We start from the raw sequence: 473,837 nt of genomic DNA, 5'->3' as shown, positions 1-473,837 counted from the left end.
AGCTGCACCAAGCGATGCGGTAAGGGTGCAGACTGCAGTGCCCACGTAGTGCTTGACATGCGCTTGAGTAGTTCGAAGTGTGCAGTGTTAAAATGATATAAACGCAACCGAATTCTAAAATACTGAATTTGCAAAATAGAAAGTGACGAACCAAATGGTTCGAGCGTCAATTTTCACAAGTAAGTAATATTAAAAATTGTATGGGTTACCTTATTGTTTATATTCTCTTTGGAATCAGGTTCTTACATACCACTTGTTAGTTTCGAGATAAGTAAAGGTACTAAGTTGATAATACAGTTTAGTAAACTATGCATGGTCAAAGTGCCATTGCATGAATAAAACTATCATTTTTTTTGTTTCTTCGAACCCAAAATCCCAAAAATTCGATGCTATCAAGAAATTCATAAAGCAAGTTTTTTTCGAACAAAAATCATCCTTTTTTGTTACAATTGTCATGAATTTTTTAGTGTAAATATAATACAATATGTTATTATATATTATATATTATATATTATATTGAAATATACATAACATATTGTATATGATACACAATAATAATTATATACGTAATTATCGTACATAATATAATATACTTTAATGAAGGCAACATACGCTCTTCAAAATGTCATAGAAAATTATAATTAGTTGCGTATCATTGACGCGGGCACTAAATTTACCATGCTACGCTCCTGGTTTAGAAGGAGAAGAAAACGGATGAGTTCGCTCGGTCGGTAAAGGTAAGACTGCTACATCGCGTTAAATTATTCTCTTATCAATTCAATTTAAACAATTGAAAATATTCGCCGGTTTTTGATTGTTTGAATAAGTTCATATTTTGAATGAAAATGAAAATTATAGCTAATATGGACTTCAAAAATGAAATACTTATAATATTCATTAATAAATAAAATGTAAAAGGTATGCAATCGGTATAATCTAGCTAAAAGAGAACTTTCCTTGATAATGAAATATTTTCAAACCCAATAAATATTGTAAAATTGATAAATAGTCTTTTTTGAGTATTTGGTACGTAGATATCGTAAGTTAAAAAACTTAGAATGTATATATTACCACCACCATTTTACAGAAGTACAAGAACAACAGAATTGAGTTGAACAAATAACAATTTGACATGATAATTGCTACACAAAAATAAATGAAATCATAACATGCTTCAACAAAATTTATAAATAACAATTAAATTTGGTCATTCAAATTAAACGACGATACAATACATATTTTCAATTTTGAGGAATGAATTGCTTCATATTTCAAGTCTCATTTGGGACATTTCAGAGGCCACGTCAAGCCTCTCTGCCGATTTGTTTACTTTCTTAATCTGAACTTGATAATACAGATATTTTTGGATACCTGACTCGCAAGTCTTTTTTTGCCTATTGGGTAACAGAGACTGCTCGGTACCCGCTGACGAACTGCAAAATATACTGTCCTTCTAATCTTTGTTAACATTAAACTGATCTATCCACTCTTTTCCTTTGGCTAACACTTTACTGGCTGCCGTCAAAAGCTTACTTCTATTCCTACTCGCTGTTTGCCAAATATTCTCTCTTTCCGCTGATAAAGGTCCGTATTTTTCTGACCGTTGACGCAATGAATTACCAAAGTTCTCTGTCGTCCTCAATCCCTTGTTATACGTTAGTTTTGGATGAAAAGAAAATTTCCCTCTCTGCTTAGTAATGGAAGAAGTGTCGAGACCCGATGTTGACGGCGTTTTAACATAATCCTGCGGACATTGGAGGCTGCGATGTTTTTTGGGCACCCTGACTGGCGGACCCTACCAAACGATCATGAACCTGTGCCGATGTGCAAGACGACGTATTGGCTCGAAGCAGATCATCACGCGGAGTCCAAGCTGTGGATCGAATGATTATCATTGAACCATGAAAGATTAAGTCTCTGAAAATTCACATTTCATAATATATTGCGATTATGGCACCTTTTGGTGTTGCAGCTGCGGTTCGACCACTAAGAACATCTTCCAGCATCTTAGCAACCTGCCTCACCTGTCCCATGAGCTGCAAGGTTGCAACGCTTCGGTGATGTGCTGCTCAATTTTCTCGCAGTCGTGCACCTGTGGGTTCTTTTTGTTTGACGATGATGCATTTCTCGAAAACCTATTTGCAGGGTGTATCGGCAATACGTAGCATGTCTTAGGGCTTCGATGGATATTCTGGTATCGGAATCTCATCATCTGCAGCCTGACTGTACGGTGAATGGAAGGAAAACTAACAAACTTTGCCTACAGAAATCAGGATATGTAGAGATATGAGAGATGTGTACATTACTGTACATACAGGTACTCGGTAAGCAAAAACTTGAGATCTTTCAAGCGTGCCTGTAAATAATAGCCGTTTGGTTTCGAACTGTGATTTTACGTTTGAATCATGGCTAATTATAGACATTATGTAACTTGCACATAGAATCTCTCTGACACAGATTTGAATAATATATTTAACAATAACTTACTTCAATTACAAGTGAAGGGGACCAGCGCAACTTGGAATTTCAAAAAAATCGCCTTTTTGCATTAAACGCCACGTGAGGGTCATATTTATCTCTAAAAACATCATCTTCGCCGAATTCAATGAAATGGCAGAGTCATCATCGAAAATCATTTTTTCAAAATCAATTATTTTTTTGCGGTAGATGCTACATCAGGGTCATATTCACCTCTAGAAAAACACCTGTTCCCACCATTCGAATACCGCGCCCATGTGAACCCAGCCTCAGCAGTCTGTCGCAAGTAGCGCGATTGTTTTGTTTTCATATACACGCACTTTCATCACTATACTCAGGGGGTTGTAACATCCGACCGGAATGTAACAATGGTAACATCCGACCGGAACGTCCGTATGTTTTATTGCTTATTATGTTTTATTGCTTATGACTATTCCCTAACATTAGTATCAACTAACCAAAACTCTAAATGTGAGAACTCTGTAAGTAAGTCATACAAGGAAACTGCCTAACCATCCGAATGCCCCTAGATGAGGTATAACAACAATTATCATTAATCAAGAGTCCAGAAACCGTATTACAGGATCCTCACATTACAGGTGACTGTGATATTATTATTTTATTATTACAATTTACTAATACTATTATATCCAAATACTATACAATACCTAGTCGCAAACACGGAGTTTAGAGCCACATTATAGGCAACCTACGCTACACTCTACAGCTCGGGAGATAGATAAGACTATAATGCAAAAGACATACAAGCATGAAAATCAATAGCATTCCTGTAATAAACTATAAAGGCTAAGGACTGTGATACCTCCAAAAACGTAAATACAACTTATTCAACATGAATTATAGAATCCCTTCCGAAACGCCGTATTGTAGGCAACGCGCCTAAACTTTGGAGGTAACGTATACCAAAGAGGATTAGGACGTATACCTCTATTGCAGAACCGTACAGAAGCCACCTGAAGATGGTATCAGTAACATAATAACAAAACCACCGAAGGTAAACTAACTCACGGGATGATTCTGTAGGGCGAAGCAATCAAAAGGCAACCTAGGAAAATAATGATGAATAGACTATTATTAAAACATCAAAATCAAAACATCTACATTATTTTTGGAGACGAAATATAACAGTGTATCAGAATTAATTATCTTTTAGAACAAGGGGAAGAAATGCATTGTGTGGGGCAATGCTTGAGGAGAGGATTTCACACCCCTACCGCTACCGATCTGAATAAATACGAACACCGAGCGTTCATTTGCTCTCTTGGTTTTTATCTCCAGTAACTACTAGTACTCAGTAAATCCTCGCGGTAAAATCCTCTAGCACTTGCATTCCAACGACGAATCTCTGCCCGATTCATTATCCAATTTTCTATTATTAAAATTGTTCATTCTTATTCTGTGTGTTTAATCGAAATATATTCCATTTTAAACCAATTCCAAATCTAAATTCAGTGTTCATTTAAAACAAGTTCCCTCAGCACACCTATGCAACGATTCCAGGAGAAGCCATCTTATAAAAGGTGAAGTAAACTTCATTCCAATAATTTATAACAACTTCCAACTCCCCGTTAATACCCAATTACGCGAATTCGACCAAGTTGCCCATTTCACTTCAGTGATTATAGTCTAGTCAACAAGTGCTTTTTAGGTCAAAACTTTTTCTCTCTCTCCTAAAAATATGGTTGAGGTGTCATTGGATTCGGAATCGCATGTAGAAAGTTTTTGAAAAAATTCAAGGGCCGCTCGCAAAAATTGCAAAAGTTATAAACAATTAACTAAAAAAAAGGGGGTTTGGTTTTTTGATTATTTCTCAAAAACTATTCGAGATACTTTAAATCTGAAAAAAGATTCAAAAAGAGGATAAAATTTCCTAAAAAAAAATCCGGACTCTCGGAACTGTAGGACCAATATTTATAATTTTCCCAGAGCGAGGAAAATAGGGCCGAAAATGGGTGCTCTGGCCTGCGTAAGTCGCGCCTACTTCGGACACTTTATTAATAAAAATTATTTTAACATATTAAATATAAAATTTAAGAAATGAAAAAATTCAGGGGCTTACTGGATAGATAAATGAACAATAATCCGCCTAAAAAAATTTTTATCTCAATTTTTCAATTAGTTATGCATTAGTTAATGAACAATTTTATGTAGCTTGAATGTTAACATTGCAAATGCGATAATTGTTAAACTACAAACCTCAAATTTTTTTCCTTTCTTGGAGCTATTCTTCAAAGGCTTCAGAATAGATCTCCGTTGGAAAAATTAAAAAATTTTGATTTTTCAGTTTTTTATTACTAATTTTCATTGTTGCAAAATTAAAAACTTCAATTAATCATCGAAATTTTTTTTTTCTCAATATTATCGATGATCCGTTTCTTTGTTATCAGAAGCTGCATAGAAATAATTTTTTCAAATTTTTATCTCCTATTGTTTAAGAAATTGTTATAAACAAATGAGTTGTTTATAAGATAATTGAAATTTTTTTATGGAATTTCAATCTTTGATACAAATAATGATTTTTAGAAAAAAAATCGTTTCTTAAAAAAAAATTTTTGTAGCTTAAAAATAGTTTTGTTAAATAACAATTTTTTTCTACCACTTGTATTCAATATTAAGGAATCATTTTTTGTTGAAAATCATGATTTATCTTGTTCTTTAATAACTGAAAAAAAAATTCTGTTTTTATTCAAATTTTCATTGTTTATTCAATAAACAATTCGTGATAAACAATTAAATTGTTTTATTATATTTTTTTTCTTTTTCTACACAATGAAACAAAAACAAGCAAGTATTGCTTCCTTATGAAAAAAATTTATTTATATTTTTTATCGCATTTTAAAAATTCTTTTGTCCTTTACTTCATCAGTCTCACTTGGTTTTCAATGTTTAAACTTATTATATCTTATAGACTAATGGAGATGGGATGAAAAAAGCTCAGATTTAATTGTTCTTTATCAAGTAAAGAATAAATTGAGCCCAAAATTAAAGATCTGACCTAATTATTTATTTAATTTATACCATTTTTTTATAAAAACAAGCGTTGGAAATTTTTTTTTTTCAAGCTTTATGAATAATTATGTTATAAACTATGATAAATATGACTATATGACCTTAATTGCTTCTCACGCTGCATGTGGTAGCGACGCTGCAATTAGAGATTCTTCTTTTTGCCTTCCTAAAAATTATCAGAAGTATCCCCCCAACATTGTACCTACCGACGTATTGCTTCTGACGCTGTAGTCAGGGATTCCTCTTGTTCCTACCCCCCCCCCCCCCCCCCCCCGCCCCTTCCCCACCAGATAACACTTCCGCCCCAGACTAAATGCCTAGACGAAACAACGATAAAACAGGAGGAAAACGCAAAACAGAAAAGGCACTCATTAAGGCGCCGCTGACCTGACTTGAAAATATCAAATCGTGACGTCATAAATACGTGCAGCGCCTCTGAACGTTGAACGGTGAACTAAAGCCGCTGATTTCATTGGCTTGTTCTGTTAGATCCAACCAATGATGTCAGTTACAGACATAGAACTTATACTGTTACAGATCGAGACATGCTTCTTGTGGACCATGAACGGGCTGCTGTCACATGAAAAACGCACGAATCGTGCCATATTTACAAAAAAATAACTGATAGTATAAGTTTTCCCGAATAAAGCGAGTGCTTTTGTACGTGGCTAACTGTCTGGCGAGAGTGAAAGAAATTGTGAAACAGTGCAATCAGTGAATATTCAACATGCGGTAGCTCCGATCGGCCATGTTTGTTTTGGCGTGATTTTATTCACTTCATTATTCTTTATTATAAACATTATCAGCGATTTGCATGACCAGTGACTGAGTTAGCCACGTACACTTTTATTCAAGCTTCAATTTAAAAATTTCCCGAGTAAGATTCGTGCTTCCGTTCTCGCAGGATTCGTAATTGCGTTTTCCCCGCTTCTGACGTCACGAAATATATATATGACATGCCAGCTCAGCGGGGCCTTAAAAACGCACGGACTGTTAGCTCAACCGACCCAAATAACCCAATACCAGGTTACGTGGAAATATTATATTTAAATTCTAATAAACCAAAAAATTCAAACCACGCAATTAGAAACGAAGAAGAAGTTAAACGATATAAAGAGAGCATCAAATTCGTACACTTCGCTGAGCCCACTCGTCCATCGGCTTTATGGTTTTCGGCGTCTAGGTCCTGTGCATCGCGGTCTGACGCACCCGGGTCGTCCGCTCCATGGTTTTCGGTGCACAGGACCTAGACACCGAAAACCATGGTTTTCTCTAATTAAAATAAAGTTATGCTAAATTGTGTTACTTCAATATTTAATTCTCACCACACGAATAAGCCCTGAAAAATTGATTTAAGGTGTTCGCGTGAACAGTCATTATAATACAGAAAACATTGTATTATTACTATGAACATAACGCTGATCGTTATTACAATTATTCGATTCAGAGTTTATAGTATTATCATCGCTTGTACAATTTCAATTAAGTCACAAGGGCGTAAGAAAAGAGTACCGGTAGGACAGAAAAAATGTGCCCGCCAAGTACGTAGCTCTTGGAATGATGTTTCGATATCACTACACGAAAAGCGAGGTCCGACTTCACGACGTGTACGTGTGGGGAGGTCGTGCTTGGCATTTTTCCTGATTTCACGGCAAAGATTGACGATAAGTTTTTCATTATAATGTAACCATGGTACTTGGCGGCTATTTTTGCATTTCAGATGTTTTTGATTCAGATAAACAATACCGTAGCTAAAGCAAGCACTATTAATAAGGAGGTAAAACCGAAATCCGAATTTGCACCGGGAGACACCACAGAAATCGAGAAAATAAGGGAAATCCTACGAGAGGTCGCGATTCCCGACCCCGTGACTCCTCTTCCCGAAGAGACACCGCTGTGGGAATTAATACCCATTTCGATTTCTCCCCCATCTCAACCTCCGGCTCCCTCCTCGCGTTTTTAAATTCCTGAGATATCGAGCTTGACCACGTAAAAGAGAGCGGGAGGAAAATATAAGCAAATGAGGAAACTTTGGCACGAGTATACCGTGCAAACATATACTCCGGAATTCTTGAGGAAACTTTATATCGACGCACCGGTACATACCGTAACTACCGCGGACTTGTTAAAAATCCCATAACCTCCGAATCCGACATTCCTATCTCGTAGAAAGAAAAAAATGACGAACTCGCAGAAACTGTAACGATCCTACGGTGACCCCTCACTAAAATTGTCTATTATATTTTTATTATCGGTATACAACACCCGAACGATCGGTTTCCGTGCTAGCCGAGATATAATCAGGTAAAAACCGACAACGCGAGCTCATAAATAAATGGGAAAGGAAGACCCACCCGTCACGAAAAAACATCAAACTGTAGTGCATTCTCCGCCTTCGGACCGACGACTCAGATCACACGTCAGTACGCAGGGTACTCAATTATTTGAGGGTCAACTAGAGAATTTAGAAAAAAGAATCGCACTGGGAGAACCACATCTTATTTCCGATCAGTCGCGGGACTCCGCAGGGAAAATTCTAACCCAAAGAATAAAACTTCTCCGGAAAACTCGGGAGAAACAGAAAAACCGATTCAGATACTTGTTCATTCGCCTGATTCAGAAAACCAATCCCAAACACATACTAAAACTGCTCAAGAATCGAAAATGGCGAAGGAAACCACGGCCACGCGTGCAGAGGGAACCACCTCACCCGCACCACCTTACCATTACATTTCAATCAAAGATGCCCTTGAGGCAGTTCCTGTGCTCGACGGTAACCCGTCGCAGGCTAGAAGTTTTGTACAGGGGTGCAAGGATGCACGCGAAATGGTCCCGGCTCAAGTCGAATCGAGTCTTGCGCGAATTATTCGCAATAAAATTAAGGGAGTAGCCAGGCGCGTAATCGGGAACGAGCGATTTGATACCATAGACGAACTAAACGCGCGGATAAATGAACTCTACGGACCCACAAAATCGGTAAATCTGTGTCAGGGTGAATTAGGGAAAATTTTCCAAAAACAAAATGAGGACGTCATAACCTATGCTTTGCGGGTACGCGAAGCTGTAGAAAGTATAGGGCCGGCGTTCTTGCAGGAACAACGTAAAGATGATTTCGAAGTTTCCATGCGAAATACCAAAGCGCACGGTAAAGCCGCTTTCCTGCGCGGGTTAAGACCCGAAATCGATGGAAAAATCCCCACCATACCGGGTACTCTAAAAGAACTAGTCGACGCGGCAATGAAGGCCGAAAAACAGGAGAAAATCAAAATTCAGTTAAGACGAGGTGACCAATCAAACGTAATTCGAGAAGCCACGATCGGTTACACCCAGTTCCGACCTCAAACTTGCGTTATCTGCGGAGCCAAAGACCACGATAAATATGATTATCAATGTTATTCTAACAAAAGTTACTACGATCACCGTAAACCCCGAAACCAAGTTTACGTCGTTCAGGGCAACCAGACGGATTACCGAAATAATTACAACCCGAGAAGTATTTACCCCAATCCTCAACGCGACACGAACAATTACCAATCAAGAAATAATTCACGGGGCCAGTTTCAAAATCAGCCAAATTATCGAGTAAACTTTCAACCTAATTACGAGCCACGGAAAGGCTATTTGAATCGTCAACAATCACCTCCGGATTTCGCTAACAGAGGTAACTACGGCAACCCGAATCCGAATTTTTCTAATCGACCAGGTTATCCCAAAAACAACCAAAACCGCGGAAAATTTTATCCATACCGCGAAAATTCTTATCCAAGGGACCCAAATCCCCAGAGAACGCAAACCAAATTTAGATCAGGGAATCAGAATCCGGATCCGCATAACGATAACCCTCCGCGAGAACACACATGTTATATGCCGCAAGGGAATTATCAACCCTACGATACGAAATGAACCAACGATTACCAGAGGGAACAGGCGCGTGAATATTGTCGCTATTGTAAGAATTATTGGCATGTAAACAGCGAGTGCGTGACTAAACGACGGAATGTAATGAAAAACGAGGGGAAGTGCCAATAGAAAACGAGTAACTCTATCTACGAGCGATATAGAAAAAATCAACATAGATCCGGTCCAAACTGCCATCAATAAGTCAATTAACACAATTATAAACCCAGATAATACAATTCCAATAATCAAATTGGAATCGAGCGAATTACAAAATCCAACTACTTTTATGCTAGACAGAAGCTCCGACCTAAATATATTATAAAAAACAATTGTATCAAGCCAGATATCGAGGTAAATGAGGAAAGGAAATTTAATCTCAGCGGAATCGTCCCCGTGTGTGTAGAAACTATGGGAGAAGTACCCATAAATATAATAGGAACAGAAACAGAATTTCATATAGTCCCAGAAATTTAAATTTGCCTATTCCACAAGATGAAATAATAGGATCTCAGTTCTTCAGCGAGAATCGGACTCAAATGAATTTTGATAAGGGCATGCTAGAATTCGGTAACGTGCAGGTTCCATTTCTAGATCATCAGGAAAAAATGACTTTGTCTAGAGCGCAGACTGGCAACTGCAACGAGCTCGCGGAACCGAACTAAACGTCAAGGTTTTACCGCTCCCAGATGTAGAATCTAACGGGCGTCTTGGTTATACAATATCCGATTTGAGGACAGAAAATTCCGAATCTCCTAAAAGAAGGAAAATGTCGAAAATCTGGAAAATGTTATCGTAATTCCATCGAGGACACGGCTTGGCATCCGCGTCGACCTCGAGAAAACTGATTTAGCAGAAGGATACCTACCATTGTTAGACGCAGGTGACAACCGCGTCTACATAGGAAACGCGTTAGTGGCAAACCGAGATAGTAAAGCGTACCTTTATGCAATTAATACGTTAGACTCGGAAGTAAAGTTGAGAATTCCGCCGCAAATCCTAGAAGAAATGAGCGAATCTAAAGAATCTTTAGAATCGGGCAACAAGATATTACAAATCGAGAATAGGAATGCAAGAAAACCCATAAGATATAAAAATAAATCTATGAAACATTATCTCGATGAATCCAGGGAAATTGATGAAGAATCTATGATGAATCTAAATGAATCGAATGAATCCATGAAAAATCCAAATGAATCCGCGAAATATCAGGATAAATCTAAGAGGAATGAATATAAGTTCGATGAAACTGTGGTAAACAAAACAGAACCTGTAGTGAACGAATTAAATGAATCTAAATTAATGGATGATTATACATCGATGATAACACAAGTAAAGCTACAGTAAGGAAAGGACATCCGGCACTTGAAAAGAAAGGAATGAACCAGTACGATAAAAATCAGGAAATGAACAAATATAAAAGGAAGCAAGAGAGCATTTAACGACGGTAACAAACTAAGGAAAATTCTACGCGAAACATAAACCAAATTCCGGTAACAAAACGAATATTCATGATTCAAAATTACGAGGAGCATTTGATTAAAACTATACATATATGTATCCAAGGTATTTCGTAAATTCCTTCTATCTGGTTTCTGATATGAATATTGGTGTAATTTCGAATTGCGCGATTAGGGTTTTAAGTTCAGGAATAGCTGTTTTTAATTGTTCACCTACATTTCCCTCTTTTGACAAAATTATTATGAATTGTTTCCTTGATTTCCGTTTCCTAAACCATGTTTCTCCTTTCCGTGCATTAATATTTCCTAATTTTATGGCTTTGCCACAGGCTACAAGTGACCTTCCTCCGGAATCTATGGGTTCTCCGTGTTCGTTTGTAAACCAAATTATTATTCCCTTTTTCGTTACTATATTATCTCGAATCGTGATTACGTTAGAGCGGGTCAAAACGTCTTCGATTATATGACAGGATTAGATTTCTTGACCGGTTCCTTTTCTGTCAGGTCGGTTAAATATTCGGCGAGTGCCGGCGTTTCAATTTTATCTATATCGTTTTCGGATTTCGGATATCTCGAGTTCGTGGAAGTCGTCTTCGCTGTCCTCCTCGTCTTCGCTTGATTGTTCCGAATTTCTGTCGTAAGGTTCAATAATTTCTGGTTCATCGTGTGGTTTATGTGGAGATTTTTGGTTCGTCAATTTGTTGCCGGTGTATATTCGTTCGGGAACGTTCGTTCTTTCCTCTGTCTTTTTGTCGACAATGCTTTACGCTTCTAACTTCTTGGGATCCGGTCGTACACCATCTTCTCCTATAAAATGTCCAAGGTAGCCTACTTCCTTCTTTAGGAATTCACATTTACCCGGTTGGAGTTTTCAATTGGCGCGTCTTAATCTAGTCGCTAAATTCTTGAACTTTCCATCATGTTCTTCTAGTGATTCTGCATATAACACAATATCGTTGAGATATACGAACATCTCTATGTATTCATCAAGGCGCCGCTGACCTGGCATGTCATATATATATTTCTAGCCGTCAGAAGCGAGGTAATTGGGTGAAACGCCATTACGAATCCTGCGAGAACGGAAGCACGAATCTTACTCGGGAAATTTTTAAATTGAAGCTTGAATAAAAGTGTACGTGGCTAACTGAGTCACTGGTCATGCAAATCGCTGATAATGTTTATAATAAAAAATAATGAAGTGAATAAAATAACGCCACAACAAACATGGCCGATCGGAGCTACCGCATGTTGAATATTAACTGATTGCACTGTTTCACAATTTCTTTCACTCTCGCTAGGCAGTTAGCCACGTACAAAAGCACTCACTTTATTCGGGAAAACTTATACTATCAGTTTTTTTTTTTTTTTTGTAAATATGGCACGATTCGTAACGGCGATTTTCATGTGACAGCAGCCCATTCATGGCCCACAAGAAGTATGTCTCGATCTGTAACTGATATCATTGGTTGGATCTAATAGAACAAGCCAATGAAATCAGCGGTGTTATTTCACCGTTCGATATTCAGACGCGCTGCACGTACTTATGACGTCACGATTTGATATTTTCAAGTCAGTTCAGCGGTGCCTTAAACGCTGGAAGGTTGCAGCTATGTAGACATTTTCCTTTTCTTCAGCATTTAAATGGTTCAATCTCAACAATGATTCTAAAAGCTTAGCTATATTATTAATCTATTCAGAATCACATTCGCCACCAACTCTGTAAAAATCCTAGTCTGTACGAACAAAATTATCTTACCACCTTAATCAGAACGATCGGCTATCATTGAAGAAGGCCACGCGTCAGCAATAGGAGGACACAAGAGTGTCACGAAAACCTACAACCGAATAAAACAAAAGTATCATTGGGAAAATTTAAAGGAAGAAATTCAAAGATTTATCACGCAGTGTATAAGCTGTCAGGAGAAAAAGCTACTTCGGGTAAAAACAAAACAACCAATGGTAATAACCGATACTTCCTCCACCGCGTTTGATAAAATATCCCTGGATATAGTAGGGCCACTTCCGACATCCACCAATCACCAAACCATTCGCTGACCTTCGGCAAAGGGAACAGAGACGACAGAATGAAGATACAAGAGATGACGGGCGACTTGTTTAGCGCTCCACTCGACATCGGACACACCCCGCTGGCACACTGCGTAGCCAAGGACCTCCACATGAGTGCAGGGATCGCTCTGCAGTTTAGACATCTGTGCGGCTCCATCGATGAGTTGAAGGCATAGAATCCAGAAGTAGGCGACGTACTTACCCTACAGCGAGGTCAACGGCTGATATTTTACTTAATAACCAAAAGAAAAAGCAGCGACAAACCAACGTACGAAACATTAAAATATGCGCTTAAAAACCTCTACCATAAACGAACGATTTTAATATTAAAATTTATAACCTCAAGAAAATAAGACATGCAGCCACGCAATTGCCAGAACTATCAGATTTTGCGAATCCATTGCATAAAGGGCCAATTCCTGTTGAAAACGCAATATCTCCGTAACTATCAGCTCAAACCACCATAACCTCCCTATAGAATATGTACCACCATTTTGGACGTAGACTCAAGGCCAGGAACTCCATCAACGGGGCGACGCTGCGGTCATCAACCTTCTCTCTCAAGCCTGGATATCGTGATCAACGAATAGCAACTCCAACCATTTGGCTCCACCTTCTTAGCTCCGCCCGCCTTAGCCTGAACCCATTGCGCGATAACACCCTCGACGAACGCGTGAGTAGCAAGCACTAAAAACAAGAAGTTATTTGCGCAAGAGGTAGAGAGATCATGAAGTGACGTCCCAAGGGCCTGAAGGGACCCTCGAGATGCTGCATGCAATCTCCGCAAAAACACCCCTGTTTCGAGGACGCCATGCATTATATCGTTGGTATAACACCATCCGGCAGAACCACTGCCACAGCATGGCCTCCCTTGTCACCCAGTTGGTGTAAAAAGGCACATCCTAATTAGCCCTCCATCAATGGCGTCAAATAGAGACGAGAAACAACTAAGGAAAACGAAAATATGCCATTAATACGAACACCGATTTCCATAAATCACGAAAAAGAGAACCATGATAAAACACTTGCCAGTTTCCATTTTCAGGATCAATATTTTCAACTCTTTGACGCTGACAACTTTTCGCGCTTCAAGATCGAATTGCGACTGATTGCTGCAGCAACCATACCGACGTTCATATAGACTCGTGACCATGCCCCAATTCAAGTGTGGGGGTCGCAAAGTAGGGACCAAAGCTTACAATAAGACGCACGGTCGGGCTCACGTACGTCACATAGACTCGAAGTAACGAGGATCCCAACAGAAACTAACTCGACAGGGGAGTAGGTATGGTCCGCGCAAGTGTGCCCATGCACAACCCCACGCCTCCACTCACACATCACCCAAAACTCATCAATCCTTAAGAACCATTCATTTATCCCAACAAAGAATAACACCAATTACGGAGCCCCGCCTGACCAAGATCCAACCTAACCGACAAAGACCGCCAGATAATGTATTCAAATCTCAATTTTACATGATGAATCTCGTACAACAGGAAGAAAACCCAATGATAATATTCGACGATCAGTTCTATCCGACCCCACGGGTCCTAGAAATAATACACGTTAACAGCATTGTCGCAGTAAGGTGCAATAGAATCATGCCAGATTGGGTAAAGAAAGTAATCCACCGAATGATATTGAATAAAAATTTGCCCCCAGGAAAGTATAATTACAACGTGCGCGAAAATTATAACACCGCGGCAACGCATATAGGATTATTAATGATCTCAATACTGAGACCCTCGCGAACACCCTTGTATTGATCAAAGGCGCGGAGGACGAAACATTCTCAATAATAATTGACGACAAAAACCAAAGTAAGGTAAAACAATACCTCGAGATTGCAGAATTAGTAATCGAGATCCCTAAAGATGATAATGACGAACTGATAAATTAAAAATACAGGTTGGGCATGCTTCTACAACGCAACATAAGCATGAATTCCGCGATACCACCTATTAAATTGTACATAAGACTCAGTTAGAAATATCGGACATAACTAACAGATAGAATAGGTAGGGAAAAAAACTACCCCTTGTGCGAGGAAGACCCAAACAACCATCTTCGTAAAAGGATTGGATAAAGCTGTAATGCTGAAGAAACGCTTTAATCATGTGATAAATTTATTAAATATATTACCCGTTGTTCACAATTAAGGAACACGGAACACCTTGCACCCAACATTCAACTATGGATGCCCAATTCAACTGCGTGCTTCGTAACGCCACGGGTCTTCTGCACTGGATGAAAAACTCATACCAGCAACCAATCGACTGCGATAAATGGATCACAAAAACCAACTCAAGACACCAAGAGACTATCGTAGACCGGCAACAACAGGACGCGGGACGTACAGAACTAAGAAGCAGACGGATCAAGGAGAGAAATAGCCTTGAACCTACTAGGACATATCGTAGATGTGATAGAAAGAATCTGCAAAAGGAACCCGGAATGGATAACAAACCCTGATAAAATCCCGAATAATGTAACCATGCCCCTATCAACCACTGTCCCCATGCGATCCAACCCACAAGTGATAAATCTTATACATATACCTTTGAACCCCTGCAACTCCCGCGCAGAACGAACTACAACACTCAACGAAGACCAGAACTAATAACCATCACGATGGAATTTGGACAAGAATCTTGTAGAAATGCCGATGCTAAAAACAATTATAACGTTACAGTGAAAAGAATCATCAGGGGTTTTTATTTTGACCTTATAAGCTTTGCAATCACGCATTGCCTTATTAGTTAAAATGGATTTTTTTTTAATCAGAATTACTATCATTCTAGAGAAATTTATGAATTTGTTTGGTTTGACGTGTTTCGATGCTCGTTTCGATCTTTGCTGCGACGTTGACTGAAGTATATTCTTCAGTCAACGGCTGCGACAATGAGTGCGGCAATAAAAACATGTGTAATATATTCATAATGCCATCCGTAACCGTGATTTTAATAGGAAAAAGATCTAGGGGGAAATCTAGGGGAATTTTATTTCCAATCTAGGGAGATTTAGTGGCAAATATTGGCAGACTTGGGGGGTAGCTGGTTGAGCCATCTGGCAACACTGGCTGGAATTTCATGACAAGCAAAAGTAGCGACAGCAGCATTTCTATCACCAAGTATTCTGATTTGTTGACTAAGGTTAAGTTAGGTTAGTCATCCAATTAGAGTGCTTGGATGGTGGGCAATGCTGCTGCTAAGTTTTGCTGCTCATGAAATTCCAGCCAAAAGAGGTCTTTGCTCTGAACCATTCTACAGGCAAAAAAAAGCAATAAACCTATAGATAGACATCCTTGACTGTACATTGTAGGTGCGTTCCGAAATTAGCTCCCGGTGCTGGTAACGATCTTTTATCTCTCTTGCGCTGCCGAGTTTGTAACTAGCTCTGTCTCTGTCCTAGGGATTTTTTTGCACTGCTAGCTAGTTTCGGAACGCACCCTGTATATGATACATTGCGTGATGAGTTATTGGTTTGGCTTATAAAAAGGCAACTTTTGTCTACGAACGCCATCTAACAGACAACCACCAGACGACATAGCGTTCACTGGGGAAGCATACTTGTGTGAGTCTTATGTGTTTCCCCCTTTCTCCCAAGCCATCGACTCAGGTGAGGTAGATTGACGGGAGTAAGGGGAGTAAGTAAGGTCCGCTGAAAAGTTTCTGTTTCGAATTATCTTCGTGTTGGAAATCGAACGAGTAACGATTTTCCAACTCCAATAAGCCGACAGTTCAAATTAGTAATGCTATTACAATGTTAATTATACTGTATATTTTTAAACAATACATAAAAATGTACAACATCAGGAAAAATGTACGCCTATTATTATTACTCGGCTTGAACGTTTATACAGGTTCAACGTGATAAAGATGTATTTCATGAGGCCCGTAAATGATTACCTCAAGCGCGTTCAGTGTGATAAATTAAATTCAGCACAAGACTTATGCGTGTGGCGTAACTCTTAATTGTATAAAAAAATATCAATATTTATTTCATCTATTTAGAGATGTCCTCATTTTTTTTTTTTACTAGTTTTGAAGGGTACATTCTGTGATTCTGAAGCCAACCTTTTCTTAGGTGAAACTCTTTTCCCAGATTGTAATTCTGCACTATTTTGCAACGTTTTTTTCGTAAATACTTCGCCGTTTCGTGACGATTCACCATCCGCGGTAATTTCCATGTCTACATCATTGATATAATTTATAGGTACTGTACTAAAATCAATTGAATCCAATCCGTCCGACATAGCTTTCAGTCGCAGTTCACGCGTAACTTTTTTTAACTGCTGCTTATCTTTCTGTTTACTTTTATTCTTCTGTTTCTTCTTCTTCTGCTTCTTTGTCTGTTTATTTCTCTCCTTAGAATCTTCACTAGACTCGTCATTATCTGTTGATCCAGTTTCAATACTGTGCCCATTACTTTCCACGTGTTCACAATTGTCTATTTTTTCCCGTTTCTTTTGGTTTTGCACGCTGAAAATTGAAAATATATGTAATAATAGCTAGTAGTGATGATCTGAATCAATAAAATGAGAACCATGTGCCTAATTTATTAGATAACAGAGAAGCTTTTAATATTTCTGTTGAAAAGAATTAACTGGTGAATTGTAACACAGAACATTATCAAACTTACGTATTGATTTCAACACCTAGTTGATTGGCAAGCCGATTGTACGCTCTTTTAGCGTCCTTAGCTAATGAGGATTTGGACCTGTAGATAGCCATCCTAGTTCCGATAGCTTCCCAATCGCAAAAGCTAGATTGATGTTGGTGTTTTATGGTATGCAATAAGGTGAAAAGTAGGCAGACGAACTTCTGTTTTACACCATGTGTGGCTTCAGTATTTTTGTTCTGTCCAAGTTCTTCCAGCAATTCAACACTTTTGTGGCTGATATTTGTTTCCATCGCCTTGCGTATTTTCGCATGACTTGTGTCGGTCTGAATAAGCCTATTATTATGATAAAATATGTCTAACAATTCCAAAGCCTGGTTGCGTCTGAACGGCCTGATTTCGTTGTCGAATGCAAACTCAATGAGCAAAGGAGCCAGCTGCCAATTCCCAATCCAATGTAGATTTAACACAGATTTAAACAGCATAAGGGGAAGAACACAGTCCCGTTTTTTGAAGAAAGTTCTTAAAATTTCTGTGTAAATATCCTGTATTTGATTGTCTTTATCGTCGATTTGCTGAGAACATCTAACTAAAAATGTACAGCATTCTGTTAACTTGTCGCCCATCTCGTGATACACGGGAGCTGATCTTGAACCCTTGTCAATCAGGGCTCTCAGAATGTCTGCCAACAAATCACTTGTTACGTCATTTATACTGGAAAATTTCTTTACATTGGATAGCCGTTTAAGACAAGATCTGACTCTGTGTTGCAGCGGCTTCTGATGTTGGTCCTTGATTGAAAATTCTAGAAGAGCTACCAGTGGAAGAAGAATGTTGAGAGCGAGAGCCATCGACGGATTGGAGTCCAAATAGATTTCCAATAGATCGACAACTCTGACTCTGAAGTGAGTCAAGGCTTGGGCATTTTTCCCTTGTTTCTTTTTCTTGTTTTGACGACTTTCTCGCAAAAGTTTGAACGCATTTGCCAACGCGCTGTCAAGCTGTTGGCCTTCCTCTTCGTTTATTTGATCAACATCAATATCATCGTCGTCGGTTTCTGCCATCGCATTACCCAATGCCTGTTGCACAGCCATTCGTAGTTTATCATTCACTGTATCATCTTCGTCTTCTTCTTCTTCAGAATAGTTTTCTGAGTCTGAATCGCTGTTCTCCTCTTCACCTGTTTCAATGCTGTCTTTGTCTTGATCCTCTTCTTCCTCCACATCTCCATTCTCCACAGTGTCCTCATCTTCGCTAGATTCATCACTTGACGAATCATCATCTTTTTTCGAAGACAGTGGGTTTGTGTTATTTTTCGGATCAAGTATCTGTTGTAAAGATATTATTTATGGTGAATAAGTCCAGGTTTACGGGGTGTGTTTACAAAAATAGGCAGTTGAAAAAGTGGGTGAATTTTGAGCATCTATATCTTGGCAACCAATTATTCGATTCAAATGGGGCTTATTTTATTCAAAGGTATTGAGCTTCAACTACATTTGTTTTGATTAAAATTAATTAATACCAAGCAATGTATCAACCAAAGATATTGAATGCAGTTTCGTTCGAGACGCGTATACCGATCCTTCAATCATGGGGAAACACATATAAGGGAATTATAGACAAAACACTACAAGAACTAGGTCCGGAAGGGTCAGCAAGACTACTAATATCGATTTTGGATTAGTGACTAGATTATGTCGCAAGTTTCGTGAAACAGCTTTGGAAACCCACGTGCAGACACTTAACTGTCTTTGTGTTCAAACTGTGATTGGACGAGACCACCAAGGCTGACTGGATCATTTCGGGGTGGCATATATTTATAAGATTTATTGTTTATTATAGCTTCAAATGTTGTAGTAGAGTTCACGGCAGTACTCATTTTATTAATAATGACAACATGATAAATAAATTTCTTATGTATTATTTGTATAAACGATAAATAAATCGAACAATCAATGTTATTGAAAATGTCAACCATTTCTCTCCGTGACATATTTTGCAGTGCCTACAACATCTTGAGAACAACTTGACCGATTTACTTCAAATTTAGAGTATTCGTGCATAGTTCATCCTCTTTTTCATGACGCCATTTTTCTTCTCAGCATTATATTTTTTTGTCGATTAAATCAAACAGTAAATTTTAGGAGAAAAATTAAATCTGAACTTTAAACGGTGGCGACTTTGTGATACAAAAGCTAAAAAAATTTTGGTCTGCGGCAAAGCAGATAAACTATCCAAGAATAATATTTCCAAATTTGTATTAAATCACCTGATTAGTTTTTGAGGCATTATGGGCACCGCAAAACATCTCACCGAGCAAAATAGTTGATGTTACAGTCAATAAAAATGCTTCCAATTGATTGATTTTAATAATAGAAAACATGCAAAAGATGCTTGATACTTTAGAATATAGTAAATCCTGATTGAATTGTTTGCCATAATATAAATTTTCCAGTCACCCACTTTTCAGTCATCCTATCGTATATACTGTTTTAAAATAGATTTATCAGTAAAAAAAAAGAAAAAAAAAAAAACGGGAGGAAGAAACAAATGAGAAAGCCAACTCACATCTAATATTTGATGAATCGAGGACGCCGTAAGCATTGGACATATATGTGGGAAAACACATCCAACTAATGAACGCAGCAGATGACTGCTTCTAGAAAGCAGAGATAGCATAAGATCGATGACAACTTCGACCCATTCTGGTTCTTCTTCTGGTTTATTTTTCTTTTTGGGTTCTATCCTTTCAAAGCAGCTGTGTAACTCTTGTATGGAGTCAATTGCCATTTCTGGTTCAGAAAATAATTGCAAGCCCATGTGCAGTTCCATGGTGTGAAAAATAGGCACAGCTTGTTTAATTTTGCGATTGTTTTCCAATTTTTTTATCATAGCTATCATTTCTGTCCAAACATTTGTCGCAGCTTCTGTGAGCGGCATTCGTAGCTCCAATTTCTTCTTTGAAAACAGTTTAGAATCGATATAATGAACCAACGAGCTCAATATACTTCTCAAATCGTTCAGCTTTGCCAATTTCAGATCTAAAGCTCTGTAGAAACTTTCTTTCAATGATGCTGAAAGGTAAAAATGAAAAGTTAAAAGACATTATTTCGTGGTCTAGACACAATTACAAAACTACAGATTTCGATGCGCACCTGCAAGCTCCATGCCGACTGTCGGTGTTTGGCAGAGTCCCAATTGGAATAGCAACTTCAACTGTTCCAATTTCCATTCATGTTCTGCGTTCATCGCGGAATGATCCATCAACCTGCAATTAAATCAGTGTCATTCACCTAAGTATTGCATTTTATCACTTTAGTCAAGAAATTTACCTCGTCATCATTTGAGCGGCGTATATTCTTTCCTTGTTAATCCAGCACACAGGAAAATCCGCCTTTTCCTTAGGTTTGCAAGCTACAGTGATATCTTTGTATATTTCGGATAATTTTTTTACACCTTCGGAATTCAAGTTCATTGTCAACATTTGTATTACTTTGGTGCTGGTTTTCTTTTCAATTAATAGATCGCCAGGATACAACAGCAGCTTTTCGAGTAATGCAATTCGAGTTTCGGACTGAATATCGTTGCGTTTCATCACGAGGACCAAAAGTTCGAGTAACTTTCTGAATTTTACGACCACCTCGTCCTTCGGTTTTTTTCTATTAATTTCGACTGTTTTCAGCACGTTTTGTAGGAAATTCGGGGTAATTAATGAGGGTATCTGAAACAAGTTAGGAAAAACAATTTTAATTAAAGTTTCAATTCTTGATTCATTGCAGTTATAAAGACTTTTGATAAAAATCAATCTCACCACTGTGGCATCTTTTATGTTCGAGATTATAAATGTAGCTATTTCAATAGCAATGAGCATCTTATTTCTTGTGGGTTTGGCTAAATACTCATCAATATTATCCCAAAAATTTGAAACATGTTCAGTTGAAGTCAATCTCTCGCAGAATAATTTGTATACAGGATTTTGCAAACAAACAAGCATCTGTATATCCTAGAAAGCAGAAAAAACCTGATTACTCATTTCGTTTTAATTCTGGCTGAGCAAGTGATTGTAGACTTCATTTAATTGCGTTTTCAATTAATTAATCAATACATCGATAGAAAAAAGAATTAATGGAAAGAACGATAAGTCGATTAATCAAAAATGAAAAAAATGAATCAAAAAGACCGATTGACTGATTAATTGAAAAAATAATTGACTGGAAAGGTCGATTAACAAATTAATCGATGAAACCATTACTTGAAAGGAATGATAAACTGATCAATTTGCACAGTCCTAGTTTCAATTAAAAGTCAATTTTGCATACTTCAAGAACAGAAAATTACCAATATACGAGACTTTTCTTTTGCATCAACTTACCATCAACAATGCTGCTATCGGAGTTACTGAATTATTGTCAATAATTTCTTTGCTGTTGAGATATTGTTTTAATGACGTCTGACGGATAATACTTGGATACCTTTTGCTAATTACCAATAGCACGTGAAAGGTGTCGAGTGTTTGTTTATCCCAAGGTTTCGATAATTCCTTCTCAAGTATGGGCCAGACTATAGTTTTGAAATCTTTTTCGTCCAACTGCTCGATTAAATCGATAATAAAAGAGTAGGCAGCGAATGGTAAATAGCTTCGCTTTTGACCAGCAGACAAAAGCAGCTCTATTACTTGCTGCTGTTCCTCCAATGAGGCGGTCAGCAAAATTTTAGAGTGAATAAGTGCTCCGCATACGAGAATCTGTCCTGTCCAAATATCAGTTTGTTCCTGAAAAAAAAAAAACCCGCAATTTGTCACTAAATTTGCAAGACATGATTACGGTTTGTTAACTATTTAAGATCTACATACGCTCTTTTCTACAGTGTGCAGATTAGAGTTGATAAGCTCAAGAATTCTGCCAACTTCGATCTCAGAGTTCATGGAGAGAAAAGTAGTCAAAGCGGTGAAAAAACCGCTCCTGGCATCTGCCCTCGAAGTTCCCATTCCTCGCACTAATCTGGTCAGTGCATACTGCAATTCTTTGTCATCCGTTTCATCCTGCCGAGTAATAATCACATCAATGATCAATCGCTTGTAACGTCAAATAATTTTTTACAATTGCAATTTACATGAAAAGGAGGAATGCAGCTATCCTCGAATTATTTCCGGCAATCAAAAATTGAATAGATAATTATTCCAGTCAGTGACAATTGCGAGGAACTTGTAGTTTTAAAAATAGAGTTTTAGAATAGTATAGTTCTGTTAGATTTCTTCAGCTTTTACTGAGAATTAAAATTATTTACAACAATTTGTGAGTAAGCTTTCTTAGTTAATATAAACATCATTTATTCAGTATAATATTGTATTGTAAAAAGGCCTTTGCATACAATAAACCTTGAGTTCTGACGAGATTGAAGTTTCTATTGCAAATCAAAGTTTTGCAAGTTTAGAATTATTTTTTATGGTATGCTATTATAAAATGAGTTTCACCATATGCATACTGTGGCTATCCGCAGACGAGGCATGTCTAAATTTAATATAGCTATAGATAATTTAAGCTCTGTTGCGTGATTTTAGAGTGCCTGGAATAAGCGGTTGAACTCTTCGTTTTTTTTTTAGAAAAATTGCAAACAAGTGAATACTTGACGTGTCCGAAGAGTCAGATGTCCACTTATTCTTTAGTGTGTATAGCCACATCAATATTTGAGCCATCATTTATTGCATGCTGTGTTTTAGAAAATTCTAAAGTTGAAATGAAGTCATCGAGTGGCGAGAGCTCTGACAATCTGATAAATCTACAACATCGACTCGATCAAAACTGATGTTTTTACCAATTGAAGCGAATACACGATTTTTAAATAGTTTTAATATTCCCTAAACCATCGCAAAGTGAAACTCAAATACACAATGTGTTAACAAATCATGAAATAACACTAAAAATCAGATGCAAGCTGAAATATTTTGTTATTAAGGGACATATTAAGAATGGGAGAACCGAATCGACGAGCGAAAGCAAACATTTAATTGTGCATTATTTACATCTCATGAATAGAGCGTAGCAGCAGATGAGACAAAATTGTGAAAAAAGATTGAGGTTATGTTGTTAATAAATCGGCTCACCGAATCTCGTTGAAGTAAATGTCTAAGCAATACGATGGCGCCTTCGATCCTTTGATTTTCCTTGGGTCCAGCGAGCTTATCAAAAGAGTCAAGAATCGTGGGTCCAGCCTTTTGTTTAACCGTTGGTGAATTATCCTCGGCCATGTGGTTGTCCGCCATTTTTATTTTTGTTCTATCATGTGTTTTTTGTTCCGTTTGTCTTTTGATTCAGGGAGGACAGTTTTTTTTTTTACTAGAGAGTAGCGCCGTATGTGGCTGCTGGTGTTTTGTTTAATTTTACGCGTCGTGGTTAAGCGAACGAACGGATCAATCGTCAGACCGAGCGTGTCTAGATAAAATGTAAATTTGAACACGCTCGTCTTTCAAAGGTTAATTATAGCGGAAGAAGCGCGCCGCTTTCAATCGCGATACCGAAACCGTTTTCAACCGGATTTGACTCGCGTATTTCTCGACTGTTTCGTCGCATCCAACATGGCTGGACGAGGTGGTTATGAAGATTCGAGGCGAGTATACAAAAATATCATTAAACCATGCAGAGTAGTTATTTTTCCCGGCATTTCTTCGAATTTATTTTACAAAACGAAAGCGAACTTGTAGAGTCTCGCAGGCGCTTCGTGTCACAGTTGATTAATTTAAGGTTAATCAAACCCCTTCCCTCCCCGTGGAAAAACTTTCGGCGAGTCTCATCGTCCTCACTGTATTATCGCCGGGAGTCCAGAAATCTTATGCTTGACTCAAGGACGACGAATGGATCCTACCGCCTGAATGGAAGTTGAGAAAAGAGGAAAAACCGTTTACAATATCTCCAGCAATGTTACTTGTGCGAATCATAGTGAACATGAATGAAACAACATCCTTACCATATAATAGAAATGATTGTTAACAAGTTTGAATGACACAAGCTAAGCTCTCAACAATTTTAGAAAAGGTTTTATGATTAGAGCGACGAGTGTTTAAACTCGGTTGTTTTTTTATTTTCATTATATTCTAATACCATCGAAATATTCAAAGATCTCCTCAAAAAAATCGTGCAAATAGTTACCTCTAGAGTGGTTAGGTATAGGCTTGTATAAATACGGTGCACGGCGTTTGTTACAAATCACATGTGCACGATATACGTACTATAATCTTGGAGTTTTGGAATGTTCTACAAACATTTTGCACGGTTCTGCCGAACGAATGTTAAAAACGTTTAAATCGGATAAAGTTAGTCATTTCAAATTATCTAATTATGAAATCTTTTCGCAATTTGTTGATATGCGTTGGATTGCGTTGTTCGAATTTACTCAGATTCAGTTTTAATACATATTTGCAATGTCGTTTCATTTATGTTCAATATCGTCAATGTGAATAATCAAACTAGAGATCTTTTGAACTGTTTTTTCCTTTTCTCAACTACCTTTTCAAACAGATTATTCCTTAAAAGCTCGGACTGAATGCCGGGCACATTTTATCCCGCTTGTTTAACGCTACTTCTTTTCTAAAACAGGGATTACATGGGAGGAGGTGGACACCATGGCAGTAGAAAGCCGTTGCCCACAGAGCCTCCATACACAGCTTATGTCGGCAATTTGCCAGACCGCGTCGTTCAAGGAGACGTGGACAAAATCTTTGAGAAACAAAACGTGAAGAGTGTGCGCCTGGTCAAGGACCGTGAGACAGACAGGTTTAAAGGATTCTGCTATGTCGAGTTTGAGGATCTCAGCGACCTCGAAATGGCGCTCGAAATGAACGGCATCGTTATCGTCGAGGGTAACACCATCAAAATTGACGTTGCTGATGGGAAACGGAATGACAGAGGAGGCGGATTCGACCGGAGGGGACGTGGAGGAGGTGGCGGAGGCGGATTCAGGGGTCGAGACGGAGGCAGAGGCGGCGGTTATGGAGGCGATGATTTTGGTGGGCAAAATACGGAAATGCGTAAATTGGGTGATGAAGTTCTCAACGTTACTGTAACAATGCATTTTCAGCAAAACTATTTATCTCGTAACTTGCTTTGGTCTGTATTATACTTTGGACATCAAACTCCAAAGTTATTCTAAAGTTGGCAAAGTAATGATTTTCCTTTCAACGTTGCGTTACTAAATTGAAGTTAGTAACGTTAATATATCGAAGTGTTAAAAACAATCGCTAGTTTGTAACTTTTGAACAACTTGGAAGATGTCCACGGTTTTGAATATGAGATATGTTTCTATAATATATGATTCAGTGATTTGCAGACGATCATAAAGTTGCGAGATAACAATTTTTGGTAGAAATGTCATTACATTAACGTTACTAACTTCAATCTCATTAAGTTCTACTTGTTTGGCATTACAGAACTATAATATTGAGGTTGACGTCCGTAGCAGCGCATTTTCAGTAAAATTTGTTATTTCACAACTTTGGAATTGTCTGAAATCTGCTAAACTTTCAAACATAGTATTACTTATGATAGATTGCAACTTCAACTCTTCATCAACATCAAGATATTTTGAAGTTACAAAATAGTGATTTTTCTTCCAACATTTTGTCACGCCAACGCTACCAACTTCAGGTTCATTCACAAGAGAGCAAGAATAAGCATTAATAAAGATAAATTCTGGCTTTGCTAGAACCTCGGTGATTAATACACTTATGTTCAATTTCTTCAATTTTTTGTATATTTCGACCGAAGTTTGTGACACTAATGTAACAATAAGTTTGTAAGGTAAATCACTAGTTCGCAACTCTAAAATTGTCGCGGAATTTTGCAAATTGTAGTAATTAGAGTAAAACTCATTGATATTCTACAATCTTAACTCCTTCAATATCATTCCAAAGTCATAAAATGGGGAACTTCCTTCGATGCTTTATTTATTAATCATTTGACAGGCATATTTTTACAATATGAGGAAACAAATTTCTGATGTAACAGAACCTCTATACAAATCATGATTAGCTATTTTTGAGAATGAACATCTGAAATATGTAGTGTGAAACATTTTAATTTAAGAAGTCCATACAACTTTTTTCATGACACAAATGAATACAAGAAATTGACTGAGGAATTTTAATTATACAGATACACACTTGATATGTTTGGATCAATCAAGCATGATCAAAAACTAATAATAACATTGAAAAAAGCAAACGAAACTTGATAAGTTATCCGTAAGCATAAAATGGTTGAAATACAATCATGGAACAAGGTTGAAGTTGGTAACGATAACGTAATGAAATATTCAAAGAATAATCACTGTTTTTCAGTTTTAAAGTTACAGAAATGAGTTTTGCACAATAAGAACGTGTTTCACTTTGTCACAGTTCACTGAATTTCACACAATCTGTATGTTGTGAAATACGATGATTTTTTTTTCACTAAAAATGCATAGTTACATTAAGGAATAAGGACGTTGACACTGAAAAAACTGTTCGAAAAATCTGCAGCAGTGTAATGTTTGCCAACAATGGTCAACATGAATATAACTACATCCGTACTATGTAGCAAACATAACTCTGAGCAAATTAGGATAATACAAGCTAAAATATTGACAATTTGAGAATAGTATACGGTAGACCCTTCGTAATCCAGCCTTTCTTTCTAATTTGGCGTTCTCTGTAATCCGACATGCAAATTACATATGTGTAGTATCGATTTTATCTTACCATTTTCATAATTTGTCGGATTACAAGATATTCGTTTAAAAAAATTCCGGACTACAAGGGAATCCGACACTGCCTTACAAAACATTTGTCGGATTACGGTGGGTCGATTGTATTGTATTACTATTATCCAAGCAGGTACAGTAAAAAACAATTTGTAATCTGAATTTTCAAAATGTTCAAACTGCTGTTTTCAATCCAAATAGAATGTTTTTCAGCTTACTCCACTTGCTGACCAGATTCTTACAAATTGTCTGGAAAATATACAATGAATTTCATATTATAGCACAGTTACAACGCACAAATGTAATTCTGGCTAAAGATTTGTACTATCATACCAATACGAATCTATTTTTATCCATTTTTGACATAACTATTTGCGAAGTTATTTTTTCAGTCAATTTCTGGATATTGTTATCGTGAATAAAATGAGCTTACAAACATTAAAATCGAATAAAGAACACCAGAATTTAATCATTTTGACCGTTCTAAATATGAAATTTTTCAACCTGTTGATTTCTAAACTTGTGCTGCTAAAATTTTCTCCCATTCGTCTCTGTTACATAGTAAGAATGTTAGTTTATTAGTGTTAATCATCATTACCACAAATAACACGGCTGAAGACATTCAAACTTTTTTTCCTTTTCTAATTTTTATTTAGATATTGCGGCCCGTTCAATCTTTCTGCCAGGAACTTCAACTTGATTTAATTTTCTAGGGGGCTATAACGACAGAGGACCACGTGGTAGCGGAGGGCGACAAGGCGGTGCATTTGAACCACGAGGAAACAGGGGCAACTACGGAAGCTTTAATGAGGACTCTGGCACCGGTGGTCGAGAATGGTCACGTGGCGGAAATGGAGGAAGTCGGCCGAGCTCGTATGGCAGTCGGGACGCACCTCGTGGTGCAGGACCTCGTCCCGGTTCAGATCGCAAGCCCTTCAATGAGGACATCAAAGAGCCACCACCAGGTAAAATCTTCAATCATAAAAAAACGGAGAGCTCAATAATTTTCTTGGGTAAAATGGTCGGATTATTTTCCTATATGACTGCCAAAATAATTATATTATCCTGTTTCATTACACAAATTGTCTGTCGCGTGCTTAACTGAGAATTCTTAAGATTAATCTCAAAGATTGTACATTGTGGTTACGCAGGCATGAGCGGCAGTACGGATGGCAGTCATGAACCGACGCCTAGCTGTTACCTTGTATTTGTATTTTGGTTTCGGATAGCGACAGAATACGATAATTTAACAAATCTGCACCAAGGACGAACTTGTTCTGAGAAATAAAAACAGTAAAAGTTTGAATTGCCTGGGTCTCTAACCCAAGCTTGCCAATTCACTGCGTCAGAGCCTTAGCAACTGCATCAACCTCCTCGTTTTGGAATGGTATATACCACAAAGAACTTGTATCAAAAGACGTGAAATTTCTTGGCTGCTATCCACGTTGCCGTTGGAGGCCGTCGGCTGCCGTTGCCGGCTGCCTAGACAATGCGAAAATCGTATGAAAATCGTTTCTATGAAGTATTCCTTCAAGAATCGTTTCCGTGTGCTACTACAGTTGTGAGTTTTTCACTTCATATCGATTGAATGCCTGAGTCATTCTGCAAATTGTGAAAGGGTATATTTTTATGTATTCTCCAGAATAATATATTGTGTAACAATATGCGCATGCTTGTGCGTACGCGTTTGTTAACGAAGCACGAAATTGAGGTTAGGATCGCGTAATTCTAGAATTGCTCGCGACAGCGCATGCGCACAGTACAGGAAAGTGGTCTTTTCTGTATTCCGCGCATGGACATTTGCAAACTCACTCTGCTGTAATAGACTTTGGTACTTTGTGTACGGAAAACACGCGCCAATCCGCAAGTGTGAAACGCGCTATTTTATCCAACAGCTGTGAAGCAAACTTCAGTTGTATGTATGTACCAACGTCGTTATATCGCGCTGTTTGGAAATGGGGCACTTTACGCACGACCCGCAGGCTTCGAAAATCGAACTTTCCAAACAGCTGTTGAAAAAAGTCATTCCAAGTCCAAAGAGTGCGGTAAATATCATTGGCATATGCGTTCAATTGAAATACTGTATTTTACGTACTCGGATTTTCTTTGGCGCATACACACTTCCGAATAACTAATTAATAACTTGCTGGTGCACAATGCAAAATTTACACTTCGTTGGAAATCGCCGACTCTTCTTACTTATTACACAATAAACTGTTTCGAGAAATGATTAGGAGCTTAGGTTGAGTATAGTGAACGTAATTGTGAATATGTATTTAACAGATACCTCCGGACGAAAACGATTGATGTTGAAACCCAGGTCAGTTCCAGACCCAGTGAACGCAATTGCAGAATCTAGCAAGTCTAGTTCGATCTACGGAGGTGCGAAGCCTCGTGAAGAAAAGTTGGAGAACGAAGAAGAGAAATAAACTGCAACGTATGCGATAAATAAATAAATAAATAATAATGATAATAATAATAATGATAATAATAATGATGATTCCTCCTTTTTAACTTACGGGCTACCGGGAAGAAGTGATCTAGCAACTTGCTTCTACCCAAATTCACATCCTCCTGTTGTAACCAATGACTTGTTTTGGTTTTTATACATAAAGAAAAATTAATTACCTGGTCATTGATAATTTGTTGTTGGTATACATTATCATTTTACACAATTCTCCTAACAAAATTATGTGAAATATCTATTAGTATATTAATATTATATACAATTGCAGATGACGTTTATATATCAATATTTATGTGATGTGTATGTTTTGATATCAGGTTGGAGGGTATGTACAAATTAATAAAAACCAGTAACTATCAATTCGTGAGATAAAAGCAGCAGAACCTGTAAAATAAAGGTCCCTCTTTTGTCCCACTGCACTGGGCTGTCTTTACTAAATAAAATGACAACAAAAAAAGTAGTAGCTGATGCAAAATAACGAGTTGCATTTAACTAAACTATCTTTGGTTGTTCTCTGTTTAAAAATTCTTTATAGAATGCAACAACAATAAAGTAAAAGAAAAAATGTAGATCCCTTTGTTAACGAATTTCATTTTTAAGTTAGTTTCGTAATAAAAAGCTAATAAATGAAAAAAAAAAGAAAGTAAATTAAACATATTGCATGCAAGATTCTCCCAAGGCTCTCTTTTTTACAAGAGGATAGTTTGAAGAATTTTTACATCTAAAATAAAGAAGAAGAAACACTAATTGTGCGAAAATTGATAATTAACTATGCTAATAATACCAACTAATAATAGTATATCAACATAAATAATACTATGTAAAACTATGCTTGTATATGATACTATTTCACGAATAAAGTAGTTGTTTGTCTCGTAGTGACGTAGCACTAGGCAATTATTCGGAACTCGAGAAATAATTCTTGATCATCCAAGTTGTACAGAAAAAGTTGCTCTTCGTAGATGAGGACTAGAATTCTTGGACTTAAGTTCTGAGAGGAACAAGTAGATCCTGGCTGAGACAGGTAAGTAATTTTACGTATGTATTAAGTTCTTACGTTACGAAGAAATGTTTTTCGCACCTATTTGAAAAACTTATACGTAGCAAAAATAAAAAAAATGTTTTTCAAGAATAGTTCTTCAATACAATTTTAAAAAGTCACCCTCGGAATTGGAAGTTTTTATATTTAAATAACATGGGAAAGATGTCACTTTTTATAAATTGTTACCACTTAGCGGCATGTCATGATATGTATTTGATCCCTTTTACCAGCAAAGACGTTTAAACGTACATTTTTACGTAAATTCTATTTTGAAGACACATAACTTAGGAATCGTCGAAGCTACAGATTTTTCTTCATAGACGTCTTGAGAGAGATTGAATTGCGTTTGAGCGTTTTGCTACGGATTTTCTCCAACAGATACTTTCGTAGAAAATTCAATTCTTTGTAAAATGGAGATTTTTTTTGCGGAATTTCGGGATTGAGTTCGTATCATTGGTTTCGACTGATGTGAGTAGTAATGATTAAGAAAAAAATCATATCTTTCCTAAATTATTTAAGTTAGAAAACTTTCATTTCCGATCGACCCAACTGTTCAAAATTTTAACAGATACACTTTTACGAGAATTTTATGTTTGTTTTTGTTAAAACTATTATTGCCTCCAATCGAAGACTGAATACAATATGAATACATAAGTTTTGCAATACCTGCTTGTAAAGTTTGATTTTTGAAGTCTGTAGAGAGTGCGTAAAGTGCCCCATTTCTGAAGAGTGCGGAAAAATAACGTTAGCGCACGCGCATGACTGAAATACTACATTTATCACACAATGGTAAGTTTTCCGTGCAAGGACTTTTTTGGCGCAAGTGCGCTATCCAATAATTTAATTTTACACACTGTATGATTCAGGGTAGCGATGGCATTAAGGTAAAAATAGTCGGTGCATCAATTAGTCAAGTCCAAAAAAATAATCAAACGTGATTCGATTAAATCGGTAAAAATCAATCGATTATTTTGAATTTTCTGAATCGGTGCATTTGTAACCAAAATTTCGTAGATTGCAGTACGTAGTTTTAATGGCGGATAAGTTTATTGATAGCTTATAGTTTCATTCGAAATATTTTTCAATCTCAGGTAAAAATATCCATTCATCTTTCACTAATTATATCAAATAAGTACTTAGTAAGTAAAACAATGATGATAATTGATACTCTAATCACGTAAATTGATATTGTATTGCGTCGTCCATGGGAGTGAAAAAAAACCGATAGTGAGGACATAATCGAATCGGTCGATTAATCAAGTTTGAAAAATAGTCAATTATTCTCGATTAATCGGGAAAATAAGCCATTTGATTGAAAAGTATCGATTATTATCGATTATTTTTGGTCAGTCTTAATTCAGGGGATTCAGGCTAAGTTATCTGCGGTTAATTTACGCTCTGTCAGTGGCACTTTCGATGTTTCTTGAACCGGAATTTCTCCGCAGCCGTTGCCAATCGTAACTCGTGTGATTACAGAACGTACCTTTGCTTCGTGGCGTAAGCCACACTCGTTCAGATATCGCTAATTTTTATCACTTGTCACAGAACATACCTGCGATAGATGACAAAAAATTGAATTTCAGTATTTAATTTGATGCTCCATTTATTAAAAATATTCACTAATTCACATTGTGTATATTATAGGTTTGTGTCATCATTTACACTTTCAGAGTAATAAGTAGAGTCTGACACAATCTTTACATTTCTGCTATCTACATATATATTTTAAAACGTGTCTACGACACAACTTCCAAAATATATGATTTTATGTTTATCACCTATTACTTACAAAAGACTAGGGTTTTTTCTTTTTCTTCTAAACATTTAAGAAAATTTTTTACTTAATATAAGCATATTCTTTTTTCTATTATTTTCGCTTTGTTCGTTTTTTGGGAGTAATTTTGCCCTCTCGAGATTGCAGCTGGCCATGTTTGGGGATTCTCATCTCTAATAACTCGCACGAAACGCTGATAATCGTCAATTTTAAACGTTATATTGTAAATTAGTGCAATATTCAATTATATTTATACCAATATTATAAATAATCATGATTAACTTATGAACAATCCGTGATTCAAATACTACACCTCTAGTGTTTTTGAACACGTAATTTGTGTCTAGAAAATTCAAATTATTGCTAGTATTTTATTATGTGCATCAAGAGAATGTAAGGAAAAATACGAATGAAATGTCAATTATTTTTCGATTCGAATATTACTCAGCACATATAAATTATTTTTGTTATAAACTTAGGCCTAAAAAAAAAACAATTGATAGTATATTGAGTAACTGTCCCTTGTGAAATTTTCTGCGCTGCCAATTATCTCTCAATATTTATCCTGAGTAAAATAATTTGTATAAATAAATAATATGAATAAATGAATAATTGTTTTAAAAAATCTGCAATAATTTTCCATAAAAAATATTTCACCAGGGTTGTGTGTGTTTGTGTGTTTGCGGAATAAGATAAAGACGTATAGTGTAATTTTCGTGTGCAGTAAAAAGCTTGTCTGTATTGTGAAAGAAATATACATTTGTTTTCGTTTAAAGTTATTACATAAAACTATTGTAAGAATTAAATACAGTACAGATTTCCATTTAAATAATTTTCAATTTTCCCAACTACGTTCAGTGTAAATTATATAATTATTATAATTATTGTTGTTATAAAATTTGTAGCCTGAAGAATTCCACAGAAACTGCTTGTGAATCAGAATCATCGTATTCAGAATATTATAAACAAGAATATAATCAGATCTAGAAAATGGATAGAAATACTTCCTGAACACTTTAATATACATTCAGTGTTTCATTAGGATCTTATTCTTTTAATCCAGATTAATTAAACATTAATGCAATAATAAAGGGACGTTACATCCTTGGCTATGCACGTAGAGTTAACGATTTCGGTTTTGGATGTATACAAATAGTATATTTTAAAACCCCATTTACCGAATTGGCAGATACTATTATTATTATTTTATTACCCGATACACCTAAAATCGATTAATTATAGAATAATTGCAACAAAATTATAATTTCAAGTACCTAGTAGTAGATGAATTGGTTTAATAAAGTGTAACGAATACAAATAGTTCATTGTAAAATGTGAAGTAGGACATCTGAACAATATCTAAAAATAGCGTGAAATGTGATATTTTTCAGTTTCAGTAAAGCAGAATTGAGTACAATTTACGGATTCAGCTTGAAGACCTTTAGCTTTTAATGAACCGATATTAGCAATAATTACGTTGGATTTAGGCATGTGGATTGAAGATCCTAAAATTTCCATCAACTGGTAATGAACAAGCAGCGTGCAGAAGTACAAAGTAATGGAGCAAAGCTAAATTTGGATCATAAGTCTGTAATATCAGATATAGATATAGAGGGCTACTTTCGTATAAAACTGAAGTTTGCTTGTTTTTTTTTGTTTTTGTCTCTTTTGGCCTAAATATCTCTAGTCCAACGATAAGTTATCGTTTATACATATGTATATATATAATTAATTCGATTGTATAATTATTTGTATACTAGAAAAGTTGTTACGTACTTGAATTGTTTTATTCATAAGGTATGTAAGCATTTATTTTAGTTATTAGGGTTTACATAATTAAAAATATATAATTTTTTTAATAATAAATGCTGAGATAAATTTAAATAATAAAAAGTTCTGTTTTTTTCATTATATGTTTAAATTTGCCGGTGTTAATATGAGATGCAACATTATGAAATATATTCAGAACTAAATTTTTCTCAGCAAGATAAGGTATTGTATAAATTGTTAACATGGTTCGCATTATTTTTTACCTATACAGAAATATTACGTGACGTAGAATATCAAGATTTGATCAATAAATAATATTTCATTAATTCTGCACACACCATAATTTATTATACATTATTAAAAAAATGTATTTTCTCTACGAATTTCGCTATTGATTCTGAGCTCTGAACAGTTAGAAAAAAGGAAGAAAAAAAATGGTAAAAAGTATATCCTTCGAAATGAAGGAAAATTGTATTTGTGATTTCAATATCAGTTGTACGAATTATCTATGCCACTGTTGAAGTTGTTAAAAAATATGATGAAATATCCAGTAATACAGTAAACAATAAAATAACAAGAAATGGATCAATTGAATTCTATACATGTATACAATATTATAATGTACAACACGGCGTTGATTTTCAAAACTTTGTTCATTTATCGAAATATTTGTAGACTTGAAAATCAACTTGATAATTAGAAAGGTGCAAAAGACAAAAAAAGAATGATAATAATAACTGCTTGTACACGTATCTATGATATATGTAGTTAATGATGTAGTATGGGTGTGGAAAATAATAATAAACTATGAACATATGTATACGCTATTTGGTAGCGCAGCGCAGATCCTGAGAAAAACTGATTGGACTTAGTTTATTTGGTTTGTTTAGATTTCTGTTGTCATATCGAATCAACTTTATAGTTTAACAGAAGATTCAATATTTAAACATTTTATGTTTAAACCTCTACTTATATTTACACATAGAATTAAGGAGGGGAGCTTTTTCACCTCCATTCTGCATGAACTATTATGGTATAGTTACAAGTTATCTATACGATGAACACACTGATTCGAAAGTTCCAATCACAATAGGGTTTGTTAATTTATTATTATTCTTATTATTACTATTATTATTATTATTATTATTATTATTACTATTATTATTTTCTGTGCAGGTATTATATTATATATTATGTCATGTATATTATAGTAGGTAATTAATATTGTGTGTAAATGGGATACCACAATTAATATTATTATATCTGGACATGCCAATCATAAACTTGCTCACCGATCTCATAATTTGCACGCACATCAGTATAGTGTAACACTACATTTCTAGGCTCTTTTACCTTGTTTACATTATGTTATTGATTGTTGACTGCGATAAACGTGGTTGGTAAGGTCTACTTGTCCTGTGGATGTCTGTTATATCTATATTTTTATACCTCAGATAATTTTCATTTGCCACTTCGGCGTACTGACAATGAGATAATGTCACTGGAATAATTTGAGTTTCTCTACGTACTGGCGAACTGTTTTTCTGCATCAACAATAATCCCAAGGTAGCATGTACACGTTAAAAAATTTTTTTTTAAGAGCTCAGTGTGTTGTAATGAAATATTCAATTGACTCAACTTTCTCCTAACAGATATTACTGGTATTCCTAAGTGAAGCTGAATAAAATTCTAGAATTTAAGGGTGGCATTCACTGCAGAGGCTTCGAAAACTGCATTTTTTTCATTGCCTACATTTGTAGTTCGAAATCTGTAATGACTTCCCAAGAGCCTTTGAACTCAGATCGGCAACGAATGGAGCGGTAAGAGAAGCGCAGCTCCTTGGTGTCAAAAGAGCCCCCAGTAAATCACGCAGAGAGGAGACGAATAGGAACAAAATGAACTTTTTTGTTCTAAGGCCTCCGTTTTAGCCAATTATCATTATTTTTCCAGTGTTATTGGTTCATCGAGTAACCACATGTATACACTAATCAATTTATTTGCGCAGACCGTTTGAGATAATCTTACAAGGTGCTGGAATGTACACTGCATTCGGCCTCCCTTTCGGAGAGATTGACTTTTTTTAAGCAAGGAAAAAAAAACAGTTTTGAGCATAAAAAGATAATCATTCCTTACGTTCCAAAAAAAAATCAATTATGAAAATCAACTAAGATTTGGTGTTCTATAAGAAATGCCTCCCTTAATGAATCTTCTCAAAATTTAGTGCTGGTATTCTGAAATTATGTAATTTTGAAGCAACTATTGATGTTTGAATCATTTGAGTTTTAAGTGGCATTTTTTTTAACAGAATACGCAAGATTGTTACTGAAAAAAAATTGGCATTACGCATTGAAAAACGTATATAAAATGTAGCAAAATATTGTTGGCTTATAAATTTTCTTCAATTTCACTTTTAAGTAGGAATAACTTGCTGTAAAAGTATGTAGTTGACGAAATATTCGATTCTATACATCAGTGCTTATATAAAATCGAGTTTCAAGTTGTATACACTACCTCTAATGAAAGTAATAGTTATCTTACTATTGTGTTTATAGTATGGCGTGAACTTAGGTCTTACAGATAATAGTATTAATTATGGGAATCCGACGTTTGACAAATTTATAATGTACAATTCTTATGACAATGGTGGTTTCATTTTACAATTGTGTATTTTTGAATGTCGGATAATCAGTAATATGTATAATTTGGATGCCGTCGTGCGATGCTTTAATATCAGTTTTTTCCAAGATATATAGTTATTTTTTTACGCTCAATTAATAGTGTTAAGCTGTATAATTTGTATCAATATTATTGCCTGAATTTAATGTATATTCTGATAACCAGTTGTGCAGTAATGGTTACCCATTTTAAGACATTCATTGAAAAGTATTACAACTGTCACGATTTTTCTGTATCGTATAATATGTATAACATAGGCTGACCAAAGGTAAAAACTGACCATGCGAAGATACTTAATAATTGATATAAATGTACGTAATAGTATAGGTAATAGGAGAGTAACGTGAGATTATGAAATACAAATATTTGGCAATGTATAATGAATACATTGGTATAAGGATAAAATAAAATAACAAAGTAAACATCGTTAATATCATAAGATTTTAAGTGAAAACAACAGGGAGTTGTTTTGTACACTTACAAGTTAACATTCTGTGAATTATTGTTTTTTTTCCTCTTTTTTTTTTTTTAATTTCATTTACCAAATATCCCTTGTTTTTTTTCAGTAATTCTATTCATGTGGAAAAAATTTAATATTTCTACAATTTTGCGATGAAATGAAGAATAATTTATCTCTTATTCTTTCAAGACTTTGCACGATGATCGAATAACGCACTGTGAATTTCTATTATACGCGCATTTTAATTTGACGTATGAACTGACAGTTTTCTGAATCCATCAAATTCTTATTCATTCGATTGAAAGAAAGAATTATACGAACTGCGAAAAAACGTAATAGTCAATCTAATTATAAAATAGTATATCTGCATGTTGATGACGAATTAATAGATCAATTACATTTACTACATCGAAATATGAAACAGCTAAGGCAAGTCACGTGAATCGTAATCTAGACGTATTAACAGTTGAATTTTTCATCTATACGTAATATAATGTAAGAAGGTTCCGTTTGGAAAAATTTTAACTTCCATTGAAATCAACGTGTATGATTTTTTTGGGTTTTTCAATAATTCTTTAATTTTTATTTAATTTTAACTGTGTATTCAAGATTTATCGTTTTCAATGAGGTTTGTGTGATACTAGCTACTTTCGCTAGAATTAATTATCATTTTCCAAACCTTGAACTCATATATCCAGTTATTTTGTACAAATATCACATGAGCAACTGGATATAGGATAAATCCACCTACATTCATCCAATTCAGGGTACATGTTTGCGGAGTGACGTTACACTCGTACTTCAGGATTGACCGATTTCTCTCTCTTCAACTAATCATAGACCATGAGACAAACGTCGATCTGTAAAACGTGTCCTGAATTGAGTGAATACAGGCAGATTTACTTAATGTTAAATTACCCAGGTGACATTGCTAAAAACTAACCTGATATATCAATTGGTGAATGGAAATTTGGAAATATATGTATATCGTAACTTCAAAAATGCATATGAGGTATTCCATCCCAAGTGTGTAAACCCGTGACCCTCACCCTCTCGGATTTTTTTTATATGATCGCATTGAGTCTAAAAGACACCCTCATATTTTTTTTTAGATTTTTTCAAACACCCTTTATGTAAAAAAAATTTAAAAAAAACCCCATTTTTTTAAAACCTGAAAAAATTCTCAAAAAAACCGTGATAACATATAAAAATTTTGAAGCTATCACCCGTAGTGGGCAAATTTTTTTAAATGTGTTTTACAAGCTATTAACGTTCACAAAATTCCAAAAAATTCTCGAATAGCTCACCTTGAGCAGATATTGAATTATTTCGGTACTCAAAATGAATTTTATATCATCAATTATGAATTTTATTTTCATTTTAAGTACCGAAATAATTCAATATCTGCTCAAGGTGAGCTATTCGAGAATTTTTTGGAATTTTGTGAAGGTTAATAGCTCGTAAAACACATTAAAAAAAAATATGCCCACTACGGGTGATAGCTTGAAAATTTTTATATGTTATCACGGTATTTTGAGAATTTTTTCAGATTTAAAAAAAATGGTGTTTTTTAAAAAAAAATTTTTTTTTTTGAAATAAGGGATGTTTGGAAAAATCTAAAATAAATATGAGGGTGTCTTTTAGACTCAATGCAATCATATGAAAAAAAAATCGGAGAGGGTGAGGGTCACAGGTTTACACACTTGGGATGGAATACCTCATATGTATGCAATTACATATGTATAATATCTATAAGTAAGAAGAAGATGGCACGAACGGAAAGAAAGGTATTACGATGAGAACACAACACTGAATTAGCCAGTATTCATGAAGCATGCGAAGTGCGTTTCAATTAATCATTGCCTTTTGGTAGATACGATAATTCGCTTTTGGTTTTTTAATCAAGGCCAAAGATCTAATAATCTAGTAATCCAGATTCAGTAAGCAAAGGTTTGTTCCCTCGAGGAGAAAATGGGAGTGGGCAGTAAGGTAGAGAATTGATTGGTAATATGCATAATGTGTTGTTTGAATTTGCCTTTTCTTTAACCGTTTGATCTGCTATATAAGAGTAAAATTTCATTTTCAGATCCTATTACTGGTTGTTCGTGTTTACTTGGCCCCTGGTATTTTTCCAAGTACCTGAAATGGTAAGGGTTTAGCATTTATTATTTTGCAATTGTAATGTGATTATTGAATAAAATGTTGAATAAAATTGATTCCTTACTTTGGAAAGATCAACACCTGTTAATGCTTGAACTGCTGGCGGGACTTGACCTACAAGACGTGTAATTTCTGAACTCGTTCCGTCGCCACCTCCCAAAAGCACAATCTCTTCCGTTTTGGCCAATGGCGCAGCTACTTCGGCTGCAATCTAGACGTAAACATAAATTTTGCAATTTAAAAGAGTTTCATAATCTTTTCCAAATCAATATAAAGATTCTTTTTTGTCATTATTGCATAGTTAATTGGTCTTGATTACAGAGGGTAGAGGTAAGGAGAAGTATCTCATATGGATTTTCAACTGAAAAAGTTTCCACCAAATAGCGACACCTAGTGGTCAAACAAGTCACCAGAATAGCGCTAATAAGTTTGATTGGGGCTGAATGTGATTGGCGCGTTTTTTTAAATGAGGTACTGTTGCTACAGCAACGCCATCTTAATTGTACTCTATTTTGTGAACACTTTCTATGCATAGAGACAGTCTTTACTCTACTTTCCATACTCCTGATGTAACTCTAAGAAAGGTGCCATCTGGCGAAAAAAATGTTTAAGCGCTAGCTAAATACAGCGAGGAGTCTGTGTGGGAGAGCATTGATTTACAAAGATAGACTGCATCCTCCTTGAGTAGAGAGAAGGAGGCTCAATCGGCGCTACGCGTGATGCCAAAATTCAAGAAAATAGTAAGTCTTCTTTTCGCCGCTACATGGCGCCCAGAACGCTCTTATTCGATAAATACATGTTCTATACTCTGCAGTATTTAGGATCACCAAAGCAGTGGACGTTTCTAATTTCTTCGATTTCGACTACTGATCTACATAAATGTATATCATACAACACGACCATGTTTTCGGCGTTTTTCCATGTGTGTTTTTTGTACACAAAGTACTTGTTTCTGTGACGTTCGAGGGAGTCTGCAAATGCGCATGCGTGGAGTACTGAAAAGACCACTTTTAAACCCTAGGACTTAGAAGTGGTCTTTTCTGTACTGCGCGCATGCGCAATCACGAACAAATCTGACATTACGCAACCCTAACCTAAATCTCGTGCTCCACTACTTTCATGATACTAAATACGGCAGAGAATTGGTCGGTTACCCTCACGCGTTTACGAACCAAGCACCTCGAAAATTAGTTCCAAAAACCTATTTTATCAGGAAGCGCTATTAATTGTAAATCAGGAACACAAACGTGAGCGTGGGCTCTCTCAGGCTTCTTTCTGCCAAATAGTCGTAGTTAATTGTAAAACTTGTTTTTTGAGGTATATTTTACTTTTTCTGTGAAAATATTGAGAAAATATGTATCAAGGTACAGAAAACATCCCGTAAACCGTTGGACTTTCATTTTATGATATTGAATCGATGTACGGTAAAATGAGTGGTACAAAAACCGAATTGAAAAATGAAATACGATTAGGTTGGAGCAATATATTCACTCCCACAAAATGGAAACTTATTAAATAAAATGAGGTATTATACCTTTGGCATAGCAGTTAGAATGATGTTGAGAATCGCAGCATCGCCATATTTCTTGTAGATCTGTGCTTTCATTCGCATTCTTTCAGCATCGGATTTCCCGACGGCTTCCAATGATTCCGCTTCAGCTTGACCAATTAATCGGATCCTTTCGGCGTCGGCTGTTGCAGCGCCGACCGTTTGCGTCCTGGAAAATGATTTTAATTAATACCCTTAATGATGAAATTCATGTTTACACCGTCTGACGAAGTATATTAAAAAAAAAACCTTTTTCCTTCGGCTACTCTGCCCATTTTGTAGTGTTCCGCTTCAGCTGGAAGTCGCACGGTACTTCGAAGCTCGTGTTCCTTACGACGAACCTCTTGTTCCTCGACTTCGATTTGCTTGCGCCTCTCGACGACTTCGATTTGGATTTCCTCGTTTCGTATTCGTTGTTTGATTTTCGCAGCCTGGAGCTCGTAGGCTAGCTGAGCTTCGGCTTTCTGAATTTTACAAATCAGGTGAACTGTTTATACATCCACGTTTTATGATTCATGAATAAGTTTATAATATATGTATAACCAAATTATTATAATTGTTAATATTGAAGATATTAATCTTTATCCTGACTCACCGCTGTGTTTATTTCTTGATCGAAAAGCGCCTTCTGCAGTTGGTAAAGTCGCGCATTGTCTTCGATTTTAGTGTCGGTATTGTACTTTATGTCCATCGCTGATTTCTCGCATTCCGCTTCCTAAATTATACAATATTATTTTGTTACATATAATAGGAGATCGACTTCTCGAAGATTCTTAAGACAAAGAAGACAAGCCCTGAATATTTCATTCCGTTTAAGAGTTGTATTCATTTTTGAAGAGTGATTCATAGTTCATAAGCTTCAAGAGAATTCAAACTTGAGATCGAATTGAGGTAAAAAATTGAGCAAACAAAATACGTGAACTTCAAAAGAATTGAAAAGACTTCAATTGGAACGAAACATTCAAATTCGAGAGCAAATTTTTGCCATTTAAATAATGACGATGGGTGAAGTCTCACTCGAATTCCAGCATCTCGATTCGCCTCAGCGACGCCGACGTCAGCGTCTCGTTTCACAGCGGCTGTTTGGGCTTTCCCGAGGGAAGCCAGGTACTGAACGTCATCGTAGACATCTTTGATGGTGAAAGACAGGATCTCAATGCCCATGCGGCCCACGTCAGGCGCTGCCACTTCGCGTACTAGTGCTGCGAACTGGTCGCGGTCTTTGTACACCTCTTCTACAGAAAGAGTTCCTGCGAAAATTTCGTAAACGAGGCGTTAATTACAGTTAATCATTTTCTAATTTCAAAATTACTGTAGTTTCTGTAATTGTAAAAATGAACTTCAGCTGGCAAAAAATTATTTTTGAGTGATGTTACACGACTTTTAGACGGCTTTAAACCCTTAGCAGAGTGGTGAAATGATATGTTACGTAACAAGAAGGCAAACTCGGTCTTTTTGGGCCGAGTGTAAGTTTGTAATGTGCGTCGTAATTGAGCACGCATTCGAGCATGCTTGTGCGAGCCGAAGACGAATATTGCAAATACGCGAGGCGAAAAGAACGTTGCCTCTTTTTTTGCACTTGATTCTTTACATAACAAGAGTATGTTACGCATTTTTCCCGAGGCATGAAATTGAGGTTAGGGTCGCGTAATGTCAGGTTTGTTCTTGACAGTATGTGCGCACAGTACAGAAAAAAAGCACTTTTGAGTCTCCGGACTTAAAAATGGTCTTTTTAGTATTGCGCGCATGCGCATGCGCATTCGCAAACTCAGTCGACCATCATAGAAACAGGTACTTTGAGTACGGCAAACACGTATGGAAAATCGCGTAAAATATGCTCACGTTATATAAATGACATTTTCGTGCCACTTTTGTGTCCGAAAAAAAATTTCACAGATTTATTCGATAATTTCAGTACCAATGTGTACGAGGTCGCTGAATTTGAATCTGAAAGCAGATTTTTCAAATTTAAAATGGTCTATCCGATATGGCGGATGCAAATTTGAAAAATATTTGATACCAACTGAAGTAAGTATCTCAAAGTTTCTGTGACCGCTGAATTTTTATTTGAAATGATGATTCCAATATTCAGAATGGCGGAACCATTATGGTGCTTGCCAATTTGAATTTTGAGTTGATCGAGTTGATTTTAATTTGGGCGCCTAAATGTGAGAAAACATCTAACATAATATAAGAAATTATATCAACACTAAAAATACAAATTTTGGTCAAAATCTAACTGCTTTTCGAATTCTCTCCCGCCATGTTGGATCTGTCATTTGGAATTTTGGAAATCTGATTCCAGATTCGGATGCAGCGACCTTAAAATTTATAACTCACCAAACAATAGTCAAATTAATATAGTAAAAACATGTTTTTTTCAATTGTTCGCATATATGTCATGACACAAAAGTGGCACAACTCTTTACCGCTCATATGTGTGTCACCAATTCAAGGGGTTAAGTTTCGTTAGTGTCTAATATCAATCAAAGCTGATTTTACGCGCTAACACATATCTCTGATGAAAAAAATGCACAATTTTCTACACAAATTTACAATTCACTCATATTTCGAACTTGTCGAATTTCAGTTACGAAGCGTTCCGAAAGAGTTACAATAAAAATCTCACGAAGGTTTCCTAGATTTAACATAAAAAATGGTTAAATAATTGAGTATACTTGTGCATACATAATAAGAGATCTGAACGCTGTATTTCATCGCGATTGCATAAAGAATAATATCTAATTTGAGAATTATTATATACCTTTGAACAATCGCTACAGTGGCCAAAATTGTCATGGCAATATTAAAACACCCCATCCAAACAATCGTCATCACGTATCGAACTTCCGGAATGACCACGTCTTTGAACAGCACTGAACAATAATTTCCACAACTGTTTGACGCAGACAGAAATTATATCAAGTTATCATATGGCTGTCAGTTATTCATCACTTTATCTTGATCGCCGTTAGCTGTGTATATAATCGGAGAAATCCTCCTAGCGTTAACAATCAATGCAATTCGCAATTTTATATTATAAATTCAATTACTGTGATAACAGAAGCCGGATTTTGACCAATGTGAAGAACTAAGTTAATACCTAATGAAAATTATCAGAGTAAAGTAGCAACGATAAATATTTATCTAGAGTATGACTCAGATAATACTTTGTCACGATAATATTTTTACTGTAATTTCAGAAGCTCAAAATCAATCGAATTGTTATAATGAAATTTAAATTTATAGACAGAAAACATTTCATTATTCCGATTTTTAATATCAAGGGTATTTTGCAGGCGAAGAAAAAACAATTACACATATGGTATATGACATACTGATCGTGAATTGAAATATGGAAATTACTTTAGACCTCAAGGAAAATACCAGTGCACAACTATCAAGCAGTAGAGAATTTAATAACTTGCAGCTCGTTACGATAGATTTAGCAATAACTGAGTCGAGGTCAAGGTAATTAACAAATATAGTCTATAACTATCGCATGATACACTGGAATACCACGTAACATGCAGTTCAGAGTTTTCCCCCGATTGCAAAAAGTGTCGATTTTTTTATTTCACTGAGTCCAAAAGATTATCTAATGAAATTGAAAAACGAAAATCAAGTATTAAAATTTGAAATTTTCAGTTGGTAGTCGACTTATTTCAGCAAATGTAAATAATTACATGCATTATTGAATTTACACTCGAAATCAATTTGGTATTTCGCTGTTTTCAGTAACACCTGCAAACTTTTCACGAAGAAAAAAATTCGTTTAGAGAGGTTATTCTAGGTACGTTGATTTGTCATTCGTTTGAATGAACGAATATTTAGCAGTTTGAAAAAACTGGTAATTTATTCTACTTTTTTTAATAAACAACGTGAACAAAAATTAGTCCAATTAAAAGGAGCGTTTTTTTAAAGATGTGATTGAATTTTTTCCGATTTGAACAACGGGTCGAATATCTCACAGTGGCGTGAAAAGAGAAAAATTGATGTTTTTTGTCATTTACGCGAAAGGCAACTGACGATGAGCACAGAATTTTACACCTTATATCGCACCATGCACAATATGCTGGTGAATTAGTACTGAAGAACGAACGAACTTGTGAAGCAAGTAGGAAGTTCTTAGTGTGTACAACAATTGAAATGACCTTTCGTATTAGCAGCTGTATTATATGTATAGTGAAACAGTTGTAGACCTAACTTATTATACTGCTGAAGAAATAAGAAACGTGTATAGGAAATTAGATACAAATTGCATTTGATCTAATTTGTTCGGATCGAGGACACGTCAACAACTTATTGAACCCCTAATGCACCTAATTCAAGGCAAATTCAATTATATAACGTATGGCTTATACATTGAGAGAAAAATCTGATCAGGTTCAAAAGAAAAATCAAGAAATTTTTTTTTTTTACAATGAATATTTTGTGCGATCGACCAAAAAGATTGATTTATCAACATCGCAGCTTGATTTATATAAACACACGATATCGAAGATATGTTCATTTTTTCACACGTTTTGAGGAAATGTTGCTAGAAGGGAAATAAATTTTCACGCGAACTCAGTGAATTTACATACTTAATTTTCGGAAATTGACATAATTTTTAAGTCAGAATTTGAAAAAATAATAATTTCTCTCATTTAATTACCAAAGATATTTTATCGATAGATGGGTTGAAATTATGAAGCAGAGGTTTGACGTAGATTTATCATTTCAAACAGCTTGAAGACTGTTACAAACTTAATATGTCGATTTAATTGATTCGATTTTATTCTATCTTGGCTTATTTTGTTGAGAATCTTTTTTTTTACGAATTCATTGGGATAGGCAGTTTTTTTAAGAGTGTATTCAACATTTTTTATCTATTAATCAAAATCAATACCGTTAGACTCTTGACAAATTCAATAGTCAACGATTCCAACATAATAAAAACGTGTCACGGAGAGATGTAGAAAATTGTCTTTTGACTTGAATCAATCATCGCAGAATAAAATCGAACGAATCAATTGGATTTTTTCAATTTTAAAACGATTTGAAATAAAATTTCGATGCATAATTTTTTACTATAATATTCGTTTGACCGTAGATTAGAAATATACCGGGTCATTTCACGAGGTTATAACATAGAAAAAAAAAACTTACTACTTTCGTAATTTTACAACGATTTTGAAGGAACTAAGATTTCGAAATGTGAGTGTGTTTTGTTTCATTACGGTTTACTGTAATCAGTAAAATTTCAAACAGTCCAAAATCGGGAAATAGCGGTTTTTTCTCAGCATGAATCATAACGATAACGTTACTAACTTCAATACGATATCATTCTCTGGAAATGTTTATTTACAGGCAATTTAACACCCATACAGAAATTTGTCGAGTTTTATCAAATGTCCATCAGGGCCCTAACCATAGACTTATAGAGATAGACTGCGCGGTCCGTGCATCGAGCTGAATCCCGAATTGGAAAAAGAAAGCAACAACGGGAGTCAGACTTCTCACTCTAATCGTTGGCATCACTATGGCATTCGAGTGTTACGCCACTGGTTATACCTAACCACCGTACCGGTGCAGCAATGGCTTGTTAGTGCCTTTGCGAGTAAGAAATCCCGTGATTTCCCAATTAGAGGGAAAAATCACAATAAGCAGCAACCATTGTGGTATTGGACTTGTCACTTTGCAATATATGAGTCATCTGGTCGAAAAAAATCAAACTAATCCAACCAGGCTGACTGCTGACCGTTGGCCGTATTTTTTTGCGTGTGGATAGTAGAACAGGTGTATTATTGATTACTTTTAATTAATTTATGTGATAAGAGTAATGTGAATCCCCAAGAATCACGATTTGTCTCCATTAAAGTTAAAAACTTAGGTTATGTGGTGATAAAATGGCGCCCACAACCAGGCTCTGATGTCATGAGGACATTTTCCAATAACCCCGACAGCGCTTCATTCGATTTCTAATACCGATACTAGTAAAAATTGAAATTAATGCTTGACATAATTCTCAATTTATAAGTACTGTTATTTTGCACGTTACGTGGTGTTTAGTACGATTGCATTTTTTAGCCGGATTAAAAACTGAGCTATGTTGATTAATGTTCAAAATTCTTAGCGTAGTCATCTATGAATATTACGCATAGATATTACGGATAAGTTATATATTTGATAGGTGAAACACATATTCAAGTTTAAAAAATCGACATTTCAGAGAAGCCACTGTTTCTTGTTAGCTATAGATCAATACCATGACTGCAACTTGATTTTGATGAAAATTTCAGATTCTTGGAAAGAATATTCGTCTCAATTACGTCGATGTATATTAATCCTGAAAATGATTAACATTTTTACTGATATAATAATAAATTTGTTACAATCCTCACTTAACTCTACTTCCGATTGTCTATCGGGATGGAGATTCTACGCTGTGACCACTGTCAGTTATAACCTCAATCTTTCCAGTCAGTTATCAAGTGTTTCGTAGCCAAGTGGTTAAGGTGGTGGATTTACCACTCGATAGACCTAATATTCAAGGTTTGAGTCTCATCACCGAACAAATTGATTCCGTTTTTCAATGATTAAAAAGTTTGAGTATGTTATCGGAAATAGTGATAGGATAAAAATGTCAAAACCGGAATTTCCATATCGAATAATAAAATAAATAACAGTAATAGCACCGGTTCAAACATAGAGAAAACTGATCAAGATCCTGGCACGACCCGGCAGCTTTATACAGCTGTGCAGGGTAATAATTCTCGAAAGTTTTTTTAATATAAGGTAGAAATTGTCGAAGAATGATGTACAGTTGTACAGTTGTGGCTACGGTTTTCCGCATTTGAATTTTAGCCGGGTAAATCCGGGTGCATTTATGCAACTCAGAGTAGATTTGAACGAAATCCGCCTGTATTCGTCGGTAAGTAAGAGTAGATTTTACCAATCGACATTTGTCTCATTGTACACGATTGGGCGACTCGTCACTTTTCGACCAATCACAGAATATGAAATAAATATTGATCGGTAAAATGTACCCTGAATTGTATAAACGTAAGCAGATCCACTTTTATTTCCGCGAAATAATCGGTTAAAAATTTGATAAATACTTAATCTGCGACTATCCCAGAAGAAATTGAACGAACGTGTTGGTTTACTACATATATCTAATGTCATTACCAAGAATGGCGCGCAAGTGACCCTCCAGAGTTGACAGAATGGTCGATTTGATCTCGTTGACAGTCTTTCCGAGGAACTGCTCGCTGGCCGTGTGCAGAAGTTCGTCAGCCTTCATGATCTTACATTGGGCGACCCCGGTCACGGTCAATGGTACGCCTTGAGCGGTCTCCACGTACTCGCAGCGGGGGTTCAAGGTCATCACTTCGAGAGACAGCCGCTGAACATCCGTAACGAACCACCAGGTGAACGCGTAGCCACCCACGATGGTCCGTTTTCTCATGGAGCCACAGCATCCCCCTGTAGAGAGAATGGGCATATTAGACGAGTTATTCATTTCGAATATGCGAATCGACTTACAACTTTCGATTTTTATCGTAATGAAATATTATGTGATTTTAGAGCACGAGTGAATTTCAGGTAGAACCATAAACACACTATTAATATCAAGGTGTTTGGTAGTGTGATTTCGTATTGGATGATACTTTGACCGTCATTTTGGGTAAATTTAACGAGTATCAAGGCACAGAGAACGTCCAGCATGGTGTAAATCTTTCACTTTTTGTGGAGTGCCACGAGAATTTAAGAATTTAAATATTATCAGGTATAGTATATTTAGGATTGGCATTGGAATTGATGATCAACTGATCGATTTATGTAAATTTAGCAGACATTTGTATATATTATTTATAATTCAGCCAGACAGAGAAAATATCTGCGTTATTAGATTCTTCTTTCGTGATATTTAGTCAATGTATAGAGTGAAATTTATGATGACAAACTGTTTTCATGGTTGGAAATGACTCGGTTAGTGGTGTAGTAATTTTACCATCATCAGATGCGCTCCTTGAGTGTTTAAGGATTTTAATTTTAGCAATTGTTTTTTCTAACCCTTCATGAAAAGTACATTGAATAAAAAATATCGGAGCTAACAAAGGAGAATAATTGTTACAGTTCTTATCACAGTGCAGTGTATAGTTAATATACCTTTTGAAGATAAAAAATCAAAAGGAATTTAAAAAGTCTTTCCAAATGGATCTTCATACTGCTTATTTCTCTTATAACTGCAATTTTTGGCTTCATTGAATTCGTTTGGTTTATACTGTAATTCTTAATAACACCAATTTAAAAATGGTTTGTAAGAGAAAATGACTATGGGAAACGGAAGAATAAAATGGCGGAGAAGGTGTCTGAAAAAATGATCGTCAAACCGTTCCTAACAATATAATGCTATCAGATTTAAGATAACGTGCCGGAAATGATTGAAGGAGATTTTCAAATGAAACTTCGAACACCATAACGACTTTAACATGTAACTATTTTTATAGAAGTGATATAAGGATTTTTTCATACACAGTTCAGCAAAATAAGCGATAAGATGCAAATAACGGGAACAAAGTGAGAATATTTTTTAATTAAATTTTACTGAAGGGGTAATTTTTCATCTTAAACCTATTTTCTAAAATGGCCGCCATTTCTGACCTTCCGTTCAGGAAGAAATTCCAGAGTCCTATGTGAAAGAAAATGTATTCAAAATTGCCCTCGACTTGAATGTAATTTTAAGTCAAGATAATAAAAACTGTTATTGTGATCATAAAAGTGGTCAGAATTACTATATTTTGGGTAGCCTCGACCATAAATCAAGTTGGGGACCCGTACACCATGTTTTTCTGTCAGGTGCGTATTGTTTTTCACGTTCAAAATACGCAGGATTTTTTTTATATGAAAAATTGTTATTTTATTAAAAGGAAAAACGAGGATGGTATAAGAGAAAAAAAGTGATTTTTCAGTAAAATCACTGCTATTTTGGTGAAAATCGGAAATTCGAAAAATCCTTCGTTCAATCAGCAGATGTCGATGTCTTCTGGCAGAATAATTTTTTTCGTATGTTTCAGATATGGCGTTGTCAAATTATCGTGGTGACGGCATGATAAAAGTTTTCGGGGAATTGCTGTACCGTGTCATTTTTCAAATATATCTTGACAAAAAACTATATTTATGTATTTTGAGTTCGATAATTGTGCTATGAAATCACGCTCTGTTTTCGATTAAAAAATGCACGGTAATTGTGAAAACAATTCGTAAATTTTGCCTTTCACAACTGCATATAAATAACCCTTCAACCTAATAGGTGACACCTCAGTATAATTACATAACGGTCACACGGGGGTCACGTGATATTTTGTTTCCAAAATGAGTTCTAAGAATATCTAAAAAATCTAGGTATTGTTTAAAGATCGCAGAAAAAACTCTCTCAGTTTCCTAACGTTTTTAATTAATTCATATTCCATTAATTTTTTTGGAGTGAAATTCACCCCGAGTGACGTATTCGGCTTAAACAAATTCCAGTTATGTCTGAGAATTCGTGTTTTCTTTTCCTTCGCGCTAATTTGACTCAATAAAGAACCCCTGATCCTACGTGAGCTTCGTCACGTGCGCTTATTCGATTTGTTGCCTACCTCCTTTGTGAATCCTTAAAAGAGAAGCGGAAACTCATAGTGGGTCAAATACACTCGCTCGGTCTACATCACAGAGAATCTCTTACAAGTTTTCACTTGTGCTTTCATTCGGCGTATTGCCAGTAGCGTTTTCTAGCAGAGCAAGAAAATTGACTTGCCCAAGTGTCTGGTCACTAGTTATCGTCATTTTATATATCGATCGCAGCTTGCTCTTTAATATTTCAAAGCATGCGCTTAGGACTTGTTTTATATTGTAGAAACATTAATTACAACAAATCGTCAGTATAATATTGATTCACGAAATACAAAATTTTTTGAGGAGAAAAGAAGACAAAAAAAGAAAAATCAGTTGACAAAACTTACTAATTAGATGATAAATTCTATGAAGAATTGAGTGGAAGTTTCGAAGTCCCCAGATCAGTTATTATAGCTTCACCTTTTTTGTTAACATTAACGGTACTGGCTATAACAAGAAACCGGTGAATGCCGCAATAAAAAAAAGTATGTCGACGCTATAATTCATGTAGCAACAAAACTGAATATACCGCAAAGAAAAAGTTTGCGTTACGAAGATGATTGCTTAAAAATGCTGATATGGCAAAAGAATTTTATACAAGTTCTGACGTGTTCAGTATAGGGATTATCTGTTAGTTTTATGTAAGCTACCAGAATTTTTAGAAAACAGTCGTCAAGGTAGCAAGAAAAGCATTTACAAAATGGGACACAGATGGCGTACAATGTCCTTTGACCATTAATTTGTTTACTAAAAGTAGGATAAAAGTGAACCAATTATCACTCCACAGTAAAATTCTTGAGTACTAACGGAATTGAGCAAAATGGATGCCTGATAGAGTTAATTTGACATTGCGAAAAATGTCGGTTCGAAAAGCATTGTTGGTTCTGAATCGGTAAAATGATGTAATGATTTTATTGATTGTGTGAAGTAATAATTCTTCAGAAGGTTCGTGAAGGTTACGCAGGACGCGTCTTACGATCATTAGTTTGGACAGCGCTTCGTTTTCGTCAGCTGAATACCTTATAGCGCTTGCGTTTACTGTTAGTCAGTCTCGATTACAGAGTCGATGGTAGTTTGAGTTTGTGACACACAGCCATGTTGTTACAAATGACGCAATATTGGTGACTTCAGGATGAAATCCATGAGAACCAGTCTGCAGTTTAAGCTTATTGTTATATGTAGCTAAACAGGATTGGATCATTACGGACACTTAATATCACTCGGGGAGAATTAGCACAGTTTTTAAACCGTAAAAAATTGAAAGTTTCTGACTAAAATTTTATCCTCTTTTCAGTGAGAAGTACGAAAATTGAGCATTATGCTTGCGAAACTGATACTGTTCAATATTTTCTGTCTTCTAATTTTTCTTGGAAACAAAAACTACTGCAACTAGTAATAAAAAAAAAAAACATCCTGCTAACGAGCCATTTGTTCTTCATCTGTGCATGAAGATGAACATCAACATTCTAGAACTATTTGTATCTTGAAAGCACATGGGTGTTGTTCTACTTCGGTCAATTGAGCGATGGTAAAGAAATGGCGGGTAAATGGTAGAACGCGTGAAAACAGGGGAAAAATTGAATGGTAAAAATCTCTCGCAAGAATATGGAAGAAAAGAAGTGAACGTGCGCCGATACACGCTTATACCTTGTATAGGACACCAGGGAGAGGACTGGAGGTGCTCGGTCTACCGGAAGACGAGAGGAGGGAGCTGTTGACCGTTATGAGGCGTAAACCGGGTCTGTGCAGGTACAGCGGGGTTCTGAATGAATAGACTCAGCATCATGATCATCACCCGGGCAAGGCCACGGTCAGTGTGTTGTCGGGTCTCTGGAATGTCGGACGCGACATTGAGTGTCGATGGTTGAGTGTCAGAGTGGTTGTCGAGGGAATAAACTTCTTGCTGAGCTTGTGACGATGCTGAAAGGGCAGTGAAATCGGCCATCATGCCATGAATCAGGGAATCCTCGAAGCCGATGTGCAAGGTTGTTCGCAAGGCTTGATTTTCACGCTGATGGAAGGAAACTTGGAGTTCCGGAATTTCGGATTTGGATTGACTGGTTGGGTAAATACTTGGAGTGCTCCGATTTGAAACTCTAAATTTATTCTGTACTTCGAGCTGGAACTTGAAGAATCACCGCTGCGTAAACGGAGTATCAATTTCGCTTCTGTTAGCACGATGGATAGCGCTGTAATTACTGGGTAAATTGTTGTGGTAACAGGAAAGGGGATAGTATTCTGAGTTGATGTATTACAGACGCAGCAAGTATACAAGTTTGATTGAAAATCCAAATAGAAATTATCGTGACACTTGGTCGTCGCTCTTAACGGTGACCCGAAAACCTATATTTCAATGTTCTTTAGTCTCAAAGTATCGAACAATCGAAGCGTTTTTCAGGTGTCGAAAGATGCATTTGAATTTGTCGGTAATGCTAGGGCGCCGATGAAACAGCATATTCTAATCAACCGGAAGTGATCAATTGGGCTAAATTTATTACACAACTCGGTAATAGTTACGTAACTTATTTGACCACTCCAGAAAGTACAGCAAAGATTGGCATTCAAATCGGTGGCAGGTATTCAAATCACGTGCGACTTACGGTACACACCACGCCACTGTTACTTTGAACCGTAATCTTTTTTCCTACGTGCGATTCGTCACACATTGATTAACACAATGTCAAAAATCGGTCTGTTAATTTGATGTGATTTTCACGCATTTGAGACTATTTGCGATTCAACAAATAGTATGCAACCCGATTTTGAAATTTAAAAATACAGGCATACTACTTGTGGTGAAATTAGATCAGGTGGAGAAAATTATACTCGATGGAGATTTTATGTGTGAGGTCAAAAGACTTTAATTCAATTCAAGTTACTTGTAGTAACTTAATGTGAATTATTAATGTGATGTTTATTGAAGCTACTTCATCAAGTTGAAAGACTTTAATTGAATTGGAATGACTTTAAATAACTTTCAATGACTTCGAGTGATTTTAGAAGGTTAAGAGATTTCAACAGAATTTAAATAGCTTCAAATTTTTTTCAGTACTTCAACTGACTTCACGTGAATTCGTATAAGTTCACATAATTTCAAGTTGCTTCATAAAGTCAAACAAATTTAATTCGAAAGATCTAACGCGACGTCAAATGACTCAAAGTGATTTTCTCAAATCAAAGGGCCTTAAATTACTTCTAATCACTCGATATGACTTAGAATTACTTCAACTGATTTTATCTGAATTCACGTAATTCCAATCGAATTGAACTAACTTATCCTCACTTATAGTGGTTAATTTAACATTTTCTTTACATGTAACGTGATTTGAAACACATAAACCACTCGATTCGGCATGTTATTATCTTCCCCAGGACAAGTGAAAGAATGTTACGCATTGAAGAATCTAGATATACTTGGCGATCACGTCCCACGGATCTATTAGTAGTCATCAGCCGGCTGACAAATTGCAGTAGGTGACAGCTGCGGTAGGGGCTTGGATTTTGAGGTGGTAGAAAGTTTCCCCTCCTGAGGATGGATATCATCCTCGTTCGCCTGTTGTGAAAATGGAGCCAGTCACACCACGTCTGTCTTTCAGGGATTACCGAATTGAATTAAATTTTTCAAGCGCGTTGTCAAATGTGTCGGTCACAACACGAGCTCAATATACGTTCAATGATTTATCGAAAATTTCATCAATGATAATGACAACTATTGTGATGGTCAGAAATGATTAGATTTTATGACAACGTGAGTGACGCTTTTATTACGATTGAGACAAATTCGGTCGATTCCAGTTTGCGGTGTTTTTTTTTTAAATCATCAAGTTTCATTTGTACGTCGACTGATGGTAATTAACAGTAATTTCATGGAATTCAGTGTTTTAGTAGCGAGATAAATTCGAAGATATAATAATTAATGTAAGTAAAAGACAGAAGCGAAAGGTCTTTTTTTATTCTGTGATTACTGGAATAATTGTGTTTTACATAAAATTTATGTTTTGATTGTTTTCTTGATAATCGCTCTCATTCAAACAATTTTCACCCAAAACTGTCCAGATTAACGATGTAAATGAATGTCAGAATCAAAAAATTATTAGAACAGTTAACTGATCATTTCGATGTATTAAAGTAGTAGAATGCAATTATCAATTATATGGACTAGTATAATTTTTTTGGAATAACTTTTATCAAATCTTTAATGAGTAAGAAAAATTTGGATATCCCGCAGATTACGGTCAAATTTTTTTCATCAAGTTCACAATCAGTTAAAAACACATCTTCGTAATCATTTTTCACCCAGTTATTTGCAAGTTGAATCGCAGTTCAACATATTACAGCAGATTGTTATTAACAAAAAAAGTTTTATTAATTATATTCGCTTACAACAGTGATTTTTAAAATTATTCTCATAAAATACTTGGTACAAAAAATCTATATTGATCCAACACTTGGATTTCCCTTGAATATTTATCACTGATATAATTATTATTATAATAACGATTTTATGTGGTTTCGCAGAGAAAAGCTTGAAGCGAACCAGCAAAAATGAGTGGCGTAGCCGGTCTCCCGGTACTTCTAGGTGGTGCATTGAGTTCTGCAGCCGGAAATCTTGCCTGGTTCTTTCCAGTATTAGCTGCAGCGATAGCTTACTTTCAGTTCGAAGTAATGGACCCGGAATCGAGGCCGATCGACGTACCGACAGAACTTCTCTTGCCAGCGTACGATTTCATAGTAATTGGAGCAGGATCAGCAGGTACGTTATGAGTAGTATTGGGCACCGCCTGGTTACCATTGAGAATTAATTAGATTTTAATTACAAATTACATTTGTATTTTGTAATTAAGATTAGATAAAATGTAAATGTACCTTATGATTGGTAATTGACGCGTTACAATTTTACATCACAAAAAAACGTAGCAAACCAAATCCAGCCCCCCCCCCCCAAATCCTCCACCACTCAAATCAACTTCAAATATTTCGAAAACATTTACCTAATTTTTTCAGATTTCTACCTCAACTCTGGGATAATCCACTTTGTGGATAATATTCAAAAAAATCTGTAACTGCGAGGTTTTAGTGAGGTTTAGTGAGCGAGGTTTTTTTTTAATTGATAAATATCAAAAAATTTATACCTTCCCCTTTCGAAGCTTGTATTTCGGAAACTACTGATTTTTGGGACTTGTGTCCAGAAGAACTTTTGATCGGGAGGATATGTACTATAACATACTGAAAATCCAGCCAATTTCCCGCGTCACCACCATATTGGTTGGGTTAAGTCGGACGAAGTGTAGCGTTTCATTTGTCATAATCTGATTGATGAGAATCGAAATGTGAATTACCAAGAGTATGACCGAAAATTTTTCGCAGGTATTAATATTATTCCGGAAGACTTTCTCCGGTCACATTACAATTTACCAATATTCTATTGCAGCCGTGTTGATTGTTTCGGGTTTTGAATAACGCATTACACTGTGCATAATCAGATTGCCTTGATATAGTTGCGCTAATTTGGTTTACAGTGAACGTGTTTTAAATATATTGCGAAATAATTTTAGAACACAGGAAAGAAAACCGCCGCTATATTACCATATTGTCGATATTCTACTAGAATTTGAATCACTGCCAGAGAAAGTTGATGACGCACATACATGTGTTTCATCCACACTCGGTTTACTCTTCGTTCGTCACTTTACATCTATTGCGAACACGTAATCAACGCCGACATTATTTATCAGCAAAAAGTCGGAAATTAGTTTTACCCTGAATTCCGCAACATGTCCGTATTCTTTGATGAAATATTTATGTGCACGTGCAGTTTGCCTCACAACAGTGTCAATGTCATCGTACAGTATACAACACGTGCAAAGATCTTTCTTGCTCAATGCTGTAGTCGTATATTTTATATACATCCGTGACAAAAATTTCATGCATCAAAAGTGATAAGAATAAATAATTATACTGTTCAAAATTAATTACTATAATTTCACTGTTAAACTTCTATATGCGAACGCAATCTGTATATTTATTACATATGTTGTTAAACTGATACTGGAATAATATGAGCTTTTAATAACGATTTTTCCAAGCTTCCTGATAATCTGCACTCTGATCTTTTATCTAATTTTTGCTAGGATTACTTAATGTTTTTTTTTTTATGACGGTTTATTTTTTTTATATATCTTCAATGATGCAAACATATCGGAATAGCTTGATGGTATGGGAAAATCATTTTATAGGAGCGGTTGTGGCAAGTCGCCTTTCGGAAGTAGAAGATTGGAATGTTTTAGTACTGGAAGCTGGGGGAGATGAAACAGAGATTTCAGACGTCCCTTTACTCGCTGGTTATTTACAACTCAGTCAGCTCGACTGGAAGTATAAAACGGAACCGCAAGGAGATTCATGTTTGGGTATGTTGAAAAAATAAGGTGGGCAAAATAATTCAATTCGCAAATTTTGATGACATGATATTTTTGAAGTGAATTTCTGCTGCCAATATTTGCTCTTTCGTTCAAGTCCTTTATCTACGTAATACTTAGAAAGAAACCATTATAGGTCAAAATGTGTCTTTTCAAATTTAGAAGAACTTTTCTGGATTTGATTCAGCAAAACTTTTCTACGAAAATGGAAATTGTCGAAGCAAAGATACTTCCATTATGTTATCAGTATCAAAATAATCAAAAAAATAGTACATTATGTAACAAGGGAATAAAGATGAAGATTATTCCAGGGGGTGAGTTTACTACCTGAGCGAAGTGAGGACAGTAATCACGAGAGGGATTAATCGACTTTATTTCCGTATTGCTTATAGTATTTCATTTCTGAACTCGACTGTGGCAACTTTTTTTTCTTGAAAAGTGGTCAATCCATTAGCGGGAGAAAAGTTTTTCTATTTTTCTCTCGCAAATGCGGGAACAAAGTATAAGAAGAAATCATATGTTACTTTTATCCCGCTTCTCAAGCCAATAAAGTCGTCATTGCAGTTGACTCAGGAATAAAGTACAAAATTAAAAGAAAAGAAATATTCAAGAGACTTTTTCATTCCAGCAATGCAAAACGGTCGGTGCAACTGGCCACGTGGCAAAGTGATAGGAGGCAGCAGTGTGCTGAACTACATGCTGTACCTGCGAGGAAACAGGAAAGACTACGACACGTGGGAGGCGCAAGGTAATCCCGGTTGGGGTTCGGACCAGGCGCTGTACTACTTCAAGAAGTCAGAAGACAACCTGAATCCCTACCTGGCGAAGACGTCGTATCATTCGACGGGGGGATATCTGACTGTCCAGGAGGCACCGTGGCACACGCCACTGGCAGCGGCGTTTGTGCAGGGGGGTCAGGAAATGGGATACGCCAACCGTGACATAAACGGAGCGTACCAAACGGGCTTCATGATAGCCCAGGGGACGATAAGGCGCGGTAGTCGTTGCTCGACGGGAAAGGCTTTCCTGCGACCGGCCAGACTGCGGAAGAACCTGAACGTTGCCATGCACTCTCATGTCACTCGAGTTCTCGTTGACCCCACCTCGAAGAGGACCTATGGTGTAGAGTTTCTTAGGGACGGTAAGCTGCACCGAATCAGAGCGAAAAAGGAAGTCATTGTCTCCGGGGGCTCAGTCAACTCCCCACAGATTCTAATGCTGTCCGGCATCGGGCCACGTGAGGACTTGATTCAGCATAACATCCCTGTGATACAGGTAAAGGTTTTTATGATAAGCACAGGCTAGTCACTCAATTGAAATTTCAAAAATTCGTGACTGTTCTCTGGTTCCCTGACTACTTGCTTGGACACTCTCAATACTTTTACTATATTTTCAAAAAAGTTGGAATTTCATAATTCGTTCGTGAAAACAGACGGATTTAAGTGTTAGTAGGTACGAAATTCTGGTTTTTGATAGACGTATTTATATTGTTACTGATGTTATCATCATCATCGTTCAATTAGGTGAATACTTATACTTAAGGGAAAACAGTTTATAGTGACAATAATTTCTTTGAACACTTTTGAGCGAATGTAATACCGTTCTTCTGTTTTATTACCATTCCTACCATATACCGTCATTCCCCATCTGTACCATCGTTTCTAATGTTTTACGTAAAATTCAATGACAAAACAGGATCTTAGGGTGGGGTACAACCTTCAAGACCACGTGGGGCTTGGCGGACTGACATTCATGGTCAACCAGGAAGTCTCCATGGTCGAGAATAGACTTCATAGTGTCCCTGCGGTGATGCAGTACGCCGTTCTCGGTGACGGGCCACTGACGGTTCTCGGTGGTGTCGAGGGCCTGGCCTTCGTTAATACAAAGTACGCTAACGCTTCGGACGACTTCCCCGACATCGAGTTGCACTTTATTTCTGGCTCGACGAACTCCGATGGCGGTCGGCAAATTCGCAAGGCTCACGGACTGACGGAGCGGTTTTACAACGCCGTGTTCGGGCCCATCAGCAACAAGGATACCTGGAGCGTCATTCCAATGCTGCTGCGTCCCAGAAGCAAAGGGGTTATTAAATTACGAAGTAAAAACCCCTTCGATTACCCGCTCATCTATCCGAATTACTTTAAGGACCCGTTTGACATGGCGACGCTTGTTGAGGGCGTCAAAATAGGCGTAGCTCTCAGCCGGACAAAGTCCTTTCAGCGATTTGGCAGCGAGCTCAACCCGATTCAGTTCCCTGGGTGCCAACAGGTGCCCCTTTACACCGATGCGTATTGGGAGTGTATGATTAGGTACTATTCCGTGACCATTTACCACCCTGTTGGCACCTGTAAAATGGGGCCTTATTGGGACCCAGAGGCAGTTGTCGACCCCCAATTGAAGGTCTATGGCGTTTCCGGGCTCAGGGTCATCGACGCTTCAATCATGCCCAATCTCGTCAGTGGCAACACCAATGCTCCAACCATCATGGTAGGCGAAAAGGGATCCGACATGATCAAGGAACAGTGGCTGAGGCGAAAGACTTAAATACGTTTGGACTTGAAGGACTGACTGCATTTTTTCAGTACTGGTTTTCGAAGTGTGATCGAAAATTTTACACGTTCTTGTAATATTTACACGATTGTTCGGTGGATTACGAAAAACCTCATTCCGAGTAGCAGAAAGCAATTTAAAAGGTTATTTGTGTCATTTTTTTAATCTTGGTTAGATAGTGAAAGATAATAAATTTTGACATCGAATCAAAAAAAATTAACTTTTACACTTGAATTGAATACCAATTTACTTAAAGATGTGAGATGTAATGTTAACACGTATGACAGCAATATAGTGTCGCGCCACCGCCTTTCATCAGCTCATCGTTTAGCTCAATGCTACGAATGCAGAGATATAGAAAATTCAGTGCAAGCTATTAAACTTTTGTGAGTTAACAAAGAGTGAAACATGCCCTTAAAATCATTCTTGCAATCAAACACGAGGACTCGATTAGCATAGTACATTTGCTGCCTTCAGATGGCAGCTTTAGATATTTTGGATCCCAATAGTATTTGGTTACTATAGATACGTTTAGTTTGTAAGTTATGCTGTACAATAGAAATAATTTTGACGGGAAATCCAGTGCATCGTGAAAGTTACAGCGACAATTTGTAATTTGACAATAAGATAACGGAACTTGTGTTGCACAACTGTACTGTAAATGCTCGGTCACTGTACTGTCATTGTAAATAATTATTGTATTTTTATTCCGAGAAAAGCTATGTCTATAATGCATGTTATATACACCATTAGCTTGTAAATAAACGAATTTGTATGAGTGAGTAATGATGTCCTTGGATTAATAATAAACGTAAAACGTAGGTGATACCTTGAAACTCCGCTTCCTGTATATTATTTACTCTTGCTTATAAAATCATTACAGTTTTAGGGGTGAAATTATAAGTAGCACGGAAGAAAAACGGTTCTTTTCTATACTGATGAAAAGAGAAATATATAACGAAAAAACTAGTGTTGTATAAACTAACATTATGGAAGTAAATTAAATGTAATGTCACTGTTTGCGCAATTTGAGTAATTGCCAGTAGAAAATTGCATCTTTTGCTTGGAGTTACTCCAGTTGAATAACGAGGTGCCTTCGCTGCATTTTTATGCATAACAGTTCACTCCAATTCAAGATGGCTGAGAAAAAGTTGCATTGCTATCCAGTCTTGTCTATTTTTCTCAGTTATGGTTATTCGAAGAAAAATTGTCCATAGTGTCACATTTTTCGTAAGCCTGGGGTTATAAAGTATTAAAGAGCCGGGACTATGAACAGAATATTCGAAGCCTCACACATTTTTGTTTCTAATCATGTTTCATTAAATACCTGAAAATTTTCCCGATACAGATTCTGTTTACAAAATATAAAGAAATTTGTTGTATCGCTTCGTGTATGAAAATCAGTAAAATAAAGGTCAAGGAAAAGACGTCTTGAAATTTTCTCAGATTTTTAAAAACAATCGGTAACAAATAACTTGCGCAACATGATGTATTGCGGTTTTTCATTGATACACGTCCTTTACGTAAAAAAAAACTTTAAAAAGAATTTATACTTACTCTTGACGTAATCAAACGGTCGTAAAAATGATTAAACGTACGGTTTCAAGAGAATACGTCATTTTAAGCATTTTACCCATTTGAATTTGCAATTTAATTTTTTTTCTGTGTTTAGCAAGCTATTTTACCAGGAATTCGAAATTTTCGGATTAGAATCTCAATGGGGTTATTTATTTCAATAATATGCAATAATAGACAGCCAAGACAGCTAGAGTTTATACAAACCTAGGCATTAAGAATTTAGGCATGTTATTACACAACATTTCAGAACTCTTGAGTAGTGCGAGTCTTCTGAATAAACATATTAACGTAGCATGTACACTAAGGTGTTTCAAATTTTTTTTTTTTTTTTCAACTCTTACCCTCTCAAATGTTTCTATTTGATGTAAAAAAAATCCTCACCAAATGTGAGCCCTATAGCTCAACTCTAAGGGGTCGCTATTTTTATTTTAGTTTCCCATTTAGGTATAACATGGAAAAAATTTTGTTTTCATTAAAATTGAATTTACACATAATTAACGCAATTTTTTACAAAAAACCAATTTATATTCTTAAAGTTGAGTCTTTGAGCTTTACAGAACTCTAAGACAAAGTATGATTATCTGTACAAGAAGACTAGTTACAGCAATTTAAAAATGACTAAATTTTGAAATTTGAAATTTCATATGATTATCTTTACAAGAAGACTAGTTACAGCAATTTAAAAATTGCTAAATTTTGAAATTATGAAATTTCGAAATTTAGTAATTTTTAAATTGCTGTAACTAGTCTTCTTGTAAAGATAATCATACTTTGTCTTAGAGTTTTGTAAAGCTCAAAGACTCAACTTTAAGAATATAAATTGGTTTTTTGTAAAAAATTGCATTAATTATGTGTAAATTCAATTTTAATGAAAAAAGAATTTTTTCCATGTTATTTAAATGGGAAACTAAAATAAAAATAGCCACCCCTTAGAGTTGAGCTATAGGGCTCACATTTGGTGAGGATTTTTTTTTACATCAAATAGAAACATTTGAGAGGGTAAGAGTTGAAAAAAATTTTTTTTTTTTGAACACCCTAATGTACACTATTTTTGTGTCTTAAAAATATTATCAAAAATACCAACGTTGTCCGTTTCTGGTTGTGTTATAGTATTGGAGAAAAATTTTTACCCAATAAAACATATTCCCGAAGGTAAAAAAAAATAAAAAACCACTGCTTTGGGACGGAAAAACCCGGAATTGAAAAGTGGCCTATGCAGAGAAATATACGTTTAGAGGAAATTTTATAATTTAATTATATGACGATCCGATCAGTGTAGTATGTACTCTAGCACCCAATGGCTTCTTTCAATGAATTTTGGACGTTATTATCTGAAATTCAAAAATGTTTTATACATGGCATATAGACATTGTTTGTGTGTATTCTCGTTCATGATGAGCGTGTCAAAATTTATTTAAAAACTTCGCGAATACAAATATAAAGTTTTCGTTACAAGTATGAAAAAAAGCATTGCGGTATTCGTATCTTCGCTTCAAATTCGTATCTGCAATAAAGTCCAGAACCCACTTGCCTCTTGAAAACAAACACTGCATGTCCCTGGCCACGAAAGGTAAACTTTGAATCTGCTGACACAGCAAAACTCGGCGGTAGTGCATACGGCGTTGTTTATGAAGTGTCAGTCGACCACGCGGTTTCCCGGGTGATTGAGTGGAATTGCACCATTGCGGTTGCATATTAATTGATTAAGTCGGCTGAACAATTATTTCTTCGAGAATAATGATTCTATGTCACTTAGGCGTGCTAGAAGCAGCGGATTTAAAACGGTGAAATTGTCATATCCATTGTGTGAATTGTCACATCCAAAAAGTGAAGTGAAAACAAGAGACATTCAAGATGACAATCATGGGCGCGTATTCGGCGGCGCGAATAGCTCTGTCGTACGGTCCGGAGCTGAGTTTCCTGGTGTTCCTCAGGTTCATGATAGTGCTGATGCGACAGGATATAATTGACAGAAATAACCGCGTGCAGATCGTATCGACGAGGAAGATGTATGCCAGCTATGATTTCATCGTGATTGGCGGAGGTTCGGCGGGCTGCGTGGTGGCCAACAGACTGTCGGAGAACCTGAATTGGACGGTTTTGCTGCTTGAGGCAGGAGGTGATGAGACTGTTTTGTCCGATGTGCCAGTGGTCTTCCCAACCCTTCAGTTGACCGCGATGGACTGGCAGTTCAAGACGGAGTCCTCGACGAATTACTGCCAGGGGATGATCAACAACCAGTGTAACTGGCCCAGAGGCAAGGTGCTGGGTGGTAGTAGCGTCCTCAATGCTATGTTGTACGTCCGCGGAAATCGACGAGACTACGACCAGTGGAGGGACATGGGGAACCCGGGGTGGAGTTATGACGAGGTTCTGCCCTACTTCAAGAAATCTGAGAACGTGATGATCCCTGGCCTCGCCGAGTCGCCCTTCCACGGTACTGGCGGGTATCTAAACATCGAACGTTTTCGGTACAACACACCGATCGCCAAGCATTTCCTCAACGCTGGTCGTGACATGGGTTACGAGGAAACCGACGTCAATGGCGCAACTCAGACCGGTTTCACTTACTCCCAGGGAACCCTGCGAGAAGGGTTGCGATGCAGCACGGCGAAAGCCTTTCTACGTTCGGCATCTCGCCGGAAAAATCTCCACGTCAGTGCCCATTCAACGGTAGAGAAAATCCTTATTCACGAGACCACGAAGACCGCTTATGGCGTCAGGTTTCGAAGAGGCACTCGAAACTACGTCGTTTACGCCAGGAACGAGGTTATACTCTCTGCCGGAACCGTGCAGTCGCCGCAGGTGCTCATGCTCTCGGGAATCGGACCCAAGGAGCACCTCGAGGAGGTCGGGGTTCGGGTCATTCATGACAGCCCTGGCGTTGGGAAGAATCTTCAGGATCACGTAGCCATCGGTGGACTTACTTACCTAATCGATTCACCTTCAGACTACCCAGAGGGAACGGGTTTCTGCTTTGTTGTGCCCAGATTTATGACCCTCAAGACCATCAAGCAATTCTTGGCCGAAAAGAAAGGACCTCTTTACAATGTTCCGGAATGCGAGGCCATGGGTTTTATAAACACGATGTAAATATCTTCAAGACAAATATTCAAGACGGTTCGAAGTCATTAATTCTATTCTCTTTCAGCTACGCCAATGAGACGATGGATTATCCCGATGTTCAGCTATTCCTCGCTTCAGTTGCAGACAATTCGGATGGCGGGCTGTTCGGGAAACGGGTATGTGGACTCAAGGACGATTTTTTTGCCAATATGTTCGAGGGAATCCTTTATGAAGATACCTACACCATCGTGCCGTTGTTAATGCGCCCGAAGAGCAGAGGTTACATCAAGTTGAGAGACGCAAATCCAAGGCAACATCCAATCATAGTTCCGAACTATTTCAGCGATCCGCATGATTTGGATATTCTGGTCAGTAAAGCTTCTCTTCGCAAACGTATTGTCCGAATTAATTAGTAGATCCAATTTCGACAACGTTTTTGCTGTGCAGGTCGAAGGGGCAAAAATTATCTATAACCTTAGTCAGACTCTGACTATGAAGAGACTTGGCGCTCGTCCAAATTCGAATAAAATACCGGAGTGTGCACACTTTGCTTTTCTTTCCGACGACTACTGGCGCTGCCATGCAAGGCATTACACGATGACGATTTATCATCCCACCAGCACTTGTAAAATGGGCCCATCCGATGACCCCATGGCTGTAGTGGATTCGCGGCTAAAGGTTTATGGTGTGCATGCACTGAGGGTAGTAGATGCTTCTGTGATGCCGAATATTGTGACGGGCAACACCAACGCGCCGACGATCATGATAGCTGAAAAAGCTGCTGACCTCATAAAGGAGGACTGGAAAGACATCTGCAATGAACCATTGACGAATGATTCAGTGGGCGATAAGAAGCAACTGAGGATTCTGGGCGTGCAAGCGTTGAGAAATAGACAATTCAAGCAGGATCAGCAGAAGGAGCAGATAATGATGGCATTTAGGGATAATCAAATTGACAGGTTTAGCAACAATGTTGGCAGTGGGAATTTGCGCATTGACCTTGAAGGCGATTCCGACTTTCCAGACGACGATTGCGAAAAGGAGGAATGGGAGAAGGAGGTGGATATGGTACACAATCAGTTGGAAGCTGTTAAGCTGAAACGCCATATTATCGACGACCAGTCTGGGGAGCAAAGTGGTTTTGAGATCGAAATTATACCGGATAAAGATGAAGGCGATTTCAATATTTATAAAATTTGGCAAAATTTCACAAAAACTTGTCTCACGACAAAATACGTGACTGACAATGATGCAAATGACTGTGCCGAAATACGAATTGACAAAACATAAATAAAGTTTAATATTCAAACAAAGTACATGTAACGAAATCTCCACGTAACTCGATGAATCATTTATTCAGTTTCGGTAAACGCAACGTGACTTCGTTATTGTGTAAGACGCAACAAATTCCGACATATTTAAGTTCTGTAAATATTTACTATATATAAACGTATTATGTAAATTTATTTATAATATGAAATTACATTCTATACCTGTCTGCCTCTGCCCGTATGATGTGGCAGTATTCAACTAATTTGATGAGTTTTATTATAACATCCCCAACTATCCAAACTGGCAAATTATCTACGTATGGTGGTCGTGAGAAACGTACCAATTGATAAAGACTGGAAGTATGTTTTCAGATAAGGTATTTAAAAATTATTAACTTAGCAAAGAGTAATGGTGCTATAAGACGTCTAGTTTATGTAAGGAATAATGCATACTTCAATCAATGAGGTTATCGCTCCGTTTCAAGTCCTGAAAATGATTAGCTATCGACACAATATTGCTGATTATCCAATAGTAATCTGTAATTTATGGAGTTAACGAGCGAAAGCTCGGATAGTAGAAGCAAGTACTTGGTGTTATATATTTAGATATTCTATTACACTGTGAGGTGCATTAGCTCGAGATAGCTTGTAGGAAAACGAACATGGAAGCGTTAAGCGCCTTGGCAGCACTTCTGGAGTCGGGATTTAACCTGGCATTCATAGGAATACTGGAAGTACTAATAATTCTCCTGCGGTCCGATATAGTAGACCAGGGAAATCGAGTGACACCGGTTGCCCCCAAGGACATGAGCCCCAGCTACGACTACATCGTGATCGGCTGCGGTTCCGCGGGATCCGTCTTGGCAAACAGATTGTCAGAAGATGGAAGTTCGACAGTATTAGCGCTGGAAGCGGGAGAAGACGAACCGCCGATTTCGGATGTTCCAGTTTTGACGCAGACGCTCCAGCTAACGGACTTGGATTGGTCCTTCAAAACCGAGCAATCGACGCGCTACTGCCAAGGCATGAAGGGCCATCGCTGCAACTGGCCAAGGGGCAAAGTGCTTGGCGGAAGTAGCGTGATCAACGCCATGGTCTACGTCCGGGGACATGCACGAGACTACGATGAGTGGAGGGATGCGGGAAATCCGGGATGGGGATATGACGACGTCCTGCCATACTTTAAGATGTCAGAGAACATCTCGATCCCCGAACTCGAAAACTCGTCGTACCACGAAAGGGGCGGCTACTTAACTGTAGAGGATTTTAGATACCACAAACCCCTGACTAAATTCTTTCTGCAGGCTGGGAGGGAGCTGGGATTCAACGTGGTAGACGTCAATGGCGCCGATCAGACAGGCTTCACCTTGGCTCCTGGCACTTTAAGGGACGGGCTGAGGTGTAGCACTGCCAAGGCCTACCTTCGCTCGGCCAGCCGACGGCAGAATCTCCACGTTGGAACGGAATGCACCGTCGAAAAGATCCTAATCAACACTACGACGAAGGTCGCCTATGCTGTCCAGTTCCGAAGAGGCGGAGAGGTGTACACTGTCCACGCTAGAAAGGAGATCATTCTTTCGGCCGGCGCGATTCAGTCCCCGCAGATTTTGATACTCTCCGGTATCGGGCCGAGGGAACACCTTGACGAGCTTGGAATTGAGCTTGTTCATCACAGTCCTGGAGTTGGCAGAAACCTTCAGGACCATGTCGCGCTCGGTGGACTCACATACTTGATAGATCCGCCTAATGGAACTTCGAGTAATGATTTTGGTGGCAGTAATACTCTGACGCTGTCCGCGTTGATGGATTTCTTAAAGAATGCAACTGGCCCGATGTACGACCTTCCTACCAATGAAGTGCTCGGGTTTGTCAATACCAAGTAAGTGTTGCTCCTCTGGTATGAAAATCCAAACTTTTGGAGTTGACTTTCTAGAGGTTCCTGATACAATTACGACATTTTCTGGTTTACCTTCAACTTTACAGGTAATCCTTGAATTTGATAGTTACATCTGACCGTTCTTGATGGTAGACTCTCATATTTCATATAAGTGAAGGTTGCGACGTGAATACATAAATATGCAATTTTTGTAAAAATTGTTATTTTCGTAACTTTATGATTGTGTGAAATTCGGTAAAACGTGATGAAGCAGAACACGTGTACATTCTAGGATCGAGTCATTCGAAGTAACTATGAATTTGCAAAATGATCATTTTCTGTTGAATCTTTGAGTAAGAGTAACCCGCAAATTCAATGATTGCACTCAACTCTTTTTAAGTATGCAAAATCCTTAATTTTAAAAATAAGCACTGAACATATTGGGGTTGAGGACGGATCGATCGCATTGCCTGAGTCAAAAGTTGGGGAAAGAAGGAAAAACATTTTAAAAATATTCAGTAGTGTTCTTTATGCCAATGATTGTGAACACTAATGTAAAAACATTACATCTATGGAATACGGGTAAATTCTAATATTGCAGTTTAAGATATCGACAATCTGAGAAGAGCTTTGATGATTATGATATTATATTGATATTATAGATGTATAATTCGGGCGTTCCAAATGATTAAACTTTATTGTTTTTTGTCCAACTCTAATATTTTTGGGCTTATTTTCTTCACCTTAGAGATCTCCGGAGATCACTTGAAAACATTTTTTTTCGTAATATTTATCTCGGCAGTGGGTGAAAATGGATTTTCGTGAGTATGCGCTACAAGAATTGGTCGTCGCCAATTACATTTGCGCATTATAACTATACTATGATAATATAAGATGTCTTGAATGGTTTTCAGATAATTAGTTGTGATTCACTCAACGAGGAAAGTGAGCCAACATATTAGAACCTGATCAAAAACATCAGCGTACAATTATCTCAAACGTTATAATTATAAAGCCTTTTTTCCGATTTTCAAAATTTTAGCTTGTGTTCTTTGAATTTGTTCGGTTTCATTTCTACTACATACGAGGCTCGTTGTTTCATCCGTGTTCATTATTATTAACGCAAGTAATACTGCTGAAGATTTTTGGAACGGTTGAGTTCTTCTTTCTAAACTTATGATTCAGATGGTCGGGCCATTTGTCTTTGTTAACTTTGGAGGTAAATTTCCATTTCAAGTTTAAGTTAGGATTTACACTCGAGTTGGGCTACCCCTAAAGCTGGATGTTCGAATTTGACGATAAATTAGAGTTTTTCATGGAAAGACAACTATATTACATGCCTTTAAATTACGTTGCACAGGTTTACCGATGGTGATTTGAACTGGCCGGACATACAGTACCACTTCGCGACGTTGAGCCACAACGGACGAGCATCGAGCATTATTGCTAAACGAAATAACAATCTCAGAGATGAGTTCTTCGACAGTCTATGGGGCAATATTATCGATCACCCTGCTTTTGAAATGCCCCCGACGCTGTTGCGCCCTAGGAGCAGAGGATACATTACGCTGAGGGATGCCGATCCCTACAGTCCACCGATCATAGTGCCGAACTATTACGACGACCCGCACGATTTGGACGTTTTGGTGAGCCAGTCATTTGTTTCTCACTCCGCTAGTCGCCAGGGTTAAAGGCGTTTTGGTCAAGATTTAACTTTTTCAGGTACAAGGGGCACTAATTGCATACAACTTGAGCCAGACTCCGACGATGAGATTGTTAAACACGCGGCTCAACCCAAACCGGATACCCGAGTGTAGTCATTTCAGTTTGCCTTCGGAGGAGTATTTCCGGTGCCACGCCAGGTTCTACTCGTTGACGATTTTCCACCCATGTTGTACCTGCAAAATGGGACCCCCCCGCGATGCTATGGCCGTGGTGAACAGTAGGCTCAGAGTTCACGGGGTCAAGCGACTCCGTGTTGTCGATGCTTCGATTATGCCAAATCTCCCATCGGGCAATATTAATTCACCTGTCATTATGATCGCTGAAAAAGCTGCACACATGATCAAGGAAGACTGGAGCTCCTCATAATGTCGAATCCGCAGTCTAATTATCGTGTGGTAAATATATGTTTAACGAGATTAGTGGGTTGAACATCAATAGTTTTTGATATTTGTTTACGAGAATAGTCGTATATTCAGTATTTAGTAGATCTTTCATTTTTATGTTTAAAATATGAATTTAAAGATTGTTCCGGCATACAGAAGTAAGTAGAGGGGAATGTTTGAAGTTGCACTTCTGGGAGAAATGTTTTTTGTCAATCTTAATCGGTGTCAAGGTTAAACAATGTTAATCCAATCACTGTCTAATTCATTATTACCTGAATCTCAGATCTTTTACTTGAATAATGGATAGTTTGATAAGTGTCATTTTTCAATTCTCAATTCCATTGCCTCATTCTTAGAATTCTAAGTCTTGGAATAAAGTAACTCTAACGCGTAACCCTTAGAGGACCGACATACGCCATTCGGAGTAAGGTCATTGACCTGCCAAAATTTGACTTTAATTTGGTCCAATGTTCTGGACTTTACGTCACTTTTCTATAGAAAAAGATTTTTCCAAATTCCTCAGACCCTGGTCCTCTAAGGGTTAAATTCTGGAACGTAATAGAAAAGAATGATAATCAGAACACTGAAAACGGACAACTTAATCTTGTACTCATACATTCTGATGCGTATTTGTAATAATTAAACGTGATTTACGATGCAGATTGTAATGTATCAGAAATCCTCACACATTGCGTAAGTAAGTGATTGAGTATATTGTGCGTATCACGTCGTAGCAGCATGGTAAAAGGTTCGTTAATGTGAAACTGAGTGGGGAGAAACGCGGAACGAGATGTTCGGCAGTATTCTGAGTCAAGGCGAATAGCGCAAAGCGCAATGCTGCGCTAGCGGTTATGAAAGTGCTGTAAAAAAATGGATCTCATCAGTGAGTGAAAATATTTTCTTTCTCGGCTGGAAGCCCGTCATCAATTTATATGAAAGTATGCGAACCGCTGTCAAAGAGGACAGTAGAGCTAATAATAGCACTCAGGGTAATATTCAGATGTGAATCAATATTAATCGCTCAAGCTTTTACGTTATATCTTCAGCGATGAGTGGCGGATGAATTTTTCACCGAAATTTGACGGCTGTTCAAATTACTCATTAGTGCAATTTAGCTGATTGTGAGTGCTGGGGTCTGTTGAGAAACGATGAGGTGATGTAACGTTATTTAGAGCTGTGTTTCAAGATTATGTTACACTATTCTTGACCGACCGGAATTACCGACAATTTTGCTCAAATGATTAACGCCAAATTATCGCCGTGGTTGAGGATAATAATAAAAAAAAAATCCAAACATTGTTACATGATTGGTTTACAGTATCACATATGCACGTTATAAATGGTCGAACACAAAAATGAGAATCAATTTCTGTCCGAATTAACACCCCTCTTATCGAAGACACTAAACTTGTTTACTTATTACTGATTACACTTCATCGGCAGAATAACAGACAGTCTGATATACCGTCTTAAGGTAATGCTGCACACCTTCTTAATCGATCAAAGGCATCTAATTTTTATATATACCGCTTACAGATAAAACTTTTTTCCACTTGATTTTGGTAGAAAATTACGACCTACACAATGAAGTGAAGAGTTTTCGGTATTTTCACTACTGTAGAGTAGTAAAAATATGAGAACTTTATAAATAAACTTCAAAGGTCTGAAGATAGATCAGTTGGGATATACATACATTGGAAATTGCATTAATTCCGAACAATAATTATCGTTCACGACCCCTCCAAGGGGAGGGGGGGGTCATTGGTAGTTTGAATCCAGATTTTCGGGAATCCACCCTTCGTTCCTTACTCGCCAGATTGAATTCAATAGTGAATTCTTTATTGATTAAATAACTCACTTATCTTCAACTTAACACTGAAATTGGTAAAAATCAAAGTTAAAGCAAATTTTATTTTGTACAACTTTGGTCCTTATAGTACGGGAGCCCACCGTCGGAAAGTCTACATCATCAAATATCTGGTTAATTTATACTTTATTTGAAAGGAAATACACTAAAAAATATTGAACCATCAATTTGTCTAAGCATATCTTGGCGTGGCATCCTCAATGAAGGTAATTTACCTGGCTTAAACAGGTACGTCACCTACGTTATGAAACATCTTGCTAAAATTTATACAGAATATACGGAAATATTAGTTATTTGAAGGTATCTTGGTCTGCCTTACTTCATCCTAGCGGAAGTGCTCGGCTGACCACTCTAAACGGGTGCATTTTCAATACGTCAGCTACGTCATCGAACATCCGGTTTTTTATTTTTTTTATTTTGAAGTTCTAACCGTATACTACCCAAATGCTTTGGTCTGTCTAAGTAATAACTGGTGCACGTGCGTGGCAGACCAGATTTATGGGACGATTTGCTTGATCAATGATTTCAATTGAAATACTGTTCATTATGCAATATCAATATGTAATATAAGTGCAATATTTATCATGCAATTCAAGTAACGAAAGAACATTATGTTTCGTGTAAAATTTATTGTTTAAAATAATAATAGATAGTCTATTTACACGAAATATAATGTTCTTTCGTTACTTCAATTGGATGATAAATATTGCACTTATATTAAACACTAAATTTTACACGAAACATAATGTTCTTTCGTTACTTGAATTGCATGATAAATATTGCACTTTATTGCATAATGAACAGTATTTCAATTGAAATTGTTGATCAAGCTAATCGCCCTATAAATCTGGTCTGCCACGCACATGCACGAGTTATTACTTAGGCAGACCAAAGCATTTGGGTAGTATACGGTTAGAACTTTAAAATAAAAAAAATAAAAAACCGGATGTTCGATGACGTAGCTGACGTATTGAAAATACACCCGTTTAGAGTGGTCAGCCGAGCACTTCCGCCAGGATGAAGCAAGGCAGACCAAGATAGCTTCAAATAACTGATATTTCTGTATATTCTGTATAAATTTTAGCAAGATGTTTCATAATGTAGGTGATGTACCTGTTTATGCCAGGTAAATTACCTTCATTAAGGATGTCCCGCCAGGATATGCTTAGGCAGACCGATGGTTCAATATTCTTCAGTATATACCCTTTCAAATAAAATATAAATTAACCGGATGTTTGATGACGTGGACGTTTCGACGATGGGCTTTCGTACTATTACAATTTTTTCTATGAGATCGGTTTTTTTTTATTTAGACCCGAGAAGAGGGGTTGAATTTAATTATGGCGCTATCTCGTTTCTTGTTGACTTTTATGTATACACGAAAAGGCACAAGCTTGTAGGGAATTTAATTTTCCACAATTTTGCTTCAAGTATGGTATTCACCATTTTCAGTGATATCGTGGAAAATAAGCGAGTTATTTAATAAATAAAGAATTCACTCTCAAATTCAATATGACGAATGGTGGACTCCTAAAAATCTGGATTCAGACTGCCAATGACGTCCCCCCCCGCCACCTCCACCAACGATTCTTGAAGGAAAATTACTTTTCAGAATTAACGCAATTTCAACAATTTCTTCGGTAGACCCCGACTGAGCTAAGAAATAAGATTCTGATAATTGAGTCCTGACGATAGCATAAATTATCTTTACTCGTTGATAAAACGGGATTGACAAGTTAATAGATAAATAGATTGACGTCGCTAGAATGTTCCTGATAACTTTTCTCTATATTGATAAACGCGTCTTTCTACATGATAGCAGAAACGCTAATTAGCCAAACACTATGGTGATAAATAGTACGATTTATTCAACGATATTGCGGTCACTACTTTATAATTAGAGTGACAGAAATGTCGGAGGCATGCGTACAAGGCCATATTTGATAAATTTGATAAAAATGTCAGTTCCTAATACCGTTGCTCAGAGTGCGAAGTATAGTAAACGCTAGCAAGACAGAAAGAGTTGGCATGCTTTGTATTCTGTAAGTTACCGTTGACTACGTTTTTACAGATCTGGAAAAACTGAAAGCGTATGCGTCCTTATAATGTACCGTTGTAATTACGTTTAAATTAATTAGCAGTGCAAGAATATAAAGTCCTGGTATGATATAATGGAATTACATCATCATAGCGATGATTATATGATTGTAATGACGTGGCATGATTAATTTTTTGTAAGCTGGTAGTTAAATATATCTTTCGATCAAACAAAGTTGAAACTTTACATTATCAGCCACAAATGTTTCCGATTGTGACCAGTAGGTTAGATAATGAATTGAAGATTCGATTGCTTGAACTTGAATATAAGTAGCTGGAATTAAAAATTATTTGTTATGAAAACTTGACTTGAAACAGTTGAGCGTAAAATATTCAAGTACAGATAGAATATTATAATATCAGAATATTGGGATACTGATCAGAGATATCAGAAAAATTCCAAAAGTTGTTCAAGCACTTCAGTGATGGACTGAATTGTTGTTGTTGTTGTTATTATTGTTCTCATACTACTATGACGGCAGACTACGTTTAGCGACCAGGTTGAATTTTTTATGGTTAAATTATGTCTGCAGAGATACGCAATAAGCGATTGGAGGTAGAAAAGGTTTAACTTCATTGACGGTAAAAAATGTCTCGAGTCAACCATGTTTATCTGGTGGTACAAAAATGGAATGTTTATATGGTTCAATAAGACTTGAAGAGTAGATTTTAGCGTTTAATGTTGCAGAGTGTTGACAGCGTGTTGAGGACCGAAAACAGCGATGTGGATAAGAATCGGAAGTGATTTTTGCATGCTTTTACTGCTAAGCAACTTGTTTGCACCGAGCGCAGGACAGTCCAAAAATGCAAACGTTTCTCTTCCAATATTGACAATACCGCAGGGGGAAATTCAAGGCGTGAACTTGGTTACTTATCGTAACAGGACAATTCATGGATTCTTGGGCATTCCCTACGCACAACCACCGATTGGAAATCTCAGGTTTGGATATGAAAAATTAATCATTGACATGATAATCATTCAAACTTATCAGAGAATGATCGTTTCGCAGGTTCAGATAAAACCAAGTTGTTTGGAATTGTTATGAGCAAGTGTTTACAATCTAATCGCGCGATCTTTTCATTCAGAAATTCACGTGATCACCGTTTTGGTCAAGTCGTCAGTGACTTTGAAAGCCACTGCTAGATGAACAATGAACATGACATTATTTTACAGATTTCGCAGTCCCGTGGCAGCAAACGCTTGGAATGGAACTCTAAATGCAAGTATCGATGGAAATGTGTGTCCCCAGCTATCAGGAGATAATTTTATAGGAGATGAGGACTGCCTTTACCTTAATGTTTACACGCCACAGGTGATATTCAATCCCCGTACGTCAAATGTGAATCACTTCTCTGCAATTTGATAGAGCATAAACAAAGTACGGAGCAGAAGAATTGAATAACTACTTGTAAGGAATAAACCGATCATTTGTTCTGTTATATAGATTTCGGACGAAATTTCTTCTGTCCCGTTACCAGTGATGGTCTTCATTCACGGCGGAGGATTTGAACGGGGTAACGGTGGATCTTCTTCATTTAGCCCTAAATATATCCTCGATAAAGACGTGGTTCTTATAGTCTTTAATTACCGACTTGGAGTCTTGGGATTCTTGAGTACCGGGGACGGAGTTGCCCCTGGAAATTATGGATTGAAAGACATGGTCTTGGCCTTAAAATGGGTTCAGAATAGTATCGGACATTTCGGTGGGAATGCTGATCAAGTTACTATTTTTGGCGAAAGTACTGGTGGTGGTTCGGTGGAACTTTTGGCCCTTTCGAGTTTGACGGAAGGTGTGATTTTTGCACAACTTTTTAATACCACGATCAAGTGTTATAACTTTGATTGTGAAAAGAGAACTACCAGTGATTCATTGGAAGAGTGTAAAGATTGCTGTGTTTCTCTAGAACACGAAGTAACGCTAGAAATGATACGATATTATAATTTTATCTGTGAGCAGGACTTTTTCATAGATACATAACTGAAAGCGGGTCGGCATTGTCAATTAGATGTTTTCGACCGAAAACAACGTATGTTCGGCGTGCCACTGAGCTGGCCGAGCTGCTCGATTGTCCAACCGACTCTACAAATGGTCTTGTCGACTGTCTGAGAAACCGTGACACGAAAGAAATTATAGGCACCAAGTCTTCTTTCTACGTTTGGGAAAACTTTCCGGACATTATATGGGGACCAACGGAGGAACCAGATGTGGACGGAGCTTTTTTAACCGAAAATCCCGTGAACCTGTACGCTGTTGGGAAAATTCGTTATCTACCTTGGATGACTGGTGTTGTTCGTGACGAAGGATTGATTTTGAGCTCGAGTGAGTAAGCATTCGCTGATTAGGGAGAATGACATCGACAAGTTATTCTTGTTCAATATGATCTGAAGGCAAATCAATCGGATAAATTGTTGATTGGTGGTGTGTTTTTTATTTTTGTCCAGAGTTTTACGTGAATCCGGATAAGTTTGAAGATTTATTGAACCGATTTGACGATGTCTTACCTCATGTGTTACAATATCATAATATAGTCGAGGACGAAAAGGCATTCACAACAGCATTAAAAGAGTATTATTTTAATAATATGACTGCTGTGAGAAGTAAAGTAAGTAGCAAATAACTTACTAAAGTATTCTGTGTCAAATCGATAATAACTCTTTTTTCAGCTTCTCTCTAATCTCACAGATCTCATCGGTGACTCTTTCTTCATATTTCCAATTTACAATGCGCTTCAAAAACGCATGGTTTCTGCGGAGAGTTCCGCATATTTTTACAGTTTTGGGTACCAGGGCACTTATAGTTATACTTACAAATACAGTGGCGGATCAACGATTAAATATGGCGTAGCTCACGCCGACGAACTTCTTTATCTCTTTCCGTACCCCATTTCTACTTTCGGAAACCTTGGTGAGGAAATGAGCGAAGCTGATTATGAAATGGTTGAAAACATGGTGCAACTTTGGACGTCGTTTGCTGTCAATGGGTGAGTTATAATTCTGAATAGTATGAGTACATCTTTACTGGTAAGGATTAAAAAAAACTTTATTATTGCAGAATACCTACTGAGGTGAATCGGAGTGATATAAAAATTTGGAAGCCATACTCAGTTGAAGATAACTACCTCATGATAGGGGATCATTCAGAAGTAGCGAACAAAGTTCTTTACTCTTTCTTGTCAGACAGAATGGGCTTCTGGAAAGATTTGACTGGTACAATTTGAAATAAGTTAAGAAAGACTGCTTTTTCGAAATGATCATGCTCAATTTAAAATCTATTGTGTTGTTCTTCTTTCATAAAATGTATTTAATATATTATAAATCTGAATAATATGAAATCGGTAAAATGGGGACACAATTATTTGCATCATAAACAAATTTCTGTGAGAACTTTCAGTTAGCAGCTACCTATTTCCAGCGTTGTACCCGTACATAAATTATCCGAGAGTAATCGGAGGTATTCGAAACAATAAATAGCAATCACGAAAATTGAGAGTGTTAATATAAATCGTATAGATTTGTTTGAGAAATATAGAAAGTACCTGGTTCATCTTGCCTTGGCTCGATTCACCCAATGATTGTTGCAGTTATTTCGCACAGAAACCACCAGGTTTTATTACCATTTACATGGAGTTGGATTTCTGTCTTACCTGAAACAGAAACATCGAGACTATATGATTAATTTGTGTATCATGGTTTGCAGGCTTACTTGCACACCAATCACTAGTCACATATTTATACAAGTTAAGACGAGGTTTTATTCGAAAAGAAATTCACAATTTGATGTATTTTTAGAATGACTACATGAACATGAAAACAATAAACATCAGGTAAAATGTAGAAAACATCAATATTAGTATTAAACCAGTTTGCCTGTGTCGTAGCAAAGCTCTACAGTAATTCCCCAGAATTTAAATAGTATGGTGTGACAGATAGAAACCCCGTACGTGTGTCAAAAGATATACAATCTAGATGTGACTGCATGTTCATGAATTGAAGATTGCAGTCTTTCAGACCACCAAATCTGGTGTTCAAAGTTCAAGCTTCAGAAGACGCGATGAAAGGTACCTTCTAAATATTTTCTGTTTCACTTATTGGATAGCATCGAATGGACTTCGTACTGTTTTATGGGTAACATTTCTGTCGGTTGAAATGCTTAAGGCGAACAAAGTGTACACACATCTCAAACATGAGGAAACGATTCTTTGTAGCGATGTTTTAATTCTGTAACTCGCATTTTCCCCGTTTTGTGGCGAAGTTGTCTCAGCAAAGTTGCTCAAGGCCCAAGAGAAAAACATGAACAGAAAGTACTATTACGTAACGTATGCATGAGAAGTGCTACTTCTTGTACCTGCAGAGAATGGCTCAAGTGGCACTTTACAGGCAGGGTACAATAAAAATACTACGCATGCGCAAATCAGCCCAATTTCACTTCTCACACTAGTGCTTTCTTCTCGTTCACTTCTCGCACTAGTGGTTTCCACTTGTCAATTGTCACGAACGGATTGCCTATCCTCGGTCTCCTCTCTATGAACATCTTCGTGTCCTCACTCTGTTATACTTGAATACAGAGAGTCAAATTTTAATAGTACTTTTTGTCCTTTTTGTCTTTGTCCCCCGGACTCCATCAAGATACTCGTTCTTGGACCGCGTCGGTGTGATAATCGCAAAAATCTACCACTTATCTTACTCGCCGCATTTGACCATGAACACAAGTGTATAAGATCATTGGAATAACGATGTTTGCGATAACACTGTATGCTCTCCCGTTATTGACGAAATTGCGTCACTTGTCTAATCGGTTTGATAATATTGCACAATTTCTGTGCCATGAATAAAGCTCACGGCAGTCAATCAATTGAAGTGATTGTGCTTGGGCATAACGAAAATACGCTGCGATGGGTCCGCCAAGGGTTTTCTATTTCTGTTTGGTTACTTTGTTCCTCAACCTTCTCATTCACTTCCGAACAGGATGTAACGCTGCCACCGCTTCGGAAGTGACCATACCTCAGGGCAGTCTGCAGGGCGCCATTCTGTTCAGTCGCCAGAACAGAAGCATCTTTGCATTCTATGGAATTCCATATGGTCAACCACCTGTCGGAGATTTAAGGTTCGATGATATTATGAGGGAAATTGAGTAGAAAGTCGAATCTGGCATTCTAACATACATCGATGCCGGGACGAATGCTTTGGTGAACGACGATATTCACATTCAATAAAATATTTAGACATTTGAATGTAGAACCTTTTCTCGTTATTATCAAGTTAAAAGGAGAAAAGGAACTACTGTGTATAAACGTTTCAGCCCTAATGAGGGGGCGGAGGGGGGGGGGGGGGGCAGAACTATAATCCATTTATTGAAAAATTTATTTTACATTTCACAACAGATTGTTATATAAACATAGTATTAAAAAAATTCATAAAGGTATTTACATTTACATTAAAAAAAACATTTCATCATTCAAGTGGCTTCTGAGAAAGATGTCATTTAGCCTGATTAATTAGATGCAACAAAATCATGAGATATAAATGAGCGAAAAGCCAGCTGTCAGAATAGCCTCGGAAGTATGAGTAATTAGGGGTGAAAATGAAAAATTCAATTTAACGTTCCCTAAGAAAGATATAGCAGTTTGAAATTAACGCGTGATGTCACAATGTGCCTGGATAATATAATACAACGTGAAAAATGTGTAACATTATGACGTCACGCCAATTCGACTTGCTATATCTTTGTTAATAAACATCCAAAATACGTGTCAATTATTTTTAGACATTCTGCCTAACGATACTGATGGAATTTTTCATTTGCACATCTAATTGAGCTTCAATAACAAAGATCAGAGAACGGGAAAGTTTGCAAACCTGCGGACTTTCGGACCGTCTGAAGTATATAATTTGATACTGTGTTTTTAGATTCAGCAGCCCTGTTGCGGCAAACGCTTGGAATGGAACTCTGAATGCCACTGTGGAAGGGAACGTGTGCATTCAGTATTTGAACGGAGCAGTTATTGGGGACGAAGACTGTTTATACCTGAACGTTTACACACCTCAGGTGACAATTCATGATTCCTGATTCTCGCCGATAACCCATCCCGATGTCGACTAAACTTTGCAGGATTTTAGAATAAGTGGAAACATTCGACGCATGTTTTTGATATTTGCGGTATTACATTCTGAAAGAGTGAAATCTAGTCTTCATAATATCTCATTTTCATCCGCCCAGAGACAATAATCATTCGAAAATAATATTGTACAGTGATAAAGTGATCCTGGAGGTTTTACGGTGGCTTATTGCGAGTCTCGGCGTTTTTGGATTCACTAATTTTTAATCTGAGATCGAAATGTTTAAACTTTATATATTGGGTTGACTTTATCAAAATTGCTTTAAATACCATAACTTCCACCCGAAAAAATTCTTAAAATCCGTTTAGCCATTTAGTATTCTGCAATTTTCATTACAGGTCCAAAATTAGCGATCTTAAACTTGTCAGAACGTCGAATTTTATGAAGTTTAAACAGTCTTTCACAGTTAATAAGGTAATTAGCCAGTTACAGACTGCCATTTTTAATTTTAATGTTTTGGTTTCATACTTGAAATCAACTACTTCGAAAATGTTATGATATCAATTTCAATTGTATTGGAACCAGCTTGATGAAGTCAATCCGATATTTTGGATCTATTATTTTAAAATTTTCATTTTGAACAACGGTTAACTTTATCAAAGTCAGTTCAGATCTGATGACAATTAATATATCGCCGTTTTTATGGTATATATATTGATTTCAAACCTGAAATCAAGAACGAAAAATTCGAAATGACGGACTGACTTTAGAATAGGGTTCAAACGTCACGAAAAAAGACGAAGTACACAAAAATTTAATATTTATGGCGTTCGTTTTACAATCTCCAGTCGGCATTCCGCGGATGCAAAAAACATGTGTTGAGTTTTTTCAGACACTCTATAATTCTGAAATGTTTCATTGACATCGGAGAGTAACACCTCGCGAAGTTTCTTAGTAAGTCTAACTCATCATGTTTTCCGACAGCTTCCGAACAACACAAGCTCATCACTGCTTCCGGTCATGGTTTGGATACCTGGTGGCGGATTCGAGCAGGGCAGTGGAAATTCGGATCTCTACAGCTCAGAGTTTCTTCTTGACTCAGACGTGCTCCTCGTTTCGGTCAGCTATCGCCTCGGCGCGCTGGGTTTTCTGAGCACCGGAGATGATGTTGCCCCCGGAAATTGGGGGCTGAAGGACCAAGTTCTGGCTCTGAAATGGGTTCAGAATAATATTGCATACTTCGGTGGTGATCCTGACCAAATTACACTTTTTGGCCAAAGCGCTGGCGGTGCATCGGTTCAGCTTCATGCATTATCGGATTTGACCACCGGTGAGAAGATATCCTGTAATAATTGCGATGTCTAGCCCTAGTGGCACAAACCATAGATATAATTTATATCACAAGCGACAACAACGTCAGCTTCTTTGATCTTCCGGCTGCCCGTTTGATGGAGTACGGCACCATGCTTGGAAACAGTGTTCTTAGCTTCAGGGTCCGCAATTTAAAAAATAAATCTCAGTATCAAAGAAGAGTCTAAAGTAATCTCATCATGCCAATAATCATATTTTGGATAGGTATAAAAATGAGTAATTATATAGAACGCCCGAAAAAAACGTTTTCAGATCCGACTCAAATTTAGTCAGTCTATAGCTTACTTGGATCGGAGTCTGAGGTAAATTTTTTTTCTGACCGAGTACAAATGGCCAGCATATTCAAAGGGGTTAAATTATCGACTTTTGCCGGAGCATTGTAGTCTTTGGATGTCTTTTGTCTCCTAGTCTACTAAATCTAATCAATTTTATCAAAAGTGTTTTGGACTTGTTTTTCATGCGCTTTATATTATATCACATGATATTATAAATAAAGAAATAAAAATGTGTACGAAACCCCAGCGCTGTAGTCCAATGAGAAGATGTACCTGTAAGCTCGTTTTGTTTCCCAATTGAGTAAAATGGGATTTTCAGACTAACTCAGTCATTATTTTTTGAAAGTGCTGCTAAGCATTGAAAAAAAATACTATTCATATAAATCTATTCTTAATTGGTATATCTACGTTTAAAATTTTTTACAAAGCGTTATCACAACCGTTATATCACACAACGGTAAATTGATCAACTTGACTACCTGTTTTTAGCCGCTTGACGCTTTACAGTATTTCACTCAATAAAGGCAGTTTTATTAGCGTCATAAGTTTGTAAAAATAATAATTGTAAATTGTCCAAGACTGGCTCTTAACGGGTGAAATACTGTAAAGCACCAAGTGGCTAAAAACAGGTAGTCAAGTTGATCAATTTGCGGTCGTGAATAATATAAGGGGAGTCGGGAGGCGGAAGGGTTGTGATAACGCCTTGTAAAAAAATTTACACGTAGATATATCAATTAAGAACAGATTTATATGAATAATATTTTTTTTTCAATGCTTAGGAGCATTTCCAAAAAATAATTACTGAATTAGTCTGAAAATCCCGTGTTATTCAATTGGGAAACAAAACGAGCTTCAGGCTCATCTTCTCATTGGACTACAGCACTGGGGTTTGCACACATTTTTATTTATTTATTTCGAACGTATCTGGGACGCGCACTTGTCGAAATTCCTCAACACCCCCATTAAGGACCACCTTAATAACTATGTGTAATAAGGAAGAAAAAGAAAATTAGTACAATAATTTTTTTCCACAGGGATAACTAATTAATAAAGGGATCGGATTGTTGGTATTTTATTGAGCGTATATTGAGCTAGTTTCATGCCAATTTTTATTACAAAACGTTTAAAATTAACAAGGATATAGACCTTGCTTGACGACTAATAAAAAAATTTCCCCTCCACCGTGGCATTTATATCTCAGTGAAAGGTTATCTGAAAATAAAAAACAAAATTCTAAGAATATCTATACAAATGTAGTTATCGTTGCACGTGGTCGTTTTTTTTATGAATAATTAGAAAATGGTAAGGGTTTGAATAAAAAAGGGCTTTGAAAATAATAAAATTTTAATCCATCACCATTTTGTAAATAATGAAGAAAAACAGCCACGTACAACGACGATATTCATGAAATTTTGTTTTTTATTTTCAAATACCCCTTCACCGAAATATCAATGCCACGATAAAGGGTAAATTTTTTTGTTAGCCGTTAAGTCAAGGCTTTGTTAATTTTTAATATTTTTAAATAAAAATTTAAATGAAGTTTACACCAAAATCTCATTTTGGCGACATTTGTTACCGACCTTTCACGCATGCCGGTAATTTTTTACCGACATTGCATGCATGCATTACCGGCATACGCGAAATGTCGGTAACAAATGTCGCCAAAAATTAGATTTTGGTGTTGTTCGTAATCGAAAACCAGATCGGTTACCATTTCGTCATTTCACCATCAAATCTCATGGGACTGGGCTCAAAATATGTGTTTCATCACCGCCGAGTGGCGTCATACAGGAGATTTCGATCCATCCAGTGCAACAGTGAAAATTTGGCCAATTTCTGTGTGTGGTAACCAATCTGTAAAAATTTTTTCCAAATTTTCGAAGATTAAAAAGACGCTCCACTTTTTGCCAAAATAAGGCATTTACTGCCCAAGTTTCACTCTGATCGCTTGAGCAGTATAGGAGTTTTGCATCCCCGCGTTTTCGAGGTGTACCACGCGTCTTTATAAGCAGCTTAAATAAAATTAAGTCTGATCTGAAAATACTTATTTCGGGTGGGGGCAGTTGAGAAATAATGCCCCATACCATATATTTTCTGAAAATATATAGAAATCTTGTTAACATCTACACTAATGGATTCGTGAATGGAAATCTGCCCATTTTCTAGGCCTTTTCCATAAGTACATTTCGCAAAGTGGGTCTGCACTCGGTTTCTGGCCCTGGAGGCCCAGTTCAACCTACGCCAATCGTGCTTCGCTGCTCGGCGAATACGTGGGCTGCCCGACGAATGGCTCTACTTATCTTGTAGCCTGCCTTAGGCAAATCAATGCATCAGTTATTACACAGACCATAACCCAGTTGTACGTCTGGGGATCCAATCCGTTTCCATTTTGGGGTCCGACCGATGAGCCGGATGTGGATGGTGCCTTCCTTATTGATAATCCTGAAACTCTCATCAAGGCTGGCAAAATGCGTGACCTCCCAGCCATCACTGGCAGCGTCAGAAATGAAGGCGTCGGTTTTTTAGTTTGTGAGGAATCAAATCAATGCAGAATTACAGGTAATATCATCAAGTCGAATTATTTTATTTAAGGTTCTCCTTTGTTTCTCAGCCAGCCTTCCAGGGTCTGACTTGCTGGAAACTCTGTTAGATGATTTTGACAACCTTGCGCCGATTATCTACCAGTATTCTGGACGAGTAGACGACGAGTCCACCATTACGGCCGCGTTAAAGTCGTACTATTTCAACAACGACATGACGACTAACAGAACTCTGGTTGGTTTTCACTTCGTTCCATCCATTGATACAATAGACTAAATGGTCTGATTCGCAAATTTCATTTCCAGCTGTGGTATAACCTCACTCTACTAGTGACTGACATATTCTTTATGTACCCAATCTACACCGCGGTTCAGGAACAGTATGCAATTGCCGAAAATTCGCCGTACTTCTATTCGTTCGAGTACCGTGGTACCTACAGCTATGGAAGTCAATACATTTATAGTTCCCTGCTGGACGAAAGTATCAGTCACTGCGATGAGCTACTTTACTTGTTCCCGGAGACTGACACGCTCTTCGGTGTGGGAACTGAGAGCATGACCGAAACCGACCTTCTCATGGTCGAGACGATGGTCCAGCTTTGGACCTCTTTCGCCATCAATGGGTAAGGCAGTTAATGAGAACTCTTTATTTACCCTTGCGTTTACGATGGTCGTGATTTCAGGACACCAACTACTTCAGCGGCTATTAGCAACACGACTTGGTTGCCGTATTCCGCGAGTGGCAACTACCTCCGCATAGGAAACGACGGTGATCCGACACTCGAAATCCAGTACGATTTTCTTCCGGAGAGAATGCTTTTTTGGAAGGAACTGATGACCTCCACAACTTCAGGGAATACCTCCCACGGTCCATTCTCTCTGGGATCGATTGCTATTCTTTTGATCGTTTATTCGAAAGTATTCTTATAGGCAAATGGATCCCATTTTTTTCTATCAGTATTGGTTAACGAAACGATCAAACCAATTATATTTCCAAAACAATATATGCAAATTTGAGGACATCAAATGTGAACGTTTTTTGTAAAGAATTTTAATAAATAAAGAAATTACGTAATTGTAATATAGGAGAGGGTGGGACAGGACAGCCCCTCTAAGCCGGTTATTACTTTTTGTCGTTTTTTACTATCAAATTAATTTATTTTTCTTCTACTTAGAACAAATTCACCGATATTTTTCGAAAACTCTAAGGAAATTTTTTTTTCTGGGGCACGATGGCGCTCCTCAGAAAATAAAAAATATAATTTACATAACAATTTTTTTTTAAAGGTCCATTTTCCCCAGAATATGGTAAATTAGCCTGTAATAGCTTAAGTGGATGAATATACTCTAAATTTCCAACAAGGAGAAAAAAATAAAAAATTTATTTTTACCCAAATTTTTGGGTAGTCTATTATATCCCAGATATCTCACATTGGCCTAAAAATAAGTAAATACATGAAATTTACGATAATTTGACAGAAATTTTTTGGTCCAAATTTTGAGATGGCCGTTGTGCCCCACCCTTCCCTACACTATTTTATTGACGCTGCGCGTATCTGAAACACTGATTTTTTAAATTTGATAAAAGTACTCAGTCATGTAAAAGTGACAGATGAAATGCAATTTATCAGGCCTTGCGAAGATAGATACAGTGAATTCTGTGCTTCAATCGGTCTTACGAAGCGGACTACTAATTAGAATCTGAATGGGGCATAATTCATAATTCGCAGAGGTGAATTATTGATTATCGGAATAATTTGATTTATCTAATCGTTCGGTCACACGACCTACATAAGAGAAAGACGAAAACGCGGCAGCGATCAATTGTGCGGGACAGCAAATCACGATGGGTTTCCACGGTGTGAAAAGTTTTTGTGGGCTAATATTACTGCTCAACGCATTAGCCAATATTAGCGATGCCAACGCGAGAAACATTCTAACGACAAGTGCAAGGGACACTGCTCCTCAAGTTACAATACTTCAGGGTCCTCTTGAAGGTACAACTGTGTTGAGTTTGAATAACAGAACGATCTACTCTTTCCTCGGAATTCCTTACGCTCAACCGCCGATCGGAAACCTAAGGTTTGTCTTGAATTGTAGATTTTTTATTCGTCAATTTTTATAATATTTTTAATATTTCAATCAGAAGAGTACAAGTGTGATTAAGAATGACCTGCCTGAAATTGTTGAACCGAATTTGAACCAATGGATTGCATCATAGCATAATCTATTATGCGTCTTGTAATCAGTGACACAATGAAAGCGAAGTTAAGTCGATGATTGACGCGGTCATCGATTACAATTGCAAAACAAGTTCGAAGAACACTGCTAAAATATTTATAACGAAATTATGAACTCATTAGGTGTCTTATATCATGATGGACTTATCGAAAGACTTTCATAATGAACAGTATTGAACACTGGTTTGCACTCTGCGATACAAAAATACTTCCATTTTTTCTAAACCATAATAGCATTGTAATTGCTGGTGTAAATAACCCTGAATATTGGAGTTGAAGATTAACTTTAAGGATAACTCCCAGGTGATTTTTGGGGTTTTAGATCGAACCATTTCAAGACTAAATCCTCAACTTTGAGGATAAACCTCAACATTTTGAAATTCGACTCCTTTGTTCAAGTTGGCGTTAACCATCACTTTGGGTTAGGCTTAAATTAGCGTATTGACCTTTAATTTAGGGAGTTGAGTCTCGATTTTGGATTTGTTTTCCATAAGAGTTACATCATGATGATTTTATTAGATTTCACAGTTGATTTGAAAGTAGGTATTCATAATAAACCAAACTTGAAGACTAGTTAACAATTCACAATGGAACAATCCTTAGATTTTGTTGTGCTTTTTCAAGCTTGATACTATACTGATCTGAATCTTATAACGCGTTCGTAGATTCAGCAACCCTGTTGCAGCGGGCAATTGGACCGGAACATTCAATGCGACTGTGGACGGTGAAAAGTGCCTACAGTATGTGGTTACAGGAAGCGAGGACTGTTTATACTTGAATGTTTACACCCCGCAGGTGAATGATAAAAAACATGTTGATTTCGAACATTAATTGGGAATCAAAGGAGAAATATTTGAAATACGTTGCCCGTAGCTTCCGGGAAATGGTTCATCTTCCCTGCTTCCGGTGATGGTTTCGATTCACGGTGGAGGATTCGCCTACGGAAGTGGAGACTTTGACGGCAATGGTCCAGCCTATCTTCTCGACGTAGACGTGGTGCTTGTCACCATGAACTACCGCCTGGGAGTGCTGGGCTTCTTGAGCACTGGAGACGAGGTCGCGCCGGGAAACTGGGGCCTCAAGGATCAGGTGTTGTCTTTGGAGTGGGTCCGTGACAACATTGCGTTCTTCGGTGGTGATCCGAACCAAGTAACAATAATGGGGAATAGCGCCGGTGCTGTTTCAGTGCATATGTTGGCACTTTCGGACTTGGCAAGGGGTGAGATTTAATCGCACTTCGACGCTTCAGAGCATTTAACACGTTATGCCCAAATGCGTTTGGAAAAAATGCTATCTCAAAAAATAGTTATTTTAGCCAAAATGGGACTGGCAACGCTACGGCATGCTCAATATAAAATCGTTAAAACTTCGATGTTTCGTACCTACGATAATTTAGATGATTCGTGGTTTAGAGAGTCTTTTCGTTTATAATGAAAATGCATTTACGTACTTCAAATGTTGTTCCCTATCCCTGATCCAAGGCACGATCTAATTGAGCATTTTTTATGGACTTTGTATCATAAAATTTAAGATTCGTGGATTAAGTGTTATCTTATACCGATCGTAGTAGCATCGTTCTAGTACGTGAGATCGCGAAATGGGAGGACTTGGGTTCAAATCCCTAGCGAGCCAAAGGACAAACTAAGCGAAAGCTCGCAAAATATGTAAGACCACGACCATGCCGTTGAGGCGCTGAATGGGCCAGCTGAGGTTTGAACTCAGTCTGGCTACTCCTGGATAATGTCTTCTGCAATTTTCATTTTCTCATATGCGAACGTAAATGTTCTTATTGGAGATCTTAATAATGGTTATCAGCCTATCACTCCCTTGCCTCTTACAAGCTTATCGCTTATGAAACAAATCATTTCGGGTGCAGTGGGACTGGTAGTGATTAACACTATTATTGTTATTATAAAAGTAATGTATACGGCCTACGCATTCAAGATGAAACACTCTAGATTCGTATGCCTATACGTATTATAGAAAAGAAAAGAACGTTAATGTCTTGGAATACCTATCAAGAATAATGGATACTAATTCAAATAACTGATAATCAATTCTTTATTAAGAACATCAAAAGTGAAACATTCTCATTTTTTGTTTTTAAATGACACGATTTTTGTAATGATTCGATGAACGCACAAGAAAATGTTGTAATACTATCGTGAAAATACCATAACTCGAAGTTCAGGACGAGAAAAAATGAGTTTTCGATCACCGCGACTTAAAAAGTGTCCGAAATTTTCAACATTAAAAGTACGTAAATCTATTTCACGATCAGTTTAGACCGAAAAAACCCGTGACGTGATTAAGAATTCGAATTATCCTAGGTTCGAATCATCGAAATTTCAAGTCAGATGTAGGAGTTTGAATTACGTTACATTGAATGTATACTTGAGATGACATCTTCCCCAATTATACTTGAAGTAGCATAATATACTTTTGGCACCTCGACTGGTGAAATTCCAGGCGAATAGTGATGACAATTTTTCTTTTAGGCCTGTTTCACAAGTACATCGCGCAGAGTGGATCAGCTTCCGGTTTCTGGGCTTACCAACCCAGTGAATTGTCCGCACAACATTCCCACGTCTTTGGTGGATACCTCAACTGCGATAACAGTACTTCGACCCTTCTTATCCAGTGTCTTAGAGGACTAAACGTTTCGACCATAATGCTAGGGGATATGATGTCCGGTTTGTGGAACACGGTTGGTGGTTCTTGGTCCCCGACCATTGAACCAGACATCGAGGGTGCCCTTCTCACCGACAGTCCTCTCAATCTCGTCAATGCTGGAAAAATGCATGACTTGCCATCGATATCCGGAAGCACGCGTGACGAAGCTGCTACCTTCGTTGCAGGTAGGAAGTAAACTCTGAATCAGACGCAACACTCTATGTAGGAGAAAAGGAAAAACAAATTTTCTCCCTAATTTACTCAAAATTTTGGGTAAATGTCCACTTTCAATTTGAGGGTTGTCTCAACTTGAGAATTACCTTGAAGTAACGGGTCAAACCCACAAATTGAGGGTCAAATCCGCAACTTGAGGATTCTTCAACTTGAATGAAATTGGAGGGATTAACTTTCATTTTAACGGGTTATTATGGGGAATATTGAGGGTTTATTTCTAAAATTAAGGGTTGGTCCTGAACAGTTGGTCGCAACCCCCATGAACTTGGGGGATACTCTTTCAAGGGTTCATCCTCGAAAACAGTCGAGTGTGACCATCGAATTCAGGGGACATTCTCGAAATTGAAATGGAATTCCGAAATTTTGAGGTCGTAGCCCAAAGATGAGGATTTCCACGCCAAAATCTCGACAAACGATTTAACTAGTAATACTTCTTACTAATCAAGGTTACGTACTGGTGCCGGGCATGTTTGACCAGTTTCTAGCTGACATCGACAACGCCTTGCCCAACGTGCTTGGATACTCAAGATGGGTTGACGATGTTCCTGCGGCTACTGCTGCATTGAAGGACTTTTACTTCCCCGATTTGACGGCTGATAGATCAGAGGTTTAATGAATGCTTTCAGTCAGGGTATAAATACTATGATTCGAATTGTAAGAACATTAGCAAATGGCATCAACTTCGTTTTTCAGCTGCTGCAAAATCTCACTCTCGCCATAAGCGACACTATGTTCATATACCCAGGCTTCAGAATGGTCCAAATGCAGAATAGCATCTTTGAGAGTGATCAGTTCTTCTACTCCTTCGATTACCGAGGGATTTACAGTCAAACCGACATGATAAGCAGCGCAATGCCAAACAACAGCGCTGCTCATGCCGATGAGATGTTCTACCTGTTTCCACAGACTGAGGCGATCTTCGGGGCGGCTCGAGAGAATATGACTGTCAATGATCGTCAAATGGTGGACACCATGATGGAGTTGTGGACTTCGTTCGCAATAACTGGGTTAGACTTTGGTGCTTTATTCGTCGTTCTCGAAAAATCGAGCTTGCCCCTGACCGTTGATTTTGGTTCCAGAATTCCAACCACAACGACTGGTGGCGTAACTTGGCAACCGTTTGCGACGGGCAACAATAATTATCTTAGAATAGGAAGTGACTCTGACCCAACGGTTGAGAATCTGAACGATTTTCAACCGGAAAGAATGCAGCTGTGGAGCGATTTGCTGGTAGCATCATCGGCGGCAAATTCAGCTATTGTTTCTTCGCCTTTGAGATGGATTCTTATTTGTCTGGTTACTTACTTCAAGATGCTCTAGTCAACAACGGCGAGACCTATGTATTTTTGCAAAATTAACGTATACATTTTATTCGATTTTACCATTAGCGTGTAGTGAATAGTATGAATCAAAAGTTAATCACAGTTGTTACGACATTATGATTGCTGAGTTAAAAAAATTAATTACACAGCTATATAAGTCGTAATACAATAATGTGATTTCCGATTATTTGGGATTCATTGTAGACATTTTCTTATGCTTTTTCTACATAATATATTCTTTAATTATCATTAGCCTTATGGCAACTGTGAATAAATTTTTACCAATCTGTACGTCACCGTTTCTATTTATCTTGATTCTAATATTTAGAATTCTCAGAAAACAACAAGTTGAGGGTTACCTGGTGGCTACAGAAGCTTGCCACCTATTCTTATATTGTGATTAGTGATCTAAAAACTTTTGTAAAGGGTGAGAACAAGATTCGGAATAGCGTTGAAGAAGACTACTCGAATCGACATATTTTCAGATGCGAAGATAGACGAGATTGAGAGCTGTCGGGTCGCCGGTCGTGTAGGTCAGTATTGATGGTGTTTCTGGATCTGAGCCTCACCTCTAGGTCGATGTCGAATAGATGGATACGATTCGTTGATGTTGTTTCGCAGCCACTTGGTCTTGTTGAATTTAGAATTTGAATAGTTGTTACCAAAAAGTTATTCTTCGAAATTTTCAATTATCTCACTCACATTTGATTACAATACGTTAATTAAGGTTATTAATTAGAATTGATAATGAAGTTGTATTCAAGTATCTTTTTGACACGGAGGAGTCTGGTAGGTGGTGCATGCTTTTGCGCTCGCTCTTTTTCTCTTCGTTTTCCGTTTCTTTTTTGCTCTTATACAAGGTGTTTCCGAGTAAATGCCGTGGTATGTTGAGTTGCCTGCCACTGAGAAGAACAAATATCGGTAATACAGACCTACCGAGTCCTAATATCTTTAGTCAAGTTGTTACACCCCCAATTCAACCTTTATTTCCAACGCGACAATATATTTTCATGATGAAGTAACGTAGAAGCCGATAGCAGTTCCTTATATTAGTTCCCTGCTAGTTCCAAGAACTGAGCTAAGAAACGCTGAGGTTGAGCTACCTGTAGCTCAACCAAGAATTCTATCTTTCTGTAAAGACGTATTTTTCATCAATAATTAGGACAAAATCCTTACGCCAAAAGCTCCAATTAAAATAGAGTACTTTCTAGACAGTATGAATGCATGTCTGTAAGTTATAATACAATATATTTTGTTAACTTTTTAATTATGGAATAGGCGAGATTGAGAACCTTCAGATACACAAGCCGCGTTCGGCGGTAAGAGTCGACTTGTGGATTACCACCAGGGTAATACAACAAAATTGTAACCGCGGGCCTTTGGACCCTCCAGCCCAAGAAGCTGTACCTTTCGTCTGTCAAGTGGCAAGGTACACTGACGTTCACCCGGGTTGGCCCTTCCGCGTAAGAGTTTGTCTCGTTATGAGAGCTATTACTCAAATTTTGCCCTGATTCGAAAGAACTGGGTAGTATTGAGTATTGCCAATCATTGTATTACCATTAAAAATTAATCATTGTGAATATTGAACAATTACCGTCGGGTGAACTTGAATTAACTTTCGTGCAATAACTTTCGCCGTTCAACATAAAGCCAAAATTAACCAAGACTAAGTGAGTGGTATCATCTTCTGCATCTCAACAACCCTTTCGATCCAAGGTGAGGCTTTCAAATCGACCTGCGACCGATGAACAACATTATGATAAGTCAGCCCGACCTATTTACCTTACAAAATGTAAACCAGAAATTATTATTGATTTTACTGATTTACATTTGTTAAATTGCGAATTGATAAGGCTCACGTGTCATCATTCCACAGATGATTGCATATTACTTTCCAAGTTTGACGAAAGAATTGATCCACATGTGGAAATAGAATTGGTGCAGTCAAGCTGGGAGGTGTATTTTTCGGGATAGATGAAATTATTTTGCTCTCAGCTCAGCCGTATTAAAAATTTAAATCACTTCATGCGTATTAAAGATTTCATTCATGTAAATACATGTATGGGACTTCTATTGACGAATTGAAGCGAATACCACAGGTATTTCGAGGGATACCTTTCAACCTCAATGAGTGAACTATTATAAAATTTAATAGAATAATACAGTGAATGCGTGTGCTTCCTTGGGTGAACTTCGTAGCATTTTAACTATTGTATATGTTGTAACGTGGTATTTTGGAATGGCCCGTTACAAGGCCAAAAAGCTGAAGGAAACTCTCGCAAAACGCGTCCCTGGCAGGGTACTTCAAGAAAACTCGATACGAAATAGGCAACAAATACTGGTTCCTAATATTTTCTTTATAAATTCTGTAATTCCGCGCCTCGGCGCAAGCTAATTAGGTACCAAGACGACCACAATCTCGATCATCGAGGGATTAACACTCTTCTTTGATTTACCGAAGGATCAACAGCTACCGAAAACTATCGTTTCCAGCTACCGACGAACTCAACTACCGTTTCGTAATGATGAACCTCCCGCACTACTTCGTTTGCCAGTCTTCTAGGATGCCGGAAGGACGACGTACAGGGCAGACCACAGCTTGTCGTCCCCCAACTTACCGGCCAGGTGCCGGACCGACGCCAAAACACTACGTCCAGGATTGATAAAGCCCTCGTTCTGAGGATCGACACAGCCTTTCTATCAGTAACGACTACAATCAGTGTGAGTCATGGTTCATGAACATTGAGTTGCTGTAAGCCGCCGTGTGACTGCATGGTCTTCGTGATATATCGTGGGCAGAAGGCCACTGCCTAGACGACGAAACCGGTGGAGGCAAACAATGAGGAGTTGCACTCCATCCGGTAACCTAGCAGAGGTAGCCTACGTACCTGACTCCGTCAAGGGAACCCCCAATGATAGGCAATCTGGACAGTAACACGAAGCAGCCGGAGAAGAGTACGTGTTGGTGTCAACTACGCATCATCTATCGGTTATCGTCGACAATGCCTAACCGATATTCGCCACAGAGGGATGACCCAATTATGGTGGGGAACAAACGACCAATCAAGGGAAAGAGAAATCACCTGACGACAACGGCGAGATCGCTGATCCGGACTCCGAACTCTGCTTATTCTACGCTCAACGCTAGGAGACATCATTGCTAAATACCTCGCTCTCGTTGATTTAGACTTTCTCCAGTTTTCTTTCTTCTTTACCTGTATCGTTTCTCTACCGTTCCTGTTCCTTATCACTCTCGTTCCTCTATCGCTATCGCTACCGTTTCTACCGTTTTTGCACCTACTATCGTTTGATCTACCGTTTAGCTTCTTTCCTTCCGTAAATTACCTCCCTATTACCTTTTCTTTCGTTACCATTGAGTTTACTTTAAACTAAATTCTGTGTCCTCTTATTACCATCGCCGACTAAAGTAAGGCTTTTGCCTTTGTATCTTATCGTTATGAAGTTGCTCTAGTTTCCATGTTCTCTCTCGTATCCTAATTATTGATTTTGGTTGCATCAAAGGATGCCAGTATCTTTGTGAATCATGGTCCACGAATATTGAGATGCTGTAAGCCGTCGTGTGACTGCATGATTTCGTTAAATAATTAATTTCCGAAAACTTATCGTTGAGCGACCTCGTAACTACCGAATAAATATCGTTTGCATTTCTGATTTTCTTTGATATCTGTAATTTTGTGCTAGAATTGCTTTTGTAATTTCTACCGTCTTTTAATATCGCTATATTTATTTTCTGTACTAGTATTGCCTATCGCTTTTGTATCGGACCGCTTATTTTATTTATTTGCTTTGTGCATGATTTTGTATCGTAATCGAGTTACTTGGAGTACAGCCGAGCGTAAATTAAGGTGCTAAATACTACCGTACCTTTTCTATCGCTTATTATCGATTTTGTATTGCTTATTACCTGTTAATATTTTCTTGCTTTTCGAATGTCGCATTTCTTTGTTAACTTAAGTTGCTTATTGTAACCCAGGTGTATTTAGTGTATTCCTTTTATCTTGCGAACCTTTTTTAACCTCTCACCCTCGCATAATTTTTGTATTCTCTCTCGTTATTATAATTTCGAATTTTCTTGTTAATTTAATCTCGTAATTTTGACCGCTGTAAATTATCGGTTCACTTGCTGTGAATAATTCTCTCATATAAGCTATTGATATTTGTAAATTGTCGATCATTGTTAATCTCGCTTGCTAATTACAGTTTATCGTAATTTCTATTTAATTTTTAGTCACTACCGTTTCGAGCTATCGCCAATTCCGGCAACTACCGATTTTCGCTAAAGTTCCACTCTTGTTGTAACTTAACAAATTAACAGTTTTCGTAGTGTCGTTTTTCGAAAATTTGTGTAAAATCACGTCGCCCAGTGACGTATAGTTTTAAATAATCTTTTTGTCTTATATCGGTTCGCCCGACCTACGACTAATTCCTGTTGTTAACTATCATCTTTGTTCAAGTTATCGTTAACTTCTTCTATCGAAAATCTTTTAAACTGCTCTTGTGCACTAATTACCTTTTGCTACGTTTCTGTAACAAGTTTGACTGATCTAACACTTGTGACTTAATTCACAATACATGACTGATTGACTCGTTAATTTCCTTGACTCGAGCTTGCTTCTTCATTTCTTTACTTCCCTTATTCCGTAATTGTTGTAACTGCTTTGGATACCGCCACTCTACCAGTTCGTGTGAGTACCTGAGCCTAGCCAGCCATACAACGGGTTCTCTAATTATTACTACCGTATCGTATCTTTTCCCTTTTTGTTTAAAAATTGACGCTGAAAGCGTCTGGCGCCCAACGAGTACTTTTCCTTGTCGTTTAATATCGTACCGAATAGTTAGAGAATCGCGCCAAAGTGCGATTTCGGTGTTCTTCGTAATCGAAAACCATATCAGCTGCCATTTCGTCATTTCACCATCAAATCTTATGGGACTGGCCTCGAAATGTGTGTTTTATCGCCGTCGAGTGGCATCATACCGGATAGTTCGATCCATTCAGTGCAACTGTGAAAATTTGGCCAATTTCTGTGGGTGGTAACCAATCTGTAAAATTTCTTTCCAAATTTTAAAAAAGTAAAAAGTCGGACCACTTTTTGCCAAAATAAGGCATTGATTGCCCAAGTTCTACTCTGATCGCTTGAGCGGTATAGGACTTTTGCAACCCCGCGTTTTCGAGGTGTACAACGGGTCTTTATAAACACCTTAAAGTGCGGAGGCCGCAGAAACTTGAATAAAAGAAAATAGACCACTTGATATCAGGTTTAGGAAATGGAGGAAGGATAGTATGATACCTGTATGCTGAAATATGTGAATGAATTGTAATTTTAACATTTAGTACTTTAATGCTAATACATGTTGTCTGAAATAATTGTTCATTAAACCTAATTATAATCGATCTTATGGTGATCTCAATATGAAAACTTGGTGTGCTCTATGAATAACATCGTCAGACCCAATATATATACTATTGACCTTAAAGTTGAAGTATTATACTTTCTGAGATGAAACACATGACTATTGTTTTCTCGTAGTGCTGTAAGCTCTCTTGAATCATTAGCGATTCTGATAGATTGTAAAAAGACATTTACGAACTATAAAAGTCAACCTCTTTACTCCCTACAGCTCAAAATAAAAAAAAATAAAAAAAAATGAGTTGAGATATGGTTCGACATATACTGACCTATTTCGAAGTTACAACGAGTATAAATTAGTACCTATGAAGCACAAAAGTGTGTTACGGTTCAAAAGACCAGCCGTGTACTTCTGTCACATATTTTCCGATGCAATTGTCGATAATACTGGTTATTAAGTCGCTGAACAGTATAGTTATAATTCTAACTGACAGTGGTACTAATTACGACTTCAACACAACTACGAACTTTATATTCAGCCCTTGAAGTAGGTCATGTTGAGCGTTTTGAGTTGATAGTAAGAACCGTTAGCAGGACGTAAAGAAGAATGTCAAGAGGAGGAAATGGCATCGGATAGTTTGAGTTTGTACACTTGTGTTTGATGACTTGATCTAAGTGGGTCGTATTCATTTAACATCTCACACCAGCTGACCAGACAGTTGGATTTATAAATACAAATCGACATCAGTGACCAACCAAAAGAGCATGCGTCTGTGCGTTTAAATCTTAACTTCACTCACCCTAGAAATTCGTTTTTCATCTTAAACGGCCTAGTCGAATTTGAAGTATAAGCTTTCGTTGCGTGTGAAAAGCTGATTGTGACTACCATTTTCCATGAATTGGAGCATTTCGAATTTTAATGAGATATTTTAGAAACCAGTTTTTGGTTACACGTCTAGTAAGACAAATCAGGACACTTTAATACTATCGTTGAGCTTCTCGCGAGCTGTTTCAAATTATATATGAAGCGAATCGATTTTAGTAGAGACTAGCGAATTGGGCAGAGCTGAAATTGTATGTCACAAGGTGTAAGCAAGCTCATTGGTTTGTGTTGAATTGCTGGATTCGAGTGCGGTGGTAGTGTCATCCCGATTCTCCATGGAGACTCTTCTTACCTGGTTATTATTGTTGAACATTGTGCTTGTTTTAAGTTGCACAGAGTCAAAAAATACCAAGCGCCCGGAAATTACTTATCCTCGGGAAACCTTGATCGGAAAAACACTGTCGACACGCCATGGTCGAAATGTATTTGCTTTCCTTGGCATTCCTTATGGCCAACCACCGATAGGAAATCTCAGGTTTGAAGATGATGTTAATTCAAATCCATAACAAAACAGTGGAAATGATGAGTGTGATGCTTTGATGTCTTGGACACTGAGAAAAGAGTTTATTTACTGTTAAGAAACGTATATTTGAATATAGCGTAATAAATGTTTTGTCAGTATTATTAAATTATAGTTGAGCCAAATAATGGTTACGAGAAATTTTTGAATAGTTAACAGATCATGTTAGCTCAACTTAAATTTAATAATAATAACGAAATATTTATTTCACTATATACAAACTATATACTTTTTTCTCAGTGGATTAGAATACGCTCAATTGGTTGAAAAAAATTACAACTTAAAATTATGTCACAACTGTACTAGTTGAATATTCGATGTTCAAATCTTATTATTGTAATTATAGAGAATTACCGAATTCAATAGAATTTTGTGTTCTATAACGCAAGGGATTGAACAAACGTGATAGAGCAAAGGTTTCAAACCGGTCCCTCAAATTAAACCATTCACACTTAATTAAAAAAGTCCTCGTGACACTGAAATTTTTTGTAAAACACCGAATTTTAATTGTAGTCGCATAACTATATTGTTTAACTCCCAAACAGAGAAATCACAATATTCTATGATCATTTTCCTAAACTCCATATTTCTTGTTCAATTCTGACGAAGAATAGTAAATTTTATTCTCAAAATAATAATCTCCAAACCGTATGGGTTTGTGGATAAGAATGGTAGCATTCTTTGAATGCTAAGTTTATAATCTACAAATTATAACATTATACACACTAAATTTTTTATGCGACTCAGGATAAAAATCTATAGCAGGCGATTTATAGGAACTTCATTCATCAATAAAACGAGCTATTTGCACTTCAATTTGATAAATTGCAGATTTGCAAATCCAGTGGCAGCCGACAGAGGGAAAGGAATTCACAATGCAAGTGAAGAAGCAAGTAGTTGCCTTCAGGTATCAGGTGATCTAATCGTAGGGGATGAGAACTGCCTGTATTTGAATGTGTACACGCCGCAGGTGATTGATGAATTGAGATAAATAATGTCACCTTTGTTTTTTTTAAAACGAGAGTTTCACATCCAAACCTCTGCAGGAAATCTGCGAGGGAAAATTTTTGCATGACGTCTTATTATTACTGACAAAATGTTGGACTGGCGGTAAAAATTGTGGTACTTAACTTCAACAGCCAAAATTTACGAATCCTAAAAGTAGTAAATTGTAGGGAGCAGGAATTTATACAATTGACACAGCGTCCATGAAATTTTTTTTGACAACGTGCTTCAGCTTCCAAACGGAAAAAGATCACCACTATTTCCAGTTATGATGTTCGTTCACGGCGGAGGATTCATTGAAGGAAGTGCTTCTCCAATGCGATACGGCCCGGAATATATACTTGACGAAGACGTGCTCCTTGTTACTTTTAACTATCGTCTGGGTCCATTCGGGTTTTTGAGCACTGGTGACGAAGCGGCGTCCGGAAATTGGGCCCTCAAAGATCAGATCCTGGCTCTTACATGGGTTCATGATTACATCGAATATTTTGGTGGTGATCCTGATCAGGTGACGCTTTTCGGACACAGCTCAGGCAGCGTTTGCGTTCACTTGCTGACGCTCCTCAATGCCACAGTCGGTAAGAATTAACGACTCCTTTTTAATCAATCCTAAAAGGCAATCAATTTTCAGCCATATTATTGAATTCCTTAAAGGTTCTTGCTGTCACCAAATGTAATTTTGTCAATTTATCCAGTGAGCTCTGCAAGGCCAGCCATGTTTTATCGTTTCAATGAAATTTTTTCCAATACTTTTTCAGCTTGTAGCTTATACGACAGGTTGTGAAATATAATTTTGTTTTTAGGTTATAAATGGTGTTCAAATAAGTCTGATTACAAGAGGCACACTTTTTTTTGTTATTTTACCGTCATATTCTGAATGTCGATATTACAACAATGCCAAATTCCTATCCTAAGACCGACAGCTCCAGACAATGCTGTCACCACGCTACAGAAAGTTTTTTTTCAGTCAAAAAACTGTTCAAAAAATGACGTGATAATTATGTAAACAGTAATGTTTATTTTTTCTTGCTACTTAAACATATCTTAAAAAATTTTGGTTTGAGGGGGGAAAATATAACAAATACCGGAAAAACTTCTACTTTTTTGTCGAGATTTTCTTATTTTCGTGACTTCGGAAATTGTCTAGATACGTGTCTGGATTTCAAAAAGAAAATTATTCAGTAAAAAAAAGTAGTCAGAATGCCACCTAAAATGTAAATAAGAAAATCGTACAATGGGGTATGAATTGATGATTCGTTTTTTGTTGAAACCATTCTCACGTCACTCGACAGTAAATCTGTAAATTTCGTAACAAACTGCAGTAAAGAGTGATCGGTCTTAGAGGAAAAGAGATTTAAAAAAAAACACATTTTTGCTGTAGAAAAATAAACTACATAATGTCTGTAAAAACGTGAAAAGAAAATTTGTCGAAAACTTTATAAAAGTTTGAAATTTTTTGTCCTGATACTATTTTCAATCTCGAAAACTACGACACAGCGTTGGATTTAGAAATCCTCAATAATTGATACAAACTATTTTGAACTACCATTACGATCCCGCAAAGTTACAAAATATATCCATAACTTTACAGAGAACTACAAATATTTTCCCATATGGGTTTTACGGTATTATTTCTTTGGAGTGAAACTTCATGGAGTGCAAAACATTGCGACCGACAACCTGTTGACCGTTTTTGTGCTTCTACAGGGCTCTTTCACAGAAGTATTTCACAAAGTGGATCCGCTTTCGCTCCATGGTCTTACAGACCTCGAACTGCCTACGCGAAGCGTGCATTTGACCTTGGCGAATACGTCGGCTGTTTCAATATCAATATGACTGATTCCTTGATCAATTGCCTGCGAGCGGTCAATGCCACGGACATTGTATCTTCGTATTCGAAGTTCCGAATTTGGGAATCGTATACATCCATAATATGGGGTCCAACTGATGAGCCGGACATCGAAGGCGCTGTTCTCACGAGCAGCCCGATGAATCTGATCGGCAGTGGTCAGTTCCACGATATTCCTCGAGTTTCCGGTGTCACCGAAAATGAAGGATTACTTTTGACCGCGAGTAAGTACCTGTCGACATTATCCGATTCACAATCAGAAGTGTACCACACTTTTCGACAAAAATTTTCATGGAAGTGACGTGTTGGTAGAACTCGACAGAATTTTTTTTATTCCAACGATGAAACAAGGTCGCTGTGTAAGCATTGGTTTTAAAAAAGGTACACAAAACGTATGATGATGAAATGCTTCCAACGGGATGTAGAACTTGCTTGCATTTCATATTTTATTCTGCAGTAACAACCCAAGCACAATTGGAGTTTCAAACGATTTTATCCCTTACAAGGGTAAAAATGCGAAAAAAATTTATTAATGGAATGTCGGGAGTACCAATTGAGTAAGCAAATTGTATTTTACACTTTTGTCTCTCCTGAATTTATTGCTCTAAACTTTTGGGATCGACAGGATATTTTTGTGTGATTATGTGAGCAAGAAAAGTCTGGGAAACTAATAAATTATACAAACAATATGGGGTTTACCTGTAGCAGTAACGTGACAGAACCTCAAAGTTTGTAGGGATTAGCAGCAAGTATGTTCGTAGCGATTCCATCAATTGTCCACGTTTTATTTCAATACGAGAATAGCTGTAAGATCTATCCTGTCCTGAAGTTTGAAAAGGTTATGTCACATGGCAGAAAAAATGTGTAAAATGAGGTTAGCTTGCTCGGTCTGTACTCCGAGATCCTTACTTTTTCAGACAGCAAGCTTTTTCTTTCATATTTCCTGAATTAGCGTTTTATGAGAATGCCACAAAGTTCGAGAACTTTCTGGAAAACTTCGATGTTGCGCTTCCGGTTGTGTTGAGTTTGATTTACCAACCGGATTCGGGGGCTACTTGGGTTAAAGCGATGAAGTCGTACTACTTCAACGACGATTTGACGGGGAACAGGAGTCAGGTGAGTAGCAAAAACTCGTAATGAGATGAATCTAATGCTCTACGTCCCTGCAGCTCCTCACAAACCTGACGCTCCTCATTGGTGACACTTACTTTGTAAATCCGGCCTTCAACGAAATTCGAAAGCAGCTCGCTCTGGCAGAGAACCGGCAGTATTTATACTCCTTCAACTACCGGGGAATATTCAGTGAAAGCTACGTTTACGGTGGTTCAACAGCCAACTACGGTGTGGCGCATGGTGACGATCTGATTTACCTCTTCCCGAGATATCAGTTCTTCAAAAATCTGCAGAACGAAACCATGAGTGATACCGATTTCCAAATGGTTGACATCATGGTGCAGCTTTGGACCTCGTTTGCGATCAATGGGTGAGCTGCTAACAATAAAATATAACCACTTTTAATCCCGATTTTTGAATACACGGTGATACCTTGCTAGGCCTTGTGACGATTGTATATGTATATGTACTGTAACGCTAAATTCTGTTACCCTCTGACGAGGACTTACCGTTAGCACTTTGGCGCGATTCTTCAATTATTCGATACGAATTTTAAAGATACGAAAAGATACTCGTTGAGCGCCAGACGCTTCAGCGTCAATTTTTAGAGAAAAGGAACGATACGATACGATAATAATAATTAGAGAACCCGTTGTTCGGCTGGCTAGGCTCAGGTACTCACACGAACTGGTAGAGTGGCGGTATCCAATGGCATTTACAACAGTTACGGAAATAAGGGAATAAAGAAATCAAGAAACTAAGCTCGAATCAAGTAAATTAACAAGTCAATCAGTCGTGTATTATTAATCAGTTCATAAGCGGTAGATTAGTCAATTTTGTTACAGAGAGGTAGCAAAAGGTAATTAGTCAACGAGAGTGAATTACAAGATCTTCGATAAAAGAAGCTAAGCGATAATTCGCACAAAATAATAGTTAACAAAATAAATTAATCGTAGGTCGGGAGAAGCGATATAATGCAAAAAGTCTACTTATTGTTAAACTAGACGTCACTGGGCGACGCGATTTTACCCAAATTTCAAAAGCGGCACTACGAGAATTGTTAATTCGTTAAATTAAAGCAAGAGTGAAACTTTAGCGAAAATCGGTAGTTGACAGAATTGACGATAGCTTAGAACGATAGTGACAAGAAAATAATATTGAAATTACGACAAACAGTAATTAGTGAGAGAGATTGACAGTGATATATAATTCACAAATATCGATATCTTATACGGAAGAATTATTCACGGTGAGGGAATCGATAATTTACAACAGTCAAAATTACGATATTAATTTAACAAGGAAATTCGGAATTATAGTAACGAGAGAAAATACAAAAATTATACGAGATTGAGAGATTTAGAGACGGGATCGCAAGATAAAAATAATACACTAAATACACCTGTTTACAATAGCAACTTAAGATAACACAAAAATACGATATTCGGGAAACAAGAAAATATTACAAGGCAATAAGAAATATAAATCAATTAATAAGCGATAGAAAACAAAAGGTGCGGTAATATTTAGCGGCTTAATCTACGCTCAGCTGTACTCCAAGTAGCTCGATATACGATACGAAATTTCATGCACAAAGCAAATAATATAAAACAAGCGATACGATACAAAGCGATAGGCAATACTAGTAAAGAAAAGTAGAGATAGCGATAGCAATAGACAGTGGAAATTACACAAGCAATTCTAGCATAAAATTACGAGAAGCAAAGAAATTCAGAGATACAAAAGATAAGCAAAGAAATTCAGAAATACAAAAGATAGTTATTCGGTAGTTACGAGGTCGCTCACGATAAGTTTTCGGAAATTAATTACGAAATGAAATCATGCAGTCGCACGGCGGCTTACAGCACCTCAATGTCCGTGAACCATGATTCACAAAGAAACTCGCATCATTCGATGCAACCAAAACGATAATTAAGATACGATAAGAGAAACAGAAATTAGAGCAACTTCGTAACGGTACGATAGAAAGGCGAAAGCCTTACGTTAGTCGGCGACGGTATTCAAAGACACTGAGTTTAACTTAAAATAAACTTAAAGAAAGCTAAAGCGAGAGAAGGAAGGGATTGACTCTACAGGAAGGAGTGAAGCTAAAATTCAAACGGTAGTGGGTGCGAAAAAGGTAAACGATAGCAATAGCGATAAGAAGGAATAGGAGATAGAGGAAGAATAAGGAAAGTTGAAGGAGTTCTAACTGAACGAGAGCGAGGTGGTAGCGAAGCTGTCTCCTGGCGGGTTGAGCGTAGAATAGGCAGAGTTCGGAGTCCGGATCAGCGATCTCGCCGGTGTCGTCAGGTGATTCTTCTTCCCCTTCGGTGGTCATTCAATCCCCACCATAATTGGGTCATCCCTCTGGCGAATATCGGCTACGCGTTGCCTACGATTACCGCTAGATGAGCGTAGTTGACATCACACGTACTTTCCTTCGTCTGCTGCGTTGTACTGTCCAGGTTGCCTGTCATTGGGGGTTCCCTCCACGAAGGCAGGTACGTAGACTACCTCCGGAAGGTTACCGGATGGAGTGCAACTCCTCATTGTTTGCCTCCACCGGCTTCGTCGTATAGGCAGTGGCCAACTGCCCACGATATATCACGAAGACCATGCAGTCACACGGCGGCTTACAGCACCTCATCGTCCGTGGACCATGACTCACAATGATTGTAGCCTTTACTTACAGGAAGGCTGCGTCGATCCTCAGAACGAGGGCTTTATCAACTTTGGACGTAGTGTTTTGGGTTCGGTCCGGCTCCTGGCCGGTAAGTCGGTGGACGACAGGCTGCGGTCTGCCCTTAATGTCGAACTTACGGCATCCGAAAAAGTAGGCATTCGAAGTTGTGCGGGAGATTCATGATTACGGAACGGTAGTTGAATTCGGCGGTAGCTGGAACTGTAGTTTTCGATAGTTGTCGATCCCTCGGTGAATCAAAGAAACGTGTTGATCCCTCGATGATCGTGATTGCGGTACCTGTTTAGCTTGCGCCGAAACGCGGGATTACAAAATTTATACAGAAAATATTAGTATCTAGTATTTTTCGCCTATATCGTATCGAGCTTGCTTGGAGTACCCCGCCAGGGACGCGTTTTCGGTAGTTTCCTTTAGATTTTTAGCCTTGTAATGAGCCATTCTGAAATGCCACGTTACAGTACACATATTGTGTATGAGGATTAGCTGAGCGGAGAACACGTTCAGCTAGTCAGTCGGTCATCAAACGTTCCAATATCAGGATCTCAGTCATCCGCTTGGCCAAGCACTTCGTTTATTATTTAATTGTATTCTGACTGATCATTTATTGATTAACTAATAGATTGACGAACCCCGTTGGGAATTATAAAACAACAGAAAAAGCAAATGTGAACGTGACCGACTTAACACAACGAAAAGATACGTAATCGACAATTTTATTTTATAAAAATTTTTGTCATTCTATTTATTTCTTTTTATTATTTATTATGATCAAACTTTTGTTGTTATTTTAATGTGTATGTGTGAGTGCTTTTATTTTTACAATCTATTCCTTTAATTTTACTATTTACACAAACTTAATTTTGTTTTATCTCTACATACAACTATCTGCGTATTTTCATTCATTTATTGTTTTATTTATTCATTTATTGTTTTATTTATTCATTTTTTGTTTTGTCCTTAGTTGTGATTTGATATTTTATTATGTAAATTTTGTACAACAAATCCATTACAGCCTGTACAAATAATCGATAAATCGTAGACTTTAAATAACTGTTCTTGCCATCGATCGTTTAATCGCAGAATAGAAATTTCAATCAATCGTTTTTTGCAATTATTCGGTTTTCAATTCTTCACTTAATCGTTTTTTGTTTTATTCGACTTTTTCATTTGGCTTTTTTTTCTAACAATTATCAAGTGATAATGGGGTCTTCTAATTTATCATTTTTTCGATGAATCGGTGAATTGTTCATTCCAATTGACCGTTTTTTCTAGTTATCGATTAATAGATTAAATAAGGAAAAAATGAATCTAAAGTATCAGAAATTGGCTATCGACATTTTTTTCAGAACTCCTATAACTTCCGCTTTCAACGGCGTCACAACGTGGGAGTCGTACTCAACTGAAGGCGATTACTTACAGATAGGAAACCAATTCAACCTTACACTAAAGCAGCGATATTACTTCAAAGAGCGAATGCAATTTTGGGATGGTTTGGTTGGTTAACATATCAAAACCCAAGAGTAGCAATAAAGAAGAGTTCTGGACCAATCAAAGTTAGCGCGTGTCGTGTGACTTATCTTAGATCAGTGTATATATATGTGTCAACCCCTACTGTGCCGACCGAAGGCCATATCGCATTGCCTCACCAACAATTTTATCGATCGAGGGTCATAACTGCGCTGTGTTACCAACAATGTCATCAGCCGAAGGTCAAAACCGCGCTGTCTTAGTTCACTACAGGGGGGTGACACCGGCACCTTTTCCTATACGATAAATGCAAACGCGTTTTGTCTCGGAATCTGAAGTTCTTGAAAGCGCCACCAGCAGCGCTGGCTGTTATGTGCGCGTCTTCGATATAAATAAGCATGTAAAGCGAGGCCGTCAGATCCGTCAGGTCAACACAACCTCGGGCGTACATAACAGCTAGCGCCACAGTGCGGCAAGCACATTTCGCGTGCCACTTTTATCTACCAGTGTCACCCCCCTGGTTCACTAGCAACATCTACGTAAATTCACCGTAGAATCACGGTACCGATCTTTCACCAAATAATGTATGTACAATTAGTTAATAGATGATAGAACCATAATTAGAATCAAATATGTTCCGTTAAATTTTCCATACCGTTCCGTTATACGTATACAATGTATACATACTTCTCATATATATCATATATATACACATATCTCAATACTCCAATTTCACAGGCTAGGAGTTTACGTAGATTTCACAGGCTACTAGCTTACGGAAAATGACATATGACACGTGACTTAATTTTCAAAAAACATGTACTATGCCTAAAGGCACTACTGTTTTTTTTTTAAACTGATATTTCTTTTAATGAATTTTTAAATCTCCGAACAAAAAGGCATTTTTGATTTTATAGAAAAAATTCACAAAAGTTCCTTCATGTAGTGGAGATTATATTAGGCATCTTATCATATTATCTATGGCATTTAAACATCTGTGAAAAAATGTTAAAAAACTATAAAAATATAGAAAATTTGAGTGACAACCATTACATATCACTTATAATCCTTTGCAGCTACTCCGATTCACTTTCGCGTGCCTATAATGAAAAATATAAAGAAAATCGACTCACAGAAAATAAGTTTTGATAAAATTGACTCACAGAAAGCACGTAGTAAAAAGAAAAGCGTAAAAAGAGGTCTAAAAAAAGGAAAACTAAATGTCCAGTATAATTAGATTCTATTTCTTACAGTAAAATTTGCTTACAAATCATTTTACTTGTAATGAAAATTATTTTTGAATCACAGTTTACAAAAGTAATGTGTAATTCAACTTGTTTCAATTACACATTACATTTAAATTTGTAATTAAACTTTTTACAAATACACAATATATTTGTAATTAACCCTAGTTCTATAAGTAGATAAACTAATTTAAATTCAACCACAAATTACAGATGTAATGTGTAATTGGAAAAAGTTTAGTTACAAATTCAAAATGAAATGTAATATAGTTGTTACGTCAGACGTTCCGCCACCCATCTTACTCATCTTCCTCAACAACCTCTCGCCTCTACTTGCCATCTCTTCGATATTCCTTACGGTAACAGTATACTCTAAATCCTGTCCTCCTATTTCTATCCAGCCTCACACCACTCGTTGGCGCCCTTACTTACCTGCTGATTCTATTCCCAACTATCCTGGATTTTCGCACCTCAACTTCCAACCTCAGTTCCAGCCTAAAAAATCACCTCACCTATTCCTAACGCATTCTGTCTAGTTACCCAATCAAAGTCCTGAATTCTAATAAAGTTTCTATATAACCAAAAGGTAATCCTTCTCTGCTTCATTATCCTTCAGTCCATCATTCTAGGATTCAGGACAGCGATAAGACCGGACCCCAAAGTATCCGAAGCAACATCTCGGGTGGGTATAGAGACGTATTGACAACCTGTTGTCAATACCGTCCTTCTATCCCAGAACATAGTAATTGAAAAAAGTTTAAAAATTTAATTAAAATTTTGGGTAGAACAAAAGTCACTCACTAAATGAAAATTGAAAAAGGTATTTGAAATTGAAAGATGTTGAAACTCACACCAGGTGCTATTGCGAGGGATTTAGTTGGAATTATTAGTCATTTTCACTACATCAATCTCCAGACCAATCGCCGAATTTGAATGTAAATATTATATACAGCTCAATTTCTTAGCAATCTCGAGGAAGTTATCAATTTTTCGGTTTTGGTAGTTCCACCAAAATGTCAAGAGAATTTAGATACTACAGAACGAATCGAGCAATCGATTTCATTAGAGAAGCTGAACCGTTCTCCTGAGTTCGGGATTCTCAATAGTGAGGTTTCTCCTACTAAGGGGTTTTTAGGTAAATTATTATGGGTATGACCCATTCCGTTTGTCATTATAGTCAAAGAACTTTAGGAAAAAAATGGGCTCATCTTCGAAAAAGGCCAACCAAGCTAAAACTTGGTATACCTTACCTTTCAGATTTCCAAATAAGGTGTGAAAAATCCCCTGAATTCGATTGTGCGCATAACATGTAACAGACACACAAAAACGGTGAAAAAATTACCTTTTTCCGACTTTTCACGAATATCTTCGTTTCTGTCGGTCTTATGGATATAAGGTATACGTATGAAGAAAAGAGTAGGAAACTTTCTACAAAAAAGTTAGAATAGAGTTTATTGATAGAACTAGTCATTTCCACCGAAAAATGGTGTGAAACATCACATTGAGTTTGCTAGTTTTCTGCCTTGACTACAAAATTAGCAAGCTTGCAAAATGAGAACATAGCTTTGGATAGTGAAATGCTGTATTTTAATCAATTTTCATAAGAAAATCACTAAAGCTCCTTACAGGAAATCGTAAAGGAAACTTCCTTTGCGTGCACGTCCTCAAGTACATCTTGTGTGATAGTGATTAGGTTTGCTGAATGGTTTGTTACATTGTTCGTTCAAGTTCGACTTCATTTTTCGTCGTTAAGGAGTTCAACTCGAGCATCGCGTCGCTCCAAGGAGTTCTCGTAGACTGTGTTGTTGCTTCAAACAATTTTGTCCACGTTCGTTGCATGCGGGTGGAGAGTTTGCCTAAATGACGGATTCTTGTTAGTTAAGCTTAAAACTAAAAACTCCTCCTGGCAATGGAAAGGTAATTCTGACCGATCGGTGGGGACATGCGTAAAAACCTGACCGAAGTTGACCGTTCGATCCATGGTTGATTACAAGCTAAGATTTACAAATGAGTAATTTTCCAAGTAAGATTCAAATTTCTGAATATTAAATCGTATTTATAGAACGGTACGCAAGGCTCGACAATTTTTATATCTGTGTATGATAACTCTGTCTGAATTTGGGTACATCATTCATTCTCAATTCGAACTGTTGCCGGCCGAAAGTAGATTGTTTATTTGATTGCAGCGAGTTACGCCATGTTTTTTTTTTTTTTTTTTTTGATAACTTCTATGAATTCAACAGTGCATATTATGAGGATGAAGTTAGTAACGTTACTGTACCGATGCATGTTCAGGAAAAATGGCTACTTCGCACCTTCGGGAATGTCTCAAATTTAGTAAAGCACGATATACAAAACATACTATCATTTTGGAAGGACGAGACCTCGTTACGTTAACGTTGCCAACTTCAGCCTCATTGCATATTTTGAGACGAAGAAATAATCAATTTCCTCATCCATAGGGCTGTTTCAAAAATGCATAATGGAACCCGAATCCGTTCTTCCAGCAAGGGCCTATCTGCCCAGTGCTGCTTATGCCAGCCAAGCATTTGAACTTAGCAAGTATTTCGGCTGTTCAAACGAACTTTCAACGGATTCTCTGATCGAATGCTTGCAGGTAGTCGACATTTCGGAAATCATTAATGCAAACTCGAACTTTTTGGGTTGGGATTCGTTTTCGTCGGTCGTCTGGGGTCCAACTGATGAGCCAGGTATCAATGGTGCCATTCTTACAGACTGTCCTCAAACTTGATTTGTAACTGTCAAGACCACGATATCCCACGGATTACTGGTGTTTGCCAGGGTGACGGATTATCGCAGACTGCGGGCAATTCGAATCGTTCTCAGCTGGTTAGTTAGTGATGATTTTTTGGATTTCTAAATTGTTCTTGTAAATTATCAGCATTTTTTTAGCAAATTTTTTACTTTTGTTTTAAACAATTCACATCGTTCATAGTAAATACTTTTCTCCGTTTCTGAAACTATTTCGAAAGTGTTTTCGACATCTTTATAAGCTTTTTACCAAAACGAGACACGGTTCGATGAGTTTCTGGGAAGCATGAACCACTCTTGCCTTTTCTATTCAATTGATTGTACTTAACTGACTTGGGAGCGGTTTGGGTTGAAACCATAAAATCGCACTACTGCAGCGATTTTAAAGTGAACAGGAACTTGGTAGGTAGCAGAAAAATTGCACCTGTAAAGTGTTTCGCATTGACAACAATTGACGATTCCATTGTTCGGTAGCTACTGTCAAACTTCATGATGCTAGTGAGTGGCGTCAACTATCGATTCGTAGTCTACTATGTACTCAACAACAATTCACAATGGCTGTGAATCGACAATATCTTTACATCTATGGTTACCGGGGCATGTTCGGAAAATCGTTCCAGTACAGTGGCACCACAATAAATTATAGCGTGGAACACGGTGACGTACCTGTTTCCATATACAGCAATATTCTCGAGTCTAAACGAAACTCGAAGTGAGAAGGATTACGAAATGATTGATGACGAAATGGCATTGGGGTGAAGTTTGTGGAAATCTTTTGCGATAGGGGGGTAAGGTAATTTGGCAATTCAACATGAGCGTGAATTTGTTAGTAGCAACCATTCCAAACCTCAAACCAAAAAACTATTCAGCCAACCTGCGCTCTTGGTAATAACAAAAACTGGGAACCATTTTCAATTACGGAGGACAACAACATTGACATAGGAAATAAATCTTATGTCACACTGTCCTTTCAATATTCTGTAACGATTCGTATTGACCGCCAAAGAATCAAAACAAGGACTAAAGTGAATTTCACTCAAAGAATGAGTCACGTGGTGCACGGTTACGCCAATTACATTGCCTATTTTGGCGAAAGTGAATCTTGTGGTAGCTCTCTTTTGCGGGCAACAGCTTTCTCTGATATAGTCTTGCGGCGGAGCACAACGTATAAAATTTTTGTCTCTACAAGTACCTTCCATAGTGCCAAATAACCAGACTTCGATAATAATTATCGTTCGTTTCTTAAATAGTCATTACGTTAGTGTGAAGTCAAATATATATATCTTGTGAGACATCGAAGAGAATGAAATCGCCATTGCTAATATCGGCAGATCATCAATCCTGGTAACCAAAAGTAGAGTGAAAAAAATTTAAGAGAAACTGCATAAAATAAACAAATAAATAAGAGAGGCATAATTTAGCGTCAGTAGGGCCATCTACATTTGCAATCGTTAATATTTCATATTATTTTGACAAGCATTTTAGCTCAACATGACCACATTTTTGAATTACATTTTAATCATGAAGGAATCAGGATTACTGCGGTGCAAGTAATGTTTAGGGCGGATGTTATCATCCTATGTAAAAAAAAGGCGAGGAATAAATTAATAAATTGTGAAAAACTTATGGCATAACATTGTTTGGTTCAGTTTTGGTTGGGATATTTTTGGTTTTGGCTGCAGACTTCACGTAATTAAGTGGTCGACCCTATTCCAATTAACCTGGAATGCCCCATAGGTATGCAGAAACATGTCCTAAGTGACTCATCAACAGCTAGCCCAAACCTCTGAATCTTGGAAAGTGTTTTCGCGGATTTCTCGACATATCTCTTGGGTTCGATGAGATGCCGACTTGGTTCTTGCTCCCAAAGTTTTTAATATGGTGAACAATAATATGTGTTTCTCACTAACAATTCATGAGATGCAAAACGCTTAGAGCAAAGCCCTGGTGTTCCATATCAATTAGTCATGCCCAAAACTAATGCTAAGATTTTATCATATCACAAGTGAAAGACATAAGTCTCACTAGTCAATATGTGAAAAGAAGAAATGTGATACAATGTCATTTAGTCATCAAGAGGATCGCAAAAATTGTTCACACTAAGTGATGCCGAAAACTGGCTTATTCACATTTTTCACACCGAGGTAGCTTAACAGTAAGCCAGTCTTTTTTGAAAAGTAATCCTAAGAGGATTTTGAGTATCTGTAAAGTTAAATAACATAATTATAAATGTGTTCTTGGAAATCAGCGATAATGCAATCTCAAAAGAATAAAATTTGGTCGAGTCGATGGGAAGCTTCGAGCCTTGAGCTGACTGCTGTGGAGTGGATTCTACTATACTCTGATGATTTCGCTTCACCTCATAATGTCACAATATTTGTACATCCATTTCCAACAACAATTGCAATGTGGAGAATTCAAGACAGTTGAATACATATGGCGATAAGAAAACATATTTCCGTACCAATTCGTCGACTGTGCAGAACTGTAATGAGTTGACATGTTGGTAGTAAATGAACTCAACCATAAGCCATACTGGGAATATAATATTATGAACTAAACTTGCATTTTGAGACTGCACGCGATGGTGCGTGCTATGAACTTCAATATTTTTTTCTAGCATTGGTGCTGAAAATGTATCTTCCTCTATGCGACGCTAAACAAGTAGGTGTTGATCAACCCAGGGTTGGCATTCTCTGAGGAATCCCGAAAAAGTAGGTACGACACGCACAGGAATCGAACTTTATCAGCTTTTCTTGGAATTTCTTGTGTACAACCGCCGAATGGAAATTTCAGGTTTGTTTAAAGTATAAAAATTCAATTGAATACATTTTAGCTGCAGCCAGAAGAATATGATATGTAGTTACGGGAATCAAAATTCATTTATACTTGTTGTCCTCTGTTATTTATTTGAATTTCGATTTGTTATAGATTTCTTCTTTACAAAGTTCATTTCTCGTCACGTGAGAAATTACGAAAATCATATATACTGCATAGCATTACACGAATGTAAGCTCGCTTGCGAAATAACAGATGGTATGTTGTATGCAGATTGGTCGGTGCAAAACCATTGCACACAAGATGGTAACTATATCTAGATCGATGTGGATCTTAAAGCTATGGTATGAGCATGTGAATCTCTCATATGGTAATTACACGTCGGTAAGTTACGGTACGGGGAGGGTAACGTCATAGTTATAGGCTGGGACGTAATATCACGTTGGCTGATTTTACTCCTAATACTTTTCGGAATTGCGCAAAGTCTCTCAACTATGCACTTTTTGGCTCCTGAAATGCGGGAAATGTGGGAATAGTAACACGAATCATTAAACCACACATTTATTTGATGACTTTTGGAATATGACTAACCTCCCGAATTCCGTGGCGGAAGGGCGATGCACCGTTGAAATTAGAACCCCTTCCGTTTATTTCTTCATTTAATGAAGGAAAAAAATAATGCGAGCTTTCTCGATCGATAAAGGTTGGAATACTACGTACTTAATGATATACTTGAATCGCGTGTATCAACCACCTCCGGAGCCACTATAACTTTAGCAAATCTTTGGAAAAAACTTAACCTTTAATAGCTTGTATACAATGCGATTGTCTATCGAACAATGGGCTTATCGCATTGATTGGGAATAATTGGTCTGATTCAGCAGTTTTATAGTTCAGGGATTTACATAATTTTTATGCATGTTCCGTTTCGCAACGCACAGTAAGTACTTCTGTTTCACGTTAGAATAAATGCATTCTTCACCTACCGCCATGAAATTTAGGTATAACAATTATACCATGGCTGAAGTAGAATAATACAGATCGACGAAGACAGATGCACTGTTCTCTACACTGTTCTAACTCTGCCGCGTTATAACTCATAATTCGTGCTCGGAATCCCTGACCAAGTCGGTCGATGCCGAATATCAATCGATTTGAATATTATGACAGGTGGTCACAATATTGAGAGCCCACATGAAGGTGTACCGTGGTTTTTTGCGAGTGTGCATATTTATCGAGGAATGCCGAGACACACCGAAATTAGCTGTCCAAACACCTGAGCAATTTAGGTAGAAAAGACTGTGAAACTGGAAATGTCTCCTAACTGGGACAATTATAACAGCCAATCGTCAAAGAAATTTAGTAAGGTCCCTGATTTGTCGGTTTTTGAGGGAGTTTAATCAACCATACGGAGAGAAATATCTGATTGTGATTACTGTACACTCCTCAAACATTTTCATTGTTAACCGTGATTGAAAAATAGAGTTCTGAATACAAAATGGGAACAAGTTTTGTAGCGATGAACAGGAAATCTAGTAAGTCTAATGATGACACCTCCCAATAGTGGACACCTTCGAGGATAGAAATATTGTTCGCTATTGAGAAGTGGCCGGTATTCCAGTAAATACTAGTTTTTGTTACCCAAATGTAGCGTGTTTTAAGTATCATCAAACAAGTAATAATTCCGGTAGGTTACGTAAACATTGGAAGAAATTTGGAAGAATAGATAAACGTAGGTTAACGAAGAAATCCAACATAACCAACTAAAATAGAACATTCTTTTAAGCAGGAGGATAGGTTTTTTCCTTATCGATTTTTTCAAAATTTGTCAGATAAATGTACAGCATTACAAGACTATTGTGCTAAAATTTTAAATCAATCAGATAAAAACTAATGGAAATAGAGCGTTTCAGTCTCCGTCCCTCTCATACAATCTATAGCGCATGCGCAGCAGGAATGTGAATGTGAAAATGTGCATGAATAGACATCCAAGGTGAAAGCTCTGTATTGTATGGATCTGGTATTAATGATTCTGTGTAAGTAAAAAAAAAAAAAAAACACTTATTTATTGATGTTTAATTTTTCAATTTTTTGTGAAAATCTTGAATTCGATTTTCCCACAACTTGCGTTTTCAAAGTCGGTGCACATTGCCACTCAAAATCTACTGCACCAATCTTTCTCAAACTTTGCACACTTTTTCTACACATTACCAGCGAGCTAACACTGTCGAGTATTTTCTTATTTTTTTTTAATTTCAAGTAATTTTTATAATAGCTGAATTGTTGACTTTTTAGTCAAAAATCGGTGTTTTGACTTCTAAGCGCTAGTAAAAATCCAAAAATGAAAAAAAAATAAATAAAAAAACTCGACAACGTTACCTTGAAAAACTTATCAACTGATAAAATTTTTTTGATTTTTACCTAAAAACTATTGAGTTAATTTAGTATCGGTGCAATATTTGTAATCTTTCCAAGTATGGAGTTCATTCATTAATACAGGGTGGTCCATCTAGCTCTGTTACCCCGAATAATTTGGTTACTATTGATGATACAGAGAAATGTGACTTGGAAAAGTTCTTGCATCCGTAGGGGGGAAATAAGTTTTTCAAGTAAATCTCATCCAAAGGTCATGTCTTTTGATTTTTCGACGGTTGTAATGTTTTTTTTAATCAGGTTAGGTAAATTACGTTCAATGAAACAGTGCGTAAAATTGAGTTATTCGAAATTGTGCGTAAAATCAGGGATTTCAGTTGTACGCATGCGCCAACGTTGTTGAACTACACTATTCGGAAATAGGGCACTTTACGCACGCTCCACAGGCTCCGAAAATCGAACTTTCAGAGCATGTGTTGGATAAAATATGCATATCAGATACAGTGAAAGATATGTGTGAAAATATGTGCGGCATAGGTAAAATATAAGTAAAATATAGAATATAAGTAAAATCGTGTCAAGTAGAGAGCGATATTCTTAATCTGAACTTGCCTATCTTCGTGGGAAACCTAACATTTCGGGTGTAGCTGCGGTAGAAGTTGTTTAGTGATGAACTACCGTTACTGTATGCATACCTGAAACAGACAAAAAAATACGTCTCCGTTAGTGCTTGAAGTATCTTGAATACTGTTGATACAAGCCACGAGCGTTAATTAAGAAAACTGAATTGCCAATAGGTGAAAGTTCACTGGGAATTTGAGAGAACGAAAACTATTTTATATTTTACACGTATATCTATACACTTATATATTTTTGGATATTACCATTTTCTACCGTTTCAACTGGAGAAAATTCAGGTTAAACAATATCCTTTTAACTTGAATTATGCAATTCCAATTAGCAATTTATATTAGTTATAAATTAACAAATATGACTAGAGGTATGGACTTTTTTTACTGGAATAATAAATCGCAATTGCAATCAGCAATTCACTTAGTTACAAATGACAGTTGCAATTAGTGATTTTCAATTATAGGAATAAATTTCATTAATAATCAGAATTGTAATAAGTATGATTTTTTTTTATATCACTAAGGGAAGATGAATGTGTGAAGTTAAGTAATTTTGTGATTTCCGCCTCCGGCAATTCAATTGTCGTACCACTTATTAATAATCTGAACAGCTTGTGTGCCTCAAGCCAATTATAACGCGATTATTATTGTATAAAATAATAACCTCATTTTGGCTACGATCTTATACAACCTCCATCGTACTCTATGACATAGGTACCTTCTACCGGTTAGGCAATAGAGTAAAGTCTCGACAAATTATATTAACGTGCTAGAGGAGTTACGGCTCTGTACATCTTTACTGTGTAGGTATAGCGTATACATATTCAGTAGGTTTTGTTTATTCTCCAGCAGCGAGGCTGGAGTAAGGCAATCCAAGATGTATGCCATATCGATGGGTTCGAAAAAGGTTTTTTCCGCCTGGCTTATCCAGTTATACTGTTCACACTTGGGATTCACAGATGGCGAAGACGCCAGTCTCTGAAGACAAGTAAATGGATATCTGGTATTATTTGTATGAAGGGTTTTTATTCACCCAGTAGTCACCTACTCAAATATCAACACACTCAGAACTATCCAGCAGAAGCGGTAAATTGTGGTAGACTCAAGAGCCGTTTGAAATGTAAGGTTTAGATTCTTTCGAAATCGTTCAACAACAAGTATTGAATAGTGAATACTAGGGCAGCGTCAGAGATTGCGGAAATCACGAGGACTTGAAAAAGATCATCGAGAATTTTCTCCCATTTGCCTTCATCCGGGTTACAGGCAACAGGTTATGCAACTGCTACTTTCCCGTTTTTAACAAATTCTTTCGTGGCCTCTTCAAAAGTGCGGTCTGCAGCATTGGAACCCCTAAATTAATCTACTATTTTTCATACTCGATGATGTCAGGTCCATAGCGAAATGGAGCGTGCTTTTTTTGTGCCCGTGACTGCTCTTCTGGTAAAGACTCACTTTCGTTTTGGCAGTGTTCAAAATTATCTCATGACGACTATTATAGTGATACGGAAACTTGAGTATTTTCTTCATCGCCACGTAGGAGACAGCCGAAATAACTTTATCATCTGCGTAAGCCAGCATCAGGACCTCGGCGAGATGCGAATTGGATACCCCCTTAATCTTTGTTCTTTAAAAAAGAAACATTTCTAAATCAGCGAGGAATAAAGCAAACAACAGGGTTTATTTTTAAAGTGAAACTTTCATCACATCGCCACACATTTTTTCGTCCGACTATCGCGTCACGTAACGCGTCACGGCATCACATCACGCATGACGGGCGGCCGCAGAGTGGGGGTAAAGTGGTCGGAGCGCGGAGTGGTAAAACTTGACGAAAATTTTCAGTTGCATGCGTACGATCCGAAGAAAAGTTTCACTTTCATCGTGGTTTCATACAACCACACAACCCTTTTTTTGCACCTGAGCTTACAGGGCAGAGTCAAGTTTTTATCCGAGTCCTCTATTTTTTTACGCTTGATTGATTTCGAATGAATTGCTTCAATTCTCTCATTTTCAACTTAGAAGCACTTCGTAAACTCGGTTGCTGCTCTTTGTTTGGTGATGCTTTTCTTGCTTTATGGATCTATTGACATTGCACCATGTTAAGGACGGTTCATAATTTCCGTGACCGTAATCGTAACCGGTTCAGTAAACATTAGTTAGCCTAAAAATTTGAGGCTCGTCTAAAATCTTCGTACGGTAGAACCTTGCTATTGGTTGCATCTACAACGAATACCCAGACATGCAGTAAATATCTACAATCTGATTAGCTATCTGTAGAAACGCGTCAATGCGAGGTTAGAATTTGGCTAGACTCTACTGAAACGGATTCTAGGAAAGCGTCACCAGTTAGCGTTGTAAACCATAGCGCAGATTCCCTTTTTTCCAACTTTATACTGAAGCAGTGACGGTTACGGTTACGGACATCGTAAACAGTCCTTCATTTGTCACTTTGTGAGTATTCTCGATATTTTTCCGTTTACTTACGTTATGGATTTAGGTGTCTCGACGTATCCTCAGCCACGTCTTTTAGTGATGTTATTGCAATCTTTCTTTGCCGACGTTTTGGTCGATGTTATTACGAAGTTTTTTTACAAATGTTTTGACCGAAGTTATTATGAGGTTTCTTCCTTTTTTCTGGCTAAGTATGCATATACAATGATGCTATTCATTTTTTTGGGCATTAGTCGAGGCAGCGCTTTAGAATTCGGTATTTCAGTTAAATTGAGGGTTGCATCTGCACTCAATAAAAATTTCTCACTTATAACAATGATAATCGTGATCGAACTTGTGTGATACGTTTGGACCCCAAGTGTATAGTTAGGTGGTAAAAAAAATAAGTGTACCATTCTAGGGCTAAGTGATTAGAGACTGTACAAAACATGGGCAGTATCGCACTAGAAATTAAAATTATTTGATCATTGGTGGTAACGTTGAACCGGTTGAACACTGTTACAAGAGCAACGCACAAGATTTTGTAATTTCAAAAACGTGTTTTATCGATTGAAACTACGTACATGTAAACGGGCTGACAGTGAACTTTATTTACTTCAGTTGAGATCAAATAAGCCTCCGTGGAACCACGCTGGATTTAAACTCGTTTTTTTACCAAATAAAGACGTGAAATGGCTTTGGAACGTTCATTTTTGCCATTATTGCTTACTGTCAGTTTCATTTTTTCCTTCTGGAGTTGTGTCGAATCGAGGAATATCCTCGATCATCCGATACTGACCATTCCTCAAGGCACCCTGATCGGCAGAACACTGACCACCCGTCATAATAGAAAAGTGTCCGCTTTCCTTGGAATTCCATATGCTCAACCGCCGACGGGGAATCTCAGGTGTGTAAAATTGTATTCATTCATTTGTTCATTGGATGCATGGACTGAGTGTCAATCACTCAGTAATTATATTAGGTCAATAAATTAGGTTATACTCATAATCAGCGTTGGGCATCACTAATGACACGTAAAGGTTGATGCATTTTAATCACTGATTACAAAGAATTTTGATATTGGTTACAATTGTATTCGTTACTTCGGAAAGAATAAGTACTCATTACAATTGTGTTTTGTTTAATTAACTCCGCTACTCCATTTGTATTTTGTGATAGGGGATTTGAACTTATTTGCTCCGTTGTCGGATGGATAGGCGGGTCAGAATGAAATCTGAATTATAATTAGAAAAAATAGAATACAAATTGTATTTGTCATTATCGGCTGCCAGTTGATATCAAAATTAATTGTACGTGGGTATCTGCAGAAATATACGGACGTGTAGGAAAGTATCTGATTGTGAGTATCAGGATTTACAAAAAGTATGTACACGTACGTGTGGAAACATACTACTAACTGTGTAGTACATACTTATATGACAATGTATTTTGTATTTTATTTTGTCCTAATTACAAACTAAAAGCTACTTTTGTATTTTATGCATGTACCTCGAATTATAAATGTTATTTGTACTTTGGTGATACCTGAATTACAAATCACATGTTTAGTTTGTAATTCAAAATTGATTAATTACAATTTTGCTAGTCGCTGATGCTTGGTAATTGGTTACTATTTTTGTGTTTTCGGCTGGACATGTGTAAGTAGTAAGTATCCCCCCAAAAAGCACCTCCGAAGCAAAAACCTTTCATCAAGCACATTAAGAACGTGATAAAAACCCAATTACCGCTTCCAAATTTTGGCAAAAACTCATAAAATAGGTTCAGCCTCCGAAATATCTTCAACGTGCTTCTGGCAAGGAGACGAATTTTTTTGAATTTTTGGGACGTTTTGAAAACTTGAGACATTGAATTTTTTCAATTCATAATTTTAAAAGTGCTCGACAAACAAAAAAAAAAAAAAATTCTTCATAGCAACATTCTTGAAACGATTGTAACTAAAAATGTAGTAGTACGAAATTTTTCAAAAATATTTGTATCTTAAAGTTGACTTCGTAAAAAAAAAAAAATGATGAAAAGGTAAATTGAAGGTCATAGAGGTGCTTAAGGTGCTTATCAAGACGCGTTGTACACCTCAAAAACGCGGGGATGCAAAACTACTATACCGCTCAAGCGATCAGAGTGAAACTTGCGCAGTTAATGCCTTATTTTGGCAAAAAGTGGAGCGTCATTTTATTTTTTCAAAATTTGGAAAGAAATTTACAGATGGGTTACCACCCACAGAAATTGGCCAAATTTTCATAGTTGCATTGAATGGATCGAACTATCCGGTATGATGCCACTCGACGGTGTTGAAACACACATTTTAAGCTGAGTCCCATGCGATTTGATGGTGAAATTCGAAAACCAGATCAGCTGCCATTTCGTTATTCCACCATCAAATCTCATGGAACTGGGCTCAAGATGTGTGTTTAATCACCGCCGAGTGGCATCATACCGAATAGTTCGATCCAGTGCGTGCAACTGTGAAAATTTGGCCAATTTCTGTGGGTGGTAACCAATCAATAAAATTTTTTTCCAAATTTTGTAAAAGTAAAAAGACGCTTCACTTTTTGCCAAAATAAGGCATTAATTGCCCAAGTTTCATTCTGATCGCTTGAGCGGTGTAGATGTTTTGCACCCCCGCGTTTTTTCGAGGTGTACAACGCGTCTTTATAAGCACTCTATTTGATTGACGTACATACATATAGTTCTTGTACGTGATTTTCTCAACTTTTCAATTTGGCGACGACGACGGTATGTTACCAACGTTTTGCACTTGACAGTTGTTGGTAATGAAGAATTTCTTTTACCGGCGTGGTCAGTTGCTTGGTTGATAATACGTGAAACTGCTAATACCCCCAAACTGTTATGAAATATAAGCCAGAACTGTAGGTCTATACATCTTCAGGCATCGTTGATGGGCTTGGGTCTCTTTTGGCAACTAACACAAAACAAACAAAAATAACACTTCGATCCCATATTTTCGCAGATTCGCTAATCCTGTGCCGGCTGAAGGTTGGATCGGCGTTCGAAATGCTACGATTGATGCAAGCGTTTGCCCTCAGATATTGTCAGGCACAAAATTGGGACGAGAGGATTGCCTGTATCTGAACGTTTACACGCCAAAGGTGATTTTGTGGCCTCTGCCGCTTTTCATGAAATTTCAACCCTCTTTGATAAATTGAGGGTGATATTTTGGGCCAGTCATTGTGAATTTTGAAGTTATGATTTTGGCTCCGAAATCAGACAGCCAGAAAATGATAAAAAATTCAGCGAGGTTTCGTAATAACTATCTAACGTAATTAGATTTTGTATTGATTATGATTATGTAGATTATGTAGAATTGTCAACTATTTTGTATGCTCATCGTGAAAATTAGTATCTCGCCGTTATTAGTATTACTGATTTCGAAACAGAGAACGAAATTAGAAAATTTAATGTGGCGGATCTTGGTCGAAGTTCGTTCGAAATCGGGGACCGACAAAGTCGATCCATGCTCAATTTGGGATCCGCAATTTTATATTTTGAAAATTTGATTTCAAATTCAAAGTCACAAACCCCAAAGACACCGCGATACCAATTTTGATCAAATTGCGATCAAATTTCTTGAACTCAATCTAAGATTTTAAATTTCGGCACTTGCTAAGAATTGGTAGTTTTTCGTTTTTGGAACCGAATCCGAAAAAAACATTTCAAATATCGTAAGAAGAGGTAAAGTGTGATGAAGCCTGATATTCCCAGGGGTTGATCTCAATCTCACCCCCACTTCTCAGGATAGTATTCTATGCAAATGAAGTTCTTTACCCCATTCTACAACCTTACAAATACGTTAACATCGGAGCGTGACACCTCCAGAAGTTTCCATATGAGATCGATCAGATCAACTTATTGCTTGTTCAGCTCACCGAAAACGGAAACTCCACGCCACTTCCTGTCATGCTGCTCATTTACGGTAGGTCATTCACCAATGGAGCTGCGAACCCTCTAAGACGTGGTTCTGGTCGTGCTAAACTATCGTATGGGTCCACTTGGATTCTTGAGTACTGGTGACGCAGTGGCTTCCAGAAATTGGGGTCCGAAAGACCAGGTACCCGCTTTGAAGTGGGTCCAGAATAACATTAAACACTTTGGCGGTGACATGGATCAGGTTACACTGTTTGGAGAAAGTGCAGGAAGCATGTCAGTTCAAAAGCAGACAAACCGAAAATCCAGTTTCGGATAGCTGGGTGAAGAACGGTGGATTGAGCGATGTATTGTTTATTTTTCAATGTGGTAGCTTGGTTCCGTTTTACAGTATGGGTTAAATTGTTAATTTGAGTTTTTGAAGTTTACTTATTAAAATGAATATATCTTGAAGATAATGATAGGTTACCGTAAATTATCGTTTAGGAATTCCAAGTATTTTGTGAACAAAAATAACTACTTCCCTTTTTTCACAATCATTCGAAATAAACGTCCTCGTACGTCCAAACTCAAAAATTCCATTCTCCCGAAGATGATTTTGCAGTAATTTTCATTTATGCTGTAAAAAATCACAGCAGTTTCGAGACACTGCAGAACATGGTGCATTTTTGTAGTCAAGTTGCAGGTTTTCAAACTCTTCGAAGTAACTGACAAGAATTTGGAGCGCAAAATTTTGAAAGGGATATTTTGAAACTTAAAAAATAGCTGTCTAACCCATAGAAAATGGTCCGCTGGCTGAAAACTGTGATCCACCAGGTGGGTCTGGCTGGCAAAAGCATTTTTCCGAAAAAAAACAAAAAACGATTTTTCGACTGGTTTTTGTCAAAATTTCGGAAAGGTCCTCCCGAGGGTCCTCCCTTAAGGATGTTGGAAAAAATTTACTTTCTTGCTGAAAATTTGTCCTGATAGCCACAGTGTAGTTAAAATTCTTTTTTGAACGAACTTTTGGTTCATCATGATGAGTAGACTATTAAATATTGATTGAACCAATACGGTAATTTGTTCAATTTAACAAGGATATAGTTTCATATCGTTCATTTTTGTTTATGTCTTATCCATGTCCTGTAAAACCTACCTAACAACGATAATATCTATGAGATCTATCCTTATGAGGAGGTTGCGATATGTCGTGCCTAACTTACGAGGAGAACTCCCAAAGTATGCCCCTTAGATCGGGACCGGCTTTTGCATAGTGGAAGGGGGTTGACAGGTCATTCAGCCCTTCGAAGTTGGGTGGTTGAGCAGCCGTTACGGAAAAGTCGTCGAACGAAATTATTTTTTCTTTTTTTCTGTTTCTTTCTTCTTTTAATTCTGACAATGAGAGTTTGTTCTCAAAAAAATGTTATTAGAATATTAATTTTCTTTACCGATACCTCTACACATTCTATAATCTATCTACTTATAAGTATATTGTAACGTTCAGCTGGACGGTCTACTCATAGTTACCGACTGAGCCGTACATACACGAGGAGGCACGAGGTTCGGCACGAGGGACACCGAGGACAACCGAGGTTAGCCGACATCACTCATACGGAGCGTTGACTGAGGATAAGTAATTTTCAGTCAACGCTATCAGTCTTTATAGATCCTCAGTCAACGATCTGGATGAGTTCTTTTTTATAAATTAACGTCTTTTCAATTTCAACAATTTCATCAACGACAATCTAATGTTTCGACAGGTGTTTTTTCCCATTTTCTTATTTATTATGTGAATTCTTATAAACTGTATTCAAGCCCTGGCGTATTTTAATGTGTATGATGTGTGAAGAATGAATGTTTCATTGTAGAATTTCAACTGTACCTAACTTCAATGATTGAAGTGACGAAATAGTCGCTTGCGAAATGATATGATTTGTTGCCGAATATTCTTAGTATATCGTGTTGATTAACAAATAGAGAGAAGTGTCCTGATAAGATATGACTAACCAATGTTAAAGGGATATGCAAGCGTATGAATGATTGAAGATTCCTCTTTTCCCCCGAAATTCATCCATTAAATTAATTTCTGAATGTAACATACAGATTCATACTGTTGGCTTACAAGGAATTGACTCGATCGCAATGTCTAATACGTAGCAAAAAACATCAAGTCAGTACTATCGTACAGAAAAAATTGGCTCTGAGTTGGCAAGGTGACAAGCGACAATTGATACCTGGGCAGACCGACACCTTACCTTGAGGGTTTGCTGCTGCCCCATAAAAAGTAATTATAGGATTAGCTGTATGTATAAAACTGCGGCGAATACTTACGTTCGACACCTCGGACGATCCTTTGTCAAATCATTTATGCAAAAATGAAAAAAAAATTCCAGAAATGAAGAAAAGTTTTCAGAAAATGGAAAAAAGCGTCACCCATTGCTAATACCGTGTTTTATCTTCACGTTCATTTCATTCTTATATCTCTGACTAAAAATTCTTAAAACGTTCCCAAGATTTGTATGTCTAATTTTAGATATTTACATCACACAAAGGGCTGGACGAAACCAAACTCTTGAAAATATTGTTGGCTCTATCAGACTGGAGTACGTGCACTTATTGTCACTGTTAAATCTGAAACGTGAAGTAATGAGTAGATACCAAGAAATAAGTTGGTGCAACGCATTGCATCTCCGGGTGATACCTGCCCAAGTGATCGACACAACGATATTGATAATACTCTTGACTATTACGGTGGAATGTTATTTTGTTTGCGAGACGGGCGTTGGACAACTTGAAGATCTTGTTTGACGATTGGCTCGTCGAACACGTTCGCGACAGACAAACAGTTCGAAGCCGTGTAAGAATACCACCTGCTAGATTCACCAGAGTAGAGTTTGTTCTCATAGGACAACATCGCGTGACGACGATGGCTTCAAGTTCAGGGGCGGTGTGTCTATTTTTCTCACTATTCCTAGGCATTTTTTTCTCGACAAGTTACGGTTACTTCGATGGAACTACTGAACCGGAAGTGACCACTGCCCAAGGGACTCTGCGGGGAAAAATAGTGACCACCACTCACGGCCGAAACGTGGCGGCCTTTCTGGGAATTCCTTATGGACAACCACCGATAGGAAATAAGAGGTTAGTGATGTACATAAATTTAGTGCTTGTTGATTCCATGATTTTTTTTATCCGTACATGCCACTGAAGTGACTCACTTCCAACTAGTTATGAACTTATGAAACTGGGTTGCATAGAAACTTCCATAAACTAATTGACTGCGTTCAGTGAAATAATAACGAATTGTGTTCGTTTTATAGCGTCAAATAAAAAATACTATCCAAGAAATGAAAACAAAATGAAAACTTCTGATGATAACAGCGATAAACCGAGGATCGACGAGATCATGCAGACTGAAGGATTCATAGAGAATTAGTTCACGAACATAACGATCCACAATTCATTAAAATTGCCCGAATTTATCTAAGAATAAAACATGTTTGAAAATGTGAAAAAATCTAAGGGCTACATGTATTTTAGAGTGAAAAAATTTAAAAGAAATTTTGGCAATTTTTCTTTTTTTTTTTAGGATAAGAATTTTTCATATTGTAATATGTTGATTTAAAATCTTTACTTATCAAACAAGTGGCTGTAGACTGGCCATGAGCTAGCCTCCGAACTTCCCGTTCTTACACCGCAGATTGCAAGTTTATGAAGGAAAAAAGAATAGTATTGAATTCGAATTTCGTGTTACGAATTCAAATTCGTGATTAACTCTCTTAAAGCCTTCGGATACCATTTTATATGAAAATATGACAATTTTGTTGTATTCTTAACCACTACAATGGATCTACTATTACGAGTTTTGGAAGTTTGGTAGTTTTTTTCCGCTTCATTGAGTAACCAAATTTAAATTTTGCAAATCTAACCTTTTAAGTTCGATTTTTGTCCATTAGATTCGATCCATTCGATGTTCTTCATTGGAATATCAATAATTTGAAACGTTTGATTCAATAAACCATCATGTTCATTGGTTATATTATGTTAAAACGTTTGACTCAATGAACCATAAAAATTTTATACGACAAGTAAGTTAGAGTTCGATATCTCAAGAAATGTCAGTCTGATTATTTAGGTCTAGCTCTATAATAAGAATGGTTTTGGAATATCGTTTAGACTAACCCCCCGAGGTGTGCATACATCTCTTAATATATAGACTACGAATTAGACAGAAGAATGCATCAGTAAGAGAGTGCTGAAAACAGTTGATTGCGTATTTTTTTACTGTTAGCAAAATCATCAATTGAAGAATGATTTTTCAGCTGTTTCGTTCGAAAGAATGATGTTGAATACTCGTGTACACTCGGAAACACAGTGTTTGTGTAAAGAGAAAAAGCTATCAAAAGAAGTAGATATACATAGATAAACATATTTTGCAGTTCCTTACATTTTTTTGAGTCCATGTCATGACGCTTATACTGTCTATACAATACTGACAAACCGAACTCTGTTTTTGTGTAATCTTATCTGCCGTTCGTCAGTCGAACTACGTGAAACTAAATATCCATTCATTTGCAGCAAGGAACGCGTTTGTTTCTTAAAACGGATGAGCTGGTTATAAACAGAAACTGATTCAAAGAACTAGCGTTGCACGATTTTATTAAGTTCACATAAGTACTGCTACAAGTCTTAGAATAAAGGTACGCAACGTGCCGCTTGGGGTAACCAATCGTTAGACTGAATGTCAAAGCTGAATGTAAATGAATGCCAATGATGAATATACATCAATGCTTACAATAGCAAAGTCTTGTGATAAACAATCATGCTTTCCATCAAAATGTTTGATAGTAAAGTAGTTGCAGCCTTCGTCAACTATCGTCATGATTCCGATTGCACAAATTCTTTTTGCGTCATAGATTCGCCAACCCCCAGCCAGCGGGTGGTTGGGAAGGAATTCGAAACGCTACTGCCGATGGAAGCAGGTGTCCCCAAATGAATATCGAAGATTATATCACTGTCGTTGGGGATGAAGACTGTCTGAACCTGAACGTGTTCACACCGCAGGTAAATCTTTTTATATAGTAAGGCTCGCTTATTTGCATGCAAGTCGCTGGTTAGGCGAGAATATATCCACGAGCTCAAAATCTGAAGTCTTGTGAAATAAACGTTACTGGATTTGATCCTGAATCCTACACATCTAGATAAGCGACGGTAAGAACTCCCCGCTACTTCCGGTAATGGCATACGTTTTTGGTGGGAGGTTCATGTTGGGGTCCATCGACTCATCGGTGTACAACCCGATTTACTTTTTGAACCACGATGTAGTTCTCGTCACCTTCAACTATCGATTGGGTGCTCTGGGGTTCTTGAGCACTGGCGACGAAGTGGCTTCCGGAAACTGGGGCCTAAAGGATCAGGTCCTTGCTCTTAAGTGGATACAGCGTAATATCAGATACTTTCAGGGTGACCCTGATCGAGTGACACTATTCGGCCACAGTTCAGGGAGCGCCTGCGTTCATCTCCTGACGCTTTCGAAATTGACCTTCGGTAAGATTGAATTCAGATCCAACCCGACCGATGCATGGCGGAAGGTAATATTTAATAGATTTCATCGATGAAAAAGGAAATCTTCTACCGGAATGACTGATCTCACTTTTACAATAATTGAGAATCAAGTTCAACCTACTCAAAGATTGTTTTTACGCCGATGAATTGATGAACATAGATTGACTGGAACGCTGAAACATGACGTAATCAATTTACGACATTACAGGGCTCTTCCATAAGTTCATCATGCAAAGCGGATCTGGCCTTTCGCCTTGGGCCTACAAACCCAGGCCTGCCTACGCGAAGCGCGCATTCGAACTTGGCGATTATGTTGGCTGTTATAATGACACTTCGGATTCCCTCATCAGCTGTTTGCGCAAAAAAAAATTCTCGGATATTGTAAGCGTGTTTAAACGGTTTTTCAAATGGCGTAATGAACCATACACCACATGGGCTTGTACTGATGAGCCAAACATCGAGGGAGCATTTTTAACAACCAATCCTGCAAATATACTGAGAGCTGGTCAGATTCGTGATTTACCTTGTATCATGGGTGTTGTCGACAATGAAGGTATATCGAACACGATAGGTAAGTAAATGCAAATTCTTTGGGTCGATCATTCGCCAGCGCATTATGAATAAAGCAGATTGATCAAATAATTGAGTTCTTTGAAGTCAAGCAAATGGCAGTAAAGAACCCGTAAAAACAGTACAGTAATTCCCCGCGCAGTAGTCAATTCATCGGGATCGTCAAGCCCCTCAATAGTGCGCATCTCTACGCGAATAGACGGAACTTAACATACACAATTGATAGTTCCACAATTGAATTTCGAAACTTTACTGAAGTTTTTGTTTTTTCGGTAAAACAAATATTAAAACAGAGAAAAAAACGAATCAAAACACTTTCATATAAAAAATTATTGTGACTTTTAAATGTGATGGTTTCGTTGGTTTGAAAACTAGAATATTATTAAAAGTCCGTGATAATACAGAAAGAAATAATTCAAATCTGGAAAAAGAAGAGAATACTCGAAAAACTAAAATACTTATTACCGGGAGAAAAGAGCTACTTTTCTTCCGCTTATCAGGCCAAAAAAGTGAACATTTCATCGAATTGGGCATAAACATATTTACATACTCACTGCAGCCAGTGGTTAAATGAAAATAAAAAAGAGGACGATCGTCGAATACAAATAAGTGAAGGTAAGTTGATAAATTTGTATTTTTTGCTATCGTACTAAACTACGACTCCGTCGGAGGTCTTACAGAAATATTAGAAGTATGTTGCAATCTGCAGAAGACTGAATCCAAACTAGCTTCACCTTAGCTTGCCACTTGTTCTTGAACTACGGGTCTTTGGAAAAGAAAGAAATTTTCATGAATATCAATTATTCAAAAAATTCTTGTTCACATACGCGGTTTCCAAAGTGCAAAGATCAAGACACATTCTGCACATCCGTTTGAACATTCGCCTCTTGTTCTTTCCCACGCTCATTCATCGACTGTTTCTTTTTCGCTCAACCCAGATAAACGGTTTCAATAAGCGGAATATTGTTCCCTTTTAACTTTTTCGGGTCTACTTATTTCGCGCTAATACGATAGAATATGTTACAAATCGGTGTGTAGTAATTTGGCTATCAGTATGTGGCATTTGGTGGGAGTAATTTTTAGAGTTGAATCGAAAATAAAGTACTGTACGCAACACAGAAATAGAAGTCGACTTTGTTATCTTGTGAAATGATGTATTATTTTTCACGTTCGGTTTAAAATTACAGTTCCAGTTCATTGAATACCTCATATGGTCGTTTAATGATTTTTCCAACGAATGTTTCTTGTTACTTGCAGAGTGAGCGAGGAAAATAAAAGAAAAGGAAAAGGCTGACCATCGATTAGAAAGTAACAATTTTCAATCGGTTGGATATTGCTGACTCGGGCCATAGGCTTACGCATGATTACGGTATCGACAGATCCGACTCTGAAAAAAATGAAGAAAACATAATTCAGTATTTTCCAAGACCAAGAAGCATGGAAGTAGGTACGAAGAAAAAGAGAATCACAAACGACGAAGATGGTGAATTTGGATATGAAATTTACAAGTGATTCGTACAACAGAGAACCTTAGGCGAACTTATCGCACAAGCGATTTGAGCTGAAAGAAGTCTTACTATACTATCAACACATTTTTGGTGCAAAATTCAAGTTTAAGGCGAATAATCGTCGGATTGAGCGCTTCAAGAAACTTCATGGCATTCGTAGTCTTACGAAGCACAGTGAGACGAAATCCCGTGAAAGAGGAGTAAACGTCACATGAACTTCGATTTAAACAAAGTCTTGTTTGCACAGGTTTTCGAGGTCGCAGATCACAAACTTGAAATCAAAAATACCATTACAGTTTCCACAGATAGACTGCGCATTTTATCCGGGGTAATTAAGGGACACTTTAAAGGCACGGATTTGATGTTACCACGAGCCGATTAAAAACATGTTCCATTGTTTTGAATTTCGAACACTTTCGTGATAAATTTTTTCCAATACTTTCGACGTCTTTGTTTCTGGCTTTTTGAGAATCTTCGGATGGTTGGCCGAGGGTGATAGTGTCATTCCACGTCAAGCGGGACGGACTTGGCCAAAAATGTACCAAATATATTCAAAAGTAACAAGGGGTTGAATTCTTAAAAAAACCGCTAAAAATCCAAATCATGCTTTTCTTTAAACCTGCTGTTGAGCAATAAATGCATGTGTCACCGGCGATTCCAGTTGTACTCGGAAATTTTTCAAAAAATTTTATAGTTTCGAGATTTGTTCTATCCACTGAAAGTACTGAAACCCACTGTCTGTATGTCAGGGTATCAATCGATTCCTCCTCAAATGATTTTTTCAACTGCTTCACTGCATTTTCGCTGCCTGGACAACTTATACACTGCTTCAGATGACATTTTGGTGCTGGTGGGTGCAGATCATTCATTTCAAACAATCTTTGTAATTATTTAATGTCTGCGGCGTATTTGCTGTCAATCGTGCTATTCTTGCGCCATCTAACAATAGTTTCACATTTTCATGGATCACGCATACACAAACCGAATGAGTCTCACTATCTCCAGAGAGTACGAAGTGTTCTGGCCTTAGCTCACAAAACTTTGAAAAGCCGTTCTTCAAATCTTCTTCAAAAAAAAATAAAAGTTTTACAGATTCCGTTTTAATTTCATCTTCAATACGAAATACCTTTGAAGCTAGTGTCTCGTGCAATTTTTTCAATTTGTCTTAGGGATATTACTTGTGCAAGAATTATCCTTTACTGATGGGTGATGTTCCCGGTTGAACTAATTGTAAGGATGTGTCAGCTATAAATTCTCAACCAAAAGCGAGTCTCGTCGACAATATTAAATACTTCATAATGAGTTAAAAATCTGAAGAACATTTATCATAATAAAAGCCATAAGAATATTGAGTTTGAATAACAGTAATGTTCAAAAGATATAATTGTTTACAATGAATGGAAAATCATTAAATTCATGAATTTAAAATAAATAAAATGAAAGTACGATTTAAGTGCTTTGAAATGAGTTGTTGCTACAATTTGTACGACGAAGAAAAACGGAGATGTCAAAATTAATGCATGATTTTGATTTTTTGCCGATTTTTCGAAAATTTAACCTCATGTAACTTTTGGACCTTTCGAGTTGAACAAAAAATGAATGAATGTTTGATGCACTCATTTTTCTCAGAGGATTTCCAGAAAGAATTACAACAATTTCCAATATTAGCAAATGCATATGTGAATGAGAATATCCATTTTTAAATCTCGAGCCATTTCTCTACGGTTAAGAGTTGACAGCTGACTGAGGGACAGGTAAACCATGCAAATTGCACGCACACATGAGAATCATTTGCATCTTATTCCGGAGATTGCTGGGCTGATCAGAACCAAGCCGATTATTTGTTTGATTAATTAACGACAAATAGATAACAGAAAAAAATTAATTTTGAGGTTAGATGGTGATTCAAACGTGAAGAAAAACTTTTTTATTAAAATTTCATTATTAAACTGATATTTTCTGTCTTATTTTACAGTGTTTCAACAATTTTGATAAGAAAAATATTAAGTATTTGTGACAATCACATTCGCACGGTATTTGTGGATGCGAATATTCGTTACATCACTAATTGTCGATGCTTGCCAAATTACGTATTTGTCACACCTAACGTAACGGCACTTATGTAGCTGATGAACCAGACAGTAATCATTGAAATGAAAAAAATCTATAGAAACGAAGTGCTCCATGCAATTTTCATAGAAAAGAAATAGGTTAATTTAGTTTCGTTACTGAAGATAAATTTCACTGACTGTCGCATATGCATTGAGAATACTTGGAGTTCAAAGAGCCACGAATCTGCACACGGATTGGAATAAAGTCTTTGCTGATAGAAGAGACACTTTATAGATGGTTCTACCTTATTCGACGATGAGGAACCCATAAATATGCTATGCAAGGTCGAGATTACGGAGGTTGTTCCGTCGAAGAGACACAGGCACAGCTAGATGAATATGCAGCAGACCCAGGATGGGTGTGTGTTTAATCGATGCCGAAACTATAAACTGTTAATAGCTGATGACATGGACGCCAAAGGGCAAGACGTGGAAGAATGTAGGGAGAACGAAATCGATGAAGACGAAGATGTGTAACCCAACTAGTCTTAGCTGCAGTCAAGAAGTTATCTAGATACGTGGAAAGCAATTAAGTCTGCACGTATAATCACATTTGTAATCAGTGCAGTATTCGCGCAGTTATCGGAAACGGTATTCATTCGTGTGAACATAATTTATCAAATTTAAAAGCTGCTAATGGGACAAAAGAGACCCAATAGATATAACTGCATGTTGGTTTTGAGATGACAAATCCGGAGTTTTGAACTCCGGGTCGTGAGATGGCAAATTCGTTGACTAGTGAGGGGTTTGGGCTATTGAGGGGTCGACTAGAGTGGAATATTATTGTATTTTTGACGTTACCATGCATCACCTGAAAAACCTAATTCAATCACTAGACGGATTATCGAGTATGATCAACATTTTTGTCGTTGGATATTAGTTTGCTGGGTGAAATGTTTTATTCGTTTCTCATGAAACTGTGTTCTATTAAAGCATTTCATTCTTTTTATGGTAATTCTATGTAAACGTTCTCTGAAATTTGTGCAAACCAATTCGGATTGATAGTGTGGATCGAAAGTCCGTATACGAGTTGCGCAGTAAAATGTTTATACTTTTTCGAAATGCTGCAAAGGCAACAAGGTATTGAATTTCGAAATGAGACTCATGACAGCATAGCCAACTATGCGTTGACGATTCACTTGTTTGTCATATAGTGCTGCGACGTGAGAAGGCCTGTAAATTTCAGATTTTCTTGTGAAACCATTTTTGAGATGGACTGACAGATAGATCGGCAACTTTCGAAGAACCTATTTTTTCGACATTCCGACTTTCGACACAGAAATGTAAAAATACCTTCAAATTGAAGAAAGTTATTTCGAGCTGAAACAAATATTTCTCCGACGTTAACTTAGCTGATGAAAATTGAAAAGTGGTGTAACATGATGGATTCCATACGGCTGACGATTTACGTTATTTAAACATCAGATGAATAAAAACTTCTGCGTATAATTTGGAAGCTTCAAAAAATTTTTAAGGTTCTCACTCTGTGATAATTATCTTTGACTCTCACGTCTATTTTAATATAGAATCATTTTACCCATTTCACCAGAGTTGTATGAAAATGAGGAATTATTTGAGCAATTTTTGGGAAACTTTGATTACTTGCTGTCGACTATACTGTACTGGTCATATAAACCGGACTCCGGAGCCGCTTGGGTCAAGGCCGCCAAGTCGTACTATTTCAATAAAATTGGAAAAATGAATAGAAATGAGGTAGGTGATAAGATATTCAAGTCGTTAGGTAAATGTGCTCTCATTATTCATATCGTACCGAATAGATAATTGAAAGTGCAGGTGATACACCATTCACGATTCCCTTCTCTTGCAGTTCCTGAGTAACTTGACGTCACTCGTCGGCGATGCTTTGTTCACCTATCCGATGTACTCCTCCCTCTTACACCAGTTTGTATTGGCAGCGAATCCCCAATATTTCTACACCTTCAATTATCGGGGCACCTGGAGTAACACTTATCTTTACGGCAAAACTTTGGTGGACTACGGCGTAGCACACGCTGATGATCTTGGTTACATTTTTCCATACGTAGACTTTAATGTCCTTTTAGCACTCAACAAAACCTGGAATACAAAAGATCTACAAATGATGGAAACTCTTGTGCAATTGTGGACATCTTTTGCGACTCACGGGTAGGTTTTTGTCAAGTATCAGAATACCTGATGATGCAGATGATTTACAACTAATGTACTTATTTTCAGTAAACCTTCAACCCAGTTTTTTTCTGAAAACACAATATGGACGCCGTACTCGGTAAAGGACAATTACCTTCAGATAGGAAACAAATACGAAATCACGCTAGAGATGAAATATGTCTTTTTAAGAGAGCGAATGCAATTTTGGGCTAACTTGGAAAGAAGAACGACAGAGGCAGAAGCCATTGTGACGGTCAACTAACGTGCCATCGCTTTAAGAAGATTCCACAGTCAGTCTTCATCGACCGATTAAACGCAGCATTCCTGTAAAAATGCCGCGATCATCGCAATTCTCCATGCAATGTGGAACAAAAATATCCAGATACCTTTTTGTATGATACGAAAGCGCGATTGAAAAATGTATTTCGATAATAGTATTTCAATTACAAGAACACATTACTTGGCGTTATTGTTGCTTGAAACAAAATTTATTTTTGGATTTTTGTCATAATATCAAACTGTATATGTAAAACCTACCATTTGCAAACTTTTCATTCATTACGATGACACTTGAAAATATTGATGAAATCGATAATACGGTCATTTAATCAATTTGCCAAGGCTATTTTCTCATGTGGTTTATTTCAAGTTATTTGTTTTTCATGTCCTTCAAAAAACTTTCCAACAATGAACATTGCGATAGCCAGAATATGACCGACTTGCGTGTACGGTGGCGTTAACTGGTAAATGTGAGTCTACTTCAGGCCTGTACATACCGTACGCTTTGTGCCAATATTAGTAGCAATGTCAACGATACTTACACCACTTTGATCTCATCCAGGTCCTATCCGCCGGATGACGTCATTGTCACCCTCGCTTGCAGATAGGAGCATATCCTCTAACAATTGTTGAAATGAATTTTCGGAACATTGGATCTTCGAAAATCGGTTGGATAGCTCAGCAACATCTTGATGAAGATGTTACCCGCAACCCCCTGGCCCGATGCTCACATGCTAAAGGCCGCCGGCCGGGATCGACACATTCATCCAGACATTCATTCAGACATTGCGAACGCAGCCTACCAGTCGAAACAACAACGCTCCTGCACCAATAAGAGGCGTATTCACGCACAATCCGTCCTTCTCAGGATTTGTTCTTTCTTCTCCACCTATCTTCCTACTTCCTTTTTCAATTCTCCTTTATGACTATTCTTTTTTTTTCTTTTCTTCTACTTTTTCTTTTCTTCTATTCTTTCACCCCTTCCCCTCAATCTACCGATACACAGCCAGCGCGTCACGTGTCAAAGAGTAGCTTTGCGTCGATAGCCATTCAACATGTTCCAAGATTTCGCTTCTTGTGAGGGAACCAGAATGCCGCAGATGTTCGTCAGTTAAAATTATGTGGTAGAGGGCAGCTATAATATCTGTTTCAATTGTTTTCAAAGAATCACTGTTCCGCCTGATCGTGAGACTACGATAAATGGTGATCTCCTGAATTAAATCGTTCATCAACTATTTCTTGCATTCAAGTCCTTTCGTATTGTTCTTGTTGTTATAGATAAATGGAGTCTAATTAATCGATCTATCAAGCGAATCGATTCTACTCACAACCTATTGAGGTGACGGCAATGTATCGCCGATCGTATTTCGCTCATTCTGCCTGTCAAAAGCGTTTGAATTCGATTCAATGTTTCAAACTAAAGCGCAAAACGTTTTTTACTGGAAAAGCATTGCGGATCGTATTTCAGTGCTTCTACCTGTCGGACCCTTGGATGTCACGAAATGCATTAACAGTCACGCGCCCAGATTGCCTTAGTCTTTCTGCCACTGAACTGTTGATTTTTGTAAGTAGCGGGTCCTAGTATTCAAATTCATGCTTTACCTTCATGTTATACCCTCGGTAGACTGAACACATAATTTCGAGTAATAGCCCGATAAACGTCATGTCACGTCTTATCTAAATCGAGAGTCGATATAAACGTCAACTCAACTCCGGATTTTCAATGTAACGGTTACTGTTCGTTGGGAGATCTTTGTTAAAAATGATAGGAACTGCTCGCGTCCAATGCGCTCCTATGATTCGGAGTGTAACGCAAGGGGATCTCGGACCTCCTAATAAGTTCAATCGCATGAATTCATTTCCTTTCACTCTCTAAGCTTATTTTTGCGTCTTATAAATGCCTCTTTACGAGCTTGGGATGGTAGCGTAGGAGTCTACACGGCTCGAACGGGTGGTCCCAGCATCACTTTGCACACCGTGTATTGCGGTAATATAGCTGAGGTTGTACCTTCCAATATGTAAGAGAGCTCTTTTAGTTGGTATAGTCAAGCTAATGATCATTCTATCGGCGACAGATTAAGATGGAGATTAAGTCACTGACTCGTGGTGGTGTATTCACCCTTCCATTTACCTAGAACTTGATTTTTTTCGGTGAATTCACCATCGTTCATTGGGTTTCGAGTTGTTGAGTTCACTACATTAAACTCGGTAGCGACTTTCTACTGTACCGAATAATGTGACAGATAGTTCGAATACTTTTGCGACGAAGTCGGATTCTGGTGACAATTAGTAAACAGGTAACCTGATTAAAAATCGACGAATAAAAAATGTGAATTGCGTTTATTACATACCCTTATATGTTATATTATATTATGATATGTATAATACATGTTACAAAGGCAGATTACCTAGGTGTGAGAGTTGTATTTGGCATGCGACATAAAATCACCGATAAGTATTTAACCTTGGTTATTCAGGAATCTCAGGACGTGAGTGAAGGATAAATTGTTTTGGGTGAGTTATCGGAACTGCACAATGAATTTATTCATCGTGGATTTGATAAATGGGTCAACAAACAATAGGTGAGAATCCTAGTTGTTACGTAATCCCCCGCTACCCGATATATCGAACTCAAGATATTTTTATAACCGTTGAAACCTATAACTGCTGAAGAATGCTGTATCGTTAAATAAGCAAACAAAGTCTCGCAAACGAGTAAGATTGAAATGTGTAACCTGTTGCATCGTTAAACGAAACGTGTATAACACCTGGCGACGTGGTTGATCAGATCTGGAACCCTGGATAAAGACATCCATATCCATTGGCCTCATCATGAAGCCATCTACATCCGGCGAATAAAGTTATGGAGCTGTTCTACAATTTGATCATCTGCATGAGTTCTTTTTTATTTACTCACATCTTTTCAATTTCTACAATTTCATCAACGACAATTTGATACATACGAATACGTATGATCCGACGCTAGATGTAAGTGAGTTGTTTGCCAGCGTTCGTGAAGAACGCATGTTGGCAGCCAAAATAAATATACATTGGTAGAACCTTTTGTACGTAGTCATTTACAGATCCTACAAAAAGATTTCTCTTTTCCCTCAGAATTTGTCCATTAAATTAATTTCTCAATCTAACATACATACTCATTTCTATTACATACCGAGTTTTATCTGACCGTTTATTTTCTTTTTATATCTATGACTCAAAATTCTCAGATCATCCCCTAGATTAATGAGTCTAATTTTAGATGTTTGCATTGCAAAAGGCTGAACGAAACCAATCCTTGAAAATATTGTTTGCTTTATCAGACTCTAGTAAATCCACTCATTTTCAGTGTTTAGTCTAAAACGTGAGATGAGGAGTAGATGCCAATAACTAAGTTGGTTTAACGCATTGCATCGTTGTGTGGTACTGGGATAAATGATGGACACAACGATATTGATAATTCTCTTGATCATTACTGTGGGATGTTATTTTGTTTGCGAGGCGGTCGTTGGGCAACTTGAATATCTTGTTTCACGATTGGTACGTCAAACACGTTTACGATAGACGAACGGTTCGAAGCCGTACAGAAATCCCACCTGCGAGATTCGCCAGAGTCGAATTTGTTTTCACCGGGAAACATCGCGTGACGACGATGGCTTCAAGTTCAGCGGCGGTGTGTCTTTTTTTCTCACTATTGCTAAGCATTTTTTTCTCGATAAGTTACGGTTACTTCGATGGAACTACTGAACCGGAAGTGACCACTGCCCAAGGGACTCTGCGGGGAAAAATAGTGACGACCATCCACGGCCGAAAGGTGGCGGCTTTTCTGGGAATTCCTTATGGACAACCACCGATAGGAAATAAGAGGTTAGTGACGTACATAAATTTAGTGTGTATTGATTCCATGATTTATGTCATCCATACGTGCCACTGAGGTGGCACACTTTCAACCAGCTTTGAACTGATGACATTGGTGACAATAGAAAGTACCACAAACAATTTGACTGCGTTCAGCAGAATAATAACGAATTTATTCGTTTTATAGCTTCAAAAAAAAATATTATATGAGAAATGAAAACGAAATGAAAACTTCTGATGAAAACAGCAATAAACCAAGGACCGAAGAGAACATCCATGCCGGATGATTTGTGAGGAATTACATTACGAACAACACGATCCACAATTTATTAAAATTGGTTGGATTTGTCTAACAATAATACCAAAATCGGAATAGTTTTCAATTCTTTCCATCTTAGTGGATCGCCATTCACGATTATGCAATCTGACTTCAGATTCGAAATCAGCCCAACAAACCGACAAGTACCAATTTTCATCAAATTTCAAATGTTTTTAGTTTTTTTTCCAGCTTATTGGATACACCAAAGTCAAGTTTTACAAATCTGAGCTTGAATTCGTGATGAGCGACCCAAACGCCCCACGGTATTGAATTTCATTCAAATCCATTTACCCATTCTCAGGATATCCGTCATTTGTATTTGATTTTTGGGAATTATGTAATTTAAATAACTCAAACGTAATGAACGGATCAAAGCCACAATGTTATCAATTCCAAGTTTCGAATAGCCGCCCGATATTTAGAGCAGAATCATTGAAATCCGGACACTTGTTTTCGAAGTATTTTCGGACAAAAAAATTGCTCACACACATACGAGGGTGTTCAAGATATAACAGGAGTTTTGTGATTTCGCGTGTTGTATTATTCTGATTCGCACGATTCTTTTGTTGTAGTGTTGATGAACTCGTCTAAAAAGTTATTGCACTGTGTCAGCCGTATTGGATATTTAGTCTATCACCAGCTGTCCAAAAGGAGATTTCGGAAATGGATTAGAGAATTTGTATTAAATGTTGTTATAAGAATGGAAGAAAGTGCCGCAAAATTTGAGAAATATTAAACATTGCTTTTGGTTAGTTTGCTTGGACTAAAACAGGGGTTTACGAGTGTTATAAGTGTTTGCATGATGCCCGAGAAAATGTTGAAGGTGAAGAGCACCTTGAAAGCCTCAGCCCATCACGAACCGATCTAATCATGGAAAAAGTGAAAAAAATGATCATGGATGATCGCCGAATCACCATCATCAAAAGAAATGTACGACATTTGTAAAACTTTGCTGCACTTTATCGCATTCTTAAAAAGAGATTTTATAAAAATTCTCCGATACATTTTAAAAATTGCTGATTTCACCAGAACACACGTAATCTTTTTGACAGCTGACATTACACTAAATATCCAATATGGCTAACACAGTGCAGCATCAGTATAGTATACATATGTATATACTTATAAGGGTGTGCCAAAAAATATCGATATGTCTTTTTATCACTTTCCGAAAATGGTCGGGAGGGATGCTCAGACGTTGAAACGCTAAGATCTAGTGAAAACTCAACTCTTCGTTTTCGAGGTGATTACCATAACTTTTTTATTCTGAAAGCAGAGAAACGGGAAGTGACAAAATCTATAGGTTGTACCATGATCGTACAATCTGATAAAAACGTACCTCGGAAATCGTTCTATTTAATCCCCCGAGGTGTACGTACAACCCTCAATATTTGGACCATGAATTAGTTAGGAAAAGACATCATTAACAAAGTACTGAAAACAGTTGATTAGGCACATTTTTTCTTAATATCAAGTTCATCATTGGAAGAATAATTTTTAAGCTGTTTCATATCGTTTCTTACTTTTGTATTTTTAGCTTTCAACTATTCAATTGAGTTTCGATACTTTGGAAAACATTGCAATAATTATAATTAGAAAAATGATATTCAACACTCGCGTACACTTGAAAACACAGTGTTTGTATGAACAAAAAAGCTATGAAAAGAAGAAGACAGACCCAAATAAACATATTTTGCTGCTCCTTACATTCTTGTGAGCTGCGAGATTACGCTCACACTGTTTATTCAATACTGACAGGCATAACTCTCTTTTCATATAATCTTATGTAACATTCGTCAGTCGAACTACATGAAACTCAATATTCATTCATTTCCAACAAGTAGACGAGTTTGTTCGTTGTAACAGACGACACTTATAGGAACAGAAACTGATTCTAAGAACCAGAGTTGCATGATTTTATCAAGTCCACTTCAATACAGCTACGAGTATGGAAATAAGGCTACGCAAGATGCTGCTTGGGGAACTAATCATTAGACTATTTGTCAAACCCGTTTGTTACGCAATAGGAAATCTATGGGTGGATGAATGCCTATGATAAACATATGTCAACGGTCACAATAGCGATAAATAACCTGTCTTTCATCGAAATGTTTCATACTAAAGAAGTTGCAGCCTTCGTCAACTCTCGTTATGATTCCGATTGTACAAATTTTCTTTGCGTCACAGATTCGCCAACCCCGTGCCGGCAGGTGGTTGGGAGGGAATCCGAAACGCTACTACCGATGGGAACATGTGTCCCCAACCAAATATCATAGACTATGTCACTCTCCTTGGAGACGAAGACTGTCTAAATTTGAACGTGTTCACACCACAGGTAATTCTTTTTATCTAGTATGGCTTACTTATTTGCATGCAAGTCGCTCGCTGGGCAAGAATAGAACCACGAGATCAAAATCTGAAGTCTTGTAAAGCAAACGCTACTGGATTTGACTCTGGATCGTACACATCTAGATACGCAACGGTGGGAACTCGTCGTTGCTTCCGGTAATGGCATACGTTTTCGGTGGGAAGTTCATGTTCGGGTCTAACAACTCATCGGTGTACGGTCCGTTGTACCTTTTGAACCAAGATGTAGTTCTTGTTACATTCAACTATCGTCTGGGTGTTCTGGGATTCTTGAGCACTGGCGACAAAGTGGCTTCCGGAAACTGGGGCCTGAAGGACCAGGTTCTTGCCCTGAAATGGGTGCAGCGTAACATCAGACATTTTTACGGTGACCCTGATCGAGTGACACTCTTCGGCCACAGCTCAGGGAGCGCATGCGTTCATCTCCTAACACTTTCGAAATTAACGATTGGTAAGAATAAATTCAGATCCAACCCGACCAATGCATGACGGGAGGTGAGGTTCCACAGATCTGATCGACGAATAATAAAATCGTTCACGGGGATTGCTGACCTCAGTTTTACGATAATCGGGAGGACGTATTCCATGTCAATATTAAGTCCGACGTACTCAGGGATTGTTTTCCTGTCGTTGAGTTAATAAATAGAAACTGACTGAAGTGCGGAATGACATAATCAATTCACGACATTACAGGGCTCTTCCAGAAGTTCATCATGCAAAGCGGATCTGGCATTGGGCTATGGTCCTACAGGCCCAGGGCTGCCTACGCAAAGCGCGCATTCGAACTCGGCGATTACGTTGGCTGTTATAACGACACTTCAGATGCCCTCGTCAGGTGTTTACGGAAAAAAGACTTCATGGATATTATAGGCGTGTTCAAACGGTTTCACGTATGGAATTATGAACCATTTACCACGTGGGCTTGTACTGATGAGCTAGACATCGAGGAAGCATTTTTAACAGACAGCCCTGCAAATATACTGAGAGCTGGTCAAATTCGTGATTTACCTTGTATCATGGGTGTGGTTGACAATGAAGGTATAGGGATCACTGTAGGCAAGTGAATGCAAATTCTTTTGGATTGATCATTTAACAGCACATCATGAGTACAGCGGGTTGATCAAATGGTTCATTTCGATAGTACACTCGGAAAGTTAACAAAATGTAATGACGTATCCACGTCCGAATAGACAGAACTTGCACATCAACACAGTCTAGTAGGCCAGATGAACTAAACTCACTCTCGATGACTAATCGCCTAGGAGTGTAGTTTCGTAAGAGATAAGAGAGACAGGGATTCGCTATTCCTAGAACTCTGACGTCACAGAGTGACTCCAGAACGGTCGATGATACGCCTAACCGCTTCTTATAAAAGCGCTACCAGCGAGCGGCACTTGTCATCCGACCAGCGCCGAATTTGCGCGAGCTAAGCTAACTAAGAGATGTTAATAAGACCCTTATTGGTTTAATAACTGGTTAAAGTTGAGTCCACTCCCTGTTTTTGACAGCACGTAGTCTATCCACGATTCTCAAGGCATCTGGTATTGTGCACCTTTTCCTTGAATGAACTCAGTTCGTGCACTTTCATATTGACTGCACCAAGTTCGTGCAATTTTTCAAAAACTACTCACCCGTTTACCGTAGTTGAACGCACTCTGTGCCTTCCTTGAATTATTGATGCATGGTCTACTTACCTTTGAGAATACCGAACTCGCGCCTACATTTGTCGACACACTTCCGTAAGACAACGAGTATTATTACTGTGCCTTCACCTGGCAGCTATTTCGAACCGACATGCGACAGGGCAAATCAAGTTAGAAAATCTTAATCATTATTTCTGTTGAAATCAAACTTTTCGAATCATACTTAATTTATTGTCATCATTCTTCAAATTGCCTTTCTTTCCCTACCAACCAGGTTTCATTTAACAAGTGGTCTACCCGAGTCAAGCCTCAAATAAAAACTCGTGTGATTGCGGGTAAAAAAATTATATTTCGGTTGAAGAAAATGATCAGAAAATACGCGAACAGAAACGACTGATACTTTCCAATTTAAAAGGGACATACCGCACTTTCAAGGAAGAGTATCCTGATTTGAAGATCGGCTTTTCAAAGTTTTGTGAGCTAAGGTCCAAGCACTGCGTACTCTCTGGAGATAGTGAGACTCATTCAGGTTGTGTATGTGCGATCCATGAATATGTGACACTATTGTTAGATGGTTCAAGAATAGCACAATTGACAGCAAATACGCTGCAGACATTAAATAATTACAAAGATTGTTTGAAACCAATGATCTGCAACCCACCAGTATGAACATTGAAAAAAAAATTTCAACGTATGTCTTCACGAAGAAGACTGGAGTTAGCGCAAAATGAAACTTCTTTGCTACTTCATATGGAAAGGGGCCTTGCGATGGCATTCGGGGTGTCTTCAAAAGATTAGCCGTGAAAAGTAGTTCAAAACCACTACAATAACCGATAAACAGCCCCGTCAAATTTTTTTCTTGGGCTAAAAATGAGAACAATATTAAAAATAACTACATGGATTTTTCTATCGGAGGATTATGAGGAAGAAACGGTTGCATAACAAGCTTGATTCGAGAAAGCGAAGTTAGTATGTGGTACATTGACATTTCATTGCATAAAGCCTATTTCAAAGAAAAAAGTCAGAAGTTAGAAGAAGCATTGGTTTTCAAGTAAATCGAATATCAATAGAAATGTCAATTTGCGGTGTACTTCAAGATTTCATTCAAATGTACTTATAGTTCTGATGTTTACGTTGAGGAGTTTTGAGTTTGTTATAATTTAGTATGTTATTAAGTAAATAAATCTGCGACCTATTTCAATTTATATAATCAATAAGGACATTGCATTCACTACTTATTCTTGACATACGGTAGCTCTCGCACAGCCAAGAGCTTTAGTTTCAAATTTGTAATAATATGTTCCAAGATTTTAGTTAAGAACGTATTTCTATTGGAAATTTTTCTTGTTTTGAGTCGTGTATTCAGTACGCACGAATCAATCGCTTCTTGAATATAGTTTCCGTCGGAGCTCCACTTCCAAACTTGCAGGTTTCTCGTAGAATGAATCAAGGGACACGCTTCTATTTTTTCAGAATTTTCAAAAGGGATTCTCATCTTGGAAATCACGTTGAAATAATATCATTGTTTATGATAAAGGCTAAATCATTAACACCATCAATTTGAAATAAATAAATTGAAAGTGCGATTTAAGAGCATTGAAATGAGTTTTTTCTGCGATCTGTACGATAACTGGACCGAAGAGATCAACGTTGAGACGAGAGGATGATTTCGATTTTTTGCCGTTTTTTTTTTCAAAAATACAACCCATTGTAACTTTTGAACCATTCCAGTTGAAAAAAAAAATTGTTTTGATGCACTCATTTTGCTCAGAGAATCTATAGAAAGAATCACGACAATTTCCAAGTATCATACGGTCAAAAGGGTGTCCCGTTTGACGTGGAATGACTTGGTCATAAATGAGCTATTATTTGTGGACCATGGATCAGAAGTTTTTGCATTGCAATAGATGTATAATACCACGAGTGTAGTATTACAAATATTCGCGCAGTCTTCTTATATTGGATATAAATATTCCTGAAATTTGTCAGTAATAATCTTCCGGCCATTGAAATAGCCTTCAGACATACGTAGCATCGTTTGATTAAATTCTCGTTGACCTCCGTTATCATAGAAGACACATAAGAGTTTTCGAAAATTCTTTGATTTTCAGTTAGTACTACAGATGCAAACAGCATTCGAGAAACCGTATGCACCCATGCCATGTGGATAGTCCGAACCCTGAAATCGTCCTCGTTGACTTTTCTCCGTAGAACAGTTTCAATGTTACCTGAGTCGTTGGATGTAGCTCCACATAATAAAAACGTAGAGAGGAACTCGTAGATGTCAATGCATTACAAACTTTCTTATCGAAGATCGTTAAAATTATATTAAATTTGACTGAGATTTCGTTCTGATTTAGTATCGTTTTCTAAGATACAAGTGTCTTTAACAGATCTCCGATGCAGCGTTCTTCGTTTACAGTCGATTCCGTGTTTTCGTTCGAAACCTGTGTGGGGACTGCGTTTCCCACTCTCCTTTGTTTTAGTTCATTTTCGCGATAGTATTAATTAATCATAATGTTACATTTATATTAAAATAAGTAAAGTAATAACTTTCGAAGTACGGACACGCCGAGCTAGTTTATGACTCTAGCCAGGTCAGTCCGTACCGCGCTGTCCGGCAGCTGAAGCCGGCACACATCTGGCAAGACAATACCTTCACTCGGGACCTTCTAATCAACCAATAAATGCCTTTTTACAATAGCAAATTCAGACACGAGGATTTCCCCAACGCGGGTTTTTCCTATTTTTTATGATATTCAGTTAGTCAACAGATGTGGATAGTAACCAGCCTGGACAGCACGGCCGCGATTGGTTCGCCTATAGTTAACGTTTACCTGATCCTTTCCGACTCTCGTTACTTTACCGTTTCATTTGTCCTCCAATCCCAAAATTCGTTACATTTCCCACCAATCAGAAAAGCGCAAACCATGCATTTTTACTCACTTCCGTCTCCTACCCTCGAACCCAAAAATTCCCACTCCTACTATGATATACAGCCGGAATATTTCGGAAACCAAAAACAGTCAGTCAGATCTCCCCGTACCGAGCCGATTGTCTCCGGTTGAACTTAGATCTCAATAAAGTTAAGTTTAGAAGTTCGTACTATCACTTTCTTCTCCCGTACAGCGCTCGATCCCCCATCGCCAAAGACGCCAAACCTGTTATGTTAGCGGCCTACCAGTCACAATTTTTGCATTCGATTCATTATCGACAAACACGAGTTGTAATGGCACGACCAAAGTGAAAAACACATATGAGTTCGATGTGTTGTCTTGAGACTTTTGTTTATGTACAATTCATTCAGAGCTTCGATCATAGCCCCAGTTACAAATAAGCGACATCTTCTCAACATTATAGCCGTACGGGGTGGATAACACAGTCGTTTAGCTTCTGCCACTTCGACATAGAGAGGAATACGACATTGCAGTCCAATGTTCAGAGATATCAGTTTTTGGTAATTAGTCTTCGATATTTTACAGACCATCAAACAGGAAAGTGCAGCGTCTGCAGATAATGCAACTTTGGGTCATTTAGACTCGTCAGTGTTGTATCCTTCACAACCTGACTTAGTGACTAAAACTCCTTGGAGGGGCGACCACCCTTATTGGGTGGTGTCTGAGAAGTAGTAGGTACAGGAAAAGGCACGTGCACATTAATGCATAATTCATATTTCTTGTAAAACTTATTCTCTTTTATACATACCGATTGCCACATTGTTCTCATTTTTTTTAAAATACACTAAAAAGAAGTGTCTGGAATGAAGTCTCTGGAATTATACCGTTTTCAGGAAGGTACCGAATAGGCCATATTTGAAGCGGTAAACCACTACTTCTTCATTGAAGTAAAACAGATATATTCTCTACATACCTTCAGGTGTCGAATCCGTCTTGAAAAATTGAAATCGCGCTATTCGCTCTTGAAGTATGGAATTTTGATGCAGTTCACTGCTTTTCTTTTGTGCTCTTTGGCGACGCGTGCAATTCTCAAAACCGGTCAACTCTGAACTGAAGTAGCGCACCAGGTACAGAAGATACGCCTTCCGCTTGGGGATTCGAATGCACTCATCATTTCTATACCTGACCCACTAGTCAAAAGTGGCGAATTGAATTTTCATTTTTCGAGGTTTACTTCACTTTTCCAGGGTGTAAGACGATACAGGATCGTGTTACAATAATAGTGTATGCCTATGCAAATGCTCACTTGCACGCCAAGCTATACCTCTTTACAATAATTCTCAATTCCAATTTAACAATGTGAGAGTTCTTATACGATCCCATTTCACATTGAAGCCAATTTTCTTTTCTGGAAAGTAGAATACTCCTTTCGATGATGTTTCACTACTTGCAACAAGGCATTGTCTCTGATCTTCGGCTTTTGTGAGTGAGGGAAGTAGTTCCTCAATCAACGCTACTCCTCTTTCAACTGTGTCGTTGACAACTTTGAAATCTTTGAATATTTCCAATATTCCAATTTCCATTGGAGAGAATTCCAAAAGTAGGTGCCCGAGCCTGCAAATGAGCGCCTGTAGCTCTCCGTGTGTCAACCCTTTCTACAGATGAGCAGCTTGCACTGATAAGGCGGCCGGTTAGTACGAAGCACCAAATAAATAGGTGTGCCTAGGAAATAGCGTCGCCGACAGAAGGAGAAAGAGAGAAAATATACGCTATCCAGTAGTGTGTAGTTGCCTCGATGCGCTGCCGATGGCTACAAGAGGGATGAATTTGCTATGTAATGAAATTTTGAGTAACGATACTTACTGCCATTAGTTTTGAATAAATTACATATGGGTAATGAAACAAAAATGTGAATCGGCACGTAACACCTGCTTCCTCGATCGATCGATGACTTGAATAGCATTGACGATAGTGACGTAACGAATGTCAATTTTGAATAATTCAAAAGCAATTCAGACTGCACCTATAATCACATTTTTAATCGAGGCAGTATTTGTGCAGTTATCTGAAACGTTATTCATTCGCGTGAAATTTATTGATAAAATTTGAAAGCTGCTAATGAAACAAAAAAGACTCAACAGATATAACTGCATGTTGATTTTCAATTACTATGTCTGTACATTTATGATTATGATTTTACGTTAAAGAACAATTTATTCCGATGGAATTTTTTTTAGTATACTCTAAGAATAAATAATGGTTGAATCAGACCTTGAAAAATTGCCCCACAAATTTAGTTCGTTGAAAAGTATGACTGTTACGAAATTCAGCAGTGCGCATGTTCCTAGAGGCATGACTAATCAGGGTACCCGAGAAATCTGTGGTATCGAAGGAGAATGTCGACGGCCTATTTCCGAGACTTGGGAGGGCAAATTCGTTGACTAATGAAGGGTATGGGCTATTAAGGGGTCGACTAGTGCGGGGCATTACTATATTTTGGCGGTACCATTTATCACCTAGATAAACCTAGTTTAATCATTAGACGTACTATCAAATATGACAGAATCAAAATTTTTCTCGTTGGACATTCCATTGCTGAGTGAAATGTTTTCTTCGTTTCTTATAAAATTGTGTTCGATTAGAGCATTTCATTTCTTTTCTAGTAATTCCATTTAAACTTTTTGTAAACTTGGTATAAACCAAAGCAGACTAATAGTGTAGATCGATAGTCTGTACACGAGTTGCGCAATAAAGTGTTTATAATTTTTAGAAATGTTGCAATTGGAACAAGTTATTGAATTCCGAAACGAGAATCATTACAGCATAGTCGTCTACGCGTTGACGATTCACTTGTTTGTCACGTGGTACTGCGACGTGACAAGGCCTGTAAATTTCAGATTTTCTCATTAAAACAGAAATTTCTGCGTATAATTTTGAGGCTTCGGAAATTTGTAAGGTTCTCACTCTGTGATAGTTATCTTTGACTCTCACGTCAGTTTTAATATATAATCATTTTACTCGTTTCACCAGCGTTGTATGAAAACGAGGAATTGCTTAAGGAATTTGTGGAAAACTTTGATTACTTGCTGCCGACTCTACTGTACTGGTCGTATCAACCGGACTCCGGAGCCGCTTGGGTCAAGGCCGCCAAGTCGTACTATTTCAAGGACATGAAAAAAATGAACAAAAATGAGGTGGGTGATAAAAGATTCAAATATTCAGATTCCGAATCAGCTTTTATCGCAGTATGCATGCACACTTCACAGCTGCATAGGAGGGCTGAAAACCATATATTTTTTCAAACTGAAGAGTTTCAGTGTTTCGGTTTCACATATCCGACGTTGTTGATTCAACTTCTATTTTAAATTCGAACCATGCGACATCGCGAGAAGAGCTGAATAGCTGGAAATTAACCGCGTAGTTCGCCGCCATATTTGACAGAGATTTACAAAGAGTTGGCCCAATTATCGAGATCAGTCACTGCCGTCATCATTTGACCTGATCAAATCATTTCTATCAGCATGTGAAATTGATTCTCTACGTGCAGATAACTTATCTTCGTGAGTCTTTCAATTAAAAAGTGCGTTCCAGTAGCATCTTTCAGCAGAAATTCATCGAAATCAGTCGTTATTACAAAAAACTACAGGCAGTATGTAATACTTGAGGGTAAAACAAAAGTTCCTATTGTATCGGTTTTGCTGATTGTGGAACCAAAATGTACTCTCATTATTCGTATCGTATCGACTAAATAATTGAAAGTGTAGGTGATGCACCATTTACGAATCTCTTCTCTTGCAGTTCCTGAATAACTTGACGTTACTCCTCGGCGATGCTACGTTCACCTATCCGATGTACTCCTCCCTCTTACACCAGTTTGCAGTGGCAGCAAATCCCCAATATTTCTACGCCTTCAATTATCGGGGCACCTGGAGTAACACTTACGTTTACGGCAAAACTTTGGTGGACTACGGCGTAGCACACGCAGATGAAGTTAATTACATTTTTCCACGTATAGACTACAATATCGTGTTAGCTCTCAACAAAACCATAAATGAAAAAGATCGGCAAATGATGGATATCATGGTACAATTGTGGACATCTTTTGCGATTCACGGGTAAGTCTTTTTCAAGTAATAGAATACCTGATGATGCATATGATTCACAACTACTGTATGCATTTTCAGTAAACCGTTAACCCCGTTTCTTTTCGGAAACATAACATGGACGCCGTACTCGGAAAAGGACAATTACCTTCAGATAGGAAGCAAATCCGAAATCACGCTAGAGATGAAACATGTCTTCTTAAGAGAGCGAATGCAATTCTGGGCTAACTTGGAAAGAAGTACGACAGAGGCAGAAGCCATTGTGACGATCAACTAACGTGCCATCGCTTCAAGAAGATTCCACAGTCAATCTTCATCGACCGATTAAACGCAGCATTCCTGTAAAAAATCCGCGATCATTGCAATTCCCCATGCAATGTGGAACAAAAATATCTAGATACCTTTTTGTATAATACGAAAGCGCGATTGAAAAATGTATTTCGATAACGCGTTGTATTTCAATTACAAGAATACATTACTTGGCATTATTGTTGCTTAAAACAAAACTCATTTTTGGATTTTTGTCATACTATCGAACTGTAAATGTGAAACCTACTATTTGCAAGCTTTTCATTCATTACGATGACACTTTAAAATATTGATGAAATCGATAATACGGTTATTTAATCAATTTGCCAAGGCTATTGTCTCATGTTGTTTATTTCAAGTTACTTGTTTTTCATGTCCTTCAAAAAACTATCCAACAATGAACATTTCAATTGTCAGAATATGACCGACTTGTGTGTACGGTGGCGTTAACTGGTAAATGTGAGTCTACTTCAGGCCTGTACATACCGTACGCTTTGTGCCGATATGAGCAGCAGTGTTAACGATACTTACACCACTGTGATCTCATTCAGGTCCCATCCGCCGGATGACTTCATTGTCTCCCTCGGTTGCAGATAGGAGCATATCCTTTAACACAGCGTTGAAATTAATTTTCGGAACATTGGATCTTCGAAAATCGGTTGGATAGCTCAGCAGCATCTTGATAAAGAGTAGCTTTGCGGAGATGGCTATTCAACATGTTCCAAGATTTCGCTTCTTGCCACGTAGATCACGAATCACTTCTTGTGAGGGAACCAGAATGCCGCGGATGTTCGTCAGTTAAAGTTATGTGGTAGAGGGCAGCTATAATACCTGTTTCAATTTTGTTCACAGAATCACTGTTCCGCCTGATCGCGAGACTACGATAAATGGTGATGTCCTGAATTGAATCGTCTATCAACTATTCCTTGCATTCAAGTCCTTTCGTATTGTTCTTGTTGTTATAGATAAATGGAGTCTAATTAATCGATCCATCAAGCGAATCAATTCTACTCACAACCTATTGAGGTGGCGGCAGTGTATCGCGGATCGTATTTCGCTCATTCTGCCTGTCAAAAGCGTTTGAATTTGATTCAACGTTTTAAACTGAAGCGCAATTTTTGGGGCAGGATCGTTTCTACAGAAACCGTTTCTACAGATATCATCTCTACAGAAATCATTTCTGCAGAGTTCGTTTCTACAGAGTTCGTTTCTACAGGAGATATTTTCTACAAAGTTCGTTTCTGCAGAGTTCGTTTGTACAGAATTGCGGGGGCAGGATCCTTTCTACAGAATTCAGGTCTGCAAGTCCGTTTCGATTCTACAGAATTTGGTCGTAGATGTTCATTTCTCATACATTTAATTGTAAATTTCGTACATTTCGATTTAATTTAGTTTAATCTAATTTAATTTAATTTAAATTATTTGACCGCCACTTGTAGAAATGAAACGGACTTGCAGACCTGAATTCTGTAGAAACGAATTCTGTAGAAACGATCCTGCCCCCGCAATTCTGTACAAACGAACTCTGTAGAAACGAACTTTGTAGAAAATATCTTCTGTAGAAAAGAACTCTGTAGAAACGAACTCTGCAAAAATGATATCTGTAGAAACGGTTTCTGTAGAAACGATCCTGCCCCGGAAAAGCATCGGGGATCGTATTTCAGTCCTTTTACTTGTCGGACCCATGGATGTCACGAAATGCATTAACAGTCGCGCGCCCTGATTGCCTTGATCTTTCTACCCACCGAACTGTGGATTTTTGTAAGTAGCAGGTCTCAGTATTTGAATTCATGCTTTAGCTTCATGTTATACCCTCAGTTGACTGAACACATAATTTCGAGTAATAGCCCAATAAATGTCATGTCACGTCTTATCTAATCGAGAGTCGATATAAACGTCAACTTATCTCCGGATTTCCAATTTAACATCTACTGTTCGTTGGGAGGTCCTTGTTAAAAATGATAGGAATTGCTCGTGGCAAGTGTGGTCCTATGATTCAAAGTCTAACGCAAAGGGATCTCGGACTTCCTAATAAGTTCAATCGCATGAATTCATTTTTTTTCACTCTCTAAGCTTAGTTTTGCGTCTTATAAATGCCTCTTTATGAGCTCGGGATGCACAGTGGGACAGAATCCAAAATCTCTGGCCAAAAGTCCAAAACAGATGTAATTGGGGTGAAAGTCTGAACTCGGGGGTTTTCGGGGTCGCTGATAATGAATCTGAAGTCAAAATTTGAAAAAACAAAATGGCGGAGCCATACGACCGAAAATTTACTCTAAAACAGATGTAATTCGGGTGAAAGTCTGCACTCGGGGGTTTACGGGGTCGCTAATTACGAATCTGAAGTCAAAATTTGAAAAAACAAAATGGTGAACTCAATATGAAAGACTTGTACAGAAAAATATTTTATTTAGACCAAAATGACAATGATTCACTTGAAAGTAGGTTGCTATAGAAATCTTAAAATTATGATAATACATAGTGATTACGAGAATATTTAAATTATATTGATTTTTATACACTAAATAGAATGCTATTACATTTTCAACTAAATATAGGGCAATATCAGAAAATTATAATATTTATTCGTTAGTTAATCTACTTAGCAATCCGGAACTTCAGTAGTCTTCGTCAGACGAATCGCTGGAGTCGCAGTCAGTAAACTCCACTGGAAAAGAGCTTGAGCTACCCTTACTTGTTACTTCCAATTCTCATTGAATCTTGACAACAATCTGCGTATGGTAAGTTTTAGATCATCCGATAGCGTAAAAGGACGTTGTAATTTTTAGGACATGGCCTTCTCAATTTCCTCATACGCTGCATCCTTCCTGGTCGAACCAGGTACCGCAGGTGCAAGGACCATCTGCATCGGCAGAAGATTCTGAAAAATCGAAGTGTACATATAAATAGGCCATTACATATTCAACCTCACTTGCTATTATTTGATTCGCAATATTGTTCATCAATTGTCATTAATCATTCAGAACAGAGAAACAAGCTAATGTTTTGGTGGGAGGGAGCGAGGGAGGGGTACCCGGGGCACCGGACCCATAATGTGAGTACACCCCTGGGTAGATATTTCGAAACTACACAATTTTTGTCGAAGCCATTTCTCTATACTTCAGATTTCCTTGTTCGAAATTGAGAAAAATGCACTTTTCAATACACAAAAATTGCACCAACAGCGGTGGTGCTAAAAATTGCAAATTTTTATTTTTGTTTTCACTTAACAATACATCAATCTACAAGCTAAAACAAGAAAAACCGCTGCACAATGCCGGACAGTTCAACTTTTCTCTACGTGTTTACAATTTTTCGTTGCAATTTTACGGTAATTTTAGCAAGTATCATTCTTTTTTTGATATCACATGCATCAATATTATAAAATGAGAATTTCATGGTGATATTGTACTCACCTTCCCTTTTCGAATCCATTTTTTTGATATTTTTTTCCGTTGATAATTGTGGCCTTCAGCACGTTCTAAATATAACACTGAGAATTGCACTCGGAGCGCGGTGCGTCTAGCTCGAGCGAGGGTCACTTTAGAACTGGAATACAACAGCAGGTATAAAGGATCAACCCCTCCCAAGACTGGAATCTGACGCTCGGACTATTACTCTACCTGATCCTCCACTTCAAAACCCCGAAAATAAAACTTCATTTTTGACCTTTTGGCCAGAGATTTTGGATGCTGTCCCACTGTGGGATGGTAGCGTAGGAGTCTAAACGGCTCGAACGGGTGGTCCCGGCATCACTTCGCACACCGTTTATTGCGGTAATATTGCTGAGGTTGTACCTTCCAATATGTAAGAGAGCTGTTTTAGTTGGTATAGTCAAGCGAATGATAATTCTATCGGCGACAGATTAAGATGAAGATTAAGTCACTGACTCGTGGTGGTTTATTCACTCTTCCATTTACTTACATTTTACTTGACTTTTTCGGTAAATTCACGATCGTTCATTGGCTTTCGAGTTGTCGAGTTCACTACATTAAACTCCGTAGTGACTTTCTACTGTACCGAATATTGTGACAGATAGTTCAAATAGTTTTGCGACGAAGTCGGATTCTGGTGACAATTAGAAAATAGGTAACCTGATTAACAATCGATAAAAAAATTACGTGTTTTGCGTTTATTACATACCCGTATCTGTTATATTATATTATAATATGTATAATACAATAATACATGTTACGAATGCAGATTACCTAGTTGTGAGAGTTGTATTTGGCATGCGAGATAAAATCACCGATGAGTATTTAACCTTGGTCATTCAGGAATCTCAGGAGGTGAGCGGAGGATAAATTGATTTGGGTGAGTTATTGGAACTGCAAAATGAATTTATTCACTGTGGATTTGATTAATGGGTCAACAAACAGTAGGTGAGAATCCTAGTTGTCACGTAATCCCCCGTTATCCGATATATCCAACTCAAGATATTTTCATAACCGTTGAAACCTATAACTGCTGAAGAATACTGTATCGTTAAATAAGCAAACGAAGTCACGCAAACTAGTAAGATTGAAATGCGTAACCTGTTGCATCGTTGAACAAAACGTGCACAACAGCTGACGACGTGGTCGACCAGATCTGGAACCCTCGATGAAGACATCCACATGCATTGGACTCGTTGTGAAGCCATCTACATTAAGTAAATAAAGTTATGGAGCTGTTCTACAATTTGATCATCTGGATGAGTTCTTTTTTTTTATTCACGTCTTTTCAATTTCTACAACTGCATCAACGACAATCTAATATTATGACATGCAGTTTTCCGTATCGTCCGAATTCTATTACTTATTATGTGACTTGTGATAAACAGTATTAAAGCCCTGGCGTATTTTTATGTGTGTGATTGTTTGAGGGATGAATGTTTCGTTGCAGAATTTCAATTTCACCGAACTTCAATGATCAAGTTGACGAGAAAGTCGCTTGTAAAATTACATAATTTGTCACCAAATATTCCGAATATATCGAGTTGATTAACAAATAATAACAGAAGTATCCTGATAAGATATGCTAATGAACGTCGAATAGATATGCAATCGAATAAAGGATGAAAAGTGTGGATCCTCAGCTGAATGATACATTGTATGTATGTATGTATGTATGTATACGTATGATCCGGCGATAGATTTAAGTGAGTTGTATGCCGGCGTTCGTGATGAACGCATGTGGCAGCCAAAATAAATATACATTAGTAGAATCTTCCGTACGTGGTCATTTACAGACCCTACAAAAAATATACCCTCTTTACCCTCAGAATTTGTCCATTAAATTAATTTCTAAATCTAACATACAAATCATTGCTATAACCGTATTTTATCTTACCGATTACTTTCTCTTCATATCTGTGACTTAAAATTCTCAGATCGTCACCTAGATTAATACGTCTAATTTTAGGTGTTCACATCGCAAAGGGCTCAACGAAACCAAACCCTTGAAAATATCGTCGGCTCTATCAGACTCGAGTAAACGCACTTATTTTCAGTTTGATTCTAAAACGTTAAATGAGGAGTAGATATCAATAACTAAGTTGGTTTGATGCATTGCATCGCCGGGTAATACCAGCACAAATGATGGACACAGCGATATTGATAATACTCTTGAGCGTTACGGTGGTATGTTATTTTGTTTGCGAGACGGTCGCTGGACAACTTGAATATCTTGTTTGACGATTGGCATGTCAAACTCGTTCGTGATAGCCGAACGGTTCGAAGCCGTAAAAATATCGCACTTGTGAGATTCGCTAGAGTCGAGTTTGTTCTCATCGGACATCATCGCGTGACGACGATGACTTCAAGTTCAGGGGCGGTGTGTCTTTGTTTCTCACTATTGCTCAGCATTTTTTTCTCGATAAGTTACGGTTACTTCGATGGAACTACTGAACCAGAAGTGACCATTTCTGAAGGGACTCTGAGAGGAAAAATAGCGACCACCAGTCACGGCCGAAAGGTGGCGGCGTTTCTGGGAATTCCTTATGCACAACCACCGATAGGAAATAAGAGGTTAGTGATGTAAATAAATTTAGTGTTTATTGATTCCATGATTTATTTTATCCATACGTGCCACTGAAGTGGCACACTTTCAACCAGCTTTGAACTGATGAAATTGGCGAGGATAGAAAGTACCACAAACAATTTGACTACGTTCAGTAGAATAATAACGAATTCATTCGTTTTGTAGCTTTAAATAAAAAATAATATCCGAGAAATGAAAACGAAATGAAAACTTCTGATGAAAACAGCAATAAACCAAGGACCGAAAAGAACATCCATACCGGATGATTTGTGAGGAATTACATTACGAACAACACGATCCACAATTTATGGAAATTGGCCGGATGTGTCTAACAATAATACAAAATCGGAATAGTTTGAAATATTTTCCACCGTAGTGGATCGCCATTCACGATTACGCGATCTGACTTCAGATTCGAAATCAGCCTAACAAACCGACGTGTATCAATTTTTATGAAATTTAAAATGCTTTTAGTTTCTTTTTCCAGCTTATTGGATACATCAAAGTTAAATTTTACAAATCTGAGCTTGAATTCGTGATGAGCGACCCAAACACCCCAGGGTAGTGAATTTCATTCAAATCCATTTACCCATTCTCAGGATATCCATAATTTGTATTCGATTTTTCGAAATCATATAATTTAAATAACTCAAAAAGTAATGAACGGATCGAAGCCACAATGTTATCAATTCCAAGTTTCGAGAAGCCGCCCAAATTGAAAGCAGAATCATTGAAATCGGGACACTTGTTTTCGAAGTATTTTCGGACAAAATAATTGCTCACACACATACGAGGGGTGTTCAAGAAATAACGGGAGTTTTGTGATTTTGCATGTTGTATTATTCCGATTCGTGCGATTTTTTTTTGCAGTGTTGATGAACTCGTCTAAAAAGTTATTGTACTGTGTTAGCCGTATTGGATATTTAGTCCATCACCAGCCGTCAAAAAGGTTACATGTGTTTTGATAGGATCGGTGATTTCGGAAATGGATTAGAGAATTTGTATTAAATGTTGTTATAAGAATGGAAGAAAGTGTCGCAAAGTTTGAAAAATGTTAAATATTGCTTTTGGCGAGTTTGTATTAAGTAAAACAAGGGTTGGTATGAGTGTTTGCAAGATGCCCGTGAAAACGTTGACGGTGAAGGGAACCTTGAAAGCCCCAGCACATCACAAAGCGATGTAATTGTGAAAAAAGTGGAAGAAATGTGGAGGATCGTTGAATCACAACCATCAATAGCAATGTTTGACATTTCTAAAACTTTGCTGCACTTTATTGCATTCTTAAAGCGAAATTTTACAAAAATTCTCTGATACATTTTCAAAATTGCCGGTCCTACCAGAACACACGTCATCTTCGTCTACACTAAACATCCAATACGGCTACACGGTACAACATCAGTACAGTATACATATGTATATGCATATTAAGGTGTGCCAAAAAATATCAATATGTTTTTTCATCACTCTCCGAAAATGGTCGGGGGGGATGCTCTAGATCTTGAAACGCCAAGATTTAGTGACAACTCAACTCTTTGTTTTCGAGGTGATTACCATAACTTTCTTTTATTCTGAAAGCAGAGAATCGAGAAGTGACAAAATCTATAGGTTGTACCATGGTCGTACTATCTGATAAAAATGTACCTCGGAAATCGTTTTTTTTAATCCCCCGAGGTGCACGTACAACCCTTAATATTTAGACCATGAATTAGTTAGGAAAAGACATCATTAACAATGTGCTGAAAACAGTTGATTAGGCACATTTTTTCTTTACATCAAGTTCATCATTGGAAGAACAACTTTTAAGCTGTTTCATATCGTTTCTTAGTTCTGTATTTTTAGCTTTCGACTATTCAATTGAGTTTCGATACTTTGGAAAACATTGCAATAATTATAATTAAAAAAATGATATTCAACACTCGCGTACACTTGAAAACACAGTGTTTGTGTAAACAAAAAAGCTATAAAAAGAAGAAGACATACTCGAATAAACATATTTTGCTGTTCCTTACACTCTTGCGAGTATGTGACATGACGCTCACATTGTTTATCCAATACTGACATATATAACTCTGTTTTTATGTAATATTATGTAACATTCGTCAGTCAAACTACATGAAACTCAATGTTCATTCATTTCCAACAAGTGGACGAGTTTGTTCGTTGAAACGGATGACATGTTTATGAACAGAAACAGATTCTAAGAACCAGAGTTGCATGATTTTATTAAGTTCACCTCAGTTCTGCTACGAGTTTGGAAATAAAGGTACACAAGATGCTGCTTGGGGGAACCAATCATTATACTGAATGTCAATCCCGCTAATTACAAATAGGAAATCTATGGGTAAATAAATGCCTATGATGAACATATATCAATGTTTACAATAGCAATGAACAAACATGCCTTTCATCGAAATGTTTCATACTAAAGAAGTTGCAGCCTTCATGAAATTTCGTATGATTTCGATTGTACAAATTCTCTTTGCGTCACAGATTCGCCGACCCCGTGCCGGCGGGTGGTTGGGAAGGAATTCGAAACGCTACTGCCGATGGCAACAGGTGTCCCCAACCAAATATGGCAGACCTTATTACTGTCATCGGGGACGAAGACTGTCTGCACCTGAACGTGTTTACACCGCAGGTAATTTTGTTCATCTAGTAATGCTTGCTTACTTGCATGCAAGTCGCTCGCTGAACAAGAATAGAACCACGAGATCAAAATCTGAAGTCTTGTAAAGCAAACGCTACTGTATTTGACTTTGGATCGTGCACATCTAGATACGCGACGGTAGGAACTCGTCGTTACTCCCAGTAATGGTATACGTTTTCGGTGGGAGGTTTACGTTTGGGTCTGCCAACTCAACGGCATATAGCCCGATATACCTTTTGAACCAGGATGTAGTTCTCGTCACCTTCAGCTATCGATTGGGTGCTCTGGGGTTCTTGAGCACTGGCGACAAAGTGGCTTCCGGAAACTGGGGCCTGAAGGACCAGGTTCTTGCGCTCAAGTGGGTGCAGCGTAACATCAGACACTTTTACGGTGACCCTGATCGAGTCACCATATTCGGCCACAGCTCAGGGAGCGCATGCGTTCATCTCCTGACGCTTTCGAAATTGACAATCGGTAAGAACGAATTCAGATCCAACCTGACCGATGCATGGCGGGAGGTAATATTTAGCAGATTTAATCGATGAATAACAAAATCTTTTTTCCGAGATGACTGATCTCACTTTTACAATAATCGGGAGGATGTATTTCATCGCAACATCAAGTCCGACATACTCAAAGATTGTTTTTCCGTCAATGAGTTGATGAACAGAGACTGACTGCAAGGCTGAAACAGGGCGTAATCAATTCACGGTGTTACAGGGCTCTTCCATAAGTTCATCATGCAAAGCGGATCTGGCCTTTCGCCTTGGGCCTACAGACCCAGGGCTGCCTACGCAAAGCGTGCATACGAACTCGGCAATTACGTTGGCTGCTATAATGACACTTCGGATGCCCTTATCACCTGTTTGCGGAAAAAAAACTTCAGAGATATTCTAGGAGTGTTTACACGGTTTTACGTGTGGCATTACGAACCATTTACTACATGGGCTTGTACTGACGAGCCAGACATCGAGGGAGCATTTTTAACCAACAGCCCTGCAAATATACTGAGAGCTGGTCAGATTCGTGATTTACCCTGTATCATAGGAGTTGTTGGCAATGAAGCTATAGGGAGCACTGCAGGCAAGTGAATGCAAATTTTTTTGGATTGGCCATTTGACAGCACATCATAAGTACAGCAGGGTGATCAAATGGTTGATTTCGATAGAGAACTCAGGAAGTTCACCAAATGGCAAAAAAACAACTCGTAAAAACAGTCCAGTAATTCCCTGCAGTAATCAACCATCAGGATCTTCAAGCCCCTCAATAGTCCGTATCCCCACCCGAATAAAGTTTCATTAACTCCGCTCCAGTAAGCCAAATGCATCACTGATGGCAAGACTCAAACGTCAAGTCATGCCGAACATAATAGTACATTATCCAACAAGGGAATAAAGTCGAAAATTATGTACGCAAGTGGGGTTACTGTATTAGCAGAGCGGGATTTCGATTTTACGGCAGTATTGTATGTACGATTCAGAACAGAGAGAATGAACAAGAAATGGGGAAAATGCACATAAGTAGCATATGGATGTACGTTGGCGGGAGCAGGTTCAGGGCTACAGGCAAGGTGTCAAGGTGTGGAGGGCGAAGCCCCCGCTGGGGGAGGGGGATAGAGGTAAAAAATATATTTGACAAGGAGAAAATTGAAATTAAAAAATTTTAGGAAGTACTATAAAAGTAACTGTCTGACATTCGTTCTGTATTGGGAACATCAATAATCCATATGATAATCACCTGATATTTCTACAATTGAATTTCCACACTTGACTGAAATTTTCTTTGTTCGGAAAAAAACAATCATCACAACAGATGAAAAAACGAATCGAAGCATTTTCATATAAAAGATCATCGTAATTTTACCTTATTGAAATGTGAACTTTTTATTAGTCTGAAAACTAGAATATTATGAAAAGATTGTGATAATACAGACAGAAATAGTTCAAATCTGGAAAAAATACAGAATACCCGAAAAACTGAAAAGATTCAAGCCAAAAAAGTGAACATTATCATTGAATTGGAGATAAACATATTGACATACTCACTGCAGCCAGTGGTTAAATGAGAATAAAGGGAACGGCGAACGCGGAACATAAATAATTGGAGTTAAGTTGATGTATTTGTAATTTTTTTTATCATATTAAATTGCGAATCCGTCGGAGTTCTGATAGAGATATGAAAAGTATGTTACAATTTGCCGGAAACTGAACCCAACCTAACTTCACCTCACCTTGTGACTTGTTCTCGAACTACGCGCCTTTGAAAAAGAACGAAATTCTTATGAATATCAATTTTTTTTCTAAATTATTGTTCAAATACGCGGTTTTCAAAGTGCAAAGATCATGCCACGTTCTGCACATTCATGTGAAAATTAATATATAAATTATTTGTTGTATAATATACGGATTTCGTCAAGCCGTATTTTCAGAAATCCCATATAATAAGCCTGTGTTCGTTGATAATTTATCACTTGATTGGTTAAACGTTAAGTTTTAAAACGTGAGTTTGAAACGTTGATATATTTTGAATATAGAAAAGAGCACTAGAATTTATCGAGGTAAAATAGAAACGAAGATAGCAAAAGTGAATGTGTAATAAATTGGTGATTCGATTGTAAAGTTCAAACTAGGGGGAATTAATCAAGTGTTACCGATACGGTGTCTTTTCGGAGAGTGAGAACGAGGTTTAGCGAAGACGGAACTCATCAACGCGACCACAAACGTCAAGCTTTTACCTACGAAATAGTAAAATTCTGTGCGTTGTATTAGGCGGGCTTATTCAAACTGTTACAATTTGTCAAAATTGGCCGAATCAAGTTTCCATTTTTCGAAGTTTACTCCACTTTTCCAGGACTTCGTTGCACTGTGCGATCTTCCAGGTCGTAAGGCAATAAGGGATTGTGTTACCATAATGGTGTATGCCGATGCAAGTGGTTTCCATAGAATAACTCTTCTATTTATTGAAGTATCTAAAAAAGCTCGCTGCTCCAAACACGTTAGAAACATACCTGTGATTTATAAGGGTTAAAAGAATGCTTGGATGGACCAACATTTTTCCCAAAAGTGGGATAGAGAGGTTTTCCTGTCGAATGTAGTAGAGAAACATGGATCACCCTCTAAGATGCCTTTGTGATGGAGAAGCTTGTGGCCTGTGAGGTGTTTTCCATCCGGACGCACGCAATTGAATATTTATCATCTTCACTTACCGTGAGGTAAATTGTTATCGGGATTGTTCTTGCCTCACTTAATATAGGGTTGTGCGAATGGGAGGGGGTGGATTTAGAATATGTTCCACAGACTCGTTTCTACATGAACATTTTTCCACAATATATTTTTTTACAGGAAGGAATACGTACTTTGTAACAAAAAGAAGCCTGCATGATTCATTCTACAGAAATATTGTTCCACACGAAATCAAAACACACACGAGGGTACAAAAGACGCGTAAGGCGACGTTGGCATCCCAAAGGTTTCCCTGAGCAAAAATATTCTGTAGAAAAATATGCTGAAGAAGAACTTCTGCAGAATAATTTTTTGTAAAAAAATATTCTGTCGGACAATATTTCTGTATAATAAATCATGCAGACTTCTTTTTGTTACAAATCTCGAGTTCCTTCCTGCAGAAAAAAATTGATCTAGAAACGAGTCTCTAGAAAATATTATGTTGAACATTCGCTCTGTAGAAATGATTTCTGTAGAATCGTACCTCACTCACTGACTGCAGCAGTACGAAATCTAAAACTAAAAAAAAATCAATCTCTCATTTGAAATAGAGTCACCGAGGGAGAGAGAGAAAAAGAGAAATGGGTAGCCATAGTTGTCCGATGAGTTTTGAAAAAATTGGATATAGGTAGTGAAACAAAAATGTGAATCGGCACGTAACACCTTCTTCCCCTACTGTTTTCACAATTTTTATAAGCAAAATATCAAGTATTTGTGGCAATCACATTCCAAAAATATTCCCACGATTTTTGCGAATGCGAATAATCGTTAAATCACTAATTGACGATACTTGCCAAATTACGTATTTGCCGCTTGACGTAACGTCACTTATACAGCCGATGAACGAGGAAGTAGTTGTTGAAATGAAAAAAAAAACTAGAAAATAAGTGCCCCGTGTCATTCCCATAGAAAAGGAACGCGTTAATTCAGCTTCGTTTGTGAAGAATAGTACATTGTGCGCCAGGGGGAGAAACGAGACTTTTTAGACCCAGTGCTGATATTTCCACTGCGCGAGCCAAAGGCGAGTACTGAAAATATCACACAAGGTGTAAAAAGCCCCCCCCCCCCGGGGGGGGGGGGCACACACGATATTTTATGTAACAAAGGTAGGAATATAGAAGTTACTCCCTAGGGAGTAAAAAGTGTGATGTAACCTCACTTCTACTCCCGCTCACGTGACCCGGGTTGAAAAGCGGTATTTCTCTCCCTCTCTACAGGCACGAAAAACTGCCATATTCATGCCTGTGTTATATAAAGTGAATTTGACTGACTGTCGTACATTCATTGTGAATGTTTGGAGTTCATTAACACCGACGAATCTACACAGAGATTGAAATAAGATTCTCGCGGATGAAAGAGAGTCTTAGATGGTTCTGCTGTATTCGACGATGAGGAGGCACCCATGAGTATGCTACGCAGGTTCGAGATTACGGAGATTGTCCCATCCAAGAGACGCGGGCATGGCTAGAAGAATATGGAGAAGCCCCAGGATAGCGATGTTCAATTGATGCTGAAATTAGAAATGCATGTCAAGGGAACAACTGATGACATGGACGCCGAAGGGCAAGATGTGGAAGAGTGTAACGAGAACAAGGTGGATGAAGACAAACACGTGTCTTCCAAAGAAACCTTAGCTGCAGCCAAGAAATTATTCAGATACGTGAAAAGCAATTGAGACTGCATCTATAATCATATTTGTAATCGATGCAGTATTTGTGCAGTTATCGAAAACGGTATTCGTTTGCGTCAAATTTATTTATAAAATTTGATAGCCGCTAATGGGACAAAAAAGATCCAATAGATCTAACTGCATGTGGACCTTCGATTACAAAGTCTGTATGTGTATAATTGTGATTTTACGTTAAAGAACCATTTATTCCTATCGTATTTTTTTTATTATACTCTAAGAACAAATAATGGTTGAATCATGCCTTGAGAAATTTCCCCACATATTTAGTTCGATGGAAAGTATGACTGCTACGAAACTCCGTGGTGCGTATTTTTCTAGAGGCATGACTAACCAAGGTCTCTGACAAATCTGTACTGTCGAAGAAGAATGTCGACGGCCTATTTCTGAGTCTTGAAAGGGCAAATTCGTTGACTAATGAAGGGTATGGGCTATTGAGGGGTTGACTAGCGCGGGCCATTATTAATCACCTCATTTAATCACTAGACGTACTATCAAGTATGACAGTATCAACATTTTTGTCGTTGGATATGCTTTTGCTGAGTAAAATGTTTTCTTCGTTTCTTATAAAATTGTGTTCGATTGATGCATTTCATTCCTTTTTTAGTAATTCCATTCAAACTTTCGGTAAACTTGGTATAAACCAATGCGGACTAATAGTGTAGATCGATAGTCCGTACACGAGATGCGGAGTAAAATGTTTATACTTTTTCGAAATGCTGCAAATGCAACAAGTTATTGAATTTCGAAATGAGACTCATGACAGCATAGCCAACTATGCCTTGACGATTTACTTGTTTGTCACGTGGTGCTGCGACGTGACAAGGCCTGTCAGATTTTCTTGTGAAACCATTTTTGAGATGGACCGACAGACAGATCAGCAACTTTCGAAGAACCTATTTTATCGACTTCTCGACTTTCGACACAGAAATGTAAAAATACCTTCAAATTAAAGAAAGTTATTTCGAGCTGAAACAAATATTTCTCCGACGTTAACTTAGCTGATGAAAATTAAAAAGTGGTGTAACATTGATGGATTCCATACGGCTGACGATCTACGTTATTAAAACATCAGATAAATAAAAACTCCTGCACATAATTTTAAAGCTTGAAAAATTTTGGAGGTTCTCGCTTTGTGATAATTATCTTTGACTCTCACGTCTATTTTAATATAGGATCATTTTACCCTTTTCACTAGACTTGTATGAAAATGAGGAATTATTTGAGGAGTTTGTGGAAAACTTTGATTACTTGCTGCCGATTCTAATGTACTGGTCGTATCTGCCGGACTCTGGAGCCGCGTGGGCCAAGGCCGCCAAGTCGTACTATTTCAATGACATTGAAAAAATGAATAGAAAGGAGGTGGGTGATAAGATATTTAAATCTTTAGGTTCTGAATCAGCTTTTCTCGCAGTATGCATGCACACTTCACAGCTGCATAGGATGGCTGGAAGCCATAAATTTTTTCCAACTAAAGAGTTTCAGTGGTTCGGTTTCGCATTTCCGATGTTGTTGATTCAACTTCTGTATTCGATATTAGCCATGCGATATCGCGAGAAGATTTGATCACCTAAAAACTGAGTGCATAGTTCGCTGCCATATTTGGTAGAGGTCTACAAAGAGTTGGCCTAATTATGGAGATCAGTCACTGTCGTCATCATTTAACCTGATCAAATCATTTCTATCAGCATGTGAAATTGATTCTCTACGCGCAGATAACTTATCTTCGTGAGTCTTTCAATTGAAAATCGTTTTCCAGTAGCGTCTTTCAGCAGAAATTCATCGAAATCAGTCGTTATTACAAAAAGCTACAGGCAGTATGTAATACTTCAGGGTAGAAAATAAAAATTCCTGTTGTATAAGTTTTGCTGATGGTGGGACCAAAATGTACTCTAATTATTCGTATCATACCGACTAAATAATTGAAAGTGTAGGTAATGCACCATTTACGAATCCCTTCTCTTGCAGTTCTTGAATAACTTGACGGTACTCATCAGCGATTCTTCGTTCAACTATCCGCTGTACTCCGCCCTCTTACACCAGTTTGCAGTGGCAGCGAATCCCCAATATTTCTACGCCTTTCATTATCGGGGAACCTGGAGTAACACTTACCTTTACAGCAGAATTTCGCTGGACTACGGCGTAGCACACGCGGATGAACTTAATTACATTTTTCCACATGTAGACTACAATCTCGTGTCAGCTCTCAACAAAACCATGAATGAAAAAGATCGGCAAATGATGGAAATCATGGTACAATTGTGGACATCTTTTGCGATTCACGGGTAAGTCTTCTTCAAGTATTAGAATACCGGATGATGCATACGGTTCATAACCGATTTATGTATTTTCAGTAAACCTTCAAGCCCGTTTTTCTGCGGAAATTCAACATGGGAGCCTTACTCGGAAAAGGACAATTACCTTCAGATAGGAAACAAAGCCGAAATCACGCTAGAGATGAAAAATGTCTTCCTAAGAGAGCGAATGCAATTTTGGGCTAACTTGGAAAGAAGTACGACAGAGGCAGAAACCATTGTGACGATCAACTAACGTGCCATCACTTTAAGAAGATTCCACAGTCAATCTTCATCGAGCGATTAAACGCAGCATTCCTGTAAAAATACCGCGATCATCGCAATTCTCTATGCAATGTGGGACAAAAATATCCAGATACCTTTTTGTGTAATGTTACATCCTCGATGCCCAACACTTCTCAATATTTAATACATATATATATATAATTCATGACTTTCATAATTTCGTTTTCAGTCATCCTTATATTTCACCTCAAACTTCCGTGTACATACATGCAACGGTTTCTTTCATCTTCTAACCGTTTTGTGAAACATTCACTCGTGTTTATGGTCACCTTTCAGTCAAACAATATTATCGATAGTCTGAACCCAAACAGACTTATGTACACCTGCGTACCAGAAGGACCGTAACAGAGAACAACCGGTATCCTTTCAATATTCTATGCTAACGGTCAAAGCATTTCCTCTTTTACAATGCCTTTTATAGTTTTAGTTTTTCATTTCACCACCACTCGAGCAGAAACTGTTTAGCATAAAACAACAGCTCGTTAAGACAAACTAGATGCCCCAAACATCTCTTTACGATATTTTTAGTCATGCGAAGACTGCGGCGTGCACGTGCAGCGTAATAAGACCTTTTACAAGTGGTCTCTGTTTGGGAAGTGACGACAGAAGGCCAGAATAGGTTGTTCTAGTAAGAATGTGGCAAGTACAGAAATTCTTACCCGCATCCGTAGAAAAGGCCGGAGTTGGTGTAACCAACCCACTACACTGGACTCAGAAGGCAGAAGTAGTTCAGGGCGACTAAGAAGGCCCAAAATATCATTTCAACCTGCGTAAATCTTCGGTGTTGGTTCTCTTCCCATCAAAATGGAAGGAAGCAATTAGGAAACACGTTACAAATCTGCACGCTTAAGAATAAACTCGAGAGAGCGTTGCAGTATGCAGAAACGGAGCAGTTCAACAAAAATTTTCTAACAGAGCAGTTTCTCTTAAATCTTCGACTAGAGTAGCTCACGAAATTTATTTAAATCTTGGCGAATTAAATGACTGTGAACAAATTTTATACTTCTTTTCTCATTTGAGTATCATCATTTGAATAATAATATTCAATCATTATAATCTTAAAGCAAGTGAAATTGAATAAACCTTATCATTGTGTTTAATCTACATTGTGAGTTAATCAAATTACTTACCTTTGACATGAGTAAATCAAATTAACAAATCTACTTAACTATCTCTGTACCCACTTCAACATATCCTGCGGCGCCTTACCCTACCGTTTTCGCAATATCACTTGTATCGATCATTGATACACCGGCACCCTATTTGGCATTGGTGAATTATCCTTCTTTCTTGTGTCTTCAGTTTGGAAGTGTGATAAATAGCGATCGACTTCGAAATTCCAGTAAACAATTATGAGAAGACATTCCATTTATTTAGCCAGAGACAATAATTTAGTTGCGGTAACCAGACTAATCTTGCATAAATAGTTTCAACGTATACCATATCCAGTCACCGTTGAGCACGCATATCCACCTGCAGTTCGAATCATCAAGACCAACAAAAGGTAAGTGGCACCTTTTTAGCCCCGCAGCTCGTTTCTTCTCAGTACAAGCGATTCCAAGAGCGGAAAACTCAGTATTCATTTTTTGTAAATCGTGCTTAGCTACTTAATCTTGGAACGAGTGTTAAATTATTGTGGTGAGTTGGTTCTCCAGTAAAAAAATTTGTATAGGTAACCACAACAAGAGTCATATATGACCAAGTTCCAGAGCTCAGTCTCTACATCGTTCTCACTCTCCGGGAAGACGCCGAGGTGACACGTCGTTAAAATTCCTTACACGACATGAGTTATTTCTCTCTTTGATACGACCACGTTTACTTTAATCATAAAATGTAACTTCGTAAACGTCGATAAAATTTCATTGTACACCTCTTCTCTCCAAAAATTTGAAACATCGAGCGGATTACCCAACGGCCAAAATCAATATTTCGTGCACACAAGCAACAGGAACAACATCATCGACGGAGCTGCCAAGCCGCATCCTTCGTTGGATAAATCCGAGCTGAGTCTTAAACAATGAAGGAATAGTAGGTGCACGTGCCACAATCCTTCATTGAGTATAAATCATGTTGGAGTTTTTTTTCTTTTTTGTATAATTGTTCTCACGCAGTAATTTAAGCTTAGCTGAATTTCGAGTCATTTTTTACAGTCGAGTCATATATAATTTAGAATCCTAAACAGAAAGCTTCATTGATTTATTGTACTTAACCAATTTCGTCGTATTTTTAGGAAAGAATGGATTGTATGAATGTTTTTTCTCGTGCTATTTGCCATCACGTTACTCGATTGATCTGTTACCGTTCCTTCGGATTCCTTGTTTATAATAAACAGCTTTAACCAGGTATCAATATTTAACATAAATTCTGTGTTCATTATTTATTCTATATCTCATGCCCCTGATTGTCTGGGTATTTACGTGAATTTAGTATAATATTTGTGGTGTGTAAGGCGAAAGCCACAAAAATAACGTGACAGTACCATAACATATAATTCATTGAAATTGACAAACAGTAATTTTCGATGTTTATGAAAGCGCATTTGTTTTAGCATGAGATGATAATCTTGATAATTACTTTGTGATATTTATGCATTGAATTTTATTTGGAAAGTGGCCATTTTTCTTTTTTTGAGAAATTTCTAGATAACGATAATATTGCAGTAGATTATATTAATTGGATCTAGGAAAACATAATTATTCAATTCGGAAAGACCATATAATTCAACATTATATCCCCAGTCATTTGATAAAATTGAATATTTGAGAACATTTTTGGAAACACAATATTAGTGTAAATGACATGATTTTCTTCAATTGAGTAAGTAGGTATGAAAAAATACATTTTCCAACTTTTCACCTTTTTTCCGTCCATGAATGAAAAATCCAAATTTATTTTATGTGCTATATTTTCGGACGATTATCTGTGTAACTGCGCCAAATTGGGTTATGTATTTTCAACAAATAAAAGTATTCACTTTTTAAAATGAATCGATAGTATAAATTCGTCCAAGCCACTAATGCTATTTAGTTTGTATATGTTCTTTTATTGGATTTCTTAATTGTATAAAACTTAAGTTTGCGGAGCAGCAGTTGCAGATATTAAAAGAAACAAAATACATTGGTACAGAAAGAACATTTTTTATCTTGTGACAGATAGCAACAGCAAGTTGTCAAACACTGAGAATTCTTATTATGGTTGTATAAAAACGAGATGAATCGAAAAGTGAGAGATATGGGTCAAGAGATTTTTAACCTTCCAGAAAGGGTATGGTGAACTGGATGTTTTTGTTGTCGTCGTCGTCGTCGTCGTCGTCGTCGTTGCTGTTTCTTATCCCAAAAAGTAATGAAGACAGATACGGTTCACTATCACCGCACCAGCAGGTGTCAGGTATTCTGGTTCAGCCGTGGCAGAGTGCAGGGCGAAGAGGAAGGGTGGTCAAGGGTAACTTTCAACGTTGTCCACGGTAACATGCATCGGTGTCAGGCCACTCATGATCTACTTCCGTGCATCGCGCGGAAGCAGGACGCGGATGTGCTTATCATCAGTGAGCAGTACCGGTGCAGGAACAGGAACTCATAGTACAGTAATGAGAAAAATACCATGGCTGTCTGGGTTAGGGGCGCAGATGTAGAGAGAAACAGGGAAAACCGAGTAGGGATCGATCATGGCTGGGTAAAATTGGGCGAATACACTTTCGTCAGAGTCTACCTTGCGCCGAACTGCTCTGCGTTAAAATTAACGGAAAATAGAAGTTTGCAATGTTCGAAGACGCACTGACAATGAGAGAGCTACTCAGCGAGCTCATCGTCACCGGGAACTTCAATTCAAGACGGCCAAATGGAGTTCGCCAACGATAGCCACGAGGAGACGTCTGATATTGGAAATCGGTACAAAATTCGACTTAACTGTCGCGAATAGATAAGATACGACAATGTTCCAGCGATCGGGATATGGAAGATCGATACTGAACATAATGCTAGTATTGGACAAGGCATGCAGACAGTTAGGACTTGGCACGTGCTAGAGGACTATGCGGTAAGCCATCATCGGTACATCCGCATCTACGTGGGTGTTGCTCACCGGCGAGTCCATATACACCCGGCTCTTGAGGTGTAATCTGAAGAAACTACACGAAGATAGGTTCATCACAGGATTCAGGGACGCATGCGACCTTATAGAGAACATATTGGATCACCTTACAGGACGAAGGAGGGTGGAAGCCAAGGGGATATTCACTTATTGAAATGGCAAACCACCTTACTACTGGTATACTGATAAAACTGGACGAGGGCCCAGTGCGGTCACAACTGTACCAACTTACAAGCTCTCGATGAAGTCTATATGGTTTCATTCTTTCTTCGCGAACGACACCTTCACAATGGAAAACACAGCGGACGGACTCTTTCCAATTCAACCAATAGGGGAAGACAAAGATGAAGACGTCGACGCGACTGAGGTGTCGCTATTCACGAGCAGCAAGCTCAGGAATGGAGAAACAGTAAAGGGGGTCAAAGTATCGGGACCGGATAATATCCACAGAGAGATAAGACGGCTCGTTGCCTTCCATCGACCAGGGTTAATATTGAGGGTGTATAACATGTGCATGAAGGAAGGTGATTTTATTCAGAGGTGGAAGGTGGCGAGATTGGTTCTTGTTGGCTAATGGGCGAGGAAATTTGGGATCGCCATCATTCTATGGACCACTGAGCCTACTAAACACCATGGATTACTTTTACTTTTTTCAACTCACCTGATTACTGATTATTAAAACTGGATAAAATTGCTAAAATATGAGTAATCGATTTTCGATATTCCAGGGCTCTTTCACAAATTCATGATACAAATTGGATCTGTCCTTGTGTCATGGGCCTACAGGCCTAAGGACGCCTACGCAAGGCGCGCATTTGAACTTGGTGACTGTTCTAATGGAATGTCGGGTTTTCTCATCAATTGCTTGTGGAAACCCCCAACTCCAGGTTATACCTGTTGGATTCAAACTCGCTCGTTCATAACACGGACTTCAACCGATGAGCCAGAAGTCGGAGGAGCCCTTTTCAAAAATAACCCTGGCCATTTATTGGAATCTGGTCGGATCCGTGATTTACCCTATATTATCATCGGTGTCGTCCGATATGAAGAACTGGCACCAACTTCAAGTACGTATACACGCATACTCTGTTCACGTACTTGTTTGATCACTGAATCTTTGTGTCGCACGGTTCGACGAGTTGGACAGGGAACGCAAGCAATTGACTACATGAAGGTAATAAAATTTCAGTCTCATTAAGCAGATGATGATTAATTTCTCTCATCAACCTGTGTATTCGAAATATTTGTTTTCGTGTGCCGTATTATGTGACTCTCAGTCACACACTGGACACTTGTCTCAAACATCCTACAGACACAGTCAAACATGTGCCTCTGCGACGAAATTCACATTTCTATATATATATATATATTATTATTACTCTGTTGATATTATTTTACCATTACATTGGACTATCTATCAACGAACCCTGTCAGAATTGAAAACATTAAAAGTGAACATGGCCGACTCGACCATCAAATATACAAGAAAAATAAAGACAAGTTCCCAATTCCATTATTTTAATTTTAAAGGAAACAAAGTCTCGCCTATCTGTTAACATTCGTAAATTTACTTATAGTTTACAAGGATAGTTTGTTTACGTACGTTCAATTATGTGATTAAACAGAATCGAGGAGAGCGTTACGAAATCTATTATTTAGTAAATTAGTTGAAAATAATAAACTGGGCTTCGAGAAATACGAGTATAGTATACAAACAACTTGCTATCTTCAGGATGATTGCCTTGCTCCAGAAAGTTAACCTGAGTTTCTTTGACAACTTTTTCTGGGACAACCTGCTGATTTAATACATCTTCTGTAATAATCGCAGCTTGTTCCGACTGAGTGGTATCGACAGCTAGAATTTTTCGTGGATTTTATTGACTCGATCGATTCTTCATACTCCTCTCATGCCACAATTTTCAACCTATTGCTGGTGATGTGATAACGTCAGAATCTTATCTCAGAAAAGACTAATGAATTTTTGGAATTAGAACACTTTTGAGGTTTCCGAATGGTCTTACGATATTTCCTGTATCCTCTTTTGACAGAAATATCATACTTGAAAGCCTGCACGTGTCCAAACTTTTTGCATCGACCTTTCACGCATTCATTTGAGCGATCAAATGTTCAGTATGAAACCGTCCGTATGTAATTGGCAATAATTGATAAGAATTTGATTACAAATAATCCAGAAAATCCATGTTGAGGTAATGTAAGTCTTCAGTTCTTTGTACAAAATTTAAAATTATAATTATTTTTGATAACGAGGAATTGAAGTTCATTTAATTACATTCAATTGTTATTTACTTTAGATGGGCGAAACCTTATTTGGATACTATTTAACAGTGTCACTGTCTCTGTATACTTGAGTTCCATGTTCCAACAAATGGATTGATACTGTAATTTCTTTCTCTCGGACTTTCAACATTTAACTAGCAATCGTCTACCGAATTGGTCAATGAATAATGATTATTGACGTTTATTCACAATAATTTATAAAGTTCACCTGCTCAACACTACACACTCAGTAAACTTTCAACTTTCGTCGTCAACGCCGGAATTGCAAATTACATCATTATTGCTATACGGAGAAAGGTCTTGTAACAAAAATTATCATACTTACACGTAAATTGTGGACATTTTGTACATTTTGACGATACTCCTTGGTGAAAATAGGAGAAGATAATATTTATGTAATGATTAACATAGAAATAGGAGCAGTTTCCTCAATTCCGACTAAAAAATATCGTCAAAGTTTGCGAGGTATCCGCAAATTACCAGTCAGTATGGGGATTCTTGTTACAAAAAGTGTATCGATGATAATATATTTCACTTTATTTAAGAAATAAAATTCATAAATTACCCACCATCCCACAGGTAATATTCAGACATTGAAATTATTACACAATTGCATCTTCTGAGTAATATTCTTACTAGGAATTGCCGGAAAAGTGCTGAAATTTCAGGTAATGTTATAGTATCGACTTTGTCGGGAACACATATTCTCAATCTCGAAATTCTTATCAATCAACACGTGCACTGCCACAAAGGTATCAATAAAGCGGACACATATGGGCAATTATAATCTAGGTCACTTGATGATAAATTTCTGAACAATTTTATGTTCAAGGGTCAGCGGGCAGAGTCGCAATTTATCCAGGTAATATGAGTAGTAGTTGAAAAAAGGAACCCAGATTATTTTTAGACTTGTTTTTTATTACTTTTATTGTAATGGTTGTCTGGAAATAATCAGGGTTTGTTCAACATGAACTCAAAAATTAGTAACAATCGATTTTTACCTAATTTCCAAAAAGTATTTAGTGGTAGTATTTTTTTGTAAAAAGTTTTGCGTTCTCCATTGTAAATAGACTATATTTTTTAAAAACCACGAAGGTCTAACGTAAATTAAGGAATTGGTTTTATACGTCAGCTGTATCTTCGTCCGTATATTCAATCAGCGCTGTGAGTTATGTAATAAGCATAAGTACATTGTACGCAAATTAGGTAAGATACATATAGAAATAACTATATATCTTCAGCTATTGATCAATTTCTTCGACTATTCCCCCATCGTTTACATCGGGACAAGGTTTCTAATCCTGCCAGCAGTAAACTAGGTGTATATTTATGGTGCATCTATTCAGATAACACTATTTTTGTTGATCTGATGGAGTCAGATTAACATTGCTGAATTTGGCTCAAATGAATCCGTAGTTGAAAAATATACATCGGTTGAATGAAAATTTCAGTCTGTTCCGTTCGTTGTTTCATAGGCGTAATAATATTCGAATCTGCATTATTTGGGTACACGCGGTGAGCGATGGTAACATCACTTCTTGTCGCCTTTGGGTATCGATCGCTTACCGACTTGAGTTGCGCATGCAGGGTAGGACGCAGAGGGCGCTGCTTGACGATGAATTTATGTCATCTATTTTCGATTACGAAAAGCCTTATACGGCTGTGCGGCTTTATACGTTGACTGATACATATCCTCAGTCAACGCTTTATATATCTTCAGTCGAAACCGCAACTTAAGTCTGAGGTGGAAACGGACACTCTACGTGAAGACGCCATAATTACTGGTTCCCATATGCTTCATACCGAACTTTAGATATTTTCGTTACCGTTAAAACCTATAACTAAACAATACTGTGCTGTTGAATAACTGAACAAAGTCATGCAGTCGACTGAAATTGATATGAGCAACCTGTAGCATCGTTGAACAAAACATGCACGATAACTCACAACGCGGTTGACCAAATCCGGAAGCTTCGATGAAGACATCCACATCCATCGGACTCGTTGTGAGGCCATCTACATCAGGCAATTTGAGTTACGGAGCTGCTGCCACAGTCTGACCATCTGGATGAGTTCTTTTTTCATTTATTAAGTGACTTGTGATGAACTATATTGAAACCCTGGTGTATTTTAATGTGTATGATTGTGTGAGGAATGAATTTTTCATTACAGAATTTTAACCGTACTTAATCTCCAGTTCATGAAGATAAATGTAGATTTACTCAAGCGTCGCGGAAACGTATTAGATGTGGTATATTAGATGATAGGAAGAATAAATAGTCCTATAATGTTTCCACTTTCAGCGGTAGAGGAAGCGTCTACAGATTTTCAAAATTGTAAAAAAAAAAAACACAATGACATGGAAATACTCAAGCGAGTCAAATATTGATGTTTTTCATGCTCCAACATGTCTCTGATATGAAATATATAATAATCTGCCGATTTACGTGATGGGGGTGGCCATACGGGAGGGACGGAAAAAACAAAAAAATATACTCGAGCGCGTCAGATTTTCAGAGTGGGTGTTCAGTGAACCGTACAGATGCTCTCATTTCTTAGAGTGACGATTTGGAAGTGACGCAAGCTCTCAACGAATTCCCGAAAATGTAAAAAAAAATCGCCATCTTGGAATGATCGAGCGAGTCAGATTAGCATACTGGAGGTTTATCACGATGTCCGAGCCATAGTGACTAAAAATCTGTCGATTATTTTGAGGGGTATTGGTAATCTGACGACTTGAAAAAAATATTTTTTTTTTTAATTTTTAGAAATTCACAGAAAACACAATTCATATTTACGAAACCAACTTTTTATTACAAGCAAATCGGAGTGTCGTACATATGACCTAAAAACGTGGTTTATGAACAGCTGTAATGGTGTCATGGCGTCGGAAAGCAGTGTAGAAAAGGTGCGAAAGAGTCAGAGATAGGGGAAAAGTGAAAGGGACAGAGAGGCACGGAGTAGGGAATGCATGCTTTACACTAGCTGCACGCTCTGATCTTGATTGACAATTTTTATTAATTTCGGCTTGCGCAAATCGTCAGATTATATTTTTTATGTTATTCTGGTATTATTTCCTTCAAAATAAGTAAAAAAACAACCACGCTCGAGTAAGTCAAGACATCGTTTTTTTTTTTGCAACTTTGTTACCTTTTCACCCCCTTAGGTTACGCTCAAATTGTCAGATTAGCAAAATTGACACTTCTTAGCTAGTAATTAACCCCCCTTATATTAATCTGCTGCGCTCGAGTAAATCCCCAAATCTCCTCTTGGGCTCACCTACTACATATATGAATGATAGGAAATTTGACGCTCTACAAAAAAGGTCCTTACAAAGTTTTCGATAATCACACTCCTTTAAAAGTTATTCGAGGTCAAAATTGAACTTACAAAAAAATCCAATGTTAATAAGACAACCTTAAAATAGTCTTTATTTAAGAATATCATAGATGAGAAATCTAAATCTAAAACTTATAAAATATGAAACAATAGATATATCTTAATCGAATTGGGCTTTTTCAGTCATTAACTTTCCCATTTAGTCAATATAAAGTTACCTTACAATAATACGATGTTGAAAAATAAACATGTTATCATGGAGAATCCATAACTGATGCACTCAACTATTTAAAAATGTAATTGTTCAAAAATCTAACTTCTTGATAACAGAATATTAAGAAAAGATTAATAGTATCATCAAAAAGAAGAAAAAAATATTGGATTTTTTTGTAAGTTCAACTTTGACCACGAATAACTTTTAAAGGAGTGTGATTATCGAAAACTTTGTGAGGACTTTTTTTGTAGAGCGACAAATTTCCTACAAAAATGTGCTTTGGTCCGGTAGTTCAATGAGTCGTTCTAAAAATACAAAATTCCAAAGTTTGAAAAAAAATTTTCCTGTGTTATTTAAACGGGAAATAGAAATTTGCGATGCGCGACCTCTTAATAATAATATTAAGGGCTCAGCTTTTTACAGGCGTCTTTTTACACCTTCTCGGAAGCTTTTATGTGAGGATTTAGAAAAAAAAAAATTTGTCGTTTTCTTTAAATCAGCCTAATATATATATATATATATATATATATATATATATATATATATATATATATATATACATTATATATACACATACATGTATATTAGGGTGTGTCAAAAAAAAAAAAAAAAAAATTTTTTTTATTTTTTCTTGGAAACAGGCTTGAAAGTTTCATTTAGATATATGAAAACTCCAGTTGAAATTTGGAATTTTAATATTAATATTGAGGGGTGGCGCATCGCGCTTTTGGATTTTCCATAAGAATAACATGGGAATCTTTTTTTTGCCTCTTCCGATTTTTATAACAAGCTAACGAAGCATAGTACAAAAACTCTGAATACATATTTTTTTAGGAAATTGAATGCTCTTCAAAAAAGGTCTGAATACAAAATTTCGTAGAACAAGCTATATCAAAGATACAGCCCGTCAAACCCATCAAACGTTAAATTACGGAAAGTGCTCGAAGCGCGGGGGAAAAAAAACTATTCAGATTTTCACAGAATTTAGTACTCGGGGATTTTTGGGGTCGCTGATTATGATTCCACCTTCAAAATTTTGAATTTTGAAATTTTGAATTTTGAAAATTTGAAAATTTTCAAGGCGTATTTATATATATATACATACACATACAAGCACACGGACGTACGTCCGAAAATGGTCGGGGAGGTTCTCTATGCCTTGAAACGTCTAGATCAAGTAAAATTCAATTCTTCGTTTTCGCGGTTATTAACATAACTTTTTTTTCTCTGAAAGCAGAGAAACGGAAGGTAAAAAAATTTATGGGTTGTACCATGGTCATACAATCTAATAAAAATGTACCTCGAAAATTGTTTTATTTGATCCACCTAACCCTTAATATCTAGACCATGAATTAGTCTGGAAAAGACATCATTAACAAAGTGCTGAAAACAGTTGATTAGGCACATTTTTTCTTTATATCAAGGTCATCATTCGAAAAATCATTTTTAAGCAGTTTTATATCGCTTTTTACTTCTGTATTTTCAGCTTTCAACTCTTCAATTGAGTTAAAATACTTTCAAGAACATTGCAATGATTATAAATAGAAAAATTATATTCAATACACGCGCACACTTGAGAACACAGTGTTTGTATGAACAAAAAAGCTATCAAAAGACACAGACATACTTCGATAAACATATTTTGCAGTTCCTTACACTTTTTTGAGTCCGTGACATGCGCTTCTACTGTTTATACAATACTGACAGATCTAATTCTGTTTTTACGTAATCTTATCTGACGTTCATCAGTCGAACTACGTGTAACTAAATATTCATTCGTTTCCAGTAAGTGGACGAGTTTCTTTCTTAAAATGGATAAGATAGGTATTAACAAAAATTGATTCAAAGAACTAGCGTTGGACGATTTTATCAAGGTTGCCTCAGTACTGCTACGAGTCTGAAAAAAAAGATTTGCAAAGTGCTGCTTGTACGCGATAGGAAGTCTATGGGTAAATGAATGTCTATGATGAATATATATCAATGCTCACAAGAGGAAGGCCTTGCCATAAGCGAACATGCTTTCCATTGAATGTTTCATAGTGAAGTAGTTGCAGCCTTCGTCAACTTTCGTCATGATTCCGATTGCACAAATTCTTTTTGCGTCATAGATTCGCCAACCCGCAGCCATCGGGTGGTTGGGAAGGAATTCGAAACGCTACTGCCGATGGAATCGTGTGTCCCCAAATAAAAAACAAAGACGATTTCACTATCATGGGGGACGAGGACTGTCTGAAGCTAAACGTGTTCACACCGCAGGTAATTCTTTTCATCTAGTAAGGCTCGCTTACTTGCACGTAAGCCGCTCGCTAGGCAAGAATAGAACAACGATTTCAAAATCTGAAGTCTTGTGAAGAAAACGTTACTGGATTTGACTCTGGATCGTATACATCTAGATACGCAACGGTAAAAACTCCTCGCTACTTCCGGTAATGGCATACGTTTTCGGTGGGAGGTTCATGTTGGGGTCCGCCAACTCATCGGCGTACGGCCCGTTTTACCTTTTGAAGCAAGATGTAGTTCTGGTCACCTTTAACTATCGTCTGAATGCACTGGGGTTCTTGAGCACTGGCGACAAAGTGGCTTCCGGAAACTGGGGCCTGAAGGACCAGGTTCTTGCGCTCAAGTGGGTGCAGCGTAACATCAGATACTTTTACGGTGACCCTGATCGAGTGACATTATTCGGTCACAGCTCAGGGAGCGCATGCGTTCATCTCCTGACGCTTTCGAAATTGACAATTGGTAAGAATAAATTCAGATCCAACCCGACCATTGCGTGGCTGGAGGTACTATTTAGCAGATGAAATCGATGAATAACAAAATCTTCTTTCCGAGATGACTGATCTCACTTTCACAATAATCGAGAGGATGTATTTCATCGCAACATCAAGTCCGATATACTCAAAGATTGTTTTTTCGCCAATGAGTTGATGAACGGAGACTGACTGCAAGGCTGAAAAATGGCGTAATCAATTGACAACATTACAGGGCTCTTCCATAAGTTCATCCTGCAAAGTGGATCTGGCGTTGGGCTATGGTCTTACAGACCCAGGGCTGCCTACGCAAAGCGCGCTTACGAACTCGGCGATTATGTTGGCTGCTATAATGACACTTCGGATGCCCTTGTCAGCTGTTTGCGGGAAAAAAACTTCGTGGACATTGTAGGCATGTTTACTCGGTTTCACGTGTGGAATTACGAACCATACACTATATGGGCTTGTACTGATGAGCCCGACATCGAGGGAGCATTTTTAACAAACAGCCCTGCAAATATACTGAGAGCTGGTCAAATTCGTGATTTACCTTGTATCATGGGTGTGGTTGAAAATGAAGGTATAGGGAACACTGTAGGCAGGTAAATTCAAATTCTTTTGGATTGATCATTCCACAGCACGTCATGAGTATGTCAGGGTAATCACATGGTTGATTTCGATAGAAAACCCAACATGGCAACCAAATGGTAGAAAACACCCCGTAAAAATAGTCCAGTAATTATATATAATAGTCCCCGCCGTAGTTAACTTATCGGGATCTTCAAGCCCCCTAATAGTCCGTATCCCCATGCGAATAGAAGGAACTCACACATACACGGCGTAGTAGATCGGATGCCACACTGACAGCAAGACCCCAAAGTGAGGTCATGCTGACCATAACAGTATATTATCCAACAAGAAAACAAAGTCGAAAATTATTTCCGCACGTGGGTTTACTGTCTAAGCAAAGCGGAATTCCGATTTCGTCGCAGTTTTGTATGTTGAATTCAGAACTGAGAGAATAAACAAGAAATGGTGAAAGATGCACATGAGTAGCATATGGACGTACGTTGGCGGGAGCAGGTCTAGGGCTACAGGCAAGGTGTAGAGCGCAAAGCCCCCACTGGGGAAGGGGGATTAGAGTAAAAAATATATTTGACAAAGAGAAAATTGAATTTAAACACTTTCAGAAGTACTATATAAATAATTGTCTGGCATTTATTCTGTATTATGAACATTAACAATCCGTACGATAATCAATTGATATTTTTACAATCAAATTTTTTCACTTTACTGAAATTTTTGTTTTCCCGGTAAACGTCATTATTATAACAGATGGAAAAACGAATCGGAGCTTTTTCAGATGGAAAATTATTGTAATTTTACCTTCTTCAAATGTGATCTTTTTATTAGTATGAAAACTAGAATATCATGAAAAGTTTGCGATAATACAGACAGAAATAGTTTATATCCTGAAAAAACAGAGAATACCCGAAACACTGAAAAGAATCAATCCAAAAAAGCGAAAATGGTCATTGTATTGGGAATAAACATATTCACATACTCACTGCAGCCAGTGGTTTAATGAAAATAAAAAAGGGACGATCGCGAAGTATGAATGAATTAGGTAAAGTTGCTCAATTTGTAATTTGGGCTCTCATATCAAACTGCGACTCCGTCGGAGGTCTTACGGAATTATTCAAAGTATGTTAGAATCTGCTGGAAACTGAACCCAACCCAACTTCACCTCATTTTGCAACTTATTTTCGAGCTACGGATCTCCGAAAAAGAATAAAATTCTCATGCATTTCAATTATTCAATAATTTGATGTTCAAATACGCGGTTTCCAGAATGCAAAGATCATGCCATGTTCTGCACATTCGTGTGAACATCCGCCTCTCGTTCTCTCCCGCAGTCATCTACCGACTGTTTCTTCCTCGCTTAACTGAGATAAATACTTGTAATAAAGACTCTAAATATATATTTATTCTCGACCTCATCATCATGTTGACGTATTTAACTTGAAAAGCGGGACGAAAGCCGTATATTTTTCCCTTTCAACTTTTGCGGGTCTACTTTTTTTAATATGTTAATATTTTAGCTATCAGTATGTGGCGTTTGGTAGGACTAATTTAAAAAATTGGGTCGAAAATAAAGTACTGTCTGTTACACGGGATTAGAATTCGACTATACCCTTGGGTGATTCGCTCCACTTCGGGGTAAACCCGCCCGCGGGAATGATGTCTGACATTATTACCCCATTAAATTACCTATGTGAACCTGGCACCCGACATTTTCAAAAATCAATTTTCAAAATTTCTATGGATTCTAAATCGTTTGTAGTTGTTTGTAGTGGAAAAATTTTCGTTTGTAGTAAAAAACCAAAAAAGATACAGCGTTTCCAAAAACGGGGCCTGAGGATGGATGTCGACGCAGAATCGTTTGTAGTTGATTGTAGTGAAAGAATTTTCGTTTGTAGTCGAACCGAAAAAAAGTTACAGCCATTTATCAATTTTTGATAGTGAAAATTCTTTCACTACAATCAACCACAAACGATTCTGCGTCGTTATCCACCCTCAGGTCGAACGCACCTCAAAAAACGAAAGAGTTGGCATTTTCAAAAATCAATAAATCGCTGTAACTTTTTTTCGGTTCAACTACAAACGAAAATTCGTTGAATACAACCAACTACAAACGATTCTACGTCGATGGGAACGTTTATATCCGATGCACCTCAAAAATTACCAAATGTCAATTTTTCGAAAATTAAAAATAGCTGTAACTTTTTTTCGGGACTACTACAAACGGAAATTCTTTCACTACAAATAACTACAAACGATTCTGCTTCTGCATCTTATCACGATTCTTGAAAATTTCAAAGTGGGGTGATCCCCGTTTTTGGAAACGCTGTATCTTTTTTGGTTTTTTACTACAAACGAAAATTTTTCCACTACAAACAACTACAAACGATTTAGAATCCATAGAAATTTTGAAAATTGATTTTTGAAAATGTCGGGTGCCAGGTTCACGTAGGTCATTAAATTATGTATTATTTTTAATTGTATGTTCAAAATTACAGTTCCAGTTCATTGAAAACTTCGTACGGTCGTTGATTAATTGTTTTCACAAAGGTTTCTTGGTATTTGCAGAATGGGCGAAGCAAAATAATTAAAAAGGCAAAGCTGACTGTCGATGAGGAAGTAACAATTGTCAATCGGTTGAATATTGGTGACTCAGGCCGTAGGCTTACGCGTGATCACGGTATCGACAGGTCCGACTCTGGCAAAACTTAAGAACAATGAAGAACATATAATTCAGTATATATATTCCAAGACTGGCATGGAAGTAGGTACAAAGAAAACGAAAATCACAAACGACGAAAATAGTGGATTTAAATGTGAAATTCGCGAATGGTTCGTGCAACGGGGTACCTCAGGCGAACCTATCGTACGAGCAATTTGAGCCGAAAAAGTTTTACTTCACCGATAATAGATTTCTGGGGCAGAATTTAAGTTTGAGGCGAGTAACCGTCGCCCTTGTCGCTCCAAGAAACTTCATGGCATTCGTAATTTCACGATGCACAGTGGGCCGAAATCCCGAAACAGGGCAGTGAACGTCACATGAACTTCGACTCAAACAGAGTCTTGTTTACACGGGCTTTCGAGGTCACTGATTACAAATCCGAAGTCAAAAATATGGCAAACAAAATGGAGAACCCAATTTCGAAGACATGTTTGATGGAACCACGTCAGATTTCAAAGGTAATACGTATGCGGAGGTTTTTGAGGTCATTGATTACGAATTTACAGTGACCATACACCAATATTTTAGTTATTAAGAAAATTACAATTGTAACGTAGCTTAAAATCGAGAAACAAAAGAATATTATCCATGCGTATTATATGAAATCCATTCGTCAGTACTTGAAAAAACATTCATGTATAAAAACGTAAAAGGCATTTCCTGTTTCAGCAAAAACATCGTCAAAAGTTACAAGTATTACGAAATGTATTAGTAGAATAAAATTTTCTCGTCAGAACTGACGTCAAATTATGAATGATTTTCCCCAGTAGATAAACTCATTCAATCGTAAGTTCAACGATTCTACAATTTCCACAGATAAACTGCGGGGACGCGCTTTCTGGGGTTATAAAGGGACACTTAGAATGTACGAATCAGATGTTACAGATTGAAGAAATCTTCCATTGTTTTGAATCTCGAACACTTTCGTGATGAATTTCCTGGAATGCTTTCAAAGTCTCTGTTTCTAGCTTTTTGAGCATCTCTAGATGGTTGGCTGATCAGTAGCAGAGTCATCTCACGTCAAGCGGGACGGATTTGGGCAAAAATATACCTCGATGTTTCTGATCCTTCCGAAATTTTCTGTAACAGATTCTCTGAGCGAGATGAATGCGTCGAACAATTTTTTTCTTCTAACTGGAATGGTTCAAAAATTACAAGGGGTTGAATTTTCGGAAAAAAGGCTAAAATTGGAAATCATGCTCTCTTTTTAAGGTCGATATCTCCGGTTTCCTTTGTTGTAAAGATTGCAGCAAAAACGCATTTCGAGGCTCGTAAATCGTACCATCATCTTAGTTATTTGAAATTGATGGAATCAAAGATTTGCCTTTTAGTAAAATACAACGACATTATTTGTTCGTCATGATTTTGAAGATGATAGATCTATTTGAAAATGTTCATTCTCCAAAGAAAAACCTGTTAGTTTGAAAGTGGGAATCCGACGGAAAATATATATAAAAGCTTTTGACTCATGTGGGTCGTTGCAGGCGCGGTCGAGCCGATTCGCACCGAGTTATTCGCGCTTGAAATTCCAATCACATGACGAACTATGTGGTAATTTTTCCCTCTGTACGATTGGTTTGTCATTCCGATACTCTGAATACATTTCCAGAAATTTTCATTACATTTCATATTGAATTTCTCAAAAGTGTTCAGGTATCCAGTAACCGACAAGTTTCCAGGGTATTTAGAGTAAAAATTTGTAAAGGCTGTATTCACGAAACCATTTGTTCAGTGCCCCGGGAACGTTCTAATTGTAACGTACAACATTTCTATGAGAACTTATCCTAAATTCACAATTCTTCCTCCATTTCTCGGAATTGAAAATTCTTGAGAACGAATTTTCAAAAATCTGAAAAAGTTCTTTAACAAGTGTACTTATGAAAATCAAAGAATTCGGTTCATATGACAGGAATAACATTTCCTGAAAATTTGTTAAACAATGGTTTGTTTGAAAAATTTATTGATAACTTTTGAGCATCACCATTATCCAAATTTGATTTTCTTATCACCTTTATTGTGGTAGATTTTTTCTCAAGTTTTGATTTCGTCATGAAGTGTTCAATATTATCGACCAGATTCACTTCTATTTGAGAACGTATAGCCAATACATCCATAATTGAACCGGGAACACCAGCCATCAGTAAAACAAAATTATTGGTGAAGAAATATCTTCAAGACAAATTGAAAAAATACCACAAGACACCAGCTTCAAAGGTATTACGCATTGAAAGTGAAATTGAAACGGAATCGGATAGAGAAACAACAAAAAAGTGAAATAAATCAAAAACGAAAAGAAGAGTTTCATTGTACAAATCACCGAGAGAAGATAATTTGAATTTGAATAATTTTTCAAAATTGGTTATTTCTCAAAATTCATAAAATCTTCGATCTTTCGAACTGAATGATTGCCGTAGCCAAAAAACAGTAGAAGAATACGGAATGCTATCCACCCCAACGTGACAACTGCTCAAAAATTGAGCTAAGATACACTGACCTGTGATGTGAATTTTTTTAAGTCTGATCTTATTAGTCATGGATGGCGGGCAAAACAAATTATATTGCGCTTGAAGAAAATGATGAGAAAATACGTAAACAGAAACGACCGATACTTTCCAATTTACAAGAGACATACCGCACCTACAAGAAAAAGTACCTCGATTTGAGGATCGGCTTTTTGACGTTTTGTGAGCTGAGGCCAAAACACTGCGTACTTTCCGGAGATACTGGTCTCATTCCGTTTGTGGATGCGCTATCCATAAAAATGTTAAACTATTATTAGTCTATGTAAGAATAGCATAATTGACAGCAAATACGTCGCAGTTATTGAATAATTACAAAGATCGTTTGAAACGAATGATCTGCAGCCCACCAGCAGTCAAATGTCATTGAAACCAGTGTATAAGTTGTGCAGCACCGAACATATAGTAAAGTAGTTGGAAGAATCATTTGAGGAGGAATTGATTGATACCGTGACATACAGACAGTGGGTGTCAATGGACAGAACAATTCTCGAAACTATGCAAACAGTAGTGGAAAATTCCTTGGAAGAATTCCGAACACAACTGGACTTGCCGATGAGACATGCATTCATTGCTCGGCAGCAGTCCGCTTATTTTTTGGATGAAAAGAACAATTGGAACCAGGAGAATGTTTAGTGGTCTGCGATTTTGTAGAAAACTAAGTATGCGTTTGTTATTGATGACCCGACCCAGGGTGTACACTGGAACAACGATCAAGTGACGATACACGCGTTCGTTTCCTATTATAGAGAAGAAGAAACAATCAAGCGCAGGAATTACGTAGCAATTTCAGAGTGCCTCACGAGCCTCAAACACAATAGCGTCGCGGTCCATGGTTTTCAAGGAAAATTTGTGAAGTTTCTGAGCCGTGAAATACGTGAAGCTAACAAAATCATTTACTTCTCTGATCAAGCCAGCGCACAGTATGAGATTTGGAAAAAAAATTTTTTTTGAACGTATGTCTTCACGAAGAAGACTTTGGAGTTGGCGCAAAATGGAACTTCTTTGCTACTTCACATGGAAAAGAGCCTTGCTATGGCATTGGGGGTGTCCTCAAAAGACTAGCCGCGATAAGCGGTCTGCAACCACTACAAGAACCGATAAACAGTCCCGACTCATGTTTTTTTCTGGCTAAAAATAAGAAGAATATTAAAAATAGATACTTTTTCACTAGAGGATTATAAAGAAGAAGCAGTTACGTTACAAGCTCGATTCGAAAAAGCGAAGTTAGTGCGTTGTACATTGACATTTCATTGCATAAGGCCTGTGTTCAAGGAAAAATTTGTTGCTAAAATATATATGTACAAAAGTCAGAAATTGCATGAGTTTCCAAGTAAATCGAATATGAATAAAAATGTCGATTTGAGGTTTACTTCAAGATTTCCTTTGAACGTACCCATAATTTGTTATCCGCAACCCCCTGGCCCGACGCTCACATGCTAAAGAGCTGGCCCTACAGAGGGCACGCGCGGGCCGATTAACACGACTTCTCATGCAAAAGCAGCACAACTTATACACTACGTATATGCCCGCGCAGCCGCCCGCGCCGATCTTCCAGCCGGCCGGCCTCTCTCCATGGTCCGCGTCCGTCTACAAGATCCCGGCCACCGGCCGGGATCGACACATTCGTCCAGGTATAGCGACCCGCAGCTGACCTACCAAAAGAGTCTCCACACCGAATAAAGTCGTGATTTCGCACAAAACCGTCCTTTTCAGGATCAGTTCTTTTCTTCGTCTACCTATCCTCCTGTTTCTTTCCTCAAATGCTTTTTATTATTCTTACAATTCTTTCCTTTTTTTATATATACCTCTGTCTCTCTTTCTTTCTCTCTCCTACTCTCTCCGCTATATTTCCCTCCTCCCCCCCTCCCCCCCCGCTCTACTGACACTAGACACCCTTACGCCGGTATCAAATTCTGATGTTTACGTTAAAGAGTTTTGAGTTTCCCATTCAGTACGTAATTAGGTGAATAACTTGTGACCCATTTTGATCTCTAAAATGAAAAGAACATTATATTCACCACTTATTCTTCACGTATGGTAGCTATCGCACAGCTCAGACCTTTAGTTTCGTCATCACGTCGTCCAACTGTTTCAAATCAAAAAATAAAAACTGCGACTGCTATGAAACTCAGTTGTTCGCATGTTTCTAGACGCAGGACTAATCAGGCTCTCCAAGAAATCTGTACCTACTATCGAAGAAAAATGTGGACGGCCTATTTCTGGGTCTTGAGATGTCAAATTCATTGACTAATGAGGGGTATGGGCTACTGAGAGGTTGACTAGCGCGGGCCATTACTGTATTTTTGACGGTACCATACATCACCTCAAAAACTTAATCCAATCACTCGGCGTAGTATCAAGTATGATCATCATTTTTTCCGATGAATATCACTTTGCTGAGTGAAATGTTTTCGACGTTTCTCATAAAATTGTGTTCCGTTGAAACATTTCATTTTTTCTCTAGTAATTCTATATAAACTTTCTGTTAACTTTGTACAAACCAATTTGGATTGATAGTGTAGATCGATAGTCCGTATACCAGATGTACAGAAAAGTGTTTATACTTTTCTGAAATGTCCCGAATGGAAAAAGTTATTGAATTTCGAAGTGAGACTCATTACAGCATAGCAGACTACGCGTTGTCAATTCACTTGTTTGTCACATGGTGAGATGGCCGGTAAATTTCAGATTCTCTTGTGAAGCCATTTTCGAGATAGACTGATAGCCTGATCAACAACTTCCGGAAAACTTATTTGATCGATACCAAAGATTGTCGGATCCCGTACGGCTGACGATCTACATTATTGAAATATCAGATGAACAGAAATTCCCGCGTATAATTTTGAGGCTTTGAAAATTTGTGAGGTTCTCGCTCTGTAATAGTTATCTTTGACTCTCACGTCTGTTCTAATATACAATCATTTTACTCGTTTCACCAGGGTTGTATGAAAATGAGAAGTTGTTTGAGGAATTAGTGGAAAACTTCGATTACTTGCTGCCGATTGTAATGTACTGGTCGTATCAGCCGGACTCTGGAGCCGCTTGGGTCAAGGCCGCCAAGTCGTACTATTTCAATGACAATGAAAAAATGAACAGAAATGAGGTGGGTGATAAAATATTCAAATCTTCATGTTCTGAATATGCTTTTTTCGTAGCATGCATGCATAGTGCATAGTTGCATAGGAGGGATGGAGGCCATAAAGTTTTTCAAACTGCAGAGTACCAGTAGTTCGTATTAGATTTCCGACGTTATTGATTCAGCTTTACAAATAGTTACTCCAATGGAGGAGATAGTCACTGCCGTCATCATTTGGGCTGATCAAATGATGTCTATCAGCATATGAAATTGATTCTCGAAGTACAGATCACTTATCCTCATGAGTCTTTTAATTGGAAATGGTGTTCCAGTAGCGTCTTTCGGCTAAATTTCATAGAAATCAGTCATTATTACAAAAAGCTACAGGCAGTATGTAATACATCAGGGTAGAAAATGAAAATTCCTGTTGTATCAGTTTCGCTGATGGTGTAACCAAAATGTACTATAATTACGCGTATCGTACGGACTTAATAATTGAAAGTGTAGGTGATGATCCATCGACGAATCCTATCTGTTGCAGATCCTGAATAACTATACGTTACTCCTCGGCGAAGCTACGTTCACCTATCCGATATACTCCGCCCTCTTACACCAGTTTGCAGTGGCAGAAAATCCCCAATATTTCTATGCCTTCAATTATCGGGGCACCTGGAGTAACACTTACGTTTACGGTAGAACTTTGGTGGACTACGGCGTAGCACACGCGGATGAACTTGATTACATTTTCCCACACATAGACTACAATATCGTCTCAGGTCTCAACAAAACCATGAATGAAGAAGATCGGCAAATGATGGAAATTATGGTGCAATTGTGGACATCTTTTGCCATTCACGGGTAAGTCTTCTTCAAGTATTAGAATACCCGATGATGCTTATGATTCACAACTACTGTATGTATTTTCAGTAAACCGTCAATCCCGTCTTTTTTCGGAAACACAATTTGGACGTCGTACTCGATAAAGGAGAATTACCTTTAGATAGGAAACAAATCCGAAATCATGTTGGAGATGAAACATGTCTTCTTAAGAGAGCGAATGCAATTTTGGGCTAACTTGGAAAGAAGTACGACAGTGGCAGAAGCCATTGTGACGATCAACTAACGCTTCATCGCCTTAAGAAAATTCTTCAGACAATCTTTATTGACCGATCAACCGCAGCATTTCTGTGAAAATACCGCGATCATCGCAATTCTATATGCAATGCGGAAAGAAAATATCCAGATAACTTTTTGTATCATACGATAGCGCGGCTGAAAAATGAATTCTCATGATAAGTAGTATTCTTGCATGTTTATATTCGGTATTGTATGTAGAATTACAGTGATCACAGCATTTTCACAGCAGTGATTGGTCCGAAACACTACCCAATCATAGATATTTCAATGGTTGGAATGTGGCCGACTTGTGTGTACGGTGGCGTTGCCTGGTAAATGTGAATCTATTTGCATTAAATCGAATTTGAACACAACGGCCAGTAAATACCCTACACCTTGTGCCAATATTAGTACCAATGTTCACGATACTGACATTACTGTGATCTCATTCAGGTCCTATCCGCCAGACGATGTTATTGTCACCCCCGCTTGCAGATGGGGTTATATCCTTCAACACAGCGTTGAAATAAATTTCCGGAACATTGGATCTTATAAAATCGGTTAAATAGCTTAGCAACATCCTGATGAAGATTAGTTTGTGGTGATGACTATTCAACATCTTCCAAGCTTTCGCTTCGTGCCACGTAGACCACGAATAGTCTTTTCGTCCCGTTCGTGCAATTCTTGAGCTTCGTCGTCACGAGTGTTTGGACGTGTTAGAATTTGTCCACTATGTACATATAATTGTAGTTGCAGTGTGTTAGAATTTGCTCGCTCAATCCTTACAATTTCTAAGATTATGCTTAACCGTTATATACGGCCAATCGGAAAACAATAGAGTGCGCGGGGTAAAACAGAGCTCTACGGCCTCGCAAACAAATTGCCATGTAATCAGAAATAAATAGATCCTAATTAATCGGTATATCAAGGGAATCACTTGATTGTTCACATTTCACCGAGATGTTGCCACATCAAGTAGGTCAATCCTATGAAATTTTCACGGATTATACTTTATCGTGTGCCTAAACAACCATGAAAATTTCACGTTTGGAATAGAACATGTTACCGAGCTATGAATTTTTGAAAATGTCAAATTTTCCCATCTAATATGATATTTTTGGTAGTTTGATATAAGTTTTGATAACTTCACGCAATTCATTGATGATCACTTGAAAGTCTAATTTAAAGTAGGGGGCGAAATGAGCCGGCTAGAAAAAAAAAATAAGGAAAATGATTATTTCATCTGACTTTTTCTTCTCGTTGTGAATTTTCGATATTCAATTTTTTCATATTCATTCAAACTACATATTTTGAAAAAGTTTCTACTGTTAATAAAGTATTTGTACCTATGAATTGTTTTTTGTTGAGTTTACTAACTCTCAAATACTTTATGAACTTTTTCAAACTGAAACTAGAACACGATGTTTCCTCCACTTCGAATTTCAAACTGAGAATAATCTGCGCCAGTTCGAGCAGACGAGCGTCGTGCGCGGCCGGTTGTATAACTTAATACTGAATGCGTGGAAATATGGTCAGAGCCTCTTTGTCGGTTGTTTCTATTTTAATTTATACGTGAGTTACATTGTCTCTTTTGTTAAATCTTGCAATGAAGATTCGACAAAGGGGAATTGCAGCAAGCATGGGTAATATAAACTAAGAAGTTAGAAATTCAGTCTCTGACTTGTGATGGTTCGCCCTTTCATTTACTTGGGTTTTGCATGATTTTGTTCAATAAATTCACTATCATTCATTGGGTTTCGAGTTGTCGAGTTCACTAAATTGAACCCGTAGCAACTGTCTACTGTACCGATTAATGTAACAGATTGTTCAAATAGCTTTGCGACCAAGTCAGTTTCTCGTAACAGTTGGTAAACAGGTAACCTGATTACCAATCGATGAATAAATGATGTATAATGCATTTATTACATAATCTAATCTAATACATTATATCATATTATGTTTAATACATGTGATGAAGACAGATTACCTAATTGTAAAAATTGTATTTGGTATGCGACCTAAAATAACTGAGAAGTATTGAACATTGGTTATCGAGGAGCCTGAGGACGTGAACAGATGATAAATTGTTTTGGGTGAGTTATTGGAATTGCAAAATGAATTTATTATCGTGGATTTGACGAATGGGTCAGCAAACAAGCGGTGAAAATCCCAGTTTTCACAATCAGTTAATCGAGAGGGCTGATTTCGACAACGATCTTTTTTACGATCGGCTCCATAAGTATTTTGCTGACGTTCTATAATATATTCACTTCATATTTATTTAACACAACTGATTTCAGAGCGAAATGGCAAATAAAATTTATACTCACTTTTACATTTAGATCCGTTTGTACGCACTGGCTCTGAGAGACTCTAAATCGTTTTTCCATGAGTAGAGTTTTGTAGTGGAGCGATGATTAAGAATCTTTCTGACAATAGTTAGTCCAAGGAGAATCAATCGAGTTTCTTTACGCCTTTGTTATGTGAAGGTGGGACGATACAACCAAATTCAAATAGCGCGCGTCATAATATTGTGTGACCCCGGAGGTTTACAGTGTGAATCTGACCAGTTACGTCACAGTCATAGTAACTAAGGTCTCAGGCGGAAACGTACACTCTACGAAAAGACGCCATGATTACCGGTTCCCATATTCCTTGTAGTTGTCAAGTAATTGTCCCTCGTTATCCGATATATCAAACTCAAAACATTTTATGACCGCTGAAACTTATAACTAAACAATACGGCGTCGATGAATAATCCAACAAAGTCACGCAGTCGACTTCAATTGAAATGCGTTGCCTGTTGCATCGTTGAACAAAACGTGCACGACAGTTGACAACGTGGTTGACCACATCTGGAACCTTTGATGAAGACATATCCATATCCATGAGACTCATTGTGAAGCCAGTTGCATCAGGCAAATGAAGTTACGGAGTTGCTGCCATAGTCTGACCATCAGGATGAATTCTTTTGTATGTATTCACATCTTTTCAATTTCATCAACAACAATCGAATAATCTGGCATGTATTTTTTCTGCATCTTCCGAAATTTATTATTTATTATATACCTTGTGATAAAATGTATTAAAACCCTGGTGTATTTTATTGTGTACGATTGAGTGAGGAATGAATGTTTCATTGCAGAATTTCAACTGTACCGAACTTCAGTGATTGAATTGACGAAATAGTCGCTTGCAAAATGGCAAATACTTCGTTATAAGTCCTTTTTCGACCTTTGACCTAAAATAACTTTTGACAGTGTTGCGTATCGACACAATTTAATTAACATAATCAGTCTGTTCTTCAGTTTTAAATCGATATATTCTTATACGGCTGGGAATTTCTTGGACGGTGGATCCCAAGCTGCATCGAGCTGTCCGTAACGGACAGGAGCCCACATCTGGCAATGCAAAACCGCGCTGAAGGAACTGCGACCCTAAACAAGAAACTTCATATTGAGCAATAACTGAACCGTTGAAGCGTCCTACGGGACTTCCAGCGCGGGTTTCGCTACTTTATTATCCTTGGGTTTTACCAATTAACGATACTCAGTTGGCTGCCAAATGTGGACGCTGGCCTGTCCGAACAGTAAGTACGCGAGAGTCCGGAAGGATCGCGTATTGTTTAAGCACAAGTCACACCTGCATGCTCCCACTTTCCTCCTATTTACGAAATTTCCATTCCTATAACCAAGACTTCCGGTGCAAATTCTCGAACAATCCTGGATTCCCACTAATCACAATAATCAACTAATAGGAAAAATTGACGAATCAGTAAACTCCTGTACCATCCACATTTTCTTAAAACCCCTTCACATTTCTTCTTTTATTCTTTCAAAACAATCAGTTCTCATCGAGACATTAAACTACCAACAGTTCCTATCAAGACCTCAAGCCAATAAGACCTACCCAACAATTTCAAATACCAACCAAATATCTGAACTCAACTAACTATCAACTCAACGAATTATCGATATATCTAATAAACATCTTATGCTGAACGTATGAATAAATAGTTAGGTTCTGACAACAATAGTATAACTATTGATCTTCAATTAAAGACTCTCACTCCATTAAAGTGTCAGGACAAAACTGAAAGAGTAGATTGATCATAAAATGACGATGAAGCCTTTGTGGAGCCGTCAATTCCCTACAAAAAAATGTTCTGGTCTCATCAGTATACTAACGCGTTAACAAGTTGAAGAATCCCGAAAATTAAAAAAAAAATTTTCCATGTTATTCAAATAGAAATAAGAAATCGCGATGGGGCACCTTTAAATCTTGATATGAAGAGTTGAAACTTGAACAGGTCAAGAGGTACCACCCCCACGACAAGTATGGAGATATTCTGAGACCCGAGTGCCCTACTTGCTCCTTGTAAATTGGTTTAACGCATTGCATCGCCGTATGGTACTGGGATAAATGATCGACACAACGACATTGATAATACTCTCGATCATGACGGCGGTGTGTTATTTTATTTGCGAGACGGTCGTTGGATGACTGAAATATCTTGTTCGAGATCTTGTTCAACGATTGACACGTCAAACTTGTTAGCGATCAACAAACGGTACGAAGCCGTGAAAAAATCCCACCTGCGAAATTCGCCAGAGTCGAGTTTGTTCTCATTGATCAACATCGCGTAACGAAGATGGCTTCAAGTTCGGAACCAGTGTATCTTTTGTTCTCACTACTGTTGAGCATTTTTTTCTCGTCAAGTTACGGTTACTTCGATGGAACTACTCAACCACAAGTGACCATTTCCCAAGGGACTCTGCGGGGAAAAATAATGACCACCATCCACGGCCGAAAGGTGGCGGCCTTTCTAGGAATTCCTTATGGACAACCACCGATAGGAAATAAGAGGTTAGTGATATACATAAGAATAGTGTTTAGTGATTCCATGAATTTTTTTCATCTGTACATGTCACTGAAGTGGAACACTTTTGACTACCTATGAACTTCCGACATTGGCGTCGATAGGAAGTTCCACGAACACGTTGACTGCGTTCCGTAAAATAATAACAAAATATTCTGGTTTTATTGCTTCAAATGGAAAATAATGTCCGAGAATTAAATACCAAGTGAAAACTTCTGACGAAAACAGTGATAAGCCGAGGATCGATGAGATCATGCAAATTGAAAAATTTATAGAGAAGCAGTTCACGAACAACACGATCCACAATTCATTAAAGTTGGCCGGATATGTTCAACAACAAGACATGTGTGAAAATATTGTAAGAAGATTTTAGAGCTACATACATTTTAGGGTGGAAAAGTTTGTATGAATTTTGCGGATTTTTTTTTCCAATTTTTAATATCGTTTATGTTAATTAAAAATCTTTCTTTATGAAACAAGCGGCTGTAGACTACTGGCCGTGAGCCAGCCTTCGAACTTCCTATTCTCACACCACAGGTTCCAATTTTGTAGAGAAGAAAAATAGTATCCGATACGAATTTTGAACTACAAATTCAGATTCGTGATTAACGCTTTTATAGCCCTCGGATACCATATTACATTAATTTATGACGATTTTCTTTCTGATTTAAATCATTACAATGGATGTGCTATTACAAATTTTGGAAATCTGACCTTGGGTTCGTCATCGATTACCCAAAAAACCTTCGCCTACCAATTTCGACCAAAATCAAAATATTTTCGGATTTTTTTCTACCGTATTCGATCGCCATTCACAATTGCGCAATCTGACTTCAGATTCATGATCGGTCTAACAAACCGACGAGTAGCAATTTTCATCAAATTTCAAATGTTTTCGTTTTCTTCCGACTTATTGATAACACCGAATTCAAATTATGCAAATCTGACCATAGATTCGTGATTAGCGACCCAAACACCTCACCATATCAAATTTCATTCCAATCCATTCACCCATCCTCAAGATATCATCATTTTTATTAGATTTTTCGAAATTTTTTCATTTAAATAATTCAAAAAGTACTGAAAGGATTCGAGTCAAAATCTTACCAATTCTAAGTTTGGAAAAGTCGCCTGAATTGAGACAAGAATTGATATCCGGTAATTCGTTCCCGAGATATCGTCGGCCGAAAAAAATGCTCATATACATATGAGGGATCTTGAAAAAATAACCGGAATTTTGTCATTTCGCGTGTTTTGTTATGTCGATTCACGTAATTTTTCCGTTCTAGTGTCGGTAAACTTGTTTGAAAAGTTACTGTACTATGTTAGCCATACTGGATATTTAGTTTATTATCAGGTGTCAAAAAGATTACACGTGTTTAAGTAGGGTCGGCGATTTTGGAAATGTATTGAAGAATTTGTATTAAATGTTGCTATAAAAACGGAACGAAGTGCCGCAAAGTTACGGAATCTTAAATATTGCTTTTGGTTAGTTTGCTTTGAGTAAAACAAGGGTTTACGAGTGTTATAAGTGTTTCCTAGATGTCATGAAGACGTTGAAGGTGACGAGCACCTTGGAAGCCCCAGCACATGACGAACCGATGTAACCGTGGAAAAAGTGAAAGAAATGATTATGAATGATCGTCGAATCACAACCATCGATAGCAATGTTTGACATTCCTAAGACTTTGCTACGCTTTATTGCATTCTTAAAGCGAAATTTGATATTACCCTAAGCTGACAATACCCTAAATATCCTGTACGGCTAATACACTACAGCAACCTTGCACATGAATTTACCAACACAAGAACAAAAAAATCGCGCGAATTGGAATAATACAACATGTACGTTAATATTTATACACCTTTCGTACGCACATACGTCTATAATTTATACGTTAGGTTATGTATGTATATATATATATATATATATATATATACATACACATAACCTATATATACATATATATATATATATTACTTTTAAGCAGGAATGCGGATGAAACAAAAAAAAGCTCTTTTCTCTTGGTAAAAGTTACTTCATACTAAAATATTAGACACTGAAAGGATTTGATGAAAAAAAATCTAATGTAATATACGTATTGAGCTTGAATTTTGAATTTGTAAAAAATATCAAGGTTAAACTTTTGATGAAGTTAGCCAGCGAGTTGACAATTAGAAATATTCATTTCTCATGTAATCTGATGCTCTGACGACGAATTTCGTAATTAGAAACGTCGCTCGCGATTCTTTGACTTAGATTTCAAGGTGAAATACCTGAAAGAAGCGTATTTAAGAGAAAATAAAAAATGTTTTTCCAACGTAAATTAATTAGTTTGACAAAAAATTCATATTCACAGATATAGAGCGGTACTATTTGACCTTGAAAATAATTACAAATATAGAGCAATTGCATTTTTAACTATTTCAATAAATTATAGTTCTAATTGAATAAATTAATTTTTCGAATAAGAAACTAGAATATTTTCATCCATATTTTTATATAAAAAACTAGTCGCAGTTAAATCACAGTTTGTTATGGCCAAAGTTGGTGGCTAGCGTACAATATAACAATTTTTTTTATTCGATTTTTTTATATACGATATTTTATTGGAATAGTTTCAAGTGTAATTGCTCTATATCTACGATTATTTCCGAGGACTAATAGTACTGTTCTACATCTTCGAATATGAAATATTCATTCAAATAATTAATTCACAATGGGCAAACATTTTTTTTCTCTCTTGAATACGCTCTTTTTGGGTAATTGGCCTTCAAATCATGGTCAAAGAATCGCGAGCGACCTTTATAAATATGGAATTCCTGATCAAAGCATCGAATTACAACAGAACTGAGTATTTTCAATTATCAACCGGCTGGTTACCTTCATCCAAAGTTATACCTTGATTTTTTCCGCCTATTGAAAACTCCAGTTCAATAAAGCACTTCATGGAATTTTTTTTTTATCAAATCCTTCCGGTGTGTTTATTATTCGATTATAAAGTAATTAAGCAGGATTGCGGTTGAAAAAAAAACTTTTTCTATTTGAATCACCCTAATATATACACATACATACACGTACAAACACACGGAGGTACGTCCGAAAACGATCGGGGGGGGGGGGGGGGGGGGGTCTCTATGCCTTGAAACGTCAAGATCTAGTAAAACTCAATTTGTCTTTTTCAGAGTTATTACCATAACTTTATTTTTTCTCTAAAAGCAGAGAAACAGAAAGTGAAAATGTCTATGGGTTGTACCATGGTCGTAAAATCTAATGGAAATTTATCTCGGAGATTGTTTGATCTGATCCCCCGAGGAGTACGTACGACCCTTGATATCTAGACTAGTAATTGTTCTGGGAAAGACATTATTAACAAAGTGCTGAAAAAAGTTGATTGGCAAAATTTTCATTTTATATCATAATCATCATTGAAAAAATCATTTCTAAGTTGTTTCGAATCGTTTCGTACTTCGGTATTTTTAGCTTTCAACTCTTCAATTGAGTTTGAATACTTTCGCAAACATTTCAATAGTTATAATTAGAAAAATGATATTCAATACACGCGTACACTTGAAAACACAGTGTTTGTATGAACAAAAAAGATATCAAAAACACAGACACACTTAGATAAACATATTTTGCAGTTCCTTACACTTTTTGAGGCCGTGAGATGCGCTCATACTGTTTATACAATACTGACAGATCTAACTCTGTTTTTACGTAATCTTATCTGACGTTCGTCTGTCAAACTACGTGAAACTAAATATTCATTCATTTCCAGTAAGTGGACGAGTTTCTTTCTTAAAACGGATAAGATGGGTATACAATTCAACAGAAATTGATTCAAAGAAGAACTAGCGTTGCACGATTTTATGAAGTTTACCTCAGTACTGCTACGAGTCTTAAGATAGAGTTATGCAAGGTGCTGCTTGGTAACCAATCATTCGACTGAATGTCAAACCCGTTAATTACGCTATAGGAAGCCTATGGGTAAATGAATGCCTATGATGAATATATACGAATGCTTACAATAGCGAAGCCTTGCGATAAACGAACATGCTTTTCATTGAAATGTTTCATAGTAAAGTAGTGGCAGCCTTCGTCAACTATCGTCATGATTCCGATTGCACAAATTCTTTTTGCGTCATAGATTCGCCAACCCGCAGCCAGCGGGTGGTTGGGAAGGAATTCGAAACGCTACTGCCGATGGGAGCATTTGTGCCCAAGTAAATAACAAAGACCTTTCAACTATCCTCGGGGACGAAGACTGTCTGAACCTGAACGTGTTCGTACCGCAGGTAATTTTTTTCATCTAGTAAGGCTCGCTTATTTGCATGTAAGCCGCTCGTTGGGCAAGAAAAAAACCACGATTTCAAATTCTAAAGTCTTGTGAAGAAAACGTTACTGGATTTGACTCTGGATCGTATACATCTAGATACGCAACGGTAAAAACTCCTCTCTACTACCGGTAATGGCATACGTTTTCGGTGGGAGGTTGGTGTTGGGGTCTGCCAACTCATCGGCGTACGGCCCGTTTTACCTTTTGAACCAAGATGTAGTTCTCGTCACCTTTAACTATCGTCTGAGTATTCTGGGGTTCTTGAGCACTGGCGACGAAGTGGCTTCTGGAAACTGGGGCCTGAAGGACCAGGTTCTGGCGCTCAAGTGGGTGCAGCGTAACATCAGACACTTTTACGGTGACCCTGATCGAGTGACACTATTCGGCCACAGCTCAGGGAGCATATGCGTTCATCTCCTAACGCTTTCGAAATTGACAATTGGTAAGAATGATTTCAGATCCAACCCGACCATTGCATGGCGGGATGTACTATTTAGCAGATGTAATCGATGAATAAAAAAAATCTTTTTTCCGATGACCGATCTCACTTTTACAATAATCGGGAGGATGTATTTCATTGTTTTCCAGCCAATAAGTTGATGAACAGAGACTGACTGCAAGGCTTAAACATGGCGTAATCAATTCACGACATTACAGGGCTCTTCCATAAATTCATCCTGCAAAGCGGATCTGTCGTTGGGCTTTCGGCCTACAGACCCAGAGCTGCCTACGCAAAGCGCGCTTACGAACTCGGCGATTACGTTGGCTGCTATAATAACACTTCAGATGCCCTTGTCAGCTGTTTACGGAAAAAAAACTTTGCGGACATTCTGGGCACGTCTTCTCGGTTTGTCTTGTGGAATTACGAGCCAGTGACTACATGGGCTTGTACTGATGAGCCCGACATCGAGGGAGCATTTTTAACAACCAGCCCCGCAAATATTTTAAAAGCTAATCAGATTCGTGATTTACCTTGTATCATGGGTGTTGTTGACAATGAAGGTATAGGGAACACTGTAGGCAAGTGAATACAAAGTCTTTTGGGTTGATCATTCGACATCGCATCATGAGTATGTCAGGGTAGTCAAATGGTTGATTTCGATAGAAAACCCGAGAAGTCAACCAAATGGCAGAAAAAAACTCGTCAAAATAGTCCAGTAATTCCCCGCCGTAGTTAACTCATCGGGATCTTCAAGCCCCTCAATAGTCCTTATAGTCAATAGCCTCACGCGAATAGAAGGAACTCACACATACACTGTGTAGTAGATCGGATGCCACACTGACGCGACGGCAAGACCCCAAAGTGAGGTCGTGCCGACCATAACAGTATATTATCCAACAAGTAAACAAAGTCGGAAATTATTGCCGCAAGTGGGTTCACTGTCGAAGCGAAGCGGAATTTCGATTTCGTCGCAGTTTTGCAGGTCGAATTGAGAACTGAGACAACAACAAGAAATATTGAAAAATGCACATGAGTAGCATATGGACGTACGTTGGCGGGGGCAGGGCTAGGGCTACAGGCAACGTGTAGAGCGCAAAGTTCCCTCTGAGGGAGGGGGATAAAGGTAAAAAATATATTCGACAATGAGAAAATTGAATTTAAACAATTTCATAAGTACTATATAAATAATTGTCTGGCATTTATTCTGTATTAGGAACATTAACAATCCATACGATAATCAATTGATATTTTTACAATCAAATTTTGGAACTTTATGAAATTTTTGTTTTTCCAGTAAACGCAAATATTATAAAAGATGGAAAAACGAATCGGAGCATTTTCATTTGGAAATTTATTGTAATTTTACCTTTTTCAAATGTGATCTTTTTAGTAGTCTAAACACTAGAATATTATGAAAAGTTTGTATTAATACAGACAAAAATAGTTCATATCTGAAATAAACAGAGAATACCCGAAACACTGAAAAGAATCAAGCCAAAAAAGCGAAAATGGTCATTGAATTGGGAATAAACATATTTACATACTCACTGCAGTCAGTGGTTTAATGAAAATAAAAAAGGGACGATCGTGAATATGAATAAATTAGGAAAAGTTGATCAATTTGTAATTTATGCTTTCATACCAAACTGCGACTCCGTCGGAGGTCTTACGGAATTATTCAAAGTATGTTACAATCTGCTGGAAACTGAACCCAACCCGACTTCACCTCACTTTGCCACTTATTCTGGAACTACGGATCTCTGAGAGATGATGAAATTCTCATGCATTTCAATTATTCAATAATTTGATGTTCAAATATGCGGTTTCCAAAATGCAAAGATCATGCCTTCTGCACATTTGTGCGAACATTCGCCTCTCGTTCTCTCCCGCAGTCATTTACCGACTGTTTCTTCCTCGTTTAACCCATATAAATACTTGTAATAAAGACTCTAAATACATATTCATTCTCGACCTCATCATCATATCAACGTACTTGACTTGAAAAGCGCGACGAAAGCGGTATATTTTTTCCGTTCAACTTTTGCGGGTCTACTTTTTTTATTATCTCAACATTTTTGCTATCAGTATGGAGCGTTTGGTCACTAATGGTCACTAATTAGTGGTTTCACTAATTTCGAAAATTGGGTCGAAAACAAAGTACTGTATGTAACACGGGATAAGAATTCGACTATCCCCTTGGGTGATTCGCTTCACTTTATCAGTAAACCAACCCGCGGTAATGATCTCTGACATTATTACCCGGTTAAATGATGTATTATTTTCAATTTTATGTTTAAAATTGCAGTTCCAGTTCATTGATAACCCCATACGGTCGTTAATCAATTTCTCTAACAAATGTTTCTTGGTATTTGCACAATGAGCGGGCCAAAATAATTAAAACGGTAAAGGCTGACCTCGATGAGAAAGTAACAATTATCAATCGGTTGAATATTAGTGACTCGGGCAATGGGATTACGCGTGATCACGGTATCGACAGATCCGACTCTGGCAAGAATTAAGAAAAATGAAGAACATATAATTCAGTATATTTCAAGACCAGCATGGAAGTAGGTACAAAGAAGACGAAATTAACAAACGACGAAGATGGAGGATTTGAATAGGAAATTTACGAATGGTTTGTGCAACCTAGAACCTCAGGCGAACCTATCGTACAAGAAATTTGAGCCGAAAAAGCTTAACTTTACCGACAACAGATTTCTGGTGCAGAATTCAAGTTTAAGGCGAGTAGCCGTCGCCTTTGTCGCTCCAAGAAACTTCATGGCATTCGTAATCTCACGATGCACAGTGGGACGAAATCCCGAAACAGGAGAGTAAACGTCACATGAACTTGGACTCGAAAAAAGTTTTGTTTACACAGGTTTCCGAAGTCGCTGATTACAAAGCCGAAGTCAAAAATATGGCAAACAAAATGGCGAACCCAATTTGGAAGACATGTTTGATGGAACCACGTCAGATTTCGAAGGTAATACGTATGCGGGGGTTTTTGAGGTCATTGATTACGAATTTACGGTGACCATACACCAGAATTTTATTTATCAAAAAAATTACAATTGTAACGTGGCTTAAAATCAAAAAACGAAAGAATATGAATCATGTGTATTATATAAAATCCGTTCGTCAGTGCTTTAAAAAACATTCATGTATAGAAACGTCGAATGCGAGGTAAAATGCGTTTCCTGTTTTAGCAAAAACATCGTCTAAAGTTGCAAGTATTACGAAATGTATCAGTAGAATAAGATTTCCTCGTCAGAATCGACGTCAAATTCGGAATAATTTTCCGCAGTAGATTACCTTATTGTGAGTTCAACGATTCTAAAATTTCCACAGATTAATTGCGAGGCTGTGCATTCTGGGGTTATTGAGGGAAACTTGGAATGTACGAATCAGATGTTACAGATTGAACAGATCTTCCATTTTGAATCCCGAACACTTTCGAGATAAATTATCTCGAATACTTATAAAGTCTCTGCTTCTAGCTTTTCGAGCATCTTCAGATGGTTGGTCGATGAGTAACAGAATCATTCCACGTCAAGCGGAACGGATTTGGGCAAAAATATACCTCGATGTTTCCGATTTTTTCGAAATTTTCTGTAACAGATTCTCTGAGGAAGATGAATGCGTCAAACAATTTTTTTCTTCTAACTGAAATGGTTCAAAAGTTACGAGGGGTTGAATTTTCGAAAAAAAGGTAAACAATGGAAATTATGCTCTCTTTTTAAGGTCGATATCTCCGGTTTCCTTTGCTGTGAGGATTGCAAAAAAAAACGCATCTCAAAGCTCTTGAATCGTACTTTCGTCTCAGTTATTTGAAATTCATGGAATCAAAGATTTGCCGTTTATTGAAATACAATGACATTATTTATGCGTCATGATTTTGAAGATGATAATCCCATTTCAAAATCTTCATTCGCCAAAAAAAACCTGTTAGCTTGAAAGTGGAAATTCGACGGAAAACATGTATAAAAGCGATTGATTCACGTGGGTCGTTGCGGGCGCGGTCGAGTCTATTCCCACCGAGTTATTCGCGCTTGAAATTCCAATCACATGACGAACTATGTGGTAATATTTCCCTCTGTACGATTGGTTTGTCATTCCGAAACTCTGAATACATTTCGAGACATTTTCATGATAGTCCATATTGAATTTCACAATAGTGTTTAGGTATCCAGTAACCGACAAGTTTCCAAGGTATTTCCAGTAAAAATTTGTAAGGGTACGGATGTATTCACGAAAGCATTTGTTCAGTGCCCCTGGAACGATTTAATTGTAACGTACAACATTTCTATGAGAACTTATCCTAAATTTACAATTCTTCCTCCATTTCTCAAGATTGAAAATTCTTGGAAACGGAAATTTCAAAGATATGAGAAAACTCTTTGAAAATTCACGAGTATTTGTGAAAATCAAAGAACTCGGGTCATATGACAGAGAAAACGTTCCCTGAAAATTTGTTGAGCAATGGTTTGCTTGAAAAATTTATTGAAAACTTTTGAGCATCACTATTATCCAAATTTGATTTTCTTATTACCTTTATTGAGGTAGATTTTTTCAAAATTTTTATCTCATGAAGTATTCAATATGGTCGACGAAACTCACTTCTATTCAAGAACGTATAGCCAATACATCCATAATTGAACTGGGAACACCAGCCATCAATGAAAGAAAATTATTGGTGAAGAAATATCTGCAAGACAAATTGAAAAAATACCACAAGACACCAGCTTCAAAGGTATTACGCATTGAAAGTGAAATTGAAACGGAATCGGATAGAGAAACATCAGAAAAGTGAGATAACTCAAAAACGAAAAGAAGAGTTTCATTGTACAAATCACCGAGAGAAGATAATTTGAATTTGTATGATCTTTCAAAATTGGTTATCTCTCAAAATACATAAAATCTTCGATCTTTCGAACTGGATGATTGCCGTAGCCAAAAAACAGTAGAAGAATACGGAATGCTATCCACCCTAACGTGACAACTGCTCAAAAATTGAGCTAAGATACACTGACCTGTGATATGAATTTTTTTAAATCTGATCTTATTAGTCATGAATGGCGGGCAAAACAAATTATATTGCGCTTGAAGAAAATGATGAGAAAATACGTAAACAGAAACGACCGATACTTTCCAATTTACAAGAGACATACCGCACTACAAGGAAAAGTACCTCGATTTGAGGATCGGCTTTTTGACGTTTTGTGAGCTGAGGCCAAAACACTGCGTACTTTCTGGAGATATTGGCCTCATTCGGTTTGTGGATGCGCTATACATGAAAATGTTAAACTATTATTAGTCTATGTAAGAATAGCATAATTGACAGCAAATACGTCGCAGTTATTGAATAATTACAAAGATCGTTTGAAACGAATGATCTGCAACCCACCAGCAGTCAAATGTCATTGAAACCAGTGTATAAGTTGTGCAGGCACCGAAAACGTAGTAAAGTAGTTGGAAGAATCATTTGAGGAGGAATTGATTGATACCGTGACGTACAGATAGTGGGTGTCAATGGACAGAACAATTCTCGAAACTATGCAAACACTAGTGGAAAATTCCTTGGAAGAATTCCGAACACAACTGGACTTGCCGATGAGACATGCATTCATTGCTCCGCAGCAGTCCGCTTATTTTTTGGATGAAAAGAACAATTGGAACCAGGAGAATGTTTAGTGGTCTGCGATTTTGTAGAAAACTGAGTATGCGTTTGTTATTGATGACCCGACCCAGGGTGTACACTAGAACAACGATCAAGTGACGATACACGCGTTCGTTTCCTATTATAGAGAAGACGAAACAATCAAGCGCAGGAATTACGTAGCAATTTCAGAGTGCCTCACGAGCCTCAAACACAATAGCGTCGCCGTCCATGGTTTTCAAGGAAAATTTGTGAAGTTTCTGGGCCGTGAAATATGTGAAGCTAACAAAATCATTTACTTCTCTGATCAAGCCAGCGCACAGTATGAGATTTGGAAGAAAAATTTTTTGAACGTATGTTTTCACGAAGAAGACTTTGGAGTTGGCGCAAAATGGAACTTCTTTGCTACTTCACATGGAAAAGGGCCTTGCTATGGCATTGGGGGTGTCCTCAAAAGATTGGCCGCGGTAAGCGGTCTGCAACCACCACAAGAACCGATAAACAGTCCCGACTCATGTTTTTTTATGGCTAAAAATAAGAAGAATATTAAAGATAGATACTTTTTCACTGGAGGATTATAAAGAAGAAGCGGTTACGTCACAAGCTCGATTCGAAATAGCTAAGTGAGTGCGTCGGACATTTACATTTCTTTGCATAAAGCCTGTGTTTGAGGAAAAAGTTGTTGCTTAAATATATTACAAAGCACAAAAGTCAGAAATCGCATTAGTTTCCAAGTAAATCAAATATAAATAAAAATGTCAATATCCGGTTTACTTTGAGATTTCATTCAAACGTTTTGATGTATCAACAGTTTTGGTGTTTACGTTGAAGAGTTTTGAGTTTTCTATTAAGTACGTAATTAGGTAAATAACTTCTGATTTTGATTTCTAAAATCAAAGAGAACACTACATTACTAGAACACTATAGAAGTATATTCACTACTTATTCTTCACGCGCGGTAGCTATCGCACAGCTCAGACCTTTAGTTTCGTCATTATCACGTCGTCGAGCTGTTTCAAATTAAAAAATAGAATCTGCGACTGCTACGAAACTCAGTTGTGCGCATGTTTCTAGATGCAGGACTAATCAGGCTCCCCAAGAAATCTGTACCTACTATCGGAGGCAAATGTTGACGGCCTATTTCCGGGTCTTGAGATGTCAAATTCATTGACTAATGAGGGGTATGGGCTACTGAGAGGTTGACTATCGCGAGCCATTACTGTATTTTTGACGATACCACACATCACCTCAAAAACCTAATTCAATCACTAGACGTACTATCAAGTGTGATCATCATCTTGTCCGATGGATATCACTTTGCTGAGTGAAATGTTCTCTTCGTTTTTTCATAAAATTGTGTTCTGTTGAAAAATTTCATTCTTTTTCTAGTAATTCTATTTCAACTTTCTGTAAACTTTGTACAAACCAATTTGGATTGATAGTGTAGATCGATAGTCCGTATACCAGATGTACAGAAAAGTGTTTATACTTTTCTGAAATGTCGCGAATGGAACAAGATTTGAATTTCGAAATAAGACTCATTACGGCATAACCGACTACGCGTTGTCGATTCACTTGTTTGTCACGTGGTGCTGCGATATGAGAAGGCCTGTAAATTTCAGATTTTCTGGTGAAACCATTTTTGAGATGAATTAATAGACTGGTGAACAACTTCCAAATAACCTACCTGATCGACACCAAAGATTATCGGATCCCGTACGGCTGACGATCTACATTATTGAAATATCAGATGAATAGAAATTCTCGCGTATAATTTTGAGGCTTTGAAAATTTGTAAGGTTCTCGCTCTGTAATAGTTATCTTTGACTCTCACGTTTGTTTCAATATAGAATCATTTTACTCGTTTCACCAGGGTTGTATGAAAATGAGGGATTGTACGAGGAATTAGTGGAAAACTTCGATGACTTGCTGCCGATTATAATGTACTGGACGTATCTGCCGGACTCTGGAGCCGCTTGGGTCAAGGCCGCCAAGTCGTACTATTTTAATGACATCAAAAAAATGAAGAGAAATGAGGTGGGTGATGAAAGATTTAAATATTCAGGTTCTGAATCAGCTTGTCTCGCAGTATGCATGCACACTTTACAGCTGCAAAGGATGGCTGGAAGCCATAAATTTTTTCAAACTAAAGAGTTTCAGTGGTTCGGTTTCACATATCCGACGTTGTTGATTCGACTTCTATTTTGAATTCGAGCCATGCGATATCGCAGGAAGAGCTGAATTGCTGAAAATTAACCTCATAGTTCGCTGCCATATTTCATAGAGATTTACAAAGAGTTGGCCCAATTATGGAAATCAGTCACTGCCGTCATCATTTGGCCTGATCAAATCATTTCTATCAGCATATCAAATTGATTCTCTCAGTACAGATCACTTATCCTCATGAGTCTTTTAATTGAAAATTGTGTTCTAGTAGCGTCTTTCAGCAAAATTTCATCGAAATCAGTCGTTATTACAAAAAACTACAGCCAGTATGTGATACTTGAGTGTAGAAAAGAAAAGTTCCTATTGTATCAGTTTCGCTGATGGTGGAACCAAAATATACTCTAATTATTCGTATCTTACGGATCTAATAATTGAAAGTGTAGATGATGAACCATCGACGAATCCTTTTCTTGCAGTTCCTGAATAACTATACGTTACTCGTCAGTGATTCTACGTTCAACTATCCGCTGTACTCCGCCCTCTTACACCAGTTTGCAGTGGCAGCGAATCCCCAATATTTCTACGTCTTCAATTTTCGGGGCACCTGGAGTAACACTTACGTTTACGGCACAACTTTGGTGGACTACGGCGTAGCACACGCGGATGAACTTGATTACCTTTTTCCACATATAGACTACAATATCGCCTCAGGTCTCAACAAAACCATGAATGAAAAAGATCGGCAAATGATGGATATCATGGTGCAATTGTGGACATCTTTTGCGATTCACGGGTAAGTTTTTTTCAAGTATTAGAATACCTGATGATGCACATGATTAACAACTATTGTACGTTTTTTCAGTAAACCGCTAACCCCGGTTTCTTTCCGAAACATAACATGGACGTCGTACTCGGAAAAGGACAATTACCTCCAGATCGGAAACAAATCCAAAATCACGCTAGAGATGAAACATGTCTTCTTAAGAGAGCGAATGCAATTTTGGGCTAACTTGGAAAGAAGTACGACAGAGGCAGAAGCCATTGTGACGATCGACTGACGCTTCATCGCCTTAAGAAAATTCTTCAGTCAATCTTTATTGACCGATCAACCGCAGCATTCCTGTGAAAATAGCGCGATCATCGCAATTCTACATGCGATGTGGAAAAAAAATGTCCAGATACCTTTTTGTATAATACTATAGCGCGGCCGGAAAATGAATTCCAATAATAAGTAGTATTCTTGGATGTTTGTATTCGGTATTGTATGTAGAATCGCACTGATCACAGCATTTTCACAGCAGTGATTGGTAGGGTTTAATAATAGTAAAAATAACTGACATGTAAGGCGACGGGTAACGACTGACTAAAGCATCCTCTCAAGAACGACCTTTCTTTTTGTGATCTTACTTTCGTGCTCGAAATTCGTCTTGTACTTGTAATACTGTGGATGCGAAACCTACCAGTTGCAAGCTTTTCATTTATCATGACGACAATTCGAAATATTGATGAAATCGATAATACGGTTATTTATTCGATTAGCCAAGGCTATTTCCTCAGGTTGATCGTTCCTACCTACGCGTTTTCGATGTCCTCCAAAACACTAACCAACAATAAATATTTCAATGGTCCGAATGTGACCGACTTGTGTATATAGTGGCGTTACCTGGTGAATGTAAGTCCATTTCCATTCAATCATATTTGAACAGAACGGCCAGTAAATACCGTACACTTTGTACCAATATTGGTACCAATGTTAACGATACTCACACCACTGTGATCTCATTCAGGTCCTATCCGTCAGACGATGTTATTGTCACCCCCGCTTGCGGATGGGGTTATATCTTCCAACACAGAGTTGAAATAAATTACCTGAACATTCGATCTTATAAAATCGGTTAAATAGCTTAGCAACATCTTGATGAAGAGTAGCTTCGTGGTGATGACTATTCAACATCTTCCAAGCTTTCGCTTCGTGCCACGTAGACCACGGATAGTCTTTTCGTCCCGTTCGTGCAATTCTTGAGCTTCGTCGTCACGAGTGTTTGGGCGTGTTAGATTTCCTCCACTATATTCATATAATTGTAGTTGTAGTGTGTTAGAATTTGCTCGTTTAAGCTATACAATTTCTAAGATTATGCTCAAGCATTATATCGGTATGTCAAGTGAATCGCCTGATTGCTTTCATTTCACTGAGATGTTGCCGCATCAAGTAGGTCAATCCTATTAAATTTTCATGGATTATACTTTATCGCGTCCCTATGAATTTTTGAAAATGTCAAATTTTCGATCCAATAAGACATTTTGTGTTCTTTAATATAAGTTTTGGGAATTTCACGCAATTCTTTAATACTTATTCGAAAGTCTATTCTAAAGTGGGGGCCAAATAGCCGGTTAGAGAAAAAAACTGAGGAAAATAATTATTTCATCTGACTTTTTCTTCTCGTTGTGAATTCTTGATATTAAATTTTTCTATATTCATTCAAACTACATATTTTGAAAAATTTTAAACTGTTAATGAAGTATATATATATATATATATGTATACCTAAGAATTGTTTTATGATGAGTTAACTAATTCTTAAATGTAATAATAAACTTTTTCAAACTCTAACTAGAACACAATGTTTCCTCCACTTCGAATTACAAATCTGAGAATTATCTGCGCCAGTTCAAGCAGACGAGCGTCGTACTTCTCACAGCCACAGTAACTTAGGTCTGAGGCGGAAACGTACACTCTACGAAAAGACGCCATAATTACCGGTTCCCATATTCCTTGTAGTCGTCACGTGATTGTCCCCCGTTATCCGATATATCGAACTCAAAACATTTTTATGACCGTTGAAACTTATAACTAAATAATACAGCGTCGTTGAATAACCAAACAAAGTCACGCAGTCGACTTCAATTGAAATGCGTTGCCTGTTGCATCGTTGAACAAAACGTGCACGACAGTTGACAACGTGGTTGACCACATCTGGAACCTTCGATCAAGACATCCATATCCATGGGACTCATTGTGAAGCCAGCTACATCAGGCAAATGAAGTTACGGAGTTGCTGCCATAGTCTGACCATCAGGATGAATTCTTTTTTATGTATTCACATCTTTTCAATTTTATCAACAACAATCGAATATTCTGGCATGTGTTTTTTCTGGATCTTCCGAAATTTATTATTTATTATATGACTTGTGATGAAATGTATTAAAACCCTGGTGTATTTTAATATGTACGATTGAGTGAGGAATGAATTATTCATTGCAGAATTTTAACTGCACCGAACTTCAGTGATCCAATTGACGAAATAGTCGCTTGCAAAGTGACAAATAATTCGTAATAAGTCCTTTTTCGACCTTTGACCTAAAAGAACTTTTGAAAGTTTTGCGTATCGACACAATTTACACAAATACAAAACCGCGCTGAAGGGACTGTGACCCTAATCAATAAACTTAGTATTGAGCAATAACTGATTCGTCGACCCGTCGTATGGAACTTCCAGCGCGGGTTTTTGCTTCCTCTTCATCTCTGGGTTTTTACCAATTAACAATACTCAGTTGGCTGCCTGATGTGGACGCTGGCCTGTCCGAACAGTAGGTACGCAAAAGTGCGGAAGGATCGCATATTGTTTGAGCATAAGTCATACCTGCATGCTCCTACTTCCCTCCTATGTACGAAATTTCCATTCCTATAAACAAGACTTCCGGTGCAAAGTCTTGACCAATCGTGGATTCCCACCAATCACAATAACCAACCAATAGGAAAAATTGATGAATCAGTAAACTCGTACACCCTGCACATTTTCTTAAAACTCCTTCACATTCCTTCTTCTATTTTTTCAAAACAGTCAGTTCTCATCGAGACATCAAACTACCAACAGTTCCTATCAAGACTTCAAGTCAATAAGAACTACCCAACAATTTCAAATACCAACCAAATATCCAAACTCAACTAACTATCAAGGCAACTAATTAGCCATATATATATATATATATCTAATAACCATCTTATATTGAACGTGTAAATAAATAGTTAGGTTCTAAAAACAATACTATGACAATTGATCTTCAATCAAACACCCTTACTTCACTAAAGTGTCGTGCGGGACACAACTGAAAGAGTAGATTCATCATAAAATGATGATAAACCCTCTGTGGAGCCTTAAATTCCCTACAAAAAAATGTTCCCGTCTCATCAGTATACTAACGCGTTGACGAGTTATAGAATTTCGAAAATTGAAACCAATTTTTCCGTGTTATTCAAAGAGAAATAAAAAATCGCGATGGGGCACCTCTAAATCTTGATATGAGGAGTTGAAACTTGAACAGGTCAAGAGGTACTTCCCCCACGATAAATATGGAGATATTCTGAGACCCGAGTGCCCTACTTGCTCCTTGTAAGTTGGTTTAACGCATTGCATCGCCGTATGGTACTGGGATAAATGGTCGACACAACGACATTGATAATACTCTTGATCATGACGGCGGTGTGTTATTTTGTTTGCGAGACGGTCGTTAGATGACTGGAATATCTTGTTCAAGATCTTGTTCAATGATTGACACGTCAAACTTGTTAGCAATAAACAAACGGTACGAAGCCGTGAAAAAATCCCACCTGCAGAATTCGCCAGAGTCGAGTTTGTTCTCATTGGCCAACATCGCGTAACGAAGATGGCTTCAAGTTCGAGGCCAGTGTGTCTTTTTTTCTCACTATTATTGAGCATTTTTCTCTCCACAAGTTATGGTTACTTCGATGGAACTACTCAGCCGGAAGTGACTATTTCCCAAGGGAGTCTGCGGGGAAAAATAATGACGACCATCCACGGCCGAAAGGTGGCGGCCTTTCTAGGAATTCCTTATGGACATCCACCGATAGGAAATAAGAGGTTAGTGATGTACATAAGATTAGTGTTTAGTGATTCGATGAAATTTTTTCATATGCACATGCCACTGAAATGGAATACTTTTGACTAGCTATGAACTTCCTACATTGGCGTCGATAGGAAGTTCCATGAACACGTTGACTACGTTCCGTAAAATAATAGACTGTATCAAAGACATTGTCTATTTTTTTTTTTTGAAAAATATACTGAAAATATTGTTCATGATACCGGAAAAAGGCCCTGTTAAAATGGGAGCTCTTAATTTCAATACTAAGAAGTGCCTCATCGCAATTTTATACTTTTTTACCATTTTTGCCATGTTATTCTTATGGAAAGTAGAAAATCGTGATGAAGCACCTCTAAATATCAATATTAAAATCTGAAATTTTTATGGTATTTCTTTTTCGTCATCTTGAAAAATATTTTCAGTATACCATTATAAAAAAAAAATAGCCGATTTTTTTTATACAGTCTGGTATATATGTATACTAGGGTGATTCAATTAAGAAAAGTACTTGTTTTATCCATCCGCATTTCTGCGTGAAAGTTACTCTATATTGAAATAATAAACACACTGAAAGGATTTGTTAAAAAAAAATCCTATATAGTGCCGCATTGAGCTTGAATTTTGAATTTGTAGAAAAAATCAAGGTAAAACTTCTTATGAAGGAGGCCAGCGATTTGACAATTACAAATACTCAATTCTTACGTAATCTGATGCTCTGATGACGAATTTTATAGTTATAAACGTCGCTCGCGATTCTTTGACTTGGATTTCAAGGTTCAATACCTGAAAGAAGCGTATTCAAGAGAAAACAAAATGCTTTTCCAATGTAAATCAATTAGTTCGGTAAAAAATTCATATTTAAAGATGTAGAGTGGTACTATTTGACCTTAAAAAAAAATTATAACTGGAGCAATTGCATTTCAAACTATTTCAATAAATTATAGTTCTAATTGAATAAATTAATTTTCCAAATAAAAAAACTAAAATATTTTTATCTATATTTTCATATGAAAAACTAATCACAGTTTAAACCGAAAAATAACTAGGCAGGGTACCGAATTTCCTATAGCGAAAGTTGGTGGCGTATAACATAACAATTTTTTTTATTCGAAAAATTGATTTTTTTAATCAAAACGATATTTCATTGTAATAGTTTAAAGCATAATTGCTCTATATCTTTTTTAAGGTCAAGGAAGGAAATTATTTTCAAGGTCAAATAGTACTGTTCTACATCTTTAAATATGAAATTTTCATTTAACTAATTAATTTACATTGGACAAATATTTTTTTCTGGACTACGCTCTTTTCAGATATTTGGCATTCAAATCAAGGTCAAAGAATCGCGAGCGACCCTTATTAATATGGAATTCCTGATCAGAGCATCGAATTACAACAGAAATAAGTATTTTCAATTATCAACCGGCTGGCTACCTTCATCCAAAGTTATACCTTGATTTTTTCCGCAAACTTAAAACTCATGTTCAATAAGGCATTATATGGGATTTTTTTTTAAATCAGATCCTTCCAGTGTGTTGATTATTTGACTATAAAGTAACTTTTAAGCAGGAATGCGGTTGAAAAAAAAAAACTTTTTCTATTTGAATCACCCTAATATATACACATACATACACGTACAAACACACGGAGGTACGTCCGAACATGGTCGGGGGCCTCGAAACGTCTAGATCTAGTAAAACTCAACTTTCGTTTGCCGGGTTATTACCATAACTTTATTTTTTCTCTAAAAGCAGAGAAACGGAAAGGAAAAATATCAATGGGTTGTACCATGGTCGTACAATCTAATGGAAATTTATCTCGGAGATTGGTTTATCTGATCCCCGAGGTGTACGTACGACCCTTGATATCTAGACTATGAATTAGCCTGGGAAAGACATCATTAACAAAGTGCTGAAAACAGTTGATTAGGCACATTTTTTAATTTATATCAAGATCATCATTGAAAAATTCATTTCTAAGTAGTTTCGTACTTCGGTATTCTTAGCTTTCAACTCTTCAATTGAGTTCGAATACTTTCGCAAACATTGCAATAATTATAATTAGAAAGATGATATTCAATACACGCGTGCACTTGAAAACACAGTGTTTGTGTGAACAAAAAAGCTATCAAAAGACAGACATACTTAAATAAACATATTTTGCAGTTCCTTACACTTTTTTGAGTCCGTGACATGCGCTCCTACTGTTTATACAGTACTGACAGATCTAACTCTGTTCTGACGTAATCTTATTTGACGTTCGTCAGTCGAACTACGTGAAACTAAATATTCATTCGTTTCCAGTAAGTGGACGAGTTTCTTTCTTAAAATGGATAAGATAGGTATAAACAGAAATCGATTCAAAGAACTAGCGTTGGACAATTTTATCAAGGTTGCCTCAGTAAGGCTACGCGTCTGAAAAAAAAGATAAGCAAGGTGCTGCTTGGGGTACCCAATCATTCGACTGAATGTCAGACCCGTTAATTACGCGATAGGAAGTCAATGGGTAAATGAATGTCTATGATGAATGTATATCAATGCTTACAATAGCGAAGCCTTGCGATAAACGAACATGCTTTCCATTGAAATGTTTCATAGTAAAGTAGTTGCAGCCTTCGTCAACTCTCGTCATGATTCCGATTGCACAAATTCTTTTTGCGTCATAGATTCGCCAACCCGCAGCCAGCGGGTGGTTGGAAAGGAATTCGAAATGCTACTGCCGATGGAAGCATGTGTCCCCAAATAAGACACAAAGACGATCCCACCGTCATTGGGGACGAAGACTGTCTGAACTTGAACGTGTTCACACCGCAGGTAATTCTTTTCATCCAGCGAGGCTCGCTTATTTGCAGGTAAGCCGCTCGCTGGGCAAGAATAAAACCACGATTTCAAAATCTGAAGTCTTGTGTAGATAACGTTACTGGATTTGACTCTGGATCGTATACATCTAGATACGCAACGGTAAGAACTCCTCGCTACTTCCGGTAATGGCATACATTTTCGGTGGGAGGTTCGCGTTGGGGTCTGCCAACTCATCGGCGTACGGCCCGTATTACCTTTTGAACCAAGATGTAGTTCTCGTCACCTTTAACTATCGTCTGAGTATTCTGGGGTTCTTGAGCACTGGCGACGAAGTGGCTTCCGGAAACTGGGGCCTGAAGGACCAGGTTCTGGCGCTCGAGTGGGTGCAGCGTAACATCAGACACTTTTACGGTGACCCTGATCGAGTGACATTATTCGGCCACAGCTCAGGGAGCGCATGCGTTCATCTCCTGACGCTTTCGAAATTGACAATTGGTAAGAATGAATTCAGATCCAACCCCAACATTGCATGGCGGGAAGTACTATTTAGCAGATGTAATCGATGAATAACAAAATCTTTTTTCTGATGACTGCTCTCACTTTTACAATAATCTCGAGGATGTATTTCATCGCAACATCAAGTCCGAAGTACTCAAAGATTGTTTTCCAGCCAATGAATTGATGAACAGAGACTGACTGCAAGGCTTAAACATGGCGTAATGAATTCATGACATTACAGGGCTCTTCCATAAGTTCATCCTGCAAAGCGGACCTGGCGTTCGGCCTTGGGCCTACAGACCCAGGACTGCCTACGCGAAGCGTGCATACGAACTCGGCGATTACGTTGGCTGATATAATGACACTTCGGATGCCCTAGTCAGCTGTTTGCGAAAAAAAAACTTCGCGGACATTGTAGGCATGTTTACCCGGTTTTACGTGTGGAATTACGAACCATTCACTACATGGGCTTGTACTGATGAGCCCGACATCGAGGGAGCATTTTTAACAAACAGCCCTGCGAATATACTGAGGGCTGGTCAAATTCGTGATTTACCTTGTATCATGGGTGTTGTTGAAGATGAAGGTATAGGGAACACTGTAGGCAAGTAAATACAAATTCTTTTGGGTTGATCATTCGACATCGCATCATGAGTATGTCAGGGTAATCAAATGGTTGATTTCGATAGAAAACCCAAGAAGTCAACCAAATGGCAGAAAACAATCCGTCAAAATAGTCCAGTAATTCCCCGCCGTAGTTAACTCATCGGGATCTTCAAGCCCCTCAATAGTCCGTATTTCCACCCGAATAGAAGGAACTCATACATACATTGTGTAGTAGATCGGATGCCACGCTGACGCGACGGCAAGACCCCAAAGTGAGGTCGTGCCGACCATAACAGTATATTATCCAACAAGAAAACAAAGTCGAAAATTAGTTCCGCGAGTGGGTTCACTGTCGAAGCGAAGCGGAATTCCGATTTCGTCGCAGTTTTGTAGGTCGAATTGAGAACCGAGAAAATAAACAAGAAATAGTGAAAAATGCACATGAGTAGCATATGGACGTACGTTGGGGGGGAGCAGGTCTAGGGCTACAGGCAACGTGTAGAGCGTGAAGCCTCCACTGGGTGGAGGGGGGGAAAGGTAAAAAATATATTCGACAAACAGAAAATTGAATTTGAACAATTTCAGAAGTACTATATAAATAATTGTCTGGCATTTATTCTGTATTAGGAACATTAATAATCCATACGATAATCAATTGATATTTTTACAATCAAATTTTGGAACCTTACTGAAATTTTCGTTGTTCCGGTAAACGCAATTATTATAACACATGAAAAAACGAATCGGAGCATTTTCATATGGAAAATTATTATAATTTTACCTTCTTTAAATGTGATCTTTTTATTCTCCTTTCATACCCAAGTGCGACTCCGTCGGAGGTCTTACGGAATTATTAAAAGTATGTTACAATCTGATGGAAACTGAACCCAAGCCGACTTTACCTCACTTTGCCTCTTATTCTCGGACTACGGATCTTTGAAAAAGAATGAAATTTTCATGCATCTCAATTATTTAATAATTTGATGTTCAAATACGCGGTTTTCAAAATGCAAAGATCATGCCACGTTCTGCACATTCGTGTGAACATTTGCCTCTCGTTCTCTCCCACAGTCATTTGCCAACTGTTTCTTCCTTGCTCAACCCAGATGGATACTTGTGATAAAGACTCTGAACATATATTCATTCTCGATGTCATCATCATGTTAACGTATTTAACTTGAAAGGCGAGACGAAAGCGGTATATTTTTCCCTCTCAACTTTTGTGGGTCTACTTTTTTTATTATGCCAATATATGAGCTATCAGTATGTGGGGTTTGGTAGGACTTATTTAAAAAATTGGGTCGAAAATAAAGTACTGTCTGTTACACAGGATTAGAATTTGACTATTCCCTTGGGTGATTCGCTTCACTTCGGCAGTAAACCCGCAGCGGGAATAATCTCTGACATTATTACCCGGTTGAATGATGTATTATTTTCAATTTTATGTTCAAAATTACAGTTCCAGTTCATTGAAAACCTCATAAGGTCGATAATTAATTTTTCTCACAAAGGTTTCTTGGTGTTTTCATGATGGGCGAAGCGAAATAATTAAAAAGGCAAGGCTGACCGTCGATGAGACAGTCACAATTATCAATCGGTTGAATATTGGTGACTCGAGCCATGGGCTTACGCGTGATCACGGTATCGACAGATCCGACTCTGATAAAAATTAATAACAATGAAAAACATATAATTCAGTATATACCAAGACCGGCGTGGAAGTAGGTACAAAGAAGACGAAAATCACAAACGACAAAGATGGCGGATTTGAATATGAAATTTACGAATGGTTTGTGCAACGGAGAACCTTAGGCGAACCTAACGTACAAGCATTATGAACCAAAAGAAGTTTTATTTTACCGACAACATATTTCTGGTGCAGAATTCAAGCCTAAGGCGAGTAACCGTCGCCCTTGGTGCTCCAAGAAACTTCATGGCATTCGTAATCTCACGATGCACAGTGGGACGAAATCCCGAAACAGGGGTGAAAACGTCGCCTGAACTTCGAGTCGAAAAAAGGCTTGTTTACACAGTTTTCCGAGGTCGCTGATCACAAAGCCGAAGTCAATAATACGGCAAACAAAATGGCGAACCCAATTTGGAAGACATGTTTGATGGAACCACGTCGGATTTCGAAGGTAATACGTATGCGGGGGTTTTTGAGGTCATTGATTACGAATTTACGGTGACCATACACCAGAATTTCATTCATCAAGAAAATTACAATTGGAACGTGGCTTAAAATCAAGAAACAAAAGAATATTACTCATGCGTATTATATAAAATCCGTTCGTCAGTGCTTTGAAAAAAACATTCATGTATAGAAACGTAAAATGCGAGGTAAAATGCGTTTCCTGTTTTAGCAAAAACATCGTCAAAAGTTGCAGGTATTACGAAATGTAGTAGTAGAATAAGATTTCCTCGTCAGAATCGACGTCAAATCACGAATGATTTTCCGCAGTAGATTACCTTATTGCGAGTTCAACGATTCTACAATTTCTACAGATTAACTGCAGTAGTGCGCTTTCTACGGTTATTGAGGGACACTTGGAATGTACGAATCAGATGTTACAGATTGAAGACATCTTTAATTGTTTCGGATCTCTTACACTTTCGTGATAAATTTCTTGGAATGCTTTTAAAGTCTCTGCTTCTAGCTTTTTGAGCATCTTTAGATGGTTGGTCGATAAGTGACAGAGTCATCCACGTCAAGCGGGACGGATTTGGGCAAAAATATACCTCGATGTTTCCGATTCTTTCGAAATTTTCTGTAACGGATTATCTGAGCAAGATGAATGCGCCAAACAATTTTTTTTTCTCACTCGAATGGTTCAAATGTTACAAGGGGTTGAATTTTCGAAAAAAAGGCTAATATTGAAAATCATGCTCTCTTTTCAGGGTCGATATCTCCGGTTTCCTTTGTTGTAAGGATTGCAGCAAAACGCATCTCAACGCTCTTAAATCGTACTTTTCCTAACAGCGTGCGCAAAGTTCGGTTTTGCACATTTGTTTGCGTGCGCAAAGTAGTACTTTCCCGCACGCTAATACTTTCCCGCCTCCAATTAATCACGTTCGTCAAAACCAAACCATTTTTCCAATTCGCGTCCGCCAGATTGGATTCGCCATTTCGAATTTTTGCCACCCAGTTACAGATTTGGATTCAAAGATTTCAAAAACCGTGATTTCCCAACTTACAGTTGAATCAATGAAGTTTAAACACCTTCTTTTTAAATGCTCACATATGTGTCATGAGACAACAATGACACGACTTTTCTCTGCCCCTATGTGTGTCACTGACACTCAAGGGGTTAATATTATTCATATTTCATTATAGTACATTTCTCAATCCGCTATTGGCGCTGTCGACATGTGGCATTCTAAAGTTTTACGTGTTGAACCACTCATTGACGTACGAACGTGCAAGCGGTGCAGGTCCGAACAAGTGTCAGACAACTATTTTTATTGTATTTACGAGTTTTGTTTTCCAATTTCATTTTAATTTTATCTTCAATCATGGAATGTTTTCAAGTGGGGGGGCTTCGCCCCCTACACCCCTGCCAGGGCTTGCAGCCCTGGACCCGCTCCCTCACCCCAGATTCCACCGGCCCCTGCCTAGTCACTAACCTGGGGTCCAGTTGACCCCAACACCGACTGTTATATACAATTTCAAAGTCAGCACGCTAGAATCAGGTTTGTTCGTCCAAGTCAAATGAAAATAATAAAATAACTTAATTTCTGAATAGTGCTCGAACTTTGCGCAACTTGTTAGGAAAAATAGTATGCGCAGAGGTGTATGTCGCACTTGTTACGCAATGTACTATTCTTCTCAGTTATGTGAAATTGATGGAATCAAAGATTTGCCGTTTATTAAAATACAATGACATTATTTATGCGTCACGATTTTGAAGATGATAATCCGATTTCAAAATGTGTATTCTCCAAAAAAAACCTGTTAGTTTGAGAGTGGAAATTCGACGGAAAACATGTATAAAAGCGATTGATTCATGTGGGTCGTTGCGGGCGCGGTCGAGCCTATTCGCACGTAGTTATTCGTGCTTGAAATTCCAATCACATGACGAACTACGTGGTAATTTTCCCCTCTGTACAATTGGTTTGTCATTCCGATACTCTGAATACATTTCCAGAAATTTTCATTACATTTCATATTGAATTTCTCAAAAGTGTTTAGGTATTCAGTAACCGACAAGTTTCCAGGGTATTTAGAGTAAAAATTTGTAAAGGCTGTACTCACGAAACCATTTGGTCAGTGCCCCGGGAACGTTTTAATCATAACGTACAACGTTTCTATGAGACCTTATCCTAAATTCACAATTCTTCCTCCATTTCTCAGGATTGAAAATTCTTGAAATCGGAAATTTTAAAGACATGAGAGAATTCTTTAGAAATTCACGTTTATTTATAAAAATTAAAGAATTCGGGTCATATGACAGGAAGAACATTCCCTGAAAATTTGTTAAACAATGGTTTGTTTGAATAATTTATTCATAACTTTTGGGCATCATTATTATTTGAATTTGATTTTCTTATCACCTTTATTTTGGCTAAAAGAAAATGATTGCGGAAGAAGTATCTTCAAGACAAATTGAACAAATCCCACAAGACACTAGCTTCAATGGTATTATGCATTGAAAGTGAAATTGAAACGGAATCGGATAGAGAAACAACAAAAAAGTGAAATAAATCAGAAACGAAAAGAAGAGTTTCATCGTACAAATCACCGGGAGAAGAAAATTTGGATTTGAATAATTTTTCAAAATTGGTTATTTCTCAAAATTCATAAAATCTTCGATGTTTCGAACCGGATGATTACCGTAGCCAAAAAACAGTAGAAGAATACGGAATTCTAGCCACCCCCAACGTGTCGACTGCTAAAACATTGAGCCAAGATGCACTGACCTTTGATTTGGATTTTTTTAAGTCTGATCTAATTAGTCGTGTGATTGCGGATAAAAAAAAATGATATCGCGCTTGAAGAAAATGATCAGAAAATACGTCAACAAAAACGACTGATACTTTCCAATTTACAAAAGACATTCCGCACCTACAAGGAAAAGTACCCCGATTTGAAGATCGGCTTTTTGACGTTTGTGAGCTGAGGCGAAAACACTGCGTACTTTCTGGAGATATTGGCCTCATTCAGTTTGTGGATGCGCTATCCATGAAAATGTTGAACTATTGTTAGTCTATATAAGAATAGCATAATTGAGAGCAAATACGTCGCAGTTATTAAATAATTACAAAGATCGTTTGAAACGAATGATCTGCAGCCCATCAACAGTAAAATGTCTTTTAAAACAATGTGTTAGCTGTCCAGGCACCGAAAATGAAGTGAAGCAGTTCGAAGAATCATTTGAGGAGGAATTGATTGATACCGTGACACGCAGACGGTGGGTGTCAATGGACACAACTATTGCAACACAAGTCGAAACTATGCAAACACGAGTGGAAAATTCCCTGGAAAAATTCCGAACACACATGGAATTACCGATGAGACATGCATTTATTGCTCAGCAGCAGTCCGCTTATTTTTTGGATAAAAAGAACGATTGGAACCAGGAGAATGTTTAATGGTCCATGATTTTGTAGAAAACTAAGTATGCATATGGTATTGAGGACCCGACGCAGGGTGTACACTGGAACAAGAATCGAGTGACGATACACGCGTTCGTTTCCTATTATAGAGAAGACGGAACAATCAAGCGCAGGAATTACGTAGCAATTTCAGAGTTCCTCAAACACAATAGCGTCGCCATCCATGGTTTTCGAGGGAAATTTGTGAAGTTTCTGAGCCGTGAAATACGTGAAGCTAACAAAATCATTTGCTTCTCCGCACGAGCCAGCGCACAGTATGAGATATGGAAAAAAAATTTTTTGGACGTATGTCTTCACGAAGAAGACTGGAGTTGGCGCAAAATGGAACTTCTTTGCTACTTCACATGGAAAAGGGCCTAGCTATGGCATTGGGGGTGCCCTCAAAAGATTAGCCGCGATAAGCGGTCTGAAATCACCACAAGGACCGATAAACAGTCCCGACTCATGTTTTTTTTGGCCAACAATAAGAAAAATATCAAAAATAGATACTCTTTCACTAGACGATTATATAAAAAAAACAGTTACGTCACAAGCTCGATTCGAAAAAGCGAAGTTAGTGCGTCGTACATTGACATTTTATTGCATAAAGTGTTCAAGGAGAAAGTTGTTGCTGAAATATATTACAATGCACAAAAGTCGGAAATTGCATTTGTTTCCAAGTAAATCGAATATGAATGAAAATGTCAATTTGCGGTTTACTTTGAGATTTCATTCAAACGTTTTGATGTTTTAATAGATTTGATGTTTAGGTTAAAAAATTTTGAGTTTCCCATTTAGTACGTTATTAGGTGAATAACTTCTGACCCATTTAAATTTCACAAATCAAAAAAAAACATTATATTCACTACTTATTCTTCACGTACGGTGACTATCGCACAGCTCAGACCTTTAGTTTCGTCAACATCACGTCGTCGAACTGTTTCAAATTGAAAAATAGAAACTGCGACTGCTACGAAACTCAGTTGTGCGCATGTTCCTAGGGGCAGGACCAATCAGGGTCCCCAAGAAATCTGTACCTACTATCGGAGAAAAATGTGGTCGGCCTATATCCGGGTCTTTATATGTCAAATTCATTGACTAATGAGGGGTATGGGCTACTGAGAGGTTGACTAGCGCAGGCCATTACTGTATCTTCGACGGTACCATACATCACCTCAAAAACTTAATCCAATCACTAGACGTAGTATCGAGTACGATCATAATTTTTTCCGATGGATATCACTTTGCTGAGTGAAATGTTTTCTTCGTTTCTCATGAAACTGTGTTCCGTTGAAACATTTCATTCTTTCTCTAGTGATTCTATTTAAACTTTCTATGAACTTTGTACAAACCAATATGGATTGATAGTGTAGATCGATAGTCCGTATACCAAATCTACAGAAAAGTATTTATACTTTCGTGAAATATCGCGAATGGAAAAAGTTATTGAATTTCGAAGTGAGACTCATTACAGCATAGCAGACTACGCGTTGTCGATTCGCTTGTTTGTCACGTGGTGCTGCGATATAAGATGGCCGGTAAATTTCAGATTCTCTTGTGAAACCATTTTTGAGATAGACTGATAGACTGATTAACAACTTCCGAACAATCTATTTGATCGATACCAAAGATTGTAGGATCCCGTACGGCTGACGATCTACATTATTGAAACATCAGATGAATAGAAATTCCCGCGTATAATTTTGAGGCTTTGAAAGATTGTAAGGTTCTCGCTCTGCAATAGTTATCTTTGACTTCCCCGTCTGGTTAAACATACAATAATTCTACCCGTTTCACCAGCTGTGTATGAAAATGAGGAATTGTTTGAGGAATTAGTGGAAAACTTTGATTTCTTGCTGCCGATTGTAATGGACTGGTCGTATCTGCCGGACTCTGGAGCCGCTTGGGTCAAGGCCGTCAAGTCTTACTATTTCAATGACATGAAAAAAATGAAGAGAAATGAGGTGGGTGATGAAAGATTCAAATATTAAGATTACGAATCAGCTTTTCTCGCAGTATGCATGCACACCTCACAGCTGCATAGGAAGGCTGGAAGCCATAAATTTTTTCAAACTAAAGAGTTTCAGTGGTTCGGTTTCACATATCGGACGTTGTTGATTTATCTTATATTTTAAACTCAAGACATGCGACATCGCGAGAAGAGCTGAATAGCTGAAAATTAACCGCATAGTTCGCTGCCATATTTGATAGAGATTTACAAAGAGTTGGCCCAATTATGGAGATCAGTCACTGCCGTCATCATTTGGCCTGATCAAATGATGCCTATCAGCATATCAAATTGATTCTCTCAGTACAGATCACTTTTCCTCATGAATCTTTCAATCGAAAATTGTGTTCCAGTAGCGTCTTTCAGCAAAATTTCATCGAAATCAGTCGTTATTACAAAAAGCTACAGGCAGTATGTGATACTTGAGGGTAGAAAATAAAAGTTCCTATTGTATCAGTTTCGCTGATGGTAGAACCAAAATGTACTCTAATTATTCGTATCGTACGGTCTTGATAATTCAAAGTGTCGCTGATGAACCATCGACGAATCCCTTCTCTTGCAGTTCCTGAAAAACTTGACGTTGATCGTCGGCGATGCTACGTTCACCTATCCGATGTACTTCTCCCTCTTACACCAGTTTGCAGTGGCAGGAAATCCCCAATATTTCTACACCTTCAATTATCGGGGCACCTGGAGTAACACTTACCTTTACGGCACAACTTTGGTGGACTACGGCGTAGCACACGCGGATGAACTAGATTACATTTTTCCACACATAGACTACAATACCGTCTCAGCTTTGAACAAAACCATGAATGAAAAAGATCGGCAAATGATGGAAATTATGGTGCAATTGTGGACATCTTTTGCGATTCATGGGTAAGTTTCTTTCAAGTATTAGAATACCTGATGACGCATATGATTCACAACTACTGTATGTATTTTCAGTAAACCGTTAACCCCGGTTTTTTCCGGAAACACAACATGGACGTCGTACTCGGAAAAAGACAATTACTTCCAGATAGGAAACAAATCCAAAATCACGCTAGAGATGAAACATGTCTTCTTAAAAGAGCGAATGCAATTTTGGGCTAACTTGGAAAGCAGTACGGCAGAGGAAGAAGCCATTGTGACTATCAATTCACGCTTTATCACCTTAAGAAAAATCCACAGTCAATCTTTATCGACCGATCAACCATAGCATTCCTGTGAAAATACCGCGATCATCGCAATTCTACATGCAATGTGGAAAAAAAATTTCCAGATACCTGTTTGTATAATACGATAGCGCGGCTGAAAAATGAATTGTAATAATATGTGGTATTCTTGGATGTTTGTATTCCGTATTGTATGTAGAATCGCACTGATCACAGCATTTCCACAGCAGTAATTAGTAGGCTTTGATAATAGTAAAAATAACTGACATGTAACGCAATGGGTAACGACTGACTAAAGCATCCTCTCAAGAACGACCTTTCTTTCTTTGATCTTTCTTTCGTGCTCGAAATTCGGCTAGTACTTGTAATACTGTGGATGCAAAAGCTATCAGTTGCAAGCTTTTCATTTATCATGACGACAATTCGAAATATTGATAAAATCCATAATACGGTTATATATTCAATTAGCCAAGGCTATTTCCTCAGGTTGTTCATTTCTATTTACGCGTTTTCGATGTCCTCCAAAACACTACCCAACAACAAATATTTCAATGGTGAGAATGTGGCCGACTTGTGTGTACGGTGGCGTTGCCTGGTAAATTTGAATCTATATCCAATAAATCGAATTTGAACACAACGGCCAGTAAATACCGTACACCTTGTGCCAATATTAGTACCAATTTTCACGATACTCACATCACTGTGATCTCATTCAGGTCCTATCAGCCAGACGATGTTATTGTCACCCTTGCTTGCAGATGGGGTTATATCCTCTAACACAGCGTTGAAATAAATTTCCGGAACATTGGATCTTATAAAGTCGGTTAAATAGCTTAGCAACACCTTGATGAAGAGTAGCTTTGTGGTGATGACTATTCAACATGTTCCATGCTTTCGCCAAAGAGTATAGGATAGAGTGGAAGGTACCCGTATCGCCCTATTACAGCGCCCCTAGCAGCTCTGAGGAAAAGTATAACGTGTATGTGTAGCGTCAGTGAACATGCGATGTAGTATTGTTTGTTGGTGTGATGACGCGGTCGCCATATTCTTCGAGTAAGAATCAGTGGTATGAATACATGGTAAGAATTGAGTAACAAACGATTTTTTTCCAAAGATGCCAATATCTTGTGACATCAAATTATGTGACAATAACAAATATGTAAAAAATCAAAGCATAAATAACGGGAAACAAGTGACGTTTTTCTCGTTACCAAATAAATAGCAACTGTAAGTAAATATGAATATATAACCTCACTTTCGCGGGAATGTTGTGGCTTCTCACGTATCTTCATATATTGTGAAAATAAATGCAATGATTTTTGTGTATGGTTGTTTTGGTAGAAACTAATAAAAAATACAAGAGGTTTTTGAGTTGATATAATATTTTATGTAACCATTCTTTATGATACAGTATTATGTACGGATATATATTTTTATTAAGATTTGACATTACTGTTTACGTTTTTTGAATATAAGTACTTTTTTGATGTTATATATTGAAGATTACCTATTTAAATATATAATTTCGATACAATGTGTTTGATTTGTTGCCATTTATTTCATTAATTTTGTCTTATACTAAATTCACATCACATTCATGGAAGAAATGTGTATGTACGATGCTTACTTTATGTTCTGTATCCATTCAAACATATTCATAGGCTGCCAGATATGGAGAAAAATATGAGATCGTTCTGTAATAACAGCGTTAACTGAAGAATTCATAGCAAAAAATTTATTATCAGAAGTTTTAAGAATCCTTCACTGTATTCCCCGGTTTAAAGGGAGCGCCAAAATCGTAGTGGTGGTACTTTACTTTTCCTCAGAGCCACCAGAGCGTGCTGAAAATCGAGGTACGCTTTTATACATTGGCTCTTATGGGAACTTCCACTCTATCCTATACTCTTTGGCTTTCGCTTCGTGCCACGTAGACCACGAATAGTCTTTTCATCCCGTTCGTGCAATTCTTGAGCTTCGACGTCACGAGTGTTTGGACGTGTTAGAATTCGTCCACTATGTACATGTAATTGTAGTTGTAGTGTGTTAGAATTTGCTCGCTTAATCCTCACAATTTTCAAGATGATGCTTAACCATTATATACGGCCAATTGGAAAACAATAGAGTACGCGGGGTAAAACAGAGCTCTACGGTCTCTACCGAACCACGGCTGGCAGTTCCAAATTACCGAGCAATTTTGAAAAAGTTTAAACTGTTAATGAAGTATTTGTATGTACCTATGGATTGTTTTATGATGAGTTTACTAATTCTTAAATGTATTTATAAACTTTTTCAAACTCGAACTGGCACACAATGTTTCCTCCACTTCGAATCACAAATCTGAGAATAATCTGCGCCAGTTCGAGCAGACGAGCGTTGTGGGCAACTGGTTACCTGACCTCAACACTGAATGCGTCGAAATATGGTCGAAGCCTATTAGTTATTTGTTTCTGTTTTAATTTATACGTGAGTTACATTGTCTCTTGAGTGCAATTTCGCAATGAAGATTCGAGAAAGGGGAATTGCAGCAAGCATGTGTAATGGAAGCTTAGAAGTTAGAATTTCAGTCTCTGACTTGGGCTGGTTTGTTCGCCCTTCCATTTACTAGGGTTTTATATGATATTGTTCAGCAAATTCACTATCATTCATTGGATTTCGAGTTGTCAAGGTCACTAAATTAATCCCGTAGCAACTTTCTGCTGTACCGAATGACGTAACAGATTGTTCAAATAGCTTTGCGACCTAGTCAGTTTCTCGTAACAGTTCGTAAACAGGTAACCTGATTATCAATCGATGAATAAATGACGGATGATGCATTTATTACATAATCTCATCTAAAACATCATATCATAATATGTATAATACATGTGATAAAGGCAGATTATCTAATTGGAAAAATTGTATTTGGTATGCGACCTAAAATAAGCGAGAAGTATCGAACATTGGTTATCGAGGAGCTTGAAGACGTGAACAGATGATAAATTGTTTTGGGTGAGTTATTGGAATTGCAAAATGAATTTATCATCGTGGATTTGACGAATGGATCAGCAAACAAGAAGTGAAAATCCTAGTTTTCACAATCAGTTAATAGAGAGGGCTGATTTCGACAACGATCTTTTCTACGATCGGCTCCATAAGTATTCTGCTGACATTCTATAATATATTCACTTAATATTTATTTAACACAACTGATTTCAGAGCGAAATGGTAAAAAAAAAATTATTCTTACTTTCAGATTTAGATCCGTTTACAGGCACTGGCTGTGAGAAACTTTAGATCGTTTTTCCATGGGTAAAATTTTGTAGTGGAGCGAAGATTAAGAATCTGTCTGCCGATGATTAGTCTAAGGAGAATCAATAGAGTTTCTTTATGCCTTTGTTATGTAAAGGTGGGACGATACAACCTAATATAAATAGTGCGCGCCATAATATCGTGTGACGTGGGTGGTTTACAGTGTGAATCTGTCTAGTTACGTCACAGCTACAGTAACTCAGATCTCAGGTGGAAACGTACACTCCTCTACGAAAAAACGCCATGATTACGGGTTCCCATATTCCTTGTAGTTGTCACGTAACTGTTCCCCGTAACCCGATGTGTCGAACTCAAAACATTTTTATGTCCGTTAAAACTTATAACTAAATAATACGGTGTCGTTGAATAATCCAACAAAGTCACGCAGTCGACTTTAATTAAAATGCGTTGCCTGTTGCATCGTTGAACAAAACGTGCACGACAGTTGATAACGTGGTTGACCACATCTGGAACCTTCGATCAAGACATCCATATCCATGGGACTCATTGTGAAGCCAGCTGTATCAGGCGAATAAAGTTACGGAGTTGCTGCCATAGTCTGACCATTAGGATGAATTCTTTTTTATGTATTCATATCTTTTCAATTTCATCAACAACAATCGAATAATGCCAATTCTGGCATGTGTTTTTTCTGTGTCTTCTGAAATTTATTATTTATTATATTACTTGTGATAAAATGTATTAAAACCCTGGTGTATTTCAATGTGTACGATTGAGTGAGGAATGAATGTTTCATTGCAGAATTTTAACTGTACCGAACTTGAATGATTGAATTTACGAAATAGTCGCTTACAAAGTGACAAATAATTCGTAATAAGTCCTTTTTCGATCTTTGACCTAAAATAACTTTTGAGAGTATTGCGTATCGACACAATTTACACAAATACAAAACCGCGCTGAAGGAACTGCGACCCTAAACAATAAACTCAATATCGAGCAATAACTGAACCGTCAAAGCGTCATACAGAACTTCCATCGCGGGTTTTCCTCACTCCATTACCCTTGGGTTTTTACCAATCAACGATACTCAGTTGGCTGCCAGATGTGGATGCTGGCCTGTCCGGACAGTGGGTACGCGAAAGTCCGGAAGGATCGCGTATTGTTGGAGCACAAGTCATACCTGCATGCTCCCACTTTCCTCCTGTATACAAAATTTATATTCCTACAACCAAGACTTTCGGTGCAAAGTCTTGACCAATCCTGGATTCCCACCAATCACAATAACCAACCGATAGAAAAAATTGACGAATCAGTAAACTCCTAAACATTTCTTCTTTTATTTTTTCAAAAGAGTCAGTTCTCATCAAGACATTAAACTACCAGCAGTTCCCATCAAGACCTCAAGCCAATAAGAATCACCCGCCAATTTCAAATACCAATCAAATATCTGAACTCAACTAACTAACAAGTCAGATAATTATCAATACATCTAATAAACATCTTGTAGTGAACGTGTAAATAAATAGTTAGGTTCTAAAAACAATACTATAACAATTGATCTTCAATTACATACCCTCAGTCCACTCAAGTGTCGTGCGGGACACAACAGAAAGGGTAGATTTATCGTAAAATGATGATAAACCCTTTGTGGAGCCTTCAATTACCTCAAAAAAATGTTCTGGTCTCATCAGTATACTAACGCGTTGACGAGTTATAGAATTGCAAAAATTGAAACAAATTTTTACCGTGTTATTCAAATAGAAATAAAAAATCGCGATGGGGCACCTCTAAATCTTAATATGAAGAGTTGAAACTTGGACAGGTCAAGAAACTTGGACTTGTCGGCTTCCCCCACGACAAGTATGGAGATATCCTGAGACCCGAGTGCCCTACTCGCTCCTTGTAAGTTGGTGAAACGCATTGCATCGCCGTATGGTACTGGGATAAATGATGGACACAACGATATTGATAATACTCTTCATCATTAGGGTGGTATGTTATTTTATTTGCGAGACGGTCGTTGGAGGACTTGAATATCTTGTTTGACGATTAGACAAGCGGTTTGAAGCCGTGAAAACATTCCACCAGCGAGATTCGCCAGAGTCGAGTTTGATCTCATCGGACAACATCGCGTGACGACAATGGCTTCAAGTTCAGGGGCGAGGTGTCTTTTTCTCTTACTATCGCTCAACATATTTTACTTGTCGAGTTATGGTTACTTCGATGGAACTACTCAACCGGAAGTGACCATTTCTCAAGGGACTTTGCGGGGAAAAGTTGTGACCACCACCCACGGCCGAAAGGTGGCGGCTTTTCTGGGAATTCCGTATGGACAACCACCGATAGGAAATAGGAGGTTAGTGGGGTGCATAAATTTAGTGTTTATTGATTCAATGATTTTTTTCATCTGTATATGCCACTGAAGTGGCACATTTTCATCCAGCTATGAACTCATGAAATCGGCGTGGATAGAAAGTTCAATACACAAATTGACGATTAACAATACACGAATAACGAAATGTGTTCGGTGAGTAGCTTCAAATTAAAAATGGTATCCAAGAAATGAATACAAAATGAAAACTTCTGATGAAAACAGCCGTAAACCTAGGACCGAAGAGACGAACGAAAATTTTGTAAAAAGATTCAAGGGCTGCATAGACAATAAGCTGGAAAAATTCGAAATAATTTTACCCATTTTTTATCAGAAGAATTTTCGATGTCATAATTTGTTAATTTGAAATCTTTATTTATCAAACAAGCGGATGTAGACAAGCTATGAGCTAGCCTTCGAACTTCTCGTTTTCACACCACAGGTTTCAAGTTTATTGAGAACAAAAAAATTATATCCAATTCGAAATTCCAATTAAAAATTCAGATTCGAGATCAAAGCTTTTAAAGCCCTCGGATACCATATAACATGGAAAATATGACGATTTTTTTCACTTTCAACCACTACAATGGATCTACTATTACAAATTTTGGAAGACTGACCTTGGATTCGTCGTCGGTGACCCAAAAAAACTTCGCTTGCCAATTTCTACCAAAATTTAGAATACTTTTAGAATTTTTCTGACCGTATTGGATCGCCATTCACGATTACGCAATCTGACTTCAGATTCATGATCAGCCTAACAAACTGACGAGCACCAATTTTCATCAGAATTCAAATGTTCTCAGTTTTTCCTTTTTCCAAACTCTTATCAATTTTAAGTTTGGAGAAGCCGCCGAAATTGAAGCCAATCATTAAAATACGTCAACTCAACAAAAATACTAATCATATAAATACGTGGGGTGTTGAAAAAAATAACGGGAATTTTTTAATTTCACATGTTGTATTATTTTGTTTCACGCGATTTTTTCGTTGTAATATTGGAAAACTTGTCTGAAAAGTTACTGAACTGTGTTAGCCATATCTGATATTTAATCTATTATCAGCTGTCGAAAAGGTTACATGTATTTCGATAGGATCGGCGATTTTGAAAATGGATCAGAGAGTTTGTGTTGAATGTTGTTATAAGAATGCAATATAGTGCCGCAAAGCTGAAGAAATGTCAAATATTGCTTTTCTCCTCTTCTCTGAAAGCGAAGAAACGAGAAGTTAAAAAATCTATAGGATGTAACGAGGTCGTACAATTTCGTAGAAATGTTTCTGAAAAATTGTTTCGTTTAACTCTCCGAGGTGTAGGTACGACCCTAAATATCTGAACTGAGAATTAGACAGGAAGAGACATCATTAACAAAGGGCTGAAATCAGTTGATTAGGCACATTTTTCATATAAAGGAAGATCATCGTTCAAAGAATGATTTTTTAGCTGTTTTATGTCGTTTTTCACTTCCGTATTTTCAGATTTTAAGTATTCAATTGAATTTAAATACTTTCAAAAATATTGTATTAATCAAAATTGTAAGAATGACATTGAATACTCGCTTACACTTGAAAACACAGTGTTTGTGTAAACAGAAAAGCTATCAAAAGAAACAGACATACTTAAATAAACATATTTTGCAGTTCCTTACACTTTTTTCAGTCCGCGACATGTGTTCATACTGTTTATACAATACTGACAGATCTAACTCTGTTTTTACGTAATCTTATCTGACCTTCGTCAGTCGAACTACGAGGAACTAAATATTCATTCATTTCCAGTAAGTGGACGAGTTTCTCTCTTAAAACGGATAAGATAGGTATAAACAGAAACTGATTCAAAGAACTAGCGTTATACGATTTTATTAAATTTACCTCAGTACTGCTACGAGTCTCAAAATAAAGGTATGCAAGGTGCTGCTTGGGGTAACCAATCATTGTACTGAATGCTGAACCCGCTGAATATACGATAAAAACTCTATGGGTAAATGAATGCTTATGATGAATATATATCAATGCTTACAGAAGCAAAGTCTCGTGATAAACAAACATGTTGTCCATCAAAATGTTTCCTGGTAGAGTAGTTGCAGCCTTCGTCAACTTTCGCCATGATTCCGATTGCACAGATTCTTTTTGCGTCATAGATTTGCCAACCCGCAGCCAGCGGGTGGTTGGAAAGGAATTCGAAATGCTACTGCCGATGGAAGCATGTGTCCCCAAATAGATAGCAAAGACCTTACCACTGTCATCGGGGACGAAGACTGTCTGAACCTGAACGTGTTCGTACCGCAGGTAATTTTTTTCATCTAGTAAGGCTCGCTTATTTGCATGTAAGCCGCTCGCTGGGTAAGAATAGAACCACGATTTCAAATTCTGAAATCTTGTGAAGAAAACGTTACTGGATTTGACTCTGGATCGTATACATCTAGATACGCAACGGTAAGGACTCCTCGCTACTTCCGGTAATGGCATACGTTTTCGGTGGGAGGTTCATGTTGGGCTCTATCAACTCAACGATGTACGGCCCGACGTATCTTTTGAACCATGATGTAGTTCTCGTCTCCTTCAACTATCGTCTGAGTGCTCTGGGGTTCTTGAGCACTGGCGACAAAGTGGCTTCCGGAAACTGGGGCCTGAAGGACCAGGTTCTTGCGCTCAAGTGGGTGCAGCGTAACATCAGACACTTTTACGGTGACCCTGATCAAGTGACACTATTCGGCCACAGCTCAGGGAGTGCATGCGTTCAGCTTCTGACGCTTTCGAAATTGACAATTGGTAAGAATGAATTCAGATCGAACCCGATGAATGCATGGTGGGGCGTTATTTTTAGCAGATGTAAGCGATAAAAAACAAAATTTTTTTTTCTCGAGATGACTCATCTCACTTTTACAATAGTTGGGAGAATGTATTTCATTTCCACATCAAGTCCGTCGTACTCAAATATTGTTTTCCAGCCAATGAGTTGATGAACAGAGACTAACTACGACGATGAACCATGGCGTAATCAATTCACGATGTTACAGGGCTCTTCCATAAATTCATCATGCAAAGCGGATCTGGCGTTGGGCTATGGCCCTACAGACCCAGGACTGCCTACGCAAAGCGCGCATACGAACTCGGCGATTACGTTGGCTGCTATAATGACACTTCGGATGCCCTTGTCAGCTGTTTGCGGAAAAAAAAATTTGCGGATATCGTAAGCGTGCATAAACGGTTTTACACATGGCATTATGAACCATACAGCACATGGGCTTCTACTGATGAGCCAGACATCGAGGGAGCATTTTTAACAACCAGCCCCGCAAATATTCTAAAAGCTGGTCAGATTCGTGATTTACCTTGTATCATGGGTGTTGTTGACAATGATGGTATAGGGAGCACGATAGGCAAGTGAATACAAATTCTTCTGGATTGATCATTCGACAGCGTATCACGAGTATAGCAGGGTGATCAAATGGTTGATTTTGACTCAAAATCGAGGAAGTCTACTAAATGGCAAAAAACAACGCGTAAAACAGTCCAGTAATTCCCCACAGTAGTCAACTCATTGGGGTCTTCAAGCCCCTCAATAGTCCGTATCCCGGCTCGAATAGACAGAGCTTACATATACACACAGTCTAGTAGGCCAGATGCGTCACTGACGGCAAGACCCTAACGTCAAATCATGCCGAACATAATAGTACATTATATAACAAGGGAATAAAGGAGATTATTCCCGCGGGCGGCTCCCTTTGCTCCGGCAGTAATCACCTACGGGAATAATCAACTTTTGTTCGTGTGTTACATATAGGACTTTATTTCCGACTCAACTCTGGCGACATCTATTGACTCAAAAAGAGGGAATCACTCGCGTACAAAAGCTGAGTCTATGTCGACCGCAGCGCGAGCGGGTGCTACCCTTTTTGGGCAGTTTGTGTTTTATATTTTCGTTTTCTTCATTGTGGTCCAGCTGACCCCAACACCTCCTTGGGGTCCAGTTGACCCCAATACCGACTTTGACGTACAATTTTTAAGTCAGCGCGCAGTCAGGGTTATTTCTGCAAGTTGATGAAAACAATGTCGGGGGTCGGTCGACCCCCTACCGACTTCAACGTACTTGAAGTAAGCGTGCTTGAATCGTGGTTCTTTGTGTATGTAAAATATAAATGATGAAAAAATTTCGGGGTCTCAGAGACCCCATGTATGTATTTTATATTTTTTTCACTTTTTTTTTGTTCAAGAATTTCTCCCACATCCTCCATCGTTTTTTTTTTTTTACAAGTATCATTTGAGCCTATTCCTGGAGCGGGTCCAGGGCTGCAAGCCCTGGTGGGGGTCTAAGGGGCGAAGCCCCTAGCGAGAGATGGAGGGGAGTAGGGCTGAGCCCCCCCCCCCACTTTAGAATATTCTTTTTTCATCGTCATTATCATTATTATCATCGTAATCGTGATCGTTATCATATTCTATCATGTAATTGTTTAATCATATTTCCATTTTGCGGGAAAAAGTTCACTTTTTTCCTGCTAAATGCGGGAAAAATGAGATTTGCGGGAGAAAAGTGCCACTTTTTTCTCGCAAATGAGGGAAAAAAGTTAAGCGGTGAAAATATGCCACTTTCGTCCTGCTTATCACAGGACAATCACTAAATGTACTATCAAGTATGATCAACATTTCTGTCGTTGGATATTACTGTGCTGAGTGCAATGGGTTCTTCGTTTCTCATGAAATTGAGTTACATTCAAGCATTTCATTCGGTCTCTACTAATCCTATTCAAACTTTCTGTAAACTTTGTATAAACCAATTCGGATTGATAGTGTAGATCGATAGTCCGTATACGAGTTACACATCAAAGTGTTTATATTTTGTAGAAATGTTGAAAATGGAACAAGTTATTGAATTTCTAAATGAGAACAGCGAACTACAGCATAACCGACTACGCGTTGACGATTCATTTGTTTCTCACGTGGTACTGCAACATTGTAAGGCCTGTAAGTTTCAGATTTTCTCGTGAAACCATTTCTGAGATGGACCAACAGACAGATCAGCAACTTTCGACGAACCCATTTTTGCGACATTAAAGATACCTAAACCATAAAGATACCAGAAACATAAAAATACGTTCAAATTGACGACAGTTATTTCGGACTGAAACAAATACTTTTCCTACGTTAACTAGCTACATAGCTGATGAATATTAAAAAGTAGTGTAACATTGTCGGATCCTGTACTGCTAACGATCTACATTGTGGAAACATCAGATAAATATAAATTCTTGCGCATGATTTGAGGCTTTGAAAATTTGTAAGGCTTTTGCTGGGTAATAGTTATCTTTGTTTTAATATACAATCATTTTACTCGTTTCACCAGGGTTGTATGAAAGTGAGGAGTTTTTTGAGGAATTTGTGGAAAACTTTGATCACTTACTGTCGACTCTACTGTACTGGACGTATCAACCGGACTCCGGAGCCGCTTGGATCAAGGCCGTCAAGTCGTACTATTTCAATGACATTGAAAAAATGAATAGAAATGAGGTGGGTGAAAAAAAAATTCAAATCTTTAGGTTTTGAATAAGCTTTTTTCGCAGTTTGCATGCATACTGTACAGCTCCATAGGTGGGGTGGAACCCATGAAGTTTTTCAAACTGAAGAGTTCCAGTAGTTCGGTTTTACATTTACGACGTTGTTGATTCAGCTTTTATTCTGGATCCTAGCGATATCGCGGAAAAAACTAAATAACTGAAAACTGAGGGTATATTTGATAAAGATTCACAAACAGGTGTGCCAATTATGGAGATTAGTTACTGCCGTCATCTTTCGGCCTGATCAAATGATTTCTATCAGCTGGTATTATACATTCTCTATGTGGAGATCAATTATCCTCATCAGTTTTTTAATTGAAAATTGTGTTCCAGTAGCGTCTTTCAGCAGAAATTTATAGAAATCAGTTGCTTTTACAAAAAACTACAGGCAGTATGGAATACCTAAGGGTAAAAAATAAAAGTTCCTGTTGTTTTAGTTTTGGTGATGGTGAACCCAGAATGTGGTTTGATTATTCGTGTCGTACCCACTAATCAATTGAAAGTTTAGATGATGCACCATCGACGAATCCCTTCTCTTGCAGTTCCTGAATAACTTGACGTTACTCATTGGCGATGGTTTGTTCAACTATCCAGTGCACTCCTCCCTCTTAGAACAGTTTGCATTGGGAGTGAACCCCCAATATTTCTACGTCTTCAATTATCGGGGCACCTGGAGTAACACTTACACTTACGGAAGAACTCTTGTGGACTACGGCGTAGCACACGTGGATGATCTTGTTTACATTTTTCCATATATAGACCACAATGTTGCCTTAGCTCTTAACAAAACCATTAATGAAAATGATGCGCAAATGATAGAAATCATGACACAATTGTGGACATCCTTTGCGATTCACGGGTAAGTCTTTTTCAAGTATTAGAATACCTGATGATGCACATGATTCACAACTACTGTATGTATTTTCAGTAAACCGTTAACCTCGTCTTTTTGCGGAAACACAACATGGACGCCGTACTCTGAAAAGGACAATTACCTTCAGATAGGAAACAAATCCGAAATCACGCTAGAAATGAAACATGTCTTCTTAAGAGAGCGAATGCGATTTTGGGCTAACTTGGTAGAAAGTGAGATAGAGCCAGAAGCCATTGTGACGATCAACTAACGCGCCATCGCTTTAAAAACATCCTACAGTCAATCTTTATTGACCGATCGAACGCAGTATTCCTGGGAACATACAGTGATCATCGCAATTTTACATGCAATGCGGAAAAAAATATCCAGATATCTTTTTGTATATTATCACATCCTCGATGTCAAACACTCCTGAATATTAGCCTCATTTCTTATCATCTATTCTATTCCATGGATTGATATATTCTTTTAACGTACTCGTAACTTGTATAATTTCGTTTCAAGTCATTCTTATATTTCACTTTAAATTGCCGTATGCATTGCATGCATACGGTTTCTTTCATCTTCTAACTGTTTTGAGAAACATTTATTCTTGTTTATGTTAATCTTATAGTCAACTAATATTAACGACAGTCTCAATCCAAACAAACCTACGTACATGTGCGTACCAGAAAACGCACACCAGGGAACGAGTGGTATCCTTTCAATATTGCAAGCTAATAGTCAAAGCATCATTTTCTCTTTTACAATGCCTTTTATGGTTTTGGCTATTCATCTCATAAGCACTTGAGCAAAAGCTGTTTAGCGTTAAACGACAGTTCATTAAGACAAATTAAATGCTTGAGAACCACTTTACGATATTTTCGGACATGCGGGACATGCGTTTCCAAGCGGTGTCCGTTCGGGAATTGACGAATGCAGGCCAGAATAAGTTATCTTAGTGTGTATGATGCAAGTACGGAAATTTTTAGGAAATTCTTACGGAAGTAGTTTACAGCGAATAAGAAGGCCGAAAATATCATCTCAACATATGCAAATCTTCCATATTGATCCTCTTCCCATCAAAATGGAAGGAACCAAATCAAAAGCAGGTTAGAAAATTGCACGCTAAAGAATGAACTTGAAAGAGCGTTGCACGTATGCAGAAACAGAGCGTTTCAAAACCATCATTAGAACATGGCAGTTATTGAAGACTCTGTAATAGAGATGTTTCAATACCATCGTTAGAACAGAGTGGTTGATAAAATTTCTTAGAATCAAAGTAATTAAAGTAACTTCGAAGAAATTCCGTACTTCTCTTTTTGTTTGAATATCATCATTTCAATGATAATATTAAAAAAAATATTGAATAAATTGAGTTGTTGAATTCAATCTATATTGTGAGTTAATCAAATTAATTACCTTCAACAGGAGGAAATCAAACTGATAAATCTACTAATTGTAAGCTGTCTCTGTACCTATTTTAGTATATTCACCGGCACCCTATCTGGCATTAGTGAATCTTGAGTGTACCTGGGCTGTTGAATTGTTATCTAAATTCTATTTATGAATGACAATCTATTCCGAAGTGTTAGTAAACAATGAATAGAAAGTTTTTCATTCATTCAGCCAGAAACAATAATTCAGTCGTCTTCAGTGCTTTCAGAAAAGATAGAGATAATTTCGTAATTTATTCCTTATCCAGTCTCCGTTGGGCACGCAGAGCCGTCCACACAACCGGAGATCAACAAATTTTATTTCAACAGCTCAATCAAGAGAGGAAAATTTTGCGTTCATCTGAGGTAAATTGTGTTTAGGAATTTTGTATTTGTACAAGCGTTAAATTATTGTGGCGAATTTTGGCTTTCCGTAAATAATTGATAGCCAACCGAAATCCAGCCCATAACAATGGATAGCTACATACGTAACGAAAGAATAAAACTAGACTACGCTGGAAACAATCAAGAACCGCAGCTCAGCCCTGTGTAATCCTCCGAGTTTGCCAGATATTCATTCAAAAGCGATTATCAAGATTCACTGCAGCGAATCGCCATCAAGTTACCTGAAGGTTACCTGAAATGAGACTTACGTGGCTGGTACTCCCAGCCCATATGACCTCAGTGTTAAAGCCTGGTCGAAATCTGTCGAGTGGTTTTCGCAGTATCAGCTGTCCAAGATGATAAAAAAAAAACATTTTTCTTCTTCTTCTTCTTCTTCTCCACACCGGAACGTCTTGTGGATACAATTGTGATCGAACGCGTATACCAATTGACTTTAAGTTTGAAGCACAGATATTTGGCATCGAAATTTCGCCCCCTATTGATTTTGGCATAAATCTGAATCCGTATTCGGCTGGTATATCATCATAAAGTTACGAAGTGAGGCTATAATAAAAATGGCCGCTGGGGAATGGAAGTTAATAATATAACCACCGGATGCCGCTGTTCTCAGTTTAACCGTAATGGCCGCGGCCTAGCGCCGACATGCTCGTTGCCCTCATATCACGATGTCGATCGTAAGAATATTTGTAATAAATTATTATTATTTATTTATATATTATCCAATCGTAGAATCAATTTTTGAATTTGGCGAAAGTCGCTCATGCCGATTATTTCACAGAATAAGCGAGTGAGTGAAACAGTGATCGAGTGTCGTGAGAGTGAAAACGTATAACGACCGTCGTTTCATGCCGATTAATGTTAATTGTCACTGACATCTGCATTACAAGCTTTTGTAGTTGCACTAAGATGAAACCTTGTACCATTTTATAAATTCTAAAAAAATTTACAAAAATTCAAGATTCGAGCTGGTTGATCACTTGAGCATATATTTTAATGAAAGAATCACCTTTTTACACAATATCTTTTCAGATTTTTTTTTAAATGTTCTGTCATAATTGAATAATCGTTATTCCAGAGTGTATAAGGGCTTGAAACGTTCATAATTTAACAAAAATTAATTTAAAATTTGATGTTTTTAATAAAAAATGGCGTATTTCCAGGAGGCGATAAAATATTGATTATTTTCGTTTCTGCTGGATTTTATAATACTGAATATTTTTTTTATTGAAACTGCGTTCAAAAACAAAACTTTTTTTGTTTTTAAAATTTTTTGAAATATCAATTTTTTTTATTAGAAAATTAGCTTTGAAGAAGAAATTTTCAAACGTGGGAATCAACTCTGCGTGAAGTGGTTGGGATTTGACAATTGACACAACAGTTGGATAAATAAAACACACATGTAACATAATTTCTATGTATTTTTCAAAATAACAATAAAACATACAGTTATACAAAATATTTCCACAATTCTTTTCCATGTGCACTTATATATCATATGCGTAGCAATAATAATCATACAAGATATTATTTTTCCTTACGGTTAATACACTTTTTTATTTTTGGAAGCTTTTCTTCGTTTCTGGATAACCTTTTTCCATTTTTGAATAAATAATTTGACAAAGGATCGTCCGAGGTATCGAACGTAAATATTCGCGGCAGCTTTATACATACAGCTAGTCCTATAATTAGTTTTTATGGGGTAGCGGCAAACTCCCAAGGTACGGTGTCGGTCTGCCCGGGTATCAATTGTCGCTTGTCATCTTGCCAACTCAGAGCCAATTTCTTCTGTACGATCGTGCTTACTTGATGTTTTTTGCTACGTATTGGACATTGCGAACGCGGCATTCTTTGTAAGCCGGTAGACAGCACTTATAATCGTCAAACGTGATGGCGTTCAGCGTTGAATTTTTGACAGCCTTTGTGCGTTTGCTCACTTTCGTACCATTGACGTGTTTTTTCACATCCTCGCCCATCGTTGGAAATGTGTACAGCTTCGCTGGCAACCCAATGAACTCTGTCATAATTTTCCCGTTGTTCTCGTCCTTCATTATGCTCAGACGTTTCTTGTTCTTGATCGGAATACCGTACACATTGTCGAGAGGGTAGTCCGAGGTGTCAAATATTGAGTCAACATCACGTTTGACGATATCGTAGATGTTGGGTACATTAAATTGGTAAATAAGGCTGTCTATGTCGGTTTACAACAATTTGGCTTTTTTGTCGGGAAAATTATGCTTTATATAATTGGGATGAAAATCGTACAGAATAATTTTGGAGGGATCTAAAATCGTTGCACCAATATAAATTGGTTTATTAAACCAAACTTTGACTCGATTCATTTCTATAATAACCCTATGAAAGTTTGCCCTAGCAATAAGCGCTCTCGCACCACCTCTTCCCTCCCATTTTGTTATCAACTTAACATTTGTGTGATTTCGCACATTCTCCATAGTTGTACCAAACACAGCGTTATTCATTAGCTTGTAAAAGTTTTTCTCAAATTCATTCCTAGACTGTTTGCGCATGTTGGTGTTGAGCGTGATGTAAGGCTCGAGCCATGGAGATTGTGCGAACTTTAAAACTCTATACACTTTGACTAATTTCAAACCCAAACTTAAACATTGCTTCAAATTTCTCTAGTGTAATATATACTTCGTTTTGGGGTGAAGGGTGGTGGCGAGTTTAGTGATTTTATTACCTGGCGGTGTGAAATCCTCAGGACAGAGAGGTAGGTCTTTGTGTTCCTCGTGGTGCTCTGTAGGATAGTCCGAGTCCACCTCCAGGATGGAACCGATCGGCGAATCGTCCGGATGGGTTGTTATATCGATAGGATCATGCTCCCACTCGACGAGTCGATTGGTAAATATGCACTCATAGCCGCACCGTAAAGATTGTTCGCATCGAAATACACAAGATACGATTCTACCTCATTCGGATCAAAATCTTTGCCCATAAATCTGTTATTGGCGCGGGCGTGTCGATTAGAGCATTGCGCTACGCCGCCTCGAATGCCGCTTTCAATAAATAAGACCATTTCGGGGTCATCGAAAAGTTGTAAATTCACCTTCGTGTATTTAAGCATCGCGTCAAAAGCAAGCCCCGGCGCCGTGTAGTAGTACAACGGATCTAAATCGTATGTTTTGAAACAGCTAGCCCGGAAATTTTGGAAAATATCAGCAAGTAAAAGAACATCCGTCTTTAAATATGAATCGAAATAAGCCCGCAATGACTCTAAATGGAATTCTTTCCGAACGTTTTTGGCGTGCTCATAATCGGCGTCTGTGATATTCGAATTGCAGAGGTGTGAGTAGAAATGATTCTTTGCAGGTAATTGAGTTTCGTCAAGTTTCTCCCAACAATCGACGTATTCGTAAGGAAAAACGCCTTTGCGGGTCATCAAGCTGAACTGCACTGGATTATTGTAAAATTTACGTGTTATATGTTTATCGACATCGCCTAAATACAAAGAAAGTTTATCAATACTGCTAGCCATAAATCGGAACGAATCGATGAATCTCAAATCCATTATCGTCCCATCAACCTGCTTCGTGAAGGATACATATTTTTCCTTATTTATGGGTAGCAGTGTAACCGCTCCGGAAAAAGTTAAAGCTAAGAATTTAATCAAAAAATGTGCATCGTAACTGGACAAATTGTGGAAAACTATCGGAATTGTATGCGACTCTCTGTAATTCAAATTACACCGATTATGCGCAGGACTGCGATATTTACCGGTGAAGTGACAATGCTTATGTTACTTTTCCTCCTCCGAAGTAAACGACTTTTGGCAAATATAACAATTTTTTGCACGCATGGGACGATCGCGTTGCACTTGGGTGAAAGCCTCCATCGGAATTATATTTTTGATTCGTGATTCTATTTTAACTGATAAATCTTTATTTAGATGGCTGCGACTTCTTTGGGTACAAGCTGGTTGCCATGACCGATGAAACATTGCACGTCCAGGATCATCTCCATGTTGCAGAGGGATGCCGAGCTCGATTTTTCTCAAATATCTGTAGAAGACTGACTATTCGTTCCCCTCGCACACCAGCTTTTACCCCCTCGAATTTGGTAGAAGTGGAGAGGATGATGTAAATTATTTATGGCACGTAACTACACGAAAATTCAAACTTGTTGAAGTCTCCCCCGTAGTGTTTCAACTGTAGACGATTTTCCCCAGCCATATTACTCATTTCAGCCAGCTGATTCGAATCTTCTTGCATAATTCTCGCGATTCTTGGTGGTAAAAAGACGTTGCATTCCCCCTCAATCTCGGCCAGAACACGGACCCCAAATTTCGTTTTGACCAGTCGTAGTCCGGTGACGTCATACACCTCTCCAACTTCGAATTCCGACATCTTCTTGGTCGGCAGATTCTCCAGGCGGCTGACGTAGTTGATTTTTCCCAAATCCATAGCGTTTTCGGTGAAAGTTTCTTTTTTTCACAAGAGCGAACAGTTCACGACGGGGAACACGATGAGAACAGAGTGACTATCGAAATGAGTCAGCATTTTATACACCATCCATCCCCACCACAATTCCCCATCAAACAAGACTCGACCTGCATTTCGTGGGAAAAATTTTTATGCATCGCCCCCCTCACCTCCGTCCCGTAACCGACATCTGGCATTTTGTAATAATTTTTTTAAGAATCCCGTATGTGTAATAGATTTATTTCAACAGCTGCCTCCGGCAATTATGATAAAATCTTGTATGTGCAGATTTATTTACATTGCCAACTACTGCGCTCATTGTCAGCATGACCTGAAAGGCCGCCTTTCCAAGAATTTTTTCAAGAGGGTTAGCGTTTTCTAACTTAGATCTTCCCGTCGTCGAACAAGACTCGACAGAAATTTTACCCCCCCCCCCCCCCCCCAGCGACGCTGCCGTCGTCCCAGATCCCCCAGGACCCCCGCCGGAACGCCGCCATTGTGAGCCACAACTCTCATATTATATCTACAGCTGATATACACGAACGAATTATGACCACAAAACTGTACACATGGTCAATTGCGGTTAAACTAACGTTGAACTTTCACCTGTGATTAAGAACTGACATTCCGGTTAAGGAACATTAAATGTCGTTTCTTTTGTTACAGGTAAGATTTTGTGTAAATAATAGTTTTCAGACTTTTGATTAATAAAAATATATTCCTTTTATTACAGAAACCTCAACAGAAACTCAATTATGTTCTGACCGTTGATGTCAAATCTCCCAATTACATAAAATATCGTATAAAACGAAATTGTTTTTCATTGATACATTCGAAGCATTAGAAAAAACAAAAAAAAAGAAGTAATTCAACAATACACGGAATATTTCACTTTTCTCATTAAGACCCTGATGCAACAGATACCTTTTTCTGTGCTGAGAACACTGATTTTGTTTATGTGTCTTGGGCAAAAAGCTAATTGATAATAAGAAATAAAGGGCGCTGAAAAATACCTCGCTCAGGATGCCCGGATGGCTGAGGCCGACACTGTATATAAGTATTATTGAGGAAAAACACGTCATTCACGTTGTTAAGAATGTCTCGGTCTGGCGATATTTTTGCTGCAAACTGGGCGTAGCCAATCATAATTTTTCCATGAAATAATCGTTATTATCACGTATTGCATTGTAAATAATACCGTTCTGAACTTACAATACAAATAATCCACTGACAAGCAGATAGACTCTTTGAAGAAAAAGATAAATATGCGTGTACAATTTTTAAAGAGAAAAAGGAGAGAATTGAGAACAAAAGCTAACAAATCGTGCTCGAAACCGCACAACCAAATCTGTAGACTGAAGGCCCACTTACTGTATCATCAGCTCGTAATCAGTTAAAGCTGACGATGAGTCACTGCCCCAAGCGGATTAGGAAGCATGCTGAAACCTTTGATCATGATTTTATCGAGAACGGCTGTGCATTGACATGAACGACACATCATGCATTTGCTTTTTTTTGAGGCCCTCTCACCCTGCGAAGTCTCGTTTAGATTAGTCATTACGTTTAAGGCCACGAAGGTGGTGTTCTGAAGAAGCTGCAAACCGAAGAACAGAAGGAGCTCGATTCTTCAGAGATAAGATTGCATGCCTTTTATCGCTCGGATACGCGATTGAAGATCCGATACGGCGTGCAATGGATTGGGATTAGGGGTTAGATAATCGATACGGTAATGTACTAGCGATTGGTAAGAGTTTTATTGTTTTATTTAAATTTATCTTATTTGCTAAACTGTCGATCGACACCAATTAGTATTTGTCATTTGGATGGAAAGATTAATATTTTAACGGCGGGCAAATGTTAGTTAAAATCGATCTTTTATTGGACGTAAATTTTATAAATAAATTGATGAGTTTCTTATGTGGAGTTCCCAACCTGACTACTGGTCGATAAATCCACCACTCCCGCCGTTAAAGGTTCAAGAAAGATAACGCTTCACCGAAGTCTGATGATTAATTATAGATTTCCCACTTATCTTGTGGTTCGACACCGCATATAAGCCGCAGACAGAATAATGATAGTTGGAAATCTGCTCAGCTGCGGGACTGCAGAAATTTTTTACGATGGTGCTGCGAGTGATGGCGAAGTGTGTCCTCTTCACAATATTGTCAAGCTTATTTTTTCTCAGTGCAAGTTATGGTGAGCCAGAAGTTACGATTCTTCAGGGTAACCTGCTGGGCACGACTATGACCACCAGAAAGAATCGAAGCATTAGTGCTTTCCTTGGGATTCCGTATGGCCAGCCACCGATTGGAAATCTCAGGTTTGCCGAAAGAGTATATTCGTAAATTGTGCACGAATGAAACAAACAATGTTGAAAGATGGGTGTAGAATATTTAAGAAAAGAAGAAATTAACGGCGGTCATTGAATACGGTACTACATACGTGGTATGTCGTAAGTCGATAAGATCAACACGTGATTAAGTTCACGATGTGACGCCATTCCATTAGGTGGTCTTCGAAATGTCTCGTACAGAAACGTTCCATTTCAGTTTTTTTCCTTCTTATAATTAGATTTTCAATTTTTTTCCTCATGCCAGATTTGCGAACCCCGTGGAAGCTATAGCTTGGAACGGGACTCGGAATGCCACTAGAGATGGAAGCACATGTCCCCAGGCATTGGGCGGCATATCTGGCAGCGAGGATTGTCTGTACCTCAACGTTTACACACCACAGGTTGATAGACAAATAATTCTAAATTCAATATCACTCGTCGCATAATTTGCGAGGGTCGAAGTACCTTGACTGAATCAACTGATAAAATAATAATACTCACGTATCATTTTGAAGGACATCAGAAAACGGAATAGCACTCACCTAGAACAAACACGAAAAACATTCGTTAGGTTGATTATCAAACAAACATAAAAAAGTTGTCTGCTACGGCAAGCGAACTGTGAAACTGATATTTCAATATTCTGCATCCACAAACAATGAATCGTTTTTGCACTTCATTTTCAAGTCAGTGTTTTTAACCTCTTGTAACCTCAAATCTTCGCAGCTTCCGATGAACACAAGCACTCTGCTTCCAGTGATGGTTTTCATCCATGGAGGAGCATTTATATACGGCAGTTCAAGCTCTGCCACTTTCTCGCCAGACTACCTTTTGGATTCTGATATCGTGCTCGCCCTACCGAACTATCGACTCGGGGCCCTAGGATTTCTGAGTACTGGCAACGAAGTAGCGGCTGGGAATTGGGGGCTGAAAGACCAGATCCTGGCCCTTAAGTGGGTGCAAAACAACATTGAATTCTTTGGCGGTGATCCCAATCAAGTCACACTTTTTGGACAAAGTGCTGGCAGCGCTTCAGTTCATCTCTTGTCACTCTCGAAAGCGACGGAAGGTGAAAACAGGTTTACTTTACCATCCTGATTGAGATCAAAAGTTTACAATTAATCTCAACCAATCTCTCTGAAATCAACCTTCTGAATCTTGAATCTCTTCAAATACGTCTGAAATATTCCCTCCTTCCGAAATTAAAAATCACAAATCCAATATGGCGGATGTTAAAACAGACAAATCATCCTACGTCTAACATCAATATGCTGGGAGACTAAAATCTAATAGACAACATTTTGAAGTGCGACGTGAATTTGGTTTTTGGTGAAAAGAAAAAAAAAAAGAAGAAAATCGCGCAACGTTTGTGTAGTTTTCTTAACCGGAAACTATTAGAATATGTCAACCTAGAATATTTTCACACATTCCAAAGTCGTTAGGCGCTTTGGAAGAATTATATGCGAAAATTCATAATTAACTTACTCACAGTGACGGAGATTTAAGAATGAGTACGAATCATGATCTCGAATATTCTTCAATTACAAGTAAGATATTCATGACATGCAAAGCATACCAACCTGCAAATTACTCTCCTGTACATAAAAAACCTTAATAGTTTCACTTATTACTGGTCTCATGTCTTGACAATGCCTCAGTGAGAACAGTCCATTCACTTTGAACCGAAATAAGCGCTGAAATGACATTAAATTGGAACAAAATTTTTTTTCACAGATCGGCGGGGGGGGGGGGGGGGATTAATTATTGCATTATCCAGTTCATTTTTGACCGAGACGCATGAACGATAAGGAATAAACTTGTAGGAAATCAAATTCCACACAACTTTGGTTTCAATTTTTTTCTTCTAGGATGGTTTTGTATTAAGATGATTTGATTTGTTTAGGATGATTTTTATATTTAGACCCGAAAAGGGTGGGGAAAAAAATTTAATTATGGCATCATCTAGTTTATTATTACCTTTTACGTATAAACAATGATAAAATCCCTATAAGTTTCTTCATCATCGTTCATACGTAAAGGTAAATAATAAAACAGATACTGCGACCATTAAATCTCAACCCCCTCCTCTCCCCCCGTTTCGCATCCAAATCGATAAATATCGATCTTCCAAAAAAAAAAAATGGCAATAACCAAAGTTGTGGAAAAAAAAATTTGCTCCAAGTTTTATTTTTACTATTTTTAGTGTAAAGTTGATAATTAACGAGTAATTTAATAAATACGCAACTTCACTCTTAAATTCAAGATGGCAACTGAAGATAGAACGGTGGATGCCCAAAAATCTGGTTCTCAACTACCAATGACCCCCCTCTCGCCCCAACGATTCGTGACGGACATTTATTGTTCTAAATTAATGCAATTTAAAATTCCAGTGACTGGTCTATGGAAAGATCCGGGTCTAGGGGCCCGATTGTATCTAACTTTGGTCAACTGCGAATCCCTTATTTCTCCCACATTAAACCAGCGTTAATTTTCATTCGAACAAGAGGAGCAGATAAGTCTCGCCACTGTAAATCGAACCTTGATTAAACGAATCTTTTCGATCCACAGGACTATTCCATAGATACATAACGCAGAGTGGATCGGCTCTGTCGAGTTGGGCCCATTTGCCCAGTGCATCATACGCGAGCCGTGCTTTTCAGCTCGGTGGCTTCGTTGGCTGTGACAACGAAACCTCGAGTGCCTTGATCGAGTGTTTGCGGACCGTGAATGCCTCGGATATCGTTGCCTCAGCGTCAAAATTCTACGTGTGGGAATCGGTCCCAGTTGTTGTGTGGGGCCCGACTGACGAGCCAGACATCGAAGGCGCGGTGCTCACCGACAGTCCCAAAAACTTGTTTGCCCAGCATGAATTTCGCGATTTACCTTGGATTGCAGGCATAGTTCGAGACGAAGGGATCTTGATGACTGGAGGTACGTATTTGATATTTCATAACGCTAGTCCGATTGCAAGTGCTGGAATTCCAAACTGACAAAATTTTTATTATTAAAATAATTTTTAGTTGTGGTTACTACACAGCCCACAACGGCTTTAGTTTTGTTACCATAATCAGAATAGCTGTTACGTCTTATCATTCTTTTTTGATACAGATACTGGTATTATCTTTTCTCGTTACTTTTAAGATACTTTGATTTTGATGCAACGATAAAGTAATATTAAAGCCTCAGTAGTCCAGATAGGGTAGAAATTGAATTAAATTTTTCTCAATATATTTTCATTTAAAATTAGTTTTGTTGTTTCTGTTTGAAAAGAGTTTTACAACGACGAGGAAAAGTTTCGCGACTTTTGTGATAACTTCGATCTTGTGCTACCCGAGATGTTGACCTGGATCTATCAGACAGACTTAGGAGCTGCTTGGGTCAAGGCTGTCAAAACGTACTACTTCAACGACGATTTTACAACAAACTCAACTGAGGTGAGTAGAATCTTAACCCTCAAGTTCTGCGCTTCAGTCTCGCGCCTTTAGATTCCAAGCCGGTGCGAATTGGGATTTCAAATTTTCCAACCGCTCTAGGCATGGTAACATTCGAAATCTACCCGTGATTCTTTGGGATCATTTGAAATCGTATATTCTTGGAATCCGGTGTACACACAACAAAATGATGAATGGTTAGCTGTCCCGATCTCACCAAACTAATTAAAACGACACTTTTGGCTGGAGCCTTCGCACGAGCATGAAGTCTAAGATTTAAGATATATCTGACTATTTGATCTCCCGTCAGCTGCTCACGAACATGACTCGTCTTGTTGGCGACGCCATCTTCATCTATCCAACCTTGGATGCACTCCAACAGCAGCTCCCTCTGGCTGAGAAGAACCAGTACTTTTACATGTTCAATTACCGAGGAACCTACAGTCTCGATGCGGGAGTACCCGACGCCGTTGTGCACACGGACGATGTCATCTATCTCTTTCCAATGAGGTCATTTTTCGGAGGTGGAAATTTGAGCGACACTGATTACGAAATGGTGGACAACATGGTGCAACTCTGGACATCGTTCGCGATCAATGGGTGAGTTGTTCAGAAATCGGAAATCGTTATATCGTATCGAATTCAAAGCTAACGATTCCCTGATTTTTCAGGACGCCAACGACCTTGGCTTCTGAGGGAAGCGTCACGTGGACTGAGTACTCGACGATGGACAATTATCTACTAATAGGCAATCAGTCTGAAGTTACACTTTCGATGGAGTACTCTCTCTTTGAAGAACGTATGGAGTTTTGGGCCAGTTTGGTCCATGGTTCCGAGACATCTGCAGCTACATTGGCGAACACCTCGACCGGAATCTTGGTTCTTTTATTTATTTGCTCAAAGCTCATGTAGTCGATTTCGTGATGAAAAATGTAGAAAGCATTTCGCTTGTTAACGATCGTACCTAGTTATAAATTCCTGGGACGTGCTTCTTTGTTGTAAGAAAGTAGGTTGACAACATATTGATATTTTTATTTGGTTTTATTACGAAACAGTCATGCATTGAATGTTTATTAAATCGTCAAGTTCATAAGCTACGATTGTCTCTTCAAGCGTATTAAATTTACAAGTATTTTCAAGCGATTTAAAATGAAGGATCGATATCTGGTTATGAGTTTTTCTTCGTAATTTCAGTATCTTTAGTTCTGTTTCTGTAACGAGATCTTAATAGTTTACCATTTGCTTAGACATTTAACGTAAATACTCCGTGGACGACTATTTCATGATAAAATTAATAAAAAGTATCAATTTTGGGACAAGTTGGAGGAATGTTTAATATTTAGAAAATCACTAACGTCAATTTCTTGTGTATCATTCATAAAAATATTCAGTCAATATCTCCATGGAATCATTTGAGAGACTACAAAAACGTATGATTTGCAGTTAGCGATAAAAGATCAATTGTATTTATTTTCTCAAAATTTTTAACAAAAGCGTAGCGAACATTGATGAGAACAATAAGTACTATCGGGTGAGAAATTTTCCATGGGTCCATAATAAATCGATTGTCTTCTATGCCATACTAGTTATTTTTACGGGGAAAATCAATTGTAAGAGGTGCCGAGTAGATACGAACAATAGCTTAGAAACTGGAGTAGTAAAACTACACGTAAATTGAAGCGATTGTGTGCAGCGTTAGCGCCTGATTGGTAGCAGCTGATCGTGCACGCAGAAAAAAACTCCTGATTGCAGGCAACAATACGTACCCATTGCAAGAGCAGCTGACTGGAAAAAAGAAACGTCTAACCGGAGGCGATTTTCTAGAAACGTATCGGATAAAGAAAAACGAGAAACCAACACAAAAAAGAGGTCATCCATTTATTACGTCACATGCATAGGAGGAGGGTGAAGGTCAAGAAATTGAGACAAACGTGACAGGAAGGGGGAGGGGGGGAAGGGGGTGTCATGAACATCGTGACGTCATATCGAATCCAAGATATTACAACTGTCGAATACAACTGAATATGGCCACAGACGGAAAGATTGTTATGTGTGTTATTTTGAAGTTTAAAATTCTTTATATTTATATCTTGATAGCATGCGTGGCTTTGAACACCGAAAAACCGATAACGCTTTTAATCGACGCTTACTTTTGTATCTTGATGGTCGATATTTTTAGGGTCTGTTCCGAGACCGTATAAATTCTTACTTTACTTAAAAATAATAAAGAATAATTATAATATTAGGAGTGCCGTTCGGCACAACGAATGTGATTAATTGTAACAAGGGCGAGGGTGGGGGGGTGTCAGAAACCATGAAATTTGCGTGACGTGATTTATGGATGACCCCATAATGAAAAACAAGAACAATAACTTGCTTCATGCACCATGATAAGATAATTGTGCAAGAGAAAGTAATTGCAAATAATCTTAAGTTGAAGCAATTGATAGTTTAAAAGGTTCAGCCATAAAGGGAAAGGTTTTGTCGGATTATTTTGGTTAGAAATCTTAAGACGTCGTAGATGTCTTTTTTACAATCCTGAGGGGCGTCCACATCAAAGTGACGAATGGTTAAAGTCACGAACCATACGAATTATATATATTGTAACGTGTCCATCTACTCAGGCTGGTATTGACAGAGTCACAATCATATTCGAGACGACGGACACCCGTCGATATAAACAAGAGCTAGCAGTGACCGCAAACCTAACCTAAATTTTTTTCTTCTTTGATGTACCTGTACATCAGTGAGAAGCTGATGAAACATAGCATCAGGCTTCTTTGGAAGTTATTTGAACAGTAAAATTTTAAATAACATCGCTAAAAGAAGTGTTGCTCTTATAGATAAATATGATGAAAGTTTCACTTAAGATAAAGAACAGAGAGAATTTTTATTACAAGTTGTTGCTGACCATCGTAAGAAATTCCTAGATTGTGGTAAAAAAAATTAATGTTTGTAATAGGTTCTCCTGACAATTTATAACCTTTCAAAAATGAGTAACAGAACCGAAAAAACAATTTCTGAAAATCCAGAATATCGCAGTTTTCTTCAATTGATATTTTCTCGGTATTTTATTGTTATAAACATTGTATATTTTTATCCAGAAAATAAGGATTTTTCATAAATATTATTAGAATCTTAAAATAATTATTATGAACAATATTTTACCACGGATAAAAATTAACGGAAGGATTAAATGCGAAAAACCACAAAACGAAAAAAAAGTATTGTTACGAAAATCGTTAATATAAGTAGCTGGAAGTTAATTTAATTACTTAAAAGTATAAAAACTATTCCTTTACATCATAAAGCTTCGTGAAAAATTGAAATCAATGAGTTTTATACATAAAATCATTCTTTTGTAAGTGTTTAACAATAAATATGAATGTAAATTTTGACAAAAAATTAGGTTTAACTGAGTCTATAAAAAAATCGACTTATTTTTTTAATTCGATCAAAAGCTACTTTTGTAAAGTATTTAATTCCCCAAAAAATGATACCTTGTTCTTTTTTTGATCGATCATATTAAATGTGTTATATATATTTTTTTTCGAAAAATTCTTATTTCCGCAAGCGCTAACTGAAAAATGAACATATTGAGCTGAAACTTTACCAGCATTTGTTTTTTGTAAATGTAAAAAAAAGTAAAAACCATCACTTTACGTTTTTTCCCTCTGATTTTGACGAATTTCGAATAACAATCAAGTCAATTTATGCAAATGTTATGCCCACGTAATTGTGCGTGAATAATTGATTGAGCGTAGTCTCAAGTCGCTATGATTGCTCACTTCAAAGTCACATCCCAAAAATGAAGAGAACTTGTTTTGTTTTTTAGCTGTTGATCCTCCGGTGGTGGATGTCTACTTTTTGAATTCTTTAGTAAAAAAAAACTTTTTTGAGTCCAATTAGTAGAAAAAAATCTGTCAACAATCAATTTCGAGACGAAAAATTTCTGGGGTCCAAAAATCACAAGAAATCGAAGACTTCTTCCCTTTGGATTTTCAACAAAATTCTCATCGATTTCGAAAAGTGGAATTTATGTACATAGGCTTCATTTACGTGATTTTACGAGTAGAAACGATTGCAAATTATCTCAAGTCACCGGAATCATTACGTCAAAAATTACGATTAATAACATTGAAGCCTTGTCTAATCTTCTCTACTATTCGAATGTAAATCTAGGTCAGTTTTTTGAATTTCCGGTTTCTCAGTTAGTGAAAATAAAAATCTCTTATAAATCGACTCTGGCAGAAGAAGATTTTAGACTCAAGAAAAAAAAAATCACAAGATTTAGGGCCTCTTTTCATTTTACCACAACTTTGAACAGGTCTCGAAAAACGCCAAAATCAATTTCTTGATATGCCATATCACGGTTATTATTCTAAAAAAAAGAAGAAAAAAAAGTTTGCAAATAATTTCACCTTCCTGCAATCTGTATTGGTTCAGAACTTACGGCAGAAGAACTGTGATTCAATATAAAACAACATAAAAAGTGACATTGTCCATTATAAATTATACATTCATTTTTCACGAAGCTGAAGTTAGTATCGTTAAGGTAACGAAACGTTAAATGAAAATTATTACCTATTTCACAATTGCGGAATAACTTTGAAGGAGTTGAATTCGCAAAATACAAGTTTGTTAATGCTAAGGATGTAAGGGTCCCAAGCATGGGGGGGGGGGGGGGGGGGTAAAAATCTATACATGACCTTATCTCGGGGGAAAGGGGGAAGGGAGTAAAAGTCATTCATACGTTTTATTTTACAAGTCGGAATGTGCATAATAGACATTTTTTATTGAGACAAAATGTCTCAGAAATCAAAAATCGCAGAGAAAATTAAAGGGCAGTTTCAAAAACTATGAAAAATTTCTATTTAGATGTTTCACAAACTATGAAATTTTTCATTTTTAATATACAATTTTATTTATACATTGTTATTATAAAAATTTTATTTCATACTAAGTTTTTAAAATCATAAATGTGTTCATATTTACACACTTTGAAGGTTATAAAGGAAAACTGTAGATAAAATCTTACGCAAGAAATGGGAGGGGGATCCAAGAAATCTTATGTGTTCTCACAAGGGGGTAGGGGGGGTTAAAAATGGCTAAAATCGTCCTTCCATTATTAATGAATGGCCCCTTACAGTTTACTGAAGTTGAGACAGTTCTCAGGTTGCAAAATGCCGAATCATTCTAAAAGTGCATCTTTATATTACGAACTTCAACTCTATAATTTCTTTGTCTTCTTTCGTGTAATTTCGTTTCCTCCTCCGTTCCGTTCTGTTAACGTTCAACAATTGATATATTCACTTATCACAAAATTTGCGGTTTCGATCTACGTTACTTCTGCTATAAGGGCCCCGCTTGCCCCACCCTAACTACAGCACTGTCTTGCATATCGCATTCTCTACAGATGTAGTTTAGAATTCGATTTTGAGTGTCGTTTTTTACGAACCTGCGGGTTTTTAATTACGGCGATAACAAAGCCTCCAAGTACTGGGATTGTCACTTTGCAATGTGACATCTGGTGGGAAAAAAGCAAACTAATGCAACCTAGCTGAGAGCTGACCGTTGACCGTCTTTTTCCGCATTTGAACAATAGAACAGATATATTATTGATTATGATTAACTAATTCATCTGACATGAATGATTTGAAAGCCCAAGAATTACGATTTGCCTCCATTCAAATTAAAAATTTAGGTTATGTGGTGATAAAATGGCGCCGACAACCAGGCTCTGACGTCATGAGGACATTTTCCAATATGGGGGACGCGACGAGGCACAAATGAATAATAAAATCCATAAAATCTTATAGCACGAACTATTCCGTTTTCTGAAAATATCCTTAAGAAATGTTCATTTCTCAGTGTCAAGAGTCAAACTAATTTTAAATCCAGACTAAAAACATCTGTATTTAAATTGGAATCAAATTTTCATTGCAGAAATTATTAGATTATCGATGCAGAACGAAAAAAAAAAATTTTAAATCACCAAGAACTATTTCTCCAGTTACGCACACAGCCATTTACCCACAACTCACGAAAGGCTGATATTATAGTATAATAATAAACTTGCTTATGCAATTAGCACAGAGTTCCGTTTGTGAAATATTTATGTATGCCTCGGTAAAAAAAAAAAACGTGGTTGGCCGGATGTAAACTACTTAGCAATGCAAAGGAAGGTGATGAAAATTAATTAAATTGGCTACTGCATATCTTAATTGCGGAACTGGCTCGGTAATTTAGAAAATTTCAATCCGATGTTAAATGCACGTGTTCGAATATTTGCACACATCTCTTGTTAAAATATTATAATCACGTAAAATTTAACCAGGCCCACATTTCACATTTATGTATGTAACTTTCCAAATAGATATTTATCAACGGAACAGTTATAACGAAGAAAAGATGGGTAATAATTTCACCAAAATTATCTCAAAATTTTATTCTACGCACAAAAGCCAGTAAAATTTCAACCTTGAATAACAAGCTGTGGAATCCCATCTCGAGGCACAAAATTAGGCTAAAAAATTTGAAGAGAGAAAAAAAACGACACAAACACTGTATTTTACCAATACTGTATTTTTTTTAAACTTTCTTTTCGTTTTCTTGCCGTTTGGAGTGAGTAAAATTCGCAATTACAACATACACAGACATTAATTCTTAATTGCGTGTGATTAAATTGCACATTGGCACGTATAAAACGCGAGTTTGTTTCACATCATCCTGAAAATATTTTGTAACCACGTGAAACCTAGGATATTATTGATTGAATATTTGATATGAATTATCGTGCATAAGAAGTGCGAAAAAAAATGTGCAAATTATATATATTAATTACCAGACCTTTCATGATGTTCATAATATTTTAATCCTAATCTCGATTATAGTTTTACTAATAACGGTAACGAACACTTAATTTTTCGACACTGCAGAAATTCATAACTTGAAGTGAAAAATAAAATTAAGTAATAAATGATATTTTTGAAATTGCTATGATCAAGTTAATGGACATATATTACTCTTGATGTAAATATCTGTTGGCAAAAGCAAAAGCACTAAGGCAGTTGATTCACTTGTGCAACTTTTTTTTCGTTCAGAAATAGGTATAAATTAGTCTCGTGCTTTCGCTTGTGATCAACAGACGCAAATTTTGCTTGTAACAAGCTGAGCTCACTTCATGAAACCTAGTATATTACGTGGAATGAAGTATTCAGTATACGTAGATTTCTTCGCGAGAACTGTATAATTATTATCCTGCATAATCCTAAAATGGTCATCGATGAACACAATGTATGATACATTCACTATTCTGAAGTGGGTTATCGCACAAGATAACCACAACCGCGTAGGCATTTCATTTGAATTTTTTTTCTTTAGAATTTATTTTCTCAGGATTCAAATGGCTGCTACATAGTAGAACATAAATACTGTTTATGCCATAGGAAACACATTCAACGCATAGAAAGAGAATTCAAAGTAAAAGAAAAAACTTGCTTCCAACTACTGTAGAAACTATTTTTTCTAAGACCAACAGAAAAACTGACGCAGGGTGACCACTAAATCTCTATCAAGGAATTTTCTGACTTTTCCAGGTTTTCCAGCCAAAAATTTTATAATTTTCCCTCACCAATTCGAATGAATCGGTTATAGCTAATTGAAAAAAATATATATGTATTTAGCTTATAATTTTTTTTTGTTTTTATTTTGGGAAGTAAAAAACTATCCCTGACTATTCCAGAATTTCAGAATTCAATGACTAGTGGCTACCCTACAATTATAGTTTTATCAATTTTCAAGAAAATTCAGTGCGAAAACCCGGATCTCGTTTTTTTGAAAAACTTCATATGTTCCTGAGCATTTGATGAATCTGTAAAAAAATTGCCAGCCCATTTTCTTCCTCGGGCAAAGTCACGTACATTTCGACTGGACTATGAGGATTTTTTTAGATTTGCCGTCTGACTGGTCAAAACAAGGTCCAAAGTAAAGATTTGCGAAATGAAAAATGAACAAGTACAACTGAGGCTAATCAAATTGAATTGGGTCAAAACGATGTCACCACATCATCGGAAAAAAACAGCGCTTCCATACAAAGAGCTTCGTTATCAACAGTATTTTGGACATCGTTATACTATTTTGAAGTTTTTGTAACTAAAAAAAGTTTGATTTTTGTGGGCCGGTACTGAACTAAAATATTTGCGAAAAACGAACATTTATTGTATCTGTTTCCAAAAATGACGGTCAGTTACAGTATATTCAAATTTTTTCCTAAATTATTTACTTTACTACAGATCCGTTTTCCTGTTAATTTAAGAATCCATCGGGGTACGGAGTATATAGCAAAAATAATAAGTAAATGGAAGAACTAGGAAATAAATACTAAAATAGAGTGAAAACGATTTTGTCTTAATATGGAGCAACCAAAAAAAGTAACGGATATGAATGGAAAGAGCTCGGGAATTAATAATTTGTGTTTTAAAATAAATGAAAAAAAAAAAATCAGGTATGAAAATAAATGTGTTTTTTGTAAATGATGAATGTATACCGTATACCCAATTTGAGTAGATCGTTACTGACTTTTCTTAGAATTGAATTATCTAAAAAATGCCTTGGCTTGATTTGTTATTCAGCTGTGCAAATGACCAAAACATAACTCATATAAAATATAACAAACTGATGCTTTGATTCGAAATGTATTGACCTTATAAAATATATGCATCAGGTGATTTGGCGAAATTCATTTGCGATAAAAATTACTCGTCATTCGTAGAAATTGAACAGACTATAGGTATGCAGCACTATCGAGGAACCATATTCTAATACAGAAGCAAGCCTTATGGGGAATTATGCTACAAGAATCGGATGGTAACTTACCGACATTAACGATTGCAGCATAAAAGTACGCGATTTGTAGTGCCAGCTGACCGACATATCGACCAAAATGTTCTGCTTTTTTCGATTTCGTGTTATCGGGTAGTGACAGTGAATCTACTATTATCGACCGGCCACTTACAACAAGGTCTTCAGTTAGCGAAAAATACTGCGATTTATGAGAATTACCGACCAATATTTAGCCCACTTGGCCCCTTGAAGCTGCAAAAAATATTATCCAGAGCTGGATCTCTTTAATAGGTTATGTTTATTCCATGTTCTACTGTCTACGCTCGATTATGTAACCCGACTTAGATTATTACTCCTTGAACGATTCCGAACGAAATTTACGGCTTTCGATTATTTTCCGCACTAATTGTAAGGATCTTTGATGAAAGTAAACTGTCACGGCACGTAACTTGAGTTGCGTTTCTGCAGTCTACAGTAATTTACAACGTATACCCATGTGCTCGTCAGTCGCTAACTTTCCCGAGGTAGACCCTTTCCAATTACATCTTTCCAGTCAATGTACTTCGCACACAAGTGTCAGGCTGCATTTTATTTCACTGTACTTGCATTCCGCAAATTTATATTCCTTTTTTGAGTTTTTTCCACCTCTCCCTCAATTCTCGATCCGCAAACCAAAGGCTCACGATTGGTTCAATCATAAGGACGTGTATGCTGCAAATCTTTTAACAACAATATAAATGATTTTTACCTAACTTGTACAAACCTTCGACTTAAAATCGAATCATCTGGAACTCTGGAATCAGTGTGCAGTACGTTAATCAGATTCGCGTGAATGTAAACAAACTTTGATCTAACCTTTTAACCTCAATTTTTCCACTTCGACACGTTTTCGACAAGACTGTACACCTGACACATCCTTAGAGAAAAGATCATTCCTGTCGTCAGGCAAGAACACGAAGCCGACGGTTAACCTCAGGAGAAATACGGACGGAAAGGAGAAGAAGAATAAGAAGAAGTATACTGAAGGAAAAAAAGTCAAGAGAAAAGGAGGTAAAAATTGAATACAGCTGCAGCGCCGGCAGTCGGATGACTTCATCACTGCTGCACTGAAGGGGGAGTTTCGGAGAAGCCCACGTTCGTCTGACAGACTCTCCTCTTTCCTCGAGTATTTTCGTACAGAAGGCCTCGGCGTCGCCAGATCTTGGGTTCAAGAGTGACGTTCGATAGCCGCAGTGTGTGATGACCGCCGTCGTGAATGGCGGGTATTTGTGATTGGCGATTCTCAGTTAATCGGCATTACTATCATCATCGAAGGTCCGGCAGATGCAGCGGGGAATTCAGCTGCAGACGGTACTTAAGTATCAGCAATGCAGTTAATATTGTGAAAGGTCACTTCATTCATCCGTCAATTACTGCAGTAGGGTGAAATCATTGACGAGATTAAGTGCATGTATCGTGTGACCGCAGATGTGACTCGGGTTCTCCACAATTTCGTGGTATTTGAACTGCGTCAAAACGTAATCGTTAGACATGGAGGAAGTGGTTTAATCATCTTCGAAGACTTAAAGAGCCAGCTAAGCTTGGAGCCACAGTCTGTTGAACTCTAGACGTGCCATCACGACCTTTCTAGGACGTAAGAATATGGGGCTAAAAGTCTTCCTCGTCTACTTTCTGCAATGGATTATCATCGGCTTTGGATTCACTACGGCCATTCGATACGAAGTAAGTTGTTTACTTACTTTCAAAGTTTTAAAATAATTGCTCACTTGTCGTTTTTGTTTTTATCGTCTTTCCTCCGTCCATGCTCTGATTATTTTTCAACTGCTTGGTTTGATACTGCGATAATTGAGGTTGGTTCTTAGTTCAAAGCAATGCAGAAACGCATGTACTTACGTTGTGCAAGAGTGTGTAATACTTCCGTAGTGAAAGTACGAGGATTATTATTCAGACTTTTACTAATAATTTGCACATCGTCAGTAGGAGAAGATTTATCACCTTTTGCACCCAAGAGATATTACTATCATAATCAGCGTTGAGAATTATGACTTATTATTCTATTTTATAACAATCGTATTCTTCGTTTTAGACTAATCGACAATGCACAAAACATTCTCTATGTTATCATTTTATAAAGAACAAGTTGCCTTCCACCGTCAGAGAGATTTTATTACTCCGAACAGAAGAACATTTTATCTGTAATAAAACGTGCGATGATAATGGAATATCTTGTTCACAAATTAGGTTTCATCATTTCTTATCACAGTATAACAAGAATCAAAAGGAGCAACTTTTATTACCGAAATTGTATGCACAGTATTCTGATGCAATGAATTTATAAAGGAACGTCAAACTATCTTGTCTCGCGGACAAGTTCAATAACTCGTATAATCTCACAGTGTTTCCTTCTCCTGAGTGATAGAATCATCACTTTAAACTCGGTGATATGGTGCTTTGGTCAAAATAAAAATTACGTGAAATTAATGCAAGATAATTTTTATTCGACTAAAGATAATGGCACGTTACTGTATTGTTAAATTTCATAAATTTTGTTTACTTTGCAGTTTGCACCAATGTTTAATTTATAACCAGAGCTTATGTATCCAGTTTTCACATCGAATTGCTTTACTGTGATTAGGAATCTGATTGTTTCGATTATTTTCACTCCCCAGTGAAACAGATTTTTTTTTCTATTATTAATTCAATATTGCTATCTGATGAGGAAAATCAGTGTCAGTAGAGTCGTTGGAAATTGAATGTTATGCGATAGAAACGTGATAGGTAAAAATCTGTCAGTGAAGTTACGGATTACGGATAAATGTCCCCAACAAAATGACTACAAATTGCGTTAATCTGTAAAAGAAGTCAGATTGGTGCTGATAACCCCAATTAGTCAATCCTTCCAGTCAGTTCAATCGTTATCGCAAATTGTCTCCGACTTTGTCAGTATTTAGCGACTGATTAGGGATTCCCATATAGCGCGTTTCGTTATCACAAAATTTGTTTGTACAAGCTGAATACTAGTTGAAACTGAATTTCGTTACGATAGTAATAGAATACAAATTTTGCTTCGTTATGTTCTGAACTCGGTACTGATATATCCACTTTTCGAATTCTGTCTAAAAAGATTCGTCATACTTGGCAATTTGTTAATTATCTGTACATTCGAATTCCTCAATACCTCAACAGCCTTTTCAGTCTTACGTTTACAATCTTATATTTGTAATTGACGTAGAAATTTTGCTGTGACAAGGACCAAATCAGTTGTTTAACAACGTTACAGACTTTGTGTTTCGATGTGTCGATCGTTGGCAGTTGATAATCATTAAAACGACATCAATGATGTGGATAAGACTGTTTGGCAGAAAAATTAGTCGGTCAAGGTTTTGAATTTGTTCTTGTTTGTCACAGTCATTTAATTTCAATTATTGTTACCGTCCCCAATCATTTAAGAAATAGCCAATTAATGGATAGATTACGAATTGTCAATACGGCAAATTAAACTGTCCAAAAACAGTTGCGAGACTTGTTGCAATCTGCGGAGTCCTGATTCGTTAAAAGTGACCGTCGATTCTGCTCGTTGTTTTCTCATCAGGAAAACCTAATGGAAATTAAGTTTTGAGCATTTTTTGTTAATCTTATTGACGACCAATTCCAATATCAAAACGTCATTAAATAAAGACAAGAATTCCAAGCGGAAAAAAATTAATCATAGTTTCTTTCAGTTTCCTTTCAAAACCGATTAGCGACTACTATTAATCCGCAATTTTAGTTACCAAAGAGTTTGATTGATTCAACGAACACTTTAATGAATGATTACAAAGAAGCACATGACCTCAGGTTTGACACACTTACCGCTCAATTACACAGTTTTCTTCTTAACTAGGACAAAGCATTAGAAAATGTTTGTCATTATATTAATTCTACGAGTTATTGATCCAAATTTTCGAAGCTGGGAATTACACTCCGGAATTAAAAATAACTTAAATTTGTACATTTTTGTAATAATCAACAAAGACTTCCATAAGTTTCAAACGAGCAAGCATACAACAACAGATGTTTGAAAAACGAAACATTCGTTGATAGTTTTTTTGCCGATAATTCTCACGTGATCCAATCGTTTAATTTTAAAAAAGCAAACTTCAACGGAGAGTAAAAACGATCGCTAAAAAATACCAGTCCATAGTTAATGCATGTATGTGATAAATTCTTGACGAATTTTTAATTCGTTTTTTACTTCGTCAGAATAATACTCGAGGTTTGAAAACGGAACTAACGACAATACATGATATATTTTAATCAACTTAAGAAAAATGGAAAGATCATTTTATGGCGGTGTAATAATGCTTTCTGTAGAATTTTCCTAGTTTTTATAGCGAGGGTTAAACGCGTTTATGGCAACTAAATCACGCCTTGTTCCCAGGAGAATTAAACCAAGAAATTTGAGGTCGAAGAAGAAATAGCAGACGAATTAAAGCGAGACATTCAAAGTGCGAGTTGAGACATGCCGGAAACGTTATAGACAGATGGAAAGCGCAGTTACTTAACAATTGGGAATGACCAATAGTCGATATTTCGTCTTTTGTCTCAATTACAGAGTCGGTCGTATATTTATTTGCTTTTGGCTCATTGTCGCGGATTATGGAAGGGCAATGAACTCAAACATGGTTCGTACAAAGTAGACAAAACAAGTTAAATCGGGGATTAGGATTGAAAGTATTTCTGTTGAGATACTTCATCGCAGAATGAAACAGAATCAGTTTTCATCAAGTTTTAATCGCGCGTCGTTTAGTCGAATCGCCAAGAAATAAGGCAGATGACGGAAGAAACGAGAGACTATTTGCTTGATGAAATCACAAACCACTTTTCTTTCTAATCGCGTGAACGTCGCATGCAATCACTGCAATTCGTTTCAAATCACTCAGCAATTGTTTAAAATCAGATCGAATCGTTTAGAATATCCCCAAACTATTTTGACATGGTTTGAAATCATTTAAAATGGCTCAAAACTACTGCAAATCACTTAAAACCATTTTCAAATCAGTTGAAACTCAATGAAATAAGTTTGAAGCCGTTTTAAATTGCGTGAAATCTCTTAAGAATCATTTGAAACTCCTTGACATTAGTTTGAACAAATATTCTTCTGACGCGTGAGAAAATTTTTGAAAACATCTGTATTCAAGGAAAATTACACTTGACGTTCACAATTATGGAAATGAGTGTTTTATTGGTTTTTTCAGCGAAGACCCTAGAATCAAAGATTGAAGAACAAAAAAATTTCCCATCTCCCGTAAAAATATTCGGTTAGAAATATGGGTAATCCATAAGGAAGTGCTACTTTTGAATTTTAGATCTACGATTCATCGTCGCAAGTTGAAATTAAGCGTGGAATCCTCTTCAGAATTGATAGATACAAATTACCGAACTGACCTAGATTGACGATTTTACGCTAGACGCGGTGGTTTATGAGACAGCTGATAGTTAAAAAAGTCGAGAAAACGTGCTAAGCGTCCACCATTTTCCCGCTGGCTAAAAAAGAGGAACTCCGAATTCTCACGGTTTAAACTGTAATTGAATTACTTGACACACTTTGTCCGGAATGTGATTAAAGACTATAAGTTTAGGTTTCACAGTTTGAACGAGGAGGATTCGTGACATTTTTTAATTTAATTTTTTTTCTTTTTATCAAATTAGGGAAAAACAATTTGGCATATTTTTTTCGTTTGAAATAAAGTTGGAGTAGATTCAAGAGCTTGAAAAAAAAGATATCGTGTGACGTTACTCATACTCAAGTTTATCAATATATATTGAAAACAAGCGATGTTCAATTGGATATCAACTTTTGAAATTACCGTTTTTAATAGGAATTAAAAGTTATGACTTGATTATTTTTGAATACTCAATTATTATACTTTTTGCACATGTGAAAGGCAGATTTTTTTTTAATAAAGTTTCCGTTAGCGAAGTCCAAGGATCAAATTCTGCTAATGCAAGTGTTGAAGCATTTCTCTTTGTTAGTAAAAGATCGGAAAACCTCTCAAGAATTTCTGTTATACGGGCGAACCCCCACCACAAAAATATTCACTCACCTTTTCAGGTGAAAAATTAAATCTGGCTGCAATTTGTATATGTTAGAATAGAAATAGAAATAGTATAATGTATAAAAAAGGTATCAACACATTTTATCGCAAAGTAAACGGTACGCGATATATGTATAGAATGAAACGCGTTATCCAAGATGGCGGCGACCCTGATGACGATAAGAGGTCGCCAATCGAGATTAGACTCCGGAGGCACTACCAACCCTGAAATTACCCTCTATTCCTTATTTTTTGCATCCAAAGACCACTTTTGGGCTATGTCTGGGATGTACTGACCAGCCGTGATCAGCCGTTGGATTTATACCAAAACCAGTTCGCTGAGCGTTGCTGCTGCTGATGCCGAAGGGGGAAAAGGATTTATTTTTATTTTTAGAGACTTATTTCGCTAGGTTAGCGGTTGCTGCTAGCTATTATTAATACTATCTGGTGTCGATCTATGTAGCTGTGTTGGTGATTCTCTTCCTCAATACCAGTCTGGGTGTCAGAACACGTTAACTACAGAACTAAAAATGCCGAGAGGGTGCGTTTCTTGACAGTCTCTCAGGATGTGCACTTCTAAATTGATTTGATATTCGGAAATATTGGATTTTTTCACATGAAAAAACACACCACGATCATGTTTCTCTTCTGACCACAGGAAGGGCTAAGAATCAAAAGATAAATGTTGGATTCAAAAACATAGCAAAATTGATCACTGAGTTTTTCGTAAGCGGTATGATCTAAGGTCCTAAAATTTTAACGATTTTCGTATTTTAGTGCGCACTGTAACATATCTGGACCGAAACCAGATTTAAGCTTTGGTTCCAAAAAAGTGACCAAAAATAGATGGGTCAGCGTATATTATACACATGAGTTTTGGGACTTATTGCAGACAGTCTGGTCAGCACTGATCCAGTCAAATTTAATGCGTTTGATTGATTTCGATGTTCTGCAGACGACGGCAAAGCCGAGAGCAGCCGAGGAGTTCGCGAATCCGAGTAGCGGTCCTTCCAGTGGATGTTGCCAGTGCAAATTCGAGGATACCGCCTACCTCAACTCAGCTTGCGGCAGTACGGCGTCATTCATGATACTGATTCAGAGCTTGATGATGTCCAGATGCGACATAGCCGACCCTTGTCGACGGGCCGGAAAATCGGAGCTACCGGATGGCCAATGGTAAGCAAGAGTGATGACACAGTTAGTCTGAGGACCTCGGTTATTTTTAAACCAAGCTAAACCATGCTTCTGCGAAGATCGTGATTAGCGTTTCATTAGAGACACCATGCATGCGATGGCTCAGAGAAACATGGAGGATAGAATGGTGGATGTTACCATAACAGTAGAGTCAACACTGTGTCTAACCGAAATAATCACAAATTAAGGTGCTTAAAAAGAGGCATTTGTACACCTCGGAAACGCGGGGCTGCAAAACTCCTATACCGCTCAAGCGATTAGAGTGATACTTGGGCAGTTGATGCCTTATTTTGGTAAAAAGTGGAGCGTCTTTTTAGTTTTTGAAAATTTGGAAAAAAATTTTACAGATTGGTTACCACCCACAGAAATTGGCCAAATTTTCACAGTTGCACTGAATGGATCGAAATCTCCCGTATGATGCCACTCGGCGGTGATGAAACACACATTTGGAGCCCAGTCCCATGAGATTTGTTGGTGAAATGACGAAATGGCACCTGATCTGATTTTCGATGACGAAGTACGCCGATATCTCATTTTGGCGACGTTTGTTACCGACATTACGCGCATGCCGGTAATTTATGCGTGTAATGTCGGTAAAAAATTACCGGCATGCATGAAAGGTCGGTAACAAATGTCGCCAAAATGAGATATCGGCGTACTTCGTCATCGAAAATCAGATCAGGTGCCATTTCGTCATTTCACCAACAAATCTCATGGGACTGGGCTCCAAATGTGTGTTTCATCACCGCCGAGTGGCATCATACGGGAGATTTCGATCCATTCAGTGCGACTGTGAAAATTTGGCCAATTTCTGTGGGTGGTAACCAATTTGTAAAATTTTTTTCCAAATTTTGAAAAAGTAAAAAAATGCTTCACTTTTTGCCAAAATAAGGCATTAACTGCCCAAGTTTCACTCTAATCGCTTAAGCGGTATAGGAGTTTTGCATCCCCGCGTTTTCGAGATCTACAACGCGTCTTTACAAGCACCTTAAGTACTGAAAAAGTATAGTTGAAGTAAATCCAGTTGAATTGGGCCCAAAAGATATCCACTTTATATGAAGAAACGCAAAAGACCAATGAATTCGAGTGGAAAGAACTTAGTCATTGAAAGTTTGTCAGGCATCGTACTATTTTGCCTTTTTGTAGACGATAAAACTACACCATGTGTCAAATTTGAATTTTCATTCAGCTCTTCGAAGTGCCGCAAAAACAACGCATGTAAAATTCGTTCGGTTGCAGTTAACAAACTAATGCTCTATTTTAAAATATATAAATACTATAAAATATCTATATCAGGTGATTTGTGCAAAACTCATTTACAACCAAAATTAGCTATACCGATAGCATAGTTTTCTGATAAAACTTATCAAAATTCAATCCAACTACAACCTCTGAACTTCAATTTTTCCATTTTGACTGGTCTGTAGCGGAAACTTAGACTAAGTGACGCCCCCGCATAAGTCGAATCAAAAATCCCTTTAAAAATGATTGTGACTGAAGATTATTTGTTTGCAGCTCAAAAAATGAAATATTTCCGTTGCTTATGAGTGAATCATAGGAGTCCGAGTATCAAAAAGCTTTTTTAAGCATAATCATCGGTTTTTCCCATTTCCTTTAGTTGTGCCTCTCTTTACTCCAATCCTCGAAAAACTCGTACATTCTCAAAATCAGTTCAATTGACGTTAACAAGTTCACGCGATAATTTTCAATGGTTTCGAACTATGCTTGATTGGTTATTGGTCGAGTAAGAGGACTAATAGCGAGGTAAAATTATATATATACACCTACTTATCAGTTTTATGCACAGAACGTGACGTGATGCTGATAATTTGATTCAGGTACGATTTTATCATCGTCGGTGCTGGCGTCGCTGGACCGGTTTTAGCCAGGAGATTAAGCGACTATCCGTGGTGGAGGGTGCTCCTCATTGAAGCAGGACCTGAGGAACCGACGATGACGGCTTTCCCAGGGCTTGCCTTCAACGCGATCAACTCATCGTTGGACTGGAAATTCTTAACGGAACCAACGCAGCCACACCCGACAGCTTGCTTGGGTGAGCTTTGATAAGCCAAGCTAAAGACTGTTTCTTGTGTCGAAAATGAGTAGAGAAAAAATCGTAAAAAAATCTCCGACTGTGTTATTTCTGCCAATGATAGTGAACATTAATGAAACAGCAACTCTGATATGAAATGGAAATAATTCTGAGCAATTTGAATAACGAAAGCTCAGGTATTTCAACAGTTTGAGAATTAAGTTTATAATTTGAACGTTAAAAATTACTGAACTCTGACGTTTTTCATTCAATATTGATGTTTTTGAACTCATTTTGATCGCTGGAGAGATTTGCACAGATTACTTGACATGTATTGTTGCTACAGTTGTCTCCGTAGTTAGTAAAACAGTTTGATAAATGTAGAGTGCAGCAGACACCCTATTCAACAATTAGAATTGAACTATGATTGACATCTCTTGAATGTTTTCCAAACGATTTGTGGGCATTTGGTTAGCAATCAAAATGAACCCAAATATTAGGTTCGATACACGAATACTAGATTTCAATCATTTTTTACGTCTTAATTATAAAAGTTCTTCTCAAATTGTTCGGATCTCAGCTTGTGGCATTCAAATTCGGTCATTCTGATTCACTTGTATTTCATATGAGAGACACTTTTTCATTCCTCTTTAGAATCGTGGCGCAAATAACAGTGCTGGTTTTTCTGAACAGTTTTTGTGTCAGTATTTCATTCTAAGTCTCCCAATTTACATAGTGAATACGGAAAGTAAATAATTTGTTTTCAATTGTAACCACTCAGCCGTATTAAATGATACTGATTTGATCCTGAAAGCATTACAAAAAAAATTCAACTCTCCACAAAATTGTTTTGTAAGCGCGAAGTCCGTAGTTCAAACGCGGCAAAAGTTACAAACTTCAAAAATCAATTTCGTGTAACGATTCATTTTTAAACGCCTTTGGCAGCTAAGCTATTGACTTGAAAACAAAAAATCACAAATTGTCAAAGCAATTCGATTTTCTAGAAAAATATCTGCAGACCAAGTTTTGTAACTTCAAGGGTTCGTGAGTTATAAGCCTTGAAAGTCAATTGTACATGAAAATTAATCTTCAATCATTAATTATCACCAAAACATTTTCCGTATCTTCAATTAATATGGAACACGGTCACCAAACGACTTGTCCCTTCGAACTGAAATATGTTCAAGCTCAGACTTTTCTGACAGCATGCAGGTTGGGCAAATGTTTGGACTAAATTCTAAGGAGTACGATGTGTGTTAATCGAAAGTGCGCAATTGAGGTCTGCTAATTTGTGGTCAAACGCCTCCAGTGACTCAACTATTGACTTCGCAACAATAATTCAAATCATGAAATTCTAAGGAATTTAACTCTCCACCAATGTTACTCAAATGGGAAAACTTTAAATTTCAAGAACAAGCTTTCAAAGTTAGGTTGAAGAAATATCCTTCCTCGAGTATTAACTTTATTATTTCGTTATCTATACACTCAAGTGTTAGATGCTGACCGGTTTCGGTGACGTGTATTTGCACCAAACACGAAATGCGATGAGAACCATCTGATACGACGGTAAACCAGTCGGTAAGATCGTGCACCGACATATCGAGTAGGTCGGACATTACACACGGTATTTCCGGAAACTCACGGACTGGCAGTGTATAATACTAGGGTGGTCTTTAAAAAACTCATTTTTTAATTTCGACCATCTCATCCCCCCAAATCGGCTCCAAATAATTACAAAATAATTCCTAAATTTTGTCAGATTTTTAACTTAACTCTAACCCCTGCCGCCAACTGGATGGATTTCCCCATTTAGAATGTAATGTGTTTCGGCCATATTTTCAGTATATATTTTAGTGTAAGAGTAATAGTGTTCAAAAAAATCTGTCACTGGCTATAGTGGACATTAGTGCTACTATCCGAGGAAACATTCACGTCATCAGAACATGCAATCTCGACGAATTGCACACCCTCGAAATCTGACTTTTTTTTATTTAGAGGAAGTGCATTTCGTCTAGATTGCATCTTATGATAATGTGGATTTTGTCTCAGATAGAAGCACTTATGCACACTATAACTTCACAGTTACAGATTTTTTTGAACATTATTACTCTTACAATAAAATATATACCGGTAATGTATCCGAAACACGTGTGTTTTAAATGGGGAAATCCATCCTGTTGGCGGAAGGGGTTAGACTTGAGGTAAAAATCTGAAAAAATTAGGAGATTACTTTTAAATTATTTGGAACCGATTTAGGAGGTGGGACAATCAAAATTGAAAAATAACCTCTTTAACGATCACCGTCATGTAATGTTCAACCCACTCAAAATGTTGGCGTACGATTTTACCGACCGGCTTACCGACGTATCAGGCGATTACCATCAGATGTCGTGTTTACCTCTAGAGTACAGGAAAACCGATATATCGGCTCGCCTTGTGATATGAACTTTGTATATTGTTGATACATGTTACCAGACACTAATTTCTGCACTTTTCAAGTTCGATTTTAATTCTCAAATCCCGACCGTCTAAAGGTTAAGCCAAATACGCGTGCCCCTGAATCGGTCAGAACCCAACACCTCGAACACGATCTGTCCTCGTAACCTCAAATTTCCGCCCAACGGAAACTTGATATTCGCAGAAAGCGGTGGAGTCTGTGCTTGGCCACGAGGCAAGATGGTGTCGGGCACCGGGGGCCTCTACGGCATGATGTACGTTCGGGGTCACCCTGAGATTTACAACAAATGGGCGCGAGAGGGGAACGTCGGTTGGTCGTACAGCGAAATCCAGCACTACTTCGAGCGGGCGGAGGCGCCGGCGAATCCGGATATGGTGCGGACCGAGCCGTTTGCGCGAACGCGAAGCGGCGGCCCGTTGCACATCAACTATTTTCCGCACAAGCCGGACTTCTCCGACGACCTGCTCACCTCGGCAAAGGAGCTGGGCTACCGAACCGGCTGGCTCCGTGGCTTCAACCAGACGGGCTTCATGGTGGCCCCGATGATGACGAGCGCCGGTCTACGTGGAACGACTTCGCGGTATTATTTACGGCCCGTCTCGCAGCGGTCTAATCTGGACGTGTTGACCAACGCACATGTGACACGAATCCTGGTGGACAAGGTAACTGAGTATTTGTGACGTAGGGTACCCTTGTTGTCTTCTCAATATTTTGTTACTCTTTGTTGAATGAAGAATGCATAATACAGAATGGATGGTGGAAAGAATGGGTGAATTTCGGGAATTTATACCTCGATAACCAATTATTCAATTCTATTAGGACTTGTTCTATTCGAATATATCGATATCAAGCGCCATTTACACTTTTTTCTCAATATAAATCAAACGATGGGAAGGATTGTCGTTGACAAGTTCAACGTCAATTGTTTCGCTCGATGACATGTTTTGCGGTGCTAACAGTTTGGCTTTTCTTTTAACACAATGGCGACAGATTGAAGTTTAAATTCTACTGTTTATCCGAAACATACGACTTTTTAAATTTGACCACCTTGAGGAAGGTATACTAGAGCAAAACTGTAGAAAAGACACACAAACTATAGCAAAACGTCAACAATCAAATCTCCCACGAAGTGGGCAGCAAGAGTAAAAAAAGTCCATCTACTTTTTAACATAGGATAAACTCAAATTGAATGGAATAATTGGTTATCTAGATATGAATTTCCAAAATTCATCCACCTTTTCAGGCGCCTACTGGTATGCAATACCCCCTGAGGGTGCTGTAGTCAGCCTTCACTGGCCGCGTCAAGTGTCAGTTATTTTGACTATTATCAGAGCCTATGTATCGTCGATTCATAAAATTCACAGCTAGCGTAGTTCTGCGTGTAATACTGAACACGAATATCCAAACACGTGGTTACTTTACGCAACAGTAATTGCAGAAAACATATCCCTGTAATTGAGTAACCACAAACCGTAGGAGAACATATTCCTCGCAATATTCTTGTGTGAACCAAAAATGTTTTTAGATATTTCTGCTCAGCGTTGCATGAGGAATTGCGCTAGCTGAAGCAATTTCTGAATCTTGAATAGTCAAAATGAGTAACATATGTTCAAGTATGTTCTACTCGGATAGTGAAGACTGACTATAGCATCCTTTTACTTTTCTTCCCGTATGTGTATCATGTAATTGCTTCTTTAAGTTTCCAATTCTTGGATATCCATATTTACTGTAAGGTTTCTCGTGGATAAACAAATAAACAAATAAATAAATAAATAAATCAATAAATAAACTAGTGGTCCGCAAGGGCGTACGGGGTCGAGTACATCGATAAGAACGGGATACGGCGAGTCATGAAGAGTAACAAAGAGGTGATTCTGACGGCCGGGGCTATCGGGTCACCACAGATCCTGATGACGTCAGGAATCGGACCCAAGGAGCACCTCACCAAGCTCGGAATAAAGTCCGTAAAGGACCTTCCGGTAGGAGAAAACCTCCACAATCACGTCTCCATCGGTATAAAGATGAGCATCAACGACACTCACTACGAAACGCTCACTCTCAGCGCAGTCAACGAGTTTCTGGCCACCCGAAGCGGGCCTTTAGCTAGCACTGGTCTGACCCAGGTAAAGTATTGGGCATCACCTGATTACATTCTTTATTTTTCACTAGTTGCCCCCATCGCGGCTGCGCCCGCATCCAACTTCAATCACCGAACCTGGAGTCGAATCTAATCTAACCCCCGGTATGCAACTATATCAAACACGCTCATTCGTCGAAACGAGTCGCGCGCAACCGCTTGTAAAATGGTTTTACCATTTCGGGGTTGAAAAATGCATACGCGAACGTCATTGGGGTGGGATGAAAGACAGAATTCATTTGTGTTTTGCAAGTATAGCGAAAAGTAAATTTCAACCACATTTCTAAATAGTAGGTATCTATTAAATTTTGGTTCAATTGTAATTTTCTAATATAAACCAATCCCTGAGTGTAACGTTTATTTTCTACGGACATATATATAGCGATGTCTACAAAAGTATGGGAGTACTTCATCTTAGTCTCAAAATTTTCGTATTTTAACAAAGAATTTAGGAGAAAATGTTGAAGCCAATCAATTGGAGCTATTCATACGGAAATTGGGTTTTCGTGTTTTTCGTGCAGTAAAAATGAAACCCGTAGTCCAAAAAATCTAAAACCCAGTGAAAGATATTTTTTTGTACATTCTACACCATACTTGAAAATAAGAAAAAAATTGTCGATGGTAAGGGTTATATGTAGGTCGGTTTGATGTGGAATGCCTCATACATATAACCGCATCCTATTGGTAAGAACACCTATAATATGTCAAATAAAAAAACCATCAACTATGTAGGACGGTAAAATAAATTATTCGAACGATTTGAAAGTCATATAATTGTGTATTTGTGATTTGTAATTTTTGACGATCACTGCCCAGGTGACAGCGTTCCTAGAGAGCAGCTTTTCGACGGCTGGGGTTCCCGACCTGCAGGTCTTCTTCGACGGTTTTAGTTCAAAGTGCCCTAGGACCGGCCTTCACACGGAGTGTCCGGATGGCAGCATCAGCACGTGTCCGGGACGACGAGAGATAGTCGCCAGACCAACGGTCGTGTGTCCACGAACCAAAGGCAATATGAAGCTGCGCTCTTCGAACCCACTGGACCCGCCACTCCTGTACCCCAACTACTTCGAAAACGAAGTCGACGCAAAGATCCTCGTCGAGGGTATCAAGAAGGTCGTCGAGCTGACCAAGACCAAAGCATTGCGAAAGTGGGACCTTCGCTTGAACACCAAACCCCATCCATGGTGCGCCAGGCACTACTTCGCGTCCGACGCCTACTGGGCTTGTCTCATCCGCGTTCAGACTGGCCCGGAAAACCATCAGTCTGGGTCCTGTAGGATGGGCCCGGTCGGTGACGCCCGCGCTGTTGTCGACCCTCAGCTAAGAGTTCACGGCGTCAAGAACATCCGCGTTGCTGATGCCTCGATTTTTCCCGTCGTTCCCAACTCCAACCCCGTCGCCGCCATCATCATGATCGCGGAAAAGGCTTCCGACCTCATTCGTGGCGCTTGGTTGGTGAAGTGAGCAATTCTAGTTTGCCGGTACGAGTTTCTCGTCTTATCGCTACAATATGGCGATCCTCTCAAGATCTTCGGAAATTTGGAAAAGCGAGAGATCTTCTTTTTTTTCTTTGCTCTTACAATGGTTATCGGGTTTTTTTTCGAGAAAGGAAAAGAAGGATAATGTACGATTTAGTGACGGTGAACTGACATGACTGTAATGTGTTTTCTACAAATAATAAGGAATCAAGTTGTGGTTAGAATATTTTGTAAAGTAAGGTTCTGTATTATAAGCTAAGAAGAAAATTTCGATGTATAATAAAACTAACTTTCATACGTGAATGTCTGCATGCCTCGCTCGGTGTGCATTTTCTGATGTACCGTCAACTGGTAATCGATACATTGTAAGCAGTAAGTCAGATAGATCAGGTTCTCAGGTAACCATCGACATCAGCACTTTACTTCGTGGAATCGATACTCTGATCACCGCGTAAAAAGAGTAAAAATAAAACCAATAGTACCTAGCAGCATTCAACAAAGATAAATATAAATAAAGAATTCGACTCTTTGGTCGGTAAAAATTGAAAGATTCGATAAAACTTTGATAGTACTTGAATGAATTGGCAATATGTTACAATTAAAAGCGTAGGTCAATAATTATACATATATACATATGCATCTGTCATAACTTCTTCAGGAAACTACTCGACTTGTAAAACAAGCCTCTGACGACGCACTTGCGGTTAATATCGAAGCAAAAAATCTGCGGGTTGTGATACCAGTTTGCACAGGTTTTACTGATGATCGAAGTGGGGTGATATTCAGACTCTTGTTTCCTCGGGCGTTCGTTACATAAATTCTTTGGCAGTGCGCGACAGAGCTTCTCTACAACTGAGAGTGACCAGGTCAGTATTTCATTCTTTCATCATCAACCTCGAGAGATCTTTTATCGTGTTTACTTCTAAATTATACAGATTGTATTCTAAGCTATTCCAAAGACAAAAGGAAAATAGATTGTATGGTTTAAATAATTTGTCCAGTGTATTAAACTGTTCACGTTGCAGCAAAACACACAAAAGCCTGCTTGTGTAACGGGATAAGAGTCAAGTTAATTTTATCGCAAACTATCGAGATTGTTGCGTATCAACACAATTTAATTAATGTAATTAGTCTGTTCTTCAATTTTTAATCACTATATTTTTATACGGCTGGGATTTCCTTGGACGGTGAATCCCAAGCTGTATCGAGCTGTCCGGAAAGGACAGGAGTCCCACATCTGGCTATACAAAACGGCGCTGAAGAAACTGCGACCCTAAACAATAAACTTAATATCGAGTAAGAACTGAACCGTCGAAGCGTCGTAGGAAACTTCCAGCGCGGGTTTTTGCTATTTTATTACCCCTGAGTTTTTACTAATTAACGATACTCAGTTGACTGCCAGATGTGGATGCTGGCCTGTCCGGACAGTAGGTACGCGAAAATCCGGAAGGATCGCGTATTGTTTAAGTAATACAACCAATTACAGTAATACACCAATAGGAAAAATTGACGAATCAGTAAACTCCTACACCCCTCACATTTTCTTAAAACTCCTTCACATTCCTTCTTCTATTTTTTCAAAACAGTCAGTTCTCATCGAGAAATCAAACTAGCAACAGTTCCTATCAACACCTCAAGCCAATAAGAACTACCTAACAATTTTAAATACCAACCAAATATTTGAACTTAACTAACTATCAAGTCAACTAATTATCAATATATCTAATAAACAACTATTACGGACTCTGACAAATTCAACAAATAAACCAATAGATAATATCAACATCAATACTATAACGAGTTCGATATATAAACTAGTACGAATACATAACTCGCAATCTTGTATAGAAACATTTTATATTGAACGTGTAAATATATAGTTAGGTTCTAAAATCTTGACTTAACGATTGATCTTCAATTAAACACCCTCACTCCACTAAAGTATCGTGCGAGACACAACAGAGACAAACGTCCGTCTTCTGTAAGTGTCATCAACCTTTATCCAGTATTTTGTTCTGGCTAATGAAACTGTTTCATAAAAGACTATCATTTTCGGTAAAAGAAGATGGTGTCGGATCCATTGCAAGTTTTACATGAGCCACCCAAATACATGTTGGATAGTTTTAATAGATTTTCCGTACTTTTCAATTCTGAACCAAAAACACAATGTTTCATTGTCCCTTCCATAATCGTGCAGAATCATGATTGTCTTAACATTCCCTGTATTTTTCACCAACTTTTTCCACCACCTTATTTTAGGCAATGAATTAATTTCCAAGCAATTAGAGGCCATTACTTTTTGCAGAAGAACTAAAATGGAGTCGTGCCTCGCGCAAGGATGCACAGGAGCGACAGAAGGCGCACTAGGTTCACTGTTCCTGCAGCTGATCCAGACGCTGATGTCGGCTCGGTGTTCTTTGAACAAGGATCCGTATCCGGCGGATCAAACGACTTATATCCTGTCCAAAGCATCAGAGCCTATCCATTATGACTTCATAATCGTTGGGGGAGGAAGCGCGGGTTCCGTAGCAGCAAGGCGGCTTTCTGAAGTCGGCGAATGGTCAGTGCTGCTAGTAGAGGCTGGGGAAAACCCTTCGGCTAGCACCGACGTCCCAGCACTGGTGATGGACCTGCTCGGGATCCCGGAGGACTGGGAGAACGAGTTGGAAGCACAAGCCGGGGCCTGTCTGAGCATGAAAAACGGTCGATGCTCGTGGCATAGGGGAAAAGCGCTAGGTGGAAGCTCGACGATAAGCGCAATGTTATATCTGACCGGAAACAAGCGGGACTTCGATGCCTGGGCCACGGCTGGAAACGAGGGCTGGTCGCACGACGAGGTCTTGCCGTACTTCAAGAAGTCCCAGCAAATGCCACCGGATGTCCCTTGGTCGAGCAGGTTCTTCGGCCAAGATGGGCCTCTACTCATCAGGAACTTCAACTTTTCCGAAAGCGCTATTCAGGATCTGCTGCTCCAGGCTGTCCAGCAACTCGGCCTTCCCACTCCCGACGTTTTCAACGGTCCTCACTTTACCGGCTTCGCCAAAGCCCACGGGACTCTGGCGGACGGAAAAAGGGTGAACACCGCGAAGGCCTATCTCGGACCCATCAAGGATAGAACAAACCTCCATGTAGTCAAAGGAGCGCATGTCGACAGAATCGTTCTAGAGAATGATCAGGCGACTGGGGTTGAGGTGACGTTAAAGAATGGTCAGAAGGTCACTGTCCAGGCCAAGAAAGAGGTCATCATTTCAGCTGGAAGCATCGGGACTCCACAGCTCCTTATGGTATCTGGAATTGGGCCTCGAGAACACCTCAAAGAGATGGGAATCAAGGTGGAGGTGGATCTGCCGGTAGGGCAGAACTTGCAAGACCACGTGACCTGGCTGGGGTTGGGAATCAGCTACAATAACGATACGAATTTGCCGAGACCGATGAAGCTGCTGGATGCGGCTTACGAGTACCTGATGCACGGCAGGGGGGAATTGTCGACGGTTGGGGGCGTCGACATCGTCGGTTTCATCGACGTGCTGAACTGGGCGTCAGTTTACCCGAGCGTCCAGTTTCACGGGATGTACCTGCCAAGACACGACCTTAGCAGGGCGGAATTTTTCGCAAAGGCGTTTGGTCTGAACGACGAAATTCGGCGAGAGGTGGTCGAGCAAGCGAAGCAACGCGACACTCTGCAGCTTCTGACGACGCTACTGAACCCAAAGAGCGTCGGTGAGGTCAGGCTGCGCAGCTCCGAGCCGGGCGATTCGGTCAGGATTTTTGCAAACTACTTCGCCGAGCAAAGTGACATCGATCTGTTAGTTAAGAGCGTCGAGTTTGTCAAGGCACTCGAGGATACACCGGTCTTCAAGGAACATAACATCAAGTTTTATCACACGAAGGTGCCAACTTGCGCCGATTACCAACCTGAGACGAAGGAGTACTGGGAATGCAGTGTGAGGCATATTTCGGGAACGATTCATCACCCCGTAGGAACTGCCAGGATGGGACCTAGTAATGATCAGCGATCTGTTGTCGATCCTTGGCTCAGAGTTCATGGGGTTCAGAATCTTCGGGTTATAGATGCTTCTGTTATGCCCACTATCACCAGTGGCAATACCAACGCACCGACGATCATGATTGCTGAGAAGGCTTCTGACTTCATAAAGGAACGATGGATGGCCAAGGACGAATTGTGATGCCGTCGTTAGGGCCGATCGGTGTTAGAAGATACACTTTTACCGTTCTTTATTATGTTCTTTTTATCGATAACGTTGATTATTCTTCATCCAAATCTATATATACATATATATATATATGCAGGCAATGCTTTGAGATCAACTATTGTCAATAAATTACGATGAACGCATTCTCGAGATTTTATTCACAGCTTTCACTCAAGTAATTGTAAATAAGATTTGCTTAGCTTTTTATTAGGTGATTGAGAATGAAGTTAGCTTTCGATCAGGTAGTTGGAAGTAAAGTTACGTTCCGATTCGCTGATTGATAGATGTATATATGTTATATGTTTTAATAGGAGATTAAAAATTCGGTTAGCTCGTATAATTGGATAATCAGAGATTAGGTAAGCTTCCCATTAGAATATTTATAAAATAAATAAACTCTTAATTAGATGATGTCTAGATTAGGTGAGCTTTCAATTAGACGATTGATATATTAACCTGAGTGGAGGGGGGATCACACGAGAGGTTTGGTGTAAAATAAGCAAGTAATCTTAGAATATATTTGGAGATAATGGAAGATGTTGCAGGGAATTTTTAGAAATGTTGCAAACATTTTTTTTATATTTCTAGAGATTTTTGCAAATGATGAGAGTATCTCAAAATTTTCGGGGTAAGCTTGCAGATATTGCAAGACAATATATGTTGGAGATTATTAGGAAATGGAAATATTTACACAATTTCGACAGTGATTTACCTCTGGTAGAAACCCAATTTACGTGAATTAGATCGGACAGCTAGGCATAAAGTTAGATTTTACCTAGATAACTCAAGATTAGATTAACTCTTTATCAGATTATTAAAGATTATGTTACTTTTCGATATTATTATGATGGATCGAGTTAATTTTCAGTCACACAATTTTAGACTCGGTTAGTTTTTAACTAGATAATTATAGATTTGATCAGATTATTGCAGATTGTAACAGATCGAGGTATCCCTGAATTCATATATCGATCGACATTATGTATTCGCCATTCGATCAACACGTAAGAAATGCAGTCATAACGGTTGGATGGAGATTATAATTTCTCTCTGCAATGCACGGAACTTTATATGATAGCGTTTGACAGCTCATTCGGTTTTTTTTTTTGAAATCGAGGTGTCGTAGAAGATTAGAAATCTGATCTACGATCTTCGAGATATTCAACATTGTGTAAAAGGTAGTTTTTTACCTTTCAAAAAATTGATACCTTGGATAAACTTCCTGCTTCTGGGACGGAATGACGACGGATAAGTTCAACTTTGACACGCGTCGACGACTTAAGTTTTCTGAAATACTGCCATTTCAAGGAGAATTTCCGCTTCTAGATATCACACGTTATAAGTAGATAAACAATCGCAAATTACCTTCAAGTTTCTGTGACAAGTAGCATGTTCGTTTGATGGATTTCACGTCACCTGGACGACGAATAATTTTCACTCTTTCTTACCTGTAACAGAAAAAGTGTAACATTAGTTGAGCGAAAACTTTCGAAACTTTTTTCCAACCGTTTTTTTACCAGGTTCTTCTAATTCACTAATACACAGAAAAATCCATTCGATCTTCAAATCGCAAACTTATCAAAGTTTAACGTTAATTCTGCAATGCACGCGTTATGCACGCTGGACCGTTAATTATTTTGTAATTGAAATTCTGCCTTGATTCGACGTGAAATCAGAAGCTCGTCATTATTCAAACCTACTCATTAATAATAAAATAAAAATAAAAAAAAAAAAACTGTCACGGGCTACTTGCTGTCGACATTTTTCAATCGCTTAGCAAATCCATGGTTTTTACAGCTGAAATGCAAACGGCCTTGGGCGTCGATTGCGCTGGGATTCCCGTGAATGGCTGGGGCAATTTCGCAGAGAATATTTCGAGTTACAACATCCGATTTTTCTTTACCGCGACGAAACGGTGAAAAATCGGAGCCGAACTGTCGCGCGTTTTTACTGAATAATTCAGTAACTGCTCGATGGAATCGCCGCTCTTCATGATCAGTTAGAAATCTACTCAACCGTTTGCAGAAGTCTGTTTGATAATACTTTCGGTATTAGGAGGATAAAACATCTCACCAGATTCAATCGAGCAGCAAAGTAGTCTTACTTTCGGCAGAAATAGATTCGCGAATTTTTCTCATTACATTTTGGTAAGCCATAAATAAATTCTCACCTACAGCGAACCTTTCCATTTGGCGAAGTTACTTCAAAGATCGAGAATTCGAAAGTATTCATAACTGTAATGATTTTTTTTCATTTAAATTTTGTGTGTAATTGTGATTTTTTGAAAACTTCGTTTCAAATCACCCAAATATTGAAGTATTAATTTCGGTTGGAAAATAATTTTTGTATCGCTGTCTGCAGATTTGGTGACATCAAGTAGAATTCAAACCGTTGCGTTGCAAACAAACAGGCCAAATAGTACTGGAAGTAGAGGGAAAATATTGCGCGATAGCTGAGTTTTCTATTTATATTATAAACCGTAAGATGATTGCCAATATGTAGTACAGAAAAGCCTTGAATCCGGTAAAAACTATTTCAGATATAAGCCATTGAATTTTTGTGTTGAGAAACAGTAAGGCCTATTGTATAATTTATTTGCATTGCACAGATATAAAAGATAGAAAATCATAGACTTCAAGGTAGCAATAAAAGAAAAAAATTATTGTATTTCCGAGGAATTTTAAAGATTTCAATAATTCGACAATATATCAAACATTCCGCAAATTGTTTTTCTAGACACAAAAAAATTTCTTCGTCTGGTAATGAAAATTTGAATAGAAAAAGAATTACGCAAATAAAATGTTCTAACGTTGAAAACGTACAGAAATAAAATGTCAAGAGTACTTGTGATCATCATTTATTAATGTATACATGTATAAAAAAGCAATAATTTTCTAAATTCTTTGAATTTTTTCTACGAAAAAATACTGCTCAGAATTTTGCTGTTAATGCTGAGTTGCAGGAATTTGATAAATTATTACGTGTCCGCCTCGCAATCGGGTATTGCTTAAATGCAAATCATGCTACTAGAGTAAGAATTTTGCACATTTTTAATAAAAAAAAGTACGATTCAACGTTGCAGAAAATTATGAAAGTCATAGGTAATAGTGAGTGTTTGATCAGAGAGATGAAGTCTCAAATGAAAATATCGTGCCGATTGCAATTGTAAAAATATTCCGAGCTGCATACGATGAGACGAGGATTTTTTACAACTCGACTTGAATAAACATGCCAGTTTAAGGCTATGTAGTACTCCTACCTTTACCGACCGAGCATGCTTACTCTTTTTCTGCCTACATGAAAAAAACAAACGAACGGAAGGGCTTTAAATTTTGAGAGTGCATCGCTCTTTTGTCGCAGAATTCAGGAAAGGCATTTATATCCTGAAAATCGTTGAAAAAATGTAGAGCCTTTCCGAAAACAGGGTGAGTTTGCTCGGTCGGTAAAGATACTACACCGTTGGAAAAATTCTATTAAAAATAACGTCTCAGCAAATCCATTGTATATTTGTGTTATTTGTTAAATTTCTGTTAGTAAATATTACACGAAGTTTAGTAAGTTTAGCAGTAAAATTGTCATGTCAACATTTAATTAGCAATTCTTATTTTTTTTCACTTGGTAAAACATTAAATATTGGTAAACTTAAACGAAAAATTTGAGTGAACCTGCTAGGAAATTTTTTTTCTGATCATGAGCTTAACTTGTTCGAGATCTAAACGGAAATTGAAAATAAAAGAAAAAAGAAACAGAATGATAATGCGATAGAATTGAAGTTAAAGGTTATACCCGAAGAAATTGATAAATATAACTTGAATTACGCTGCAAGTGATAAATAATCTCGATTTTTATTTCTTTCTTCCAAAAATTTCGCTCAGAAATGAACGAAAATATTGTGCTAAAATCCACTGCAAAAAAAAAGTCAATTAAACAATGCGAATACTTCTAAACGGCATAAATCGTGAAAAATATTTCTTACGACCTCGTGAAAGTTCTATTAAACTACGCTGCCAGCGAATATTGCGGTGGAACTCATGGACCATTTCAAAGTGATTGAATGGACAGTGAATGCATCAGTTTTATTGCTACATAAGCATTATTCTCAAGTTGAAAGTTATTTCACTCTTGGTTCATTTAAACAAATGTAAAATAAAAAAATAGGTAATTTTTATATCAATTTTTACACTGTTTTACAATAACAAAAATTGTTGTTTTTTTTTGATGAAAATGTTTTTGCACTGATCAGTTTCACATGTTCTGAAATTCTTAAAGGATTCGCAAACATATTAAGGATTCCATATTTTTTCCCGATCATCTCTAAGATCGGTTACATAATGTTATCATTTTCTCTTTTATTTCATATTTCTAACACTTAAGAGAATTTAAATTTACACAAATCTGTCTATAAAACATTTTCTAAGCTTTGAAAAATTTAATTCCAAACATTTTCGTCCATACACTGTAAAAAATGCATTACAGTCAGGGAAGAAACTAAATTTTTGAAATATTTTCCAATACTAACTGCCGCATTACTGAAAAATGTAATTCAAAATCAATTTTATTTTTCCCCTACTTCTAACATATTTGTTGAATTTTTTAATGTTTTTCAAATTAATTGAACACAGATTTTAGTAATAAATGGTGTCAAGAAAAAAAAGATGTCAACGAATTTTAGAAAAGCTGGAACTATGAAAGTGTTTAAATACTTATTAGACCACAATAATTGCATGAAAAAAAGGAAAATTGAAATTTTAAGGAATTCAGACTGTCACTGCTAAATTTGCATTTTTTTGTTCCGCGTGCAATTGCGTTCTTGCATGACTTAAATTCTTTAAAATTTCTCAACTCAACTAAATTTGATTTGCGGTGATGTGAATTTTCGGGAAAAAACTGATCATTTAGAAAACTGGTTGGCCGAAAATCGGTACTTTTTATTGATTTTATTGCGGGCTAATCATACTTCGAATATTGAATGTATTATTTATAATTTAATGAGCTACAAAAAATCTCCAAAATAGAAAAATATATAATACTGAAATTTTGTACGGAAAAAGTTTGTTATGAACATTCAAATATTGTCAAAAATCTGGTAGATTAGTTAAATTTGACTCCGCGATAGCTTATTTTACTTAAAAAAATATTTTTTACAAATTCACTGAAGCAAATTTTCTTTTTTTTTTTTTTAATAGTCGATTTAATATTGCCACTTGTCGATCATTATTGATATCACTCCAATGTTGTAAAATAAAATATTCAATAATACCAGCATGATATAAAAAAACATTGTGATGAATTTGTACAAAGTAGTATTTTGAATAAAATGAGCCATTGTAGGGTGAAATCGAACCGAACTACTAGATTTTCAGCCTTTTTCAAGAGATCTGGAATAACAAGTATCGCTTTCTGATGTTCGGCCTTTGTTTATGAGTCGAATCTTTTTGATTTTTTTACTTTCGAAGAGATCATCGCAGCTTGCTAATCTAATAATTTGATGAATACTGGATGTATGACTACCTGAAAGCAAAATTAATGAAAATTATCGGATTTTGGTCAATCAGAATCACGGATCGTTTGAATGCGGACTAACCCGAAAGTTCTGGCACTTTTGGTTTTTCGTACAAAAGTGTGCCTAAGTATTGAGATTTTTTTTTAATCAGATATAAAGCTACTCTAATTTGCGCGCCAAATTTTGAAAATTAAATGGTCTTTTGAAGAAAATCTTTTTCCTGACGAAGAGTTAATGAGATTTTGGACGGAAAATTAATTTAGGACAGTGGAAAACATCAGTGAAAAACTGTTAAAAAATTGCCTATATTCTAATAAGACCATTTAATTTTCAAAATTTGGTCCACAAATTAAATTGGCTCATTATCCGATGAAAAAAAAACAAAACTCCAGTACTTAGATCTCAGGGAACACTTTTGCTCAAAAAAAAAACCAGAAGTGCCAGAACTTTCGGGTTATCCCGAGTTCAAACGACTCGTGACATCCTTAACCACATCCGGAAATCCGAATTCACGTATCATGTGAATATCGAGATCGGTTGGCCGGCGGTGGAGGAAATCTAATCGAACGATAAATCGATCGGTCACGGGCATGATTCCCTTTCTTTCGTTGCAGTGGCGTAACTCGGAAATTTTTTGCTCTTTTTCGTGTTTCTCTCTCATTTTCTTTCTCTTAAATGGCTGCAGAAGAGTCGCAGCGATATCGCCGCGGTTGCTCCAGAAGACCGGGAGCGAAATATCGGGACCAGAGGCTTTCTGAAACTCTTAAGCGGTTTTTATTCGGTCCAGAACTCAGACACGAGCGACATTCGCTTGTCTCCACTCCTTGGAGAAGCAGTTCGCCGCGAACGGCGACGTTCAAGTAACGCCAAGAAGCGCTGATTCGAAATTAGCTAAACGTCTTGTGATCGGAGATAAAAACGCGGCAGTATTTTTCCCGGGGTGAATTTTATTGCATGTGATAAAATACGCGACATTTGTTCAACGCGAATCCAATTTTTTTTTTCTTATCACACTTTGGTGCAAACTTCGCACGCAGATTTTCAGAATGTCAGTTGATTATCAACGCAGAGAAGTGTTTCTCAATGAAATTGAATGAAGAACTTTTTGTCAAGTTTTTTTAGCTTGAAATTAAAATTTATATTCTACGATTTGTTCAATAGTCATTTTTAAATACGCTACAGTCGATTGTTTGGTTAAACAATTTGTGCTCACGGTGAAGTGGGAGATTATCTCGTCGGTAAAACTTTAGAACTCAACTAGGGGTAAGTTGAATTGAGTAATTAGTATTTTAGCACTTGCTTATGGAAAAGATGATAACTTATTGCATCGATTTGTCGACTAGTACTGACTAAATTTTGGAACCTAGCCTAAACAATAATTGAATCTTGTTTCTTTGACGAAGTCAAGATTTCTATGTTTTCTCAGTGTCGTTAGTTCATTTATTTTTTATTCACGGTTCGAAAGTTTTTGAATTTTATTGGAGATGAAGATTGAGTCCGGGAACTGGAACTTTGAACTATTTCAAAATTGTGTTATTACGTGAGATTACTTGTGGTACAAAGGTGGAGAAAATTTTCTGTCTGAAGTTGAAAAACATTGCAGCAGCTTTTTATTTAAAAATATATTTTTTCAATTTCAATAAATAAAATCCAGCAAAAATTAAATTCAACTGATTTGATTTGAGTTGAAGTATTCGAAGCCCGAAGAGTTGACAAAGTATTATTCCCAACTTGTTCATTCAGAATTAATTTTCCTGTTAGTTAATTCCATAACGAGAGAGTCATAGTTTAATTGTTTATAATATGCAAGAACAATAATAATGCAAGAATAACAAATACTTAAATTATAAACCAGAAATTAGACATCGATTCGTCACTTAAAATCGCTTTTTAATGGTAAAAAATCCATAAAGTATCATTCGATTTTACCTTACGATGGATTACTTTTTTAAATACTACTTTACACAAATTTATTGGAACAAGTTTTTGCTGACAATACTCATTTTTACATTGTTATGTTTTTCAATGTTGAGCTCATTCATTTTTTTTATTTTTTTTTATTTTTTTTTTTTTGTCTCAGAAGTAAATTCCGTATAAGAATCACTTGAACAATCAGGGCTGTGTTAGCCCTAAAATAAATCAACTAATTTGTACAATATTTTCTTAATCTCGGTAATATTTAAGGATTGAATTGAAATTCATTTGAATTTGAGTAAAATTCATTCAAATGAAATGAATACTTTAGTGATTGAAAGAGCCCTGATTATTCGAATTTGAATATCGAAGTAAATCCTGAATTGCACAAAGCTAGGCGAATTCACCTTGTGTGTAAGTGCCAATGAGAAATTTCTCAAAAATAACCTGGTATAATCATAAGCAAGTCAATAGCTTTTTTCTATGTGACACGCAAATCGTCGAAAAGTCGACAAGAGGATTCAATTTGTCAATAATAACCGTGTTTTAGAATTTTTCCGCAATGTCGTGGGTGCCGCCAAATTTGGCGCAGCTTTGCGAGCCGCACTCAACAGTGTCGACATGTCAACCAGCGACGTACATGTTCCTGGCGCTAGTGGTGCAGCTGTTTGGCCAATCGAAGGACAACCGTTTCAACCACTTGCACGGGCCATCGATGTTCTTTTCGCCGTTGCTCGATAATCGCGGAGAGCAGCGCAGTACGCATGCGGCGAATTTCGGCACAAGCGGTGGAAAAATGACCAAAGCAGAGAGCCGCACGAGCCCATTCAACACGCACGTCGCGGGCGCAGTGAGGCCTACAAGCACCGCTAGCGCCCCTTTCGGGAAGCCGCAGAAGCTCTGCGCGCTGCGCAGGCCCGTTGCGCAGCCTGCTTACAGCGAGGAGCCGCTGTACCCGCCGTTATCCTACCATGGGAACACGGAACCGGAAACAGCGCCTGGGCTCGCGATGCGACAGATCGCGCAGATCCACGGCGAAGTCGCGGACGACGTCATCCCCGTCGTTGAGAGCTCGAGGGACAACGTTGGTGCCAAATTTGGGACAGGATTCGCCATGTATGACACTTGGAAGCAGAGCATTGTCCTTAGGAATTCGGAGGATATCGTCGCCGGCGAGTACACAGAGAATATCGAGCACGTTGTCGACTCGCCATTAGCTGATAACGAGCCTGCGGCTTCCGGACAATCTTTTGGCCATGGCCTCGCCACCGAGGAATACGATTTCATCGTCGTTGGAGCTGGCTCTGCCGGATGTGTCGTTGCTAATAGGCTGTCCGAAAATAAACACTGGAAGGTGAGTTAAGGACTGCACCGAAAGAAATTTCTTTGTGGTTATTGTACAGTTTACAAGTATTGTCCTTTTCCATTGTAGCCAGAAAAGCTGGTACACGTCTATTCATTTTCATTATGGTCACTCGTATTTTATTTTTGATGTTGGTGCAACGATGAAGTGATATTAGGGCCTTCGCAGTAAAAAATAATATTGAACCAAACAGATTTCATTTTACAATATCAAGAAAATGCAGTACAGTAGGACCTCGGTTATCGCAATCGCTCGGGACAAAATTGTCTCTGTTATTGTAACGCGCACGGGGTTTCCCCACTATTGTGCGCTTTGCCTCGCGCATGCGCGCTGCACACAGGAATATCGAGACAGAAAGAGACAGAACGAGAAAGAAAGTGTGATTTGACAATGTTAGAAGACGTGTGCATAAACAAAACTAGAAAAATAATTGACTTTTTAGTAATTTATCAGTGTTATACAGGGTGGTCCATTTTAAATGCTCCAGGTGAATATCTCGAAAACTACAAGAGATAAAAGAAAAAGTTTAGTGCAAAACTTGAAGGGTTTTGAGGGGGAAAAATAATGGTGATACGTGTCGACTTGTGGATTTTGCACACTTCCGAGATCTTGCGAGTAACTACGGAGTTTGGATAGGGAACAAATATTTTGGATATGAGCAGATTGAAGACTAATTCGAATATGCAACAAATGAAAAAAATTTCTATCAAATTGTGTTTAAATTTTTTTTTGTATCGGAATTAATCTCTCATCTTACTTTCAGCGGATCGTATCCGAAATTTATGTATCCCATCTAGAATCCAAAGCTACTTGCAAAATCTCAAAAATGGCACAGTGCATAAATAAACTTTTATCACCACATAATTTTCATACAAAACTTGAAGAATTTCGAGGAGGAAAGATAATGCTGGGTATCTGTTGACTTGTAGCTTTGGATTTTAGATGGGAAAGACAAATTTCGGATACAATCCGTCGAAAGCGAGATCAGAGCCTAATTCTGATGCAAAAAAAAACAAAAATCTGAAGTTACTTGCAAGATCTCGGAAGTGGCAAAATCCACAAGTCGACACGTATCGCCATTACCCCCCCCCCCCCCCCCCCCCCCCAAAAAAAAACCTTTAAGTTTTGTATCAAAACTTTTTCTTGTACTCTTGTAGTTTTCGAGATATTCACCTGGGGCAATTGAAATGGACCACCCTGTATAACAAAATTACGTGTACATGGAATCAATTGAACAGTTTGCGTTATTAAAAATCTTGAATTACGGTCCTTTTTTGAGGGATGACCTGTCGAAGTTAGCACAGCGGTGGAGATTAGGGGATCTGACAGCTGGTTACGATATTCGAAATTGTAGCAGACATTTTTTTGCGATAGTCGAGGCCAATTGCGTTACTGGAGATTGCGATAGCCGAAGCTCGACTGTATTGACAACTAAAATTACACTGAACAGTTACTTGTACCATATCTTTTTGTAATGCTAACAATATTTAAACTACTACTATCAGAACTATATGCATTTTACTAGAATTTTCCAGGATCAATAACAAATGAAATTTGTCTCATTAACAGTGTAAAATCAAACCTTAGACAAGTTCAGACTCCGCGCTCTTTTTGTTTACTAAAAAACTTTGACTATAATTCTGATTTCATGGAATAAGTATTGGTTTTACCGGTGTAAGTTAATTTTGTTCAATAGGTTCCTGAATGTTCGTTCAAGTTATCTCGAAAATGTATTTTCTCCAAGAAGCTCTTTTCGTCACAATTTTTTTCTTTCAAAGTATAAATCATTTCACAGCAATTCTGGTAGTATAAAAAATGAAAGCTGCTGTTTAATTTCCGATGCGATTATTAATTATCAAACTACGCGGCTTATTTTTATTTTCTGTTGGAAATATCATGAGATAAGTTTTCAATTGAAGAAAATTCTATGATCCGAATAAATTGAATTTCGAAAGTTATTTTAATTTTTAATTTTGAACGCGTTTTTTATTTCTGCTTTTTTTTATTCTTACTTTTTTTTTTTGCAAACAAGATTTTGCGGATAATCATCGATCTGCTAATTGGATAGTAGCATTTCTAATTTCTCACGTTATTTCAAGCAGTATCTATAATCGGAATTCACCAAATACAATCAATGAAACGGGTAGGAAAATACTTGTTATGTAATGACGAGGAAAAGCAGAGGATACCTCAGATAAGTGAAATTGTAGATAATATGAAAAACATGCACAATTCCGACTTATTATCTAGCATAATGTATTGATTGAATCTTCTACTGTATTTTTTCACACCTGACATTGCAACTCTTCATAAAAATACGTACAAAAGTGAAAACCTGACACATACAGGTTACTCTTTGGTGCAAACACACGTTATCGGTTCAAAAAAAGTACGCAGGATTGTCTCAACTTGGTGTTTCGGGTGTTTCCTTATTTTTAAAGTAGGTACACAACTCGGATGAGTTGATTTTTCATTTACAATTTGATTTGCAGCTGTGAAAATTGTAATTGGCAATAGAGTGAATGCCGCTTCAGTAGAAATATACGGTACTTAATGCGATCATCAACCAATGATTTGAAATTTGAGTATTAATAAGTAATGAATAATGATTTACAGTAAAAATTGATAGGAACTATTTTTGAAGATAGGGAACACCGGAAGTAATAATGAATCATTTTTGAAATGCCAACTATTGCAACTTTTCCAAAAGGTTAATTGCGGTCTACTTTAGAAGCAGACAATTCAGGGTTTTGTTTTTCAAGCCCAAGAGTTGCAACCAAATAAACTTTAGCTGCGTCTGAATTAACTTCCTTCTAAAACACTAATTTGACTTTCTGTAAAGGAAATATGGGTATGAGCATGAATTGTAAGTGTCGAAAGAGTCTTGAGCGTAAAAAATTCAGACAGCGTTGCGAATCAGGAGACAGAATAAAAACGCCGTGTTAGCAAGTCGTGATGTAAATATCAGTTAGAACTTGCATGACAGTGCCATTACAGACTCCATGAGAATATCTTTATTATCGCTCCATTATTCATATTACACATTGTACGAACATTCTTGTGGATGAAATTTTTTTTATTACGATTAATTGGAATTATAGCGCAAAATTGTCGCGTTGCAATGTTTCTTAAATAAATGGAAAAAAATCGAAAACCTTACATCATCAATTTGTCACAGTTTGGAAAGTACGCAGGAGAAGCTTCTCTTTAAATGTAATACATCGCTAATACAAATGAATGGAAATATCAATATTTGAAATATTAAACGCAAACACAAGAATAAGGATAGAAACATTATAAATTATCATTGTGAGTGACTGCGCATACTGGAAAAGTGGATCGGGATAGCAATTAGTGTAGACATACCTATATGGGGCCTAAAATAAACAATTTCACGGGTACAGAATGCGTAACAGTGTATAGCAACCGATTCGTTATATTGGCCGTTCAAATTTATGCAACGGGGGAAAGTTGCCGGCGTTCTGATCGAATATAGGACGAAATTTGCTATTTAGTGTAGCGCGAATGAGCGACGTAGACTGTTCGATAAGCAAAAACACACAACAATGTACGTTGCACAACCATTTGGATTCTAATAATGATAAAATGCGGAATGCCGTTTTACAGTGCAATGATTAAACACTACAGTAAGTTGGGTGTTACTGGTCTATTTGTGTTTTTTTTTTTCGGTAACAATCAACCTGTCAATTTCTAACGATCAGCGCTGAACCTTGACGATAGACTCTATAAAATATTGATGAGATAAGATGTATAAGGTTTCACAGAATTGTGAGAATATAACGCGACTTGGGATTTCCCGCCTTTCAATGAACGTGGCCACAATATTCATCAATCAAACAATTAAACAATCTTTTTATAATACCACAACTTCGGATGTTTTTGAAAAAAATTTGTATAATGGAGAAAGTTATACCGTCAACGATGAATACACATAATCGTATACATAGAATGTACAGAATATTTTCTCACAATAAATGAAACAAAATTTTTTTTTTAATTTCCGTGAAGAGGTTTGTTTTAATTCCGATTCCTTGTAGTTATAAAATGGCAATGAAACAAGATTAATGAACCTTGTATTTGTATTCTGCACAATAAACGCATTTGTGAAATGCATTCTCACGTGACTTTCTTGTTTCACGTAAACATATAATTGCGCCGTCCATTTACCATGCTTGCAACAAGACCGACGTTGGAGTAAAAAGGGTTGTCGTTTATCAGGCGTATGGTGAACAGATTTATCAGTCATGCTAACGTTTCTATTTCCCCCTATTTTCTGGCTCACAGGTTCTGTTGTTGGAGGCTGGTATAGATGAGCCCGAAGTTGCCGACGTGCCGGCATTCGCGTCGATGTTACAAGCGAGTAATATCGACTGGATGTACCGTACTCAGCCGGAAAAACATTCCTGTCGAGCAAGAAGAGGCAAGACTTGTCCGTGGGCTCGAGGCAAAGTGAGTTGCTAACAATCTGTAATTCTCTCTTTCAAGTGGGATCAGTCTTCTGTACCATCAGAGTTATTTTGACAATATTCTCTAATCCAATATTGGAGCATCGGTAATGCAGGGACCTCAGTTACGATTCATCATAGTCTTTTTTTATCTTCAATCAAGGCTGTATGGTGTCATTAAAAATTATCCAATTATTCTTGCAGTCGGCGATTAGGACAGAAAGTATTTATATTTTCGGGCATAAATTACAGTGAAATCGGCTATTTCGGTAAACGCGGCAATAGGAAGAGAATATGTTTGAATTGTGAAACGATAATACATCGACAGTTCGACGTGACAATCATAAATTTATGTCGTTCGGTTCCTTGTCTAATAGTCTGAAATTTGCTATCCCTTCTTTTTGTCTTGTCTTTTTCAATTACACGAAGTAAAGTCGCCATTTTTTGTATGTATCTCAAGGTGTCTAAGACCTCTGAACTGTTTACGAGGCGGTTTTTTTTATCCCATAGGTTATTTACCGAAAATAGTTATGAGGATTACATATTTTACGAGGTTGTTGAAGAGAATTGAATACTGAGTAGTCATAATAATATTTTAATGCTCATCGAATGGCGTTTAGGTCATGGGAGGATCAAGCACAATCAATTATATGATCTACATTCGAGGAATGCGGAGCGACTACGATGAGTGGGAAGCTGAAGGCAATCACGGTTGGGGCTACAAACACGTTCTTCCGTACTTCCTGAAGTCGGAAAATAATGAGGATCCGGAGGTACGTATATAAGGGTTCTTCCCTTTGTTATTGATTGGGATTGACAAATTACGTCCAACACTATTGTGTTGCTCTGAAGATAAAGATTTATTTCATTAATTACAAGTTCCGTATACATTACTGATAAAAACTCTTACCTGAAAACAACGGAACGACATTCAAGTTTTTTGTTTAAATTGTCTATTCCTTTTTCTGATTGTTTATTACTTCATTTCTATTCAAAATCTTATCACGCATGGTACACGTGGTCCTCCTGTCGCGTAAAGGGGTTCCTATTCTACTCGCACGGAGCGCGGAAAAATTCAAAACATTTTTTTCAATGTATTGAACTGGATTGCCTCTGCAGCGGTTACTGATTGTACTCAACAAACAATCAGCGATTTCACGGAACCTGGTGAATTTCAAATTACAGTAGGACATGTAAGAAAAATAAATGAATTGAACAGCGTACAGGAAAATTTCTCCAAGAAATTAAGGAATCCAAGAGGTTATGCAAGATTTCAAGAATTCCTTATGATATGCAATATGTATTAGAAGAAATGTGTTCATAGATCCTAAATTTAAATTATTCATGGTAACAATGTTGTATAAAAATCAAGTTTTTATCGTCAAATTTGTTCTAACAATATGGAGAATAATTCCACTTCCCTGACAACGTTTATTTTGGGGAATTTCAACCGAAATGCGCATGTGAATATTTAAGGTTAGGATAACCCATAGAATAGATAAGTCGCTGACCGTATGATTCAATTTCACAGGGAATTTCAATTTCAGATAAACACAACGTAATCGATTGATACTAATACAATTCAACATTTTGTTGCGCATTGCGTTTGATCCATCCAGCGTCGACATTGAAGTTCGTTTCAAAATAAACTGAATTAATGAAAACGTATCTTAAACCGGCATAAGCACAAACGCTTGTATCTTTAACTCAATCAAGTTGGCGAACCTAACAAGTGGACGAAAATCTGATCGTGGTTTGGTCCAAAGGGCCAATGAAATCAAACAATTTCACGCATGTGAGCTGGGCTTTGTTGGTATTGTGAAGTCATAAAAAAATTGAGGCTAATAAAAAAACTGAAGTCGTATCATGTCAGATCGTTCGCAAAAACATTACTGATACTTTGATCGAGGATGACCGTTTCTTCATTCGTGCTAATACGATTCAACTTTTTTTGTACGTTACATTTATCTGCCAAGTTTCGAAATTGAGTTTGGTTACGAAGTAAAAGGAAAAACCTTATGACTCATTTCGACTTAGCATAACTTCCAACGCTTGTGAATTTGATACGATCAAATTGGCGAGATCCCGCTTCGGTCTAATCGACTAATGGCACGAACTAATTCCGAAAATATGTACTCGATGTATAGTTTGTTCGTTTCATGAAGTCAAGAAAAAAAGTGATAAAAGTTAAAGTAAAATAATAAATCATTTCATTTCAGATCGTTCACAAAAACCCGAAATATCACAGCAAGGGTGGCTATCAAAACGTCGAGAGGTTCCCGTACGCAGACAAGAACGTGGGAGTTTTGCTTGATGCGTGGCAGGAATTGGGATACAAAAAAATCGACGCGAACGCGAACCAGCAGATAGGAGTGATGAAGCTGCAAATGACGTCGATCCACGGCCGACGGCAGAGCACGAACGGGGCGTTCATCCGACCGGTGCGTTACAAGCGACGTAATTTGGAGGTTAGAACGCAGGCTCACGTCACACGGATCGTGATCGACGCAAAAACGAAGCGAGCTACGGGGGTCGAGTACAGCTCGACGGAGACGGGATTCCGGAAGGTGGTGATGGCCAGAAAGGAGGTGATTTGATTTTTTTTTCATTCCCGACTCAACCATAGCAGATTTTTTCCGCTTTATACATTTGCGGCACATATGACAACATGGCTCCCCCCCTTCCCTCAACCTTTATGAGGGACCGACACCCACATACTAATTGTATGCATTTTTGAGAATAAGTTTTTCGATTACTAATCTACGTTCTCAATTTTACACCCAATATTGCGTAAGATATATCGAGTCCCTATTTTCACGTCAATAATGTGTCTAGAGTTGAGGCGGAAATAAAGTCGTTTATATATGTAACATAGGAATAAAAGTCGACTATTCCCTTGGTATATAATGTAATATTAGTTTCCGAGCAGCTGCAGGTTTCAGAAAAAAAATTTAACCAGAGATGGAAGTTTTCACTGGATTTCGATGTTCCGAATGGTGAAAGTGAAAAAATAAATCCAAATGTTCATATCGCGAGAACGGATCATCGGAGTTTCATGCTTATAGTCTCAATTGACGCGGGTCTTTTCAACTCTAGTAAAAAAAAAATTGATTTTGGATCTAATCGAATCAGTGGTTTTTAAGTTGATCTGATTGCAAAAAAAATTAGTAAGAAAAATACAGGCAACCATTTCTCAGGAAGTGATCAACAGGTTTTTGTAATGTTTACCTGGAGTCACATGGTTCTTCTCAACTTGGAAATATTTGGATTTTGGACTCAATCAATTCATCAGTTTTCGCGTTATTCAAATGAAAGAATTGAAAAAATATATCACATTTAATCATGTTTTTGAGCTCGATACGCATCCACAAATAAAGTTCGTAGTAGATTGGTACATCAAAGTCAGCTAGAGTAACAACTTGTTTATTTTACATTTGACTCCATATTATACGTAAAATCTGAACAGTCATAGCCAAATGTCCAACAATTAACAGGGTTTTCTAACCTAAACACGACGACATGAACACAAATATGAATGTAAACAGGTGATCCTGAGCGCGGGAGCGATAAACTCGCCAAAGATCCTGATGCTTTCTGGCGTGGGGCCCAAAGAGGAGCTCGCGAAGCACGGAATCAAGTTGATCAAAGATCTGGCCGTGGGCCGGAACCTGCAGGATCACGTGACGATGAACGGTGTGGTGATCGCTCTGAGCAACAAGACCCGTACCGACAAGCAGGACAACGAGGTTAGACACGACGTCTACTACTACAAGCAGACGAAGATGGGTCCGCTGTCAGCGACGGGGGCGCTGCAGTGCGGCGTCTTCGTGCAGACGCTTTACGAACACGGCTACGACAAGCCGGACATCCAGTACGCCTTCGACGCGAGCAACGTAAAGGACTACCTGGCGGATCCAGGTGGCTTCGAGGAAACCGCGGTGACACCGTTGTCCTACTACGACGCCATCAACATCCGGCCGATCCTGCTCAGCCCAAAGAGCCGCGGTGTGATCAGGCTCAACGACACCGATCCTCTTTGGGGACAGCCTCTGATATTCCCGAAGTACTTTACGGCCTATCCTGACATCGAGAGCATGGTCGCCGGGATTCGCATAGCGCTGGAGCTCTTCGCCACTTCCGCTTTCAAAAAGCACGGCATGGAGCTCGTGGACGCGCCACTTCCCAACTGCGAGAAGTTGAAATTCAACACCGAGGAGTACTGGGAGTGTGTACTCATGGAGTACACCGGCACCATTTATCACCCCGTCGGTACGTGCAAAATGGGACCGCACACCGACGAGGAGGCCGTCGTAGACCACGAGCTCAAGGTTCACGGCATCAAGGGGCTTCGAGTTATCGACGCCTCCATTATGCCCAAGATCGTTAGGGGCAACACCAATGCTCCGACTATCATGATCGCTGAGAAGGGAAGCGACATGATCAAGGAAGCCTGGCACCATCATCATCATCATCAATGATTGATATTCAAATCATACAGACTCAAGTGCAAGTTCACTTGTCGGATTTGCATGGTACTGCAACATCGATCGACGATTAAGAAACTTGATATATTTAAAAATGACAAGACCGAGGTGTCTGAATCAAAATATGGGAGAATAGAAACAATTGCTTGACAAATCTCCAGCAATTATGTTCTGTGGACCGATGATGGTGTGCATGACTGAAATAATGTCCGTGCTGTATAATAATAATGATTCGGAGGAAATTGGATTTTACAATTTGAATGTTCAAGGTGGTTAAACGCTGATATTTTTTGTCCGATTCTAATGCTTTAGACTCATTTTATCCGCAAAGAATCTTACATTACAATACAATTGACATTTTTTCAGGAGATCTTTGCAGACTTTTACGATAAACAAAATAAGCCTGAAAACATTAAAACCGTGTCAGAAACACCAGAGTTTAAGCATTCGTCACACCTTTTCTTACATTATACATATCTCAACAAGTGTTATTCGTATTTGTTCATATTAATTTTGCAGTTAGTGCTAACCATCACTGGCGCAAATGACACTGCTGGAGATTTTTTAAACTATTGTTACTATGTTCCTAAATTTTGATTTAACTAGTGCGGTCAATTTCTTCCTCAATTTCTGACGAACCGGTTACAATCATTCTCAAAGCTAAATGCTGTATCTCAATGTTGACTATTTTATTACGTTGTATATTTTGAATCACCATTTGTTAATTATTTTATGGTTGTAGACGGGAAGACGCGCTACTGTTTTACAATAATAAAGTACTGCTTAGTTATTAAATTGATTTTTGTTCTCTGCTTTGCCATTTCACTTTCTTAACCATATCATATCAACCAGGTTGAAGTTTCTAAACATTTAAAAGAATTGGTGATATTCCACAATATGATAATCGTGCAGAAGCATGCATGAAAATTGAATATTATAATAAATAAGGAAAAACATGCTCAGTTTGCTCCAAAATTATGATCAATTTTTTTAATTTTCTGTTTGAACAAACTTGTCAAATTCAACCTGATTCGTACCTACTACTACGTTGTTTCCGGGAGACGGGAAGTGTGTCTGGTTCCATCGTGACCATAAGATTACGACGTTTCAAAAATACCCACGTATCGGTTCGTCGATAGTTACATAACTAAATATGGGGATAGAAAGTTCCGAATAGTATTTAACTAGCGTAAACGATTCTGCTTTCATATGCAGTAATAATAAACTGGCTTTAAAAATAATTACGCAAGATTTGGGTATCGTTTGGGCGTATCGCAGGTTTGATCTATAGAAGGTTCCAACGATCCACCAATTTCCCCGATCGTTGAATCTCACATTCGATAAGAACTTTCTTCCATCGCGTCTGACACAACTTTGACGGATCAATTTTGGCATTAGAAAGTTCAACGAAAGTGAAACTCTGATGAAAATTTGGAGTTGTTTTTCTCGAGTTTTCAACAGAAATTTGGTAAATAAATTGAACTATAACAACTTCTTATGTTAATGTAAATCTGTATTTTATTTCCAAGCCTTATCGTTCGACGGAGGCAAGTAACTATAAAAATTGAATGGAAAAGTAGCGCAAAATAAGCATACTTCAAAGTATCGTTAATACATGATAAGACGAGACTGGAAAGGTTATCAATAAACCAATGAAAAACAAAATAAAATAAGGAAATTGAGACCTTTCCCGGGATTTCATCGGTATGTCCTAAGCTTTCCTTTGGATTTATTGCTTAGCCGATTTCGCGATAATTACCGGTCGCAACGTCTCGGTTTGCAAGCTTGCGAAATGGTTTTTTGCTCATTGCAATCACCGATGACCATTCTCTTATAATGTGGCTGTCACTGTGGTGGGTCGAGTCAAGTCGACGCCACTCTATCCAGATCATCGATGATTGCAATGGTGCTCCTTGTATTGCGTTGGATTATGAGCACTACAAGCTGGTAAGTTATATGCCAAGACGGGTCTTAAGTGTTGCAATGGAAGTGGAAAAGGGGGATCATTAGAGTCTGTTTGGTAACCGGTTATAGGCTTGAAACTGAAAGAGGTTGCGGTAATATTTTTTAACATGCAAGAAAAAAATGACACCAAAATCATGAACCAGAGCTTGAATAATTTTTCATTTTAGTCGGTTTGAAATGATCGAAAATCTGGTTAATTTCTTCGAGTTTACTCTGCGGTGATTCATTGCATCGAAAAGTTCGTCGCATGGAAATCTGTCGAAACCCTTTTTTATGTGGGTTGTATCATCGAATGTATAATTTTTCGAGATTTCACTGATATCGATTCTTCATTTCAAATCGATTTAATATCGTAAAAATCTAGGGAATTCTTTCGATTCACTCAGGAAATTGAGACGTTGTCCTAGGATATGATCGGTAACTAGACTTGATTTACTTTATTCGGAAGATTATTGTCTGTGATTCCATTGAAAGAAACTTTTCTTTCTTCTGTTGGTATGATTGAATGCCAAATTTTCAAGATTCCAGTGATCTCAAGTTTGTTCGACAGGTAAGGATATTTAGTTGAGTATTAGAATAAAAAATTGATGTTACGGCGTGAAAGCGAGTTAACCCATCGTGGTGTGGAATCGAATACATTCACTGGATTTTAGAGATTTGTAAAGCAGTTCGAAAGAAAGATACGATATTTTACCACTCATTCCCAACTCGACTATTTTCCGCCATTGAATCTTTATGAAAAGTCCGCATCGCTGGTTTAGAAAGAGAAGAAAATAACCCTGCATGCATAATTTCTTGGAGAATATCTTAGGTTATCGCATAAGATCAGAAGCAGATCTTTACCAGGATTTCGACGTCTTAAGGTGCTTATAAAGACCCGTCGTACACCTCGAAATCGCGAGTATGCAAAACTCGTATACCGCTCAAGCGATCAGAGTGAAATTTGGGCACTTAATGGCTTATTTTGGCAAAAATAAGAGCGTCTTATTACTTTTTCAAAATTTTGAAAAAAAATTCACAGACTGGTTACCACCCACAGAAATTGGCCAAATTTTCACAGTTGCACTGAATGGATGGAACTATCCGGTATGATGCCACTCGGCGGTGATGAAACACACATTTTGAGCCCAGTCTCATGAGATTTGATGGTGAAATGACGAAGTGGCAGCTGATCTGGTTTTCGATTACGAACAACACCAAAATCTCATTTTGGCGACATTTGTTACCGACCCTTCACGCATGCCGGTAATTTTTTACCGACATGACACGCATGCATTACCGGCCAATTTCTGTAGGTGGTAACCAATCTGTAAAATTTTTTTCAAAATTTTGAATGATCGCTGGAGCGGTATAAAAGTTTTGCATCCTCGCGTTTTCGAGGTGTATAACGCGTCTTTATAAGCACCTTAATCTAATTTGAAGGTTGATTAATCTGGCAGATGCGAAAAATTTTGACACCACCAAATTTTTAGAGTATACATAATACTGCGAAAATTAATTATCAAAGAGTCGAAATTGATGAAAGTGATCAATCATTTGTTAATGTTGTATGTTTATCGGTAAATGAAACATTCAATTTTGTATCTTGTTGAACAACGTGATGCTATTTGAATTGCCCAGAAAAATGACAAGATACGCAGACATTGGAGTTGAGTAAGATTAATATTATAAATTCTAAGTTATCTAGGTAAAACAAGTTTTTTACGTCATCGCTCTGCATCACCAATAAGACTGACCTGCTTTCTTCTTCTGCAGTGATAATAAGCATTTGGCGAATGCATTCTAAGTCAACGCGCTATTAGCATCGTATCAATAACTTTAAAGTAAGATATGAGAATTAAAAAAAAAATAAAATAATAAAAATGATAGACATATTTATTTGCTTAACTTTCACGTCAAAATACGTTTGAAATTATCAACTTCAGCTTTACAAACTGTACTTCTGGTGTATGGAAATAAAAAATTGCATCAAAAATATCTTTCATTTTAGCATTTGCAAGATCTATATTATTATCTACTTCTAAAATTAGTTACTTTGTATAAGACTCTACCGCTCTATTTTGACGCTTGATGATTTCATTTGTGTTTTGACGTGAGATTAAAGAAACTAAATATATATCATTTTTATCTCATTTTTGTTTTTATTTTTTACACGTGGCAATGCCAGATTTTCTTCAACTTGAATTGATTTGGCAACAAATTAGCAACCAAAGAGTACTAAACCTTTCGTTGCAGTTTCTATTCACACTTCTTATACTAAGCTCTTAATGAGAGAATACACAACTTATACCCAACTCTTAATGAGAGAATTTCGACACAGCGAACATTTTCACACATTTATGAACGATAGCCATCGGGAATAAACCACGACGTTGAAGTGAGTGACGTTAACGCAATGGAAGTTTGAGAAAAGCACACCATCTTCAAATTCGACAGTGACTTCGAAAGAATTAAGTTTTCAAAATATGCGTATATTCTGGACTTCAATGCAGCTTAACTGAATTTCAGACAATCCTAAAGTTTCGAAAAAAAAAAGATTTTTCCGAAATAAACAACGTCGTTGCATAATTTCAACTTCGTAATAAATCTGCAAGGAATTGTGCAGCTAATACAATTTTTATGGGGCATTCTGAAATCTCCCAAAGTAAATACAAGCCCATGTTGGCTTCAGTTCATAATTTGTATTTTTTGCAAAGAATTGACTGTATGAATTTCTTGAAAATTGATTACGAGTAACAGTGATTTCGATAATCGAGTGATTACTAAAAAATTCATTATTTTTAACAGCTCGAATTTTGTAAATCGTGTTTTTTCACACTCTACAATATTGCAAGAGAAAAATGAATTTCAAAATAGCGAATCCTGGCATGGTTGATTTGGCCAGAACATCTCTTACATAAATAGTTTATTCCATTACACAATAATCAATACTATATATAAGAAATATCAAAAGCGAATCCTGAAAACGCGTCGCTTTCTATTAACGCGTTAATTTCTTGACTTTAAATTTTTTATTCCACACTCTGTAACCTTTGAAGCATGAGTGTAATATGATAAAATTCTGTGCTGCTATAATAAAATTGAAAAATATTATGCAGACCAAGTTAATTAGCGTGAAGGCTCACTAATAAACTCGGTAATGTCACGCGAAAAGCACGTAAGACTCGTCATTTCAAAAAATGAGTAGATGGGGTAGGTACACAGGGTGGTCCATTTAACTCTGCTACCCCGAATAGCTTGGTTATTATTAATTGTGTCGAAAAGTGTCCTGTAGACACTTATCGTATTTGAAGAGGGCAAATAAGTTTTGGAAGTGAATGTTATCTGAAGATCATATCTTATGAGATTTCGACAAATGCATTCAGGTTGATGGACAACATTTTGGGCACTTGATAAAATGAATTACGTGACAGAAGTATTAAATGTGCCGATACAATTCATTTTCCTTAAATTCCCACCTCCATTACTTAACCATGAAGTTTGAAGCCGGAGATCATGTTGTTGCACATGATTGGACGCGTTTCGATGTCAGCTTCCTTGTAGTGAGCAAGAAAATGGTAATCCGATTTTAAAAAAAACACCGCAACCACTGAAATCTCATGAGATGTGACCTTAAGATGACATTCACTTCCAAAACTCATCTTCCCCCTTCAAATGCAACAACTTTTCCACATGACACTTTTGTACCACCCTGTATAGGATGAATTTTGTTCGATGATTGACGCTCGTTTAATTTGACACTTTATAAGGGAGCGCTGGCAGCACCTGACCTACAGAAAATATAGCTTAAACTGCATGACTTGCATTCTAGATTGCATCCCAGTCTCTCCTCTCGACTTTCTCTTTCACTATGATGAGCAATAACATTCCACTTCGCATTAGAAATTCTCGTGAAGCAGCGCAAGTCGTAACACCGCTCTTGAAAACCAAACTCGTTCACATACATACGGGAACCATTCTTGTCCAAAGGTTGGGTAACACAGGCTCACAACGAAAAAGAAGTATCTGAACTCGGCATGCGAAACATGTTCTCTTACGTACGTTTTATCGCAGAATCCGAATCTGAAGTCAGAATAGGGTCTTCCGGACCGATTTTCAATGAATGGCTGTTGAAAGTAAGAAAATAGTGACACACATTCATATCAGTTTTTGAAATTACCATCATCGTGACAATACGGTTTTGGGGTCACTGAATCAGAATCTGGGGTCAGAATGGGGAGAATCCTCTGGTTTGATTTGCAGTAAACGGCTGTTGAAGGTGAGAAAATTCCAAAAATCAGATGTAAACACCTAATCTATATTTTTCAAATAGACAATGTGCCAAGACCATTTAAACCTTATCACCCAATAGACTAATGGTCACCGGTGCGAGGATTTTAACTCGCTCAGCATACAACCCACAAACCCCAACAAGGCCGGAGACCTCAGTTTAAATCTAAACAGGCTATACTCAATCACTCCTAAGCCCCAGACAAACTGATGGAGGGAAAAGTGAATCATTCTACACATCTTCTTTCAAAGCTGTTGTCATTGTTTCAGTTATCCTTCGTGATAGCAGGATTGAACAGCAATTTCTACTTGGCTTAAGAATAAGCTGAAACATAGAAATTTCAACTTTCCTCCATTCTGTAGGCTTGTGTCAACGGTGGTCTTGATTGCGTCCTATCGGGGCCTATATTCGGATTCAACGATTCCGAAACCTACAGTTATGATGATTGTAATTTCGAAAACTCATACGACTGTGTATCACTATTTTCTTACGTTCGACAGCCATTTATTGAAAATCGGCCCGGAAGACCCTCCATTCTGACTTCAGATTCGGATTCAGCGTTAAAAAGTACGTAAGAGAGTATGTTTAGCATGCCCTGTTCAGACACTTTTTTTTCTTTGTGGGTCCGTCTAATCATTGATCTGGATCGATCAACATCTATGATTATTAGATATGTGCCTGAGTGATGTGTCATATTTTGACTTCAGCTAGTCAATTGATTTCATGTTACAGACTATGAGGTAGAGATTGTTACTCTCCAATGGACCATTGTAAAAGTTTCGTAATAGTGAACACATGGGAACGCGTCACAATCTCTCTCATTACAGACATTCGTCGAACTCTGTTGTGGAGGGGGTTCTGAAGATTATGATGAAAGAAGTTGAGAACAAATAACGTATAATCGACTGTTTGATCATTTCAAACCATAAGTTAAGGTATTCGATACCGTTACATCTATTTAGATTAAGTTGGGTTGGTTGAGGTTAGGTTACGTTAGGTCAGGCTAAGTTAGGTTAGGTTATTTTCACTATTTTATATTAAAGGTTGAGTTCAAGTGTTAGATATAGATAATTCTAACAGTTGTACGAATATATTGAGTAAATATCTAGAGATGTTCATTAGTCTATGACTGAACCTTTTGTGTTGCATAGTCATGGGTGTTCCTAAATTATCCTTCTTGTTATACTATCGTAAATGGCTGATGCCACGCTTTGTAATAAAAACGAACTATCATCCGTAAATATTTGGTCCATCCTTTCCAGAAACCTAAGTAATACTAACATCAAGTTATCCAATACATTATATGTAGATTAGGTTAGGTTGTTTCATAGATGATCAACTCACTGTTTTTCAGAACACTAAACCGTTACGAGTCAGAATTTTGAACCGAGAGGTTGCGTGATTTTAGTTTTCCCGTCCTTAGACCTCGAAAGGCTTTTAACAGTGATTTTGATCAAATTTTCTTTTTTTTTTTAAATTTCTTTGTAATCACGATTCACTTTTTAGTTGTTTTTTTCCATCGCTCTTCTGATGACGAATCATCGATAAAATAAAACGAGTGTCAGCAAACTGGAAACAGCGGGAAACAGACAACTCTGGTTTATTTGCAAAATGGAAATTTTTTTCCTATTTTGTATCAGAAAAAAAATTTGATAGATTTATCCTATAATATAATTGTCGAGGTTTCTGCAGTCGCTGAATTTGAATCTAAAATCAAATTTAATTCGCAACCACAAACATCTAAAGACACACATATTTGTCGAAATCAAACTACTTTTTGATTTTTCTCCCTCCATATTAGATGAGCCAATTTGAATTTTGGAAATCTGATTCCAGATTCGGATTCAACGATCTTGGTAACTATGGTTTACCAAACAACAATCAAATCGATATAGCAAAACATGTTTTTTTAAATGCCCACACATATGGTCATAACACAAAAATTGCCGGACATTTTTCCACCCATACGTGTGTTACTGACAGTCAAGGGTTCAAGAAGCGAGTATAATTCAATCGTAAAATTGAAAAATCATTTGTAAGGTGTGTTTATAGTTGAATTAGATTGAACTCCGTGACGTTGAACTACCGATCCGATTTCAGGAAAACCGAAGAAGAATGAAGTTAGTAACGTTAACGTAACGAAACATCATGTAAAAAATCTTCCTTGAACTTTCATGGAGTCAACATTTCCAAATATTCTGTTTATTATTATCTCCTAACTGAATTTGAGAAAATCCAAAGGATCCAAATAACGATTTTTTCTAAAAATGCATCGTTAAAGTAACGTTACTGACTTCAACCTCATAAAAATCACTATTCCGCAACATGTCAGTAGAATCATTATCATTCCTGCAGAGAATCACTTATATCACTTTTTCGAAGTAATTCCAAAATCGAAAAGCACAATGATTTCGATGTTTCGTGAACCTTTAGTCACTTCTTGTCCAACAACTCGAACCTCGTGCAACAAAAACGAAGATGTTCGAGTGAAACTTCTGTTTAAACAAAAATAATGATTCATCCGGATTTCCGAAAGCTAAAATTGCCAGAGGAGTGCGTGCAGATCGGCATGCAGACTCGCGGCGGCAAGCTTGAGGCGAGAAAGACGAATTCTTGGTGTGACATAAGCATCGGGTTCCTGGTGGTGGGCATCAACGTGGCCTCATCGTAGGACGCGAGTCCCTCACTTCAGTCTCTACCTTTCTCCGACTCGGTACGCACGACATTGTCTCGAAAGGCCTCCACGTGTTCTTGGAGAGATGCTGCTGTGACAGGTTTTAGATCGAAACCTTTGATTCCGTTGTGCCATTCTAATTCTGACTGCAATCTCTCTAAGGAAATTTGCAATTTGGTGAGCTGATGAATGAAATCACAGAATTATTATCAGCGGTGTTTAGTTCAGGTTTCTCTCAATTATTACCATTTTTAAACGTTAATTAAGTGTGTTGTTTTTTTATTTCTCTAGTAGACTCTGTACGGGTGAGTGAATAAATGTATCCATTGCAAATTGTCAGATGAATAATTAGTACAATTATAAAATATCAGAATAATCAATTCGATCAATTAGTCAATTGTCAAATTTATACTTTGTTCCTAATCTGATCAATAAATTTATTAATAAATTGTATTAATTATTATTCTTAGTACGAGCAAATGGATCGGAAGATGATTATTTTTCCACCGTTGCCGTTCTGTAAAGATCACAAATATCCGAATTTCGAAATCCTCAAAGAAAAAATGAAAAATATATATACTTAAACGATTACAATTTTCCCTCTCACCGGAGGAGTTTTTTCAACTGTTTATGATTATTGTTTTTATGAACCGTTATTATCATGCATAGTTCATTGCATTACTCTAGTTGCACACGCAATTAATTATAATGTATCCGATGTATAAGAAATTAGAATGGAAAATAAATTGTTAGCTGTGATCTGAGATAGGCTGCAAGGACAGCTTCATAGCGAAGAAAAACGAGATCAGGATTTCACACTAAGTATAAAAACTGCAAGCAAATATATGCTCGCCGGGTAGAAAGGTTTTCGACGTAATTCAATCTTGTCCGGACAACATTAATTTTGCCCAACTTTCATTATTATGGAGTGAATAAGGCGGATGAGCTGTATTACGAAATTCGCGAAATAACATTAAGGATATCCATCGGACTGGCGTAAAGTCCAGCGAAGAATTTAATTAAAGTGAAAAATATAACAAAGCGGGCTCAAAATTTTATCAGCAATTAATTAATAGAGTGAAATTTGATCTCTCCAGGATCTTTCACAGAGTCAAGTTCAATTTTGAACAATACAGTGAAGTTTAAATTCACCAATTATAACAAATGCTAATTTTTTCATACAAAAACTTTTTGTGACAAAATTATAATCTGCAGAATTTTTCGCAGATATTTTTCCGATAACGTGAAAAAACACCCATAATTTGTGAAAACTGATATTGAATAAATTTTTGCTCTTAAATGACAATCGGAACTTTACATTTCGATATTTCGTTTTTTTTTTTTCATTGTTTTAATGAAATTTCACCGCAGCTTCTAAGCTTTTGATACTTGAGAAACAATTTTGGAGAAATTTTTCCAGTCGAAGGTAAAATGGCCCATTGCATAAAAATCTCATTCTCATTCCCGGCTCGTCGCCCACGATATTATTCCTAGCCTCTTCGCTCAAGCCTTATTATGCATAGTTACAATTGCATAACAATAACATAATTGCGTGTGCAATATCCGCCTAACCACAGAATCAAAAAAATCTAGCGCGAAATTATAATCGGATGTTATTTTATTCAATTTGCGAAAAATAAATTCAATACGTAGATATAACTTATTAGAAAAAACGAAAAGAAGAATAAAAATATGGATCAGATTTACGTGGGATAATCGATTGATTATATGGAATCCGTTGAATTAGAGAGAGAGAGAGCGATAGAAAAATTTGAAAAATATAAAAAGTAATTCGAGTCGCTTAGGAATTTTGAGTAATATTTATAGGGCTGCTGGCAGTAACCTATAAATTAATTTTTTCAGGTTTTTGTAAGAATCGTTTCAAAATTTGATTAGTTAAAGCCCATATAAAGTTACGTGAACTCGTGAACCAATCAACTCCGATAAAAGCGTTGATGATTTTTTTTTAATTTTTACTCTGAAGTAGAAAGTAAAGAAGGCGAAAGTATTCTCGGATTCCGCATAATCGACAGCCCAAAAAGCTCTGATTTTAACCGGTTATATGATTAACAAAATTCCGTCAATTTCAGTTTTTCTAATTTTCAGATTAAATTATATTCTCAAATTTTTGAATTTTTCTTCCAAAGCTGACAGCCTAGTCCACATTTTTGTTATAAAATTCAATAAAAAATTTTTTACGCAAGTAATTTTTATCTTTTTTCACATTTTCGCACGAAAAATAAACGACTGGATGTATTTATAAATTTTTCATCGAACTATTGACAGTTTTGCAAATAATAAACAACTTTAAGGCGATAATATATATAGCTTTGATTGAGCATTGAGCACATCGGTTTTTACCAGGTGCAGAATTGTGAAACAAACATTGTTTCAACGTCAAATTCGAGAAAGTTGAGTTTGAGTATTGTGACAGCTCGTTATCTGCTTATTATGACACGTCATCAGTTAATATAACGGTTGAAATGCCTCTAGTAGAGTAGAAATTTCACTAGATATGTGTATAATTACAGGTTAACCGCAGGATGCACGGCGAGGAAATAATTCCCATGTGAGTAAAATTCCCACCATTAAGAAAAAATGGAGTGAAATCCAGCCAAGAAGTGAAAATAGTTTAACAAATAACTACGCAGCGGGATGAACATGGGCAATAACCCTACGAGCAACGGATAAAATCGATTTAAAGAAGTGACACATCGAACCGGAAGTGAAAAAATTAAATAAAATGGACCATCATATAATTATAATATGAGTGAAAGTGCAGTATAAACGAATGTAACATAATTATTCGATCTTGTGCAGAATTGTCACGTTTAATAATCAAGACTAAAGTATCGAAACTAGGAAAAAAAAAAATGGTGGCGGGTCTGCTGCCCGTGATAACTGGTGCCATAAAGGCGGCGACGCTGCTGTTGGGGGTGGGAAAAGTGGCGTTCATTCCAACGCTGATAGTGGCGTTGGCTTATTACAACTACGATTTAATGGACCCCGAAAACCAACCGCGAGTTGCGCGAGTCCTGCGCAAGGAGTATGACTTCATAATCGTGGGGGGAGGTTCGGCCGGAAGTGTCCTTGCGAACCGTTTGACGGAAGTCCCGGAGTGGAATGTCCTGCTCCTCGAAGCCGGAGGATACGAGACCGAAATCACTGACGTCCCGATCCTCTCCTTGTATCTCCATAAGAGCAAATTCGATTGGAAGTACAGGACCCAGCCTCAGGACTCGGCCTGCCAAGCCATGGTCGACAAACGATGCTGCTGGACGAGGGGAAAGGTAGAAATTGAATTGCAGTCGATGGAGTTTTATTGTTAGTCCAGTCGGAATGGGTTTGAGTTAGAAATGTTCGTAATGTGGCTGCATTTTCGTGTACAGGGTTTTAGACCCTTATAGAAACTCAAGTCTGGGGTCATTTTTTGAAAACAGTAAAATTTCACGTATTTGCGCTTTCTTCGAAAACTGATATTGATAGATGAAAAATAACTCGACTTTTACATAGAATTATGTTGTGATAATATGTCGGAAACGGAGTCAGATTGAAAAATTAAGAAAAACGAAATTATTTTACCATAATTCATCAGATGAAGAATTTTTTGCTCTACACGATGTTGAAACTGTTTTTTATCTATAGACAGCAATTTTTGAGGATAACGCAAAAAGGTCAAATTTTGCTGTTTTCTCGCCGGTTATGCAGCTCAAAAATGACTTTGGATTTCAGTTCCGCAGAGTCGAAAACCCCTTTACAAAAAGTGTGGTCATGTCCCGATTATTTCGAATTTAGACCTTTTTGGACTTGATTATTAAGGGGATGAATGAAAGTGGGGAAAGAACGAGGTTGAAAATAGTTGAGTCCACGTGACGAGAGATCGAAAGATTTTGAAAGATCATTTTTCTGCAACTTCAAAGGAGATTTTTTTTGCTTTATTACGTGTTTGTATTTCTAACCTTTATAAAATTGCATAATAACGATTTTTCGTAAAAGTGCATTGCTACATCAACGTTACCAATTTGAACCTCACATTTTTTCACATTTTCAAATTAACACGAGGTCGCAAAAATTATGGTGATTCATAAATGTAACGATTTCTGTCCTCACCCTTCGTTCAACCTTGAAATAACCCATTACAATGTCATCTTGAACATGAAAATGGTGTAAACTACATCATTTTGATTAATTCAGATCACAAATCAATGTCAAGGATCTACAAAAGCATGCATGCAACATATATGATTTTCTCACAATAAGTATATCAAGGTTGAATTCACCGAATCGTCATAATCAAATGTTAGATAGAATGAAAATCCGGTTTACAAAATCTACAGTAATGTTAATCGCGCCAATACTGGTCAACACGAATAAAACAACGTTTTGATATAAAATAAAAATTATTCTGAATGAATCCGAATGACACAAGCAAAGATATCAACAAGATTAAAAGAAATCTTATAATTATAAAATGCTCAAACTCTAGCATTTATGAACGGACTCCAATGTTTTGGGCTTATTTTTTTCAGCATAAAAATTTCCAGAGATTATTTGAAAAAAATTGTACAAATAGTTATATCTACATTGAATGTTAACAGATTTTTGTAGGAATCGTACAACAGATTTTCGTAGACAATAAAATTTGTTGATGATTTTTCGAATTTACACATTCGGACTATCTGTGGGGATTTAGTATGCGTAAAATGAGTAAAATGAACCCAAAAACGTCAGAGTCAAATCATTTTGAGCATTCTGTTTACGAAACCTTGTCTCATTTTGTTGATATCCTAGCTTCTGTTGATTGAACTTCCTCATATTCTTTGCTATCACATATTCGGAATCTTCTTTGATTTGTGTTCACTATCATTAGTGTATATTACATCGGTGAAGATTTTTTAACCGGTTTTTTCTTTTCTTCCAAGTTTTGATTTATCTGTAAACTAGACCCTCTTTTTGTTATTTTCTTGCTTTAAGCTTGCGTAAGAAAATACATTTCAAACACAAAAACAATTTCTTGACAAGTCATTAGTGATCGAACTGTCATGTTTTTTGTTTAGCCAATCTTAAATTTCTTCACATTTCTCAATTATAAATTGAAAAATTTCACAACTAAATCTGCTGCGGCCAACAATATTAAGTCTGAAAAAACAAGACATTGAGAAATAATTTTGCACGTCATCTTGATTATAAATATAGACAATTTCTTTTATCACTAAAGGTGATAAGTGTCGTTTTCGAAATTCGAAATTCGAAAAAAGCAATTACATGGTTATTTATATATATATAGGTATACATTATATTATTACTTAACGAACATCAGGCCTAAGGGTGAAGTTTTGGATTAACTCTTTATCGTTGACGAAATAGGTCCTCGGGGGTTCGAGTGTGCTGAACACGATGCTGTACATCAGGGGTAATCGGCGAGACTATGATCAGTGGGAAAGTTTTGGAAATTATGGATGGGGATGGGACGACGTTTTGCCGTATTTCAAGAAATCCGAGGATCAACGGAATCCCTACTTGGCACGCAGTACCAAGTACCATAGCACAGGTATTATTTTTCACATTACAATTATTTATTTATACATTAACTCGAATGGACTTTGATGCGCGAAACACCCATCAGAACCAGTGTCGAAAGTATTTAAAACTTATGAAACGATTAACTGTTCAGTCTAATCACTGACCATCGATCAAAGAAGAATGATCGATCATTTATCACTCCCGAAACTATAATACATCACTATTTCCAAAACATTTTGGCCCTATTAAACCTGCACTGAAGCCATCAAGAATTCAAACAGAACTAACAGATCTATTCGAAAATGAACCGATAATAATTTTACTAATTATAACCAAATTTTTTTTGGAACGATATAAATTTTCGCTTTGAAAAAGTAAATTATTCAGTAAGCTATAGTCTTTACAGTAAAACGAGTGCAGTTGAACGAATCTGCTGGATTTTGATTAATTTTTAAACGATTGAAACAAACATCGATATATATAAGATTTTGTTTATGACTTCAGTACATTATAATTTTGTATTCCAATGAGATCTTCGTTGTTTACGATCATAGTAGTTTGGTACACACTCAATGCCGAACTAATTTAATCAAATTCAGAGATATTTTTAGCAGCGCAGAATCGGCATGAACCATTAAGAAAGAATTTTCTCTCATACTTCAGTTAGTCCGGAATAAAAAATAAATCCAAGCACGCCAGAATTTGTCACGAACCAAGGAGTTCAGATTTTAAAACCGAAAAAATGAGTCCAATGAATCGGCTAATGTGAAAGAATGACTTACTAAAAAATGCTTCTAAAATTCTTGGTAAAATCATTGCAAATATTTGGAAAAATGTGGGGATCGTGTATTGAACTCATGAAAGTTTCAAAACACTGCGTCTATCTTACGGGAAAGGAGGTTCTTCGACAGTGGCACAACGATTTCTGAACCGAATTTACTGGCAAACAAACTCCTTGAAACTAACGAAACTTTAACATAATAATAAAACTTAACAAGCAGATATTTTGTTTGTTTTTCCTCTGAGCGAATTCCATTTTCGCGTCATATGTATCCAAGGTATGAAACCCCCTTGAATCCATCTCGTGGTTCATTTCTAGGCGGCTACTTGACGGTCCAAGATGCACCCTTCAACACTCCACTGGGGGTTGCCTTCCTGCAGGCGGGTGAAGAAATGGGCTACGACATAGTGGATGTGAACGGAGCCCAACAGACGGGTTTCGCGTTCTACCAATACACGATGAGGAGAGGAACCCGATGCAGCGCGGCAAAGGCGTTCATCCGTCCGGTACGGAGCCGTAAGAACCTGGACATAGCACTCTGGTCCCACGCCACCAAAGTACTGACAGATCCCGGAACAAAGCGAGCCTACGGAGTGGAGTTCATCAGAGACGGTAAGCGGGAGGTCGTCTTCGCCCAGAAGGAGGTCATCCTCTCGGCCGGAGCCATAAACTCACCACAACTGATGATGCTCTCCGGAATCGGACCCAAGAGGCACCTGGAGGAGGTCGGCGTCCAGGTCGTTCACGACGCGCCAGGCGTGGGACAGAACCTGCAGGATCACATCGCGGTTGGAGGCTTGGCTTTCCTGATCGACCACGAGATCAGCTTGGTCATGAACCGCCTGGTGAACATCAATTCAGCGTTGAGGTACGCGATAACCGAGGACGGACCTCTGACCTCAAGCGTGGGACTGGAAGCGGTAGCCTTCATATCGACAAAATACGCGAACGTGAGCGATGACTGGCCCGATATGGAGTTCATGCTGACCTCCTCGTCGACGAACTCGGACGGCGGAACACACGTGAAGAATGCGCATGGACTGACGAATGAGTTTTATAACGAGGTCTTCGGCCGGATCAACAACAAGGATGTCTTTGGGGTTTTCCCAATGATGCTGAGACCCAAGTCGCGCGGCTTCATCAAGCTCAAATCGGCAAACCCTCTAGACTACCCGATCATGGTTCACAACTACCTGACGCATCCCGACGACGTCGACGTTCTTCGGGAGGGCGTCAAGGCCGCCGTTGCCTTCGGGGAAACCGCAACCATGCGTAGGTTTGGAGCCAGGTTTCACAGCAAACCAGTTCCCAACTGCAAGCACATCCCGTTGTTCACTGACGAGTATTGGAACTGCGCTATTAGGCAGTACACTATGACCATTTATCACATGAGCTGTACTGCGAAAATGGGAACACCCGACGATCCTATGGCTGTTGTTGACCCTGAACTGAGGGTCTATGGCGTTCCGGGTTTGAGAGTCATCGACGCGTCCATCATGCCTACCATCACCAATGGTAACATCAATGCGCCAGTCATCATGATCGCCGAAAAGGGCGCTGACCTCATCAAACAACAATGGTTGTCTAAAGCCCAGGTTGTCTAAAGATCAGTTACGGTCTTAGAGTAAGGCTCGTTGGACAAAATCGACTTTATCCGCCCATTTCGTCATGAGATAGTAATAAAGTCGATCGTAGTAACGTTAATGTAACGAAATATTTAAGTGGAATCACTCTTTTGACTGTAGAATGAATTTAAAGGAGTTTTGGTTGAGTGCGAAGTGTATAAGTGTTTTTATACTTTGTTACTATGTTATACAGAATGTTAGGTAATTAGAAAATTGCGAAGTTACGATACTCGTCAAAATGCATCGTTACATCAACCTTGCAGACGTCAACATCGTAGATAGTTGCAAATTGAATGCATATAACACTAAAAACAATTCTGCTCAATAGTGCTGTGAAATATACTTTGCTGAGGCAACTTGTCAAACTTTAGTCGAATTGATCCAAGGGGTTAACGATTTCTGAAGTCAGGCACACACGTTGCTCAAAGGTACTTGACGTCAATGAAGTCACTTAAGGTGAGTGAAATCACTCGAGCTCGGTAAAGCCAGTGAAGGCACATGAAGTCACTTGAATTAAATTGAAGTTAATTGACTTTACAAAGTCTTTTGAAGTTTTGCAGTCATGAAGTCAGGCGTCTCGTCAATTGACGTAGCTGTTAACCATTGGAGTCGGTTATAAATTTCTCGTCTTCAACTGAAATTATTCGATCATCCCATGATTATTTTCACTAGTGACACATTTTTTGCCGTACGTTATACTTGTGATAATTTTTTTTTAACGGCCATCAATAGGTTGACTTATAGAACAGTTTATTTCACTCTGCTACGTTTTATTTTATCCAGTAGATTATTATAGGTGTAGAATCCTACGAGGAAACTTTTTTCGTAACGTTGGTATCGTGATCCATTGATGAGGATCGTGATTAATAAATATGGCCATATTACCGATTAAAAAAAAACTGCTTCAGTGAATTTGTAAAAAATAATTTTTCACAGAGAATCAAACGAGTCTTTCAGACTTTAAGCCAATTTAAAATTAACGATTTAGAATGAAAATCGATATCGAAGATCTTATTTAATAATGCATGGCATTATTACTTTCCTTTTTATTAATTTTTCAGACAAATCGTTGTAGCTAGAGAATATTTCAATTCAATGAATACTAAATGTGGAAATTTTTCTTCATCGAATCAACAAAAACTATTCATTTTAAACTCACTCAATGTTCTTAACGAAAACAAGATCATAGAAAGGGGCAGAGATAAAATGTAGACTTTTGTTCAGAGTTTTTGAATCTGTTTCGAAGTACACAAGATTTTTCAGTGTCGGTGAAGATTCAGTTATGAAATGTTTGAGATGAAAATGAAACGTTCGTCAGTCCAGCCGGTAGAAAATGATCTCACCGGCTGATCAAAGTTAGAGAGGCTTATAAATAGTAACAGGAATTATTTTGGACGTGCAAAATTTGGCCAAAGAATTGTTTTCTTAATGGCGCAAGGAAACGTTGTTTCACTTAACATGACAGAAATAATGTGGAGTTTTGTTGTTCTCATCACTTCGTTGTTGAATCCAACGACATTAGCTTGATTCTTGGAAAAAAGTAACTTCGAAACATTTCTCTGAATGCTGTAAACCAATTGTGCATATCAAAGTTCAGGTTGTTATATTTGAAGTGTTATCATAATAATAAGAAGACGAATAATATTATGCAACATTATATTAAATTATTTTTATTTTAATGCATATCTGATGATTAAGCTTAAGAAACAGTAAATAGTGATGAGAAAATGCCTAATAATCATTAAATGATTGAATATCATTATTCTCAGTTCCTTAGCTGTTGATATGCCGAATCGCATAGTTTTTAACGATTATTATACGCCTGATGTAAGATTCCCATAGCAAAGTACGAATTGGCGGGAATTTCAGACACAGGATTATTATTAGACCGTTTTTTCTATTAAAAAAGTATGAAAAAACAGAAAAAAAATTTACCTTTCCTTCTACTAAAATAATTGTAAATACTAGAGCGTTATTGTTAATTATAAAAATCATGTAATTCGAGGTACCTACAATGTATATAATAATACATCTATAATAGCTGTGTGCAGATATAAGTGTGCACAAGTGCAATATAGGTATGTATATATACGAACATATAATAGTTACGAGTTGTAATAAGTCTGATAATCAAAATAACGATAAACGTAAACAACTATTTTGCAATAAAATTGAGCCTAAGCACTTTTTTCTTTCCTTCCTTTCTCCACCTCGAGGTATATAAAATAATAAGAGAAGATTTCCAAACATTTGGAATTCGGAAACGTTATTTTACATCACATTTTATAAATAACAACCAGGAGTCGTTGTGTCGCAATAAAAACGTAACGACGCGCGAGTTTCTGAAGTGACGCTTGTCCGAGTAGTAAATGAAAGTAAATTTCACTTGAGGTGTGTTGCGCAATCGAAATAGCTTAAGCCTACGTGTTGAGTTGGGTGGCGGCAGACAGTTTCTATGGAGAAAGTCAAACTTACTCAGCTAGAACAGCAACGTCAATGACAAATAGTGTCCTTCGCCATATGCTAACTAATAGTTCACCTACATTAGTCAAATCAGGTGTTAAGGAACTACGGCTATTCGTTAGCGGAGGCTCAGTCTGCTCAAGATAATCAGAAGATCACCTCGATCCACAGTAAAAATAAATTTCGACATCAAATTTCAGTGTTTGTTTTTTTTTTTTTTGTTTTTTTTTTACTTTTTGTGGTGACTGTAAAAAAATGTTTCTCGGAGCGTTTAATGTAGAAAAGAAAAATTCGATACCACAGACCACATACGACTACAGTTTCTTTGATTTGGAACGTTGAATGAAACTGAATCTGAATTATTGTATAACGTTGGTGTTTTTGGTGGCTAAGAAAAAAAAAATCGGCAACAAATTATTTCAAGATCTTCCCCGCCGTAAAGATCGAGAGTAACGTCTAAGTCACATTTCAAAGTTTTTTCAGTCGATTGTAGTTTAGACTTTCTATAAGCATAAAAGTTTTTTTCCACCTTGAAGATTCTTTCACGATCACCTGGAGTTATGATTAATCTACTGCATGACATCATCAGCTTCATAATCAACGCCAGATTCGAAGGATTCGAGAGGGGTACAGTCTAGTAAAAAAATTCCAAAGCATAGAATTACGAAATAAAGTTCACTTATGACACTTATAAGTAGAAAAATGAAATTTGTAAGAACAAAAGTAATGCCGAATATTCAAATCGAATTATATTCATAATTATTACAAATTTATGTAACGCGATTTGTGCAGAATTTATTTACGAACAAATTGAACTTTATATACGAATTCAGCATTAACCATAGATGACAGATAATGTGACGCGTTTCAGATTATTAGTTATCGAACTGTTTTGAACTTTTTTTAAACGGGAATGATTTTCAGATAAATCTTATCAGAATGCAATTCATTAGCTGTCTTTAAGCCTGTGTGTTCTTAATTCTTCTGTTTAGCACATTTTTAAGTGGACTGTACACCTTATACTTATTGTTCGAATAATCAATAATTGAATTCCCGCTCTGAAGTGCTTCACTTTCCCCGTTCACGAGAACTTTCTCGAGTCTGTCGGAACAGGCTGGAACTAAACTGAATGGGATCGGAAGATCGGTCGGTAAAGAAGACTGCTGTATGACCGATACATGGGGATCACTTCATAACTTCACCAGCACAGCAAAAAAAGAGTTTTGAATAAAGATATTTGATCAATTGTCAAAACGGGGCTTCATGTTATAAATATACGAAACTTTGATGCTATACTTTCCGAAAAACTTGGAGACAACATTTACTACGAAACTTTGATAAAAATTTTCAAAAGCAACGAAAATACAGGCACTAATTCTCCTGACGGTTGACAAATAGCCATTCAGGACTAGAAGTTGCGTGGAAAAATCGATCGCAGATACGAATAACTGTGGTCCGTATTTGCAGAATCATGTTATTTGCACAACCCTTTCGATATGCATAATATTCGCATTATTTTGCTTAGCTCATATAATCCACGCTAGCTATAATTGAGTCCTTTCTAATTCAAAATACGAAATCATGCAGTTACTGCTGACTGCCAGCGTTGAGACATCATAGACATGCTCCAGTTACCACGAAACAAGAGCGAAATCAGTATTACCACGTATGAAACTGTGAAAAACCTTTTCCACAGTTTCTAACGGCAGAGTTTTGAAAACATCAACTTTTTCGATTCGATTCGATAGTTGGACGTTCATTTTTCAAAATCGTGTGCTGAAATATTAGAATTGTTACTCAGAATTGATATGCTTTAACTCTTACTACGCTGCACAATGGGGTCAAGATGACCCCACGTCTTCTGTGCCGATATCAAGAACATCCAAAATAATCTGGTTTTATTCAAGTATATAACGAAGAAAAAAGTATATAGCAAACTAGGATTTTGGGAAATTCCATTTTTTGTTTATGGCTTACACAATATTTTAGGATTATAAAAACAATATCCAGTTGATCCATTTTTTTTTTTTAAAGTTCAACTCTCGATTTTGGCACAGTGACTCGGTGTTCGTAAAATTGTCAAAGCATTTTTCTCGAAACCACTTTTTTCAAATTGGGAGGTCAAATTACTTGAACGTCGTTACATGGATCGATTTGAAATTTTGACAGTAGCTTCACAATTATATTCTCTATGGAAGTAAATAGTCTATATAGACTACAAAATTTTTTGGTTTTTTATTCCAGGTCTTATACTTTACGAAAAATCTGTCCTCCCGTGAAGGAGTTTAAAAAAAAGTGATTCAAAGATTGGCTCTGCCACCGCTATTTTGCATCAAAATGATAATAAAAAAGTTTTTTTCAATTTTCAATATGTGTTAAATAAAGCCTCTGAAAAAAATCATATTTCTTTTTCCATTTTCTCAAAATAAATTGTGAAAGTTAGACCTTATTTCGGCCGTTAGAATGGTGTTATCCCTTAATTCATTCTTTTGCCAAAAATTCAACTTCAGTCACTCAAAATAATGCGTTTTTTCATTGTGTAGTATCTTCGTATTATTATTCTTAAATATCTGTGTCTTTAGAGTTACTCAGTCAATTTTCAGCTCAAAATATTTCAAATCCAGTGATTTACGATTTTTTGAGCAAAATCATCCATTTTCCGGTATTTTGTTGCTTTACGTTCTTATTTCTCATATTCAAAATTTAATTTTTCGAAAGATGACTAATTTTCCTTGAAACATAATAGTTCAAGAGTATGGCAGGATTTTTGAAGTTATTTGAATCGATATTGTGAAGTTATTTCTTTCAACTTAAAATCCTTGAAACTGAGTATATAAGAGTTCTCGAGGTCACTGGCTTCGAAAATGGAGTCAGATCTGAGAAATTTTCATAATTCAAAATGGCGAAGCGAACAGGATCCATTTTTATATTTCTAGTTCGTCATATTGGATCCGCAGTCCTGATTTTGAAATTCTGACGTCGGATTCGTTTTCAGCGAACTCGAAAACCCGCGGGTACATAAAATTCAAACGAATAAGATCAATTTTTATATCTTGATGCAGCCATATTGGATCCGCCATTTTGAATTCCTGGATTTTGAGCTCAAATTCGTAATCAGCGACCCAAAAAACATCTCTGAATTCGTTTTTTTGTTTATTGTTTACCTGCCAGATTAGCTTCAATTACATTAATTATCTAAAAAACGTGTTTTTTGTACTTTCGTTATTATTAACATCCACTAAGTAAAACATAAACCCTTACTAGTCATATTGTAGTGACGATTGATCTCCTAACATTCAAAATATACATTTACATTAGTCGTTATGCGCTAAAAAAAATTTTTACTAAAGAAAAACAGACCGGAAGTAGGTGACATACCAGTACGCCACTATACTTTAAAGGGTTGAGAGGTTACTCGGTTACCACGAGTCTGAAGTTAGCAGCCAGAATCAGCAGCCAAACGTTCCAATGTTCATTAGAATAAAATAGTGAATTCCAAAAATCTAAATTTTGTGAAATGTCTCGAACCCCCAATACTCTTATAGAATGAATGAATGAATGAATGAGAAACATCACACTCATCACACACATTCAGCCTCTTCCGCACACAGGTGTACAAGTTGCCTAGCAAGAAACACGTGCAAAGTGGAACCCGGTGTGACTAAAGTGTTTAAAAAATGAGCGCCATCAAATGCAATTTTTTTTTTTTTTCTCACGTCACCGTACGAATCACAAGTAGTAGGAGGGTGGTCAGTTCGCGATGTTTTGTGACGTCACAATGCATCTAGGCTTGGGAAATTCATCAACATGGACAGAAAGTGACTTAACATTGAGGCAGCAAACGTTGAGGAACTCCGAGTGAGTCAGTGAGCGCAAGGATCTGGCAGCAGTTGCAGGCGAAATTCATTGCAGGACTCTACAGGTTGAGAGATTCACGGCTCTTGTCAAATTTTATGTACGTTGGCCTCCTGTTCAGCAGACGAAAATACGATTGAATTACTTGGCGCATGCGCAGTTAATTTTATAGTTTAAAGAGATTGTCCCGGTATGTCTAACTTGTCCAACGGACCTTAGTCTAACTATTTAGCATTCAGATTACAATATATATATAATATATATATATATATATATATATATATATATATATATATATATATATATATATTATATATATATATCTGTTAGAAAATATTAATTACGATAGTAGATTGAAAAATTATGACCATGAATGCAAAATTGTAGCTAACAGAATATACGTAATACATTATTGGTATTTGTAACACAGTAACAGGATGATCTATTAATAATATGCACGTAAACAAAGCCTGACGATGCAGAAAGTCAGTCGAAAGCCAAGTTCGACTCAAGTGTCATGCAAATTCGGAGACAAAGATGCGGGAAATAAAGTCTAAAGTCTAGAGGCACCCAAACAACAAGCATTCAATTACAGAGGCTGAATGGCTCTTCAACGCGCCAAAGAAGAGAGAAAGTAAAACGTATGCAAGTGTTAGTGAGAGCAACGCTGCAGAACCATCTGCATCACGTATCTGTTCCACAGAATGGAACGAAATGGGATGCTGATTCGAATCGCTCACTCTCAGTTTCAGAGTCTTATTGTTCTCATGATGAGTGATTGTGAATGTGTGCTTGAAATGGCCCCCGAAGTCGTACAAACTGAGAGAATAAAATATTAACGAGTACCGGTTAGATATCAAAATAATTTGAGTTATGCTGACCATTGCATCGGATCTCATCAGTGACCAAATTGGAATAGCTTTGAGGGAATAGAATTGCGGACCGTTGAAACCTCGAATCTTGGTTGCGAACGGTCGAAAATCCGTATAGTCCAAATTAGAGATGCTTCAAATAAGTGACGAAGAATTTTGCGAAGCATTCGGAGATCCGACATGAGAAATTGATGACCAACAGAACCGTTTTGACGATTAACCATTCGGGGTTTTGGCTGTCCTAGAATTCGAGCCATTTGGAATGATGAAATTCGAGACAATGGTCAACCCAAATTTAGATTTTTTGGAGCAATGACATCCATTTTCACTGCGGAAAAGTTTTTTAAATACAAATTTACACGGTTATCTTGAATTTTTATTTAAATGAACGTTGTGAACCATAAGTACATGATGAAAATCATCGGAACTTGACTTCTCTCACTGATTCTAGAGCTCTATTCCTTAATTTATCCGTTTTTACACATTTCGAACTATCTCGCTATCTGCATCGTCGCGTCAGTTCTTGCCAAAAGAAAAATACCTGCGCTTGACAAATTTGCAACTTGACAACTTCTCTCAAATAATTTATAAATTGTGTACCATAACAACCAAGCATCGTGATCAACTTAAAAATTTAGAATTTATAATTCAATTTCCCCTAATGAAAACGGATCATAGAATTCTCCTTCAAGGTTATGATGACGTCGTTACACCCGATTTCGCTTGGAAAACCCTAGAAATCGGAAGAATTTCACACCTCTTCAAGTTTTTCAAGGAAGCAGAGACCATGTTCTGGGATTTGCCAACCATCTAGTGACCAGCACAACTGTCGCTTGCTAATTGCTGCCAAAGACCTTGAGCCACTTGCCACAGAACCACGAAAGTTTGATTGTCTCTTCAACGTTGAAGAAAATTGAGTTTAATATCATATTTTCACAGAGTTGAAAAGCAGGGTGAATTCCGATACAACCTCAAGGTCTAAATTTTGGATAAACGTTTCACGAATTAACTTCTCTCAAACGCAGCAAAAATTCTTCTCATCCAAAAACACTGCTGTATGAAATTGTTTTACGCGAATTTAATTAATTTGCGGCTGCTAGCTTGAAGTGCCAGAAGAAGAAAGAGAGGGATGGACAAGCAATAAGAGAATTGAGGTTTGATTTTCCAAGCTGCAGCCACGCTTCGACCGCGTGTAGAAAGTTGAATTCGGATCCCACCGCCGCATTCTTGAATCCAACGGACCCACTTTAAGCGAGCTCTGAAAGCCAACAACCGCTGTACGGTACCTTAATGTCTCGAAATTGTCACTGCGGTCAATGAATCGGCAAACTTGGCAAATTATTATGAGATAAAAGACTATTCGAGTGGCGATATAAATCAGGTCCAAAAATAAAGTTGGAAGACTGAATTGTAACTGATAAAATAATCTCATTTTATACAACGTTTAACCATTTTCGTGATTCGCTGGAACGATTTTGACAACAATGCAAGCTTTGTGCAGTTGAATTTCAGTGTTTAATTAACATTCGTTATTTTTTTTGCATCTTAAGAGAATTTTCAAAAAAATCTATGTAACTCGATTGGATTCGGTTACACTTATTGGTCTCGTGTTTAACCTTTTTCACTTGACTGTATGTTTGATTAATTATAGGAGAAGGAAAGTGGAATCGAATGACAACGAAAATTCATTTACATGACGGGATAAAAAACGAAGACGAGCTCAACTCTGTGCAAGATAAAATCGTGAAAGCCGTAAAAAATTTCAGGCCAGTAGTTGAAGAGTGACTGAACACATTCAAAATTTTAAACAAACGATGGTCCAAAATGTTTCAACGATTTTGTGATAAACATTCTGTTTAGATGTATAAGTTGTACAGGGATATGCAGTAAATAAAAAGAATTAGCGAAAAAAAATTTTCCAAAAATTATGCTTTATAAGTAAAAACTGATGTCTTGAACTAACTATTTTTATACCGGAATAAAAAAGATTTTACACGAGTCGATCTTTTTTTTCGGTGGATTTAAGGGGACCAGAGGGTCGAATGATCGTTTTTTTCCCCCAAAGATGGCGGGTCGAGGAAGATGCTGCAGTAGAAACTTCGTATTGCAGCGCAGGAAACTTCTAATCGTCACAAGCATTGGTAAGTGTTACGAAAAAGTATCCAAAACTTTCAAAGCGTTTTTCTTGCACTTAATTTATTGATCATTTTTGCAGGGTTTCTCGAAAACGGAACTTCCGATCGGCTTAGATTTTGAACAGCATCTTCATTACGTGCGTCATTTTCAGGCCATGCTCAGAAGTTGCTGGGAAAACTTTGATTCTCAATTGTTAATTAACAAAGCATCGTATTTTAGTGAAAATCAAATATTTTTACGAAAATGGTCGACTTTTATTCATTTTTGTTCTACTCCAAACACGGCCCGAAAACCAAAAGTCCTACAAGCATTCCAGCGAAACTTGACTGGAATCGGTTCTGTAGAACTCAAGACATCGCCAAAAAGCATATGCAAAAAAGTTACCTAACCTTTAACCTCACATCCTATCAATATTATTAACTTTATGCGATTACAAAGGAGAAAGAATTCCGTTATAAAAGAGCGATGAATCGTCGAAATTTGAACCCCTCCCGTTCGGATGTTTATTTCATATAGGAGGAAAAAAAGGGTGAGTTTGCTCGGTCGGTAAAGACGAGAGTACTGCATGGCCTTAAGTGGACACGTCAGTGAAACGTTTTCGATTTGCTTGAAACTTAAACTCATAATAAAGCTCCATAAAACAAGTGGTTTTCACTCGGTTCTAATCAGTTACGTTCCACATGTGTCCAGTTATTATTTAAAACAACGTCCGAAGGTGGTGTTTTTCAAAAAGCTCCTTGCGTCATGATTCTCATTGTAAAAATCTGAAAAAATTCCACAACCATTAGAGGAACGTAGAGAACAAAATTTACCGTAGAAATTACAATTTAACAAGTTACCACCTAATTGTTCTAATAATTCGTAATTGTCAATTTTCACAAAAATTCGCAAAAATTTTCGATCATCAATCATTGGGAAAATTGGGTGGTAACTTGTCTGTGGAATTTTTTCAGATTTCTACAATGAGAATTGTAACGCAAGGAGCTTTTCGAAAGACACCACTTTCCTACGTTATTTTAAAGAAAATCGAAAAAGTTTAGAGTTTCACTGACGAGTCTCCTTAAGAGCTGAATAACAATTCAACTTCGATTAATCTTCGAATAATCAGATAATTTAATTACAAATAAATTAAGCTGTTGTTTCTCAAGCTTTCGTATACGGTACAATTTTTTTTAATAACAAAAAGGTAGAACTGTACGGTACCTGAAGACCATTAACAACTGACAATAAGCCTCTTCTGTTTTTATCGTATGGAGAAGACATTGTCGTAACCTATTTCAACTTTATTATCCTTAGCTACAATCGTTAATTAATTTTTTATTTCGTCATTCTTTCGTTTTGACATTATTTTAAGCAGACTGTACATCTGACAATAAATCCTTTAACTGGCAATGAAGAAGTTGCGCATGTGCACCTGCGGTCAGTCACGTATGTCAACTAAGACTGGAAGAGTCGGTTCCGAGGAAAAATCGGCCGGACCGTCTGAATCAAAAGTTAGGAAAAGAAGGAAAGAGTATTTGAAAAATTTCCAGGTGCGTTATTTGCAACAATGATGGTTTATTTACAGCTTATTAACTCTGTATTTGGTTCAAATTCGACTCGAATCAAAGAAAAATATAACAAACAAAAAAGTCAGTTTAAGCCAATTTGTCTTCAGGTAAAAAAAAAGTAAACTTGTTACCTACAAAAATCGATATTTTAATTTTTCATTCCATTACCAAATTAAAAATCCCCTGACAAGATCACTTTTTTCATGACCTCTTTCGAGTACCCTCACTTTTTAGGCTTTCCAAGTGTCTGGCTACTCTGAAATAATTCTGATGGAAATTTTCAAACGGTTCTATTTGCTTTCCCTAACTTTTCATTCAGACAGTACGTCCAATTCAGTCGTAAGTATTCGGGAATGAATTTGAAATACATAGGCAGAGGTTTCTTGTCGAATAGACGTCTTGGCGACTGCTCGTGGTCTATGGTGAAGGTGGGACACGATGGGGGGGGGAGGCTGGCGAGTTTCACTCCTGGCATTCACCGAGACGAGGATCCAACGTTCGACTTGAAGACCGGCTCACTTTATATTCGCGATTTGTTCTCGGTCAACCAAACTAAAAACCGTCCCATCGTTTCCGCTGACAATAACCCGTGACGCCAGCTGATCAGTGCAAGTGAGTTTTTCAGTGAACGTAGCTACCGGTTTATGGTTCACCGACTTCCAAGGAGAAAAGTACCGTGGCACAGATAAAAATAAACGTTTATCCATTATCTCAGGTTGAAAGAATTCCATCGTACAATTGATCGTTATTTGAAATGAATTTACCAAGTCGGTGTCGAGATTTGATTCCATTGATGAACCAGCAAAACATTACAATAACAAAAAACAATAACGAATTGTTAATAAAAAAATTAGCTGCGATGGAACTTTATTTTTTTAGTATCAGTATGAGTTTATTCTGCGGTGAATTATACGAAACTTGACTAGCTTCAGTAGCACTTTTCAAAACTTTTTATGATATATAATAATAATAATAGTTACATTATTATATTTACCAGGTCATGTATTCTTTTCTTTATATGAACCCAACCAAACGTAAATAAATATAAATTTTTCGGTAGTCATATTTGTAATATCCAAAATCCGTGTTCAAAGTTCTTAAAGATAATTTTGACAAGCTGCTAAACGTTTAGTCAAATACTTGAGAAGGAAAGTGTCCAAATAAAATGATAATTAATTGGTTTCCAAACGTGAAACGAGAAGGCAAATGTGAAGAATTAAATTTAAACTTCTCTTGTATCAGGGAGAATTTTTTTTTTCATAAATGCATTAATCTTGATCACATAACTGATTTCAGATTGATACCCCAACGTAACACGATGCCCACGTTATTTGGACAAAGATTATATAAATTTTCCGAATTTCTCTTTCGATAATAAGATTAATTATAATAGCTTGTGAGGTTTTAATCGTGGTAACTGTGGTGATAGTAAATTTATAAACTATTTTGAGTAATTAAGAAAAAAAAATATAAATTCTCGTCGCAATTATTCTACAAAACTTGAACGATATTGACGTTGAAAATGAGAATAAATAAAAGGAATAAATTTATGATTTTGAATAAGTACCGTTTCTTTCAGCTTATTAATGGCTCATGAATATATGTGGTCAAATGGATGACCGCCCGAAGCAAAATCGATCAGTTTAGCGGTCTAATTTCTGAAAGAAAGTCACATCAGCACCGCGTGTATCGTGGTCCGAAGTTCGGCGGCGTTAATGGTTGCAAAATTTCACCAAGAACCGTCGAAACTTTCGGTTGCAGTTTTTCCACCATTCAAGCAACACGTGTGAACAACAAATTGATCTCGAGTGAAAGTGAGTCCGTCGTTACAACTTTCAAGATTACAGGTGAGTGACGACGACATGCATTTATATTATTTGTATTCATCAGTGTCCATCTTTTTTTGTGTAACTGGCTTGCGTCAATGAGTATGATGGACGTGAAAAAAGTTTTGACGCCTAGTGCAGTATTTTCTATGGAAATCCCTGATTACAATTTCTTATTATTTATATTTTAATAACAAGTTATTTTTGAGGAATCCCATGCGAATCCGACTAACGGGTAACTAATTTTATTTAAAAAATTTTTTGCAATTGTGCCAACTCTGAACAGTACCCTGATTTTTTTCAAATTCTTTGCCCAACTACTCAATTATTTATAAATAATCGAAATGATTGTGAAAAGAACCTTTTTGGAGATTCTCAAAAACTACGCAGAAACTGTATTTTCGATTCGAAACATTTCAATACTGTGCCCATGATAGATGGAATTCGTCCATTTTTTTTCAACTATTTAAATATTTTGGTCAACTAAAACATTGTTTAAACGAAAGAGGTTTTATCGGTGTCATCGGTCCATACTTCAAAGCGTCGTCTCGTATACTTAAAGGGCTCGTCAGACTATAATGTTTATTAACAAAAACATTACTAAATTCATAAAAAAGTAGAATTGAAGCATTTAGAGTCGAAAATGAGTATACCAGTGAGAGAATTTTTTTGCATCAAGAGAACTTAAGGTGCCGCTGACCTGACTTGAAAATATCAAATCGTGACGTCATAAATACGTGCAGAGCCTCTGAACGTTGAACGGTGAACTAAGGCCGCTGATTTCATTGGCTTGTTCTGTTAGATCCAACCAATGATGTCAGTTATAGATCGAAACATACTTCTTGTGGACCATAAACGGGCTGCTGTCACATGAAAAACGCGTATACGAATCGAGCCATGTTTACAGAAAAATAACTGATAGTATAAGTTTTCCCGGATAACGTGTGTGCTTTTGTACGTGTGAATCTCCCTGGCGAGGGTGAAAGAGATTGTGGAACAGTGCAATCAGTGAATATTCAACATGCGGTAGCTCCGATCGGCCATGTTTGTTGTCGCGTGATTTTATTCACTTCATCATTCTTTATTATAAACATTATCAGCGATTTGCCTGAGCTGTGACTGAGATTCACACGTACACTATTATTCAAGCTACGATTTAAAAGATTTCCGAGTAAGATTCATACTCTCGTTATCGCAGGATTCGTATAGGCTTTTTCACCCAATTTCCCCGCTTCTGACGTCACGGAATATATATATGACACGCCAGGTCAGCGGGGCCTTAACACTGAGAGAATAGCGAAGTGTAAGTTTACATTCAATTAGACGTGAAACGTTTCGGAAACAATTAGGTTAGCTTCGTGGAAAGAATAGTCAAAGAGAGCGCCAAGTCGCCGTCTACAAAGAACAACTTAACTAGGTAATAAACCTTCGCGGTAAGACTGCGTAGAAGGAACTTGCCTAGTACTAGGTATGAAAAAAGGAACATTTTTCTCGTCATTTGTTGAGTTCTTTGGGACCCATTTTTTCAGTTAACCCTTTTTCGACATGGCGGTCGCTGAGAGATAGCACAAAAATTTCATACTTTTTGGCCATTTATTCTGGAATTGATGGATTTCTGTCGCGTCTTTTGAATTTTGTTGGTACTGGCCGTGAGCTGACACGTTACGGAATATAGAAAAAGTATCCAGCAAACACAAATATTTATTGGGGTTGTTTTATGAACAAACAATTACAAACAAAAAGTAATTTTTTCGGAGCAATTCATGTTTGATGTTACTTTTCAAAATTTTTCTTGAAAATAAGAACCATGTGGTTTTTGGAGGCGTTGATGACGAATTTTCAAAATTTCTCATCCAAGATGGTGGATTCAATATGGCGGCCTACAATTTTTGGCATTTTCTAACTGAATCTAGACAAATGCAAAATAGCTGAAAATTTGCAGCAAAATTTAGACTATTCCATTCTCTTCACAACTAATTTGTCGCATGACTCGCAAGGCTCTTATTCAAATACCTCAGAAACGTGAAGAAATCAAAATCTATAACTTTTTTGAAAATTTAAAGGAATTTTGCTTTTGCCTAGTTTCATAAGTTTCCGAAATCGCAGCTTCACACCTTTTCATAACACGAGACTGCGTTATTTGAAAATTTGCAAAATTTTAAACGGCTCTACTTCAAGTAATCTTCAGAGCATCTTTGAATTTCTTCAAATTTTTTAATTCTTCACCGCCAAGTCGCAACTAGTCGAATTTGTCCACGATGTCTACGTCACGATTTGTGCTTCATAACTGACGAGGACTCATTGGACCCGAAAGACTCAGAGCTTTCAAAACGTTTTTAACATTTTGATCAGTCATATTTTCATACGTAGATATCAAACTCTTAAAGTTCCGCGCCAGCAACGCCTTTTGCACATCCACCAAATCTTGCAGACGACATTCAATCCCATCGGATAAATGATCGCAAAGACTAGTATCACGTTGTATAAGAAACGGAGAAATTTCTAATCATAAAATCGATCTAACGGGTAAATACTCATGACTATTCATGACATCCATGCAGAAACAGCGAGAGTATCAACTCTCTCAATTTACATCCTGCCTGGTAGTCGGCAATTTTGTCCAGTATCGCCATGGCGTTTCGCATCGAATGACCAGACTGTGTGCCAAAAGCTAACATCGAAAGACCAAGATGTCGGCCGGCTTGGCAGCACTTGCTGGATCCTCTTCTCTGTTGGGGCTAACCGCCGTTCCACTGATTGCCATCGGCCTCAGCGTCCTTCGCTACAACAGTGTCGACCCAGAGGGTCATCCCACCGATGCAAGACAGGTGAAATATTTCACTATTGCAATAGTGAAGAGCCTAAAAGACCCGGAATCCTGCAGTGGCTCGGTTGTATTCAGGCCAATTGAAATTGGGACAGTAATCATGATGGAATTTTTTGGCTAGCAACCATAACTCCATGGGTTGACTTGTATAAAGTACATGTCCATGATTGAGGCTGAATCGGCTGAACCGTATGAATGGAAAGTTAGTTAGAAAGAGTATAGAAAACAACCAAAAATTTAACAGGAACGGTATGTTTACCGATCATGGTGAAGAAGAATGAAATAACATTTCTACAATGTTATACAAATGAGCAAAACGGTCGGATACTTTTCAGTGTCAGTAATAAACTCCATGAACAACGGTTTAATGGTGTAATTACAATTTTTTCTAAAGTAATAATAAAACCTAAGCTTTTGAAATGAAATATTTTTACTTCGACATTTTTGTCACATGAAATTTTTCATGTTTATAAGCACGTGATATTCGAATTTGCTCAGATTCGTTTCTACTACGTAGGAGAAACGCTGTTTCATCTAAATTCACCGTCATTGGCCCAAGTAAAACTACTGAAACTTTTTTCAACATATTCTTCTCTATTCCTAACTTTTGATTCAGACAGTCGAGTTCATTCATTCTTAACGCACTGATTCTGGGTCTTTAGTTTCATGTTGTTACTTTAACGAAGTATGATAGTTTTCACTATTTTTATGGTGACGTTAACGTTTTGAATATTTATTGTGACCTCGAATGACGATTAATGACAATTTCCAGTAAATTACAAGTACATTAATAGTACTATTTAACACTGTTTATTGCCAATTAGTTTGTCGAGCATCGCGTCAAGCATTGCAATTTCCAAATGTGAGGCATATAACTCTTCAAGTACCAGATTGCATGTAGTTTTATTTTACAACAAAAACGTGATTTAATGGTTGTTATTTATAATTTTTTTTAAACAGAATAACAATTTCTTTAATTAAAAAAATGTTGTTTCCTGAGCTACATTTTAGTAGAGTGCAGGAATCGTTTGTGTGAATCGGAACTTGGCCTGGACAGTTTTCGAAAACTGAATAACGGTAATGCAATTTTCGACTTCTTTTAGCTTCTGCCGACGTACGATTTCATTGTAATTGGTGGAGGAAGCGCTGGAGCCGTAGTGGCTTCAAGGTTATCGGAGGTTGCAAACTGGACGGTGTTGCTCCTCGAGGCAGGTGGCGATGAGAATGAGATTTCCGACGTCCCAGCGTTGGCGGGATACACGCAGCTTTCAGAATTCGACTGGAAGTACCAGACTTCACCTCCAGGTGCCTCGGCCTATTGCCTTGCGATGGTAGGAGATCGATGCAACTGGCCTCGAGGCAAAGTTCTGGGGGGTAGCAGCGTCTTGAACTCGATGATTTACGTGCGCGGCAACAGGTGAGCAAAGTTAAAGTCTCTTGCTTTCAGAACCGACAAGGAAGGTATCCCAGATGTATCTCGCCGATTTTATTTCTTTTGTAATATGTTATGGCAGACTAAAAACTAAGCGACACTCAATTTTTTTAATCTGCCATTAAACACTTTGAGGGATGGAAACCACCCTCCAAAGTGAGGTATGTCAAGCGCTGACTTGGCAGTTTTTTTTTTTTCAATTGAAAAAATTACATTTTTATTTCTTGTTATGAGAAAACTTTTTCAGTTGAATTGGTTAAAATTATTCTGTTCTTGGAAGTTGAACAAATTATTTTAATTCATTGCAGAAACTGATTACCATAGAATGCAAATATCGAGCAACATAAATTTCAACAGTTTCGAAAAATGCATTGCGCATGTTGCCTGTTTCCATATCACAAACGAAGTTTTATGTGATTATTTCATGGGTAATAAACCGTTGACCGCATACAGGTATAATTTTCAGTAAAACCAGATGGTTGTGGTGAAGTTATGGATACATCGTTGGCTCAATCCGACCTCACAAGGTAATGTTCCGTTCAGAAAATATGCCATTTCTGTGTGACCTTGAGATTCTGCAATGGCACATTGAATGTAGAAAATATCTTTGATTACCAGACTTTGGGGAAAGATAGAATACATAAATCGTTGACAGCTGAAAATAAAAAAAAATAAAAAAATCCCCTCACTGAAACGGAAATGGCATTATTTTACTACGGAGCCAAATTGGATTAATGGTGCACCTTCACACACACAACCCTGCATGAATTGATTATGTAAAACACGATTTTTAACGTTCAAAAAACATAAACTTTCAAATTGGTATTCGCATTCTGTAGTGATCAGTTTCCACGACACAATGCTCGCTTTGACTTACGATTGAATTTTTGTGATTTCTATTAATTTCTACTTCATCATCTGATGTTCGTTGATTTTCAGTGTAATCAGTAATTTATTACAACTTCCAATCACTCAACGTCGTTTTTCATGTGCTAAAATTAATTACCAACGATGCCGACTTGATAAAAAAAAAATCTTCCAATGATTTGGTAAAAGAAAGTCTTCTGAATATAAAACGAGCCATGATGAAGTGAAATCGACTGATGTCAACGAATTTTTTATAATCTTGAAATGATGTGAAACAATTGGAAACAAAGCATCGATTTCGAAGCTTGTATTCACAATTTTAGTACATTTTGTTTTCGTATCTTCAAAGAGGTCTTCGTGGCTCACAAATGCAATAATTTGATAAATCCTCAACGTTCGACTGTCTCGTGGTAAAATGAATGAAAAGTATCAGTTTTTGGCTAACGTACCGCCTGAAATGACCGTCCCGGGTTTTCAGACTGGATTACGACGGCTGGGCGGAACTGGGAAACAGCGGATGGAGCTACGACGAGGTGCTGCCATACTTTTTGAAGTCGGAGGACAACAGGAATCCGTACTTGGCTCGAACACCATACCACGGTACCGGCGGCTACCTGACGGTGCAGGAGTCGCCATGGCGGACGCCGTTGGCTGTGGCATTCGTCAAGGCAGGAAGCGAGCTGGGCTACGAGAACCGAGACATAAACGGAGCCAATCAGACGGGCTTCATGCTGGCCCAGGGGACGATACGAAGGGGGAGTCGATGCTCGACGGCGAAGGCATGTAACACCTTTCACGAAATCATTTTGTTGCAAAAAGAGACAGGATTGGTTGGATTCACTAAATATGGCGATCAAATATGCCAAAATGTATATTTTTTTGATTCGGGCTTTTCTTTCTGTGCGCAACTTTGGCATTCTTCGTCTAATAGAAGGATCAATGAACTTCTTTTTAAACTTTTTAAAATTTGATTCCTTACAGGCGTTCCTACGACCGGTACGAAATCGGCGAAACCTGCACATAGCCCTACGAGCGCAAGCTACGCGGATAATCTTCAACAAAAATAAGCGAGCAATCGGAGTCGAGTACGTGCGAGACGGGAGAATGAACGCGGTGCGAGTCCGGCGAGAGATAATTAGTTCATCAGGAGCAATCGGTTCACCGCAGCTGCTGATGCTGTCGGGAATCGGGCCGAAGGAGCACTTGGAGAGTCTCGGAATCCCGGTGCTGTCCGATCTGAAGGTAGGCGACAACCTGCAGGACCATGTGGGTCTGGGCGGCTTGACGTTTGTCGTCAACGAGCCAGTCACCCTACGGAAAGACCGGTTCCAAACGCTGCCAGTGGCCATGGACTACATAGTGAATGAGAGAGGCCCGATGTCGAGTCTGGGCGTAGAAGGTCTCGCTTTTGTGAACACGCGCTTCGCCGATAAGTCAGGGGACTTCCCGGACGTACAGTTCCACTTTGCGCCGAGCTCGATAAACTCGGACGGCGGTGAGCATATCCGACGAATACTGGGGCTCAGAGACAGCGTCTTCAACACCGTATACAAACCGCTGCTCAGCGCGGAGACCTGGACAATCCTGCCGCTGCTCCTGCGGCCAAAAAGTTCCGGCTGGATTCGACTCCGGAGCCGCGATCCCGCGGTTTACCCGGACATCAATCCGAACTACTTTACTCACAAGGAAGATATGGACGTGCTGGTCGAGGCCATCCGCATTGCTCTTCAAGTGTCCAACACAACAACCTTCCAGAGGTTCGGGTCCCGTCCTCACATGATACCCTTTCCCGGCTGCCAGAGGTTTCCTTTCGACACTTACGAGTACTGGGAATGCTCCATCCGCCATTTTACCTTCACAATTTATCATCCCGTCGGAACATGCAAGATGGGACCAGCCGATGATCCCGACGCTGTTGTCGATTCCAGGCTTAGGGTTTACGGCGTTCAGGGGCTCAGAGTCATCGACGCTTCCATCATGCCTAAAATTGTCAGTGGCAATCCCAACGCCGGCGTGATCATGATAGGCGAAAAGGCCAGTGACATGATCAAACAGGACTGGCATGTGCACAAGAAATCGCGAGGAGCGGGGAGGTAGCGAAGCTCGTAATAATTTGCGGACCTCGCGAGGCGCATGTAATATTTATCAGGTCTGAGGCTGTGCGATTGCTCTATTTGCATCGACCGCGTCATTTCGATAAACAGACGAATGGAGCTGGCGCAAATTTCGACAGTGCACTGCGTTTTCATCGAAGAATCAGGAATCAAATAGACTTGGAGAATCAAGTAGTTTCACTTTTCATAAAATTTCTTTCAAGACCATGTGACAGTCCTGCCTTTACCGACAGAGTCACCTCGACCGGTTCCGTTTGTTCAATGAACAAATGAACAGAATTGACTCTAATTTCGACAGTGCACTACATTTTCATCGCGGAATTTGGGATTAAGCCGACTTGGGGAACAAGAAAGTTTCAATTCTTATCAAATTCGTTTCAAGCTCATGTGACAGTTCTACACTTACCAAAGGACTGACATCATTCTTATTCTTCGTTTACTTTGAAAACGAACGAACGGAACATGCTCAAGTTTCGATAATACATTGCTTAAGTATTGTGACATTTAAAAATCATATAATTATTGAAAATTATTACATGGACGCTCCACTTCACATGAGCGGAAAAATGTCGCTCATACGGGGAACGAGGTACTATCGATTCGTTGGTTATCCAATCAACTAGCCAAGCTGCTCAATTTGTACTCAGTTTGTGTGCAGACTGTTTCGTAAGCTTGGTTCAAGGCTGTGCAACAATCAAAACTTTACCGACCGAGTCATCCCGACAAACAAATGACCGGAATCGGTTCAAATTTAGATGGTGTATTGATTTTTCGTTGCACAATTGAGGAATGTACTCATACCGAGTAATTATCATACTTATGTGTAGTTTGTTTTTGTTGATTATTCATAAGTGAAATAGACAAAGCATTTCGAGCTTAACATTTTACACTTTTTCAATAGATGTTGAATGTAGTTTGAATAGTCTTTTGGTTGTCGAAATACGATATTCTAAAGGGGGGTACAGCTTGGACGGTCTAAAATCATACTTTGAGAAGTTTTTTTTTTTAAAGAAAATGAAAATACATATAGAATCCTATGTTTTTCATACTTTTACATCAATTTTCGAACTTTCTTGAATTATATTCCAAAATTTCAAAACGATTTGCTTGCTTTGGAAAAGAGTAACTTCGTGGACACTGCGACCACCCCTTAATTTACAATTCAGAAAATTTTTTCGTTTTGCCATATTTCAAGAATCTTAATATCAATAATTAGAAGCCACCTGCGAACCGTTTTGCAAGGCTATTAAGGCTATTTTTCCAACGGTTTAAAGAACACTTTTTTTTCAACGCGGCACTGATTACATGCGATTGGAATAAATTCAATATCCATTGCTCAGATTAACCGATCAACACTAGAATTATCGAAATTAAGATGAGGCTATTTCGACTAAAATCAATCAAATTGACTGGACTTCAAAAAATACCTAATAAATTTCTATTACTACGATTTTTGGAATACCAGTCATTTTGAGTGGTTCTGCAGTTTTTGTGTTAAAATTTGCAAGCTTTAAAACAAGTTCCACTTTGGAGTGCGGATTCATATGAATTGTTATAATTATAATAATTGTAAAAATATCTATAAATAAGGTTATAGTTATGTATTATATTACGATACACGTGCCATTTTCCATAAAACTCTTTTTCTCATTAATGCAACTAAGTGTTGGCGAGTAGTTGTGAAAAATATTTTAGTGCGAAGTAAATGAAAGCATAATTGTCATACGTTTAGATGGGAGATATGAAACAGAGTGCAAGAGTTTCAACAGTTTTAATAATTTTAACTGCAAAACAAAATTACAAATAATTTGTAAATGTAAAAAATAAAACTATGTATAAATTCAAATTCTAATATTAGCACATAATTTAATACCCATTCCGAAAAATATTATTTGCTGGTTCAAAAATGTAATTAAAAAAATGAAGAACAAACAGAACAATTTCGGTTCACGAATTGATTCAAGTTGTGTTTTATTGTCTTTGGTTTAACGGTAAACCAGTGACATTTTGTATTACTATGTCGGATAATATGATTATTGTTTATTTTCACAATCAATCGTGCACAATCATATTTCTGTACGATTATTGTTTCACAGATAATTAAAAAAAAAAAAATTCCACCTTTTCCCATATGCAGGACGTCGTTGATTTTTTGTTTTCACTGGAATGTGGCAGATATGACAACCGAGAAAAACTTTCTACCTTACCTCCAGTTCAGAATTCTGCAATAATAATATTCCGAATCAAGAAGCAGAGCTAAACTCTCTACCTTACCGACAGTTCAGAATTCTGCAATAACAATATTTCGAAACAAGAAGCAGAGCTGAACTTTCTACCTTACCAACAGTTTAAGGTAATTGCATAAGACCAGGTTAGTGACTCATTTGAAAAAATAATCGAACCACGACTGAGCTTGAGTTTCCTGCATTCAAGCGTGAATCGTACCTTATAGTTGATACCGAATCGCCATGTCCTTAACCAGAATTCAAAGGAGAGAGTTAATCCGCTCCGCAGCATGTAGATATTAGCGATATGCTTTTATAATATACACGACACTCCGATTGAGGAACTGAATAATTAGACAACTAGTCTGCATATGCAATAAGACGCTCGTCGTTCTTCTAATGTATTCAATTTTTTTTCATTAACCTCAACTAACAGCGCGATCAAGTACAATAAACCAATTAGTCCGAAAGACACACCGCGTGCAGATTTTTTTTTCACACATTATCGCATTAGGGAACTCGGAAAGAAAAGAACACCAAGTGGGACATGGATAAAAATAAATATACAGCCGAAATTCGTCGCCACGCAAAACTTTCATTTTACTACAAACAAGTTTGGGTTTGTATATTATGTTTGCGTACGTTGAAATACAACCAATCCAAACAAGAATTCCGTGCGCAGAATGCATCATAAGACACAATACGCTGTATATATTATTTACTCGGTTTTCCAACATCGGCCCACCGCCGGCGACTTCAGTATGGTGGTCAGTATGGAGTAATCCTCGGAATTTCCGTACCTGAAATGATAGCCAAACACATCTACAGATTGGATATCATTCGTAGGTGAAGACTTGAATGGAATCAAATTAAAAACTTGGGGACAACATCATTGAGTCAATAACTCAATTACTAACCTCAAATTTCTTTCATAATGATATCTATAAAATACTTGACTCATTGATTCGCACCCAGAATATCAAAATTTTTCGAGGACTAGTTCACTTATTCTTTACTTTGTCTTTCGGAATTGTGAAACTTTTTTATTGAACCTTTTGTTCTCCACGAAATATTTTTCATGGTTTAGGTTTTTTCTTCTTTCCATACAATCCATGTACGTTATACGTGTATATATGTGGAATAGTATTTTATGTCACTAGTGCGGAAAGTGGGCGATTTCCGATGAGCGTGAAGTTTGCAGCGTGAGCCGCAAAGTCAAAGCAAGTGCTGCCATTGTACGAGCCAGATATCGAAAGGATTAATTCGAGAAGCAACGAAGGTGCCAATAATCACGCGTAGAATTGGGGTAAGCTTACTAAGGCTCAATGCAACGGCGCGTTGAAAATTGAGTTATTCGAATGTGCGCATGCGCCAAAGAAAGCCCTAGTGTGTAAAGTATAGCTTTTTCAATTGTGCGCATGCACTAAAATCGTTTTACCGCACTGTTCGGAAATGAAGTATTTTACGCACGCCGCGCAGGCTTCAAAAATATAACTTTCCGAGTATGTGTGGGAAGAATAATATTATAAAGATCCGAAACGTATATAATTATTTCATAGCATGTAAAATGAATGCTTGACAGAGAATTATTATAACGTTATTATGTCGTTGAAAAACCTGTTGTTGTTATCTCGCTTCGTTATCTAGATAAAGCTGAATAGAGAAAGACTTTCACCGAGTATAATGAAAGATACGTTCGTGTTTACACCCACACAACGGTTATAAAAGCGTCAAATTATCGCGAGATCAAGTCATAAAGATTTTTAAAGAATTATATAAAATATATAATGTGATATGCAAATATCAAAATGCTAAATTTGCAGGCAACATGATTTTTTGTAAAAAAAATGTTTACATAAAGTAATCAGCCCAAACGATTCTCGAGTTATAAATCTTGATAGTCAATCTTATATAAACATTCATGTATTGAGCTAACGACTTTGGAAAAAAAAATTTGAAATCTCATTATCTCCAAATGGCTTCCAGGATCAAGTCTATATCCTCAAATGCGTCTGAGTGATGGCAACATAAAAAAAATGATACATTTTACCGTGTTATTTAAATAAAAAAAATTCTCGAACACTGAGAACGATATTTTAAAATTGGATTGATAGATATGCTTTGGCGAAAATTTTTCTCTTTCTGTCACTTTCTGTACACCAAATTTGGCACGTGGGAGTGAATGAAAAACTAGTGATTTCAAAATTCTGAAATACGTTGTTTTTGGTCCTCCTTCTTAGACGTGACGAAGGGTATCCCTCTGGAGTGTAACGTCAAAGACAAACTTCCTGGTGGCAACGATGGACGGAGAAATCAATATGACAACATTATCGTGCTTTACAAGCATATCGAAGGTCTAAAAATAGAAGACTCATATTGTTACGCAGGGAAACCCAAGTAAAAAGGTGGGATTATATAGACGTGAGACCTACACCGTTGAATTTCTAAAGGTGAACAACCTTTTCTTAGCTCCTGCTGCAGCGGCCTTGGCTCCAAAAATGAAATATGCTGCTGCAGTCTATCCGTTACACTTGTACACGAAATTCCGTGTAGCAATCTGTACAGGAAACCAAACAGGTATTGAGGTAGCCGTTGAAAAGTTTCAATTTACCACAGAGTACAGTCGAAATACAAAAATGTAATTAAATTTCGCGAAACAAATATTGCTGATCAGACACACGGAGAAGGGATTTATTGACTTTACTCAAATGTTTAAAAACCGGGGTCAAAGTCAATAAAATTCAATTTACGAAAGACGATAGCTTTCTTGAGTAGAAAAGCTTATTTTTTACCAATGAATTGAGACTTGAACGTCAGGTTGTACAAATTGATGAATTTGAATTTTGAAATTAGATTTTCTTCATTCAAAATCGCGGTTTTTTTTTTAATGAAATTGCAAAATCCACTTAACTTGAATCTCGCTTTTTCAACTCCATTATTACTTTTAACCCTCCATTACGCAAGTTATTTTTACTGCTTCCGCTACACAGGTAGCTCGTTTATGTCCGGCCGTCCTTTTTGTTTTTTAAATGCTTCTGAAAATTCCGAAATCATTCATTATCATTGTAGGAAAAATACATTCTTAAGGTTCTCTTACTTGTTCTTTGAGAGTTATAATATATGTTCGAATAAAAGATTTATCCGAGGTATAACAATTTTAGTTAACCAATATTGACAAATCTGCGATTCCATTTTAGTAATAGAAAACCGATTTTCATTAACGTCTTTTTTTTGTAACTGTTTCGAAAATTGAGTACTGACTTGAAGGACGAAGATGAAGAAAAGAAATAAAACATATGAATACTTTTGACGAATTGGAATTTGTAGAAATTCGATGTTCTTACTGAAAATATCTCTGCGTTGGTATCATTTCTAAAAAAAAAAAAAAAAACAAAAAAAAAATAGCAGCAAAGGTATGAGGAAGTAAAATAGCATAATAAGTAATTCTCGTGAGTTTCGAGGACGTGTCGGTTCTGCAAGCAGACGTTGAACACGCGATCCGTTGTTTAAATATGTCCGAGGCAAGTTGTTGAAGAGGTAAATTTAAACACCTAAGAAAGGCGGCGAAGCTGGAGTCGAGTCGAAAGTTTGTTTGCACAAGAGGAAAAAAAAGAATAACACGAAACTTTTGGAAGTTGCAAAGGCGATTGATTAATTTATGTATTTAAAAAACGAGTGAATCGTTGAATGAAAACTGAAAACATTGGAACGGAATTAGCTGTGCAAAGAAATCCGACGAATCCAATTCGCTATTCCTCTTTCCGGTTACGAGTATTCTCAATTTCGTAATCACTCACGAACAACAAGAATTGAACGCTCATTAATGTGTTTGGAAATATTTAAGTGATTTTCAACATTTACACAATCGAAAATGCTACCAAAGCAAAGCGCCCATCCTGTTAATGATAAAACAAACACATCGATTGATCCAACGAAAGTGAAATTTGCAAATCACTGTGTCTAAAGAGCCATTCGTTAATTACGTAAGGACGATTTTACCCATTTTTGACCTCCCCCACCCATTTCTTGCGTAAGATTTTATAGTTTGTCTTTATAGTTAAAGGTCGTTAGAAGAGGATCAGTTATACTAACACTCATAATTTGATATAAATTAAAGATTTTTATTTCATAAAAGATAATTATTTCAACAGTTTTCATTTATAAGCTTCAAAGTATCTAAATATGAACACACTTACAATTTTCAAAAACTTATTATGAAATTAAAATTTTTACAATAACAATATATAAATGAAATTGTATATCAAATACGAAAAAATAGATCTCATAGTTTGTGGAACGTATATAAATAGAAATTTTTTCTAGTTTTTGAAACTGTCCTTTAATTTTCTGTGCATTTTGTCTCTATGGGAAATGTCTATTATACACATTCCGACTTTGAAAATGTTACCTAAAAATTACTTTAACCCCCCCCCCCCCCTCTCTCTCCCTGGAATTCTTACGTAATTAATTATTTTAGATTATTTATTAAAAATTCTAATTAGTAAACATTATTTTATTATTTATTGCTCCAAAAAAAATTGGAGAAGACTTTTTGGTAGATTAATTTTTGAATTCTGATAAGAAACTTGACACGGGATTGAAAAAGTTTTTACAACCATAATCCGGGATCTTGCGGTAAAATCACAAGAGACATGGAAAATATGTTTAGTATCTATCGAGGGGTTAAAGGATTTGGAGTACATATCCCATGAAATTTTATGAAATCATCCCGATCATTGTATCGGGGGGTCGATTTGACTCAAACAAAGAAGTTGAGGAAGAACGAATTTGCCGAAGACAACGTTAATTTTTTAGTTATATTATCTTAATAAATAGTTCTAAATTGATGAATGTTTATATTTTCTACCGATACCTTCAATATTCAAGCCTCAAAAAATTCATATGTTCATGTAAAAAAATAAGGGTTCCAATTTCATAAAATGATTTTGCAATATTTTTCAATTAACAGGCACATTCCTGAGCTTTAACTTGCTTTTTTAACCGTTCCATTTCATACATTTGTTTCAGAGTTATGAATTTTTGAGGAAAACTACTTTTTTCGCGAGTTTATGTGTTTGCTGTTAATTATATTAGACTGTATCAGAAATATCAACTGTTTTTTTTCAAAATTCAAGTCAAAAACATTGTTCCATATGACGAAAAAAGAATTTTATCCAAGTTTCAACTCCTAATATTGATATTTAGAGGTGCCTCATCGCGATGTTCTGTTTCCCATTTGAATGACACAGGAAAAATTAATGGGAAATAGAAAATCGTCATGAAGCACCTCTAAATATCAATATTCAGAGTTCAAACTTGGATGAAATTCTTTTTTCGTCATACGGAACAATATTTTCGACTTGAATTGCGAAAAAAAACATAGATGGATTTTTTTTATACAGTCTAATTTATATAATAAATTGTAAAAAAATAATAAACTTATATTGCAAAATTTTATCGTAAAGTAGAAGCTTTAAGCGTGACACATGAATTTTTTTATATTTTTAAGCAGACAATTCCGAGTCTTTTTGAGCACGCAGAGGTTGGTTTGACCCCCCGATACACCTAAGTGGTATAAAAAACAGCGGTACAGTGATCGGGATATTCACAGGCCTTAAAATTCTGAAAATTACAAAAAATTCCTGAAATCCTATGGAATCTCTTAAAATCCCTTGAAATTTTGTCAAATCCCCGAAATATTTGAAATCGCATTAAGTCCTTGGAATACCAGTAAGAAATCATATCAAATCTCTAAAATTTCTGATGTCTTTGAAATGATGTAAAATCTTTTTAAATTCATCGGAATTTAAAATTCTATCAAAGATCTGAACATTTTCAAATCACACGAATTTCCTGAAGTACTCATACGAAATCATCTGAACTCTGTAGAATTTTTTGTCTCTAAAATTCTATGAAATCTTGTGAAATCTTTTGAAGTCCGTTGAAATCTCACAAAACCTTGTGAAATCTCTGAACACTTAAAATTACATGATGCACCTAAAATCCGCATATGAAATCATCTGAACTCTCGGAAATATCTGGTTTGTGAAATCCTGTGAAGCCTTTTGAAGTCTTTTGAAATCCATTGAAGTCTCACGACACATAGTGAGTTCTTGTGAAATCCCTGAATGCTTAAAATCACATTTAGCCTCTGAAATCCTCATATGAAATCATCTGAGCTCTTTGGAACCTATTGAAATCTCACACAACCTTGTGAAATCTTGTGCAATCTCTGAACACTTGAAAATCACATGACATCTGTGAAATCCTAATATGAAATCATTTCTAACCTCCTATATTTGTGAAGTCTTCGAAATTCTATGAAATCTTTTGAAGTCCATTGAAATCTCACGAAACCTTGTGAAACGTTGTGCAATCTCTGAACACTTCAAAATCACATGACATCCGTGAAATAATAATATGAAATTATTGTAAACCTCCTTTATTTGTGAAGTCTTCGAAATTCTATGAAATCTTTTGAAGTCCATTGAAATCTCACGAAACCTTGTGAAACGTTGTGCAATCTCTGAACACTTCAAAATCACATGATATCCGTGAAATCTTAATATGAAATCATTTCTAACCTCCTATATTTGTGAAGTCTTCGAAATTCTATGAAATCTTTTGAAGTCCATTGAAATCTCACGAAACCTTGTGAAATCTTGTGCAATCTCTGAACACTTGAAAATCACATGACATCCGTGAAATAATAATATGAAATTATTGTAAACCTCCTTTATTTGTGAAGTCTTTGAAATTCTATGAAATCTTTTGAAGTCCATTGAAATCTCACGAAACCTTGTGAAATCTGGTGAAATCTGTGAACACTTAAAATCATACGATGCCCCTGAAATCCTTATATGAAATCATCTAAACTCGACGAAATTATTGTTCCTTTATATTCTATGAAATTTTTAGATATCCTTTGAAATCCATTGAAATCTCACGTTAGCTTGTAAAACCTTGTGGTACCACGGAAAACTTTAAAATCACATGCAATCCTTGAAATTCTAATATGAAATCATCTAAAGCCTACTATATTTAAAATTTTTTCGAAATCCTATGAAATCTTGTGAATTCCATTGAATCTCACAAAACCTTGAGAAAACTATGTGAAATATTGTGAAATCTTTAAACACTTGATATCACAAGAATTCCCTGAAAATCTCAGATGAAATCGTCTGAACTCTCTGAAATTTCTGTCTTTTAAAATTTTATGAAATCTTCTGATATCCTTTGAAATCCATTAGAATCCCACGAAACCTTTTAAAATCTTGTAAAATCGCTAGAGCTTCTCGAAATCGCGTAAAATCTCTCAAATCCTCATATATAAAATCATCTGAAATCTCTGAAACTTGTACAATCTTTGAAATCCCTCGAAATTCTTAGGGACTTTTCGAAATCATGTGATCTTGAAATGTGAGGTATACGCAACTTTGTCAGTGATTAGTCCTCAGAGATATCTCTTTATTTTTGGATGGCACAAATGGAAGAAATGTGACTCGTGTAATTAAAAATGGCGAAGATTTGTGGTGTGTAAATTTCACGTATAATTCCCGTTGTGCACAAATTGCTTGCAAGGTAATTGCACACTGGTCACGAAGCGTTGCTATTAAAAATAACAAAGCCAGCACGGCTAATTTAACGAACCTTGAAAGGAACAATCTAATCGTAGATCTCAGCGTCAAGACCCCGCGTGCAAAATTTATGACAATGGAAATTATATATATATATATTTCATCCTGTTGCTGTCAAGGAAAAAAGGATCCAATCCTTCCTGATGTCTGAAATTACGTGGTGAATCGTATGAAATTTTGTCCTAAGAATTTCTTTTCGGTAAGGAAAAAAATAGAAAACCGCGAATCGAGTTCGGAAGGTTGAGTTCCTTATAAACTTTAAATAAATGTTCCATCAATTATTCGATTTCGTAAATCGTGCCAAAATTGCATTAGATGTTTGTTCAATTTTGGTGGTTACATGATTTTCTAATAGATGTCGCTCGAAATTAATTTTGAATAAAGCATGCAAGCAATATGATTCTAGACAATTCGTTTATAAACGAAATCTTGTTCATGGAATTTGCAAAACCGACACGCATTTGGCAGTAGTAACATATGTCCGATATTAAAATCCGTTTCAGATTACTGATCAGTTTTCCATTTTTTTTCTGTACCCATTAGATAATTATCTGATAAATCTTACTAGAAATCAGATTAGTCGCCAAGACTAAGTTGTTTGGGATTTGTCTAATTGGACCATACACGTGATCAAAGTCTCAACAAAACACAGATTTTAGAATTCGGCAAATCAATACGTATCGATACCATTTCAGGAAAAAATCATTATTTCGAATTTTCGACTTTGTTGAAACTTCAACAACACTTGACTGTGTTGAAAATCTATTGAACGGTAATAAATCAAAACATGTAATCATTTAACAAGCTCAACTTGACAACTTCTTTTAAAATTTTTCTAAACTTGTAAAAAAATTATACAAGTAAGGATAGATAAAATAAAATAAAAATGATTTTCAGATGGCAGGGGAAAAAAAAATCTTGAAAATTGAATACAATACTCAATAATGTACATAGAAGTTATTTTCGACTAGTCAAAAAAAACATTTTGAAAAACAACATTTTTTAGGAAAAATTTTGTATTTTTTTTTTATATTTGTTAAGTTTGTTTAAAAATTGGCATTCGGATTTTCATGGTAGATTAGTAAAAAGCATATTTTTTTCTTTCATGGAAAAATACGAATTTCGCCCGTTTGTTTACATGTGCTACTTTTTGCAACAAATAAGTAAATAAATTTTATACTTTTTTTTAGACTCAGACATGTTTCAGGGGGAATCAAAAAACTCGGCAGTTGTTGCCAAAAACGTAGTTGAATAAATAAAAAACGTGAGTCAAAGGGTCAAAAAAATTCTTTTTCTGCACACGAGCACCTCATACTTTCGTGAAACGTAAAATCCCCCCCCCCCCCCCCCCCCCACCATCCCCTCTCACCAACACCTTTTTCTTTTCGAAAATAAATGCCACAACTGGCAAAAAACCACGACGTGCTATGGCGCACGTGCATCAAGGAAGCTAAATTCGACGATGGGTGAAGAAAGAAGAGATTTGGTGGGGCGGATGGACGGATGGATGGATGGATGGATGGATGGATGTGTTACCACATCATTATACCTAATTGTTAAGGAGTAGCGAGAAGCGCTCGCCCGAAGAAATTCAAACACGTATAAGACGATGTTCACCAACATGGATGAAGTGTGAAGGTGCAGCCGAGAACGATGACAAGGTAAACGTGCACAGGTGAACTCATCGTAATCCGGAGGAGAAACACTTTCACTATCGAAGCAAACCAACGTCGAGTGCTTCTCGGGCTGACTGTAAACCTCATGCGAGACAGTGTAGTTCCAAGAGTTGAACCGTTCCAAACTCCTTTGCTTCGTCTATAGATCTGCGGATTCACGATCACGTGATTTTTGTGTTTTTTTTTTTTTTTTTTTGTCTGTTTTCATTCACTTTTTAATATTATTGATCTTTTCGATTTCGTTCCTTCACCGTGAGAAGAATACTTCGGACTTCTGCAAGGTCAGTCGGGTCTAAAGTGGTGGAAAAAAACAAAACAAAACAATAACAAAAATATGTCTCAATTGATTTCGAAGTCAGTGCAGCTAATGTTTTGAGTTTATATATAAATGATTGGACAGTGCTACGAAATCGTACGTGCGAAGAACACTTTTAATTTTGTGATAATTTTTTTCGTGGTTTTTGAGGAGCTGGTTTAGATGGATTTTGATACTTTTTGTTAATTTGATTACGAGATGGTTGTTAGTATTGGGCCTTTGTCGAATTATCATGTTCGTAAGCTACGATGATCTTTTTAAAAATGTGAGAACGTAAAATACTCGGATTGATAAAAAAAAGTTAATATTTTGACGCTTCGTTTCATGTATCATCTGAAAATGATCGAAAATCTAGTAGATTCGTTCAATTTCACTCTACGATGGCTTATTTTATTCAACAGACTGTTTTCTAAAAATCTAGTGAAACAAGTTTTTTTTTCCCAATTTTGCTAGAAACGTTGAATATTTATTTCTACAAATTTACATTGAAATTTATTACGATCGAGGAATGGCATAATTAAATTAACTACTGAAAAAAAAAAAAAAAAAAATGAAGATCTCTTTCAGCGACGTTGTAGCAAATAGTCTTTTGAATAAAACGAGCTATGCGTAGCGTGAAATCGAAATCTGCTAGATTTTTAACTATTTTACAATGATTTTAAACGAACCGTCGATATAGCTGAGCTTTTGTTTATAATTTCAGTATTTTCTGTTACTGTATTTTCAAAGAGAATATTCGTATCTTACGATAATAATAATTTGATAAATAGTGAAAGTAAGACTATCTCATAATAAAATTGACAAATAGATATTTACTTTCGGCCAACCAACCATCATAACCTTTATTTTTATTTTCCTACTTTTTGTTCCGATTACTATTATCATTATTATAATTATTATAGATTTTCAATTCGATTATCGATTTTCAAAGCATTTTATTTACTTCTCTCGGAACAAATTCCTACAAGAATATAGGAACGTACGTTTTCTTTTCTTTTTTTGCGTGTGGATTACGTAACGAAATTTCTCCGGTAAATAGATATTATAATGACGTTAGTTGTACTCTGTAGGCAGTCATATCACGAGATATTATATGATCTGACGATTCTTGTTTCTTTGTTTATCAGACGAAAAAGAATTTCAACTAGACTTTTATTTTCTAATTCAAATTTTCCTTCCTGTTTTTTTTTCGAAAATTTAGATTGGACAAATTTCATATACAGACAGAAGCTTGATCGCCGAATCCGAACGAGAGGTTTTCAGGATTTAAAATGAACAGGTGAGTTCATAATCTTTAATTTTTCTTTTGGTATACAATTTTTATTAGCATGGCACCGTTCGTAATGCGCCGGGTGTACAGTCCAGTGAAAAAGTGTCACACAAGTTCAAAATCAATAAGCAAGCTCAGTTCGGACAAGTTTTGACAAAAAGTTGATGATGATAAAAAAAAAATTTTTTAATTAAAAAAAAAAGAGAACGAGCGATGTTTAATTTTTTAAGTTTGATTCACGGTACAGTGTTTTTCCGTTAAAGAAAAGTTAGAAAAAGTGGTTTTTTCGTCTTTAGAGTTCCGCATATTGATCAAACATCGTTCTGACGTATGATTTTTTCATCACTTCGATACGACGATTAGAAATTCTGTGCAAAAAAGTAAAATGATAAAGAAAAGTTTGTCCAGCTTATTTTGTTTAAACAGTGGGCGATACCAGGCGTTCATAATCACGACTTTCTACCATTTTTTAAAATGGGATAAAATTTTCGGAACGAGATTTCTAACCAGCAATTTAACGAAAAAAAAAAGGGAGACAAGAAGACGAGACTAATTTTTTCTAAAAAAGTCGTTAACCGAAAAAACTCCAGAAATTTATTTCGAGTTATGATTTCTCGATAATTTAGATATAATTAAATCCCGTGCAACAACACAACGTTCAAACGGATTGCGCAACGCGATATTATAAGTTAGAAAACGAAAGTCCCGCTCTCGCAGCCGGCGCAACGGTCAGTTCGAACATGGATGAGCAATCGACACACGCCAACCTCGTGTTGTCATTTATATAATCCCAAACCGGGTCGCCGTGAGAATGCTAATAAATCTATTTATCGTCCCAACTTGATCGCAGCTCCAGCAACTCGTTATTTCAAAACCAAATTGTTATCACATTCGCAAACATAAACAGTGAGGTCAGTAATTTTAGCGTTATTTTACACCTCTCAATTAATTTTCTTCTATTTTTTTTTTATTTTTTTTTATTTTTTTTTTTTCAAGATGTTTTCTCTTTTTTCCGAAGTATTGTATAATACATAACGAAGAAAATCACTGTCTCATTTTGTTGACAGTAATTATTCACATATAAACGGAAAACAAAAATATGATTTTTTATATTAATCCGTTATTTTGTTAATTTACCGTCGAAAATCAGTTTGTTTTTTTTTTTTTTTTTTTTTTTTAAGTTTCTTTTCGTCCTTGACTTCTAGTTCAATACAGGTGATAGATGTTTTTCTTTTTCTCTGACAATGATTATCGGTAAAACGTAATCATTTTGTACTTTTGGGAAAAAAAATTCCGTAGAGCATCAAAAATGTTTTTTTTTTTTTACATGATGTAATAGTACGTAATACAATGTTGCTCTGATTTATATGCAGACTAATATCGAAAATTCCAATTTCAAGTTCGAGTTTGCAGGTTCAAGTTCAAACAAGTTCAACAAGAACCGATATTTTCACTTTCTAAACTAACGAATCGTGAAAATTTGTAAGATTCATTCGAATCAGTAATGGTAAAAGGATACCCGATAGTTGTTAGCGAATTTCATGAAAATCTTGACGAAAAATCCCTCATGGAAATCGTCAAGATTGCATATTTGTATTCGTATGAAGAATAAATTTATTACACAGTTTTTTTTTTGTTTGAATTAGTATAAATATATTTTCGTGTGAAAGTGGTAAAAAAAAAAAAAAAATCAGATTTCAGATTTGCATTTTCAATTTAATAATTAAAACTTTGGATAACGAATTCGGGGTATTAAAATATTTTTCAAATACCTGAAGGTATTCCAAAATTTAATCGTAATATTTTCGTTACAATCGCTACGACGAATTAATTTTGATTAATAAAAAAAAAAAAAAAAAAAAAAAAATTCAGGCATCTGGATCAGTATGACGAAGAACTGATTTTTTCAATATTGTTTGTAGCAACTATTTTAAAAAAGAAAGAGAGAGAAAGAGAGATTTATCTGCGACGCGACGGTGAAAGTAGAAATTAAAATCTATGAATTTAATACCCGGCGAGAAGGATTGAAAACATTGTCTGACTACAATATACGGTAGAGATGAAAACAGCGAGTGACTTGTCTCGCGATTCGATTCGTCTCGCATTTCTGTTTCTAACTCACGCTCGGTTGATTGAATTTTTTCATGACCAGTTTAACCTGTTTCGATATTGCACTTGGCCGTTGTTCGGTGTTCAAGGTTCAAGCCAACTATTTCACTTTATTGTAATTCATCAGTTTTTTGTTGTTTGTTTTTGTTTTTTTTGTTTTTCCTTTATTCTGAGGGAATCGCCGTTGAGAGAGTATAAAAGGCAAAGAATTTTGAGTTCAACTCAGAATTTTCAAAATATTCAAGATCTTGAAATCCTGACTGAAAGGCGAAAAGAAAAAACGAAGAAACTTTACCCATATGCTTAGCTATCGACTGCTTGTAACTTTCTTCTGGAATTCAATTTCAATGTTGGCATGCTGCAGACTATTATGTATACAAGTAAAAGTTTTCACCCGAATGAATTAAAACGACTTGGTGTTATTTTTTTTTTTTTTTTTCTTTTCTCTCCTTTCTTATATTCATATTCAATCAGCTGGAATGTTTGCTTGATTATTCATTTATTTATCGTAGTTAAAACACCTGACTAAAAAAAAAAAAAGATTCCTACAATATCTGGTCATCATTTTTTTTTTTTATACTCGAAATGAATGTGAAAACAGCAAATTTTGCGTATTCTTCAAACTCTGTTATCGATAGATGGAAAGTAGATCGATCGTCGGGTAGAGCGGGAAATTCTGTATCAAAATGTGTTCTCATAAGTCGGACACGGATTTGGATCAACGAATTAAGAAACAAGAAATTATTTCATCAGAATTCCTCAGATTCTGCGGATAAATAGAATTTCGTTTTTCTCAATTTTTTAATCCGACTTCGTTTCCGATATTTGACGACATAATTTGGTAAAGAATTTTCCACTCCGCACGATGGTCAAGTCTTTTTTCATTTAACGATAGCGGTTTTTGAGGAAAATGCAAAAAACGTCAAATTTTGCTGTTTTCTAGAACTCCTGCTAGGCAGCGCAAAAATGACTTCAGATTTGAGTTCTTTAGAACCGAATACCGTTGTACACAAAAATGTAGCCACATCCCAATATTTTTAATTCAAACCTATTTTTACTGGACTCAGACGTACCGACAGAAAAAAGTTTTATACAATTTATACTTACTAGTTATTGAAGAAAATCGAAATGTCTGTGAGAATATGTATAAAATATATGTATTCAGGAATGCCGCCATTTTGAATGATGAGTTTGCTTGCAGCGATGAAATTCGTCCTTACCTAAAACAGAGAAGGTGGAAATAAATTAGCAAAAAGTAATAAAACCCACTCAATAAACAAATTTATGTTTACATGGCTTATTTTTATCCTGGATTTCATTTTTTCACGAATATTATGAGTGTAATAAAAGTCTGTCGAGTTATTTTGAAGAATAGCGGTTTAAAGTCGCTAAAAGCGTTTTATGGAGGTGCAGATATCGAAAAAACAGAATTTTTTCACTCAAAGATTACATGATCAGAAATGAGAATAAATGCGGCCGATTCACACAAATCTCCACTTAAGTGATGAAAATTTAGTTTTCCAAAAGCAAAAAGTCCCGTTATTGAATCACTCCACAGCGGTGTAATTAACTGACCGACGATTTGTAATGCTAATGGTAAATGAATAAATTTCTTTTAAAAAAAAATGCCATTTCCAAAAGGACATAAAAGTGAAAGTAGTTTTAGTTTCAACTATAGTGGAAGTTTTTCAAAAATATTTTAGCAACGAGCAATCTATTTTTGGCAAAGATTCCAAGTGTGTCAATCCCAGTGTAAAGACTTTTTTCCAGCACAGGCATGAAAAAATCACTTTTTAACGTCCAATTTCGATCCATAAGGTGTCACGTAAAGTCTTTATACGGCAGTTCGATGCGCAGTTTGAAGTGCGCATTGAAACTGACGTGTAATATGGTATTATTTAACCGGTAGAAATTTTTTTTTCGATAGAAAATATACGTAGTAAGGTAAATAAATAAACAAATAAATGCGTTAATTAGTTAATTGAGTAATTCAGTACAAATTTTTCTTTCAAGTTGAATATATTATAAATAACTCAGTAACTTTTCTATTCAAATATCGTATATAGCTGTTAATCGAAGCTGGAACAATGGTTGTTAATACAATACCGTTAGATAATTTTTTATTTTATAGAAAATTGGCAAATGAATACATCGGGCAAAGCTGACGAAATAAATTGATTTCAATCAAATGGAAATAATGTATTTTAGTACAGAATAAGCGCGATTATGAATTATTCCAGACCAATCACAGAACGCTGTTCATTTTTATTATTATTTCTCTAATTTCAATAAATCTTGGGTCATTTTGCTGGGGAATTGAGATTCTCTATAAGTCACGCAAAGCGATTTTTTCCCTCATAGATTCTAATTTCATGACAAAATCTTTATAACACAAGATCATTAAAAATGATTATTATAATTTAATCGTTGTTGATCAAATTCCTTAGTTCTGATCAGTTTTTAATATACTTTCTTTCGTTTATTGAGTTGAGAACATATTTCTTGTCTCGTCTGTTCATTTGATTGATTAGTATCTTATTGAATAAAATGATCTAATAACCGTGCTGATAAAAATTAACGATCATATAGCTGTCTATGTATATTGATTTTTCAATATGTCATAATCGATTGCTGGCAGAATGACGCGATTCATTTCCCATTAAAGCATCATCACAAAATCAATTCGCACGATGATACAAATTATGATAGATTGGAAGAAGCGCCCAATTCTACTTCTGAATCATACATGTGAAATTTTTTTGCACTCTCTCTCTCTCTCTCTCTCTCTTTCTTATTATTTATTTATGTTTTACCAGTGAGCTTTAATTGTCCGAATGTAAGCGGAGCAAAACTAATTGCGCGTTTAATTTGTAATTTGGAAAGCTAGGTTTAATGATTGGGCCATAAATCTGCAGACACGGTGATTAATCAGAGCGAATTTTAATTGAATCCACTGATTTCCCCGTTTATTCTTTAGCGGATCATTGAATGCTGTTTCAATGACGAGGCTGTGTCTCTAGCCGTGAATAAATTGATGCCCATTAATCGCGGTCAATTGTGATTATAAAAAAAAGTGGAAGTGGCCATTGACCGTCGTGGAATGCACGCTAGGCTGCACCGGCTGAAAGTGAGCCGAGTGAGTCCTTTTTCAACCGACCTGCGCCTCTCACCCGCTCATTTTACAGCCCGATATCGTACAAAATAGGCCAGCTTCCGCTGTCCGGTTCCGCGGTGCACTTCCGGCGTCGTTTTCTGCTGAAACCGCTTGACCGAAAAGTCTATACTCAATCTATTAGAAGAATCTCTGGTTTTTGGGAGAAATCGAAGGTGGCACAGTTATGGACCGCATAATTATAATTTTCAATGAATTGTACAGTTTATTTCAATTTTGTAATTGAATTGCAATAAGATTCAAATGGGATTAGTATTTCATTTACGTATTTTGTAATCGAGACTGAATAAAATAAAAATTACATTTACTTTACAAATAGCATGAAATTAAAAATGTGATTTGTATTTTGTTTACTTGAAATTTTTATTTTACTTCACCGCAATTACAAAAGAAAATTGATTTGTAATTTTATGTAATTCTAATTACAAAATGCAGATGTAATTTGTGATTTATACATGTGATGATAAAATATTAATTCAAATTCTATTTCAAGTTTCTCTTATTTCAAATGCCAAATATGATTCAAGTTACATAAAAATTACAAATGTAATTTACATATTTTGTAATTAGGACAAAATAGAATAGAAATTACATTTACATTACAAGTTACATAAGATTACGAACGTGATTTGTACTTCATCGAAATAACATCTTTGTTTCATTACATTTGTAATTATATGTAATTCCAATTACAAAATAAAAATGTAATTTGTAATTTATTTGATTCTGATTTCAAAAAAATTGTGTAATTGGTGTATTATTTGTTTCTAATGGCCAATTACAAAAAATTTTTATTACAAATGTAATTTGTAATTTGTATCACCTGTAATTTATTTCAAGAGTATTTTACAATGTTTGCTGGATTGTGGACCAGGTCATGGAGCTGATTAGATGATTGTTCTCGAAATTCATGCTTTGCAATGTCAATATACTCATAAAAGACTATTTGTTCGAAAACTGTGGGATAATATTCTGCGATTAGCGAGAATTATCAGGTCATCGATTTTACTCAGTAAAAATACGAATCACAAAAATTTTGAAAAAATATGAATAATTCAGTTCTCCAGACTTTATTTTATAAATTTATCATCATAGTTTTATTTTAGTTGAAGATATCCATACTTATTCCATTGGCCATGAAAGTTGGCCATTTATTTTGCACAAAAGATTACGTTTTTTCGGTCGGTTTTTCCATACATAACGTATATAGATTAGGGTGGGCCAAGAAATGACTATTTTTTTTTTTTTTTTGTTAGTCACCGTGAAATATCGTTCAAGGCGACGAAAAAAATTTTTGTAAAAGTTTGAGCTCTTAATATTAATATTAAGAGATCCTGATTTGCGATTCTCAATTTCCCGTTTAAAAAACAAAGGAAATTTTTTCAAAAAAGGTTTCTTGCTATTTTTTCGTAGATCTACTGGTTCAAAAGTTGATAAGAATATAAATTTTGTACCGCAGTTTACGTTAAAAATTTATTTCTTGTTAGGTGATTGGAAATTTCAGGAAAATTTCGATGTTTCAGTAAAGAAAATAACATGAAATTTAAGAAATATTATATTTTTTTCATTCCTGAACCATTATATCATAGCGGAAATGAAAAAAACCTGAAATTTGACGAAGCTAATTTTTAATCCTGAATAACTTTTGAACCAGTATATTTACGAAAAAATTGCAAGAGACCTTTTTTGTAGATCGTTCAATTTCCTACAACAATATGTATTGCCCTTTACGATACGCTAGTCCGTTGTTGAGTAATAAAATTCCAAAATATAAAAAAAAAGTTTCCTATGTTATTTAAACGGGAAATGGAAAATCGCAAATAGGCGTCTCTTAATATTAATATTAAGAGCTCAAACTTTTACAGAATTTTTTTTTTTCGTCATCTTGAACGATATTTTCATTCTGACTAACGAAAAAAAAATAGTCATTTTTTTTGGCCTACCCTAATATGTATACATATGTGATTACGAAATACACGTATAATGTAATACAAACATCTTTTACCTCGATGCAAGAACAGAAAGAAAGTATGCAAAAGATGGAATATGGTTATTATACAACCGTAAAGGCCGTCTTCTTCCAACTTCTAAGTGGTTTTGCGGTAGGTTGATTTATGCAATTTCTCCTATTTTTTCTCTGATATTTTGGACACTCTGGTATAACAAGTACAACCTGTTTTATTTCAAAGTTTTGTAAGGACTATTCCATAGATAAAATTTCTGATAATAATTTATAAAATCTCCAAAACGATTTTGCTCTGTATAATAATAATAATAACAATAATAACAAAAAAATCTATTGAATTTCAAATTTCGCAAGTAATTTTGCATATGTAATAAAGTGAGAAATAAAAAAAATTTAAGGCCTTCTTAAATTCTTTTCTTGTAGTAGCTAGTGTAATTACACTTAAAGGTAGATGAAAAAAAAAAATTTTGCCAAGCTGGTAGAAAATTTTATGAACAATGTTTTGAAAATCGTGACTTCCGTAGTCGAAAGAGAAGGAAAAAAGAAAAAAGGCTAACGAACGACGAAGCGTGCCTATAACACTCCGAAAGACTTTCTCCTTTCGCCGTTCATTATGAGATCACCGCGTTTCCATACCGCGGTCTGAATCCGAGCGAAAATAAGCCGAGCCGTTCTATCCTAACCTTAGCCAATACTGCGGCATCCACTTCTAACCAGCCACTTATGTGCGAGAGATAAGTAATGTGTGGCTGCCGATTCGCAATCTGAATCAGCAAAGTGCTGCAGGGAAAAGACTTCCGCCTACACTTGCACTTGAAGGAGCGATCTTACCTGCCATTTAGCGGGTGCTCAATCCGCGTTTGCATTTCCATTCAAGGAGGGAAAGGAATTCTTGAACCTACAAAATATATTTTGGTGAAGTCCATTCGCTTCGATATAGAATTCCTTATTTGTCCCAAATACAATGACTTCGATTCAACAGTTTCGATTTGGTTAGTTTGTCAAAATGATTTACTCAAGAGAATTCCTTGATTCAAGTAAAGACTTTTTTTGTTGCAATCGAGCGAACCTTTTGATGTGTTTCCGAAATTGAGTCAACTGAATATCATTTCAGTTCCAAGTTCATGTATTGTTCTTCCAAGTCGCATGTTTGTTGACATAAACAATTTGGTTCAAAAATTTACATCGATCGAATGCTGTACTTTGCTGCTGTTGATCTAACCGGACCTTGTTTGGTGTAACTGGTTGGATCAGTAACACCAATTTGTTTACGATGTAAACGAAACTCCACGTATTTTGAAACAAATAGAGAATATATTCATCAAACGTTGGTATACTAGTACTACAAACGGCCACTAGGCGGTGAACTCTCTCGCTACGGAAGTAGCTTTGGTAACGGAAGATAAATTTGTCATCAGACGCAATTCAAACGAAGAAAGCATAATACTAAGTCAGTTAGGAGTCATCGAAATTGATGTCGACGATAAATAAACTAAATGTATCGACGCAAGTTCAATTTATACTTCTACATTTACAACAACAAGTTTTTGGGTTTCACCCACGGAATATCGAGTAAACCCCAAAAAATTTGGAGTCGACAGAATTATGAATGATATCATTCGAAGAATACGTTTTGTACGCTTGAATAAATGCAAAAGATGTTGTAACAACAAATTTCATTCCGTGCTTCAAACATTAAACTTTTGACTCAACAAAAAATTAATTAGAACAAGTTTATTTGTTTTCGTATAACAATTTCATATTTTTAAAACAAAACGATTCAGGTGCGTCAATCAAATTTTTAGTCACTTCAATCGCGCATTTTTTTGGTAGTAAATTCACCTTATCGTAAGGAACTCACGCCGTGTTATCTTAAATAAATTGATAGTCAGAATGATCATTCAAAGGCTGATTCAGTTCTATATTACGTTGTCAAAAGTATTTTGTTGAATTGAGTAAATATTGTGTTCGCCGCATTTGATTATAGCATTTAGTTGAATGAAACGAATATCACTTGACTCAAATAATTCTTCCCCTCCGTGAGACTATCTGATAATGAGTTGTAATAAAATCATGGAATAGATGCAATCAATTAACCGCAAAAGACGCCTTGCAATTATATTTCTCCAAAAGAAAGCCTGCGTCTCTCGTTAACGTCTTTCATTCTCCTTTGTTCTCACGTTTTCCACATTATTATTCACACGGCAAGAGCAATTCTACATTCTACACAACAAACGAGATTAAATGATTAAAATTGAGATATATAAGGGACAAAATTGAGAATTCCAAAGCCTAAATATTTATCCGAACTAAGAGTAAAATATTTCGATTATGCACATGCTTATCAATTTGCGGATTTCATCATACTTTTTGTAATTCTGGTTCAGTCTGAATGCTAAATTTTTTTTCTTTCCAAAAATCTTCTTTTTCATATTGGATTCATATTATTCAATTTTATATTCCATTACTTAACTTCAGTTGAGGAGAAATATAAGCTGCAACAAGCAAACGAGCAGGTTACTAAAATGCGATAATGAACGATACAGATTATACGTCAATATCTTCTTATGTCTCGAACTTTCTCCACTCCCATGCTAATTTATACGCATTTGCGTATTACACGTCCATAGCGAGTCGCTGAATTACTGGTATCGTGATATTGATATGCAATTGCGCGTTTCGCCGGGTAACGATCAAGTGTAAATCAACCAGAGCATCCATATCAAAACTCGTCTATTTTTTGTTTCATTTTTCGTACTTGAGGTGCTTATAAAGACGCGTTGAACACTTCGAAAACGCGGGGATGCGAAAATCCTATACTGCTCAAGCGATCGGAGTAAAATTTGGACAGTCGTTGCCTTACTTTGGCAAAATGTGGAGCGTCTTTTTACTTTTTCAAAATTTAGAAAAAAATTTTACAGAATGGTTACCACCCACAGAAATTGGCCAAATTTTCACAGTTGCACTGAATGGATCGAACTATCCGATATGATGCCACTCGGCGGTGATAAAACACACATTTTGAGCGCAGTCCCATGAGATTTGATGGTGAAATGACGAAATGGCAGCTGATATGGTTTTCGATTGCAAAGTACACCGAAATCTCATTTTGGTGACATTTGTTACCGACATTACATGTATGCCGGTAATGCACGCGTGTAATGTCGGTAAAAAATTACCGGCATGCGTGAAAAGCCGGTAACAAATGTCGCCAAAATGAGATTTCGGTGTTCTTCATAATCGAAAACCAGATCAGCTGCCATTTCGTCATTTCATTTATACGTTTTCTGTGGTATACACAACTGTAACGAAAGGGAATGTCAATAACAACTAGACGCGGAGAAAAAATCTTCCTCAACCCCTTCAGTCACAGTGGGATGCTCAGCGTCCCAACTTCAAAAATTTCCGTATCCTTGCCTTATCACAGCTTATTTACTACTTTAAATGATCTTTGTTACTACGTATGACTATTTTAAATAAATGAAAAAAAATTTTTTTTAACATCTAAAAAATAATATAATTTGGAAAAATATAATTTGATAGTTTTTTCGATTTTGAATCAACCATATTGGATTTGTATATTATCAAATTCTGACTTCAGGTACGTGGTCAGCGACCCCAAAAACCTCCAAATAACAAGATTCGGCCAGAATCATCGAATTTTCATAGTTTTTTCAATTTTACATTCGCCATATTGGATCTGCCATCCTAGATTTGGACATTAGCAGATTCTGACATCAGATTCGTGATCAACGACCTCATAAACAACCGACCAACAAAATGTAGACAAAAATATTGAGTTGAAAGATGTAGGCAAAAAAGGGTTAAAGCATTTCTTCTCTCTGAATTTTCCAGACATAAGAAAACTGACTTCAGACAAAGGGCGAAACACTGAGAGCGCCGTGATACGATGAATTGCGTAACGATTGGCTGCGGGGGACTCGAAGATGTTCGGCAGCGTCCACCGGACTTAAAAAGTTGACAGTTCAAAAAAGAGGAGAACAAAAAACTTGCTCAACCAAAAAAACGTCCTCAGTAATCAAAAAGTCTATGTAATCAAAAATATCAAGAAATGGTGCTGAACGCAATTCTGGTTACGTCAGCACTGAAGGGTGCCGTGGGAACAAGTTTCTGGCTGCTGCCACTTCTACTGGCAGGACTGACGTACTTCCGGTACGACCTGGTTGACCCGGAGAGCAAGCCGATCGACCGATACCCGGTGGATTCGGAGTACGATTTCGTGGTCGTCGGTGGTGGTTCAGCCGGTGCTGTAGTGGCGAGCCGGTTGTCTGAAGTGCCGGAGTGGAAGGTGCTGCTACTGGAAGCGGGGCCGGACGAAAACGAGATAACGGACGTTCCTTCCTTATCGGCCTACTTGCAGCTGACGAAGCTGGACTGGCAGTACAAGACAGAACCGACGGGGATGGCGTGCTTGGCGATGAAGGGAGCGCGATGCAACTGGCCGAGGGGTAAAGTGCTGGGAGGATCGAGCGTCCTGAACTACATGCTCTACGTGCGAGGAAATCGGGAGGATTACGAGCACTGGGAGGCGCTGGGCAACCCGGGATGGGGCTACGAGCAAGCTCTGCACTACTTCAAAAAGTCCGAAGACAACAGAAATCCTTATCTGGCGAAGAGCCCCTACCATGGAACCGGGGGCTTGTTGACTGTTCAAGAAGCTCCGTGGCGCACGCCCCTCGTCGTCGCATTTGTCCAGGCTGGAGTCGAAATCGGCTACCAGAATCGAGACATTAACGGCGAACTTCAGACTGGTTTCATGATCGCTCAGGGCACCATAAGACGCGGGTCAAGGTTAGCACATTCGCTTTTTTATACACTATTGGAAAATGGCCTGATGACGTCAGAGCCTGGTTGTCAGCGCCATTTTGTTACCAGATAACCTAAGTTTTCAATTTTAATAGTGTCAAATCCTAATTTTTTGCATTTAAAATTAATCGAGTCACATAAATTAGTGAAACGTAATCAATGATGTACCGGTGCTAATAACCACACGCAAAAAACACGGTCAACTGTCAACTTGGTTGCATTAGTTTCATTTTTATCCACCAGATGACGGATCGCAAAGTGACAATCCAAATAGTGTATCATTTCGATTCTCATTCTTTACGATTTTCATCGAGATTTTCATGCATAATAAATAATTGTCAAGTATATGAAACAGGGGTAAAATTGTCTGACGAATCGATTGTCGCTTTTTATTTTGTAGAGTAATTTCTGAAACATGTTCAAAACATTTCAAAATCGTCCAAAAATGTTTCTTTCAGTGAAATAAAGGCTTTTTGAGTCCATTTTTTCGTTTTAAAGTAAACGGGATAGTATTGGGTACCACTCACTCACAATTTCAGGGTGTCTAGCATCAGTGACGTATCAAAGTCGCTGACAGGACTTATCTCAATTTAATTTTACTAACAAACTCACTTTTTTCATGAAAATTAGTCAAACATTCGACATCAGATGTAAAATAGTCCAATTTTTTTCGAGTTCAATTTTGCTACTCAATTACCTCGAATACCATTCTCTCAACACATGAAGGCAGAAACATTAATTTGAGAGTATTAACTGTTTTTAGTACTTATTTATATTTTTCATGAATTTTACGTAGTGCTCAACATCAATTAGTAGATTCTTAAAATTCCGTTGAAAACCAAATTTTTCGTCACTTTCATAACTTTTCACACTTAGCCCCTCAATTGTCTTACGAAACGTGATTTTCCACATTTCTAAAAATCGTACACTAGTGATGAAAGAAACACAAAAATTCCAGGACACATATTGGAATTCCCTGATATCTTCCGATTTTCCCATACGCATAGAAATTCCCTGACAATTCCCAGTTTTTGAGATTTTCCTGGCAGCTAGACACCTTGAATTTGTGATCATGGTCGAATAGATATGCTATTCGTACTAATTACTAAATATGTAATATGACACAACTTGTATTTGCAGTTTCGAGTTGAGTAGAATCTAATTTAGTGAATTTCGGTGGCTCATAAAATATAGGGTTGGCGGCAGTGGCATCTAACCACACACATTGAATTGCGCAGGCTACGTGAGCTCGACGCGCCGCTGGCATTGGTTATGCCAGTGCCAACCTTATGTCTGACCCACTGAACGAGAGGAATCAGATTCAAATTCATCCCGGTGTATAAACTCATGTGTCTCTACTTACGTGTCATATACGTTTCATAATTAGTAGGAAACATGTCATATATAAGTAAGGGTAATACAAACACGAATCACATTTGTACTTGATGTTTTCCTAATCACAAGATACCTACAACGTAACTCGTATTATATTTTTCTACTACAAAATACAAGTCTGATTCGTAATTCATAATTGACTAATTACAAATTTGCCTTCCACTAAACTCCAGGTGCTCAACGGCAAAGGCTTTCCTCAGACCAGTCAGGCTCAGACGGAACATTCATACCGCGATGAACGCACACGTGACTAAAGTCCTGATAGACCCTTTAACCTTAAGAGCCCTAGGAGTGGAATTCATTAGGAACGGTAAACGCCACGTAGTCAGGGCCAGAAAAGAAGTAATTCTATCAGCCGGAGCCATAAACTCTCCGCAGATTTTAATGCTCTCCGGAATCGGACCCAAGGAACACCTTCGGCACATCGGAGTCCCAGTGCTGATGGACCTAAAGGTGGGCGACAACCTGCAGGACCACGTTGCGATGGGAGGTCTGACCTTCCTGGTCGACAAGCCGGTGGCAATAGTCCAGGACCGGTTCTCCCCGGTTGGAATGGCGATGCGATACCTCGCGGAGGGCGCAGGGCCAATGACGACCCTGGGGGGAGTAGAAGGCCTGGCCTTCGTTAACACGAAGTTTGCGAACGAGTCCGGGACCTGGCCAGACGTCCAATTCCATATGGCGCCAGCCTCGATAAACTCGGACGCTGGAGCGCAGGTGAGCATTACCGGGGAGCGGACTTATTACAATTAAATCACATTATACAGGACTGGAGAGGTTTTCGTCCCAGTTATTTATTTTTTTCTTGTTATGTATATACCATCACCTCAATATGGGAACAGAAAAAACAAATTTGTTACCATATATTCGGTGCAATCGACTAATTGCAATTTTCTCTATCACGCAGGTGAGACGAATCTTTGGACTGACTGATAGAGTATACGACACGGTGTACAAACCGATAGCTAACAAAGATGCCTGGACAATAATGCCACTGTTGTTGCGGCCGCGGTCCAGAGGGACAGTGCGACTGCGAAGTTCCAACCCTTTTCACAAGCCCATTATCAACGCGAACTACTTCTCGGACCCAAGAGACGTCGCGGTGCTCATCGAGGGAGTCAAGATCGCCATGAGGGTCAGCGAGGCGGAGGTTTTCCGGCAGTTTGGCTCTCGAGTTCATCGTCGGAAGCTCCCCGGGTGTCAGCATCTAAGGTTCGCGTCTGATGCTTACTGGGAATGCCAGATCAGACACATTTCCATGACCATTTATCACCCCGTTGGGACAGCTAAAATGGGACCGAGAAGTGATCGCAATGCGGTTGTTGATCCTGAGCTCAAAGTTCATGGTGTCAAAGGACTTCGTGTCATCGATGCTTCCATTATGCCGACAATAACAAGTGGAAATACCAATGCTCCGGTTATTATGATCGCTGAGAAGGGAGCTGATCTCATTAAGAGCGACTGGCTCGCTGGCAATGTTGGGAAAACATGACCACTCGTCACGATTTAAGGAATAGATTTTCTGATTGGGGTCGATGAAGTTTAGAAGATTGATGGAACTTTCCTATTTTTGAGGAAATCGTTGATTTGCAACCTTAGGATTATACGTATCTGAAATTCGATTTAGCTATACAGCCAAACAAAACATTAGATTGCACAGAGAAAGGATTCCTTAACTATACCAACAAGGAAGGTATTCTAGGTTGATCTTTCCGATTTGATTTCTTTTGTAACATATTATAGTGGACTGAAAACTGAGCGACATGTATTTTTATCTACCAATTAACGATATAAGGGGGTGAAACCACCCTTCAAAGTAGGGCACGGCTGTTTTTTTTTTTCAATTGACACAATTATATTCGCCATTTCTCGTTATGAGAAAACTTTTCCAGTTGGATTATTAGAAAAATATTATGTTTTGTGGATGAAACTGCAAAATCGCCCCTTGACATGCCTTACTTTAGAGGGTGGTATTACCCTCTTAAAGTGTTTAATGGCAGATAAAAAAAATTAAGTGTCGCTTAGTTTTTAGTCTACTATAACATGTTACAAAAAAAATCAAATCGGAGAAATCGATCTGACATACCTTGCTTGTAAGTATGGCAAGTAAGCATAAAATGATATAAATAGTTATTTTTCATAATTCATTTAATTGTTTAACGATTCGTTACATTACGGTAACGTGGTTGACTTCAACCTCATATTTTATTCCAGCTTTTTTAATGTGCCCGGTGTACAGTCTGATCCAAAAGGTACCCAAACGAGAAAATTAAATCAGAGATATTTTTGGTGGAGATCGGTATTGAAACCAATTGAAAACTGTGAATTTTGAATAATAATTTTCAACAATTCGAAAGTGGAGATGGTTCGCGATAGCAAGAATCTTTTGTTTGTGCCAAATTCGTAAAATTTTAAAAATCCAGATTAGCACTATGTCAGAAAAATTTTGATGACTGTGCTTTTTTCGTACGATTCAGTTTGTTTGTTTGTTTGGTTTTTTCCATACTGAAAATATTTCGTTTTGAACAATTTAAACTCGATTAAATTCAAATTCACTTGCAGTTGTCCAATTTTTACTGGACTGTACACTTCGTAGTAATTTTTTAAACGAGCCAGTACAAAGCTTATGTAATGATGCTGTATTATCATTTGAATCGACAGAGTTGGATTAGTTAGGATATTACGTTATACCTTAACGGAAGAAATCCTCAATTTGGGAGTACATTCGTTTACCCAATTCATAGGCAATGTTAAATTCCCATGAAGAAATAGTTAAGGGCACAAATTTACTCCCAAGTTGAGGGTGTTTTCTTCAAGTGTATTGTTGACACAAAGTGATATATTACGCATGTGCTAATAATTTCAAGTGTATATATAATTTTCTTGTAAAGTGTACATGATTGTATATATGTATGTATCACGATGGGCTAAAAAATGACTCCTTTTTTTCGCTTGTCACCGTGAAAATATCGTTCAAGTTGTTGAAAAAAAAAATTCTGTCAAAGTTTAAGCTCTTAATATTAATATTAACAGATGCTGATTTGCGATTTTCCATTTCCTGTTTAAATAACAAAGAAAATTTCTTCAAAAAAGGTCTCTTGTGATTTTTTCGTAAATCTACTGGTTCAAAAGTTGATAAGAATATAAATTTTGTACAACAGTTTAGGTTAAAAACTTATTTCTTGTTAAATAATCGGATATTTCGGGAAAATTTCAATGTTTCAGCAAAGAAGATAACATGAACCTTAAGAAATACTATATTTTTTTCATTTTTCAACTATTATTTCATAGTGAAAATGGAAAAAATCGTGAAATTTAACACAACTAATTTTTAACCTTAAATAACTTTTGTACCAGATGATTTATGAAACAATCGCAAGAGATCTTTTTTGTAAATCGTTCAATTTCCTACAAAAATATGTATTACCCTTTACGATACGCCAATCCGTTGTTGAGTAATAAAATTCCAAAATAGAAAAAAAATTCCTGTGTTATTTAAAAGGAAACTGGAAAATCGCAAATAGACACCTCTTAATATTAATATGAAGTGCTCAAATTCTGACAGAATTTTTTTTTTTGTCATCTTGAGCGATACTTTTATGGTGACTAACGAAAAAATAGTCATTTTTTTGGCCCATCCTAATATATATATATCTATATATTATATTTCCCCCAGGAGAAGTGCCATAATGTGTATATAGGAAACAAAATAAGCGAATTAATCATAAGTTAATACTGTTGGAAATAAATCAAGTATTTTCAAATTTCCAACCGGAATTTTGATAATTTATCAATTTTCCAATAAAATATTTTTCTGTTATGAAATCAAAGAAGTTAAGAAAATTTTGAAAGAATCAGGTAAAAATCTCATTCACGAGTTTTACATAATTTTTATAATTTTATATCAGTTAGTATAAATTAAAAATATTTTAACAACAGAGAATTTTTGCAAAAAAAAAGAAAATACATCCAACGGTTAGTTATAAAGAATAGAATTGATGCTTTAGAATAAGTATTTGTTATTTTGTTTTGTTTTGTATTGTGTTGAATGTTTTTGTTTTTTTTCACTCATTAGATGTGTAGATATCACCGATGTTAAACGCTTCTAAGAAACAAATGGTTGTTATTAATTAAGGATATACTTAAACGAAGTAATATTTGCTATTGCGCAATTGGCAAAAAAATATATTTGTGTAATCAAATGGCATCTATCTTTTGACAACTGTACATAGGTATAATAAAAATCTACTTTATACCCTGTTAGGATATTTAAAAAAAATTTTATGTGTTCATTCGTAAGTCATAATTTTCATAATTGGATAAATAATTTCAGAAACATTCAATGCGGTCAGAAATTTTATTTATTCCCAAGCAAAGCGATATTTAACCATTTCAAATTCAAGTCAAAAATCTCTTTAGCCACTTTGAAAATAATTTCAGACCATTTAGAGTATCGTCTTTACTGTTCTATCCAGACACTAAATTCGTTCATCTGACATAAATTTTATTTGTTATTATAAGTTGTTTCAAGTTCAAAGTTTATTCACAGCGAGAAAACTTTAATCGACCGTTGAATTATTGTCTTTCGCAGATTTCTCTGAAGCAAGGTCAGGGTAAGTAAAAGAATTTTAAAAACCGTATATGATGATTATAAATATTCATATTCATTCAATTATAAAAAAAAAGGATAGAGAAGAACATCAAGCAAATTATAATAATAAATGGTTGCAATGCAAATTTGGTGAACTGTTTTCGAGCTAATGAGATGGTAGGAGATAATAATTACGTCGTAAATCTGAAAAATAAAATATCTTAGATATCCGGATGAATCGATGCTAATGGATTTTTCCATTCGTTTAAAAATAAGATTGTAGTCTAAATTTGAATGGGAATGAGAAATTCCGAAGCTTGAAGGATTTTCTGACTTCCATAAATATTTAAACTCTTATCAGGATTTAAAATTTGTTTTCAATGATCCCAGAGCAAGAAGATAATCATTAATTATTCATAATTCATTTAAGTAAGAAAAAAGTATGGCATAAATTTTTCCGCTCGTACAAAATTAATTAGATTAATTCGTCACGTTAATTAACGAATGAACTTAAGGAAGGAGGTAAACAAGGATATTTCGACTTTAAACTTCGAATGTAAAGAACGGCTTTCTCGTATATCTCGATCACTTTATTTTCAACGATTCAATCATACGTTATGCAGATTTTATTGTACCGAATACGGAAAAGCAACAAAACGTGCGTTCACAGAAGGTCGATTATTTTATTTTCTTATTTTTATTTTTCTAAACTAATCGAGCATTTGAAGCGATTCCGGATCATAATTTCTTCTCGCCGAATTGACCATGAGACAAAAATTACAGGGTGTTGAATAATTCAGACTACAAAATGTGTTGCGTAGCGAATTCATAGCAAAACCGCCAAGGATACAACAGAGGATAAGATTTATGAGACTTGCCGTAAGCTTCTCGATTTGAAAGCCATACGTATTTGTCCACAGAAAGTATAAAGTTTGTTATATTTGAATAAAAGAGAGCAAAAAAAAAAAAAAAATGGATTCGATAATTAAGGTCATGTAGTACTCCTACCCTTACCGACCGAGCTCACATTATTTTGTCGATTTTCAGGATATGGATAAATATTTTGAATTCCGCTACACATGTGCGACGCACCGTAGAAATTTGAACCTTTATCGTTCGTTTGCTCATTTAATATACGAAAAAAAGGGTGAGTTTGCTCGGTCGGTAAAGGTATGAGTACTGCATGACAATTTTAGAATTGAAATTACACATCTCAAAGGAAAGGTAATTCGAACGATTTGTATGCTGCAAAATCGTTAATATTCAGCAAAATCTGATTATCACAAATACATATAAAATTTCTCCTTAGCTTTTTATTGATATTTTTCAACCGGTTTTACCTCTACGTATAGATACATATATATATTTATTTATCTAATGAATATTATACATCCCATGTGTTATTGGAAATTGTAATACATTCCAGTTTTTTTTTTTTTTTTTTTTTTTTTTCTTTGTTTATTTTTATTATTATTATAGAGGCAAGTGGGCTGATGAGTGATGTGAATTTCCCAAATATCGCTGATATTTGTAGTGCAGATTAATCGCGAAAGATTTTTACAGCGATTTATTTATTTTTCTTTTTTTTCGAAGGTCTCGTTGTGGTTGCCAACTGTCTAATTATACAGTCATCGCCCTTGTGGAATCAGAAAATATATATATTCGATTCTACAATCGATCGCGGAAGAATGAGTAAGCGGTACTGGGTTTTTTTTTTTTTTTTTTTTTTTCTTATTTCATTCGATCTCGGCGAACTTACGTACGTAATTTTGGGAAACGAACGCTTGGCTCACCGCAGATCAAACGGAATTCCCACTTATGAACAATGAAAAATACTGCCAATCACGATTAATTGTAAGACTCGAGTGTTATTGGGATGATAATATTATTCATTTTATGAACCAAGAAGGTGTTGCTTTTTTTCCTTTATTCATTTAATAAACTCTTGACAATATTTGACTGATCGAACAAAGTTTTGGAATAACTGAAAGTAAGCTGAGGCGTGAAGGAAAATTATTGTATAAAAGAAACGAGGATACAAAAATCTCTGCATTTTCAATAGAGAGTTTTTTCACTGTTTTTTTTTTTTAATGATCTCAGAGAAATAAAATTTTTTTTTTTTTTACAATTTATTCAACGAAACCGTTCGTTTGATGTCAATTAATGATCTGATGATTCATTTCCGTTACGAATAAATAAATTTTCGACAAGTTCCGTGAGTATGATTTTTTATTTTTTATCTTTTATTTATTTCAGCTTTGATAAATGATAGTAATCAAAGAAATACCTCTTCAATAACACGAAAAAAAATAATGCAAAGTTTTTTAAATGATTGAAACCTCTAATTAAACTTTGTTTATTCGAATTTATGGGTTTTCGATTATGTTGATTGATTTTGGGATTTTTTTGGAATTTTACGATGTGATAAAACCGAACGATGACTAAACCGGGGGAAAATGAATTATCAATTGAATCTCGATGATATCGTTTTCGAAATTTATAAAATCGTTTTCACGAGGATTTTTGGAAGAATTCGAAACAGCTGGAGAATAATTTCACATCGCTAAAACAGAACGCGACTGATAGTCACATTTGATCGATTTTTCAAACGGTAATTGATGTCAATTCGTGTCATGTTATAAACGTATTATATTTTTTTGTTTTTGTGGTTTCTAAGTTGCAAAGTGAATTTTTTTTGGTAGATATTCTAACCAAATCCAACCGATTACGTAAGCATAAACTTGGGCTTCGCAATAGACTATTAGCTAAGCTTCTAGCTCCGCAGTTCATGAAAACATTTCGAAAAAACATTTTTACTGAGTTAAATAACTGTGAAACACACGAACATCATTTTCATTCATTAAAATACAGGAATTGGATCAGTGTCCAAAAAATTTCCCAGTGATATCCAATATGCAAAGATAACTTGAGTTTGACTGAACTCCAAGTGATTCGTAAGCGTTCGAAGTTTTTCAACATCTCACTGGTTTCCAAGCGATTTTTAGTACTAAATTACATTTTGAATTCTAGTGATATCCAATAGCTAATTTGTCAAGTAAATAGCCCTGGATGATGATGTTTGACGTCCTGCAACTAGTCCTAGATATTTGAAGACGCTAGCTTTTCACGTGGACGTAATATCGATTCTAATCCAGGAAGAGGTCTCACTATCCAAAATCTAGAAAAAATGATTTGATATTCAGAAAATCATGGCTTTGGGTGACAATTTTCGTTAAAAATTATACTGATATCATATTCCTGTGATGCTAATGAATTTCGGTATCGATTCATTATTTCTATGAACTCCGTTTTGGCTTTGAGCGATTTTTTTTCCCATAAAAATGTATTATATAAAACAGAGCACCATACGTTTTACACATATTTTCTCTCAGAGTCAAATGCCGCAATTGACCGTAGAAGCGGAGAAACATGTGACAATATTTTCACCGTATGGGCTTCTCTTCGCAGTGACGAGATTGCATCGCCCACGTGTTTTTTTTATGCTTAGCGCGGACACTTTTGTGTCTCTTCGTGGAAGGAATATTAGATGGGGGAAAAATTTTTCCGAAAATTTAAACTGCTTGTGATTACGTTAGCGATTTTATTTACACATAAATCGTGATTTACGATTATTCACTCGAATATTTCCATCAGTTTTATTTTTTCACTCGATTTTCGACTCGTACAAAATATTGTAAAGGAAAATGGGTGTCAAAATTTACGACCGCTATTATTGAAGTGAGATTCATTAAAATCTAGAATTATTCGTGCATTTGATTAACGCATCGGCAACTTATATTAACCGCAGAATTGTTTTTATCGAGCTGCATATAATAATATACTAACACAGAATAAGCGTACAGGAATAATTGCAAGGATAAAATGACCAAGTATTAAAAGGTGAAGAATCTCGTTTCACGGTATTTTCAAAAAAATACAAACGACGCCTTCGAAAGTGTAAGAAATATTTTCAAAGAAATACGCAAATGAATCTTCGGAAATTTTATACACAAAGTAACATTTTGTTCAGACTGATATGAACAAGTGAGAAGATTACATTCGAAGGTTGGAAGAAGCGCAAGTCGGTGCTTATAAGATCCCCAAAATTAATCTCGAATGTCAAAAAATGCCAAAAGGATATTCTGCTATGAATCGAATGAAATATATGTTTGAGGATTGGTAAGGTTCCTCGTACAATTTTCGAAGCAGATCGTGATCGGAGAAGTTGAAATTTGTGTGGTGAAAATTGAATTACCGCACTAATTCAGCTGTTAAACCTACTCACTGTTTGCGTGCAAAGTAAAAATTTGTATAGCTCAAGCACCGGGGAATTTACAGAGACCTTAAAAAGTGGGTGATTATATTTTATATATTTTCTAGGACCAGCGAAAAAGAATTCGGTAAGTCCAGAACTAAATCAGCTGAAGAAATAACTGTATTTGTAGTCATTCTTTTTTTTATGGAATAACCCAACAAACCGACTCCCAACTAAAAGAATTCCGTGCAATCATTTTAATTTATGCTAATATTGACTGCTAATAAAATCGACCGATGCTTTTTTCATCTACTATTTTCACATGCGCGTCACTAATCGCCAAATATTAATTGATACGTACCGAAATCATTTTAATTTACGTGATAAAATATGGGAATGTTGGGCCCTAATTGCTTTTTGCAATAATTATCTAAAAAATGAAGCAGAAATGTAAAAGCGGAGAGCAATGGAATCCTTCTCAGGACGTTTGGACTTTACCATGGGCTGAGAACAAATTTGGTATAAAATAAGCGTAGGCAATGAATCGGCGAGACAAGGCGGACAATTACGTGTATATATATATTAGACTGTATCAAAAAAATTGACTATTTTTTTTTTAATGGTATACTGAAAATATTGTTCAAGATGACGAATCTACTCCTTCAAAAGTTATTTGAGGTCCTTTGCTGATGTTTGACCTCAAATAACTTTTGAAGGAGTAGACTTATCGTAAAATGACAAGAGACCTTTTTTGTAGAACGTTCAATTTCCCACAAAAACATGTTTGTGAATTTTCTGTACAACGCGTCGTTATCTAGTTATAAAAATCGCAAGGAGCGCAAGAACCATTTTTGCCACATTATTCTTATGGAAAGTAGAAAATTGCGATGAGGCACCTCTAAATATCAATATTAAAATCTGAAATTTTTATGGTATTTCTTTTTCGTCATCTTGAACAATATTTTCAGTATACCATTAAAAAAAAAATAGTAAATTTTTTAGATACGGTCTAATATATATATATATATATATACACCCAGTACCCGCGGACCACCGGGCACTGACGGATTCCTGGAAAAAAAATAAGACAAAAATTACTCGTGACAGTTTTTTTTACAGCAACGATTTTTGAGTTAGAGCCGTTTCAAGTCCACCAATCACGGCGCAGATGGGACCGAGCGCGCGAGCCACGTGCGAGGCTAGTGTAGCTGACAATGAGCCTGATGCAGCGTACGCTAGCCTCGCGCTAGGCTCGTGCGCCGGGCCCAATCTGCGCACCTCTCTATGCGAAAAAAATATCTCAAACAATTCTTGGAGAATTATTTTACCAGCAAAATCATCTGAAATTCATGCGAAGTGATAGTCTGTCGTATCGATCTCAGATCCAAGGGCTTAAAAGTACTTTCTGTAGAAAATAGACGCAGTTAGATGAGATAAAAGTTAAACCAGTTATACGAGTTGTAGCGAATAATGATAAACGTTCGATTGACGAATTCAATTGTCGTAGTAAATACATTTGAACGCTTCGTGAATAATTATAGTATCTAGATGTGTTTTGTATGGGTCGCTTGCGACAAGGAAAAAGTAAGATACAGGAATCAAAACGTGACTAGCTACATGAATTTTTATTTATCGTCAGACGAAAATAAATTCTGCCTTGCTTACTTAAGGCGCAATGCTTCGCTAATGTGAAAAAAATATTATAGAATACTCGTCTTTTGACAGAATCTGGCTTTTAAAATGGTGTCAAGAGCAGCCGGGAAGTCGAGCAGCAGACTTAATAGAGTGGGTTAAAAAATGCAAAGACCAAGAGTCGACGGGACCAAGTCCCGAAAGCCAAATCATCGACTGTTAAGAACTTAGATAAACCTTAATTACGAAAAAGTTGTCTTATGGAAAAATAAATATTGAGAATGCAAAAGTCGATAAATAAATTCACACCGAAAGTTTTTCCTTGAGAATGGGCAAGAGTGCAAAGCGAAAATTGACGAATCCCAGTTTATCAAAAACGACTGACCAAAGAATCGAAAGGTCGAAATCCCGAAACCCATTAATACAGAATGGACAGAATACCGAGAAGCTGCGAGACGTCAGAAACACATTTATTCTTTCCAACGTGACCAGTTGCAGCTAACAGATGACGTTACGCTTGTCAAGTGACACGAGGGCGCGAACGTGAATTTGGAAGACGATTTAATGTAATGATGTATTGCATAAATCGAACGTACGGGAAAAAAAATTACTGTTTGAATATTATTAAAAATATGTTTGCTATTTCTTTGCGTTCTGTTTTTCTTTAAAGAGACAGACAATTGTCTGGTATAAAACTGGAATCGAGTTGACGAATTTCACGAATTCCTAATTTTCACGAGAAACGGTATTTCGGACTTTCGTTTAAATGCCAGAAATCAAAAGAAGCGATAAAATGTATTTGTTACGAGAATTGAATTCATTAATCAAACGTTTATCATTATTCGTTACAACTCGTATAACTAATTCAACTTTTATTCGATCAAATTGCGTCAATTTTGTGCAAAAAGTATTTTTGAATTCACGGATCTGATTGTGAGACCGATAAGACAAAGATTGCTTGTAAAAAAAATTTCTACTAATTGCTTGAGACATTTTTCTCGCATAGAAAGGGTCTAGCCGAATAAAAATGGTGAATCAGCCTCCACGGACTTTTGTGGTACCGATTTTTTTGAAAGTTCCGAACCTGAAAAAAAAATTTATGCCAAATTAGTCTCCCAGGTCGATTCCGAAGAGTCCTCGTGCTGAAAAACGGTTTTTTCGATTTTTGCAGTTTTTAAGAACCAAAAGGCGACCGAAAAATCTGTAAAAATTCTAATAAATCAGAAACATCTTGACGTTCAAGGGAAAAATTTTTCCAATGTAGCAGTCCGCAACTTTTTTCTTCGATAAATATTTTTCGAGTTGTACGGTTTTTTTTCTATTTTTAAATGAATGCGGTGAAAAAACTGAACTATTTCACGAAAAATATTGTCTGTGAGGAATCAGTAAGGTTGAAAAAAGTGGCTCGAATCACATGAAATAAAATGATTTCAATACGTATCAATCAAGATTTGGCGATTAGTGACGCGCACGTGACGACAGTAGATAAAAAAAGCATAAAATATCGGATGTCGGCTCTTATTGGCATTTTTTACAACCGTAAAAATTTCGCATAATTCTTTTAGTCGTCAGAACGAATCGGTTTGTTGGGGTTTTCCATAAAAAAATAATAACTACTAATTCATTGATTCCTTCAGTTAATTTCGTTCTGGACTCTCCGAATTCTTTTTTGCTGGCACTGAAAAATAGATAAAATATAATCACCTACTTTTTAAGGTCTCTGTAAATTCCCCGATGCTTGAGCTATAAAAATTTTTGCTTCGCATGCAACGAATAGGTTTAATGACTGAATTAGTACGGTACTTCAATTTTCACCACACAAATTCCAACTTCTCCGATCACGATCTGTTTCGAAAATTGTACGGGGAACGTTACCAATCCTCAATCATATATTTCATTCGATTCATCGCAGAATATCCTTTTGGCATTTTTTGACATTCGAGATTAATTTTGGGGATCTTATAAGCACCGACTTGCGCTTCTTCCAACCTTCGAATGTAATCTTCTCACTTGTTCATATCAGTCTGAACAAAATGTTACTTTGTGTATAAAATTTCCGAAGATTCATTTGCGTATTTCTTTGAAAATATTTCTTACACTTTCGAAGGCGTCGTTTGTATTTTTTTGAAAATACCGTGAAACGAGATTCTTCACCTTTTAACACTTGGTCATTTTATCCTTGCAATTATTCCTGTACGCTTATTCTGTGCTAATATATTATTATAGGCAGCTCGATAAAAACAATTCTGCGGTCAATGTAAGTTGACGATGCGTTAATCAAATGCACGAATAATTCTAGATTTTAATGAATCTCACTTCAATAATAGCGGTCGTAAATTTTGACACCCATTTCCCTATACAATATTTTGTATGGGTCGAAAATCGAGTGAAAAAATAAAACTGATGGAAATGTTCGAGTGAAGAATCGTAAATCACGATTTATGTGTAAATAAAATCGCTAACGTAATCACAAGCAATTTCAATTTTCGGAAAAATTTTTCCCCCATCTAATATTCGTTTCACGAAGAGACACGAAAGTATCCGCACTAAGCATAAAAAAAAACACGTGGGCGATGCAATCTCGTCACTGCGAAGAGAAGCCCATACGGTGAAAATATTTTCACATGTTTCTCCGCTTCCACGATCAATTGCGGCATTTGACTCGGAGAGAAAAGATGTGTAAACCGTATGGTGCTCTGTTTTGTATAATCTATTTTTATGTGAAAAAAAATCGCTCAAAGCCAAAACGAAGTTCATAGAAATAATGAATCGATACCGAAATTCATAAAAATCACAGGAATCTGATGTTAATATAGTTTTTAATGAAAATTGTCACCCAAAGCCATGATTTTCTAAATATCAAATCATTTTTTCTAGATTTTGGATAGTGAGACCTCTTCCTGAATTAGGACTAGTTGCAGGACGTCAAACATCATCATTCAAGCCTATTCACTTGACAAATTAGCTGCTGGATATCACTGGAATTCAAAGTGTCATTTCATACGGAAAATCGTTGGGAAATCAGTGTGACGATGAGAAACTTTGAAGGTTTACGAATCACTTAGAGCTCAGTCAAATTCCAGATATCTTTTCTTTACGTCCGATTTATTCAATACATCGTTACATTAAATCGTCTTCCAAATTCACGTTCGCGCCCTCGTGTCACTTGACAAGCGTAACGTCATCTGTTAGCTGCAACTGGTCACGATGGAAAGAATAAATGTGCTTCTGACGTCTCGCAGCTTCTCGGTATTCTGTGCATTCTGTATTAATGGGTTTCGGGACTTCGACCTTTCGATTCTTTGGTCAGTCGTTTTTGATAAACTGGGATTAGTCAATTTTCGAAAAGGCATGATATTTGAAACGCCGACTTTTTACTGTCCGGAATATTTGCAATTAAAAGTTTTGCACTTTGCAATCTTGCCCATTCTCAAAAAAAACTTTCGGTGTAAATTTATTTATCGACTTTTGCATTCTCAATATTTATTTTTCCATAATACAACTTTTCGTAATTAAGGTTTATCTACGTTTTCAACAGTCGGTGATTTGGCTTTCGGGTTTTGGTCCCGTCGACTTTTGGTCTTTTGCATGTTCGTACCCCGCCCATTAAGAAGGTAGATGCAGAAATCCAGCAAATTTTGGGACAGTTCTTTGCTCTCCTGAAAATTTAAATTACATTTGAACGGGTTTGAAGAATACTGAAAAGTACTTTTTGATCTTCGTTTCCAATAAATCAACCAATCAAATTTTGGGACAGTTTTTTGGTTTTCTGAAAAATCATCATGATGGCACTTGCACCTTCTCGCCAGCTTTTCACAACTATCCGACTGAATTTTCGTCAGCCATATTATTTTGCAAGGACGTGCATACGGATTTTATTTGAATTTTTCAGAAAAAAAAACCTTTTTCTCGATATTTTAACACTTACACCGTTTTGCCTGGCTACCCTTCAGTGATTGACAAGCGAAACTGTTTAGTTAGAACTTGCGGTTTCAAATAATTTTCAATATTCAATTCATGCAACATATTACGTTTCACTTTATGGATTAGTACTTTTTTCAAAAAAACACGAGATCAAGATTTATTCCGAAACATACTTCTGACATAAAATGAATTTTCAATCTATCATTGTATTAAATTATTGATATTTCTACTCTTTTCTTTCAACTTCCCGACAGAATAAAAGCTTTGCAATTAAAAATTGCTGAAAATAATCACATCCGGTACAATAAAAAGAAACAGTAATTGCGATACCGATCGGAAATTTAATTAATAAACTATACTCAATAACAAAACAGTAACTCAAACCAGATATGAACTACTACAGAAGTAATATCCAAAGCAAGCCAACGTAGCACTGCATCTCCTTAAAAGAGAGAGAGAGAAAGAGAGCGGGAGTGAAAAAGAGAAAGAAGAAGACGAAGGACCAACCACGCAAAAGCAGTCAGCCTGAACCTGTTGACCAGGAATAACTGATTCGATTTTCAACCAGGGCTGTGTGGAACAACAAAAATTTCTCTCTCTCTCTCTCTCTCTCTCTCTCTCTCTATACTCTATACAATACTACTTACTTTGTTTATTTCCTTTTATTTTATTTTGAATTATATTTATTTTATCTGGTTAAAATATCTATTATTATTTATTTATTAATTTTTTTTTGTTTTTTTTTTTGTCATTATTTCTGTAATTCCATCTTGCACAAATCCTATGGTCCTTGGAGGGCATTTGCACCAGGATCAAATAAATTTTCTCGCTCTCTTCCTCACCCAATTCCTTGCGCTCTCTCTCTCTCTCTCTCTCTCTCTCTCTCTCTCTCCGTTACCGTCGAATGAAAGTAACTATTTTCTGACGCTAATAATGACGAAACTGTCAACAATAAGCCGTTCTAACTACACACGGAGTGGAATAAAGTTAAACTGATTTTCAGAAAAACACATTATAATCCCGTCGTCAAAGGAAAAGCCCAATAGCTTAAAAAGTTGCATGCCTTTGTATGAGAAATAAATGGGATTTTACACATGAAACCGCAATGCGAATGGAACCCACAAATCGCTTTCATTCTTAATTAAGGTCATGTAGTATTCCTACCATTACCGACCGAGCAGACTCACCCTTATTCTTCCTATATTAAATAAAAAAACCAACGGATAGGCTTCAAATTTCGATGCTGCATTGTTCGTCTCTTTATTTAATATAGGGCTAGAAAACGTGAGTTTGCTCGGTCGGTAAAGGTTGGAGTATCACATGATCCTAATGGTTAGGAAGAAATTAACGGGTTTTCCGATCTTGTGGATGTTGTATGACGAAAATTGTACGCTTAGGTACTTCGGCACGTATAAACGCTATTAAATTTCATTGCGTGACGTCACAGTCGGAATGGTCAATTATCATTTCAAGCAATTAGTTACGGACGATTTTATACGATTCCAATGAAATTTTTCAGCGCCTCCGGTTTCCACGTGACGCAGGCTTTTCAATATAGTACTCTTCATTTTTATACCAAAACTATTATAATATTCTGATTATTCATGCGGTTTCAAGTTTCAACACCTTGAAATCCGATTGTAAAGAACATCAGGCTGAGGTTAGTAACGTTAACGTAACGAAACCTTAGGCTAGAAAATCATCGTTACCAGGCAATTTAAAAATGACTCAAGGCTTAGACTTTTCAAAATTTTTCAAAAGATGTAAAGTAGCGATTTTTCGTACGCATGCATCGTTATATACAGTAACGTTAGTAACTTAATTCTAATCAAGGAACACGCATTCTGACGATGAGTTGCAGATAATTCATGCATCTCGCTAGTTTTCACTTTTCAATACGTGGAATATTTTGATTTATTTCCTTCGCGCGATTCCTTACGCAAAATTAAAAAAAAAACAAACAAACTTCAAGTTTGTCCTTCTTTAATGTGATTTTGATTCGTTGACATTTTAACCAAAAGTCTAGGATTGAAAAAAATTAATATAAACTTTGTGTAATTTAACGATGATATTTTGGTCAACGACTTCTTCAAATTCGAATATAGAAAACCTCATATTGTTTTTTCAAAATAATGTTATACATTTTCCATTTCAATTTTTCTCACGATTGGCAAAGTGACGAAAAAATTTCAGTTAAAAAAATTTGACTTTCAAAATTTAAACATTATCTACGTTCACACTAAAAATCAGATTTCAAAACCAACGATTATCACAATCACGACGTGACATTGTAAGAAGTGATATTATCAACCGAATTGCTTTCGATTAAAGTTTCTACTCCAATTGACATTTCAAATTCTAGACGTTCGTGGAATAAAAAAAAATTACAATCGAAGATGAAAACTGATCACTTCTAAAGGAACTGATTGATTTTTTCACAGAATCGTTGAAAAATAACCAGATCTTGTATTTAGAACTCGCAAGTTCTGTTCTTGAAACTTTTGAAACTGATTAACCAAACGTTATGTGAATGATTTTACATAAAATTTGGTGGAAAAAAATCTGATTCAAATGGTAAAGGTAAAACCCATCAACAGAAAAAAAAATTGGTGAATCACAAACTGCCATAACCAGTTTACAGAACGGAATTTAACGCCAACATGACATGCAGATACATATTCTGAAGTAAAAAATAGATTTATTAATGCCTCGTAGTGGAAAAATCGGCATTTTTTACATACAACAAACAGGAATGTCAAATTATGATACGGATACGTAGAAAGAACAAAAAGAATTCAATAAAATTTGATCAAATTTATGCGGCTTCCTCTTCTAATTCGGACAAGACAGCAAGACAGCGTAACAAGTTTAGAGAACCAAAGATTGACAAGGTCAACGATATGACAGAGCAAATTATAATTATTGCTGGCAATACTTCTGGAGAACCTCCATTGTTTTGTCGGATTTATTTTTTCGTTTTTGAGTTTTTACGTTATTTTTTCAATACCGTCGAGTTCTGGGATATGTGACAGAATCGAGAAAAAAAAAAAACAAGATAGCAAAAACCACACCGACAATTGAATAATTGTTTGTTCTGATAATTTTATACCGTCAAGAAAATTTGCTCGCAATATCACTGAAAAAATAAAAATCATTGAGATATTTTTTACTCGGGACTGAAAACCGGGAATTTATAAGTAATGTGAAAGTGAATATATGAATGACAACTCCCATGTTTATAATTTGATATAACATAAGAAATGCGACCAAGTATGGAGGTAGAAAAACAATTTGAAAATGTAGATGAATGAATATTATTAAAATGCTGCTATCTAAAAATTGAAATCTAATATGAGATTGAGAAAAGGTAAAAGCATGTTGTAATAAAATAAACGGTTGAATATAATGAATAATAATCAAGTACTCGATATGTATATATTATTAAATGATATGAGAAGAGGAAACTTGTAAATGAAAAAGAAACGCGAAGAATCGAAACAGGATTGACAAACGTTCCCGGCAATACCGTGGTTGGTATCCTTTTTCGGCAAATAAATGTACGAGACCGCAATGCGGTCGAATAGGGCATGAATCACAGAGTTCTACGGCCCAGCGGACGGGACTTCAGGTGATTAAAACGATGCAGAAGAAAAGGGAGGGGGAGGGAGGAAAGTAGAGGGGAATCACTGGGGATCGAATAAAGTATCACGGAAGAAGGATCGCACTGTGAGGTGGGCGCCAAGGTGGATGCGGCCTTGCGTATAAATACGAGGGATACGTGTTTTTCCGAGCACATATCTCACTGGTGAATTGTTCGCGAAACATGCGGGTGACGATGGAAGTGAGATCCGTTCGGAATTTCGCTGCTGCAGTGCTGTTAGTAGTGACGTTATGCCTGCAGCACCAAAGTGCAGAAGGACAGGCATTGCCTCGACGGATTTACACGGGTATCAGCGGGAACGAGAACTACCGATCACTGCTGTCGATGCTTTCCTCACTGACGGTTGGGGTGGTGAGATTTGTGCGGGAGGGTGAAATTTACCAGCACGCCGAGCCACCGGACATGACGCCAGGACCGGATGCCGAATACGACGTGATCGTCGTCGGGGCCGGAAGTGCCGGCGCGGTTGTTGCGAGTCGGCTGACGGAGGTTCCGGAGCTTAAGGTGCTGCTCCTCGAGGCCGGGAGGAGCGAGAATCTGATAATGGACATTCCCCTGCTGGTCAACTACTTGCAGTTCAGCAACGACGTGAACTGGAAGTACCGAACCGAGCCCTCGAACAGCTACTGTTTGGGGATGACGGACCGGAGGTGCAACTGGCCGAGGGGCAAGGTGATGGGTGGCAGCAGCGTCCTTAACTACATGATCGCGACCCGAGGCGACAAGCGGGACTACGACAAGTGGGCGGAGTTGGGGAACGTCGGATGGTCTTACGCCGAGGTGCTTCGCTACTTCAAGAAGATGGAGAACATCGGGATCCCGGGGCTGAGGGTCGACAAGGCGATGCACAACACCGAAGGACCGATGGCGATAAACTATCCGACCTTCCACACGCCCCTCGCGACGGCCTTCCTCCAGGCTGGGAAAGAGCTCGGCTTCGACATCCAGGACTACAACGGAAGGACCGAGACCGGATTCTCTTACATCCAGACGACGACCGCTAACGGAACGCGGGTCAGCACGAGCAGAGCCTATCTTCACCCCATCAAGACTCGGAGGAACTTGTTCGTCAGTAAAAACAGCCTAGTGAGCAAAGTGCTCATCGACCCAAAGGACAACCGGGCCGTCGGTGTCGAGTTCTACAAGAACAACCGGAAGTTCGCCGTCAGGGCGCGAAAAGAAGTCGTTCTCAGCGCCGGGACGATCGGCTCCGCTCAGATTCTCATGCTCAGTGGGATCGGACCGGCCAAGCATCTCGCCGAGATCGGGATTCCGCTCGTCAAGGACGCGCCGGTTGGCAAGAACTTGATGGACCACATCGCTTACGGCGGTTTCGTCGCTCTCGTCGATCAGCCGGCCTCAATAATCGGTAGAGACATGATGAACCCCGCGAAACCCTACATCGCCGACTACTTGGCCAATCGTCAAGGCCCTCTGACGGTCCCAGGAGGCTGCGAAGCCCTAGCCTTTATCAACACCGACACACCCAACGACCACAGCAGCTGGCCAAACGTCGAGTTACTCTTCCAGGGTGCCTCGCTCGGCTCCGACCAAGGAGCCCGTCGAGGATTCGGAGTATCTGACCAATTTTGGGCCCAGACTTACCGAAAGATCGAAGGCCGACACTCCTGGAACATTCTTCCGATGCTGATGCGACCGCTGAGTCGCGGTGAGATCCTCCTGAGGAACAGAAACATCAGATCCCCGCCAAGGATAATCCCGAACTACATGAGCCACCCGGAAGACGTTCGCGTCATGGTCGCCGGTATCCGCGCCGCCCAAAACGTGAGTCGCACGAGGGCCATGCGGCAGTTCGGCTCGAGGCAGTTCGACGTTCGGTTTCCCGGATGTCAAAGATTTACCTACGACTCGGACGCATATTGGGAATGCGCCGCCCGAACTCTCACCTTCACCATTTACCATCATTGTGGCACCGCTAAGATGGGCCCTCAGAACGATCCAACCGCCGTCGTTAATCCCAGACTCCAGGTGAGCGCTTTTTCATCTTATTCTGCGAATATTCCTCTTCTTGTTTTCGAAATTTTCGTTGGTTCGCTCGTATAACCTCGCCATTCTCACGAGGAAAAGATATAATCGACTTGTGTTTTGTACGCAGCTACGATTGTTTTCGAAGAAAGCGGTTAAAGGCGTCGAACGTGACGTGATTTACATTTTTTATGACTTGACCACGATCTGAACGATCGGTAGTAAATTCCGTCACAAACACACTTGAAGTAAGACAGCTTAAAGAACTACATCATAATATATCATTCTCAGGATACCAATTGATAAATACTGCCACCGTACTACAAGTAGGAAGTGTAATATGGGGTTATTCACGTGAAATTGATAAACCAATTCAGTACTTTCTCGGAAACACTATTCTAATTTTTCGTACATTTTTCTGCGACCCATGTAGTTCAAAATAGCGGACTTACCGATTGCCTTAAAAAAAATTTTAAAATTCTATAATCATAAACAAACATTTCTCAACGAAATTAAAAGTGGTAATTTTTTTTTAATCTCAATTTTTTTTTCTTTTTAATACTGCATCGACAGGAGTGATATGTACAATAAAATGTTATTATACATAGACTAAAAAAATATTTACAACATTACAATGTGACGCACATGTGACATACCAAAAAACAAATATTGAACTTAAAAAAATGATCGATTTTTTTCTATCTAATTTGATTCTAATTCATTCGTTCTTACGTACCTATTACTCCCGTTGAGGTGTGTATGCGGGTTAAGGCGATGTCGAAGAATATACAATTCAAGTAAATGGAAGAAAAAGTCTACCAATTTCGGTAAAAATTTTCAAGACAATCGGTTAGAGCATAATCTAGAACTTGAAAATATTCAAAATTCACGAACGGTTGGAGAAAATCTGAAAAAATTAGGCGTATTTTAAAGGAAGTAATACCACAAAAAAAAATCGCAGATCAAAACAGAAATGGTTAGAGCTTTTGATTTGTCGATTGAACGTAAAAAACAAAGTGTATAATTTTCAAAGCCAAGGCTGAGGGGGTCGCGTTACTCAAGTAGTTTCAACCTTTCGTCATGAATTATTTTTTCGGTATTAACTCTTGTGAGCATGCTGTCTAAACAACGGAATTAATCGAACTTTTTACTCTAAATGCTCGACAAAAAGCCATAAATAATTAGGCTCACGACCTCAACTTATTAGACCTGCGATTTCTACTCTGACCAACTAACCCGGGATATCATCATTTTTCACGGGTGTCAAAATTGTAGAAAAGTCGAGTCATCGTCAGGAAACGTGAGAATAGTCTTTAGATTCGACAACTCCTGTTTCTTCACTTAGACTAGACAGGCGAATGCCCATTTTCGCATATTTTGCAACACGAGAGTGTAATTCTGTGACTTGCATAGAATTTGGTTATACGACGGGTTTCTGACCACATTCGAGCCCCTGCGTGCAACAACAACTTAACTCGAGTCAAGTTTTGAACAATGAAACATGAATATAGTATTTCTTAACCGATGTGCAGGTGTTTTAATGAAAAAATTAATCTTTTTTTTTTATTTTTTTGCAAAATTTTCTTCATCTTTCTTATCGCAATAATACCCATAAAAACATAATTATTACTACGCCAATTGCTTAAATTCTGAAGAATAGTAAACATGAATCAAATTATTTTTGAATAAATTGCATTTTGTGCATAAAAGGAAGGATATGGTGGGAAAAAATTTACACGCGTGTGTTCTGATCAACATATTTTATTTTAGAAAGTTTGTTGAATAGTATGGTAACTGACTCATGTTACTATGCAGCAGAACTAGGGTTCAAGCTACTAGTTTCTGTTCCTGATATATCTATCTCAGAGTATTGTTTACAGTATTCCCATTCATTCATAGTATTATTTTCACAATAGTTGCAATAAGTCCAGTCTATACGTGGTTCACGAAGAATGTAATTATGCACGTATAAGCGAAAAAAACTCAATTCAAGTTGTTGTTGCATCCAGACGTTAAATTATGTCAGAGGACGATAATTCTTACGTACAGTGATCACAACTATAAGTATAGATCACAATGATTGGCATGATATATAACTTCTTGATTATCCTTCAGGTCAAAGAAGATAGTTTTTTCTTAAAACGTTGCGTGAAATCGTTTAGCAAATACAGGAATAAACAGAAAACAGTAAACTGAAATGAAGAAAATGTTTGGATTTTAATCGATCACAACAATCTGAAATCCGCATTTCCTGATTGTCCGAACGTAATGGGAAGTGATTCCTGGAATATTTTCTTTTTCTTGCGAAGTGAATGAGACATGACTTTAAGGTCGATCGTAATTCTAACCTACGTGGAAACATTAATGTCAATAATCAGCGAAATTATACAGCAGCACGTAGGGAAAAACGGGCAATTAATGACTCGCCACAGCAGATTTGATTTCAGTGTTTGTTTTTAGATTTTTTTTTTTTAGCTTCTAGGATATCGAATGGCTGATTGTGAACCTTGAATACGAGAAGAAAGATTTTGCTATTGTTTTCAACAGAAAATGATAAAAACAATTTGCATGAAGTTGCAACTCTCGGCGGCTTAAACGGAAAAGCAATGAATAATAATACATCCATTTATGTTACACGCAACAAAAAGAATACACTAACAAGCCGAGTACATAAGACTTACGAATCACGGAATTTACATAAACTTCTAGGAGTGGTTTTTCGCCCTAGCAAATGAGCCTTTGGATGTTTGGCTATTATCATCCATCGGACCGTTCTTCACTCCGATTAAAATCAATTATGGTAGCAGTATTTTCGACTGGAATATTAATTTTCATTATCCTCTCTTCAAGTTTTAATAACAGGTTCTCATAGTTTCAAGTGTGGAAGGATACATTATCATTTCAAAGCCATAATAACGTATAAACTACAAATTTTGACAAACTGATGTTTTGTAAGTCGAGCGAAGAAAGACCTAATGGATGAAACTACGCTCCATATTTTAGGCCCAAAGAAATATCCGTGGAAGTTTTAGCTGAACCTGTTATCCAGAGGTTTAATACTCTCCTCGTGAATTAAGCAGCCATCTTTCACGAGGGAAATAGTCCTTTTTTTCAACACGTAAATCAAAAGTCCCTTTTCAATACCTGTGAAGCGTGCGAGAAGTGCCACTTTTTCCAATAGTACGTGCTGCGCATGCGTAGATCGACTCGTTTACACCCACTAGTTACTTTTTGCGCGATATTCAAACATTCTAGTTACTTTTGCGCACGCTTTTCAACACTCTAATTAACTTTCTGCACGCTTCACGGGCACCGTAAAAAACTTTTTGTTTAACGTTGTTTAAAACTTTTTCTGCAGTCTGTACAAAAATTAGTATCCGATATACGTGCGAAGAAGCTAACTCTTGACGAAAGTGGTAAAGTTAGCACCACGCGGCTAGTATCACAATAGTAAGTTACCATACAAGTACGCAAAGTAGGTGATTCGTGCACGAGTTCGAGGGTCACGTGAGCGCACGCTCGGGTATCGTCTACTTTTTTTGCAACACGTGGAAACGTGGTATTCCAACGTAAACGTAGACGCGTTGCTGCGACACAACGGACGCGATCGTAGTCGCCACTCATCCCGTCCGATGGCGCCACTTACGCCAGCTAACCTCGCAAAACTGTATCTAATATACATTACCCAACGATTTTCGACGTTACCGTAGAGTTTGGTAAGTGTTCGGGAATCGACCGCCTGGCACACTCTCTATGGTGCATGACGTAGAACTTCTCATGCAGGTGTTACGAAATAGTATATCTTGTAACAAAAAAGCATTGGGGAAAATACCGTTGCTTCCTTATTGCACACGATTCTTTTCATGAAAAGAGCATGTTACGCGATCTTTCGCGAACCATGGAATTGAGGTGAGGGTCGGGCAATGTCAGATTTATTTTTGACTGCGCATGCGCGGAGTACAGAAAAGACATAGAAACGGGTATTTCCTGTATAGAAAACACGCATAACGTGCTTGCGTTGACTAAAGTATATTTTTTCATTACAAGTGCGGAAAATAGACGATTTCTGATGAGTGTGAAGTTGGGAGCGTGAGTGGTGAAGTAACAATCGCTATTTTGTTCAAAACCAGTGGCGAAAAGTTTTTGTGATTACGATTTTCAAAAACAATCGTTTCTATAAACGGAGGGGTTTACTTGTCGTTCGTATTCTGTTTTATAATTTAAAAATTGTCAACATTTCAACAATATTTCAGTAACTTTGACCGATATTTTTCATATCCAGTTTCAAGAATACGAACATTCAAACCGTTACAAATTAATAACTTCTTAATTCTTCAAGATAATTCTTTGAACTTTGTAATATAATTATCTGCAGGATTTCAAACGAGTCTCCGGCTCGATTCAGCTGAAATTAATACTCAAGTTTATCTGCCATTAAAGTGAAAAAATCACTCGGATATCAATTTTGTACGGTACATTCGACAATAATTAAGAACAACGAATAACGGATAGTTTTTGAACCTGGATCAAATATTTGCACGTACGGTGCATTGCTATGCGAAATAACTATTTGTTTTTCAAACTTTTATGACCAATATTAACCGTAAAATACTGACGTGTATGATACGAAGGGGAAAAAAATTTACGACGCTATTGTGAGATGTCATATTTGCGTTTTATATTCCGACGTTAATCATTTTCATGCAAATACCGCAACTTCTTATTGACACATTTACTAGTAATATTATTTTATTAACGGTAATAATAATAATGAATTGAAAATGTCTATTTCTTCGTGATTTATTATCAAAATGCGTCATTTTTCAATACAGATACTATCAACCAATAATTCACAAACAATGATTTTTCAACATTCTAAACTCAAAATCGCGACTTGTGATACAAATTACGAATCGAAACTCGTACGGATAAGGTTTATTGACTTGCATGTTACAACGCTCACCTTCGGCTCGTACCGTGAACTTCGCGTTTCATCAAGCAACCATTTCCACGTTCGTTACGAAATGTACTATTAATACTCGTAGGTATAGATGAATACGATATTCAGCCGTATAATTTCACCACTTCATACTCGTTATTAGTTACCAGTTTTCGATCAAATTTTATCGATGGAAACTTCGCATACATGAAATGAAAATTTTTAACCATTCTTTAAGTTTCTGTACCGAAATTGGGAAACTTTCGGAGAATTTTCAGAAAAAGGAAATGCAATATTTTAACAAAATTATATGATATTTCAGGTTTACGGCGTCAAGGGATTGAGAGTCGCGGACGCCTCGATAATTCCGGAGATTCCGACGGCGCATACGAACATCCCGGCGATTATGATCGGCGAGAAGCTAGCCGACATGGTGAAAGAGGATTGGGGCTATCCGACGTATGGCTAGGAGAGATCGGCAGGACCCGCAAGACGGGAATTAGGATTCCTTGGGTTTAGGAGGCTCAACTGGCGCTGCGCAGTCTGGTGTGGTTGCTGAATCAAGCGAAGCTGATGATTTGAATGAATTTCCGGTTGCCTCGAGTTCCGAGGGCGGAAAGAGCTTGAGAAAATTTTGAGAATGGCGGGTGTTGATCCGTTTTTGTATCTTCTGATTCCAATATTTGCGAGCGATTTTCGAATCTTTAATGGCAATCGAGATTTCAAATTCACTAAGAGATCCCGAGCAATACGAAAACCGTGATCGTTCGATGGTTCAAGAAAGCGAAGAAACAAAAATCGGAAACGCATATTAGAAGAAATAGAATAAATTAATATGATTTTTCCAACCTGATCCAATATACGTGAATGTAGGTTCTCCGTGTCTCGAGTCAAAATGAAAAACTGTCAATTTCTTGATGATAAAAAAACCCCTAAGCGACGAGAGAGCATGAAATAGAAACAAAGAAAATCAAAATTAATCTTATCAATATCAGGCGATTGTTTTTACCGACATTCTCAGACACCGTAAATTATTTTCTCGCGTTTCAGTATTCTCCATTTAGAAATAGTCCAGTAGAAGTAGTTTTTCTAACGCCACATTCATTTTTACAGCTAAACGTGCAGCGACTTCACCTCCGCCAATTTTTATACAGACCTTGTGCGACGAAGGAATAATTAATGCGTCATTTTTATTAATTTAAGACTTCAGTGTAATCGTAGAAATGGATAGAAAGTATTACAATAATGGAAAACTTTGATCTGGTGATACGATAAATATTTATACAATAATTAGAATTAGCAATATTTATGAAAACTGTACATAGATATACATATATATTTAATATCGTTCACACATGCATTTTAATTCTAAAAGAGCATCAGTATTTTTCAGAGTATCAGACTGGAACCACTGCATTTATTTAAAAAAAAATCAATGGATGATCGAATGTGAATTTCGTACAAATTTTTCTTTCACTTCATTCAACATGGCTTCGATTTTAATTAATATAACGATATATTCGTCTCGTATCCGGTTGTAACGGCGCCTTTTCTTAATCATTATCATGTAGCAAATGCAAGAATCGTAAGAATGGTCGGGAACTCCATTGCTTGACTACTGTCATTTCATTCTGTGGAAATGAATAGAATCCGGCTACTCAAGTTCGAATGAAACGAAATAACGAAATGTCATTTAACGATCGTCAATTGATCGGTATCTATCAATATAATTTCTATCGTTACAAGTTCAAATCTATCGGAAAATGCCGAAAGAAAAACTTCTTCATTAATGTCACGTAGACTAGGTTTAACGAAATATTCAAGAATTTCCTAATATTTAATTTCAACTCATTTTCGATAATTTCGATTGAAATTCTTTGCTGCACTTAATTCGAATCAGATTCTCAAATAAGTGAAGAAAGAAGATTTATGAATAAAAATTTTAGTTCAATGTCGGGAAATTTTGTATACAGTATACAGTCAGCTTCGATTCGGAAGTTCTGAAACAAGAAATTCATAGTAAAGCAAGAAAAATTCATTCCGTATTGAATCTGGAGCAGGAATTTTTTTTCATCAATAAAAGCATACTGAAGTATTTTGGAAATATCCAGTTTTAAATTTGAATTAAAAAATCTCAAGTCAATGCTAACGATGGAAATTCGAATTGTTTTTTTTCTGAAAACTGAGCGAAAATCTGGATTCTATTCCTGGAAATCTTTTGGCTCAGAGCAGACCGTTTTTGAGCCAAAAAATGTTGCAGGTTGTCAATTGATGATTCGTCAAAATTTTCGTGAGCAGGTTAATCGAAATCGAATAGTGCAAAATAATTAAAAAAACAAACTATTTATTTCCGAGACTTTTCATCACCATGAAAAAGGAAGAGTCTGATCGACAAACTTTCGCGATGATCTCGAAAACGGCTGAGTAAAAAATTTGAAACTAATAGGAATTGGCAGCCAAATGAAAACGTTTTGAGAAAAAAAATTCTGAAAATGAGAAAAATTTATCAATTATTTCAAAAAAAATTAATATATGGATTGAGAAAAACACAACCGTTTGTTTAGTCAAAGTGATGAGGAGGAAAAAGCATACGATTTTAAATATTGAAAATCGGTTTGTTTCTGGTAGAACCGGAAGTTCAGATTAAACGGGACTTGGCAATTTTTCATGCCCATCATTTCGTTGTAAAATCCTGTAAGTTTCAAATTTTTTCAGCCAGTTTTTAGCGAGACGTTTTTCGAATTCTAGAGGTTCGAAAACGTAATGATTCATTGAAATTACAAAAACAGATTTTCGAGGGGTGAATCACAAGCAAAATTTGGTTCATACAGGGAGGGAAGTGTTGGGAAATGTTGAGAGTTATCTAGAAATGTCAAGAAATTTCTGGAAATATTGGTAGATATTGCGGAAGATCTCAAGAGATGTTCATGTAACAATCCATCGCATTTAAAAAAAATGCAAACGTTACATGTCTCCGCAAAAAACGTATAATTCGGAAATTTATCTGAAAGTGATTTATCGAAGATAGAACGTTTTGATAAAAGTGAGCTGATTTAAATAATAAACAAAGAAGAAATACCAGACTATTTCGGTATCTTTCCTCAAAATGTCAAAGAATGTTTCATTTTTGATGGCGATAAAAAACTTTTATTTTAAATATAAGATTATGTGATGACAAAAAAAAAAAAACGCAATACGTTCAAGTTAGGGTCAACGCACCGGGAAAAAAATCAGGGACGAAAGCTGATGAAAAAACTGAGTTGACGATCGAAAATTTGAACAAAGAAAGAAAATGTCTAATAAAACTGATCAAGCTTTGCATACAGATTCCTTCTATGATTTTTCACGGTATGTCTATCGGATTTTTTCATAGAATTCATCATTTTTTGATAATTGATGACACCTTAAATGCGAAACGATTTTCAATCAAAAAAACGACGATTTTGTTCAACTCGTCAAATCTTTCGCATTTTTTCGAATTTTCAAAATCCTGATCAACAAACCATAACTATCGTCAACTATATTAAGAAACATTTTGAATTTTTTATTTCACATACGGTCCTTCGCTGCTACAATGCCCACCATTCCGGTGCTGCAAGAAGCACAGAGTTTCGGAAAAATGGTTACAAGTCTTGAACACCTTCTTTTCCACCAAAAAATTAACTGTAATTACATGAAAACAGTATGTAATCGCTGTGCAAATATCAATTAAATTCACTCTTTACTTTGTGTGTAACAAAATCTCAAAGATGTTTCTGTTTTTCGACGCTATGGCCGGATGTAACCGCTTACACTTGCCAAGAAGTTCATTGGACGTCTTTTTTCTCGTTAATGCAAGTAGGGAACTGGTCAGGCGCTAATTGGGTTACTTTTTTGTTAGATATTATAAGTGGGTATTGAGCTGTGTGTTGATTGAAAGTACGTCGTCTTCTGTCATTCATTCATTCAAGTGCTTCTGAAGCAAAAGAGTGAGGACACTGAGAGTACGGATGTAATGGCAGTGATCTACATTGACTGACTTGCTTACAACGATTACAATGATAAAAAAGCCAGTATAGCTTGAAATTTCAAAAAACCAATTTTATCTACGTTAAGGTGCTCAAAAGACCCGTTATACACCTCGAAAACGCGGGGATGCAAAGCTCCTATACCGCTTAAGCGATTAGAGTGAAACTTGGGCAACTAATGCCTTATTTTGGCAAAAAGTGGAGCGTCTTTTTACTTTTCCAAAATTTGGAAAAAAATTTTACAGATTGGTTACCACCCACAGAAATTGGCAAAATTTTCACAGTTGCACTGAATGGATCGAACTATCCGGTATGATGCCACTCGACGGTGATGAAACACACATTTTGAGCCCAGTCCCATGAGATTTGATGGTGAAATGACAAAATGGCAGCTGATCTAGTTTTCGATTACGAAGTACACCGAAATCTCATTTTGGTGACATTTGTCGGTAATTTCTTACCGACATTACACGCATACATTACCGGCATGCGCGTAATGTCGGTAACAAATGCGTGAATATTTTGCAATAAGAATTACAGTCTCTGTAATCACTTTTTCGCTGTAGTATTCCTAATTGATTTTCACAAAAAATGTGCCCGCCAACTACATAGATCTTGGAATGATGTTTCGATATCACAACACTAAACAGCGATGTCCGACTCCACGATGTATACCTACTTGCTGAGAGATCCTATGGACTTGGGTTTTTTTTTTTTTTGATTTCACGCCAAAAACTGACAACATCCGAGTTGTTCTTGTATTATTATTATGATAAGGTTTTGGTAACTTGGCGGATTTTTTACATTTCAGATGTTTTTGCCTACATTGATTGTACTGTGGGTATCCATACGATTTTATAGCAAAATTGATGATTTGTGATTACTTTTAGTTTATTTGATGCTCCCAGAATAAGAGGATTTGAATTCATAGCAAGAGCGTCGTTGAATATAATGCCTTGTAGGCGTTGTCCAGGGATCATGTGGAATTGGAGATTTATAAAAGTTGTTAGAATATGTACGTCATACACAGGTCTGTATACGTATATTATATATATGCGTGAGGCGTTGGTAGCAGGAGGCAGCTGTGCCATGGCTATTAGTCAGCCGTTCAGTATCCGTCGTAGAATTAATATATAAATTATAGCGACTAACGGCTCGAATATAAAGAAGTATTAATCAATCGATCGTTATCGTTATATTACAACAATGTTTTTCTTTTCTCGTTCTTCAAACCCTGTTGCGAAATTTATTTATGTATACAAATTTTAAAAACATATGAGAAACGCTCACGACTGACATCAACAGATTTAAGGCACAGCTTCGACATACAGCGCTCTTCATAAATAACATAAGCATTAAATTCATTCATTAATTTATTCATTATTTAGTCAAACGCCTAGTTATTTTTACTTTTGTAAATTTGACGATAAGAATTTTACCCAGTATTTGACTACAATACAGCTGACTAATTATACAAGAACAATATCTGTGCAATCACTTTATTTTCACTTTAATATATCATTCATGACATACCTACAACTGATTGGCAAAGAAAAGGCATTATGACGAAATCGTTTGAGTGATTTGATGAATGTGAAGCTCGACCAGTAATGGTTGAGAAAGAATTAACCGGCGGCAAAATATTGTAACATGCTATCTTGTGGCGATTTTTAATTTCCTTCGCCTTGAAATTATGCTGTGTAAGCACCATCTTTTACAACAAGACCTTAGCGCCTAAGTTCTTTCCAAGTGGTGGTAGCGCTAGCGTGAGTCGAGAAGATTTGGTAATATTGGGCAGTCTCAGCAGTTCTGATTGCAGTTTGCATTGAGTTTCCGAGATGCTTAAATCTGTTGAGGCGGCCATTTGCCACCAGCAAGCCAGCGAAGATTTTTCGAATATTAATTTGCACTTTTTCACATTTTGTACACAGTCTTTGCCGCGCTCTCGTAACAGACACATCGACTCGCTAATTTCAATCTTTTGCCTTCTGCACCCTTGATGATGAACCATAATCCATCTCGGTAATTTATTCTGGTCACTGTTTCAATAAACTATTAATTAATTCTTCATTGCTAATCATAATCCCTGTTATTAAATTGTTAACGTTGATGAATCATCCATGGCTGCGAGTAATAGACTCACTGTGTTGAATTATACACCATACCTATAAAGCTCACCGCTAAAAAATTTCAAACACAAATGTCCGCATTCAAACGTATCATAATTCTGGTACCTTTCGTGATTGTATTTAACGCTACCAACACCGAGATATTTTATGAGGTCCGAGGGTGGTTGAAGGTTACCGAAACTGTCAAAGTAATACCTCTATCAAGCTGGCACCGCCACAAAAGAAAAACGAAGTTTACTATATAAAATAATTAAGTGCTAATTAGATGCTAATTAAATGCTGTAAAGTCGAATTTGTCGCTCCGCGATTTTTCAAAAAAACCTGTGGCGGTGCCAGGTTGGACTCAAGCTAGCAGCGCCACAACGAGAAAACTACTAAGGAAGAGTGATTTCGAAATAATGATTACACAGGAATTAAATGCTAATTAGATGCTCCAAGAATATCCAAAGCTCAAATTTTTTAGGCCGCGTTTAAAACAGAAAACCGGTGGCGGTGCCAGGTTGGACTCAAGCTAGCAGCGCCACAACGAAAAAACTACTAAGGAAGAGTGATTTCGAAAAAATGATTACACAGGAATTAAATGCTAATTAGATGCTCGAAGAATATCCAAAACTCGAATTTGTCGCTCGTCGTTTTTAATTTATTTTTCAATTCTTTATACCATTTGTGGGGCTGCTAGCGCCACTAAGGAACGAATCAACACAAGGGGTGAAGAATTTGGAAATGTAACGACTCAGAAACGAAATGCTAATTAGATGCTCCAAGAATATCCAAAACTCGAATTTGTCGCTCGTCGTTTTTCATTTATTTTTCAATTCTTCATACCATTTGTCGGGCTGCTGACGCCATTAGGGGGCGAATCAACACAAGGGGTGGAAAATTTGAAAATGTAACTACTCAGAAATTAAATGCTAATTAGATGCTCCAAGAATATCCAAAACTCGAATTTGTCGCTCCGCGTTTTTCAAAAAAAACTTGTGGCGGTGCCAGCTTGAGTTCAAGCCAGCAGCGCCACAGCGAAAAAACTACCAAGGGAGAGTGATATCAAAAAAGTGATTACGCAGGAATTAAATGCTAATTAGATGCTCCAAGAATATCCAAAACTCGAATTTGTCGCTCCACGTTTTTTGAAAAAAACTTGTCGCGGTGCCAGGCTGGACTCAAGCCAGCAGCGCCACAGCGAAAAAACTACCAAGGGAGAGTGATAGCAAAAAAGTGATTACGCAGGAATTAAATGCTAATTAGATGCTCCAAGAATATTCAAAGCTCAAATTTTTTAGGCCGCGTTTAAAACAGAAAACCGGTGGCGGTGCCAGGTTGGACTCAAGCTAGCAGCGCCACAACGAAAAAAGTACTAAGGAAGAGTGATTTCGAAAAAATGATTACACAGGAATTAAATGCTAATTAGATGCTCGAAGAATATCCAAAACTCGAATTTGTCGCTCCGCGTTTTTTAAAAAAAACTTGTGGCGGTGCCAGCTTGAGTTCAAGCCAGCAGCGCCACAGCGAAAAAACTACCAAGGGAGAGTGATATCAAAAAAGTGATTGCGCAGGAATTAAATGCTAATTAGATGCTCCAAGAATATCCAAAACTCAAATTTGTCGCTCCGCGTTTTTTGAAAAAAAACTTGTCGCGGTGCCAGGCTGGACTCAAGCCAGCAGCGCCACAGCGAAAAAACTACCAAGGGAGAGTGATAGCAAAAAAGTGATTACGCAGGAATTAAATGCTAATTAGATGCTCCAAGAATATTCAAAGCTCAAATTTTTTAGGCCGCGTTTAAAACAGAAAACCGGTGGCGGTGCCAGGTTGGACTCAAGCTAGCAGCGCCACAACGAAAAAAGTACTAAGGAAGAGTGATTTCGAAAAAATGATTACACAGGAATTAAATGCTAATTAGATGCTCGAAGAATATCCAAAACTCGAATTTGTCGCTCCGCGTTTTTTAAAAAAAACTTGTGGCGGTGCCAGCTTGAGTTCAAGCCAGCAGCGCCACAGCGAAAAAACTACCAAGGGAGAGTGATATCAAAAAAGTGATTGCGCAGGAATTAAATGCTAATTAGATGCTCCAAGAATATCCAAAACTCAAATTTGTCGCTCCGCGTTTTTTGAAAAAAAACTTGTCGCGGTGCCAGGCTGGACTCAAGCCAGCAGCGCCACAGCGAAAAAACTACCAAGGGAGAGTGATAGCAAAAAAGTGATTACGCAGAAATTAAATGCTAATTAGATGCTCCAAGAATATCCAAAACTCGAATTTGTCGCTCCGCGTTTTTTGAAAAAAACTTGTGGCGGTGCCAGCTTGGGTTCAAGCCAGCACCTCCGTTAACCTGGCACTGCCATAATGGAAAATCAAAAAACTAACTATATCACAATTCTACGCTTATTTTAGGCTATTCAAATGCCACGACGCCGAATTTCCTGCTCTTCAAAAAACCGCAAAAAACGGTGGTGGTGCTAAGTCAACGTTAAGCCAGCACCGCCACGCCGAAAACTAATGAAGGGTGAATAATTTTGAAAACAGGATGACGTAGGAATTTTAGGCTCATTTTAGGCTCTTCATGCGCACTAGTCCCGAATTTCGTGCTTTTGAAAAAAAATACACAAAATTCCTTTACAGACATTGACCACACGGGTAAAGTAGGTGAACGAATTGGAATTTCGGGACGTTCAGGGGCATTATGGGTTTTTCAAATATGAACCGACGATTTTTCGGTATGACTTAAAATGGAAATAACTTGAAATTTTTTTTACATCGGATACGGATTTTTTTTACATTCGTTAAGTTGGCACAACCATTTACAAATATCAAAATAATATCTTTTGGATAATTTGCCGTTAATTAGCCGCTAATTAGCGGTGAAAGCAATTATTTTACCGTGTTTCAAATTTTTGAAAAAATCGACGGCTCTGCAAACTTCACAAAAAGATAGCACATCCACGTGGTAATTCTGCATGAAGGGATGATCGTAAAAAATTTTCAAAGGCACTCGAATTTGCCGCTAATTAGCCGCTATCAGCTCATGAAATTTTGAAATTTTTGAGACGAGAATTTAAAAAAAAAAATCAATATCTCGATAATGGAATGGAATAGAAATGAGTCCGACATCATGAACTCTAGAACTTGTTCGAATTGTTCACGATCTGTGAGCAAATAGTGATACTGCAGACATGGGACGTAATTTGTTTGATTCTCTTTCTTTCGATTACGAACAACTGGGACTATTACTCGTGTTAGCATAGAATTATAGAACTAGTAGATTACTGTTCACCCTTCATTAGTTTTCGGCGTGGCGGTGCTGGCTTAACGTTAACTTAGCACCACCACCGTTTTTTGCGGTTTTTTGAAAAGCAGAAAATTCGGCGTTGTGGCATTTGAATAGCCTAAGATGAGCCTGAATTTGTGGTATAGTTAGTTTTTTGATTTTCCGTTATGGCGGTGCCAGCTTAACGGAGGTGCTGGCTTAAACCCAAGCTGACACCGCCACAAGTTTTTTTTAAAAAACGCGGAGCGACAAATTCGAGTTTTGGATATTCTTGGAGCATCTAATTAGCATTTAATTCCAGCGCAATCACTTTTTTGCTATCACTCTCCCTTGGTAGTTTTTTCGCTTTGGCGCTGCTGGCTTGAACTCAAGCTGGCACCGCCACAAGTTTTTTTAAAAAAACGCGGAGCGACAAATTCGAGTTTTGGATATTCTTCGAGCATCTAATTAGCATTTAATTCCTGTGTAATCATTTTTTCGAAATCACTCTTCCTTAGTACTTTTTTCGTTGTGGCGCTGCTAGCTTGAGTCCAACCTGGCACCGCCACCGGTTTTCTGTTTTAAACGCGGCCTAAAAAATTTGAGCTTTGAATATTCTTGGAGCATCTAATTAGCATTTAATTCCTGCGTAATCACTTTTTTGCTATCACTCTCCCTTGGTAGTTTTTTCGCTGTGGCGCTGCTGGCTTGAGTCCAGCCTGGCACCGCGACAAGTTTTTTTTCAAAAAACGCGGAGCGACAAATTTGAGTTTTGGATATTCTTGGAGCATCTAATTAGCATTTAATTCCTGCGCAATCACTTTTTTGATATCACTCTCCCTTGGTAGTTTTTTCGCTGTGGCGCTGCTGGCTTGAACTCAAGCTGGCACCGCCACAAGTTTTTTTTAAAAAACGCGGAGCGACAAATTCGAGTTTTGGATATTCTTCGAGCATCTAATTAGCATTTAATTCCTGTGTAATCATTTTTTCGAAATCACTCTTCCTTAGTAGTTTTTTCGTTGTGGCGCTGCTAGCTTGAGTCCAACCTGGCACCGCCACCGGTTTTCTGTTTTAAACGCGGCCTAAAAAATTTGAGCTTTGGATATTCTTGGAGCATCTAATTAGCATTTAATTCCTGTGTAATCATTATTTCGAAATCACTCTTCCTTAGTAGTTTTCTCGTTGTGGCGCTGCTAGCTTGAGTCCAACCTGGCACCGCCACAGGTTTTTTTGAAAAATCGCGGAGCGACAAATTCGACTTTACAGCATTTAATTAGCATCTAATTAGCACTTAATTATTTTATATAGTAAACTTCGTTTTTCTTTTGTGGCGGTGCCAGCTTGATAGAGGTCAAAGTAATCGATGTTATTGTCACGTTTCTTGTACGCAACCCAGTGTGTTTCTGGGACCCTCTTTGTCGTCAAGATTGACTATGGCTGACTCGTTTTTTCGTGGGCCACTTTTGGGCAGTTCGTTTCGCATAAAAACACCGCGGAAATAGGGAATCTTGAAGATTTTTGCATATTTCAACAAATCCCAATCTAGCTTTTTGGAAGATGGAGACCGAGACCTGTTTTATACGGTTTCAAATGAAGCCCTTCACCCAACGCGATAGCTTCCATAGTTTTATTGTGCTGTTTGCTCTCCTCCAGTTATCGTTTAGCAGCGCTCGCATCGTTCACAGCTTTTGCTATACCTGCCGCACCGCCAGCTATCGCGCCTGTGGCACTAAGTCCAGCGAAAATGGGAATTAGAAATGGTAGAAACCACCGACTTTTGAAGGTACAGGTAGAACGTGCGGAGTTCGCACTTTACACTTATCACCCGTTTTTTTAACAGCGCTTTCAGCTCCCTTGAACGCAGACTCGATAGCTAATTTTGCATCGTTGCTCGGAATCATGGATCGTTCTGCAGCATTTATAATTTTTCTTAAGGTCACGTTTATCGGTTTTCGAATTCCCATCCCAAGTTTCGATTTAACTTTCATTGTGTTAGCTATTACCAAGCCGCTGCGTTTTCACTCAATTTGGCGTCTGGTGCAAAAACCCGTTTCCAAGCTTTTTCAGCCAACACCCTATCAGTCGCGTTCCTAACTTCAAGATTTTCACGATTCTGCGAGTAAGCAATGTCGTGGTGCTTGCAAGCTGCGTCGAGAGGATTGATTCCCGGATCACCCCGAGCGAGTCACTTTGTTAACTTTGTACCATGTCCACAGTAATGATAACCAGGTACGTGCAATTCGATTGGGAGGCTGTTGATGATTTTATTCACCAGACCCTTACCAGAATGTCGTCGCTTCTTGCTTCGTTTACCTCTGTACACGATCATGTTCGGGCTCTGACTGACGGGAAAGGTTTAAATCCGAGGTATTTATAGCAAATCCGATCAGCCATGTCCGAGATGCGGTTTGAGACACAACCTACTAAGCTTTCCGTGATGAATTTCGACAAACTTTCAAAGCAAAATGAGAAAAGACAAAAGCGGCATTGCGAATTACTTCCGAATAGTGTGGGTGCAATATTCTGCGGACAGTCGAATTTTGGTAAAACTAATGCGTTGCTCACTTACAACCCATCCCAATGGACTTAGATTTGAAAATATCTATATCTACTCAAAATCTCTCAACCAGACATCTGTCTTGTGAAGAAGGTGTTCAAGAAGCGTGGAAAAAAATTATATGTCAAGTGGCTAGGTTTTGGCAATACACACAACAGTTGGATAAATGAATCTGATATGTGATATTTAATAAACGAAATTACTTTTCAAGTATGTGTCTTCATTTTATACCCTACATATAGTCATACAATTCCATTTCACACCGTAACTACTATAGGCTTAGTTTATCTGCAGGTCTTGTAGCCCCACGGAAGCGTGTCGGTCGTGTTTGGAAATACTGTCCGCTTATCGTCGTTCCAGCTCAGTGCTACCTCCTTCTGTTCTATGGTATAGACCAAAGAGGATTAGGTAGAGTGGAAGGTTCGCGTAGCCGCCGCCGTGAGCGTCATCTACGAGTCGGGGGACACAACAGGACACAACACCCGTAGTTGTTGGGTGAAGCGCGTCCATTCGACTAACGTGTAGTGTGAACTTTGGCGATTACAGTGTGCTGCATAAAAACCGGTAAAAACGTGTTAACTCTACCAAAAATTTTACACGAATGTGGGATACAGGGCTGCAAGAAAAGCTCCCGTATGTACCCACGTCACACATATTTTCGTATTCCGCGAGATCCGAAAATGTAAGTATTCAACGACGAATAACATAACCTAGTCCAGTTCACTTGATCGCGCTTTGTTTGCGATACAGCAGTATGTACTGTCTCCGTAATCTCTTTTGTGTTCATTACAGACGTGCAAAATGGCTATCATTTGCTGGTGTTGAAAAAGTTGGATCAGAGTTTCGTATTTGCATAGATCACTTTGATCCTAAGTGTATATGCAAACGGAATCCACGCTGTTTACTGACTCGAAGCAGCGTTCCCACTAGTAAGCCCACCTTGATAACAATGGGCTCATTCACGCTGCAGAAAATGTATTTAAAACCATACTTGCTTGGGAACACTATTACAAGGCAATTATACGAAGCATAATACACACAAGTAACATCACCATGGTGGTGGAAAGAATACTCATAGAGAAGTGCACTCCTTTACATTTATGCAGCGCAGAAAGCAGTAGGGCTCTTATGCTACTCCTCATACAAGTCAGAGTCATTGGGAAGCTAGGTTCTTGCGGCGAGAATTGAAAGAAGAAAGTAAAATACAAACCGCAGCTCAGGCTCAGCAAAGAGATAGAGAAGTTAGAAAATTTGGGACGAAAAAAAATAGGAATCAATAGAGGTTAATAAAAAGAAAAGATTAATACTGTAAATATTGTAAATACCAAAACTGTAAATAGTATAAATAGTGTAGATATTGAAACGGACTCACGTTTCGAAATAAAATGTGATTATTAATACACGTATTACTATGATTTTACATTTGTGTTTGTGTTTTTTCACCCGTATAAATATCCAAGATTGCAATATTCGAATTTAAATCTACCGCTACTGCTAAATTGGAGAGCAGGGGGTCACTAACTCGTTACCTAACTCACCAGAGGCGCTGCGAAACTGGCTACGAAATTTTACACGGGCGCCTTATGGGACCTTCCACTCTACCTAATCCTCTTTGGTACAGACCTGATGCTTTTGGTTCACTATAAGACTCTGATGTTTGAATTTTTGTGGTGTAAAGCACACTTCAAGTAAGCATCAAAAGTTATCGTTTTTAACAGCGATCCTTTGACACCCTTGGCTCGTTTGTTATCCTCATCCTCCCCCGTCACTCTGAATGAATACATCTTCGCTCTCAAGCCAATAAATTGTGCCATTATTTTCCCATTACACTTATCTTTCATCAAACCCAGACCTTGTTTTGTTAATCAACGGCATTCCGTAGACATTATCAGGCGGATAATCGGAGGTATCAAATTTATCCAAGTCCTGTTTGATACATTCTTAAATGTTAGTGACGGTGAAGTGATATATATACCAAACTATCCGTGTCAGTGTACATTAATTTTGCCTGATGTCCAAATTCCGTTTTAATATACTTGTAGTAAAGATCGTAGATAAAGGTCTTTGAAAGATCTAAAATGGAGAAGCCTGCATATAATGGTTTATTGAGTTTGACTGTCGTTCTAAGCAATTCAGCTATTATCATATCTTCATCAAAGATTGTACAGCTGTGGAAAGTTGGTTTGGCTATAATAGCTCCAGCACCGTATCTTCCATCCCATTTCGTTATCAGCCTAACATCTCGATACTTCCTAACATTTTCCATTGTTTTACTGAAGACGGCGTTGTTCGTCAGTTTATAAAAGTTTTTTTCGAATTCGTTGTTCGATTTTTTGCGTCAATCGGTATGTAAATCTATGGATTTCTTGAGTCACAGGGTTTTCCGAAATTTCATAGAAACTCTGTGAATTTTATCCAACTTTAGACCTAACTGTAAGCATTTATTTTTCTCGAATACCTTTTTCTATAAACAAAAGCATATCAACATTGGTGAGAAGCTCGAGTTCGATACCTTTGCATTTCAACATTGCGTCAAACGAAAGATGTCCTCAAATTTCGATTTAACTTGAAGGATTCCGCTCACGCGGTAGTCAAAGTAAGCTTAAGATCCACAAGCTTCTTTAAAGGGAAAGACGTCTCCATCCGTGCGATCGCGTTAAGGGGGCATTCTGGTCTAGAAATTTAAAAAAATCGATTTTTTTTCTTGCATATTTTCAAAGTTTAGACCTTCAAAAATATGTCCTTAAACGGATTTTTCAAAATTCGAATTATTTTCGGAGATACAACGGATTTACAAACGTAACGAAGTTATAATTGATCGCTCTGAACTGCGAGCTTCTGCTGCTTCAAAAGAAGGCAGAACAGCTCTGTTAGCAGAAAGAACTTCGCGAGACATTGCTTATGAAAAAGAAGAAGGCCCAATGTATGGATCTGGGATCGGCGATTAATCCAAAGTGAGTATTAAATATTATTATCTGAGTTATTCTACTGGAATTGTTTCTCAAACTTCAAACGCGTTTTTCTCGAAACTACTTTTTTCGAGGTGGTTGTCATGATATCTCAAGTTCTACCTTACCGATTCCTTTGAAATTTGATGAAAATCTTTTTTATACATCTCTCTATCGCTTCTGCCTTGGATTTTCTGAAATTTTAATTTCAAGTATTTTTGAAAAATTCGAAAAGGTCAAAAAAAAGGGGGTAAGAAAAATGTTTTTTTTTTATGTCGACGCCATTTTGTGAATTTTTTTTTTTTCTTTGGCAAAGGTCAATCCGATAGCAACATCTTTACTAATGAAGAATTTTTTAAATTTGTTTGTTTTAGATCACTACAAGGGTTGGAATCATGTCAACCAGGGAGCACCGTTTTTTTTGTAGGCCCCACTTCACCGGCCTGTAATTCGACGATTTTTTTAAATTTTTTTCAATTTTTCTTAATATTCTTCAAACATCAATGATAATCATATAAAAATGGACACTGACAATGTTTTTCATTTTTTTTTTTTATCCTAGTTTGAAAAATGCCTAAAATTTAGGCTTCTCGACCAGAATACCCCCTTAAGTTGTGCCAAATCCATAATTTTGATGCCTAATATGCAGTTAATCCAATTCTCCAGGAAAAACGGCTTTAGACTGACGATGAAATTCCAGGTTCTGGCTTTTAAAACGTCCTCACCACGTGCATTTGGTGGGGGGGGAAAAGAACGTCACGTGGTTGATATCACATCGGACTTTGGACTTTTTATAACAATGTCACGTGGTGGATAACGCACCGGACTTTGGACTCACATAAAGAAAGTCACGTGGTTTGATATCATGGGAACAGCATGTCACGAGGTTCACCCCATCATCCGCTTTGACGGAAAAACAATTCTTGGAACTATTAATTTTGCAATGTCACGTGGTTGATAACGAACCGGACTTTGGACTCAAGTAACGAATGTCGTGCGATGGATGTTTGACTTTCGGCCGATACAGCAGGGGTTGACACACAGACAGAATAACACTAACAAAACTCACACGTACACGCACTAACACTAATCGGGCCAGTACCGGCCTTGTATTCCTACTAAAGCTAATACATTTTAATTAATTAGCATATTGAAATGATGGCATCCGTGAATCGCAAATTGATGAATAACCATTAGCATATTTTGGCAGTCGAGATTTCGAATCCATTGAAAAACAACAGGACCAAATATCCCATGTCACGAGGAACAGGTTCATTAAATTATTCAACCTACGCGGTGTTGCGTTTTTGTTCGCGTGTCCTGAGATAAAGAAAAGGAGGGAATTATTTCGAAAGTGAATGCAAATATGAAAAACATAAAGATAGTGTGAAAGTGGAATAAAAATACCGTGTGACGTTCTGAACGTAGTCAGATTATGAGAAAAGTATGTATTTCAGTTGAATGAAAAGGTATGTAGAAAACAGTTGAAATGATAGCTAGGCAATAACCGGAAAATGGATTCAGTCAATTGAAAAAATTGACAAGTGTATAAAAAACACTAACCTCAAGAGGCACAGGGAACTAAAAAAATATTGAAAAATCCTAGCTGAGCTATTAGGTTTTTTTTGTTCGTTACCACTGGTCAATAATATAAAGCTAAAGCTAATGGCTAAAGTTAGCAGCAAAACATGTTGACCTTTTTGGAAATGAACACGCACTTGAGTTTTATGCTTATAATTGTACAAAAGTATAGGGTGTCCAAGGGGTTTCACAAAATTTTGATTTTCGGACTTCGGAGTTATTCGAATGAACATTTGAGCCTTTGGCTGCTAATCCTGACTGCTAGTTCCAGCCTCGTGTCGATAACTCTGAACCGATGGAACGAGCCAAGAGGCAATTCAATCAGCCGAACGAAAGGTTACACACCGAAGACGGAAGAGCATCAAATTAAGTATCATGTAAAACGGAGCTACTGGAGGTGGCGAAGGAGCTGATAGAGGTGGGAGCCAAAAAAACGTGACATCCCCAACATATAAATGGGATTCAGATTTCTTCGGATTTGCATTGCCCTGAGAACTCGGCTTTGAAACATATCATAGAAATATGAGGGCAGCTGAGGTGAAGTGCAGGTTTTTCGCCGTGTTACTCGTCGTGACACTGTACCTACAGCATCGAAGTGCAGAAGGACAGTAAATCCTCGACGGATTTACACTGGAATCAACGGGAACGAAAACTACTGATCACTGCTGTCGACGCTCTCATCGCTGACGGTTGGGATAGTGAACTTTGTGCGGGAGGGCGAAATTTAGCAGCAAGCCGAGCCACCGGACATGACGCCAGGACCGGAAGTGCCGGCGCGGTTGTTGCGAGTCGGCTGACGGAGGTTCCGAAGCTTAAGGTGCTGCTCCTCGAGGCCGGGAGGAGCGAGAATCTGATAATGGACATTCCCCTGCTGGTCAACTACTTGCAGTTCAGCAACGACGTGAACTGGAAGTACCGAACCGAGCCCTCGAACAGCTACTGTTTGGGGATGACGGACCGGAGGTGCAACTGGCCGAGGGGCAAGGTGATGGGTGGCAGCAGCGTCCTTAACTACATGATCGCGACCCGAGGCGACAAGCGGGACTACGACAAGTGGGCGGAGTTGGGGAACGTCGGATGGTCTTACGCCGAGGTGCTTCGCTACTTCAAGAAGATGGAGAACATCGGGATCCCGGGGCTGAGGGTCGACAAGGCGATGCACAACACCGAAGGACCGATGGCGATAAACTATCCGACCTTCCACACGCCCCTCGCGACGGCCTTCCTCCAAGCTGGGAAAGAGCTCGGCTTCGACATCCAGGACTACAACGGAAGGACCGAGACCGGATTCTCTTACATCCAGACGACGACCGCCAACGGAACGCGGGTCAGCACGAGCAGAGCCTATCTTCACCCCATCAAGACTCGGAGGAACTTGTTCGTCAGTAAAAACAGCCTGGTGAGCAAAGTGCTCATCGACCCAAAGGACAACCGGGCCGTCGGTGTCGAGTTCTACAAGAACAACCGGAAGTTCGCCGTCAGGGCGCGAAAAGAAGTCGTTCTCAGCGCCGGGACGATCGGCTCCGCTCAGATTCTCATGCTCAGTGGGATCGGACCGGCCAAGCATCTGGCCGAGATCGGGATTCCGCTCGTCAAGGACGCGCCGGTCGGCAAGAACTTGATGGACCACATCGCTTACGGCGGTTTCGTCGCCCTCGTCGATCAGCCGGCCTCATTAATCGGTGAAATCTTACTAAACCCCGCGAAACCCTACATCGCCGACTACTTGGCCAATCGTCAAGGTCCTCTGACGGTCCCAGGAGGCTGCGAAGCCCTGGCCTTTATCAACACCGACACACCCGACGACCACAGCAGCTGGCCAAACGTCGAGTTACTCTTCCAGGGTGCCTCGCTCGGCTCCGACCAAGGAGCTCGTCGAGGATTCGGAGTATCTGACCAATTTTGGTCCCAGACTTACCGAAAGATCGAAGGCTGACACTCCTGGAACATTCTTCCGATGCTGATGCGACCGCTGAGTCGCGGTGAGATCCTCCTGAGGAACAGAAACATCAGATCCCCGCCAAGGATAATCCCGAACTACATGAGCCACCCGGAAGACGTTCGCGTCATGGTCGCCGGTATCCGCGCCGCCCAAAACGTGAGTCGCACGAGGGCCATGCGGCAGTTCGGCTCGAGGCAGTTCGAAGTCCGGTTTCCCGGATGTCAAAGATTTACCTACGACTCGGACGCATATTGGGAATGCGCCGCCTGAACTCTCACCTTCACCATTTACCATCATTGTGGCACCGCCAAGATGGGCCCCCAGGACGATCCAACCGCCGTCGTTAATCCCAGACTTCAGGTGAGCGCATTTTCGTTTTATTCTGAGAATATTCATCTTTTTGCTTTCGAAATTTTCTTTGGTTCACTCGTATAACCTCGCCATTCTTACGATGCGTGCGTGCGTGGGTGTGTATGTGTGTTGGTATATACTGATTTTGACTACAGAGCGATTTTCATCACGAGAGTATTACCACTGTTAAACGGGATTGAGTAATGTCATTCCAGTATTTGAGACATCGTAACGGTCGATGCGTTCACAGTACTATAGAAACAAACTTCAATAGATATAAGATTAGCAAAATGCATCATTTTTCATTTATAGAACCCCCGTTTGATCGATATCGTTAACCTTTCATCAGTTGAAGTGTACGTTAGGTTACACAATCACATGATTCCAAAAAATTTTGCATGATAACAAAGATATCAGAGAATCTAGATAATTTCATTAATCTGTGCAAAACTTAACAAGATTCCAGGGGATGTCAAAGGTACTTGTGTTATTTCAAATATTTCAGAGATTTCGAGTAATTTTTCGATTCTAGAACTAAATCTCCTCAGATTGAATCTTTCGGCATTAAATTTTCCGGTTAATATCCACGCGAATTCATCACATCATCCCCGGCACCATAAAATTTCCCCGAACATTCATTATAATTTATTTATTCATTTTAAATTTCATATGTCTTTCCGTACACATTTACTTACATGAATTCATTTATTATTCATTGTCTTGGAGATTTTATCTAGAATGATTTCCTTCGGAGAAGTCGAGAAGAAATTTTGTCCAAGGAGACTTTGCGCAGCAAATTTAGCCCGGAGAAATTTTGTTGACGAGGATATAGATACCGATACCGATGAATTTGACATTTCCCGCACTTCGAAATATTCAGGTATCACGTGATTTGGTATTGGAATTAATAAATTCACAAAAAAAAAGTGGTAATGTGCTGAAATTATTTATAAAAATATATCTGTTCTTCTATCGCTCAAGTATTGAGAGAAAACAAAATAGAAAACAAACGACAATACTAAATAAGATTACCTATAAAGTGAAAGTTTTAAAAATGAGACTCCCAAATGAATTGAACAGAATTTTGATAGCGAAAGTTCTCTTGGAAATAAAATTTGAAACAGAAAATAAAAACCTGTAATTGAGATAAGAAAGGTTTTCCCAATAATTTATAACAACTCAAATGAAAATTTAAATTTAATGTTGGCTTTTTTCATTCAATTCCAGCAAATAATTGATGACCGATTACCGCGGAGAATATAGTAATAATAAATAAAAATGAATTTAATTGAGGAAACATTTCCAGGGGGGTCAGGTATAAAAAACCACTAATCACATTGCGGTGACCTGATGGTGACTGTTTATGATACGAATTACCACTATATTTACGTGCGACTGCTGTGGTTACGGAAAGTGAGGATTTTTGTGGAATGGTTTTCAAGAGAAAGAAGGATAATTTAGCCCAACAGGCGCCAGTAGTTATACTAGAATGGATGCGGAAACAGTTTAATAGATTTGCCAGGTTGATCTACTCACGTTGAAGGTTATTAACTAATTTGACTCAGAATGTAAATTACACACAATGATTAAGTGTATTCAAATTAAACTGAATTGAAATTATAATGTTTGAATGTTGTTATGGGAAAATAGTATTACTCAGTAATACTTGAAACACCGAATTTCTTCAAAGTTGTTCAATTCGTCAAGATTTTGTGAACTACTCTAGTTAGAAAACATTTACGAACTGTTCTGTTAAAAGATTTTTGTTGAACTGTATACTGAAACACTTTTTTATGATTCGTTCTTTAGCGTGCAGATTTTTAACGCGCTTTCTGATTGGTTCCTTTTATTTTTACGGCAGCCAGGCCAATGAGGAAGTTTCAAGTGTGTACAGATAATATTTCGGGCCTTCTGAAGGTGCTTACAAAGACGCATTGTACACCTCGAAAACGCGGAGCTGCAAAACTCATATACCACTCAAGCGATCAGAGTGAAACTTGGGCAGTTAATGCCTTATTTTGGCAAAAAGTGGAGCGTCTTTTTACTTTTTCAAAATTTGGAAAAAAAATTTACAGATTGGTTACCACCCACAGAAATTGGCCAAATTTTCACAGTTGCACTGAATGGATCGAACTATCCGGTATGATGCTACTCGGCGTTGATGAAACACACATTTTGAACCCAGTCCCATGAGATTTGATAGTGAAATGACGAAATGGCAGCTGATCTGGCTTTCGATTACGAAGAACACCGAAATCTCATTTTGGCGACATTTATTAACGACTTCTGATGCATACCGGTAATTTTTTACCGACATGACACGCATACGTTACCGGCATGCGCGTAATGTCGGTAACAAATGTCGCCAAAATGAGATTTCGGTGTACTTCGTAATCGAAAACCAGATCAGCTACCATTTCGTCATTTCACCATCAAATCTCATGGGACTGGGCTCAAAATGTGTGTTTCATCACGGCCGAGTGGCATCATACCGGATAGTTCGATCCATTCAGTGCAACTGTGAAAATTTGGTCAATTTCTGTGGGTAGTAGCGAATCTGTAAAATTTTTTCCAAATTTAGAAAAAGTAAAAAATCGCTCCACTTTTTGCCAAAATAACGCATTAATTGCCCAAGTGTCACTCTGATCGCTTGAGCGGTATAGGAGTTTTGCATCCCCGCGTTTTCGAGGTGTACAACGCGTCTTTATAAGCACCTTAAACAGAAATGTCCAGCCATTACTTCGAGCATCGTCCAAGATCATGAGATTTAAACAAACGAGTGCCGAAACGGAACGCGAAGTAAACTAGGTGAAAACTTTTGTTCGTACCCTCAAAGTGAACCAAGTAACTGGTAAATTCTACAACAATGCTTTGGGCTTGAAATGAAATTTCATTGAGATAGCGATGAAACATTTAAACTGCTTTTGTGATAATTAATTATTGTTGCCTGCATTTAATATCGGAAAAATAATTTATGAAAGGTGAAAAAAAATGGTGAAACTTATTGTGGATAATGTGTTCACTGATTCAGAATCTGAAAACGAAGCTGGATTCTACAAATTTGATTCACCTGTGAATGTTTTTGAAAAACGATAAGTTTCAGTTTAAGTATACTCTTTTGATTCTATTTTTTGTTTATCTATATGTGTCTTATTTATGTGATAACTGATTTTCTTTAATTATAGTAACTGGTTCTGTAATGTAATACTCAAAGTGATATTACACAAAGATTCTAGAGTTAGAGTTTGATTATAAATGTAAAATATTATAAAAAAATAAATAAATATTTTATTCTTCAATTACTTAATTTCTAAGCTTTAAAGCTTGTGAAAATAAAAAAAAGAGACTTTATTTTGCTACTAAAACGGTGTTTTTCATTTAAATACACAGTCCCTTGTAACATGTAACAGAATTACCCGATTTAGAGAGAAGTAATTTCATAAATTTTAAGTTCTTCTTCTATTGCATAGTTATAATTATCAAATGCATAGATTAACTATAATTCATATTCGCCCTTATAATTATGAGACTAATGTAAGTTTAATTATCGAAGTGCGATTAAAAAAAGGTTCGTCGATGTGTTTGACCTGGTGATATAGCCGATGCACATCTGTAACTGGTTTCTCATGGTGAAAATTTTTTTATTCTCTTTATACTAAAACCTGAAGTTTAAATGCATCCACCTCAGTTCTACCGCAAGTTTCATTCGCTGGACGTCACCGAATTACATTGTGAAGCCCGAACTCTGTTGAATCTCCTTCAGTAAGTTATAAACGAATAAGCAAATAAATAATACAGATGAAATTAAGTGATTAATAAAAAAAAATTTACAAAACTAGAAAGAGCAATTCAAAGAAAAGGAGCAGCAAAAATAACTAACATATTATAAAATTCTATTTCACTACTATTTTAATTTCCTTTTATCAACTCCTTGGGGAAACTGAAGTAGAAGTGAAATTCATGGAAGATAAAAGTTCGCTGAAGTTATACAAGAGCCGTAAAAATACGGATGTATAAGAGTTAATACTGAACGTAACTCGAAAACACGATAAATGAGAAAATGGGGAGAAAATCATCTGACGTAATAGTGGTGAAAATATTTTGCAAGAGCAGATGGTCAGATGAAAACCAGTTTCCGATCCGATACTGATCGACCGACCCAAGCAATATCTGCAAGTCTGGGTTCGTCGTTTTATGGTAACGAGGCCAATTATGAGTCTCGCAATCGCACAATGGTTAAAAGTGTGCAATTTGCAGTTTGCACGATGATAAAAACCGGCTGGTCGAGGTCGGAATGCAAGTGAAACGATCCAAGTATGGAGCGAAAATATTCTCACGTATGGAATTCCAGTCTCGAGTAATTTGATCGGCGGAAAAGTAATAATAAATCATTATAAAAGTGGTTGAAAAGACTTTTTTAGTTTTTCAAATATTTCGGAGAATTTATCGTAATTGTGTTACGTGATTATTGTGGTAAAATTGGTTATGTAAAATAATTCAGGAACAGCTGCATAGCAAAAGTAAAAGCAGGATTAATGATAAATGGAAGAAAATGTATCAAATCGATTGAATTTTACCCATAAAAAAAGGAAAAACCATTTGTGGACATTTCTGCGACAAAAATGAGTTTAAGTTTCATGCAAAGTACAAATTCGGATCAGAGTTTATGTATCACACATCGGGAATTCTACAAGTCCGAATAGAAAACAGCGGCTGTTGATCATTTTATAAAGTTTACTGCACGAAAGTGATTTTCTTACTCCATCAAATTATTGGTGATTTAAGTAATAAACCAATTCGAGACTACGGCGTGGATAAATGGGGATAAAAAAGAAAGACTTAAACGAATGTGTCAATGCAGCAGAAAAATCATGTCCTTATCGATAAAATGATTTTGTTTTAATCATTGTCTTGCAAGTTTCTAGTAAATCGTAAAGTAATAATTGTATATAAAAAAAGTGTGAATATTTGACTGATGTTGTGTGATTCGGTTTTTGACCAAAAGAAATAAAGAATAAAACCGCTGCAACGTATTTCGACATTTTAAATACACGACACAATCCGGTTGAAATAAAAGTTTCTGCAGTGCTATGAAAAAAAGTGTTGTAAGCACATTCTTCCTGTTTGAATCCATTCGATATTTTTCCGCGCAATTTCAAACAATGCGGAAACAGGCTCGTTTTGATATGTGGCATTAATTCGATGTCGTTTTGTTGTTCCGCTACATGCATACCTGAAACACACGGAAAAAACGTTGATATTAGTATTCAGCGATGTGTGATGTAAGAATTGTGTTATCAATTTAGTACAAATTTAGATGCATAAATACATTATATATATCACTATATCGGCAGACCAATAAAAGCGCATTAACATACATGGCCGTGTGAACATTTGGATTCAATTTATTCGTTTACTTCATGCATTCATTAGTCATTTCGTTCATGGCTGAAATTATGTTTAAAAGTAATTGGAAATCGATATTCGTATCAATAACGGTCAAATTTTAACAAAATTCAATTTTTAATTACGAGAATGCAAGTAGTCGAAATATATATATATTTTTTTTTCATTAAGCACTTTTTTAGGAGTGAAATCGATTTTTCCAATTTTTTTCCGACTAGATTTAACTAAACAGCACCTAAGCGGGCAAAATTTGAGGCAATAACTTTGCAGGTAATTTTGGGATTTCGGGCTCTGAATAAAAACAGCAACCGCGATTCGCTCTATAGATAAAATATCGATCGAGAGTCGGTTGGTAAATAAAAACCTCGACTAGGATTCAGCCGGTACATAAAAACTTTGATCGGAATTCGATCGATAACACGTGGCTCTCGATACTTTACCGACACATCGGAAGTGAGAAGTCGATTAAACATTTCTGTCTGTATTTATCAGTTTCCGTTCTTCGTACTTTCTTTTCTAAATCTAGACTGAGTCGCTCACAAAATCATGAAGAACAGGTTTTTACTAAAATCCTATTTTTTCCGCTCATCACGACTGCAGCGGTGGATCAACTGTCAACTGTTTCCAGCAATTACCGATCGATCTGCATAGATGCGGGAAAATAATAAATCAATTGATAAATATTATATTAGATTGAGTAGATTTAGTTTTTCATATTCAAAAGGCCGCGTTTTTACTGTATGAAATTGCATTAATTTCTTGATAAAATAGTTTTTATATGATATGTAATATGGTGCTTATGACAAAGACGTTCTCAGCTCAGTTTATCGGTAGGCTGGTAAAAAAGATTTCTACTTATCATGAAATTCGTTTTCATTCACAGGACTGAATTCGCTTACTAGAAAAATATGCTGAGTGCTATTTCATACGAAATTATAAAAAATATATTTATTTTTGGCTGAATTAATGAGGCTAATTTCAAGTGATACGATAGTAAATTAAATTGATTCCTAGTTGTAAAAAATTATTATAAAACTATAACATATGATACTACTTTTGTTTGATAATTTTCAACAAAGTACAAAGAAATTCGATTGCAGTCTGTTAAAATTAAAAATATATCGTAGCAAAAGGAATTAATATGCGTCTCTATTAACTTCATAGATTTATAATTTCCCAAACCTGAGTTCTCAAATCATTCCGAAAAATTTTAGTTTCACTTGATAGTATATAAATAAATATAGTCACACATACTGTGTTTAAAAAGTTTGTGTCAACAGTTTTTGTAAATTTCGGAATTTTTTTTTTTTATCTACTCAAGTTCTGCGTGCACAAATTTTGTACAAAATACTTGACAGTATCAAATTTCAGTAAAGCTCTAAAAATTGATTCGTTAATTTTGAAAATAGTAATCAAATTTTCAATTTCAGACGTTAATTAAATGGTAAATTTACTGACTATCTAACAGTTTACTATAAATTTAGAACGCAAACGATCTTGTAAATTTATTTAAAATTGTATTGTGAGTACAAATTTTGAACCCTGCAAGTTTATTGAAATTAGTATAAAAGTCCATTGAATTTGCAAAATCAGTTTTCAAAATTACTGAAACGATGTGAAATGAATTTTACTATACCATATACGTAAAAAACTTCCTACAATTTTTCGTAAATACACAAAATTTTTAACAGTGTGTACATCAAGGTCTGAAATTCCTCCGTTTTACTTTAGAAAAACGCGTTTCAACTGAAATATCAATAACGCAAGAAAAAAAAAAAAAAAAAAAAAAGAATAGAAGGTATAAGCGATTTGAAATGTTACTATTTTTGACAAAATTTAAAAAAAAACTGTGAGAAATCGAATTTTGGAAAATGACAAGAAATAGTAAACATTTTTCAAATTGATCTGGAATTTCCTATACGTATATATATGCAGTACGGTGGAAACTGTACGGAATTTCGCAGTTATTCCTAACGGCTCAATTCTTACGTTTAGTCTCGTGTAACGGATCATATAATAAAACTATCCAGAAGAAATGAAAAGAAGAGAAAAAAAAAACTTGGGAAACAAAAAAACTGCCTCTGCCGATTTCGGATAGCTAATTAAATTCCTACAAGACCGGTTCGTTCCCCCGATTATTATATGCTGATGTCACATATGGCACATATTATGTATACATTAGAGTTACGGAAACTCGTTCGACGTCCGCCATCGAAAATATCCAAAATGCTCGATTTCGTTCAAGGATTAGAAAAAAATAAAATAAATAAAAACAAAAACAGCGTAAGGATAAACGGACAAAATTTATTACATTGACCACTTTCCAAAGTACGATATTATCGAGAAAAGTTGCAGAAGTCGCAATAAAAAAAAGTCAAAAATGTATTATAAAGGTGAAGTGTGGAGAAGAAAAAAAAAAAAAAAAAATTAAACAAAAACAGAATATAAAAATACAATATTGTCAAAAGAATTCTGCTAACTATATTCTCATGCATTCCGACGATTCTATATTGTTGCTAACTGTTTATATTTTGATTGATCTTCCTAGATTTTGAATTTCCTATATTTCTGATTTTTTTACATTTTGATCCCCACCCAAAGTTTTTATATACATATTTGGCAACACAGTAAAGCCTTTGATATAAAAATTGTGATACCCATGAAGCATTTCTGCAAGTTGCGAATGAAAAAAAGAAAATTCCCGTTATAGGTCTGACCTGAAATTGTTCGCACATGAAAATAAAAAACGACAATCGTTATGGACAAACTACAGGTTTTTGGAATACCAGTTTTTCGCCACTCACTGGTGGTAAAAAAAAAAAAAAAAAAAAGAAAACAAGTAAAAAAATAAACACTAGCAGTTGGCCGCTGCGTACTTTCTGACACAATTCATTGTTAATTCCAAAATTTAGCACGCCAGTGCTAATTTTTTAAAATTTGGTAATTTGCGTTGTAAGATAATTGATTTCTTGAATCCAATCAAGTGAATTGAGGCTCCAGTTTCGGAAATGAGAAATAGTAACGTATCAATAATCGGTTAGTCATTAACCCAAAAGAATATCATCAACGTGAAATACTTCGATCACATTGCATTATGCTGACGTGAAAATCGAGGGTCAAAACCGTCTTAATCGTATCGAAATAGAGTTTAAATTTCGGCCATAAGGCTTCTTCGACAAAAACTGTTTTATTTGTTATAAACATATTATTTCTCCGAATGAGTACATTTTTTTTTTTTGTAATCTGATCTAAGTCATTTGCTAATTTATTGGGAAGTTGTCGATTTTTGCTGTACCTACACTGCAGATTCCACGCGTTTCGTAATAACGAGGAATGATAAGTGAAAATATAAAATTTGAAATTGGCATTGAACAATGTCCAATTTTTCACGCACAAGAAAGTCAAGTCAGAATCGAACAGCGATAGTCTTTGCTTTGAAGTTTCGGAGATGGAATAATACATGGGGCATTCCTTTTTGAATCAATATTTCCCGAGATTCGTTTCATACAAAGTCCTTATCGCAAAGATTTTTCTCAATAAAGCAAATATTTATAAAAGTTGTGTGACGTAAAACGATAATATGAAAATCCAAACGTGAGTTTGATTTTGGTGTGTTTTATTTTTAACCGTGTCAAATAGTTTTCAACTTTTCATCCCAAGAATTTCATCATAATTATAGTTACAAAATTCTTCTGTTTTGCGTATTATTAATATTAAATTTTGAGAAAACCCTGGAGGAATAAGAGCGAAAGAAAAATAATGCGTAACTAATTACGTTGAAAACAGAACAAGACGTTGTAAAAAACAGAAAACAGAAGTTCGTCGATCTGTATAAATTTTTACCGTAAACTTTAATCTCAAATCGCTCTGCAAATGTCAATTTAAAAATGGACCACCACTTATCAATGCCTGTAAAAAAGTCGAAAATATATTTCCCCCTCCATTGGTGTCCGATATATATTGCGGGCTAACTCTGCGGTCCGAGTCTGTCGGTTTTGATGTGTGAATAGACTACAAACGTTTCTTCCGATTCTCTGAGTACGTACCAGATACTTTCTGTAAAACTGCTCTGTTAAAGTCGCACAATAATACTAATCATAATGACGATAATAATAATATTGCAAAACAAGTTTTCAAAGATTTTTATGATCCAACATACAGTATTTCTAATTAAGAAAAACAAGACTGGCTGACGTGTGTTGCTAAAATTAAATGCATAAGGTTAAGGGCATGTAGTACTCCTACCTTTACCGACCGAGCAAACTCACCCTTTTTCGTTCGTTTGTTTATTCAATATAGAGATATAAAGGATATGTTTTCTCGGTCGGTAAAGATGGGAGTACTACATGAGTTTAATGGGCGCGTATGAAATATTAGAAAATAGTATTTGTTGGTCATCATACGCGATGCGAATAACAATATATCCTGTAGTTTCGATTATTATTAAATTAACGATAGTCGCGGTACACTTTTCAGAAATGAAAATCATTGTGATCTTGGTGCTGATTTTCGCCACGGAATCTTTCGCCGTGCCCTTCACCTACCTTGAATCAGTGCTGCAACATGTTCGCGGTCCTAGAAATTACGTTATAAACCGTGAACCAGAAGTGGTGAGTTGGAAAAAATACTGCGGCTGCATGATTAACGTAGATAGTTGAAAAAAATGCAAATATCGAGGTAAATATGAGGTTGAAGTTAGTAACATTACTTTAACGATGTATGTTTCGGAAAATCGTTAATTCGCATGCTTAGAATTATCTGAAGTTCAGTCAATAAATCATAACAAAGAAAAAATGTTCATATTTCGAAAAGCCAACTTCTTGAAAGTCGTTTTGAAATTGTACAGCGATGTATTCCGTGCTGTTTCGTTGCGTTAACACGTTCCTAACTTCAGCCTTGTAGGCAAATCTGAAGGCGGAAGCCGTTATAGAAACATGGCGATGATATATTTAAATAAATAACAGGCAATATGCATGCGAAAGGTGAGTCGAAACTAGTTCCGATTCTCAAGGACACCTCAATTTTTATATTAGTTGTCAGTATTGGGCACTGGCGAATCAACTGAAATTCGTGATACATAACTTGAATTTGAATTTTAACTCGAATACAAATTTTGTTCTCTATTTCGTCTGAACTGCAAAATACGTATGTATGTGAGTTAATTTTTTTTTGTTTTTTTCTGCTTTTTTCATTGTCAAGTACAAACGTAATCTGTATTTTATACATCACGATTACAATTCCAAATGTAATTTACATTGCATTGTTGTTTCAATTACAAATCGTACTTGAAATTTGTAATTTACTAATCACAATTGTGCCTATCATGCACGGTGTTGTAAAGTTTGATCAAGTGATGAAAGTTTAAATCTGACAGGTTTTGTCCGAGTATGACTTTGTGATCGTTGGAGCAGGGCCAGCCGGGTGTGTTTTGGCCAACCGATTATCCGAAAACCCAGAATGGAAAATTCTCCTCGTGGAAGCTGGCCGTTGGGAGACGTTCTTATCCGATATACCGATATTCGTCAGTTACTTCCAGTTCACAGACTTCAACTGGCATTACCTGATGGAACGCCAAGAAGGAGTCTGCGAGGGGATGACGGATGGTAATAAGTGCTCACCGCAATTTGTATAACCGATATTTCAGTGCCCGAAGCAATAACTTCTCGATACCGATATTAATCGGACCCCAATAATGCTAACCTATCAAACGGTGAAGATAGAGTGGCTTTAATGGATTCACGACATTTCAAGTCAGGGTACACTTGTGGAGAAACTGGTTTTGGTTAGTTTTTATGAGTCGAACTTGGAAAATAGTATTGAAATGTTTTCTCTTGAATTTGTTATTTAAATAAATCGAACACTGCGGGATCGGTAAAATTTAAAATACCGGAAGTACTCTTCTCACCGTCTTTGGGACGAATATGATAAATTCCACTGTTAGAGAAGAGTGGAAAGTTGAAAAGTTGCCTGAACTCGTTTACAGTGATATCACTTAAAGTTCTTCAAATTCATCAAGTCAGGTGAAGACGCTTGAAGCCTTAAGATCAGTTGCACGTTCAATCATTAAATGATGAGCCTTCCAAGTAAAATTAATGATTTGAATTCTGAACGATGCTCAAAAACCACCAGGTAGATGCCACTGGCCACGTGGGAGAGGCGTCGGAGGCTCGAGTATAATAAACTACATGATCTACACGCGAGGCAATCGACAGGACTTTCTGGATCTCGAAGCCGCCGGAAACTACGGCTGGGGACCAAACGAGACGCTTTACTACTACATGAAGAGCGAAAAAGCGAAATTGTCCGCCCATCCGAATTCTCCGTACCATCGACGCGACGGTTATCTCAGTGTTGGGGATGTGCCCTTCAGGTCCGAAATGGCGTCTACTTTCCTCGACGCCACCGCAGAACTGGGGAACAAAATCCTCGACTACAACGGCGAAGATCAGCTCGGTTTCTCGTACATTCAGTCCACCATTGAGAACGGCAGAAGGTCAGTTTTTTTTCCTAGTCTAGAGATAGTCGAAAAATCTTCTATACCAACAATCTCAGAAAACAAAAGGACCAAGTGCGCCTGCGCCAAATCAAGTGATTCCATTGATAGATCCAATAATTTACGCCAAGTTTTCTCGTTTGCTTCTCAAAATGGTCAAGTCACTTACAACTAGATGATAGCATTAAAAATTTGAAATACCCATCATGTGAGGGACACTGTCCAAATTTCTGCATTCGATTCAACATAACCTCAAAACGCTTGACCGTATTAATAATTCGTCTCGGGGCGTAACCAGATATAGATGAGAAGGAAATTCGTCGAGCAAACAAGCGCGAGTAACGAAAGGTTAACTGGAGCGTTTACCCGAGTGTTTACTTCAGACTGAAGTTATTTCGTGGAAATGTGATATGCGTGGCGCAGTTGAACACACGATATCCGCCTGCATCTATGCAATCCAGAGTACATATTACCGATCGACATTTGTTTCATAACCAACGGTTGGTTGCAGTGTCAAGAGTCGAGGGGGAAGTTCGTAAAATTAATGGATAACAAAGTTATATTTTGAGAAAAAGAAAAAAACAATATTATCTTGCAGCTTCAGGATGCGTCTGAAATTCAATGAATCCAAAAGATTTAGATTTAAGCAACTTGTCTTCTTTGAAATCATTTTAATGTTTCAAAACACAATTTTTCTGGTAAAATTTATTGTTACGTCAACGATACTAACTTCAAACTTGTGAGACAATCCAATATAGATTGATTTGAATTATTGAAGTAAATGAATGAACTTTGCAGATGTAGCGCAGCGAAAGCATTTCTGAGGCCGATTCTTGGGAGGAAGAATTTGCACATTTTGGCCAATACAAGAGTGACGAAAATCCTGATAAATCAGAGATCGAAGGTCGCCTACGGAGTTGAATTTATCAGGAAACGTCAGGTGACACGAGTATTCACGCGAAAAGAGGTGATCCTGTCGAGCGGAGCCTTTAATTCTCCTCAGCTGTTGATGCTTTCTGGTATTGGGCCAAAAGAACACCTGGAGGAACTCGGAATCCCGGTTGTCCAGAATCTCAGAGTAGGAAAAAATTTGCGAGATCACATTTCGTTTCTGAGCCTAACATTCCTGACTTCAAAAGGTACAAGCTTGAATGAAAAGATACTTCTCAACAATACAGGATACTTGGTTGATTGGCTTAAATACGGTAAGCAGAATGTGCATGTAACTCTTTTCACAAAAACCACTGCGCAGTATTCGGATCATTATTGAAATAGAAGAATTTGCATGTATGTACACCAAAAGTTGTTCAAATCAAGTAGAAAGTCAACTAAGAAGCATTCGAAAAAGCCTATTCCCAACACGTTACATTTCATTTCCACAAAAGAATTTAGTGCAACTTTAATCGTTTGTTAAAATATTTTATCGACGCGCCATCTGACGAGTGTTGCAGTTATTACATGTCTTCTGTAATTGTCAGAAGAGATGGATTACATCTCAGTAGAATTAGCTGTCGAGGATTAGACTCGTAGAACCGATTTCCCAAGCGATTATGAGAATTTTTTTACTCCTGGTGACTAGGCAAACTGAAATCACCAACGTAAAGCAAGTTGCTCGATTCGGGCGTGCATTTTCTGACGAATTCGTTGCTGATTGCCTAAATTTCAAAGCCTCAAAACCTTTAAGCGGGACGATTTAGTTCAATTGAAATATTACAAATCAAACTTAGAATTTCATGCAATGTGACATAATACGGTTTTGAAAAAAGTTTGAAGCATTTCTGGGTTATAATATTGTGAAGTTATGTAAGTCAATGTTAAATCGTGGATGTGTACAGGTTAATTCTGGCAAAAGTCATTAGTCAGCATTCTGATCGTAATTAACAACGAAATATGTATCGAAATTGTAAAACAATTCATATTATACAGCCATAGTGTAAGACGAAATTAGCGATATCTATTCTCTAAACACTGGATAATAATGATGAAAGCACTTTGCGATGGCAAAACAGACTTCAAAAGTTTAGCTTCGAAATTCATAGTGAATTCGGATTGATCGAAAATCATGCATGACTGATCTAGAGTAAATGAAACTTCAGGCTACGTATTCCACCGATATACATTCGTTCAATGTTAGAACTCAAAATAAGCAGACTTGAGCTTTCGATCAAGGTTAATCAATCGAAACTTCAAATGCTTCGCAAATGAAGAGAAACGAAAATTAAATAATGATGACGAAGGCCGAGCCTATGGTGTAAGGAGTCAGGTGTGCTCGACAGAGGACCAATTTTCGTACAAGCTCGCGCATCCGCCAGTTGACGTCACGGCCAATCACAGTGAGCCTACAGCGCATACGCATAGCTGTATACACAATATAACATAACCCCACCAAACGTCTTATCTCTCTTACACTTTGGGTCAGTACTCCTTGCACTATGGGTCAGAATACCTTCGGAATCTCAACAGTTTTGAATTGACCGCTTGTTGTGACGTCAACTGGCGGAACTTTTCTATTGGTTCATTCGAAAACCTGCGCTGTAACACACCTTACTCCTTACACTATGGCCGAGCTTAACAGAATATTTTCCAAACAGGTACAGGACCTCTGACAATAACTGGAGGCGTGGAAGCGATCGGGTACGTAAAAACGAAGTACAACAATTTCCCGGGTAACAAGCCAGACATCGAGCTTTTCTTCTTGATCGGTTCGCTAAGCTCCGACGGAGGATCGACCTACCGAAAGAGTTTCCACATAAGCGATGAGACGTACGAAGCAGTTTACCGAGAAATCGACTACGCGGACTGCTTCACGATAGTCCCGATGCTTCTACACCCAGAAAGCGAAGGCGAGCTGCGGTTGAAGAGTCGAGATCCTTTTGCTTGGCCGAAATTTTACGGAAACTACTTGACCAAGGATATTGATATCAAGAGAATGGTCGCTGGGATCAGGGAGGGAATCCGTATAGCCGAGACAAAGGCCTTCAAGATCCACCAGCCTCGTATTCACAACAAACCATTCCCGAAATGCGCTCAATTCAAGTTCAACAGCGACGCCTATTGGGAATGCGCCGTGCGCATGGTCACCGCCACTCTTCACCATCAGGTCGGTACCCATCATTATCCTCACGAATTCGCAGTCACGGAGCCAACTTGAACCTATCATTCTTTTCAAGGTCGGAACCTGCAAAATGGGACCACAAACCGACCCCGGAGCAGTCGTCGATCCAGAACTCAGAGTCCACGGTATCGACTTCCTCAGGGTCGCGGACACTTCGATCATACCAAAACCATGGAGCGCTCATACCAACGCGCCGAGCTTCATGATCGGCGAAAAGGCGGCTGACATGATCAAGAGGACTTGGATTGGTTTTTAGACCTCTGTTATACACAACCATTGAAATGATGAAATGATCAACTCTGCAAAGCTGCAAAGAAATGAAAGCCTTTTGATGAGAAGGCTTGATGATGATCAATCAGTGTTCTCGTAAAACTGTCGAACGAAATGGTTTTGAGACAAATTATTTAAAAGATAATTATGCATTGTTTCCTAATGCATCGTGGATCTAATAGTTCACGATAATCATCATTTAAAAATCCATTAAGCAACGTTTAGCGTAATTTTTTTGTGGCAGAGGATCAACGGATTCCTCCGATGGTGAGGCTCTTTTTTCGTTTCCTTTTTTTTCGTCTGAAAAACAAGAACACTATATCATCGATAACAATAACAATTATAGGGTACAGTTTCCTATATCTAACAATGCGGAGGGATTGTTACAAAATAGAGAAACTCTATCTATATAAAAGTGCATACAATTTCTTGGGATCAGTATTTGTTTCTCCAAACCAAAAAATTGAGAGAATTGAGATAATAACGAGACATCAAGAATGGTCAGTCTCAGATGTTCGTACTGTAATAGAAAAGAATGTTAAGTAAACTACGGTACGTTCCTTTGAAAATCATTTATTTCAACATTTGAAAATTTTTTAACAACTCAACGTAGGTAAATTATCTGAACAAAATGCAATATGTGCACAGATATTTGTAGGACCTCTAATTTTGAGGAAATTTTTCGGAGTAAAAATGGCACAGACATCGAATGAAAACTGAAGATTATGGCTTAACAGTTCACAACATTGTTGGAAAACACATAAAAAGAGCACATAATTCTGGTACGTGACGTTTACGTTCCAAGAATTTTTGGTGAGCTGTCACGAGTGGGTTGTGCCACAATGAATGACTTTTTGAGATTGGTTATCGCATTTTCGGAAAGCACACAAAAAGTACATAACAATGACGCGCACTTCACTTCGATCATGTAACGTGTTCCGTAATAGGGATGCTGGGTTCGGTATAACTCAGCACCTTTACTAGAAGTTGATGATTCCGGTTATACAATTGGGGCACAATATCCTCTGTTCGTTAAAAAAAAAGCTCAAAATTTTACTGTCAATAAACGTTGATGTTCGTGGGGTGGACATGTTGGCTTCAACAGTCTCCTAGGGTATTATACCTACAGGGTGAGTCGCTTCAAGTATCAATCAACGGAATGAAATTGTGGTAAACGGTACCAATTGTGCGATTGATAATCAAAGTTAATTTCCCTACTACACTTTGGTGTATCTGATCGAAAACTCTTGTGATTAGTTGAGGGATCCTCGAAACATTTGTTCCGAGATCTATTAATAATGAACACGTTAACTGGATTCGTCGTTGTTGATATTTTTTCCCTTTAACAAGAAATTTAGTATCCTTCTCACGTCACGATCACAGTCTGACGCAACTGCTTTCACCGTTGATTGGCTGAAAGATGTACCTTCGCGTCTACTAAGCTCCTTATGAATTCTCGATACTTGAAACGACTCACCCTGCATAATCTACAGTAAAAAAACCGAGATTTTTCAGAGGCTTTTCAAGAATCATGTAAAGGCTGAAAGGGAAACCAATGAGATCAGAAAATCCTACTGAGCGTTGTTAGGAAAAGAATTTCAGCTTGAAAAACAATCCCTCCATCAATTTTGCTCATCAACGGAAAAACACTATCTGGGGTAATCAATGACTTACAGTAACTTGAAACCTTTCAGTGAGTAATTGCAATTACGTGATAAAAGTTTTGTACGGATTGAATGGATTGATTTACTAAGTTGTTTGTCTGTTCACCTCGAATTTGAAATCCTGTGAAAAGGTTAAATAACGCATCGATCTGTTGGCTTGGTAAAGAGACGCGTTATAACTTGGCGATCATTCGAATTGGTGCTGTTTGTTTTTATAGTTATATAACATTTGTGCAATGCTTTTGATAACTGGATTCATGGGTAACTGTTAGGTGAACCATTGAAACTGCAACAAAACTGCTCGAAGTTGATAAAAATGCTTAAAATCGAAGGAAAATTATGATTCTGTAGCTTCGGTCTAACTTGCCAATCACTTGTCAGAGGGAAGGACTGGAAACATTTAAGAGAAAATTTTGTAGAGAAAGTTCTCTCAGCGAGTGAAGTAGTAGGGATCAGACAGTCAGTCTTTCTTACATAACCATGATAGTTGCTAGCCTTCATTTCATCACATAAGGTTATAATAATGTAGTATTATTATTATTATTATTGTTATTACAATAGACATACGTTACAGATAGTTAACTTATTTTTGTTTATTGGGTTGAATGCAGTTCGATTTTACCCAACCGCAGCAGAAAAGTATTCTTTAGAACAATTTTCCAGTAGAATAATTCATGCACGATTATTTCTAATGAGAGTCTCGAATTCTTTTCTGTATGAAAATATTTCTGTAGAAATCGGTTTGTAGAGAACTGATTTCTGTAGAATCGATCTTTCTCCATTTCGTTTACGTGATAATACTCGTAGCAAATAAGAAAATAAATATTTAAACATAAGTAAATGAATACACATAATTTTTTACTGCAAATTTTGCATTTTTTATTTAAAATTCCTTTTTGCATGTATACTTTAGCTGTGGTTTTATTCATCGTCCCTTTTTCGTAAGCGAAAACCAGTAGAATGCATCCATTCCATTCGTGAATTCAAGAAGCAGTTAGACTTCTGACAAAACTAGGAAACAAACGAACAGGTTTCGGATTTCAAAAATGCCCATGCAATTAGTCGAGAGCCGTTACACAACGGCGATACTCATCGTTGGGAAACTTGAATGACGGCTATTCAAATTAGCGCTATTTAAACTGCGTCAAATTCTTAAAGTTTATCAGGACAATTCATCTAAATGCTCGTAATATCGTTGAAGAAAATTTTGCGACAGTATTAAATAATATTACATACAAAATTATTGATAATTTCTTTCTTTTTTTGTTTGTTTTTCAAATATTTATAGATATTTAATTATATAAAAGAAATACGTGGTTTATTTATGAATCAACGCCATCTTGCGGTGATTCTTACCAATTCCAAGCTCAGAGGTGTACAGTCCGTATCCAAAGCTTAGGTATTAATGATGTTTTCATGGTTTTTCTACATAAATAAACTAATCTTGCATAACTTATATACTCTATTTTACGTTTAAAGATGTAAGAAACAATTTGCTGCAGCTTCCACGTAAGTTGGTCGCTCAGTTCCTGAGTTTTGCGTTCAAAAGCATACAAGCAAACCTAGATTTCCATGTATAAGTATAGTTTAATCTATTTTTTAGGATCCAGATTACCAAACACAATCTTTTGATATTGAATGATATTTTGTTTCTCAATTTGCGCTGGAATGGAAAATCAATTATTTAAAAACAAATTCTGGTCGTCCTTGTGTGTAATGACCGTCCTTAATTTTTTTTTTTTCTTCTTCTTCTTCTTTTTGTACTTAATCAGCGAATACCTTGATTCCATTAAAACACCATAATGTGTTTTCTGTTGTGCTGCATTTTCTGCGCGTAATTTTAACAGCGAATTTTCCACGCTATAATAATAAGATCAGTTATATATATATATATAACAATATTTACGGATAAATCCAAGGTCCAACACAACGAAATGAGACAAACAATATGATGTTAAGCATAAATAATTGTATTAAGATAATTAATTTGAAAAAAAAAACGGAACAATAATGTGTAAAACCGTTGAAAATTGTCGGTATGACTAAAAAAAACTTTCTCTACTTGAACCTGCTTTCGATGATGTTTTCTATGTCAAGGAAAGATTTTATGAATAAAATTCATTCAACACTCGATTGAATCCAGTTTCACTTTATAACCGTCATTTTATTATAACTGTTTTTTTTCCATGTGTAGAGACCTCAAATAACGTTTCAACCTGTTACGATTTCAAAAATTTATCTCAGTATATAATTATTTTTCGTTATTTTTTTTCTTTTTCTTTCTCTTTATCGTTAACGTTTATCTGACGAACAGAATTATTTATAACTGAATACTATTTTTCGGCACAATATAAAAGGGATAAATAAAACACTCGTAATACTTTAGCTCGGTAAAGTAAACATTATCGAACTATTTTTTTTACGCAATATCATAGGAATAATTTCGCAGATATTTTAAATGTTATTATAACATATTAATAACGATTGAACATGAAATAAAATTAGACGAATTTAGACAAATGCATAAGAAAGTTTAAGATAGTGTTAAAAAAAAAAAGAAATTATTCATTTATTTAGCTGGTTATTAACGAGTAACGTGAAATGAATCCTTCCTATTCGTCGCAAGCCAACAAACTTTTTCAAGATTATTTTCCGTTCACTTTCAATTTTTTGTGTTCAGCGTCGAATTAAACTGGTTGTTGAGTAATAATTAACCTGATCGGGATTTTCTTATTAAATTACACTTTCGGAATTTATAGTCTCGCACGGATTTAAATTATAGATCGTTTCCTTCAAGGCCAGGTTAAAAGTTTTTAATATACTTATTGAAATGAGTTAGTTTACCAGAGAAAGAATATCTTTCCTGAAAACGAGACTTGAGTCACTGTTGCGACAAACCGAGTAAAGAATTACAAATGAAGGTATAAAATTGTAAATGACTCATTTGATATTTTGTAAGATGTTGCATCGTTGAATAAAAAATTTTCAGGTTGAAGACGTAACGAGAATCTTTTGAAATTCAGGTATATTTGTAGTAATAATTAACTAATTATAAACAATTTGACCCACTTTTCAACGAATCGCCTGTATGTAAGCGCATTTATTATATATGAATTCAAGCGGCTTAATCGCCTCGTTACGAAAACACTTTGTGTATAATTATTTGCATGTAAAATCGACGGTAGAATAATCTTATAATGATTTTCGATATTTGTAAAGCCGAGTTGGTTTAGTGTCTAAATTTACGAATCAATGACTTAAATAACAACATCGAGAGATAAAATTACTGGTAAATCAAGCTCAAGGAAAAATACGAGTCGAAAATGTGAATTTTAATTTTTTATAAAATAGAGAAAATTTTAACGAATTGTTTAAACATCAAAAAATCATCTACATTACAGTAATGATGATTATACTTTTTATTTCGTCAAAGAACAGAAGACGAAAGGATAAATTCTTTTCAATTTGTTGAAATTGAATGAAATTGAATGTATTGTTTAAAAATCAAAAAAATTCAAACAAAAAAAATTATTATACTTTACACGTTTCTTTTCAAATTGTTATGAAATTCAAGCTATTTTGAATACGCATCTTTATTCAAGAATGAAAAACATTTCCTTCAAAAATAATGACCATATATATATATATATATATTTTTTTCAAACCACCAACCAACAAGAAAAAACGAAACCACAGCTCAATATAACAGAAATGTTCCCATCGATTGTTTAAAATTCAGTGATAAATTTGTGTCGGTTGGAAAAACGCTAAAAAAAATCTCGCCGTATTGAGAAATGACGATCACACTTTCAGTTGCATAAGAAGAACAAAAGATTAATAAAAACAAGACGACAGTTAAATAATGGGAAAAAAAATTACAACCAGCCAGCATTTTCCAGACAACGAAAAATCAACGAATAAATAATATCAGGATGAGAAACGCATCGCGATTTAAATTATTCATAAAAACAATTCAAGTCAATCTGAATTTGCGAGCAGTTGGACCATCAAATCTGCTGGAATGTTGTACGTATGAGTATCATCGTAAAAGTAATAGGCAAAATGAAACGAGGAAAGGGAAGAAGCAAGTGGAGGTGGTGGAACGAGATGCTTGTCATATGCATTCTCCTCTAGTTTGGATACGGACATAAGTAATACGCGTGGACGGTTCGAGAAAGCGCCTTTCATTTTCAATCAGACACCGTCTGTGCAGGATCGGTTTTACGGGGGCTAACTGACAATAACAAGTGGTTGTTTATTGTTTTCACAACGTCATTTATTACAAATTATTACATACTGCATACTCAAAGTGTGACAATAGTAACTCCTTAATCGATGACGTTATTATCATTACTATTCATGTGATAAGTGAGTTGTTGTTGTTGTTGTTGTTTTGTTTTTCGACTAGGTGATTTGTTGATATTGTGCCGTTGCTCAGGGATTCAATTCCAAAGTTATTCGGTATTCAGTCTTACCGATCAACTGCGGGTCAGATCGGGGTCCGAATGACAGGGTGAAGGACAGAGTGACGAGGCGGAGGGAGAAGAATTTTGATTTTGAATTTTGGTTCGTCGATGCAAAACTGCAATTCAGCGAAAGGTGAGTTTCACAATTTATAACATAACAACGGATTTGAAGAGTATAAAGTGAAGTCTTTACGACACAGCATCTCATATATGATACACATCTTTTTTGAATCGGTTATTCGAAATTTATATTCAATTTTTTAGATATCGTTGTCATATTTTTTCTACATAATTAGACTTCTGAGATGTCAATGTTGATGTTTTAATAGGGATTATCATGATTCCGCGAATATAGTAAGCACTATAAATAAAGAAAGGGTTGAAAATGCCTGTTATTTACATAATAATAGCTATTTATGTGGTATGCCCGTAAACCGCCTGTTTTTTTGGCAAGGATAAAGATTTCAGGACGAGCTGAAGGCGAGCCGGTAGCGAGCCGATGGCGAGTACTGAAATTATCCGAGCCAAAAAACGGTTTACGGGCATGTCAGATACAATATTTTTTACGGTATGAGCATTGAAAAGCAAAACAAAGAATAAGGTTATGTCGCGATCTGTTCGATGAACCTACTTTATTCGGCAGTTTGGGATGCGCACTTCGAACTGCGCATCAAAACTGCGGAATAAAGACTTTATTCCGCAACTTTGTTCGCTGCCGTATAAAGCGTCACTTTACGGAACGAAAACTGCCACAAAAAGTCGACTTTTCAATGCCCATGCCATAAAAATGTAATTGTGGGATGGCGATGGAGACTAGAAAAGTGGAACTCAGTAGTCTTGGGCTTCAGGGTTTTCGAAATCAGCGACCTCGAGTATCCTTATGTACCAACCAGTTTCAAGGAATTTCATTGCGAAGGAAAAATGTATGCTCCAAAGCGTTGATTTCCAAGTAAACGTAGGCTACAGAAAAGTTCATTACTTGACTATTACGCAGTTTGATTTCAGAGAAACCAGAACGATATTTCGAGTTAAAAAAAAATTACCTTTTTTCTCAAACATTTATTGTAAATAACAATTAAAGAAACTTCAGTTTTGCATTACATTTTTTGAAATAAAGTGATTTCATGAAAAATTAACTCAAATCAGAGGCATTTTAATGTTTCTGGTACTTATCCGCTGATTCATTCGTAGGAACTTTCTGTAAATTGATGGCTAGCTTTAACATGATTAAGGATATGAATTGAATTGAGTCTTATTTCCAATTGGAGTACACCCTTCTTCGTATTCACTAACCTCTCAACGTCAATTATCATCAAACTCAGAAATTGTCTTGGTCATAAAATCCCGTGAACCGTGAATAATCGGTCGATCAAAAATTTAAGGAAACTTTCATTACAGGACAATGGAACTGAAACAGATCCTGTGCCTAATATCTTTGACCTGCATGGTGGAGGGTCAATCGTTCTTCGATGTGATCCGAAATTATCGTCAAACTCAAAGCAACAGCATCCCATCAGGCTACGAGCCGGATACAACGACCTATGACTTCATCGTCGTAGGATCAGGCTCGGCGGGTTCAGCGGTAGCGAACCGTCTCTCGGAGAACCCGAACTGGAAGATACTGTTGCTGGAGGCCGGAGGAATGATGAACATTCTGAACGAAATCCCGATGCTAGTGAGCGTTTTTCAGCTCACAGAGTTCAACTGGGGCTATAAAGTCGAACCACAGACCAACGCCTGTCTGGGAATGATAAACAGACAGTGTCCTTGGCCCAGAGGAAAGACCCTGGGCGGCACGAGCACACTCAACTACATGATCCACACCAGAGGCGGCAAAGAGGACTACGAAAACTGGGCCAAAATGGGAAACAAGGGCTGGTCTTGGAACGAGGTGCTTCCCTACTTCAAAAAGAGCGAGCGCTTCGACATCCCTGAGCTGAACAACTCCACCTGGCACAACAGACACGGACACCTCTGTGTCGAATACGTTCCCTACCACTCGCCTTTGGCCAACGTATTTCTTCGTGCCGGTAAAAGCCTCGGCTATAGCATCGTCGACTACAACGGCGCCAACCAGATTGGCTTCTCCTTCATCCAGGTCAACATGGACAAGGGGACGAGGTGCAGCGCCGCCAAGGCGTACCTCAAGGATCGAAGACCCAATCTTCACATCATTACAAACGCTCGGGTCACCAAAGTCCTCTTCGATAAAAATAAACGCGCATACGGAGTCGAGTATGTCAAAGGGAAGAAGTTCCGACAGGCGCGATGCTCCAGAGAAGTCATTCTTTCCGCCGGGACCATCGACTCTGCGAAATTGCTGATGCTCTCGGGAATCGGGCCGAAGGATCACCTGGAAGAGCTTGGCATCCCAGTATTGAAGGACTCTATGGTTGGGTATAACCTCTACGAGCACGTCGGTTTCCTCGGGTTGACTTTCCTGGTGAATCAAAGCGTAACTCTACTCCCCAGGCAGCTCGCCAGACCCGGTGTGCTACTGGACTACGTGATGAACCGAAAGGGGCCGATGACGATACCCGGCGGAGCTGAAGCGCTGGCTTTTATCAGGAGCAAATACGCTCAGGACGAAAGACCGGACATCGAACTGCTCTTCGCATCCGGCTCGCTCCATTCCGACAATGGTCTGACCTTGAGAAGAGCTCTGGGGATAACCGATGAGCTTTATAACGCGGTGTACAAACCCATCGAAGGCCGCGATGCCTGGTCGATCTGGCCCATTGTTCAGAACCCTCGTAGCGTCGGAAGGATCAAGCTCAAGTCAAAGGATCCTTTCCAGAGCCCAATCATAGACCCGAACTTCTTCAGCCATCCGGCCGATTTGGAGATAATCTTAGAAGGAGTCAAACTCGCTATTAATATATCGCAGAGTGAACCGTTCAGTAAATACGGTTCTCGTCTTCACGATGTCAAGATCCCCGGGTGTCGGACTCTGAAATTTGGCTCCGACGACTACTGGAGATGCGCCATCAAGCATCTGCCCTCCATGATGAACCATGAAATTGGCACTGCCAAGATGGGACCCGCCTCTGATACCAACGCAGTTGTCGACCCGCAACTCAGAGTGCATGGCGTCACTGGTCTTCGCGTTGCTGACGCTTCAATCATGCCTGCCATTCCAACTGGACATTCCAACGCTGTAATTTACATGATAGGCGAAAAGGCCGCCGATATGATCAAGCAGACTTGGCGATCAAGATAGTTTCGAATTGTCGGTTACTCGATAAGCTCAGGTCGTAAAACTTGACTATTAACTTCTTGTCGAATCCATTTTAAGCCTACGTAATTGCACCACTTTTATCGACCGAATCGTTGCGGTTACTCAATCGGTAAACGAATGAACGGAATTGGATGAAATTTCGAGAGTATGTTGCCTTTTCATCGTTAGATATAAGAGTTATTTATGCATTGAAAATTACATTCAACTCCCCGATTTGTATGGTAGTTTCAAGAACGTCTTGTAATAGGTCTACCCGTTACCACCACATCGATTACGTCACTGCGATCGAGGTTAGGATACATAAAGTCCGATGTCGTCGTTTCGTGGGCGATGTGACTACTTTACCAACCGAACTGATCAATACTGGGAGACGGCACTTTGCTCCCTTTATACTGGGAGCAAAGACTTTTAGCGAGACAAAGTGACACTGCTCCATATTGAAAAGGGAGAAAAATCGGCCTTTCCGTACACACATGGAAAAAGTACTATTTTGTTACCCTTGTAGCGTAAAGTCCTATTTTGTTATGCACCGTCCATCGGCACTTAAGGAGTCTTTCAAACACCACTCCGATAAAACTCTCCTACAACGTGGTATCTGAATAGCTATTTATGTGGCATGCCCGTAAACCGCCTGTTCTTTTGGCAAGGATAAAAATTTCAGGACGAGCTAAAGGCGAGCCAGAAACGAGCCGGAAGCGAGTACTGAAATTATCCGAGCCAAAAAACGGTTTACGGGCATGCCACATACAATATTTTTTACGGTATGAACATTGAAAAGCCAAACGAAGAGGGAGGTTATGTCGCGATCTCTTTGACGAAGCTACTTTATTCGGCAGTTTGGGATGCGCACTTCGAACTGCGCATAAAAACTGCGGAATAAAGACTTTATTCCGCAACTTTGTTCGCTGCCGTATGAAGCGTCACTTTACGGAACGAAAACTGCCACAAAAAGTCGACTTTTCAATGCTCATGCCGCGAAAAGACTCTTTTAGGTGTTCAAACAATGTATTACAAGTGTATGCAAAGTTGTCTTTCGTAATGCAGCATATTCGCAGAATTATAGTTGAACATTTTCGCAACCTTTTTAAGAAACATTGCAAACTGGAGTACTTCAGGTCAGTATAAACTTTAAATCGGTAACTTGTGAACCTTAATTATCAAACATGGTTTTAATATAAGTACTTATTGATGTTGATGTTTAGAGACTGTATAATAATAAAGAATTCTTCACGCTGGCATATTACACTGAAAGAAATATGTTAGATAAATTGACAAACGAACAACTCGATATATGTAAATAAATGCAAACGATGGAGTTGCGACGAGGATTGCAAGCATGCCATCATTACATCTACAAACTTAAAGTGAATTTGTCACTCAACGTAACTTTAAGGATTTTTGCCATAGAATTTAGTGAACATACGTGTTTTAATCTTAAGCATTGTTATTATAATAAACGTACTATTTACTAATAAGTATAGCAGGCTGGAGTATAAGAACCCTTGTTATTTGTAAATATATAATATAACAAAGTCATTTTTTCTCAATTTTATTCACGTTTCAAAGTATAAGCTTATCTTGCAGGTTTTCATTCACGAAAATTCTTCACCCGCAATTCGTAAACAACAAAAAATTCTTTTTCAATTCATCTCTTGAGTTTTAATTTCGCACTGGTCTTCTTTGAATTATTATTCGATGATGAAAAGCGCCGTAAATAACTCGGGAACCCATCAAGAGTCGTAAGGCAAAGGTGAAAAAGAGACTCAATGAGGATAATAAAAATATTTCAACGTGAAAGTTAAACAGACTTTAACGCATAGATTCGAAAAATTTATATTCTTTCTATTCCATAAGCGCTGAAATTTCGCTTCGTAACAACTCTAGCGAATTCCATCATTCAGAGAAAGTCAACAAGACTGTTTAACTTCTCAAAGACTTCTCAATGAAATAGCACAACGACAATCAACCCCAGAACGGCAACGTTATTTTTTTTTTATCTATTCCGATAACAGAGGGTGAAAAAACGACCGTCTTATAAGTTTCATCTCTAGGGTGCATAGTATCGTTATGGGTTCTATAGGATTTCATTTTCTTCGTTTTTTAATAAAGAATCCCGTGGGCCCAAAAACTGTTTGCATAGGTTCTAAAAAAAAGTTCAAAAATTAATTAATCTCAAGTCAAAAACATAAGCTGTTCTTTTTTGGCGGGAAATTTAAATTCGCACGGGGTGTTTTTTCACCCCCCGTTACCGTTCTAGAGTTGAGATTTGTTTTTTTTTTTTCAACAAAAGAGATGCACCGCATTCTTGGGATTCTATTTGTAAACTAATTAGATCAACTAAAAAGCTAAGCTTTTTTGCAATAGACACAACAGCACGATCATTTTCGTAACATTCAAAGCATGAATTCTTCGGTTTTCACAGTCGATACTTCACAGATGATTTGAAGATGCTTGTCCTGTTTTAAAGAGAAGTCAGCACTGCTATTAGTTTTTTTCTAAATACAGGTTTCGACAAATACCAAAATTCCATGATTCATCGGCAGCTAATTGGCAGTAAATTTTGGTGCTTATCACAATTATCTACGATAAACGGTTAGATATAGTATTTATTCCCATTGTCAGTGTGATAATGCTTCCTTAATGTGAAGTTAAGCATAAGCCGCAAGTTTTTTCGTAAATTTAGGCTCCAACTGAATTAGAAATACAACTGATTATGAGCGGTTAAATTGCGGCAAATTGTAGTCTAATTCAAAATTTACAATCATCAATCCTTCGTAGTTTTCTCACTAGTGATTGTGCCGGACGATCGATTTTTTCTAAAATTTGATATAGAAAAACATAAATTTTACCAAAGTTTATTAACAGCTAATTAACGGTTTATTATTCTAAAGATTTTATTTGGATATTTGTCAGTGGTTGAGTTAACGAATGTAGAAATTCCGAACTTTTGATTTCAAAGTTATACATTTAATTCTTCATTATCAATCTATATTTTAACATTTAGAATAATACGGTAATATAAATTCTCGAAAAACTTGTACCAAATACTTTGTAATAAAAACGTTGTATATTTGAAGCTGCACTTTGCAGAAAAAAAAGAAAAATAAACTGGGCCATTTTAACAAGATAGAAGGACTTATGAATATAACATATTGACATTGGCTAACATTGCACATAGCTGTGCGTACATATATATGCATTATACATTTACATGGCAGCGATAACATAACGGTGGTCAAACGATGGTCGTTTCTATTCAATTGGTCGAGTTGCAGCAAAAATTATTGGTAGAATCACCGAAACTTTCTTTTTGGCAGCAAACGAGACTTCGATAGAATGTATATACCTATTCAGTATTCACTTCAAAGTTACATAATCAGTGTTACATATTAACCGAGAGTACAAGGTTTTGCTTCAACACTTGCAAGAAATCTTCTAGCAAAAGTTTTCTAAAATTGATGAAATCACGGTTTCATTTTATTCAAGAATATAAAAAACTTTTTGCAAAGTACTTAAAAAATTTGAAAAAGAATCGTTTTAGAAGTGCCAACTTTTTTTTTAATCGATGTGTTATAAACTGGAAAAAGTGTGAATTAAAAAAGCTTCAATATTCAAACTTCGTAATTTTATTTGCGATACTTATTAAGCACTATTTTTGCCTAATGAAAATTGTTAAATAATATTATTTCGGTCGATTATCGTAGAGTTTAAATATTCTAATCATAAATTTTACTAAATTAATTAGCCTCTAATTATGATTACTAAATTGAGAAACAAATTTTACAGAAAGTCGCTCCGTCCGGAGAGAATGCCCTATACACAAGTGAATTCGGTCAAATAGAATTTCACTCAACTCTGACGTAAGGTAAACAGATAGGTACGTGTGTGAGTCTCAGGTGGTCAATGGCGTTACCAATCATACGCGTTCCCATCACTGAAAGAAAGTAGGCATTTGAGCGGGAAGAAAATAATTGGGCATATGTATCAGGTGTACAGTAATTAGATAGATTCTGACACGTTCGATAACTCTAGAAATGTTACGACCCACGGCGTTGGATGAGCACCGTTTGCACTGCCGGTCGCGCGCTGCCGACTCTTTTTTGTTTGCTGCTTGGCCTGAGACGCGCGGCCACCAGTGCAGATGGTGCTTAACCACTGCTGGCCGCGCGTCTCACAATCAGGCCGAGCAGAAAACAAAACAAAACAGAGTCTGCGGCGTGTGGTCGGCAGTGCAAGCGGTGCTCATCCGACACCTTGGGTCGTAAGATTTGTAGGGTCATCGGGGGCGGGCTTGAAGTTGTGGATTTGAAAAGTTATGAGAAAACCAAATTCCGAACAATTTTGTGGCGAATCTTGAAGTAAAGAAATCAAAACTTCTACGAAACAACAAAATTTTGAACGGTCGGAAACCCGACGGTTCAAGGTTCCGAAATGCAAGATTCCGAAAATTCAAGATTTGATAGAGTAAAATTCTGAAAGTTGAAATACGCTCACATAGTGTAGTTTACTTGACGCGTGGGTGAAAAAAAATCGGAAAAACGTAAAATCATAATGACCAGGATTCCAAACGTAAAAATATCGAAAATCCAGAACAAAGAAAGCTCAAAGCGGTAAAGTTTCACCCACCCCGAATTTTTATAATTTTTTCATTTTTGCACTTTTGGAACTTTGATTTGTCGGAGTTACACCCTTTCGAACTTTAAGCGTTAGGCTTCGGACCATTCGAAACTTTAATGTTTCGTCAAAGCTTGATTTCTTTACCAATACCTCAAGTTTCCTCACAAAAAAAATTCGGAATTCGGCACTTTCGGAACTTTTCAATTTGGGAATTTCAACTCCGCCCCGATTAACGAATGTGTTAGAATCAATCTAAATGTCTGTACAATCCAGTAAAAAAGTTTGAAAGGATGAAAAATGAAATAAAAACGGAACAAGCGCAGCTGAAATTGGGAGAATCAAGTTGAATTGAGTCAAAGCCATGTCCTATCAAATTAAAGACACAAAAAAAGTATTTACTGCGCGAAAAAACCTCATTTATCAAAAAATCTAGAGTTTTTAGGAGTTTAAAAAACCGTTTCATACATCAAATTTCGACAAATGATGGCTCGTTTGCCTTTAGAATTGAATCATCTACAAATCGCGTGAACTTTATTTTTCGAGTGATACGATTTAGCTGGTAGTAAGATACGGCTACTCTCCTATATATAAAGCCAATGCACATTTCATGTAGGTAATAAACTAATACTTTGTTCAAAAATATCTTCATCTTATGAGAAATTCATGTGAATTGATTTGTTTGATTGACATTCAATCAAGTGATTTAGTTCGTAGGTCGATTCCTAACAAATCATCCAAAATGCATTTCGAACAACGATAATATCTTCCACAGTAAGGCCTAAGTTTACCAACTGTCAATAAATGTAAGGCTTCTAGTAATAATTTTGTATATGACGCCCGTTCGAAAAATGTCTAGCAGCATGCGTTGCGGGAATGAATATTCTGTTGCCTATTCACAGGCGCAAAAATCTAGATTTTTAGTAATGATTTTGCATATGACGCCCATTCGAAAAATGTCTAGCAGCATGCGTTGCGGGCCTGAATATTCGGTTGCCTATTCACAGGCGCATAAATTTGCTCCACGTAACTAATCGGTACTTGAATTCACGATGTGTTGTACGCAGCTCTAGTAAACGGAATACTTCACAATAACCTAATTGTAAACCGAAAAGCATCTGAAGAAGTGAATTACATTTCGAATAATAATGCTCAAATTAGACAATCGATGGATTAAATCTGCATTCTTCAATTTAGGCGGGCGGTACAAGAATAACAAAAAAAACATTATCTAATACTTAAAATATTCTTTCGAACATGTTTGTTTGAAAAATCCTTACGAATTTGAGGATTCATAGAACTTGTTTCGTCGTCATATAAGTTTACACTCTATGTTAAATAACGAAATATAATATCAACGAAGGATTTAGAATTTTTTATACCATAAGGTTCTGCTTCATGAGGTTGAAGTTCACAACGTTACTGTAACGACAAGTCTTATCTAATACACAGTCAAGTCTAATAAATCAAAACAGTATACTTATACTGAGCAAATACAACTCGTTCAAAATGATTCTATAAGTTAATAAATAGTCATTTATTCTCAACGTTGCGTCACCACATCAACGTTACGAACATCAACTTCACTTTGCTTCTGATGTGAAGAAGAGGGAATATCACAAAATAGATTAGAAAAAAAAAACAGAAAAAAAATAAAAGAGAGGTTTACACTTACACATTTAGGTAGGATTATAATTCATGATACTTTCTGCGTCTGTCCGATTTTTATGATATCTGAGTGCTTCCAACATTTCTCAACTTCTTCTTCTTCTTACCGCGTCGAAACAAGAAGGAAGCCATGCATGTTGCTGACTGTATACACAGACTTCTCTCGATGTTTGGACAAAACTGACAGAAGCCCTAGGATCTAGACAAGCACATCGCACAGATTTTTGTATTATAATAATATATATATATATATACACACGGACATGCATACGTGTACATAACATCAGTAATATGAACCGTCTTGCTTCGACGAGTAAACGTTAGATTTTTGTTTCGAGCTTCGACTGTAAACGTAAATATTTTCAAAATTACAACTTTCACATATTCTCAACGCGTGAGAAATTTCATCGATATCACTTGACTGTTTCATTTTTTCGTGTTATGTTATCGTTTCGTTGTGTTGGTTTTATAATTTATGTTTATTTATCTTTATCTTTATCTTTATCTTTATCAACCACGTGAACTAATTCATCACTCTTGATGTTTTTGTATGAAATCGAGTGTATCTGAGGTCCAATGTCTCGTATGAAGCCTCTCAGATGAAATTCCTCCATTAAATCCCGAATATAAAATCACTCAAATCCTAATCCTGTTAAATCTTTTGCAGTCTACAAAAAATTCTCACTCGATTTCTCTTTTCATTTTTTCGAAACCTATACGAAATCTGTGGAAACTTACATGAGGTTTTATGATGTCTCTCATAAAGTATCTCATATTATTCTTCCCGTATATGAAATCCGATGAAACTGAATTTTTTTGGCATGTTATGAAAAAATAAAAATAAAAAAAAAAACGAGGTATTGTACCTACATAATATCAAAAATTATATTCATCGTAGAAAAAAATATCACTCATGTGAAATTTGTGTCATGTTATATTACACGAACTTTAAGAGAAAAAAATTATGAAGAACCTTGTGACACCTTCATTGATTTTTCGATGCTTCGTTAAAAAAATTTATATCGATTTTATCAAATGATTTTTTTTAGAAATAGACGAATATTTTGAACGACGAATAAAAGTATGATGACTTTTTTTTGTAAACAATTAGTTACAGTTATGTTTGTTAAATGAGATTTGGAATTCACCTCCTTTCGTGGTTTACAGTACGCGAAATGAAATCGGCTGCAGCGTATCTTTAACATATATATTTATAGATCAGTTGAGAATATTAAATTTAAAAATATACTGATTCGGTTACGAAACAGTAAACTGGCGGCAATACTGTTCAAACATCGTATCAGTTCGAATTGTAAATCAACGTTGTTATATATAATTTTATGAAGACGATTAAAAAGTTTGAAAAGATTACCAGAAATCAGCTGATATCATCATCAAGTCTTTTGTTTTTTGCTTTTAGCACTACGATCGATTGGATTGTGAGAAAAAATAATTCGTGAAACTTTTATCACTGATTTTCAAAAATAATTGACCGATGAAATGGAAAAGGAATTTTTGCACGTAAGGAATATTTTCACTACATGAAAAATGGCAGCGAGTCACGTACCAGCGAGTAAACACGAAAGACAATTCTGACCGAGCCCAATGTCAATTTAATCAACTAAGCGGAGTACATTAGATAATTAAAGAATCTGACGAACGTCGCTGTATATTACAGTTTTGTATTTATAAGTGGAATAAAAAGACAAATTATACCTATTTTCAGGACAATATTTCGGAGTGTCTTCAGTTCTATATTCGTCAAAATAACTTAACGAAAACTATTCCCATTTATTTAACAATTTCAGTGAATAATATCATGACAATTCAAAATCACAAAATAAGGTGTAATAAATGAAGTGTGACAAATTTGATAAATTTCTTTGCGAGGAGTAGAAATATTTTTGAAAATATTTAAAACGCTTTATTTTCAAGAATTTTTTGAAAATTTTAATGCAATTTGTTGCACAACTTTTCATGATAAGTACTGTAGCTTCTTCGAGCTTTTCATTAATCTTCTAAAATTTTCCAATCATTCAGATCAAATTCGGAATGAAATATCAAATGAGATAATATTCTTCAGCCAAGTAGGAACGAGATGACAAACTTATGCGAACGCTGTCTTTTAACACTTACAGATAGAGAAACGTTACGCTAAAAAATTTCAAAAGTCTCGATGAGCTCTCCAAAAAAGTTCGCAAAAAAACGCATTTTGAAAAAATTCACCAGCGAGGTACTGATACCTAGTAAAAATATAGTTTTGAAAGAGAATTTATTGGTAGCCACTCTTCGAAAACGTGTTTCGTCGTTTCATCATCTGCTCTCCGTCTTGTCTTCTTCCAAGCTCTGCAGTTGAAATTGAGGTGAAAACAAAAAAACAAAAAAAAAATAAACCACATCAGGAAATAGAACGAGGGTTTTATAGATTCATCTTTTACATTGAAATCCATTCCAAGAATAACTGGACCACAATCTCTCTGACGACAAACCATGAGCCCCACCATCTGAAGCTAAAATTAAGAAAATAAAAGAAACTTAAACATTAAAAATGATTGACTTCCGGTTTTTACACTCACAGAATCCCAGATTGTGAATAAAATGGATCTAAAATCATCCGAATCAACCAAAACCCGAAGACTTCTTAGATCATTCTGACTGTTCCAATTCCAGAAGCTTCTCTCGCAATGTCGACATCTCAACTAACGTTACTCCAAATTGCAAAAATTCATCTCTACCTCATAGATCAGAGATGCAATTTGATTCGTGCCGACCAAAGTTGGCACAACTACAATATTACTAGAAATTTTTGGAACAGTCCACTTCTAGTTTCCTGAGTTTGAATTCAAACGGCAGAGTCCGTTCATCTTCAAATCGGCACGTATGCGATGGTTATGCAAATGGGACGAGCGACGAACCCGGATGAACTTTCCCCCTGCTAACCGATCCCACGGAAGGGTGGATCAGCCGTCTCTTCTGCACCCTTAGCCAGCCATCCAGCCAGGCAACAGCCCTCAGCAGCCACCCAATAAGTGGTTGTATGACTCACGCACTCGTTGAGTCTAGGAACGTGGAATATCCGATCGATAGCATACGTATAACAACCAGATTCGCACGACTCCGTATGAACGATCAGAGCGATCGAATTTTCACTTCATTTTACCGAATTCAATATTTAAGGTGCTGAGTTGAAATGCCGAATTTGAAAAGTTCCGAAAGCCCCGAATTATTATTTCATGGCACTAAATCTCCATCGTGAAATTAGCTGACTTTTCCAGGTTTTCAGACAAAAATTTTATCATTTTCTCGGACCAATTCGAATAAATTGGTTACAGCAAATTGGAATAAAATAAACGTATTTTTCACATAATTTGTTTGTTTATTTTGTTTTTTTCTTTCTTTCTTTTTTGTGAAAGTACGAACCGACACTTGGCTCACACTGTTGTACAATTGTATGGAAAAAATATATAGTAAACGATTCCTTGACTTTCCCCAAAAAACAACTGACTATTCCAGAATTTGCGAATTCCGTGACATTTCCAGTTTTAACAGAATTCACTGACCAGTGGCCACCCTGTTAAAATAAGGAAATCGAACTTGGATGAAAGATCAGAGTTTCGAGTGGTCCGAAATCCGATGTTCAAAGTTCAAGAAGTGCGAAAATGAGGAAATTAAAAAATTTGAAACATCGAAATTTCGAATAATCGAAGATTTTCAGTTTTGTGAATTTCTTTGTTTTGGATTTTTGACATTTTCACGTTAGGAATCGTGGTAATTCTGATTTTTATCATTTTTAACACGCATTATGTGTATATATATATTATAAAAAAAAAAATCAAAAATCATGATATGAAACTTATCCTGAAATTTTCATTTTATGGAATTCTACGAAGAATTCTCATAAAAAACGTTGTAAATGAATCAATTATTTTTTGGTCTATTTTTTTCGAAATGTACATTTATTAATGCTAATTTTCAAAAAAAAAACTGTCCCAATAAGTCAATTTTTAAGATAGTTGTAGCTATTTAAAAAAAAGGAGTCATTTTTTTTTTTTTTTTAATGCATCACTTTTTTTTGGGTTTGGTATAAAAATTCCAAAAAAATTCTAAAATATGTTTTTGATAGTATAGAAAAAGATAAAAAAAAGTTTCAGCCAAATCGAAGGGGGGCGGGGTCAAAAGTTGTCGATTTGGCACAGAATGCCCCATATATATCCTAAAAGAACTTCACTCTACAGTACATAAAATGTTAACGAATCATGCAGTTCGTTTCGTTGGCAATTGATAAGTCTAAAAGTAATTTGAACTTGAATTTTTATTCCAATTTTCAGTTTATCGAAATCATCATTTTATGCAAAATCAACACACGTAACACGATAGATAGTTACCGGTTCCATATTTTTCCTAGTATGATCATCTTGAAAATTACAAGCCAAGAAATTTGGTGGATTTTTTTTTTTTCTCAAACTAATGATACGATAATACGTATTAATTGTCCTAAAATTATTTACAGTCAAACTTGTTTAATAGAAAGTACTTGGTTTAAACGATTTTTTTCGTTAGGTATACCAAGAAGGCATCGATCGATAATTATTGAATTTCGGATAATATTCTGACATATTTTTAGAAACACCGTGGATAGATATTAATTTAATTTATATATATATATATATAATTGAACTATCGAGGAGAAAAGAATATGAAATTTAACCATATTTTAATGCCTTTCTGGAATATGGAATTCTACCTAACATCATTACAGAATTCGTTAATTGATCAATTATCTTAGACGAGTTGGTCAAAAACTTGTGTTTAAAAAATCGTGATTCAACAATACACTCAATATCTATACTAGAAAATTATATTCACCAGCAATTTTGGTATCACGATATTCATGTAAGCCGGTAAGTTTTTTTTCAAATCAGCTACTTGTAAAGAAAGATTTATGAAAAATAACTGAATAAAGCTAACGAAATAACAAAAGTTAATTTTAAAAAATTAGCAGAAGGAGAAAAAAAATCTTTTTCTTCATTTTCGCAAGGGTAGAAAATATTTTTTATTCACCATAGCTTGCCAAGGGATATGAATTTGAAAATGTCTCACACGTTGTTATTTCAAACACTCTATTTTCTCCAAGAATTTATCCGTCGTTTCAGCTATTACAGGAAAATATAGATAAAGAATGCCGATTAACACACAACGACTGAACGTTATTCTAGATAAAGGTCACCACAAATTGAGCATTTAAAACATTTCCTCAAGCCGATGAGTCAGGCATATTTAAACTCATGTGGTACTCCTACCTTTACCGACCGAGCAAACTCACCTTTTTTCCTTCCTATATAATAAAATAAACAAGCCACCGGAAGGGGTTCAAATTTCAACGGTGCATCGCTCTTTCGTAGCAGGATTCAGAAAAGTTAATAATATCCCAAAAATGGTTAAAAAAAATGTGTAGTTTTTTTTTTTTTGAGACGTGTTACTATTCCCATATTTCGGGAACCAAAAAGCACATAGCTGAGATGCTTTGTATTGCAAAATTTCAATGTAAACCCTTTCCATTCGTTTATTTGTTTAATATGCGAAGAAAAAGGGTGAATTCACTCGGTCGGTAAAGGTAGGAATACTGTTCAATCACCGTCGAAATAAAGAACTAACAGCGAATGCAAAGTTTCCAATATTTATTGCAGTTAATTTGGCAATAATCGTAATAAAAAAAAACTTATGATTGTACAAACACCAAACACATTCAGTTGAAATTAAAAGTTTTAATTGCATTTATCGATTGAGGTTTATTTTTGCAAATCAATATTTTGTAATCTACTCGCGATTCGACTTGACAAATTATTATTCGGAATACTTATTGAATTATTATACGGTTCATTTATATTTATAAAAATGAAACATTGAAATAATCTAAGTTAAAAATACTTTTTTTTCATTCAAGACTAAAATTAATATTATATCAACCCTCGATTTTCCGGTGTCCTATGAGTAAATATATTAATAAAAAAAATGTTGTCAAAAAATTGCCTCGATTGAAAATTGAAATCGAATTTTTTTTATCAGGTTTAACTTATTGTTAGTTTGTTAAAGTGGAATATATAATTGATCGGAACGAATCGATATGATTTCATTAAAAATTGGGTATTTGAATGACGATTCGAATTTCAATTTTTTTTTCAGATTTCTTAATAGACGTGTCGGTAGAAAAATTTTTTTTCAAAAAAAAATTCAAAATTCAAAATCTTTTTTTTTTTTTTTAAATTTTTTTTTTTATCCTTCCATTAGAAATTTTATTCAAAATGTGAAGATTGTTGTTGTATCAGAAAAGATATATCGGACCCTGAGGATTAAAAAAAAATTAAAGTGACTTAAAAAAAAAAAAAAATGATCAGTTAGTTAAAAAAATATTAAATAAAATTTTTGCCTACCCACTTCGATTTTGGTTAAAATATTCTAGGTTTTGGCGAACGAATTCATGTAGTCTTTTTTATAATCTTAAGAAATGTTACAATCACTGTCAAAATATTATCATTTAAGAAAGTCTGGAAGCGTCAGAGGGAGGAGGGGGATTGGAAAAATCTGGCGTGGAATGCCCCATATATTACACAGTGCAACGAGTATCGAGCACAAGATATTATGCTTTTAGTCGCGTTGAAATGTCAAGGCTGATATTAAATATCGATGCATTTGTCCACTTTACTCCTCGCTTTACTCACTATCAGCCAGGTATACACCGTGTATTAATAATAATACAGATATTGCTTCAGTACGAGTGCATAATAACAGTGAGGTTAGTGAAAAGTTGAAAAAATCAATCGGCAGGTATCATCTTTCTTTACATACTCAAAGGTACTGACCTAAATCTACTTATTAATGAGATTGGTTTCCCAAAAATCGATATTTTGTCTTGATTTTATGTCACAAGATAGTCGTTCATTTGGTATTTAATTTGTGAAATAATTATACGCGCAAGCTACGAAGACGTATTTAAAATATAAAAATAACGAATAAGGCAATAGTAAACAAAAGCTTAAGTATAGATAAAATCGCTACTCAAAATTGTTGAAAATCTAGATGAATGATTTTGTTCGGAAAGGACTAGTTTTTACAAATTCACTCAAAATAGATAATTACTTCATTTTCAATAGTCATTTCAATATTGCCATTTTGACCTTGTCAATTTAAATGTTATACAATCCAAATTTATTAAATTTATAATTAACTGTATTTTGAATAAACATCGACTTCTCAACTTTTGTTTACCATTTCCGTATTTTCTATTTTTGGGTTTCTGTATAATATATATATATATAACAACTCGATAAATATATATTATGCACCTATGTACCAATTATTTGTAAAATAATTTTACTGCAGTTTGCACTCGTGTTCACGTGATAAAAATGACTTTTACGTGTATGCGAATACAAGCAAGAAAATAATTAAATTTCATACAGAAATAGCTTCGGCGAATGGGTAAATATTTTTCTCAAAATTTTATGAGATAATTTTCTTCAAATTGCACCACGACCTTCGGTCAAACAGTGGCAACGATCTGAACTTGAAAGGAATATTGATTCATACTCTACAACTTTCTTTTACATTTTCAGGGAATGTGGATTCTCGACATCGGTCTTACAGCTGTGATAGGAAGCTACTTATGGACTACATTAAGGGGAGGAAGGTACTAACGATAAGCGGAAGCCACGTATCTTTTATTTTCCTCAAGTCTCTTGAAAATAATGCAATACGATTAGTCATAGTCAATTTGAAATTTCAAATAACGCGCCAAAATGCAATTTCGATTGACCAATAACGCATAAGCGGCAAATTAGACATTCAATAATATCCCCGCTACTGCTTGACGTTCGCTGCAGTGTTTTGTTTTCTTATCTGACACGCACTGACACGTCGCGCATTTTATACACTATTCTGAACAAAAATACTCCAATAGATTTTCATTTGATGCAAACGTAAAGAAATGGCATGAATTCGTCGAATTTACTATCGCGATTTCGTAAAACGTCCGTAGACGAATGACGGAACGACGGAACGGCGGAACGCTTGGCCATGCGTTCCACCGTTCCGTGGTGCGGTCAGCTGAGCATCAGAGCATCTTTTATTTACGAAATTATTGGAATTCCTAGTTCTCGTCTAGCGACCTGAATATTGCATGAAAACAGTCTCACGATGGCTCATTTAACTCCTAATTTTTTCCGGAATGGTGGAAAGTATCTCAATTATGCACTTTTGGCCCCTGAAATGCGGGAAATGTGGGAATAGTAAGACGTGACAATGAACCCACATTTTTTAACGATATTCCGATTATGATTAATTTTTCTGAATTCCGCTACGAGAGAGTGATGCGCCGTCGAAATTTGGACCCTTTTCGTTCGTTTGTTTATTGAATATAAGATAAAAAATATAAGGGTGTGTTTACTCGGTCGGTAAACGTAGGGGTGCTACATGCTCTTAAGGCTGTATCAGCTATTCATTCTCAACCGAAAGCGAGTCTCGTCGACAATATTGAATACTTTATGACGAGATGAAAATCTGAAAAAATAATCAACAGCAATAAAAGCGATAAGAAACTTAAATTTTAATAATAATAATGCCCAAAGGTTATCAATAAATTGTTTAAACAAAACATTGTTTAACAAATTTTCAAGGAATGTTTTTCTTTGTCACGTGAAATGAATTCATCGATTTTTCTAAATACGCATGAATTTTTAAAGAATTTTCTAATATTCTTGAACTTTCCATTTTCGATGATTTGTAAAGGCTGTATTTACGAAACTATTCGTTCAGTGAGCCGGAAACTTTTTAATTGTAATGTACAACGTTTCTACGAAAACGTATCCAAAATTCATGATATTTCTTTCATTTTTAAAAATTTACCAATTGGCAAGCAGAAAGTCTTTCTCTTTATGCTTATATTAATACCGCGATAATAAGGAAACAAATGCAAACTGTCTGAATACAATTTCAAAGCAAACGAATTAGCTACACTCCCGTTACAAACTAAACGATAAAAAATAATCAATAAATACTGCAACGATGACACGAGGCCTCATTTTTATTTCTCATTTACGTATTGATTATTATTTATTCTAATCGAGTAAGTCAAGTCTGTATATATTGAAGTTTTATTAACATTATAGTAACGATTCATACTGGGGAGAAACCATTATTTAGCGATTTTGGAATTGTCTGAAATTCAATAAACCGTAATAAAACGAAACACAATGATATTTCGAAATATTAGTTCCTTCAAAATCATGGTAAAATTTAAAAAATAGTGATTTTTTCCCCAATGATTCGTTACGATGCAAACGCTGAATAAACTCCAACATTTTGAAGATAGTTCAAGTGTTTTCAAGGTCTGAGTCTGAATCGAGCTGTTTTCCGTATGACAATAGTTTTATACATCTAATGAATAAGTCTGAACAAGAATAAAAACAAGCAACGATGTTTCTGTATACCAAAACAACAAATTCATTCTGCATCATAACACGGCGAGAATTAGATAAAAAAAAAGATGAAATTTTTATTACTCTGATCGAGAATGAATGATCGAGTGTCGTCATCGCTTGAGCCTTCAATGCATGACGGTAATTGAAGATAATATATGTACGCACTCGTGTAAAGGGAATGACACTTGTGTGTGAAGAATCAATGTTGAATGAGCCACGGCGCGCGGTGTCCGAATCAAAGCTTTGGAAACGAACAAACCAGTTTTGAACAAAAATTTCATTCGTGTTATTTGCACCAATGATAGTGAATATACGACTAAAACATAATTTCTAATATGTAACTCATGACTCACACAATAACAAATGAATCTCAGCGAATTCAATTAACACTCACTGACTAACAATAAGATATTAACGATTTGAGAAAAGATTTTACAATTAGAAATCTATTAGAAATGATGAAATCCTAGTATATAATATTATCCGATTCCAATGTTTTTCGGCTCATTTTGACCGCTAACCAAATACCCACGAATTTGTTGAAAAACGTCCTCAAGAAATTTTACATTACAGTAAATTTATAACGCGCAAATGTAATGGTCGACGAACATATGCTGCATCGTATCTTATATAAATCTATAACGTTCACCCACGCTAAAGACAATTGTTTTAAAAATTTTCAAAGCAGCCCCTTAAAATCTATACGGTGAAAAATTAGCCTATCATTCGAATATGCGCCGATTCATTTCTATCGCATAGTTTAGTAATGATTTTGATTCATTCGCGCGTGTAACACTGACGACTTTTATACGGCCTTTTCTTCTTTCCTAACTTTTGATCTAGACAGTACCGCCCATGCAGCCTTAATCAAAGGTCATCGCAAATTGACCCTCGAAAGAGGGGGGGGGTTACCATTTTGCAATTTTAATTTACATAGTTACGTATATCGAAGTTGAGGGAGTAACAGATGCGACAAACAAATGAAGCTGAAGTTAGCAACAATAACGTAACGAAATATTGCGGTGGGACGGGGGGGGGGGGGGGGGGGGGAGTGTTACCATTTAGCAATTTTATAGCGACTTTGAAGTAGTCAAGTGTTCAAAATGTAAATTCGTTTTGCCTTGTTAAGATAAACTGCATTTCAGACATTCCATTAATTGTGTAATAATGGGTTCTTCGAAACGTAAATCATTACAATACAGTTACTAACTTCAGCCGCAAACAAACATGCGGTATGTTGATAGATGACAACGATGTGTGAAGGAGAACGACGCTGCGGCGAAATGCAACTTCGGATTGTCGCGAGCACTTAAGAGTGTTCACAGAGAATTATCACATACTATCATGGCCTGCGTGCAATGTATGTACACGTCAGATTGCCCGATGTGTATACACCACGGTGCGTAAGCGAAATAAATTTGAACGTGAAAGGCGTGACGTTCGTCGTTTGTTTCATTACATAAAGGGGGAAAAAAGCAATGAAATGTTATAGCATGAAAAATGAAGGGAAATGAAAAAAAAAAAAAAAAATTCGAGTAAACCGGAGATGTTGATTTTTCCCAGTTACAGCGTATTAGCCTAACCTAATTAAGAACTAGGTCGATATAATCAAGCTTTTCTGGCGACTGGTTGACGACGTATTGGTAAAAAGCCGGCGTAATATAACCTCAAAATTTAGCGAAGATTCATTACTCGGCCTGTTTTACTTTCGCCTATGAAATGCAAGTTAGTGAATCGGGGAATCGAGACGAGACGAGACGAGACGAGTCGGAAACGTTACATCATCAGTAATAATCTATGGTTAAGTGGATAAAATAGGAAAAGAGAATTGGGAAAAATTCTACCTGATACGACGAGCGCCTCGTTCGGTCCGCAAGTGTGAACATTCCCCATCTCTGGTTGAATTTATGTATGTATGGTTTTTATAATCCAATTGGAATGACAGTAGAAGAAACGTAGCACATAAAACGCACAGAAAACAACACAACAATCAGATCGAGGAGTTGTAAACAGTACTGATAATTATCACACTGACACAAGACACTGACCAGAGACGACGCGACAACTACGAATCACCGACCAACGACACTAACAAGTAACTAATTACTGTACGACACTGAACACACTTCGACGATATCAGCTCTTGAACGGTGCGCCTGTAGCAACTAACTCGAAAGCGAGTGCACGACGAGCTCTAATATTTTCCAAAACCTGGAACGGAAGTAAACATGTCAGAGCAGCGACTGTCGGAAGAACGACATCTCACTCACCGTATTGCCGAATAGAGCGCTAGTGACAACGGTTACTCTGTTTATTTTCACTTTCGCTGACCGTATCTATTTTTTCTTTATTTTTTTAGCGCGCCAATGTTTGTTGGATGTTTTTGGTTAATTATCTAATATCCAAGACCACGGTCTAGGCGTCATATGATTCACTTTTCGTTACGCCTATGGATGCGTTCCGAAATTAGATGGCGGCGCTAAAAATTCCCTAGGACAGAGGCAGAGCTAACCACGAACTCGGGAGCTCAAAAGAGATAAAAGATTAACAGCGCCGCGAGCCAATATCTGAACGCACCCTATAACTTCCTCATATTATCGAACCGCGCCGTTTGATTAGCCGGGACGCTGGCGTTTTCCATATTCCTTGAGTTGTTTGGAACTTATAAGATATCTGCGCTTCAAAGTATAGTATGGAACATCCGACCGGAACGTCGGTATATTTTATTGCTTATAACTATTTCCTAATATTAGAACTAACTAACCAAACTCCAAATGTGAGAATTCTGTACCTAAATCATTCTAGAAAACTGCCTAACCTTCCGAATATCCCTAGACGAGGTATAACAACAAATATCATTAATCAGGAGTTTAAAAACCGTATTACAGGATCCTCACATTACAGGAGATCATGACATTATTATTTTATCATTACAATTTACTAACGGTTTGGTATTCAAATACTATACAGCACTTAGTTGCAAACACGGAGTTTAGAGCCTCACTATAGTGACCTACGCCACACCCCATAGCTCGAGAGATAGATAAGACTGTAATGCAAAAGATATACCGGGTGTCCCATTTTAAAGTACCACCTGATATATCTCGAAAAAGACTGCTCTGATCGAAAATTGACTCAAGTGAAACTTCTAGAGTTCGAAGGGGGACGTTCGACAAAAAAATTGTTTTCAGTCTCAAATTCAAAATGGCGGCGCTATGATGGCAGACATGTTTTTTTTAAACGGGAACATGACTTTTTTCATCCACCAAAACATTCATCACATCAAAACTAACAACTTTTGCATGACCGTTTTTTGGATTAAGTCCGTAATTTTTGAGTTACAACGCAGTTTTTGACTGGTGCCAATTCCCGTGGAATCGCAGAAAATGACAATCAAACTCTCGGGATCATTCAAAACCATTCGACCTTAGAGCATGTTGGAATGTGCAAACAAGTGACACAAGTCAGCGCCTCTAGCGCCACTAGTGGCATAGATTCATAGTGTTCACCTGGCAATAAACTAGTCGCTCATGACAGTCTGTAAAGAAAAGTTACTTGTGGTCACCTGTGATATTCATAATCCCCTAATCCATATCCATTAGGTTCATTCGACGAATGAAAATAGTGTGGATATCATGTTATTGGACCTTTGTGTGGGCATTTCAGAATAAATTAAAAACACATCTTCTTTTAATCGTGTCGTTCAGTTATCTGAAAATACACATCTTAAAGGCAACTTTCAGACACTAGTGTTTATTGGCATCGTTCATGAAGTTCCAGTCAAAGAGAATTAGGTAGAGTGGAAGGTCCCATAAGGCGCCCATGTATAATTTCGTAGCCAGTTTCGCAGCGCCTCTGGTGAGTCGGGGGACGAGTTAGTGACCCCCCACTCTCCAATTTAGCAGTAGCAGTAGATTTGAATTCGAATATTGCAATCTTGGATATTTATACGGGTGAAAAACACAAACACAAATGTAAAATCATAGTAATACGTGTATTAATAATCACATTTTATTTCGAAACGTGAGTCCGTTTCAATATCTACACTATTTACACTATTTACAGTTTCGGTATTTACAATATTTACAGTATTATTCTTTTCTTTTTATTAACCTCTATTTATTCCTATTTTTTTTTCGTTCCAAAGCTTTTTTAACACCAGTAAATGATAACCATTCTGCACGTCTGTAATGTACACAAAACAGATTAGTGAGACTGCTGTATTGCAAAACAAAGCGCGACCGAGTGAACTGGACTAGGTTATGTTATTCGTCGGTGAATACTTACATTTTCGGATCTCGCGGAATACGAAAATATGTGTGACGTGGGTGCATACACGAGTTTGTTTTTGCAGCCCTGTACCCCACATTCGTGTACCAGTTTTGCTAGAATTAACACGTTTTTACCGGTTTTTATACAGCACACTGTAATCACCAAAGTTCACACCACACGTTAGTCAAATGTAGACGTCGACACAACACTAAACAACTACGTGTGTTGTGTCCCCCGACGCGCTAGATGACGCTCACGACGGCGGCTACGCAAACCTTCCACTATACCTCCAGTCATTCTCGAAAGGTAAGGTAAATTTTCATTTCGTAAATCCGACGATCGTCCCTTTCCCGGTTTATCTGAAAAGGGCGATTGAACATCCACTGTCCACTGCATTTCAATGCCTAGTTAGTACTTGGTGACCCAGAACTCGGCAGAACTGACTGCGCATCTAGCTGTGCGTTCACGATCGGATTTAGTATCTAGCATATAGAATTATCGGGAAGTGTTGCTGTGACGTCACAGTGCAGTGTATGCCTTAAGGTGCTTGGATAGTGGGGAAATGCTGCTGTACATACACACATACAACGCGACTTTGTACACACCTTAAGGCTGGAATTTCATGAGCAGCAAAAAGTAGCAGCAACAGCATTTCCAACCATCCAAGCATTTTGATTGGTTGACTAAGGTGAGGTCAGGCTAGCCAACCAATCAGAATGCTTTGATGGTGAGAAATGCTGCTGCTGTCGCTACGTTTTGCTGCTCATGAAGTTCCACCCTAAGTCCATGGTCTATGCATGCAAGGATGGCGTATTTGCTGGCAGTTTAAAGTATCATTCACAATTGACTCGATGCAATCATAGTGCATTGGCACGGCAGTGGTAGTGCAACGCAGGAGTTTGGAAATACGAATACCATGCGAGCGTTCACAATAAGCGGTTCACTACCACACGAATCTGGTTTTAACGCTCGCTTGGTATTCGTATTTCCAAACTTCCACACTTCTCTACCACTGCCCATGCCGCTGCACTACCATAACACTAATTCAATTGTGAATGATACTTAAATCACCACGTCGAGTCCCGTCTCTTTCTAACATTACGTCCCAGACTCTCAGTTGAACCCGTGGAACGGCTGTCATTAGCAGCTGGATGCTGATGGTCTGCGTTGGCGTTTAATATCGCCGACTGCAGTGTTTTACGGAAATTAAGCCGTGAAACGGTGGGCGACGACACCGTCGAAGTTATGGTGAGCTGAGTTGACAGCTGTGATAAAATGGCGAAAATAATAAAGGCACCGGAGATTTCCGCCTCATCGTTTTCCTGCGAGTATTGCCCGAATATCACCTTCAGATACATCGAGGACTTCATAAGGTGGGTCTCGACTCCACACCTTCGTATTTTCGACTTATCTGGCCACGTTGCGACTCACCGCCTTATCATTGCCACCTTACGCACACATCAGCTGACCTTGCAGCCGTCATTGCAGGAATGAAGCGCTTCCTTTCAATCCGCGTCCGCCTTGCATTGTTGGTTAAAATTTAAAAGGTCTTATTCAATGTTCAGTATTTATCTTTTATCTATTCAGCGAGATTCTCAAATAAACTGTCATATGTTCTCATTGGTCACTTCTCTTCTCTCATCATCTGTCAAAGTTCGACCAACTTTCAAGCATTGATGTTGTTGTATATTATGCAAACAATCTCGGCACAACAATCTACTTTGTTTGCAATAGTGACTCGCTTCAAATTTCCAAATGATTTTCTCCTAGTATTTTATCTATCAAAGATGACTCGCCTGAAGTAACGACTTATTATTACTCAAATTAACATAAGCTATTGATCTACCCAAAGTCTTGTGGTCATAATTAAGTGCTTACGTAATTCTTTTTCACCATATTACCTAGCAGTATTTACTTTTTTTGTACTCCTAAAGATTAAAATGCTTTGAAAGATCCATGATATGATATCTCTTCAGTCATTCCAAACAATTTCAATTCTTCTTTATTTTTATCACACAAAATTGTACCTCAAATGCTTGAAGCGCTTGGCAGTTGTTGAGTAGTAACGAGGTTGAAGAACATTGAACCTTGAGAAAATATTCCTAATATGCTACTTCACAATGACTTTGATGATTATTGAGTATACAGATTGTTAGATTTGGCATTGTTCCATTTAATTACTTAAACTTCATATTCTCATAAGATTGCAGACTAACAATTCTTCCTGAAATTACATTATTAAAATAACGTCACCAACTTAAGTAACATGAATTCGAAATGCTAATTGTGCTGTTGAAGACCAATTGGCCGATTTTCATTCGGCGAAATCAAAAGCTAGGTAAAGAAGTAAAACCCTCAGAAAAACCATTTAATCAATCTCCAGCAGTGTTATTTATATGAACGACAGTGAAGACTAATGAACCGACAGCCCTAGTTTGTAATAGAAAAGATTCTCATCAAATTTTGGTAACACAAGCTGAGTTATCAACGATTTGAGAAAAAGTTTTGTAATTAAAACGTTCAAAATGAGTAAACTATGGTGCTTTCCATCCTGTTATGATGTTTGCTCATTTTGTATTTCATACCCATTTCCAAAGTAGATGAAATTGGGTTTATGATAGTGTGGTAAAACAGATGATCCTTAACAATTTGTGGAAATCTTGTCAGTGACCAAAATCAGCCAAAAATGTAAGAATCGTATAAAGAACACCAGATTTCAATCATTCTGAATATTCTGATTCTAAAATCTTTTCTCAAATTTTTCCATATCTCAGCTTGTGTTATTCAAATTTGCTTATTATCATATGAATTATATAAGATGCTATAAAAAGATGATATTTGCATTATTTTAGACACCTAAGAGAGCAACACTGTGCAAGAGAAGGTGGTTCGTTTGTTTGCCGTTATGGATATAACAGTGTATGCAGCAGCCTTCCGGTCGAAGGTGTTTCGGATAAGGATTACATAGCTCATGCGACTAAACACGCAACCATGCAGCAGCAGCAACAGCAACAAAAGAAAAGCAATGGTCAAGTAACTGGGTCGTCGCCGTCGTGGACGATTTATTCAGCTGCACAAAACTTGCCGGCGGTACTGAATGACCCCAACAAAGGAAAACAAAGTAATTTTCTCACCAAGACATGGGGTGATGCATTTGTTGAAAAAGTTGATATACCCAAAAGTCCTTATCTGCCTGACGTCTCCATGCAGCACTTCGACAGTTATATGAAAAAGATTGCACGGGTCTGTATAATTATTTATAGAAAAAAATCATCGTTAAGTATTTTGCGTGAAGTTGCTTTCTTCCAAATTCTTTTCGATACTGCATATTTATTCTTCATTTCTGTTACAGAGGTATCGCAAGCATTCGCGCATGAATACAAATTCCAACAAGCCCACCTCGCCCAGCGAGTTGTTGCAGAATTTTCCCAATCTGAGGAAAGTCAAGTCGCTAGGTAAGCAAAAAAGAAATCTGCGCAAGTCTTGTGAAATTAACAACTTCCACGATGATAATATTGATTCTTGGTTTGTTTTGCAGAACGTTCTCAATTCGACTTGTCGAGCATACCAAAGATCTTTTTGATGCCGCACTTGGACCTTGCTCAGAAGGAAAATTTCCTCGCTGTATTCCCGTTCGCTAAGGAAGGACTGTTGGATGAAGGTGGAAACACAGCCAGCCACGCTAAACTTATGCAGGAGAAAGTATGGACACGACTACACTCCGTAGGCCATTCTATGTACTTTTTATGTTGTGTGCTGTTTTCTATGTGTACATCAGGGTGCTTAGCGTCAGGGAATTTCTGGAAAACCAGGAAATCTCACGGAATTAGATGCAGTCTGGAAAATTCAGGGAAATGTCGGGGGATTCGAGCAATTTAACCCGTTATTACCGCTCCAAGGCAAATATTCTAGTCAATATGTACTACATCTGTAGATAGAAAATACGTACGAACATTCATGCATATAAATTAAACTTGAGTTTTTATCAATTTTTCATTAAAAAATGTTAAACTTTGCCGATAACCGAGTATTGAAACCAATTCACAGTGATCGGTACATGTGATTGAAAAAATAGCTAGATATAATCTTCTCTCGTGCAAATACGTATACCAGAATATATTTTCCTCGGATAAGAATGAAGAATGTTTATCGATATCTTGAGTTGATGACTGGAAAATTATGTGAATATTATCAATTTATGTTTCGACAATCAATTAATTAATTTGATTCGACTTTGTTTCATTCAAAAGTGTGTAGGTGGATGTTAATTTACATATTTTTTAATGCTAATCAATTGATAGGAAGCATTACTGTCGACAATAACGTCAATCATTTCACTTGGCGGCAGGTTTTGCAGTGTCCACGATATCTCAAGAACGGTTCAATCGATTTGCCTCAAATTTGGAGACAGTATTTTTTAATAATCGATTATCTTCTCTGCCACTGTTAATTTTTTTTTGTCTTTCTCTTTAAGAATGGCGAGCGTTTGGTTTTGAAATTTGATTTTTTTGGCCAAAGAGTTACGAAAATTTTAAAAAAGTGAAATCGTAACAAAGCAGTTGAGCAGATTTTGAGATGTCGTGGGTACAACAAGAAATGTCAATTAGTGAAATGATTTCTGTAAAATTTCATTAACAATGCTTCCCTCTGATTAATTTTAATAACAAAAAATATTTAATTTAAGCTTACGTTTGAATAAAACAAATCCCAATCAAGTTGGCTAATTGGTTGTCGATGTATAAATTCTCAAAATTCACGCACATTTACTGTATATATTTACAGTCTTCTGAAAAATTTAGCCCCTTAAATGAATTCAAGAAAGGTTGACTATTTTAACTTGAAATGAAAATTTTGTACATGTATAATTCAATGAAATTGCACGACAAATGTGAGTTTCTTCGGTACAGGAAGTTAAAATGCATCCTGTAAAAATGAATATATTTGTCCAAAAACTGAGAAACCTCAGGGAATTGGATATGCCATTGAAGCCTAGACACGTTGTATAATTGATATCGATCCGCAATCAAACCACATGTTCAAAATATTACTTGTCACATTTTAATCATAAGATAAAAATTGTGTACTTCACTTTGAGACAAAGATAATTTGTATCGGAGAACTCTTGCTTGAACAATCTCAGTCAATCTCAATTTTAAACTGTCTCCATTGTCTAAAAATACTCTCTGTTTAGTAAAAGGCTATTTTTTGGTATTCAGTCTTGACTGTTTTTCTTGGTAACAGCTCAGCCATTATCTGGACATCGTCGAGGTTCGAATAGCAGAACAGGTGGCGTCGAAATCTCAAGCATTCTTCCATGCGATGACGTCGCACGACGCTCTGATGGAACAGCTGACCCAAACAATCACAGTTTTGAAAGCTTTGAGAGAAAATATTCATCAGATCGACAAAAGCCTTGTTAAGGACTCCTTAGAGATTTTACGGTGGGTCTAGATTTGGCTTAAGCAAATGCAAGACGCTCTTTCAAAAACACATAGCAGGAGTAGTTTGAAAGGTACATGATATAGGAATTTATCATAGTTCAGTCTTTGTAACTGAGTTTTAAACCGCTTCAGACTGGAGCGAGCAAGATGCAACCACTTGATGGTCCAGGAAAAGCTGAAACTTATGTCAACTGTCCACCAGACGCAGCCTATGATACAACTCCTTCTCTCCACGCCTGATTACGTCGCAGCACTTGATCTCATTTCCACCACTCAGGAAATCTTACTGCAAGAATTGAACGGTGTTCACAGTTTCAGGTAATTCCGTTAGTCGTAGAATATCGGTTTAAGGATGAGGCTATACTGCGTGTCTGAATTAATGGTTCGAACTATCAAACCTTTTCTCAAAATATTGATCTCTTGCTTGGTAAACGATGGAGATTGAAAACAGTGGCAAAGAATAGAAAATGTGCATTCTGCTGAATACCGTTTTTCGGTTCCAAAATTACAATTTAAATATCTTCGAAATCTTTAGTCACAGACTGAACTAGAAAAAAAAAAGAAACCTATAAAAAGCGATGAAAGCACCAATATCGTTTAGGTGTTCGCATGAATTCAAATCCTTGCAGCATTCAAACAAAAATTAATGGATGCAAATTGGATTGTTCGAGATGTATAAAACTTTTAAACTAAAAAAATTCGCAAGAAAAAGCATTACATCATGTGAAAATCAATTCGAATTAATTGTTCTACTGTTTTGCATGTGTGTCAGTAGATTCGACTTCTTTCTATTTGATTATGTTTGAATTGTAAGGCAATTTCAATTTGATCCTATGCGTTTCGATTTGATTCTTTCGTAAAAATTTAAAAAATCAATTTGAATGGATCCAGTGAAGGAAAAAATATTATAATTCAGCAAGTTAGATTCGTGTAAATGTCTGCCAATCTGAATTTCATAAGAAAACTGGAAACACGATACTTTGATCACGATCAATTGGAAATAATCGTTATATTGTTTTGAAAATGTGTCTTTGGAGTTTTTTCATTAAATTTTTATATTTGTGTTGCACAACACTTTCAAATTTTCAATCTAATTCAATCTGTGATACACAATTTTTTCACACATAATAACGGCAAGAACCCATATCCTTCTATAACATATTCAAAACAGCGAAACCAGAAATCTGGGTTGATAATCATATCATGCAATTAATTTTCATGTGAAATTTGGATTTGCCGATAGTCAAAACAATTCTTTTTCAATACGTTCTAATCTTTTTTGTTTCGCTGGTCAACTTTTGAATCAGATCGTGCATTCTTAAAAAAAGATCCTTCAATTACGTAATTTTTGTAAAACCAACAAAAAGTCAAACATAGGGATTAAGTAAGTTTGATCTTATTTCATTATTTTTACAAAATTGTTTCAGGCATTTCAGTTCGCAACTCACTGAAATGGAAAGACTTATCGACAAGATGTTGTCAACCGAGTTTGAGCGCTACGCAACAGCCGATTTGAATAGGCCTTTGGGAGGAGAAAACGTAATTCTTGATGGGGTGAGGAAAACTAAAATATAAAATACGTTGATGTCCATTTTACCACAAAGTTCTTACTGACCGAAATAACTGTACTCAATTTGTTTTTTCAACAGGACAAACTGGTGTCAATCATATCGGGCCTTTTGCGTCAGAAACACTTTCAGTTTGTCGACACGTATAAAGAAGAAGCGATTATGACTGTGAGAGCTGTTACTAAACAATGCGTGATAGAAGCTTTGGCTGCTAGCGATTCGTGCAGCGACCACCTGGAAGTTGGGAGTCTTTCTCTTGTCGAAAGACTGTCTCTTTTGCACAGCACCATTCAATCCTTCACCTTTCTTCTCCACAGAGTCAAGGTTCGCACGATATGATGCTTGTGAATTAAAATCAAATAATCCTGCCAACTTGCCGCTCTTTTCATGTGATGTCATTCACAGTTGGCCGCACTTTAGTACTACTTGAATCTCATATCTGTGAATTTTTTCGATTTTTCCACTGAAAACTACTTTTGCAATAGAATAAACATATAAGCTCTATTGCATTACAAAGTTCAGTGAACAACAATATTTTTTTTTGTATAATCAATTTTTTTACCAGACTTGCCCAATCCGTATTCGAACGGAATGGTTGAATTCACGGGGAATGCCTCCTATATAAATAATTTAATAATTTCAGGCAGTACACGATGTCATTCGAGATACTTCAGACCTTGCAGCCGGTCAAACCAACAATTCAGCGGACAGTTCTCTGACGGATTGTCTGCTTTCTCGCGACGAACACGTTCGTGTTACCAGCAAGCTATCGGACATGCTAACTTCGGTTTGTGAATATTGTCACGAACGGTTGGGCTACCTCCTTTCTACAGCTGCGAGCGAAAGGGACAAATCACAAAACGAAAAAGACAAGCCAATGAACGACGCTTCTGTTAGTAAGCAAGTAGATAAAGAAATACAGAATTGGAATGAGAAAGTTCACTGGCTTAGCGACAAAGCGACCGCTTTACAAGTTTGCCAACTCGCTTCTATGGTCGAAGGTTTTACTGTGACATGCGCAAAACTTTGCGGAAAACAGTGCACAGCTTTGCGGTCGGCGTTTAAAGTGAGTTTTGTTATACGACTAGTGCCTTTCGATTCAGAAAATCATAATCCATGTGTAATCTGTCGCTGTTTTTCATTTATCAGGCACAAGCGACTAAGTTTGTCCAACGGTTTCACGCGGAACGTAAAACGAAATTAAGTCTTCTTCTAGACTCGGAAAGGTGGCGTCAAGCGGATGTACCAGCGGAATTTCAGAATCTAGTGAGCCACGTGTATGAAAATAAATCTTTCCCAACAGAGTCGAAATTGCGCGAGGATACTGAGAAGACTAAAAAGAAAGACGCGGCTGAACCAGTGTCTAACTTTATCTTTGTCGGAGATGAAAAGTATGCCGTCGTTGGAACTACGCTAATGCTTATACAGATGATTCACGAATATTGCAGGTGTGTTGTGTGTTTAATTGAATCAAAAGTTAGAAACAGAGAAAAAGTTGTTTCAAAAATTTGCAACAGTGTTATTCGTACCAATGGGACTCAACAAGACTGAAACATCATCTCTACCGTATTATAAGAAATGAATCTTACGAAATTTGAATGACACGAGCTAAGATATCGACGATCTGAGAAAAGATTTCATACTTGAAACGTTTAACGTAATTAAGCTCTGGCGTTTTTTATTCAGGCAAAATATTTTTGGATTTATTTTGGACACTGTAGAAAATTCCAAAGATCGTCTGAAAAAAAATCTGCCAATATTTATCTCTAGAGTGTAAAAGTGTAGATTTTTGTAAGTACGGTATAAAAGATCTTTGTAAAGTTCTCTTGCATGTCTTTTTTGGGATCTGGGCAACGAAAAAATGAGTCCCAAAACACTAGAATCGGATAAAATAATACTGGATTTAAATTATTTTGAACATTGCAAATATAAAACCCTTTTTCAAATTGTTGAAATTTCACCTTGTGTTATTTGAATTTGTTGCAATTCAATGCTATTACATAATTGGGATGTTTCCTTCTTGCTCATCGGCATTGTCACAAATAACACTGTTGGAAGTTTTTCAAACAGCTTCTTTTTCATTTTCTTACTTTTGTTTCAAACAGTTGAGTCTAGATTAATCTATACAAACCAAATTTCATTCCAAACTCTACCGACTGAGATCCTTGTTTCAGCACAAGCAACGAATTAACAACGCTGTCAGGAACATTGGGAAGACATTTGGCCGAGTTGTTGCGACATTTCAACTCTCGCTGTTGTCAGCTTGTCCTTGGAGCTGGAGCGATGCAAATTGCAGGATTGAAGACCATCACTAGTACGATTCTCGTGCTGGCCAGTCGCAGTCTGCAGTTGCTCCTGTGGTTTATGCCATTCGTCAAGGCTCACTTCCAAGGTTTGTTTCAAAGAACCAATTAAATCGCTGTAATCCGTATTTAAGGAACGCAGAACACTGTTTATTCTACACAACCTGCCCAATAGCTTTGACCGATCTTGGAACTAGTCGAGGAGTCGCAGGTGCAGCAGCGGTAAGCGGAGGTGTGGCTTTGCTGGACAGTGTCGAAAGAGATATTCGAGCCCATGTCAGAGAAATTGAAGGAAAGGTCTTGACTATCGTTGGGAGCCTCGTCGGGGCACAATTATCGCACTGGACTGCCAGGCCACCGGTTCCATCTCAACCTTTTAAGAATATTTCGAGGTAGCAAAGTTCTCCATTTATCGATACATTTTTCACCAGATTATATGTGGAATTTGGAAAACCGAGAAATCGCCAAAAAATGTCAGCAAATACTTGCAGTTTGTATAAGCAATTCGGCAAATTGAGATGTTTTATGCAATTTTCCAATCTTTCGATTATTACAGACAATTCAAATTGACTCTTTATAATTTTTATCGCTCATTCAAAAGTTTAAACAAAACATTTTCCCACTTAATGTCGTCACTTGTATATCAATGTTCATCCACATAGATGATATTACTAACAATGTGAATATGAGTGTATGATAAAGAAAAAGATCTGGAGAGTCGCATTTAAACTAATTTAATCACGTTTGAAAAAATTTCAGAATAGCTAAATTTTAAATGCAAAATGATCTCATTATCTTAACAAATTAAAAAAAATAGCGTTTCCTACCATTCTTTGGCGAAAAATTCACATCGCTTGTCCGATTCGAATTACGATAGCCTTTGTTATATTTCTCAATGAACTAACTTGATGTGGTTTAGGTCCACTTTTGATTTATCTTTGTCTAGGCACGTTTTTTTTTCGACACATATTTGAGTTCTCCCATGTATACTTGTGCCTTTCATACATACATTTTGCCTTTTTCCAAGTTTTGCATACATGGGCCTTTGAGGTCGCTGATTTCGAATCTGAACTCGGAATTCGAAAATTTTAAATTGTGGATCCAATACGGCGAACGTAAATTCCAAGAGTTATTTGATTTTTATGAAACCTTATGTTACATGGTTTTTGGGGTCACTGATTACGAACCTGAACTCGAAATTCGAAAATTCAAAATATTGGATCCCATATGGCGAACAAACAAAACGCCGAGAAGGAAAATTTTGAAAAAATTCTGTAAAGTAAAAAATATTTTGGTCTTTATTAAGTTTGTGCGAAAATTGGCATTCAGATTTTTAAAGTAGATTGGCAAAAAATGCTTTTTTTCGTAGAATAGTACGAATTTCTACCATTTGTTTCCATGTGCTATTTTTGCGATAAGTAACTAAATTTTACATTTTTTTTTAAGTTTAGAAATATTTCAGGGATCATGTGGTAGCAAAAAACTTGGCAGTTGGTACCAAAAAAGTAGTTTTAATAAATAAAGCATGAACAAAAGGGTTAAATCAACTGGCAATTGTGATTTTCTGTTACTACTAGTGAATCATTGTATCGCAATGTTTAGAAAAATATGTTAAACGTCTTGCGAAATGCAAAATGTCGAAGCATAAGGTCAGAAAAAAAATTGAGCACAATTTCGGTCACGACAACAAGGAAAATTCAATGAATTTTGAAATCCAAATTGACTGACCGCTTTGTTCTCAAATTAGTGTAATATCGAATCGCTAATAACGATTGCTTTTTCAGACACGTGGTGAAACTGCACGAAGCCGTTTCCAGCATACTACCTTCGTCGCAAGTGGAAAGCCTTTACCGCAGTGTAAATACAACACTGAAAGAAAAGCTCAGGGAGCAGCTTGTAAAAATGAATATCGTCAACAATGGCGGACCGCAGCATGGTGTCGTTACTTCCGAGTTGACTTTTTACCTCGAGGCATTGAAAGCCTTGAAGGTTTTACCAATGGAAGAATTAAATGACGATTGGATGAATGCTATTTGGACTAGATAACATGCAGAGCGTGTTGTTTACTGCATTTTGGAAACCATGCAGTTTTATAAGCAGAGGTGACTACGATCATCCATAGTTTCGATCCAATTCATCGCAAATATGATGTCACGTAACTTCGAAGAATGCGCATTCCTTCTGAAGAGTATCGATGGATTAATTTTACTCTGATCTTGGTGCTTCGTTATGATGATTAATATCAAACGTGGAAACTGAATGGGACGTTGATGTAATTACTCATATAATTACATTTTCGGGGGACTGTGAACTCAAAATAACCCACCGTTAACGCAAAATCTATTTGGTATCTTTACTTTTTCATCACAGATTCGTTTCCATCCATCATTATCAATATTATTCAGAGTAATTTCGGTGAATACAGAAATTTCTCATCAAGCATTGCAATTAATTTTATTTCGGACATTTATTTATGTACAACTCTTTAGTTAGTCTGGTTCTAGTTTTGAAAGGGAAAAAGCTTGTTTTCGGATCATTAGATAGAAGAAAATGTAACGATTACTGAAAAGGAATTGATCTGAATTTGGTCTTGGTACAAATTGTAGATCTGAGAAAGCTTCCAGGTTTGAATATTCTGCTGGCATACAGCAGATTTTAAGTGCCAAAATCTTGTAAAATTTTCAATGTCACTTGAATATTCTTTCTCTTAGTCAACAAGATGTATAAAATTAAGATAAATTTCAATCGGTATCCTATTTTATCATAATGTTAGAAACAGACTTTTGAAACAGGCTTCCACTACAAAGTCTCACTCTCTAACTTATTTCGAGTATCAAAGTTAGATCCTAAAAGTTGATTAGTTCTTAAAAATGCAATGAAGCGTTTCAGTTCGTCTGCTAAGAGCTACCGAGGAAAATCCACTGGTTGAATTTCCCACTTTGTGTTCCATAGGATTACGTCGTAATGGCTGAAATTCACTCAAGACTTGCTGTTGCGGTCGCAAATCGTATTATTAGCATACATCTTATTTGGTTGTGTACAGTGACGTTCTATTGCGATTTAAATGTTTGTTTCAAATTTTTCAAGTCAAAGTATTCGCTCGTGTAATAAAAAAAAAAAAAAAAGGAGAAGAACTAGATAGAAAAACAGAATCAATGTGTTTTTATTTAAATTATTGTTATTATTATTACTATTCTTGTTATTATAAATGATGAAAGGTAGTTATTAGAAAATGTTTTTCTTTCCATCCTTGAATTTAATTGTTTGACAGCGGTATAATTAAATTTAAAAAAACTTGCAATAATTATTAAAATCGCAGTACAAATTATCTTTGAAGATGGTATACACAGGTTTAATAAGAGCAAACCATCTTGTGTTGAAAGATTTCAAGACTCGTCTTGAACTTGAATGTCATAAACTCCATTAAGCCAATCGAAACGAAATAGTCGAAGCATGAGCCTAGTTGACTATTTGTATCGAGATTCATTTTGTGTAAAGAATAAAAACGAAGGCAAAAGCAAAAAAAAAAAAAGAAAAAAAATTCATTTATAATGCTGCAGAGAGAAAGTTTTGACAATGAGAAATTAGATACTTGAATTAAATATTTTTTAATTTATAGTAGCAAAGACGTGAGCAAAGATGCTTTAGCGTTTACACTTGCTACAATACAGGTGTTTAAATTTAGTTAACGCACTAAGAAAAAGCCTTAGTTAATCACTTTTAAGGGTGAAAAGTAAAAACGTATGTAAAATTAAAGCGAGCGACCTTCGAAATATCATGGCTTTAAATCTGTAACTGACTGCAGGCACTGTTACTAAACACGTTATAAAAAAATCACGTGCGATATTCCGATATTAAAGTAGCCAAAAGGTATACTTTACCTTTGGCAATGCTTCAAAATCACATTCCGTGACGTATTATAAATGTAAATAAAGTTCATCTCGTATAAGGTGCCTCAGACTGATGAGACAATTAGTGATACATACCTTTGAATTATTGTTCGCTTCTTAGTTACACCGCGAAGTTTGTACTCGAAGGACCAAAATATCAGCAAGGAATTAATACTAGTTCCACATGTTTCTCCGAGTTATTTAAGAATTGTATTTACCAGGGTTGTTACATTTTCGAGGAATTTGGAAACCTCAGAGGATATGATCAAAAATCTACTACATTTAAAGTTTAGTTTGTACAATTTTTCTGGAAATTTTACTGCGATGCTATTCGTGACTTTATTATTATTATTTGGTATTTTTGAGCAGGAGAATTCGAAAAACATTTTTTTTTTTTTTTTTATTAGATGGAATTTCAGAAATATAACTTTGTAACAACTCTGATTGTTTTGACTTATAAATTGCTGTTGGAAAATAATTCATGTAATAACAAATTTCAATTGGCAAAAAATATTTCCGTAGATGTTAGCATATTTTTTTTTTCGTCTAAAGGAAAGATTTCGCTATTGTGAATTCTGCGTTTGAAATATTTACCCTTGCGCTGCACACCTTCTGTGTATAACACTGGTGTCACATCAGGGTCGCTGAAGACCGCACGTCAAAAATCATTGCGTAGAAACGAAGATATTGGTCAAATAATTTGAAGAAATTCTGGGATACTCTTTAACTATTATATTCCAAGGCAAATTATCTAATTTTAGCAAAACGAAATTTTGAAAATGAACAAAAAAAGATCATAAATCAAGGATATACCAAAAAAATCATAACTTACTGAATTTTCAATATTTGTGAGTATTCATTTGAGTGAGTGAAGTTGAATTTGTTGGAAAAAGAATGAATTACCAACTTCTACGATATTTCGTCATTTATCTTAGATCAAATCAGATTATTTTTAATGTTTTTCACATGGAATTTACGGTGAAATTGCAGTGGGGTCATTTCGATCTGGGTGTGCAGCAATAGGGTTTTGATATCCAAGTCGAATGTACCTTAAATTCATGATATCTGAAGGAAAATTGTGAAATATTTATCCATTCATTTTACTCAGAACTGGTTGGACAAATCATTTACAGTCTTTTTTTTGTATTCAAATTACATGAGATCGAAAGATTTATATTGGAATTTGAAATGTTTAATTTTGGTTCGGCCCGGTTCGAATAGTTGATTTACTGTTGCACCCATTTTCTTTGTGTTCGACTCTGAATTTTTTTTTTTTTTTTCTATTCTATTGCTAATATACGGTTTTCTAATGAAACATGTTTAGTGCAAGTTTTGAATATACATTATTAAAACATTATGAATTGCCATTAAGTGATATCAATAATTACTTGGTACTACTTTAGTTTATTCTACCATTTAATTATTATCATAATTTTCATTGTGTATTATCGTTATACAATTTGTACTTAAAGACCGTACAACTTGTATTTTCTCGTCCAATTAGGAATAATATTCAATTCTGTAGATCGGAAATGTTTTTTTTTTTTTTTTTTTTTTTTCCGAAATGTAGATATATTTTAAAATAGCATCAAGGTGGATTGGTCTAGTTGATATGCAATAAAAATTGTATATTCAAACAATTTCGCATATTTGGTATAAAAATAGTTGAATCGCTTGTTCTTATCCCTCTGCGATACTAAAACATTGGAATTTAAAGAATTTCTAAAAGGTCTTGTTTAAGTTCGTCAACGTACTGTTATACTATAGTTTACATTTTTGAATTATTGTTCAACATGCACGTTGACTGTGAAATCGGACGTTCTGTCTATCCAAAAAACCTCCATCTTGAGAAACGTGCATGTATACAAAAAGTATAAATATTAATGTAAAAAATGTATATACCTACTTCTATATTGTTATTAGGATGTTTTGTTATGGAGAAACATTTTGTTTCGCTCCGAAATGAAAAATCTATATACTTAATAAAAGGAAAGAAAAAAAAGGAAAATAAAACGCGAAACACTCGGAATTTCAAGATTTCCCACTTAAATATCATGGTAAAAATTTCACTAATTGTTTAAAAAAAAAATTTTACCACTCAGCGCATTTATTTATACGGACATGATCATTGAAGCACTTTTGGAGAGTAGAATTCTCTTCAAAAGCGGCAAACGTTAAAACCTCAAAAGTCCATTTTATGTAAAAATTCACCTTTAAATTTCTTCAGTGGCTAAACTCTCGATTTAACGAAACAAATTCTACACACCTTTTTCTAGAGAATTAAATTCTCTACAAAATGCTTCTAGGATTAACTCTATATTGTTGAATGCAGTTGAGTGTTGAAAATGTAAGAAAAAACTAAAATTGTATAATCAATGCGTATCTATCCTCGAAGATTTTTTTCTAGCTACGAACAAGTTTGATTTCTAGGAGCGAAAAACATGTTACTTCAAAAAAAAATCACTCTAATTGTTAAGTAATTTTAAGCGACTATTAACGAACAGTGGAAATACTGCCGGAGCATTCCAATGTTGTGTTTGTCTAGTCCATCTTGTACATAACCGATGAAGCGATATCGTTATTGATAGTATGATAAAAATACTAGCAGAATTATGCCTTACACTTACTTACACACGTAACGTTGGTGTAGACACTTAAAAAATGACTAAGAATATACATAATATACATATATAGTAAACAGGTGTTCTATAAGACACAAGCTTTTAATAATATTGTAATCATGTTGCCCTTGTTGTCGCCGCATTGTGACAAGCCATGTGGAGTCTGTTGATTCATCGGAACACAATTTTCTTCGTTATTTATTATTCAATAAACAATTGAGAAGCATTGACCCGTCGCATTACCCTTAATAATGAAGGGCATTTATTGCAGCCATCCAACCATCTACACCAGTGTTTTTCAATGTTCTTGAATTGGCGACCCCCTTTACAAGTAAAAAAAATCTGGAGACCCCCCCAGCTCCATAATAAAACTATGTCAGTAATTTCAAAGGATTTTTAAAATCAAAGGATACCTCGCAAAAAATCCTTTGTGCTTTTTACTTTTACCTGGCTACAGTTTGAAAAACACTGATATACGTTATAATGGCAATGCGACTGTATAAAGTCCCGAGGTTATAACGTATTACATGTAAAACCTGTGGAAAGCTGCACTTTGCTGTATTTCCAAGGCCAATTCACCGTTTTGGTATAGTGTCTTGGAATTGTTACTGCAACTATATACTTTAATCTGATTATACACTATAAAAATAAATATAGCTTACAGTTATTATAAAAATATGAATAATTATTTCGTTCTCAATCATTCAAACTTGTCGGCGAGAGGTTAACCACCCTTGCAACCTGGTTTATGCTACTTGTGAGATCATATGAAATCATGTGAATTCTCCAAAATCTCCTGAAATCTCGTTAAAACTTCTGTTCGGTCTTTGAAATCTTGTGAGATTAGTATCTGAAATCTTTAAAAACTCTTGAAATATCTGAAATCCTTTTAAACCCCTACGAAATCCTGTGAAATTATCTGAAATCTCTTCAACTTCTCGATATTTCTGAAATCTTTTCAATCAAATACATAACATAAAATCTCTCAGATCCAGGAACTCTTTGAAAATTATCTAATATCTTTGAAATCACGTGAAATCTTTCGAAATCCTGCGAAATTTTGTAAAGTCGTATCATCAATTCTCTGAAACCATTGAAACCAGATGGAATCCCTGAAATCTTTTCAAGTCCATTGAAATTATCTAAAATCTTATGAAATCATCTGGAATTCTATGAAATCTTCTGAAATCCTTGAATACAATATGAAGGGTTATTCCATCGACCTCCTCTCGCTTGTTGATTATTTCCTCGTGGATTCCCAAGTTCGTGGGTTATTCAAATAGTGTAATACAATATGTCGCCAACATTGCTGTTGACTACATTGCGATGCTATGGCAACGCTTTCGGACAAACAAAAGCTCAACCTCCGAGTTTGTCGACGGATTGACGTGTCAGATGACTAAATTTATATTTTTATCAGTACAAACGGTGACGGATTAATTTATCAGCATGGACACGACGTGAGTCTTGTAATTGTTACGTCATATTGATTATTATCCTTAACACAGTCATACCTATATACATGCAGTAAATGGAATCACGCGGGTTCTGCATAACTTAGGTTATCTATGAGATTCAAGTTCGTGTTACATGAATTACAATTCTGCAAGCTCAGATTACCTCATTGTAAAGGTACTTAATTGTACCCTCTGCGACCCGAACAAATTTTTGACAAGTTTTCGTAATTCTAGTCTCATTAAAAATATTCTGTTACAAATATGTCCAAATTTCGCTGCATTTGAGAAAAATCAATTCCATCTGTTTCATAAAAATTCTTGTTTTCTCTGAGAAATCGATTCCAATGTTTCGTGGAGCAGTATAACGTTTTAAAATACACGAAAACATCAGAATTCCAATTTTATCAGATCTTCATAAAAAAAAACATGAGTTCTGCTCGAAAATACGAGAATTTTTCATGTAATCTGAATTTAAAATAATACTGAATATTTCTTTAAAGTGTCCGAAAATATGATTCATAATTTTTCGGAAGTTTCCAAAATGATGCATGAAAAATTCGTAAATTTTTTTCACAAGGGTAAATTTATGGTATTACCATAATCATTTACGATTTCGTTCACGAACTTTGAACGTTTCAGAAGAGAAGGAAAATAGTAATATACTTTTTATAAACGACCTTCAACCTCGTGATTAAATTATTCTACGTCAGTTTCCGATTGAATGCACTGAGATCCCTGATGTAGGCACGGTTAGGACAATATGGCGTTAGAAATTGCAAGCAGCTGATCATTTTAAGCGAATATAGGAGATATGAAACCACAGGAGACACTGTGCAGCTTGTTGGACTTTCATTTGCTGACGATAAGTTAATGTAGAGTAAAACATGTGACAAAAAATCGCTTTTATCATTATATATGACGCAATTAGTATTGCATATTTACCGCCGCCAGACGGCGTAATTCTGATTTCTAGGAATATTATGCCAATATGACATCGCCGCAGCGTTAATATAATATCACTCGTTATTATGAATGTTTATGTCTTGTGTTTCGTTTAGAGAGGAAAGTATGAGGGAAATGGCGCTCCGACTATCTTTAGAAGATGAAAATAAGCGGAAGACCGATCGTTCGGTTACTCATGAACGATCTATTATCGTTATAGGGAGCAAAGGAGTGGTAAGTGGTGGAAACAACAGCTTCAAGGTTAGACAAGTAGTCTTGCGCATGAATGGTCGGACGACTTGATATGAAATACAGTTTTATGGGTGAGTAGTCAGACGGCGTGGCATTAAACAGTAATCGCCTCGACCACCGCAAGAATTGCAATGGGATGTAAAATTAGAATGTGGATAAGATTTTGAGATCAAAATATATGATTCCCTCGATTTTTGTTAATCAATTTACGACTGTAAAAACTAACATTCAAGTTTTTTTTTTAAATTGTATACCTCAATTCGTTCTCGAATTATGAATTTTCCAAATATTAATTCATGTTTAAATTTCTGAAATCAACATAACTCGGAAATAAAAAAAAATTATAGATGTATTCTTTTTTGTGATTAATCATTACCATTTCTTTTCACGAATTTCAAATCAACTACCATATTGTGATTGTTATGTTTTTATTATTCTCTGTGATTGAAAATATTTTCGAAGGTCTATTAAAAAAAGTTTATTTCCATCAGGTGCGAAATTCAGTTCAAGAAATTTGCCCCTGACTAAGCTAGGTATTCTTTATAGGGCAAATTTTTGTTTAATTTACACACTGCAGTGATCACGTATTTTATTGAACAAAAGAAAAACCAAAAATGATCATCTAAGCGCAGTAGCCGGACTTAAAGCTGATCGACTCACACGGCTCCGTATGTCGAGTTCGTCTTATCGATCGACTTCATGTCGAGCCCACAATCCTGGATACTATGGGTTCAAAGGGGGGAGGGAAAGCATGATGGGGAGCTGTTAAAACTGTTCGGAATAGGCACACCTTCATTATTTCAAATCGATTATTCCACATTCATTGATATATATGAGGCGTTCCTCGTCAAACCGGACGGTTTGAAAAATTTTGATTTTTGATTTCCTCAAGTTTTTGATATTTTTAGTACCCCTGAAAAGAGCCTTTCTGGTAAATTTTGAAATTGCTATTTATGATGATTTATAGTGAAATTTTTTTTTTTTTAATTTTCAAAAATCCAAGAGAAATAGTATTTCTGGAGGGCCAACGACTGGATTAATCTTAAAAGTTGTTGAAAGAATAGTAGTTTGAAATGAAAAAATTTCAAAAAGATCGAAAAATACACTCACTTTCAAAAACACGATTTAACATTTCACCCTGTGAATATTTTTGTTGTAGTTTTTTTTTTTTTTTTTTGTAAAGACCATCTCGAAACAAAGTTTTTCAAAGTAAAAACTTCAATTTGGATCATTATTAAGAAAGTTATGGAAAAAAAAAACAAAAAAAAACGACTTTTTTGAAAATTTGATATTTTTTGAACGAGTGATCAAAAAAATCTAAAAATTCACCGGAAATGTTCTTTTGAGGGGTACAAAAAATTGGGGAAATCAAAAATCAAAAGTTTTCAAACCACCTGATTTGGCATGGAACGCCCCATGTATATATATATATTAAATATTTAATATGGGTAGTTCGAGAGAAAAAAAAAAATTAGTCACAAGTTTTATTTTCTTGACATGTCTCTTGATATGTACACGAATAATTTTTTCTAGGAAATTGCTTACTGACTTTGATCCAGACGCCCACATATTGATGCATGTTGTAAAAACTGTGTAATCGAAATTCCATGATGCGACAATAATTTCAGGGAAAAACGACGATGATTTACCGGTTTTTGGAAAAAGAAGAATCCCCCAAGCCAACCATTGCTATGGATTATTCATTCGGACGAAAGGCTGGCAAAAGCTTAGTAAGCATTCTTGATACGACAATAACCACAGCAATATAAAAATGCGTCCAAAATAATGATACGTATGCATTTTGTAACACACCCAAGATTCAAGTGTGATTCAATATAATCAATTAAAAGCCTGAAAAAACGATTTTCCTAACGGACTAGCGTATCGTAATAGAGTTTGTTGACACCAAGTTACTCGTATTGCAAAGTAAATTTGAGAAAAACATTAAAATCTTTTATTTTGATTAGAAATGTGGTTGTTATTAGATGTAATGAACCATATCTCGTTGATGACAACTTACTGAAATTTGTCATGAATTATCTATAAACATTTATACATCACCAGGTTTTTATGTTCCTGAATTAAAAACACATTTTCTTCCACCACAAAAGTTATTCAAATTTTACGAAAGAAAGATTGAATCGAGTTTTGAAGAGTTGCATAATAGTTAAAAATGTATCTAAATATTGTTATTTGTAAACAAGTGGCACAACTTGATAATTAGTCATCAAACTCCAAATTGGGTGATAAATTTTTTTTCCTCATCTACGAGGATTAATGAGAATCGCGACACAAATCTCTTTTCAAGGAATGCAAATTTTCGACTTTAAAGAAAGGAATATCGATAGCAACTTACCGCGTATAATAAATCCAAACATGCAGCATAGTACCTTCTAAAGTTGCGTGAAACCTGACTGATCGTCAAAATCTTGCGCGAATCAAAATAGTTTTGAGTTTTACTGAGTGGTCCGCACCGTCTGAATCAGCAATTCGAAAAAGAGAAACAACAATTTTATTTGCCCCAATGGAAACACGAATAAAATATTATTTCTAAGATGTAATAGAAATGATTTTGAGCAACTTCGAATAAAACAATCGAAGATGTTAACAATCTGAGGAAAGGTTTCATAATCAGAACGTTTAGAATGATTGAACTCTGGTTTTTTTTTCATTAGACTTTAATATTTTTGGGCGTATTTTTGTCCTCATCAGATCCCCATAAATTATCTGAAAACCCGTTAATGTAACTTGTATTATAGCATAGTTATAGTGCGCAAATATAATTACTGAGGAACATTTGTTATACCGTAACTTTATCTTTCATCCATTCGGAAGATTAATATTAATCAAACTATTGTTAGATTATCTCTCAAGATATTTCTTCTGTACTGAAGAAAATTAGCCCAAAAACAATGCAATCCGATGAAAAATACCAGAGTTTAATCATTTTGAACGGCCTCATTACAAAACCTTTTCCCCACTTGTTACTATTTTAGTTTGCGTTTAACGAATCTACACATACCAGTTTATTTTCATTACACATCGTAGGAAAATTGTTTCACTTATGTTAGTAGAGTAGCAAAGAGAGATCCGAATACTAATTCCTACGTTACCAACACTCCTGTGTCCTAGACACAAACCTTTTCTAGAACGTTCGAGGGTGGTGGATGTCCCCACTCTGGCCAACTTTATCGATCATCGGATCGTTTAGTTGTCTTATGTTATCGATCGTCCGATAATTTGTTTGATTTACCTTACTAGGAATTTGCATTTCCTTACCTCCGTTTTAACCGTCATCGGCATCACTAATGCAGTTCTGGAATTTTGCTCGTTGATGGTTGAAACGAGGGTAAGGCAGGGCAAACTGCCAATCAAGCAGAGCACGGAATTCTCGGACAATCGATAACGTAGGGTAACTAAGCGATCCGGTGATCGATTAAGGCGGCCAGAGTGGGGACATCCCTAACCTTCAAATGTTCCAGAAAAAGATCTGTGCCTTGGAACTATGGATAATGTGGGCTTATGACTATCCCTTGAAATTTTTCAAACGCCATTTTCTCTTCTCACAACTCGATGTGGACGGTCCAGGTTCGCTTAATCCTTAAGATTATGTATCCAGCGGTAATTGTGCCAGGTGAAGGATGTGGTCCACGTTTGGGAGATCGGTCCTCTGACGTCATCGCTCCTTTCGGCCGCAATGACCGGATCGGCATTGACCCATTCACCGCATCATACCACTCTGTTGATGATGTTGGACCTCTCGAAGCCTGAGGAGCTTTGGGCAACGTTGGAAGAATGTTTAACCGTCGCTCGAAGCGCGATGAGAATGAGTTTCGACGATGACACAGTCAAAGCTCTCAGGGATTGCCGCAGAAGAGAAAAGAACATCAAGAACGAAGCTTCCGAAGATGAAACTGAACCTTTTCCCCTGAAGTTGTGCATCGTTGGCGGCAGATACGACGAATTCAAAGTAAGCTGCAAAATCGGATTCAAATTTTGTTAGTTTGACAAGAAAAAACGTTCCGTTCGGATGGGGTCAGCTTTGAATGATTCTAAATTCCAGGAATTTGAGTCGAATAGAAAGCAATTAATCGGTCGGACCCTTCGGGCAGTGGCCCATGCTTTGGGGGCAGGACTTCACTATCACTCCTGCAGAGACACGTCCCTCGTTAGAAGAGCAAAGGATATGCTGTCGCACTACGGTTTCGGGTCTCAGTTGACGTGAGTTTTGGCCTTTGGTGTGAACGATGGAATCAATAAGTTGAATTCGTTCTTGATCGGGTTTTATTTATTTATTTATTTTTTTTTTCATGTCAATTTTTAGAAAAGGCGTTTGTACTGATTATGAGAAACCGCTGTTGATGCCAGTTGGGATAGATTCGTTCACGCAGATTGGACTCACGTTTGGACAGGGAAGAAATGCGAATATTTTAGAATCTATAAAGCAGATGTACGTCACTCATGTTCCCCAGACGACCAAGGAGAACGAGAACCCCCAGGACCTCGAGGATCCCGCGAATGACCCTAACTTCAGGGAACCGATAATCGACAGGCTCAGGGCGCAACGCGAAGAGGTAAAAATAAAGGCCAGACCAACACAGCCTGCAATTTTGCAGAAAAATTTTCGAAATTCATCTTTACAAGCTTTACAGTATTTCAGAAACTTTGTAGCAACATCGATAAGCAAAGGTTGAAACATTACAGAAAGGCAACTTTGTTTAAATTGAAGAGTTGCAGAAATGTAAAGGTTTCAAATATTTCAGAATCTGCAAAAACGTAGCTTTGCGAAGCTTGAGGTAGTTAACAACATAGCAGAAGCGTACTGATTTTACATGAATTGAAATATTGCAAAAATATTGTAGCATCGTAACTTTGAAAAAATTAAGATATTGCAGTAACTTGTCTTCGTAAAGTTCTCAATATTGCAGGCGGAAACGCAACTTTGCAGGGTCCGAAATGTATCAGCAACATTCTGGCAACATAATTTTGCAAGGCTTAAGATACTTCAGAAATAGTGCAAAATCGTAGTTTACTGCAAATAATGGAATATTGCAAATACTTTCTGCAATATTTTCGTATATTAGAACACCCGCTAGCAATATTCTGATGTCCTTTGTTGTACATACGTATAATGGCAATATTGCAACATAATAATTGAATACAAGATTTCGGAAATACTGCAACATAACTGCAATATATACAATATATATTGCTGCGTAATATTTGCAACATGAATCATTTTACGCCAAACTGAATGCTGAAAACATCGCCATTTTTAATTTTCCTGAATTTTTTCTTATTTATTATACTTAAAAAAATATACGTACTTGAAAGAAAAAATGGAGAATTTATATTTTGATTAACAAAAAAAAATTCAAATTTAAAATTTGACACACGCGCTTTTAGTTTTGCAGATTTATCTTCAAAATTAATGAAGATAATGCAAAACAGAAAAGCATCAAACTAATGTGATATAATTTTTTTCTTCAACCACCTGGCCGTGAATTTCAATAATTGAATTCTTTAGCCGTATTTTTTTACCATCGAGTGCTAGTTTTTCAATTATTAAATTAAAGGGTTCTTTTTATATGACCTTTTTGCAAATATTGTAAGTTATAATTTATACTTCATATGGTTTTGATAACGTGGACCTCGCAAAACTAAAAACTCCCAATCGGTTGCCTTCAACAGCTTATTTGCGTCTGAAATCATTCGGAATAACAGTTTACTTTTCTTAGCCTCAATATTGCATGAAACCAGTGCTGTGATGTCTTATTTAACACCTGATTACATCGATAATAATGGAAAGCACCTAACCTTTTACACACTATTGCTTCCAAAATCAATAATAAATAAAAAGTAACAACACGGGTGCAAAAAAACAAATTTCATTCGAAATTTTCCAGACAACGAATTTTCCGAATTTTGCAATGAAAAAGCAATGCCCTGCTAAAAATCGAAAAAACTCCATCATTATTAATAACGAAATATAAGAGTTAGCTCTCTCAGTCGATAAAAAAGGACTATGACGTACCCTTAACGATAGATAGCATTCTTCCATCGATGAAGCCGTCTCCGAAAGTCAGTGAAATCGTTCATTTCTGCCTATTCCTAAAACATAGATTTCTGCGGTCATCCTTACTTGATTGCTTAAGAATTGACGGTTCGTGAAAAAAGTGTAGAGGTAACAGAATTCAACCAATAAAATTTACGGAAATATGGTTATAGAAGAAAAATTATATTACATCAGTTTAAAGAGTATTTCATTCGCTTGCCGATGCCTCTTTGTTTGTTCAATTACCTTCATTACTTTTGAAGATCCAACCACTACAGAACAAGAGTGCGTGTGCCGAATTAGAAATTTGAAATTATATTCTGAAATCAGAAATGTGCGTATCATTTTTTTATCAGTTATTTATTAATGTTTCAAAATCATGAAAAAGTGTTATCATAAAAGAAAAATTCAAAATTGAAAAAGGTGCTGGCCGGTAAAGTGGGATCTAGCAAAAAAAGTGCGTCCTGGATGGCAGGATTCCAACTCTTCCAGTAATCTGAAAGAAAAAATTCATTTAAATTCCTAAAAAAGAAGGATGCAGTTATAGCACTACGGAAGAAAATTTAAAAAAGGTTTATTCGCAATATGGCGACTGCGTAAAAAAAAATTCACGTTTTTGGCCTATTTTTTCCGACTTTCTGAATTTTTTAAAAACTAAAACAAAATAAGAATTGCAAAAAACGCTTCGTCATGTCATACTCTGATATACAGAGAAGCTCTGTACCAAATTTCAAGTAAATCGGTACCTTAGAACCTGAAATATCATGCCAACCGTATCGAAAAAAGTAGTTTCGAGAACAACGCGTTTTAAGTTTAGAATCGATTTTCGCGCAGTCTGAGTCGTTTAACGGTGCGGTATGCTTACATTTTCAATCAGCGATATCTGCCTTGTATATATTGTACCTTCTTCCACTTAAAAATTGGCATTTTCTGAAGCCCTTCCAGACATACGAGCAGTTCTAGCTTCTTCGGATGCTTTAGAAGCTCTCAACTCGGAGCGATCAATGCGTTCTTGATTCCGTTTGTTAACGAAAGCATAAAATTCCGGACCAATTGTTATTCCCATGATGCTCATGATTTTAAAAGTGGTAAAAAAACCTTCATTAAAAGTACAAACAGCTATAAAATTCAGTAAAAACTTTTCCTACCGTCGACTGTTGATTCGTTTCGGCCGGACCCCTCTGATCGTTGAGTCAGAAAAATAGCTGCAACTTCGAAAGTAAATCGAACGTCGAAAAATCCTTTTAGGGACAGGTTATTAAAGATCTAAACTTTGAAAATATGCCAAAAAACAAATATATTTTTTCCAAGTGATAAACATACCGACCAAATTGATAAATGAACGATTTGCCCGGCAGGAAATCGGCGTTCTGCTGCAAGAGATGCTGGAAGGCCGAGCCCTGAAGATCCCGATTCCCGAGCCAATGTAGAATTGGCTGAATATCCCATGATTTTCGGACTGATTTCGTCTTATCAGCGTGAACTTCCAACGGTTTTTTATCGGCGCATGCAAGCGATTAGATTGCATCGTGATAAAGCAACCGCTTCGAGTCCACCGAATGAATAGTGGATGTCGCAGAGGTTAACTTGTGACATATCGTTATTTAATCGTGGTTCTGATGTTATTGATGAGAGTCCGTGCTCGTCGGTCGGTCTCTCAGAAAACCAATTAATTCTCCTCACGCCTTCGTGCCTCTGAATTATAGCCGGCCATGTAACGCATTTTAATTGAGAAGCTGCATCACATACAGCAGCGTCGACGTATCTACATTGTATGCATAAGTCACCAAACATACACGTTTTCATGTGTGCAGTGTTCAATCACGAATAAAAGTACAACGCACCAATTATTCCTTACTTATTACTGCAGTCTGAAAATATTTTTGTTTCAATTCCTGTCTTGTGACTTTGGAATCAGTTTTCAAAACAGGTTCAAGATTATGTCTGACGATAGGGGGGAAAAACCTTGAAAATTTCCGTCAACAGGTTTCTTTGGATTCTTATAAATTTTGGTCTTTCAGGATAAATAAAAATCCTGATCAGTGATCTATAAATCCGGTAACTTGTGATAATCTATGATTTTCTTGTAGGTTGTTTATCTACAACGATACATATGAATTTCGAGAAATTTTCATTTGAACAAATCCGTATTTTGGCTTCTTGAAAATTTCTTATTAAGTATCAAGTTAAACACGCAATTAATGCGCAACTTTTGTGTTATCTGGATATTTTTATGAACGTGTAATCAGGTGTGCAGTCCGGCAAAAACATCTTGCAGTCGAAAGAATTAAGAAATAAAGATTTAACAAGTACAGTTGAAATAAATCGAGTCGAATGAGGTAAAAACGATGTCCCCTCTTACGAAAAGTAGCACTTTTTAATACAAATTAGTAAGAGTGTATTATTATTATCTCCAACGAGATACAATAATTAGTTTAAAAATAGTTTAGGGAAGGACTACTTGACACAAATATAATAAGACCAAGTGTTATTTATATTGTTAAAAAATCAACTTTTAAATTACGAAAAAACAATTTGAAACATCTGCAAAGAACCTGTAAAAAAGCATTCAATTTTCTAAGACCTGCATCGACAAAACTATTTGGAGGATATCTTGCATCCGCAAATTGACTTTCATTTTGATTATCGTATACCGCATAAATCATCAGAAAATCCTTATTGCATTAATCGAAAGATGATAGTTTTTGCGGCAATAACGGAAACATGATAGTTTTCACAAGAGGCGTCGATACAGCACCAATACTAAAATGAGAAATCAACATTCAATACATCATAAATCATAGCTGATAGTCGTACAATTAATTAAGTACGATAATTGAATTGTCTAGAAATAACTTGTATTTGAATTGTTATTCAGCTCTTTATTTGTTAGAAAATAAATAAATAAAAATACTGTACAATTAATAAAACTTATTTTAAGAGTGTACGAATTTCCCATCAAAAAAGTACTTAAATTGTTTTTGCTTCCACCTAGAAAACTTGGAAGTATTAGAAGCTGAAAAAAATTCTGACTAACGGATACCTGTCAAAATTTGAAATTCCTTGGAATTCAAAAATCCTTTGGTATCGTGTTCTTTTGAATTGTTAACCGTCAGTTATATTTAATGGTATGCACTTGATCTTGAAAGTATTTTACAGAGAACTTAATTTCTTCCAAATTTGCCATTTGAATTTTTCTCGCAAAATAAATAGTTCGACCATTTCATGTTGAGAAGTAAATTTCAACAGCGAAAATTGACTTTAAACGTTTATAACTTGTGCACCGTTAGACCTATGGACTTTGCTCGGTAGACTTCTTTTTACAGAGAACGGAATTGTCTATAAAACTTTTTTATTCAATTTTTTGTGTTAAAGTCAACAGTGTATCTACTGGAAACATTGAAACATGAATATTTAACGGCAAATTGAATTTTAATGCCTATCATTTTGAACTTTTGAGCTGTGCATTTTCTTCAGTGGATACTTTTGTAGATGATTTGATTATGTATGGAATGCTTCAGGGATCAAGTCCACATAATTAAGCGCAGATTAGTGATAATAATTTTTTAAATAAATTACCTCTTTCCTATTTAATTTAAATAGAAAGACTCTGAGTTTCGACAACGACATTTTAAAATTCGATTCAAGATATATTCGTCCGTGAGGTTTTATCTCCTGCCAGGTACACTAAGTTACTCAAATGGGAGTAAAAAGAAGAAGCAATTATCGCTTCCAAACAAAACGCCATATTAGCCACTGAATTATTTCGATCTGAATTCACGGTACATGCAATTTATTTTCTATAACAAACAGATGGTTTTCTAATTAAAATGCTAATCAGAATTCAATTCAGTCTTTGATTTTGAGCCTCTATTTCGTAATTCTTTCGTTTCGTAATTCTTTGACTTACTTGACGGTTCACTAGCTGGGGCCTCATTGAGATTTTTAATAAGTTCTGATCGAGTTGCTCTCTGCAATTAATCTTGATCTTACAATTACTTTTCCCCGCCGTCTTTCAATCGGCATTGATTGCCTGCAACATCTCTCCACTGTAGTTTCTCTTAAGACTGAAGAAAATCTGCACTATAATGGTTCATAAAATGCCATCGTTTCTTCTTTTACGATCAGGTCTTAGTTACACGAGATATAATCCTGATAAATTGCGAGAGATGGACAATCTCTAACCTAATTATGGTTGTAGATGACGACCCTTGGTCATTCGAACCGGACATGATTTGATGTTGACCATTTTTTCGCCTTTTTCTTCCACGTATTATAACGTAAGTAAGAATTATATTGCTTTCCTTCTG

The 473,837-nt window shown here is 37.0% G+C and overlaps 25 protein-coding genes, 2 long non-coding RNA genes and 1 pseudogene across 35 annotated transcripts; 23 read left to right on the top strand and 5 right to left on the bottom strand.

The window, feature by feature from the left end:
- Positions 1-1,264: 1,264 nt before the first annotated feature.
- Positions 1,265-7,664, bottom strand: LOC124404693 (annotated as a pseudogene).
- Positions 7,665-16,697: 9,033 nt separating this feature from the next.
- Positions 16,698-23,871, bottom strand: LOC124416707 (myb-binding protein 1A-like protein). Its single transcript, XM_046897966.1, has 9 exons — positions 23,656-23,871; positions 22,405-22,593; positions 21,925-22,323; positions 21,364-21,555; positions 20,885-21,273; positions 20,708-20,820; positions 20,121-20,626; positions 17,574-18,880; positions 16,698-17,413 (listed from the first exon to the last, which is right to left on the bottom strand). The coding sequence occupies exons 1-9, from the start codon at positions 23,812-23,814 to the stop codon at positions 16,954-16,956; spliced, it is 3,714 nt and encodes a 1,237-aa protein (XP_046753922.1). The 5' UTR covers positions 23,815-23,871; the 3' UTR covers positions 16,698-16,953.
- A 134-nt stretch (positions 23,872-24,005) lies between these two features.
- LOC124416726 (eukaryotic translation initiation factor 4H-like) lies at positions 24,006-30,379 on the top strand. Its single transcript, XM_046897990.1, has 4 exons — positions 24,006-24,158; positions 25,145-25,554; positions 27,998-28,249; positions 29,568-30,379. Exons 1-4 carry the CDS (start codon positions 24,127-24,129, stop codon positions 29,711-29,713), a joined length of 840 nt encoding a protein of 279 aa, XP_046753946.1. The 5' UTR covers positions 24,006-24,126; the 3' UTR covers positions 29,714-30,379.
- An 8,981-nt stretch (positions 30,380-39,360) lies between these two features.
- LOC124416725 (flotillin-2) lies at positions 39,361-443,036 on the bottom strand. 2 transcript variants are annotated; one of them, XM_046897988.1, is made up of 8 exons: positions 442,571-443,036; positions 48,356-48,652; positions 42,200-42,432; positions 41,778-41,897; positions 41,432-41,646; positions 41,168-41,351; positions 39,698-39,844; positions 39,361-39,612 (listed from the first exon to the last, which is right to left on the bottom strand). In XM_046897988.1, exons 1-8 carry the CDS (start codon positions 442,617-442,619, stop codon positions 39,583-39,585), a joined length of 1,275 nt encoding a protein of 424 aa, XP_046753944.1. In that variant the 5' UTR covers positions 442,620-443,036; the 3' UTR covers positions 39,361-39,582. The 2 variants fall into 2 exon arrangements, with proteins under 2 accessions (XP_046753944.1, XP_046753945.1); XM_046897989.1 differs by lacking the exons at positions 48,356-48,652; positions 442,571-443,036 and adding an exon at positions 43,947-44,173.
- On the bottom strand, positions 50,561-56,076 carry LOC124416733. The gene is made up of 3 exons (XR_006930806.1): positions 55,960-56,076; positions 53,163-53,170; positions 50,561-50,571 (listed from the first exon to the last, which is right to left on the bottom strand). It is a non-coding gene; the product is annotated as an uncharacterized LOC124416733 (long non-coding RNA).
- LOC124416713 (glucose dehydrogenase [FAD, quinone]-like) lies at positions 52,588-60,782 on the top strand. Of its 2 annotated transcripts, none has more exons than XM_046897973.1 (5): positions 52,588-52,892; positions 55,346-55,580; positions 57,064-57,234; positions 57,872-58,518; positions 58,939-60,782. In XM_046897973.1, the coding sequence occupies exons 2-5, from the start codon at positions 55,373-55,375 to the stop codon at positions 59,785-59,787; spliced, it is 1,875 nt and encodes a 624-aa protein (XP_046753929.1). In that variant the 5' UTR covers positions 52,588-52,892; positions 55,346-55,372; the 3' UTR covers positions 59,788-60,782. The 2 variants fall into 2 exon arrangements, with proteins under 2 accessions (XP_046753929.1, XP_046753930.1); XM_046897974.1 differs by lacking the exon at positions 52,588-52,892 and adding an exon at positions 54,727-54,745.
- On the top strand, positions 62,943-65,987 carry LOC124416709 (glucose dehydrogenase [FAD, quinone]-like). The gene is made up of 3 exons (XM_046897969.1): positions 62,943-64,460; positions 64,523-64,805; positions 64,885-65,987. Exons 1-3 carry the CDS (start codon positions 63,226-63,228, stop codon positions 65,725-65,727), a joined length of 2,361 nt encoding a protein of 786 aa, XP_046753925.1. The 5' UTR covers positions 62,943-63,225; the 3' UTR covers positions 65,728-65,987.
- Positions 66,303-69,778, top strand: LOC124416715 (glucose dehydrogenase [FAD, quinone]-like). The gene is made up of 4 exons (XM_046897976.1): positions 66,303-67,587; positions 68,945-69,230; positions 69,307-69,686; positions 69,727-69,778. Exons 1-3 carry the CDS (start codon positions 66,371-66,373, stop codon positions 69,673-69,675), a joined length of 1,872 nt encoding a protein of 623 aa, XP_046753932.1. The 5' UTR covers positions 66,303-66,370; the 3' UTR covers positions 69,676-69,686; positions 69,727-69,778.
- LOC124416723 (esterase FE4-like) lies at positions 70,254-77,011 on the top strand. The gene is made up of 8 exons (XM_046897985.1): positions 70,254-70,575; positions 74,345-74,596; positions 74,831-74,969; positions 75,102-75,447; positions 75,615-75,977; positions 76,100-76,260; positions 76,322-76,638; positions 76,710-77,011. The coding sequence occupies exons 2-8, from the start codon at positions 74,379-74,381 to the stop codon at positions 76,873-76,875; spliced, it is 1,710 nt and encodes a 569-aa protein (XP_046753941.1). The 5' UTR covers positions 70,254-70,575; positions 74,345-74,378; the 3' UTR covers positions 76,876-77,011.
- LOC124416721 (juvenile hormone esterase-like) lies at positions 78,450-84,970 on the top strand. Its single transcript, XM_046897983.1, has 7 exons — positions 78,450-78,761; positions 79,565-79,703; positions 80,699-81,044; positions 83,527-83,889; positions 83,972-84,135; positions 84,207-84,523; positions 84,584-84,970. The coding sequence occupies exons 1-7, from the start codon at positions 78,550-78,552 to the stop codon at positions 84,828-84,830; spliced, it is 1,788 nt and encodes a 595-aa protein (XP_046753939.1). The 5' UTR covers positions 78,450-78,549; the 3' UTR covers positions 84,831-84,970.
- LOC124416720 (esterase E4-like) lies at positions 85,474-90,654 on the top strand. The gene is made up of 7 exons (XM_046897982.1): positions 85,474-85,982; positions 86,806-86,935; positions 87,014-87,359; positions 88,639-88,998; positions 89,494-89,654; positions 89,741-90,054; positions 90,127-90,654. Exons 1-7 carry the CDS (start codon positions 85,747-85,749, stop codon positions 90,365-90,367), a joined length of 1,788 nt encoding a protein of 595 aa, XP_046753938.1. The 5' UTR covers positions 85,474-85,746; the 3' UTR covers positions 90,368-90,654.
- LOC124416727 (esterase E4-like) lies at positions 124,212-133,716 on the top strand. The gene is made up of 7 exons (XM_046897991.1): positions 124,212-124,528; positions 126,304-126,451; positions 126,589-126,934; positions 127,161-127,523; positions 132,691-132,854; positions 132,970-133,286; positions 133,356-133,716. Exons 1-7 carry the CDS (start codon positions 124,314-124,316, stop codon positions 133,549-133,551), a joined length of 1,749 nt encoding a protein of 582 aa, XP_046753947.1. The 5' UTR covers positions 124,212-124,313; the 3' UTR covers positions 133,552-133,716.
- On the top strand, positions 137,207-149,094 carry LOC124416730 (esterase E4-like). The gene is made up of 7 exons (XM_046897994.1): positions 137,207-137,432; positions 139,930-140,077; positions 140,215-140,560; positions 140,803-141,165; positions 147,680-147,843; positions 148,448-148,764; positions 148,834-149,094. Exons 1-7 carry the CDS (start codon positions 137,218-137,220, stop codon positions 149,027-149,029), a joined length of 1,749 nt encoding a protein of 582 aa, XP_046753950.1. The 5' UTR covers positions 137,207-137,217; the 3' UTR covers positions 149,030-149,094.
- Positions 141,038-163,898, bottom strand: LOC124416732. Its single transcript, XR_006930805.1, has 3 exons — positions 163,833-163,898; positions 149,305-149,307; positions 141,038-141,159 (listed from the first exon to the last, which is right to left on the bottom strand). It is a non-coding gene; the product is annotated as an uncharacterized LOC124416732 (long non-coding RNA).
- Positions 154,685-165,296, top strand: LOC124416729 (esterase E4-like). Its single transcript, XM_046897993.1, has 7 exons — positions 154,685-155,069; positions 157,573-157,720; positions 157,858-158,203; positions 158,450-158,812; positions 163,836-163,999; positions 164,606-164,922; positions 164,992-165,296. Exons 1-7 carry the CDS (start codon positions 154,855-154,857, stop codon positions 165,185-165,187), a joined length of 1,749 nt encoding a protein of 582 aa, XP_046753949.1. The 5' UTR covers positions 154,685-154,854; the 3' UTR covers positions 165,188-165,296.
- On the top strand, positions 222,629-235,267 carry LOC124416724 (juvenile hormone esterase-like). Of its 2 annotated transcripts, XM_046897986.1 has the most exons (6): positions 228,287-228,576; positions 230,730-230,877; positions 231,015-231,360; positions 233,933-234,096; positions 234,686-235,002; positions 235,072-235,267. In XM_046897986.1, the coding sequence occupies exons 1-6, from the start codon at positions 228,362-228,364 to the stop codon at positions 235,265-235,267; spliced, it is 1,386 nt and encodes a 461-aa protein (XP_046753942.1). In that variant the 5' UTR covers positions 228,287-228,361. The 2 variants fall into 2 exon arrangements, 1 of the variants encoding a protein (XP_046753942.1); XR_006930804.1 differs by lacking the exons at positions 228,287-228,576; positions 230,730-230,877; positions 231,015-231,360; positions 233,933-234,096; positions 234,686-235,002 and adding an exon at positions 222,629-222,693 and having other exon boundaries at positions 235,072-235,173.
- Positions 243,276-247,949, top strand: LOC124416722 (juvenile hormone esterase-like). Its single transcript, XM_046897984.1, has 7 exons — positions 243,276-243,593; positions 243,871-244,006; positions 244,332-244,674; positions 246,174-246,536; positions 246,876-247,039; positions 247,347-247,636; positions 247,708-247,949. Exons 1-7 carry the CDS (start codon positions 243,394-243,396, stop codon positions 247,946-247,948), a joined length of 1,737 nt encoding a protein of 578 aa, XP_046753940.1. The 5' UTR covers positions 243,276-243,393; the 3' UTR covers position 247,949.
- Positions 256,761-271,548, top strand: LOC124416711 (glucose dehydrogenase [FAD, quinone]-like). The gene is made up of 6 exons (XM_046897971.1): positions 256,761-257,602; positions 262,913-263,133; positions 264,990-265,204; positions 267,825-268,303; positions 269,435-269,764; positions 270,595-271,548. The coding sequence occupies exons 1-6, from the start codon at positions 257,522-257,524 to the stop codon at positions 271,240-271,242; spliced, it is 1,974 nt and encodes a 657-aa protein (XP_046753927.1). The 5' UTR covers positions 256,761-257,521; the 3' UTR covers positions 271,243-271,548.
- LOC124416716 (glucose dehydrogenase [FAD, quinone]-like) lies at positions 273,224-275,561 on the top strand. The gene is made up of 2 exons (XM_046897977.1): positions 273,224-273,237; positions 273,565-275,561. The coding sequence occupies exon 2, from the start codon at positions 273,572-273,574 to the stop codon at positions 275,441-275,443; it is 1,872 nt and encodes a 623-aa protein (XP_046753933.1). The 5' UTR covers positions 273,224-273,237; positions 273,565-273,571; the 3' UTR covers positions 275,444-275,561.
- Positions 281,767-293,539, top strand: LOC124416708 (glucose dehydrogenase [FAD, quinone]-like). Its single transcript, XM_046897968.1, has 6 exons — positions 281,767-282,236; positions 283,438-284,241; positions 288,556-288,720; positions 289,337-289,489; positions 290,936-291,304; positions 292,262-293,539. Exons 2-6 carry the CDS (start codon positions 283,450-283,452, stop codon positions 293,192-293,194), a joined length of 2,412 nt encoding a protein of 803 aa, XP_046753924.1. The 5' UTR covers positions 281,767-282,236; positions 283,438-283,449; the 3' UTR covers positions 293,195-293,539.
- Positions 304,961-310,170, top strand: LOC124416712 (glucose dehydrogenase [FAD, quinone]). The gene is made up of 3 exons (XM_046897972.1): positions 304,961-305,399; positions 307,477-307,660; positions 308,732-310,170. The coding sequence occupies exons 1-3, from the start codon at positions 304,983-304,985 to the stop codon at positions 310,015-310,017; spliced, it is 1,887 nt and encodes a 628-aa protein (XP_046753928.1). The 5' UTR covers positions 304,961-304,982; the 3' UTR covers positions 310,018-310,170.
- LOC124416717 (glucose dehydrogenase [FAD, quinone]) lies at positions 322,500-330,554 on the top strand. Its single transcript, XM_046897978.1, has 5 exons — positions 322,500-322,761; positions 325,302-325,568; positions 326,671-326,984; positions 328,345-328,645; positions 328,848-330,554. Exons 2-5 carry the CDS (start codon positions 325,431-325,433, stop codon positions 329,961-329,963), a joined length of 1,869 nt encoding a protein of 622 aa, XP_046753934.1. The 5' UTR covers positions 322,500-322,761; positions 325,302-325,430; the 3' UTR covers positions 329,964-330,554.
- LOC124416718 (glucose dehydrogenase [FAD, quinone]) lies at positions 354,424-358,118 on the top strand. Its single transcript, XM_046897980.1, has 3 exons — positions 354,424-355,163; positions 356,747-357,290; positions 357,481-358,118. The coding sequence occupies exons 1-3, from the start codon at positions 354,424-354,426 to the stop codon at positions 358,063-358,065; spliced, it is 1,869 nt and encodes a 622-aa protein (XP_046753936.1). The 3' UTR covers positions 358,066-358,118.
- On the top strand, positions 374,760-382,351 carry LOC124416710 (glucose dehydrogenase [FAD, quinone]-like). Its single transcript, XM_046897970.1, has 2 exons — positions 374,760-376,625; positions 381,884-382,351. The coding sequence occupies exons 1-2, from the start codon at positions 374,799-374,801 to the stop codon at positions 382,028-382,030; spliced, it is 1,974 nt and encodes a 657-aa protein (XP_046753926.1). The 5' UTR covers positions 374,760-374,798; the 3' UTR covers positions 382,031-382,351.
- On the top strand, positions 409,716-415,763 carry LOC124416728 (glucose dehydrogenase [FAD, quinone]-like). The gene is made up of 7 exons (XM_046897992.1): positions 409,716-409,760; positions 410,199-410,332; positions 411,097-411,325; positions 411,852-412,215; positions 413,014-413,420; positions 414,807-415,315; positions 415,386-415,763. Exons 2-7 carry the CDS (start codon positions 410,201-410,203, stop codon positions 415,584-415,586), a joined length of 1,842 nt encoding a protein of 613 aa, XP_046753948.1. The 5' UTR covers positions 409,716-409,760; positions 410,199-410,200; the 3' UTR covers positions 415,587-415,763.
- Positions 421,693-425,035, top strand: LOC124416719 (glucose dehydrogenase [FAD, quinone]-like). Its single transcript, XM_046897981.1, has 2 exons — positions 421,693-421,863; positions 423,129-425,035. The coding sequence occupies exon 2, from the start codon at positions 423,133-423,135 to the stop codon at positions 424,948-424,950; it is 1,818 nt and encodes a 605-aa protein (XP_046753937.1). The 5' UTR covers positions 421,693-421,863; positions 423,129-423,132; the 3' UTR covers positions 424,951-425,035.
- A 3,036-nt stretch (positions 443,037-446,072) lies between the features above and the next one.
- Positions 446,073-456,817, top strand: LOC124404092 (vacuolar protein sorting-associated protein 54). Of its 2 annotated transcripts, none has more exons than XM_046877953.1 (13): positions 446,073-446,371; positions 447,851-448,241; positions 448,351-448,453; positions 448,537-448,700; positions 450,240-450,439; positions 450,572-450,757; positions 451,867-451,993; positions 452,089-452,331; positions 452,651-453,073; positions 453,157-453,455; positions 454,182-454,399; positions 454,486-454,702; positions 456,095-456,817. In XM_046877953.1, the coding sequence occupies exons 1-13, from the start codon at positions 446,274-446,276 to the stop codon at positions 456,354-456,356; spliced, it is 2,931 nt and encodes a 976-aa protein (XP_046733909.1). In that variant the 5' UTR covers positions 446,073-446,273; the 3' UTR covers positions 456,357-456,817. The 2 variants fall into 2 exon arrangements, with proteins under 2 accessions (XP_046733909.1, XP_046733908.1); XM_046877952.1 differs by having other exon boundaries at positions 448,537-448,721.
- Positions 456,818-462,174: 5,357 nt separating this feature from the next.
- Positions 462,175-471,007, top strand: LOC124404094 (cytoplasmic dynein 2 light intermediate chain 1). Of its 5 annotated transcripts, XM_046877956.1 has the most exons (7): positions 462,175-462,281; positions 463,337-463,454; positions 465,101-465,202; positions 467,107-467,442; positions 467,536-467,693; positions 467,797-468,058; positions 470,886-470,991. In XM_046877956.1, exons 1-7 carry the CDS (start codon positions 462,271-462,273, stop codon positions 470,955-470,957), a joined length of 1,059 nt encoding a protein of 352 aa, XP_046733912.1. In that variant the 5' UTR covers positions 462,175-462,270; the 3' UTR covers positions 470,958-470,991. The 5 variants fall into 5 exon arrangements, with proteins under 5 accessions (XP_046733912.1, XP_046733911.1, XP_046733910.1 ...); XM_046877955.1 differs by lacking the exon at positions 462,175-462,281 and having other exon boundaries at positions 462,893-463,454; positions 467,797-468,046; positions 470,886-471,007; XM_046877954.1 differs by lacking the exon at positions 462,175-462,281 and having other exon boundaries at positions 462,893-463,454.
- Positions 471,008-473,837: the final 2,830 nt, after the last annotated feature.

Source organism: Diprion similis, chromosome 3 (genome assembly GCF_021155765.1).
Source record: "Diprion similis isolate iyDipSimi1 chromosome 3, iyDipSimi1.1, whole genome shotgun sequence".
In the NCBI taxonomy this organism is placed as follows: Eukaryota; Metazoa; Arthropoda; class Insecta; order Hymenoptera; family Diprionidae; genus Diprion; species Diprion similis.
Note: the sequence above shows the minus strand (reverse complement) of the source record. Positions and strands in the feature narration are given on the sequence as shown.

What these genes read in the sequence shown, in the direction of transcription:
- LOC124404092 (XM_046877952.1), top strand. Translation starts at nt 446,274, where the DNA reads ATGGCGAAAATAATAAAGGCACCGGAGATTTCCGCCTCATCGTTTTCC. An exon ending in ATATGAAAAAGATTGCACGG is followed by an intron (nt 448,242 to 448,350) that starts GTCTGTATAATT and finishes TTTCTGTTACAG; the next exon opens with AGGTATCGCAAGCATTCGCG. An exon ending in TATGGACACGACTACACTCC is followed by an intron (nt 448,722 to 450,239) that starts GTAGGCCATTCT and finishes TCTTGGTAACAG; the next exon opens with CTCAGCCATTATCTGGACAT.
- LOC124416710 (XM_046897970.1), top strand. Translation starts at nt 374,799, where the DNA reads ATGCGGGTGACGATGGAAGTGAGATCCGTTCGGAATTTCGCTGCTGCA. An exon ending in TCGTTAATCCCAGACTCCAG is followed by an intron (nt 376,626 to 381,883) that starts GTGAGCGCTTTT and finishes ATGATATTTCAG; the next exon opens with GTTTACGGCGTCAAGGGATT.
- LOC124416712 (XM_046897972.1), top strand. Translation starts at nt 304,983, where the DNA reads ATGGTGGCGGGTCTGCTGCCCGTGATAACTGGTGCCATAAAGGCGGCG. An exon ending in GCTGCTGGACGAGGGGAAAG is followed by an intron (nt 305,400 to 307,476) that starts GTAGAAATTGAA and finishes TTGACGAAATAG; the next exon opens with GTCCTCGGGGGTTCGAGTGT. An exon ending in TACCAAGTACCATAGCACAG is followed by an intron (nt 307,661 to 308,731) that starts GTATTATTTTTC and finishes GTTCATTTCTAG; the next exon opens with GCGGCTACTTGACGGTCCAA.
- LOC124416723 (XM_046897985.1), top strand. Translation starts at nt 74,379, where the DNA reads ATGTGGATAAGAATCGGAAGTGATTTTTGCATGCTTTTACTGCTAAGC. An exon ending in CCTTTCGAGTTTGACGGAAG is followed by an intron (nt 75,448 to 75,614) that starts GTGTGATTTTTG and finishes ATCTGTGAGCAG; the next exon opens with GACTTTTTCATAGATACATA. An exon ending in AGGATTGATTTTGAGCTCGA is followed by an intron (nt 75,978 to 76,099) that starts GTGAGTAAGCAT and finishes ATTTTTGTCCAG; the next exon opens with AGTTTTACGTGAATCCGGAT.
- LOC124416717 (XM_046897978.1), top strand. Translation starts at nt 325,431, where the DNA reads ATGTCGGCCGGCTTGGCAGCACTTGCTGGATCCTCTTCTCTGTTGGGG. An exon ending in ATCCCACCGATGCAAGACAG is followed by an intron (nt 325,569 to 326,670) that starts GTGAAATATTTC and finishes GACTTCTTTTAG; the next exon opens with CTTCTGCCGACGTACGATTT. An exon ending in GTCGATGCTCGACGGCGAAG is followed by an intron (nt 328,646 to 328,847) that starts GCATGTAACACC and finishes GATTCCTTACAG; the next exon opens with GCGTTCCTACGACCGGTACG.
- LOC124416727 (XM_046897991.1), top strand. Translation starts at nt 124,314, where the DNA reads ATGGCTTCAAGTTCAGGGGCGGTGTGTCTATTTTTCTCACTATTCCTA. An exon ending in TGAACGTGTTCACACCGCAG is followed by an intron (nt 126,452 to 126,588) that starts GTAAATCTTTTT and finishes CTACACATCTAG; the next exon opens with ATAAGCGACGGTAAGAACTC. An exon ending in AGGTATATCGAACACGATAG is followed by an intron (nt 127,524 to 132,690) that starts GTAAGTAAATGC and finishes CCATTTCACCAG; the next exon opens with AGTTGTATGAAAATGAGGAA.
- LOC124416709 (XM_046897969.1), top strand. Translation starts at nt 63,226, where the DNA reads ATGACAATCATGGGCGCGTATTCGGCGGCGCGAATAGCTCTGTCGTAC. An exon ending in ATGGGTTTTATAAACACGAT is followed by an intron (nt 64,461 to 64,522) that starts GTAAATATCTTC and finishes ATTCTCTTTCAG; the next exon opens with CTACGCCAATGAGACGATGG. An exon ending in CGCATGATTTGGATATTCTG is followed by an intron (nt 64,806 to 64,884) that starts GTCAGTAAAGCT and finishes TTTGCTGTGCAG; the next exon opens with GTCGAAGGGGCAAAAATTAT.
- LOC124416716 (XM_046897977.1), top strand. Translation starts at nt 273,572, where the DNA reads ATGGAGTCGTGCCTCGCGCAAGGATGCACAGGAGCGACAGAAGGCGCA.
- LOC124416726 (XM_046897990.1), top strand. Translation starts at nt 24,127, where the DNA reads ATGGCTGGACGAGGTGGTTATGAAGATTCGAG. An exon ending in GGTGGTTATGAAGATTCGAG is followed by an intron (nt 24,159 to 25,144) that starts GCGAGTATACAA and finishes TTTCTAAAACAG; the next exon opens with GGATTACATGGGAGGAGGTG. An exon ending in CATCAAAGAGCCACCACCAG is followed by an intron (nt 28,250 to 29,567) that starts GTAAAATCTTCA and finishes TGTATTTAACAG; the next exon opens with ATACCTCCGGACGAAAACGA.
- LOC124416718 (XM_046897980.1), top strand. Translation starts at nt 354,424, where the DNA reads ATGGTGCTGAACGCAATTCTGGTTACGTCAGCACTGAAGGGTGCCGTG. An exon ending in ACCATAAGACGCGGGTCAAG is followed by an intron (nt 355,164 to 356,746) that starts GTTAGCACATTC and finishes ACTAAACTCCAG; the next exon opens with GTGCTCAACGGCAAAGGCTT. An exon ending in ACTCGGACGCTGGAGCGCAG is followed by an intron (nt 357,291 to 357,480) that starts GTGAGCATTACC and finishes TCTATCACGCAG; the next exon opens with GTGAGACGAATCTTTGGACT.
- LOC124416720 (XM_046897982.1), top strand. Translation starts at nt 85,747, where the DNA reads ATGGGTTTCCACGGTGTGAAAAGTTTTTGTGGGCTAATATTACTGCTC. An exon ending in CCGCCGATCGGAAACCTAAG is followed by an intron (nt 85,983 to 86,805) that starts GTTTGTCTTGAA and finishes ACGCGTTCGTAG; the next exon opens with ATTCAGCAACCCTGTTGCAG. An exon ending in AGCTGCTACCTTCGTTGCAG is followed by an intron (nt 88,999 to 89,493) that starts GTAGGAAGTAAA and finishes TTACTAATCAAG; the next exon opens with GTTACGTACTGGTGCCGGGC.
- LOC124404094 (XM_046877954.1), top strand. Translation starts at nt 463,311, where the DNA reads ATGTTTATGTCTTGTGTTTCGTTTAGAGAGGAAAGTATGAGGGAAATG. An exon ending in GCAGATACGACGAATTCAAA is followed by an intron (nt 467,443 to 467,535) that starts GTAAGCTGCAAA and finishes TCTAAATTCCAG; the next exon opens with GAATTTGAGTCGAATAGAAA. An exon ending in GGTTTCGGGTCTCAGTTGAC is followed by an intron (nt 467,694 to 467,796) that starts GTGAGTTTTGGC and finishes GTCAATTTTTAG; the next exon opens with AAAAGGCGTTTGTACTGATT.
- LOC124416721 (XM_046897983.1), top strand. Translation starts at nt 78,550, where the DNA reads ATGGGTCCGCCAAGGGTTTTCTATTTCTGTTTGGTTACTTTGTTCCTC. An exon ending in TGAACGTTTACACACCTCAG is followed by an intron (nt 79,704 to 80,698) that starts GTGACAATTCAT and finishes GTTTTCCGACAG; the next exon opens with CTTCCGAACAACACAAGCTC. An exon ending in AGGCGTCGGTTTTTTAGTTT is followed by an intron (nt 83,890 to 83,971) that starts GTGAGGAATCAA and finishes TTTGTTTCTCAG; the next exon opens with CCAGCCTTCCAGGGTCTGAC.
- LOC124416711 (XM_046897971.1), top strand. Translation starts at nt 257,522, where the DNA reads ATGGGGCTAAAAGTCTTCCTCGTCTACTTTCTGCAATGGATTATCATC. An exon ending in CTACGGCCATTCGATACGAA is followed by an intron (nt 257,603 to 262,912) that starts GTAAGTTGTTTA and finishes GATGTTCTGCAG; the next exon opens with ACGACGGCAAAGCCGAGAGC. An exon ending in GAGCTACCGGATGGCCAATG is followed by an intron (nt 263,134 to 264,989) that starts GTAAGCAAGAGT and finishes AATTTGATTCAG; the next exon opens with GTACGATTTTATCATCGTCG.
- LOC124416722 (XM_046897984.1), top strand. Translation starts at nt 243,394, where the DNA reads ATGGTGCTGCGAGTGATGGCGAAGTGTGTCCTCTTCACAATATTGTCA. An exon ending in TTACAACAAACTCAACTGAG is followed by an intron (nt 247,040 to 247,346) that starts GTGAGTAGAATC and finishes ATCTCCCGTCAG; the next exon opens with CTGCTCACGAACATGACTCG. An exon ending in ACATCGTTCGCGATCAATGG is followed by an intron (nt 247,637 to 247,707) that starts GTGAGTTGTTCA and finishes CTGATTTTTCAG; the next exon opens with GACGCCAACGACCTTGGCTT.
- LOC124416713 (XM_046897973.1), top strand. Translation starts at nt 55,373, where the DNA reads ATGAGTGGCGTAGCCGGTCTCCCGGTACTTCTAGGTGGTGCATTGAGT. An exon ending in AATTGGAGCAGGATCAGCAG is followed by an intron (nt 55,581 to 57,063) that starts GTACGTTATGAG and finishes ATCATTTTATAG; the next exon opens with GAGCGGTTGTGGCAAGTCGC. An exon ending in ATAACATCCCTGTGATACAG is followed by an intron (nt 58,519 to 58,938) that starts GTAAAGGTTTTT and finishes ATGACAAAACAG; the next exon opens with GATCTTAGGGTGGGGTACAA.
- LOC124416724 (XM_046897986.1), top strand. Translation starts at nt 228,362, where the DNA reads ATGGCTTCAAGTTCAGGGGCGAGGTGTCTTTTTCTCTTACTATCGCTC. An exon ending in GCTTTCGAAATTGACAATTG is followed by an intron (nt 231,361 to 233,932) that starts GTAAGAATGAAT and finishes TCGTTTCACCAG; the next exon opens with GGTTGTATGAAAGTGAGGAG. An exon ending in AAAAAATGAATAGAAATGAG is followed by an intron (nt 234,097 to 234,685) that starts GTGGGTGAAAAA and finishes CTTCTCTTGCAG; the next exon opens with TTCCTGAATAACTTGACGTT.
- LOC124416728 (XM_046897992.1), top strand. Translation starts at nt 410,201, where the DNA reads ATGAAAATCATTGTGATCTTGGTGCTGATTTTCGCCACGGAATCTTTC. An exon ending in TAAACCGTGAACCAGAAGTG is followed by an intron (nt 410,333 to 411,096) that starts GTGAGTTGGAAA and finishes TAAATCTGACAG; the next exon opens with GTTTTGTCCGAGTATGACTT. An exon ending in CTGCGAGGGGATGACGGATG is followed by an intron (nt 411,326 to 411,851) that starts GTAATAAGTGCT and finishes AAAAACCACCAG; the next exon opens with GTAGATGCCACTGGCCACGT.
- LOC124416730 (XM_046897994.1), top strand. Translation starts at nt 137,218, where the DNA reads ATGGCTTCAAGTTCAGCGGCGGTGTGTCTTTTTTTCTCACTATTGCTA. An exon ending in CCACCGATAGGAAATAAGAG is followed by an intron (nt 137,433 to 139,929) that starts GTTAGTGACGTA and finishes TTTGCGTCACAG; the next exon opens with ATTCGCCAACCCCGTGCCGG. An exon ending in AGGTATAGGGATCACTGTAG is followed by an intron (nt 141,166 to 147,679) that starts GCAAGTGAATGC and finishes TCGTTTCACCAG; the next exon opens with CGTTGTATGAAAACGAGGAA.
- LOC124416729 (XM_046897993.1), top strand. Translation starts at nt 154,855, where the DNA reads ATGACTTCAAGTTCAGGGGCGGTGTGTCTTTGTTTCTCACTATTGCTC. An exon ending in AGCTATAGGGAGCACTGCAG is followed by an intron (nt 158,813 to 163,835) that starts GCAAGTGAATGC and finishes CCTTTTCACTAG; the next exon opens with ACTTGTATGAAAATGAGGAA. An exon ending in ACATCTTTTGCGATTCACGG is followed by an intron (nt 164,923 to 164,991) that starts GTAAGTCTTCTT and finishes ATGTATTTTCAG; the next exon opens with TAAACCTTCAAGCCCGTTTT.
- LOC124416715 (XM_046897976.1), top strand. Translation starts at nt 66,371, where the DNA reads ATGGAAGCGTTAAGCGCCTTGGCAGCACTTCTGGAGTCGGGATTTAAC. An exon ending in CTCGGGTTTGTCAATACCAA is followed by an intron (nt 67,588 to 68,944) that starts GTAAGTGTTGCT and finishes TACGTTGCACAG; the next exon opens with GTTTACCGATGGTGATTTGA. An exon ending in CGCACGATTTGGACGTTTTG is followed by an intron (nt 69,231 to 69,306) that starts GTGAGCCAGTCA and finishes TAACTTTTTCAG; the next exon opens with GTACAAGGGGCACTAATTGC.
- LOC124416719 (XM_046897981.1), top strand. Translation starts at nt 423,133, where the DNA reads ATGGAACTGAAACAGATCCTGTGCCTAATATCTTTGACCTGCATGGTG.
- LOC124416708 (XM_046897968.1), top strand. Translation starts at nt 283,450, where the DNA reads ATGTCGTGGGTGCCGCCAAATTTGGCGCAGCTTTGCGAGCCGCACTCA. An exon ending in CCGAAAATAAACACTGGAAG is followed by an intron (nt 284,242 to 288,555) that starts GTGAGTTAAGGA and finishes TCTGGCTCACAG; the next exon opens with GTTCTGTTGTTGGAGGCTGG. An exon ending in AAAATAATGAGGATCCGGAG is followed by an intron (nt 289,490 to 290,935) that starts GTACGTATATAA and finishes ATTTCATTTCAG; the next exon opens with ATCGTTCACAAAAACCCGAA.
- LOC124416707 (XM_046897966.1), bottom strand. Translation starts at nt 23,814, where the DNA reads ATGGCGGACAACCACATGGCCGAGGATAATTCACCAACGGTTAAACAA. An exon ending in CGATAGCAGCATTGTTGATG is followed by an intron (nt 21,556 to 21,924) that starts GTAAGTTGATGC and finishes TCTGCTTTCTAG; the next exon opens with GATATACAGATGCTTGTTTG. An exon ending in CGATTCATCAAATATTAGAT is followed by an intron (nt 18,881 to 20,120) that starts GTGAGTTGGCTT and finishes TCTTTACAACAG; the next exon opens with ATACTTGATCCGAAAAATAA.
- LOC124416725 (XM_046897988.1), bottom strand. Translation starts at nt 442,619, where the DNA reads ATGGGGAATGTTCACACTTGCGGACCGAACGAGGCGCTCGTCGTATCA. An exon ending in CGAGGCGCTCGTCGTATCAG is followed by an intron (nt 48,653 to 442,570) that starts GTAGAATTTTTC and finishes TTCTCTCTACAG; the next exon opens with GGGGATGCTGTGGCTCCATG. An exon ending in CAGGTGTTGATCTTTCCAAA is followed by an intron (nt 39,613 to 39,697) that starts GTAAGGAATCAA and finishes TTACCATTTCAG; the next exon opens with GTACTTGGAAAAATACCAGG.